The sequence below is a fragment of the Hirundo rustica genome, chromosome 3, assembly GCF_015227805.2.
Source record: "Hirundo rustica isolate bHirRus1 chromosome 3, bHirRus1.pri.v3, whole genome shotgun sequence".
Classification (NCBI taxonomy): domain Eukaryota; kingdom Metazoa; phylum Chordata; class Aves; order Passeriformes; family Hirundinidae; genus Hirundo; species Hirundo rustica.
Window position 1 is genome coordinate 23,849,061 of NC_053452.1, and position 479,660 is coordinate 24,328,720.

Genomic DNA, 479,660 nt, shown 5'->3' on the forward strand with positions numbered 1-479,660 from the left:
ACTCTCTACGTGTTGTGAATACAATCCACTAGATGCATCTGCTTCTGTAGATCACCTTCTGCTACGGAGACTGACCCGTGCTCTCGCTAAATCGCTGCATTTTTAACACCTTCCCCAGCGAAGCTCCCCCGCCCTCAGCTGCTGATAGTCCCGGTGCAATGCCTGGGAATGAATGAGCGCCGTGGCCTGGGGCCTGCCTTCGGGAAAGGGCACTCGTTCGGTTGGGTTTAAACGAAATCGAAAACATTTAACTAAATAGACAAAAATGCTGTAGAGTTAGAATAAGTCTCGGTATTTTTGGGATTAGAGTTTCAAACGTTGACCTCCCACACTGCAAGAAATACTTGTCTGTGCGTGGGAAATGCTACATATCTTTTGGAAAACGGGCGTTTAACTGAGGGAATTATGTTCAAGACATTTAAGATTTACCTTAAGAAGTCACATTTTAAAGAGAGCAAGTTTGATAAAATCTGGGAAAACAAACTCACGCTGGGGTTTCCCCACCTTCCCCTTGTGATGCTTTTTTGAAGGCTTGTTTGTGACCCGCAAGGAGCAACTTGAAGTGCTGCTTTGTCCTTGCAACGCTCAGGCTCCGAAGAGCTTTAGCTTTAGCCGTGAATCAGGAGGCAGCAGGGGCGGCAGGGACAGCAGAGACAGCAGGGGCAGCACACTCACTCGGCCTGTCCAAAACACCGTGTGCAGGAGAGGGTAAATTGAGTTCTGCAGCTTCAGCAGCAGACCCCTCCGTGCAGGCTCAGGGGTGAAAGTCGGTGGAAAGCAGGAAACAGCCTCAACCAGGGGGAAAATCCTCTCCTGGGCCGGGCCAGCGTGAGGGTTGCAGTATGCCAGCTCTTGCTCCCAGCTGTCCCAAGAGGTATTTGAGGCTCACGGCCAGAGTGGGAGTGCTCAGCAGGTGAGTGGAGCAGGGCAAGGGGTAACCCCAAATGCTGGGCTGAAACTGACTTAGATGCAAGGGCTTGCCATGTGCTGTGTGGGTGACCCGGGGAAGAGTCCATGGATATAAAAGATATCTCCGAAAATACGGGCTTAATTCAAATGCCAACAGGGTGCCTCTCTCTGAAACATCACAATTTCAGAACCTTTCATTCTTAAGCAGCTGTTGGCAAGGAGGAAGGGCTGATCCTACTTCCCTAACTGTGGAATGTAGGCCTTAAGGTTTCAGGGTGTAATGACAGGGGGATTCTGTAGCCTGCATGTTTTCCTAAGTGTTTCAAAGAAGCATCTGTTAGACCCAAGGAGGAATACAGGCACGCTCCAGAGCTCTGTCTGTCTGGAGTGGGAGGAGGTGGCTTTCTTTGGGAGCTCCCACACAAACAGGGTGATCCCACTGGGACTTGTTATCAGTTCTTGCCTCCAGAGGATCTTACTGCTGTTTTGTCCTTCAGTTTCAAATCCCCAAAGCAGTTACTTAGGTGTTATAAATAAAATCAACCAGATTCGATTTATCAGAAATTTAGAATTTTATTGTGAGACAAAATATCAGTCTCAGAAAGCCACAATTAAAAGGACGGCGTCAAGCCCGGGATCGCCGCTGGGTGAACACGGATATCAGACTCTGCCAGTCTGTTACCCCCCCAAGTTCACAACTTCGGTCTCCAGCCGCCCCTTTTTATACACTAGATCGTGGAGTGAAGTCCGGGATTCTGACGGTCTTCCCTCCGAGGCGTCTTCATTAATCATGCAAGTCCCGGTATCGGGAGTCTGAATGGACCGGTAGGGTGGAACAATGCAGCTGATGGCCGAGCCCTGGTGTGTCGTGGATATGTTAATTTTCAACGGAGACGAGTAGAGATATCCATCTGAAGTGATTATCTCGGTCTCCAGACTTGTATCTCTGTTTTCTGTTGTCCTTTGTATCCTTTCAGGGATTCCTGGCAGCGATAGTTTCTAGGCACCCCTTTCTGGTAATTCCAATCATACTTTCCTCGTGTCCCTCCCGTGCTTCCCGAGTTGAGGAAATTCTTTTAATTTGGTTTTTCCATTTTACTTTTACCCATATTAGTTTGAACAAATCTTTAACACTCATATTTATACAGTGAACATTTACCCTTTATAATTTGATAACACAAATTAACTTTAGCACATATATCACATTAGGTGTGCTTTTTTCTTCCTACTGCTCTCTCCTGAAGGGGATGTATGTGTTAATGTTTCTGTTGGAGTCCAGGGCATTCCTTTGGTTGCCCTGGAGGGTCAGGGACCTGGGCAGGGGGGTCTGGGACCCCAGCCCAGAGCTCAGAGAGACACTGGCTTTGATTTCAGTCCATGGGAAAAACTTCCGACACTGAGAGAAGGTTTACAGGCCACAAGAATGTGAGAAATAGTAGTTTAGCTTATCACAGAATGAGAAAATAGTAGTTTTAGGTTCCTAGCATTGAAGTGAATGGGGACAAGATGGAGAATCTGGGGCGTTGTCTCCTTCTTCTTCTCCTTCTCCTTCCCTCACTCCATTGCTGCATTGACGTGGCACAAAGTAGTTAGTGAGGATTGGGTCAAAGTAAAGATGACCTTTTTAGTAATAGTGATAGACATTGGTAAGAAATAGTAAACAAGAAATACGTAGTAATTAGTATAAAAGATAAGGACAGCCCAGCTCGGGGGGAGACGTGAGGAATCCATGCAGCTGCGAACATCTTGTCGGACTCTGAGAAAATTGTAAGATAAGAAACAATAAACGAAGTATGCAACCTTGAAAAATCTAAACCTGAGAACTCCATCTCTTCCTTCGGCTCGGCTCGGAGCTGTGCAGGGGAGCAAGGACCCTGAAACCACCTCAATGTTGGGGTAAGCCCCTGACAGTTTCTTGCACGACACATCCCAAGAAGTTTCAGTGATACAATGAGGTTGCACACTGAATGGAGCAATTAGTAAATTCTCCCCATTTTTTTGTATTCAGAGAAATGACAGCATTTTCATTACAAACCCCCCCCCCCCCCCCCCCCGCTCCTTTTTTTAAAAAAAAAGTTCCTTTCCAAATCAGCTTAAATCCCTCCCCCCCATATTGATTTAAATGGACTCTGGAACAAACTCAAACAGAGCATGGACAAAGTCTTGGTCCTGTTGAATTTAATGGTTAAACTACTGTTGCACTGAATTTTGAACAGTGAAAAATCCACTTTTGAATGAGAGAGGACAAATAATTGGAAGCCTCTTGGGGCTAATGAAATCTGTCAATTGCTGTCACATATTTTGGTAAGACAGAGACAAAACCCCTTCAAATATGGTGTGAAAGTAGTTACATGTCTAGTGCTAGAGAAATTTTCATCACATAATGAAAATGAATGTTTAAAAAATTATTACCTCTGCAAAGGTGACATCATGCACTGTGCCTGCATTTGAGATGTGGTCATTTTAAAAGCCAACAACCTTGGCAGTGCCCTTTGGAGATTATTGTTTGTCAACAGTGTACGTTAGGAATCAAGCAATCACGGAGAGTGCAATTAAATGCATAATCACAGATATTTTTGACATCTGTCCGCTTATAAACTCCATGACATTTTTTTGCGTCTCCCCCCGTTGTGTCTTCAATTAATTTATCGTGACCATCTGTGTTGTATTTTTTGCTGCTCAGCTTGCCTTACTACATCTGTTTTCTGGCTGAGTATTTCATGACACTTCATCATTTTCTCTCAGAGCTAAAAGTACAGAATTTGCATTGACTCAGTCAAGTTGCTTGGTTGAGATAATCGGCAATTAAACAGACCGATACACTACTGTTAAATGGCTCTTAAGTGGTGAACAGAAAGGCAAGAAGGAAGCAACAGTGGTTTAAAAACTGCAGCTCAGGTTTTCTGGTGCTGCACAGAGTTAAAAGCATCAGGGGTTCTACATCTCCTCCAGTGCTCACTCTGTATCCTCGGTTTAGAGGACGCTTCAGAGAGAAGGGGACATGTCATGGCAGGAAGGGTGCTTGTTTATTGTGCCCTGGTTATTCTCCGTGACTGGTTTTGAGGTGCCCAGCTGACTCCACTCACTGTGTGGGGGTGAGGCATGCTCAGAAGCACACAAGGAGCGGTGCAGAGCCAGCCTCCCTTCGCTGACTGCAGTCTGTCAGGAGGAATCAGCAGTGAAAGCTGGCTGCCCTGAGTGGGCAGTACAAGCAGCAGAGAAGAAACATTTGTAGGTTTTTATCTCCTAGTGCCACTGAGGTTAGAGGTACAGTGCTCCTCATAGGCAACTCATTCCATCTCTCTACAGTGATGCAAACATTTTCTATCGCTTTCCTAGAGTCCTTTGAAAGATTTACCTCGAGGGCTCATCCACAAGAAATATTTGGCCATGATATAAATCTTTTCTCTGAAGTCTCTGCTTATGCCTGATTTTCTGTCCTTAAATTTCTTCCTTTGCTCTAGTTAATCCTAATTTTAAGTGATCTTTTCCCACTCCTGGCGTTGTAACACCCTGTGATTCCCTTTTCTACGGCTTCGAGATTCTAGGTTTTAATAAACCATAGCTATCATCTTCTCCTAAAAAAGGTAAGGCGAGCAAAAACCATCATCAGAGCCTACTCAGATACAGCAAGGGCCCTGTCACTCAGGAGCTTGTAGAAGGTGACAGTAGAAAGGCTGTTCACTTAAGTCACAGCTCTCCCTGCAATAATTCTATGGTAAGTTTATCCAAGAGTCCTGGACAAAGTACAGCCCCCTCTGAACAGTTGTAACTTTTCCTGAGAAAGACCGTGCTCATCATCCAGCCGTGCTCTGGAACAACATCTCTAAGCATCCTTCTCTAAGCATCTTTACTGACCCAGGACACACCTTTCTGAGCTGATTTTCTGACCTCCTGGCCCAGTGGTCCTTGACAGTGCACATCCAGCAGCAGAGATATCAAACCCGAGCGTTTCAGCCTTTTTGGGCACAGACAACAACCCACTGACCCAGCCACAACATGTGGAAGGAGAAAGGGGACAGGAAGAGGGGAGAGAAAGAAATATGTGCTAGAAAAGACATGGCAACATTTTTAAATGGGCCTCAGCCTTGCAAAGCCTGGGGACTGCTGCTGGAGACTGAATGAACTTTTCTCTTGTTTTGCTCATGGTACACATCTGTGTGGGTGGGCTAACTGGATTTGCAGTAAATAACATGAAGATCTTTCCAGTAAATGAAAAAATGTTTTGCTGAGGGAAAGCAAGCACTGGGAAAAAAAAAAAAAAAAAAAAAAAAAGGTATATAGCCGTGAAAGTGGCACTTTTCTAAGCAAGAGTGTAAGTCTATGAAAAAGCAATGTTCCCTCTGTGAGCCCCATTATATTAACTAGCATGCTTCAGCAACTCAGCCAAAAATCAGCAGGCCAAATATAACCCTACCATATTAAATTTGCTTTTTGTCAGTGATTGAGAGAGATTATTCACTTGTGGTTGGACCCATGCAGAAGATAGCAGCAATATGATTGTTACTGGTTGGAGAAGTCCATCCTCGGTGCCGTTGTCAGAGGTCCACGACTTTGACACCAAAATATGAAGGCTCTGCAGGCAACCCCTGCAGTGTTAGCAGCGTGCTCAAGTGAGTCAGGGCAGCATCTGACAAATGGTGAGAAATAGCAGGCCCAAGTGCACTGCACACTGTTCAAATGCACTACAAATTGAAATATGGTGAAACCTGATTGTCATGGAGTGTCCTGGAAAATGTACCACTGAATAAACCTTCCCTTCGTCTATGTTACCAGAACACTGCTACCAAGCAACTGATGATCTGAGTGCTGACTGATCTGCTAAGTCCTGTCAGCACAACAGAGAAAGAATCCATGGTTTCAACTGCTAAATAAGGTATGGGGGAGATGAATGATTTTTCAGTTGTGAGGCTTATATATCTGCAAGGAAATGTTCCCAAAGATATTCCCCAGTCATCAGTGTCTCTGATTCATGACAAGAACTTCCAGGAATTTGCTGCATTGAAAATATAACCTGGAGAATATACCTGAAAACTCAGCATTTTCAAGGGAGTTTTGCTATGCATTAGTCAGAGTTGATGAACTTTTGAAATAGGTTTTAATGTATAAAAATATAATGGTCTTTATCCATGTAAAATGACTTTTTACTTAAATTCAACAATCCCATTTAGAGCAGAGCATACCCAGAGTGCTACAAACCTCTACAAACTGGGCTGGCATTGAAGCTCAGGACAGACAAGTAATCCTCCACAGATAATTAGCAGAGAAAAATGCTTTTAATCTCTCTGTCAGTCCAGTTGTGTTTTTTGATCTAATAATAAACTAAACTTTAACCCCCTCCCATCCTCATACATTTTAATTTAGACTGCACCGGGCATCTTGTAATCTGTAATTTTTCAGCTGGGCTGTTTTGGTTTATGTGTGTGCTGCACACACATACATGGCCTGAAACACCTCTGTCCTCTGCCTGTGTGAGTGCTGCATAAATACCAAGACATCAGAACTTGGGCCATGATTGACTTGACACACATACTTAGGTTGTATGTGTCATTGAGTGGTGTCCCCTCTCCCTGTGCTGCCCTTACCCAAGGCTGTAGCTCTGCAGCCTCTGACACAACCTGGATTTGGTGGGGGTTTGGCCAATGGTGCTGGGGAGGGTTTTGTGCATTTTTGCACCGTGGGAGGAGGCTGGGTGAGGAACCGTGGGCTCACAGAGGATACTCTGGCCGTGTGTGACTGGGACCATCTAGTTCAGCCCCCTGCAATGAGCAGGGACATATTCAGGTAGGTCAGGCTGCTCAGAACACTGCCCTTGCGTCAGGGATGGGACATCCACCTCCTCACTGGGCAACCTGGGCAAGTGTTTCACTGCCCTAATTGTAAAATCCTTCCTCCTCTTCTTCTCCCCCACGCCTTTCCAACTCCCGTGCCGACCCCTCATCCTTCTTCATGTCTCCAAACCCAGCGAAACCCTTGTGGCTTCTGTGGCTGGAGACCGTTCTGTTCTGTTCCCGAAGGACTTGGCGAGAAATGCATGAGCAGAACGCCGATATTTGTCGGTGCAGATTGAACCTACAGCAGCGGGTCCCCGCGGGGTCTGACGCCGTGCCGGTGCCGGTGCCGGTGCCGGTGGGATGCCCGGGCGGAGCTCAGGGCCCCGGACGGTCGGGCTCCTCGTGGTCGCTATGGGAACGCTGTGGGCGGCGCGGGCGGCGGCTGCGGAGCGGCGGCTCCGCTCAACTTCGGCGGAGCGGCGGCGGCGAGAGGCGCTGCCCCGGCTGGGCGCCGGCCCCGGGACGGGAGCGGGCACCGCGGTGAGGAGGAGGAGGAGAGGGAGAGGGAGGAGGAACTGGGGACGCCTCCAGCGGCGGCGGCGGCGGGCGGAGTGCCCGGCGGGGCGGAGGTGGTGCCTAGCGGAGGGGACCGCTGTCTTTGCGGCGAAGAGCCCGGGGCTGCGGTGTCCCGGTTCCGCCGTGGCGGCGGGGAGGTGATGGGGTTATCGCCCGGCCCGACGGGGCGCGGCCGCCTGTCAGCCGCCCGGGACAGCTGAGCCGGGGGGGCACGGCCGGGGAGCGAGCGAACCCCGTGCCGCTGCAGAAAGTCCCGGTGCCCTCAAGTACCGGCATTTCTTCAAAGGGCCGGCTCAGCTGCAGGTTAGAAAACCCCACAAAGTTTTCGTGTTTTGGAGGGACTTTTAAAAAGGTGCCGAAGCGTGGCCGAGCCGAGAGGTGCCGGCTCTTGGCCGGGAGGCTGCGTGTGTGGAGGTGCTGGACCGAGCCCTAATCGCTCAAAAGCACTGCCGTAAGCCCAGCTGTTATGTCTCGTCACCAGGGCTAATCCATACCCCGGTGTGGGTTTAAGCCTGCTGTGCCAGTTTAGAGGGCTTGACTCCAAGCCGCGTCCTCCTCCTGGTACCCTCTCCGCTCGCCCCGGGTCCGTCTGTCCGCACAAGCAGCGGGAGCGCTGGTGCCAAAGGTGAGGCGGGATGGATGGGCAGGGAAGGGAAGAGAAGGGAAAGGGAAAGGGGTGCTCCGAGAGCTCTCCCAGGCTGGGCTCGGGCACGGCTGCCTGGGTCAGGGATGAGCGCTGAGTGACTGGTTATGTAAGGACAGGCAATCGAGGAGGAAAGCATGGTTGATGCTGCCTTATGCTTATGCCGTCTTTAAAACCTCTCCGATTAGACACTGGTGAGATTTTAAAGTGCTAAGTGTGTGCAGTGTGGAAATCCAGTGTTTGTTAACTCCAGCGAGGTACCAGGAAGGTCAGTCAGACAACTTTTGAGTTACGGCAGTGTAACCAAGGATAGAACTCACTGTGCATCTCCTAGTGCCGATACATTAATTAAAACCTGTGTGAGGACAGCGCTGTTCACTGCTCACAGAGACTGCTCTCCCTGTGCCCACAGGTGGGACATCAGTTATCGCACGGGGGAAGGCATGAGCTTTCCCAGAGCTCTGCCAATGCTGTGGGTGATCCCAATAAAGACGGGCTTAAGTTTTCAAGCTGTAAATTTAGCATTCTTCTTTTGGTTGCTAATTTTAGAACGGTGTGTATTTTTAAGTAGCTCCTGTCGCAATGATCAAACTTTAACACTGGTCCTAGTATTCCACAGTACAGAGGAAACTCTCTCTGTAGGAGTGGTTCTGCAGTGAATCGAGGCAGAGCGGGACTTTGGGGACCTTCAGTCAATATTCTTTCCGGTAGGTACCATAACTAAGGTTCAGTCCTGAACAGAAATGTACAGGTGTCTGTTGTGCATTCTCACCTTATGATGCTGTGAGCTACTCCTGCTTTCCCAGGAGAGTCAGTCCTGAGTCTGGAGAATGCACATCTCACCTGCCTACTTTCACAGCACTTAGTCTGGTCTTCGCCACGATATATGAAAAAACGCCAAACTTCAGAGGACCTGACGACAGGTGGACTATGCCTTTGGGTCAGAGTTTCAATCTCTTTATATAACTCTATATATGAGCATCTGCAGTGGATGACAGTATTAGAAAATCCAATCTGTGACATTACTGCCCCTTTAATAACATTGTGTAGTTAGTAGTAGAATAGAGAAAGATGAGCTCTGGGGATCTCAGAGTTTTAATTCTGAAAGCCTTTTGTATTGGAGCCTTCCATCAGATGCTATTACAGATTTATTGCAGAATGGGTTTTTTTCAGGTGGTTTGAATTATTTTAATAACAGAAAAGCTATGGGTCTGTGCTACCTTCTGAACTCTCATTTACACAGCTGAATGAGTGGTGAAGTACTTTACATCCCTCTGTCCTGACTGGAAACCTGGCTTTGTAGTCTGCAGAGATCAAAGCAAGGTATACAATTGAAGGTGTGTTTGATCCACCGTGGCAAGGTCTGAGCAATATATAGGAGTTTTAAAAACAAGTCAGTCAGAGCAATTCACTGGGCTTTAACTTCCTGTCTTCTGTAGGTTTAGGTAACAGTTTAGTGTAAGTTGTATGACAGAGTGTTTTTATGGTTGCTACTAGAAACATCATTTCAAGCATGAGTGAGAAATTGGCATGAGAATACTCCTGTTTTTTCAACAAAGGGAACTCATTTGTTTTGATAAGTAGTCAAACTGCAAAATACTGCTCTGCTTCATGAGCAGATTTGAGTAGAACCCACCCTTTTGCTTCTGCAAATATCACAAAGATCATCTTCTGTAGAGAGTGCCAGGCATTAGGAGAGCTCCAAGCTATTGGGCCCTTCCTTCACCCTTTCTCTAAGATCTGTAGACTGGATTTTCACCTGGAGTTAATCAAGAGATCTCACATTTATTTCAATGAGGCAAATCTATGCAGCTTTTGTGCACAAACATTTGTGCAGCTTTGCTGTAGATCACGAAGCTGCACCTGTCAGATCAGCTGCCTTTTCTCATCGTGTTTTGGGTAGTGACTGAAAAACTTCTTTCTCATACCTGAACTTGGGGCCCAGTTTGCACTGAATTCTGGTTTCTTTACCCCTCTTCCAATCAAAATGCAGATATAATATGCATCAGATAGGCTTGTTTTCTGGAAGATTGAAGCTCTAAGAATGTGTTACAAACTACACAAGTGCTGGGGAGATAAGAGGAGTACTTTCAGTGTGTTCTCAATTTTAAAGTCTTTCATTAAAAAAATGATCTTGTGAGGGCTACCAGCTGTAGGAAATGTGCCATATTCACATATACCATGACTGTTGTGGTATTTCCAGAAGGCCACTCAACTTTTCCTTTGGTAGAAATAGTACCGTTTCTGTTTCTTTTTTGTCCTGCAGCACCTTTGGTTCGCTCTGACTGCCCTCCAGTCACGTTTACCTAGCAATGATTTTTAGTCATGCACCATCACTAAAGGCTTAAGTGAGTAGTAACTCTCTGTGGAAAGGACAGCAGACAAAGAGCCAGTCCCTTTCCCTAATGCTGACAATGCCAAGGCTGCTGGAGAAAAGTGAACGTGGAGGTGGGGCTGCATGCTGAACAGCAGCAGGGCTGTCAGGCTTTTTCGGGAGCGCTTGTCGCTCGGGAGCGGAGCCGGGCAGCAGCAGGAGCTGTCAGCCCGGGGCAGGCAGGTCGGACCCTGAGCACAGCCCTGCTGGGCACAGACAGGCACTGCCTGGCATGCAGTGCCACTGCTGGGTGCCACCATGCCCTGGCACAGCTGGCTCGCTGCTGGACGCTGCTGTGAGGTGCTTTTGGCTGTCCTTAAACACCGGCAATCACGAGGACTTGACGATAAGTTTGCATTTAAAGCACTCGCTTCCTCCTCTGCACTTCCGTTATTCAAAGCTCCTTGCTGCTTGTAACAGGGTCGTGCACCTGGAAATGTTTTAACCACTGTGATTTTCAAATTTTTTAGTCCAGCAGTAGCTCGTGTCCATCACAACAGGGGAATCGGTGTGCTTATAGAGCAAAACGCAGGGTTTCTGCTGTGGTCTATAAGCAAACCCCTGAATGTCCTCCAAAGTTCTCTCTCTTTATTTTGCAGGTCAGGATGAGGAATGCTGCTGTGTTAATATCACAGTGTTTGCACTGCTTTTAAATTTCTTGATTGACACGCTCTACCTACTGCTTTTTCAGCATTAATTGTCTTGTAGCATCTCAGGCTGAGGTTATAATAATTTCCACTGAGATTACAATCACATGGCAAGTAGCTGTAAACACCTTAGCCTTCTGTGTCACTGAACAAGAAAGAAGATTCCAGACAGATAGGAAGTAGGGTTCTTTGGGCCCTGGTAAAGTAAAATTCACTGTATGGAGACAATAATGGCAAGTAACTTAAAAAAAAAAAACAACCCAAAAAAACCAACATAGAATTTCCTGAGTTGGAAGGGACCCAGAAGGATCATTGAAGTCTAGCTCCTGTACCTGCACAGAACATCCTGAAGTGTCACACTATGTGCCCAAGAGAGTAGTCCAAATGGTCCCTCAACTCTGTCGGGCTTGGCGCTGTGTCCACTGCCCTGGAGATCCTGTTCCAGTGCCCAACCACCCTCTGGGTGAAGAACCTTTTCCTGATATCCATCCTAAACCTGCCCTGACAGAGCTTCAGGGCGTTCCCTGGGGGGGTCCTGTCACTGGGCACCACAGAGAAGAGATCAGTGCTTCTCCTTGTGAGAAAAGTGTAGACTGCAGTGTGGTCTCCCCTCAGTTTCCTCTTCTCCAGGCTGAACAAACCAGAAAGTGGTGAAGAACAGAGAACAGGGATTCTTTTACAAAGCTATGATGGACTATATAAATAAAATTGAGAAGGTGTTGGCAGCAGTTTCTTAATTAGAAGTTGCTAAGATTCTTTGGAACAAAAAATATCTTCATCATAAGAGAAATAGATTTTGAGGTTCATCTTTGATGCAGTTGCTACTTAGTGCTACTTCATGCAGAAAGAGCCAGCAGCATAGCCATGACCACAGTTTCTGCCTGAGCAGCTCATTAAACATTTCATCAGTTAGCACAGAATTCAGAGATGGGTGTAGCCAAACCAATTTCAATCTACCTATGAGTTGCAGTCCAAGCAGGTACTCGATACATTTTGGTATCAGAAGGACACTGGGCTTTCCTGAACAATGTAATCCAAACTTTACTAAAGAACTAAATAATTCAAAACAAAATTTAATGTGCTCTGTAGTTTCATATCATCTCTTTCCCCCGTGTCTTCTAAAAAAAGTACTGTTATGGGGACAATTTAGAGATTGGACCCACTTTAGAAATAAATGTCCTTGTTCGTTACCCTGTGATCTGGCAAGTGTGGTAAAAGGCTAAGTGGGTATCTTGCATGAGCAAATTCTGCTCTCTGACTGTAGCTGTGAGGAACTACCACCCACAAGAAGGGAGGGAAGGCATTTCCCAGCTCCTCAGCCCAGTTTGTTGGTATGCTTTGACTAGAGGATGACGGATTTTCTGGAAATCTGTCTACATCTGAGTGACAACCTGTCTATTGACATCACTGGATTATGGATTAGGCTCCTATTACCTAACCCCTTTAAGGCTTCTCCTTCTGCTCCTACACAATTACCACACCCCTAAGGCTCTTGAGAGTCACACAGGATTGCCAGCAGCACTCCTGGACTGTGAAGGCAAAGGCAAACCACAGGAGACTTGTCAAACAGAAGACATGCCTTTACAGAGAGTCCTATTCTACTCTCATTTTTTTCAAAATGCGCGTTTCCCACCCTCTGCATATTCCTCTCCTATCCTGGAGAGCGTTACAAGCTGGGAGCCAGGAGAAGGATCAATGGAAAGGAATTCTTTATTTTCAGAAGTTAATTTTCTATACTCTAAACTGGCCCTGCTGATTGACTCTTGGTTTACCAGAAATCAGCCCTGCTGTAACAAGTCTTAGCAAGCGATGATCCAGCCTGCAAGAGCCTGGAGGAGATTGTGTCTGTCAGGTTGTATGAGCAGCCTCCACTTGGCCAAAGAGCAGCCAGAGAGCAGGCCAAGGAAACATGTTCCCTTTGCTGGTAAAAGAGCTAGGAAGGGCTGAAATCCCGATTAAAGAAGGTGAAAAAACAGATAAGGCATGGGAATGTTGATATTTCTGATGATTCTGTGGTGCGTTCTTTGGAACAAGAAGAGGAAATTACAGGAGAAGGTAAGAATGTGGAAGATGAGGTGAAATTGTTCAGAACGTGCCCTGAGAAAAGAAGGGAGAAAGCTGCAAAGTACATGAGGAGAAAAACACGGGAATTGCTGACAGTGTAGAGAACAAAAAGGAGTTCTAAAGAAAGGCAAAACTAACAGGAAACATTTACATGAAAAACTCCCAGATAGACTTACTAACAATTGCTAAAATTTGAAGCAGCCCCTCAGAGGCTGGCGTGTGTGAGAGAGAGAGATATTCCAGACTTTAGAACAGCTAAGGTAAATGTGTGCTTAAACCTCTGTGAGGTGGTGGGTCAGACTTGCAACCAACAGCATGAGGGGAAGGCTTGTCTTCTAGACAAAGGTCTAGGGTCAATGACACCAAAGCCTCTAAATGCACGTGTGTTTCTGTAGTGGAACTTACACAAACCCCTTGTAAATGTTGCTTGAATAACGCCAGAGTAGTTCATCAACTGGATTGTGTCAGCTCCCAGAACAGCCTCTTGGAAGGAATTAGAAAATGGACTAAGTGTGCAACAGAGAGATCTGTATTCAGCTGGGGTAATGTCTCTTTTAAAAAATAATTTTAATGTGAATACTTGCAAAGTGTAAATTTGTCCTTTTCCCTAGTAAGAAGGTCAATCTGTAACTTTTGCCTTTCTTTAGTTGTCCACATCTTGCCAACAGTCCTTTGAGTTTTTCCATATGGGAAAGCCATTTTGAGTCAGTTAATGGTTAGCCTGCCTGTGAACTTTAAATTAAAGCCAGCAGCCCCAATTAATGGAGCCCACACTATCTTCTGCAGGCTGCTAAGAGCAGTAGTGGGAAGAGTGGTGGCTTGTTGAGCCTGCTAAATAGAGATGGCCAGTTGCCAGCTCTCAAAAAGAGATGATGGATGAGAGAAGGGGAAGGAAACAATCTCATACAAACAAGACTCCCTTAGGAACAGCCAGCACAAGCTGCCAGTGTCCATGAAACGCTTGCATGGGATTTTCCTTAATTTGAAAACAGGCCATTTCAGCTGCAGGTGAGGTGCTTTCCTTCCTTTATATTATTCTCATCTGGAAGCAAATTTTTTTATGGCAGTCAAGTGAAAGCCCCATTTGGGGTCAGAGGTATCCATGTTCCCATACCAAAAGCAATTCTGCCTTTTACCAGAGCTTTCTGAAAAACTGGGCAAAGCTCAGGTTCAGCAGGCATTGGAATCAGCAGACAAGCTACCCAAAATATTTTTCTGCCTCTTGTCTGTAATACTAGTACTAGGTAAAATGGTTCTCGTGCAGAATGCCTTGCTTTGGAGGAACTAAAAGCCATAAAGGCAGTGAGAACAGCCCAGGATCATGCAAAATCCACGTCTCCTTGCTCTCTTTCCCAGTCTGACCACTAAATTCTGCTCTTGCTCCTCTGCTAATGAAACAGCTGGTGAGCTAGGAACAGCTGGAAGGGCATCCCTCAGCTTCACAGTTGTAATGCTTTATACTGATTTACTCCTAATGCCACTGAAGTCAGCAGAGTTAAACCAATGTTTACCAGCAGGCCACAGCCAGAATTAAAATACAGAAGGGCACATTCACCTTCATCAGAGAAAGGCACAAATGGAAATAATAATGGTACCTGTGACAGCTTACGAAAATAACTGTCATCACAGAAGCTGGAAGGAAGTAGGAGACTTTAAACTATTTACAACAGCTTGCGGCCTGTTACGCTCCTCGCTTTTGTTAGTGATACACAAGGGGTGATCAGACCAAGGAAACGGCCTTCATCCTTAATGATGTGCAGTGGTGAGGGGAGGCCACCGCGTAGCGAGACCCAGGTACCGGCTGGAGCGGCAGGATGGCGGATTCGAGGCTGCCAGCACACCAGCTCCAGCCCGAGAGCGTTCCCGTGTCTCGGACGAGCGAGCCAGCGGCAGAGGCCGGAGCTGTGCCGGGCGACGTGGGAGCTGTTGGCTGGAGTCACCCTGGCCATAGGCACCAGCGGCAGGACTGGCTGCTCCTCCTCCTCCAGAGCACAGGGATGACACAGGAGCGCTGGCAGCAGCTGCTGGCTGTGACTGCTGTCACAAGGACAGTCACAGCCCATGCTCCAGGGCACAGGCAGTCCCTGCAGGATGTCTCCTGGAGGAGCACTGCAGCCCCCCCAGGGGCTCCTGTTTGTGCCGGCTCCAGAGGGGACCTGCAGCCCGACACTCTCAGGTAGCTGCAGCTGTGACCTGGGGAAGCTTTCAGCCCTTTCATGTCTGCCTTCTGAAGAAACTGGTATTGCTTGCTGGGAGAGGTAGGATATAGGACCAGAGAAGCTAGTCCTTTGATGCAGTTTGGAAAACTTCCTGATTCTAGAAAAGCCTGAGCATTAGAAATCATTTTGGATGTGGGACGCCGTACAGACTGTCCGGGTTTTTGGAGCATCTTCCTTTAACGGTGTGATATATTTACATAGTATGAACACTTTTGAAAGAGAGCAGGCTACTTTATGACAAGTGAATGATGCATGGAAGCATCTTTTCCTTGCAGTCACGGCAGAATCCTATTGATCATTTCTCTTCCAGGGAGTCTGGGAGCTCATGACTCTCAGCTCCAGTGGGAGTACTGTGTAGCTATGAGCTTTTGGAGACTTTTAATGTCACTAAAGGCCCTAGCCCCCAAGGTGAAAGCTTAAATCAAAAGCATATTTTTCTCCATTTCGTGTCTTTCTGTGTCCCAAGAGTGAGGATTTGCTCAGGCCCTGCAGAATCAGACTCTAATCCTTTGCCCTCGCGTTAACTTTTGACGCCATGTCCTGTTTGGGCTGCTGCCAGGAGTAGCCTTTCTGTAATCCCAGCTGCAATCATTATTTGTGCCACCCCTTCTCCCCAGGGGCCAATGGAAGGGAGCAACAAGGCACGTAAGTGCACTGTGTGAAGAAACAGATGCTGTTTTGCTCCTGTTCGGCTCCCTAGTGCCTGTTTTGGATTCCATTGTGTTGAAATGCAAGTACAATAGGTAATAACTTTGTTCCATCCGTTGTCCTCCTGAAGGGACAACATGAAGGGATTGGCTGGGTGGGAAGTTAATTCCATCTTTTTCTGAGCTGATTGATACAATTTGTTCTGTCTTCTAAGTGCTGGGTACATCCCCAGCAGTAGAAACCTCTCACTTAGAAGTAATAACAGTTTAAACCTTGGTATGCTTCTGCTTCCCTCTCAGAGCAGCCTCAGCTCCCTTGGCACCGGTGGTGGTGCTGAGGGAGTGCTCCTGCAGCAAAGCAAATAATTGGACTTCAGCTTGTTGGTGTAGCCTCTGCTGCGTGCAGCAACACACTGGTAAATAATGGTTAAAGCTCTGTCTGGCCTTGGAGCTCAGCTCTCTGTGAGTGCTGCCCAGGCAGGGGAGAGCTCTGCTGCTGATGTTGCAGCAGCAGCAAACCTCCCCAGGTGTGTTTGGTTTGCGTGGCAAGGTTTTGGTAGTGATGGGGGCTACAGCAGCAGCTCCTGTGAGATGCTGCCAGAAGCTTCCCCCACGTCTGACAAAGCAAATTCCAGAGGGCTTCAGCAAGGACCCTCTGCTGGCCAAGGCTGAGCCCAGCACGCCAGGTGGTAGCACCTCTGGGAAAACAGGTCTAAGAAGGGGAAAAAACAAAAGAGCTTTAGTGGCTGGGAGACAGAAGTGAGGATATGGGAGAGCAACAGCTCTAAATACCCCAAGGTGAGTGCAGAAGGAGGGGCAGGAGGCGCCTCAGGCAATGGAGCAGAGATCCCCCTGCTGCCTGTGGTGAAGGCCATGGCGAGGCAGCCGTGCACCTGCAGCCCATGGAGGTTCAAGGGGATCCACCTGCAGCCCAGGGGGGATCCCATGCCAGAGCAGCTGGATGCCCAAAGGAGGTTGTGGTCTTCCCATGGGAAGACCAAAATGGAAGAGGCTTCTGGCATGACATCTTGGAGAGAGGAGCCCATGCTGGAGCAGGCTCGCTGGCAGGACTTGTGACACTGCAGGGAACCCACACTGGAGCAGGCTGCTCCTGAAGGACTGCATCCCTGTCAGACACCCAGGCTGCAGCAGTTCATGGGGAACCGTAGCCCATGGGAAGGACTGACACTGGAAAAGTTCATGGAGCACTGTCTCCCGTGGGAGGGACCCCATGCTGGAACAGAGGAAGCATGAGAGGAGTCCTGCCCCAGAGGAGGAAGGAGTGCAGAAACAACGTGAGGAACTGACCACAACTCCCATTCCCTGTCCTCCTGTACTACTGTGTGGGAGGAGGTAGAGAATTTGGGAGTAAAGCAGATCCCAGGAAGAAGAAAAGAGCAGGGGAAAGTGTTTTAAGATTTGGGTTTATTTCTCACTAACTGTGATTTGATTAGTAATAAACTCATATACCCACGCTGAATCTGGTTTGCACCTGACAGTAATTGCTCAATGACGTCTCTCTGTCCTAATCTCGAACCATGAGCCTTTCAATACATTTTCTCTCTCCTGTCCAGCTGGGGAAGGGAGTGATAGGGCATCAGCTTCAACCCACCGCACCAGGTCACTTAACCCTGCCTCCTCTCCAAGGATCTCCTGGCTAGAATGTAGCTCCCAGCAATCCTTTGACTCCACGCACGGAGTTTTTACAGGCAGGGCTGCTGCGAGGTCGTGCCCTCCCATGAGGGATCAGCCAGGTGAGCTCAAGCCCTGTGTGTGGGCAGGAGAATTCTTCCCCAGCCTAGCCTGCAGGGAGCAAGGTATCCTTGTAACCTGACTTAAGGTGTGAGGACTGTGACTCATTTTAATTACTCACATGGTGAGTGGAAGTTCAGGGAGATGGTGCCTCTTCCACCCTCTGGAGCAAGCTGGCTGCTACAGGTGAGATTTCTCAAGGTGCCCAGGACCAGTTATTTCCAAGTGGTTATCCAGTGCCAATTTTAACAACAGACTGGAGGGGTGGTGGGGGAAGGATGTTCTCAGCTGTGGTGTGTTGCTGATGGCACTATTCTTTTTCTGTCCTTCTCTACCCTCAACCCACTCCCAGCAAAGACACACAGAGCATTATGTCATTGGCATCCTGGTTCAGGTGGAATGAGCCCCCAAACCGCATTTCCCAGAGGAGCCCCACGGAAATGGTGGTCGAAACGCTGATGATGGAGCTGAGCTGGCAGATCAAGCAGGCAGAGAAGCAGCAGCGAGAGCGGGAGAACGAGTACCGCAAGATCAAGACGGGGGTGGACTACGGCTGGCTGGTCAGCTACCCAAAGCAGAGCTATGACATCAGCCCCGGAGAACGGCTGCAGCTGGAGGACATGTGCACCAAAATACATCCTTCCTACTGTGGGCCTGTCATACTCAGGTACAGTGAAAGATGGGGTGATACGGACCTTTCCTTTCCCCCCTTTCCTCTTCATGATGTGTGAGGAGAGAGTGAGAGTTGCTAGGACCAACAGAACCAAAACTTGGCATCCTGTGTCATCGTGAGTCGCGCTGGGATAGTGTCTTCGTGGGAGAAGGGAAATCTAATGTTTTGAGTCAGTTTAACACAACATCATTTCCTCCAAGAAGTTACAGAATGCCATTTCCCTCTGACACTGGCTTGAGTACTTTATGCTTCCTGAGTAGCCAGAGCACCTTTGCCTTGCCTGACGAACAAGTACCATCTCTGTATTGTGATGGGGTTTTTTTTTGCTTCAGACTTTAGAATCTTAGAGAAACTGAGGTTTAAAGGGACCTCTAGAGGGATGTACTTCCACCTCCTACTTGGAGTAGTGCCGCCTTCAAAGTTAGATCAGGTTTCTTAGGGCCTTGTCCTGTCCACTGTTGAATATCTCTGAGGGCAGAGGTTCCACAGCCTCTGAACAACCTCCTTTGGTGTTTCCCCCCTCTCACTGGTGCCTTCATTCCTTGATTTAAGCTGTCCAGCAAGCCTGTGGAGGCACTTGTCCCCAGTGTCCAAAGTAGCCAAAAGGTGTTATTATTTTTTTCAGCCTGTGAGCCAGGTATTCCCAGAGCATGTCTCCCTTCCCCACCCTCCCTCTTCACCCTACACGTGGAGTCTGGGGGTGCAGGTGGCTTGAACAGCCAAGTGGTGATTCTGACTCCTGCAGTGTAGATGTAGGCACAGCCTCTCGGGCTTGCTGTTGAGCCTTTCCAGTGCCAGACCTGGGATTGCTGCCTGCCAGCTGAGTGACCTCCTGTGAAAATGCCTTAAGAAATCGACCTAAGCCTGCTGTAGCATCCAGACTGGAAGGGAAGGGTGTGGCTCTTTTCCTTTTGGGGTGGCTGCTCTAAGATAAACTCTTGCACTTGGCACAGTGAAAGCAAACTTGCAAAGTGAGGAACGGTGACCCTGAAGTGCACCTTAGCCAAAGCAAAGTTGTGAAATGGTCCTTTATGATCAACTTCCCCTGTTCCCACATGTTCTTCAGTTGGGATTAGAGTGAGCACAGTCCTTGCAGGACATATACTGGAGGGCTCTCGGTACCCTGCAGTCCCTCACTGCATGTGCTGGCTCCTGTTTTCCCTTGAACAAATTAATCTATGGACTTTGAATTGCAGCTGTAAAAGTGCTGGAAATAGCTGGTCCTCTGTCTCATAGTGGATGTAGCCAGGAAAGATGCCAAAATTACCTCTCTAGTCCTCATCTTCCCTGGGGCTGAACCTTGGAAGCAAAGTGGCAAAGAGAGCCTTGGCTCTTGCAAAGGTTGCCATGGTGGCAGAAGCAGAGATTTGGGGTCATTCACTGACCAAGACCTCTCCAGTGAAAATTTGCTGGGAACAGCACCTGCCTTGTATTTGTATAACTCCAAGCTATGTTGTAAACAAGCCACTTCAAACCCTTGGGATTCAGAGCTATCTTTACCATCCCCAGGGCCACTGATCAAGGCCTGTCTGGCAAACAGGTTATTTCCATCTCCAGCAGGCTTTGGTTGCTGAAGTGGGGAGGCACCAAGGTTCATCCTCTTCAGTACAGAAGCTGAGCCATATACAGCTTGCTGCTCTGATATTTATTTTTTAATTGAGACAGATCGTGCAAGATGTGTGATTTCTGTGCAGCTTGTAACGGTTGTTCACTGTTCAGGATTCAGCATACTGATGGCAGTAGATAAATGTACTCAACAACGTTGGTGGACTCTGTGTGGGCATGAGTGAAAAAGGCCAAAAACATCCTCTGAAAACTCCTCTTACAAACAGGGTGCTGTCATAAATTGTATTTCACTATGATTCAAGAAGTGGCACGTTTTACGGAGCTTGTGTGGTTAGCAGAGCCACACTAAAAAAAAAAAAAGAGGATTTCATAACCTTTGCTGGTTCAGTTCTGTGATTGAGTAGGGACTACCACAGCCACAAAAACAGTGGAACTGGATTGCATCAGAGGTCTGGCTGATCTGATGTGCAGTCTGTATGTGACAGTGGCCAGTGGCATCAGTGTAAGCAAAAGAGCAAAGGACAAGGAAGCAAGTCCAACAGTAGGGACAATTACACCTCATATATGGCATCCAGCTTACTGTGCCTTGTAACTGGGAGACTTTTGGAACCACAAGTGGACCTTCTGTCCATAACTGGCTGATGTGGCCTTTTCTTTCAGTTGTTCAGGTTGTGGAGGCTTTTCTCTTTTTGAATATATGTAAATTTATAGCATTTTGGCACCTTGTGGCAGAGTTCCACTCCTGAACTACAACTCTGTTATTTAAAAAAAAAAAAAAAAAGTGTTTTGTTTGTCTTAAGCTAATGTGTCCTAAGTTTTATTCAATAACCCTTTCACCTTGTGTTGGAAATGTTAAGAGTTGACCCCTCTTCTTTTCTACCTTCTAACTGAGAACTCTGTTATTCCATGGAATTTTCATTGCTGGTGAGGAAGCAAAGAAAAAGAATGAGGCTTGCCATGTAAGGAGGTGAAATTGTACAGAAGAAAGAAAGAAAAAAAGAAAGATCCCACAATATAAATGAAAGACAGCTAAAATTGGATAAATTCTCTTCTCAGAAAGTGAGATAAGATGGAGATTTTAGTAACTTCCCTGAAATTCCATAAGATGAGTATAATAGGAATGCAATGAAACCTCCACATTTCCAGTGAAGCACTTTAATAACAAGATCATTGCATTGCTGATATTTTCTCTTCAGTGCTCTGTGACTTCCTAATATATAGTAGCTTCTAGAAAAATCTTCCACCAAAAAAAATCTGTGAGCTGGCATTGGGAAATTCAAATGCAGAGCATGTACCCTGCCCAAGTCCTTGGTTCTGACTGAAATAGTAAGCTTGATCCTTCCCATTCCATTTTAGATATTTGAAGAGTTGTGCTCCTTTTGAAGTCCTTTTTGTACTTGACAAGCACATAATTCTTAAATAACACAAGTAGCAGGCATCTTTGCAAGACTGCAGAGTTTTTGTTTGTGTCATGCAAGGTCTCCTTCTTTGTAAGACTCTGAGTTCAGAGTCAAAGCCAGAACAAAACATTTTTATATGAGTTGTCAGAGATGTCACTTCATTCCCTAAAGGTCTAAATGATTACCCAAATTGTTCTTTTCTGTGGGTATGGGTTCATTTACTGAGAGGCAAAGTTTCTCCAGATTTGTTTCTTTAGATGTGGAGGAGGCTGGAAAGGAGCACTTCACAAATGAAAGAATTCATTTCGGATCCAGACTGCCAATTTTAGATCAATAGAAACTTCTCTTTGAGTCTCTTGGAATTCTGGAAGGATTCAAATACACTGCAAATAGCATCAGATATCTGGAGACTCTGATCCACCTCGTGCAGATAAAGCCATTGCATTCAGGAGTAACTTAGCTTTAGGTTACTGCGTTAGAGATCGCTGACTATCTAAAATTAAATCCTGGAGCCGACTGAAGGAAATGACAGTGAGTTTGGTGAGGTCTGTAGTACCTAACTGCCACGGTTGAACTGAACAAGTAGAATAGTATGTAGGCGATAAAAATTGCTAGATTTTCCCCATCTTTACTCAGAGCTTTAACCCTAGTCAGAGCTAGTTAAAGTCTGTTTCATTTCTTTCAGTTTCAGCCAAAGTGAAATAATTGGTTTCTATCCTCCTGTACCAGGAGGGAAACAAACTCTGCAGTATGGAAATGTAAACCTGCATTTTGGTAATCTGAGTTGTTATCAATATCACAGGCTAAGGACTGTAATTTTCCATGGATTGTGCCTAGCTGATAGCTGAAGTGGCCTTCCTAGTAAGATGGAATGTAAGACAAATGACTAAAATCAGAGATGGAGTTAGGAGCTTAGGTTTGAGGTGATGAGACATGAGTGTTGCAATTAGTGTGAATGTCGTAATTCTTTGGGAATCAAGGAGCCTTCTCTAGCAAAGCTGTTTGTAGCTTTACCCTATAACCAGAATTACCGCTCAAAAATATAGATCCAGGAGTCAGCAGCTCATTATTAGCACTAATAAGCAACCCCACATATTTTTTGAATGACTAAATCTACTTAGAGCTCCCCGTTCAGACAGGCACTCAGGAATACCCTGAACTATAAGCACATTGTTTAAGTCCATGGACTTTCATTGGATTTAACGGGTCTTTAAAGTTCAGGCTGTGCTTAGAGAACCTGCTGTACAGGGAACCTACAGAACAGCACAGGCAGGCGACAGTGCTTCAGAAAGCAGTGCCAGTGTGAGCCAAGCACGGCTGGATTCTTGAAATCTGACAGCCCTATAAAGCAATGGAAGGGTCACAACTTAAAGAACAAACTTGTTTGAACTGCGATTCAAGCGCTGCCTGGACTGGGGAACGTGCTCATCCCTGTGTATGCCCATACATCCTCCCCAGATCCCTGCTGGGTCAAGGGGAGGTTTTGTCACGCCTCAGGCTGCGTGACTTGTGTGGTGTATCCCAGGATAGCTACCAGCACTTCCACAGCTTGAGACACAAATGTGATAGAGGTCTGCTTTGATGATGACTGAGGAAGCCCTGTTGAGGTGTTTCTGGACACGGCTGTGCAGTTGCCTAGTCTGAAACTATCCCATGCAAAAGCGTAAGGGTGTTAACCTGTGCTAGAGGACGGATGAGCCTTGTGCAATTTTGTGTTCTTAACTCCGTTAAGCAGCTTTGTGTGGAGTTTGTTTCCCAAGATACAAGGCCATACTCCTCGATTCCAGTGGTTTTCTGTTTTTACATACTGGGTGTTCTGTGCAGAGAGCAGACTGCTGGATCATCCAGCACATCAACTGGTGTTCACTGATACCTGGGGAAGATGCCTTTGGTTATGTGTAAGTGCCTGCAGCAAAAACATCTTTTTTTTTTTTTTTTTTTTTTTTCCGATACACAGACTGGTTTAGCTGGACTTCAGCCCTGATAATCTGTCCATCTTTTCTGCTGAGAAGTATTTGTGGTGTGTGCTCCTTTAGGACTTCCTACATGAGCTCGTCCCTTACACAAACGTGCTGGTACTAAAGTTAGGTGGGCATTAATAAAGGGGTGAGGTTAATTCATCTTGTTAGGGAGAGAAAAGGATCCCCTTTCCCTTCTCTGTCAGAATCAGGGTGGCTTTTCACTGAGTGACTGGCAGTCTTTTGGGTTGTTTTCTCTTTGTTTCTTAGACCTGCTCAAATCCTTACAAAGTATTTTTGGTGTTGGTCCTGAAAAGCTAGAGGTAAATCTTAACAGCAGAGTTGACAAAGCTAAGCTGATTGCAGAGGCAGACAGCTGTGCAGGTGGACATTTACCCTGATTTCAGAAAACGATTTCAGCTGGATTGGTTGGGAGTGCTATCAGCAACACAGGGCATTAGCATTAGAGCTCTCTGCTCAGGGGGGATATCTGCTGTCATGTCATATCATCCATTTCCCCTCTTGCTCTCAGAGCCAGGCACTGACCCGGTAAGAGCCTGATGCGTGCTGCTCCCTGCTCTGTATGACACACAGCCTCTGAAAGTGGAGGCAGTGAGGAGCCCTTTTGGGTGCACAATTGCCAATACGAAAGAGGAGGATGTAATGAGATATATATATATAAAATATAATGGTGCCTCTCTTTAAAACACACATTGAGGCAAAATAACAGAATGACTCATTTTAGTTCACCTATGCAATTGAAATCCTTTGAAGCTGCTTTCCTTGGTATAATAATAAGAATGTTGTGAAGACCTGATTGTCTGTGGACTCACCTGTCTATGCTTTAAATAGGATAGAGGGAAAAGTGTATTTATTGTGCAAGCTGTATTTTGGGCTCTTTGATACTGCAACTGATGTGCCTTCTCAGAGGGCAGAAAGGAAGTTTGCAATGTCCAGCAAATCCCAGTTCCTGCTCTTGTCTGCTAACCCTCAGAAAGAGATTGTCTCTTGCCCTTCCAGGCTCTGCACAATTCAGTTTGGCATCACTGTGCTAGTACTTAAATATCAGTATGAACTACACCACCTTAGATGCTTTTTGCACCCAAACATTCAAAGTTTAGAGGTTTTTGGTGAGGGGGCAGAGGAGAGAGATTTAGAATTCATCCAAAGCAACTGAAACAGCTAAGAAACATTTGGTGACTTGGGAAGGTTTTGTGTCAAACTGCTCTGCCTTGACACTGGAAGGGACTGGTGCTTCTGCTGACACTGAGTTCCCTCAGAAAGCAACACTGATGTCTCCACAATTGTACCCATAGCTGCCAGTAGTTGCTGGGAGAGAAATATCTGGGATAAAGCAGAGTGTCACAATGTGTGTCCAATTTCAGGCCTCCACAGTCAGAGTCAAAACACATAAACATACAAAAAGTCTTTCTGGTTTCTCTTTGGCTTGCTTTCTGTCCTTGTTATCTTGGGTGTCCTTTGGCACACCATTAAGCAATGCAATTCCAGTAGTGCTCCTCCTTCTTAAATTCCTGGAGCTTTTCAAAAACCAAAGGGGTAATATCTTATTCTATCAGCTTCTGCTGTATTAAGCTTATTTAAATACAGTCCTACTGTTTTCCATCCTTGTTAAATTCTGCTGGAGAAAAATATCAAAATGCTTACCTTATACACTTTAGCATCCCTGCAGTACAAATACCTGGATTTTAGTGAAGTACTAGTTTAGCTCTCTGTCTGCTTGCAGGTACAATTTTACATTAAGAACTGATTATTTATTAGAAGAGTAGCTGTACAACCCTCTGTCATAAAAGCATACCATTGCAGAACAATCAGAATATCCACGTGACCAGTGTGTGAACCTTGGGAGTGGATCCCACACTCTCCAGACTGGGGATAATTCGCCCAACAAAGTGTGAGGAATGGTATGATCTCTTCACTGCCCAGCCAGAGGCCCAGTCCGTGGCTTCAAGAAAACTATTCTGCCCTGCATCATATCTTCCTCAACTGCAAAATAAACAGTGGTGATGCTTCTCTTCCTTGGTATTAAGCTAGCCTAATAAATTTCAAAAAGCTCTGTTTTGAGCTCTTTGCTGAGAAGGCACTGAAGTAATTCAGAGTTATCTAATTAGGCAGAGCATCATGCTGCCAGCCAAGATGTTTTCAGCTGAGCCAGTCCATAATCTTACAGAAATCCATAGGAAGATGAAATACCATTTCACTGAAGGTTGAATATTGAAAGACTACCAAAGTGACTGGATTTGCCTTTGACTAGAGGCCACTGGGTAATGCTAAGGGGAACAAGAACCGGAAACAAGGGAAGTCTAGTGAGGCTTTCCCTGGTCTATCCTGAGCTTCTGGTAAGCTGCAGTTCAGGGACTACCTTGAGCAATGACATGCATTTGGACAATCATGTTTAATCAGCAGTGATGGGGACATTTTCCACAAACTTCTCCAATAATTTTGTTTCTTAAGCTATTGATAGCACTGAGTTCTGGTTGAATAGGTGTTGCGTGAAAAGAGCACTTCCTTCTGTTTCAAACTTGCCTTCTAGCTTTGTTTGGTTCTCCCTGTTATTTCTTGTGCTTCTCAGAAACAGTGATTCATCGCTTCCTAACATTCCCTGGCTTGCTTGTGATCTTAAAGACCTTGGGCATATCTTCATGGCTCCTCCTTTTTGTTGTTCCCTTCAGTCCAGGGGGTCCCATTTCGCAGGAAAGTGCGAGTTCCGAGCCCAGCACAGCCATTTGGCAGCAATCTGTAATTTGATGTTTTTAATCAAAGCTGTGCCTTGACTGTGCTTCCAGGTTCAGGCAAGTTGTTGCGGAGTATGAACCAGAAGCGCAGGAAGTATCCCGGCTCTTCCGCTCCGTCCTGCAGGAAGCTGCTGAGAAGATCAAAGAGGAGGAAGAGGCCAAGAAGCTTGCAAAGCAATGGAACACAAAGAACAGAACCAGCCTCTCCTTAACAACATTTAAATCTCGGTCCAGGATTTCCCCATTCATCAGTGACATCAAGACCATCTCTGAGGATGTGGAACGGGGCACCCAGCCCAACAGGAGGATTTGGAGCATGCCAGAATTTCGGAACACCAAGGATTTCTGACTCTATGCTGAATAAGGTTTTTAGACACTGATCTTTCAAAATCCCAGTTAACCCTTTTTAAACTCTACTGTTTCTTCTTTTTTCCGTCTCTCTTTCCCTGCCTGTCTCTGTCTTGGAAGCTGTGTCTGTAGTAAGCGCTGCTGCTGCCTGCAGTCCGTGTCACCATTTATTACCAAACATGGTAGCCTTTCCTTTAACTCAGTAGCTATTCAGTAACCTTAAGGGCAAGGCTCACTTACTATCTCATTTTTATTACTGCTTTCTTGTGGAAAATGAATTAGTTTTGCTATGTCTGTCTTCTCCCTTTCCCCTCCAGCCTGGATGTAGTTATCTATAAAAACTTCTGGCTCAAGCTACTGAGAGCTGCTGGCTGGACCAATCTTGCTGAAAGCAAGACAGCCACTTAAATGAGTGAGGCTTGCAGGATCAGGCTTGTGAGTTAAAGCTAGTATCTGATTTGGAACTGAACTTCCTTTTCCAACTAACAGCCCTCCTCAGTGCTACAACAAACTTCACAGGTAACCTCAGCACTGCTCTTGATCCGCTTTTTTGCTGACAGTTCACAATCCAACCTGAGTAGAAACAGACCCAAGTTTTTTGAGATTAAAGACCAATCATGTTCCACAAGCACCAGTTTGTGCTTGTTCAAGTTTCTTGGATACTTTCTCTTTTGTGCAGGAAGAACCCCCTGAACCTTGCACCTGCAGAGTAGATGGAAATTTATCAACCTGCTGTGTAGATACACAGGTGGATACCTCAGTGCTGTGTCAAGTGCTGATCTGGGGCCTCAGCGCTCAGTGTTGCTAAGTGCACCACCCTACACCCCAGAAATAAATCCGTGGATTGAAATTAATGTTTATGGCCAAGCCTGAAAGAGGGCTGAAGTAGAATATCCCTGTAAAGGGAAGGGTGAAGGGACTCAGCATTCATCTCCAGGGCTCTCTGTACAGTGGAAACTGTTGAGATCATCTGAACCTGTGAGCGGCTCATGTGCTCTGGCAGATGAGGGTTCTTCTGAGACCTTGAAGAGATGGAAAAATGCCACTAAGGAAAAGCTGCTAAGGCCCTAACTCAGCATCTGTAGGGAGAGCTCTCACCAGCAAAGGGAACAGTGAGAAGTCAAGTGTCCTGCGGAGAACCCAAAGGCTAGGATGCTTTGTGGTGACCAATGGGAGATGGGGAACGAAGAGAGGGATTTGCCTGTATGCCTGGCTTTTGGGGAATCATCTCAGTGGGGTACAGCCTCCTGGAGGACCCTGTAGCTTTGTTGTTCTTTTGTCCGTTTCCAGCTATTTTTCCCTGGGGATCTTTGCAACAGCATGTGGGTTCTACAGCCAAGATTAAAACCCTTTGAAGCTGTGCCAACTCTGGGAAGAATTCCAGTGCATGAAATCTATCCTAGAGCAGAAATGTGTGGTTTCTTCCAAAGATGGAGGAAGGCAGCTTAAAACAAAGATCAAGATCAAACCCCTAAGAGCTCTCTGGGACTGGGATTCTGATTCTTACTCTCTCCCCTCTGGGCTATGTAAGATTGAAGACAAGGCTTTCTTACTAGCACCAGGCTGCAGTTTCTATCCCTTGATAAACTTTGCTGCCAGCAACCCTCCTAGGGACAGAAAGCAGTTCACTTTTAATCAAGAAGTCAGGGCTTCCACATACAGCATCCAGTTTGGGACACACTGTTTCAACTCTAGGTCAGTGAGGGAGAGTTTAAAGCCTTCTGACAATCAGCTTAGTGTTTTTCAGCCATATGTCCTTGTGAAGTAATGTGATTGTGTATATGAAGTAAGAACCAAGGCTTAGCTATCTAGAAGGTGTAGGATCTCTAGCATGGGGTCACCACAATTCGCAGAAACAATTCTTGTTTGGAAAAGAGTCAGCCATATTTTTTTAATATAGTTGCGAGCCGCTGTATGGTACTGAAGACTGAGACGGGTTCATGAATTTCATGCTGCAGCTCTGTATTCATTTTATTTGCACTTGTGTTCTTCAGTATTGACTGCATCGATGCAATGTTTGATGGGCTGCCGGGAGACACGGGACGTTGCGACACGCTGCCACAAAGCTCTTTGTTACAGCACAGTGTCAGTAGAGCGCTCACTCTTTCTCAAGGGGAATCAGCAGTAAGTAACTGCCCTGCAGCAGTGTACTAAGCCAAGGCAATCACTGAAGGGTGTTCACACTACCACAGCAGCCTGTGATCGTGCTGTGCCCTTCATTAACAACTTCCAGCTGGCAGACACCATTCTCATGCAGCAAAACCCTGCATATTATGGAGGCCAGGCTGTGGCAGTGCTGGTGACAGCTGTTTCGCCTCAACTTACCTATCATTTCTAATTCCGCAATAAAACGTAATCCAAACTCTTGAACAGTTTTACTCTCCCTGTACCACTTCTGGTAGATACACTGGGCTCACAGTAGGATCAATGCTGGAGGGATATTCAGACACCAAGGTAGGAGAAATCTATTCTCACTCCATGCTATCTAGCACTCTTACAGGGTACAGTACAGTACCACGTTTGCCTGCAGCCAGCTGCTTGGAGACTGACTGTGAGCTGCTGCGTTGTGCAGGCAGCAGCAGGTACTGAAGCAGAGCTGGGAGGTGATCGGGGTGCACGACTGCTGCTGCACTGCTCGTGGTCATTTTTGTTAGAAGTGCTGCAGACTGAACCTCAAATGATCCTTTGGTCTCAGCATGCAGCAACAACTATGCACTCATGTTTGCCTTGTCCTAATCCCACATTTGGCATGGCTAAATTAGTGTCAGTTCAAATGAGGAGCGTAAAACTCCTGACTGTCCCCACCTACTGTGCTACAGTCTGTGGCACTGGGCACACACAGCAGGCTTACCAGGTTGTTTCTGGCTAAAACCAACCCAAATGATCCATTGCAGGTGGCTCAGAAACCAGAAATCTGGACTAATGGTGGTCTGAAATGAACTCTCATGGAACTTGTGTAGTGTGAGGATCAGGTCCTCCTTGGTAACTGTCTGACTCTATAGCTCTGCTCCTCCTGAGCTGCAATACTTGCTAGTGTAGAAAAACAACAAAAAAGCCTGATGGGACCCTCTGATCTGTTTTTAGCACCTCCTGAAAGCTCATCCTGTGTCTTAATTCTTTAAGGGGAATGAAATGTTAACTAGCAGCACATCATCGCTAACAAACTGAAGTGAACAGAACAAGAATAATTCTAAACCCTCAAACATTCCTTCAGAACTGAGCAAGGCTTTTGGTATCAGCTCAGAGCATCATTGTTGCCCCACTGCTGACAGTGTTGTGCTGCAAAGGACATGGTCACACCCAGTAAAAAGCAGTCCTAGACTTGCTCTACCTTCACATAAGCAATGGCAGCAGCACAGCCACACCACTCAGCTTCCAGGGACTAGCAGTCCTTAAAGCCACTGCTCTCACAGGGAGGCTGGCCAGCCCTGCTCCTGTGGCTTCTAGAGATGAGCCTGGCCATGGGCTGTGTCAGCCAGAAAGGATGTGCAGGCAGGGGCTGAGGTTCCTCACCCACATCAGCAGAGTTCAGGCAGCTGTCATGCCATGGGGAATTGGAGTAGGCTCTGAGGGAAATACCTGTCTGCTGACACTGCACTGTTTATACATTTCAACACAGAACCTTGGAGAATTAAAGCAAAGCTGTGGAATATAAACCAATTTATTTGTACTTGTCTTTAATTAAAGATCTCCTGAAATATAATCTGTCTATATCTAGCCAAACACAACAGCTGTTCAACTGCCCTACTGTGTATGTATCAAAGCAGGAAGGCACGAATGGTAAAGGTACTTGATCTAAACAAAAAACCTCCATCCTCTCTCTCCGGCTACACATGCAACTGCCCACCCTCTATCTTGCTACCTCTACAATCAGATCTCAGGATATAAGGTGATAAATAACCAGGATTAAGCAATTGCAAAGGTCTGAAGTTCTCTGAAGCTACATGGTCTGCAGATAGAACCTTGAATTGAAGTCATCATCAACGTGCTTCCAAGCACGTCTTACATTAACCAGTATTACCACAAAATGAGATGATATGAGAGACAAAAGATACTTTTGAGTCACTCTGTTGATTCCATACCTGATCCCGTGTACTGGAACACTTTAGTATCAGCAGATGGCCCCAGATGGCTCAGGGCTCCCTGTGCTAAGCATCGTATATACAAAGCTTGTGTTTAACAAAAGGGAACCTTTTTTTTCCCACATGAGGTATTACTGAAGCATGAATTGCATTGCTTAGCACATTCTGCACATCGGACAGATGAGTGGCTCCCAACGGGGACCGTGTGAGTACAGGGGTCAGTAAACCACAGTGCTCTAGAGGCAGCCTATAGCACAGGGCTTGAGCTACTCCTTGCCAGACGCTGTGGACAAGCAAATCTGTGTTGTTGCTGACCCTGCTTCCCCCAGATGTTGCTATAGGCCTCTCCTAGAAGGAAAACTACTGTTTGACTGAACGGCCACTCTGATATTCCTGAGGTATCCTGCTACACCTGCCTGCTAAAGGATATGGTACTGTAGTTTTGCCCCAAAAGCATTGCTAGAATCAGACTGCATTCGTCACAGCTTTTTTGGTTGTGCCCTGCAGCAGAGGAAGGGCTGTTAGGCCTCCCTCAGTTCCACCCACCTGTGCCAGGCAGAGACATCATCATTTCAGTGCCTGCCTTTCCCTGGTACCGCTGTCTGTGTGTGGGCTGTCAGCACAAGGGGCCTCTTGTTCCCTCTGCGTGGTCAGACAAGCCGTGTCTCAAGCTGGCTTCCATCAGAAAGATGCTCTGCAGGCCCTGAGTGCTGGGTCTTGGGCCCAGGTCTCCCAATGACTACCAAGTGTTTTCTGTGCATTTGCTGCACAAAGATATTCTCAGAGCAAGGGAAAATCCTCACAGGATGAGATCTTAAAATACACAACAGGAAAGTGAGAAACAGGCCTACAAGAACACACTGTACACACCTGTCACCGGACACTTCACATTATTATAAATTTTAGGGTCCTGGCTAGGATTATCCCGCAGATTGTATCATCTTACCTCTATATTTTAGCCACAGACATGTGTTGCCTTTACCAAATGTAATCTAACCCAGGAGCAGAGACACCAAAGTGAGGAAAAGAGCTTCTGTGTTTTTGACATCAGAGTATCTGCTCTCAGAATGTAATTACTATTACATCTGTTTAGTGTTCACTATGCTGTATCCTAAGAGGCCTCTATCAGGTCACAGTCCATCTGCAGTACTTTTCCAACCTGATTCTTTCCAGCGTCAGGTTGCCTAAAGAAACAAATTGTATTCAATTTGCTCTGAAGACTATTTAAATAACCAGATGTGTTACGAAGCAGTGACACTGAAATACTCCTTACATTGGTGAGTTTTCTTTCTATATTCTGGCACTGGTATTTAGGAGATGGAGAAGAGCAGAGCGCAGTTTCTGAAGAACTCAGCAGCCCCAGGTAGGGTGGTGCATTTCCAGGTGGCTCTCAGCAACCTGCTCCTGTTGCATTCAGCTCCTGAGAAGTTAAAGGCTTCCTTCTGCCTTTGGCACACAGGCACTAGCAGAACAGACTATTGTCTGTCCTCAGCACAGCCAAGAGCAAGAAAGGAACAAAGACTGGATTAAATTCACAGGACGGCAGTAACACATGTTCTCTATAAACAACCATAATTAGGTATTTGAGGGCTAATTATAGGGTTTCAGAATAAGAAAGTGCAAAGTCAATGTCCAAAAAAAAAAAAATTCTGTGACATTCCAGCTGGACAGCACTGCCACCTACCGGCAGATATTCCAGCAGTGACCAAGCAGGGAACAGGCAGCAGCTTCCTAACCAGGCCTGTCTGGAGAAATATAGATTCCTCACTCCCACGCCACTGTTCTGTCACCCCTGAGTGGAAGATGGCAGCAGCGGCCAGCACGCTGGCATGGGAGCAGCTGCCACCATCAACACTGTGCCTCTCGGCCTGGGCGCTAATGATGCTCCTCATGCTGCTCCCAAGGGCTCTCTAGAGGCTTCCTGAGACCCCTCAGCACCACGTCCTGCTCATCCCTCACACAACACTACAGCAGACATACTCCTGAAGCACAATTTAGGACTGAAATTGAACAGGCAGGAAGAAAAAACACCTGTTGTCAACAGGCAAATAAATCTCAATCTCTGCACTGGACGGTAGTTTTGATGATTAATTTTGTCCAAAGATTGAACTAGATAAATGGCTGCTTGGCAATAATTTTAAGAAGCAGGTCCTCAAAAACTCATCACACTACAGCTTCAAATATAACCAAGTGCAAACTGGAGGATTCTCAGGTGTGCCCAGGATCTCATTCCTTCCGGAAAATCCACTGTGACATAAAATCCAGACATTCTACGGAGTTCTCAAGTGACAGTAGTTGTCCCAACCTTGAGTGTTGAACCAGAACTTTGGAAACTTGTTTCTAAATACACACAGCAAAGACCCACACAGCAAAGACCACGAGGAGTATGTTTGACACATGAAAACACATCAGAGCTCCACCAGCCATCAAGGCCCTTGCCCACACCAGGAAGGGTTCAGCAGGTGACCCCAGGGCAAGACATTTCAGCCTCTCCGTCCTCTGCTCTTCCTCTGTGTATAGAGCTCACTCAGTATAGAGCTCACTCAGTTTTTCTGCTGCAGAGGATGACTGGGAATGATACCCCAAGTACATCCACAACCTGCCCAAGTTTAACCACAGTGAATATTGAACTGTCACCAAAATGGCAGACCCTGCTCAGCCCTGCAGGATGAGACACCTTAGTTCCATTGAGACAGGTACTTCCAAGTCAAAGTGGCATTTATCAATTTTTCCTCACCTTTTCATCTCTGCTATGTTTTTGTGTGGGCAAAAGAGTGAAGTTCAAGCCAGCTCTAAAGGAAATGAGTAACAAAGGATTGCACTGCTCACAAGAACCGGCTGGGATAGAATACTTTAAACAGTGGAAGATGGGCATGGCAGCAGCAGCTCAGAGAATGTATCCTTCCTCTCCTTCCCACGACAGTGACTTCTGCTTCTGAAAATTCTGCTGCTAAAAAAATTCAGTTGAGTTCTGCATGACTCTCAGAATGGAAAGTGGTGCAGAACACAGAAGGTGATAAAGACTTTCACACACACACACACACTCACACAGAAGACAGGTTTCACATCTAAAAGACTTCTATTATTCAGCATTGTAGGGAGAATCTTAACTTGCCCACCCAGGTAAGCTTCTGCAGCCCCTGCCTCATCACCTGACCTCTGTCCCACTCCATGACTTATGAGGGCAGCCATCCCCCTCCACCCCTACCTCACACCTTTTCCACTGCTCTATTGTTCCAGCCTTCACCTTCGCCCAGGACACGCACTTCTTGGCAGACCCAGCAGCAAGTCTCTGTCAGCCATGTGCGTATCAGGTTCACATCCCACACTGCTTCACACATGCAAATTTCTCAACCTGATTGTCACCACATTCTTACTGTTGTAACCTTCTCATCTGGTTCAGTCTGTGCTGCGGCTGCCACAGCAGGGATCTGAAGCAGTATTAAGAAGCTATGCTTTAGTGGAAGGGTCAGTGAAATTAACTTCTGCCCTGAAGGTGCAAGGCGTGGAAAATGATTCTGGCTATAAGGGCCTGTGCTCACTAGGGAGGGCTGGAATCTGTTGGCCTTTTCCCAACAGCAGCCTCAAAGATACTCAGTCCCAGGAAGATGCACACGGTTGCAGCGCTTGTGGGGAAAGATGGAGAAGGGAAGGATGAAACATGACTCAAGCCTCTAGAAACCTAAGAATCTACATGGAGATGGGGAGGACAGAAAAGGAGGCTTATAAAAGCAGCAGCTGCTGGGAAGTTTCAGAGAGCACTTGTAACTGACTGGGCAGGAGAGAACAAAGCAGAATCGCTGCCACAGCAGCTCAGCTTTATAGAAGAAATGACAGCTTAGAAATAAATGCTGGCACAGGAATATTTTAAAGCATCACCAAAACATATCCAGCATGTTGAGAAAAATAAACAGAAAATGTCTCTGTCCTGGACACACACCAAGAAACAGGAAGAAATAGTTTGACTCATTTTTGCACTGTGAGAGACAACTACCAAAATGCCACAGGAAGAGCAGTCCACATCGTATTACTGAAGACCCTTTGTCTCTTCCATACTAATGTGGAACACGGCAGAAGTTTTTATGATCTTGACCAAGGCTACAAAAAGCAAATTATTTAAACTAAGTATGAACCTTCCAACCAATGCAGTTCTTTACAACTGTGATCTCTAGGTTTCCCGTTCCTGTTTTCTTTCCATCTTCCAAATTTCTACTCCCTACCCCGTGCCAAGTTTTCCAAAATTACACTATCTTTATATAAAATATAACCTAGGGAATGGGAAGGATGTTATCTTCTAAGAGCATGTTTGGGATTAACCTTGTTATGCAAAGTCCAGAGACAAAAGCTGCTTATCTGGGCAAGACACTTTGACATCACTAGCTAGAAAATACCAAAGTAGCATAAATCAAAGCATAATCCCCACAATAAATAAAAGGGGTTTTCTTGTTTGTTTGGGTTTTTTTTCCCCCTAGTGATATTTCAGAACCGTGCTTTCAAAAAACCTTTTCCATTGTTGGATTAAAAGTGAAGGAAACTCAATTTCTTACCTATGTTTTTGCAAGTTTTATGTTCATAACAATGTAAGGAGTTGCTCTGCTGGATCAGGGCCTTAAGTCTCTAAAGAGTTACACCTCTGCAACAACTAAAAAATGCTTCACAACAAAAATAAACTAGGGAAAGGAGAGGATTCTAGCATCCTCAGAAGGCTTCACGCATCAAAACAGTTATAAAATTATCCCTCCAGGGATGGTACAAATCTTCAGGTTTACTTCAAAACACCGCAGCAGATACAGACACGGTTTTCCATTTGCTCTTTAATGAACTCCCCCACTCTGACTGCTGTACACTTGATGCTCTTGTCAAAGCCAACTCCCCTTGAGTCCTTCCTTCAGGCATGCCTAAGCCATAGCTCCTGAGGAGCACCTGCTCCAGGAGCAGGTGGATTCAAGTGGAACTCTACAGCAGGGTTATGCGCAGAGAGGCCGGCTGGGTAACCAGGAGTCAAGGTTTGGAAGGAAGAGAGCAGGCACTGAGCACATTAGCACAGCTGGCACACCCACAGGCTGTGCTGGGCTCCTGCTGCCTGCCCAGACCTGTCTCATCCCACAGGACCACTGACAGACCCGTGAGGTCCTGGTCCCTGTCCCTGCCTGCCTCAACACCACTGCACAGCTCCTTCTCCATCAGACTGAGCGTGTCCGTGGCACACGCCTTGCTGCGCTCCAAAGAGAGGAAGATTTGATACATGGCTCACAGGGTCAGAAAAGCAGGCCACAGCTCCAGGGCTTTTAGTCTAGGAACTGCAACTCCAGATGTGGGGGATAAACTATCTGTTATGAGCTGAACAACCCATTCAGATAAACAAAAAAAACCCAGAGACCTTTCCTGCTTCTATTTCAGGATAAAAATAATTTGCTACCATTATTGTTCTAGAGTATTTTGCCATTACACTTTCTAATGAGGGAGAGCAATAAACTGTCCAGAGAAACACCACACCTCAAATTCTGAAAGAAAATAACGTATTAGTGAATGGACTTTCAAAAAAAAATTCGTTTATGTAAAATGATGTTCTATTTACAAAGGTCAGTATGCTCTTCAGGATAAGCGTAACCACTACCAGAAAAAAAATATACATAAAAGAAACACCTCATCTTTCAAATAGACATTTACAAATACTCTGCTTAAACTACTAGAAAAATTAAGACACTTGACATCAAGAGTGCATTCTGCATGCAGTTAGGATAGAAATTACATTGCTGGACTTCAGTGTGTTATTTCTTATCACTGTGAACAACACACGCTCGGGCTTTTCTGAAACACCACAGCCTGGCTATTACCTTAGGATCTCAAAAGGAGGATGTGGATCTCCATTAACGAGTTATTAGCTACTCTCTGTTTTGCCATTAAAAAAGGACATCCCAATTTTCTTCTCAGTAGGAGGGTCTGATCTTGTCCAACTCGGTGTCCTTTTCCCTGAGTTTCTCTTTAGTGTTCTGCTAGGATGATGGGTGGCTTGGTACATCTACCAGTCCTTGGTGAGCACTCTTCCCGTTACAAGGCAGAGTTCAGAAATTCCAGGAGCTGTGCACGGTTCCGGTCTCTCTGCAGAGCAGACAAGCAGAGGCAGTGGTTGAACAGACCTGTACTCAGGAGCAAGGACACAGATCCCTGTTTTCTGTGGGGTTTTCACATCCCACAGCAAGTGCCATTGGCACAGCTGGGTCTAACTAGCTACCAGTGAGGCGTGGGAAGTGCCAGGCAGCAGGTCCTGGGGAGACAAGCTGCCACTATTCCGTGAGACATTTCCTAAGCGGCTCCCTGAGGAGGCTCCACTGGGTTGTCACAAGGGAACTCACAAGCACAACAGATGATCCTCTCTGGTGGCTGAGGCAACTTTCACTGTACTCACAGCAAGTCCTGTGCTTTGGGAAGTATCTTTTTTTTTCCCTAGGCACAATCAGCAGCTTATGCAGCATAACAGAACCCTGAATTTAGGTTCTTTCTTCACATAAAAGATGGCCCAACCAGCCAATTCCAGCATTTTTTATAAAATATTATTGAATCTTTAAATATTGTAAAGAATGGATGTTGTTCAATTCAGCAAGATCACAGGCACCCATCAAAAAAAGGACCGACATCAAATATTTTAACATCAGATGTTGTAACAAGCAGGTTACTGGAACAGAACTAGCAAACACTCAGCATAATTTAACACACACTTTGGCGTCACACAGAGCAGATAATGTGTTTTCAGTCAAATTTAACACAGAATGCTCAGGACTGTTTTGGTAGCTGTAGACTGAACTGGTAGGGCTGAATCAGAATCTGCCAAGCCGGATACCTCAGGGAAGTAACACCTCCTGACCAGTACCAGAGCCCTCTGCAGGTCACCCTGAGCTGTGGAAATTGTTCAAGGGTGAAGGTATTAGTTAAGCACTGAGTCCAAACATCCATAGCAACAGCACACAACACTGTTCATGGTATTTATTTCCCTGGGTATCTCAGCAAAAACATTTGACTGCTCTGAGAAAATGCAGGAGCATGTGGTCCTAATACTACTGGGCTTTTTAAAATTCCTCTCTAAATAAAGGCTAGTCTTGCATGTGTTAGAAAAACGCAGTAAAGTAGCAATTACCACAGCCGATCACAAGAGACTAAAAGAAGGTGACTATAATTAACACCAGTGTAAGAGAAAGCTACAAACTGCCTAATCATTAGAGGCTGAAATTCTAAGAAACTGCACAAGCATCCTTTGGTTTATCTGCTCATGACTGAGTATTCCAAGCCCCTTCATAACAAAAACCCTGCCAAAAGAAGGAATTAAAATTTCCCAGAGGGCATCACAGCCACACTAAAAGCTACTCTCAGTTTACAACTCCTAACTGCAAGACCCACTCTTCCACAAAAACTGCTATTGGAAAAACATTAAAAGACACAGCATTTTTTCGCAGGGACATTTAGACTACTTAACTCTTACTTCTATATCTTCCTTAGTCTTCTTTATTTTCATCTTAATTTTCTTTCCAGTTATCATGCTGTAGTTTTCATTCTTCTTTTTGTTTTTGAAGAACTGAAATGAGATCACATGTTAAAAAGATATAAGCTTAGCTTTGTACCATTACAAATCTTACATAAAATTACAGACAATGATCTCTTATACTTCCTAACAGTCCACAACAACAGAGAGAAGTTTCTACTGGTTGATGACCAAACTGGTGAACTTATAAACATTTTTATGACAAGACATATTAAGTACGAAGGAAGAGAAATAAAAACAGGGCTTCACACTTGGACCAGCATACCTTGGAAAGCTGGACAGGTCCTGTTTTCTCTTTCTTTTTCTTCTTTTCTTTCCTTTTCTTCATTTTGTTCTCCTTTTTCCTTTTCTACAAGAATAAGGCATAAGCTCTTAGGCTTACACTAGCAAGGGCAAAAATCCCCAAACCCAGAAGGATCTCTCAAGGCCACTCAAGTCAAGACAGCCACTACTGCTTGCCCTGACCACTGCTGGACAAGTAGTGGAAAGTAACGCACCAGAGTTAGCAACCCTCAGGACTCTGAGGAACAGAAAAGGTCTGATGCTTCGTTCTCTCTCTTTTAAAGTAACCCCAATATATAAAATCACTGACAATGGAAGAGAAAAATTACAACGGCAAGAATTTACCACTCGCCTCTCTCACCGGCTATAAGTAATTTCTTCTGATGAATTCTATAAAGTTATCAAGATTCCCCACTTCCCTTTTCTTCAGAGACTACTTTAAACTCCAGCTGGACCAGCAATAATTGGCAAAAGTAACTTTCAAATTATTCCTCTTTTTGTATAAAGTCAAGTGCCCATTTATCAGTTCAGCTGCCACCAGCCTAAAAGCATCTATATTTACATAGCCACAAACACAAAAAATATTGTCTTACGTGGCATTTAAGGTTATTGAAATATAAAGAACTGGTTATTGAAATATAAAGAACTATTTTGTTTGTTAACTGTTTATTTCTCTTTGTAAACTTTTACCTTTTTGTTGTGTTTTTCTTTTTTCTTCTTCTTTGACTTAGACTTAGGAGAATCTAAAATTAAAGAAAACAAAAAAAAAAATCAAACCCTCTAAGTTTAGCATTCTGAAAAAGGCATTTGTTTTACAGATAAGAACAGAGAAATGTAAAACATATGAAGAAAATGCTTTAGTTCAGCTATATATACACTGACACAGGTTGAACTAACCCTGAGAAAGAGAACACATTAAGTTACTGCCACTTACTGGACTCACATGGAAACTGAAAACACCTGATTTACTGATTCTGCAGATGTAACAGCTTCACAGCTTTGAGGACTTTGAGTCATCGAAGTTAAATGCTTGAAATGTTAAGACCAAAGTAGGACTAAATCAAACCCACAGCTCTGGTCTAGATAGACTGGTGAAGTAAAAAAAGCGCTGCTTTGAAAAGATAACAAAAAGAGGGGCTTAAATGTACACAGCATATTGTTACCAAGTAACAGTTTTTTGAATGGCAGCTTCTCTTTTGAAGGAATTCAAATCAACACAAGAACACTGCAAACTGTGTGTGAAGTGGCGCCTTTACACACAATTGGAAAGGGTTATGAGAGAAACATCCTGAACAAGCAGCACTTGTATTCTGCACTGTCACTCTGTGGTGGTTTTGTCATTTTAAAAACAAGTTTTAAATGCTCTCAGGAGTGCTATCAAAACTGGAAAAAATCATGTGCATGTGGAGGTAGCTTACCTCTACTACTGCTAGAAGAAGATGACCTTGATGATGACCGTGATGAGGAGGAAGAAGCGGATGTACTGCTAGAAGACGAGGTGGATGAAACAGATGAGGATCTGCTTCTGCTACGCTTTCGTTTCCTTTTTTCTTTTCCTTAGGGCGAAACAAGGCAACAGTGACAAGCCCGCTAGTAACTGTGGCCTACAGAAATGACTCCTAGCAGAACTTAAACATAATAAACCCCTGTTTTGAGGGGTTGGTTGTGGTTTTTCCCTGCTCTTCCAGTGTGCCATGGTCTATTGGCATCAGCAAGTGACCGACCCCGGTAAGTGACACGGAGGGTGACACACAAGCAAACACCACAGAACAGCAGCAGATCACAGCGCCTACCTCGGGCCTTCAGCCCTTCTGAGCTCGCGCACAGCGTCCTGGTTTTTTCATCCTTCTTGTTATCCATATCTAGTCAGAGGCAAAAGGACATTCAGTAACACCATTTCCAAAAGACTTTGCGGTGGAAGCTGAGAAACAGAGGAAACGAGCCAGCACTCCCGAGGGCAGCGCAGAGTGGGACAGGTCGGCAGGGACCACGGAGGGTCACCCGGTCCAGCCTCCCCGCCCCAGCAGGGTCACCCCGGAGCACACGGCACAGGATGACATCCCCCTCCCGTGACACTGCACCGCACTGCGCGGGGACAGCTCGTTCAGGCTCATGCCCCGGCACCAGAAACCGGAGGCCAGACCCGGGCGCAGACGCCGGGGGGTTTTCACCCACACCGACGCGTCGGGCTGTCGCTGGATCACGGATCCCGCCCACGGCCCTCAGCGGCCGGACGGCCCCCGTCCCGTCCCACCCTTCCCCGGCCGCCCCAGGGCCCCGGACCCACCCGCGCTGCGGCCGCGGCCGCCCCGGCTCCGCCGCCCCGCGCCCGGCGCCGCCCGCGACCCGGAAAGGGCGGGGGCCGCGCGCCGCCGCTTCCGGCCCTCCCTCACGGCAGCCGGGGGGGACACGGCGGGGACACGGGGGGGACACGGCGGGGACACGGGGGGAGACACCGCCCACACGCCCCCCACACACCGCCCGCCCACACCGCCGGGCCTTGCCCTGCCCAGTGTCCCCTTCCCCGCTGCACAGTCGCGGGGTACTGGAACGGTTCCTGTTCCTGCTCCGAACCGCAACAAATCCAGCCCCTGCTGAGCCCAAAGCCGCCCCAACCACAAATGTCATCGCAGTGCATCCTCAGACCTCGAGGATATTCATCCGATCTAGCGGGATTTACTGAACTTGGATGTGCGGCTGCTCTGCGATATCCAAGTGCAAACCAAAATGCCCATGAAGCACACCGATTCCTAATCTAAAGCAGTGCTGGGGGTTTTCTGTATTTTTTTTTTTATTTTTTTTAATTAGTTCAAACAAATACTCCACATCCTTAAAAGTCTGCTTCAATCCAGCCAAAAGGAATATAGGCCACAGTCCCTCCCAGAAGGATGATAAAATTATTTATTCTTACATTAGTTTATGTACACAGTAAAGACATTTGGCCAGAAAAATGCCTCGATTGTAGTAGGAGCTATTCAAACAACTACAAACTATCAATAAATACATTAGAAACATACGGTACGCTGATGTAGAAATAACCTACGCTCTTTTGGTTACTTACCCAGTACAATATTATTGAAAAGTTTTTTGGTATTCTTCATGCAACATCAAAATTCTTCCTGACAATTCATGCTATACAACATTTTTTTTTTTTCTTTATTAGAAATGGGATGAAATTTAAAACCCTGTTTAGAAGTAGTAAAAAAATCATTGAAAATTTTAACATAAATCTCTTAATTTCTGTACTAAAAAGAACCAATTTAAAGAAGGTTGTCTTTTAAAAAAATCAATTTTCTCAACTAATTCTTTATAAAACAGGCAGTATTTCAAAAGGGATGTTTCCATCACCCAGGATGAATTTGTGCTTCAGAATTTTAAAAGGAATATTCATGGCAAAAACCTAAACCCAGCCAGTAGGTAGAGGAGAGATAGTAGTACTAACTGCCTAAAACCAGACATGCTTCCAAAATCTGTCTAGGAAAACACTAAACACTTATCCACATCACTATGCCATCACCTATTCTAACAATTAGAAACGGAGTTTTAATAATACTTAGCTCTTTTCATGCTCAAACTTCTTCACAAACATTTAAATAGCCCTAACGCTTCTGCAAGTATTATTATCCCCATTTTACATTTGGGGTGGTGGAGGCAGAAAGGGCTGGGAATTTGCCAGGATACAGACCACACACATCCCTTTCATCTTGCCTCCCTTGCTTCTCCGGGTTCTTTATCACTTTCTGTATTTATCACTCAGTGTACTGGAGAGCCCCAGGACACATGGATGTGGGACTAACATTCCCATCAGTTATTAGTGGTTATAATGCAAGTTGTGTGACTTTGAAAGTCACATGACAAATATTAAAGTAATAATCGACGTGAAATCCAGGCTCAGGGTTGATGTCACAGAATGGCACACCACTGTCAGAACAAGCCTGCTTTTTCTGTAACCAAGTGTTACACCTAATTTGTTCTGTTTTACAGCTGAAATAACTCTTGAAGTCAATGGTGGTGGCACACAAGAATAAAAGCTGTTCCACACAATCTGTCCCCAGGAACACGGAAAGTCCTTATGGTGGCTCAGTACGTCTTGACAGTGCAAAACAAAAAGGACTTCTAGATCAAAACAGAGATTTCACATGTGCTAACCCACCATGAGGTACAGATTACTAAGGTCTCTTCCCCTCCACCCCTGAGTTAGGAAATACATATGTCTGAATTATGTCCTGAAAACCATGTGGGAAAGTAAATGTCTAGCAGTAAGATCGCAGATACAAAATCTTCATCTTGGTATCAATCCCTTAATTATTTATCTTGTTATCAACATCCCGCACAGGAAGGGAATTTTTCATTTTGCCACATTTGCCCTCCTGAATTTTCTATCTTACACCTTTCAGTCTGTGCCCTGTTTTGATTTTTATCCTGCCTAGTTTACTCTTACTCTAAAACCAGCTTAGTTTCTTGCTGTCCCTTGATAAGCTTTGGAGCAATGGGTAATGCCATGGTGTTTCCCCAGCTGACCTGTAAAAGATGAGAGACGCAAAATTCTGCCACTTGTAATAACAAAATGACTAAGTATGCAAAATTACATCCCTCTTACAGGCACCCAAAGGGCTTTAAAAAGGCACATATGTTCTGTGTCACTTGTTCCTCAGTGCCTGATCTTGATGGCTTTAGTGTGTCTCCAATAAACCCTGTACAATGCACACATTCCCTTGAAGTATGGAAGGAACTTGGAATAAAAATTAAGATCTTCAGACATCACAGTCAGCAGCTGTGTCATCCTTTAGCAAACACTAAAGTTGCGCTGATTGTGAGAATTGGGTTCTTACAGCAACCTCACTCCCTAATCCATTTTCCCCTTTCTTCCCCAAACTTCTAGGAGAGAGTAAAAGTGCATGTTACATGAGCTATTCCCCATGCTCTTCCTGCCTTTTGTAGAGCTGGTAAGGCCAAAAAACATCTCTTTTGCACAGATGTGGAAGCAAAAGAACAGGAGTTTTGCCCCTCTTCCAGCAGTGCAGCCAGGAGCCGGCAGGCTGGCTGAGTGCCCTGCCTCTGGCCATGTCCTGAGAGGTGAGAAGCACCTGCAGCTTTTGGCGTCAGATGGGGACTGTGGATGTTTACCACCAATGGAAACCAGTCCCAAGGCACTAGGCAGGAATGGAAAGGACACAAGAAAGCTGTTGTGACCTGGGGATACCCTGTACAGTTGAAAAAACAGGCTAAAAAAGTAAGAGGCATTGGCTTCTTCCTCTGGGCTTTCTGGAAAAACACAATTCAAACAAAAAAGATGCAAGATACTTGGCAAATGTTTTCCCTGCCTAACTGAAGCCATTCTCCCTGCTTCCAAAATCCAGGAGATGGGGGGATCAAGACACATTCATTCATATTTGCTAATGCTGAAATTTTCCATTGCAGACAGATAAAATACACTTGCATGTTTGGGCATGGCTTCACTTCTGCGCGAGGGAGAGGAGCCCACAGGCCTGCCTGGGCTCCAGGGAATTTACTGGAGGAGGTTCATCTCCAAATGCCAGGCTGGTGATGGGAGCCAAGCACTGCGCCCAGCCTGGACTAAACCAATCTGGATCAAATGCATGTTTGCACCAACCTGGACTTCTAGCTGCCTTAAAAATGCAGTCTTGGAAAAAAGGGTAGAAAAGGAAAGGCTGATGCTTTGGCAATTCATTATCTGTCCCGGAGTCCAAAGCCATGAAACATTCTCAGTAGCTTGACTGGTGGCAAGTTGCTATTGCATGGCTGGTGTTCACCACAAAAGCAGTTCCTCGTGCTTACAGCAGTCACACTGATGGAGCACGCTTTTCACAATTCCTCCAGATCAGTTAGATCCACAACCACTTTCAAAAAGAGAGTGTCATCTCTGATGTAGGTGTTCTTTGTGTTCTCCAGGACGGTGTGCGGCACGAAGCGCGGACAGCCGGAGGCGATATTCATTTCTCCATCCGGCCTTTTGAAACTGCTGCTGTTGGGGTCCGCTCTAAAGACTTCCACAATGTGATTTTTTTTCCCGCTCTGGTCCAAAAGCATAAGCGTAACCTTCTGCTTGAAAGGCCACAGCAGCAGCGAGTCGAACTCACCCCTCATGACCACGAAGTAGAGGGAGATGTGCGTTCCCTTTCCCGAGCCGTCCCCGTTCAGGTAGGCTCTCGCACACAACCTGTACCCACAGCGGCTGGTGTAGAAGGGCTGGCTGGCTATGGACAGCACACGGCCTTCCACTGCCTCTTTCTTCTTCATCTTGTAGTCCGTGATCTTCCAGATTAATTTCCCATTGTAGCACGTGCCTTCCAAAAGCTTAAATCGTTCTTCATTTTTATTGAGCTGTGCTTTGTGAATATTGATCTGGAGATCATGCTTGCTGGACTGATCTTCCAAAACAACTGAGAGAAGAGGGAAAGAAAAATAAATGGGGAAAAAAAAAAAAAGAGACATTTGGTAAAATAAAACTGTCTGAGCCCTGGATAAAATGAGCACCCAGACTCAAGCTGGCAAACCTGATCTACACGAGCCTGAGTACAGGCTATGAACTGCAGCTGTTAACTTTTTAAAACAGCAATTGCAGCTGGTAGTTGAATAAGAAAAGCTGACAGCTATAAATAGTGAATGCCTGAATAGCATCACGGCCTCCATCACCGTGCAGGAGCCAAAGCAAGGTCAGTTCTGTGGCTCTGTGGCCCTGCAGTGCCACTGGAGTTCAGGAGACATTGTGCAGTAGGGAAACGCGCACACACCATCACAGCTTGGTCTCAGAATGCAAGAAGAAAGCCCTTTGTAGTGAAGAGCTCCAGCTGAATGAGTGTAACACCAGAGCCTCTCCACAGCCACCAGTGAATCAGCAACCCCCCCTGCCAGTGCAGGAAAGTGCCAACGTACCCAGGCGCTGGTCGTACGTCTCCATCAGGGCAATCTTCTGCTTCACGTTTTCAATTGTGTCAAACAGGGGCCGCAGGTCTAATTTACTTTGCTGCTGGTTTGCCATTTGTATTAGCTGCTTCACTTGTGATTCCAGGCGTGCAGACTTATCCAGGTGACTGGCCAGAGCCTTCCCAATTCATGCCATTGGAAGAGGGGGGGGAAGTAGAGACAAGAGATATCCATAAAACCAGCGATTTGCTTTGAATCAAGATAGCAAAGGCTTAAGAATTTATCCCAGTGCTCCTTCATGAGTAATTCAGCTCATTTACAGACTGAGAAGCCATCCCTCATTCAGAACCCATTCACAATGCACCAGTTCATTCAACCCATTATTCAAATTTACACCTGCACATTTGTCCTGGGCATCTGACCATAAAGATCTGTACAGTGCTTTTTGCCCAGATCACGTATCCAAACTTCTTTATTGATGAAAATGAAAAGACAATACCATATAGTAAAAAAAAAGAGAAGGTCTTGGGGAGATTTGTTATTGCTGTGCTATTAATGACAATTATCACTGGAGAAATATATTTCAGGATGTAAGAAAGCAATTGGTAAAAAAGATAAAATCCATGTCTCACCTGAGTGCTTACCATCAAGTTGCTGTTGTTACCAAACAACTGTGTATACTGTCTGAATTCTTTCTCACACTTCTTGATGGCATCTGCTAGTTGCTGGATTTTAATCTCTTTACATTCCAGGCTCTTATACAGGTCAGATATCTACAGATGGAAAAATCAGAGTATGAATGCTAAGGAACACCAAAACATACAATGAAGAAATCGTAACATATGTGACTATATAAGAGACAGTGGAAAAGTTTACAATGAAAATCCTCTAAGTGAGCTAGATAGAGCATTCCTTAAGTCACTGTTTGTGAATAAGCACTGGCAAGAACTGCACATAAGGTAATCAGACTTTTGAGCAGATCTGTATGGCTCCAGGTGCAAAGAGGCTTCTATCTCTTATTCCCATCATGATAATCCATTCAGCTCAATAGTGGGATAATATATACTTACATGCACAGGTGCATGTGTGCTTCTGTGTATATGTGTATGCATTTTTTTCTTCTACTGAGGTCTACTAGCAGAAGAGATGAGTCAGTGAGGGATACACACCTCAAAACCAAGTTTTAGCAGTTTGGGACTCTTATTCTTGCATAAACAAGCAAAGAGTAAGTCCCCATCAGCTTGGATTCATTCAGTTAACAGGACTGGTCCTACACCAGGTATATCCTGCTGGGAGCCAAAGACGTGATCTTGAGCAGAGAGGTGCCTGCAACTGGCTCTGCTGTCTGCTGTGCTGCCTCCACACAGAGCAGGTGACCTGGGCAGCCAAAGGCTGCTTTTTGGAGCAACCTGGCCAGTCAGTGAAACTTTAAAATATTTTATCTCTTAACCTCATATCCAGTGTAAAGCAGAGACTGAAAGCAAATGAGGTGAGCAATAGCAAGGAGCCTCCCACTGTGCCTGGTGGAGAATATAGGTGCCTGAGCACAGAGAGGTTTTCCCCGTAATTGACTGGCTTCACTAGAAGAGCTTATTCTGTCTTCTGAGGTGTGAAAAGACCATAAAAACAGTCTTTTGAAATGTAGCTGAGCTAAACCAGGCAACAAATGTAAAATGTCATATCATCCTCTAACCAGTCAGGAACTGCTGAAGAGCACTCATTAAGTATGTCTTACCTGTTCTTCCAACCGGGAATTCTTGTCTAAAATCTGCAGCATGTGTTCCCTAAGGGCACTGTTTTCATGTTCAGCAAGTTTCCCTCTTTTAACCTTAGTGAGGTAGAGGGGAGAAGTGAAAGAATAAAATAATGAGATAAGCAGATTTTTGAAGCTGTTGGTAAAAAATTTATTGATGCAAATATTCAAAATGTCTCCTTTACGCCTTGAAAGCGAGGGAAGGGCAGTTCTGATTCTCTAGTATTTCAGCCTAGCCAGCAGAAATGGTTGTGAAAGGACATAAATTGGTTATTTTAATTATTCTGATTGGTTTGGGAGACAAAGTCCGGTGCTGGTACAGACAAAGATCCGTAAAACAGTACCTTTACATGACAGCCGTACTGCTTATATGGACAGTCCACTTCTGCCTCGGGACACACAGCATGGTGCTTTTCAATCTGCATGTATTAATGAAGCAGTTGTGATTAAATAAATACTTAGTAATTTGAAGCACTAATAAAACCTAAATGCCTGCAAAAAGGGTGTATAAAGGCCACTGTCATGACACCACCACCCATCACTTTACCAGGAAAACGAGTATTCAGAGTCAATAAGCAAGCCAGGTATTTTTCCATGCTGCAAAACACCAATGGCTTGCAGTGACAGAATAATACACTTAGAAGATGGGAGATATATCCCTTTTAGGATTGAACACAGGAAACACTTAGAGCAATGAAATTTTATCTGCATAAGCCAATGTGGTCTGCAGCATAGCTTTCAGTTTTCATAAATGTGTGTGATCTGTTGAATCGCAGTAGCTGGGAAAAAAAATAATAGTACCTCTTTTTTCAGAATTATTTGTGAACAGTTTTGAAGACAAGGCACAGGATAATCAGGACAGTCATTTTTCTCATGGTTCTGAAGAAAAAGAAACAGAACAAGGTAATGGCTTTCATTTTTGTAAAGTAGTATATACAGAGGAAGCTATGCAAAAAGTAATCCCAAACATACAAACGCAAGCCACATATCACCTTGTTGTTCACAAGAGAGCGTGAATAATTGGTATGATTTAAAGCACATTTATTATTATACTTTCTCCTTCAGCTACTCAGCCAAGTTTTGTTTTAGGGGTTAAGTGCCATTGCAATGCTGGAAACCTTGCACTCAGCGATTCCAAGGGGAAGCAGGTGCTATGAATTCCTGGGAAAGCTTTATAACCTTACCTTTATGTTAATTAACACCACATACGTGTTACAGTACTGGCACCTCTCTTCTCGGAATTTACAGTGCTGGCTCAAGTGCTCTTTCAAGTCTTTGCGAAGAATTTGATCCTGACATCCATCATTAGTGCACTGTGTGCTTTCAAACAAACACTGCAGCAGATGCTCCTGCAACACACACCAGCAGATTAAATGCCAAGTGGCCAGTGTGACAATCACCTAGGCATTCAGAATATGAATGAACACTGCCATTTACAAAGGCTACATAAAGCAAATGGTTCTTATTAAATAAAACAAAAAAAACCCCCACCCCTAAGGCATAGATAGAACAAGCTTAAAGCTGTAATATATGCCACTTACAGTGTATAGCTGTCATAATCTTTGTACCTAAACCACATTGCTACAATAACTCTGAAGACAATCACGGGAATTTAGCTGATCATAAATACACAGAGCTGCCATGAAAATCAAAGGCTTCAAAATTTGATCAAGCAAACCAACCTGATATCGCCCCAGAATAACTTTTGAATTGCAGTCAGGAAAGTTTTTGCAGAACACTTGCAAGTTGAGAACTTCTCTTTTACAGCAGTTGTCCTTGAATACCTGCAAAGGAAGCAAACCAGAATTAATATGCACTGACATGGCATGTTTTAAATAATATAAAAGAACAAAATATCACTACAGATCTTCTAGGTGTTCAAATGTCAATGCCATAATTGTGAGTATGGCTCTTGATAATTCATATTGAAAATTTGTACTAAAACTATAAATTAAACAATTTATGACATTTCTAGTAAGCATAGTGGGTTTTTTTCCCTCCACATAATTATTCCACAGATGCTGATCCATCCCACAGCCAGCAGGACTAGTACCACAGGGGTGTACAACCTCTGTCAGAGCCTGCCTGTATCTAGAAGAAAGCAGCTGGAGCTAACAGGCCCCAAGGCCAAACCAGCTCTGTGCATGCTCCACTACGTGCAAGCAGTGCCTTTGGGGTGCAGGCGATGCTGAGATATGCTTCCTGTGACCTCTGAGAAGCAGCACCGTTCTCAGCTGTGTATGCAGAAGCAAATGAAGCCCCCAGAGCAAACTCTCAGTCTTATTTAGAGATCTTCCCGCATTGTTGTCATCAAAATTTGCAAGAAATAGAAGATGGCAACTGAAAACAAAAAAATCCTGTGGTCTGATTATAATTTCCTGTCAGGAGTAGGAGAGAGAGGAAGGAGACATTTGATTTCCCTGGAAAACTTCTGGCAGAACCAGTATATAGTATACTTTTAAGCCTTGGAATATAAATAAGGACAAATGAATCCATTATAAAATGAAACAACCAAAACCAACAATAGCTTGCAAAATAAAAAGGATGAACTTGTCTTTTCTTTTAGAAGTTACCCAAAAGTAAATTAGGTCTTCAGGGTTAATGAGATCTAATGGATATAGTCAAGAAAGCAAATTATAGCCAAGTGAAAATGAAGACAGTCAGATAAACAAGATATCCCAGCAAGGCGGGGCATTTAAAAAGCAAGTCAATAAAATCTCCATAAAAAACCAGATATCTGGTGACTTGGGAGGATTCAAAGCTTTGTGAAATTCTTAATTCTTCAATGCTTTACTGGAAATACAGAAGACTAAAATGAAGTAACTTTAGGACATGAAGTATAAAATTAAGCTTTAGCTAGGCAGCCATAATTCCTTCCTGGGAGCGCATAACTGAGTACACTGCTTCCTTCAGCATTATTTCAGAGACAAAAAACCTGCTCTGCCCTGAGGACTAAAAGCCACCTTGTTCTCAGCTGTCTTGCCTTTCCCATGTAAGTGCTGACTGCTGAAATAAAGCTATAGCCACTTACCTCATGCATTTTTATTGTTTCTTTGTCGACAGGACAGGTGGGTACTGCATTTAACTCTCTAGATCAAAAGAAGAGTCGTGTTAACCCACGGGAAATTCAATTTATTTTACGAAACTGGGCTATGCTATAATCTGACTCTGACAGAAGTCAGAAGCAGATAGCATAAAAACAAAAAAACCCCCAACCAACAAATAAAAAAGTCCTTTAGAAACACTTTCATCTGGCAACTACACAGCCAAATTCTGCCCACAGCTCAAAGATAAAGCATTAACTGTGAATACATAACAGAAAGCAGAGTTTGTCCTAAGAGTGTTCAATGGTAAAAACCACAAAATATTTTTTTAATTAAGAGGACTTCATCATTCTTTGACCATCTGCAGCTCACAAATGTCATATCTCAAAAAATCTCATTGTGTGCTTTAAACCCAGCCTTTGTCTACTAGAAGCAGTGCCCTATGTGCTACACCAGTAAAAGGAGATCTAATGGCTTCTTTCTTAAAAGGCTTCTAGAAATCCTGTAATAGGTAGCAGGAAAACAGTCCTAGAGGCAGTGCAAAAGGGAGGCAGCCCAGAGACAATGCAGCAAACATGAAACATCTAAAATTCACAGAAGGTAATTAGTGACATCCATCCACATGAAGAGGCTCCTCTGCAACCTTTCCAGGTGAAATCCTGCCTCAGGTACACCAAAGAGTCCATAATGTATTCCCAGACAGGCCTGGAGGGTAAACTCATTTGTACCAAGCAAAAGGGATGCCAGCAGCCTTGTGATCTGACTGCAGCATCAGGTAATACTAACATCAGTTTTATAATTCTGCTAAATTCAGAGGAATTACACAGAAGCAAATGAACACAGCCTAATCGAACCACCAGCACGAACACCAGTGACGGCCGAATCTAACCACCAGTGAGACATCAATGCAGCAAATTCCTCTGAAGAGCACAATGGCAGACAGACAGACCACAGCAGCATCTCACACAGCAGCATCAGCTTACATCAACAGTTCTTTCTGCTGACTTCCCGAGGTTCACCAGCACCGGGTAAGGTCTTTAGAGACACCTTTAGAACACTGGGCACGCAGTCACTGGGTTCAACAGAGCCCTTCCACGGACTCCTTCAGCCTCTCACTGGGTCGGCAACATTATTAGGGCACTCACTGCTGACTTACAGGAGACGTGGGCTGCTTTTTTTAGGAAAGGAAAACAAGGGGAGCCTGGGGACACGGGAGGAGTGTGCTCTCACCTCAGAGCAAGAATGCATGGCTGGCAGAAGCGGTGCCCGCATCCCGTCTGGTGGGGGTTGCGCAGGACCAGGTGGCAGTAGGCGCACTTGTACCGCTCCTCCAGGCTTTCCACAAACCTGTAGTCGGCGTCGGGCTCGAAATCCAGAGAGCTGGTGCTGGAGGAGTTCTGGCGCGTGAAGATGCCCGAGAGAGCAGCGGGTTCGTCACAGGCCATGGGAGCTGCACCGGGAAGCGAAGCAGACGCAGGGGGAAGCTCTTCAAATACTCCCTGGCAGCCACTCTGCCTCGGCTACCGCTTGCAGCAGGCTGCTGCCGGCAGGGGGGCTCCCATCTGCAGGGGGAGACAGGTTTCAGAGGGAAACGCGGTGCCAGCTATGGAGGAACAGTAAAACGCTCACAGAACCACAAAACAAAGATTACGCGACAGGCATCAAAGCTCACTTCTTTGGCAAAGAGCTTTTCGTAATCTGAAAATTATTCCACAGAACTGAGATTTTTATGGTTTGATTTTTTTTTTGTTTTGTTTTGTTTTCTCGCAGCAGTTCTGAATCTTAAAAATCTACAAGAGTCTCAGACACAGCTGGGGAAAGCAGAGGCCAAGTCTTGGCCTTAATGTTCACCAGGAAAGTCTCCACCTAAAGTAGAGCCCACCCACGTGAATTTACAAGTTCTTTGCACTGGTTCAAGAAGGAGGTGGCTTTGTGGTTCACAGCAAGAAGCATACAAAAAAAAAAAAAAAAAAAGGCAGCAGGGGGATTTTACCTTCAGTTTAGGTGTTACAGGAGTTGAAGCCTCTTAACTTGACATCTTTCTTTTTCCTGTTGATCATTCATTTCTAGCAGTAAACTCTTATTTTACTTATGTGCATGGTTTTGGCTATATTAATTCTGTCTGAAAGAAGTGGTGGGAAAAAAAAGAAAGAGAAGCAGGGTTAGAATCAGAAGTGTGATGTAAGTTCTTCTTCCAACCTACCGTAACTAATACACAGCAAAGGAACGCAATGTTAATTTTCCAGTAGGAAAAAACATCAACACTTGTTCCAAGCCTTAAGTCACAAACCTCGAGATTTGCCACCAGTCCCTCAGCCTTGCAGTTTTTGTTTGTTTTTTTTTTTTTTGCAGATAGCTCAAGCCTTAGAGCCACTTTGGCTGGCATTTCTTGCAGCTTTGCACTCAGAAGACGTTTTCCTTACAGGACTGTACAAAAGCACAACACAGCTGAGCTCCCAGATAATTTCTTGAAGGAAGTGCTCGGTTTTACAGTTGTGCTGTGGGATGCTGCTTCTCCTCCGCGGGCACCACCTGCCCCGTCAGTCACTCTTACTGGCATCAGCATCTCCCCGAGAGCTCTCACTCATCTCCTGCAAGGTCACTGAGGGCATTTGCTGCTTTTGGAGGGAAGCAGGGCCAGCACATCACCATTAACAACCCTGTGCCTGGCATGAAACAGCGTGCCCAGTGCTGACACTCCGTCCTCCCTCCCTGCCTGCCACAGTGGCCTCCTGGCCCGGGAAAGCAGCAATTAGTGAGCTGCCACAGAGCACCTCGGGCTTCAGAGAGCAACAGCCCTTTTCCTTTCTACTTTAATAAACCATACTGGGTGAGGAAATCCTGCAGACAGATAATGTGCCTGATTCAAAAACACACCAAAGCACTCAACCAATTAAAATGTATTCCACGGCCAGCATTTAAGTGCTCCCGTAACTCAGCACCCTCGTTAGTGGCTGAACACAGTATTCACCTTCCCTGCCTTTCACCGGGCTGAATGTCTGACATACTCCAGCACAACTGATCACCTAACGTCGGGAGCCCTCAGGAATATGAGCTGTAATCATATTCCAGCAATTAAAGACTTATTACTCCAACAGGAGTTTGCAAATTACCCTGTTTGGTCCCTCCAAAAGGAACAGCCTTCTGCTTCAAACCAGTCATGGTTGTCCATTTTCTTCTTTCATTTTTAAACGCCTGATCTCTCCTCCTGTGAAAATGGGGTTCCTGGTTCCCTGACACCTAATAAGGAGCAATTGTATTTTCCTCACGTCAACCAGAGATGACAAAATGCAGCCAGAGGGATTACCCAGTCTCATGTCTGGGCTGCCTCGGCAGCAGATGCCAACAGCAGAGTGTTCCTGCTTCTTCTAAGGCAGATGGAGAGCTGTCACCATTAATTTCCACAGCATGGACCACCCACATGATGAACTGCCTCAGAATTCACTCTGCCCTCCGTAGGTGACAACCCTGAAACAAGTTTCCTTCCTCTCTCTTATTACTGCTCTCTCTCCCATTTACCTGGCATCTAGTTTCCCAGTCCTATCATGCTCCAGCACTTACCTCATCTGATGGTATGATTTAGCAAGCTAAAAAACACATAAAAATAAAACCTACAACAACAACAACAATTCTGTGTTTTACCCATTTTGCCTTTAGGGATCTTCCTTAACTACAGAGACTCCAGCTGGGGTGACATGTTTTTGGCAAAAAAGTTGTGGGACACATTAAAAAGAAACAGTCAGCAGCCCAAAATCCCATCCAGAAACTCCTGCAGAGCTCCCACTGCTCATTAAATCGACCAAAATCACTCCCATTTCTTTCTGCAAGGAGCACTCTGCTGTGGTACACCACCTTCCAACTCTTGCTAAAATGAGAGCCTGTATCTCTTTAAACAAATTCATAATGCACCCAACCCAGATCCCACTTCTAAAAACGGAGACTCTCGGCATCTCCATGAGAACGCCTCCTCCGCCTCAGCCTCGCCCGGGATCGCACTGCGCAGCTGAGGGCACCTCAGGGCACAGGAAAGAGCACCCCGGGTGAAAGGGGGGGCTGCCTGCTCAGAGGGCAGAGTGGAAACCTCGGGGTAACCGGAGGCGGACGGGGCTCACCGCCGCTGCCGGCCTCGCAGGAGCTTTGCTGCAGGGCTCGCAGCTGCTCTGCTGGAAGAAACGGGCCGCCCCAGGAGGGGGCCTGCGGATGGCAGCGCTTTGCCCAAGCTGGAGAGGTGCCCGTGTGAAATCAGCTGGGGAGACTCGGCGGAGCTGGGAAACAGCAGCCCTGTGCCAGGCAGCACGCGGTGGGATGCGATCCAAACCAGCCCAGGCAGCGTGTAATTCCCATCCCAGCACTCACCAGGGACTCGGGGCGGGTTGCGGCAGCTTTGCTCCTACTTCTGGCTTCCAGCACATGGGCTCTCTGAACTGAAACCAAAGGGAAACCATCCGGGGAAAAAGTGCTGTTGTGTGACAGTGAGAGCACCCGAGGGTTATCTGAATCAATTTCCTGCTTACGCTGATGCCTGGCCAGCGTAGGTAGGAGCTGAGGCAGCTTTCACTTCTGTCTGCTCACAGCTTCCAGCAAGGGGAAGGTGTCCTGCCTTTGTGTATGCTGCAATTTTTCAGCACACGTGTGAACTGTAATGCTGGTTTAAAATAGCAGAGAGCGGCAGGTTCGTGCTGCATAATGATGTGACAGAAACAGTGCACCACGCTGTAAAGGGATTTTCACTGCAACTCCACTGCAACAGCACACACACAAAACCCCCAATCCACGGAGACTGAAAAATCTACACATTAAAAAAAAAAAAAAAAAAAGGATTTCCCTATGCTGAAATAAATAGAATTAATTCTGCCCACACGTAAAAAAGTGGTATGAATCAGTAGAAGCTAAGCCTAAGTCCTATGAACAGCTACCAATGAGTGGGAGCTCAAAGGCAGTGCAGTACAGAGCTCCCAGCTGCACCTTCCCACCACGTCAGCATCCCAGCCCTGCCTGCACCATGAGCTGCACAAGCAAAATGCTTCTGGAACAATTCTATGCAGATGCCTTAACCTCACTGGAAACAATCCAAGTGGGAGAATTTTCGTAACAGAAATACAGTTTATAGATTGGGAGCTATCCTGTTTTAGCTACCACCACACCAAACTGACCCCAAATATTTTCCAGTGAAATGCTCCACACTTATAACTGCTTCTCGTTCAGAAACTGAGCAGAACAGAATACCGAGAAAAATCAGCATGGGCATGACTTACTAGAATATGAAATTGCATCAAAATTTTAAAGCTATGTTCAAACAGCTTCCCTCCAGCATTGCTGCTCTCCATCTACAGCACCAGCAGTCAGAATGACAGAGGCTGTGTGGTACCTCAATATCACGTTGAACTACTGTGGACAGATTAAATTCTAGCCACAAAAACATGCTTTCTGCACACATGAAAAACTATTCCTTATGATGTGGTTGCCTTTTTAAAAGAGAACATGTTTTTCCTGTTTTCTCTCCTATGAAGCCAAGCCCTCCTGAAAGGTTAGCACATTACCCCAGGAGCTGTGAGCGCACCATTACAGCCAAAACTTCCAGGACAGCAGAGCCAGGCACAGGCACTGCGTGCCACCATGTCTCAGACTGAGAAGGGAAAATATCCAGGTTGTTATCACAGATTTGATCACCACACATGGACAAGACAGGATCCCTGGTCCTGCCACCCTGCAGGACTGGGGTATTCCCAGTAAAAAGCACCTTCCTCGTTTGCCAGCTTCCAAGTCACACATACAACAGGGCACAGAAAAAAAGGTTATGCACCTACCTTTCTGTAGCTCTAGTTCAGCTCTGTTGCTTTGCCCTGAGACACTTGGTAGGGACAAGTCTTAGAAGATGCCCTCTCCCTCCCTCTAAAATTATCTACCTTTTATGGTAGATCAGAACTGTCTTAGTCACTGTGGGAAAAGTTTTGTCAAATTTAGATGTCTAAGACCAAGTCACTTCATTGGGAGGTAACAGGCAGAAACAGGATGGAGGGGAACACATCCTGCATTAAAACAACCCTGTCCAAGCTGCCTTATAAACTATTAAATTTATAAACAGATTAGCTGCCTCCAGTACTTTTGAATTAAAATAACACAGTTGCATGATTTACTACTTCTAAAACTTCAAAACCTCACTATTTTGGGGACAAGAAATACATGCCCCAACTCAACACATGTGAGTTAACAGTTCGCCAAAGAATGACTAAAAGTATCTATACAGTTTGAGATATATACTTAAGATATAGCAAGTTATATGGAGTTACGTGAAACGAGGAGATGATGACACCTGACATCACTGGGGGATCATCCTTGTCCCTTCCAGCCCAGGAAGAGTTAGAACATTTTGACTGCTGACAACTGAACGCCCTTGCAGAGTCCCCGTGTGGGAGAAGGACCCTGGCTGCACCATGTGTGTCCCTGCAGCACGGAGGCTGAGGAGGGAAAGGATCTCCTGCTGCACCAACACAGACTCACTGCCAACACTCAGGGTTCATTCCCGCTTCACCTGGCAGCAAGCGAATCCCAGGAACTGCTCTGCTGTTGTCCTGATCACTTAAAAGCTGCAGGGCAGTGACCAGCTGGTCCCCAGGAGAGAGTATTTCTAACAGCAACAACTTCCTGTTGGATATGTGCCTGAGCCCCCCGAGGGGATGCTGCTGCAGAGGACAGCACAATAAACATTTTCTTTTGTGTACAGGCTATACCACTATACTATTGAAGTCCAACTGTAATATTACCTCATCCTCAAGGCACACTAAAACCTTGCTAAGCAAGCGTCAGTTTGCTCATCTCCATAGGCAAATTTTTAATAAGCAGAGTAAGACAGTAGGGTTTCCTTTGCATAGAGGTACAGTCAAGCATGACAATAAATTCCCATAAGACCAGACTTCATCAGGGTTTTAAGACACAGGTTATAACACAGCATTAAAAAAAAAATTTAAAAATACACTCTTACAACTAATGAAGCATGTCTAGTGCTACAGCCGCTTTGATTTTACAGCCAGTTGACTTATTTGCTACATCTATTGTTTTCCCTGGAGGTTCTAAAAATAATTAATCAATTAATTTTGCATTATCAAGAAATCTATTTCTAATCAACACGATATTGTTATGCCTTGAAATAACCTCATTCACAGCTGGAAAAGAACCTGGTTGCCATCACTTGCGTGGCAATGCCTGAATGTTTTATCAACTTCCCAAGCACCAACAGAAATCTCAGTAAGAAGGCTCTGCCTCTCACCCCTACGACATCACGGCAACACTTTGCCGGTTCAGGGGGTGAACTTGTTTCCCAAGATATTTTTGGGTCTGCAGCCTTCCCCCACCCCCTGTGTGCCAAGCCCCTGAATAGCCCTTCAGAAATGAGAAATAATTCTGGCAAAGTTAAGCTCCTGCCAGCATCAACAAGACACAATTTGGTAAAGCCATACCTGGAAACTGTAGCTGGTCCTCAATGGGGAGAAAATGAGAGAATGAGAGAGAGACAGAAAGACAGAGAGTACCAGCATGAGCTTTGTGGTTAACACAGCAGTACGAGCATTTTAAAACAGCAAGGGAGTGGAAATCCCCCAGAGCAGCTTTGAAAAGATCATGTATAAAAATGTTTTAGAAGTGTTAGGATAAAAGGCAAGCCACTGAAAAGTATTTTGCCTTACTGCAATGATGTAGGAACTGCAGATTTGACCATCTGGAGCAACACAAGGTTAACAAGGATGTTTCTCACTGCTGGAATCCAAGACACAGAGGAGAATTCACCTTCCACAAAACTGGTGAGTGATGTGATCAAAGAAAAAGTACAAGGGCAGCAGGAAACACACAAGGACATAAGAAGCACTCAGGTCCAACCCTGTGAAGCCCTCCACAGTAGCCTGGGCAAAGCCGGGTGAGCGCACCCTTTGCAGGAAGTGAAGTGGCAGCTCTCAGAGAAAGCGGCACTGGCTCGGTCACATCAGCTGATGCCACAGGCTGCACAGGCATGTCACGTTCACACAGAACTCTCAAACGGAAATAAAATCCATTTTAAGAAAATAAACACTTTATTTGGTTTTGTAATAACTTAAGTGGCCATAAGCCCTAATGGTTTTGTAGTCTGAACTTAATTGTGCACGCAGGATTCTTGGCAGCCTCCATCCCCCTTTCTGCATCAGCCTCCCTCCCCAGTCCAAAATGTGCTGCCCTCATGGCAGTGCCTCTGGCTCCATCTCTACTCCCACTTTTTCTTTATCCTCTTCTGCCATCTTCCTTTGCTTTCTGGTCTCGTTTTAATTTTTTTCTTCTTTTCCTAAAGTAACCTATTGTATTTTCTCTGAAAGCAATAATTTTTAAGTCTCCTGTTATTTAAAATACTAATTTTCCAAAGAAAGTTTCTATTCTCTTTTGTACTTAATGCAACACATACCCTCTTCCGCCTTTTCCCTTTAACTGAGCTTTCTCCCAAAGCATTTCTAACCTATTTCAATTCCCATCTCCCCTCCCAGGAGGTATCTCAACCTACGGCACGTTTTCCTGAACCTTCCATGAAGCTCTGGAACAGACAAATCATTGCATCATGAAGTCAGTGGCAAAGGGAAAGGCACCGATTTGCAGGCGTGCAGCTTCTTCATGGGATCAATTAAGTTGATTTGAGTTGCATTTCTCAGCACAGCCTAAGCTCCCTTCTACAGTCAAGCTTTTTAACCCAGAAGATGTCCTTTCATCCCTGCCATCAGCACCTGTCCTCAGGTTGCTTCCTGGTCAAGCTGTAGACTACACACCCCCTCTGTAGACTACACACCAGCTCTGACTCCAGAACAGCACAACAGATTGTACACAGGCTTTCCTTGAGCCTGGCAGCTCTGAGGGAAGGGCACATCCAGCTGGATTTGTCAGGAAGAGGCAGCGCTGCAGAAAGTGTAGTGCTCTGCAAGAACGGCTCCAGGAAGCACCATCTGCTTCTGGGAAGCTTTGGGGAAAGCCCCAAATGGAGAAGTTGAGTGGGAGCAGGATCTTAATTTTAAACAGTTTGACTCTGCAGATGAGTAGAGAGCAGCGGGCCAGTGTTAATTGTCTGTGAGCAGCCCTTGACCTCCTCCAGCACCAAGCACAGTGCTGAAACCCTGACCAAGTTTCAAGCAAACTCAAGGGGATGAACTTGAGTGAAAAGACAGACAGCAACAGCATTTAGGAAACAGAATGAAGGAAGAGACAGAAAAACAAAATAAAGAAACAAAAGTTACTGAAAAAAAACCCAAAAAAACAAACAGTGAGAGAGCAAGACAACTAACAGGCTTTGATTTTTTATCTTTTAGTGTACTGAAGCCAAAGTGAGTCCTCACTTTTCCTAACATATAATTGGCCATTACAAATTTTGCAGAACTAGGTCTTTGGGGCTTTCAAATTCCCATCTCTTTCTCTGCCCTACAGGGACACAATATTCAAGACTTCAGCTGATTTGACCATTCAGCTGGTTTGGCCGTGAATATCTGTTTAAGGCACAAGAGGTTCTTGGTTTTAATTTTCCATGCCTAGACCCTTTGACTCAGTCTTAATAAAGAACTTTACCAGCATCTATACAGAAATCTGTGAATCAACTCAATGGTTATTCATCTGAATTACTAGGGTGAGCTCAATTTTTTTTTTTTAAACACATACATGTGTCTGATGACATGTAGGCACACATTTTTCTAGCCAAAGCTGTCACTGAAAATGTAACTGCTGATGTAAAAACCTACATGCTAATGGGGACCCCATGAACTTGCTGTTGGGAAAGTGGTGACAGCAAAGATTGTCACCATTTTCTTTTCTTAAAAAAGAAAAAAAAATCATCAGGAGAAAGGATGTGTTCTTAAAAAGTCCCTCCCAAGAGGGTAGGCTGGAGATCTACAGGGGTAAGAACCAGGAGCGGTGCTTTCCCAGGGCCCCTTCTCCAAACGCAGTGTGCAGTGGAGAGCTGTGCTGCTCTGCCAAGCATGCTGCAGCAGCCAGGCAGCCACAGCATTTTTGTTTCTTTCATAGGGCCACATTCCAGTTTCAAGCACATGGATATAGCAAACAAGGCCGTGAACCATATGACTTGGCACAGGTCTGACCATTTCATGTCCCACAGCCACCTACTTTGGGAAAAACTGCTTTGCAGATTCTTCCTAACCTTAAGGCTTGGTTAGTCACTAGGTGGCTTTGCATAATAATAGTAAGTAACTTTTATATTTTGATATAATCTTCTGCAAAGTAAGTTCACAGCAACATACTTACCCATACAGAATCCCTGTATGCAAACGTCAGTATATTACACACAAAAACTTGCTTTATCAGTCCCAGAGACAAACATGCTTAATATACAGAGCACTCTGGGCAATCCCATATCAAAACCACTGTGGTTTAGGTGCAGACAGTTTCTCACACACTCGTGTATTTGTTGCAATATTGAGCAGGGGAAACTGGAAATTTTTGCAACATTTTTATTAACAATACAGCATGACTCAAGTTTCCTCACTTTCCCGAGCCCAGCCACACAGCAGGGTAAAGAGGTTAGCTTCTTTCCTGGGCTGAGGGAAGCTGGTGGAACAACTGCACACTTGCAGCCTAAACTGGTACTGATAAGGGGCTGATGACTAACAGTGTGGTCATTAACCCTTCACAGTTCTTGCCAAGAAACTTGGACAGAAAAGCCCCAGAAAGCAGAAGAAGAGGTTCTGGAATCCTCACCTCAGGGCCCAGACCAAGGGCACGCTGGCTGTCAGGAGTCCCAGCCAGCTGGCTGGGTCCTGCAGCAGCACCCTCAGTCTGCCATGCTGCTCTGGGCAGAGAATGCTTCCAGGAACAGAATGTGTGTGAAACAGCAGAGCCTGAATCCCTGCAGCCACCACCAAATGGCTCCCCAGGATCAGGAGACCAAGAAAATTATAACTCATAAAGACTCCCTGAAAAAATAGAATGGAATATCTCTCCATAGCCAGATGATTCCTGATGATGATTCCTATGTCTACTTATGCAAAATCAAAGAACTGAAGAAGACAGAGGGCTATAGGATAACTTAAAGGTAGGCACAAATTAAGTCCAGGAGATGAAGCACCCTACAAGTCTGCACCAGTCCAGTGAAGGGATTTTGCAAAGTGACCCAAGAAATATGAGGCACAGAATGAAGAGTTCCTGACCTGTCCCACAGCTTTGACAGCTGTGTAAGGACTGCTCCTGACTTAGAGAGCCTGGGTGGTGAAATAACTGTCTGGTTTCTGCCCTCTGCACTTACCTGAATTCCTTTTGTCCCAAGTCTACAAGAGCAGCTTTCTAGCTTTAAAACCTTGTGCCCTCCTCCTTACCCTCTCGAAACTCCATAAATACCTCGTGAGTGCCACAAACTTTTCTTTCTTCCTGCATGGTGTTACTCTGAATGTTATCTTTCAGCAGCTTACAACTCTTCAGTTTCTAACCCTAAAGTTTCCTGCCAGGTACTCACAGATGCGCCCTATCGCTGCAGACCATCTTCCTGCACAGGTTGAACCCTCAGCCTCTCCTCTGATATCTGGGCTGTGGATGATGACCAGCCCAGGGGTAGCACAATGACCCCAAGCTTCCTCCACAGCCTTTCTTCTGCACAGCCGGTGGCCCAACCTGTTCCACTCAGCTCCATGACCTCTATCTCTCTCTCAGGCTTTAAGTGTTAGTTCTTCACAAGACCTCACCCACTTCTCCTGCTTCATGTCTTTGTATGACACAGTATTTCTTGCCTGCTAACACAAACGAAACTGTCGTCCATCACCATCATCCTCTGGTTTTCATCGGATCATGGGTTTGGGTTGGAAGGGACCTTAAAGATCAACTCATTCCAACCACCTGGCCACGGGCAGGGACATCTTCCACTAAACCAGGTTGTTCAAAGCCTCATTTAGCCTGGCCTTTAACACTTCCAGGAAGGGGGAAAACACTAATTTCCAAACACTTAGCACATTTCTCTTGAAATATAATATTTTACTCATTTATCCACCCTGTGTGCTGCCACAGGGATCATTTTTCTAAGCCACATCATCTCTCACCATCCCTCCACTTTCCCATGGCACGAAAACCTCTTCACTTTCAAAGTCTGTTCTGGTCTCCCTCCACTTGCCCCTGCATCATCCCCAACGATAAAAAGGTTTCCTCTCTGTTCGAGCAATGCTAACAGGCTCCGCTGCCTCCTTGCCATGTATTTGAGCAAGTGTGTGCTGAGAGGGCAGTTTGTTGGTTTTTTTTGAGAGATATTACCAGGCTGTTCCACTTCAAATCTCTTCTCCAAGATCTCCTTTGCCATGCAGCTGGGAACATCTGGCTTCTGACTGTCACAGAGATCCAGAGGGTCACACAGTCTCTTATTTGCTCCTGCACGCAGGCACGTCCCTCCCTCCTGATGTGAAACTAGAAACTCCCTTCAGCCAAGGGCTGCGGTTCTGCCTTCTGCTCGCACAGAGGGGTCCTCAACCACAGCAAACGTTTCTCTGCTCAACAGAAATAAAATAAGATAATCAAGGCTAACAGCAAAGGAAGTTGTCCTTGGGTGGTTTTAGGCTGAGTGCAACACATCACCACCACAGCTCACACCTAGCTCAAAGGCAGTAATACAACACAGTCCTCGGAAAAAAGATGAAATGAAAAACCAGCCAGGCCAAGGCTCAAGCACAAGGGCATCCCAGAGTACCCCAATTTTACCTTCATCGCTAAACCCGCACGCTCTGTGTGCAATCAGCAGGGGAGTTTAAAAATACAACTCTTTCTGCTGCCAGCCTGGAGATGTGCCTGACCTGAATACACCCAGCTATTTTTAGCGCATCGTTGCACTCCTTTCAGCCATCCCGTATTTATAAAGCGGAAGTTATGAGGAAAGTTGTTCTTGGCTGGCATCGGGAAGGCGCAGCCAGCCTAACAATAGGCAAAGCAATTCAAGAAGTGCCAACAATAGGAGCTCTTCATTTTTCCTTCTTAATATGAAGAGTGTTGAAAATGTTTGGTTAAAGCCTGCTGCCTCAAGATGCTCCCAGCGCGCTGTTAATCAAGGAAAATCAGAAGCACAGAGCACAAGCACAGAGGGGAGATTCCCTCCCCCCAGCAGCATTCAGCTGACACCAGCGGGGATGCTCCTTACGGTTCCCTGCAGTCTGAGAAGATCAGAGCTGCAAAGACATTCTTCATTCATCCGAGGGATCCCGGCTTTGTCTCCTTCCCAGCCCCAAAGATTTCGGCCCCGCGTCAACCTCTGGGGCGGGCACCGGGCCTACCTTTCCCTCCGGCATCCCTGGGGAGCGGCGGCCGTGGCGCATCCCGGGCAGGGCTGGGCTGAGCGCGGCTCCACGGGGGGAGCGAGGGCTCCGCCGCACCCCGCGCAACTCCCGGGCCGCCAACTTCGGCTTCGCGACCCGGGTCTCCCCTTCGAGCGGGCAAGAGCAGCCCCCCGCAGACTTCCCTCTGCACCGCGGGGCCGGCGGAGGGACTTCAGGGAGGCGTCGCCCGCCTCCAGCCCGGCCGGCGCCCACCGCCGCCCGCGGGCCCGGCCCCGCTCCGCGACACGCCCGGCCCCGGCGGGACCCTGTCCCGCGGCCCGCCCGCCCCGCCGCACCTGTGCCGCGCTCCGGGCCGGGCCGGGCCGGGGCCGCCGCTGCCGGCGGGGCGCGGGCGGTGCGGGGCCGGCCCGGCTGCGCGGGCGCGGCTCCGTGCGCGGCTCCGGCGGGCGCGGGGCGCGGCGAGGACGCGCTACTGCCGCCGCCCCGGCGGGCGGGAGCCGCTTTCGGTTTCATGGCAACCCCCGGGCGGGGAGACCCCGGCGGCGGCACCGCCCCGCTCCCGGCGCTGCCGGCCCGGAGGAGGGAACGGCGGCGTTCCCCCGCCTCCGTGGGGACCGCAGCGCCGGGAGCCGCGGCTGGGGAAGGCTCCCCGGCAGCCCGTCCTCACCCGCCGGCGACTTCGGGCTCAGCACAGCGCCCCGCAGCCTCCCGAAGGCCCGGGGAGGGCCGGTAAGGTGGGCAGAGCCGCCCCCCGCAGGCCAGGGAGTTTTTTTCCGGGAGGTAACGAGGAGCGGCGGCGGGGCTCGGACACGGCGCTCGCTGCCCGCAGGGAGGGCAGCCAGTCGCTCTTTCATTGTTTACACCTGCGGGACTGAAAGAGCGACACGAATCCCATGCTAAAGAGGCAAAGGACACGGACACACCACACGCCAGGTATTATTTGATACTATTACATTACTATTACATGCCAGGAATACTGGCGAATGACCCGAGACGTGCCGAAGCGTTCCTTACAAAGGCAGGCACCACCGCCCTTCACCAGACACCAGTAGTCATGCGAGGGCTTTGCTGCCTGTTCCACATCATCTGCTGCTGCACTTTGTCCTCCTTCACATTAAACCACTTCTAGGAAAACCAGTCTCTAAGGTCCGCTCCATCCTAGCGCACGCACAAAGGCACTAAGGCTAGCAAAAAAAGAGAAACAACTGGGTCGCACTATCTGGATTGTCTTCAGAGGAGCTCTAAAACCAATAGTAATAAAATGGTTTCAGAAAGATTCTTCTTTTGCTAAAATGACTCAGAATTGTCACTCCCGAGGGAGTCAGTCCATAGCACATTGACCCTGGGAGCCCAGCAAAGATGTTACTACAACAGACACTTTTAAAAACACTCCTTCTTGCAAAAATTAAGTTGGTTTCATTTTTTTTATTAGCTTTTAGGAACATCCTGATTAGTCTGGGTACTACTCGCCGGGAAGTTCTGGGGAAGATTCGTCAGAATAACAGGCATTATGTTTCAGCAATTAAATATTTATAATTTTAAATCAATAGTTTAGAGATGGGATCAGGTTTCCAAGCTGGTCATTGGCTGCACTATCCTCCCAGTGCAGAACATAAATCCCCAGAACAGTGCTTTGTGGGGATGAAGATCTGTCAATAAAATAATCAGATATCAGGGTACAGGCATTAGTTTAAAAATCCCTCTTCACTTAAGGCTCAGTGAGCAGCACAACAGGAGGCCTGGTCTGCATTAAGACAAAGTTGCATCCTTGAAACTGCAGTAGAGATCACAGCCCTTGAATCTCAGTGCTTCCTTTTGAGCCAATCCAAGGGAAAACTGTGAAGTCACTAACAGCAATGAGGATTTATTGTGCTGCTAGAATAGTCTCAGTACAAAACTGCACTGAAAAAGAGCTTTAAGATTAAGAATTGACAGAACTAAAATGCAGCAGCCTTCACTAGTGGTGAAAATGAAATAATTATTTTCTAAGCTGTACTTCAGAATTTATTTTGGGGATGTCTGTTTTATAAAAGGGGGCAGCTGCTAATTAAATAGTCCAGATATTGTTGCCTGTAGATTCTGCTTCTCCTCCCTACCTGACTGTACATTTGTGACACTTAATTCACCAGCAGTGGACTATGAGTAGTGTTAAAGAGTTCATGTTTGCCTTTATACCTCACATACAACTGCCTAGGATCTTAAAGCAGGTGTCTATCCCATCAGTGCCTGGTTTTATTGCACTCTGACAAAGGCAAACTCTTGAGCTTTGGCTACCTCAGCCTCAGGAAAAGCTGGAGGTTCACCACGTTTAGCAGGATGACGGAGGTGTATTCAGTGCTGTTTATAGTGCAACACTGCTAACTTCTCTACGCCTTCCCCTGCGTTATGAAGCACATCTCTGAGCATAATATTTCATGATGTCTGGCTTTGCTTTTGCCAGACAACCACATTTCTTCCTGGTCCCAGCTATAAATTCAGTCTATTCCTTTCTTTTGCTATAGAGGGGCACAACACAGTCCTAGTAACTTTCATCCCAGAATATCCGCTAAACTCTGCAATTCGTCTCTATCCATACACAAACTCCCGTATCTGTAAGCTACTGGCTTGTGTTCTGCTCTTGATGCATTGTGAGGTTTCCAGAGTAAAGAAAAATCCCAACACTCTAAAGATGAAAAAAACCTAAGGACAAAAATACCTAATTCCTTTTGCTCGGGAGCAACAAATTAAACTGCTTTACTATGATGCGCAATGTTTAGTGATTGTTTTATTAAATGCAGAAATACCTGCTCAACTTCGTACCCATTCTGATTTAAAGTGCAACAATTAAATCTGATAGTTCTTGTACATCCATATTTTGCAAGTGTTGTTTCTTGAATACATGTTGTTCCGATTATGCCTTGCATTTGTAAAATGTAATTTTTTTAGTACCGTTTTGCTTTATTAACTAAAATAAACTGTACAAAAAGCTGTAGAGTTACATTAGCTTTGAACAATGTAGGATACACGTTCTCTGCCAAATGTTAGTGTGCAAACATTGTACATTTTTTTAAAGTGACAAAATTAAGCCAACCTTGAAGTCAGAGTTCATTACTACATTACAAAACAGGAGACTAGATATGGCAAAAGAAATTTCCCACTGAAATCAACACCATTGTATAATTTTATTTCTAATTCTTAAAAAAATATAAATGAATTTAGAAGAGAATCACAGTATAAGGGCCCTAACATATTAGACCATTACAAGGTACATAAAAATAGAAGACACAGATTTCTTTGAAACTTTAATCCTTTGATTAAGCAGCAAGCATATCACTCTCCAGGCAAACACTGCTTAAAACAAACCCTACCCCCCAAAACAGGACGTGCAAACTGTATGCACATATTCTGCAAAGCACACAATAAAGACATTTTGCTATGTACATACTTACTTAGTACTACAAATGCTAGGAGTTCCCTACTGTGTGCTACAGTGTAGGTAAATTAAGAAATACTACCCTACGTATCTCTGACCCTCCCTCCCCCCTTTCAAATACAGCACCTTTGCCCAGTTATAGAATATTTAAACAAGATTAAACGGAATTACAATGTACTGAACAGTTTCATAGCAGTCGGTGGTGGCCAACTGTACTGTAACACCCAACATTCTGCATACTGAAGTCTATCGACAAGAGACAAGACAAAAATTAGCAGATGTACAATACACACACCTGGGAGACTCAATGCTTAAAAGGGGGAAAAAAACCCACAAAAAAACCCCAAACAACAAAAATAATAATAATAATTAAAAAATCCTGAAGATGAATCTTACCACTGTTAACAATTAAATTGTATAAATGTACCATCTTGGTTTTGTATTGGTTTTAAAGACCAATAGAGCAGCCAGATTTGTGTGTAGCTGGTGAGGGCACACTAAAGACTTATGACTCCCAGAACACAAGTTTCCATGACCACGAATTCCTTGGTGCTTGTTTTAAAATTCTGCTTCGCTTAGGGGGTCATCTGATGCTCACATACTGGCTAAGCACCTAGCTCTGATGCAAAAGAAAATTTGTGAGAAAGATCTTTTGTACAACACCTCAGCACACCAGTGAAAGCTCTTCAGAAAGAAAAAGTCTCTCAAGTTTGCTCTGAGAATATTTTAAAATGAAGAATTAAAACATAAAGGTCGACTTTAACTGCAACTCAAGTTACAACCACCAAACTTTACTAGTAGATTTTCAAATTAAATAGAATCTGATAGTACAAGAACTTCCCTCTGCACATTAAAAAAAGACCTTATTTAGCTGCTAATCTGATCATTAGACCACCCAATTTATCTGTGAAAAAAACCTAGGGAGAACACATCCCATTTGCACAGAAAGTCTCATTTTAGTCAAGGGCAAATCTAGCTAATAACAAAATGGAGTTAAAAAGACTTTTAGACACCATTTCAGCTACAAGCAAAAGAAACTTTCAAAACAGTATGACAGTCAACATGATTATTATTACATAATCAAGGATGCATTATTTTTCAATAGCTTAATCCATATCACAGTTTCAAATAGTGCTACTCATATTTGGAGCCTGATTTACTTGGAGGGTAGAGGCATCTGCTCTTACAAAAAACAAAACAAAACAAAACCCCACAGAAACACCCCCACCCCAAAGCACTGCTGGGCATCAATCGAGTTTTCAGATGAGAATGCAGTGAAATGAGTTTCTTTCAAAATCCTATAATTGGGAAGCAGTATTAATATATAAATGCAGGTTTTACTGAGTCAATAAAATAAACACCCTCATCCTTCCCCCAATACCTTCAACTCATGCCATCAACTTTGCCAGAAATACGGCAGGAGTCAAGAGATAATCACTTAAAGGTAAGACTGGGTTGGCAGCAGGTAACTACTCTCATGATACTCTACCGGCACCACCAGCCTCTACACTTCCCTCATTAATGCTCAAGCAAGGTATCAGTGATCTAACACACAAGAACTGCAGACAGTCATTCTCAGAGGAATGGAATTTTACTGTACTTACATTAAAAGAATTAGTAGAATAACAAATTAAATTAATACTTCTTGCTAGATGGTTCCTCTCCTGCCATCCCCCGGGTGGTGGAAGCCGCTGCCACTCTATCCTGCCCAGCTCACAAGACAAGTCTGCAGCAAGAAACTGGACTCCTGCTTCCAGTTAAACTCTATGAGTAGGACACACACGAGATTTAATAAATTTGGTACAACAGCTCACTGAGTCTTCAGAATACTCTGAAAGAGGAGTATTTAATAAGCCAGTACCTTTTAAAACAAGCTAAGATGTTCTGGGAAAAACATGAAGAGAAGACCTACATTTTACAAGTATGTGAAATGCTTCTACTGGTAGCTAAACAGGGCCAAACATTCTGAACCTAAAGCCATTATTTTCTTTCACTAAAAGGTAAAAAAACTTAAAAAATTCACACACACGAAAACCCCCAACACTACATTTAAGTCTCCTACAGTATTATCTATTTCTAGATTTGCCGGACTACTTTCCTGTAGTTAGATGCTTGACTATAAAGAACTGTAATAAAATAAATAGAGTAAAAATCAGTTAAACAAAATCTTGGTGTGTTGAACATTTATTCTTTTAAGAAGTTAGCTTCCTTCAACAGTTATTCATACAGAGGAGGGCTGCAGCGTAGGCATCGTTCTGCTGTACAAGTCTTCGGCATAAAAATATTTTTGTATAGGTGGTCGTTGACGTCGTTCTGGTTCTAGTTCTTAGCTCGCTCCTCTGGAAAACCGGTCTGATACCTGCGAAGGCGCGCTCTTTTCTCCCCTTCGTTATTTGGAAAAAAAGAAAGTACATCGATACAATTTTTCAAACGTGGGAGTTAGCATAATTCCGCTTTTATTTCTTCAGTGCAGAGTGGACTGAGATTCTGTCTGAATTCCGATGAGCGAGGGCGGCTGCTGGCCGCTGCCCGCCGTCAGCACGGGCCGGGGGTTCAGACGGGGAGGCATGGAATTAGCTGGGCGGATGAGCGGGGGGGGAGGCTGGTTCAGGGTCGGCCGCGGCTGAACGAAGCGCGCCTGCTGCTGGAGCGGCGGAGGCTGGCGGTGCAGAGCGGGAGCAGCGGGAAGCGCCGGACGGAGTAACGGGGGCGGCTGATTTAAAGTTGCCGTGGGAGCGGCAGGTGCCGGAGCAGATGCCTGTGCTGGAGGTGAAGGGCCTAAACACTGAGCGGCCGGAGTGCTTTGTGCCTGCGCAAAGGACAAAGACAAGACCGCGTGAACAGCCGTCCTGGCCAGGACGCGACGCAGTTGGGCTGCCACTGGCCACTACACAGGAAACAGCATTTAAAAAAAATAAAACCAAAGAACCGAGAAGTTACTGAAAAGAAATCACCAACCAAAACATTATAGACAGCAGAACTAAAAATATTTACGAAGCAAGTCTTCTTCTAGAACGAGAAGTGTATTTTAACGCTAGAGCAGTAACGCGATCGTCACTATCAAAGGTGCAGTCCTGCTCCCGGCTGGTTAACGGCATTGGCTGAAGTTCTATGCAAGCTCATCATCATTCTTTAGAATGCGGTTTGCCGCTCCACACCGGTTAACCTTATATTTTATCACTAAATAAAATGCTGTTCCTCAACCCATGCTTACTTATTTCTGGTACACAAAACACACCTCATCTTCTTCATCAGTGCTCTTTCCTGATGGCACATTAGAAGTATTTTTTGTGTCCTCCCCTAAAGCAGAAGCATCACCATTAGAAGCCAGGGTTCCTTGTTCCGCTTCCCATTCCTGCAATACCTCCTCTAAGTTAAACCGACGCCTGTAGTTTACAAAGAAGTTCTTCACTTGGCCAACAGTCTTGTTGCCAATTACATCTGCAATAGCTTGAAAATCTTTACCGTATTTTCGGACACCTGGAAGGCAAAGTAAATAACATAGCTGTGAAGAATCAGTCAGACACAGCTACGTGTGATGTATTTATAGAGAGAACCTATGGGACCTGCAAACCGAGGACTCGCTAATTAGGAGAACTTCTCAATTAGGAGAAGGCCTCAATTTCCATTAAAGCAAAGTAATTTTTAAGAGCACAGCTATCAACATACAAATAAAAAACTTTATTAAAATGTCATTACCCATTCTTCTTAAAGATCCTGGCTTACTCACCAAGCCTCTCAACCTAAAACAAGAGATATGGCCTCTGACAAACACAGTGAATCTTTCAGTGTGCTCCCAATGAGGGCAGAAGCCCAAGAACAGCTCAAGAGGGGAGGAAGGGTGACTGAGCATGTGTGAACGGTTGTAAACAGAATAGAACACTAGAAATATCAAGCGACAAACACTGATAGCTCCTGCAGGTCCCCTCCACACCAGCTGCATGCACGTGGTTCTTTTCCACAGCCAGCGGGGCAGGAGTGGCAGAGGGCAGAACAGGGGAGGCACAGTTCAGTTATCACAATATACCGCTCATTCCTGCTCTTGTGACATGATCCACTCAGGCTACACAGAGCCAGTGGCAAGTGTTCACCTCACAAAGTCTGTTTGAAGCTTTCATTCACCATTCCAACTGGGTACAAAAATTTGAGGTGTTGGGACAACCACATTTGAGAATGTAAATATATTTAAGCTACTGCTGTCTGCTTATAAGATGGCCCAGCAAAAGCCTCCAGGATTAAATCTCCTACTGATAAGCAGCACAACAAGTGACGTTTGTGTTGTTCTTTTCATTAATGTTTGTACTGATAGCAGAACTCACTTTTGTTTATGAGCACTTCAAAAGAAAATCCCAACATATATTTTAAATACTTCTAAAACTACATTTGCATATAACATGGAAAACTATTGAGTTCAACATTCCATAGTTTTTAACTTAAAATTTGAATTATAGTAAAAAGTATACTAATTTTTTTAATAGGAGTGCATGTCTAGTTTTTCCCCTCTCCTGCTCTAAGAAAAAAATCCTCAACCTCTCCCACCTCCTAGAACACAGCTTTTAACTACAAAAAATATATTTTTAATTAAAGTGTGAAAAAGTTTGGAGACTTGAAGAAATAAACCAATTTTGTTCCAGAGTGAGTAAACAGAAGATTTTTTTTTTTTTTTTTTTTGCTGCCAGTTATGCATGAGCAAATTACAATTTGACTACTCCTGTGAAGCTCCCGATAGTTAAACTCATTCAGAACATTTTACAGTTCTTAGAGGGCAGGCACTCTTTCTCATTACAGGAAAAGAAATTTATGCCCGATTTCATGCCTCACTTCAGAAAATGAAGCAAAGTGTTCAGAAAGTGAGAGTTGTTTCAAATCTGAAAGCTATGTTCCTTTTCAACTTAATTGTGAAGAATGTGACCTTCAGTTTGTTCTGCTCCTTTCTATTTTCCTCGTTATTAGCCACTTCTGATGTGGTAATGCACACTCCCTGCAATTTAAAAGAAAAGTTCACCTCCAGGACAGCAACAAATTCTGTAGCTGAGGCTGATGTCTCAGCTGTCAAGAGCCCAGCTACATTATTTAGTATCTTTTTCTGAGGTGTACAAAAGAATACAACGCTCCTGATTGCAGGAACCTTGGAAAGATTTCAGAGCCACGTGGGAGGGCATGCATCCAGGCAAGGCAAAGACAGGGATTTGGCTCTGTGCTTTATCAGCTGTACAAGGTATCAGCTATACTCCTTAAAAGCTGTGTGCGCCCACAGAACATTGCCGCCAGCATTTTAATATTCTTTGTCTGCCCTACCATTACCACCCTTACTGATTTATAATGAACATGAAACATCCACTGCAATATATCTAACATCCTGTACAATTAATCAAGTGAACAAGGTGCCCAGCAGAACAAAGCACATTTCTGCTAGAAACTAATAAAGACTTTCAGTGATTTCAGCCTTTTCTGTTACTATGCTGGCCACACTTCTTTCCTCCCTTAATCTGCAAAACAACTGAGCCTGTTGGTTATCTTCAACTCAGGTTGTCAAAAAATAAGGTCTTAAAGCCTATTTTCAAGCAAACAGCTTGAAAACAAGGTGTTCTTTGCCTTCACTGAGAACCCAACTCTTAAAAAAAAGTCTAAACAAAATAAAATTTCCTTAATTCAGCTACACACAGCACTACTAATTTTGGATTCTTTTCAATGTCACTACTACTGCTCTATCACAGTGATGTATTAAAAGTCTTTCAAGACACGTAAGAAATAGAGAAAATTCACTGTGTTTGTGAAACTTTAATGTATAAGGTGATGGCATGTCTCTAAGAGTTGTTGCCAAGACGTCATCCCTGTCAAACTTGTGCACATTACTTATGCATCCTTATACAAATTCAGTGCTAAACAACCCCCAAATTATTTCTCACGTGTTGAATCCGTTATTCAAAAATTTTATTAGGCTGATGAAAGTGAAGCTCAAAAAGGATGACTGCACAGCCTCACTTCACATGTATGAATGGTTTTCTCCCAGCTCATTTGAAAGCAGCCAAGCTCACAGGAATCCTTCAAGCTCTTCAGAACTTCACCCAGCTGCAAAGGTACACTGGAACACATGCATGCTCTTGATTACAGCATTTCATCTTGAATGTCTCTCTTGGAGAAACTAATATATCCAAGTTTGATGCTGTTTACACTGCTTGATGATGTACAGCACAGCAAATGCAAAGTTAATCAGGGTGCAAAGCAATATGATACAGCACCATGAGGCAGAAATAGTTAATGGGAGCTGCAGTTCCACTGTGATGGGATTACAGTGCTCCTGGCAACTATCTTATGTAGAGTAAGATCTTGATTGTCCCAACTGTTATTCCCTGCAATGCCATGAAAGTCACACACTGCTTTTCAATGCAAATTTTGTTGTCTTGAACAAGCGTTAAAACATTTTTGCAATTGCATTTTCATGGCCAAGATCTTAGTTTGAACATATAATCGTGCTTATACGTTCCTGTACATCGAACTTATACTTTCCTGTACATAACAGTTTGTAATTTAAGAACACTAACTGATGAACTAGCCCATTACATTCAACAACTATTCAAAGCTGAACTGTTACCTGATAAATTATACTGCAAATATATTGGCTCAGAGATCGTAAATCTGAGTCTACAACCCCACTGCAGGTACCCACAACTGCTTTTAAGATTACACATAGCTCTATTTTAAGATAGGTTTCCTCATTACCTCTTCCTTAGTTACTGGCAATCCCTTGAGATTAGCCTGCAGATAATGAGTTTTTTCACATTTACGAAAAACAGTACCAAAATTATAATACTGCAGATTATATTTACAATTAGCATGGTTAGATTTATTGTTCGAATTCAAGTGAACAAATCATTTAAGTGCCACCTACCTGCTTAATGCTTGTGATTTTTAAAATTATTAAAAGCATATGCCAAAATACACCAATACATTTAATGAGATGAATCTGTTTTAAAGTGTACAAACTAAATGTCAAGTCAACCTTCAAGTCCAAGCCTAACGCACATTATGGAAGTTTTTAGTAGAACAACTGTGGCTGCCTTCTAAAAACAAAGCCAGGGAAAAAACCAGCATGGCTCCCTCATACCTAGCAGTCTACTACATAGCAAGAAGCAAGAAATCAGGGTCCTTAGCCTGAGGGATGGGAGGTTAACACCTACAGCACTCTCATTCCAAGAGAGAGAGCAAGCAGTAAGTAAGGGAGGGATAATTAGAACACTTTGTTCTTGTCATTAAGATTCTCTCCCACCTCCATTTTATATAGTGCCAAGGGAAGGAGACCACAGAGGAAACAATACATATAAGAAGCACGTGTCAATGAAAACAGATTTCTTCCAGAAGGCCTGATTTCCCACCCCACCCTTAAGGCTGACTACCTCTATAAACACAGAACCATCCCTCGAGACCAGAAGACTAGATTTCCTCTCCAAGGAGCCACCACCAACCCTCACTCTCTTTTGCTCAGACTCCAGTTTATTGGTCTTGCTGGTCACAGAGTGCCACAGCTTAATGAAAACTGAATGCATTCTTATCACTTCCCAAACTGTTGCTTAGTGAGAACTCCAATGACTAAACTATGAAAAGGCAAGATGGTTTGAAGCCTCTCATTCTCAGGCAGGCACAATGACCCTGGATTTCCCCCACTCTTCCAGCAAGCCTTCTGCTTACTGGACTGTCATACTAGAGACAGGCATCCCCTTCAGTTGCATCTGGGAACAAAATACTGAAGCATTTAGCAATAGCGAGAGAATGAACTTAGGACAGAGGGCAGTTTGGAGATGTAAATCCAAGCCTGAGGCATGTAAGTTGAAAGGCATGATTTGAGACACAGCATGTCTTTCTGCATTTCCATTCATGCCTCAAAATAACCTAACTTTAGGTTCAGTTTTCTGACTAATAAGTAAGTACCGGGAATGGCACACCTGACAACTTTACACTGATATCCTGATCCATTGAATATTTTATACTAAAACTCAAGTCTCTCATTTTCAAGGTGAAGAATACAGAGGAATAGAGCAGATAGATATAACTGAGCTATTACCCTTATAAAAGATGATCCATGTAAGTGAGTCAATATTTGCCTTCAAGGCAGCATCTCCAGATATTTCCCTTACATGTTCCTTGATTTGGCAGTGCATGCTAAAACAAGAGTCAGTTTTCCTTCATATAAATGAAATAAATGAGAATTAGCTGCATGAATAGCTTTCCAGAAAGTGCTGGGGTTTTACCCCAGTAAGAATGTTCGTCAAGCATCCATATCCAGCTTCAGAGTCTTAAAAGGCCTAATGAGTAGATACCTGCCCATCATTCACTCATGAACAGAGAAAAGCAGATTTACTTCTGCTTTTTCCTACTTTGGGATACTGGAGATATCTTAAATGCTTCAACTTTTATTACTTTAACTATTGCCTTAGTCTTCACATTAGAGAAATTCATGTAAAGTGATTCAGAAGATGATTAAGGGACTTTCTGGTACTGATACAGTTGTTAAATCCTGCTTAGCTTTTCTCTTTGAAATTTAACATGGGTAACAGAAATCCTAGCATCATGTTGCTTGAAAAAATGCCCTAAGTTTTCTCAATAGTTTTGCTGCTTTCCTGGTGACCCGATAAAGTTTAGTTTTGCCTTAGAGGGAAATACAAATATAAGCCTAAGCACCTCTTCAAATCCTTTACAACAGATTTCAACTTGCTGCTACTATTAACATACCTTGTACTGCAAGAAGCTGCTCTTCTGTGGTCCAACGGGCATTGATTTTCTGATTAGACTATTAAAATTAGAAAAATGGCACAAAGATCATTAAATTGTTTCAACAGCTGCAAAATATATGAGCATCAATGTGTCTTACTTGCACTACATTTTGCAAAATAGGTAAAAACCTCTTGCTTATAGGCCACAAATTTATAGTTTAAGGTTGTTTTAATGCAAAGAAAATACTGTTGGCTGATTTGAGCTTTAAACTATGCCAGCAGTTTTTCCTCTGTTTTATTGCCGTTTTTAGTCTCAGCTATATAAGTTATGCACAAGCTAATGATCTTTATGCAGACAGAATTTGAATTTATAGTAACATTTATCTAAACTATTTGGACTTGGTGTTTAAAGCATTTTGCATTCATATTATGTTTCATATCCAAACCTTTAAAACAAGCAAAAACAGAACTTCAGTAGTAATAGATCATGCATTTTAGATGCCAAAATGTATATATAGTCATGTTTTCACACAGATCACCATTTATTTCTGGCAATCTACGTTACCTATTTTTAATCCAAAAAGTCCCCATGTATCAGGGCCCAATTTCAGCTCCCTGTTATTGTGAACAGACTTGACATTTCACTTTTTTCTGCTTCTTTTTTCAACCAGTTGCCATAAAAAAAAAAAGCCTACCACTGATTTCCTGCAAAGAAGCCAGAGCCCCCCCTGCACATAATTTAATGGATCTTGTTTAAGCTGCTGCTGGAGTGCAAATACTAAGCTGTAGCAAAACACACATCTGCAGCTTCCCACTAATATAACTGCATGGCCCACAAGTTTCAGTATTTATTCTGATTTACCTCAGGAGGTTTGAATTCTTCAATCCCGCCTTCCATTTTCTGTTTAAGTGCACTGTTTACTTGCTTAGCATTTTGAACCTTGGTCAAAAACAACAAAGTTAATCAGCTCCACAAAGAAAGTTGGTCACTTTACACATTTATCTTCACTAGGATTGCCACAAGTGTACCTCCTAAGTTAGAAAGAGAAATATTATGGTTTAAGGCTTCACTACTTTTAACTGTTTCAAAAAAAAACAACTTAAAAAAAACCAAAACAAAACACATCACAGTTTACTATGGAGAAAAAGAAAATTAAGCCGGTCTTTCAATAGAACAGTTTGTCTGCAAGAATATTAAATGCTGTTCATAACAAGCTATTTTTGATAAGGATGTTCTTGAAGAATTAAGAACACACTTGACACAAAACTTCAATCTCAGAAATGTGAGATGTATTGCATAAATTAACTTATTAACTTCTTCCTTCTAAAAAAAGATAAATTCATGAGATGTTTCCAGTTAGTTCCTTCTGACAGATGCTTTTTATTGACCTGAGATCAGTCTGATTTTCTTTAGGGGAGATTCCTGAAATTATTTTAATTATTTCTTAGTTCATAAAAAGGACAGACCTTCCAAATTGTACATACACACATCTATGAAGCACTTAAATCTGACATTGATGCACATAAGGTAACATAGGTAAGAAAATAGTTTTGCATACTATGGTGCACAGCTATTACAAGGGTTCTTAAGTATGGACACAAAAGCAGACAACTCAGTGGGAGATTCCAAAGGCTGCATCTCTGGGATCACTGGAAGAAGAAAAAAATAAAAAAAAAAAAAAAGAAAAAGAAAAAAAGAAAAAAAAAAAAAGAGAGAAACACAACCTCAAGGCTGTAACTCACCTACGCTTAGGCTAAAGAGTGAAACCCACCTATGCTATTTAGCCCCCAGACTCCTGCTGTGACACAAAGAAGCTTATCTCTCCTGTAAAAGAACATAAGGGAGCAAAAGCCCCATGAAAAAATCCTCTATTCACTCCATGATTTTGCAACAGGGCAGCTCTATAAGGAGGCGAAAATTCCAGAAGATAAGCCTTGACTCTATAGCCCCATCGCTTCCAGAAAGCAAGCATGCACACAACTACTGCACCCTCAGAAGCTGAATGATTACATGTTTCAGCTTTAAATGCCAAAATTTAATTTCTTCATGCAAAGGATGCAGGCAATTTTCCTCTTAAAGGTGAACACTAAAAAGCTTTTCTAAATTTAATAAGCAGTAGAAAACTTATCAATTCAAACAGAGAAATAACTAGGTCCATGATTTCCACACGCCTCCCATACTTCCATCTGTAGCACTGTTTTAATGCTACCCCTTTTTTTTTAATAAGTAAAAAATCATCTTGCTTCATTTTATCCAAAAGAGCAGATGAACGTAAAAAAAACAAACTGAAGAACAGCTACTGTCCAGCATTTGTGGTGTTAACTGTGGAACAAAATGAGGAAGATTCACATTAAAGAAGTTTCAGAATCTTCACAGATAATCTTCAAAATCATTACAAGTCAGAACAAACTGAGATGAAAAAAAAAACCAAACCAAAACCAAGACCAATAACCCATGGTACCTGTCGCTTTAACGAGATTAGTTCCATATCCAGCTGTCTAAGAATTGTGTTGGCTGCATTGGGACTACAGGAAACAGCTATCACATCTTCCTGGGTCAGGTACATGCCTTTTGGTGGACGGCATTTGGAACGCTGGGAATGGTGGCGATGCTGCAAGCTCTGATACTCTCTTCTACCCAGACCTATTTTGCTGGTCTGAACAGGCTGCTCATTATTGCCCTTTAATTTACAAGAAATAAATCATTAAAGAATAACAGTATCTCGTATGCAACTTTACTAAAAAGAATGAAGTGTCAGATAGCATTTTAATGTCACATTCATGACAAATAAAACTTTAGCTAATATCCTCCTTTGCACATCGTATCCAACTATGCCTTGCTGATATCAAGTCATCTGCTGTATGAGCCTGCATTATTCTAAGAAAGGTCAGTTTTCAAAAAAGTTTTTTAACATGGCCATAAATACAGTAAATGTTATGGAAATCTCCATCTGAATATTGTGACAGAGGGCAAACATTACAAACCTCTTACATGTACAGAAGGCAAGTAATATACATGTATGTGTCTTGTTTTTAAAACAAATAATCAGTGACAGTACAAATCTATTTCTGACCAGATGTGAAAAACGTGGGCAAAGATTAAAGGAGAAGAATGACAGTCAACCGGCCAGGCAAGAAAGCAAAATTACATTTCTCCCCACTGTAACCACTCTACAGAAAGAGACTGACTGTACTGTTTGGTTTGGGGGGTCAGGGAGGGGCTGATTTGAGACTTGAAAGAGAGAGTATGGATATACCCCTGCAGTCATTATAAAAATCTATGTAATTTAGAAAACACGAGCCTTTGTTATTTGCTTCTTTGGAAAGGAAAAAAATGGCAAAGAGGAAAATGAAGTCTTTGTTTTGATATGTTTGAGCACCTAAACATTTCAGCTTTGTCTTCAATGGGGATTGCTGCATAGCTTCTCTGCACGTATGTGACTCCCACAAGGATTTTCTAATTCAAAGCAATGCTTAGTACCAGAACAGAAAGAGAATTCAGGCTTTTCCCTACTCCAAGCAGCTCCTACTGCTCCTCCCCGCGGGCATCCATGCATGTTAAGAGGAGGTGGTCATCTGATCACAATGACTGCAAAACCAAGTGCAGCAGCCATTATTATCATTTATTGTTATTTTCTATAGTACTAGTACAGAGCAGCAGAGAGAGTCTTGTTTTACTACACTTGACCTTGTGCCACATTCTCTTCCCCAGCAAACATAACATCTTAATCCATCCCACAGACTTCATAGAGGCCATCTTAAAAGCACATAAGGTATGTGGTCTTCCTTGGAAAATTGATGTAGAGCCTTACACCTTTGACATCTAAAAACTTCAAGGTTAAGTTTACTTCTGCCCTGTTTATACTTATTTGGGTTTTGGTTTTGCATTGCTCTTTCAGTATGAAATGGCAGTTCCCGTGTGTTCAATCTGGATTTAAAGTGAAAATATTCTCTCACAATTTTGTCTTGCCAAGATAGAGAGTTTAGGTTATATTTGGTTTATCTGGTAACAGAAAGTTTCCATTGCTCCGTGTGTTAAAGCAGCCTACTCAGTTTATATTTTGCTTAGGAAGTGAAAATACGCAAATCCTACCACAACTATTAGATCACAAAATTATCTTGTGCAGATCCAAATAGCTCATCAGAAACTATAAACCTATTTGTCCTGTTCCTGGAAGTCTATCAACACACTGCTTGCACTCTGGACTGCATGTCATGATTCAAACTATAACCAAGTCAACTGAGAGAAATAGCCCTTATTTAGACACAGCTAAGGCAGCAACTCCAATCATGAGATTGCAGGGACATTGTTAGAACAGCATGAAAGTAAAAAGGTACATTATCAGACCATGTGACATCTCAAGTATTAAAAAACATCCCCATGGTAAAAAAGTAATCTCAAATTCTTTCATTGAAAGGGATAATTGTCCTTTTTCCCCCCCCCAAGGCCAGTAGATAAAGGGATACACTGAAAGTCACTGCAAAGCCCAGAACAGAAGCTAAACTTATCAGTCCCTTCCTCAATATTATTTTTATGAAAAGTGCAAAGTTTTATTCATATTCTAAGATACCACCTCATGGGAGTGCTGAAGTTTTGCATAACCTTTCCTCTCACTCTTGAGAAGCATGAACTGACTGAGGAAGATCACGAATGCTTAAAGTTGATCAAAGAAACAAACACACACTTTAATGTGTTTTTCTAGTCTTGTTCATAGATAGCTTAATGTTTACAACAAGAACTCAAAAACCCCCTAAAACCTGAGCATACTGTAAACACAGCAGTAAAGCTAACAGTAAGTGCTCATTAGGACAAAAATGTTTGTCCTCTACATTTATTAGTAGAAAGCATCTCAGTAAAACCACATATTAGTTGAAATGCATCACCTCACTGTGGCTTTGAACAAACAACAGAAGTTGTTCTTTGAAAAGCGTAATTTAATTTTAAAATTCAAAGAAAGCATTTTGATTTAAATAACCCACAACCAGTAAAACTGTAAACATATTAGCAAGACTGAAGGAGGGCAAATACAACCTGTTTTACCAGGTTGTGAGAGGATACATCTCTTACAAAACTTGGAAGATCTCTCAGGACACAGTGGAGGTAATGAGAGATGCATTTACAGCCACAAAATGGCAAAAAAAATATGATACAATTTTGTTTCAATGAAAGTTATCAAGATCTTGACTACTTAAAGACCCTGGGAGTTTAGCAGGCTGAAACCTAAACCTCTGTACTAAAACTTACTCTTCACAGTAACATATTCACTGAAAACAAACAAACAGACATTCACCATTAAGTTATCTGTTACCTCCTTTTTGGCTTCTTTCTTGGGATCATAATCACTATCATTCCCGTCCATTGGATGAGCTTCTTCTACGTCATCATCACTAAAGACAGATTATAAAAAAGCTGGTCACTTTGTTACTTCTTAAACCCAAATATAAGTATGGACCAGGGTAAGAGAGTTATCTACTTGAATTTATCTATTCTGAGTTTAGGGCATCTCAAAATGATTCGTAGTTTTCAAGAGACAGCTGTTACAAGCACAATTTTCTGTATTGAATTCTAGTAATTATTATGATAAACAAGCAATCCTAAACCATAGTTTCAAAGTTACTTCAAGCAGTGCTGGTACTCCTGCCAAGAATTTTGGTGTCACCTTTCTTCAATTCAACCACTTGTGCCAGCGTGAACACTTACGTGGCCAACTGTATACCAAGGCTAGAAATAACCTTTCATTTGCCCCATTAGCTTCAATAGACCAATTTTCAAACCACTGCACCAGGTGAATAAACCCTTGCTGAAGTCTGTGATGAGCACAGGGCATACGATGCGAAAACATGGGACTGCTTTTTCACCAATGTGTTTAAAATCTAGCAATTTAGGGGAGGGAAATGAAATCTACTGAATTAAAGAGAAAAGGTTAAAAAGAGAACAGTCAATTTACAGCCCCATCCAGTCATTCTGACTATATAATTTCTGAATAAATTAATGCAAACGCAAACTAAAATTTCTAGTTATTAGCAAACCCCTCCAAACTGCTGTATTAAAAGCAAACTGATTCTAGCTTGTAATTTTTCAAAAAGAGGATCACTAAATAAGCACATGAACTTTAGATTTCAAAAGTTATTGAAAATAACATATAATTAATAAGACACATTTTGCTCCAATTAAGCAATTTTCTATAGATATAAAATTACAGCTTCCAATATAAACATAGATTGTTACTTCTACATGAAACACATATCACCTTTTAAAAAGTGTAAGTTAATTATTAAGAACCCTGAGCACAATAAAATTTTAATTTCATAGTAACTGTGAGAACTGTTATTCCCTTCTATGCAAAACAACGAAACTACTCTGAGCTCTAATTCTCTCTGACTGATAGCATTTCTAAGCGTCCTAAAAAAAGATTTTATATAAAAGTTGTTATAAAACAATGCGTAGGCATTCTAACTGCTTTGGCTCTTTAAAGTGGTTGAACTTTCAGTTTTAGTTCCATATTAGTTCAAAACTCCAAACGAAAAACAATCCCGACTCCCCCCCACACCCACAAAAGCATTCTTCTGTGCAGACAGCAATAGACTTCAGGGTTTAAATCCTTGGTTTTTACAGTTATCCATTAAAACACCCATATCTTATTACAGCACACAGACTGGAGTGAAAAAGTTCTAAAAGCACAGGTACCAAACCCGTTGCTAAAATTAGAGATATCACAACAGGGGCTCAGACCTGAAATGCATGGTTCACACCGAAACAAAAGCTAGAAATTATTCCACATCTCTACTTAGGAAGATTTCAGGCTACATAACTGGTTAGCTACTTAAGAACATAAAACTCACCTGTCACCTTGATTATTTCTATTAGCTAGTTTACGAGCCTGACGATCCATCAAACTTGTCCTAGAGCGAGTTTTTTTCCAAGAATAGTAATATTTTACAAGGCTTGCAATGGTCTTGTCTGGGAGCTAGAAGAATTCATCAACAGATTAACACTTGTAAAATTTAAAATTCCACCCAGAATTGTACTTCTGCTAAGTTTATGACTATCTTTAAACAATATTTTAAATGCATTGATAAGATTGAAAGGAGAGATGTGTTTGAAATACATTCTTAAAAAGGGAAGAAGGCTTCTTTTCATTAGAGTGAAAAAGCTGTAGGTCCAAGAGACATGACAGAATCAAATGAAATCTTACATTCAAGGTTCTTCCTGAAGTTTTTACACAGAAATCAAGATGAAATTTTAGCCCAACAAAAGCCCTTGTTCTTAAGTGCATCTGAGCTGTTTAATGCTTCTGAATGAAATATTACTTTACCATTTGCTGTATCCTGTGAAAGCTCTTTCCATGGAAGCTAAATGCTTGTTCAAATAGGACTTTATCTTCAACTGTCCATTCATCAGGGAAAGGAGTGAAGTTAGGGAGATCCGCAAGGGACTTCTCAATATTGTGTTTATGCCAGAACAACATGCCGAGAGCCTTTGAAAAGAAATAGTCCCTCTTTGGATTTAGTCAATTTTCTAAAATGCTGTGACAAGTTAAATAAGAACCAGGCAATTTTATTTGTTGAAATAAAATTTGACTATCAAAATCCCTTCTCAAAATTTATTTACAGCTTTATTGGCTATTTACTATAGGTAACAAAATTCTCTTTGGAGACAGTGGGCACATCTATACTTCATTAATGGTATGAAAGCCAGACAATTTAAGGTTGGCATGGCAGCAGTAATTCTAGAGCAGCATGAACTAGACTAGCAAATCTGACCTGCTTTCTTACTTTACAGGCATGTATCACCTACACAGCTCCTTACAGGCCTTTATTACCAGCCCACTCAAAAAATAATAAAAAAAACTTTTCAGTAGCCAGAGGATCACCCAAAATTAAGTCTGAAAGTTCAAAGTGAGAGTGGTCTTTCTACAACTCTCCAATCCACAAATAACAGCACGGCCACTTTGTCACGTGCACTTATTAAGGAACGGAAACTTAAATACACTTCCTTATATAATTTAATTTCTCGATATTCTTAAAGAATTGTATGCTCATTAGACTTTCTGCCAGAGAATCACTGGCAGATGTGATGCCAAGGTTCGGGCATGGGAATTGGGCAATGTAATCCACTCAGTTTCAATCACACAGCACAGACACGATCAGCAGGCGCCTCTCCAACCCGCTGATTTCACATCTTCTAACAACCTGGACACAGCAAACCTCTGCTCTTGTTAAAATGGCGAGCGACAAGCACCTCTTGCAAAGAGAATTTCTACTCCACTGTGAGGACTCTACTGAGGTTTGGTACCAGAAGTTATTTTGGAAATCCATCTCTTGGAGACCTGAGATCCATCAGTTCCTCCTCTTGCCTAACAGAAGTCAAGGCATAAAAAAGCAACACCAAACCACAGGTATATTCTGGAGATTGTAACACTGGCAGCCCCTTTGTCAGACAGCAGTTGATGAGCAAGCTTCTATCCTCCAAAACTTGACCATACAACTTCTTTTCAACTGTACAGCAAATATTTTTTGCACTAGGTAATCTCACTTTTACATAGATTGGTTAATTTACGAAGAGATGTGCGACAGAACTACATGCAAACCAGCAAAGTGTTATCCTTACTTTTTAAGGAATGGTGACCAAAGGTTGTTAAATAAAAAGTGAACTTGTTTGTTACTTTCAGAGCTAGAATTTGAGTCTGCTCTCCTGCCTCTGAAAAAACACACAATTGAGGTTGGTTCGTGTTTTTCAATATGAAAGAAACCTGTGCCATCCCTATCAATTAATGGTTCAAATTATACCATATTTGCATTCTAATGTTAAACTTTAAATTTGTAAGCCTCTTCCCTAAGAAATTCTTTAGCTAAATATACACACACAATTGCATGACATGCCCAGTGTATCAAGAAACATACCAAACCTTTCAAAAGTGCACATTACAAGCTGAGCATGTCATGAAAACAAAGAGCTCAATCTTTTGCAGAGAATCCAGACCACAACTGTATGCAGATCCATTTAACTGCAGTGTTTGCTGCCGTGCCTGAAGAGAAACAGCGTTAATTAATGGTAACCAAGGGGAAAAATAAAAGAGTCGTGTTATAGTTTTATATTTAAAAAAAAAAAAAAATCCTTTAAATGAGCGCTCTCATTCCACAGCACTTACCTGTTCCACATTGTATCCATGTTTTTCCTTTGCTATTGCTATATATTCATCCACTGCAACAAAGTAATGTCAGAATTATTCTTTAATACTTTTAGCTCTGCTCTGTTACAGAACATGGGAAAAGTCTCCCCACGCTTTAACACACTACACAGGCCCAGGTCCCCCAGAATGTTAAATATACTCACAGCTTTATTAATAATACATAAACCCACTGACCATTATTGAACATTTAATTTTATAAACTTTTTACACAAGCTAATTCAAGCTAACCACAAGCTGGTTATTGAAAGGCTATGCCTTTTTGGAACACCCTCCTGGGTTAGTTTTAAATTGAACTACTTCTACTGCTTGTATGCTCAAACATGTTGAAAATTAAAGCAAGAAGTTCCTGTATCAACGATTATACATATTCTCAAGATTATTACAGCTTTCACTGACCAATATGGATTTTAATCACAAGACAAAGTCAGTTTCCAATAGAAACTATGAAAAGTCAATAATCAGATAATGAAATTAAGGAATAACATTTTAAAAATCATATTTAGCAATCATAGAGGCAGCTAAGTCCTACTTTTTTATTTTTAAACAAAAACCTCTTCCTATTCACCTTCTAGAGCTCAAAATTAAATGGCAATTAAACAGTTGAAAGGAAGTTTGATCACGAAAAGGGTAATAATCATATCCTCCTCATTCAAATGGACAAGGGATATCCTTGCCATGCACTGTTGCAGCAAAGAGTTAATTATACTTTAAAGGAATAAAAAAAGTTTAATAATCACAGTTGTATTTTATTCTAACTGTTCTGCAGTAGTCAAAGGTGTATTCCCTCAAATGTAGAGGAAGAGGAATCCCGAACTACTGGTATTAGATAGAAACTGTCCTGAGGATGAGGTTCTCACGGCTGCATCCTCAAAGTTTACTCCCCTATATTACATATGGGAAATTCTAGCACAGGAGACAGGTTTAAACTGGATTAAACAGATAAGTGATCACATTTAGTCAGATGACTCCTGTATTTCAGGTCACTTCTAAAGGGAAAAATTGTTTGGTTTTTCCTTCTGTGACAGCAGTAATAATTTCCCCTTGAAGTGGGCCTCAACAAATCTTTTCTGAATTCATCCACTGCAACTCCTTCTTCTAGAAATTTAAAGCAGCAAGTTCCTTATGTTCAGATATTTTATTCTTTAATTAATAACAAAAGGTTCCACAGACCATGATGATAATACAAAATAGGCAGTATGATTTGAAATAGAAACTTTACTAACATAAGAGAAGGTCTTATCTCCTTTACCTGGAGTACTCTAAATAAAGAAAAAGAGAAGCTTTGTGTTTAATTATTTGCAGTTTTGCTGTGTGTAAAATAAAGAGCAAACAGGCACACCAGAAACAATTATTTAGTTTACTTAAATACTCAAATTCCTAAGCAGGCAAAGACTTACACTTGGCATCGGGAATATTATGATATGGAGACCATACAAGCATCCCTCCATTATCTTTATCAGTGTATTTTGTGGCACCTGTAAGAAAACAAGTAACTCAGTATTTATTTGATAACTAAGATCTAGAGAACAACTATGTGACAACTAGCAAACACCAACCACAGTAAGAAGTCCAGCTACTAAGGAGGGGGGAGGGGAATCATTAATTCAAAATTATTTCCTTAAGACATCAAATGGCTGAATCTGGACACTACTCTTAGGATGTTCAGGTATAACTAAATATTAAACAGTATCCTAGTTACCATAATTAAACCACTCAAGTGCATTGCTTAAGTTGGAAGTAATCCTATCCAGTTCCAAGCCCCTGTGCCATAGGCAGGGGCATCTTTCACTAGACCAGGTTGCTCTGGGCCCCATCCAGCCTGGCCTTGAACACTTCCAGGGATGGGGAATCGACAACTTCTCTGGGCAACCTGTGCCAGTGCCTCACCACCCTACAGTGAAGAAGTTCCTTCTCATATCTAAATCTACCTCCTATAAAGTTGGCAAGGATGCAACTTTGTTGTCCTGAAGTTTGATTGTCCATTAGTACTCTAACATTTATCACTACCATAGGAGTACTAGGACCGATTGTGGTCACTTAGGCTTCCTTAAAACAAACAAACAGAAACAGGTAAGATCTAGAATTGAGTCACCATCCCTGATACCTTTCAACGAGAAACTATACTAAACTATGCCAGGAACAATTGTTTCTCTGTCCCCAGTTTTACTTTTTCTGACTTTAACAGTCATGGCCAGCCAAATTGTACAGCTGGAGAAAGCAGTTAGATGTAAAAGTAATTTTTGCTTTGGTTTGTTTACCCCCACCTCAACGTAGCAAGGGAAGCAGCACAAATTACCCAACCCATCAGGACAGAGCAATACTGATGCAAACACTGATCAGAGCATGTGATTTTTGAAAACATGCTGTAAAAGAAGACTCCCTGACATTGTAAAAGCATTAATTCAGAGTCAGTTTCCATTACTATTTCACAAATGTAGTCTAAAACATAAAGCCCCATACAATCTATTTGTTTAAAACAGTTTATCTTGCTAAGAAATTGCTCAACAATTGGATTTATAGCTAATGTCAGTATGAAATCCTTGAGTAATCACCCTCAGAGGAACTTTCCTCGCATCCTTCTTGAAGAATAGCTTTTTCTATTCAGTGAAACAAGTAACTTTTCACTCCATTTTAAGCTTACACGCTTTATATTTAGGCTCTACATCTTGTTTGAAGCAAACAAAAAACCAAGCCCAATGGTTTGGAAAAAAGAACAGCAGAGTGCTTTCCCTTTATGTACTATGTTTTGTTGCTCTTCCCTCTTCAGTTTGGCAGCATTTTGTATTTGCTATCATCTCTGCAATCTTGATCCATCACAACTGTGAACTTGAAAACAGTTAATTAGGAAAACTAAAAGAACTCCTGTGCCTTTCCAAAATGAGATGTGCAAGGCAGATAACCTCAAGGCAGCATAAACTCTGTAACTGGTTAAGAATGTACATACACTCAAAGAACCAGTTTCAAGGCACGAACACTACTAAACTCTGAGAGGTTTTTTGGTATACAAGAACAAACTCCTTAATATAACATTACACTTTAGAACCAAAAAGCAAGACATTTTTAGTCATTAGGAATGCAATACTTCATAAAGAGCAAGGCAAGCGCGTTACAGGCACATTTCTCTGGTACTCTGCTTTTATCACAAGTAAATGACCACTATGCTGCACTTCATTCTAACTAAAGATAAAGAGAAAGCAGGACCACCAGAGAACGTATTAGAGTCTCAGGTTATGAAGAAAAAATGTCTAAATTTAAGATACCTGCAGACAATTGGATATCATGGATATTATCAGTACTGAATACTGAAGTACTAAAGTGAAAAAAAAAATAATCTCAGAATTCTCCTGCCTGCAGGAGATCATGTGGTGACACTCCCCTACTGAGGTGTCACCCTCACGTGACAAACCAGCAACAACCACCCGAATATTCCTTTTCAAAGCAGTGCTGTATCCCCAGCAGGTGCTTCCATTCAGGTGGCACCTTCACACTGCCAAAAGAAAAGCCAGGATGACAAAGGAACGATGAGATGCCTACAGGTAGCTTAAGGAAGGCACGCTGCCCTCAGCACGGGATGTCCCCAGCTGTAGGACAGGGATGCCTCCATCTCCATATGCAGGACCATGACCTACCTTCTTGAGAACTTGCTGCCTGTCCTTTGTGCCCCAAGCACTCAAGCAAGCAGCCCTAGCCCCCAGAGAGGCTGTGTTACAACTCAAGGGCAGCATAATCTTTTCTACAAGGGAGGGGGCCTGGAAATACCCTGCAACATGTTAACCAAAGCTGTGTTAGAAGAGTTGTAAGCCAGTAAGGAAGAGAAGGGCGAAGAGCTACATCTGAAGAATAACAGGCGTCCCTCTCCCCAAAAGACATCTCCAAGCCACTGAGGAAGAGGCTTCTGGACTTCAGCTGCTGCACCCCTCTGCCAGCAGCAGCTGGGAAAGAGAGCCAGCTGCAGGTGACCACCAGGCACGCTGCGCCACTTCCAGAGCAGGGAAATCATGGCAGCGAACTGGCCCTCTCCAAACTGCAGCTTCACATTAGAAGTTAGGTATGCACAGCTGGGGCAGCTCTATACAGCATTCCAGGTACCGAGAAGAAAGTGATCATCCAGGAGCATACGAGACACAGTGAGGGCACATGGCAATTTAAAAGTATGTTGGTTTCCAGTACAAAATGTACCTTCCTCTGCTTAAGACTAAGCCTTCCCCACACCACTTAATGATTTCAATTTAAGAAAGCCTCTTTTCCTATTGGAAGACTACATAGAGAAAAGTTATAAAGACATACAGAGAAATGCATTCCTAAGTGACCCTAAATGGTATAAAATATTCTTCTTGACAGCTTCAACTCCATCCCTGAAAAGAGGGAAAATGCATAATTAAGTATGTCAGCATTAAGTAAGCAAAATTCATACTAAAAGCACTCTGAAATCTAAATCTGAGTAGAATAAAACTTCTCTAGCAGTTATCTGTGGATGACACAACAGGATGGTGCATTCTCTACCGTGATTTCCACAAGACTGTAAACAACCCACAGTATAAGGATACCAGTATTGTAACATCCTGCTGGATCTACAGGTGGTCAGAAAATACAAGCAGAAAAATTTTCACCAAGAAAATAAAATACTATAGGAAAACCAGGAGGATGAGACATCAATCTGGAGTGTAAAAGATGGCATGTTAACTCAGTAAATTAGATGAAGTAAAAATCCCCAAGTTTCTTTATTAAAATGGTTTCCTGCAGTGACAAAATCTCTCTCATTGCTCATATTTGATGACAATTAAAAACACTACTTCCCTTAAGCTCTAGCTGAAAGTTTGCTTGTAAGAAAAATATAGTGTGGAGAGGGATAAGAGATATATTTACATTTTAAAACTAACTTCTCCTAATTGTTGCTTCCAACAACAATCCACTTCTCCCATGAGACACTGAGAAACAGTTGCACTTTTTTCATAAAAAAAAGAAACCAACTTGTTTAATACATAAACTAACTTTTTTGAAAAATGTTTACTACCATCACAACATTAATCGTAAATATTTTGTTCCTCAGTGTATTGCTGTAGAGCATTGCTTATGGCTATTTTTCAAGACAGGCTACGTGAAACACAGGGATTGGTATTATTCCACTCATTTAATATTCTGTGGGTTTATCAGGGCTGACTTAGTGCTTTAGTGTTATGTCTACTTTTATCCATCATTGATTCTCTTCTCCCAACTCTTTATTTCAAGGGGCTCAAAAAACAGCACTTAAGAGTACTGCAAATAAACACATACTCTAAAGTATCAGATAAACCCTCAAAAACGAACATTAGAACAATTCCAAGAAGAAACATAATTAAAGATAATCAAATATAGTGCCATGTCCATATATGCAAACCTAGAACTAAAAGGGAGCTTATTACCCCACTTGCTACAAAAAAGTAACCTAAATGTAAGAACACAGACTTTTGTCTCATTGCTTCTGTCTCTAAGAGATTATGCCTCAAACCTCATCAGAAAACAACTCAGCCAAAAAACCAAAGAGATGAAAGAATGTGATCTTGCTGATATCTCCTCAGATAACCAATCTGTTAACTTGATAAGTGCCGTACTTTTAAACTTGATGGACTTTTAAATTTATTTTGTAAGACTTAGGTCTTCCAAAACAAATCACTACACTGTCTTGCCCTAATAAGCAAAATACGCTCACCAAGAAGGATAATATCTCATAATAAAACATTATGCCTCTAACTCAGGAGCTATTTCCATTGTTGAGGAAAATGATAGAGTGAGTACATATTAATCCCAGTTATTGGGGAAAGAGGCATTTATTGAATACCATCCCCCAAAAACACTTAGGAGCTCTAAAAAGTCTGGTTATAGGAGAGCATAAAATTAGTTCCGTAGCTACTAATGTAATGGTACTACTGCACATACAGTTTACAAAATTGAAACCACAGAACCTCAATTGTCCTACAAGGGCTGAAGAGTTTTTCTTTTAATCAAAAGAAAAACAAACACTAGGTGGTTTTGTTGGTAGTGTGTTTTTTTTGTTTGTTTTATTTTTTTTATTTAAGTGGCCCGTAGGAAAAGCAAACCCAGGCTGCAGGTTAGAAACCATCCTATTTATCTCTGTGGGCAATGTAAAAATAAAGGGTGTAAACAATTAGCCTCATTAACAAAGAGACCTAGACTGCGGGCTCCTTCCTAGGGGAAAAGCATTCCCCTTAAGCCAAGACCACGCATCCATTTAATCCCACCCTCGCGCTTTCCTTCCTTCCCCCGGCCTTTTCTTTGGCCGGCGGGGACTTGCGCCCATCCCGAGGGGCTCGCTCCAGCCTCGGGGGGCACCGTGAGAGCAATCCTCTTCCGGTAAGAAACCATCTGACACCCACGGAGCCTGACTGGAGAGCAGCGAAGTAGACAGGCTTCATCTGAGCGCTACAGCAAAGCGGCCGAACGCTCCCGCCGTCCCCCCGCTCAGCGTAGTAAGGCTCGGCAGCGTTCTAGCAATTAACTTGCTGAAGCTGAGTGCCAGGCTGTGCGAGCGTACCCATATTCCTCGGGGCGGGGCTGGGGGGGCGAGGAAGGCGGAGGAGAGCAGCTCAGCCTGCCACGGCGGGGCCAGCGAGGCTACTACAGCACACAAAACCGGGAGCAGGAGTTTCCCACCGAGCGCATCTTCCACCCAGCGCCTCCAGCACGCAGCCGGGTCTGCTCCGCTTCCGGCAGGGCGCATCACTTCCCACCCTTGCCCGACAACATCCATCACCCCTCGCCAAATATTTTTCATGGTTATAGGTTTAAGGACAGGGAGGGGGGGAAAAAAAAAAAAAAAAAAAATCAAGCTTTTTCTGCTTCACCGCCTCCCGCCGGATACACATAATGCGGCCGATAATGAAGTGAGAATCGCCCACCGCGACGCCCCCCGCCCCCGGGGCGCAGATACTGCCCCGGCCGAGCCTCCCGCCGCCGGCACCGGATCGCCGACACAAAGGCTCGAAAGCCCCATAAATACAGCCCCGCGGCCGCCGCCGCCGGAGAGCGCCGGGCGAGCCCGCCCCGGCGGCGAGCCGACCCCTCCCGCCTCGGGAGATGTCAGGTTACAGCCGAAAAGCGATTTACCGGGCTCGAAGTCAGGAATGCGCGCCTGGTATTCCGCTCCGACCCTCATTCCTACATCTGCAAGGCAAAGGAGGGAAGAGAAATTAAGGGCTGGAGCGTCCCTGGGCGCCGTCCCAGGCTCCCGCCGTGCGGCGGGCGGGCGGGCTGGCGGAGCCCCCGCCGCGGCCGTGCGGAATAAGCCACCTCCTCCCCCCGCCACCCCCCCGCCCACCGCCGCCGCCGCGGATTAAGCCCCGACGACCGCCGAGGAGGGGGCAGGAGGAGGCGGAAGGGGGAGTTTATTCCAGCGGAACAATGGGGACGGCGGCGGCTCCCGGGAGACACTCCCTCCCCATCGTTAAGTACCGCGGGGGCAGCCGCGGGGCCGCGCCGCGCGCTCCCGTCCCCCCGCCCCGCACACGCGCGGCCGCGGCTCGGCCGCAGCACGGACGGAGTGGCGGAGCCCCGGCACCGGGAAGGGGGAGGCGGCTCGGCTCGGCTCAGCTCAGCTCAGCCTGCCGCCCCTCCCGCCGCCTCCGCCACCCCCCTGCCGCCGCCGGCGGGGCGGCCCCAGGCTCGCACCGTGCTCGTCGCCACTGTCGCCGCCGCCGCTCTCCGGCTCCGAGTAGTGCCCGTTGGAGGGGCTGCCGCTCTTGGCGCCGTTGGGGGCTGCCCGGCTCTTACCCCCCAAGAGCTCCGCGCCCTTCTCCATCATGCCCGGCATGCCGGGGCTGGGAGCGGGGGAGAGCGGCGGCAGCGCTGGCCGCCGAGGGGGGGGAAGTTAATACGGAGCCGCCATGTTGCCCCCTCCCCGCCCCCCCCTCGGGCACCTCCTCCCCCCGCCCGCCGCGCCCCCCCTCCCCCGGCGCCGGGAATCCCTCCGCGCCGGCCCGGCCGGATCTCGCCGAGGGGCGGGGATGCCGCTGGAACGCCGGCGGCGCGGCCGAACGGACGAAGGAAGGAAGGCTTGCTCCCGGACCGCGGCCCTGCCGCCGGGCTCTCCCGGTCGGCGAGAGGAGAGCAGAGACGGGACTATTTCGCGGCGGCGGCGGCGGCGCAGGGATCCCGGCGGGAGGGTGTCGGGGCCGCCGGTGGTGCCGCGGCCCGGGGCGGGAGGAGCCGCGGCCGAGCGGGGACAGAGGGGAGCGGGCACAGGAGGAGCAGGGACAGAAGGGAGCGGGCACAGGAGGAGCAGGGACAGAAGGGAGCGGGCACAGGAGGAGCAGGGACAGAAGGGAGCGGGCACAGGGAGAGCGGGCGCAGGGAGAGCGAGCGGGGCCGGGGCGGCCACCTCGAGGCCGGGCCCCGGCGGGGAAAGCCGGTGTTGTCACGTCGCTGAAATCACACGATGTATGAACCCGTGCTGGTTTTTCTTTCTAAATTCAAAAAGTGATCGATTTATTTACCTGTTTAGTGCAATTCCGGTGCGTTACCAGGTGCTGCGGTGTTGCCATCCAGTTTATCTCAAATATTCACGTTTTATGAGGTAAAAAAAAAGTCGAGACTGACTCCAGACCGAGGCTGAGTGACAACAGTCTTGCTGCTTGCTTTGGAGAGGCATTATTAGTCTGTTTTGTTCTATGCGAGTGCGTTTAATGTTCTTGTGGCTGTGTTTTAATGTATGTTATAGGTATTTCTGATCATGCAGTGATAACTTGTCAGTCTGGTTTCCAGATGTAGGGAAAAAAGTATAGACTTAAATTCCTATATATTGAACTAAAGTCTCATGTCCCAGCTAAGAGTGTTTGACACAATCCATTACTCTTTGTCTGATCTCAGCAATTCTTCCCAAACTCTGGTCTGGTGGCTGTCTACCCCAGGCTGGTTGGTTGGTTGATTGATTGATTGAAGAGTGCTAGCAGGAGTAGTGCAGCTGCTTTCTTACGGTGAGATAAAGGGGAGATGACTACTTGCATCCGTACTTATGGCCTTTAAGTGTTCATGGTGCCTTATCGTAGGATTGTAACTTGATGTAGTTAGTCGTGTTTGCTGTTTCTTAATACTTGCCCTGAAAGCAGCCCATTGTAGTCAAATTACATACTTTTGAAAAACCTTTGGTGTATGTGTGCTTCCTAGAATATGTCAGGAAAATGTTGTCCAGACTTTTCCTGCTTTGGGAATTTTGTGGTCTTTGAAGAACTGTTTCTGTGACAGCTTTTGCCAGATGACTGTCACAAATGGGAGTGAACAAGCTGTGACTCCTTCATGCTTGCTGGGTTTCAGGAGCTGGAGAGGAAGATTAGCAAGGAGAAGGTAGGAGCAACTGTGGTTGACTGCCTGCAAATGCCTCAACAATTGAGGATTTGCAGTCCCACAGTTTAATGTACACAAAAGAACTCACAATAAGAAACCACTGAAATGCCACAGCCACAGGAAAATCTTGAACCAATGTTTGTACTTTGAAGGCAAGAAATCATTATGAAAACTTGCAGGAAATTAGGATTTGTTCTTTTAGTTCTCCTAAGGTGATCTATTTGAGGCTTTTTGTCTTTATTTTCTATGGATGTGAAATTTGGGCACACGTGCAGCACTATGACTGTGCTTGTCTGGCAGTTCTTAACTACTGATAAAAGCTACTGGAAGTTTTAGTAAGCTGTTACAGCTTTCAGGAATGCTATGTTCTTACAGGTGTCATGAAAGTAACCACCTGAAAGGAAGAAGGGTTCCTTGCCAGCGTGGTTTGGAGGAGAGCTGTCTGAAGAGCTTGACCTTTTCTTTTTCTGTTATTTGCAAGGCTACTGCTGAAACTGCATTTCGGAGGTTACAGTAAAAGGGCAGAGTTTCACTTTGTCAAGCTCTTAGATATTTGCAGGTGCATGTAATGATATTTTTTTTTCCATGCAGTCTGGAAGTTGGCTTGCTTTGTACTATTTCTTCTCTTGGATTCTTGTCTTATCCTTCTCTTGTCTTCTGTTTTAATTATTATTTTGTTGTTTGGTTGGTTTTTTATCCCTCTCTCCACAGTTCCTCTGTCACATTCAGTACATGGGTGCTTCTGGATTAGATGTGACATGATAATCAGATAGTTCTGAGATTGGTCCTGCATTTGTTATAGAAACTATGCATAAGAAGTTATATTAATGTTAGCATATAGAATCACAGCATGGGTTGTGTTGGAAGGGGCCTTGAAGATCATGTAGTTCCAAACCCTTGCCAAGGGCAAGGATGCCACTCACTAGATCAGGTTTCTCGGGGCGCCATCCAGCCTGGCCTTGGACACTTCCAGGGATGGGGCATCCACAACTTCTCCTTGCTTTATGTTGTCTCCTCTCTTCTGTATATCCTTTCTTCTCTGTATCCTTATTTGCAAATTGTGTTTCTGAATATAATCCCTAGAGGGCAGCAAAGTAACTAATGCATTCGGAAGGTGCAAATTGGCCCAGTCTAAAGATTCTCTTTATGAGCTCATCAGTTTTTCATTCTTGGAGATTATGCCTTTCTTCTTAAAATGTATCTCCCAAGTCATAATTTTAGGGGGAAGGTTTGTGTTTGGGCAGGATGGCAGGGATCCTTGGAGTACAAAGTGGATTGCAACAGAGAGGAAGGGAATTGGGGAATGAACAAGTTGCAGATAAAGAAGGTGAAGCAGTTGCCTCTTCCCTTTTAGTGAAATTGCTAAAAAGTAGAAAGAGAAGCTCAAAAGGAAACAGCTTTCCCTATCCATTAATTCACTCACTTAAAACCGACGCAGCTTCTGAGGATACTCCACACAGGGTTGAGGCCTCTTGAAATTTTTGTTAGTGTGGGTTCTTGGAATTCATTGCTTAAAACCAGGCTCTCATTGAAGTGTGGACTCCTGCATATTATTCCCTTACAGTGATGGTTAATGACAGTATTAACTGTTGAGTGGTGAGCTAGGGGAAAGTAAAGACTGTTTATTCAGAAGAAACCAAATTCCTAAAACTAGGTTTTAACATGCCTATATTACTATAGAATCATTTAGGGAGGAAATGACCTCTAAAATTGAATCCAGCCATTAACCCATCACTGCCAAGTCCATCATTAAACCACATCCCTAAGTGCCACATCCATGCTTTTTGTTAATACCACCAGTGATGGTGACTCCACTGCTTCCCTGGGCAGCCTGTTCCAAGGCCTGACAACTCTTTCTGTAAAGAAAATTTTTCCAAATATCCAATCTAAACCTCTTCTGGTGCCAACTTGAGGCTGTTTCCTCTCATTCCATCTATTATTACCTGTGAGAAGACACCAATCCTCACCTCCCTACAGCCTCCTTTCAGGCAGTTGCAAACAGCTATGAATATTCTCCTCAGCCTCCTTCTTTCCTGGCTAAACAGCCCCAGCCCACTCAGTTGCTCCTCATAAAATTTGTGCTCCAGACCCTTCACCACCTTCATTGCTCTTTGGATGCTGTTCAGCACCTCTTGTATGTTATGCCCATCTCACCCATGAAGTTTCTAACTCATTAAATTCTAGGTCAGGGAAAGCATTGCAAGTCGCATGTTTGGCCTTTTTATATTATGGTGACAGTTTCATGCTTTCAGGTTTTTTGGAAAGAGCATTTTGACAGTTTCCTGTCTTGGGAATGTTGCTTTACATCATTTAAAATCTGTGTCTTTAAATATTTTTAGAAACAGGTCAACAGATTTGTTATGCTTCTTCAGAAAAATTATAGATAGATGATGTGTGTTGTGTGAAACCCAAAGAAAATAGGATGGCCATAGAAACCTTTTGGCAATATCCAGCCTGGAAACTTGTGCTTTAATGTGAAGGTTTATAATTGTTCCAGAAAGAAAAGAAGAAAAGTAAGCTCTTTGCCGTCAAAAACACATTAAGAAAAGCATGCTTGGGATCAAGGTAATTTCAGATAAATTACTCTGCTTGGAGTCTGTTCACGCCTCTGCTGGAAAATACATAGGTGTCATCTGTCAAGTACTGTGTTTCTTTTATATTAAACACAACTAGTCCTGCTGGGTGGTAAGTGGGAGGCTTAGAGTGGACAGGTTGAGATTTATTAGTTCTTTTATACTGATGGCTGTTGATGTGTTTTATTCAACATTGTAGAATTTTCCAAAGACTTCACATTTTACTGGAACCAGTGGAAGGAAGATGGTGGATTTTCTACAGCTCTAGAAAATCAGGCCTTCAGTCTCAAGCTAGCACTTATTTGTATTTTCGAATTCTAGTCTTAATGTTTTAAGGCAGAAATTAGTAAAAATTTTTTCTATAACTGGCCATTAAAATGAAACAGCAAAGCGTTTGCTAACTGCCTTTCTACTGTTAATATCCTCCAGCTGAGATTTTTTTTTTTTTTTTTTTTTTTTTTGTAGTGCTGTCTTCCAGTTATAGGTTTCAAGAGTAATCTGCTTTCCAGATCTGGATTCTGGATTCTGCATCAGGACAGTTGGTAACTTGTTCTTGGAAGATGGAGAAAGTCATGTTGCAGTTCCTTTGGGAAGTCCAAGGACTTCAGCAGTTGTAGATACTTTTTCCAAATTAAATGCCTGTCACCAGGTATCATGTCATGCCCTTCTGAAACCTTTGCCAAAATTTGAGACTCAGACTGTGTTGCACAGTGTTAGTGCTAGATATGTTGAGTGGAGTGGGGAATGTGAGGACTTGGCAGTCTGTTAAAAAGAGTATTTTGAAATAAATTATTTGTTGCACTGTAGGAAGGCTTGTTCAGGAGCAAGTATAATGGGCTAGTGCTAACATCCATCTTGCCCAGTACTTTGATCCTGACAGTTCTACAGAGGAACTCATTTTGGAGCCAGTGCCATAATCTCCATTGTGTGTTGGCAAGAAGCCAATTCTTGGTCTTCTAAAGATTTTTACTCTGAAGTGTAAAGCTTGGTATCTTAAAAAAAAAAAAAAATAAATTCTTCATACAGATATGTTATGAAAACTTCTGTTTCACCTTTACGTGTTTGTAGACTTCCTACAGGTGAATTTTGCTGACACTGTATAATTATGTTTTTGTTCCTTAAAAATAAATTATTATTTCTTTTTCTTGGCAGGAGGGAGAGGTGTTCCTGCTCAGCCCTTTCGGTATCATTGTTTCATTTCTCTTCAGTTAAGCTAAATATCTGTACTGTTTGCAAAGAGTAAAGGTGTTCTGTGTCTGGTTGATTACAGTGGCACACTGTGGGAAAAGCCTGAGTGTAGCTGACTTAATCTTGTGTTACATAGGCAACTCAGGACAACAGGTCATTTCAGAAAGTCAGTTTACAGATATCATTTAACCACTTATATTTTTGCATACCCTCTTTAAAAGAAATTTTGGTAATAGCTGGCAGCATGTCTTTGAATCAGAGCATTGACATTCAGTATTGTCAGTGAAGATTTTCAGACTGTGTATGAAAGTCTTGTATACATGGCTGAAATGGTAGCATCTCTTTACAAATAATTTGGGTTTAGGGCCAGTTTTTTCCCACAGAAGGGAAAAAACATATTGTAATTGTTTTGGTAAGATAGTGTGCTTTTACTTTGCCCTGTTTCACTTTTGCATAGTTCCCTAAACTACTTTCCACAGGATCTTCAGCAGAAAGCAGAGGTCACCTAATTGATACTTAAAGCTGTTGGACTTCTGTAAGAAATGTAGTTTGGTCCTCCTGTATGGTGTTTACATTTTTATGCATTTGTTTGTTGTGGTTTGGAAGGGGTTTTGTTTGTTTTTTTAAATGCAAAGCAAGTGCTTTGATTGCATGCAGTTGGGGAAACTGTGCTAAACTTTAAAATGCTTTACTCTTTCTTGTCAGGTTGTCTGTCGCAGTGCTAACTTGAGGAGGTGACCATTTGCTGTGAGTTAATGTTCATGCTCTCTCATGTGGACCTCTCCTTTTCCTTCTATGAAGCAACATCACAAAGGGAATACACTCTGCCAGATTTTTTCCTTGCCATTAATAGTACCAAGGACTCATTTTGTTGAGAAGTGTTCTTTAAAACATCCTAGAATAAAAAGGGAAAATGCTCTGCTATGTTAGCATTGTTGTGTGCTGAATTTTGAAAAAGAGAGACCTTTGCCCCAAACAGCTTACAGTTTGTTTTGGATCCAGCCAGTGTATGTAATCAGAAATTGCATTTCCAATTAGGAAAGGAAAATGAAGGGAGAATAAAGGAAACAGCAGTAATATGTTAACATGGAGAAATTACGTAAAATCACTGTAACCCTCTGCTGCCTGTCAATTTAAGATACAGTGTTATTGCAGGAGTAATCTTAGGGGTCTGAAAGAAACAAATGTTAAGAACTTTACTTGAGGAAGATTATGTATTTTTACATGTGGAAAAAAGGCGTAAGGAGTGGTGTAGTGACCAGAAGTGGCAACTTTTTTTGCTGTATGTCTTAGGCCTTGGACTGTCAGGATGTTTTATGCTGTAGCATATTAGCACCTTCTGCTAAATTTTGTCCCCCACAGCTTATCCTACCTTGCTGCATGTGGTTTAAGAGTGGGGGAAAAGACTCAGGTATAAAGTGGAAAATAACAAAAGAAGGTCCCTGCTGTATTTCTGTTTGTATTTTCTGTTTGTATTTCTGCTTTGTGTCTTCTTTCTATAGAAAAGTATACACTGTTTCTTAGAAGTCCCTGTGTTATGGAGCTGTGCTGGATTTTGAAGGTCAGTGTTGCTGGACAGTGTAGATATCAAAACATAACTGCTATTTAAGTGTCATATCTTTTCCTGCTGTAACTACTGTTTGGTTCATGTAATGAGCCACAGTTCAGATACACAGTTTAGGAAAGATCAGCAAGAGGTTCCATTTTGAGAATATCTCTAAGATGGAGTTGCAAGGAACAAAAATATAATCATGAATTAATTTTTTCTCATATAAGTAAGATTTATTTTTCCACATGGAAAATACTGTTGCACTGGAATTTTCTAGGAGTGCAAATGGTTCTCTTAAAAGTATCCTGTTAAAAAACCCCAGCAGTTCAACAACAATCTGGCTTTTCAAGTTGTATTACACAGCGCTTCAGGAATGATGTTTTCTCTTCTCCTGTCTGAGGCAAATATGACTACATAAGTATAAAACTGGAATCTGCAATTTTGCATTTGAGGCTATGGATCAGTACATAAAGGGTCAATCTACAGTAGCAAAATTGTCCTTGAAAAGAATGAGCCGTTCGCAAAATTTCTGCTGGAGTGTTTGTTAAACTGAGAGGAAAAACAAAAGCTCATGCCTACACAGCTTCAGGGTGAAAATGTTGGGTACCACTCGGACCTTGCTGTTGTTGATTTCCACACATTTTTTAGAAAAACACCCCCTCAGCTTCACTCTCAGCCAGTGTTTCGAATTCTCTTATTGCTGGAGATGATGTTTTTACCTGCTCTTGTATAGTACACTGTCTTCCATCTAAATTACACCTTAGTGAAGGTGGCTTTTATCCTCAGATAAATTAAACTAATTAAAACTTGAAATGTGTTATAGTATGGGAGCCTGTTATCAGGTCCATTTGTGTTAGACACATATTGTTCTAGAAAACCAAAGAGATGACCCAGGTTTCAGTCACACTCTGAGCCCACTGTCAGAGGTCCTTCCCTATGGATACTGTAGAATTGGCAAGGGCATTTTTGATATATGACGTTCTGCTGATGTTTGTTGTGTAAACATACACTTCTAACAAGTGTGTTCCCACTCCATCCACTCATTCCCTAATTTCACCTTCCCATGTGCTGCATGCTGTATTTTAGTTTGGTAGCTGCAGATAGGCCTGGATAGTCTAAAAGAATGTCCTGATATTTCTCTGTACTGCATTAATTAACTGGTAGCAGTCTTTGCTTCACAATAATAGATGGAAGAAAAAAAAACCCCTAAACCTGTTCTACTTGTATTGTAAAAAAAATAAACAAAATTAGAAAAGGCAAACCTCCCCCCAGCATGTATGCAAGTGTTTGTGAAAATCAATAGCTCATGTGTTACTAGTTACTAAGTATGAATATGAGTCTAGTGCTGATAAAGACTGTGGAAAAAACTGCTTTTAAGATATGATCAAATTTAGAAAATTAATTTTTTTTCTCAGTGAATTGCTGGAGATAACAGAAAGATACTAGTTAGAATGAGAAAGTTTGTTATCACTTTATTTAAATTTTGAATGAAAAAAATGGTGGTACTAAGCTAGTTACAAAACCAACCTCCCTCCCTCCTAGATTTATGCTCTTCAGTTGTTTGGCTACTTCTCCTTTTCCCTCCCACTGTCAAAGAATGCAACAAAGTTTTGTCTACACAGAAAGCAAATACTGTGAGTTATGCAGCCTGTTGACATTAGTAAGTGGGAAATAATGTGATGAAATGCTAAACTCAGGAAAAATATAAAATAAAGTGAGAAGAGTATAGTCTGCCTTTTTTTCATTCTCTATTCTAGGGGTTTTTTTTATTTGAGGAGAGGTTGATTTTTGGCTGTTGATGAACCTTCCATAACTGAAAAAGTACAAGGAACTGGTATGGTAAAGTCTTAAGGTAAGAAACTCTATAGAATACATGAACTCAAAGCATGAATTCTGAGTACGGGTAAGCAAAACCTATAAATTATAAGCTCTGTGCAAGAAACTTACTCACTGTGCTGAAGATAATTTTTATGCTTGGTACTCTTTAAGGTGTGTTTCTTGCAGAGGCTGCTTGGAAAGAAGCACTAGCAGTGCCTTTCCCACCGTCAGCCTCACAGGTAGGATGCTTCTGTCCAGAAAACAAACCATGAGGCTTTTAAGACTGTTGGGCTTTTTCAATATACCAAAGACTTTAGGTTATGTTATGATCTGGGGAGTCTCACTCAGTATTATTTAGGAATTCTTTGTATTATTACATTCTCGGAAAATGCTATATAGTAGAATACACAGGGAAAAAAAAAAAAAAAAGGATCTGCTAGCTAGCACAAGCATATTCCTAACTAGGAATTATTTTTCTGAATCTGGGCTTAAACCATCTAATATTCAGTTTTATTCTTTGGACAGTATATAATAAAAACATAGGATTAAAGGTGGCTTTTAAAAATATTGTTATATTAGAGACCACTAGACAACAGTTGAGAGATAAAGATACAATTAGTAACAATACAGTAATTCAGCCTGCAGAGCTCCTTGCTACTTTACAAAAACAATCGCCCAGAACTATGGGTTCCTAGGCTTATTGTGGACAGGGCATGCAAATAAAAATATTTGTTACAATTCCTTAGCAGGGCCCTGCATTGTGTTAGAATTCAAGCAAACTGCATCTGAGCTGCTGAATTTTGCCTTGTTTTATATTGGTTGAGAGACAGAGGAAAAATGAGGCTAGTGAAGTACACAATAGAAGTGTTAATGAAAAAAACCCCACCAAACCCAAAGAAACGATGGGTGCTTTCTATCCCTTCTCTGAGTAACAACACCAGTGGGTCACTGCCTGTGCTCTGACACTGGGAGATGCTGGCCATGTCAGGACGGGGTTGAGCCAAGAGGACTGAGCAGACACAGCTGCAGTGAGGGGAAGGGTGATAGTAGCTGTTGTCCCAAACAGGATGTGTGAGGACTTCTTTTATGTTGGGTTCTGGGGGTATTATGTTTTTCCCTCCTTAACTCTGAAAATCCAGGATACTTCCTCCTGTTGAAATAAATGGAGATGGACATGCTGTCCAAATGGGGAAAAATTTTCTATGCTCTTTTAAGGTGTTCTTTAAGAAGGAACAGTTCCTCCCTGTTAGCCCACACTCCAAATGTTAGATGTATAAATAAAAACTGGCTGTGTACTGCCTCATCAGTTTTATTTTGAGATTTTTTTTTTCTTCCTTTCAGAACATTGGTATTTTTTTTTTTTTTTTTTTTTTTTTTTTTTAGTTATTTTCCTGTAATTGTTACCCATAAGAAGTCTGGAGGAAATTCAGTAATTCCAAAACTAGAAATGTGTCAATATTTATTGTTTGACAAATTTGTTATGGCTGCTTGGAAATACTAACATACCTTGGTTCCTAGGTCTACAGTCTGCTGTGCAACTGGATATTTCTTTGAGTTTATTTTAGACCCCAGAAATAATTGGACCTTTAGGAACCTCAGGCTGAACTTTACCAGTGTCTTGAGATACTGTAGAAATAACTGAAATCATTTCAGTAAGGTGCACAGGTATCTTCCCAAACTCCCTCCTTTTGACGGACACATGTACTTGTTAAACTGCTGACTTGCTGTAGTTGTAAGGACTTTTGTTTCTTATTGCTCTTCCCACAAGATAACGAGGTTAATCACAAGCAAATTAGTCTTCATGGATGTTATTACTTAACAGGAGGCCTTTGCCTGCATTCCTTTGGGGGTAAGAATTTGTACAATAATGACTGCTTTATTGATTTGAATGTAAAAATAAATAAATAAAGTTATAATTGTTTCTCCATCTTAGTTGGAATTCAGAATTTCTTTGTTTGTTTGTTTAGTATCTTATGGCAGTGTAACTTGTGTATGACCTTCTGTAATTTGTTATTCTATCAATTAATGTATTTGACAGCTTATCAAAAGCCAAATGGTAGTATACAAATTGAACTCAATTTAAAGATTGAATGCTCTTTTTATTTTCAGAGTTGGTGGTAGTTTGTTATAGCTGTATTACGATTCTTGTTTTTGACAGTTTATTTTTTACAAAGAGCAAAAGGAAGCGTGCAAAACAGAGAAGAAACCAAAAACCAGTTCTTTTCAATATAATCTAGCTAATTTCTTAGCCTATGAGATGCCCTTTACAACCAGAAGAGTCTAACAGGAGAAGCCTTGTGCAACTTTGGAAGAACTGGGTTTGTCCAGGCTGCGAGGCAGCAAGAGCTGACAGATGAGTCTTACAGCAACTCTTCATGTGTTTGAAAACTTGCAAAAGGGTTGGTGATTTTTGTGTCTGCAGAAGGAAGAGTTTTTACTGGCTTCAAAGACCAGATGACTTAGTGGCATTTTAGGAAAACCTCTCTTACAGGATTTGTTAGATGTTGGAACAGGTTGCCAAGAGACTCTACTGGCTGACAAAGGGGGAGTTTTTAAAGTTACCTTAGTATCTCTAAAGAGTGAACCATGTGACAAAGTGAAAGAAATGAGCTCTGTCCAGTCCGAGTGTTTTTATTTCATAGATGCTGGGGGGTTAAATGACCTTCACACAAATGAATTCTTGGAACTGATGTTTTCAAGGTGTTTGTGTGTATGAACACTGGAAGTTGACAGTCATGTTAGTAAATAGGTTGAAACACAGGCTGCTGCCAAAGAGGGATGTGTCTTAGCTGCCCTTTTCAGGCTAGTTTTCAATTCAATGGGGTGACAAATATTCACAGCTTAGTTGAAGGCAAGTCTGTCCCTTTTGCAGCAGCAGCTGCTCAGTGTGACCATGGAACAGGAGCTTAAGGCTCTGCGGCCAAGGGATCGTGACTTACTGGGATGATTGATACTACATGACCTGACCTAGGGCCTTGTTCAGGAGAGAACAGGCTGAAAGAGCAGCATAATGCAAGACAGCTGAAGGGTCTTCTATAGCAAGCTTTTATATTAGCCTTAAATGAAAGTGTTAGGCATTTAGTTCTGTCCAGTAGGCTTTAGCAAGCATGCAAATTAAGCAACTCCTTTTCAACTTTCAAAAAGAATTAACAGCTGGAGAACCCACTAGTAATGAAGTTGAACAGCGTATGTGTCCTGCTTCAAGTGGGCCTTTACCTCCAGCTCTCTATCACTTTCAAAATTTACCAGTGATGGTGAGAAAATGAGTATAGAATTGAGAATAATCACAGTGATAAAACATTATCACTGTGACCCTCTGCTGTAGTGGTGTAGAATTCATACTGCCAGCAAGAATCATATTTTGCAGGGGGAGAGAGTCTAAAGGGGGTAGGAGATACAGGAGAAATCTTCCATTTGTTATTGGGTCTAGCAGAGATGGAGTTCATTTACCCCACAGCAGCCCCCAGAGCTGTGCTGTGCATTGGCAGCTGTAAAGGTGCTCATAAGACACCAGCGTTTTGGCTGGCACAGCATCAGCGCTGTCACTCCATCATCGTCCCCTCACCAGGAGCGTGGGAGTGGGCAAAATCTTGGGAGAGGACATAACCAGGACAGCTGACTCAGTGACCAAAGGGGTATTTCATACCATTCCTGCTCAGATACAGAAACTAAGGAAAAGGAGGAGGGAGGGGGGACATTAGTTATTTACAGTGATGTCACTGAGACACACAAAGCAATCACACGCAGACAAGAGATTTTCGCAGAGGTTATTCCGACCCAGCTCCCAGCTGAGAGAGCGGAGAGAAGAGAGACCCTTTGTTTATTTCTTACTTTTTATACATTTGTGGGTCTAGCAGAAGATTGGCTTTTTGGGGTTTCCACCCCTCAGCCTCAGTGGCCAAACCAATTGTCAGTTACAATTGTTTTCAGGTTAGAAATATGCAAACAAAGGACAGAGAATGAAAAACAAAGGATTTGTTTATGTTACATCTGTGGGAAAAAGGTATAACTGCTCTTAATATTGTACAATAACTAAAAAGATCTGACTCCATTTAAGAAAATCAAAAGGCTCAGAAAAACCAGGGTAACATAGTGTTTAGCCTCTGGAGCAACCACTGTGTGTGCTGAAGCCCCATCTCCTGGGAAGTGGCAAGATATCACTCACTGATGAGAAGTAAATGATAATTTTTTTGGTTTTTTCATTTGCACACTTCTCTTTTTTTCTTTTTCTTTAGTAACCTGCCTTGACCTACAAGGGTGTTTTCCCATCTTATTTTACTGAGGAGGGGAGTGATGGAGTGGCTTGGTGGGCACGTGGCATTCGGCCAAGGTCAACCCCACCACCCTTTGCTGCAGCATTTCAGTCAATTGCAGTGTTACAGGGTAGATGTAATATTGCAAATGTAACCCAATGTAGATAAAATAATACCTCTGACATGAAACTTGTAGGATTAAGCATGACACTGAAAAATTAGGTAATCAGAGACTGGACCACACAGTGCAAAAATGCAACATAAACTGCTGCCAGCCCACACTTCATGGAGTTGCAGAAAAAAGTCTTCAGTTTTTTAATCTTGTGTCACCTCATTCCCACTTCTGTGTACTTGCTGATTCAGTTTAAAACCTTTTTCCTTTAAAAGCCTCACAATTCCTGTAATGTACGTCAGCTGCCAGGTGTCTCCTAAGTCATGGATATTCCTGCAGAGCCCAGCAGAAGCTAAGCTATAGCATGCACTTACTCCTCTGGCACAGTGGCTTTGAGGAATAATGAAACACTACTCTGCATCCCAGTTTTCCAATCTCACTCTTGGTTGTTAGCAGTTGCAGAAATTCAGTGTGTCAAAGGCTACATTTACAATTTTGTCTGAGAATTTAGCATCTCTGCAGGTTTGGCCTGTGCTGCTGAAGCTAGCAGGAACTAAATAAGCTGGGGTCTTTTTATGGGTGGTTGTTAGGGATACTTAGATGTGTAAAGATGCAAATAAATGCTTCTATGGGCTCTTTTAAACCCCAGCATTTCAGGGAGAGTTAGTGATCTTTTTGCAGCTTCAGGCACTTGATTGATTTTTTTTTCCCTTTTTTTTTTTTTTTTTTTTTTCCCCTCCTAACCTGCATCTCCTTGGCAGCAAATGCAGGTGTCCAGCACACAGATAATCACCAGTTTAAAAGAGGCTTCTGTGGCACAGCTAATTTCTGCCTGGCAGCTAGGCTGGCCCAGGGGTCTCTAGGAATTTCCTAGGTGCCCGGCTGGCACCAGGATGCTCAGGGACTCAATCTGTAGCTCCTGCTGCAATGAAATTGTCACCTGCCTTCACCCCTCGGGTCTCACACTCTTAAAAATGCTGTGGGAAGCAGGAGAGTGGTGGCAGGAAGATCAGACTTTTCAGGCAGTGTTGTGTCACAGTCAGCATTTGGCCACAACTGTGTGGCTGAATTGGATCATGTGCGTGGCTGTGCTGGAGCTGACGGTGGTTCCTGGCTCTGCTGTGCTCCTGGCCCAGGCCTTACCCAGGAGAGAGCAAGCTGGGCAGTGCCAGAATTCTGTGGGAACAGTGGTAGTGGTTAAAATCCCAGGTGATGCAGGCCATCATGTTTGCCATACTTTATTTGCTCACGCTGTGAGATACAGCTTTTCCTCAAGCAGGTGAATGTGGAGAAACATATTCCTGTCTCCAGTATGTCTTGAGCTGTGGAGCCTGAAGGTGTTACACTTAATGAGGCATTGCAGCAACTAAATGCCAGTGCCAGCAAGAAAAAAGATGCCCTTTAAATTTAAAAGATCTGAGTATTTTCCATTTACGGATAGATTGGTTGGGGGGAAGAACAAAGTCAATTAATCTCTGAATGAAAACTTGATGTCAGTTAAATATCCCAAAGAGTTCAAGACCTGTCACAGTCAGGTCATTTAAACAGTTTGTCTCGCTGTTTCCACGGAGCTGTCATTCAGTTTGACCACATAGTACTAAGTAACCTTCTAACAGAAATCATCGTAGGGAAGCGTGAAGCGCGACCCGGGATGAGGGCGGCGGGCAAAGGCTCCGGAGCTTCGCGGCGACCCACCCGGGGTGGGATGTGGCGGTGCAGTTTGTGAGCGGTCTTTGGGCGCTCCTCCTTTCTCATCCCGCGGGGCTCGCCGGCGAGGGGTCGAGCGCGGCAGCAGCCGCCCCCGAGCGGGGGAAGCGGCCGGCGGAAGGCGCCGTCCGCCGCGGACGGGCCGAGCGCTCCCGGGGCCGGCGGCCGGCGGCGCGGCGCCGCGCCGGGCCCGGACGATGGCGCTGCAGCCCCGGGGTTGCGGCGCGGCGGCGGCCGGCGGGGGTCGCTGCGGAGCGGTCCGGCGGCGGCGGCGGCGGCGGCGCGGGGCTGCGGTGCGCGGGAGGCGGCGGCGGCGGTGCCGCACAGCCGCCGGTGCCGGTCCCGGCGGAGGCATGAGGAGCGCGGGGCGGGCGGGCGGCGGCGCGGCAGAGCGCGGGTCGGCGCGGCCCTGAGCGGAGCCGCCGCGCCGCGCTGCGCTCCCGCAGGGCGACTATGGCCGGGGGAAGGCGAGGGCTGGTGGCGCCTCAGAACACGTTCCTGGAGAACATCGTGCGAAGGTCTAACGGTAAGGGGGCACCGGGGGCCGGCTCTCGCCGGCCGCGGGGAGCCCGACGCGTCCTCGACGGGGACGGCGCCGGGCGGGGGGCGCCGAGCCCCGGCCGCTGCCGGGTGGCTCCGCCGAAGCGGCGCATCCAGGTGCCGGAGCCGGTGCCGGCTGCGCCGCCCGGGTCCCGCCGAGAGCCCCGGGCTCGGGCTGCAGGTGCGCCGGCCGCGGCGGGCCGGGATCCGCGCCCCGGGGGCGAGCGGCGGCAGCGCCCGGCCCGGGGCGGGGGGCTCGGGGCGTCCGGCCAGCGGAGGGGGCGGCGGCGGCGGCTCTGGTCCGGGAGGAGGTGCGGGGATTCAAGATGGTCCCCGGGCAGGGAGAGCCCGGTGCCGGGGCATCGGCCGGGGCTGCCTGCCCGAGTTGAAAGGGAAGGTTTGTCATGAGTGAAGAGAGAGTTTGCCATTTTGAGGGCTGAGGGCAGATATATTTTTTTTTTTCTCCTAGCGCACTGTAACTAGGTCTCTCTCTTGGAAAACTGTGGAGTGGAAAATGCCTCGAGTTTCACAATTGCATGCAAATATGTATTAATGCTATCCAGATTCTTTCGCTTAGGGACTCACCAAAAGCTGCTCCCTCTGTAAGCCGGCAACCATGCAAGCGTTCGTGGATTTGTTTAACCTAGGCATGTGCATTTCTTTTAAAGCCCCGAGCCGAAGTTGTCCCATTTTTAATGCTTCTATTGACTTCAATGGGGTTACTTCAGGGGTTAAGAACTTGTAGTGTGGTTGAGAATATGCAGGATCAAGCTTCTTTTGAAGACAAGACGAGTTAATTAATTAAAAACATGGTCAGTTTGTTCTGATAAGGCGAAGACAATTAACCCTCTTGATAAGCAGCTAAAAACTCAAATGATGCCAAGAATGATTTTCAAAAAATTTTTTTTTTTTTAATTAGGCAGTATTATTGGAGAACTAGCCTTTGATAAGAGCATATTTTCACTCAAAATTGTGAGGCTCTTTTTATAGGTTATTTCTCTCTGCAACTTTCCTGTAGAAGGGAGGGAGCTGGAGGCTGCATTCCTGAAAAAATTACTCTCCAGTCTTACAGTGAACATTGCCTTTTTTTTTTTTTAATGTATTTTAAAATGAATGTTACATGTCATCACATTCAGGCTGCTTCTCTAATCTTCCAACAACAGTTATTGAAGGTTTTTCTCAAAACGGTCTTGACTTTGTAGATTATTTTCTTCATTAAAAACCGATTTCCTCTTTTGGCTTTCAGTGCCAAAGCCTCGATGCAATAAATCAATTGAGGCTTGGAGATGGGGGGAATCATGCAGCAGAAGCTATGCTCTGCTTGTTCCTCTCTTCCCCCATTATTAAGAAGGTGTCATAACAGAGCGTGGTGCTAGACAGCACAGGTAGCATGACAGCACTCCATTTCCAAACGCTCAGCAAGTCCTGAGGACTGGAATCAATACAAGTTTTTAGATTAAGCTCAGTAGGAAATGATGCGCAGGTCAGACATACTAGAATAAGCTTAGGTAAGTGACTCAGGTTTAGAAGCCTATTTCTTCTGTGATGTGCCTTCAAGTTTTTGCTGGACCCAATCCAGCTTTGCTGTAAATGTGGTGCTGTCACACACCAGTGTTGGATGAATCAGTTTTTCTAAGCTTTGTCTGTTTGAAGAGACAAGGATAGACTCCTTTCTCTCGTGCTGAGACAGGGCTGTGCTGACCAGCACGGGGGCAGAATGGAAACATGCCAGCTCCTTGTTGCCCGTCTCATCTTGTCCTGCTTGCTTGGCCATTGAGATGATTTGGGATGCCCACAGGATGAGCGCTTGAATGGGCCCATAAAGCTTGAGGTTTGGCTCTCCTTTCTTGGTTTCGTTCAATTGGGTAGTAATGTGTCCCACAATAAAGCTATCTATGCCATTTGGGATTTGTCAAATAAACCTTGGGCTTGTTGTCAAGCTTGTATTTGCTGGCACATGCAAGCAAGTTGAGTAGTGCCAACAGATATTAAGTTGATACAGATATAGGAATGTTCCTAATTTGGGGAGGATTCCCTCTGAAAAGAGGAATTTTGTCATTGAACAGAGATAATGTACTAAGTGCTTCATGTGAAGGAACTTGTACATGATATGAGTATCATCAGTCATGGGGGGACTGAGGAAAGTGTGTTTTGGGGCAGGGGGTGTTAACTCAGTGAAAGGGGCTATATGGTGATAACAAGGGCGTGCAGCCTCCTTTGCAAGCATTGCTCTGAGGACAGCACTAATTCCACCATTATTTTACCAGTAGTTTTAACAAGGAATTCTTTGGATAGCCTTTTGTGTTAGATGTGGCACTGGTGAGCTGATGCACATTCTATGGCTGGAGGTGGTAGCAGTGTACGTAGGCATGCAAGTTCAGGGGTTTTTCCATTAGGGTTAAAATTTGATTCGTGTTTATAACACACCTTCTGCAGCAAGACTCACCTCCAGCTCCTTTGGTCTGAATCGTCTACTTCAGAGCTATCAGGAGTGAGAGCTTCTTCACAGGCTGCAAATCAACTGAGACAGGATCTCACACGCTGAATACCAGCCAAAAGAGCTGTGCTAGGGTTAGAGCTGCAAAGCATTTCCTTCCCACACACTGGGGTAAAGAGAGGATGGGATGGCCTTAGGGTAGCACACTGAGGAAAGGAAAGAACATGTAATGTGTCGTCTTCCTAGACCTGTGGACCTTGTCTGGTCCTCTGCGATTTCTTCTCACACAAAGACCTGCTGGATGAACTGTGAGCTTAAGGGTTTGCCCTTCTTCGAAATGAGGGACAGCATAATTCTGATCATCTTGTATTTAGTGTTTAAAATCTGTGTTTCTATACTAGCCACACAGAGCTAGAAAAATAAATGTTGCACGCAGTGGTTGGTTGATAAAAATTTCTTTGAAGCATTGAAATATTTAAAGACCAGAACACCCAGTGGGACAGAAAATGAGCCCATGCTGTAACACAGTGGAGTATATAAAGAATCACTAGCCCCTGATGGTTACTGCTAATGTGATATTAATGTTTTTCTTGGTAATGTAATACATCCAAAGTATACAAGCACTGTAATAATAACAGCTATGAACCTGGATTGTGGCCAGGGCACCCAATTCAACTGGTGCAGTTTATTGTAGAGGACAGTGGTTATTTGTCATATTCCAATGCTTTATCAATATCTGGAGATAAAAATAGTTTTCAATTTATGTAAATGCCAGCTGAATTCTTCAGTGCTTTCTTGGTCAAAATTCTCATTGAGATGTGTGATAATTGTGCATGTACAAGGATGGCAAAAGTAAGTCCTGTGTTTACATGGCTTTGGCATTTCAGTGGAAGTCACAGGTACTTTTCTGATTTATGGACAAAATAAGGAGGCAGGAAGAAGGGGAGATTAGAAGGCACAAGGGTTGTGTGTATTTATTTTCCTTTCACAAAATCCCTGGGAACACAGTAAGGAGACATCAGTTATGGAAGCAAACCTGAATCTTTTGATGGAGAATGCAGAGTTGCCTGTAGAGAGAAAGAAAAAACACCTTCAGACATAGCTCTTGAGTATAAAAGACATTTGCACGTTCTATGGCATTGCTTTCATTACAGGCTATAAAGTCCCAGTACAATAAACGTTTTGCATCCTGGGCATGCTAACCTTGTGCCATCATCTGAACCTAGGAGAGAAATTAACTTTATTGTAAACACTTCTGAAACTGAAAAGACTAGTTTTGTGTTCAGCCAGAGAGAAATGCAGAGGAAACTTAATGGAGAATGAGGAATGAAAACAGCAGAAACTGCAAGAGGACAGCTTGTAGATTTCTGTGTTAAGGACATTTTCTCTAAGGGAATGAAACAAAGGGTTTTACTGCACCCTGATCTTCCTTCTTTCCCATGTTAACAACTGTGGAGACACATATATTTTCATGCATGCATACAGTTGGTCAGTACGTTGAAATACCTGTTCACTATTGACAATCTTTTTTTCTCAGTATCACTGGAATTGAATGTAAAATTTTTTTTTCCTGCTGGCTTTTACGGGGCCAGAAGTCTAGTTTTGAATGTGCACCTTTATGCATTTAGAAGTGTACGACCTGATTTTGTTAAAATTACTTTTATAGATAGTAAGGAAAAAAATGTACAGCACGGAGATGACAGGTAATGTGCTTTAAAATTAATGTTCTGAAAGCTCAAGAAGTTCTTCTGTGATAATTTGATGTATCAATCCAGTTTTACATTAAATCCTAGAACAAGATTGTAAAACAAATCTTAATGAAACCCATTCATTGGAGAATTGGTTAATGCATTTTTGTAACTCATAGATAAAAGTGAGTGGGGAGTTACGTCTTGTCAAATACTTTTAAGGCTATAATCAGTAAATCAAATGGGTTCTTTAAACTAAAGAAAGACTGATAATCAATGCAACTAAAGCATGCCTTTTTCTGGATTAGTGTTCAGATCATATAGGATGGGAAAACCAAACCCCCATACCAGCTGAATGATGAAGTCTCACTGCTAAACAGTGTTTTTGTCCTTTAGTAAGAGTGGTGCAGTGTCTGGCTGTTACCAACTGATGAACTTTCTCATTTCTGAAAATCATCTCATTATCTCGCTCTAATGTCACATGTGTGTAGATGTTGTGGGATTTGCTTTTTGGCATTTATTTTGGGGGGGGTTGTGTTGGGTTTTTTTTTTTTTAGTTTCTCAGTATGGACAGCACTTCAAGGAGAGGTGACAAATCATGTTATCTGTTACACGTATGACACTTTTGGCACAATTTTGGTGCCATTTCTGCTATTCTTGTCCTGTTATTCTGCAGTAATTTGTTTTATTTTAAAAATATAGATAATTGTGAAGATTTTATAACTGTTAGAATGATGCATAATTTTCATTTAAACTTTTCTCATGGTAGGTGCCTACGGTGAAATATTTCCTATAACAATGCAAAGTAAGAATGTTGAGATGGAAAAGGTAGTTTTTTGTCTATTCTACCGGCTGCAATTAGTATTCACTTTCTGTAATGATTTAAAGTGACTCACTTGAAATTGTTGCTTTAGTTGGAGTCTCGTTATTTGTGGAAAAAATGATATAAAATTTTTAATAATTCTTTTCAACTTGTGCTTGCACTTTGCTCTGGTATACACATGACAGTGTAAGTCATGTTTGAACAAACATGGAATGTCTGTATTTAGGGAATTGTGTTCATGCTGTAGCAACCAAGGAACTCTTAAATGCATTTTGTTTTGAAAATTAAATAAATAGTTGCATAAATCTTTTATAAAACAGCCCAAATGATCCTATTTCTAGGGGTTTATGGTTTTTGTATTACAGTGAGCTTAAAATTTTTGACCTCAATATTAAGCATGGATAATTTTGAGGCCACTATTATTCTATAGAGACATCAAGTTGTTCAATGGATATTTAAACACTGAACCACTTCCACTGTAAGAATGAATACAAGGAGATACTGAGTGAATACGAGTATTCATGTAACACCACTGACTTCCACAGGAGGATGTGGGTGGAAGAGCAGAATTATTTGTATTTATTTTATTCTGCCATGTAGATGAGACTTGTTTGTATGACATCTCTGTCATTTGAGCAGGTCTGTACTTTCTTTGACTATAGTTACACCACTTCTGATAGAATGAAACTGTGTTTGGTCCCTGAAGTGCAAGTCTCGAATCCCATGCGTGGAAAAAAAGGATTGAATAGGTACTTGAAATTCAGTGTGACTTATTTCTACTGACTTTGGGCCATATTTTGATCTCAGAAGTTACATTTGAACAATGTAGCTAATCAATGTGACTAAATGCTTCTGGTTTACTTTTTTTTTCCAAAGCTAAGACTAAACATGAGCAAAAATTCATATATACCTGTCCTTTGTTAACAATTTTGACAGGCCTGCTTAGATGCAATGTTTGATTTCCATGCTCTGGGAAGAAATTAGACAGAAATGAAGCAAGCTCTTCAGTATCCAAATGATGCTGTTTGTTATGCAAAGTCACAAGTTTGTAAATACCATGTGTCCTTGTCCTTAAGCTGTGTGATACAATCTTTACTGCTATGAGAGTGGCACATGATTTTTGCCTGCTGCACATTTCTTACGCTGGTTGTGACACAGCATCTCTGCTGTTCTGTGCCCAGCTCAGGCAGCAGTAGCTGTATCCTCCACGCCTCTTCCATGGGTAAGGTAAGAGACACATATGATGTGCAGTTCTTTTTGTTCGGCTCTCGAAGCGGTTGGTGCTTGGTAATGCTAAAGAACTAGGTTTGCTGCCCTTAAGATCCATGTGAAGAGTTTGAGGCAGGATAAGAAAGACCTGCTGGTCTCAACAAGCAGGACTGTCATCACCCAGCTTGAGGGAGGCTGGGGTCTGGAATGAGGATGGCAATCCCTTCCCCCCTTCCCCATTTGGTGAGGAGCAGGTATTCCCACCATGCTGAGCCTGAGAGGGGAATAAATTGGGAACAAGCCTTTTGAGTGTTGTATTTGTACAATGACTATGGGAGAACACATAAATATATTTAAATCACATTTGTGCACTACACAAACCCAAGCACCCTGGGGGATTTGACTGACCCAAATATAGGAAAGTGCAGTGGGCACCAGCCGCTCTTGTTACTGAGGTCTGCACCACACCTGCCTGGGCAGAGGTTTCCACTCGGCTTCGTCTGTGCCATGAGGGAACACCTTCAGTGTGGGAATGTGACTGGCAGTGCTGTGCCAAGCAAAATACGTTTGGCTGTTGGTCTCTGACCTTCTGCCAGTGTGTCCCTGTGCATCACTGGTGAGACAGGGGAAGTAAAATCGGTGTGCTGGCCTCTGGAAAGAGGTGGAAGGGTCTCAGCTTGGCAAGATCCATGTTACAGGAGAGGCTGGGATGCAGTGGGAGGGGATATATAGCTGTGGAGGGCAATGAATAGTAAGGGGGAAACATTTCAGTAACTTGCTCCATGCTCATGTGAGGAGGTGACCACTCCTCAGTGAGCTAGTCCTGGCCAGATAAATGTTTGTGAGTGCAGCTTATCTACAGGAATTTTGGAAGCTAATGGACAGTTTTGGTTAAACAAAGTAATGTTAAAATGTAACGGTAGGATTCAGTAGATGGAGTAGTTTTGGTAGGATGGGCGCTCTAGACACTTGTGCTTGTTACTGTAAAAAGGACCAAGGTTATTTAGAAAACATCTTCTGATGGTCTGTTTTCTGAGTGGAGAAAAGTACTGGTTTCAGTGACTGAGTAAAATCCACTCTTACATTTTGGAAGGAGTTAAAATGTTTTTCTTGTTGCTTTTAAGTGGCCATGGCCTCTTTAGAGTGATTACCCAAACTGGATCTGACATTTGAGTGTATAGCTGCTGACATGGGTATAGTGCAACGAGCAGAACTAACCTGGGGAAAATGCAGGCTAGAAAATATGAAGTGATGCACTTCACAAAGTGATCCATGTTGAAGAAGCTTCTCTACTTATGCAAGTAATTGTGCTGTCTTTGTGATGCTACAGCTCTTACTTGTGTTTCTGCAGCACGTTGTCCTCCATGCTGCACCTCTGCATATTTCCTTGCCTCCCAATGCTCTTGTTCAGATTGTGCCAAATGCAACACAAGCCAGAAGCCCAAGTCTCTTTATAGGAGCCTGTCCTGTCCAGTTCTAGCTCAGGTTTTCTTGGAGCTCATAAGAAGGGCCTGTGATGCTTACAGCTTCTTCTTGGGCCAGGCAATACTGCTGACACAGTGGCCATTGTGATAGAAGCCGATTTTCAGGTAGGGGAGTTCACTGAGTCCTTTCAAAGAGGTGCTTCAAGTTACTAAATAGTTTTGATACTGCTGCCATTACATGTCCATTTCATCCCTGTCTTTGAAGAGAATTTAACAGTGGATTTCTTCATGGTCTTCCTCTGGCCAACTCCTTTCTTGGCCTTGCTGACCCACTTGTGAGTCCCTAAGAATCTCTGGTCTGTGATACTCAGAGTTTGCTAGAGCACCCCTCATGCTTGTTGTGTAACAAAGCCACAGCTGTTTCCTGGCCTCTGGGACCCTGTGTCCCTGCAGATGGAATGGCAGTATCTGCCTCACTGGATGTTATTCAGTATTTTCTTACATTAAGAAAAAAATGTAATGGATTATGAGCTGTCCCCAAGCAGCACATTGTCAGGGATGTCAATGCAATTGAATGTAAATGGTAGGAATGAGGACAGCCCTTCTGCCACTGGGATGTCGGTTGGAATAAGCTATGCAGTGAAGTTATAAGTAGGAATCCTTATTTTATGCTGTGTTGTAATGATTTTAATTCAATAAACCAGGCAGAAACACCAATTAATGTAGTGGTTTCACGTTCGCTAAATTCTGGTTACCAAATTTAGTGTAGTGGTCCTAGTGTTTGTTCTCTTTTTGTGGGAGAAAGGAGAAAAAGCAAAGAAGGCTCAAGCTTAAAAAGAAACAAATAATTTTATTTACACACACTAAAAGAATGGAAAAAGAAAGTTGGGAAAAAAAACTAAAAATAGAATGAAACTCCAAAAACACTCTTCCCTCCCCCTGTAAGATGTTAACCTTCTTATAAAACAACATAGAGAGACACAACCTTCAGTCAGTTTCACATATTTAAACATAATCTTTCATCACTTTGGGAGAGAAACCTCTCTAGAGTCCCATGGAGACACCCGCCACAAGACTACAACAGCCTAGTGGCTCCCAATGTCACAAATCTGCAACCACCCAGAATTCTTGCAGATTGTGCAGTCCCACCCCTTTCCCCTGGCTACTTATGGGCTTCTCAGTGTATCTTGCGTACTGTTTAAGAATGCTTCTTCTAGTACAAAACAAGGATTCTCTTCTTCTATCTCTAAAATAATTTCTATCTCAAAAGAAATAAAGACCTCCTTTTACCCCAGGAGCCGACGACTTCAAATCACTTTCTCTCTAAAATCATCTTTGTCTCAAAGGCTGAGACCTCCTTTTAACCCAGGAGCGAGGGCTTTGAGATTCTCACTTAAATCTCAATTCTGTCAATCCCCGACTTTGACTAGAACCAGCATTCCTCCAAACAACATTAAGATGTTACAAGGAACAGTCTGTTTCTCCATAGTTTACCCCAGAGAAGTCTGGTTAAAAATGTCCACTTCTTCAATCCCTCTGTCCAATAATCCTATCAGTTCTTTCACTTCTGATCCACTGACTTCATACGGTGTCATTTCTAGGTACATGCTCTCTCTTTCTTCTCTCTCTCAGGGAATGGTTAGGCCTTAGAAGCTCCATGTTGCCAGGAAAGGTTAAATCTGGCCAGGCCTGCAGTGGCCATATGATTTCTGCCCCTGGCTGCAGGGCTGTAGAGACAAATAACTGTGCTGATGGGGGAGGCTGGTGGATGTCCTCTTTTCCACCCCTCGCTCTCATTTAGGGTGGCTCAGCTTGGAGTTGTTATAAAGCTGCAGGGTTTCTTCCTCTGCTGCTAGCGGCTATTAAGCTGGGCCATGGCTTGGCCCCCCTCTGCCATGGCCCCGGGCATGTGGCCAGCACTGCCAACCTGCAGCCTCCTCTCTCCCTGGCTGGCAGCCTGGGGAAAGGGGGCTCAGCCTGGGGAAAGGGGCTCAGCCTGGGGAAAGGGGCTCAGCCTGGGGAAAGGGGGCTCAGCCTGGGGAAAGGGGCTCATGTGGGGGAAACGGGGCTCATGTGGGGGAAAGGGGGCTCATGTGGGGGAAAGGGGGCTCATGTGGGGGAAAGGGGCTCATGTGGGGGAAAGGGGCTCAGCCAGGGGAAACGAGGCTCAGCCAGGGGAAAGGGGGCTCAGCCTGGGGAAAGGGGGCTCAGCCTGGGGAAAGAGGGCTCAGCCTGGGGAAAGGGGGCTCAGCCGGGGGAAGGGGGCTCAGCCTGAGGAAAGGGGCTCAGCCAGGGGAAAGGGAGCTCATGTGGGGGAAAGGGGCTCATGTGGGGGAAAGGGGCTCAGCCAGGGGAAACGAGGCTCAGCCAGGGGAAACGAGGCTCAGCCAGGGGAAAGGGGGCTCAGCCTGGGGAAAGGGGCTCAGCCTGGGGAAAGGGGGCTCAGCCGGGGGAAAGGGGCTCAGCCGGGGGAAAGGGGGCTCAGCCAGGGGAAAGGGGGCTCAGCCGGCCCGGGCCGCTCCCCGTGTGGGCAGCTACTCCCGGAGGCCTGGCCGGGCCCAGCCTGGCCGCCCAAGGGCAGCAGGGCCTGGGCCAGGCCCTCCTCTGCTGCCCATGATGTTACCTGGTGACTGACCTGGAAGCAAGAGAGTGACCTGCAGGGAATCAGGGTTTATATGGGTACTTCCCAAAGTCACATTTGACATTCTCAGTGGTCAAAGCAGATGCCAATATCCCAAATTAGCCTTCTGATAGGTCTCTGTCCTTTCTAAAGCAATTCCGAGGTCCTGACCAGGAAAAAACACTCGACATTCCTCCATAATTAAAAACCTGTGCCAACCCATGGCATGTGTCTTACCAGCGTTCACACAAGCAAGACAGTTCTGAAGAAATGAGGTGGTTTTGTCAGCTATGTGAGGCCCAGATCAAAGAAAGGTCAAGATGCATGAAGTTGGAATTAGCTAGAAGGGAGAGACACTTATGGAACAACGGGATCATCAAAATCTCTGTCTTGTTCTTTGGTTTGATAGTGGTGCAAAATTTTTCCATTAAAGCTTTATGGGTACATAAAGATCTCTCAGCTTGCTTCTAACTCATGACTAAGCCCAACTTGGACTGTCAAAGAAGCATTGTATCACTGCATGCTAGAGAGGCTCACCCAGAGTGAGGTGAATAAAATACAACAGCCAAGTCATATTGACTTAAAAACTCACATGGTGAGGATGTTGACATCTAGTTGCTGTGGTAGCTTGATGATTAGAACAGTCATTCAAGAGCTGAAATAATGGCTGAGCTTTCACTGCCCTAATGGTAGCCTACATCTTCTAGGAGAATGTCCAAACTGCTGTTGGGGAACAGAAATGTGTGCACGTTCTCTATGCATCCTTTGGAAACTGCCAGTCCAAAAATACTGGGCTTTGCTGGGCCAAAGCATAAGTGGGAATGTGATTCTTCATCTCCTGTAATAATGGCAAAGAATCGAGTATTATCTGTGAGAACTGGGCTTATGTTAAAATATTAGGTTTTGTAACCAACATAGGAAAGGGGGAAAAACCCCAACCTTAAAATATTCCCCTTTTTCATTGTTTTCTGTGGTTTTACTTGGTCAGATTTCTATTTGCTGTGCTAAAGTTTTTCAGTTCTCCTCTCCAATGCTGCTCACAGAGCTTCCAGCTCCCAAGTCTTTGAGAGCTGGGCATCTAGGGGCTAGACGGTTGCAGTCTCGTTTTTTAGAGCTTAAATTCCCTTATGGATTTAGGACTTTTTTTTCACCTGTAAATAGGAGACTGTAACTCACAGAAACCTTGCAAGGCTAGATAAAGTATGGTTATCATAGTGATGGTTATCAGAAACGTGTCCTATATAGCCTTTAATGAAAAAACCTAAGAGATTATTTTTCTGAAGACAACAAGGTTTAAATATGAAAGGCAGGCAAATGCTTAACAGGAATTCTTTAGGAAGTGGAGAGAAGGGAAAGTTTCCTTCTGAGAAGGGAAGGATGTGAGAAGGAATTCTTAAGCAATTAATGCATGAAATAACACCATTCAGATCAGAGCAGGCCTGGCCTAATATTTGTATTTGCCCTTTTTTTTGTAATTTTTTGTACTTCCTGATGAAATTGAAAAATATCCTAGCACAGTCTAATGTAGTGTTTATAGCAGACTCTCAAAATCACTTGCTTTAGCAGTGAGAAATTACTTGGTTTGCTTATTTGTAGGAAGGGGTAAAAGAGGTGTATTTTTTGGGGAGAAAGGGCTTCACCTAAGCAAAACCCATGGTATTTAAAAGGGGCTGTGAGAAACAAATCTAAAATATCCTGAAGTTATTTTACTGGTGTATTTCACTCTAAAGAGTGTATAAAAATACACTTGATCATGCTTGTGGAATTGGGTGGTGGATTTAGCTAGCTACGGGGCTGCTTTATTTAAACCCACTTGAAGTTTGGGGTGAAAGATTTTGAAAGGGGAAATTGAAACAAACTAAACTATGGATGTGTGAGCAGCTGGGAGCTGATACTGAAAATCAGACAGTGCGGTGGACTCCCATAAGGGCTCTCCTTAAAAATGAGTGCCTCTTGATCTCATGTGACTGCCTGGCTTTTCTTTCAAAAGCCAGAGGGTCTTTGCAACTGTGACAGGAGCCACCAACTCCTGCTGTCTGCCAGTGCCCAGGGAGCAGCACTGCTGTCTTGGCAAAGGTGTAGGTTTGTGTTGGCAGTCATCAAGAATGTGGCATGCACAGCTCCAGCGAGAATGGAGGTGTGAATCTTGCTTAGTCTGTTTCCTCGTACTGATTGAAACTCCTTCTGGCTTGTATCTCAAACAAGGAGTTCCTTCTGCTGGTGCAATTTCTAGCCCTAGTCCTTGGTGTCCCGCTTGGAATGCTGTGCTGCACACGAGTATTTGGGCTTGTGTGGGCAGCAGTGAAGGCAGTGTTGAGAGGAGCCACTGTCTGCATTCAGGGAGAACTACTGCTCATGTGTTGCTTTGCCCACCTGTAAGAGGCTTCGCATTTGAGCTGAGTGTCTGGTGGGTCAGTGCATGTGGCACAGAGGGAAATAGTTTGGTGGACCTATCCTCAGTCCAGAGATGAATTTTACCTGCTTAACCATCATGGGTTCTTTATGCTCTGTATGAGCAATTATCACTTTTTAAAAAATAAAAAATTACTTAAAATTAGAACCAGGAATAATCCTGTTGACTGCAGTGGGAGTGATATCTGGGAAAATTGTGCAGGGACTGAAGCAACTGGAATTGGGTTCTGAAATGAGCATTTCCTCTAATGCAACCATAGCTTTGACTAATATCTAACTGATGTGTTTTTTCCAACAGATACTAATTTTGTCTTGGGTAATGCCCAGATCGTGGATTGGCCCATTGTCTACAGCAATGATGGATTTTGCAAGTTATCGGGATATCACAGAGCAGAAGTTATGCAGAAAAGCAGCACCTGCAGGTATTTGAGAACAGATTTATTTTCTGTTAAATAGCTTGTAGTGCTGTGCCTGTTGCTTGAGGAGAAAAGTAATCTGTTTATTCCAGTTTTGCCTTTTATCTCCTGGGGCTACATCTGTCAAATATGCTTTCCAGGTGAAACAAAATCAAAGAAGAGCCATTTCTAAATGGGTCCTTTTTACACGGTAAACAAATGGCTTTGTGTCTGGTATCTGACTTGAATTCCTCCGTTTGTTTGCAGTTTTATGTATGGAGAGCTGACAGACAAAGATACAATTGACAAGGTCCGGCAGACATTTGAGAACTATGAGATGAACTCCTTTGAAATCTTGATGTACAAGAAGAACAGTAAGTAGTTGATTCGTTTTTCATTAATGTACGTGCGTAAAGGTGTTCTCAATTGCAGTGTAAACTGCAATTCTGTCACCCTGGAGGACAGTGCTTTATCTAGGGCTAAATAAGCCCCAGTTCTGCCACTTGATCTAAAAAGGAGGAATGAGAACATTAGAGGTGAAAGTCACTCAGGGAGGCGGAGGAAGCTCTCTAATTCGTTCTGATGTTTCGAGTAATTTGTGTGTGATGCTTTAAGACAACACTGATGATTCCATCAACAATGGCAGTACACAGGCTAGGTTTAGGCAAGGTGCCACCACAGAGAACATATTTTCTCAGTTTTAAAAAACTTGATATAGCAAAGCCAGTATATAGTAGTTTTGGAATAAAATGAATCTATCTTTTGTTTTGGAAACTGAACTGCTACTGTTGTTTTCAGATTGAACATCTTTTGTTTTGGACAAAAAATCCTTAATTGGCACGTGATTTTTTTTCCTAGGAGATGCAGCCTGTCTGTAACTGCACACGTCAGCAGATGAACTACTTGCTCCAAACTTGCTGTCTCACCTAGTGTGGACTATGTCATGCACAGTTATTTTCATCTGCTTAATGTCACCTGAAGTGTAAATGCACTGAGGTCTTCAGCCTGGCCAGATGTTAAGCTGAAAAAATTACATTCTGTAACTTATTTTGCTCTTAGAAATCCTGCCTTGTAATAATGAAGCTGGTACTGCCTGTATGCAGAAGCTGTATGGCCTTGCTTTGTGCTGCTTTCCCCCTAGGGCTACCTGCCTCTGATGTTTGCCTATTTTCTAAAAGCTGATTTCTGTTCCTAGCTCAGTTTGTGGCCATGAGGACCATATGCAGCTCACATCTATGCATCCAAACCCAAGTAAATAAGCTGCAGTCCTGGGATCCAGGAGAGTCTGGAATTCTGTCTTAGTTATCAGAGATTTGGCACCAAGAGACTATGCAGCTACTCCTCTGTCATGCTGCAGCATATGGCCTGCAGCAGAGCCTGGGGCCTCTCTGTCTTTTTTGCAGATTTAAAGCAAGGTAACTGTGGAGTGAGGAATATTTCCTGCCCTGCTGTGCACTCCTCTGAGGAGAGGTGGCCTGGAACGAAGTCCAGCTGTGCAGTGGCTGTGTTGTGTGACATGCTGAAAGACTGAGCTGCGATGGTTCTGTCCCGTACACAGAGGGTCACAGGCATGGGAAAAAGGAAAGCACAGAGCTTGCTTGCCAGTTTAACAGACTGCAGAGCACCTCATGTTTGTTAGATTTGCAGCTCTAGAGATACATTAACTACTCTTACGGAGACTGACTAATAACACTAGAGAGGTTTAACTGAAAAATTTCGAAAAGGGGACATCCTGGAACTTTTTCTCAATATAAGCCACATCACAGAAAAACACTGTCCTATTTACTGGTCACTTTGCACCCAGACTGCTAAGTGGTCACCTTCCCTCTGCCTGCAGCTATGGCAATGGTTCAGATAATGAACATGATTGGTTCTAACCTGCTCTCAGTTTGAAAGCTTGGGAAAGGATCCTGAATTTTGTTAGACATCTTTTTTCCTGCTCTTTGTTTCTTCTGTTTGGTCTCTCTGTTCTTTCCTCATTGTGTTTTTCTTTTTCAAATTAGCCAGTGAAATAGATGAGAAATAGATTTTTCTTGTTCTTTACCTGTCTACTCCCTCTTTATAAACTAACAATCATGATAAATAGTGAGGTTTTTTCCCCATTTTTGAGTTGTTGGATAATTGGTACATTTTCAACAGCCTGCACATTTAATGTAATTCTGGCTGTTTTAACACTACAGTCTTTATCCTTTTGGAGGAACAAAGGAAAACAAAATAGAGGTTTGGAGTTAATAATGATGTCTGTAGTGCAAGTCAATCTTGTACTTTTAGGAGCGGCAGCCATTTTTTTCTTCCTCTGAGTAACAATTATTCCCTGTCCTTACATGTCAAAGCAGATTGAGACATTTAATGATGCTACTAGAAGTGATAGGCTATTTTTTAAAATTTTTTTGGACATGGCACTCTCCATGGTGGTGACCCAGTGCTAGTATTTGCTTGGTTGTTTGATAAGAATACAACATCCAGCTGTTGATAGGCACAGGGTGTCCACAAACTTCATTGCAGTTCACAGTATTAACTTTAGAAACAACATACAATTTCCTGCCTTCATCATGTTTGCATTTACAGATGCTGCCTCTACCCTGGCCTTCCCTTTCTTTGTCCAGTCCTCCCTGCATCCAAAAGTGGATATACTCCCTGTTTTCAGAACTTGAAGTTGTGATAGAAGTTTGATGATTCCTTGGGCTAGGCCCTTGATAACTTAGCAGATATGTAAAAATCATTGTTACTCTGTGGAAGAATTGCTTCCCAGAAATACAGAGCCTCTTCAGGATAATTGGAAGCAATTAGAGCAAACAGGTGCATAGCCACCAGATTTTTGTCATTGTTGCTTTGATGCCATCCAGTTGCATTCAGTGGGGATTCATTGTCATACCTGGAAGGAGACAAAATGAAAGTTTTCTTTAATCAGGATTGCAAAATGACAACAGACAGACTGACAGTAATTTCACATGAGAGCTTCAGTTCCATTGTTTAATTAGATGTGAGCACCCAGTGATGCTGGAAGTATTGTTTATTTTTATATGGGAAAATTAAAACATTACTAAATCTGAAGTCAGTGGAGACAAATGAACTTATACCAAGGAAGGGTACAGTTAATGTATGAGAAAATATTTTATATCTAGCCATAGTAATATCTCACCTTACCTGAATTGATGTGTTTTAAACCTCTAACTTCTTATGAGACTTTGACAGCCATTTGTTAAATTTTTACACTTTATGGTCAGGCTCAGGAGTTTAAAATGGCTGAGTAAATTAACAATCAGGATTTTCCTTGGCTTGTTTTTCATCTACAATGTAGGCCTGGCATGCAAGCAGTGCAAAACCAGGCTTCTTCTATATGCACTTGCTTTCGTTATTGATGAAGTAAATTTTTGTAAGAATACACAATTCACTTGTTTCTATCTGCCCCTGAAGAGGTGGTGTCCAATTGAAATCTAACCCCCTTTTCTATGCAGTACTTGACCTACTTCAGTGGAAGAATTTTTGAAGTGAGGTGAACTCATCAAAGGTGAAGTGCATCAAGAGTCAGGAAGAGTCTTCAAGAGTCCCCTGTCTGAGCAGAGGCATTCCCATTGCCTGTGGTCTGCAGCTGTGCAGCAAAGAGTGTGTTAAGACACTTTTACACTTTTTTTTTTGTTCTGTCTCAGAAGTTCTCTACAGACTGGACCTACAGAATGCTTGTCAGAATGCTGGGTTGGCTGTGGGTAAATATTTTGCACACTGCAAAGCAGTTTGGTAAAGCAGTAGCTCTTTGCTGAGTAGACTTATTATGGTGAGAGTCCCAAAGGCTGGGATGCACTTTCAGTTTGTGCTGGGGCTCACTTCCCTGTTTTCTGGGTGATTGAATATTTAACAAATTTAATAACATGACTATTTATGTGCGTGGGGCTTTTTTTTATTTGATTGTTTGATTTTTTAAATTTTCATTTTAATTCATGCAAAGTCTTCTCCCCTCCTTCCTTCTCCCTTCTTTCCCCACTGTATTAGAAAACCTTCAGATGTTAGAGAGTGATAAATCAGCTTAAAACAGTGAATTGGTGGATTCTGCTGGCATTTATCTTTGGGACAAGTGCTTTCTATAGAGGTTCAAAAGCAAACAACCCCATCCTAATTTATGGGCAGCAAAATTCACCGCAGGGTGGTAGACCTGTGATTGCCCACCACTAAGGAGTTCAAACTACTTGTTCAAACCATCTAAACCCATTTGTATTTGCCTGTAGTGTCTCCAGATGGAAACCTTTGCTAACCCATATCGTTGCACAGGAACAGAAGCAGGAAAGGATGAGGGTGTTGCAGTCAAGTGACATGAATCCTCCTCAACCTCTCACTTAGGTGTAGCTCCACTATTTGTCAAGCAGTATGCACGCCTGCATCTCCTGTGAAATCCATCTGTGTGAGTTCAGTTACCTTCAGCAAGGTCAAATTAAATATTTTGGATTCATAAAACTGGTAATTCCCACTGATCTTGTCAACTTCAAATATATTTGCAAGAAAGACCTGCTGTCTTCTTCACAAATATGTACAGAATTCCCAGTAGTAATTCTTAAGTATTTTTCCTGGGGTAAATGGAAAGAACATCTCAAAACTTTACTGTGTCTTATACTCATGTTCTATTCTTCAGAGAACTCAGAACCAGATGAACTCTGTCAGCACTTGTACTGTGGTACAAGAGTGTGTACTGAATCCTCTCTACTGTGTGGTTTCAGTGTCATAGGATAACCCTTGTGAATAGCAATTCCACCTTTGGGGGCTAAAATTGGGTTTTCTTATCTTATTAGAAGCATTGGGTGCCACAGCATCCCAGCATCAGATAGAAAAGACATGAAAGTAACAACTTTAAAAGTGCTGGGAGTGTATTTAAAGGTTTACCCTTGGCACAGGGTGCTGGGCTGCATGCAGAGTTGTTCTGTTCTCATTTGGTACACACTCTCAGCTCAAAACTGGAGTCTACAGGAAGACTTCTGTTCTTTGTCTTGCATGGTCAAATGTCATGGGCTTCTCTGAACACCTGGTTAAAATCCGTGTGGGTATAATGGCTTGCCAAACTCTCTGTGATCACACCTCATCAGCTCGTTTGCTAGTTTGACATTGGACAAACTGTTCAGTCTCTGTGGGATAGAGGGAGACAATCTCATACCCAGTACCTGGGCATAAGTGAAACCCTAAAAAGGGTGGCTGTAGTGGTCAGCTGTGCTGTTTCTATAATTTAACTCCTGCTCTCTGCATTGCTGCATGTAGGAATTGGTGGAGGAAAGGGCACAAGTTTCTATTTCCATACAGCTCGACTGTTTCCCTTCAGGACAATACGTGTCTGATGAGTGTTTGAGACATTATCAAGTAACGCAGAGGTTGTGCTGCTTAGAGGAAACTTGCCCCATTTGTTAATGGCAGCATAGGTGTCAGCTGAATTGTCAAAACATGGTTTTGTCATTGTATTTTAAAATTAATTTTGATTTAAATACTGGAAAGAAAATTTGTGTATTCCAGTTTTATTTAAACTGCGCTTTTTGTAGTTTCGAAAAACAGTTGGCTTCTTTTTAAATGGCTCAAGGTACGGGCACAGAGCACGTGTAAGCAGTGGTTTTGGTTTTCATAAAGCCTGTTTTTGTTTGGCAAGAGGGAAAACTTAGCAGAGCTCAGTGGTATGTTTGGGGAGAAGCTTTGGGAATAAATCTTTAAGATGTCTTTCACTTTGATGGTGTAAGAATTTCTGAAAGACCTCAACCAAAGTTAAATAGCATGTGAAATGCTGATGTTCCTGCCCAGCAAGAGGCTGAACATATCATTGTTGAAAGACACAGGACTGGAAAAAAGGGTATGGAAGAGACAGTAGTATTTGTCTTTCAGTCAGGAAATTGAAAGGTATGCCGACATTTAGAGTTAGTCTGGAGAAGACTTGGGACTTGAATCACAGCCCTTAAAATTTTCTTTGCTTTAAGGAAACACCGTAAGTACTGTTCTTAGGCCATAAAAGCCTATCAAGAGCTGCTCCTGCTAATTCTGGGTTGGCTACATAACTCTGGTACCACGAGCCAGGCTGATCCTATGGCTACAGTCAGGCATTCATTGTAGATTTTCATTTCTTCTCAGTGGTCCACGCTGCTTGTCCTGCAGCTTTCAAGGTGCATTCCCTTTTTCCATCATGATTGGTGCTATGCCACTAGACAAAACGCTGGATTCTTTCACTGCTGATTCCAAATCTAACAGAAGCCAATGTAGCTCATGAGTGTTTACTTTTTTGTTTGTGCACTGGTATTATCACTGAACTTTACCAGGGAGAGAGGTTGCCAGGACTAAACACAAAATGTAAATGGAACTAGATGTATTGTTGGAAACACTGGTAAACACTTTCTGTGTGGCTGTGCATCGGTGCAGCCTGGGAAGTTACTCTTGTTTTGCTGTGAGAACTCTGGAACACGCTGCTGTTTCACTGCCTGAATAACCCACAGGATGAATCTGAAAATGACATTTTTTCATTCAAATGGCCTTTTTTGTGCCTCTTGCTAGTCACGTTTTCTGGCTGAGCAGGGATGTTGGCTTTGACACCAAGAGCATGAGGGCTGCCTGTAGGACATTGAAATTCTAGTTTCCAACCTGATTTATAAGTAGTTTATACTTTAGGCTTTCCTGTTTAATAGTTAAATAAACTGTTTAAGAAGTAAAATTCTTCTGATAATTAAACCGGTATGCAGGACAAAAGCTGAGTATGGCCACTTGTTGGCTGAGCCATTTGCTGTGTTCCCCCATTTCGGATCCCAGTCCTGCTGTGAGTGAGTTGCAGAGCACTGTGGGAAGCCCATGTAAGCCAGCACTGTGAGCACTCACCTCATGACTGTATTTTTATATCCACTTGTCTCCTATTCACAGGAGACACTGACAAGATGTTACGGAATGCACTGCAGGGAAAAGACAATGTTGTGGAGGCAGGTACATGGCCTGGCAGAATTTTCCATCTACTTATTTCTGCCTTTGCAGTATTGCTGTGTAGATCCCAAACTGGAAGATGATTTCTGCAGGCCCTACGTGCTACCTTGATTTTGCATTTTGCTCTGTTTGTGGCACTCTAAAAATTACAAGGGTACCCAACTAGTGCATTTCATCAAACACGTCTGCTTTTAGCTGTCAAGAACATCTGGCTCTTTCTTTTAGCCTGTGGGGTGTATCACTAAGTTATACACTTGGTTCCAGGTAAAAATGTGTTTTGTCTTCCTTCTTCCTATAAGTAACGCAACACATGGATGGGAGTCAAGTGAGTCATAAAGTAAAAACCCTGCAGATAAAAGCTCCTTGCCCTGCAGCAGCCTTAGACAAGTTATTGGGAAAAGTCCTCTTGCTGCATTCAGAACATGTTAGAAAAATCTTCCAACAACATACCATAGCAAAACCATAAAGGGAAGATGACATCATGTGTCTGACAAATGGCCAAAACAGGAGGGTGGATTGCATCCTTTCTGTGTTAAGTACAGCATCTTCAAAAGCACAATAGTAAGTTTTTATAGCTGTGAGAGGCAGAGAAGAAACTGAGTGTGTAATTCAGCCTCAGTGCTATGAAGGTTAATATTGTGAGCAGTCCACAGCAGAATGGCTGTAGCTTGAAGTAGTAAAACAATACAAAGTGGTTTTGGGGAGGGGAAAAAAATCCCTAATCAAAAAAAGTGCATGTAGATCAAAAAGCAAGGCTGTGGATAGAGATCCTGGCTGATTAAAAAGTTGCAGTGTTAGTGAAGGGTGTTGAAGTGGGTAAAATGAAAAGCAGTTAGTCACCAAGGAGTTTCTGTAAAAGCAGGATACAGATTTGATCAGCCTCAGAATAGTTCACATGTGAAGTTGGGAAAAACGAGTAGGCAAGGAAAAATTGAGATAGGCGTTTTTAGGAGCTCTTGAGAAAGGGTAGTGTAAAGGGTGTTACTGTCTAGAAAATTGCTGTTGGCTGCTTCATGGCAGTGTCTTCTAAGCTCATTAGCAAGTTAGCGATGATTTTACTGGCACAGTTACTTTGCTGAATCTTTTTTTCACACTTAGCATGTTTGTTTGTTTATGCTTTTTTTGGAAGGGGTTGTTCAGGAATGTTAAGTCTTTAAAAAAAATTATATTGACCCTTGAATACTTTCTGCTATGCAGGCATATTTCAGAAATGACCACCAGTGACTCCATCTGGATTTCTCTGCTTTTTGAGCAGAGGCCTCCATGCATCATAGACCCTGCTGTTTATAGCAGTGGCTGTACATATGGCATGGAATCTCAGCCAGAGTTTGAAACTACTTGTGTGTTATGCAGGCACAGTGGGAGCCTTAGGAATTGAACTTGGTTTATGGAAGCTGTCCATGGGTTTTTGAGATGCATGCCCTACCTTTCTGTAGCCAGAAAAGATTGCTCAGCACTGAGGCTGGGAAACAGCCAGGTGAGGCACTGGTAACAACACTCTTACATTAACATAGTGTGGAAAAAAAAGCTGCCTTTGCTTCCTTTTTTGAACAGTAACTTGTGTGAGATACCTGAGGTTTTCTTGTGATCTCTTGTCAGCCAGGAACCACAAGTTGCCCTTATTACTAAAAACTATTGCATGAGATATACCATGTCATGCTCATGTTAAAATAGTGGGCAATTCAGATGAAAGAGGATATGATCACTAGCACAGAGAAGGGTTCTGTGACTGACAAAGAAAAGGAATAGTCTTCTAAGATCACTCTAAAATAGACTCTGCTACATGAGTGACAAAGATTGTGTGGTGCTCTTTATTCTGGCTTTCCCAGAGGGTCAAGCTCCTCTTGATCCTGATCTTATTTTGGTCCCTGGTATGTAAACCCTTCTCTCCAAACAAAGCTTAAAAGGGATACATTAAAAAAAAAAAAAAAATGTTGCTCACAGCAAGCAAGCCCGATTCCTCTCTGTCTCTTATTTCTTGTGTTTGCAAAAACAATGATGAGTTGTTTTCATCGTCTCTGAGGGTGTAGGGACAGTCTGAAAATCCATGTACAAACTCCCTGAAGGCTGAGGTCTGGAGTGTCCCTATTGCCATGTACCTCAGAGTTGGAGAAATCATCTTTTTATGTTAAAAGTTAAGACTGCAGACTTAAAAATGGTGCCTTCAGGGAGGTCATGTTATCGCATACAGGACCAAGTGCTTTGTTCTGAGCCCTCCGATCAAATATCACTAAAATCAGTGTGGTGAGTCCTGTGAAATGAGTGGTAGACACTGCCTTGTTACATGGAACTTCACTGGTGTCATTGGGGTCTTTTCAGCAGTGTCAGCAGAACTGCCAGAAATACAGAAAGGCAGGGCTGACTGATGGGTTCTCTCCTCAAGGTGATCTGTGTGGATAGAGGTCAAGGAGAAAGGCAGCAGGATCTGAAGGGTTCTGTTGTGGGACCATCTTTTTCTGGGATGTGCAGGCTACAATCTCACAAGCAGTTTTAATTATCAGTTCATCTGCTGCAGTAATTAGAAAGGTGCAGCTCTATGCAGTACAACTTGATCCCATCCACAGCTTGTGTTCTGGTCCTAGTGGCTTGTTCTCAATTCAGTGGAGTCTTGCTTCATGCTGGAGTGATTGGGAGCAGGGTCAGAACAAGGCAAGCTGGAAAGCAGGTTATGAAGGGTTTCCTTTCCATGGGGGGATTTGCAGGTGGGGCCAGAGCTCTCAGAGCCTGGCTCTGAAGCTACTATAGTAGCCTGTGTCTAGTTAGGGCATGGTCTTTCTTAGGGCGTTTCCTGTTGGCAGGGAATTATAAAGTCAATCAAACTGGTCATACTCTTCAGTTGAGACTGTGTTATGCTCATGTCCTAGGCACAGCTGGCCTGCTCTCAAATCCTGCAAGAACCAGCCAGACACTGTTGTGTGCAGCCTTTGCACATACATGGGACTCTTCTGCCAGGAGATCGCAAAACAGTCCTTAAGCCCCAGTGTTAACTTTGCAGGTGAAGTTCAGAAATAGGGTGATTCCTGGAGATTAAAAAGCTAAGCAGAGACAGGGCAGAGAACTTAAATAACAGACTTGTCAGCCGCTTTGTTATTTTTTCCAATAGGTGTTTGTAAAAAAAAGCCAACATTAAAGTAACTTTTATAGATGGCTGATTTGAGATGTAAACATCTAAACCGGCACATTTACTGTTCTGCCTGCCATTGACCAACTCTTTCGTGTATTTGTTTCCAGGAACACCTGTCTGGTTCTTTGTGAAAATTGCTCCAATTCGAAATGAGCAGGACAAAGTGGTTTTATTTCTTTGCACTTTCAATGACATAACGGCTTTCAAGCAGCCCATTGAGGATGATTCATGTAAAGGTTGGTCTTTTTCACAATTATATATTTATGCTGCTTTTGTTTGTTTGCCCTGATCTTGAAAGAGCTGAAGTCCTTTAAATACCCAAGCCAAAGAATTAAATGTTAAAATAGCTTATAGCTGTGCCACTGGGGATGGCATTTGTGCAAGAAATGGTTGCTGGTTTCTTTAGTGAAATTGCTCTGGCCTGCACTGGAAAGGGTCATTGCTAATGAAAGCCCCAAGTGCTTCAGAAAGCCCAGTTTACATGGTAAATAAGTACTGTTTTTCCTTTAAAATACACTATTAACCCTCTCTCCAGCATAGCCTTCAAGGATCCACAAAGTTGCTCAATAGCCCTGTACAAATTGTGTGTGAAACCATATGCAAAAACCGAGGAATTAACTCTGGCTGAGTCTAGCAAAGGTCGGAATAATTAAATTCTGCCTGACTTGATGTTACTTGTCATTATTATGGGATTTGTTATGTTAAAGTTCTGGACTAGTTTCCTTTAACCTATGTGAAGAGATTCCCGTTATCTTAAGTGGAATCAGGTTCAAGCTGTCCTGGTGAGTGAAGTAGCCCTGCAGTGTTCTGCTCTTAACCCTTTGCTGAGCTACAGCTTGGAAACCTGGAAGCAAACTCAGCTGTGACAGCAGCACAACTTTCACTCAGGTTCAGATCCTGTCAGAAACAGACCTTTTGTACACTATGGAGAATTACAGAGACTTGCGTCCTCTGGGGTGAAAAAGGATGTAAGTTCTCCTGTTTGCATTTTTGTAGTATTTAATAATATTTGTAGTATTAAATTAAACAGGAAACTTGCTGTGAAGATGAACTGATTTACATTTGTTCTCAAAATGTTATTCTTTAAAAACATAGTTTCTCAAAGTGGAAACACCTGTTACCATGAAAAAGGAAGTACAACCTTGACAAACATAGCCTCTTCCAGGCTATGGGGGTAGTTTTTTTCTCTTGTTAGTGCTATTTGTTTGGTTCCTTAATGCTTTACTAAAACTAAAAACTTACCTTGTCAGAAAGTTTGGGTCTATGGTATCTTTTCCCTGTCTAGTGGTCCTCACTGAATCCTGATGAGGAGTGACAGCACAGATAAATCAGCATGATGCAGTAAAGCTGGCTCTCATTTATGGTAGTGAAGGCCCTTGCTTCATTTAGTCAGTAGATAAGCAGGACTTTCACTCAGGAGTGGTAGCTGTGTCTTTTTCACAGGAGCTCCCTAATGTGGTAGAGATAGGCAGTTTGTCCTTCACTTTCAATATGAAGAAACAATTTAACCTTTTTGTTTTCAATACAAGTAGGTTGAAGAAAGGGAATGCTAATTTTATTTTTTTTTTTCCTTTTCCTTTCTAAATCTCCTTTGGATCTTGAAATTATGCTGCTCTTGCAGTGAGCGTGGTTACAGGGGTTACGTATCTACAGCAGTATGGGCACTAAACATACACATAAGTGCATGGGCTTGCAGGGGAATTGATGATAATCAGAATTTCTCCCTTTGGCCCATGAAAATTGGCAAAGTGTCTAACAGAGGTTGCAAACAGAAGAACTGGATGTATTATTTAGAGGCCACTGATTCACAGCTCTGCACTCCTTCCCTGAGTGTCATGTCTTTATGTACAGAAGGGCTTGTGCACTAAATGTCTTCCAAATATTTTTTCTGGATCTCCTAAAATTAATAAAGTTGCAGAAGTTTCATGCTGGCAAAGAGTTCTCTGTCACTTTGTACGCAAATCAAGCATGATATAAATGCAACTGCACTTCCTGTTTTCATCCTTAATTTATCCTTTTTTCTTCCACAATTTACTTGCTGTAGGCTAGCTTGGGAATTTTGTTGTGTGATAATGTATTAATCGCTTGATGGCTAGATGAGAAATTTCTTGGAGGAGCTGATTTGTCAAACAGAATTTTGCATGTGTGTCCATGTCTTTCATGTTAGGTCTCATTGTGCAATTGTATACTGGGGCCGGGGGGAAGAGGTAGGTATGGGGTGTTGGAGAATCATGTGTAGTAGGCTCTGGGATTCACAGAGTAGAAAAAAAATTTTGGAAGATCTAAAAAAGGTAAAATTGTACTAGCTTGTTCTAAGGATCGTTAACAGACATGAGCTTTGGAGAGGGCATGTTCTTTGTGCTCTGTACAGTGTTAGACACTATGTAGCGTGCTTTTGGAAGAGGGCAATTTTCTTAGGAATGTTTCTCATGTTCTCTACCCAAATGAACTCTCAATCTGAAAAACTAAAACCGTGAACTGAAAGCTGAATGCTAAATCAACTATTTTTTTCCTTCTTTCACCTTCAGTCAGCTTAGCAAGTACTTTTCTTTTACTGTGTTTGTATGTGAAATCAGTTTCCTGTGGTTATGAGCACTTAATATGTAACAGGTTGCCTGTAGATGCAGATATGTTAATAAAATGTGCTATTTACACAGTTGCAGAACATTATAAAGTATTGAAGTTTTTCAAAATCAGTGCCTGTGTGTCTATGTAGAGAAAAAACATTAAATCGATCACATTCTCGTACTACAAAAAAGCAAGTAATCTGTCAGGCTAAGGCTGCTTAGCTGTGGTATATCTTGGTTTTCTATCACCTGCTGGCAATTTCAAGCCTGATTGTTCAGCTGCAAATGATGCAGCTCCTTGAGTGAGAAGTGTAGAGCTGTAATGGCAGGTGTTTCACTACACAAAGATGAATAGGCATCTTTCAGCTGAAGGTGACTCAGAGGGATAGAAGGTCTCAGTACCATTTTTCATGCTTAATTTTTTTATTATTTTTGTTGATTAATAATATCAGACATTGGAATAGATGAAACAAGAAAGTCACATAAAAAGTGGACTTCTCATTGTAGCCTTTGTTAATGGACTCGGATAATTTAGGTGTTTCTTTTCTAACTTCAATGGAAGGTAAGTAAGCTTGCTTTTAAGTGCAGAAGCTTTAAAAATAGCGCGTTCTAAATAAAACCGCTTAAAAATAGTGTGTCAGTGATGTTGATAATATTTTTAAACAACCTCTTTCCACTTTTTCCCGTTTGCTTGCCCCTTGGAAAAAATCAGGGGAACAAGGTTTACTTGAACAGAAGAAGGCAAAATCAAGCTATAGCATAGCTAAATTTGGCTTGTCAAGTGGTAGGTCACCTTAGCTGAATTTTAAAGTATATGCTGTATTTGGAATTAATGCATTTTGTCTCTATGTGTCTCTCCTGGCTTGAGATCTAACACACCAAGTATGAGATGCTTGAGAATAGTGTATAAAGGGGAATGCATCACTCTATGCAAAACAATTATTTGTGCAGACAAATAGAAACTGTGCTTGCACACTGAGGAGTTTGCAAAAAGTTTGCCTGAACAGGTTTTGAGTGTATGAATACAAGCTGAACATATCCAGAAGCATCTATGCAGTCTCATAAGAGTTTGAAAACTAAGCTTTGGATCCTAATTTTTGCTTTTGATACCTTGTTTTTGTACAAAGAGATGGTCAAATTCAACATCACTGAATCAAGGAGTGAATGGTTGATATCCTCCAAGATGATGTGGCCTTCTGAGCTTTGTAGCAATCATCAGTTGCCGTCTCCTCTGCAGAAGTTGTTTTCTTTCATTTTGCAGCTAAACTATTCTTTGCATAACAAGCAGGAGTACAGATGCAAAAAGTATTCCATCTCCTTCATCTTAATTCAGGGAAAAATTCACATTTCCATCTTTTCCCTTTTTGTTTCTGGGTTTGTGTTTTGTTGCTTTTTTTTTTTTTTTTTTTTTTTTTTTAATTTTTGGTTCTGTTTTTAAAGATGTATTTATATGAATGGAGCCAGTGTTTGAAATATTTTGATTAAAATATACTCAGCTTTCATCTGGATGAAATGTTTTCTTAAAAAGAGAAAACAAATGAAAGGGAAGTAGTGAGTATATAAAAAAACTTAGGTATGCTTTCCCAGTCCAGATGGAAAAATAATACTGTTTTAGTCATGAGGTTTCAAAGAGAAGGAGCACTGCAGAGATGCTAGATGGATGTAAGCAAGGATCTTTCTTGTGTGGGAATACAAAGGTGGCTTGAGTGGAGGCAAGAACTGCTGGAATCTTGGTTTATTTACATTCACACAGTTGTGTGAACAGCAAACCTGTGGACAAATAAGCTTGTTCTCTAGCAGACAATGGCTTCTTGTTCTGACTCCGGGAATTGTGTAAGTCATGGATCAGCAACGTGGTGACAAGGGTTCTGTAGCTGCCACAGTTCCCAGTGTTTGAATTCTTGAGTTATCAGGAATGAATTGAGAGGAGTGGTGGGAAACAAATAGCTACCTACAAATAAATAAAAAATGCTGTTGTGCTTCATTATCAACTTAAAAATACAGAAAATTGGCTTCTTCAACTTCAGGCCATTGTTAAATGAAACGTCATGCTTCAGGAAGAAAAGTTTTGGTGAGCTAAATGCCACAGCACAAAAGTGTATTTCAATGCCATATTTCCACATGAAACAAATCTCAGGGGACGGCTTTTGTAATCATCTTGTCTTGGGTGTTATCAGAAGCAATTTCTATTCACCTTTTTGTGAAGAAATGGTGGAAAACTGAGAGAACATCACGGAATGCAGGAGTGCTGAAATCAGTGTTGTTAACCTTGAAGGCTTTCCATCCTTTTGAGGCTGGAAATGTTTTAATGTCGTCAGTTGGCTTTGTCTGTGCATGATATTTTCTGCAGAACTGAAGAAAGAGATGAAACAATGATAAAAATGGGTTAGAATCAAAGACAGGCACAGACAAACACTGCCATGTGGTGGTATCCAGCTTTATGTTTGGTTCTTGAATTCCATGTCTTCTATGCTTGTCTTGTTTGCAGAATATATATGCCTGTATTAGAACCACCTAGGATCATTAGATTTTAAATTTAATTTATGTTTTCTCTGTTTCTAGAGGGAAAAAAATGAATGTAGGGCTATACCAACTGCTTGTGTTGAAAGAGAACTCCTAATCCATATCATCTGGTCCCCCTGTTTTAGCAGGACTGACACCAGTGTATTCTTACACCATTTTGAAGCTTAGTTCCTTGTCTTGGAAAGCTCCACGACCCTTAAAATTTAGCTTTTGTGTTCAGTCCTATGGCTTAAGTCTATTACTTGACCTGTCTTTGTTGGATGGATAACTGACCTGCTGTTGGCCGTGTCTGTCCTTAGGGTTCCAGAGGAAAAGTTGCAATGAATTCAGTGGGTACTGTTTGTTTTCAGGCATTACTGGAGATGTTATCATTCAAAAGGTTTAGCACTGGCATTCTATTTAATTTTTATTTTTGCTTTCCTATGCCACAATCTGCAGGTCTAACTTATGTTGGAGTTGTCACATTTTTATCTTTTTCCTTTACAAAAACCAAGACCCCAAAAGGCAATACAAGGAGAGTGTTCTCTTCTAAAGATGAAATTCTTACATGTTGCACATTGACTCAGTGCCTGGTTTTAGGCATACCATGTAACAGTGGTGGGTGTATCTCCAAGCTGGGCTCCCAAGTGTAGTACCCTGCGTGTGGAGCGAATTAGGGTACGTACTCCTAATTTGAATTAGGGTACGTACTTCCATACTGCTTTAAAAAACCAAGCTGGAAAGCCCCTGCCTCAAGACAAAATCTCTTGCATAGAACAGTTACATTGCTTTCAGATGAGAGTTCGGAGTTGAGGGTGAGATCTAATGTTTGTGGAAACTGTTCTTTTGTGTGCCATTTAAGCACCCACAAGTGAGATGTTCAACACATGGGGTAGAGGAGATGGTTACAGGGGATGCTGAGGAGAGAGGAATGGATTAAGCTGTACCTTTCCAAGGGAGATGACTCCTGGGAAGACGGAAGGTGCTCAGCATTCATAGCCACAACTCATGCCACAGAGTTGTCTGGCAGTGCTTTTGTGCAAGTAAGCTCAAGTGAGGTGCTTCCTTTTCATCCTCTCTCTGTGCATGTCTGAATAGCCCAAATCTCTGAACAATGTTTGGAAGAAAATGCTCACTGACAGTTTGTCCTCAGTTTTGAACCAAATTTCGAATCTTCCAGGAGAATGTCCTCCCCATCAATCCGTTTTGAGTTAGTAAAAGGAGCTAACTATGTTATCTGTCATTAGAAACATTTCGCGTGCGGTCAGGGAGGCAGGTTTCGAGTTCGCGGGTGAAGCTGGAGCTCCGTGGTCTGCTTCGTTTCCCGCCGGGGCTGACACTGGTGGGCGAGCCCCGTTCGTTCCGCTTCAGCACCACGGCCAGCGCCGGAGCGCCCGTCCCGCAGCCGCTCCCTCCCGGGGCCGGAGAGGGGCGATCGACCGCCTGTGCCCCCTTGGAACACGTCCCCGTCGGGCCGGCCACCTGCTGAGTGCTGCCCCTGCGCCGGGAGAGAGCCTGGGCGTGGCTGGGCGGCATGCACTTGGAGCTCATAAAGCCAGCTGTATCCTGGGATGTATCAAAAGCAGCGTGGCCAGCGGGTCAAGGGAGATGATTCTCCCACTCTACTCCAATCTTATGTGAACACAGCTCCAAGACCCCGGCGTAAGAAGGACCTGTTGGGCGAGTTCAGAGGAGGGTCACAAGGATGCTCAGAGGACTGGGGCATCTCCACTGTGCAAACAGGCTGGGAGAGTTGTGGGTTCTCAGCCTGGAAAGGAGAAGACTCCAAGGACACATTATAGCACCTTCCAGTACCTAAAAGGGATCTACAAGAAAGCTGTGTAGGCAGCGTTCTCCAGAACCAGGTTCTCATAAACTGAATCTTCAAAGTGCTGAGCATCCTTAGCTGGAGTAGGAGATGAGGAGTAGGGGCTCAAGAGCTCCCAGGTGGTGCTAACATTTTTCAAGATTGGAACTAAACAGACTGATACTTTCCTTCCAGTATACCAAAAATATCTAGATGTATACTCTGCCTTTCTGTTATGGCAAACTACTGCTCATAAAGATTATAGTTGTAGCTAGCTCTTGTGACTGTCTTTGAAGGTCTTCTATTTTGAGGGAGATTGGAAATCACTGTAAAAAATATTCTGAATTAAAATTCAGCATATGACTTCTCTGCCAGAAGCTGCTAAATGTTTAATTCGAGTTTGAGAAAATCTATTAGTATATTCCCCCTTTCGTTTAGAGAGAGTAAAATTAATGATTTTGTTTTGCTTTTCTGCTCTCCTTTTTATTATCTTATGTATATTTCTCTGCATATTCCAGATCTATGCTTGATGCATCCGAGGCCAGATTCACTTCTGTTACAGACAACTCTAATTTTCATTGTGCGTGACTCTAGACTTACATCTTGATTAGTCTGGAGTGTCTTCTGCAGTGCTGTGCGATCCAAATCTGATCATTAGATTTAATATGAGATTATTATATAGTGGACATTTATCATTGCAAAATATGCGGTTCATGTAGCAGTGCTTTTGTAGAGTAATTGAATACAAAGTCACAGCAGTTATGGGTTTTATTACTGTACCACGCTGACACCTTTTTTCTGACTTGCTTTTATCTGCTACTCACTTAAATGATACTCCTTTCTGGTCAGTACTAAAGCAGATTTCTCTGTTTTAACATCTTTTTCTCCCTTTAGTTGTAAGAGGTTGTAACAAACTTGCAGCTTGTTTTGGTAACGTGTCTAATCTTGCATGTTTTCTCAAGGTTGGGGGAAGTTTGCCCGCTTGACCCGTGCCCTGACGAGCAGCCGAGGAGTGCTGCAGCAGCTTGCTCCCAGTGTGCAGAAGGGAGAGAACGTTCACAAGCACTCAAGACTTGCTGAGGTAATTTTTTCTTTCCCCAGGAGGCTGTAAAAAAATGTTTTTAGCCTTTGTGGGTATGTCGTCTCTGCGTGAGCCAAGAACTGTCAGTCCTCCCTGCCCTGAGAATCTGGTACATGTGCTGTGAAATGTGTCCTACAACAGCAGAATGAAAACAGGTGTCCCAAAGACTTCATGTAACCTAATTGCACTCTTGTGTTCCATATCTTAGCAAAGTCTTAGAAAGGTGTTATTAAAATAATACTTTCTTGCTTAGTTGCCATTCTTCTGAGGGTCTTAATAAGAGTGGGATCTTGGACTATCTACTTACATAAAGCTGAGGTGAGAAAAACTCAGTCTAGTACACAAGGAAATCCTGGAGAATCCATGACATGGTTATTCTCTGAACTAATTTATGTCTAGTTATTTTTCAGTGGATCCCAACCCTGCATTATTAACTGGTTAGAACCCGTGTTTAAGTTACTGCTTTTATGGACAGAACAGTTGGAGATGCCACAAGCAACACTGCAGACAGATCAGGAAAATGAAACCTTGTGATTTAAGTAGCCTCTCAAAGTTTTGAGATAAGCTCCAGGCAGAGAAGGCCCCTCGAAGCACTTAGGGTTTGAGGGCTTTCACCACGAGGGGGAGAGACTGTCCCAAGTTTCCTGTAGCTGTCTCCTGGGCAGTAGCAGGGTCTCCCTGGTGTATAAACAGCGTGGGGAGAGGTTTGACACGGTGTTAATGACAGCACAGCCAATATAACATGGCAGTCCTGTGTCACTTCCTGCTGTGAATGCCATGGCAGCAGCTATGGCCTGACAATAATTCTTGGTCCTCCTGTGCAGCTGGAGGTGTAAGGCGTTGATGGGTTCCATGAGGTCCCCATATAGTCAGTTATACTGTACTCTGCTAGTTCTGTTGTATACATCTTAGTTTCTATGCAAACTAAACATCTCCTGTCTTGTTATCACACATAATGGCAAAACTCCTGCAGACAGGATCTTACCTGGTCAGTATTTAATACAGAAGAGCTCAAGAAGGGGAAACCAATTTCTGCTGGAAGGAGAGAAATAACATGGATCATACTAGCACAGGGGAGGGACAGACCTTCACACAGACACCGTACTGCAGGAACACCATGTGATTAGCAGATGTCCACCCTGAGGTTGCTTTAGTGTCCTGGAATTTGGAATCTAATCCTACTCAAGGCTTCATATCAGATAATCCTTTCTTCTCTTTAGATCTCCACCCTTGAATTTTAGTTAATGCTAAAATGTAGGCAGCAAAACGTAGGGCAAAGGGTCTGAGGTTGTTCTGTTTGGCAACACTCTGGATGTCGGTGACTACATGTTACCAAAACTTTTTGCAAGTCCACGTGCTCAACAAGTCTTTGCGAGTATTCTTACTGGCACAGCCAACTGATCCATTACAAATAATAAAGGGCAAGTGTGTAGTTTACATGTCTGAAATGAGTTTCTTTAATTGCTGACTGAATATTGCGGTCATAATTTTACAAAGAACATTGGCCCCAGCTGTGATGTTAGGTAGCTCTTTTTAATGCTGTAACTCCATTTAAGTCAATAGAACTACACCAGAGAAAAGAAGATTGCAGATAATCATACAGACAAGACCACTTTTCTTTTTTTTGAAGATATATGGGGTGCCAGGCTTCTTATTCTGCAAAGGTTTCTTGATAATATTGAATATGGGATCTCTAACAGTTCCCTGTTGTATTTTCAAATTTTTTTTTTTTTCTTCATCCCTGCAGTAGCCTATCTGAAATTTTAAAAATCATCCTTTTTCTTTTGCTACTCAATATGGCATTTCACATCAATCTCGTTTGTGTGAGAAGGCTCCACATTTATTGCAGTGTTATTTTTGTTGCTCTTTTATATTTGAATGTCTCGGGAGGCTGTTGCAACCTAAAACCTGAGTGGAGCAAGGTGTTGGAGCCTGCCACAACAGCTTACAATTTTTTATTGTTTATGAAACAGTTTAAGAAAGGTGTTAGTGACAAACTAACAGGCCATGGGTAATACAAGCAGCATCTCTGAAGCTTCAGTCTCTGACTTTTGCCAGTAGGCATAGATTTTTTTTTTTTTTTTTTAGCCTGACTTTTCTAATAACAGTCATATGAAAACTACTCAAATTAATGATGCCATTAACACAAGAGTGTTAGGTAACTGTGAGACAACATTTTGCAATAGGAGTTTGTAAAGTAGCTGATGCATTTCTTTTGCTTAATCACCAAGGAGCTGGCGGTAGGGATGGTTCTTCCTGGTCACTGCTGAATGAATATGTGTGCCATCTGCACCTATGGTCTTAGCTGATGTGTTCTGCACCTTTGCCAGGCAGTTCTGGGGAAACAAGACTGTGTCAAAATGAAAAAAATAATATGATAGCTAGGAGAAATAAAAGCGGAGAAATTATAATGGTGCTTAGCAGCACTGCTTAAGAATGGAACTTCTGCCAATGTTTTTTTAACATTGTTTACCAGGAGCTCATAACTGCCTTTAAAATTGCCAATCAAAATATTGAGGCTTAGCACCTAGCCCTTAGCTTGGCAGCAATTTGTGTGTGTGCTTGGAAAAACAAAAGCAAGGGAGAGTGAGAGAAAGCAAATACGTGCAATTGAAAACATGAAAAGGAGAGATTAAGCTGGAAATGAGTGAGTATTTGTGTGTTACCTTTTTATTTTGCCCCCCCCCCCCCCCCCCCCAGTCATACAGTCTTAAAAATGAATAAATCATTGTCATGAATAAACCACTTTTGATGCGATTAATGACTCCTGACTTGGGCTATATTCACCACTTTGTTAAAAAGTAGGATTTAAAAAAAAATTGCCATGTTTAAAAAAGAACACATTCTTGTAAAACTCATGATGAAATTTGGTGTTTCTGCTCTTGGAATAAAATTCTGCAGCATTAGAGAGCTATTAAAGCATCATGCATCACTACCACAAATAATGAATGCAGATAATATGGCTGTATTATCTGATGAATAATAAGTAACTGAGATAATGCTTTCATTAATAAGTTTCTGAAATAAGTATTTCTTTTACTATGATAAAACTGTGTAATAGTGAAAAATCTCCCCAAACCAGAGCTGTTTCAATTATTCAGAAAATTGTAGTAATCAAATTGTCCAGTGCACATGAATCGAAGCTCAGCATATTGGTTTATACAGTTGTGTACATTTTCTTCATAATTTACTTTATATCAGTCTCTTGGGGTTTGTATTTTTCTCCTCTCCAGGAGAAGTAGCTTTACAGGCAGTTTGAATGGGGTTAGTTCATGTGGGTGTGCATCCACACCTGACTACTTTGGCAAACCTGTCTCAGGTTGGCAGTACTCTGCGTAGAGGCTGGAGTGAAGCAGGAGCACCCTGGAATAGGGCAGAAAGTACTTTGCATCGAGCTGGATTTGCTGGATGGTGCAGAGAGAGTGGGGTTTACAGCTCTTAGCCTCCAGATGACCCAGGGATGATGTGTGTTTGTGGGGAAGGATGGTGAAGAAATAGACTCAGTGTGGCCCTTGGCGTGAAAATTGGAAAAAGGAGCTCTTTTAACTTCCAGTGCAGTGACCTGACAAAACCTTAATCTTTAGCACTAAACTCTGTGGACCTCCTTCCATGGTTTCTGTGCAGTACTGAGCTCTTTTGTCGTACTTTATGATAAAGGCACATGCTTGTTCTCTGAGATTATTAAGCTTTGTTGTAGGCATGTTTTTCTTCCTTCAGTGAAATGAGGAACTTGGAGCTTTTGAAAGCTCTTGGCTGGCAGTGCCAGGCACCATGAGACTTTTGCCAGTGTGCAAAGCAAGTTGCCTCTGCTGGGAGAGATAGTGTGAGCTGGGGCAGGGCGCTTCTTTCACCTCAGGCTGTGAAATCATCTCTAGCAGTGCCAGCAAGATGGTTTTACAAAGGTGTGTGTTAGTGATGTAACGAGAGGGAGCCCAGGCTAGAACTTGTCACCTCCACCCCCACCAAAAAGAGGACTGGAGACACCTCAGGCTTGCTGCAGGTGTCTTTCCCCAGCTGGTGAGGACTGGAATCCGTGTCGTTCCTTGATGCCTTCTTCTGCCCCTCCATTCAGGATTCATGCCCACAGTGCTGGTGCACATCCTTCTGCTGGAGCCCACCTAAAGCCATGGCTCCTGGTCTCTTTGAATAACCATTGGCTGGGCTTCACCAGAGACTCCGGGGGGGTAACAGAAGTTCAAAAGACTTATGAAAAAGGTCCATAGCTATTCAGGTAGTTTATAGTATGTTTACTTTCTAAATAGAAAGAGAAGGAGCTCAATCAATCACCAATCCTTTTATTTTCCTGTGCTGCAGCCCTTGAATCTCAAACAAGTAAGGAGAGAGTGCATTTTATTTGGTGATGACATTTTAAAACACTGAAGCTGCAGCGGTTTATTGTCTTAATTTTTGTCTGAGTTTTTTTTGCTTTCAGTTCAGTTTTACATCCTTGCTGTTCCACTGGCTTTTTTTTTTTTTTTTTTTTTTTTTTTTTTTTTTTTTTTTTTTTTTTTTTTTTTTTTTTTTTTTTTTAACAGCAAAATAATGGACACCATAATTTATCCCCTTCTTTTTTACCAAACAGAGATTGTTCTTGCCTTTTCCCCTATTTAGGTATGCAAGTATACATTAGTATATTTTCCAGTAAATTTAGTTTTGTTGATGCAAAATTTCCACAAATTCTTGGAGTACAAAGAGAACAGCAGAGACCAAAAGTGGAGTGCATTATACAATTCTCAGCCTACAACCTATGTATGTACAGATAAAAATCATCTGCCAAGAGCAAACTTTTTTGTTTTTTCAGTTTTTCGTGGTTGAGGTTCCTGTACTGATTAGAATAGTCACCAAAATATTAGACTTATTCATGTAATACTGGGGGCTAAAAAAATAAGCTGTAGTAGGCTTGTGGTTGCAGAAGAAGCTGTTATGCTTTCCTGCTGCATTTGAAGGGTGGTCCCGTCTCCCCATACCAGTAAAATCTCAGCATTAGAACTGAAATCCCGCTAAATGAAAAATGTTACTATGTGATGGAGGTGCTTGGTCTTGCTGATCAATTATTCCAGTGAATGAGTATTGCAGAGGAGTCTCCTTGCCCAGTGAAGCATATTTCAGGCTTAGGATCCTATCTTAGAGCTGCTGCTCATGCAGAGCCTCATAAAAGCCAGTAGTAACTCATTGCTTTCCAAGTGATTCAGGTACATCTGCAATGTGCAAAAGGAAGGGCAGGAGATATTTGCAATATTGATTTGGGCTAGAGTTTTTGTTGGGAAAAGATATCCTAACATCTGTCACTGGGACTGCAAACAAGCCTTGAAGGGAATGATGCCCTGAGTATGGACTCAATACACAACCTCTGCCCCTTCCAGTCACACCAGTGACTTTTGGGGGCTGCATGGGCTGGCCAGTGCCTCCTGCAGAGAAAAGAGATAGTATGTGCCTTGTGCTGCTTCCAGCTCCTCTCAACACAGGACAGCTTAATTCCCTTTGCTTTTGGTAGTATGGAGAACCTACATGAATCAGGGTTAGGATCAATAGACTCTGTTAATACTGCAGTGAGCACCTCTGAGTCCTAGTTGGGTCTGCAGGTGAAATCTTCCTTTCTCCTCTTTGCTGTCATTCTAGAAACTCAGTGAAACAAAAATACTGTGTCTTTTTTTTTTTTTTTTTTCCCCCATCGAAATTTTTTTCAAACTCTCAGTTCCTCTGTGGTAACATGCAGGTCTGTCAGAGCAGGTCATGTTAATTCTCTTCAGGAGAACATACTGGACTCAAAATCAGCAGGCTTGCAATTCCCATTCTCATTTACACATGTGTGAGGAACTGTGATCTGACAATGTCTGCCCCCTGTTGTGTACACGAGTAAGTGATTATGTGACATTCAAAGCAGCAGGGAATTTCTTCTGAGGCTGTTTTGTCCAAACTTTTGTAGCTGATTGTTTTCTTTTGTCCCCTTTGGCTGGACCTGTTGGAAAAAATCTCACCAGCTCACAAAAAAAAAAAAAAAAAAAAAAAAAAAAAAAAAAAAAAAAAAAAAAAAAAAAAAGGCGCAAACAAACAAAAAACAACACCCAAAAAACCCCCACACACCAAAAAAAACCCAAAAACAAAACCAACACCCCACCGTCACTCAGAAAAACCTGCAGATAAAATCCATGTCTAAATAACTGACACTAAAATAGCTGAGATAAGGAGCATGAAAGGAAGACATCCTTCTATTCTAGCTGTGTTGTTTTATCTTTTCCCATAGAAAAATGGCCATTTAATTTCCTCCCTTGCTTCCTATTGCTCTGAACCCTGTGTAAATAAATGTGAAAAAGGAGCCATGCTCCTAAATACTTCTCTCAGGTTCTGTGAGTTTGGCATTACCAAACACATTTCACTCAAGCAAGCCTTCATGTTCCTTTCAGTTTTCATTCATAAGTCATCCAGGGTAAAATTCGCTTTAAAATTTAACTTCTCTTTATTTGGACACAGGTTCTTGATGTTGATTTCACCCTCATGTATATCCATACATATAAACAAACACATTCTTATTCATAAGTATGTGAAAGAAACTTGAGTTCCCAAGAATTACATACATGATAATACTGTTTTTGCAGCAGCGGGCAGAACTGGAGAGAGAACATAAAATGGGCAGCATTGATTGAGACTGCAGTTATGCAAAACAGTGCTCAGGGTCACCACGTGCTCAGCTTGAGGCCCAGGGTTTAAAACACATGCTGGCAGATCATCTTCTGCAGCAGCGCTGTTCTGAATTCAGACCTAACTGCAGTGTAACTCAAGAGTGTGCCCCAAACCCTGTTCAGTTTGGAGGCCCCTACAGCAAGAGGGACATTGAGGTGTTGGAGCATGTCCGAAGAAGGGCGATGATGGCAGTGAAGGGTTTAGAGAAGTTTCATGAGGAGCAGCTGGGGGAGCTGGGAGTATTTAGGCTGGAGAAAAAGAGGCTCAGGGGGGGCCATTTGCTCTCTGCAACTGCCTGAAGGGAAGTTGTAGCAGGGGGCAGATCCATCTTTACTTCCAGGCAGCAAATGACAGGACGAGAGGAAATGGCCTCATGTTGCACCAGGGGAGATTTAGATTAGATGTTAGGAAAAATTTCTTCACTGAAAGGGTTGTCAAGCATCGGAACAGATTTCCCAGGGAATGGTGGCGTTACAGTACCTAGAAGTGTTCAAAAGGTGTGTGGATGTGGCACATGGGGACATGGTTTGTTGGAGAACACGGTGGTACTGAGTTAATTGTTGGACTCAACAACCTTAGGGGTCTTTTCCAACCTTCATGATTCTATCTTTCTGTAATTCTACACCATCAGGTAGTTCTGTAATTCTACACCATCAGGTAGTTAAGATATTGAATTTCTCTGAATGAAAAGGTGAAATTCAAAATGAGTTTATTGAGGCTAATGATAGATACCCGTGGGCTTTGGACCTGCACAGCCCAGAGAAGAGGAAAGGCCTTTGCATTCATGACAGATTGTAGCATGAGACTATTTCAGACATGGTGTAGTGAAGAGTTAAATAGCCAATGTTGAAAGAAAATGTGGTCCAGTGATCCTGCTGATGGACTGGAACTCGGCTGTGTATTGTTCCTGGTTTTCCCATCAATTTCTATTTGTACCAGCCTTCCTGCCTATTCTTGCCCATCATTTTTCTGTCTCATCTGTCTAGATAGCTGAATGGATTCTCTCTTCTCTGTTTGTCTTGGACACTTCACACGTTAGACTTAGTGTCAAAAAATAATTAATGGCATTCAAAGAAACAACTGTTCTTAGTCTGACGCTGATTTGTGTGACAGAATACTTTTCTTGGCTTGCTTACCATTTGGTGGTGATAAAAGGAGTTAATGGGCATGAATTTTTATAAATTTGTGCTGAGCTTGAAAATCTACAGTGTGAAAAATGCAATGAAAAAAATTAAGCATGTTTTCTTTTTCCTCTGAAATCTTTCTGACTACAGGTATTGCAGCTGGGTTCTGAAATCCTCCCACAGTACAAACAAGAGGCACCAAAGACTCCACCGCATATAATTTTGCATTATTGTGTATTCAAGACTACCTGGGACTGGATCATCTTGATTTTAACCTTCTACACTGCTATTTTGGTCCCTTACAATGTCTCCTTTAAAACCAAACAGAACAACGTGGCATGGCTTGTAGTCGACAGCATTGTAGATGTCATTTTTCTGGTGGACATTGTGCTTAATTTCCACACCACCTTTGTGGGGCCGGCAGGAGAGGTGATCTCTGACCCCAAGCTTATTCGCATGAATTACCTGAAGACCTGGTTTGTGATTGACCTGCTCTCCTGCCTGCCATATGATGTCATCAATGCATTTGAGAATGTTGATGAGGTCAGTATACCACTTCCACTCACTAATTAATACCCAGGGGTTGGGGGGAGGTGAGGGAGAGAAGAAAGAACTCTATGTTTTTAAATTTATCGAATGACTGTACATATGTCTCTGGTAGCCACCCACAGCGTGCACGGAAGTTTGCTTATGAGTCCTAGCCAGAAGGACTCATCTTTAATTGCTGCTCTAATTTTTGGTATTAAAAATCCACATTTATTTTCCTTCTTTCTGTGTCCTCAGGGCTCAGGAGGACAGGTAGAGGCAGATAACAGCATCTTTGCACAGCATTGAGGTAAACTGCTCCACCTGACTTCCCAGGAATAGTTTGAACAGTGTGTCAGGACAGTTTCTCAGGGCAGGCTTTGCTTGCTTTCACTGATGACCAATCCGGGTAGTTCTGCTAATGCCAGTTCTTCACAGGAATGTAAAATACACATTTCTCAGCTGCTTCTAGTCCACTATTGCTGGTGGCAGCATTGTTCGTCAACAGTATTTTTAGAGGAAGGTGAAGCAATTGAAGGTGCTTGTTTGGTGATTTCATAATTAAATGAAAGGGCAGGGAGGAATTTGGAAGTCTAGATGCTTCCTTAGTTCTTAATTTCTCTGGGAGTAGATCACAATCCAGCAAAAGAACTAACATTTAGACACTTAAATCTAGAAAACTAGTTAATTGCTTGTATTTTTTTGGATCAGTCTGCCAAGAAAATATTCCTAAGGTAAATACATTAATGTTCCGTGCCTAAATAGTTCAGTGAGTTAATGAATTTTTAATAATATCTTAAAGAGGATTCCAGCAGTCTGCTTTCTGGTTACATGTTATAAAATCATCAGGTAGCTCTGTGTCTGAGTTTATCTGTGACACATGCTAAAGCTGTGAGAGGCAGAATCACAGGATGGCTGGGCTTGGAAGGGATCTCTGGAGATCATCTGGTCTGACCCAGCCTCTATAACAGATTCACCCAGAGCAGGTTGCACAGGATCACATCCAGGTGGGTTTGAATACCTCCAGAGAAGGAGAAGGATTTGCATACCTGCCTCATCAGGGCTTAGTATTTAAATTTTAGCCTGTAAAATTTAAATTTTATGACTTCCTTTAAAATATGCCCATGTTCCAAAGGACAGCTTAGCTATCAGAAGAAGGTTATGCTAAGTGAAATATAGGCAAAACCCAACCCCATTGCTTTTTTAAAATTGCACTGCTTTTTATAAAATTTAAAGTGGTTTTCTCAATGACTTGAGGACAGGTAGGCAAACTATTAAATGCAGTCAAAAAATGTGATGCCATTTGATATTTAATTCCCTAGAGAAGTTTTCATTTTTTATCAAGCTACAGACTGAAATAACAGAAATTAGATCAAACAAAAAAATCTTTGTGAGACCTGTCCTTAAGTATTTGTTTGTCATATGAAAGGCCCAGACTGCAGATTGTTCTGCAGGGTTTTCACATATTACTTTGCTGTGACACAGATAGAGTGAGGGAAGGAGTGGCCATATGTCAGTTTCTGACATTTAGACAGAAAGAGTAAAAATAATAAATAAAATTTTAAAACAAACTAAGCAAGAGACACAAAAAAAACAAAACCAAAAAAACCCCACAAAAACAAACAAACAAACAAACAAAAAACAACAATAAAAAACCAACCAACCCCAAAACCCTACAAAAAACAACAAACCAGGAAAGAAGCCTTTCTCACCCATGGCAGATGGAAGCAACCTGGCAAAGGTTTTGCTGAAGGAACACTTTTTGACTTTAGACTGGTGATGTGACCTGCAGAACATCCCTGAGGAAAATGTCTGTACCAGTGGCTGTGACAGCCCTCGAACAGAGAACAGATGATTTTGGACTCATGGTAGCAATTCTGCAGAGAAATTCTTGTGTGAGTTTGTATTTCTGCGGGTTGTCCATTCAGTGTTGCCTTGTAGTAATGAGAAGCTGATTGGTACTTCAGTTTTTCCCTGGCTCTTCAACAGTCTCCTTAATCAGTATAACAATTTTAGTTTTAGTTATTCTACTACTGGGCTCAAGGGGGGAAAAAAAAAAAAAAATCAAGATTTTTCTTTATGCTGTCCTTTCAAGGCTGCTCATCTGCATTTCCCATAGTAGGTTCTGACATTTGGCTGGTATAAATCATTGCAGAATCATTAGAGCAGGGTTTCCACTGGTGTAAATTGCCATGCTTCTATTGAGGGCTCATAGGCTGGTTTATGGGACCTGAGGGGTTTTGCCAGCAACGCCAGCAGAATAACACAGTGCATATCAGGAGGGGGTTTGGGACAGTGTGTGCTGATCACTGTTTCCAAAACTGCCCATAGAGAGAAAGATAACCTTTTGTTAAAGAGGCAAAAAATAAAAACCACACTCAAGGAGTCTTGAAAGCAGAAAATCTTTGCCTTTTATCTTTCTTCTGTTGTGTAGATCATTCCCTTGTGGGTAAATTCCTTCTTTTTTCTTGCTGGTTTAAATTTACCTCTCTCTTGCCCTGAATTATATACCATATAACTTCACAGCTGGATTGAGTCAGGTGCAATGCTGCCCTGCTCAGCATGCAAATAACCAAACTGAGCTGTTACCTGTGTGTCACTTTTGTTTTGCTTGAGGGAATTCCCTTGGAGTCATGGCACTGGGGTCAGTAGCTAGCCAAGGCTGCTGCAGGAATAGTTATCTATCTATCTATCTATCTATCTATCTATCTATCTATCTATCTATCTATCTATCTATCTATCTATTTTTTCCCTTGGAAGTCCTAATGGGAATATTCTTAAAAATGGCCAGAGATGAAATGATATCCAGTGTCAACAGTGCTAATAAGATGAAGAACATGAATTGCTATTTTCCTGGTCTGATGTTTTCCGTACATGATTTTAAACAGGAGGAAACAGAATCCTGGCTTTGTTGCAGTCCTTATAATGAAGGGGGACTGGGCCAGGTGGAAGCTTACTTGTGTTGCTGTCTGCTGTCATCTTCTGTTTAAAAAAGAGCCCTGAAGGCTCTGAGAATGTTATGGAGGAACTATCTTGACAAGTCAATTTGTTCTTAAGAATGCTGTAATTATTGTGATGGTGACTAATTGATTTGCAAGGGACACAGGACCTGCAGCACTAAATAAGTAAAGAACTGTATAATAGGGTATTGAGGTTTTTGGGGTTTTTTTATTTGCTCTGGGCAGTTTTAGGACTGTCTCATGACTTATCTCTAGATTAATAGTGAAACCATTTTTGTCATCTTTAAAATGATCCACTAATTGTAATAAATGAAACTAGAGTTGATCAGTATTTTTGGCTAGCACGTACTCAATTGAAAAAATTCTGGTATTGGATTTTTTTTTTTTTTTCTCTTTTGAAGTAACTTTTCGTTTTGCAATTTACTTCATTATTTCATTATAAGATATAACAGAAAATATTTTCTTGAAACAAAATTGAGTGTGACTTCTGTGGTTTTCAGACAATTTCAAAATTCTTTGGGTTTGTTGAAGTTTGGAACATTAGTATATTTTCAATTCACATTTTTCAATATAATTGAAATTCCAGTTTCCTCTCCACATGGTTGAGAATATTTTTGTCCATAAAAATAATTTGAATTCATTAACTATTAATCAATACAACTATTAATAACTAAAATTAAATCAAGAGGCACTTAAGTATGAATAGCCACATTCTACAGATGGAAGAGGAAAGAAAAAACATTAATGTCTTTGTTCAAGGCCATATAATTATATAAGAGACTGATCTCAAGTGCTGTGCTCAAAGAGACAGTACAGCATATCATATTCAGACATGAGCAGAATTCAACTAATGAAGAAATGAATAACTGTAGAGAAATTTCTGTTGTTACCCAAATGAAAGTAAAGTTATGGACGTTTCTCCTGGCTTTTATATATGGGAAGCAAATTATGCAGTCAAATACTAATTGTTTTCTTGACCTGACAGAATTTCAACAGAAGAAAATATACCACTGATTGATGAATCAACTTAATGTTAGGCTTTAACTTTCTATTGTTAAGAGAATACATCATGCTCTAATTTAGTCTGAGTAAGAAAAGAAAATGTTGGTCTAAAATTTAAACAGCCTTTGAAACACTTGGTGTTAGTCTCTTTCAAATTGGAATAATCAAAATAGCATTTGTCAGTAATTCTTTGCAGTAATTAGTATTATTCCTCACTTAGGGAAATACCACCTACCTTGGGGGATAATGTTTTTGTGTTCAGACATCAGTCAGTAAATTTAACAAAAACCAGGCTTAAAGAAAATTCCACAATTTTTGCCGAGAACAGTGCAATTTAAGACTTGGAATTCCAAAGCATATTTTTTGCAGTGTCAGCTTGAGCAATTTTATGCTGTGGTTTTCGTCCATAATGCCATAAGATATAATTTATATTGGAAAAAATTTGACTTATTACATGTGATGCTGTTGTGAAATCTCATGGTAGGAGTGGAATCCAGTCGTGTCACCACCATAAAAATTTCTGAAACAGGGAGTTTGTAGCAGTAATTGCTATATGTGTTTGAGCAGAGTACTGTGATCAATTGTTGGCTGATGCCAAATTGAGAACCATGTATCACTCTTATTAGTTGAGGTAGAAGAGAAAAGAATGCACAATAAAAGATCATCAGGAAAGATGTATTCAATATAAATGATCTAGTGCTCACTTAAGTGAATGAATTGGAGAGAAGATAGCATGAAGGCAAAGAAGATGTACAACTTTGAAAGGCCAACATTTATGATGATAAAAAAGTCCCAGAAAAAAATACAATACAGAATAATAGAAGTAAATGAAGATAATTAGTGCTAAGTGAGTGTGGTGTAGCTGGAAAGTAAACAGTGAGTTGAGAAAGGAAAAAATGAATGTGTTGCTGGTCAAATTGTTGGCAACTCTCTGAGGCAGCACTTTTGCAATAGATTAATTTAAACCTTGTTAGTGGAATAATCTCTCATGCTAATACAAATTAGCTGTCTAGGAATTACTGAAGTAGCTACACTGGAAAGCATGCAACTTCCCTTTTTTTTTTTTTTTTTTTTTTTTAACCACTGCATGCAATAAGGGACAAGGGAATAAATTATCACATTTACAGTTTTATGGAATAAACTGGGACCTATAAAGAAAGATTCTAGGTTACATGAATGTTGCAAACTGGAAAATATAATTTTAAAATTATTTTTAAGCTGCAAACAGCTGAGCAATATGAAATCTCTTTGAAGCAGTAGTTCACCACTCGTTTGAATCTGTCCAATGAGGCAGTGCTGTGTTTTGCATGTGAGTCTATTGCTAAATGTAGTAATGAATGAATAATTTTCTAAGGCCAGTTGGAATTTTAAAGTAGTCATCGCCTACTTTTTATGTAATGTCTTTAACGAAGAACCCCCAGCTGCGTATCACGGAGTGTGATCCAGGCATAGGGGAAATGTTGGGAAATTGTGGTTCTTGGATGAGATGAAGGCAGACAAGGAGGGATGAGACCCTGCGCACTGGGTGACACCTGCTGAGGCTTCTGGGGAAGGATCAGGTGATTGGGTTATTGTGCCCAGGTGGGGCAGGGGGAGGGCTGGAACATGGACCTTGGGTTGGGGGTGTCATGATGAAGGAGGTCTACTTGGTTGGGCGTCCTTGTGTGAAAAACCCTTGAGGGCCAAGCCCATGGAAGGTGTCTGCTGGGGGCTGTAACCTGCGAGATACCCTTGGAGCATGGCTAGAAAGGTCCTTGGAAACTCCTGGGTGGTATTTGGAGCTTCAGAAGGAGCTTGGTGGCCTTGAACTGTGGAGAAAAGGGAGTGCAATGGAAAGGAAAAGCGGTGGTGGAGGAGGAGGGCTGCTTGTCTGACTTCTGTAATTTTCTCTGTTCTGCAGCATGGCCCCAGGGGGCTGTGCCAGGCAGGAATTATTCCTTAGCAGACAGGCAGGTGGAGGGAGCATTTCAGGCAAATGCAAATGGTGTAAAGCAGATTCCTGGGGTAAAGTGCACAGCCAGGATACAAAACAGATAGGCAAAAGAAGCACTTGCTGTTCAGCATCTCTTGGGGATTCAAGTGAGGGTGTCTCTCCTCTCTGTCTGCTTTCTTCCACATCTCCTCACTCCTCAATCCCCACCCCCCCTTTTTTTTCTCCATTAAATATGAATTTTTCTGTCTTCCTTCCTTAAAAACCCAACCTCCATGCTACCCATCATATGCCATTTTAATGCTACCTTGTGAAGGGGCAGGCTGTCTTTTCTCCCAGAATCATCAGTTTTCCAAATTGTGTTGATGTACGTAGGCACTGCAGAGCTCTTTGCCTTGGAAGACATTCAGGGTTAAATTCTCTCCTATGCTGTAAGACTGCTTCAGGTGTTGAGTTTATTTTAATTCTGCTGCCTTCCCTGGTGAGCCTTACCCAGGCTCATACACCCTGGTGGCTCAGAGACATCTGCTCTGTCTGCTGATGATATAGCCCCTACCAAAAGAGAATTCCAGAGCAGGATGTGTTGCTGTGTCCCTGCCTGGTGTTGACCTTCTCTGTAGGTTCTACTGAGGCTGTTAAGGTGCCAGTTTACTCCTCTTCTCCTGCGCTCCAAATGTTCAGATTAGTGTTTCTGCTAAGTCACAGATAAGCACAAGGGTGTTATTGGATTTCAGGGCTACTTCTTCGCAGCTTTGAAAGGTCTGACATGATTTATCATTCTGTTAAAGAGAGAATAGTAGTATACATAAGCTATTCAATCTGTATCAGGCTAAAAGAATTAAAACACTGAATTACATTTTCAGTGATAATGTATGGTGATAGCCTTTGTCCAAGAAGGAGAGCTAATTGAATATATTAGATTCTGAGTTATTTCAAAAAGCTGCTGTTAGAGCGAGACTCAGGCTGCCTATAAAGGGAGGCATGTTCCGGAGGCAGGGATCAGTTACTCTTCTCCTCTCCCCCCATTCAGCACAGCTGTATCGATCTGAGGCAGAAAGTCAGATGAGATGACAAAGGGTATTTGTTTGAGTAGCTAAGTGGTTGCTCTGTTAGTCTATTTCATACTAGGGATGGAATTAGAATTGGAAAGAGCGAGTGGTATTAGATGCCAGTAACGCTAAATCTTATTTGGGTGTTTTGCCTCTTTGAGATAAGTAAAAAGCTTCTGGAACTAGCTGTTGTTTTGAATCAGAAGCATCAGGAAGCAAATTGTTGTCTCTTGGGGTTAATTTTTTATTTGCTACAGCAGAAAGTAAGATTTCTTTAGGTTACTTATGTGTGATCTTTATTCTTGTTCGTCCTCTCAAAGTAAAAGGAAAATAGAGTTTGTTTCCTGTTTGTTTTTTTTTTGTTTGTTTGTTTGTTTTCTGAGTATGCATGTAAGACAAGCATGGACATAGTTTTACAAATGAAAAATCAGCCTTCCCATCCCTTCCCACACCCAATGCTCTTATACATGAATTATTGCTGTTTCTCCCCCAGTTCTAACCAAGCTCACAGATGTCTGACTGAAATAGGCTTCAGGAGGCTAGAGATCTGTTTTCTTCAGTGCTGAAAACCACAACAGTATCCAGAGGGCTTAGATATTGATTTTGACCTGTGCACGTAACGCTATCTCATCTCTTGGTTGCTAAATATGGCAATCTGTAGGAAAGGTCATGTTCTCAGGCCTAATTAAGAAAATCAGAGGAGACAAATGACGGAAATGTGCAGTCCTGATGATGACCTGACAGGGCTGCCAGGTTACTGCAGGGAGGCAGAGCCAGGTTGTGGCACGGCTGACTTCAAATAAAGCGTCAAGAAAGAAGGCAGCGCTTTCTGTGGCTCTCGCCTCACAGTAGTGATAAATTGGGTTCATTGCCTCCCCTTTTGGAATAAATAATTTTTTTTTTTTTTTTGTCTGTTTCATTCTCTTTCTCTAAATGGTTAGCTTTTAGTCTCCTGCATCTCCCTTTAATTGAGATGAAGCCTGAACTTTAGCAGTTCCATATAAGAGAAAAGTGCTGGAAAACTTAGGAAAGATTTGTGCCAATATTGAATATCTATCTTTTTAAAAATAGGTAGTAAGTAGGAAGTAAATTATCCTGCCTTTAAGCCTAGAAAAAAAATCTTAATGCTTGGCTTAAGTGCATTTTCTTTCTGTACATGTAGAAAGTGAATAATGGCCTAAAAAGTGAATACTGTCATGCAGATTGAATCTTACTAGAGTTCTTGTGCTACTGCAGCTGTAGGAGGTGGGGTGAATGTAGCATTTTAGTTATCTTCTGCAGTTGTTCATGCTACATCTTATTTGAAATGGAAAATGAATTATTTCTCACGTGTTTGGGGAGCAGGTGGGGTGGCCTCAATTACTTTTTATGGCTGTTCTTTAAGCAATTTGTATTTTGATTTTTTTCTAAGTGGACTTCTATTATTCAATTAATTGAGCTGAATTTAATTTTGCATGGCAAATGAACAGCAGCAACTGTTTTTATCTATACAGCATCTACCTCTGTAATATCCACTGTTACTGTTCTTGGGGACCATAATGACACAAGTAACAATAATTGCCCTGCTTACAGCCCTTGTGTTTTCACAGTGTGTCTGTCTCCTTTTCTGGGTGTGGAACTAATAGCACAAATCTTAAGCTGTCTGATTGAGAGGTAGAGCCAAAATATGGAGATCCTGGATTTGGAAAGAAGGCTACTGATGTGGCTGAGGTGCCAGTGAGACAAGGGGTGCACTCACAGTAGATTAAATCTTGCAGAAAGCAAGGAAATACAGAAGAAAACCTGTGTAAATGTGCACAGTATATAGTGAGGAGGTCTAATAATTCACAAATTATACATGGAAATTTACTTTTGGCAGTCTTTAATGGACAAACTTATGAAGTGTTTTCTTTGAATATGAAATATGGGCACTTCCTTTCCCCTGGGAGTGAGACTGGCCTGTTTCTCTGGTTTTGGGGTGCAGTTCTACTCTCCAAAGTGTATGTAGAAAGGAGGGGAAGTGGTGTTTATTATTTTAAGGGCTTTTGATGTTCAAGTCTGCTCAATCAGTGGCTATGGAATTATTACTTCAGTGTCTCAGTGCCTTGAGCTTGCCCTTTGGTTTGGAGGGGACTGGCTACACTTTCTTCCTTTTTTATGCAGCAGCCATCACTGGCAATGAAAGTTAACCTGCCAACCTATGAAATGTTTATCAACAACTATATACAGGTTATCAGCAGTAGAATGTTTTTAAGTCTCATTTAGTTGCTTCAAAACATTTGGAATATAAATGTGTGTGAAATTCAGTATTTTCTGGCATAGTTGACCAAGTGCTGCATATTGAAGTGAACACCGCACCCAAGTTTTCTCTGTAAAAAAATACAGTAAAAATGTACTATGTGTCTATTCTGGCCATATAACAGATTTTTTTTTTTTTTTAATATTTTTGCATAGCTTCAAGGGATGTTTTCTGTTGGATAGTGTACCAGCAGTTGCAGCTGTGTTGGGGTAAATCAGACACAGGTAGAACTCCATGGAATATTACTTAGCCTTGTCCCTTCCCTGGCTGCCCCACTGACATTCCTTATGGTGGCCCTTCAGAGCAGAGCATCTGGGGGTGCCTGCTGGGCACCTGTAGCGCCATTTCTAGCTCTTTATGAACGGAGGTTTTTCTGTTTCCTTTGGGCAGAAGGATCTCTGGGTGTCTCTTTTTCTGCCTCTCAAAACTGGCAGGAGTAGCAGACCAAGAGGGTGGGACACAGATCAAGAGAAGTAAAAAAGAGAAGGAGTTCAGGCTCCTTTGCATGACATCGTGGAGCCATCTGTATGATAAAGGCATAAAAATAATCTGTATTGATAAGAGCTTTAAAATGAACAATAATTTGAAAATACACTTCTATTTTGAAACAGGGTAATCTAAAATTGTCAATTTTTCAATCCAGCAAATCTATTTCAGTGAGCATTAAAATATAACTTGCTAAATCTAGTTCCAAAAAATACTGATTTAAAGTATTGCAGGACTATCTGATTTTTTTCCCCTACTTTATCATCGGTGAAACAGTCTATTAAGTTTCTGTTGTTCGTAACCATTTGAAATTCTTTAATTTAGGAATTTTTAAGGGTTATATGCATAATCATTTCCCCGTGGAATTCTTGCTCTTGATATTGATCCATTTAGAATAAGAAAAATCTGTTCCTTTGAGGAAATCAAAGAGAGAACACTGTTAATGCTGAAATAAAAATAAATTGGTTTTTTTTTTAATAGATCTTTTTCTGAAATTTTAGAATCTCATTGGCAATTCAGTCAGGTGAGTATTAGGAGTAATTTGAATATTAAATGTATCCTTCCAGAGCAAATCAAGTATATATTTTCTGTAAATATTCAAGGGGGTTTTTGTACAAAAAGCCTAATTCTCTCTATCTCTGGTCAGAATTTGGTAGAATCAGTTTCTCCCAAATGATGCAGTTCAGTCCCATTTAAATTTTTTAATAAAATTTATTTTAGGGAATTTCACAAGGGAAATTTGGAGACGAGAACGTTTGAAAAAAGTATTTTGCCTTAGACTTTTAAAATCTAATTTCATGTATTTTAATTTGTATTCCCATTTTTCCTATCCAATTTCTTGAACTCCTCTTCTGTGTTTCTTTCCTTTCCCCAAGTATTTCTCATCCTTGACATTTTTAGTTTTTAATTAAGAATTAACCAGATTCTAAGCTATTAACTCCTTCCTAAGCCATTATTATTTTTTGGTCTTCGTAGGACTCTTGCTGACAAACAGCTTTTTTTTTTTTTTTTTTTTTAATGGCAGTGATATGTTTAATTTGAAGAACAGATTTTGCACCACTGCTTTTGAACAAAAATAAAACTGTTTTCTCAGATGTTGGTGTGGAGATTTTGAAGCACTGTGTGATTAAAAGGTTTGGTTTTGAGACTGAAGTTAAAAGAGCACCATTGCTGGAGACCTCTCAAAATGTAAAAAATTAGTGTTTCACTGCTAGGGTTTCTAAAGAGAAAAGGAAGAAATGGGCATTGGTCCTGAGGGAAAAGGCAGGAAGGTGTATTGTAATGTCAGAATATTTAGAATTCAGAGACTAAATGTACTTGTCAATCCAGGACTTACGTATCCAATTCTAAAATGTGGTTACAATTTTTTGCATTTTCCACTTTGCTTTTCCTCTCCATACTGAGTGTTCAGAAATACCTGCTTTCCCTCTCCTGGAAATTAAGGCCATTTGTGTCATATATTCAGAATTGGCATTGAGGCTTTGCTCCACTGTTTACGAAAGAAAGCTGGGTATGGAATGAGTCGGAAATGGAAATTAACTTACTTTGTATAGCAATTTTTGCATCAGTGACTTGAAAAGTTTGGTATAGATATTCATGATAAGAGTAGTTCACTTGCTCTCATCTAGATTTCTGCAAATATCTCTGATGTAAAAGAAGGCTGCTTTTTTATCTTTATTTTTTCCTCTCTGTCTCTTTTTACTCCCCACCCCCTGTTGCATTAGATCTTGTCCAGATACTTAATGGAAATTGATAGTGTGTTCCCAGGTAACAAATTACATCTGCCTCTGAAAATGAGTCAATGTAATCATGACAAATTCATGAAATAAAGGGAAAATATATTGCTGCAGTCCTGGGGAACATGAGTCAATATACTTTATGTAATTATTTAATAAAACATCTTTTCTAGTGCAATGAAGCAGCCTAAGATACTGAGACAGTTGTATTTATACAGGAATAAACAAACTTCCAGTAAAAGCTGGTGACCAGAAGTATGCAATTACGAATTTCCAGAAATACTCATTAAACCAGTCTGCTTAAATTTTAATCAGACTTCTATCAAACAGTCTTGGTAAGAGGAAGTAGAAAAAAAAAAAAAAAAGGAGGTATTTTTATGATAGGCTACTCAGATCTTCTCATGCCCCAAATGGGTTTGTTTTTTTTTTATTTGATTTCTTGTGCAAATCTGTATAAAAGTTAACAATACAAAATCCTGCATGCTGGCTTAAATCTGTTTTATGGGAGCCATATTTTCAGCACAGAAATACTGCATGGATATCACAGCTGTCATAAAAAGGAGATAATTTGTGAGATATTCGAAATATTTAAGCTACGTGTAGTTCATATGAGAAATGTCAGAGGACTGATTATCAGTGCATGAATTGTATAGGAAAGTAAAATCATAAGAAATGCATTGTAGGAAATAGGAAAACTACAAATTGCTAGGTACTTCCAGTATTTTTTTTGGCCTTCTTTATTTGTCTTTTTGATATGTCTGAGCTAAATATTGGAATCTGTGTTATATCTGAGACAATATATCTGATGTGTTGCATAAGAATTCACAACTGGATATGCAATAGACAGCCTGTCGTTTGGAGTTTTTGCAAAGGAATTTGTAAACCTATTCAAATAATCTGAAAAGGGCATTCAGAGAGCAACCCACAAAATGGTAGTGGATGAAGGCAAGAGTGCATATATTCATCCCTGGAGAGGGTCACTAAGCTTTTCATGTTTCACAGCGTCTCTGTTACCTGGTGACTATCTCTTTTCTACGGATCACCTTGTTTCTTTGGAAGCCGCGGTTCTGAGTATGGTTGCTTTCACATGAAATTCTAACGGCCACTCTGCTTTATCCTTCCAGGGCATCAGTAGCCTCTTCAGTTCGCTCAAAGTGGTCAGGCTGCTGCGGCTGGGCCGCGTGGCTCGGAAGCTGGACCACTACATCGAGTACGGGGCGGCCGTGCTGGTGCTGCTGGTGTGCGTGTTCGGGCTGGCCGCGCACTGGCTGGCCTGCATCTGGTACAGCATCGGCGACTACGAGGTCATCGACGAGGACACCAACACCATCCGCACCGAGAGCTGGCTCTACCAGCTGGGAGAGTCCATTGGGACTCCCTACCGCTTCAACACCTCAGGCTTTGGGAAGTGGGAAGGCGGGCCAAGCAAAGATTCGGTCTACATCTCCTCGCTGTATTTCACGATGACCAGCCTCACCAGCGTGGGATTTGGGAACATTGCCCCGACGACAGACGGGGAGAAGATCTTTGCTGTGGCTATGATGATGATTGGCTGTAAGTATTAGAGATTCTGTCTTTCTCACGTACAACACCAAGTAGCTGCATATCATGAATGCTGATTTCGTAGGAACATCTGGAACCCTGGTAAATGTGATGCAGCTAAAAATATTTTTGGTGGCAGTATAAGCATTACACACTTCCTTACCAGCTAGATTTAAATCACAAATAGGAATATTGTTGTGACTAGCAAAAATTCAGTCATTTTGGAAGGAATATTCTGTCCATTCCATCAAGAGCATACTCAATATGCTCTTGTAAATAAACCATAAAATGCTTAAAGCCTGAACTGTTAAGAATTAATGCACCTTTTTGCCTCTATTTTAATATGTAACAAACTCTTTTCATGTCTGAGAGCTGTATACATTTGGTAAGTGGGTCAGAGTGTGGGAGGAGGTCTGAGAGCATCATCTTCTAAGGGAGAGAGAAGTGGGACTCTTTAGGAACCACAAACTGCTGTGGGCTGAGCATACAGACATAACCTAAAGCAAGTGGGGTGATGCTGTCCTTGGGCACCTCTGGTTCAGACACCCTTGTTAGGATGGATACATGTTGCCAAGCTGTCCAGCTTTTGGCCATGTTGTCATTTCAGTGCAGGATCCACATTCAAAGTGCCTTGAGAGCTACTTGGTGTTAAGAACCATATGGTGACTACTGCTAAACTAGGTAGTGGTTTTCTAGATAAGGGTGGATTTTTGAACCAAAATAAGGAAAAAAAAAATCTGCTTTGTCCATGGGAACACTTGCCATTATATGGAGAAAGATAGAAGCTTCTTTATGGTAATATTGCATCCAGAGGAGGAGAAAGTCAGTCCTTGGTAGGCAGAAAATTAAAACCAAATACATAATGAAACTCAATGAGCAGCACGGTGCCTGCTGTAGAAATGTGAACCTTTGATTCTGATGTGTCCTTTTATAGCAACACTGAAGTCGCACACTGAGACTACGTGTGCAGTGTTAAGCTTGCTGAAGGTTAGTGAGAAAAACTATCAAGACAAGCATTGTTGATCACACGGGGATTGGGATATTTTAGCCTTAAAAATTGTTAATTTTGTTCTTCTAGCTTTTTCCACTGCCAAGAGTCCCATCATCCTAAGAAAACACTCAGTGGGAGAAGGGAAATTTTTATAAAACATAGATAAAATTTTGTAGTTTTCTCATGAGAAGGTGCATTAGACAATGTAGTGGTGTAGCACAAAACAGGCTTCCAAACTTACTTCCTGATGAAGGTGCCAGTTTGATAGGAAATATCCTGATCTTTGGCCTATTGTTATGAGCATGAAACTAGCTGGAACTAGAACAGCTAGTATTCATCAGTATTATTATTTAGTACTATGAGTAATGATTAAGCATAGCCATCAAAAAGTCATTAATGTACATGGGGTTATTTTGGACTTGTACCTGTTTCAGACTCTTCATATGACAATGTGGCAGAAAGAAACTGAATTTATGCATAAATAATGTTGATTTAGATGAGCAAAAGAAAATTATAACCTTTCTTTTTCTATGTTTTATCCTCTGCTCATTTGAATAGCAAAAAGTGCTGTGGCTAAAAGGCTAATGTCTTAAACAGTGCTGTGGCCAGCTTAGCTTACTGGCATAATTTCATTAGGAAGATCACTTTTGAAATTTTTTATCTTTATTTTTCAAAGAAACTGACTTTTCTGGAAAAATGGTGATGGAGAAGGTGACCATGTGTGAAAATGTCTTCAAGCCCCACCTTTCTTGCATGGGCTGTATGTGAGGCTGCCCTGCAGAAAGTCAGGGTGTAGTGCATGGCAGGGGCTTGCCCTCCCACTGATGGCTGTCAAAGAAACAGCAGCTCTGTGGGGCCTGGATCCATTCAGAGTTACGACACTGCCTTTGCACCCTCCCTCTGATTATTGGCATTGATGGTCATGGCTTTGATTTGCTACATGAGCTGTGTCTCCATGGTTTGGTAGGGGCACTCATGAGCTGCTTCCCTGGAGTGCAGATGTTGGCATCCAGTAGAAGGAAAGGAAGAGTTTATGTTTAGAAGTGTGAGTTCTTCCTGCTCAGAATTATTTTTAGTGCAATGGATTTGATTGTGCAAAGTTCTTGTGCCTCTGGGAAAGGCGTCATGGTGTGTACATTGCCAGGTGGTCTGGTGGCTTTGCAAGTCTTTCAGGTCCTTCTTTCTAGCAACCTGGGTTCTAGTTTTGTTTTGGTTTAGTGGCTCAGTATCTTAAATAGTTTCTGAAGAAGAAAGGTGTGAATAGCAGCGATACTTTTTGTTTGATCTTGGATTGTTGTCTGTTGAGCCTCTGTTTCTGAAGAGGACTTGCTGTGTAAACAAGTGTTTTTGAGAGGTGCACTGCTGACTGACAGGTTTGTGCTACAGTCAGCACAGGTCTGTGGTGACATCCAAATGGGGTGTTTGTGTCAGACAGGCTCAGAATATTAGAGGTATTTGAAAGCGCAAGCAGTTCATAACTAGTGTCCTCCCATGCATCTTTAGTATGCTTATGCCCAGAGGGATGGAGTTGACTCTGTAATTCTGTCTTCAGTAACAAAAAATATGGCTTTTGCAAAATTTGGTTGCTGCTCAGCCATGGATGTGTCCCCTTCTACTCACTGCTTACTCCCTCTCTAAAGCTGATCCTGTGGCAGAATTTCATTTGTGTTGCATTAGCTCTTTGTAGACTCACTGACCACTTCTAATAGTACTTTACTGTGATATCAGATAGCTGCTTAAAAAAGTAGGTAAGACCCCTTCCTCTTTTATTCAAGCTTTCATTATGGTAAATAATAAATCCAGGTAACTTTTAATTAAATATTTAGAAATACTTTAGTGAATCTGTCCTGGACCAATGGGAATTTTGGCTAAATTGAGTGCAAATGTTGACCCAGTAAAAAGTTTAATATATGTAGCTTGTAGGAGGAGTGGGTGCATCATATTAGCTGTGCACAGACACTGGGAAGGCATGATTGAGCTGAACAAGCTGTGTGGGGGTGTTGAGCCTGTGGGGCTGATTTTGTTGGTTGGGTTTACACTTGGGGCAAAGTTTAAGAAAGCATGGCTATTTCTCAGCAGCCCTGGTCTCTGCTTTGGGGCCTCCATCTGCAGGGAGGTGTTCTTGTGGCTCTCAAAAGCAGTGATGAACGTGCTATCCTACTGACCTCATTGTGGCTACAGTTTTCACAGAGAAAGGGGTTTGCTGTTGGTTATTTTGATAAGGGAAGATGAAGCCCGTACTTAGATTTGTAGGGGGCTGTGGCATACTTGTAGTAACCCCAGGGATGTTTTGTCACTTCGTCAGCTCCACTGGAAGGGGTAGGTGAAAATTGCTCTTGATTCTTGATCTCAAATAATGCACGTCTGTTTGGGAAGATCAAGTTATTTTAAAATAGAGATGAGGTACCCAGTGGCTGCTTTTAATGATTTCTGTTCTGTGGAAGCTTGTGTTTCATATTACTCTGTAGCTGCTTTTCCTGAACATATGGTGCATTAGAGTTTTGCAAAGCAAAACATCTTCACATCTGTGAACTGACCTGCATGGTTTTGCCTCACTTTCTTTATATACACACGCATACACTCAATATAGAGAGAAGGATGAGTGTTACTACAGGAAGTAAAAGCAATTAACTCCTCAGCTTCATTTTAAATGAATCAAAACATATTTGCTTATCCCTTTCCACAGATGGCCACTAAATTGCTAATTAATAGGGAATATGTCTACAGACAGATCTTTCACTGAGCCTGATGCTACATAAAACCAGGCTTAAAACCACTGTCTGGGTCTGGAGAAAGACATATATTTTCCATTTTTAATACTTGAGAGAAAAAAAAAAAAGCTGTTTCAATTTTTGGTTTCTTCCCTGTGGAGACATATGCCTTGAAATTACAGTCTTTATATATTTCGCTCAGTGATTCTGTTCAGATTGGGTTGGGTATTGTTTATTTTTCCTAAGCACTAGCAGAAATCAGAGGACTTTCATTTGCAGTTTTTCTATATGGGCACTGTGTCAGCATTCCCTTCACTCTGCAGGTGGAGTAGAGATGAACAGTTCTAAAAAGGTTTGGCATTCTTGACTTTTGACATAAAATAATACTGATGGATTCTTGCCTATTTGGATTTTGAGCAATGGAGCAAAATCCATCCTTTTGTGAGCCTTTTGTTGGTGTTCTCAGTTGCATTGAAAGATCCCGAGCTTTTGGTGCTTGTTTATGCTAAATTCTTTGTTAGATAGGAACTTACTGGAACTACAGGGCTTGACTCATTCAAACTATGAAGGAAAAGGCACATGTTTGAATGCTAAATGAAATCATAAATTTCCCTGTGAACACTGAGACCAGATAGTGAGAGGGATCATGGAAAAAGACAGAAGTAGGGGTTAAAAGGTCAGATTCATGAACATGCATGCTTACATATTGTGATGAATTGTCAGCCACAGAGTTCAGTAATCAAAAGAGTCCAGAAACCCAAGCCACTCCTCTTCGCTGACAGTGTGCAACACAAGCATCAGGCAGTCCTGCAGTACTTCAGCTGTTGTCTCTGATTAAGGTAGATACAGATCCCAGGAGAATGGAGTAGCTGTCTCAGCTTTGATCAGCTTTGTCTGTGAATAGTTTCTTTCTTATTAGACAAAAAAAAACCCACCAAAAACAACCAAACAAAACCACCCAAACAATCCAGAAATGAGAATAACATTCAGCAAATGTGAAAACATAGGCAGTTCTGTTTACAGCACTCTTGCTGAGAGGAACAGTAGTGTGACCATCCCTGTGAGCTTTAAGAAAGCCTTGGTGGCAGGTATCATGATGCACAGGTCAGTGTCGCTCCTTCACAGCCTCACAGAGCTTTGGTGACCTCCAGTAGGGTAGGAAGTGTTTAATGGCTCTTGTGAACAAGGACAGCGAGGAACTGATAAAAATTAGACTTGTTATCAAAACACCTGGACAAGATATAGAGGCATTGCAGCATCACGTTTGATGATCTTCCTGAGGCATGATTTCCTCCTCCTAAAGCAGGTCATCAATTGAAAAGCAAATGAATGTGGCCATTTACTAAACATGTATCCAATGACATGAGAAATGCATTTACCCCTAGAACCCCTTCTAGGTGGTGGGGGAATGTGTTGGAGTCATTTTTGCTGGAAGTCATTGGCTTGAAACTAAGGGCCAGCGGTGTGCCTAGTGTTAGGTTTGCTGAGGGTATCATTAATGAGTGCAGCACTAAGGCCCAAGAGATTTTAAACCCAAAGCAGCTTTCTCTGTGCTCATGGGTATTGCGAGTGCAGTGTTTTGGGTTTGGGGACATGCTGGGAAAGGAAAAAGAAACCTTGTCTTGCAAAAGCCATCTCTAGAATTCCCAATCTTTGTTACATTCTTGGCAAGATGACAAAAATCTCTTGCATGCCATGGACTTCTTGCATGCGCCTGAAGTTGCAGATGGCATGCTTTCTATAGGGCTGATAGTTATGCATTAATTTTCATTCTCATCTGTCTTAGCCAACAGCAACACTGCTTTAGCCAGTAATTGCTAATTTAAAGGCCTGGATTTTTTTTTTTTTTTAATTTCTTTTCAATAACTATGGCCAGTCTTTGCAGTTCTGTTCCCTCACCCCTCTGTGCTGTGCTTTATTACTTTTTATTTGATGTTAGTCATGATATTTGAAGAGATGGTGTGTTACTGCTGTAATTGTTAAGTAACTGTTTGGGATTTCTGAATGTTATTTTGCTTGGATGCTTTCTCCACTAGAACAAACAACCAGAAGTGTTGTGGATGTATTTCTGTGCTACAGCAAGTTTCGGCAAAGTGATAGGGCTGGCAGAAAAGTGGTTAGAGTTTCTCTGTAGGTTACAAGAAGGTTTAACTATTAGGGCAGGTTTTGGTCTGGTTATCTCTAAAGGTGAAAATATCTCAGTTTTTCTTTCTAAGAGTAAAGAATGAGTAAAAACGAAGCAAAAAAAACCCCAAAAAACCCAAACAAACAAGCAAACAAAAAGCCCCCCAAAAGCCAGCTCCAAAAAACAACAACAAAACCTGCCAAAACCTCAAAGTCATTGTGGTAAATAGAAATAAAACGGATAGACAACGTTGTTTTTGGCTTTTTGGGTAAATAAACAAACCTTCAGACATCTGAGTCCCGAGGGACGCAATTTTCAGTGGAGCGCGTCAGTATTTCTCGTCGGTAAGCGTGGTGTGCACCGGGTCATGGTGGCATTTTCAGCCCCACTGATGAGCCAGAGCTTCTGGCCCACACAGAGTTACATCATTGACATTCAGTGCAGACAGGCCATGGAGGAGAGATGCGATCAGTGCTGACAGGCTTCACAGCACAGCAAGATCCAAAGTCAGAATTTAGCTCTTAAAAGCTGCCTCCTCTTCAGGTAAGGACGTCCAGGACCTGCATGTTTTTTTCAGGCTTGCTTGTACTGAAGCACAGCCCTGTTCCCCAGATCTTGGTATTGGAAATAGACTTTTTTAATATCCTTCTGAATAATCTGGATGAGGGGGTCAAGTGTACCCCCAGCCAGTTTGCAGAGGACACCACGTTATGTGGCAGCCTTCATTTGCTGGGGGCCAGGAAGGCTCTGCAGAGGGATCTGTACAGACTGTGCTGATGTGCTGAGGCCAGTGGTGAGGTTCAGTGGGGTCAAGTGACAGGTCCTGCACTGGGGTCACAACAACCCTGTGCAGCTCTACTGGCGTGGGGCAGAGTGACTGGAAAACAGCCCAGCGGAAAAGGATCTGGGATGCTGGTGACAGCAGCTGAACATGAGGCAGCCTGTGCCCAGGTGGCCAAGGAGGCCAATGGCATCCTGCTTGTACCAGCAGTAATGTGGCCAGCAGGACCAGGGCAGGGATTTCTCCCTCTCTGCTGGGCACTGGTGAGGCCACAACTCAAATCCTGTGTTCAGTTCTGTGCCTCTCACTAAAAGAAAGACATTGAGGTGCTGGAGTGAGTCCAGAGAAGGAAAACAGAGCTGGTGGAGGGTCTGGAGCATGAGACTGATGAGGAGCAGCTGAGGGAGCTGGGGGTTTTTCGCCTGGAGAAGAAGAGGCTCAGGGGAGACTTTAGCACTCTCCTCAACTCCCTAAAATGACAGCGTAGCCAGGTGGGAGTCAGTCTCTTCTCCCAAGTAACAAGTGACAGGATGAGAGGAAATAACCTCAAGTTGCACCAGGGAAGGTTTAGATTGGATATTAGTAAAAATTTCTTCATGGGAAGGGTATTCAGGCATTGGAATAGAGTGCCCAGGGGAGTGGTGGAGTCACCATCCCAGAGGTATTCAAAAGACATAGATGTGGCACTTGGGGCGTGGTTTAGTGATGGACTTGGCAGTGCTGGGTTAAGGTTGGACTCAATGATCTTAAAGGTCTTTTCCAATTTGGATGATTCTGTGGTTCTACGATAAAACACTGGTGTTAAGGCCCTAAAAAAGCCTTTGTGACACCTATCTAAATAGCGAATTCCTACAAAAATTATCTCCAGGAGAGAATGGACTCGAAGCTGTTTTTCAGGTTCACAACACAAGTGCTAATGCTGTAATAAATCTGTCGTAGCTAATGACCATGGCCATATGAGGAGTGGCCCATTCATATGGGGTTAGTCCCCTCCTCACCCCAACACACTTCAAAGCAAGAAGGCAGAAAGTGTTTTTTGTCAGCGTATTAGTGTGATAGTACTTTGTTCCCTGGCCTGGCTTGGGGAAGCTTAAGTTAGTTCTCTGTGTGATGTTATTTTTTTATAATGCAAAGATGACTAATCAGTGTTCCTCTCCTTATTGTTTAAAGCATATATGACCAGATTAAAGCTAGATTAAATTATTGCTGTTAAATTTTGTGCAAAATATAATTTGGAAAGGTCAAGGCTAAATTGCCCGTGTACATTCGGCTGTAGGAAAAAAGAACATAAATGTCCCAGAGCTACATCACATACCTATGCTTTATGAATTGTCCCTTGATATGTTATCTTGTCATAATGACTAAAAATTTTAGGCTGTACTTCAGCCTAATAGAGCTAGAGAATCACCCTACCTCAGAATATATTAGAATTTAATTGCTAGAATAGTCACAGGATATTGTCTGTATCTCTATCAGTACTCTGAAAATCCAATCTGGACAATTTTTGAACTGAGATTTTTCTAAAAATTTCTAATTCTCAAGGTTTTTACAATCCATTTCTCTCCTGCAGAGCCTAACATTGCTCCCCAAGACATTGGACAACTTTTGAAAGAACTGTAAATGCAAATGGAGGGAAAATAGTTCTGTTTGACAGGAGGGAAGATGAAGGCTATGATGTTTTAATGGTTTGGTTTTTCCAGGTTTTCAGGAGAGCTCACACTACATTAATGTTATAGATAATTGCCTTGTTTCTTTCTTCCACACAGCATTTCTAATTTTTTTCTTTTAACTCTTTAAGAAAAACAAGTTAGTGTCCCAGCTGTGGATATCTTTCTTTTTCACCTGATGTCTTTCATATCATGTGCAGGATTTTGCTTTCTTTAGACATTTCTAACGTTGCTTCCTGTAAGTAGAAGTTCCTATAAGTAAAACACTGAAGTGTGCTGGCTTTATCAAACTTTAATCAGAGTGTGCAACCAATTTGTTTTAAAATCTAAAGGAACATGATTAACCCAAGTAATTTGTGAGAGAAAAGCATGAGGCATCCAGAACATGGACTGAGACAGCAGAGGAATATAAAAAGAAGAAAGAATATTTCAGGCAGGAACCAGAAGATAATATGCAAGACAAATATTTTGTTCCCTACAATAAAATGAATAATCTGCAGGAGACACAGTGCTTTGCTATGCAGGACAGCAAACCTTGGGATTCAGTTTACAAATTTATTCTTAAATTGCTGAATTACGCAGGTGCAATCCATCAGAACTATATTATGAATTCACACTTGTGGAATTGGCTAAATATATGCAGCATACAAAACGCATGATAGATTTTTCATTGTCTCTGCATTCCTGGGAGGCCTTTCCTTAAGCAGCCAACTGTATTGCTGAAGGATGGCAATCCTGGACAAGGATTTTGTTTTACATGAGTCCATTTCTGACGAAGAATAATCCAATTAGATAGGCATGGGGGGAAAAAATAGTAAAACAGCACATCCTCCCATGTGACACATCGTGCCACTTGTCATCTAATATGTGGAATGTGATGGAAGTTCTGAAGCATCTTCTAAGCACTTTTCACTTCTGCATTAGCTTCAAAAAATTGCATAGTTATTTTAATATCTAATTTCTGCCGGACTCAAACAGGCTTGCTGTAGGATACAAACTGTTGGAGTAGAAATAGCTTGCCTAGCTGTACTGTGTAAGTGGTTTATAGATCGTGGGATGACCTTAACCACTTGGTTAAGTGGTCTCGTGACATCTTGACAATGAATAAGGCTTAGTTGTGCTTACCACATCAGTGAGTTTTAGTGCATTTGGCTGCTTTTATATTTTAAAGAAAAATTTGACTGTTTATAAAAGTGATAGGGAATGTCTTAGAGAAGGCAAATGCTGCTGTGGCTCATAAGCAGTCTATTTCTTGGAGCTGAAAGCTCTGAAATGCACTAGATCTGAACTTGCACTATTACTTGAAGACATATCCTATGATAAGCAGCAGCCTGCTGGAAGAAATTCTGATCTACTGAGAGAATATGGAATAAATGTAAAAATATCAGTATCTTTTATCCACGGTACAGCAACTCTTGCTGCTACTGGTGTGAAAAATATGGAAGGAGACAAGTAACGTATTAATAGGTCCTATTGCCTGGAAGAAAAGTTGAAAATTTATTCTTCTAACCAAAGAATTTTGGCAGCCAGTAGGTTCTAAAATCTCAAGTGCCTTATGGTAAAGAATGAAACAGTTGAGGTATTAAGGCCTTACTTTCCTGACTCACCTCAATATGAATTAGGAATGCTTTTTTCCTTCTTTGAAATCAAACCAGTAACTGTACCAAGTGGTGTGGAATTAAATTTTTCTGGTGAGATGATAGGCAAACCTTGCCTCCCCCTGTCACCATCCCAAAAGCAAATATGTGTTAGTTGATGGGTGGGATGATTGAGGGTTGTGGTTTGGTACTTCTTCATTGTTATTGAAAGGATCCTGCACGATTTTCACTACAAAATAAGAGGGAACTGGAAATTGATAATATCTTCTAAGTGTAACAAGGCCAAATGGAAGGAGACAGAATTGGACTTAAGATAATTAATTTCTGTCTTTGAACTTGAAGGAGGAATTTTTTTGCAAGTTATTTTCTGATAAGATTTACTAGAAAAGCATGAAAAATAATTTCAGAGGTTTTGGGTTATCCTAGTCCACAGAGGACTTAAACAGTCTCAGAGCTTCTAGGAACTTCAGCAACTGAATTCTGAAAACTGTAAACTTGTTTATTACAGTTGTATGACTTACTGACAGTTTGTACTTTCAGTACAAGTTTTGCAAAATATGAGGCAGCACACTTGCTCCAGTTTTGGGCCAACTCTATCCTAATGTTCCTTTCCAAAATCTTTCCCATCTTTCATATTCAGAAGGCAAATGAGTGGAATTTCATCTCCCAATGGTCAGGCCTGCTGTGGCACCTTGTGTGTGTGGTCCTGGACAGTGTGCGTCCTTCTGCATCAAACACACAGGTCTGGCAATTATTTTGTCTTGGAAATAACCCAGTATCCACTGAGAACAGTTCACAGAACTGCACCCTAAATCTCATGTGGCCTGTTTCCAGTTGTCTTTCCTAAAATGAACCACCATTTTTCTCTCACTTTCCTCTATAACCCTTCATTTTTAGGCTTGTCACCACTCTGAGCTTTGCCATCCCACACTAGCAGCATCATCCTGGTTTTAACTTTCTTTCCTCACAGAGAAAATTTAATAAGAAACAAGGAACCAGAAAAGATACTCAATTTGACTTGTTCTGCCCCTTTGCTTTTTGAGAGGGAAGTTGTTATAAATTGTAATTCCTTGAGCTTCTCATCCCTTAACCGTTTGCTGAACTTGAAAATTCTTGTTGAATTTGCTGCATTTAAGTCCAGAGGGAGGGAGGGGAAGGGAAATGAAAGTGATTTCCTATATTGCAACAGTGCAAATCAGTTTTGATTGCTTGATTCACTTCTGTTTTGATTATTTTTGATTCTACTTATTTTTTCTTCATAAAACCCTTTCTTCTCATGACCTAGAAAATTATAAAATCAGTTTCATCAGGAACTAACTGTGCCAAAACTAAAGATTTTAGGAACTGTCTTTCTCACACTCCTCGCAAATAAGTTGACTGCAGGTTAGTAATGTGATGACAGCTACAGAATGTGTGAGGGGGGAAATGGGCATTTTTCTGGAAAGGAGCCTTATTCCACATGAATTTAGCAACCTCCTGTGAAAATCATAGAGGAACTACCAAACAGAGAAATTACTTTGAGCAAACCACCATGTCATGTAGGTGCTGCACAGACTGTGGGCATTGGAAAGGAGAAGATGACCTATCAGTGTGCCAACTTTGGCCCATAATGCTGTTCAGATCTATGCAGTGAAAATAATGTCTAATAGTGCTCTGAACCTTCATGTGCATGGTCAGCTGAAGTGACTGGATGTCTTGGTTTTGAAAGACAGTTGTCTGCCAAGGAAAGCTAGAGCCTCCCTTGGAATGGAAAATGTAAACAACCCTTCCCTCCAAATTATTGAAATTTTGCAATTAGGGGCTTTCAGGCAGAGATATGGGAATAGGAGTAACAGTTCTTTACTAGGAATATTTAAAAAAAGGAAAATACAAACGTAGTAGTACAAAAAACCAAGCAAGGAAGTAAACAAAAATCCTGGAAAAAACCCTGAGAGAGTCAAGGAGACGACCTGGCACCTTGTTGGTCAGGGTGTTGGAAGCAGTCCAGATAAGTCCTCCTGCAGTAACAGATTTGGTTCTGTGGAGTAGAGATGGTCCTGTAGAAAGTCCAGTGGTGACGAGGTGGGTCCTTGTCTTCCTCCAGGAATCCAGTGGAAAACCAGATCCCTTGTGTTTTTTAGTCGCAGTTTTTATCTAGCTGGGAACAGCTGGCTCCTCCCCCACTGGGTGGAGCATCTCACAATGGGATGATGGAATGTGTCACGTCATTGGTGGGCCCTGATGGCCCATTATCAGAAGATGTCCCCTGGAGGATGGAGGGGTGGTGAAAGAGATAAGAAACACTGCCCCACCTGGTTTTAATGGCTGGGCCATTATCAGGAGGCATCTGCCCCCCTCCCCCCTGGAGTAAGAAGGATTAAAGATCTCCCAAAAACCAGCTTTCAACAGATGGCATAGAATACACATTTTTAGGTTACATAATCCAAGACACTGGAGGCTGTGCCAGATGCTGTCTGGAAGAGGCATTGCAGTGCAGTTGCTGGTGCCCTGCAGTGTGACACAGGGGAGCTGAGGCTCATATCGAGGTGAGGTGTTAACCTGTGGTGTTACCTTCCATGACCTATTTTCCCTTCGCCATTCTTATGCATTTAGACTCTGTGCAGGCAGGTAGGGCGGGACCTGCCTCACATTCCAGATCCTCTTGTTTGTTCCCCATGCTGCATGCATTGGTGTAAGTGTTTCCAAGAGGCACCTGAGAACAGTGAGTAGATGCTGGCTTGGTGCTACAGTATGCCCTCTGACTAAGAGGGCAGCTTTCTGGAAAAAAGGGAAAAGGGGAGAGGCAGATGAGTCAGAATTTTTTCCCCCTCACCGATGTAAGAGAAGACAGCACCCTTGTTGTGAAAACTGTAAAAGTCAAATCAAAACCTCTCCATGTATGTTTAGAAGTATGAGAACAGCAGTGAGGCAGTGAACACCTGTGAGACAGAGACACATATGACATTGCCAAACACCTTCTGGGGTATGACTCGAAGCTGCCAAGTAGATGGATGCTCCTGTTTTCCAGTGGCGGCGTCAGAAGGTCCTTTCAGGCCAGTACAGCTGACTATCTGCTTTTCTGGGCTTCTGCTGGTCAGTTCCTAAGTGCACTGACAGGTGTGAGATGGAAGAATGTACTGTGATTTCCTTGTCTCTTTTTGCTGTTACAATGAGGTGTGTGTGGGTGAGCAGAAGGGAGAGCAGGTGTTGAGAGAGAGAAATAGAACTAAGGTTTCTCCTTTTCCTTTACAAACTCCTAAACTTCTTTTTTGACTACTTCCCAAAATAAACAGAAACTAACATGGTGCATGTCTAAGGTGGTTGTTTCCTCATACTGGTTACAGACTTGTAGTCCAAAAGAAGAGCAGCGATTCTCTTCTTCCACCCTTGTGGCTGAAGTAATGTGGTTTGAAGTGTGATGATGCATTAAAGCAGACCAAGACTTGAAAAGGGAATTTGAGAGAGTTATTTATGTGAGGAGAAATGCGTGCTGGGGCATGAGGTAAGTATGGCCAGTTGACTGTGCTGATTTTATCAGGTTTGATATTGTACCGTACAAAGCACATGAGATTCAGATTGTGATTATGCCAACATAGAAGATATCTCCCTTCATGAGGGTGCAGTTCAGGTCCAGAATAGAGTTATCTTTTATTCATATGTAGCCTTCAATAATACAGAAGACTGGAGGGAAGACTGCTGTTTTATGGGACCATTGTGTTGTATCATTGGGCAGCCAGGCAGAAGAAAATGCTCTGAGTCATTGCCAGTTTGGGTTGAAATGGAAAATATGATAGAGCAGGCAGTTGTATCCAAAAAGGTATGAATGGTTCAGTACACAGAGTTCTGGTACAACTGCAAGGGTCCAAAGCACAATGAAAAGGGCAGTCCAACTGTGAAATATTGGGATAGATAAGATACAAAAACTGGGGAAGGTAACAGCCTGAGGGCAGCCACATTTCTCAAGCTGTTTGCCTTCAGTTGGGAAGGACAACAGTCTGATGCGAAGCTTGTCTTCTCCTCTTGCTTTGGGGGACTAACTGTGGTAGAAGTGGTCAGGAACAGAATGAACTTTCAAACCTCTGCACAAATGGGTGTGAATGTTGAATCAGTGCTGATGGCACAAATACTGCCCTTGTGGCAGTAGTTGACGTGTTTTCCTTCCTACAGCTGTTCTGTAAGCAACATCATGGCTATACTCACTCTCCAGAGATTTAGCATGAGACTGTCAGAAGGGGAGAGCAGTGGGGAAGAATTCTGGGATAGGAGCAGCATGTGAATGAGAAATATTTCCTGTAAGCTTTTGATGCTGGCTATTGTCAGGGGTTGGGGGCAGGATCTGTAGGTCCATGCTTTAAGGTAACCCCTGGAGATGGATGAAGAGTTTGATTAATTTGGGGTAAATGGGCAGTGAAATGAGCTGCTTCCCAGAAGGCAGCAATATGGGTTGAAGAAAAGAAAGAACTTAAAGCTGAGACTGCTATGTTTGTGCACGTGTGCGAGCTGCTAGTGTTGCTTTTTCCTCCTTTAGTTGCTGTCTCTAACCTCAAGCTGCCAGAGAATACAGAGAAGAATATCTGGTTTTGTACCATTTTCTATGAAGTGATGCACAAAATGGTTGATGCCCAGTGGCCTGAGGCCACACAGCCAAATTTCCCGCTGGTTGCTAATAGGAAAGTTTGTCCTTCGGTAGCTACAGAGGAGTACTTCTGTTTTAGCAGTTTTGGAGGACTTTGCCATCAGTTGCCAGCTGCCTGGTGAACCAGGAACACTCCTGTGAAGCAGGGCTGCTTTCCCAAACAACCTGCTCTTTATAATACCCATTGGTTGTTGGTTATTTTAAATGCCTCAGGATTTCTTGCTTCCCATGGTTCAACAGGCTGTAAATCTATCTAAAGTGAAAAAAGAGCATTTATTGTAGCTACAGCTGAGAAACAGCAAATTTTCTGCCAGTCTCTGCTGAGCCCATGTTCAGGGAGGGTAGGGGAAGTAAGCTGCTCCTTCTTGTCCCAGTTCTTAATGGTCCCCTAGGAGAGGGAGGGCAGCATAGAGATGTTCCAGCTGAAGAAAATGACACACAGCCCACAAAACTTATATACCCTAAGCACAAAATTTTACTTTTGCATCAACTCCTCCTTTCCTGACTCCAGCCATGCTGTTCCTGCGGTGTTCTGGAAAGAGTTGCAAAGACTTGACCCTGTGAGAACTGTCAGAGCTTTTGCAGTAAAGGAAGGTAAAACGCCTTTCATTAAAGGGTTGGGTTTCTTCTGAGCTTGACTCAGAATCTCTGCTTGGAAATGCACTTACTCTTCCTCATATTGGGGTAGATTTTAAAATTATGCCAATTTTCAATGTTCGAGCAAAATATTGCCGGTTGGAGGGATTGGAGACTGTTTTGTGTGCTGTCACATCAGTTTTCTTGACCAGTATTTTTCATGGGTGCATGATAATTTGTGGTTTAGCTTCAGATTTTCCTTACTTGGTACACTGCAAACCTGACTTTATGTTGCTGTGCCTCTGCGGCAGAATAGATTTATAATTTATTACCTTTATTATTATTACACTTATAAAGACAATTAATCTGGCATTAAGAATTATAACTATCTGTGTTGGTGACCCACTGGAAAACTCTGACCTTTGACAGCAGAAGACAAGAGAGGCATAAGGGTATATGGTTTTTCAAGTTAGGAATATACAAAACTGTATGTATATCATGGCACTTAAGCAGAATGTTTAATAGAGAAAATGTAGATGAACTGTAAAAGTTAAAATGAGAATTAAAAAACTAAAATAGAGAAGCCTAGCAGCACAGGCTAATTCTACCATCTTAAACCCCGTAGTTATTTGTGGAAACGACTGCACTTTCAATGCTGGCACTAAGATTTCTGGTCCTGTCAGATATGCACTCTCTGCCAGTATCAACAGATAAGGTTAGTGCTGGTATCTGTGCAACAGCAAAACCATACTGTGCTTCTGTTGCCTTGTGTGTGATCTCTGTGCTTTTTCTGTGTCGTGCAAACACAGGGTATACTGTAATTCAAACTGTGGGCTTTAAAAATCTCACTCAGAGAAGCGAACGGAGTATAACATCTATGATAACAACCATTTGAAACTGCATGGCCAGCAGGACTAGGGGAATGTTCATCTCCCTATACTCGGCACTGGTGAGGGTGCACCTCAAATCGTGTGTTCAGTTCTGGGCCCCTCACTGCAAGAAAGACACTGAAGTGCTGGAGTGAGTCCAGAGAAGGGCAGCAGAGCTGGTGGAGGGTCTGGAGCTTGAGCCCCATGAGGAGCATCTGAGGGAGCTGGGGGTGTTTAACCTGGAGAAAAAGAGGCTCAGGGAGACCTTATCACTCTCTACAGCTGCCTGAAAGGAGGCTGTAGCCAGGTGGAGATAGGTCTCTTCTTCCAGGTAACAAGTGACAGGATGAGAAGTTGCACCAGGGAAGGTTTAGATTGGATATTAGTAAAAATTTCTGCATGGAAAGGGTGTTCAGGCATTGGCATAGAGTGCCGATGGAATTGGTGGAGTCACCATCCTGGAGGTACTTAGAAGATGTAGATGTGGCACTTGGGGAGTGGTTTAGTGGTGAACATGGCAGTGCAGGGGTGGCAGTTGGACTTGATCTTAAAGATCTTTTCCAACTTCAATGATTTTATGATCATGTTGAAAACAGCTTGATTGAACTCGTGTCTTCTCATTAGAATGGGAAAACAAACACAACCCAGAAACAAAAAGCTTTTTTTACTGATGGCTTTGTTTATTCCACAGGCTGATGATGTGCTTTGTGTTATTCCTTATGTTCTGAGTCCTTCCTACTATTTATGATTTTACTGCTATTATCTGTCTGCTGTCATCACCATAGCATTAGAACAAAGTGTAACAACATCTGTAATTAGGGCTGTCTACGCATTTTCTCTCTATTTTCCATTTGACTCATGTTTGTAACTTTCTAAATCTTTCAAATTTCAAGTTGAGATAATCAAGGTCAGCCATTTCTGAGAGCAAGAGTGGTGTTTTTCCATTGTTTAAAATGGTAGGTTGATATTCAGAGCAGGTGTGTAAGAACAGCAGGGCTGGATATTGAAATTTGCCAGCAAGAGAGTATTCCTAGAAGAAGATTCTTAGAAAAAATCCAAGTCTTCTTTCAAGAAAGATTCCAACAGTGTAAGGACACTTAATATTGACCTATTGCGAAGTGTTGTATTTGAAAGACACACAAGATTATGCAGTTATTGAGATAGCCATATACATAGTTTAATGTCAGTGCAAGTGCTGAATAGACATGAAAATTATATGTATTTCCTTCTCTGGATGAAACCCAAGAGAATGAATCATGGAAAAAATGGGCAAAAACTAAAGTCCTAAAAGTCTCTGCTCTGAGGACAAACTAGGACATCTGGGCACCCTTTAGCTGCCAGTGCCCACAGCCCAGCCTACACAACCACGTGCTGTGAGGAACACCCGATGGAAGAAGCAGCGTGGGCTGGCCCCCAGCTGTGGCAGCAGTAGCCTCTGGTGAAGGAATGGTGCTGCTGGAGCCCAGGGCATGTGGGAAGCTGTCCTGGGGTGACTGTGTATCCCCAATTGTCTGTTGGGTGCAGGGGGGGAGGGCAAGCGCGGTTTGTTTTTCCCCAGGAAAACTCTGCTCATCAGAGTGACCTTGAAGCAGGGGAGTTGGAACACGGCAAGACGAAAGAAGCTCTGTTGTTTTTCCCCGGCAGTTAGTTAGTTTAGTGCTAGCATAGTTAGACGCTGTAGAATAGCTGAAACTTTTTGCCTTTTTTTTTCTTTTTCTTTTTTTTGTCCTTTTTTCCTTCCTTTTTGCTTTTTTTGCCCTCTCCTCGGAACTGTTCCAACCTCTCCAGACTAAGGACCTGGGGAAGCACCGGGGGGCCTCCACAGGGGACCCACCCCACCAAGACCAGCCCTGCACATCTCCTTTTCTCCCAACGCCAGCGGAGACGGAGCGGTGGAGCACAGTGACGACCCTCAAGAGGAGACTTTCTTTAAGTTTGTTATCCCTCCGTGAGCAGCACGAAGCTCTTGTCATCGGGTATTGTGCTGGGAGTGCTTTGCCTGTTTAATAAACAGGTTTTTTCCACTTCTCTCTGAGGAAATCTTTTTTCCCGAACCGGTTGGAGGAGGGGAGGGGGGCCCCGTGGGAGGGTTTCTCCCAAAATCTGCCTGAAACCACCACAGAAGCTTAGGAGCACCTGGGAAAAGGTGATGGGTGATGGACAGATTAAACTTTTAGTCAGTGGATAGTGTGTACCTAGTGCATTAACTAGGCTGGTCTTTGGTAGCTGTGCCTTTGTAAGCTTGCCTCAAACAGCAACAGCTGTGCTTTTCTGCATTGGGGGGGTTCTCTGCTTGACCTTGGCCAAGCTGTGCTGCTGTGCACAGGTGCTTTTTAGCATGTCTGGTTTTCAGCCAAGTGTGACTTTTGCTTTTTATTTTAAAAGTTGAGGCTTTTAATATTTTTTTTTTTTTTTTTGCTGAGAACCCTAAAAGCATCCTCTTTTGTGTCTTCTTTTGGGGAGTAAATTCTCTTCTTCTGTGTTTCTCTCTAGTCCAGTGTGATACCACAGAGTGCTGTGTGTGCTTCATTTCAGACACTGATTTTTATATATTCGGGACTGGCCATAAGTGAGTTAATTGGTGATGCTAATTGGTGATTAACCTAATAATGGCTTTGATTATGTTAATTAAACTCTTGTCCCAGACAGCAGCTGTTGAATCATTTGTCTTCAAGCTCTCCCTCAGCTGGGGTTCCTCTGAAACCTACTGGTTTGCATTGGCAGGGTTGAGTACTAAGTGTGTGGTACCAACACAAGTGTCAGCACCAACACTGGACTCAGTTTTTTCCCTTTAATTTTAAACTTCCTCTTGTTAAAACCCTATGACAAAAAATTTAAATGTCATTGACCAACATCTATAGTGTGGTTCTCTGGAAGCTCTTCCAAGTGTAACTGTTCTCCAAGGGGATGGGAGAGAGCCTGTGGCACCTGTTGATGCTAATTTGCCTTTTGGTGCATGTATGCACTTTGTGGGATGTTTGTGGACACCATGCTGGACACACAGATCAGGGGCCAAAAAACCACAGCAGTTCACTAAACATACAGCTGCGAAGGCTGGGCCAGCTTGTGGTTTTCCTGAAGGGAAGGAGAGAATTGGGTCTTCTGTATGGTTCGCTAGCTGACAGAAAACAGCGTAGAAATGAATACTCCAGCAGGAAAAGACTGTAACTGTGGTGAAGGGACTTGTGTGGCAACACTGACACTGTTACACCTTTTCCAGAATAACTCAGATCTTTTAAATTTGAGTAAGTAAGCAGACATCTCAGACTGGCTTGTCCACAGCTTTGTAGCAATTGTAATAATTTCCATGCTGCTTTTTTGGCATGCTTTCATCCAGTCGGAACAGTCTAAGAGACTACAAATGCAATGAAAAGGGAAACCGGGCAGTTCCATGCAAATGTATATTATATGGAAACACAGATTTTCCTGACACTGCCCTGGTGCCTTATAGCTTCTAATGCTCAGGGAATGAGCATGAAGTGCTAATGCAGAAATTACATTGTCTTAATGGTGGTTTACTGAAATTGGTGACAAACTCACACAGAAGGATGAATTTAGCTTTTTTATGTGTGTAAAACTAGAATTTCTACTTGCAGAATATTTCAGTTTGCCCTTGTTTTGTGGTTGGTATCTTTTGGGCATTCGGAATCCCCACGTTGTTTGTTTGGATTGTTTCAGCTGAGGGTGCTCTGCAATTTGAAGTATCAAGCCTCAGGTCAGAAAGATTGCTTTTCAGAACTGAGGAGCATTTTAAATTGATGGCACATTTACAGTGACTACCTTTCCAGAAGATTGAACTGTACCAAGCCTACAGAAGCCAGTTCCTTTAAACAATGCCTTCCTTATCCCTTGTGATTGCTGTGACGATTAAATAGCTTCAGAGTTGAAAAAGTTTGAATGGCATTTGCCTTGAGCATTCTTGTGCAGTGCTTTTTTTAATGAGCTCCCGCACTGCCAGCTTGCAACTTCTACTATTCAAACCTTTCTCTGTGCTTCACTCTTATTGCAGCGCTGATAAATTTGGTTTAAGACTTTTATTAGCAGTTGTCCTTTTTGTGTAAAGTGTGAAACCATGCATTAAGGCAAGGAAAGGTTTTATGTTTGTTACTACTTAATTCTGTTCTAACTTTAGTCTAGCTGGAAGTCTAAATGCACTAGACAGTAAGTACAAGGGCAGAATAATACAGGAGAGATAAATAGTATGATAATGAAGCCTCAAAGATTCCAAAATATTTTTTAAGACTTAACAAAATATTTATACGTTTTAATGAAACAGCTGTGACAAGATTTTCCCACTATGCACTACTGTTGGGACTGCTAAAAGGACGTTGCACCTGTTTGAAGGCTGAGGAAGAGGAGACTGTATGAAGTGCCAGCAGAGGGAGTCAGGACTGGCCATTAAATGCTGGAAATTTTCAGATCCCAGTGGTCATCATTTGAAAGGGAAAACACATTCTTAATGTGTGTGGTGAAGTGAAAAAGGCTTCCCTTAAGAATTTTCTGCCTTTTGTGTGACACATATGTGTGGGTTTTTTCCCTCCTGCATTTGGATTAGGAACATGAAAACACAGTCTATTCTGTTTTGGGTGTCTTCATAGTGATTCCATTGAAAAATTATTTTTCTGAGCAATGTCACCCTTTCCTGTGCCCTTCTCAAACCACACTAATATGTATGGAATGTGGTAGCCTTTTGAACTGTTCAGGATTTAACACCTCTAGCTTGTCACTGATAGAAAAATAATGGCAAATGGGACAGGTCCACAGGGCCAGGGAGGACAAGCGGTTCAACATTGAAAATATTGGCAGCACGCTCAGAAGAACCACTCTCTCCTCTCCTCTCCTCCCAGCTGCAGAACAGTGCTCTCTGTCCGGGTGGGATGGATGCTGTCTCCAATGGCACACTGATGATGAGAACTTGGGCAAGTGAAAACACTCTGAAGAGATTTGTGGCCGTGCAGAACCTCTCAAAGCTCTTTTCTGTCAGTCTGCAGATTAACACAAAGGATTTCATCCCTCTCTTTCCCACCTTGCTTGTGACAACTTGTTTACTCAGGCTTTGTATGAAAGGTATTGTTAGGACCCAATGGTTTTGTCCTCTTTAGTGTCCTTTGCAATAATCTCTCTGGATTTGTTGTCTAGCGTTCCTTGGCTTGTTCTAAAGTGTTTATTTTTTCATCTCTCTGGTTTATTCCCTAATATTTCATCATTGAAATAATGGAGAAAAGCAAATAAAAATCGTAGAGTATTTGCTTGAAAATATAAAAATTGTTGCATTTATATTCATTAGCCTCTAGAAAAGACAACATTCTCACTGGAGTATTTGTTATCACTGGCACTGTGTTCTCTTGGGCTGACTTGCTCAGTCTAAAGTGTCCTGCATGGCAGTCATGATGTTGACACTCTTCAAACAAAATTTTTTGGGAAACATGTAAGCCACAGCTCAGCCTTCTACTGCTGCATTTCACTTACTGATCTTGATGAACGTGGTCCTACTCAAACTGTTTCTTCATTAAGTAGGCTTTTGGTACATTTGGGGTTTTTTTTACTGGAGTAATCAAGATTCAGCCAAAGACAGTGTTTTTGTTTTGAACATTCAGAGAGATTGGTGCATGTTGCCTTCTTGAATTTGCAGAAGGTTCTGGATACAGCAAATAGGTGTTATGACCTGCAAAGGAAATAAGCTGATAGGCAAAGAGCAAAGCAAAAGGTAGAAAAACCCAGTTGCTTGTCTTTTCAATGCTGGCAATGTGGGGCTGGTGGATAGGGGAGGGGCTCTAAGCTGGCAGGTTTGAGCTGAGTGCCCAGCTCTGTCCTACACACCTCTGTGGCCATATACAAACAGCTCCTGATCTCTGCTTTGCCTGTCATACACTCTTAATTCTTCATGTCATAGTAGTGCAGAGTGGCTTTCAGTGTGCTCTGTACAAACCATACCATTGTGGACCTATTCCCTCCCTCTGCAGTGCCACTGAAGTGTCTTTTAATCTTGGACAGTATTGATATCAGTGAAGCCAAGCCTGTGCAGAAAACTGGACATTTAAACTCTCTCTGTGCTTTTTCCACAAGTTCAGTTATCAGCTGCTGCTTCTTGTTCTGTGTTCCTAACATCACCTGCATTCCTTTTCTGCTCTTTCACCCCATGCTTACATATTTAGGTTTGTATCCCTGTCTTTTCCCTTCTTCCCCTCCTCCGATCTGTGAAGAGTCCCAATTCTCCTGACCATCTAATTTAACTTTGATTCCCTCCTAGTCATTAGGCTTCTCTATTGAGGCCAAGAAGGTCTGGCAGCCTCTTTGATGGGTTTGCTAAGCTGTTGATTTAAATTTTACAGGCTTTGTGATGCAGAAAGACTGCTAAATCACTGCTCCCATGACAGGTTTCTGAAGGGCTGGAGGAAGACAGGGTATTGAATAGAAAATCGGGAGAAGTGAGAGAAAATAGGAGGGTAGAACTTCTGGAAGCAAGCATGAAGGGTAATTATGGGCCAGGTAGATGACAAGAGTCTGACAGGGAGAAATCATTTTAAAGAAGAGTGAGTGTGCATGTGTAGATGGAGAAAGGCAGGAGAGAAAGAAGCCAGAGGGACATTTGTCAGAAGGAGCTGAAACCATGGTGACTGGATTCTGAATGCTCAATATCAGGACTGATATTTAAGGACAAGTTCAAGAGGTGCTGATCAAGAAAGTTCACCTGTGTGGTTTCAGGTAGATTCTCTTATTAAAAAAACAATCCAAAACAACGACAACAACAAAACCTGCCACAAAACAACCAGAAACAAACAAACCAAGCCCAACAAACAAAACATAACCTTAAAAACAAAAACCTAAAAAATCAAAACCCAGCATTGTGGCTGTGTACCATTCAAAGCATGTCAAGAGAGCTTGACAGAAAAATATTTTAATAGCCTGCTGCTCTTGTGCTGATTGATTACAGCAACAGCTCAAAGATAAGCATTCTGTCAAGAATCATTAATATCTGTCAGCCAGTAGTAGCTATGCAATATCAAAAATTCAGGCTGTTGAAAAGCATTCTATCCTTGCCTTGTGCTGAAGACCAGTAAATGAATATTCATGGTAGCACACACAGCTTATAAACAGTTCTTCACGTCACATAGCCTTCGAAAGATGAGCTTGCAGGTTATAAATGCAGCTTAGGTGTGAAAATAAGTTCCTGTTTTTACTTCTTTAGACTTTGATCACTTCGATGCCTGTACATGGCATGGAATATATTTACCACAATTGTTTGCTGAAATCTGACTATTGATCTCCAACGAGCTGTAAGATTTTCTTGTTGCCTCCATCAGTGCGAAGGAGGAATTTAAGGTCCGGAAGATTTAAGATGCTATTCAGGTGATCCTGTATGTGGCAGAGAATTGAATTACAGATGGCAAGTTCTTCAGTGCTTAAACAAGGAAAAGACTTGTGACAACTGCAAAAACTCTTCTGGAAGTCCTCTGATGTTGTGAAAGTTATCCCTGATCTGTAACAATTCTCAGGGAATGTGATCTCAGTGACTGCCTTGGGACTGTTGCAGGGTTAAGCTACATCCGGTGTTGTGTCAGCAGACAGTGGGCATCTGGGGGGACTTTTCCTTTTGGAATCCAAAGATCAGGATTTAAATTCAGGAGGTGCCATTGTTCTTCCTACCCCAAGTGTACCCGATGTCACAGTGATGAAAACATTGCTCTGAGGTTTGACTCCTCATGATGTGCTAGGGTTTACTTATGCTGATATTTTGGTTACTTTCACCAATTGGTACTACTACCTTATTTCGTTGTGATTCCTGAGACTTTGCTCATGCACATATGTGAAATCACTTCAATGAGTCTTAGAAATTACTTTTCTTAGGGTCTTTTGGGAGTGCTAGGATAGTAGGTGTTCTCAATCTGCTGTGTCTGGTCAAGTAAAGCTCTGAGCAAGCCTGCCAGAAAACACATTACTCTCTGGAGAGGTGAGAGCAGAGAAGCCTGTGTTTATGTCCACAGATATTTGCCACTTCCATTCTTATCCATTATTTCATGGTTCAAAGACTCCAAGGATATGAAATATTGGGAACACACCCCTGCTGTATTTATGGAGATTGGAACAGTTCTACTAGTAAAAACTCTTTCCCTTTCCTTTCCTTTCTCTTTGATTCAAAATACTCAGTCACCTTTAGGTGGAGGAACTCTTCAGAAAAATGGAAGACCTGAGTTCAGGTCCCTGCTCCTGCAATGGTATTTGAAGCATAGGCCTGTTGTATCCCAGATGTTCAATGACTGCAGGGGATAATGCCTGAAGTATAATCTTCCCAGTCGTTCTTCCCTAAGCAAGGAAAAGCTTTGTGTGCCTAACTGTTCCATGAGGTTTGTAGCTGCAAATTACTGACAGAGGTATTTCATTACCTTTGAGAGTCCTGTGTACTTTCTGTTGGACAGCTTCAGCTTATTAGCATCTGCAAATGCCTTTCCTGTGTGCCTGGCAGGCACTGTACAAGCAGAATAGTTCTCTAGAAAGATCCCAGTGGGATAGTAATACATCCTTACTTCTGACTGTATGCGTTTTCTTCATGTGCAAATGTATTTGCATTTTGTGGTGACTTGCTAACAAACTCACCAAAGCACAAAATGCAGCTGCCTGACATCTTTTAGATGTCAGATAGTTTCCATGTAATATTTGCTTTAAAAAGAATTTAGGCAGTATCTCTTATGCCATAACATCTACCCCTGAATATCATGATAAATACAATTCTTTTTAGAAGTGAGGTATGGAACTCCCAGCTGTAGGTATGTTTACTTCTGCTTTTAGCCATGCTGAGTTCTAATAAAATAGCAACCTCAGCCTTGAAGAGAAGTCCTTTTAAGTCTGGAGCCATAGGAACAGAAATGAATACCTGTTTCAGAAAGCTAGGCTGTAACCCTCTTCACCACTCCAGAGGCAAGTATTCCTCTCACATGCAGTCACCCATGGTTTGTCATTAAAAATGCAAGAGTGGTTATTTTGCCAGTTATTTTTTGGTAAACCATCTGTGTCTTCACTAGCCTGTCATTTCACTCATCAGCAAAGCAGGGCCCCCTTGAGAAGCCACTGTCTGTGAGTTATTCCCATGTCACATTCTTGTAAATACTGTGTGCACCGACTGATTTGGGTCTGCAAGCACACCTGTGATTAGTGTGTGGGAGGAGCATGACTCAGACCGAGTCATTCCAGTGACAATTATTCTTTAACCACCCCAAATTATTATTCTTCTTTGGTAAATGTCATCTTTGTCCCCAACCTCACTGGTTTAGTCAACATAATTCCAAACTTCATTATTCTTATTTCTGTTACCAACAGTATTAAATCTTTGTGATTATTTAGTGATACTAGAAAAGAGGAGATTTTGGACCACTTTGTCTTTAGGTTTGTTTGGGAAGTGTTTGAAAGCCAAGTGTGGAATATAATCACGTAACTTGTTTGTACTAGTTGCAGCCAGAAGTAAAAGTTGTGCATGTGCAAGAAGGGATTGGCAGGTCAGTGATGAGCACCTTGCAGTCTGGCTGTGGTTATTGAAGTAACAACACCCCAGGGTGGCTTACCAAGGTTTTCTTGCATCAAAAGCTTCAGACTGTGCTGCAGAGAGGCAAAGCACGCAGGTGCAGCGTAGTCCAGTTAAGCGCAATAGCTTTAGGGGCTTAATTTCACAGTAGAGGAGATCTGAACTGAGAATTAATTGTTGTCCTTATGTTCAGTATCCATTAATCCTGTCAGGTGCAGCCATGCCCGTAGCTCTTGCTGGCCGGTGTGTTCCCTGAACAGACCTGGCAGCTCCTGGGTGATTAGCACAGACTCCCTGGTGTCTGGTCAGTGCAGAGGTCACTGCTGGTTTCACAGGGTGACTGCTCAGAGCACAGTCAGCTTGAAGGGCCTGCTGAGTGCAAACCAGGTGAGCTACGGGAGACACAGGCTTCCAGTTTGGTTTGTTTAACTGGTTTTAGGTTTGGGGACAATACAGTTAATCCAAAGAAGTGTCCTCTCTCTGGAGCCTGTGAGACAAGGGATATGCAATTTTTCCATCAGCTGTCTGGTTGAGGCCAGCACTCTACCACCCACCTCTGGTTCTCTTCACAATGGAACCATAGTACCTCCATCCCACTCTGCTTTTATGTTGGGGTAATTTATAGGCATTAAAATTTACCTCTTCTTTTGTTCTCAGATAAGACAAAGCCTAAAAAAAAAGACTGTGCTGTACTGCTACATAGAGAGCAGAAGCGTTTGTAAGTCATTGGATGAAAGCGGTCGAAGAGAAATGTCTTGGTATTTCTCCGAACTGTGTCCTTAACTTTCATCACAGGCAGACATGCCCACACCTTGCAGTAGTGTTTAAAGCACAGCTGAGCAGAGGTTTTAAGCTTAATGAGAAATGAGATCGCTGCAGTCTCAGGGGAAGCCTTGGGTCCTTCCTTCTTGTGGTCTCACTGGTGGTTTCAGATCTGAACATGATCATTAATGCATTACCACAAGCAGGGAATGCAGCCAGCTATGAACTTGCCACATGGGTGCTCTGGTGGGAGTAGAGAGAAGCCACCTGAATCCAATTATCATTTGGGACAAAGATTTACTCTAAATACCATGCTCAAATGTAAGATACCTTAATTGAGGCTGAAGCAATGACCAAAAGGAATCAAACAGGAGAATTTTGCTTGAACTTTGCAAGTGACTTTAGCTATTAAACTCTTGCCTTTCATCGGTGATGGGGGCAAGTTTTGTCCAGAAATCTGTATGTGTAAGTGCTGGATGGTGGTTTTGGTGTGCAAAATTCAGACCCAGTCCTGAACTCTCAAAGGCTATTGCAAAAGGAGGCCCAGTATTTGCCACCAGGAACAGGCCTGAGGCAGCAGTGCAAAGCCCAGCAGAACGTGTGGCAGTGATGTAGGGAAAGGACCAGAAAGTTGGGATAACAGATAGTTCTTTGAGCATCCCTAGACTTCCCTCCTGCGAAGCCTTGTAGAAAGGGTCATGCAGGCCACAGAGGAATGCTAACAACTACATATGTAAGCAGTTTCACATGAAAATAACTTTTCCTAATTGTGGTTTTTGATTTTTGTTTTTGTTCTTCTGTTTGCATAGTTCTATTTCAGTAATAGATTTTAAAATGAGGGGAGTTGGTATTTAATTGGGAGAAACCATTTGAGCTAAGTTGAGGGTAGATAAAACAGTTTTGAAAGCAAAAGCTTTCGTATTGGTGCAAATGAGTAAAAATCTAGAAGCAGTATCTGGAGATTTAATTTTAACCAAGTAATTGAAAATGGCCACGCATTACTCTGTATAAACTGTAGAAGAAAAATTATGCCCTTAAATGGCTAAGTCGTCATTTAAATGGTGATCTGTTCATTAGTGCTGGGAAATGAAATGGAAATCCATTTCAATTTTCTAGACAATTTAAATTTTATTGTCCATAAAATTCTACAAAACAGTAAAAGAGTGTCCTTTCTTACAAATTGCAGAGGATTTAATCAGATTTGGCATTTTATTAATTCTCATTGTGGTAAAACCTGCTAGTGAATACACTGAGCTGCGTTCATCCTGTGTTGGTAAAAGTGTTCCACTGGGGCATCTGCCCTGGCGTGTTTGGAATAGAGATCAATCTTGCAGCTGTTATCTGTTTGTACACTTAGTTTCCTCTTGGTAATGAAATCATCGAGCAAGATCTTGATGATGCTCCACGTTTTGGGCATGTGTACTTCAGTGTTGCTCTGGACTAATCCCTTATGGCATTCCTGAAGATGTTGTGATAAGTGTGCTGCTCTTTACAGGAACTGTAGTTGCTGTAACTAGTTGTGAAAATTGGTACATTTTCTTGCAATTCTGTTTTATCTAATCAGAGATAAACCTATCTGGTGGGGAATAAAATTTGGAGAGGTGACTGGGAAGTGCCATTTTCTGTAGAATCTCCCATTTTCTCTAGTCTTACCTTTGATTTATCATGGTGGCATTTTCCATTTCATATCTTGCATTTCCTATTCCATATCTTGCCAGTGGATCTTGCTGTCCCATATTGTTATATTTTGACTGAAATAAATTTATTCTGCAAGGAGTTTTCTGTGGACTTGTTGATTAAACTGTACTAGTTCTTGGAAAGCCTTTTTGCTATCAAGGGTTAAGCCCCCAATTTCAATTAATGAGTAGGTATTACTGTGTTTGGAGTTAGTCACAGTGCTCTGTCAGGTTTAAGAGTTTATCTCTAAGTTGAGGCAGAACACACATCTTCCTGTCTGGTTTATGATGCACTTTTGGATATAAAACACTGCTACCCCCATTGGGACTCACTAGTCAGTGAAAGTGCTGGGCCTTGCAGAGAAATGGATATCTTCAGGTAATTTGAGTAAGAGTCAGGTGGACTCATTGGTTTGCAAGTGCTGTTTGTTCATAGAATAAGAGTGTGCAATCCTGTTTCCCTGAAAGTGAGAGACGCTCGTGGTTAGGGATTTCAAAGTCTATCAGCTTGAGATTTCACTGTATTCAGGGTACTCTTCTCTTTAATTCCTTTCAGCATTATGCTTCTGTTGTCTTCTGCTGGTGTCCCTTTACAGCAGAAAGGTAGTGTATGACCAGATTCTTACTCCTTAATTTCACAACCGAGGACGCATCTATGTCCTCACAGGCTACTTCTGACTTGTGCATCTGATTAATTTAGTAATCTGATTTTCTGCAAGCATGTTGGCTGCAGCAGAATCTGTGGCTGCCATTAAACCCCCCTCTGGTGACTGTTGGCACCTTTCAGGGTAAATACAATACTGAAATGTAGCTGTCAAAACAAATGAGTGATGAGTTTTGTGAATCAGGATTCTTGCCATTTGACTTGTTTGGACGCTTCTCAATTTGTCAAAATCCAGATTTTACAGTGTTAATTAGTGGGACTGTGTTAATTTAGTCAGGTGCTATTGTGCAGAAGTAGGAGCCTTTGCCAGGGAGGTAATGGCCACAATTTTTCCTTTGTATGGATTGGCAGGAGGCTTCATCCCCTCTTTTCATAAGCAGGCTCTTGGATCTAAGATGCAACCTTTCATAGAGAGCAGGGTGGTGTTGGCCCTTCACGGTCAGTTTGGAGAGAGCTGTTTATGTTGAAGAGCTTTCCTACAGGGCTGATGCTGAAGTTTTTTCTATTGCCTTGTACTCACTCTGGCTCTGATCACTCCTCTGATCAGTTTTGCTCTGTGTGTTTTTCCATGCTGTTTATCTTAGCCCAAACATGCTAAAGGCAAAAGCAAAACACGTTAGAGAGTTGTGCTGTGCATGATGCTTGTGAGCCAAAACACCTGTGATTGCTGCTATCAGCTGTGCAGGTGCTTCCAGATCAAAATTAAAAAAAGAAAAGAAAAAAAAGCCTTGAAGCATCCTAAGGGATGCTGGATTTCAGCATCATTGGAAGGTTTGGTAGTTTACCAGCACTTGCCTCTATTCTTCCATATTAAGTCTTAAACTGGCAAAATGTAAGTCACTGCAGATCAATGAGATAACAGAAAGTTATATGGCTGTGCTGCTGTAGTAGCAGCCTGCTTTTATTTTGTGGAGTTAGGAAAGGGTCTGAGGAGAGAAGCAGTGGGAGCTGCTTGTGGTGTTTGTTCCATAGCTGTCTTAACTTCCCTTTCTGCCCTTACACACTGCAGACAGCCTATTTTAGGGTGCACAGATGTTTCTACTACTCTAGTCCTTGGTAGTTGCTTAAGTGGCTTCTCAGAGCAGCTGTTCCCTTGTTGATGTCTCTGACGTTCATTTCATTGCAGTTCTTGGTTTTTTTGGTGATGGGAAGATGAAAACCCTCTATGTGCTGATGCTCTGTTGTTTAGCCTTTATCAATCGTGTCCTCACTGGTGTCCTACCCTTCTGCAGTAGCTGGAGCCCACTGTTGTCCTTCCCTGTCCCAATTTTGCTGCCAGCAGGGTGATTTCACCAAATGTGATGATGAGAGTGAGAAGACTTGCAGTAGGATTCAACTGAGAGCTTAATAAAATTTGCCTGTGGTCTCTCATCTTTCATTCTAGGAGTCAAGTGCTTTCGCCACATGGTTTGATGTGCATGTCCCTCATGGCCTATTCAGGCTTTCTGCTTTGCTCTTTGCCATTAAATTGATTTTCAGACTTGCTCAGTAGTGTGCTAGTTCTCTGATCTTTGCCATTGCTATTGCCTTGCTTCGGAGGTGCAAATTAGAGGCTGGTGGCATGAAAGAGGGAGGTGGAGCAGTGAATTGTTTCCGTCCAGGAGAACAGAGAGCTGGGAAGAGCAGGATTTAATAGTTACTGGGACAGCATGGGGGAGAGCTCCTCTGGGAATTCACTTTCACCTTTAAAAAAGGTCTTTTTCCCAGGCTGTGAAATTCAGGAAGTGATGTACATGCTAAGACTAGCAATTGTAATTTGTTTTATAACAGGTGAAAATGTTCTGGATACATATTGTGGAAAGTCATGAAGTGCAGAAAATTAATTGACCTATTAGATTTTGGCTAAGTTTTTTACATGTATTCTTTACTAGCTAAATGGAATTATGTCTTTGTACATTGTGTTAGTAAAAAACCAAAAGGTAGATAAAAGATTACAAATAAGAAACTTTATAATACATAAAGCTTCCTAAGAAGTAGCAAATTGAGCAGCTCTGGGTCTGTCTGTACTGTTCTAGAAGGTTGTGTAGATACTTGATAAAGACATCTTGCCTTAGAAGCTTTGATATCAGATTGCAAGACTACAAAGAACAATTCTATCAAAACTAGTTCTGTAAACAATTCTTGAAGGTACCTGTTCAGTTTGGCATTTGCTTGTATATTGTATTTAACAGTTCAGTGTTTTTCTTTTAACTGAATGCTCTCTACCCATAAGTAGGCATAATTACCACTAATCAAGACCCCTAATCTCAAGCAATTATACACTCTTACATTGTTCTAATTGCACATTTGAAAATAATGTCATTTTCTCATATAATTATGAGATGATCCATACAATTAATTTCTGCTTTTCTTTTTATCTGATCAATGTTAATTTTGTGTGACCTCACAATGTGTTATCTGAAAAATGCCTTTGAGACATGCAGTTTTTGTGGTTAATTTACGGTTGTGTTTCATATTTAGTAAGAAGTGATACAGTGCAACAGATTTTTCAAGGCTGTGCTTTGAACCGAATAATTTGCTGTACACTAGGAACTTGTTGGTGAAACAGAAGTGCAATTATACATTTAAATCATCTACTATTTGTAAATGCAGGTGCTTGCTCTTCAAATAGTACTTAGGTTAGTGCAGTATGTAAAAGGTTTTAATCTGTTTTTTTAATTGTTAAGTGGAATTTACATGCAGACAGACAGACTTTTTCAATCAGCTTTCCAGACAGCAAGAATGAAGGCAGTTCATTTTCAGTAAGCACTGCAAGTCTTGAGGGCAAGATACAAGAGCTAGTTGATGCTGGTCTCACTTGTTGTGTAGTTCTTCTGCACACATTTTGTGTGTGAGGCCATTGGACGAGTGCATTTTGAACAAATCATCATCAATCATCTCAGGAACCAAATGCAGCACTTACGTCTGTAATTGGGGTAATTGTAAACCTCTCATTCTTACAGATAGACATTCTTCCTCTTATAATTCTAAAATCAGACCTCAGATCCTTTACTGTGGTAACTGAGACCTACACTAGCTTGTATTTATTTCTTTATTCTTCTTACATCACTAAAAGTAGCAGATGATTTGGTGACCTTTGCAACCTGTGTCTGACCTTCATGATTCACTTGTGGGTAATTTGCTACTGCAATTACTATGGCCCTATCTGTGATATTATTTAAACTTTGGTTTAAATCAAGTATCACAGACTGCAGTGTAAATGAGCAGCCACATTGTTGGGGACAACATGGTTTTCTTTGTTGTCAAAAAAGAATATAAATGTCAGGGGTGAGGGCTGCATCATTTCTGAGGGATCTTGACATTCCTGGAGGGGAAATGCTGGAGATTTTGCTCTGTCATAAATAGCCCAACTTTCTTCCTTTAGCAGAGTGTGTGTTTCTGAGATCATTCTGGGGCTGCAGTCTGCTGCAGTGGGATCATTTCATTATTCCTTTGAAAAGGAAGGAAAGGCACACAACCAGCTACTTCTGTGCAGAAGAGTTCAAGGTTTAACATGCTAATGTATCTAGCCAAGATTGGGCTGCAAAAATCCTTGGCTTTAATGTGTCTTTAATAGTAATAAAATGGTTGGCTAAGGATAAATTAGGGGATTGTAAGTTTGTGAATTAAAAAAAAATTGATCTAGGCAGTAATAATTTTTCTTGCCAAGATAATTGTCATATTGGAGCTGCAGTTTTCAGTGGAAATTGTTTGCTTCATAATATCAAAATATACATTCAAACTTCTGGTTTTTAAGCTTCATCTAGCTGGACTTAATGGGACAGAGTGGGGACTCCATTCTGCCTTTGCTGGCATGGTGATGTGCATGCCAAGGTACTGAACCCCCAGGTTTCACTTTGCCAGAGAGCAAAGAGACAATGGAAACAAGTGCTGTTGTCAAGAATTCTACAGGTAAAAATCTGCTTGTCTCCCTCTCCCTAATTTGTCACCAATTTCAGTGCTGTGCTGGCTGCTTTGTGCTGCTGCAGTTTCCTGTAGGGTTGTTTGCATCTGCATAACAAAGAGCAAACCAGGATTTACTTAGGGATATGTAATGCTGTTCTAATACAAAAATACTCCCGGATTAAGGAGCTGTTACGGTAAATCTGTTTTGTAAAGCATTTTATCATTCTTCACTATTCTTTGGACTGCCCAACATGGTTTTGTTCAGGCACAAGTTAAGGTTAAATAGGGAAAATATATGTTTCTGGTCACTTTATTAGTGTTCTCCACTTTTCTTTAAACTGAGTGTGCATGCTTTTCTGCATATTTTTGTACCTGTTTGTACAGAGGAGTAGATGGAAAAAGGAGGAGCTGTTCTCTACAGAAATTCATAAAAAGAAAAGAAGTCATGCAGCATCAAGAAGGAATTCTGCAGAAAATCAGCAGTGTAAAGGCCTTGAGCAAACGTGAACTTAAATTCCATCTCTTGATGATCAGGGCAAAGACAGTCCCATAAGTTTGTTTTCTACAGTATCAAAGGTTTTTGTTGGCCATAGAACCCTAGAGCATCTTAGTTGGCTTAAGGACTTTTTCCTGTAACCTGAATAAATAACTGCATTCTCAAAGGAAGGCATTGGGATAAAGATTTTTTTTTTTTTTTTTTTTTTTTTTTTTTTTTTTTTTTTTTTTTTTTTTTTTTTTAGATAGCTGGTGAAGGAATAAACAAACAGCAGAAAGGGGTACTTCAGTAAGGCAAAATATATTTTTTAAATATATGTCTTCTCATTGATTTATTTTTATCTTGAGTGGAAGAGATATGATACTCACAACTTAGTGCTTGTTTTGAGGGACAGGAAATGATTAAAAGGAAGAACTTACTCAGCAAGCCAGAGCGCTTACTGGTGGTTATCATCACATCTGCAGTCTGACTGTTCCTCTCCCTCTACAGCCAACCTGTCACTTATCACTGACCTGATTCACAACATAGAAAAGCTCCCCTTGAGGCTTCCTGTCTCTCCATTTCACTCAGGGCTGGATTGGCTGGAAGAGCCTCAGCCCCAGCCTCTGCAAGCTGTCAAACCTGGCCGCCGAGGCTGCCACCAGCCTGCTGTTCTGTCTTGGGCTTCAGCAGATGGATCTTCTCAAGTCCTGTGTGTTTTCATCTGCTTCTCTCCACGCTTGGAAACACTGCCTTTTTTTCTTCCTCGTGTTTATTCTTAAACCCTTGTTGATGAACCAGCTGGCTTCATAACTGTGCTGTGTGAAGTCAGGAGGGCTGTGCAAAGCTCTGCCTCTGAGGGTGTTAGCTCTTTCCTCAGGCCTTGCTGTTCTTTTGCCTGAAGGATACAAAATGTCATGCGAGTTTTTATGTATTATTAAGCTTATGTCTATAAATTACTGACCCATGGTAGCCGTTTATTACATATTCCATCTTCTGCTTTGATGCATTGTTGTTGTCACACCGAGGTGGGTAACGATGACTCAGCTTACTGCTGTGATAATGCACTTAAAGCCTAGAAATCTGTCACTGATGGTGTTTCGACACAGGTGCTATAAACCCGAGATGAAAAATTGAAGTATTTGATGTCAAGCTATTTCTCTTAAAATTCTTCTGTCTTCTGTTGTGGTTTTGTAAGGTTTGGGGTACTACGGAATTATTTGATGGACAAAGGCAAATAGTCGTGTTTTAGGAGGTCTGTGATGCAGGACATGCGCTCACAAAAATAGGTGGTGGTCCTCAATTTGTAGTGCTGAAGGTGACCTAGAAAATGCTTGTGCTCATCAGGCCTTCCTAATAAAGCGCCGATATTTGCATGCATTTCTATGACCTAGCATTTCCAGTCTTAAAGCCCAGTGGAACACAGACAAGATCACCACATCTTATCACGTATTTTCTCTGTGGCTTTTCTTCTTTTTCGCAGCCCTCCTGTATGCCACCATTTTTGGTAACGTGACAACCATATTTCAGCAAATGTACGCTAACACAAACAGATACCATGAAATGCTGAACAGCGTCCGGGACTTTTTAAAGCTCTACCAAGTCCCTAAAGGACTGAGTGAACGTGTGATGGATTACATCGTTTCCACCTGGTCAATGTCCAGAGGAATAGATACTGAAAAGGTAAGTAAATTAAACTGCAAGGAAGTAAGTCATATCCTGAAAGTAGTCCATTAAAATAAACAGGAGGTACTGTCTTAGTAAAGGAGACAAATATTCTTTAAATAGTTCTAAGCAGCAACCTCCCTTAATTTTAAACTTTCAAATACAATATTTCAGCTATTCTATCACACTGACATATGATAGTTGTAAAAGTATGTATGTTTTGCCAGTGAAATGGCTTGAAATAGTACAAAAATGATAAAGGAAAAAGCTCAGTTTGCAATAAATAAGGTGATAAATAAATAAATAACAAGTTCTGGGTTTTAACACAACCTCAAGAGTTTTTCCAAATGAGGTTTTTGTGTTGTGGGTGTTTTGTGGGTTTTTTTGTTTGTTTGTTTGTGGTTTTTCTTATCTCTCGGGGGGGGGGTGGTGGTTTTTTTTGTTGTTGTTGTTTTGTTTTGCTTTGTTTTGTTTTGTTTTTCAATATTTCTTGTGAGGTTGCTTGCAGTTCTGTGGGCCTGAAAGCAAAGTAATTTCTTTTTTTGTCATTGGAGAATTTGAATGTAATATTCTTGTGTTCAGGTTAAATATATTAATAAAAACTGGAAGTATTTAATAATGTATTGCTTGAAATCTACCTTATACAAGGCAAATGTTATCATTCTGATTCATCGAATTTATAAATAAATTCCCATTGTGTCTTTAAAAATAACAGATGGCCTTTCACCAGAACAAATGTGCAAAAGCAACTCCTTGTCGCTTTCATATTAGTTGCCAACTTTTGTAGAGATAGACAGTTTTTCTTCTGCTTGTAGAGAAATGTGATTTGTGAGGCGGATCATTCAGGAAATCATACCAACGCTCTGGTCACCAGCCTTCTGGTTGGCAGCTTAATTTAGTATTCTGAACTGTGGATGCTGCAGTCAAAGAGCAAACAGTGTCATTTCTGTAAAGCTGTTACAGCATCGTTATGAAGGAGTAGAACAGATGTGGCCTTGCACTGAGCTGCCTGGAGACTGAGGGGCACAAAGGGCGCTGTTTGCTTTTCTAAGTGGTCTTCAGCATATCTGCCATTTTTAGACCCCAAACACGGTTCTGTAAGCACTGTCTGCCGCACTAGCTTTCAGAAAGAGATGGTATTTTAGTGCTGGATAGTGCTGGTTAGAGGCTGTTCTGCATGTTTTCTCACAATCTGTCTTTGTGCGGGGTTGTGATTTGAGGTAGGTGCATTTGGGGAAGGTGGAGAGACATCTGAGGATACGTAGTGTAATGAGTGCTGGTGCTTTCATTCAGCCCCCTTTACAAACTCCTGTCATCATTTTACCAAAACAAGAAGAAAAAATTGCTATGTTAAACATTAAGGGGGGAGGGGCAGGGGTTTAGCTTATCTTATCTTCAAAATTCATTCTTGGCTTCCTTTTATAAGGAGAGAAATGCTTTAAGGATGCGTTTGGAGGCAGCAGAATAACCAAATAACCAAACCAAGCATAGCAATTCCCAGTGTAGCCTTTGCAAATTATCTTAATAAACAGGGAAAAAAAGTCTCCAGTTGTCAGGACACCAAAAGAGCTCAGTGTGGTGCTGTTTTCAATAACTGGTGTGCTCATAGCTGAGCTGCCACTGGCCGTGACTGCTAAACCAGGGACTCAGCTTTCATCTGCACAGCAAAAGCTGTGGTTGGCTGTCCAATCCCTAACTCAGGTCTGAGCTCTGTTGTTTTGATGCCTGTGTATAACTTCTGGGATGTGTTGTCATGAATAAAACATGTACTGCTCATGAGACACAACAGTGGTAGGTGTGCTCCTCAAAACGCAGCGCAGCTTCCCACAGGCAGAGACTTAAATATGAACTGAGCACAGAACTGGTCCTATCACTATTTTGTGGGCCACACATTTGTCAGTTCAGTGTTCACTGTGCACATGCTAAATTATTGATCTAGAAAATGCCCATACAACAAAATTGAACCAAGAGCTACTGAAAGATTCTAAAATTGATGCATGAAGATATATTTCTTACCTCCCATATAAATGGAAGACTTCTGTTTGTCTGTAACTCTCAAATGCCTTTAATCCCTTTCATTTTTGTGAAGTCTGGAGACAACTTCTTTAAACAGAGAGTGAAAAATCAGTTAACTTCCTCTAAGACTGCTATAATTTTAAATATTCTCTTGTATATTCAGGGCTTTTTGCTACTATTTCTATTACAACAACCATTTTTGTGTGTGATATTCAGGTAACTGCATGTGCGTGTAATACCAGTAGTAAAAACTGGCAAGAACATTCTGCTAGAGAATGTTTTTGACACCAGAGTAAATGAGATAATGGAAAAGATAGATATGGCCGCTGCCTGTGTTCTGTGTTAAATGCTGGTCTTGCTGCGCCAGCCCATTTATGTGGGCCTGGAAAACTGAGAACTGGCAGGTTTGGCAGCTCTTCTGTACAGGCCGGCCAAAAAAAAAAAAAAAAAAAAAATCATCCTTGAGTGCCCTACACCTAAGCACTATAGAAATATATCTCTTTTTAGAAGTAGTATCAGTAGTAAAAGGTCTGGAGGTGAGCCAAAGATGATAATATTGGTGGTGGAGTTATTTGTCTTTGGAGTGCCAGGCATGATATCTGGAACCAGTGCCATGTGCAGAATTACGAGCTTAGTTCTCTGCTCAGGTCTTGCACAGAACCCCATTTCAAAGTGTAGGCATAACCACAGAGCTTCCTGTGTTACCTTTATGTTTTTCAGGAGTATTTGCAGTGAGACAGTCTTCTCTTTCCATCTCAGAAAACATGTGGGAGTAATTCTGAAGCTCAACCAGAGTGTTCCTTAATTTGACAGAATAATTATTACTAAGAAAATAATAATTTAAAAAAGAGGCAGACTTAGACTACTCAATGTACTCAAATAGTATGTCCTAGATGTGCTTCATCATAGACCATCCCCCAAGGACTTTGTTATCCCCAAACCCTGTTCACGTTACTTCTTTCCACTTGTAATCTGTACGTGCAGCAGTGATTTTGTATTCTTTCCACTTGGCTGTCTGTATTCTATTAAAACCCTTCAGAAATGGCCCTGGCTGGTGCCTGCTGTGCAGAGCATCAGCTCGTGTTCTCTTAGGAGCACACATCATGAATTGCCGTGAGGAACACTGCATTTGGAAGATCAAAAGCTGCCCAAAAGACCATCATACCTTAAAATCCCTATTCTGTGTAAACAAAAAACTTGTTAATGCCACTGAGGGGTAAATTTGAATACCTGCAATTCTCAGTGTAATGAATTAATTGAAGTTTTAATGGTTTGTTTTAGTTGTTAAAGCATATAACTTGTGCGGGCTTTTCCTGGAATCTGCCTATGAACAAAGTGACCTGCCCTCTGGAAACAATTCTTCAGGAAGATTTTCTTCAACGCTTTCGATACTGCTGTGCTCTAAGTTTTATTGTCTTAAAAACCTGAAGCCTTCTGGTGATTCAATATCCAGCAGAGTATATTGCTGAGATGAAAACATTGTTTTCCTTCAGATGTTATAAAGTAGACTAAGTTGGTATTGTGGCTTATGTGGGTGGATAATGTAAAAATAAACATACACTCTTGAGATTAGAAATTTTATAAGAAGGAGGAAAGTAGTTCTTAAACCTTGTGTGGTAAACTACCCATAGCAGGCACGTAGAAGCCACGCACAGGAATTGATTGCCTGATTTCCCTGTCAGGTCCTGCAGATTTGCCCTAAGGACATGAGAGCAGATATCTGCGTGCATCTGAACCGCAAGGTTTTCAAGGAGCACCCTGCCTTCAGGCTGGCCAGCGATGGGTGCCTTCGAGCACTCGCCATGGAATTTCAGACAGTGCACTGTGCTCCAGGAGACCTGATCTACCACGCTGGGGAGAGCGTCGACAGCCTTTGCTTCGTGGTCTCAGGCTCTTTGGAGGTAATCCAGGATGATGAAGTCGTTGCTATATTAGGTGAGTTTCAGAGCTGGTCATCCGCATTTGCATAAGTACGAATGTGTACAGCAATTTATAGCCCCTTCTACTAATTCTTTAAAAAGTTTCAGTGAAGTTTGTTTTTCCACAGCCTGGAGAGGTTTAATGGGCAACCATCTAAATATCCAGATTGCTTCAACCCTGTTTCATCTGGTCAATCAAAACTTTTCTTTAGCAGGGGGTCCTGGTCATTCTTGGGGTTTTCCCTGTCTTGACACATCCCTTTTAGTTAGAAATTCCATTTAGAGCTTCAGAAAACTTGTTTTTGAAATTCCTGGCTTCCCTGCCTCACACCCCCCCACCCCTGCCATAATAATCCACTTTTGCTGTAATTTTTCTAGTTAGATTTATTTAAGATGTGTTGAAGTAATATTTATCTATTTTAAAGTCGAAGTAGTTTAAAACATTTAGAGCTGATTTGTGTTAGCTTGGAATGGCAGCTTTGGGTTGGAGGCATTGAAAAGAAACTAATAGGGGTGTGAACAGCTTTCTGAGGCAAAGCTAACAGAAAAGAGAGGGATAATCCAATAGATGTAGATGAATCATGAGGTGGCTGGAGCATTGAGGAGGTGATACTTTCCATTTGATTCTATCAAACCCTTTTGTGATAAGGTAAATTCTCATGGTGGCTTAATCCTGTAACTGTCACTCATAGCAGCCTAAAAAAGAGAATAAAACACCTTGGTAATCTTAGCTTTTTCTAAGGCACATACACTCAACTCTCCTAAGATGAATGTCTACTGAAAAATGAGGGGGCTAATAAACATGCTGTGCTCCATTTTTTCCTACTTTTGAACAGGATTGCATGTATAGTATAGGGTAAATGTAGAGTCGTGAGGAATCAAGCTGATAATACTTTGTGCCACACAAGAAGCTAAAAAGGTAAGAAGCTGGAGGATAACTGACTCTTTTGTTTTGGAATCACCTGTGCTGCTCAGTGCTATATGATATTTGTAACTTCTGATTGTCTATGCTGCACATCAAGAACTTTCTACCTTTTTCCCTTTTGAACTCTCATGAATTAGCATGACAAATGTAGAACACAAACTAAGACCCCTCAGTTTGTGTGCCTTTGTGCCACCATGTGGGTTCAGCATCAGAAGAAAACCTCAGAACATCTTGCTGCTCTATTTGTGTGTAGGTAAAAAGCACTGAGATGAAATTTCTTTAAAATGTTCTTTAAAGATACCAATTTTCTGCTCATCTTTACTGGTAACTCCTGCATTTTATCATAACACTGTAGAAAACCCTCAGCCAAGATTGCTTGAGGAATCAGTGTTAAGGAAACCTGACTCCTAATCTCTGCTGCTGCAGAGTGATAGCTACGGATAAATGAGGCTGTTCCCCTGGTATCTGGATGAATAGAAGTATTTTGTTGCTGTACTTCTCTCCTGGGATGTAACTATTGATCCTCTTCCCTCCACAAATTTCTTTTTTTTTTTTTTTTTTTTTTGGAGTCAGTTCTCACTAAAGTTGGTGAGTTTTATTCACATTTTCTTTGTGAATATTGTAAGTGGAGAGGAAAGTAAAATGAAGTGGGATCTGTTTGGGATACTGTGAGATTTCATTTCGGATGTGCATCAGTTTTTGTGTTTCAGTTTCTGGACTAATTAATTCCTTTCCTTTCACACATGTGTGTACCTTCCTCCCCCAGGCTGTGAAGACCTCTACTGAAGGTTTCTCTAGCCTGAAAAGAAATTACGTATTTAACTAAGTTTTTCACTATTCTAAATCTGTTGAACTTCTTTTTCCTTCAGCATTGTGTAATTTAATTACCACACTGCTGAAGGATGCACGAGGAGGTGGTCCTCTCTAACTCCCTTGTACTCTGTTTTCTCATCTGTAGAAAACAATGTTTTGGGATGAGGTGGTTTTTTGTTGGTTCTGATTTTTTCTTTTTTTTTTTAAATTTCATAGTTAGCTAAACTTGCCAAGTTCTTGATGAATGTATACCAAAGGAAACAAGGTGGTAAAAAAAGTGCATTGTACAAGAAACATGATTTTTGCTGATCATTCAGCCAGAACAACCTACGCCATAAATTTTGTTTACCAGTCCTAACCAAGCATAGCTCGAACATCAGGCATGTAACAGCAAACCATGTGAGGAGTTCCATAGGGTAATTTTAGTTGTCAGGTATGTTTCAGAGACTGTAATCTTCTTTCAAGGCATTCTGGAAATGAAAATGAAAAAAATAAGTGCAGAAATTATTCAAGGTGAATTATTTGCTCAGCTCTGGCTGTCACGTAATAAAGCAGCCTTTGCTGCTTGCCATGTAGCCTGTATCTTCCTTACAATGGAGAAGTGAATTGCAGCTCTGAATCAGTCTGTGGGCCTGCTGTGCAGCATTACATAAACCAAAGGCAAACTGCACTTAATCCTTAAAGGATCCAATTCATAGGAAACATTTTCAAGTTCTGAAATCATTTAACCTTGCAGGCTGGCATATAAGAGTGTATTGTGTAGCCCTGGAGTGAATTGTGTACGCTTGCATAATGTCCTTCCAAATGAGTTCCATGTAATACCCTGGAGTTAGGTATATTCTCAGGTCAGGCTTATGTTCTTAGAACAAAGGACTGACTTTGATTGACTTGGATTAATAGGAGTACTGAGTTGGAAGAAATTGCACAGCAGTGAAAAAAAGTACTATTTTTGTGTGTCCCCTAAGATTGCCTTCTCATTAATTTAAATTAAGACACAAACACAAAAATATGCAAATCAGAAAAAAACCTCAACCTCAATTCTTTGCATGTTTGCAGTAAATATTTAAAGAAATTGATGCACTTTATATGAAGTTTGACTTGTTGGGATGAAAGATATATATTTTTAATTCTATGCAAAATTTATGCTAAAATGCAGAAATTACTGATGTTCATGTGACATAATCTTTGGCTTTTGTGTGTCAAAGAAACAGAAACAAAAATGTAGAAAATGACCTCTCAGCCAGGTGATCGATTTGTGATTCATTCCAATACAAATGAGTCAGAAAAAGAAGACTTAGCAAGAAAAGCCACTCTATTACTGTGTTTTCTATGTTCATGTGTAAGTATGAGAGTGGGATTATGTTGAAAGGATGTTGAGCTGGTGGGGAGCTCCCTGGATGAGACACAATTCTGTTTTTGGTAGTTTGGTGTTCTTCCACTGACACTGCTGTTACTGTGTAGGATGAAGTGCTGACGTACACTCAGCACTTTGAGGAAGACTGAGACAAATCACACAATCTCTGCCCCTGAAGAGATCTGAGCAAAGCACAGGTCATGCAGGACTTCCATTAAGAGAATGTTTTCAACTTAGCTTTGCTTTTAACTTTCCTAAGCTCTCCCACTTGGCCTGATGCTGCTTTATCCACCTGAGACTGACAGTATCTGTTTGAGCTACTCTTACTTAAAGACTTAGCCTTTTATCCCAATGCGGTTAGAAAAAATGTGAGGGTTTGTTTCCTCTGTTAGAAACAATCAAGTGTTTATGTGCATTTCATTTGGCAGCTCTAGTTTCTCTGCTTTGGAGCAGGTCTTTCAGGCTGAGACACTAACCATCTCAAAACCCGACTTTACTGCAGGTCTATGTAAGGTTAAAACCTACTCATGCTCTGGAGATTGGCTATGTTTTAATTTGTCAAATAACTTCTTTAAAATATCCCTCCTGAATTAACTGTGTTCCAGGCACAGACCATAAGGTTTGACTGTAGCTTTCTTTGGAATATGCAGGGGAAAAGGCACTTCACTGCCCTCCAGCCTTTCAGTCTGAACCTTTTAAATCTCTCCTCACCATTGCTTGGAGAAGTGCTAATTCCTATGCTATGTCTCCCATTGTGTGTGTGCTTAGAAATTTAATGAAAATTGCAGAAAAGCATGTCACAGCAGCAAAAATTACTTTTCTTATGTATTTTCTGGAAATACATGGAAGGGCTGGATAGGAGACCTTGTAAATACCCAAGATGGTTCAAAGTCTTTCTGCTTGAAGTCGGGGTAATTTTTGACACTTAGGAAAACATTGCAATAAGAAGCTAGAGAGAGGAAGGAGAAGACCCTTGAAAATTAAGGGGACAAACTTTTTTCCTAGATAGCAGTGGGAAAAGCAGTGTCTTGTGCTTACATTTTTCAGACTGCTGCAAAATTTGTCAATTAATGGCTCCTAGAGGGCCTGACTGAGCAGCAGATCTTTACTTATATGAGATGTTCAAAGCTGCTGAAATGGTCTTGATACTTCCTGCAAGGGGACCTTGTGTGTATAGAAGGTAAGACTGAAGGTTAGTTTTGTGGACTTGATTAGAGACAGGGAGTTTTAAGCTTTTATTTAACTGAAAAACAAAGCCCTGAAAACCACAGTGGTCTTCAGAGTGGAGCACTGGATGAGCAAATAGCATTAACTAGAAGATGTTGTTAAAAAGAAAAAACAACACCCTCCCACCAAACAGTTTGTCCCAAGTGTTACATTCCAGCTGTTCTGCATTTATGTTCTTGCTATCTTTATTTGACCTAAAAACTTTCAAGAGAATGAACCTTTTTCTTGACTGTTGGTTTAGCATCACAGAATATCCTGAGTTGGAAGGGACCTGTGAGAATTGTTGAGTCCAACTCCTGGCTCCACAAAGGGCAAGTGAATGAGACAGGAAGGGAAGTCAAGGCAGGAGTTTATTGTGAGTAAGGAATGCAATTGCTCTCCAACAGGTCAGTTTGCTGTTGTTCTTCCTTTTGCTGCTATCAAAGGTAATAACAGAATGGAGATGTTATGTAGATATGCAAGTGTACAGTAACACAATGTCAAGAATGGGATTTTTTGGGAGAGGGGCAGGGAGTGTGCAAAGGATACACATAGATTTACATTAAAGATCACACAGGAGCTGAGGAAGTGAAATTTGCATTACCCCAAAGTACAGATCTTTTGTTGTTATTTACAAAGCTACAAAGTTGACAAGATTGGAGACTGTGGTTTTAACATGATGTTGTAGGGGACCTTGGTGTGCCATGTTTTGTTTCAGCAGGATATTAAATGCTCCATTTGCTTTGTTGGAGAAATTCCTGCTGATTTAATTTGATCTAATTGCAGTCTTAAAGAAATGTTATAAGAATAATTGTTTGTTTTCTTTGCAATTGCTTTAGCTTACTCATTTAGCCGTAAGCATTTCATTCAGATGTAGACACTAGAGGATTGATTCAGATTTTGGTGGGACAGATTTGCATCCAGACAGGACAGTGCCAACTGCGAGGGCAACTGTGCCACAGGGATGGTCTGTTTTAGAGGGACAATAGCAGTGCAGAAGTATTGCCTGTGTTAGACCCTCTCCATGGAAAAGGTTGCAACCTCCACAAAGCCATGTGAAAACTGCTTCTCAGTAGACTTGAAGATGGCAGATAAGTTAACTGAGCCCTGGCTGCTATCTTTAGACTGTCCCTAGTACCTGAGCTAACTCAGATTTCCCTGAACTAAACCGCTCTGTGTACCACCCCACTTTCAAAAATTAGTTCTGTTATTTTAGAGCCTGTTATTTGATTCCAAGCCTTTGAAGAAGGCCTACTTCTCTGCCTAATTTTTCACCTGAATTTTAAATTTAGGTACACCTCTCTGTGTTAGGAATGCCAAGCTCCTGAGCCCTCAGGCTTAAGAAATGGTTGCAGGATTATGGATGGCATTGAAGAATTTTCTGACAGTATCTAACATCACAGCATTGTTTGTGCTATTGAATAAGACTGAAACATGACCAGTGGTGCTTTGTCAAAGGAATGATTGAAATTAAAATCCATCTTTATCCTCAGCAGTTCTAGTGTGCTTTTTCTATTTATAGTTGCAAGGTGAGGGGTTTTTGAATGATTTATATAGGCAGGTTGGACAAGTTGCATGTTTCTCTGAAGTGGTTCAATAAACATCAACTGAAGGAACAATTTTCAGAGTCTGATTTGCTCAATGCATGTCTAGGCACACTTAGTAAAAGCATTACAGATGGAGATCCAGCTAAACTTTTTAAAAGGCCATGGCATAAAGAGGTCTACATTAATATAAGGTTTTAATTTCATGGTGGATGCAGGAGCAGCACTAGAAGTCTTATTGAGAAATATAGGTTTATCCCACGTGGTGGTTTCAGACAGAGAGTATTCCTTATTCCTGTCCTTCAGACATCTGGGATGGGTTGATATCAGGTCTTGCCATTTTTGAGACTTTTTGTTTGTTCTGTGTCTAATTTCTGACAGACATTAAAAGCACGAATTACTAAAGCTCCTGTCCACTGCTCTTTGTAGATGGTTTAAGATTGTGCAGGGTATTGGAAAAACAGATTTTTAAAACATTTGATGACTTGCTGGAGTAAGTAAGGAGGAGGAGTATTTCCTGTGAACAGAGGCCTCAGTAGGGAACTTTTGGGCGCATTTCATGTTTTATTGCTTTGAATTTATACACCTTTGCATAAAGTGCTCTTAAATAATCCAACAGCATTTCATGTGGAAGAGGTCCCCCTTGGAAGCTGGCAGTATCTGGCAGGACAACGATGATCCAAGACACTGGCAGCTGAAAATGAGATCTGGTGGGGATGAGGTTCTCTGCTCCAGCATGCCCCTTGATATCTCAGGATGTCTGTGTTAGGAAGGCTTGCACATCATATTTGTGTGCATGCTGCAACAAGAGGTGTGAGGAGGTAGAAATTATAATTTAGCAAGGAAGTCAGCTTTCTATAAAGATCCTGATTTCTGCCAGGTGAACCACTGAATTAAATTTTTTTTTCTTTTCTTTTTTTTCCTTTTTTTCCCCCCCTTTTTTTTGGTGGGGTTTTGTTTCTGTTTCAGAATTTTGGAGGAGGAAGAATAATTCTCTTTTCACTGAAGACAGGTTAAAAATAATTGAAAAAATATTCATGAAACTCTAGTTTTTCTTTATTTTCTCCAAATCTCAAATGAATACTTTTTTCAGAGACATGTTTCTGTAACATTGTTAAATTTATACTGAAGGAGTTACTAGAAATACTAAATAAAATAAAATAGAAGATAGATACAAATTTCACGAGGTTTTCAAAATATTTACTTTCTGTATTTCAGGGCACAAAACTTACTGTTTAAAATCTTGTGAATCCTTTCTGTCTGAAATCAAACAATAAAGTTTTGGGGCTTTAATGTATGTTTCCAGCAATATCTAGAGTATAAAGCCTGTCCCTAAGTAATCAAGGAAGTTACTCAAAGGATAATGCAATTATCTTATTATTGGTTGGGGGGGGGTTGTTGTTTTTTTTTTGTTGGTCAGAGAATTAAACTGCCCATGCAACACAGATTGAGTTGTGTTTTTCCTATTACTTAACCACTGCAAATACATTCAAATGTATTTATTACTCCAGTTACCTGAGCTACTCTGTATCCTCTGAGTCTGTATGAACTGGCTACATATTTATGACATTTTATAGTAACCATTAAAATGCAAATAAGGATAAATGATGCGGATTCAGGTGAAAATTCCTGGCTTTTTTTGTGAATAAACCTGGTAGGGCCCGGTTGATGTTTAAAACTCTTCATCACAGTATGTTGAGTAGTGAAATATAATCCATATTGTATTCTGAGAGACAAATAAACGCTTTAATTATAGCAACCATAATAGAAATTTTAGCTGTAACTAAATCACGTTGTGATTTAGTTCACTCATCTCTAAAATAAATGTTTTTATTTTGTCTGTACAGTAATGTGTTTCAACAGAGAAAATTGATGCAGTTGTGTAGTAAACTGTCTGCAAAATGTTGCCAGGCTGTGATTTACACCATGAACACATGCACTGTGTTTCTATTTGTGCACCAGGCAAATCACTGAAAGAGCAACTCCAGTTTGTTATCTCTGTAACACTTACTTTGGTCTCTGTGGCAAAGATACTTGGGCTTTTTGGAGGTCTAATCAGAGGAAAAGAGTTGTTAAAACTTCTGGTTAATGAAAAATAATGTATTCTCTGCAGTGCAGTTGGTCATTCACTTTTCATTACTTGTCTCAGTTTGCACTTGAGAAATCTTAAGAAAATCCAAAGCAACAAACCACTGTCATGCACCATCTCCTTCCAGCTGTACTGTGTTAGAGAACCAAACTGAGGCTATTCAGTGGCTTCAAGATGTGCAAATTATCTCTAGGACAGCTACTGAATACTCCACCTCAGTGCCAAATGGTAGCTCTGGTTTTTCTGGCTGACAGTTGTTGTTGCATTAATGCACCAAGAGGAAAAATTTTTTTTGCTCCAGTGTCTTTACTTTCCTTGAATCTTTCTCCCCTCTGTAAAGTGGGAAAGTTTAAGGTGCATGCCTTACTTAGATTTGGAGGAGATGAGGGAAGAGAGGAGAAAGGAAGGATTTTCAGTTGAAGTCAAATAATCAAGTGGTGATCACAGAGGGAGTTCGACCCTAGAAAATCTGTGTTTGCTTTTATAGCAGTTGGTGTCTCCCACTGCTTGGAGATGGAGAGCAGATCCTGAGGGTGCAGGCCAATGTGGGGGCTCCAGGGAACTGTGCTAGGAGAGTCATTGTGGCAGCCACTGTGGACCAGCATCACAGATAAATGTATTTGCTAAACACCTGATTGCCGAGATGTGCTTAGTGCTGCATTGCTGCTCACTGAGGTTTGGTCGTTCATTGCTCAACCATGAGCAATGTTTGGTCATTCTGTCTGGCCTTTGGGTCTGCTGACAGCGTCAGATCCTAATTCTATTGTTCAAACATGTAGATGAAGGCAAACTGGGAGGGGATGTGGCCTAGATTCTGCTATTGGCTGTTGTCACAACCGTTGCTGTTGCTTTGAGAATGATTCAAACATGAATATTTTGTCTGATATAATGAAAATCCATGGAGTCATGTGAATGCCTTCAAAATCCATACTGACTTGGAAGACCTGCAACACATGAATCCATAGCCTCATCTTCTTGCCCAGTTCTCAGACCAAAATTGCACTAGGACTTTGAGATACCCAGAACCCAAAAGTGGACTGAGCAGAGTATCAGCCAAACACATGCTCCACGAGTCATGTGTTTTTGGAGTGGAATATCTTCTGTCTGAGAGAAGAGCTCTTTAATCTTTTCTCTTTTAACAGTGAAAAAGCCAAGGGCTGTGGTGTCAAGGTGGTACAGGTGTAATGTGATGTAGTGTGGTTCTTTTCTCAGAATGAGCAGAACACCTGACTGAGCTGCAATAGTCAGATCTTCATCACTGCTGCTGCTTTCAGGAGACAGAGTGGATGTGGCTTGACCTTATGCCTGACTCAGGCTGAATTGGCAGTGGTAACAGAGAAATCATCTTATTATCACGTACAAGATAAAAAGCAAATGTGATGTAGAGAAGAAACTGGGAAGGAATAAATATGGAAACAGACGGTTTTATAAAATATTTCTTCACAGTTTAAATATATCAGGATTTGGGCACTTGTTATTATAATTAAAACAAACAAGGGAACATAAAAGGCAGAAACCTATTTGGCTTTCCAATGCATGCTGAGCTGATGGTGGAAAAGGTCCTCAATCCCACAAATCCAGCAGGGAGTATAAATGATTGATGGTAAAAGCTTAGATCATCCACTTTAAGTGTGATTGACAGATAATGTTCCTAGCAAACATCTGGAATTCAGCAAGCTGGGAATGAGAAATGCAAAGTACTGACAAACAAACGGCCATCTGCATTTCCTTAGCTTTTTAATCTTTCTTCAGAGGTAAGTAATACCTAAATATATAAAGCCTGGAGTTACATAAAAAACAGAGGCTTTTGGCTCTTGTTCCTTAATGCAGCCCTTGAACTTTGCCAACCACCTTCTGACTCAGAAGTATCACCATACCCTTCTTGCTTTCCAATTGCAGATGGTTTTGATAAAACACCCACTTAGTCTTCCCCCCTTCTGGGTTGTTTTTTTTTTTAATTTCTTTTTCCACAGTGATTGATCTTATTGTGTGGAGAACATATAGACAAAGGGAGATGGTATGCAATTCCTTTTATGCATAAGAGGCCAATTGTTCTAATGTAGTGTAGGTAATTCTGGGTGGAATTTTAATTCCTTCTTGCAGTATAGATTTCTACTGCTCCTTCCCCCCTCATTTTTCTGTGTCAAACATGGGGATTTTTTAGAATCTGACAATCAAATTTAGTACTTTTGGTACCCATCATTTAGGAAATGGACTTGACAGAACTAAAGCAATGAGGTGACTGCATGTGCTTCACTTTGGAAACTGAAATACAATGTAAAATACATTTTCAGCTAGATCATTTGGCTGTTAACTTCAGTGAAGTTTTTTAATGAAAGGAGAGAGTACAACTTCTTTGGGTTTTTTAGTTTGTTTCTTAAAAACAGGGACCTCTGTGATCTGAGTTTGTCTCTCATGTGTTGCTTTTCTCTGGTTTGGCTCAACAGGCAACCAGCAGACCCAGCTCCTTCCTGTGCTGTTCTTGCCACTAATGGGAGGTGGCAGAACACTGCAGGAGGGAGATTTTTTTTGGAGGGAAGAGTTAGAAACAGCGAAGGGAAACTCTGGTTGCTGCCACAAGTGAAGGACAAAGTTGTGTCTTTGTCCTTGTTACGGGAAAAACAGAATTAAATTTCAAAAAAAGACATAACTAACTTCTGTTTTACCTCACTTCTGAGGGAGGCACAGCAGCACCATGCTATCTGTGCTTGGATTGTGCTAATTATTCATCACTGTGGGGCAGTAGGATAACGGTTGTCATTTTAAGGTAGGGAAACTTGTCTGGAGATGTTAAGCAATACACTTAGAAATGAGTTTGAATTCCTCTCCCTTGTGCTTGGACTACCAGCCCTAACTGTTGCTCATCAGTGATGGCACAATTCAGTGCTTGATAGATTCCAGAGCTTTAATTAAAACAGTTGTTTAGCTAATTGCCTGGAAGATTGTGAATAAAAGCATATTTATTCCAAAAGCAAACAATCCATTTTTACCCAGTGAAGCAGATCGGTTTTTATGGTGCATAAAAATTGTTTCATTTCAATTTTGAATATATTGTGTATTTGTCTAAAAGCCTTGTAGATGATCTGTTTTAAGTGGATGGAAGCTTTTTTTCTTTAGTCATTTTTTAATTTCTCTGCTGACAAAAACTATACAAATAATTGGAAATGTGAAAAGTCATTGCTATTGAAAAGAAAAGTTGTTTAGTGTACTGGGCTGTGGGACTATCACCATACTTGGTGATATGAAGCTTTTGTACTATTTCCAGATGTCCACGTTGTCCCATGTAAGAGAGTAGAGGTGGAAGAAAGATTATGTCTTTGCCTAATTTTGTGAAAAACGTGCTAACAGAACAAGTGGTTTCAGTTTATGTACACATTTAAAATTAAAATAAAGTCTAAAGTGGTCAGGATCTAAACAGATCCCTGTGAGGTGGATGGTGTAGGTCTTCTGTGGAAGACTGGGAACACATTAGAGTTAATGACAACTTATTGCCTTATTTCCTTATTATCTTAATTCAGGGTAGTTTGCCATCAAGCTGATAATGTTTTCTCAAAGAAAAAATGCTTCTCATCTAATGGAAGAGATTAGGTAAGGATGGAAGTACAGCTGAAGGGCTGAGGTGGGAATTCTGAGTTTGATTTAGAAGTTTGCTTGAGCTCTTTGCTCATGATAATTCTCTTGACTTCATATAGGCTTTCAAAAATGACTATTTAGGGAAGGAAATCTAAAAGAACCTGGGTGAAGTCAGTAATCTAATATATATTTTGATGCTTTGGATTTAAGAATTGCTACAGGCAAGGTGTTACTTACAAGGCAAGGGACCATTCCTACCACAACTTGATAGATATGAATGTATTTCCATGTCGTTGGTCTTAAGAGAGATGGGCAGTGACGATATGGCACAGCAGGTGGTTGGGAGGAAAACACATTTCAAAACAAGAACAGTATAGCTTTTCATTATCAAGGTAACAAGTGAATAGTCCTTTTTTTGTCAGCATTATGTATTGGAAAATAGGAGAAAAAATACCATTACTCTTGTAAATGAACTTGTCACTTGTTTTTGTGCCCAGCCTGAGCTGGGGTGTCACCAGCGTGATCCTGACTGGGGGCTGCTCCTCAGTTAGATTTTGGTGTACATGCCATGCATTGTAGTGCCCAGACTGGTGCAAATGCCATCCTTTGCAGTATTCCACAGCAGGGATTTCAATGGCTGCCCCGAGCTCACAGTGACATGCACATGGGAAGGGTGTGAGGAAATGGCTGTTTTCTTCCCTCCTGTGTGAAACAGCTAAACTTCCATGCCTTGTCATTGTTATGTTGGGGATACTTAATTGTACTCTTCTTGGTTTGGACTCCTTATAGCTGCAGCCTGTAACTGCATTGATGTGTGATGCAGGATAATTTTATTGACAGAACAGTGGGCAAATGTTAGCCAGATTAATCAACAACACAGATGTAAGAAACAGATCCTTTGTGTGACAGTTAAAAGGAGGAAGCAAAAACCATTTCCCCTTAATTAATTTCTTTGAAAGGTATCAGAAGAGAACACGAGCCAAGAATGTACCACTTTTCTTGTTTTTTAAAGAAAATCCTTTATTGTTATTTAGAGGAGACTTTTCACATAGAACACTGTTTAAGTATGATTTGTTCCTATGAAGTTTTGCTACGCTATGCTATGAAGTTGTAATTAAGAAAAAGGTAATGGGAAAAGTTATCAATTAAATATTTCAAAGTTTCTTTTTTTTTCCCGGATCTTTTTTTTTTTTTCCTGAGTGCAAAAATAGGAGAAACTTGACTGCATGAATGTCTGTTCTTTTATATTTTTGATGGAAATAGTGCTGTTATTGAAAGCAATGCTGTTGGTTTTCTGTAGGCAAAGGAGACGTTTTTGGTGATGTGTTCTGGAAGGAGTCGACTCTCGCCCAGTCCTGTGCGAATGTAAGGGCTTTGACTTACTGTGATCTTCATGTGATTAAAAGGGATGCCTTGCAGAAAGTGCTGGAGTTCTACACAGCCTTTTCACACTCCTTCTCCAGAAATCTCATTTTGACCTACAACTTGAGAAAAAGGGTAAGTAGCTACGATTTTAACACGTTGTGTAAATTATCTCACTTTTGAGGACTGTCTGCATGAAAAAACTGAATGGCTCGAATTCTTGAATTTTTTGTGGACCCCTTTTATAAGATGACTTTTCAGAGCTTCCCTAAGAGACTCTGCTAGCCTGTAGAGTCAAAAGGCTATGAGTATTTATTCCAGTGCTAGCTTCAGAGGGAGCTAGACTGTGTGTATGTGAAAGTATTATGCATTTCCAGGAAGCAGACAGGTTCCAGCATATATGAGAACTGTCATGCACTTGTGATAAACAGTGTTCACCACTTAATGCAACTTCATAGTTTGTAAAGCAGCTAAAAATATTTTAGGGATGTTGCCTGAAATCACAAGGGAAATGACAGGGAAAATATAAAATCTAATATGTGGAACAAAAGTCAACTAAGGTAAACACGATGTAAAAGTACTGTGAACATGACATTCTATCAAGAGTTGTTTCTTTTATGATAAACCACATTTTGGAATTACTCTGCTTATCTATAATATTTCCATTTTCTTATCCTTGATTTTTTTGTCTCTTTTCATTCCTTGCTGTGTGCCATTTCAAGTTATTTTGTCAAAAGCCATTAATCTTAATCTGATAGCCCAGTTTAAATCCTCTGTGTAATCTTCAGTGAACAACCTCTGCAGAAATTTATTAAAACTGTAGTAGGTATAATTCAGATTATATGATTTTATGGTGCAAAGTAGAAGACAATAATATTACACTGAAAAGAAATACATTAGAGAGCCTGTACTTGCTTTATAAGGGTATTTGAGATCAGCTAAAGAAATATGTTTGATAGGAGACTTTGTTGTTCCTAAAAATGATTCTCCATAGTAATTTCCAGGTTCCAAGTAAGTCCTAGATAATTAGACATGAAAAAAAGAGGAATATTTTTGTCTTTTAAATCTATTTTGTAAAATTACACTTTACAACTAGATATTTTATAAGATTTTTTTTTTAAATGTGTAGAGTTGGCCTACTGAAAGTAAAGTAGTGTGATGATGTTTTTTATCTGCATATGTTATCAGTATAAAAGAATACAGCTTTTTAGTGTGGAATGAAAGAAGCATGTGTGATCCACACTTTGGTGTAATAAATCAGAGCTCTCATAGAAAATTGATGTGATTAAAAATTAAGAATTAAAAACTCCTCCTAAGAGTTTTTTTCAAATGAAGGTACACAGCTGCAAGCATCTTAAGAGGGATGTCCTGTTAATAAACATGGTCTTAGTTAATGTAAGAAATAAAAGAAATTAAAGAATCTGACATTGCTGTCACCTCAAGAATCAGTATCACTGTCTGACATATTTTATAATTAACTCCATGGGTAATGTGGTAAGATACTCTCAGAATATATAACTATTTTTTTTCTTTCTTAAAATCTGTAGAAATAGCAAGCTTTGAGGCTTAGAAGGACCAATTTTTCAAAACTCATAGTAATGCTAGCAGAATTCACATCATTTTGGACCTGCTCTGAGCCAAAAGGCCCAACTTTAGAATCAACTACCTACTCCAGAAGTGACACTGTCCCTCCATATTTGTTGTCATTGCTTTTCCCAGCCCAGGTTACAACACATTTTTTAACCATAGCATCACAACTCCTGTGCTGTCAATTTTCTACACAAAATGTTCCTAATAAAAATGTGCATCTTATGATAGCAATTTCCATCCAGTTATTCAAATAATTGGATTTTAATTGAGTTGCAGTCAGCAGAAAAGTGGCATTGATTGATAATGGAAGCAAGAGTTTGATGGTTCTAGGTTAACAGACTGTAACACTATTTTATTAAAAGAAGGTTGATTGTAATCAGATGAAAATGTTAAATAATGTGAATAATATATGCTCTTGGAAACGTGTGGAAGGTACGATACTTTAGAGATTTGAGGTGATGCACAGTAAAAGGCAACTTCTTAGAAATGGAAATTTATTCTGGTTTAAATAGCTTTTTTTTTTTTTTTTTTTTTTTTTAAATAGAAATAGGTTCCCAGCTTGTTGCTTCTAACACTTCTCTGGTCTATTTCTGCAAATGGAATTTTGTAGAATTAACATGAACTGGTACCTTCTGTTAGTTACATTTGTGATGTATTGCATATTCTTCAGAGTTTAAATACCAGAATTGCACTTTTAATTTCAATAAATAATTCCATCTCTGGCTCCAGAAGTATTTGACTAGTTGAAATGTAGATACTGTATATTCCTCCCAAATATATTCATACAGATTCCAAACACATGAAAAAACAGCTTTGAGGTTTTTTGTTTGGTTGGTTTTTTTGGTGTGGTTTTTTGTTGTTGTTGTTTTGTTGGTTTTTTGTTGGTGTGGTTTTTTTTTTTTGTTTTGTTTTTTTTTTTTCTTTTTTTTTTTTTTTTTCCCCAGAAAGATCTCATCTTTTTAGACTTGGTTGTTCCTCTGAGGTGTCCCCATCTTCAGCCTTTAGCTGGCTGTGGTCCCCAAGTCCCACTATGCAGTGCTAGGTGCTTGGTAGCCAAGTTTCACTCATCTTAAGTGAGCTCTAGCACTGGTCCATTTTCTACCATGTTCACATATTCCTTGGGTGCTGTTTCTCCTCTAGTGATCCCTGGTGGAGCTGGGTCTCCCTGTCCCTTTGGTGCCAGTGAGGAGATGTTTCCCCCCTCGCTGGGTCTGGACCCACGTGCTGATGACTGTGACAGAAATAAGCAGACACGCAGGTACATTGCCTGCCAATGGTCAATTGGTCTTGACCTAGAGCTGGATTTAGGCAAAGTAAAAGGCAACATTTCTTGTGCTGCTCTTCCTCCTTGTCTTGTCCTGATGTGGTTTGAGCTGAGCTGGGAGGGCAGGACGCTTCTGGTCCGTGTATCCCCTCTATACCTTCTGTAGAACAGGCCTGCAGGTATAAAATGTTACTGCCTGTGATGCTTAAAGACTTTGTGGCCGAGGGAAAAGTTTCCAGTGCTGTGTGCCTGGCATGTCATTATTGTCCCTGTCTGTGCTGTGAAAGCACTTTCCTTTCACTCCTTCCTCGACACATGCCGGTGAAATATCCTCTTTTCTGAAAGTGTCAGCTTGCTGTCAGGTGACTCCTGAGCAGTTTCCTCAAGGGACTGAAATCCCTCCTGAAGTTATTAGCTGTCTAGTTACCTCAGAGTGGAGCTCAGACTTAGGAAACTTTTCATTTTTCCTAAAGGAAAAGAGAAAGCAGACCTTTAATTAACTCCTGCTGCTGCCAGTCACTGAAATTTTCATCTAAGTGGGAACAGGGGGATAATCATCTGCTGCATCTCTCTTTCCACCATCCTAGGAAACTGCAGTCTGTGCCTGCAGGTGCTGTGTGTTGGACTTCAAGACTTTGCAGCTGAAAGGAAGCTGATAGGTTTTTCACAGCAATACTTGCTGTAACAATGTTCTGAAATTAAAGCAGGTTAACTTGATGTTTCTCTCCATTTCTGGAATCTTTGAGAGGAACCAGAGTGTAGACACTGGGGGTATTGTGGGAATGTCAAGTGACAAACTCACCCTCATGAAGGGTATGCTGGACAAAAGAAATACTGCAGGTTGGGAGGGCAGCAGGATTCATAGGCTGGATGGAGGGGGTCTGGTTTTTTCTCACCAAATATTCAAACACTTCTGGGTTTCCAAATTGGACATCATAACTCCAGGTTGGTAGAAGCATAAGAAGAGAAAAGCTTGCTTCATAGCTACCTGCCATTGTCTTTGGCTTGTGATGGGGTGCGACTTTGCTGTCTTAAAGAATGGGAAAGGCCTTTGGCAAGTGTTCTGGCTTTGGCAGTTGCTTCTTTCCATGTGTGCAAGCTTTGTGACCAATGTTAAATTCCACTGGCTTGTACCACCCTCTATTTGCTCATTCCATTCTGCTGCAGCCATAAATGATGTTATAGCTCAAATGTCTGCTCACACTACATAAAATGGAGAATTCTTATACATAATTCATTAAGCTGAGATTTCTCTAGTAAGCCATTTTAGCCTGGATAGAGATTAAATGACTAATTCTGACTGCTTTGGAGCATCATGATAGAAAGCCCAGGTAGCTTTCCCAGAAGCTGAAATTTGTATCCTGCTATAAAAGAAGGAAGGCAGTAGGATCTAGGTAAGTTACCAGGATTTTGTTGGAGTGAAAGAAGTGGCAAAGGATGTTCTGCACTTTTACAAATCAAACATGATTTAGTGAGTTAGAGCCAAAGCTCCTAGTCAGAACATACTTGAGAGAGCAGTGATTGTAACAGAATAGTCTCTCTCCTTGGCAGTGTACGATTACTTGCTTTGTACATGTAGTGGTGTTTTTATTCTATGGTATTCCAACTGTGCCAGTGGACAGGACTCCCAGCATCTCTTTCAAAAAACAATTTTAAAATGTAATTGTACTTTCCTCTTCAGCATTAGTTTAATCTTTCTTTTTTTGATAGTGTAAGCTCTGACTAGAGAGAGAACCTCTCTCAAATCATACATTTCAGCTAGGAGTGCCTCAAGCCCTGATTTTAAATCTCAGGGGGCTTTGGCAGCAGTTCGTTTTCAGAAGGGCAGCCCATGGTGTTATATTCTGCCTTTCCACATGACAAGTTTTAAAATTCTTTTTCATGATAGAGGTTCAAAATGGTATCCCAGAATTCTTTCTGGTACACAAAAGCCAGAATTTCTGGAAGGTTTCAAGAAATCTTTCTTATACTGAAAAGAGAAAGGTTTTGATTTTGGAATATCATCCCATTTGATGATGGATTTCATAATGGTCAAACTGACAACCTGCTTCTTTCTCTGGTGTTTGTACTCACCAAAACAATCCCACAAGTCCTGTGGGAAGAGGATTTTGATGTTTGACTGGCATGCATCTTACAGCACTGAAAACCGAGGACGTTGGACCTGACTGAGATGTCTGGAAGGGCCTGTGGCTTGGGAATTATGCCAAATTCCCAAGGAGGCAAAATTGTCAATTTCCAAAAAAAAATGTCCAAATGTAAATAAACAGTTAAGCACTATGTTCTTTTCCCATGCTGCTTTTTCAAAGCTGTTCAGGGAGTCGGATGCTCTTGTAGTCACATTTTCTCTGTCAATCTCAACAAAACGTATTTTATTCTGTTTCATCGTTGGTAGATTCCATATTGCATTTTTGCATCTTTTTTCCAGCCTTGGATGTGTTAAATTCTAGCTGTCTGTAACAGAGAACTGTTTAGCTAGCCCACAGATTTTTGGTCAAATAGACTTTACACTCTGTACTGAACGTGCTCTGAGGCACTGTGTGTCCTAAAATTTGCACATCTGTGGATGATCGTAGTGCTGTGTCAATGAGTCGAGACCTCATGGTCTCGGGAGGATGTGCCCTTGGATTTCCTTCTTCTCCTCCTCTGTAGTTTTTTTGCACCCTCCAGGTAAAGCATTAACACCCACTCTTGGAGAAGATTTGATGAACTGCAAGCCTTTAACATTCATACACCTACAGTGATTGTTGACATGTGTGATTGTGTTCAAGCCAAACTCCATTATCTATTTTCCAGAAGTTCCAAATTCTAGACTTATTTCTGTTCTATTTAATGCTTCTGGCCTGGAGCCCTATAGAGAGGAAGATCTGGCTAAATAATTTACATAGTGGGGATGTGTGTGTACAACAGAAAACTTAATTAACCATGAAGTTCTAAAACACTGTGGTGGGTTGACCTTGGCTGGTTACCAGGTACCCATCAAGCCCCTGTATCACTTCCCCTTTCTTGACAAGACAGAGAGAGAAAAATAAGATTAAAAGCATGTGAGTTGAGATAAGGACAAGGAGATCACTTACCAGTCACCATCATGAGCAAAACAGCAAAAATTTCCTTGACTAAAGGAAATTAATTTAATTTATTACCAATTAATCAGTGTGATAAAAACAGATAAGGAAAAAAATCTGAAAAAACACTTTCTGCCCATTCCTTCCCTTCTTTCCAGGCACAAATTCACTCCCAAGTCTTCTGTCTCCTTCCCCTGAGCAGTACAGGGAGGTGGGGAATGGGGGTTGTGGTCAGTTCATAACGCTTGTTCTCTGCCATTCCTTTATCTTCACACTCTTCCCCTGCTCCAGCATAAGGTCCCTCTCATGGGAGACAGTCCCTCACAAACTTGTCCAATGTGTGTCCTTCCCACAGGCGGTAGTTTTTCAGGAACTGCCCCTGTGCAGCTCCCTTCCCCAGGGTGCGGTCATTCAGGAACAGACTGCTCCAGCATGCATCCCTTGGGGAGCCACAGATCCTGGCCAGAAGATCTGCCCCTTCCTCGGTCCCCTCAGTATCCTGCAGGGGTTCCATGGGTAACCTGCTGCACCGTGGGTTTCCATGAGCCGGACCGGATAACCTGCAGCTCCACAGTCTCCACCGTCGTCATCACCGTGGGTTCAGGAAAACCTTTGCTGCAGCCCCTGGGGCACCTCCTCCCCCTCCTTCTGTGACCTTGGTGTCTGCAGAGTTGTTTCTTTCACACACTGTCAGTTCTCTCCCTCAGCTGCTGTAGTGCAGTGTTTTTTACTCTTTCCTAACTAAATATGTTACCACAGAGGTGCCACTGCCACCGCTGGCTCAGCTCTGCGCTGGGTCCATCCTGGAGCAAACCACAACTTGCTCTGTCCAGCACAGGGACAGGTTCAGGTGCCTTCCCACAGAAGCCATCTCTGCAGCCTGTCTGCTATCAGCCCCTCACCACATAAACCCAAAACAGGCAATAAAACTATTCTGTTGCTGTTGCTCACTACATGATATGTTGTCATGTAAATTTTAGCTGTGACTTAGAAAAAGCTCTGGGACTAAGTAGCAAAATGCTTCTTTAGAATGCTCTTAAATGACTAATCCCTTCTAAACTGATTTAATGAATTCATCACATGTTTGAGATGCCTTCTGCTACTATGAATAATGAGTAATTTTCATACACTTAGGTGCTGTAGTAATATCTGTACAGTTGTTATAAAGAAGTAACTTAGTATGTCATTCAAATCAAGCTGTGTATTTTTTCATAGCAATATTAAGCTGTTGAAATTCTGATAGGCTATTCACTAGCAAATCCCATTAAAAGTAATAGAGTCATCAATAGGTATTAGTAATCATCAATAAAATTGATGGAAGAGCTGGAATGGGTGAAATTCAAATTCACCTTAAAATGGAAGAATATTATTATTTTATGAAGCTGATGCTAAAACCATATCTGCCTTGAAGTATCTTCGGTAAAGAGAATATTTTTTATTCAGTGCCATTGTAGATTTATGGGCTTTCCCATGCTGGTCACTAAATTCTTAACTATCATTTGCATTCTGATCACTGAATTAGGAATTAAATCTGTGCAGACTAAATTTGTAAAGCCAGAATTCTGGGTATTTCACGATGTGTTTTCTAATAATGGAAAACTGTGTCAATAGTTTTGTTATGTCAATAAAGACATTCCAATTCCATGTCAGTACTTGGAAGAAAAATGCAGTAAACAGAGCGAGTTCTGGTCAACCAGAAATTGGGATTAAGTGCTTCATTCATCAATCCAGAAACTGAATCAATGCTTTGATGCTTGTTTTTATCACATTTTGAGGAGACCTGCTTGAATTGTTTTTGAAAGGTTTTTTTTTCCCCTCAGTGACCCATAAAATACTCAGCCTTATATATAAAAGAAAAAATTCTGACTTTTTTGAAATGTGTAGTGTTCATAAAGTCTTTCCATATATGGAAAGCTGTTTTGAGTAAATGAAAAATGCCCTTAACAATGTTGATGGTGAATTAAAATTTGTTTTCATACTCTTTCTATCCTTAAAAAAGGACACATTTGGCTTTTGTGAAGCTATTTTCAGATGAGTAATAGAAAGTTGACATTAAATAAAGATTTTGTCTCATTTTAACATTAGGCACACACCCACACCAACTTGTTTATCACAACAGAAGAAAATGCATTACTTTGATTTTCACCCTTCTCCACCCACTCAGACTAAAGCATAGAAATAATTTTAATACAGAGAAAGGTTATTCAGAGTGAATGAGGATTCCCCAGAATAGCTCCCCCAAGCCTTTTTATAATAGAAAATGCATTTCCTATGGAAGTTCTAAATGTTGGTCCACCACCAGGGACACAAGACAATAATCCAAAAGACAGTGTAGCTGCTCTTACAGAGTCTGGAAATCTAGTCTTCCTTGTGAAAACAGTGACATTCTTGCTAGTATTTTTACAGTAGGAAGGATTAATTCTATATTTAAACTCATGCTTTTTATTACCAATGTGTTGATTTAGAGAAATAGCAGTGTAATATGTGGGGTCGGTCTGCATGGTGTGTTCAGTGGAGTCTGTCTGCATGGCACTCCACCACTTGGTCCAATCCTCCACCAGGCTTGTAAAGAGGGGACATTCCAGGGGAATTCAAAGAATTCCTATCCTTTCTACAAAGCAGTCTTCTGCTTACCATGACTGAGTGGCCGGGGTTTGAAATTTTTTCAGTATTTCTAATTAAAGAAATAAGGTACAGGGTTTTTTTTTGGTGCCTGCCATCTCGGTCTGTGTATATGTATGTGTGTGTGTGTGTATGTACAGTGACTTACTGCTGAAGCTCCCAAGTAATTCCAATGTCGCACATTCTTCCCAATATATTCATGCTGCTACCCAGGCTTTTTTTGCATGTGTGTGCCACATTCTATCATGTATTATAATTGCACTAATTATGTCAATGTCACGCTAACCTCTATGGCCTGGTGGTTTTGTGTTTTGATATAACCTGGTGCTTCACTGTGAAGCACTACTGACCAAGCAAAAGACAGAATAGCGACTCGACATCTTCCTGTATTATTTTTTTCTAAAAATGATCTTTCTGCTCTGGGAAGCAGCTGGGTCCAGGACAAACTTATTAAAAGGAAATGATTTCCTGGCATAACAGCTTTGACCTTCTGGTCTTCTCTAGGGTCACTAAGGGCTGAACTCATATGACTGCAGATCCAAACACAACCTGTTCAAGGTACTCCATAAAGGAGAGAAAATGCAGATAACTGCAATATGAAAGCTGAGTTACGTTGACCAACCTTCTTCTTAAGCAATCAACTTTATAACCGAAGTGATCCAATTGATCCTTTTTTGGCATTGCAATGAAAGCTGAAATAACTGCTCCCATGGGAAAACAAAAAAAAAAAAAAGAAAGAAAGTCCTGGAGGTTGCAGCTAGTGTTGTGTAGAGACTTTGTTGTCCTGACTGCAGACCAAACCCTTCCTCCACGTCCTCTGTTTTCTAGCTGAAATGTTGAGATTTTATCATAACTATGAGCTCTTGGACAGTGAGACAAAGGAGGTCCTTTCCCTCTCTGTGGGCCTCAACCAGGTCTCCGTAGTTCCTCTGAGGGCTCTATTTGCTATGCCACATGATGGGCATAAAAAAAAGCGGCTCACCTTAAATACAACAAATCCTGTTAAGATTTTGTGTGAACCAAAACAGTTTCCCAGCCTGATCTGCGAAAAGATAAACCGCAAACACTGAGAGGTCAAACTAACCTATGTGTGTAGACAGCTGATGTTTTTCCTGTATCCATCCTTGAGAATCACCCTTTTAGCTGGCTCTGAATGAGCATCTTGCTGTGTGGGGAACAGCCAGGAGCGTGGCACATCCCTTAGTCTCAGGCCTGCTACGAGAAGTCACGCAGGTAACACGGTGTCTGATGTCAACCTGCTCTACAAGCTGCTGCCCTCTCCAGCACCACATTGGAGTGTTTGATTGCTGGATCTGAAGTGGAGTAACGAGGAGGTGGGGCCTTGTGAGAGTTTCTGAATTTGAAATCCGGTACGCTTTGCCATCATGGGAACGAAATAATTGCAAACAAAACTTGAGAGGGCACCTTGCCAGTCATCTGCTGTAACTGTGGCTACCAGCTATTCCTTCAGCTAAAGTCAAGTGTTAAGGAGTGTGTTGGGCTGTGGCTCAGTATAAGAACTGACTTTGAGAAATACATTGAGAATAGGATCACAAATCAACTCCTCTTGTTTGGTATTTTTCAGCCAGCAACTGGGTTTTTGTTCAAACTGTGCATGATTCCTTCCTCAAAGGAAGTGTATTTTGTTATGTGCTATATCAAACACCTGTTTGAATTCAGATTTTCAAACAGAAATATGATACCTGACACTGACGTAGAATGTAAAATCCCTTTACAAGTGAATGTACTATGTAGGTTTTTTTGAGTATTTTTTCCTAAATTAGCACACTGCAGAGGGGTCTTAGCTCTGCTTGAAAATATTAATATTCTTCCTCTTTTAATGGCTTTTTTGTTGTTGTTCCCATTAATTTTCTCTTTTGCTTTTTACATTACAGAATGGGGGGGGGGTGTGAACTTCAGCATCTTGTGTGGGTTTTTATATATATATATATAAAAATATAAATATAAATATAAATATAAATATAAATATAAATATATATATATATATATATATATATATATATATATATAAAGACACACACACACACACACACTGTGTTCAGTAATATCTCCCTCAACTGAAGCAGGAGCTTACAGTAGTAGGCTACTCTGGGTACACTCAGTGTCCCAAAATGCTGCCCTTACAGGACTTGGAATGGAATTTCACTATCCACAAACAGCCATGCAGCTGGATATGAAGGGAACATAATTAACCACAGGTCCAAGCCCATTGTCTCTCTATGCAGCTGTGACACTGCATAATGTTTGCACCAGATTTTTATCAGGAGTTTAGTCTGCTAAATCCATTTTTAATTAGTACAACATTATGAATGTGAAAACCCAATACCCAATTAAAGAAGTGTTTGGACTTTAATACTTTGTGCTTTTACTACCAGATACCATTGTAGTTCTTTTTGTTGCCATCTCCTGGGATCTTTTCCAAACACAGAAGGAAAACTCCACACATGCACAGTTCCAAGTCTTTGTGACTTGGCAAACCATATCTGCAACATTTCACCAGCATTCTGCAACCTGGCTTTGCCTTGCAATTCATATAAACATGCTGTTCCTCCATCTTAAAATTTCAGAGGCTGTGCTTCCACCTTCTGACATACTTCATGGCTGGTCATTTCTCCCATATGCTCTGTAATAAATATACTATGCAACAAAACGTTTTCATTATTCGTTTACACAGTTGACATCAGAAAATCCAAGAAAATTTCTGCCACAATAATTTTGTAATACATTAGATTGATTTGCTTTTGCAAGCATTGTCTTGTGTGAAAATACAGAATTATGTTCCCTTTTTGGAACCTTCTTTTTTACTTTGTTTCTTAAAAAAAACCAAAAAACCCCCCACCAAAGCACAAACATAAACTCAAACATTAAAATACTTTAAAAGGATCTAATGTTATGCCCAGGTTTACTGGAATAGTTACACGTGTGTCTCCCATCTTCAAGGCTGATGCCTGGATTTAGTATAAAATTTAAATGTCATGTAAATTCCAGCATTCTTTGTTGTGCTGCAGAAGTGAGGCACATTGCAGTCTTCCTCTAAATAGGAGGATGTGCAATTTGTTGTTTTTCAGGGTTTCACTGTTACTTCACAGTAACTGTGAAGATGTTATTTATGGCCAGTTATTATCTTGATTAATGAAAACAAAATTGCTGTTGATTTCCATCACATACTTGATCAGATGATTGGCTAGAGTGGAAATATGAGGATGCTGTAACCTTTTGTCATGCTAAGATGCAAAGCAATAACAGGAAGAAAATAGTGTTAGCTCTAACAAATGGATATTGACTTTGCCATTAGAAATTTGGTGTAGTCTAGAAATATTAACCTTTGGTTTTCCTTGTCTGCACTTTTGAAATTGCTCAAGCAACAAGTCTTGCAGGAGTAAAAATTTCAGTGGCTTACATGTTCTCAGTAATTATTATGTACCCTTTCTGAAAGAGGAATTTAGTCCAATGACAAATTCATGGGAGTGAATGGAAAAAAATAATGAAAAGCTTTTATTTGGAATGTCATTTGGGATGAGTTGTATCCTGTAACATAGAAGCATTACAGTGGTCTTTTTCAGCAACCTTGAAAACGGTCATTTGTCTTCGACAATCAAAGTAGTTCATAAATGACCTTCAGCATTCATACCCAAATCATTCTGTAACACAGATGCAACCATGAAGGGAGTCTGGAAAACTTGTGGCTTCTGGTTTGTCATATATTCCCAAAATTTATAAAAGTTCATGTAAATTTGCAATTGCTCCATTATTTTTATATGTAGCATATTTATTAATGATGTGAAGGCATAACTTCAAAAATACTGAGGGGTTGTTTCTTGGTATGCTCTTTGAGAATCTCTCATTAAATATTGCATGTTACTTTTTTCACTGCATTTTCCAATCAGTAAGATTTTCCAAACCCCATCATGCTCTTCAGAGAGCTGTTCAGAAAAGCATGCTTTGTAGAATCATAAGGCCCCTAATTAGCTTTAATAATATTGTAATTTTATTACATGTTGAAATTTCTTTACTGGACATTTTAAGGTATACAGATGGAGTACTTCATCCAAAGGGCTCATATGGGGCTATATTTCTTTATTTCTTTTTTATAAGATGTTGCATGATTCATTGTCCCTAGGTGAAGGGAAACTGAAATGTAGAGGATTAAATGACTCGCTGTCTTGTACAGTGATTCTCAGTGACAACGGGGAGTGGAACCAGGATTTTCTAGTCATAGGTTCCACTCTGTGTAGAAGACCTTTGAAAGTCTGCAACACATGGCACAGGATGTTGAATTATGCTTTGTGTAGTGGAAGAGCAGACTCTAGTTCTGTGCTGCAATCTTGCAAAGGGCCTTGTGTCTGCTTTGAAACAAAACCCTCTAAGTATTTAACAGTACATACAAGCGTACTAAAGAAAGCAGCTGAGTGAGCAAAAACAAGGACAAAGTTGTCAGGAGAGGCCAGAAAAATGGTACTTGAAATACAGGCTTGTCCTCCTTCCCCCTGTTGAATGCTGCGTGTACCAAGAGAGCTTCTCAGCAGAGAAGCTAGCTAAACAGAGAAAGAGGCAGGAGATGAGTGGAGCATCTGGTATCTCTCCATGGAGGTGGGTGAAAAAAATCTGGATGATGGAGCAGCTGGTGCTCTGTGATCCACAAAGCTATAGGACAGCAATTGGTGACTGGGGATAGAGACAGCTCAGCATTTCGGAGTTTTACTACACCAGGTGGATGCGATAAAAACAATAAAGAGCAACCTCAAATTATTTCACCAACTTTTCCCCTATCTGGCCCCCAAAGAAGCCCTTCAGGTTGCACCATTTGACAGCCTGTCTGCCACTCCTTCCTGACAACAGAAGTTGCAATACAGCAACATCTACACTCTCATGCTCCCCAAGGAATGTTATTAAAGCAGCCAGCAGAAGATGAGGAAGTCTGGTGACATTACTGCACTTGAGGTCCTTTTTCAGCTGTCTGTATCCAAAGTTGCTCTAGTTCCCAAGACTTAACCTACCAACACGGTGCTTTCTAGAAAGTCTGGCATGAGACCACGGTGGTACCCACTGCATCATGTCTTGTGGCTCCCATAGCGCCTCCTTAAGCCAGGGCCCCAGTATAGAATCACATAATAGTGAGTGGGACCCTTAAAGGTCATCCAGTCTGACTGCACTGCCGTGAGCTCTCCAACTCAATCAGGCTGGGCAGAGTCCCGTTCAACTAACCTTGGATGTCTTCAGCAGTGGGGCATCTGCCACCTCCCTGGGCAACCCGGTCCTGTGATTTACCACACTTCTTGTAAAAAATGCTGCTTCAAAAGCTGTCTGGCATGGGTATGAGACCCATGCTTCCCACTGGACAGGTTGTGCTGATGGCTCTCTTCCACAGTGGTCATCAAAAGCAATCTTAATTGGTATTTCCAAGTGGTACCCAAATGGTACCATGGTTGATCCTGGTGTTCCTGCTCCTCCTGTGTGAACATGAGAGACAAAGCTGCTTCAAGGACCAGAATAGATGTAACACTTGCATCCTGCAGCTCTCCCACTTTAGAGAAACAACATGTGATCAAGCCACTGCTCCATGGTTGCTGGCTGAGTGCCAGCTGTGGGTTGGTTGCTCAGACTCCCCAGGCTCACTTCGCGACTGTGTGTGCTTGGGCTGGGAGACTGACTTGTCACACCATGCACACCGCCTGAGCTCAATGCCAGGCCGTGTTTTCCTTTGAGATTTACCCTGCATGTGTGATTTGCTGTGTTCTGCCCAGCAGCAGCTGGGCCCCACACCTTCTGAGCAGCCTTTGAAGGTGACCTGTGCCAGCCGTGTCCCTTCGGACGGGCGGGACATCTCACGCTCCATGAGCTGTGTTACATTCTGAGTTGTGGGACCACCTTCTCAGGAGACAGTGCTGGAACCGAGAGCCTGAGGGAGCAGGGAGAAGGGTGGTTCTGCTCCACCTGAGCAAACAGGTCTGCTGGAACAGGCAGCTAGAGATCTCTGGTGGCTGGCTTTTCACGTTTTGACAGGCCTAGGGAGTCGGGTAAGGACGGCTGACCTCTCAGAGGTCTGGCTTTCTCCTGCGTCTGATTTCCTCCTCCATTTCCCTCACCTTGCCCGAGGAGATGCTGGCAGGCAGCAGAGCTAGGCACAATCCCTTCCACAGGACTGCTTCGTATTGTGGGAGTGTGTGGACAGCCAGTCTGTTACCAGAGACTAGAGTGCCTTAGCTGCCAAGGGATGGTGGGGTCTGTGGCACCAGGTCCCCTCTCTGGTGGGGTCTGTGGCACCAGGTCCCCTCTCTGGATGCAGTGAAGCCCAGGTAGAGCCTGCTGGAGGCACAAAGCTGGATGGCAGCAGAGAAGACAACATTCCTGATCCAGCCTGAGCCCATCTGGCATATGCAGTGCTCTGGAATGTTCTGAAAGGGCAGCTTGACAGTGAATATTGGTCATTTTACCACAGAAGCATCAAAGCTAGTTGGTCTGGAAGAAAATAAGGTTTTTACAAACAATTACTGTTCTTCTGAGCTATTTGGAGGTTTCTAGCACAAACTGCTCAAAGCAAAAACTCTTGTTTTGAAATCTAGCACAGTTCAGTGCAGGGTATTTCATGGTTTATGGAGCTGTGCAGTAAGAAAACAAATAGGAATAGTTCTTATGTCTGGGAGCCTCCTAACATGGATCTGACACAAATGGTGAACACTTCTACCGAAGAAATTCCTGATCCTTCTTTAACCAGAGGTTTCTAGTCTCTTTATTTTGTAAATGCTGATTGTGAATTCTGCATGGTCAGTAAGGCAAGACTGAGCACGTAGGAGTAGGGTGTGAAGATGCAACAGTAATAGTGATAATACTGATAAGCGAAACAAATTACCTTTGTAATGTAAAGAAAAGTTAGTCATTACTTGGCCATTGCTGGATCCATGACTCTTAAATTCCTACATGCTTATCTTAGGGCATACTAATCATGATAGCATTATGAAGCTTCCCATTTTATTTTTTGTTTGGGGTATTGATGTGGCAACTTGCATTAAAAGCAGAAAAGAGTAACACTTTAATAGCATAATATTAATTGTTTAAGATTGTGTTGCGATATAAATATTCTTTGTTTCCTATTAAAAAGCTTCAATTGCCTTTAGACATCCTAAGTGATTGAGAGAAACAGACAAATGATTTGATTTTGATTTTGTTTTATACTCCAATGAAGCAAACAACAGATTTGGAACAAGCTGCTTGCTAGACATTGGAAATTACGCTGCTTTTTTTACTGGGCACTGGTAAAGCCTTTCTGCTTTTCCTGATGGCAGACAAGCATGAAATACATTGACTCATGCTTGTTAGGGTGCCATCAAGCTCCTTTTATTTCCTTGATTATGATTCTAGTGCTGCCACCCAGGCAGGAGCTCCAATTTGATTTCCCTTGCAACCTGTGCTTTCCAGAGAACATCTCCCCTCTACAACCTGGCGTGAGTTACATTGTGAGGGACTGAGCTGCAGGGCTCTACAAAGCTCGTAATTTAAAGCTTGTAACCGAATGCAGAACACCAAAGCTTTTTCTTACCCCTTTAGGTGTGGATCTGCATGCCTGCAGCATTAGGTGAGACTGGAGCAGGGGCTTTGGACAACAGTACAATAGCCTAATTTGAACTGATAAACCTGTTTTGATAAGGCCATTGTTGAAACCAAGGTTTTGATGACTGAGTGTGATACTGTGAGCCACTCTTGTTCAGGTCATTCCTGGGCCTTAGCAGGTCTTCTCAGAGCTGGAGACCGGCAGTCAGCAGCTTTTTGCAGAAGGGTGGGAGCTTTGGGTGAGCGAACCACTCACCCAAGTGCCTTGAGCAATCATGAGTGCTTCTTATCTGGCTTGCTTAGTGCAATCCAAGATTAAACGTTTAAAAGCAGATTTCTTGCTTGCATGACACTTTTTCAGGCTCTAAAAGTGCTATAAATAACCTGTTCTCACCTGATTAGTTTCAATTCTTGTACCGCTAAAATATTTGCTTTTTATTTTTTCCCTTCTTTTTCTAGTTCTGTCCAGGTTTATGAAGGCTCTCGCTGCCTTTATGACTGTGTTATCCCAGCGTCTTTTGGTGAAGCACAAAGCAAACCCACTAGCCTCTGAACATCTGCCTTATGTCGTTTATTCTTTCTCATCTCTTTTCCTTGGAGAAGTAAATGTATATTCAGGATCCTGGTTTACTTTGGTCAGGGTTTTTAGTATATATGTTAAAGAAGGTGGAGCTTATGCACCAAGAACAGCAAATGATAATAGCTTCTTAAAAGCAAAGTGATTATACCTAATTACATTTTCTTGATGAGATGCATTTTGTGGGCACTATGGTTATTTTCCCTAAAGGAAAATCCCAAAGGACTAAAGAGTTGTTCACTGGAATTACTTCTGTCTTTTAAAAGACTGTATTTCCTCTCTTTAGTGTTTCCAGAGTGTTACAAATATGACTGTGTAAAGATCAGTAGATGCTGCGGCAATCCAATGGATTTCCTCTTCTTTTTTTTTTTTTTTTTTTTTTTTTTTTTTTTTTTTTTTTTTTAAGAAAAACATACAATAAAAAAATATTTCAGTTTTGGTGTTTCATAGCACATTTTATTTGGTATTTATCTTGATTTTACAAAATTTGAGTGACTCTGTTAAATCTAACTTATGTTCTTTCTACCAGTGCTGCTGAAGAAAAAAGTGTGTTTCCTCACATGAGAGTATTAATTATTGGATGGTCTCTTGAAATACTGGTGAGAAAAGAAAACTGTTACTTGTTTCAAAGTTGCACAGGATTTGAAGATCCAGTTGCCGCAGCTGATGTATTTTGGTAATGAACTGAGAGTACCTAAATCTCTTTTATAAGGCTTTTTAAACTGATGTTCTTACAGCTTCTTTCTTTTTTTGCTCTGACTCACATCTTGGATGCTCTATTGTGCAACCTGCCAACCAATTGCCTGCTATGAAAAATTTAGCTGCAGGGATTATTCTTAAGTATGTCTAACAATTTTCATATTTTAGTAATCTATTTTTGGATCATTATGCAACCCACCACTCAGCGGGACTAGGCAGAAAGGGTAGGGCAGGACTGGATGCTGGTAACAGAAACCACTTGCTGTGCTCAGCCGGGCAGTGGAGGTCCTCTGGCACAGGTGGTCTGTTTAAAGCTGTCTTGCTTTGTAGCTCGTTGTCATAGTCTCTCCCAAAACCAAAGCCGTTTCCTCCCACCGAAATCTCCGGTCCCCGGGGACAGGGGGCTGCCAGCAGCTGCTCTATAGCTGTTGGTTGGGCCCTTCTGCTATCACACGACCCTAAACGTAAACCACACGTATTTACGTTTATGGGTGTAGTAGGGAAGGATTTAAGTGCGATTCAAAACAGTGTCAATACATGCTGGAAACTGCAGAGTAAATCACCATATGTTCCAGAGGAAATGCCAAACAAAGTCATGATTGCTTTATATGTGCACAGCTGACTGGCAAGCATTAAGGCAGACTCATGATGGGGAATGCCATCATATGCTTTTCTTCTCTGTGCTATATCAGAGCATGATTAGAGCCCATCTGCTTCCCTTGCTGCTGGGAAAGGGTATGAAAACACTCAGCCTGAAGTTTTGCTGCTGGAGCATTCGCACCAGGAAAAAAGAAGCTAAAGCCAAGGAGCTCTCCTAGATACGCTTGTTCTCAAATTCCTTTGAAGCAGAAATTTTTTAAAAATTATTTTAAATTCTCTTGCTTCTGCAACTCGTACTGCTCTGGCTCTGTGCTCTTGTTGTGACAGCATCATGTTTTCTAGCTGTAGTTCTCACCGGGCATGTCTGGGAGCAAACCTCAGCCGTGTGTGCTGGTTAGGCTGGCTAATACAACAGGGGAGGGGGCAGCCAGCATCTCTGTTCTTTTAACCTGTGCCAGCACGGAGTGCTCAGTGCCTCACTAAAGCCCTAAGTGCAGGTGTAAGAGCTGCGGTATTTGCTGACATGTTTGGCAATCTGCGTGCGTTCTTTCCAAACTCTTTAAGGATGCTTGAAATAGCTGATAGAAAGTCATAGAAATGACTAATGATTTTTTTTTTCCCCCTTTCTTTAATTAAAGCCGATTTATTTTAAGTACAGTAATTTAGCGTTCTCCAAAGGAAAGCCCTCTGTGGCCTGGAGTTGCTGTGCGCCGATAGCATTGACTGCTGTGACACCTACTGGCAGAGCCGAGCAGGGAAAAGCCTCAGGACGCTTCCTCCATCCTCTTCCTCATGCTCATTCCATCTCCTAATGAGCTGGGCTCTGGCGCAAGCACAGCAGTGGTGGTGTCTCTTGAAACGACTTCTTTTAAAAATCACCTCCTTTAATACATGTCCCGGTACTTTGTGTATTAAGAAAGCTAGAAAATCACTTTTCTTTTTGCTTATAGCTCCTATCCTTTCCATTCCTAGCAGGTCTTTAATCTTCACCCTCTTTGTTTCATCTGTCTTATCTTTACTCAAGTTTCTTTTTTATCACCCCTTAATAGTATTGGGAACTGCAGGAAGTTACTTTGAAGCCTGCTTTGAATTGCCTTCCCCTCCTAGAACAGTTCTTCTTCATTAGCTGGGATCATTTCTTCAGTGCTTGAGACCTATTATCATTCTTATTGCCCTGTTAGGCATTCCACTTTTCAGGGAAAGGGAAGGAGCCATTCATGCAATTCCTTCTATGAAATCTCATACCTGAGGAGCTTTTTGTGAGTATTGAGAAAAATGGAGTTCTTCTGTATATATAAAAATAGAGATCTTAGTAATTCACAATAAAAACAGCTTTGCATCTCCACTGAACAATGATGAATGGATTACATTTGAGGACTGTAGGGAGATTTTCTGTGCTCTTTTTCAGAGGGATAGTTTCTCTGCACTCCAGCAGTACTGTAATCTTCTGAAAATGCATTCTCTTCTGTGTGATTCTGGAACACACCACCAATGCAAAATGTTACGCAGAGGCCTTCTCGGGATGTTCTTTCTTTGAAAGACAATTTATATTCTAAAAGCCTGAGTAGTTCCAAATGAGTTAAAATCACCTGAGGTGACTTGATTGAATCTGGTAGATCTCAGTGGCTGACAGCAAGGAATCCCTGCTGTCTCTGCCTTCCTGTCTCTGGTGCATACTTCTGCCACTTCTTTTGTGACAGAACTCCACTCTTCAGACCCTGTCTGCAGCCACATTCAGTTCACTGACATGGCAGAGAGAGAGAGGATGGATCATGGAAATTCCAGTCTAATGGGCACCACTGGGTATTAGCAAGGGACAAGAGGTGGCTGGGAAGTAGGGATGAGGAAGCTGCTGGAGTGGAAAGAAGGTTCGTGAGGTTTCCCCCTTTCTGGCAGCAACAACCTGATAGACTCAACTGTTGAAGGAATGTTTCCTATTAAAAAAAAAAAAAAAAAAAAAAAAAAAAAAAAAAAAAAAAAGGATTGTTGTGTCTTGCTGCCTTTTCCACCTCTCTCGTCTGCCAGCTTTGTGGGGTCTTGGAGTGAGCTGTGCATCATGCTGCCATTCCTTTGTCTCCAGGTTCTGGGCAGCTTCTTGCATTACGTTTTAGGGCAGGGTCTGCCTCCTGTCTGGGCCATCTGGCAACGTGCCCATCATGCCTCCTCTCTCTCTTCTCCCTTGGGGGAGAGTTGAGTTTGCCTTTACAGTACAAAGTCATTCCATACCAATGAACACAAGTCTTTATAAGTGTTTTCCTCTAGAACTGAAATGCTTTTAACATACACCTGGAAGTTATGGAGCTGGAAAGAAATAGGAAGCTGAGCAAGATTTTACTTTCTTTAAGAATTCAGTGAGAAGTAGAGATTATATATATATTTATCACAAAAGATCATGTTGTTGAAGATTTGCATTGGTGGTCTACAATAATTAGAAATTGTGTCAGTCTACAGTCTCTAATTAGGAAGGAATTGAAGTGAGTTAACAAGATCAGCATCAAAGAGGAAAGGAGGGAATCTGTCAGACAGCTGAGAGGGTCAAAGTAGTGTTGCTCACAGACTCCTGAGCAGATGAATTGACTTTGCTATGCCAACCACCACAGAACTTGTTTTTCAACTTGAAGAGATCTGTCCTAGAACACAAAATATGCCAGTGTCTGACACTATTCTGACTTCAGATTTCATTTTTAAAAGTTGGGTTTGTGCAGTGATGCATATTGCTGCAAAGTGCTAAGAAGCTCCTGCTGATCTGTGCCCTCACTGAGGGCTGAGGATAGTGGTTGTGATGGTGATATTTCATGATTTAAGGGCAGTGACAGAAAAATGTCCTTAGCAAATTGAGACCCTCAGACTTGCCTATTGCAGTCAGCATGTCAAAGACACTGCTCTGAAGTGACAGTGATTAAGGCAGAGGATGCATGATTCCTGTTGCAATAATGGGGAATTAATCTCTCTCTCTGAAGACCTGGAAGTTACAAAAGAGTTCAGTACCTTGTGGGATTTCCTAAGCCTGTCAGGGTCCAGCTGCCCATAACAGTCACTTAACCTTATTAATAATTTTTCTTTATGTATTTCTTATTGTTCATCCCTTGTCATTAAATGACCTGCCAAGGTCCACACAGGAAATCTGTGACAGACCCAGATGGCCAGATTCCCATTCCAGGTCCTTAGGCACTTTCTGGGGTGGCTGTCCTGTAAGACAGATCCTGAAAAAGAGGCTGTAGGTCAAGTGGCAGTTCTAGAAAGTCATAATGCCTCTTAGACTAGAAACCTGCAAAGTAGACCTGCTTTTGTAGCCATTTTTGCACAGTATTAGCGTGTCCTTTAACATGCATCGCTAAAAACTGCCATTTGAAATATTGAATTATAGAAATCTCTGAGCCTTACTTTAATCACAATTGTATGCTTAGCTAGACAGCCCAATGTACAGACGATTGACCTTGACTTAATTATATACATTCCCAGTGACTAATCTGTGGTGATGTCATTTATCTGATGATAACATTTCAGAGAGTGAGGGACTGCAATTTAATTTCAGTTGTGCTTTGTGCTGTTGTGGCAATTTGACTTTGGCCTCCAGGAGTAGTTGGGCGCTGTGTCCTTTAGAGATTTCTCTATGAGCTGGCTGGAACTAGAGTCTCCTGCCAGCTTTTGGGTACAGCTCAGACAGTGAGGCACCCTAAGAGAGTGACAGAGCAACACAGTTTTGCTGTCTCCAGTGCAGCCACTAAATTAAAATCCCTTTTTTTTTGTTAAATTCTTGCTGTGAGATTGCAAATTGGTTGCCTTGAGGAGGGGAGTCCAACCTGTGAACCTCCAAGTACAGTCTGGTTGGTGTTGTACCCAGCTGTTTCCCTCAGGAGCAGAATAAGGGCTGGATGGGTTTTCCCCATGTCGAGCTTCCACCCTTCTCTGGGGTGTGAAAGTGCCTTCAGCTTCATCTATGATAGCAGGCTCAGATACAGCATATGGGAATGTGCAAACATCCTTTCTACCCTGGTGATGCTTCTCTCGGTTCCAGCTTTTCCTTCTCATGCTAAATCTCCTTCACGGCATTGTCTCTGCAGAGCGACTGCGAAGAGTTTGTCAGCATGCCTGCTAAACATTTTCAATCAGTAAATGGTAGTTGTTAGGCTTACATGCACCTCATGTACTCAACGTCACAGACACCAAAAATAGAAATGTTGATTTTCTTTCTAGCCTTGTGCATCAGCCTGAATAGTGAGAATTCTGCGCCTTTGTTACGTTCTTCTATCGCATTACAGTAAAGATGTCTGATTGAATACTAAGTAGTTCTTCTTCTATCAAAAATCACAATGGGATGCTCCTGTAATCTGTCATTGTTTTGTGGAGCCTCTTTTTTTGTAGTGCAAATAACAATCATTTGTACAAATCTTGTGCCTCTTGCAAGCATCTTTCTGCTTTTCTCTCAGATCTTTGTATGATGGCAGTGCCTTGCCTACAAGCACTGAAGTAAGGAAAGATTTTGATAAAGGTTAGCAGGCTGCATGTAGTTTTTCAGTAAGATGTTTGCTTAGTAAGAATTAATAGATCTGTAAACTGTTAGAAGTAAAATACCTCTCTTTCTGGCTTTTGCTTCTGCACAGAAGGATTAGGTTTGGAGTAAAGTCCAAAGAGCTTGCAGGAACATATGCTGCCCACTTCCAGCTCTTCTCTAGGATTTGTGTTGTTGTATTAGAATTTCAAAATAACAAAGTAACATTATAGAAGCCATTTTGCATGTCAAGATAAAGTCTGTTAAGTATAAATCCCCGAATTACAATTATTTCCTTCCTTTTTGTGACTTTTTGGATTTTTTAATTTACATTGTTGCTGAAACTGATGTCTATGGTTTTATGTTAGCTACCTTAGTAAAAGCTTGCATCATGTTCTTATGAAATATGCACTCTTTGTTACTAAGTGCAAAGAATATTATCATTGTCAGTTATGCAGAATAAAGGTGCCTGAACACAGTAAGTGCAAATAACTGTTTGTCCTAAAACATCTAAAGATATAGAAATTTGGCCTGGTAAAAGCTGATGTACATTGTTGTAGTCCACACTTGGTGCTGGCGGTAGCTCCAGGGTTACTACACAGCCCTTTCTGTCTTTTGTCACCACCATGCATGGTTTTGGAGCATTCCTGCTCCAGAACTGTGCATGCAGTCATTCAGTTTGTCCTGATAAATGAGAGTGCTTGTGCTTGCATTTTTACTAGCACATCTTTTGAGAATATATTTGCATGCTGTGGTTTATAAACCTTCATCTGGGGGGAATGCAGTTTTGCAAAGCCAGTGGAATTTCTGCTTTTCTCTCTCTTAAGTAAAAAGGGGGAAAACAAGCATAGTCCAGGAGAGTAACACAGTTATTGGGCTCAGGCTGTGTTGGTGTCTTACAAAAAATATTTGCTCAGCTGGCTTAGGAGCTTAGATGGAAGCATGGAGAGATTGCTCCTCTCAGAGGTCCATCTAACTGAGTGTCTGGTGTGAGACAGTGTCCAGCAGTACTGCCTAGGGGACAGCACAAGTACAGGAGGAAAATGTCACCGTGCTGTTTGGAATAATCTCCTGGCACCCCAACAATTAGGGGAGAGGATCAGAAGCAGTCTGTTTGTATTTAGTAATCCTTTGTGTATTTTTCTTCCGTGACTTTGTCCTGGTACCTTTTGAGTCCTATTAAAACTGAGACTTAAAAATTTGTAAGGCCCATGGCAGGGAGATCTAAAGGTTAGTCAGCTGTGTGAGAAAAGCTGCATTTCTTGTTTTGAACCTGCTAATACCATTCGATGCCACTTAATTCTTCATCAGGAAAGAGGGTCAGCAACATTTGCCCATCCTCTAATGTGACACTAATGATTTTATAGTTCTCTGTAGATACCTTCATGCTTGCTTTCTTCTTCCTTCTCTTGTCTTTCTCTCCCCCGCCCCCAGGGTAGGTGTGAGACTACTTGTCATTCACAGCTTCACGTTGAATTTGACTAATAAAGCGTGATGAGAAGTTATGATGTAAAACTGTTTTCACATTTTCAAAGTCAGCTGTTCATTTCATAACGGTTAAATTAAACCACAAAACACATTAAAACACAAAACAGTATAATTAAGGGAAAAATATCTTTGAGAAGAAAATAAAGCATTTTTCTTGCCTCAAAGTACATCTTTTGAAGATGTTTTCAGGAGCTTACTTCCATGATTAAAGAGCATTTTTTGAGTGTACATAGCAGATAGGAGAGATTTTCTTCTCTCTTTTGAAGAAGTGAGTTGTCTCTTTCAGTCCTTGTGCTGCCTTGCAGCCTTTCAGCTATCAGACCTCCACCAATTCCACAGCGGGAGCCAGGTCAAACTGTCTGGCTCCACCCCAGCTGTGGGACACCTTCTTCTGGCCAAAATCCAGTCTGCACTGAACCAGGTGTCACAGTGAAGGAGTTGGTGTCCCTGCAGCCTTTATGCAGATCTTGGTACAAGAGGTTTTGGATCTGCCATTTCTGTTTTGTAGCCATCCCTCTTCTGACTGCTTTAACGTGTAACTGTGATCTAATCATCAGTTTAATTCTGAAATTTTCAGTCTGACTGCTTACTAGAAAGTTAAAACCAAAGCACAAAGAGACATCGGCTTAAATATTTTCCCTTTTTTTTTTTTTTTTAAGTTTTCATTTTTATGTTAATGCTACAAAACTCCAGACAAATACGTACGCAAGGCAATTTGAGTCGTCTTACATCCAAGCCATCCTCTTCAGAAACTCCAAGTATATTCACCTAGCTTTAATCTGTGTTTATAGCTAACCTGTAGAATCATAAAACCTTCTCTATTACTCTGCAGAATTAATTTTTGTATCTGACTTTTCTCAATAAATCTGAAATACTGTGCAGTTGAATACATTATTTGGCTCCTAGCTGCTAAGGCAGTAGTACTGAGGTGTTCGTAAAGATTGCTTGAACGCTTATGGCCTGATATTCCTGGTTTTTGTGTGGCCAAATCTTTGATTGTCTGATTGGAATATTTTGGGCCTTGTTTCCAGTGAACTGGAGCATATCTATGCTGTCTCCAATCAGAAGTCTGAAATGGTTGAAGCAGAGATCACTGCGGAACTGTTGTGCTATCAGCCCAGTGTTAAGCACAAATCCAAAACACATTCCCACACTACCTCCTGGGAAGAAAATGAACTCTATCCCTGCCCAAAGCAGCACAGGCATACAGAAGAGCTCAAAGGGGCAAATCAGAGACCACCATTTAGAAGGAGCAGAATGTATGGTCAGCAGCTTCTACAGAAGTTAAAGCAGTAAAACTGGAAAGAAAATCTGAAAATGGTGCTAAATGGGGGACACAGATATGAAAATTATGGGTCTTTCAAACTTACTCTTAATTGTGTGATTTTGTTTTTTTTTTTTTTTAATATAACTTAGCATGAGCCTAAGTATTACTTTTGTTGCCAGCATGTTGTTGTTACTAGAACAATGTAGGAAGACAAACTGAAGGGAGCTCAGAATGTGGCAAATGATTAAATATCTTTAAACAGTTTCTTTTAAAAAGTATAGTCTTTCAGTACAGTATGCATTAAAATACAAACTGTTAAGAAAGAAAACAAAAATCCAACAGCAGAAAATAAGAGCAAAAGCAGCTGCAGCTTTGAACTTCTTTTACTGTGGAGAAATGTCACAGAGTAGCACAGTGTTTGGTGTTTTATTCTAAGTACCACAGAATAAAACTGGAGAGAGTAGATGAAGCAAGGGGAGTATTTTACAAAACTGACAATATGCAGCAAGGTGGATTGCTTGGGTGGGTAAGTACCTATAAGCCTGGATGATTCCACATTGTATTTTGCCCCCTTCTCAAAAAGCAGGAGAGTTAGATTCCTCTTCTTGTAACCCAAGAGAGAAAAATGTACAAGTGCGTAAATGTGCATATTTGTGCCACACTGTTCTGTGCCTGAGTGTGAAGTCTAAGCCAGCTTAGATGCCAGCTGAATTTGGGAATCTCTGGCCCAGCCTGCTGTCCCTGGCCTTGCTCACATGCTCTCCTCTGAGAGGAAGGCGCGGCAGGGCTCTGCGTGGTGCCGTGGTGTGGTGAAAGGGGTTGATGTGCTCGGGTGTCATGGTGCTCTCAGCCCGGTGTGGTGTCCTGCAGGGCTGTTCTTCCCTGCTGCCATGCCCACAGGCACCAGGTTTCTGTGTTTGCACCAGTGGGCCAAGCTGAGCTGGGGGGAAGAGGAGCAGATGGTGCTGCTGGGCTGAGCAAGGCTCTGCCTCCTTTACTTCTGCAGAGGAATACCTTGCTCTGGCATGGAATGGAGAATGGAAATATTTGCAGAGTAAGGTACCACTTACTCGTAATAAAACAGTGTGAGCCTAGTCTTATATTAATATTTATTTAACACCACAATGTTAAGTGAATAGTGCTGTGGAGGAGGGAAGATATTTGTTTTTCACACAGCAGAGGCATTTTGAAAAACAAGAGATGGCAATGCAAAGTCACTCAGAGGAGTGAGCTGCTGAATTCTGGATGTGTGTGTAAGAAATTCTGGAAGTGCTTTCAGCTCACTGAGTGGAAATTAAAAACAAATAATCTGTGTGCCAGCAGGGTAACAGTGAATGATTTTGGAACCCGCTGTTGTTTTCAGATTTGTGGTTTTATTAATTTACTTCTTGTTGTTAAACCCAAAACACGGGTAGTACAACTGTAGGCCTAATAATACTCTAGTGCAGTGCCTGTCATCTTTAAAAGGGTAGGAACACAGAATGATATCATAATCTGGTTTTGGATTATGCCTGACTGACCTTCAGCCCCTGGTTTCCTCTCCTCAATAGGAGATTGAAGTGTCTGGGTGTGATGTGTGTGTAGGATGTCAAAGAGGAGACCCTGCTTTGTATTTCCTAAAAACTTCTTACAGTTCTTCTATCTTTCTTGAACATTTGGATTTAATTTCTTTTAAGACACTGGGATTGATTTTCCAATTAAAAAGCGTTTTCACTCTTGCCTGAAATGTTCATAACCCATGTCTTCTTCATCATGTGGTTGAGACCAAGTGGCTCATTTTGCCTGTGAAAAGAATGCAGGGAATCAGGTCTGTTTTGTTATAGCTGAGGAAGGGTGGCAGACTTCCCAAAAAGTACCTTTTTACCAAAACCTTTCTACATTTTTTCATTATGAGGTGGTTGCAGAGAGTCCACTGACTGTAGGAACAGCAGGGAAGGTGGGGTGTTTTTTGCAGTAATTCAGAGAGTGTTCAGTAAAGGCAATGTGATCAAAATAAGCAAGCCACATTTGATACACACACTAAATTTTGAAATGTTGCTGTCTTGGAAAAGTCATCTTTCATGTGGTTATGATTCAGCTCAGAGATTAGTTCCAAGAAGAAATGAGAAATAGAAATGCACATATTGGCTGGTAATTGTGTGAATAGCAATGAGTGGGTAGCTCAGAGCCAGCAGATTGCAACTACTGGGTCTCTCCCAGTCTGCTTTTTCACAAATAGCAATAGTGGCAAGGGACAAGCACTTTTGCTTGTTACTTTGTGGGGTCTGAATTATTTCCTAGATGAATAGATAGATGCTCCTCTGCAACATGCTAGGTGATAAGATTTTCTGTGGGCCGTATTTCAGCACAGGTCAAACAAGAAAAAATTTCTCTTGTTTTATTACTTTATGCAAATTATTTCCTGTAGCAAGAGGAATTTCAAGCACTATCTAGGTCATTACTACTAGAATTAAGTAGTTCATTAAAATGTATGACAAAAGAAATGTAAATCACATTGCCCATCTATTCTTGGCAGATCATTGAAGGATATACTGTAAAAAAAACCAAAAAACAAACCAAACTAAGCAAACAAAAATGTTTCCTTGGCTCAGATGTGGAATAGGTGGTTGGGCAGTTCTCTCCCTTTCCATTTTTAACATCGTTATGGCAGCCAATGTTACTAATCTTGTATATGTGAAGTCTGAAGTGGGAATATCACAGCTTTATAACAGAGTTGTATTTGCAGAGAACTGAAATTATACTGAAGATGTGAACCTCAGTTTCCATAGCATGGTGATCTAATGTGTGAGATGGTCAATGTACATAAAATATTTGCTTCCTTGCTGCTGTATTCTTGGTGAATACAGTTACCTGCATTTAAAGTTTGGCACTCATGTACTTTTTGGCACAAATGTAAAGCCAAAAGTGGTCACGTTTAGCAGCCAGTTGACTCTGCTTACTGCACGTATAGGAGCTGTGTGTCCTTGAGGCACCTCATCCGTGGTGATAGCAATGGAAAAAACTTCCCCCAGATCATTCCACATGCTTCCTGCTGGCAGGACCTGAGTCAAGCACCTCTCCTCCTTGCAGTGGATCTGCACTGCTCTTGCATGGAGAGACAAGGGGGCTCAGCTGCCATTAATTTGTGACCTTCATTTGTGGTTCCACATCATTTTGCTCTGAGCAAAGGGCAGCATTATCCTTTTTGAACTTACGTTGAAGAGTATAGACTGAAGAACTTAGGTGTATAGATGCTCTGCCTCCATTAATTTATTACTTTAATGTAACCATTAATTAAATTGAAAGCTCAATCAGCACTTTGAGAATCTGCGAGGTGACCAACAGGGTAGTGCTAAGCAGTGGTCTCCTCTGGGAAGTTAGTGCTTTATCAGCAGATATCAAAAATCAGATGTGGTCTGAGCTGTGAGAGGAGTTGTAGCTGTAACCTCACATTTTCTTCAGAGATTCAATACTGCAAAATGACCAAAAAGGTTGCTATCTCCTTAGAAGTTTCCTTTGGAGAATTATCTTGTTATAGAAAACAAACAAAGGAAACACTGAAATAAAAATAACTTGGAAGGAGGAAAAAATTGTCCTTCCTCTGCTTTCCATAGTTCTTTAGTCAGTAAAATTAGGGAATGAGCCAATTTGGAAAAGAAACTTAAAAATAAATCTTACTACTAAAGTTAACATTTAGAAGTGCAAGACAGTGCCGTGTACATTAATCTTCCTTTTGTCCAAAACCTCCAATCCAGACTCCTTGTGTAAGTCTTAGGAGAAGTATGGCAGAAATTTTGAAGGAAGTTACTGACAGGGAATAACTTCCAACACTACAGAAATTTTGAAGTTACAGGACATTTTTTTCCCAAACATACTCATTATTATGATTTATAAATGAAAAAAAAAAAATTCCTTACTTCCCTAAATTAATTCTGGGGTAATTCAATTTTTAACAATATTTTTTGAACATATCTGACTTATTTAATTTCTTTGGTTCTGAAAAGTACACAGCCTGTAAAGTGGCACAAAATTCAGATGGTCATCAAATATTCGTGATGGACGAATTCATTTCCCATGTGTCTCTTGGTTGCATTTGAGTTATGCCGTGGAGTGTTTCAAAAACAAAAGCATCAGATCAGATTTCTGCCTATATTACTTTGTGCTGGGAAGGTAAACGTGCTGCACATGAGTGTCAAATTTTTTGAGGTGATTTTTAGAAGTCTTTAATAAAAATTTTCTTCAGTATAGAGGAATTAGTTTAAAAGCCAAGTTCAACCTCAGCACTTTGAGAACAAGAAAATACTTTCTGAGAAATCTCTGGAAACAGATGTATGGAACAAGGGACTCAAATGTGAGTATTTCAGTATAATAAGATGGTGCCGCTTTTCACTTTCCTCCCAGCATGGCCTTTTTCAACTCTTCTGGGCTTACATTTAAAAAAGCAAAGTCTGCTTATTTTCCCCCCAGTTCCTAGTGTTTAGGTTACAATTTTTCTACCTCTGATACCAAAGGAAAAAAATATTATATGTTGCTACAATGTGAATATCCATTTTGCTATGAGACACAAATGTCCTTCTAGAACCATATTACTTGCCCCAGTGTTTGCAAATCAACATTTCCAGACAGAATAAAGTGCACAGTTGTTTCATAGTTATGCAGGCATTCTAATTAAATTGCCTATTTGTTGCTGTTCTTAGCAATTTTTTCTAATTTGCTTACAATTTTATGACTAATTTATATGCTCTGTGATTTCCAATCAGAACATTCCAGAGAGAAACAAAGTTTCATTCAGAAAAAGTAGAATTATTAAAACATTATTAAGTTTAAACAATATAACAAGTTGCTTTTTTCCCTCTCTCATTTCTTTCAGAATAACTAATCACAGCATAATTTTCAACTTCTTTTTTTTTTTTTTTTTTTTTCCAAATGTAAATGCAGTGTCATAGTGCAGAAATTAAATTAGAATTAAGGGTGATTTTTTTGTATTTATTATGCAGAGTATGCCTACTAGTTTAATGACAGACTTTGACATTTACAATTAACAAAATTTGTACCTTGTCAACACTGAAAAAGAAGACATTTGCTGTGTTTATTAATTGATTTATTACTTCTGAAAGCATCTAAGAATGCAAGAGCAAAGTAGTTATTTATGAAAGGAATTCTGTAATGAATTCACTGCATTTGGTTGCAATCAGTAATATTATCATCACGGTTATTTTGCCAACAAAACTGAGAGAAATGGTACAAAATGAGCAGTGACCTGGACTGTTTCTTGCTGTTGTTACACCAGGAGCTCTGGGGAGCTGCTGAACACAAGGAAGGGGTGAGATGAAGGGAACAAGCTGCTTCAAGCCTTTTCGGAGGATAGTCAGAGTAAATTAGTTTTTGTGATGGAAAATGGTCAGGTTCCAGGCCACAGAGGGCTGTGTGGAGTACAGGCTTGTTAACGCTTTGCTGTACAACCAGAAGCGACAGGGGAGCTGGTTGTAAGACTTAGGCTGAGAAGTGCTTTACTCTTTCCCCCACAGCATCATTGGAATACACTCTTTATTCAGATTGATGCTCCAGGTTTCATATCCAGGGCTGGTGACCCTTCATTGCTCACTTGGCCTGACCCTGCTCTGCCTTCTTCTCTCACAATGACAGCAATTCCAGTACTGGCTCTTCCATTCCCAGCCCCTCTTCCCTCCTTGCACATCTCTCTTCTAAATAAGATTCTGCATGGTGCCCTTTAGATAAGTTAGATACTGATTAGTGTTGGGGAATGAGGATAAGCAGCTGGTCTGAGTAATTCCTCTGAAAGTAAATCATTGATGTTAATAGAAATGGCTTTAATTTGTTGATTTTCCAAATGTACCTCATCATGGCATTCAAAAGCGACCTGCTTTTTATTCTGGTTCCATTCATTTTGCAGTTCAATATCTCAGCATTCAGGTCATTTTTCAGGTGCTTAATTGACTTCATTTTTCTACAGTAAAGCCCATGATTTTCCTCATATTGTTGTAATGTCTTTGATATTGCTTTTAAAGCCTCGGTACTGAGAACCTCCCAAAGTAGAGAGAATAAAATGAAAATATTACAATATAAATTGTTTGCTTTTTGGAATGGGCTTTAAAATTCTAGTTTGAAGGAAAGGTAAAACATACTTGGAATTTTCCAGAAGAGTCTGCTCCTAGTTGACATCTGCCAAATAAATGGTGAGGCAGAGACTGACAGCAGCACTCCAGCAACATGGCATAAAGCTCTTCCTCATTTATTGCTCTCCCTACTCCATTTGCTTCAGTTGCCTGCCACTGTTTTGCCTCCAGGTTCTGCTGAGATGGGAATGCTGCATGGAATCTAATCCTAATGCAGAACTGCTCTGAACAGCCTTTAACTCCGAGGTGCACTTCCCTTTCCTAAACCCACCTAAGGCTGCATTAGTAGCTTAAATGAGGTGCAATGAATCTACATACTCTCCAAACGATTTCATTTTTGCCCTTTGGTTGCTTTGAATTTTTCAGATTCTGAAGCTGTAAAAATTCTCAATGGTTTTCCTGTTTTCTGATGGACTTTTATTTTTTTCCTCTGTCAAAAAAACCCTTGTATTCTCCCCCCACCCTTTAATTTTCCAGCACTCTTTCTGTCCAGATAATGAATGGCTTTTATTTGACTGGTTTGCTTCCTTTACTATAGCGTTAGTAAAACAAGTCATATTGATGATGGAAGAGTTGGAGAAGAAAGAAGCGCACTGGCCCAATGTTCAGCAGCACAAACCTCTTCTGCCTCACTGAGGTTGAGGGTGGGGATAGAGCTGCTTTCAGAAGAGAGGAGAGGTAGAGCAGATGGTATAAGATGAAGGGGTCAGGATGTGCCAGAAATCTCATTTCACACAATGGTGAAGAATTTTTTTACCACGTATTTAAAGTAACACTTCAGAGTGCCAGCCAACCTCCTGCTACAGACCACCAGCAAGTTCATTCTTTTTACTTATTGAAACTATTTTAATTTGCAGATACCGTTTGGTTCTGAGAACTAGGCTATTACAAAACCCCCACTTTATATTTTAAGATTTCACAATAAAATAGCAAGAATTGCTATTTTAATCGCTTGCCAGCTCCTGTGATTTCATGAAAAGGCTCCATTTGGTGTTTTTTCCCCTGATGGCACAATTCCTGGATACAAACATCTATGCAAGGAACACAACTCATACATTTAGGAATCCCACGGTTATAAATACTTGGAAATGTGTAATACAAAACCTAAAAAGCAGGGTATTTTTGGTTCCTAATCCTGTGAATTCCAAACCCATTTGCATGATAAGCAATACTAGTGTTGACAACATAGTCCCCTCCCTGTTTTGAAGAGGAAAAAAGCAGCAAGGTTGTTTTATACCCATCTTAGCATTACTTTTCAAGGTCCTGTATTGATATTGTTTTGTATATAACCAATATATTTGAAATCATGAATTTTATTTTTATTTAAATTGGTTTTAATTCAAAAGCACTAAAATAATAGTGAAAAATATATTTGTTTCCTATGATATTTATAAAATACCTACTTTATAAAATAAAGAACAGGAAGAATAATGTAGTCACTAAACATAGGACTTTCATTAAAGATTTTGGATATAAGAAGGTTTTCACAGAAATCTATTTTGTTGTGTTCAAAAGATGTAGGCATACACTCATACAGAAGAAGTATGTTTTATATTTTTTGTGTATGTAAATATATATATATTTATACATGTGCAGTTAACTTTTGTAGGTGTCTGATTACAGCACTAAGTAGAAATCCCACTTATTGATATACTAATATTCAGTAAAAGGCCCTAAACATTTTTTTTTAATTCCACCTACTGTATTTACTTAAATAACAAACAAACATATTGTGACAAGCTGGTTTTAGAAATACGATCCTTCTTTTATCATTAATAAGTAAGAATATTACCAAAAACAACAAACAAACAAACAAACAAAAATCCAAAACCAAACCAAAACAAACAAAACCCCCCCCAAAAAACAAACAACAACAAAAAAAAACCAAACAAAAAAATCCCCCCCCCCCAAAAAACAAACAAACAAAAAAAAACCAAAAAAAACCACAACCACCACCAAAAACTACCTGGAGAAACTGTGGAGAATTCCCAACAATTTCCAAATAGTAGGAAACAGGGTAGTGTTTCTTAACAGGTACAGAGCAATCTCCCAGCCAGCTGGAAGGCTGCCTGTGCTGCCAAATTTGGCATTTTGAGAACATTTTCCTGGCCACAACAAATGCTTCATGGGCTGCAACAAGGTCAATATGGCATCCGTCATTAATCATTGTTTTCCGTGTGCTGGACTTTTAAGATATACTGTTCTTCCAACTCTTTTAGAGTTGATGGTCAAATAGTTTTCTGACAGTATGATTTCTCTAATTTGAAAGCAGAGAATGACATAGTCTTACTTTTGATATAAAATAATATAGTGGTGAACTCCAAGAGGAAATAAAATGGGACTTAATGACCACTACTTACTAAAAAAAGAGTGAGGCTTATGCCAAATAGATCTACATTGATCATGGATAAATTTAGATGGAATTCAAAATCAGGTTTCTTGTTATAGAAAGGAGGAGATGTTGAAACCGGCTTTAAAATATGAGTGAAAGTTGAATTAGGTCAAAGACAGAACTTGTGAAGCCAATGAAGAGGTTGCAGTTGTCTGTGACAGCACACGGTTGGACTTGGAGGAGGTGTCACTGCCTTCCAAGCCTATGTTCCCTGTCCTGCTGGCAAGAATTGTTTTATAGCTCTGTTTATCCCCTGTTGCTGCAGGAATCACACGGGCACTTCGATTGTGCCTGCGTGCGGGTATTTATGCTTGAGGTGCAAAGTCTGAAACCTGCTGAGTCAGTTCTGTGTTTCACAGTATTTCCCAGCCCACAGTATTTCCAGAGGCACTGGCAGAGCCAGAAGGGACCAACAACTATGTCTGGCATTTCCCTTCCTCACTCCTCTTTCCTTTGCCCTCTCAAATCTTGCTGTTATTACACAGACAGGTCTGAGTGTACAAATGTTTACACACTTGTGCAACAGTTTTTGGCTTAAGATGTCTATAGTCTCTCCACTTTTAGTGTTTATTCCTGAATCACTTTCTTCTCTCTATGTCTCACTCCTTGTTTTTTCAGTCTTGAGACACCAACTGACTTAGGGAGCAAATGTCCTGCCTGTGTTTTTGCATCCATCAGCCCTGAATAATTGCATAAATGTAACAACCAACTTTCTTATTCTGGTCTTAGTTGAAATTGCTTCCACAAATAAGCAATTTGTGTGGAAGCCTCTACATCTTCTTCTGCATGATTACACAACAGTGAGGTGTCTGTGAGTCATTGGAATCACCCCCTGTGCTAAATCTGCCTCTTGCCAATGGACTGTCTGGCCTGGACATTGAAAATAGAGTGAGAGGGGAATACTGTATCTTCCTCTAATGTGATTCCTTACCACAAGAGAATAAGCCAAGGGATTTTTTTTGTGTGTGTGTGTGTTTTCATTTAATACAATTAAATAAGTGAAATCTTTCTCTTACAGAATAGAAAGTTAAATTACTATGTTTTGAGTCTGGGCCATTTTGTTTTTCAAGTATTCTGTAGCCTGCACTAGATTCTTATTTGATAATAACCCAATAAATTCTTTAAAGCAGCATATTAAAATGCAAAAGTAGGTATCTTGTTTGAAAATTGTGGTATTAATGGATTTCAAACAGTAAAAATAACAGCTTAGTACAGATTAGCTTTGTTGCTAAGGCTGTAGTATTGCAAAGTGGGAATCTTTTCTATCTCATCTTGAGAAAGAAGAGTTAATAGGTTTGGAATAGATATTAAGGAAAAAAGATCTTTGCTGTGAGGGTGGTGAGGCACTGGAACAGACTGCCCAGAGAAGCATTCAAGGCCAGACTGGATGGGGCTTGGAGCAACCTGGTCTAGTGGAAGGTGTCCCTGTCCATGGCAGGGAGGTTGGAACTGGATGATCTTAAAGGCCCCTTCCAACCCAAACCATTCCATGATTTTATTATTCTATGGAAAAGTTGTGTTGCTAGGTAATTTTAAGTGTGGCTTTATTGAACTGGGATTCAAATATGTTCCAGAGAACAAAATTACTGCAGTTCAGATTTTAAGAAGGCAGCCAACATTTAAAAATCTAAGTGATTCTTTGTCACTTATCCATGACTGGAAAAGTCAATGTTAAAGGAATTTCAGCTTTATACTGTGGTTTCCAGTAACAGTATCTTTATCTTGGTGATTATGCCCTGCTAAAAATCAATCTTAGCAAAACATTCATTAAAAGTGGCAGGTTTTGTTTGCAAACTTTGAGTGTATACTTCAATGTTCTGTCAATGCAGAAGTATTCCCAATGAAAAGGTGATGAAAAGATGATAAAAATATGTTTAATATGTTTTGTGATTTAACTCTCCATTGATTACAGAATGAATTGGCTTTTATTTAGCTTATTTAAAGCATGACCCAGCAAAGAAGAGTGATGTTCCTGATCCATTTTTAGCTGTGATCTTGTTAGTGCTCCCCAAAGCATGGCTGTCATGTTATAGATAGAAAAGCACAGAACTGTTTGTTAGGGAACACCTCTCCCTATTCCCTCCTCCATCCCTGCACACCAAATCTGCTCTTTGCTTCCATTCAGCTTACAGAACCTGTACTTTCAGTGCAAGAGCTTGCTAGTGCTGGGAATGCAGAGGCATTTAGTGCAACAAGGAGCTGATGTTTAGAATAGCATTCAGGATCGAGTAAAGATGACTGTGGATAATTAAATGTCAAGGGAAACTGAAATATGCCATAATCATAAATGTCTTCTCTCCCTCCATTGTTCCCTAAGTTGGGCCACTGTCAAGGAATCTCAGTTGAGGACCATGCACCAGCAGCTCCTCAAGCATGTGATCCCTCTTCTTTGGACTCACTGATATTTGCCAGGGAGAGTATAAAAGATGAGCAGAACTAGGGAGAGGCCATGAGTTTTTCAGGGAGATTTTGGAAGTTCTCTGCTGCTTTGTGTTTGAAATGTTCCTTTTCCTCTGAGGGAAGGGGAGAAGTGCATTCGTGTTACAATTTATCTGCAGGGTCACCAGCAGGGTCATCCTAGAGTTCATTACATGGAAATACATCCAGGAGATTGCTGAATATTCCCAATGAGGGACACTCCACAACCTCTCTGGACAGTCTGTTCCAGTGCACAATATGGAAGTAGTGTAAAGGATGCTGGTAACAATGCAGATCTCAGTGCTGAGTTGTTATGAGAGTAAGGCCCAACACATGTAGGGTGTATTTAGCTGAAACTGCTTTTTTGATCAGAAAAGAAACTTTTATAGAATTATTTAGGCAATTCATTTTTTAGATTTTTATTGATTCCCTGTGTAGTCTTTAGGAAGGCTGGGGAAGGGTCTGGAGAGTAAGTCCTATGAGGAGCACCTGAGGGAGCTGGGGATGTTTAGCCAGGAGATGAGAGGAAAGGAAGAATGTTTGGTTTGTGTCACATTACCGGGCAGGATCAACACAGGTGATGGTGTGGGCAGTAACTATAAGTTTTGAGTGGCTCTGATGGATAAGAGGATGAGTAGGAAATGTTATACAGAGGAAAAGCAGAAGCCAAGATCTTGATTGAAAATAGTAAAAAATGTAATCCCAGAAACACTAATGGATAAGATCTTTCTGGTTCCATACTGCAAGCAGAAGCAGACACTGTAAACCTTTATCTGGTTCCTGAATCTACAGCAACCAAAATATTTCTGTTACCTCATTCTAGATGTTCCATTCAGGATCAAAGCAATTTATAAACTGTAATACAAATAGGTTAAAAAAAAAAAATCAGCCTAAATGAACAACCAGTCTAAACAACTTTAAATATTGAGAATTCAACAAATTCAGTCAATGATAGAAAATGACACCCTCATCAAGACTTCATTTGCTAGAAGGGTGCTTTATTTCAGCTAATCAAAAATGTTTTCTATTACTGTGCAGGACTGTCAGCAGTCAAACAAAATAGATGGCTTAAATGTAGGCACATTGGAAATAAATGTGTTTGGATCTTTGTGCAGTTGTATCGGCTATATGAGGGTTACGAATGATGAAAGGATAAATTTGATGGTGCTGACTTCAATAAAGAATAACATTAAGGTAGCTGCAGACACACAACTTTTAAGATATGGCAGTATAAAAATCCACTTTTATGGCTTTATAGTATATGCCTGCAGGAAAACTAGTTAAAAGGCAAATAAGCATTATAAAAGAACCAAGAGGAAAGCTTTTTCTCATAGAAATTGAGTGAAATCTGTTATGAACTGTTGAACCTGCAGTGTAATTTAAGTATGTTATTTCCTTCTCAAATTAGAGTCTAGGATTTGCTGGGAAATTATCCTTGTTGAAGATGTTGACGCTGTTACTGGTCTATGCTTTTACATTTATAGCTCAGAAGTTTTATTTCCAGGAAAGAGATAGTCACAGGGAGATCTGTAATTTCTTTAAAACTTGCATTGGGAAGAACATATACTGTCTGCTGATTTCGTGTAGGTGGGGTCAAGTGTTGGCCTGATAGCTGTTCTTCCTCCCCCGAGTGGTTCAGAACACACTGATCTGAGGAATAGGCAGCAGGCACAACTTCAAAATTAGCAACAGATTCTGCCTTTCTATGTGTGGGGGCTCAGCACCCCTGACCAGCTACACTCCTCTCTGGATGTCTGCTCCACCATGCAACCTGACTCTTGGCAGAACCATACCATTTGTTCCGAACTCTTGGTGAAATCTGAGCAGGACCCCCGAAGCAACACAAAGTGTTCCCTTCAGCAAAGCGCCTCAGCGATCACAGTCTCCTCTTTTAAAGGACCTGCAGAACAATACCAACAGCCTCCTTTTTAGGGGAGGTGTACATCCCAAAGCAAGAGCCTTTAGTTGGTTGTCAGTTTGAGATAGAGACACTGGATGGCTGTAGTTTGTTGACACAAAGCTCGAGCAGACAGGAGTACCACATGCCGTTCTTCTAAGGCTGTGTTAAGTCCCACTGGGATGGCAGTAAAGGAGAATGCACATAATCACATGAATTATACCAGAGATCACAAAAGGACAGAGTGCTTCTTTACTGCATCTTCACTAGCAGCAAAGGTAGAGAACATGCTGTTGTATAGGGGGTTTGCAATGCCACAGATTTCTGTGCGTGGTTAAAAGGGAATTGTCTAGTCAGACTGGGCAATTATCTTTTTCAAAGGCTTCTTTGTAAGTGGGAATCGATATGGTTGTTAATGATAATGGTTTTCCAAAAGTATTGTGAATCTACCTGGTAATTTCTAGACAATTGAGTGATAAACCCAAGTTCCATTACACTAAGTTGTGTTCATTTTTTTTTGTCCTCTTCATAAAAGTGGCTCTAGGAAACTCTTGGATTATCGAGCCAGTCTGGTTTCAAGCCTCAGGTTAATACCAAGGTAAAAAGCTGCTCATTGTGTACACAACCCATTTCTGCTTTTTTCTTTTTGAATATTGGAAAAAATCTATAATTCAGGTTCTGCAGATATGTGTCACTAATGTCTGGAACTTTGCACCAAGTTTATTTTGTCACCAGGAGGAAAACAAAGCTTCTTTGGGAAATAATCAAAGCAAATGGTGGAAAATAACCATTTCCAATTAAAAGCTCACAATACTGTGAGGTTTCTACAAGACTAAATTTTACTTCAAAGAGCAAAGGGATTGAACAAAATCAACAAAGACCTTTAATTTCAATTTCTATATATATACATTCATATAATTTACTTTTTTATCTATAAAATGCCATCGACAAATGCGGTAACAAAATATTTACATGCTCCTCTTTGACACCCAGATCAGCCTCTACATTGTTTACAAAATACTGACAGTAAAGGTGTCACTCTAAAATGGATTTCAATGCTGCTGTCTTCCATTCATCAGAGCATAGCACCAGTAAATTGGTATGAGTTTTTACAGACAATGGCATTTAAGGCAACACTTGACTCAGCCAACAGCTGTGATTTATTGTCACTCAGTTGGAGCTGCCAAAACACCAGAAGCAAAGAATTGCTTTGGAAAAGGTTTGTATGGGTGGTGTGCCTGCTTTCTGCCTCTTGGGTGGTTATCAACTCCAGTAAATTCCAGGAAAGAATTTATAGGAGAGCGGTGAGGTCCAGGTAGAAAATTAACCATCAGTAGATGGGGATTTTCATTTACATCGTGGCGCATTGATAGATAGGTCACTGGCAATGCTATTGCTGCGTTACTGTGGGCTGTCCACTCTCTTTTGCCCCGTATGTCAGCTCATATTTGTGTTTTTGGATCATGTGTGTAGCAGTAGACAATGAACTTCCTTTAACTTGGTGTGTCTTGTAGCACTGAGATACTGTTTTGTCATGGTGAGGTAAAAATTGCAAAACTGAAGCTGTATTTTTCCCATTCTTCCACGAATGATGTCAGCATTCTCCCCTGTGACTTTCCTAAAACATTCTGGTAGTCCTACAGGCAACCTCACCAGTGAATCAGCTGCTTGTGATATTCAGAGCGTTAAGGAAAAAGATTAGCAAATGGAGTTTTCACCGTAACAGTCTTGCATGATTATTGCTGTAGACATCTTTCAGTGATTTAATCTGTTTACTAGAGACAGGAATGTGTAGCCATTGCAAACTGTCTATAATAATTAGTTCACGATAACAAAGTTATGCCTGGATGATTGCAAGGCAGACTCCTGAGTGCATTTTTATGAAAAGATATTAACAGTGCTGAGTTAGATGAAACTCAACTAATCCTGTTGTTAACTATCCTATTTATATTTTATAAGCAAGAGCTGTCAGCTTGACTAATGCAACAGAAGTGACGTATATACAGTTATTTATCAAATTATTTGAACCAAATCTCAGTGGCAGGTACTGACTCTGTGCTGAGGTATGTGCCAGTGGATGTTTCCTCTAGACCTTGCAGATAGAAGTACTCAATTTTTTCCAGCCAGGCTAATTCTTGTCTTCCTTGAGGTCTGCTCTAAAGAGATAGCTACAGCTTCTCACACAAATGGATATTGCCTATTGTGGAAGGTTATCCTCTGTGGGTTTTTTCCACTAACATCATCTTTCCTGTTGTTTTGCCCTTCTTTTGCAAGTTCACTGTGGGCAGCTGTGCCATACTCATGCAATGGTTCTGAAAATGCCTCCTGTGAGAAGCAGAAACAAATTTGCATCAGAATTTTTCATTTCCCTTTGAGTGAAATACATCAGTCCTTAGTTGTTGAGAAAATCTCTGTAGCATATATTTGAGAAGCCAGCGTGTGGAAAAGGACGCTGATGGTCCTTCCTGTTGTACAAAAGCAGTGTCTAAAGCCTTTCATGCTCTAAAACCCTGCCACTGAGCTGAAAAGAAGCTTGCATGTTCTGAGGGAAGGCTGGGAACCATCTCACCAGAGCATGCAGAATGGTTTGCTAGAAAGCAGGGACATGTTTCAGGTTTCTTGAGGGAACACACTGAAGGAAGTGTGTTGCCTCACAGTTAGATAGATGTTGCATGCTTACACAAGGTGGCACGTGAGATTTGCCTCTGCTTTTCTACAGGAATGAGTATTGTTGAATTCAGACACTGATGCTGCTTTCCTCAGAAACAGAATGAGGCTTTCCTGCTTTCTGAAGAGGTGGGAGGTGATGTTCAGCCGGTGGCTGTTGTGACATACCACACAAACCTTTTAATGAGTGTTGTTTGGGGCAGTGATGGAAGTCACAGTTTCTCAACTTGGAGCTCAGTGAGCATTTTCCCTGAGAAGGTGCCTTCTGAAAAAAAGTACATATATGTCATAGACTTATCCTTTCACACACCCAGGTCTCAAAAGAACAGAGCAAATACAGCAATACTCAGCCCGGGGCTTTACAAATGAAATTGACATGAGCTTTTCTTTTATGCTTGCCCCTTCTCTGCTGACCCTTTGAGGTTTCCCAAAATGGATCCCCAATCCAGTGGCAGTTTCTGTTGTAGCAGTGATAGCCAACTGCTCAGTGTTTCCTTACTGAGAAGAGTACCTGGACTATTTCAGGCTTCTGATGACCATGTGTAGTGGTTTCACGTTCACTAAATTTTAGTCTTGGTACTTACTCTTTTTGTGAGAGAGAGACTAGGAGAAAAACAAAGCAAGCTTAACTTTAAAATTAACAAATAGTTTATTAACATACACTAAAAGAATAGAAAAGAAAAAAAGTTGGAAAAACCCCCCTTAAAATAGAATGAAACTTTAAAAACATTCTTCTCTCCTCTTACAAACTGTTTACCTTCTTACAAAACAACATAAAGAGACAAAACTTGTAATTTTCTGTCAGTTTCACTATCTGATAATAGTCTTTCATCAATTCTTTAGAAGAGTATCTTTTCGAGTCATGGATCCCACTGACAACTTAGAACAGTTCTCTTGTGGGTTTTAAACTGTCACAAAAACAACCGCCCGGAGAAACCTGCCTTTGTGACCCTCCCAGGAGCAGTTTCCCAAGCTGCTTATGGGTCATGGGTCTTAGACTTTTGCATACTGGGGTGTCACCTTTTAAAGATGAGTAACTCCAAAGCAAAGGATTTTTCACCTCAAGGTACAGAGATATCTTCTCACTTCTTCACTGGCACAGGGGGCTTCTCATCTTTATCTCCGTTCAAGCATCTTATAGGATATTACTTAGTTCATCACAAACACCTTTGCTTAAATCTACACACAAATTAAAACAATCATCTCCCCAAATGCATATCTGTTCTATGATTTAAAGGAATGACTTAAATATAGAGTTTATTTCTATGGCTCAAGTAAGAATAGAACGACCAACTCTTCAACCCTCTGTCCCAATAGTCTTTTCACTCTTGCTCTACTGACTTCATGCTGTTGTTCTTTATGTTCACTCTGTCCTTTCTTACTCTCTCAGAGAAGGGCCAAGCTCTGGAAGCTTCATGTTGCTAAGAAAGAGTTAAATCTGCTCGGAGCCTTTGTTTCTCCCTCTGTGGCTCGTGGTGTTAGCTGTTCAAGGCCGAGCTGATGAGGGAGGAAGAACTCACAGAAACATCAGAGATTGGAGTACCCGGGCAGTCCGGAATCACAAAAAACCAGGCAAGATCATAAATGCCTTCTCAGCCACCCCTCAGTGTAAATCAGGGTGGCTTCGGCCCAAATGGTGCCCATAGCTCTTACCAGGGCCCGGCAGAGATCTCTCCCTGCTCTAGAGAAGTCTGAAGAAAGTAGCTGTTACAGAACAGCAACCTCTCCTTCCCCCCTTCACCCGGGAGCCGATGGAATCCGGCCAGGCCTCAGGCCAGATCCCCCTCCAAAAAGGGGGGAGCAGCAGGAGCAGCTCGATGTTACCTGTCTCTCTCTGGCCAAAGGAAGAAGAAAAAAGGACCCACCTACAGGAAATTCACAGGGTTTTATATGGTACTTCTCAAAGTTGCAGCTAACAATTTCAGTGGTCAGAGTAGATGCCAATATTCTAACTAACTCTTTGATAGGTCTCTGTCTCTTCTAAAGCAGTTCCCAGGTCCTGACCTGGAGAATTATTTTACATTTTTCTATAACTAAAAACTAAACTGTACTAACCCATGACACCATGTGTGTGGGAGATGGGTGCTCATAATTCAGAAGAGCAGTACACCTTCCAGCAGAGGGATCAGCTCTGCTCCAAGAAAGCTGCTGCAGGACTGGAAGGAGAAATGAAGGATGAAGGCCCATGTTTTACAGCCGTGGCTCACAGGAGAGGTGGGTGGTGCAGGGCAGAGGGGGTTGGAAGGAGCGAGGAGAGCTGTGGAGGCTGCAGAGCTCCCACTTAACGCAGCAGATGCTCAGCTTTGGTCTCTGCTCCTCTTTTTGCTGCAGCTCTGCTCATCTTGGAGCTGATGCTGGGGGTGGGAATTTGCATGTCTGACATCTTTCAGCCAGCTTTAAAGCAAAGCCAGAAATAGCTTTTTTGGGGGGGAAGGGAAACCTTAAAAGTTTCATTTGCCCTACTCTAAAACTGCCCCTTTCTGACTGTTTATTTTTTCTTGAGTAATTCCTTTAATATGCAAAGCGTAACTGCAGTGGATCATCAGGCATTTGCTGCTTATATCTGGTTCAGTTGCATGGGAGTTTTAGGGTTTAATAGAGAAAACAGAGGTCAGGCACTGCCTGTGTGAGAGCATGTGCCCCGCAGCCAGCTGTGTGCCTGGGGTGTGCCGTCTAAGAGCATTCCCACTTACAAATGAGGGATTTAAGACTAAGACAAATTAAGGCAAAATGTTAAGTAGTGGTTGCAATGACTACTTCCGTCTGTTTATTCCATTTTTATTTAGAAAATTCATTATTAATACTTTTCCTTATAGTGAGGAAACAGCAAATTCCCAATACCATAATGTTGCATCTAAGTTTAACCGTTCAGATATCTTAAGTTCCACATGTCATTGCAGAATTATTATTAACTGAGTAGCTTAGCCAGACATTTAAGGCCAAGAGAAGTCTCTCTCCAGTATCTTGCTGTGTGCCTATGTGCCCTGCTACCTGCTAGGTTTGAAAAAAGGGTATGGTTCCCAAATGTTCAAGTGGACTGTCCATTCAGCTAAGCAGTTAACTGGTCCAGATTTTATATTCATTTGTGTCATTGCTCATTCTGTAGTTGCATCTGCATCTGATTAGAGGTGACAGGATTTACCTTTGTCTTCTGAAGTACGTCAATAGGTCAAAAAATTCGATTTCATTTGAAAGCAAAACAGTAGATGTGCCCATTTCATCCTTCTGTTGCTGTGTGTTTTGCACAAAATAGCCTTTTCCATTTTATGTATTGCTGTGATAATTTATCTCTGTACAACTCTGCTTTTGTGGAGTAAGAGTTACCTGTAGGTAGAGCCAGTTACTCGTGATTTCACGGTGTAGCTGCAATTCTGCCCCACCTGGGGGTCCTGGTTGTCTGTGCTGACATGAAGGCACAGTTGTCTTTGGAGGCTGATGATAGGAAACTTGGACAGAAGTCCTCAAGGTAAATTTTGTCCTGTGCTGTGGGATCTCAAGAACATAGTTTGCTCTCTCACCGTTTCTATAGTGTGTGGAAGGGGCCATGTCTTTGTAGCTGATTATTGGCTCTCTAAAGCAAAACTAATGAACATGTGGGCTGTGGTGAGCACAGGAAGCTTTCCTGCTCCCCAAATCATGGGTTAAGGGTATATGCACACAAGGGGTTTGCTGCAGGATGCGTCCCTTTGTGCTCCTCTCCTATGCAGCTGGAAGGAGGCTTGGCCAGGGCTGCCAGAGCAGGTGTTCAGCACAGGGACTGTGAGGAGAAAGCCTCCTGGAAAGCCTCAGGCCTCCATGCAGCCCAGCACCCAGGCTGTGCTGCTGCCACTGCTGCCACCCGCACGACTGCTCACAGGGGTGGGTTCTTTTTAGCTGCTTGCTGGGCATTGCAATCACCTTTGCTTCAGCCAGTCTCTGGTGTGTGGCAGCAGCTGAGGAGACAGGTGAGGCTGTTGGCAGGATGCCCTGTGCTCAGCATTCCTTGCTCTGCCTTCCCTGGCTCTGCCGTGGCGCTGCGCTGGGACTCCTCTGTCCCGCTCGTTTGAGCTCCATGTCCATCCCTGCTCTGTGTCTCACACAACACAGGACTCCTGTCCATGCAATTGCCTCATAGTCTTTATAACAAGTGTTGCAAAGCTGGGGTGCTACAGGGCTCTGGAAGCACTGAAGGTATTTTGCTTTTTGGCATGTCTGTGTGTGTGTCTGTGTGTGTGTGTGTAGCATAAGCGAGGATTCAAGGCTTAGTTCTGATCCTGCTAAAGTAACGAAAGTCCAAATCCTGTTCCTACTGTGGCAGATTTATCAGAGCATGACTGCTAACACTCTGAAGCTGACTGAGAGACAGCTACGTGCTGTGGACAGACAGCAGCCAAGAGTTCACTCCTACAGCTACCACGGGAGCAGGAAAACAGCGATGAGTAATAAGAGTGAGTGGGGAAGGTGCAGCAGTTTAAGAGCTAACAAAATGAATGTAAAATGATACTGTGTTCCCTGCATTAATATTAATTATTTCTCTCACCAAAATAAAATGAAAGCAACATTGTAAGCACTCATTTAAAATTTTTAAGACTATTATTGAGGCACTTATATAATGCATTTGGGACCCACTTTCCTGTTTTGTATGAGAAATAAGAATTTTGGAACAAGATAAACAAGTGAAAAGGAAGAATAATACTGAGAAGATGGAAGTCGACAATTACTGCTTGTAGGCTTTCTTCCTTTTCCTCTTTCCATTTCAGATGCTGCTCTGCCACTGTATGTTCTGGGGTTGTAATTCTGTGAGAATGTGATTGATTGTGGTAGGTCCCTGGTAGAATTCAATCCTGTAGAAGCAGTGATTTAAACTGGGGAGTATGGGCTTTGGTCACAGTTCATCATCTTTCTATAAATTGCAGCATGTAGCTTGCTACTCCTCACAGCACCTTAGAAAGGATTTGCCATCCAAAAAAAAAAAATTGTCCCTTCTCCATTTTGTTCCAAGAAAATTGTAATTTGCCGCCTCCAGGAGAAGCATTGCATTTGTTACTTGACCTGACATGGAGTTTTTCCCCGTTGTGTTGGGTGGGTGGTTCATCAGAGTAGGAGGCAGGGACTGGCTCTCTCATGTTTTGCCCCTGCTCAGGTAGGCAGGTAGTTTGTTTCTCTACACATGTGCTCAAAGATGTGAGGAGGCAGTTCAGTTCAGGCTTTCTGTGTGGTAGCTGTATAGCACAGGACAGCACACCTTCATTTGAACAAAGGATTTTTCTTTTTGCATGCCTGTAGAGCACGCAGCAGATATTTAAACAGTCAGCCACGATAGTGGCACATGCAGATAAAAGTGTTGCAGGTCCATCCCCATGAGCTTTTAGAGATGGATCATGCTCCCCCTCCATCTCCCCCCGTATTCCCACTTATGTGTTCTTTGGTGCTGCGCTGCATCTCAGGTGCATCGTAACCCTGCTCCTGCCACCAAGGTGGATGTGTAGCTGTAGTTTGGGGTGTAGGAACAGACATAGTCACCTGTCAGTGCTGAGCAGTCATCCCCTGCAGCTGTTCCCAATCTCTTCTGGGAAAAATATAGTTGCACAGGTAGAAAAAATCCCAAAGGATCAAAGAATTGCCAGCTGGGCCCTCCATGTCTAGGCTAAGGTCTAAGCATGCTGGAGTAATTTTCAATTTTTCATTGCAGAGAAGGAAAAAAAACAAACTGAAAAATCAATACCATTTCTGTTTTCCATAGGAGACAATGGACAGATTGTATGCTTTAAGGTCAAACAGATGTTTCATCTTGACACATTTTTTTTTAATCCATAAAAACGGTGGGAAAATATATAAAGGGGAAAAATGGTTCAAACATTCAAAGAAAAGATTAAGGGTGTCTTTTTGCTTTATTGCAAACATTTTAAAGCATCATTGAGAAAGAAAAGCAATTAGCTTTGATTTAGCTAATAAAGTCCAGTCATTTTCAAAGCCATCTCCTTCATTCCTTGTTTTATACAGAATCAGAATGAATTTTCTAAGTCACAAGTAAGGAAAAAAAGAAAGAGGATTTAATTCTTGTTAGCAATTTTCAGAAGATGACAAATACTCTAAAATGGCTGGCCTTTTGATATTTAACATCAGGTCTTCTTCAAGAAAATGAAAAGCCACTTGCCAAAATATTTGGAATAGTTGTGAAAACAGAAATTCTGATGCTACTCTTTGAAATTTCTCTTCGAAGGGAACTGGTGAAAGTAGGTGGCAACATTACATGATAATTGCGATGTATGGACAGTGGCATCAGAGCTGTCAGCAGAATGCATTCATGTTTCAGGTGCAGCAGTGTAGGGGTTTAAAGTATGGACATATGGAGTTAATATTGGCCTGATTTCTGATGAATACCTGTGTCTGCACTGTGATGGTAGAAAGTGAATCTTCCTCTCCCGAGCGTTTAGCACTCATTGTGGAAAACATGGGCTCTTCTTTTATGTCGGCACAGTCTGGTGTGGAAGAGCCCCCGTGCAAATCCAAGGTTTCCCAGTGCCTCTTGAGCCCAGGCTAGGCTGTGCACTCTGCCTGTGAGCCAGGGGCTGGTCTGGCTGAGCTGCTTTGCAGTGGATCCTCACTGGGACCTTGTGCAAGCGATGCTGGGACCTGCCCTCTTGTAGGCTGAGGGAATAGAGCACCATTCTTCGGGGCTGGGGTAAAGGCAGCGCAGTCTAATGTTCTTATCTGCAAGGTTTATGAAGACTTTGTTCAAAAAGCACTCTGGTGTGCCCTCTGCATTTTCAACATCAGATAAGAAGCTTTATAACTCTGAATTATTTATAGGTTGGTAATACAGTAGATCTGACCTTTTTATGGGGTAGCATCGTGCAGGAACGAATGAAGTATTTTTACATGAGGGTCATGAATGCAAGGCATAATCTTGTTGTTTCAATTGTGATGACCCTTCACTTAGCACTGTCCTAGCTGTTTTTGGTTTTCTGGCTTTTTGTTTGTTTGTTTGTTTAGGGGGGTTTTTTTCCTTCTTTTTGCAGCAGCATTTCTTGTATCTTATGTGTGAATTAAGGACAAATCACGCAAAAAAAATCTTCTTGTTTAAGCATGGGAGGGATTTTTCAGCAGCGATTGAAAAAATGCACTTATAAAAAAAGTTTAAAAGCTGTACTCTTTCTGCTCATCTCATAAGGAGGAGCAATAAGGCCTGTATTTCCCAGTTTATTGAGCCTGAGCAGTACCTTTTAGCTGCTTAAATGCCAAAGCATTGAAATGAAGAAAATTGGCATTGTATTCTCATGAGTCACCAGAACAGTAGGGGAATAAGACTTTATTTATTTCATTGGAAATTCAATGTATGTCTGTAAAAAGTGGTTTTATGTGGTCTTTTGGATTCTCAACCCATAAGCCCATAATAAATCCATATGCCTCTCCTATACTGTATTTTGGGTTTGGACCTTATTTCCAGAGATACAAACTCAACAACAACAACAACAACAAGAACAACAACAAACCCACCAAAAAAACCCAACAAACCACAACCAAAGAAAAAAGCCCAAAAAAACCCAACCAAAGAAAAAACGCAACACACCCACACAAACAAACAAGGACCAGCAAACCTCAAAAGAGCTCCTTTCTAGAATGAGGAGACCCAGAACAGCTCTTGTGTGCACACACTTGCCTTCCTCAGCAACTTAGATAGGATTTTAAAGGCAGGACAGGATGGTAATGGGTTAGGTGAGTTCCTGACTACTCTCTCCCGGGAGTTACATCTTTCAAAAATGCAGCCTTGGGCTGCATACTTGCACTGAACTGTAGTGTATTGAATTTGTAGCAGGTTGGCACTGCAGGTCTGAGCCTCAACTGATGCTTTAAAGCATCCCTCAGATGGGGAAGATAAATTAAAGATGAATCCAATAGGTAGCAGAATTACTCATTTGTGCACTGCTATTCAGTAGGACTTTTTTACTTATCTTGAATGGTAAAATAGGGTCATTTAAAGATTCAGACTGAGCAAAATGTGAATGTGAAAAGGCTGTTCTCTCATTGGCTTTAAAATCCAGCACAGTAAGGAAGTGATGTGGGTCAGTGAATAAAGGCAGAATAATAACTGTATGGAGGCAACTTTTGAATATCACTGTAAGATGCTGTCAGACACTTGAAATTTTTAATATTTTAATTTGTCACAAAACCTTTTTTTTCCTTTGAAAGCTATAAAGGTATGTAGCACTTCAACAGACATGCTGGTGACTTGTAGGAAACTTAATCCTGTAAGTGCTGTGTCTCAGGTGTCCTAAGAACTCCAGCATGGCTCTGACGGCAACTGCTTGCAGCACTTGGCCTCCCGATTCCAGCCTGCTGTGGAAGTTACCTCCACTAAAGCTTTAAAGATATTTTGTGACATTTACATTTGCGATCACAAAAATATTGTGAATCTTCTTTTAGAGAATTTGGCGAGAGAAGTATGGTGGTGCTAAGCTGTGAAGTGAGGTAAGGGTTGAATATCTTCCAAAAGTACTCTTTTTTTTTTTTTTTTTTTTTCCTATTGATAGATTTTTGTATAGTTTTATTTTTACTACTGAGAGCAGGGGTTTCAGATATTGGGTAACTGTTTTCCTCTTTAGACAATTCCAGTAACTTCAGTGAAGCTACGCTGAACTTCCACCTCTGAAGGATGTGACTGGGGGCTTGGCCTCTCCTAAATTGGTCATTCCAAAGGCAGGAAAGGCCCATAGTGAAATTTAGCAAACCTGCAGTCCTATCTGTGTCATGGCAACCTCCCAGACCTTGTACCACCTGCAGCAGCATCGTGTCCATCGCAGTTTTGTGTCCAGAGTAGTTTTCTCAATGCAAGTGGCCATGCAGGAAGGCAGCCTGTAGCTTCTGTCACAGCACTGTCACTGGAGGAGACCCTGCTCTGCTGACAGCAGCTTTATAAGCCCCTTTTCAGCATCCTCATCTTCCCACACAATAAAAGCAGTGAAGCCAGGGCAAAATGATCTCCTCTAAAATTTTCATTGTAAAGGGTGATAGAACCAATGGAGAAATGGATGTCTGTTTTGGACAAAATAATTAAAAATGGATGAGATAACTGATTTCAGTCTAGCAGGAAAACCAAAACAAAGCAATGAGATCTTTAAGGGATTACACAGACTTCTGAAAATGTAATTCTAATGCACCCAACAATCAAGTTGCCATCTTGATATGTTGAGCATTAGGTACCTTTCTTCAGCCATTTTGTTAGACACTTAATTTCACTCTGGCTTAAGAAGCTTGGCTTCTGTTCCATGCCTACCTTACAATTTTTTTTTAGGAGCATCACTATCATGCTGCGATGCTTCACAGAGATGTTTTCACAATTTTTTCCTAAAAATAAGGAAAAGAGAATATGAATAGGGGTTTATGAGATGGAGACAGATTTTTTAGTAGGGGCCTATAGCAGTAGGACATGTGTTAATAGTTTTAAACTAAAAGAAGGTAGATTCAGACTAGATATTAGGAAGACATTTTTGACAATGAGGGTGGTGAGGCACTAGCACAAGTTTCCCAGAGAGATGGCAGATGCCCCATCCCTGGAAAAATTCAAGATCAGATCGGATAGGTCTCTAAGCACCCTGATCTAGTTGAAGATTTCCCCGCTCTTTGCAGGAGAGTCAGACTAGATGACCTTTAAAGGCCACTTCCAACCCAAACTATTCTGCAATTGTATGATTCCATGAATGCCACTGGTGGCAGGGCAAGTCTGGAGACTGAGGAAACCTGTGGTTCTGTGCAGCCAGTCTCAGAAGTCTGGCTTTTTTGTACCATCTGAAATGAGCTGAGTACACTTTTTCCACAAAATGTGATAAAAAAGGAAAAAAATCTGTGAGTTTTTTCTTAAAAAAAAAAATCTGTCCAGGATATTCTTCCATTATCCTGTCATCAGCAGTAGAAGTAGCTCCTTACTGGGGCTCCGTGGTGCCTCGCTGCCTGTTTTGAATGAGATCCCCATTAGCTATCTCATTGAATGAAATCCCCATTAGATATCTCATCTCCACAGTGCAGAGTTACAGCAGGTACCTGTTGGAAAGCTGACAATTCCTTCTTTTCAGGGTTAAGGTGGCTTTACACAGTGTGGGCATATCAGACTGTTCTTTGCTTGGTACCATCTGTGTTAAAATAAAACACAAATGATGTTTTTTCAGCGTGGGAAAGCTTTCTTGCTCTGATCCCATGAAATCTTGCACACAGTGTAAAATATATTGTAGCGTTTAAATATGATATACAGATTTCTATACACATATGCTGTATAAGAACAATATAGCATGAGTCATCTTATTATGACTGCAGGGCTTTTGCAAAACACCCATTAATTCCATCCGGTCAGTTCCCCACTGTATAGATTGAAAAAATTATAATCTTCCTCAAATTGCTTACATCTGAATGCTTCTATGTTTCAGAGTTTCAAGCTCTTTTAAATCAAAAGAAAGATGATCCTGTCCTATTGCTGACTCATGCCTCTTATGTTTCTGTTCCGTTGCACAGGGCTTTTAACATTCTTCAATGTAAATGTATCAAACTGGTAAGCCAGACATTTCGGAAGACACATTTTCTTGAGTAATAGCTATGCTCTGTCTCAGTTTTCCTTAGACTTAAGGAAAATTTCTACTGGCCTAGCATGCAAAGGCTTTTGGAGAATGTTTTTTATTTTATTTTCAAGGGCTGGTTCTCATTACCAAAAAAATAAAAGGTCAATGCACTTACAGTTTTATTTCTTTTGGATGTTTTTAAAATTTCTTGAAAATAGAGTTTTTATTCTCAGGAAATCTCTTGCTTCCAGCTGCTGTTTCTTCCTCATATCTGGTTCTTCCTAAAGAGCTGCCTAGAAAGAAGACAAACACCTACCTTACAAGAAGATCACAGCATAGTTCAATGGTTTCTCCCTAAATTCTTATGTATATATAGAAATAGAAATAGAAATAGAAATAGAAATAGAAATAGAAATAGAAATAGAAATAGAAATAGAAATAGAAATAGAAATACATTTTTATATATTTATATATTATTTTAATATATATATATGAGTATGGGTTGGGGTGTCTGTGTGAGTGTTGCATTGCAGTATGCTTTAATCATTTCCCTAATCCTACTTAGTTTCTGGCATTCCTGAGAGGTGCACTTGAACTGACACTAACTGATGACATTTCCATCCTTTCCCGAATAATTGAAAATGTGCAACTTTCCTTGCTTTCAACAAAGCCATCCTTCAGCCTCAACAAAATCCGTACAGCTGTTTGCAGACTGTCAAACCATTTTTGTTTTTTGCATAGAAGTCATAACCTGTTTTGATCCGTATTGATTTCAGTTAAAGGATGAACTGCTTGTAGTGATATTACAGAAACAACCTGGCTTAATTATAAATCATGTACTAGGAGCAGACTTGCAATCCTTCTTCTGTGGGTAAATGGGTAGTAAAATGTCACAGGGCACTGCAAAGGGGAAATCATCAATCTTTGGAAAGGATAAAACTACTGCAACACCCAAAGTCCGTGAGGAAATGGCTCTGTTGGCTGTGCAGGGTTTGGATGCTGCTGGCTGATAGACAGGTCATGCAAAGCCCTGTGAAAAGTAACACCTGGTGAACTCAGCACTGCTCAGCAACCCAGGAGCCCTGGGATAGAGGGCAGGGCTTTCATATGAAATGTCAGGCAGACAGGAGGTTTGTCAAAGGCAGCCAGAGCTTGAGGCTTCTTGACTCTGCAGGTCTGCCTGAGCCTCACCCCAGTGCAGTTTCTGCGCCTGCCTCCATGCGTGTGTGAGGGAGGGATGCCTGGGGGGGGTTTCAGAAGCTGAGGAACTGCTTATGGTCAGTGATGAGCACTCTGTGTAGCCACTCAGGTTAAGGGCATTCAACTCCATTGAGAATTTAGCTGTTTAAGCTTTTAAATCAAACTGGTTTTGATTTTGAAATTGCTGGGATGCCCCAGCACTCAGAAACTGAAGTATCATCTTCTGGTGATTGGAAGATAATGCTTGCTGCTCTGGGACCTCCTACATAGGAGTCTTCTCTGGACTCATTCTAACAGGTCCCTCCTCCAACTTGAACCTGTTAGAGTGAGTCCAGAGAGGCCACAAAGATAATTGGAGTGCTGGAGCACCTCTCCTGTGCAGTTGGGCTGAGAGATGAGATTGTTCAGCCTGGAGAAGAGAAGGCTCTGAAGAAACCTTTGAGTACCTCCCAGTAGCTGGAAAGGGACTTTTAGAAAGGGCAGGCAGCTATAGCACAAGAGGCAATAGCTTCAAGCTGAAAGGTGGTAGGTTTAGACTAGACATTAGGAAGAAATTCTTCACTGTGAGGGTGGTGAGGCACTGGAACAGGTTGACCAGAGAAGTTGTAGGTGCCTCATCCCTAGAATTTTCAAGGTCAGAATTTTGGATGGGACCCCGAGTAACCTGGTCTAGTGGAATGTGTTCTTGTCCACAGCAAGAGCTTTGGAACTAAACGACCTTTAAAGGCCCCTTCCAAACCAAGCCATTCTATGATGTCTGAAATGACATACTTTATAGATGCAGTATTTTCTACTTGAGAAATTCAACCTCGCAATATGAGCTCCTTTACAGTAATGAAAATTCATGGGGCCTGCCCACCACGGTGGGATTGAAATCCATTTACATTTACCTGAAGTGAATTATTTTATCTGTAGATAGGTCTAGTAGGACATTGTCAAATAAATATCCTTGGATAAACTAACTTTTCTATTATGATGGTAGCAGTTTGTTCCTTGCCACCATATCTTTCTTTTTGCCTGGAAGCAGCCCATCACACTGAACTAAAAGTAGGGACCTCTTATTCCTGTTGTGTTACACACATCAAAGTAATTTATTTACTGCACTGGTAATTCAATGCACTATCCGTAACTGTTCTGCAAGCATATATGACTCCTTTGAACATTTATTCTTACAATGAACATCCTGTATTGCTGGGAAAACAAGGATTGCTTTTTTTTTCTACCGCTAATTTAAAGGCTAGGCTGATTATTCACTCTCTTTACTCTCCCGTCAGGCAGAAAAAGCAGAGTTTTCCTTGCCTCAGAAGCTGTTACAAAGTTGAATCCACTTAAGATTCCCAGGCAAAAGGTGTTTGAGAGACTAAGGCTTATTCCACAGCCTAGATTGGTAGTAAAAAAACCCCAACAAACAAAAACGACCTGCAAAAAAGGTGAAATTCACTGCTGTTGCTTATAAATTTTAGATAAAATCCTAAAACATATATTTTACTGATTTTTATATGTAGAGGATGCTTTTTTGACAGTGCTTAGTATTCCAATTGGCATGAAGGGCTTCACATATACCTTCTGTCTTCCTCCTCACTGTCATTACATCAGTGGGAACTTTTGCATGCTCTTGTCTTGAGTATTCCGTGAGGAGGACAGTGACTACTGGAGCTCCTGGAGCATACCCAAACATCTTTAGTGACCTAGACACAATTGCTGGACTTAAATCTAGATCTAATCTTTAAAAAGGATCTTTTTAGATAGGGAGAGAAGACCTAAAAATTTAAGAGATATGCTGTAATTGTCCTGTGTAGGGGGTTAAGTATGTTGATTCATCTCAGTATGAAAACTCCTGTAAAAATTGGACACTTACTGCAGTTGAATTATATGTTAGGTGTTGGGTTTTTTCCTTCTGTCAGTTATTTTTGTGTTGATTCTGGGACCATTTCCTTTATACGACAGAGTGCAGGAGACATTATGGCTACCAGATATTTACAGAATTGATAGAAAGTGGCCAGGAAGTGAAATGGTGTGGACGGTTCCTCAGCTGAGGCCAGGCTTTGACTTTTCTGAACCTTTTGTCTGTGACACGTATATCCTGGGTATTGTAAAGCAGAATTTGTTATCTGTTAAACACTTTGAACTTTGTCTCTATTCTACTTGCTCGTTTTTGTAATATTAACACAAACTGGAGATGTTTTCAACAAAATCATGATGCTTTAAAGCTATGTCCACCAATGTGTTAGAAGGCACAGTGACATCTGCTTGTTGCCTAAACTGCCAGTGCTAAGAGGGTGTCATCACCTATAGTTAGACACAAAATTTCGGGCTCAATCTCACCATGAAGTATGGGAAGAGGGAAGACATGCAGCAGAGCGTAGACCCTATCTCAGCTTTGAGAGCATAAAGGAGAAAGCAGAACTGTCGCCCTCACCTTTTCAGGTATTTAGGTCTCTTTTTATAACCATCAGAGTTTAAATGACCTCATTGGAGCAATGGCATTGTCAGAGGTGATGGATTTTCCCATTGCATCCTGCTCTGCCCAGGAGTGCTTGGCCTTCCCAGCAGTAAGCCCAACTCTGTCCTGACTCCTGACCCTCATGCCTTTGGTCAGGACAAATTAACAAAAACCAAAAATAGATGAGATGCTGCCATCAGCCACCGAGAGTCTGAAGTATCCCAGTCCTTGTTCCCTTACATGCAAAACACATCTCAATGCAGTGTTATGATGCATTTGCAAATTTGCTGCCTGATTTGTTCCTGCAGTCAAAGTGAGAACATAGGCCAGTCAGTATTCCATTGTTTGGTCTGTGAATTGTGACTGTGTTAGGAGGCATTTTGGTTAGCCAGAAGCCTTCTGAGTTTGCCTCCTGTGTGTGTGGCTATCTACAAGCCCAGCAAGGCGTAGAGGGATCGCCCTGTCAGTGCCTCAGTCTGTAGACACCGTGCAGCACTTGGGTCCTGCAGGACATCTGCAGTACCTGGTATCATAAAAAGCTTCTGATCACTTAGTCCAAGCCTATGAGAGGAAGAACAACCTTTGTGTGGTGTATTAATGTGAGACTTGGGAGATACTAGTGTATGCCTCTAATCTGCAAAAAGACGTCTCTGGCAGCCTTTAAGAAATAATTGATTTTCTTCTGTCTTCTGTTCCCTTTCCATAAAATAGATATGGCATCATCATGCCAGACTGCAGCTTGGAGAATTAATGGTCTGTGTGTAGGAAAAGGGTAATATGCTCTGTTTGGAGTTTGATTTCATCTCTTTGGCAGGTGTCACTACTGCCATCAAAATGTTTCCATGCAGTTCAGGAGGCTTCTTTGTGTCTCCTGAGGTACCCTTGCCACCACACTGAGCAGCCTCGCCACCATACTCCCACTTCATTGGGGCTGAGTGGAGGTTCACATCTGGGATGTGGTGATTGGTCAGTGAATTGCTGCATGAACTTGGAAGCAGAGCTCCTGCACTGCTTCCTCACCCTGCCTCCTATTTTGATCTGTGAGCCCTGCCCAGTCCTGGATGTGGCACTAACAGGGTAATGCTCAGCCTCTAAAACTGAAAAATAGATCCAACTGCAAAGCCAACAGCAACAACAAATTTTGGTCTCAGCTCTGCTTTGCTGTCGGTAGTTGCTAGCAGTAGGCTTGTCCTTGAACAGGTTTGAATGTGAAGAAGCCTCTCTGAGAACAAGAACAGAATGTTGTATTGAAGCGTGTAAATGCCTTGGAAAATCTCGGGCAATTGAGAGTGACTCATGGCTTTAGCACCAGTGCTGGAGATCATTTGGCAAGATGCAGTCTCAATAACCAATGCAGGCACAAGGACCAAGTGTTTTCAGAGCAGGATGTGATGCAGGGATGAGTCCAGATTCTCCCTGCCCCCAAGGTACAGGCTAAAAGTATTCTCCTCTTTATCTAAATCATCTCGTCTGCCTGATGACTGCTTCTTTGAAGCTCTGATACGGTAGATGTATCCAGTAAATGATGTATTTAAGAAGATAATCAAATGCAATACGATATGCCAAACTTCTATTAAGACAGAAAAATTTCTGCCTTCCCTCTGGGGAATCCTCTTCTCTTGAGCTGGGCAAAGATGAGGTTTGTGTGCTGATTAGTTACAGTATGTCCTGTGAAGCAATTTGACTCAGCTAACAGGGAGTGATGGCAGCATCCCGTGCTTCTGCTGAGTCCTTCTGGGTCTGCACATTAGAGCAGCGGCAGGCAGCCAGCTGTTCACAGGCAGCTCTGCACTCTTTAGCAGCAAACCTAGGCATCTCACAGGGGAGAAGTTCTAATAGCAAAGTTTAAAGGATCTTCTTTTAATCACTGCTGCACCTGAGCAAGATTGGAAGGTTGGATGCAGATGCTATAAAAAAAAGAAGCATAAAAAAAAAAAAAAAAAAAAAAAAAAAAAAAAAAGGCAAGAAAACCCAGAAGATGCTGTTGAGACTCTTATTTTTAGCAAAATGAGTTCCAGAGAGTGTGCTGGGGGCAGCTAGGTTGCAGAACAGGTGACAATACAGTCATATTTAAGATAAACGCTAAAAAATTGCATGACTTACTGAAGTAACAGCTTTTCAATTTATAGTATTCTGAAGATGGTGATTTTGAAGAGCAGCAGTTTGAATTTTAGCTGGTTTAATGCAAACTAATGTTCTAGAAATAATCCTCTTTATTAATAAACCATATTTCCTAAGAAGTCATGTATGAAACAGCAAATGCTATGTAAAAGGAATATTAAAACCAAAATCTGTCTCAAGTGCCAGATCTGGCAAACTCTCCTGTTAGAAAATTATCTAATAGCAGTCAGATTGGGCTTTTTCTATCTGGGTAAGAGAGATTATTTGAGGAGGGGGAAAGTGAATTTGCAACTAAAATTGAAAAGATTCCTGAGCACCACTTGTTCAAAGGGTGTTTTCATTTAGTCCAGTATCACGACAGAACCCTACTTTATAGCTTGGGGCTGCTGGGAAAGTTATTGCATCTGCGTGCACGGGAATGCCTGTTAGCAGCTGAGCTCATGTGCTGCCAAAGTCTGCACATCAGCCTGCAGACCTCCCACCACCCTGCTCATCACGCCCATGCAGACAGCTCCTGCTCCTCCCAGTGCCTGTGTTCAACAGCATAGGACATTTCTGACAAATCTTCCCAAGGGCCCTCTTGGATTTGAGAGGTCAAATATATTTATTATAATTATTTAATTATTTTATTTTTCAAATTTTTTTTTTTTTTTTCCCCCAAACTCTTAGAAGTTTCAGGGCTGGCACTGTGCTAGAGATGTATGGGTAGCAGGTGAAATTGGTGATTTCCAGCGCTCCTTATTGTCAGTGCATGAGAGAGAAGCCTTGTGCATTCAACTTTGTGCACTGGAAAAAGATTTCTGTGCCTTGCCTGTTCTGCTTCTGAGCTTTGGGGAGCAGAGAGAGAGAAGAGGGCTGTTGGCAAGTATTTTAATTCTTGACCTCCTGTGGTGCAAGACCAGGCTTTGAAGGGCAAAGGCAGGCAGTGTCTTTACAGTTCTCAGACACTTTTTGGAGGCCTTGACTATGCTGCCTCCCCCTCTCCATGCTGCCTCCCCCTCTCCATGCTGCCCTGCAGCAAGGACACCACACTTACCCTACATGTTGATGTGTCACCCTCTGCTTGTGGGGCTGGTGGTGGTGGGGGCTCTGCTCTGAGGATGGGGACAGGCACGCAGGCGAGGAGCACAGGGGGGCAGCTCACTACCCACCACTGAGCTGGAGGACAGCTTTTCCACATAAAGAAAGCTTGCAGCATGTCAAGAGATGATCCAGTACTGGCATCCTGCCAGGAGGACTCTTGTCCTGAGAGCTGGCATCAGATCCAAGTTATAAGTGGGCAGGTTTTGGAGTTTAGGGAGATGAAATGATCTCTGCCAGCATTGCCATGCCCTCCTTGACAGCATTTTCTAGAGCCTTCTGTCACTGAAGAACAAAAGCTGGATCCAGCATTTGCCTGGTGGTGCCATCCACTTCAGCCAAACAGGCGTTTTGGGCTGGATGCCCCTATAGCACAATGAGAATAATGGAAATTACAGCTGATTTACTATGCAATGATGCTTCTGAGCCAAATGGTTTCCATCTGAATATGAAGCAAATTTGCCAGTGTGCCGGTGTAATGAGTGCACCATCTCCTTGCCCCTTCTGTGCCTTTGCAGTCCAGTATTTGCTAGAAAGTGCAGCATTAGGTAAAAATCATGAAGGGAAGGTTGGGAGTCACATCTTTAAAGCTTCTCTAGATTTTTATTTGTTATGTAATAGTAGCTCCAAGTGTTGGGAAATGGATAAACTAAAAATATGCCAACCTGCTTTGTACAGAGTAGCCCAGGTGTGTGCATGTGCCATAGGCATGCTTCAGCAGGGTCAACATGGACTCCCCGTGCCAGGAGTTGTAGGAATTGTGCTGTTTCATCTCGAGATAAAATGTTTTGTCCTGTGCAAGTCCTTTGCTGCAAATCTGAAAGCACTGTAGCTTCTTTTTATGAATCTGGTGCCAAAATCTCTGCAGTGAAGCCCCTTGTGTGATCAGTAGCACAGAGCCAGATAAAGCCTGATATAACTCTATGCTGTGGGCAGACTGGTGATAAAGATGCATGTTGGGAGAGTTCAGGGGCATTTGAGAGGACAGCAGGGGTGAAGGATGAGATGGATCTTTGACAAGCCTCTGAGTCCTCTAAAATCTGTTAGTCCTTCCCAGCCCCCTGGATAGCCTGTGATTAGGATGGCACAACGATGGCTCAGGTCCACCCGCTCTTGAGTTGTGATTGCAGCAGGGAAGTGTGTGCACAGAAGTTAGGCGGCATACTCAAACTGGTGAAAGAGTCCCCATGAGAAATGGGGTTATTATGCAGTAAGGGGGATGGTCTTAAAAGCAGTTTATTTGATTAGGATGTCATTATGTGAAAAATTAAGAGTGCTTTTCATTTCTGTGGGATGATGAAACTGTTGCCAAAATCCAGCTTTCAGTAGCTGGTGCTGGTTATATAATGATGGCTGCTTTGTGTTTCTGAGGACTGTTGACAGCAATGTCAGGAAGAGATTCTTCAGCATGGTTTGCTGTTTATGCAAACACTTTTATTTTCTCTGAGTTCTCTGTTAGATTGTCCAGCTGTGTCTTTGTCAGGTGTGCACACATAACAGATTGATCTAAGCATTGTTTACTCAGATTCAGGGGGATGCACTGGCCATGTCCGCTGTTGTCTTTTCCTGAGGTTAGATCCATGACTAACATTATTTTAGATAACACTGTCTATTTTGGATCTCAAAATAGCATTTTCAATTAACTGACTGTTTCTACTATGTTGAAATACTCTCTTTGTGGAGTCTGGTATTATTTCTACATGTACTTAACTGCTGAAATGTCTGCTGCATTCTTCAGTTGCTAAGGAAATAGTTTCCTTTCCTTGATAAATATTTTTAATGTCTCAGCCTGTGCCTGTGGCATAGGATCATACATCTTCTCACCAGGACAAATTTAAGTGAATTTTGGGACTAGTAATTCTTGCAGACTAGATGTTTTACAAAGGCATAAGACAAAGCAAAAATGAGAGAAGAGCACTCATGTAGACAGGAAGACAGGGATTTTTGCCTTTGTTTGCTTAATTCTGAGCAATTAAACAAATTTGTACACTGTAGTCAAGTACAATCTTTGTCAAAAGAGAAAGACTTTACAGCACATTGAAATGTCTACTCTCAGGTAATGCTTTGCAGTGGGAACTGTTCCCAATTGGATCTCAAGTGCTGGAGGCCTCGGTTGTGTCTCCCAAGTTGTATGAGGGACATGGAAAACCTTTACTTCCTCTCCTCAAGCACAACTTCACAACGTCATGGTGACAAAGCAGAATGTTGCAGCACCTGCCGTGGGTCTGGGGCAACATGAAACTCACCTGACTTCCAGCAGCTTCTCCAACCTCTCCATTGCTGCAGGCCTTCCAGTTTTCAGGAAAGTCAGAGTATAGCATGCTGCTCACAGACGTTATTTCTGATCAGGGTGACGGTGTTCTACATTCCTGCACCTGGAAAAAGAATCAGTTCATATGAAAGATGAGACTAGAAAATGGGTAACAAAACATAATAGCTCCTTGAAAGATGCCTCTCTTCTTTTAAAAATAAGAAGATTGTGCTATGTAAATATAAACCATAAATGCACATGGGGAACTAAAGAGCTTGTGATGCAGTGTGAGGGAGGAGTTAAACTGAGATTACAGAGCTTCACTGCCCTCCTAATCTGAGATATGGCATTGGTGGTGTCGTCTCCTGGATACTAGTACAACTCTGAAACGAAAATATATCACATTTCAGTGATGCTTAGAGGTTGAGGCTTCATGTCCCAGTACTACCAGTGGAAGAGAAAGAGAAGCACTTTGCTCAAGGGTGAGCTCTGTGTCACATCTCTTATCTCAGAACTGGGGATCAAGGAGAAAACTGATTTTACAATGCTCCCTAGGAAGAAGCAAGGAGATGTCACCTGAAGTATTTAAGTTTAGCCCAATGTGACATTAGAACATGGAAGAGGTACAGATGGCAAAGCACGATAGTTAAACAATCAATATTTTATTGATCACTTAAAAGCATGTAACCACATCAGTGTACACTCTGTGCTCTGCCTCACTTAAGCTACTGAAGCTGAAGTCTTCAAACCTCCTCAAATGAAAGTTAAATGTTTTGCATTGTCTCAGTGAAGTGGAAAAATAGGAGAAGAGGAGAAAGTGTAAATGAAAAGCTGTCTGTAAGATGAAATGAAACATTTTAGTTCGGGGAAATTAAGGGTTAGAGTTGTAGAGCAGAAAGAGGGCACTATTCAATAAAACTGGGATAGTTTTCAGGTTCAGGAAGTTAATTTTTCTCACTGATTTGAGGAGATGAAGAGAATGGGAAAATAGCTATCCAGGAGGGGTTCTGGCATTAGGTGTCATTGTCTCCCCAGCTGAGATTTTTCTGTTTTGAAGCAGTGGTGAGGGAGTTTGCTGAAGCAGGAGCCAGATTGTAGGGTCCCACCTCTTGGTGAAAACCTGTCTGTCCACGCTGGAGCACCAGTCCTACCAGGTGATAGGCCTGAGGGAAGCTGGGGGACCTCAGTTCCAAGTCATTCTTTTAAAAGCGGAACTTCCTTCAGTCTGTCTAGTTGAAAACACGGGCTCTGGGATGTCCTGTTGTGTGTGTTTCCAAAATAAAACACTGGGAGACTTGGAACAGCTTTCCCTGAGGTGACCTCAGCCATCCTGGCCTGTGTCTCTGTCCCCAACAGTCTCACTTGACATGGGTGGGCATCTCATCACAGTCACCTCATCTCAGGGGGAAGGCAAGGCAAGGCAAGGCAAGGCAAGGCAAGGGAGAGCTTCCCTCATGGCATCTCTGTGCACATCGGAGTTTGAACTGAGATTTCGTCCCCATGATGTGGTGACAAGAGCTGTGCTTCTTAAAGGGAAGTTCAGATTCTTTTGCAGAGGGGGAAAGGGAATTTGCTTTCTGCTGTCTTTGAGTACTGTCAAGTACTCATGGAAAATAAAGGTAGACAAAACCATGACCATGGTGTCCAAGAGTCAGATGCAAGCACGCACTTTTTCTAAACAAAATCTTTTAACAAAACTGGTTGCAAATGCAGCCTGAATTATGGTTGAAACGGCCTTTGGGGATGAATGAACCACTGTGTATCTGCCCATATCTGTTATGAGAAGGAAAGGTGTGATACAAAGGCTGGGTCAAATCTGGTTTTAGACTCACATTCAATGGTCTCGGGAGTCTGGAGTTTGTGGTTCTTACTGATCCTGGTAAAAGGTGTGTAGAGGTTTTCAATATTCAAATCTAACTTTGCCATTCTTTGAATACACATGATAGTAAATATTTTAAAAATTATTGTTTCAGTCTGCTTGTGTAGAAAATATTCTCTACTGAATTATCCTGGTTTTCCTCTTCTAGAGAAGGTGTTTTCTTCAGGAGAAATTAATGAATATTTAAGATTAGTGTGTCTGAAATCACTTGACAAATTGCATCGAGGATCTGAAACTTGTAAAGGGTGAACTCTCATCAATTGTATCAGAAAGGAATGTCTTGCACAAGTAACAGTTCACACAGTTGGAACTGTGATGTCTTCCCATGAAAGAGGCCATTTTACCTCATTGAATAATGACATTTTGTTCTCTGCGTGTATAAACTGAAAGCCCAATAGAATCCTAAACGCGGGCGCTATGTAAGTAATAAAAAAAATGGCATTGGTCACATTAGAGGGATTGAGAAATTGCTGTAAAACTCTTGGAGATGTGTGAATGAAATACACTGATAAGATAGAAATCACCTACCTCTGCCAGAATTGAACTCTACATTCAGCATGGGACTAAGTGTCTGCTTCCACAGAGCTGAAGTTCCTGAAACGCAATCAAGAAATTCAGCTCTAAAGGTTTCTCTGTGAAGTTACTTGGAGGGATCAGTCAGTCCCTGGCTATTTTAATTAGCTCACCTGTGGATTTAGTGGATTGGAGACAGCTATCAGTTTTGACAGCCCGTAAGGGAGATGGGGCTGTCACTTACCATCACCAACTGGACTGTGGGAAACTGGCAGGGATTGTTTCTAGGAACTGTGAGTTTAGAGAAGCTCTTGTAATGAAAAGGTCTGAAACACCTCACTACAGTCAGTTCTTGTCTTCCCTTCAAGGTTTTAAGCTCCTGGCTGTTAGTTAGGGCTGAAAGGGTTTGACAGCTGCTTTGGGAAATGGTAAGCAATGCACTTTTTCTGTTGCTGATTCTCATTCAATTGTTAGTAGTTTGTTTCCTTCTCACATATTGTTATCCAGGCTCTTGAACAGGGAAAGGACAGACCAGTTGGGTGGCACTGGGCACTTGACTGTGCAGCCATACTGGGCCACCTACTTGGGAAGAAGATTTATTCTCTTTCTATGCAGGGCTGCAGGTTAGTTTGTTTTTCTTCAATATTATAGATGAACTTTAGACCTGTTAACTCAGAGAGAGACACATAAAAAAAGGGTTCATATTATCTTAGGCAATTTATGCAGGCAACTTTCATCTGAGTGTAATTCTCAATTTATAATTTCAAGAGCTGCACAACCCTTGTGCACTGGGAACACGGAGCATTGTATTTGTGTGGATTGGTCTGTGAGTGGGCATTCGAAGGTAGCTGAATGATGTGGAAGCTCTTGGTAAGCTCTGATTAATTTGAATACATTTGAAAATACATTTGAATACTCTCTTGGAAAGTAAAATACCTGTCAATCACTGTAAGCCTAATGATAGAAAAGCACATAAGTGAAAGCAGAAGGAAAAACACGTGAATGAAGGCACTAGCTAAGAGGAAATTATCGTAATGGCAAGCTAGTATCCAAAATGTAATCACAGAAAGCAAACTATACAATTTAACTATTCCCTGAACACATCATTACTTTTCTCCGCTCTACAACCTCTGCATCCATTTCAGATCTCAAACGAAATTGTGTCTGAGTTAGAAGTGGGGAAAAAAAATCCCAAATCCTTGACTCTCACAAATTGCCTGGTTTCTTCAAGAAAACACTTAGTAAATGGCAGCAAGCCACAGGGAGCTTGGAGAAACAGACCCTGCGTCCTGAGAAGGCACGTTGTACAGATTATATGATGTTTTGTATAGTTGTAATTTAGGTGACAGAGAGGTAAGTTCCTGCTGTGCCTTGAGCTATCCTTAAAGCAGTTTTCAAGGCAGTGTTGTCTACCCAAGAATGCAGGTAGCATGTTAATCTGGAATAAAAGATGACACTACATGAATTGTTAGTGTGTCTGATGTCTGCCCACAGCTAGAAAAGCACCTCATGTGCTGAAAAAGAAAATTAAAAAAAAAAAAAAGCCATACAATGCAAACACACACACCCCCTCCCCCCCAAAAAAACCCACAAACAAACAAACAAACAAAAAAACCAACCACAAACATGAAAACAGTATTTTATAGGAGTTGCTGCTGGAAACAGCTGACACTTGGCTGTCAAAACCCATAAGCATTCTTTTTTCCCCCTCATTTACGAGAAACAAGAAGGTCCTACAGAGCATTTCACATTTTGATGGACATAGTAGTTCTCAGGGGGTATAATATTCCCCCACTCAGATCTGACATAATTTCCCTAAAGCTCCTGTTTGCACATTAGGTATTTTCTTGTGACAGCTACTTTTCATCTCAGAATATTGAAGTTCTGGTACATCTTTAGCAATATTTGTATTTCAGTGGTTTCTTTTCCCCTGTTTCTCTTGCATTCTTTCTATATTAGTGAAGGAGGTTGCTAAATGAGCTATAATGTGCTGTAATTGTGTCTATCCAAACCAGAGTAGTTTTTAGTTTTCAGTTGTGCAGTTGTCTAAGTTTAGTGTTGGCAGTGTTTTAGAGTCTGTTTTGGGGAAGAAGCATCTCTTAATGCCTTAAAACCTGCTAGGGACTCTGTTGCAGATAAGACAGGGTTTTTTTATTATTTCCACTAACTGCTTTAGACATAATTTGGTCTTACTTTCAGTAGCGTTTTTGTAAAAGCTTTTTCCTTTTCACTCAACACTAGCACAGCCTGTAAACATGAATTAGCATGAGGAGTTTGACATAGAGGAGTAGAGCATTGAGTTGTGAAGAACTTCTAAATAAGTAATTGTGACACAATTAAAAACTAATATTTGAGTTAGTATTTCTAGAATTTATAATCAGGCTACAAAACTGGCTGTGACAGAGAAGAGCTTCAGCACTGCTGAAGCCAACAGTGCTCATGACAGTAACATTTAGCCCAGATGTTGTTCTGCAGAGACTGAAACCCTTGTTTCCTCTATTCATCTGGGTAGCATGGATGCTCATGAAATGATGAAGTTGTGTCTCTTCCCAGCTCTTGTCTATTAATGAAGTGCACAGAAGTCTAGTTTTTGGAAAGTAAGTGAGTACTGCTCTGTCTGAAGGGCAGGGTGATGACACCTCACAGCACAAAGAGCTGTGCCCATCCACATGTTGGCTTTTGGGCTGTGTGCCTCCCAGGGATTTCTGAAGTTTGCTGGCACCAGCACTCCTTTACAGCCCCACTGCCAGGACCTTCCGAATCTTAGTTTCCTTTGAATTTTCAGATAATTAATCAAAACTAGAAACATTTGTGAGTGCCCAGAGGGAATGCGGCCTTAGCTGGAGAGAAACTCATTCCTTTTCAGAATAAGAAATGAAATTCTGCTGTTATAGACAGTAAAACTAGAGAGAACTTAGTGACATATGCAACATTTTTGCACATTCTCTTGATCGTATATTTAATGAGAAGTTAGGACCAGTGATTCCCTCCTTTCTGACAAGCCATCCCATCTGAAAAAACACAGGCTCCTTTTGCCCTGACACCTTCTATGCACTGCAATAGGGATTCCTCGTCATTACACTCTATGTTGATCACATGCACCTTTGGTTTCTTTAACATCAATGTCAAAAGCATTTTTATTGTTGAGCCTTCTGTCTCTTTCCATTTTTCCTCCCCTTTTGCTGCTTAAAAAAAATTAAATAAAAAAGGAAGAAAGATTGGATCCAATTTTCATCAGACTAACATCAGCCTGAAGATATTTTCATCAATTCTTGGCAGATCCTAGATGGACTGTGTAATAATGAATGCCTTTTCATGATTGTTTTCCTCACGCTTAAGTTCATTTTCTGTGAGCACTGTATGAAGTAATTTTAAGCTTTTAATTGTTTATGATATTTGGCACTTCCAGACTCTGGGAATGTTTCTATATCTGTGAAAGAGAATTATTAAGCACCAGAGAAAAATGCCACGCTTCTTGTTGTTATGCTGAGGAAGACCTGCCAAATCTTGCAGTATTTGTGCATGCTATAGAGATGGAAAGAAGGGAAGCGTGCAAAGCTAATAATAGCAGCAGCTTTATGGCTAGAAGCCTCATAATTGTAACTCCATGATGGCAGTCTGATTCAAAACATGATGAAATCCATACTTCTAGCTATTCCTGTGGGTCTTGGATCAGTCTTTACAAATCAGAATTGAAAAAAAACTTGGATGTTTTGGCACAAGACGGAAAGATCCTTTCATTGCAGGCACAGGCAGGTCTCTTTCAGCATTTGTCAGGGTAAGGTTTTCAATATATTCACAATATGTCTAAATGTAGCTTGATCTGATCTTTAAGTTTGTCTCATGCAGTGTTGGCATGCAAGTCCAAAATCTGGTTGCTAATGCATTGCTCCTGCCTTGCCCTTCTGTTGATCACCTTTCTGGCAGCGTGAGGAGAGGCAAAGAACATGACTTGCCACGCCTTGGCAGGCAGCACCATTCCAGTGAGGTTTGTGAGCAACCAACAGTGTGGGCTGTTCATGACAAGAACAACTACAGCCAGCGGACAACATAGTAGAGCACTCTGCCGTGTGGAAAGGCTGAGGGAATTTGGATTGTTCAGCCTGGAGAAGATTTGGAGTAATCTAATTCGGGGTAGCTTTCCAGTACCTCAAGGGACCCTACAAGAGTGATGGAGACAAACTTCTTACAAGAGTCTGTAATGACAGGAAAAGGGGAATGGATTCAAATAGAAAGAGATTTGGTTTAGATTAGATAATAGGAAAAAATTCTTCGCTGTGAGGGTTGCCAGAGAAGCTGTGGATGCCCCATCCCTGGAAGCATTCAAGACCAGGTTAGATGGAGCTCTGAGCAACCTGGTCTAGTGGAAGGTGTCTCTGCCCATAGCAGAAAGGCTGGAACTAGATGAACTTTAAGGTCCCTTCCAACCCAAACCATTCTATGATTCTATGGTTCTGTTATTCTGTGAAACTTAGTCTTGAATCAAAAAATTGAAGCAAAGTTTCATCAAGATGTCATGATGGATTCTTTACTGCCATCAAACTGGGTGTTTTTCTAAATGATGCAATCTAGTGGTAACAGGATTTCGGCCAGGGAATGCCCCTTCGAGCAATCCTATGGCCTGCCTTATGCCTGGGGGTCACATTGCCATCTGTTCTCCTGGTTTTATCATAAAGAAATTATGAAAGTCATATTCACAAATAATGTCCATGCTCTGTTATTTAAATGATGCTTGGGTTTCAGTGCTGAGTACAGTAAAATCTCTAAAAACATTGATTCTAGAAATACAGCTTGAAAATTCTATGATGATTCAAAAGAGGCAGAGGTTTTTTTTTTAGACTTCATCTTCACAACTAGGTAATACTGAGGAAAGGGAGAAGTGCTTGGTGTAGTCTCATCTTTCTTGCTTGGACAGGACCCGTGCACAGACAGGACTATGGCCGCAGAGAGCCTTCTGTCATAGGTCTGTGGGGGCATAGGGGAGCAGGAGTGCACCAGGACATGTCAGCGCATTTCTCCACTTGTCTCTGGGTGCATTGTCCAAAAACCAAAATTGTCATCGTCGCTGAATGCCTTGGTTAAATGTTTATATGACTGCAAGAATCTGTGCATAAAGGGGCTATTTTTCAAGGTTTTGGTAAATATAGGCTGATACCTCCACAATACTCCGACTTCTGGCAGCTTGGGCAGCTCCTCTGTGGAGGTACAAGATTCAGCACCTTCTTAATAAAAGCAGAATTATGAAATGAGATTTGAGATTGGAGGTGTGAAATATGCAGCTTTAAGCCTGGTGTTTAACTTTCACATTATTTCATCTCAGTTCAGGTTCTCTGTCCATCTTTTGGCTTTGACGTACTGTTAAAATACTCCCACTGTTTTTTGTTTGTTTTTTTTTTTTCTGTGGGAGCTGTGTGTTTAGGTCTTGAAGAGTGCAGTGTTATGGAGAATTGCATAACTTGTGACATCCCCTCTGTTTGAGCAGTGTATGATACACAGTCTAGGAGATTTTGAGGGTATAAAGCTCTGTCCCTTCCCAGACAGACCTGAATGCTTGGAGGAAGAGATAAAGAGGGACTGTTCTAAAAGCTATCTTTGGGTTTTGGGTTTTAACTTTGATTAAGGTCCATATTTGTAGCCCTATCAAATTCCATGTGAAAATTTCTGTGCAGGTCCAGACTTCTCTACCTTATAACAAATGAAATCTATTTTCTTTTCCTTTGTACTTTTACTGCTTGTGGGAGCAGGTGTACATCCATTGGCATACCAACCAGATTTTCTGAATAACTTGGCTGCTGTTGAAGATAAACCACTTGAAAACTGTGTTTTCCTCAGTATTTGTAATAAAAAAGTCCATTTTAAAGTTATGTGGGTTTTTTTTTATTTATAAGGACTTGCATTTAATCCTAAAAAAGGCAGAAAAAATCCAAATTTGAGTTAATTAAAGTATTTTCAATTACTGCTGAGGTTTGCATAGCTATAACATTTTTGCTTACTACATAAATGTGGAGCTGTCTGGAGAAAATATGGCATTGGAGGATTTGCAAAAAAGGAGACAAGTGACAGCTTTGCCTGAGCTTCCCAAAGAGAATCTTCTCTCTGACAGCTGTTTCTCCAGTGTCTCAGGAGTCAGTTAAAAGGAGTGAAGAGTTGGAGGGATGTCCCTGGCAAATGTGCGTGTGTTTGACGTGCACGGCACGAGCACAGCTTGTCACTTAAATGCGTATCTGCGGAAGATGTCAAGGAGGGTGGGAGACCCAAGGGTTGCATTTCTGCATTCCTGCAGTGGCTGCTGCTCCGGTGTATTTCCCATGGAGCTGGTGTAAGGCCTTGTGGAAAATGGAAATTAGGGGTCTTGTTAGCATGGTAGCAGTACCCATGGCAAAAGCAGTGTTTATGCATCTCCTCCTGCATACATTCCTGTTCCTGCTGCAGCTGGATCTCCCGAAGGCAAAGCACTGAAGGTGTGTTCAGGGCTCTCAGGCTGACCACCACGCAGTGGGAAGGCTGATGGCAGCTCCTCCATGGCCAAGAGTGCCTGGCATCCACCCGGGAGGACTCATCTAGGCAGTGCCATGGAGAGCAGTGGGGGCTGTGGGTGGATAGGTGCTGCCTACAGCTTGTCCCTCAGTGCTCACCTTTCTGCATTTCCTGGTAGATTTATTGTGTCCTCCACCATGGAGATCACGCTACTAATTGCTTGAGGTGCAGTGGCTAGGGCTAATATGGATCGGGCCAGGCTGTTAATATGGGATTGGTTGCTTGAGTCTTGCTCATTGCTGTCTCTCCTGCATGGTGCTGTAGCAGAGACAGCTTCTGTCCTATAACTTGCCCATTTATGTTGCAAAAACCAGAAACGCAGTCATTACATAGCGAGAGGTGCTCCAATGCCTTCCAGACAAGTGCTGATTGGGCTGTGTGGGGCAGGGTTGGCCCAGACACCGACTCTGCAAAGCATCCTGGCCTCTGAAAAGCTTTCCCTGATGATACCTGTGAGTGTGACCACTGCACCAGCCAGTCAGACATCCCTTCTGAGCATTTAAGGCAAATCCTGATCAATAGGTCAGACCAAGACAACATGCTCATGTACAAGATGAGCCCTGTTAGCTACATCTGGCACAGATGTGGATGTCCACACCTAACCTAAACTCCAGGAGACAGAAAGCTTGGGGACACAGAATTTTGCAGGGACAAATTGACGTGGCTTGGCAGGTAGATGCCTTGGTTTTCTGGGGCTCTGCCCCCAGAGCCAGCCTCAGGATGCTGCTGGAGTGACCCCCTGAGACCTTGCTTGGCATCACTCTGCTCCAGCAGCATGAGCAGGGCAGTTGCCCTAACACTGGGCTCACACTTATCCCTCAGGTAAACTGGGAAGCTGCTAGTGTGTGGGAAGCCATTAGCCTGCAGGATTGCATTGAACTCCCTTCTCTGTGAGTGCTATTCTTTCACTTCTAAGGATTACGCTGCTTTGTCCACTTCCTACTGTGCTCATTGAAGAGTGAGTTTCCTGGAGGGGAAGGGAAAAACAAAACTGTCAAGTACACTGTTTTCTTATTCTTATTGCATGTTTAGTTTCCTAATCGTAGCTTGGAAATAAAATATCCTTCCTGCTAATTTTATTCTTTTGTATTTAGGAAATGCTGCCAAGTCTGACAACTTCTTCCTTCCAAAGACGCACTGTTAAGATTTTTTTTTTCCCTGCTCCACAATGACAAAACTGTCAAGAAGCATTGGAGTCTGGAGAAACATTCATTTTGTGTGAGCCAGTGAAGAAGTGCTTATTAACTTTAGTTTAATTTAAATTTGTCTGCAACAGAGGGATGGGTTTATTTACACATTTCCTGATAATGATTTGATTCTCAAAGTTATTTCTGCACTGAAGTGTAAGGTCTTTGAATGGATTTTCCCAAAAGCAGCTGAAGGGATTAGGTATCAGTGTGCAGTAGAAGCTGGGGGCTGCACCTTTTACCCTCTGTATTGCAAAATTCAGCTTTGGGGACCTCTCATTTTCAAACAAAGCTACTTACTGGTTCTTCTTTAGTGCCAGAGTGGAGTTTTTGGGTTTGCTTGGAAAGTACCAGTACTAATGTAAAATGCACAGGGGCTTTGAAAAGAATGTATTTCCATCCCATACACAGAAAAAACTTTGCCTGACTACAGGTTGGGACATTGTGAGGCATTTATCAGTACTGTGGGATCCTTGGGCTGTTCCTGTAGAGATCAATTAGCCTAGAGGCTCAGGAAGATATGATTAGGAGGGTAGATGGAAAATTAATGCTTCTTCGAGCAAAAGTGTTCTCCTTTGCATAGAAATATAGAGATAAATTGAGACATGAAGCTCTACAAGCTTCTGAGGTAATCAAGCCATGAGCAGCTTCCTCTTGTCTTGCTAAGCCCACCTCCCATAGTCCTTGTGCCCCTGGCTCTGGGACTGACTCAAGCTTTGCATCCTTAAACTGCACATTTCTTCTAGAAGAATATGTGGGAGGAAGCGAGGGCAAGAAGCGCTTTGCAAACTACTGTTGAAGAATCCAGAGTGGTCCCTTCTGTACTGGCCCCACAAGTGGCCAAGCTGCACTAAAATAATATCAGATCATTTGCAGTGAGGGAGCTCTGAGATGAGGCCGGTGGGAATGGCTCTGTAACATTAGAAACTTGGTGCTAAACTGTAGAGTCAGGAAGACAAATACAAGAAGTCACTTTTTAACACAAAAGAGAACAAGTATCTTCCTGGAATCATTATATCTACAATGGCACTGCTTGCTGACCTGTCAGAGCTGGAGAAGTATTTTTCTTGTTTGGGTTTTTTTTTTCTTTCTGGTATTATAAGACAGATGGTGTCTGCTCTTAAATAATGAAACAAACCATGTTCCACACAACATAAGACCTTTGAAAATCTTGCTATGAATGTGCAGAGGTTGTGCACTTCTCAGTTAAAATAGATCCTTTCAAATAATTCTTTCTCCAACTTTTCCCCCTTAACAAATGCACAGTTAATCACAGAGTGAAATCTCTTTCCCCCTGTAGATTGTGTTCCGGAAAATCAGCGACGTCAAGAGGGAAGAGGAGGAGAGAATGAAGAGGAAGAACGAAGCGCCTCTGATCTTACCCCCAGACCACCCGGTCCGGCGGCTGTTCCAGAGGTTCAGGCAGCAGAAGGAAGCGCGGCTTGCGGCAGAGAGAGGCCGAGATCCAGACGACCTGGATGTGGAAAAGGGCAATGCCGTCGGGGAGCAATCCTCTGCTCGCGCCGTGGTCAAGGCCAGCGTCGTGACTGTTCGGGAGAGCCCGGCGACCCCCGTGTCGTACCAGCCCGCCTCCACCTCCGGGGCCTCCGACCAGGCCAAGCTGCAGGCCCCGCCATCGGACCACGCGGCGTGTAAGGCGCCGGGGGACTTCCCCCGGCGGAAAGGCTGGGCCAAGTTCAAGGAAGCCTGTGGGAAAGGTGAAGACTGGAACAAGGTCTCTAAAGCAGAGTCCATGGAGACTTTACCTGAGAGAACTAAAGCTTCGGGAGAAGCTACCCTGAAGAAGACAGACTCTTGTGACAGTGGCATTACAAAAAGTGACTTGCGCTTGGATAACGCTGGGGAGACGAGGAGCCCGCAGGACCACAGCCCGGTCCTTACCGAGGTCAAGCATTCCTTTTATCCCATCCCAGAACAGACTCTTCAGGCCACCATGCTAGAAGTGAAGCACGAGTTGAAAGAGGACATCAAGGCTTTAAACACAAAAATGACCAATATAGAAAATCAGCTTGCTGAGATACTTAGGATATTAACCTCAAGAAGAAGCTCCCAGTCGCCACAGGAGTTGTTTGAAATATCAAGGCCCCAGTCTCCAGAATCAGAAAAAGATGTTTTTGGAGCTAGCTGAGGTGTTTCTTTTTAAAAACAAACAAACAAACCAACAAACAAGGAAACAGCCCCCTAACACTTTACATTTAATCTTTCTTGAAAATGAGTGAGGGACCCGTTCACTAAGCATGTTCCCTCTGTCTAAAAAGGTATGGTAACAGGAACTGCAACCTCATGTCAAGATGGCAGCTGACTTTGAAGCCTTTTTGACAGCAAGGGTACAGTTTCTAAAGTTCTTCTTTTCTCCCTTTATCCTCATTCCACCCCCAACCCCCTTCTCTCCCTCGGGATGTTGGAATAAGAATTCTGACAGCAGCAGCTATCCCTGTGAGCCCCAGGTGATCTCTGAAGTTTTTGGAGCATGCCTTATGTCCTTAGCTCGGGTTATGCCCATATGAATAAGCACTTGCCAGGGTGCTTATATTTTCAGTGTTTGGTGGGTTGTTTGTTTTTTTGTTTTGTTGCTGCTGTCACTGTCTCAGTCACCTCTACAGCATGTTGGATGTCACAGTATATTTTCATGTAATAATGCAGATATAGAGCAGTAATAGATATGTATTTCATTGTGCGCTGAAGTTTCTTTTGGGTAGTCAAGGAAGGGCTAATAAGATGAAAAAAAAAAATGTGCTTTTTAATTTCAAACTGACATATTGCTAAAACAATTACATTTGGCAACATCTTCAAAAATAGCCACGGTATTTCAGATCTATTAATAAAAAGGATCTTCCACACTGTCATTCACTGAATTGAGGATATACTTTTTTCAAATCTTTTTATGTTTTTTTCAAAACCTTCTGTCTCAGATGTCTTTCAACATTTGATACTTTTGCTTTCAACTCCAGCTGCTGGAGGGTTGGGTGTGCAGTGTACCTGAGAGCAGCCCACAGCACAACATATTTGAAACGTCAATAACAGGTCCTGTAGATTTACCTCCCGATGAAAATATACTGTGGCATTTATGTCCTGTTCTGCTATGAATCTGCTCTTTTAATTCTTGTTAAATTATTATTCAGAAGTTTCTGTTTTGATTATGTTCATTGTAGCCAAAGGCTTTCACAGAATTTTTAACAATTTTAGATGGTGGCATTTTCCTCTACATCCAGATGTATTGTTCCTGATGTAATCTATCTTGGAAGCAAATGGATAGTAGAGGTAGAAATACAGTGCTTACTGTATGCAAGTGCTATTGTAGCAAGGAAACAAAGAGATCTGCTTCTTAAAGAAGGAGATGTTTCCAAAACTTATATTTTCATAACTTTTTTCAAAGGAAGATTGAAGCACTTTACCAAAACTATTCTTGATTATTCATATAGGGTAGCATAGATGGTGTCATGGACTTCTGTTCTCACCTTGGGATGCAGGCGTATATTCACAATATGTTCACTCCACTGATCTGGTATGTTCACTGCTTAACAGTAGCTTAGATCTCAGAAATATGGTACCATACCAAAAGGGTATGGTTTTAAGGGGTTTTCAGTTTTAATGGCAATAGGTCTTAACGCTCTGTGTGTTAAGTCTCATTCTTTTTCCTTGGTACCAAGTCATTTACAAAGAAACACAAGATTTTTTGGGGGAAGACTTTTGTTCATGTTAAGTACAGAAGAGGCAAGGAACACGATCAATTTTAATGATTTCTGTTGGCCTGATGCTTTCACAGTGCAATGCAGAACTGTGTCAGACATCCCTGGGGAGCTGGGACGTCCACTGATGACTGTCACAGGGGTGAGGCTGTGCTGTGCAAAGCTCCCAGCCCAGGTCCTGCTGTCAGAGAGTTTGTTTGTACCTGCCCTGCAGTAACTGCCCTTGCTCTCAAAGATAACAATTATTCCAAGTGCAGCACCATCATTTCTATGTCCAGAGGCAGGATTGGCTTCCATTGTCTTACTCCTTGATTTGGTATGGAGGTGCCCACAGATTGTGAATTCATACCCAAGGATTGAAATACTCCTGAAAAACCCTCTCGGGTTCAAATCTGTAGGTTACCATTTTCCCTCCCACAAGAAAAGGCAAGCAGGGAGGTGAGTGCTCTGAAACCAAGATGCTACTTCCTCAACTTATTTCTGGTTCCATGTTTAGGTTTTTCCAGTGGTACCTGGTGTCATTCACAGTTGTTCACTGCAGACCTGCAGTGCTAAGGAAGGCACTCTCTGACCAAAGCCGCGCTGTTTGTGTTTGGTGCTTTAATCACTGTAAGTGGCAGCAGTTATCTGCAAAAGCAATGGCATGGCTGCCATGGAAACTCATCCATCCACAGTTTCTGTGAGAAACTTTGTCATGATTTTTTTCTTTCTAGTCTTCTTAGACAGTAACTACCACCTAAGTAAACCCCAGGTGTACTGATACACAAGGATTTGTAATTGATTTCTGAAAGTTCCAGCACATTTTTAGAGACTGCCTTGGAGTCAGTTTCCTGATCCAGGCAAATTCCAAACCAGCATGATATTCACAACACTTTTCTTCATGAAATCTTTGAAAGGCTGAAAGTCTTAGCAAGTCCTTTGTGAAAGTGTCACCCATTTACCCGCAGTTGGATAAATGTGGACATGAGCTTATCCCAGGTGGACAAGGGAGGAAATGTTTACAACCTCCCAAGTATGTGCCTAGTATCTCCAGAATTGCAGTGCAGGCCTAAAATGCAGTTGTGTGTTGCCTGGCCCTTTGTTGCTGATACTGAATTGATGTTTCTCAGTGATATTTTTGTGTGCCCTCAGGGATATGTTAAAGGTTATTCTGCTGTTGCTGATTGCCCAGCCTGGAATGCCAGCAGGACAAGCCCCAGAAGCCCCCTAATTGTCATAATTACCCAGTGAACAAAGGCAGACAAGTCCCCGTTTTTGGGGATGCTCCTTGTGTAGCCTGATGCTCAGAATGATACCAAACTCCTCCCCACCCTGTATAACAGTGAGTGGGTGCACCCAGTCCTTTTCTAAGGCTTTTTTCAGGCTCTTACAATGGCCTATAAAGACATTATTTGTAAAGCCTTCAAAGATTGTAACACACTCCTGAATTACACTTAAAACTTAATGTATTTGGAGATTTTGGCCAAATTGAATTTTGTTATGGTCATGAAATGGCAGAGAAACTCTGCTTGCTCCTTACAATGACACCTTCAGGGTGTCTGCTCCAGGTGAGCCCTGACAGCAGCCGGTGTCAGCCAGACATGCACAGCTGTAACTGAGGTTAGGCCCATTTTTATGAACTGTCAGGCACTAAAAATGATTGTAGGAGAGTACATCATCTCTCAACAACCTCGATTTGTTGTAAGAGAATTTGAAACAAATACTATCTAAGATGAGCTTTGGTGTTTGTATTCCCTGGACTACTGAGTGGTTAAAAAATGAATAAACCCATGCCCACTCCTCTGAATCCTGGACTAATCTGAGGCCTGTGCTATGGTGCTCAGGCTCTGTTGATGCAGCACTTTTCCTTTAAAGAGTGGCTGAAAGCCCCTGTGTTACAAATCCATCTTTCTCCACTGAGCCTTATACTCAGACAGATGCCTATGGCTGGATGGCATGTGGACCCATCATCATTGTTATTATTCTTTGATTTTATGTGTCAGCTTTTCCTTTTTCTCTTGTTCCTCTCCACATGTTGGTTAAGCCTTTTCACTTCATGTTGGTTAAGCCTTTTCACTTAAATTATTTTTCAGATTAGAACTGAAGGATCTCTGAAAATAAGACTCTGACCCCTCACAAGCAAATGCTTGTAGATAGTATAAAGAAAAAACCCAAACAAAAACCAAAGCCTCAGTTTTAACTGTGTTCTGGCATAGTGCTTCTGCCATTTAACATCCTGCTAAATGACCTCAATCATTCTAAAAGAGATGATGTGTTCCATTTTGACTATATGGCATAATTAAATTTCAGCCAAAGGAAGGAGAGCTGAGAGGAGGAGCCTGTATTATGATTTGGTCAAATGGGAACTTCTGAAAGTTCATGCTTAAATGGTTACAAAGAATACAAGTATGCAGCACATGAAAAAGGATTAAAAAAGCAAACCCCAGCCCTTATCCCTACCTTGTTCTGATACGTTTACTTCTGTCTGGTATTACAAGTATACTTTTGAAAACACCGTTCTTCCTTTAAATCTCTTCCACAGTTCTGCCCTGAATCCCAGCGAACACCCTGTTTAACAGCTTCGAAGGCGATGTTCTGTTTCTACAGTACTTCCCTTTAATGAACTGAACAAGATACTTACTGTGACTATCTGGTGATATACTTTCAATCACTCTTAACCAGTCTGTGAAAAGATTTACTACATAATTTGTCTTTACTATATAAACAACAATGTGTATGATTACGCTTGTGCAGATGTGTGTACATACACACATATATATAATATCTGTGTATAGATAAGTCTATGGATTGCATTTCTATTAAGTAAAAGCACATTCCTCATTGTTTCCAGTCCAAGAAGGGAGCTTAAATCTTCCCAGTAGACATCCACTGAGTGTCCTGTTAGTGTCTTGTTTGTTAACTGTTGAACTTTCAGGGCCATGGTTTTTGATTTTTCTAGTTGGCCTCAACTTCATACTGTGAGTCTGGTAAATCGTGTGACTGAGAGAAGATCTGGTGAGGGTCACAACAGTCAGGAAAGAGAAATCCATGTGAAATTGGAAAAATGCTGTATCCTAGTTGGTGGGGATAAGGCTCATAAGCTGGTGTTTGTTGCTCACAGTATCTCTGAAGCCAAGCTGCCCTAGTAGGGTTTCTCATGGCTTTTCCTGCAAGAGAGATGGTGGAATAGATGGATTTATTTTTTTCTGGTACCAGGGGCTGTCTCAAAGGTGCTGAGCCTACCCTTCTTCTCATGGGCAGCATAACACATGGTTGCTGCACCTCTGCTTTCTTGCCATGGTGTTAGGTGATAAAAAGCATCTTCTACTGAATTTTTCATTTCCACATAGTCTCCTGTGGGTGTATTGGCAATAACAAAGTCTGTGTTTTAGCTGCACTTGTGATACATCAAGACAAACCTTTTAGAGAGAGTCCCGTGCAGGGGAAGCTCCAGAAATCTGAGGTGAGGCACAGTAGGATACTGTATCCTCCAATCTGACATCATTTTGACCACATTGTTGTGGGAAGCATTGATTCAGTGAAATAAAAAAAAGCTTTTTTTGCAATAAGATATATCCAGCATTTAGCCTTAAGACCCTTTCATAAGTGATATAATTCAAACTGTGATTCCATTCTTCTTCCTTCTTAATGTTCTGTAGTATTTACAGTGTTGCCTAAAGATGAAGCACTTTGATTAGCTTTCTGAATCTAATGGAAATAACTTGCTGGTAACCACATTTCTTTCTCCACTTATGGCCTTCTTATTAGGATAATTAATTACTCCAATTGCCCTCTCCCCTCGTAAAACAAAGGGACATAGCTATTGTCTAAACACTTTTGTATGTCAGGGGGCAAACCCGTCATACTGCAAAAGTGTTTGTTTCAGAGATTTTTTTTTACAGATCAACAAAGCTAATGTGAATTAACCTGCAACTGTAATTTGTTTCAAGCTGATTGTTGGGTGTTGTGTAAGCATATTTAATGTGTAATCCCAGAACATCTCTGTAACTGGATCCAAATGCCTAATATTAACAAAACAGTTCGAGGTTTTCACTAACTGTTCTGAAAAGCTCATGTTTTTTTTCTTCTTCCCGCTAAATCTCTGACCACTAACATAGCAAAAGGATCATTTTAGCTGTAGATGAAAGAAGTTCAATAATCTTGTATCAGGATGAACTGGTATATAAAGAAATACCAAGTTTTCCAATGAATGTGTTATATTATTGTACCTACATAAAATCAATATTTGTACATCTGTTGGAGACCTGTCTGCGTTTCAATATTTAGCCACCACTGCATGGACACTTGATTGATATGCAGTTAATGCAGTTGCTTTGGCGCTTTTCAATGTACTTCACTTGTTTTTATCCTTTCAGAAATCCACCAAATACTCTCAGTTCTTTTTCTTTGCATTTGTCACTTTGTTCAATGAAGCATGACTAGAAACAGAGAATGAGTAGATACTATTTTTGTGGTCAGCAAAGCAGCTGCCAGTAGATAGACAGTGTGTGTATGTACGTATGTATACACACTGTCTGGGAATGTTTCAGATACAAATGCAGCCACCTCCATTAATGAAATCCCTAGTCAACATTTTTAAACAAGCACAAATAATATTTGTAAAAAAAGAAGTTTAATTTTATTTATTATAGTAATAAACTATTTTATACATTACAGTTGCTTTGGTGTGCTTTTCTTTGTGTTGAATATGTGCTCATAAGATCAACCAGGTGGTTTTAAATTACTCTCTGGAACTTCTGGCTAGCAGTTTTGTTGCTGTTGGTTTGTATCCCAAGTGTTATCAGTGGAGCAGTGGGATGTAATTGCTGTGGTTGTGAATGATTCAGGTTGTTTTTCAGATTTCTTTCCGCTGTGTATCAGTGCAAAGGGATTCACATTTCCCAGGCTCACTGTAAACTAAACTCATGTGCTCTGTAAAGTGACTGACACCCCAGGCAGTGTCCTGTGCTGTGAACCTCAGTCTAGCCCAGGTATCTGCTGAGCAAAAAGAGATCACCAGAGGACTGGCTGTGACCTGTCTGAAATGATCATCCCATGCCCTGAAGGTACACATGTCTGTAGTTGGTTTGTGTTTTAGACTGTGTTCACTACTGCACTATCTGAGAACTTTTACAAAACTCATGGAAACCAGAGATCAAAGAACCTTCTGCTTTCCTGTCATCTGCTGCAGAAGAAAGCGACCTCACCACGGACTTACACAAAGACAAGCCCCACAGAGGAAGCCCCTGGCAGTGACACTGCTGCAAAAGGCAGCAATGAATATTATTTTGTTGGCTACCTCATCAAAGGAATCAATAACCAAAGGTCATGGGAATGGGAGGTCCTTTCAGATCAGGATGAACACACATGACAGGATCACAGTCAGCAGTCATTCCTGCAGGCCAGAAGCCATGCTGGAAGTTTATACAAAGTTGTAGTCTTCAGGATGTCAGCCTGGGCCCCGTGAGCTTTGCAGCCATTTTTGTGGTTCATTCTCCATCCTCTCACCCAAGGGTCTGGTGAATGTGGCTGTCACCTGTATTAAGACACTCCCTGGGATTGTCAATCTCATCTCCAAAAGAGCAGCAATAAAGCATAAGCTTTCAGACTGCTGAGCTGGGGCGGAACTGTACGGAGCGCAGCCGAGGAGCACAATGAGGAGCTATTTTTAACACCATTCCTGCATCCACTGTCGTATGTGGTGTGACAGGATCTCTTGTCACTCGCATTGTTTCTCTGGCCAGCGTGAAAATCCAGTTTTCTTTTGCATGATGTTATACAGTGTCCTTATACGTACTAGAAAAGGGAAAAATACCATAGTGAAGGCATGTACTTTCATTTGGGGTTTTGTTTAGGTGGGTGTTTTGTTTTGGTGGTGTTTGTTTTTTTGGTTTTTTTTGTTTGTTTGGGGTTTTTTTGGTTTTTTTGTGTTTTTTGGTGGTTATTTTTTTGGGTTTTTTGTTTTTTTGTTTTTTGTTTTGGTGGTTATTTTTTTGGGTTTTTTGGTTGTTTTTTTTTTTAAGTCTCTAGAGGCGGTTCTGTTTATTTTCTGAATTCTTCATTATTTTCTTTGCTGCTGCATTCTTTGCAGCCTCCCTGGCAGTGCTCCAAGCTTCAGTGAGCGCAGGAGGTGTAGCACTGGCCACACAATGTTTCCCCATCAGTTTCTCTCCCCTCAGCAGCCCCACAGCATTTCATACCAAAGGTAATTAACTACAGCGCTTTTTGCCCAGATTTGTGTGCCAGATTGCAGAGGCTCATGTTCTGCACACTGCCCGTCAGCCCCGTGCTCAGCTGGGCAGCAGCAGCCCCAGCAGCTGTGAGCAGCCTCGGGCCCACCTGCACCAGCCCCTGCTCCTCATTCCCTCCACCTGGGAGCACATTCACAGCAGGGACAGAAGGTTTCTAAAGCACAGGGAGTGTGTTGTGACTTCTGTTTTTTCTCAGAAGAAGCTGCAGGTATTTCTTGTGTTTGGTTATGAATTAGTGTGCAGCTGCTGGGGACCCCTGCCAGGCAGGTGGGGTCTTTACCCAGCAGGGTGTGTGGCCCTGGGGCAGCAGCAGGGACTCCGGGGGAAGTCAGCAGCTTGTGGGGAGGTGAGTGCTGCCTACACAGGTTTATGTTCTGCATTGGGTAATGGAGGTTCTTTAGTTGCTCTGTGGTGCATTTTAGTATCCGTGTTAAAGTCAGAAGCACTCTGTCTCTGGTGCTTTTCTGCAGTGGAGTAAAGACAACCAGGATAAACCAGCTCTCCTGTGCTGTGAGAGCCAGTGGGACTGAACTGCAGCAAATCCCTCCCCCTCACACATGTGTGCAATAGCCATGGGTTTTATTTGCTCGCAGAGCACTAAGGAAACAGCAAGACTATCCCTGTTCAGCGTGTCCCAGCAGCGTGTGTGCCTGGTGCAGGGCAGTGCTCAGGAGACCCCACCAAAGCACTGAGGCTGAGGAGACCTTGGCTGATTAGCTGCTCTCTGTGCTTGCCTTCTGCTCCAGGATTCAGGCTGGTTAGTAAGACTGTGTATCCATCCAGAAAATGCTGGGAAGGATGCCGTGTTGCTATGGTATTTATTGCTGCCAGCGGTGTCAGGGGTTTAATTGCAACACACACATATAAAGAATCTCAGCCAATACAAGTATTTTTCACCTAGAAGATTAAGTCTGTGCTTCTGTCTGTCTAATTCACCACAACTCCTGTGTTGGTATGTGGCAGTGGCAGGGAACTAACCTGTCCTGTTTTTGAAAGACAGGATGAGTAAAAACCTGTGAGAAATCCAAAAAAGGCATTAGGGAAAGTGAACTCCTGAAGTCTGCCAGAAGTAGCTACCAAGATGCTCGTGCACAGCTGTATCTGTAAAATACATGTGCTCAAGCCTTGTCTTTTTGCTTTTTTCCCTTTCCTTTTCCATTCCTGTTTCCCCTTTCCTAATTAAGTTCAAGTCCTTACATAGCACAGCCAAATTCAAATTTAAGCTGCCCCACGGCACAGGTGCAGGTTTAAAACAAGCTTAACTTTGGCAGCTCCATCCATCACTACCAGTTCTGAAGATTTCTCCCTGCAGCCCCACTTTAAGTACTTATGGAGGCAGGAGTGTCTGAGAAACCTTGAAGAGGTTTTGGTTCTTTTTAAGCTTCGCTCACTTGTAGAGATTTTCTTGAAGATGTGTCTGTTCAGGTGGATGAGGGATGAGGGGAAAGTATGAGCTTTGCTGTTAATTCCTACCTGGGTGGGGTACACAGACTCCCCTGTAAATGTCACTGCAGTTGTGCAAATCTGAGGGAGTTGTGCTTTTGCATTGGAATTTCCTTCCACGTTCCCAATCTCCCAGCTTACAAAACTGGGGGCAGAAGGAAACTGTGCTATTACATATGTGGATTTTCTATAAAAGGAAAATTATGGCCTCTTCTTCATCAGGGGCTGCCACTGGGGGGAAATGCTAAGCAGCAGTAGCACAGGGAATGCACTATCCAGCCTGGGAGCTCCTGTGTGCTCAGCAGTGGGACCAAGACAGCACAACAAGAAATGGCTTCCTGCAAGCAGGGCTTAGAGAGGAGAAATAGACTGCTTTCAAAGCTCTCCAGCAATCTTTTTTGGTGAGTTTTACGGTTAAGCAGAAGGTATTTTAGAAGAACTAACGCTAACAGAAAAATGTATTGAACGCTCTCAGCATGAGAGGTAGAAAGAAAGCTAAGATAATCCATATGGAACCTTGAGTCAAAATAAAGTATTTATTTTTATTTTCCTTTAGAATGATAATACTGCATATGCAACCTGGCTAGTGGAAGCGGACAGACAAAAATATAAAGTAAAGCCATTCAGCTGAAAGCTAAATTAGAAAAAGCATCCTTTAGGAAAGGGTACAGGAAGTGTGCACGAAATACTGCATGAAATTACAATTCTGCCAACACAAATTGTAAGTAGCTCTGTAAAATAGGGGTGGGCACCTCTCATTTGTGAGCAGCAAATAGAGCAGCTATGGCCAGGTGTGCTGAAGGGCTGCAGGCTGGTTGCTCTGACCCCAGTGTACACCAGGGAGAAGAGTCTAAGGCCACAGCAGCAAATGGAAGCAGCATATGATGCCAAAGTACAGCCCTGGACACCTGTCTTCGTAGCTTGAGTCTGCTGCATTTCCTTTACCCAGGAAAAACTGTTATGGAGGAAACCTGTCTGTGTCTCACGTAATCATCCGAGGAAAACCGTGGAAAATGAAGTGTGAGGGTGGGTTTGTAGGTTACCCTCACTGAGGGGGCAGACATTAGGGAGGGAGCAGGAAAGGGAAGCACAACACCGGCACAAGGGCAAATGGGACTGAGTTCCCAGGAGGCTCCTGTGGCTGGAGGTTCTAAAGGGCTGTAGCCCTCTGAGCCACCATTTGCCGGCTGGAAGGAGCTGTGAGATATTTACCCTGCCTCAGTTGTCTCTGCCAGTGTCGGTGCCCTTGTGTTACTGCCAGCAGCCCTAAAGTTTTAAAGATTTAGCTTGGAAACCTTATTAGTATGAAAATGTCATTTTCTTAAAATAGAAGTTTCCTCAACCAGCATGAAGAGCCCTCAAGTTCAGGGCCCCCAAGTACTCCAGGAGCAGTGTTATTTTTATTTTGAATGGCCCTCATGCTTTATAAAGCCTTACACCAACCTGCAGTTGTTCATGGTGTCAGTGGTAATTGGCATAACTGTTCAACACTAGCAGGACATTTTCAGACCCTTTGTAGGTCTCTTATTTTTACCAAGTGATATTTGGCAGGACTTGATCACATTGAGGAACTTTGAGAATAATAACCTGAGTGAAGGTTGGGCAGATGGCACCAACAGTGGTGTGTGAAGTGTGGGTCAACAGAGTTGCATCCAAGGGTAGCCTTGAAATAGATGTCAAGAGCTGGGGAAAGGTGGTGGGGAGGTCACTGAAGTGGCCTGGAACAAATATATGACTAAATGAAAGTTATTAGCCTGTAATTTCATCATGAATTACCACCTTAGCACAAAACTATTACCACAAGAGTAAAGAAACACATAAATATAAATTAGCAATACCATCACTTCAAGAACTGTCTCATAAATGCTTTTTATCTCTGAATTGTGGCTTACTATACGGTAATCCTCCCACAGACCTGAGCCCCTAAAGCAACCTTAACCCTTCTGGCAGTAGTCTTAAAAAAAAAAAAAAATCAACGGGACCTAATTTTTTTTTCCCTGACTTGCCTTTTAATTAATATACAAACAGTGTAGCTGTTTCTGGCCTTCTAGAATCATTTCCAGTTCTTCTATTTTTGCCACCTAATTTTGGAAACTCAAATGCACTAGTGCAGGGATGAAAATGCTATGGTCCATAAAAATTAATTAGTTTTGTCAAGAAAGATCAGCTCTAGAGGGAGTGCCAATACAATTTAAATGCTGCAGGTCATAACTGAAGTTATATTTTTGTGCTACTTCTTCAGTAAAGTTTTAATTTTTCAGTGGCTGGCGGATGCACCTGTCTGCAACAATTCACTTCAGCTACCCAACCATATATATAGCTTTTCTTAAATCCCTGTGGATAGAATGCATTTCTGTTACCTGCAGGCTGACCATTGATGGGGAAGGCACAGGCCACAGGTAGCCCATTTAATTTGTTCTGTTCCTGAAAGGTGCTGATAGGCAGCTACTTAAGGATATTGAGCTGCCCCTGGATATTAAGAAAGGTAGTGCAGCCTAATTTGTGGTCAAAATTTGCCTGCTAGATCCTGGTGTTAGCTTAACTTGTTCTCACCCAGATCTTTGTGATTTCCAACATAAGGAATGAGGAGATTTTTGAACATAGTTTTAATCCTGGAATTATCTGTATTGGGTACAGAGTGCACACACATTTTTCTTCTTGGAGCCGTTCGCTTACGTTGCTAAAGCTTGTGGGAACAGGAGCAGCGCTGAGGCTGCCTCAAATTTGAGCCTTGACACCCTTCAGCTCCATCTCTTGTGTAGGGTCTAAAGTGTGCCATAACCTTTGGAATTATCCTTTTCCTGTCTTTTTGGGCATTGGTGGCATCTGTGGAGGCCTCTCAAGCTTGGAGCTGCCAGTGCGTGTCCCCTAGGCTGGGGATGTCTGAGCCACGTTGTCCCTCCGTGGGTTGGGCGTAGGTGACTGATGACACAGGCAGCTGGGACTCATTCTCAGAGGCTCTGGCAGGATCTGTGTTGGATGTGATTGCGTTTGCACAAAGCAGAAAATTAAGCCCCACCAAAGTTGTCTTCATTTTTTCTTCCTTTTACACACAACTAATTGAGGAGCCACTCCACAGGCAGCTCCTGGTTGGACTGTTAAATTCAGTGCACGTGCACAGAACACCCCTGAGCATCCATAGGGACACACCAGAGAGGGTTGCTCTCAGAGGTCCCATAAAACAAGAAATTATCTATTGTAATGCAGATTTCCCCTCTTCCTCAAAAGTGTAACAGGCACAGCGCTCTTCACACAGGCTTTGCATCCAGCAGTATTTCAGCTGTCCCTTCTGGATTAAAATATATGCCTTGACTAACAAGTGGCTGTGTGCTGGGAGTTATTTGGGAAAGCAATAATGAGCTGTGCTACTTGTGGAAGGGGGGGGAAACGATGAAGAACCTTGTGACAGACCATGCATAGCAATCTCCTCGCTCTTCACAGCTCCTTGAGGACAATCCTGCCTCCAAGCCAGAGGAAGGAGAGCCTCCCCCCTCAGCAAGTGCAAACTGTGATCAGCTCAAGGGTTAGTGGTGACAAAGGAAATTGGGCAGGTGTGCAAGAGAAAGGACAGGCTCTGCGTTATTGCTGTGACTAATAACAAAATTGCTGCAGGTTTTCACAGTTAAGCTGTTTTTCTCCTGACCTGTGGTAAGCTGGCTATTCCAAATAAGCTGCTTTTAGCTCTCAGATGTGAAAGAGATAGGTGAGCAAAGCCTTGCTCACCCTCTAATCAATGCAGAATTAAAGAAAGAGCCACTTAGTATAATTTTACCCAGTAATGACGATGGCTCTGTTAACTAAGGAGGGGCTAGAGCAAGGGTGGGGGTGTGTGTGGGTGCAAGAGACTTTACTACAGCTTTGTGGTATCCATTAAAGCCATATATCACTATACACTATGCTTGCTAGTCACCTAGCTCTTCAAAATCACTTGGGAACTCTTGTTGTCAGTTGCCATTGTGTAGCTGTCCAGCTTGTTTTCAGAGCCCTTTGGGGGTTTTTTGTTCATTGCGCTTTTGTGACTTTTAGGGTCTCACAGCAGTAGTAGTCAGTGTCTGCTGTTTCCCTCACCCCAGCTAGAAGTGATCCCCTTTGGTGCCCAAATGGCTAGTGTCTTACTTTGGCCATGTCTGTCCTTGTCACCTGTTTCCTACGCCCCTTAGCTAGCTTTTTCTCAGCGTTTAGAAGTCTTTCTCACACACCCCTCATCAATTTTTTTTCCTTTGGCAAATGGAAAGTCTCTTCTGGGTCTCTGCAAACTCCTCCCCCCACCCCAGGACTGTCACAGAGGCCTTGCTTGGAGGATGGCACTTTGGGCTACCACACAATTACATCAGGTGCCCCATGAAGAGTCACTTCTCAGGCCACGCTGAGGAATGGCTCTAAGCTGAAGGAATAGCTGAACAGCAGGTTTGAAGTGCTCCAGGCGTAGAGCCGTGTGTTGTCTGACTGAACGTGCCCCGTGCTGACAGCTGCTGTATAAGCAGGACTGAGAAGGAAATTTGTGGGTGGGAAGCACCATTTCACATCCATGCTGCTTTCCTCAGAAACTTCACGTGCTGAAGACTTTCCTTAACCCAGCTACAAAAGGCTGATTTGCTTTTTAAACTCACACCATTAGGGGAGGCATGTTCCATGCAGTGCACAACAGGGATAGAAGTAACCAGTCTGCATCGCACCCATCCTGCAGGCTTCCAGGGCACAGTAGTGTTTCTCCACAACAGCGGAGCACTTATTTTTCTTATACAAGGCCATAGTTTTCCACAGCTCTCAAGTCATAAGTCCGTTTCAGCTTTATTTATAGAAACAGAAAAAGATACAAAATTATGAAAGATATATAAAGCACTGAAAAAAAACAGAAAACAATTTGAGTTCAGAAATAAGCATGCTCTCTATGACCTTCAGGGTCATTTCCATATTGGAGCCGGAAGTTCTGCACGCATACAAATTGGAATCCAATCCCTCAGTAGCACCTCGGTTCATGTAATAATGGTAATCGATAAGACTGAAGAACAGATTCATGACTTTTTGCTCTGATGCTAATTCCACTTAATTACAAAGTTTGAGCAAAGTCTGAGAAAGTTTGTGCCCTTAGCTCAGCGCTGCCCCAAAACGGAGGCCAGTCTCAGATCCTTTTAGTAAATTCAGAGGCTTAGAGCCACATGTTCTGTGGCTGAGAGAATCCCTGCAATCATCATCCAGTCAGCCAGGAGAGCCATGTCTTTGGCCAGGCAGCATTCAAGGTGAGTTATTTTCAACAGGCCACGGTGCCTCCCAGAAATGGCTTCCAGGGAAAAACGTGGCATTCTTATGGCAGGGGAGCTGGGGGAATCTTAACATAAGAGGCCGGAGCTTCTGCTTTGAAATGGCAAAAGATGGGCTTTTCTCTGGATGGATAGAGAGCTGAAGCCTCTGCCCTTATTTCTTCAGGAATAAATGGAGGGTAACAAGAAGGCTGCAATAGTTGTGAGCAGCAGAGACAGCAGAAATGCAGGCAATAAGCAGAAGCCTGTCTCAGGAACTCAATTTCTTGTTGAAGGGATAAGTCATATCAGACTTGGCTGAAGCTGCAGGAGTGATGGACAGTAGGATACCACTTCCCAACAGGCTAAAATGTCTGCCAGGGGCACGTAACATGTTTTGACATGTTTTGGGTAGAGGAAGTTGCTTTTGGAAGAAGTCTACTCCAGCACTTGTGGCCTTTTGACCACGCCCAGGGGGAATGTCTAACTTTAGAAAGACTAAAGGCCTTCTGGCTGCTCTTCACTATCAGTTTAAAACACAACAGTGTAGGAGACACCCATAGCATCAGACAGGGGAAGGGTCTCCCCTTAGAAAACAGCACCCTGCAACCTGGCCACCTGCAGGTGTGACCTTCCCAGCTCTGGACAACACAGTCTTTGGGCAAAGATGCTGCTGCAACAGGTCTGGCTATGGCCAAAGGACATGGAGCTCCAGCTAATTTGGTGCCACTGTATTGCACCATTCTGTTTTTTTCTAAAGGTCTTGAAAAGTTCCTCCCAGGGTGTCTGCAATATATTGCAGGAGCTGATTGCTTGGACACCAGAGAATGAAGCAGACTGAGCAGATTTACTATTCACCCAGGATATCTGGATATCGCCTTTTGTAACAACAATACAATACTGAACAGTCTGAAGGTGATATTAGCCCCAAAATAAAGGTAGTATTTTATGCTTTAGCTCTAAGACAAGGCAGAGTGCACTTAAGACCCAAGGAGCTTTAAGAGCATATTTGATTAAAAAGGAAAGCTGTTCCTTAAGAAAAGACCTTCCTCCCTACTCTCTCTTTTTAAAGAAACAAAACCATTTCTAAGGTTACCAAAAAGGTGTTATTTTAATGGCAAAATTTTAAATGAAGACATTAAAAAGAAAAAGCAGGCTTCGCTACAGTAGGTGGAAAAGTAGATTAAGGCAGAACTACTCCAGTCAGTGAAAATACAAAATGTTCTAGCTTATATCGGAAAGCAATCAAGAAGAACTGATGAGCATCATGCCCTTCATGGAGTAGTGTAAGTGCAGGGCACAGCCCTACATGTCCCTGGACAGCATCTGTGAGAGACTGGGCTTTTTGAATTCTCCAAGGTAGATTTTTTTTTTTTCTTCAGTATCTCAAAATAGGCAGCAAAACATGAAAACAACCCTCAACATATATAAAATACGTGTTCTGAGATGCACAACTCTAATGTACACAGAGTCACAAAGATGCTGTTTTACAGAAATAACATAATTCAAAATGCTTCATAATTTCTCCCCAGCCTCAGCCCGTCAGTGTTTCTGCAGTTCAGTTCCTGCATTTGCAATCCAGAATCAATTAAATGAGCTTTTGGTTTTAATATATGGACTGAAGACTTGGTCTGGCCCACCCTTGTGCAGACATAATATCCAGTGTAGAAAAACCATCAACCTGCCTTAAGAATAATCGTTTGCATCATTCCAAATGTGCAGCATACTTCTGCTCCCATTCAATTCCAACATGAGAATAGCAGTACAGGAACCCGAGAACAGTCAGCGTCGCCCATGGCCAGCCTATAAATAGAAAAGACAGACACTCCTTGTCAGAATAATTAATGACTGCTTCAAGTAGTAATACTCTTGGGATGACCAACTTATGCCTCTAATTAATTTTATTAGCAATTCAGTCTCATAAGTAAGTAGAGTCAACCCACAAAATTTGAAAAGTAAAATTGTCTAAGCTCCACAGTTGCCTGACCCCCTGGCAGTCCTTGTCTTTCTCGTTTTCAGGGAAGTGAACCAGATTTATTCCTGTTGCATTACAAAGGTATGTTTCTATCCTCTCCTTTATAGTGGGTTTGTCTATCAAGGAGATTCCCCCAATGAACCCAGATGCTTTAGGCTGGCTGTTTCCTAGGGACAAAGGGATGCATAACCACAATGAAGATTATTAAAAATGTGAACAAGTGCAGTTACCTGTTCTGCAAAAGGAGTCTGGGGTAATCTCTGATTCAGGTTGTTCTGGATATCCTGCAGCTAGGTGTAAAGCCTGATGTACCCCTCTACAGCCCACTAACAGCTAATGTGTGTCAGTGAAGAAAACACAGACCTCTCTGCCTGATTTGCCTGATGCCCAGGTTATTTTCTAACTATAAAGACTCTTCCAGTATCTAAAACCTTTGCTGGGGAAATTATTTTCATTACTATTTCGAATTCTTTTTAGAAAAAGCTGTCACCTTTTCACTCAAACTTATCACAGCAAACAGCAGTAAGCAGGAGGCCACAAGCTTTCCAGTTTCCACAAGACCTCCACAGGTGGTCTATTGCTTTCCAGTAGAGTTGCAAATAATTCAAAAGGTCTGTAATCAAGTAAATCATTTTGCATTCCTTGATACCTTTTCTGACACCTCTGTTTCCTTTGTCTGTTCTCCTTTCTCTAGAATTTATGAAATTTAGATCTTACAGGTTGAAATCCTCAATGCTAGGCCCCGATGTTTTTTAGTATGTGTTGTGTGGGGAAGGGGGACAAGAGAGGAAGATGTTTGAAGGGTTTTTTTTTAATGGCTTTTTGTTGTTGCCATTGTTGACATAAAAATTTTGGTCATGTGCATGAATGGTTTTCTGCATGCTGTCCTTGAACTACCAACATCTGCTTCTGAAAGAAAAGCTGCCCCTCTGGGGGAAAACTGGTCTAAAGGAACCTACTGGCAGATGTGAGATTCCCCTTTGTCCTGTGTGATCGTGATACGCAAAGCAGTCACACGAGACGAGAGATTTTTGCAGGGCAGAGACTTCTCCGATCCAGCTCAAGCTGAGTCAGGGCGGCGAGAGAGCCTCCTTGCTTATTTCTTACTTTTTATACATTTGTGGGTCTGGCTGAAGATTGGCTTCTGGGGTTTTCACCTCTCAGCCAACTGGCCAGACCAGCCGTCAGTTACAATTGTTTTCAGGTTAGAAATATGCAAACAAAGGACAGAGAATGAAAAACAAAGGATTTGTTTATGTTACATCTGTGAGAAAAAAGTAGAAACTGCTTCTAATATTGTACAGTAGCTAAAAAGTCTGACTCCATTTTATAAAAATTCAAAAGGCTTTAAAAAACTCAGAAAAACCAAAGTAACAGTCCTAGAAGAAGGGATGGAGAGAAGCCGTAACCTCTGCACAACGTGATACTCCAGGAAGAGCTCTTTCTGAAGGTATATTTACCAGGTGCTTTGCAGGCTGGTTTTGTCCAGGCTCCCAGGTAATTCCAGTCAGAGGACAGTTTATTTGTGCTCACATCCAGCTGAGCCTTAGCTCAGTTCCCTGCCCTCAGCAGAACTCACAGCCCCAGACTCAGTCCTGCACTTCTGGGATGGCATGTGTTGGGACCCTTCTGTTCTCCAAGAACTGGGCAGTGTCACTTTATTTCAGAACAGAAAAAAGAAAGCATCCCCCTGCTATGAATAGCTGTGCTTGTTTCATGAACCTCTAATTATTCTGGCCTTGCTTTGTGGTGAAATACAGGCCTGTAACCTGACTGATTTTCATGGAGACATTTACAAATATTAATCCCTTGTCTTCACAACACCCTGAAGTGAAATTATACATTTGTTTAATTATTTGTTTCACAAAACAGATTTGCTGAGGTATCCCCAAAGGGATTTTTAACCATAAAAATCTTGTTTTTACTTCAGTGAAATTAGCCTACTGCAGATTGGGTTTCACCTTCAATAGCAAGCTAAAGCCCAGCTGTGCTTTGTCTCTGCTAAAATTGCATGTAAAAGTATGTCAATAGATGTAATAAAAACATACCTCCTCTGGCAGCAATATTGTGGTGGCTGCTTTATACAGACAGAGCCAGAAACCGAAAACAGGACTGAGTCTAGAATTGTTCTTCTTTTTTAGGGGCACTTTGGAAATTTGCTAGTTACACATTTTGCATTTTTAAATACTGTAAAGCTCTGGCACACAGAAAATGTGCCAACAGTAGCTGACTTGCTTGCTCTCCCCAACCAGCATATTAGAGATCTTGTCAGAATACACAGCTATGCACTGGAAATCTTTTCTAGATGTCGTAGATTCCTGATAATATTCCTCCATAGTGGCCAGAACCTTGGTTCACAGGATTTTTAGCCACTGTAATCAGGCCTGTGCTAATCCTCCTGGAATGCATGGAGTCAGTCCTGTACAGCATCAGCACATCCCCTCCTCCTGATCTAAGGAAGGTGAGAAGGAAGGGGAAAGACAAAGTGACCCCAATATGGGCAAAGGAAAGGGGATTTTTAAAAATTGAATCTTGCTACCATTCTTCTAGGAGATGCTGCACAAATCCCAAAGCATTTCTTGCTGCACAAGTAGGAGACAGCTCCAAGCAGGGGTAAAGGGGCCTTGCCTTTCCTGCCATACTGGAACCACGTGCACTGCTGGTGGGTGTGGGGAAATGCATGTGAGTGAAGCAAAGGCATCATGTTCTCCTCCTTGGCAATCCCAGATTACCTCCAGCCCACTCAGGGCAGATTTGCACAGGTGCATCCCCGCTTGAGAAGCAGCCCAAGGACAGCCTGGAGCAAGCAGGGGACCTTTAAACTGTTCCCACTCATCTCTTCCATTTGAGGACTGGATTTACAATAAAGTTGTTGAAAAATCTGAAGAACTTGGTCTCCAGAAGGTGGTGATGTAAGGAAGGACACATGGAGCAATGCTAATTCAGCAAGGGTGCAATTTCAAATTCTGCCCAGCATGTGTTTTCCTTGTAGGTGACCCCCATAAGCAAACAGCAGCACGAGCTGCTCTCTCGCAAGGTGAGGTCACAGAAGCCTTTTCTGGCTTCCAGAGTTTCTCCTTGTAAACCCAATCAACCAAAGAGTAGCAATGGCCTTGGATCCACAGTTCCAAGGAAATTGCCTCCTTTTACCCTGGGCCAGCACCTTAGGGTATGTTCCTACCTCAGGCCTTTTGCTGCCTCTCATTCTGCTCCTACTCTCACACAGCATCTATGGGGCTCCTCTTTTTGGTGACTCCTCAGCTTTACCTTATCCCCCTAAACCACTGCACCCTCACCCGTGCTGTGCCAGTCTCCAAACTCTGCTTGGAAGCATGCATGCCTGCATTCTAGATCAGTATCCCACTATAAAGTCATACATTCATACATAGAGTGTATACCCTTCAAAACTTTATTGGTTTCAGATCAAGCACCAGGCTGTTAGGAAATGACAGAGTTAAGTCTGTCTATTCAAAACCAGGGCAGATACCACCTTAAATCTTACAGTTTCTTGTCTGGTTTCAGTAATTTGATTTTGGGCTTGAAGGCTGAGTTTCATGGGACTACACAGATTGTCATGGTTTATTTTCATAGAAAGATGAATTTGTGTTCATTAACATATGCTGTTTGTAGATACAAGGACTAATTAATATGATTGAAAATCCAGCAATATTTGTGAGCTTTACCTGCACAAATTTCTTTTAAGACAGCTGGATATCACTTTTAACAAAGGAACACCAGGTGAACCAAATTCTCTGCTTATGGTGAGATATGCTGCTCCACAAAACATCAAACACAAACTCCTTTGTGAGGAGGAGTGCAAATTTTGTGAAAAGGAAGAATCAGCACTTAATCCGTTTATCACAGAACCTCCTCCCAGAGAAGTCTTCAGTCCCAGCTAGGCCTGAGGCACTGCTCAGCCCAACACAGCCCATGGACTTTCCAGTAGCCCTGCTTGTTAAAACCACACTTTGGTATGTTATGTACTCAGCTTTCAGCCTAATGAGCAGGAGACTTGTTTTCATTACATGATGGAGACAGAATTGATATAAACTTGCTGCAATAGGAACAGCTTTTGCAGTTACTCTTTCATTTAAACTTCCTATCTCTCATTCCAATGTATTTCTGCATACCTTGCAAATGACTAGGAAAGTTCATGTTTCTAGCACGCTTTGGATTTTGATAGGAGTGGGGTAAAACTAAGCTTTCAGCTGAAAAATAATAGTCTGGGTCACAGCTCTGAAAAGACCAGTTAAATCCTTATTACCCTCAGTTCAAATCATTTGAACCAACACTTAATCGTGTGTCCAGAAGGAAGCTTTTTTAAATGTCCTCATCACCCACAGTAATGAAAAAGAATCACACCAGCCCTGTTTTGGGCATACCCAGGTTTCACATCACCACCAAAACACTAAGAATCTGTCCTTTGTTCATTCCAGCCTGTGAGATGTAAGAGAAAGGGGCTGTAGTTATGTTCTGCATTTTCCAAAACTGCCTTAGTGGCTCTTGGACCTAAATGTTATTTTTAGATGTGCCTTGGCTGCACAGTCCTCAGAAGTCTTCAAGTGCAGAGCAGTTATTAAATCAATTGAAGTCAGAGGAACTAATCTCCCTGAAAAGCTTGGCTGCAGGAGCATACATCTACTCTGAGTTTGATTTGGAAGTACCTAAGTTGCTGTAAGGCTTAGCACTCAGGAAAATTTATTCTTAAACAAGAGTTCAAATGTGACAAAAACACTGAAGCAACTCCACTGTAAAGTGGAATTAAAGAGACACAACAGTGGGAAGGAGGGGGAGCAGGCACCAGTCTGTCAAGCATAATAAAAAGCCAAAGCAAACCAGCATTTGAGGCCAAGACATCTCTTACTGACAATTACTAATAGGGGATCAGTAAAACTACCACTTTTTCAGAAGAAAAAAACCACATTCCAAATTACAGATCTGTTGAAAGAAACCTATTATCTAGCCCAACATTTGAAGCATCTCCAAATGTTGGGCTAGATGAACTCTGCATTTTAAAATTTTAATTTCATGTCTTTTTGTCACTTCCAGGTGGACCTGTCTGACCATTACAGCAGGGAATGTGACACGGGATGTGTTACAAACATGGTGCAGTTTGATACCCAATTAGTCTTCAGATACTTGGAAAAGAAAACTCTGCCTGTTTTCAGCTGTGTTGTAGCAAAGCCCTAACCTGATTCAGAGCAGGTTTTTTTGCTGCTGCTTTCAGCCTCCACATTGCACATGTGTCTAAGGACAGGCAATAAATTCTGCCAGCAAACACACAAGCCCTCCAAGTCCCAGCTGGGCATCTCCATCCTCCCACCCCATGTAGAGCAGCACACAGTCACAGGGTCTGTAAATTCAAGAGGCCACCTTGTCCCATTATGAGCCCCCAGCTAACAGCTCCCATGTATTTCCCCTCCATCCATTGTGCAGCTTGGGAGTAGAGCAGCTCAACCAATGGGAACCAGCTGGGGAGATGAGGTAAGGCTGACCTGACCTATTCCTATAGATTTCCAGCCACTGAAGACACTTTAGCTGGTGGGTATGGAAAAGGTCCAAATATTAATAAAGAATACTACTGTACAATAGGTAGTTTTCAAAGGAAGCCCAAGGAAATGCTGTAAGGATAACTCAGATCTGTCCCATGCAGCATCTGGAAACATGACTGAGAAGGACAAAATTCTAAGCTTCCAGGTCTAGACCTGATCCTCAGCCAGGTACACTGGCAGTAACCACAAAAGCTGCCTCTTCAGTAGACATGAAGCAGTTTCCAGCAAAAGGCACTAACAAATGTGTAACATAGTACTCTACTTATGTGAATTGTAAATCATATCACCCTGAAGAATGTTTACATCTGTGGCTTTCTGAGTACTTATCACTGCTGTGAAAAATTAAAAATTGAGAGATAACAGTACAAGACCATCGGCTGCCACACAGGATGACTACAAATCATTCAGATCAGTATTACTGAAAGCAAAAATGCCAAAATCTCTTACTGTTTTCATAATACAAATAGGTTGGATTTAGTAGACAGAGGTCACAAAAGTTGTGGCTTTCCTGTGTTTTTACTGTGCATGGAACCAGGCTTTACCATAGCTAAAACAATTTTACTCTTATGCTTGATGGCACTGAAGAAAGTTGTGTGCTGACAAAGACTTTCTTAAGCAACAAGAAATCAATATCAATGTCAGGGCTAAGGCTGCTGACCACGCTTTCCTGGTAATTAGATAAGCTGCAAATAAACAAATTCATAGGAAGACCTCAAAGATTGGCCTATCCTTTAGCTTTTATAAAGCCCCCCTAACACAATTCAGTGATGATGTCAAAATTATTTTCATTGCATTAACTATGTAAATGAAAGGAAAAAACAAACAAACAAACAAACAAAAATAAAACAAAAAAACCCGACAACCACCAAGCTGTGCTGTTTGCTGGTAAACGCTCTGTGGATGCAGATATCCATACAGGATATGCCTGCCTGCCTGCATGGATTCTCTATTTTGTCTCTGGAACTAGAACCTCATTTAATGCTAACTAACCACCACCACTACCAGCTCTCCAGAAGCTGCACAATGTAGACTAGACAGATTTTTTTCCCTGTATGTATCACCTGACACGAGCAGGATAACTTTACTCTGTATTTCTTGGTGTGGTTTTTTTGTGATATTATCCTACCTTAAGCATTTTTACTTCTAACACTTGTATAAAGCACAAAAAAATTCACAGAAGTTATGTCTTCTGCTTTATGTTTTAAAATAAATTTTTGCCCTCTACTAGTTTTCCTAGAAGAGCTACTCAGTGGAAAAAAAAAACTCCTGATATTTTAGGCAGTAATTGTGGTCTCATGCATATCAAGTTGACTCTGGAGTAATTCAACTGAAATCAAAAGAATCATATTCATGCTACTACTGAATTTGAATTAAAAGTAAGGAAGACTGATGAAACCTGCCTCTTGGAATCTTCCCGCCAAAATTGCTAACGGGAAAGGAAAAAAATCTGACCAACCAGCTTTAGTTTTCAGATTATGAAGGGGTGAATCTGTAAATCATACGCAATCTTCCCTCTCCTCCCATGTCTTAAATTGAGAGTGACACAAAGCTAACATGAAATCAAAGCCCAAAAATTATGAAATCTTAATGCTCATTTCTTTTTAAACAGAGACAAAAACTTCTAAAAGAATTATTATAAACAAAGACCCATCTTCACCCAGAAGCAAGGCAAAAGAACTACCTCTACAAAGTGTTCTGCAAAGAAAATATTTTAGAGTAATTTATCTGGCTTAGGACAACACTGCGTTTATCATTAAATGTCTACTCAGGTATTTCCAACAGAACTTCCTTAAACATAGTGTGAACAAGTACATAAAGATGAGACTTGCAAAAATTTGAGGGCGTTTTTCAGCTGTGATTATGTGCTGAGTGTTATATATACACCAATGGAAACATCAGAGCCAAGAGCTCCTTTGGTTACAGTTTTAAGATGAAACAGGAGAATGAAGAGTTAACTCCCCAGAAGAGCACGAACATCCCAAAGGCAGAGCTGGTAACATCGCTGTTGCCTGGCAGGATCCTGAGGTGAGCATCTGCCTCTCACTGAGCAGAGAGATGTCCATGTTATGTATAGAAAGACATGCTGAGCAGAAAGGTGAATTAACTTCCCCCCTACCAGAGCTTCAAATTTCAGGAAGATTTCTGTATCAGTCTAACTGGGGTTCTTGGATTTAGGTTCGTGTGTCAGGCTTTTCACATACAATGAAGCTTCCTCTCTTGCCTTTTAGTGCGGGGGAGCTCTCGAGAAATCAAGGCTATATATTCACAAAAGAAAAGGATTTAAATGGGGGATTCAGACACATGCCATCAATCACCAGCAAGCAAACATTTGGGTAAAAAGCTGAAGCACTATAATTCATTTCCTCAATGTGATTTCTGGCTAAGGTACCCTGAAATGGTCATGAATATAAGATGCTTAAATGACTGTAAAATAATCCATTTTTAAATATGAAGAATGATTTAAAGATTATTCACAATCCCTTTCCTACCTGCAACCCATTTTTTAATCTGCCATTTTTCCTTCTCATCCTCAAAACCACTCCTATTCCAAGACCATTGCAGCTATTCCATGGTGCTGTCTGTGTCTCCACAGCATTTAGAATTAGAAAAAAAGCAGAGAGTGTGACAAATTTAACAAGTATTTACAACCAGCTACGCTAGCAACAAACAAACTATAACTCCTTATCGCAGAGCTCTCGTAGCTGAAATGCTCCATGGATAAAAATTATATTAACTACTAGAGCTTAATGCAGAAAGAGAAGGGCTGAGAGCACAGTGTTAATTTACATGAACACTGCATTTTGATAATTGCTGTATCAGTGTAAAGCTAACACTACAAGTGAGGTCATTGAGCTGAGTTCTCACTTAACAGAAATACAAATATCTTGAGGGATGGAAGGGCACAGATAAGGTAACCAGGCAATGTTGCAGTCGTTTACCGAGCCGTAGCGATCGATGCAGGACTAAGGCATTTTGAACTGCTGGTCTCAGGCTTGTGTGAAGTTGCTCCCCTTCTGCTTGTGTCTTGTTTTCACAGTGTCACCAAAGGGCAAAGAAAAGGGCTGATACAGATTTAGGGAGGCAGTCCTGGAAAGACATTGGTGCCTGAAGGCGGCCATGAGCCAACAGAAAACCTTGACAGCAATCAATCTCCATCCCACTGGTGGCATATGAAATGAAATGGAATTGCTGCACACAAGTTATCTGGAGCAAATGGCCCATACAGGATTGCCTCAGTTGACCACTTTTTGACAGAACAATTGTTTCACTTCTCACCTGCACAAGCTGGCCTGGCCCTGCAGCCCATAGAAACATAGGAACTAAACAGAAGAATTATCAGTAAAATAGTTCAATTACAGATAGTTTGTAGAGAAGAGTAAACTCACTTTAATTTTGGGAGGGAAACAAGTCTGAGTTAGTCCATGATCAAGATCACTTGAAACAAAGGAAAAAACTAATTTAAAATTCCTTGGATGATGTCAATATTTAATTGACTTCAAGGACAAAATTAGACATTTTGTATACTCTCAGAAAACAGATTCTGGATTTCAAGAGTACATCTACTGAGTTTGGGGAGGGAATACTTTATTCTCTGCCTTCTGTGTGAACTGGGCAAGGTAGATCCCAGAGAGTACCTGAAAATACAGGCCTCCCTGGGTGAGCTGCGTAAGCACAGAGGTCATCTAAAGCAAAAGCTGGCAAACCATTCATCACCTGTGTCAGAAAACACAGATTAGAAATACCCAGGTAGCTATATCAACATGCAAAATCTGCCAGCACTTCCAAGGACAGGGATCTCATTTCCTAAGCCCTGCTCTGCTTTTCTGGGATCTGGTCTCAGGCCAGTAAGCAGCCTCTCAAGGGGAGGAAGTCTGATCAGCACAAATCTGAATGAGTAACCTACCAGTGTGGTCATGGAGATCAAAACCATTCTCTCAACCCAAACAGACACTGAGGGATACAATCCCTCTATGCCTTGTACCTGGCTTAGAGGAACGTACATGGAAAGTTTTAAATCTTGTAACAGCCTAGCTGTTCTCCTTGGTTCCCTGTTTTCAGCAAGCTTCCTGAGCAGATGCTAAAGGGCATCACTCACATTGCTCCTTTCAGGTAAGATGGCTGCACTGGTGTAGTAAAGCATATACAGAAACAAGTTTGCAACTACCAAAAGATCTCATAAAACCCCATCTTTTTAAATTGTCATATCTTTACCAGCATATTCCCTTTTCTAGAAGAAAAAAAAAAAAAAAAATCCTCATAACCTTACCATTACATAAAACTGTAACAAAGTTATAGAATTACTATGCCTTGCCAGAAAGTTTTTGTCTATGTTTAAATTGCCTTATTTAACAAAATGCAGTTTAGAGCAATAATCTCTCCTTGTTCTTCTCTGGCCCACTAAAACCAGCAAGGAGCACGGTCTGATTCATGGCTGTTACACCCTCTGTCCCACCTGAGCTCTGCTATGCAGTGCAATAAAAGCAGTGCTGCAAATCTTTAACGTGACTGTTAGTAACACCAATATACACACCTTGCTCAAAACCAGCGTGTACCTACACCTCCCAGGAGGGATCCATCAAGTGTACATGAACTCTGTACTCTTCAGCTAGTTACCTCTTCTTGTTCTGTGCCTGGCCAAGACATATTGGAGAGAACAGGATCCTGCCAACCTCGCTGACTCCAAGCTTCCTCCTCCTGGTGGGCCAGCCTTGATGGCAGAGACTGGGCTTCACTCCCAACCACCCTGGGATTTCTCCTAGTGCTAATTTCACATCTCCTGGGAGAGAAATATAATGAGAACTGGCTATGAAGCAGTAATTTCCATTTGTAAATGGGATAGCACAAAGGAAGAAATGAGAACAAATTTCCATATGTACAGTCTCTGCTAAACAATCATCTCTGCAAATCTCTCCCCAGCGTGTGTGATGCGTGCTGCCTCTATGGAATCAGCCACACAACCAGAATAATTATTTAATCCAGACACCAGTTCAGAGGATCCACTAGAACAGAACTGGATCTGATCGGATTTCGGACCACAATTCATGTGCAATGGTGTGGCTACATGGATTAGTCATTCTACAGTTAAATCTGGGCTAATCAATGAATGCTGCATCTCAAGCAGGCCCATACTGCAATCAAATATCTTTGCTTACAATCACTACATGTCAAAACATTTCCCCACATCCTCATTTTCAAACTAAAATACCAAGATGCCCAAGCAAGAGAGCACAGTGGCCACCGAGGCTGGCTGGGCATGGGCAAAGCCAGTGTTGAAGAGCGCCCATAATTTACCCTAACTAGCTGGATAAAACCAAAGATTGCCTTTTTCTTTGCCAGGCTGGGGGCAGGGGAACTGGGTATATGACTCACCCTGCTGAAATAGGCTGTTTTCCTTCTGAAGGAAGTATCGCTCCTGATCTTGACAAGGAGACTAATGCCAATTTCTTCGGCAATAATTAGCATACATAAGAGAAAGGACAGAGGGTTCATTTTCTTCCCTTCCTTATTTTCAGTTGGCTGTTCTACTGATTGTACATGAATTATTGCTAAAAATCAATACCTCATGCTGAAGTAAATATTCTGGATGAAATAGAAGAGCTTCTCAAATTTTATGCATGGTCACTGAATGTAGTTGATTTTTGCACAAGAAATGGATATTTAAAAAGAAAAGTATCAGTTTCTTTCAGTGTTTCTCTTCCCTATTTGAAAATCTTAATTGCAGAGTCTGGTTGTCCAGCCACCACGTATCACCTTTACTTATTCCTTTCACAAAATCTTTTGAACAGATACTGGCACATCCAGGATGGATTTTGAAAGTTCTGGGTTTTGGATCAAATTTTCCAACACAAGTTTTAGCACCCTTCACATCTGGTCACACTGTATTCATCATATGGATCAAAACTGCTCTTGGTAAGTCCTTTTTCCCCTTTGAAGAATTGCTTTGCATTGGGATTTGCCTCAGTGTTCACTTTTCTGCAGAACTGCGAGATAACTATGGATAAAAGACCTTCGTCTATCCTTCAGTGAGTACTGGCCTCAAGTGAAGAGCTCAGCTGCAGTCAAAGTTTGTCCTAACAAAGAAGCCTGATTAAATAAGCAAAATTTACCATTTGGCAGAGTCCTTCAACAGTTCATAAAAGTTGAAGACAATTCTAAATGTTTTGATCAGAAACTGTGCTTAAGTCTTTGACTTGCATCCTTGATGATCTTTCAATCACATTTGAATACATTTCAATTACCAAGGCAAAAAATTACCCTGGCAGATGGACCAAGGTCACGACCAATCTACTAACAACTCTACCTTCCCTTTTGCTGAAGTCCCTGTACCTTCTATGGCTTATATAATGAAGATAACAATAAACTATTTTTTTATTCATCAAAGAGTGATGTAGCTTAATTTGTTTTAAATCCTAACCCAAACTACAACAGATGTTGTAATTGTTGGGTAGAATACTTGAGAAACTGTGGCATCATTTGTGTCTCCATTTTGATCTGCTACTGGAGGCTCTAAAGCACAATAAATGGAAATACAAAGAACGAGAAGAGCAGAGGGGTGACCCAAATGCATTGGCATCACTCTAGACAAAAAATATGAAAAACTAAAGTTTTTATACATCGATCTCCAGTAAAAAGGAAAAGATGTCACAGATGGACTGAGAACCCAGGGGAAACAGCAATAGAAAAGATGGGAAGCAAAAATCAAACTCACGGATTTGAAAAAAAATTAACTCTTCATTAAAAAAGAAGACATAAGAGGCTTCCTCTGCTCATCAGTACTGATCTGACAGTCCACTTAGAATATGGGCAAAGAATTGGCATCATATGCTCCCTTCAATGACAAATTATCTTAATCAAATATGTTATGAGAGATTAAAACATTCAAGTACTCTTGTTAAAAAATACTCTTTTTTAGAAAAGTAGAAGACTACAAGAAAGATTCAATAAAAATATATTTTTTCAAATCTGAATTGGTTATTTTTAGTCATAAAGGTAAGGAAAGTTTGTATGTCAACACAAGCACTTGAGTGTGCCTCACCAGGGACAACAGCCACCTCAGCTTGAATGGTGCCTTTGGTACACACATGCATCCCATCCGTGCAGAATGGATACCAAAGCTCATGTGGCAAAAAAGACCCCCAAAAATGATCAATGTGTAATATCAAGTTTCAACTAACTAGGGTGGCCTTTACCAGATCAAAACAGATTCAGTCTTTTGAGCCTTCTTTCAGAGCTAATGATGCCAGTTTTGTTTCAGTCTGAAGACTGAAGATAGTCTACAGTGAGGAGTTGTAGTCTTGGCACAGGTTGACCAGCAGTCTAATTATAGCTGTCATCTCATTAATGCAGAAAAATTTTATTGCCTTCCTCTTGCAGATATAAGTGGACTTAATCTTGTATCTCAATCAGGCTTAACAGAACATTAAATACAAGTGCTGTCAGTAGCCAACTTCTTTGATGAAGGCAGCAGTACATAAAGCTGAATTGAAATAATAATTAAATTACTCCTGCAGAACTCACATGATGGTAGAAAAATTCTGTTAAAAGTCTTAAGTAAATGTTTACATTTTCAACAAAATAACCACTGTCTTTGATTAACAGGGATCTAATCAGGCTATACATTATTTGGAATAATCTATGAACTGTCATGGAAGTAATTTGTGTCATCTCAAACCCAGTACAAATTTGTCAAAGTACTACATGTAATACAAGGTCTTGATGTAATTAACTTCAATGATTAAAACTCTCATAAACCGTGTGCCCTTGGCCAAGCACAGCACTGCCACGGTCTCAGTTTCAAGAGAGCTGATGGGTCAGCACTTACTCTTGTAACACAAGTACAGGAAGGTTACTGCAGGCAGACCAGTTGGTTACACCACTGTGCCTGCACTGAGATAAAATCATACATACTTTATGTAACACCACAGAAATTGGGAAGATACAGAAAGTGCAAAGTGCATGCAAGAAAAAAAATCCTAAAACACTCCTTGTTTTTTTCAGAATCACGCTGAAGACTTGGCATTCTAAGATGTGACATCTGGGTCTATGGCAGGTCTTTCTTACTTTTTTACTTTGTTAGTAGCCGTGCTCATTGTAGCACCTGCACATCATGTTGTAGCAACAGTTCATATTGCTTTTGATGGGGTAGTATTTATATTGGATTAGATTCCCAAAGGGAAACACGCTTCTCCCAGGAAGCTTCAGCTGGAGGCTCCCTCTGGAGCTGCTCCCAATGCTGCTCTCAGCTCTTTGCCTCCTTTGGAAGCTGTTCCATGGCTCAATTAGAGTCACTACCTAAACACCTCAGCATTCTCTGTAGCCTCACAGCTTGCACACTCTCCTGTGGCAAAATGAAAGAGAGAGGTCCTCTTCCTGCTCCACAGACTACATTTGGTTTCTATCCAGTAAATGCCTGAAGTAAATCAGACTCCAGTATGGCCTCCAACTGGCAGAAACAATATTCTTACAGACGCTTCCAGATTGTCTTTAGCACTCCCCAGGAGGCATCAAGAGCCCGGACCATGGGAAGAACACCTCACTATTTCACAGTGGGCAGTAAAGGTGAGGGCAGATTTTCAGAGGAAGAAAAAACTGCATAGATAAAAACAAAAGCATCATAAAGGACCCCTAATCTATGTGCAACAGACACACTAAGACAGACAATCCTGGAGGGAAAAAAAGGGGGATGGAAGCAAAAGAGCTATTTCATCTCACAAGATACATTTTGACAATTCTTCTAGACTAACTAAATGCTGACTCTATCTCCTAGCTTCTCTTGTCCTCTTCTCACAGCCTTTCATCAGCAATACTGTTACTTAAAAAAGAAGTAAGAGACAAATCTTGTGTGTTTGACAGCACTGCAGGAGCCAGCTTCAGTGAGAGACAGAGCAGAAATGCTTACCCAATGAAAAGGTAACACCTTCGCATTAGTGAGTGATCAGGACTTCTCTAACAAGGACTTGACCTTTCTAAACCTGGCATAGGTCAAACAAATTGAGACATGACTAGTTCATGGCAATCCTTTTTATCTACAGTACAGTGGATTTTTCATGTAATGTTGCCACAGAAGACTACTGGCAGCTCAAGAAGCACACCACACAGCACAAGAAGCACACCACACAGCACACTGAAAGAATGTTCTAACACTACCGTGTTTCTGCTTTGTGAACACTTCTTGCTCATCGTTCTGTGCTTATTGAGCTCCATTCACAAACCCCAAAGAATCTGGTGTCACAGCGGGGCTGTGGAAAAGCACATCACAGGGAGGAATGAACGTGAATTACTACTGACTCACATCAGGCACAAGAGCCAAAATCTACTCCCAGTTCCCCTACTGCTTTGCTACTTCTCCCTATCCCTTTGTTTCCCTTTGCTATTTGTAAAGCAACTGGAACCACAAAATTCTTCAAATGTTTAGGTCAAAAACTGGAGAACAAGAGGCTACACACATCTATTGCCATATTTTCCTGCTCAGAAACTGTAACCTTAAAGTGACCAAAGCAGATTCAAATGAAGTTAGGAGAAGAAACCATGCTCACTGGCTCTCTCTCAGGAGTAACAATTTTTGACAAACCAGGTTTATAAGGACAGGTGTTTTGGGACTCTTTTGAGCAATTCTGTCTAACATGTTGCCAAGTAGAATGGAGGTTTTACTGAAATAAAGACAATTTTTTTTTTTTTTTTTCAGAAACAGCATTGTGATGTAAAATTTGCATTATCAGGTTAACGAAAACTTAATGCTTAATGCATCATTAAACAGGTTAGCTCACAGAGTGATGTGCATGGAGCTTCATGATAGCTTCACCATCAGGGTCATTGGAAAGAAAACATTAACTGTGGTTGTTGTGATTGCGACCGCATTTATGTTCAGCATAAAGCAGGAAGATGACATGAAATGCTCTAGCAAAGCTCTGTGTCCCTTATGACTAAGCAGCACACAGGTAACAGTATAAAAAGGTTCAATCCCTGTTTTACATAGCTGTGCTGGTAAAAGTTCCAAGTGTATTCATGACATTATATGCAGTTTCAACCTAAGGAGGAGTTTTACTGAAATGGTACAAGGCATGGATTTATTTGAGGTGTCCTCGTGGTACAGCCTATGGGCATCTGCACCTTGCAAAGGTGCACTCTGCACAGGTATGGCCTCAACCATGAGAAGCGAGAACACAGAACCAAGCATCAGCTAGATTCTGGCAGAAATCCCTTCATGTTTTTACCCTCTCTGCAAAGTGGTCCTTCAAAGGAATCCCAAACCAACTCTAGACAATCTTTAGGCAGTCATTAGTCCTTGAGAAATTTGGCATCTTCAGGTTACTTTGCATCACTCAAGGATAACCTCTCCTAAATGCCTGAACCAGGGCCTCTGTCCCTTACACCAAGGGGAGCCATTAGTAATGCCCCCTGCCCCCCTGCCTAGGAAGCACTGTCATGCTGATATCAAGTAAAAAATAACTTTGGGCTCCTTTAGATTTTTTTTCTTTGTTTGCTTTGTTTTGCAGCATGACCCAGAATTAAAGGTTGGCATTGAACTGTTTATGGGATAAAAGACAGAACTGACACCACACAAGTTGAAGCAGCTCAATAGCTGAAAACAGCAATTTCCCGCAGAGAGTTGATGTGACAAAACTGGGACTCATTTTTGGACTCAGACATCTTCAGACCAGCACAGGGCAGCAAGGGTATTGAAAGCAGGCTGTGTAAAATTCAGCATGCAGCTTACCCAAATTAACTTTTTGTGAGACAGCCTCACAGCTTGGAGAAGGTTTCTTAAAAACAACATCTTGGTGGTGCTTTTTAAGGCTATGAAAGTGTCCGTGAAAGAAACAAGGCCGACCGCAATAAATGGAAGGTTTAACATATCTAGGATAAGCGCCTACTAAAATTTTCGTATGACATAATAAGGCTGAGATTTAAATCCTTTGGTCTTTGTAGAAAATGAGTTTACCTGACAAAAGAAGATTCAGACATTTAAATCTGTACTGACAAAACAGTGGGGATTTTGCTACCAATTTTAAAGGAAATATGTCTGGGTTGCCAGGGTATGATGCTCTTTGTTGTACAGTGACAACCACACCCAGCAATTCAGCTGGGAGCTGAGCACTCAATAATTGGAGGGACTTGGCTTGAAAGTAGGGGAAATATTGATGCCTACCTCATCTTGAAAATACACTTTTTTGCTTGCAACTGTTATTTCGGGACTTCACATTTATGAATACATGACAGGACTTTCTCTCACAATCCTCTCCTGCTCCACCCTGCAAACTATCCCCCTCACATTCCATCTGAGAAAAGGAATACGTTCAATATTTTAGTAAAGAGCAACACTGGAGTATTAAAATTATGTATCTCTCTAGTAAAACAGAGTAGAGGACAAGAAAATAAACAACATTTTGTCTACTTCAGTGAAAAAAAGAAGACACAATTTTGCATAGATCAAAATACTTCTGTCAAATTAATTTGTTTAACAAACAACTACCAGACTTCTGGAAAGTGTTAGATCTCCTAAGTTTCATGAAAAGCATTTAGAAAAAAAAAGGTGACTTGTGTCTGCTCTGAATCTGCAAATTTCACTTGAACCAATTTTGCTGTAATTTCTCCATCTACTCAAGCTTCTCACTGCAGCATTTGGTTACCTTTCAGCTACAAACTTCCCTATCTACAGAATCATTCTGTGATGGGAAGTCACCTCACCCTTTCACCACCCCCCTGCTCCTCTCCAAAAGCTGCCAAGCTCTGATGCATGCTCTTTTACCATTAATTCTCACTCTCATGAGCGAAGTGGACCACCAAGCACAGCTGTGAGCAGACCAGCAATATGTGCCTCTTCTTCCCCAGAACCAGAGAGGGAACAGGACAAAGTCAGAGTCACCTTTACAGTCCAGCTCAGCTCTCAGGGAAGTACAGGGGTGTCTTGTCCAGGCTGCATCTCTGCCTAGACCAAGTGCCTGACCTGCAAGCACTGACGAGCAAAACAGTAGGAAGCAGAGAAGTCACAGCATATACCAGGCATTAATGCTTTGTCCTGCATCCTGGCACAGTTTCAGATCAGACTCCGTAAATAACTTAAATAACATTTCCATATCAAAAGAACACAAGTGTCCTTGTTAACTGCAGCAGGAATTTCTGAGTAAGAAAAGAGTGGTCAATTCCCACATGACAAAAAGTGAAATGCTGACAGTGGCAATTGTTCTTCACATCCGGCACACAAATCTGAAGTGCTCCCCATACCTCCCTTCTCCTTTTCCTCATCTCCAACTAAATGTCAAATCTTGCCCCTAGCCTTTCAAAAAAACCTGTCAACCTGGCTGTATGTGCTTCAGCCCCACACTTGGAGATGCCTGAAGTGTTTTTGTCTGAGTGGTTTCTTCTAGGAAATGGCTTGAGGGAAGGAGAAATAAAAACTTAAAAAAAAACCCAAAAAAGAAAACAAATGGTCTTGTAGCAAGAAATGTGAGGTGCTTCTAACCATACTAATACATCAACTCAATCTTTTTAAAGGATTATTATAGTACAGAAATGTTAATGTTAGTCTTCAGTTTTCTAATATCACTGTTGGAAAAAACTAAGGGTATGCAGTTTTATTTCAGCATAAGTGCTTAGGGTTCAAATGCATAGAAATAACTAGGTTAAACATATTCTTTCAAAGTTATTCTGCCTCTCAGTTCTTATTCACTGTCTTTAACTAGTAGGTGGGAAAACTGTTCATAGTTCTCCTTGAGCTCACCCCACTGAAGTAGATTTGAAAGATGCCAGATTTCTAAAAACTCTGGTAACTTTTCTTCATATGGCAAAAGGGAAGGCTGTCCCAGGATGTCCAAGCAGGACTCACTGAGTCAGTGAGATGTGTTCAAATTCTCACTCCTTGACTTTCCTCGCCATTTAGGCATCAACTCACCTGTGCACGGGGTTTTGCCTTAGTGTGTTTCAGGTGCTTGAGGTACTTTTGATTTGGAAAAAAAGTACCAAAAGTACTTCTCCAATAATTAGAATCTACAGCCCTTTTGGAATTTGCTTTATCCCACGAATCAGCCACTGATTAGTAAACAGCAGTGGAGAAGATTGGACAGCATTGAAAAACCATCCACACACAGTATTGTGAACCCAGCTTTCCCTTCATTCTGCATGCAAAACACACAATCCAGCTAAAAAACAACAGAGCACCTCAGATCCACTTCTCCAACATGCTCCTGGAATTGCCATTAAAACCTAATTTTTACCCTCTGATCTCTCCAATCTTCTTTCCACTTTAAAAGATCTCTGGAGGTGGCAGGAGCAATCACCATCAGACTCTCTTAAATGAGCAGCTCCAGGCTTTTGAGGTTTTGCTGAACACAGAAATACATTGACACAAAGAGCCCTGGAAACACAGAACTAAAAGATGGCTCATAGCAAAGGAAAAGGGTCTTTTCAGGAATTATCACAAAATAGTATACAAAGCAACTTCTACCCAGGACTGTTTCCCAAAAATTTACATGACAGTAATACTGCAAGAGTCAAAATGGGAACTGTATTTTATATTTCTGAGAAAATGTGGTACTTTCTGTTAGTTTTGTGAATTCAGGTATGCATTAGTTCAGCCCCCACCTTGGGAGGCAGAGTCCTCAGGTTGGCACATGGCATGCCAGAGCGGGGCAAGGAAGAGGAGTCCTTCCAGTTTCACATTAGGAGGATATTTTCCTTCATGTGATTTTACATTGTAAATCCAGATTGTTCATCAGTCACCCACTGACCTTTCCAAAATCCTCTTTAATACTTAATTCTGCATTTTATAATTTCAAGCCAAGTCTGTGCAGAAGGAGACCACGTGTGAAGAAGATAAAACAGAAAGCTTAACAAAAACCAGCCTCCCCATGTCCACAACTCTTAACCCAAAAGATTTGAGACAATAAATGCCCAGCACTTAAATACAGCTCCAACATCAAAGCACTTTACAGACCCCACATACGCTGCAATAAAAGACTTGGGGAATATAAAACGCTCCTCTGTCAGGATGACCTGTCAGTAATTCCAGCGTTAAGTACTCCCTGTCAGGAGACTTGCAGCAGCTTCCCTGAGGGCCTGCTCCTTATCTCACCAATATCCCTGTAAAAATCTTTCAGACTCTGTACCTAATTGAGCTATTTTTGAGTGTGGAACTAAGACTCACGTGGATGTAGAAAGAGCATCCAGATGGCCAATGAACACGTATAATATGTACATCCATCGGCAGAAAGCAGCCAGAGAATCTTACTGGAATTTGCTTCCATGGTAGATGTGAAGGATCTTAGAAAGGAGAAAAAGGAGGTGCAGGCACAAGGTGTAATCGAGAGGAAAACTTATACAGAGCAGTGGAAGAAGACTCAGAGGAGGAAGAGTTCAGACTTAGGACCGGAGATGCCAAAGGAGCAAAACCAGTGGACACCAGCACTTGCTGATGTAAATGCTGCAGCACAACGAAGGGCTGGACTCAAGAGCTGGGGCACAGCTGGCCAGAGGAAAGATACAGTCCAACATTCAAAGAACTAATCCTTTTAACAATTGCATCCATGACTGCATGGAGATGAAGGAATTAATTTTGAATTAATTTTTACCATGTAAATTACATTTTAATGCATTTTGCCTTTTAAACAAATTTGTCTAAAATCTTATTAAGAACCACTGATGAATTTATTGAATACCTGATTTTTTTTGGTAATCTGTTGAAGTAATTTATATAAAAAATGCTGCATTAGCAAATCATGCTGTAAAGTTTAGTAAGTCAAAAGGTGATGACTTTATATGAATGCAGGAATGGAGTAAGAGCTGTAGCTGTGGATGTCAATTCAAGTTCTAAAGTAATGCAGTAAATAATGCGATATAAGTGAAGTCATGCCCTGTGCAAAGCATTTTTTTATCAAGAACTGCAAGTATTTTTTATTTTGATAATGAAAATGAAGTCGTTTCTTCCTAACTAATTTTCAGTTTCTATTTTCTCAGAAAATATGCAGGAAGATGGTTTTTAAAAGTAGCTAAAAGTTAGAAACACAATGTGAATCTAAAATTGGTGCCCTTTATCTTCCTCTTACCACTTACAATGTAGGTACTACAGTGTAGTAGAGCACGTCTCATACAAGGAAAGGCTGGGAGAATTGGGGTTGTTCAGCCTGGAGAAGAGAAGGCTTTAGAGTGACCTAATTGCGGCCTTCATGTAGCTGAAGGAAGCCTACAAGAAAAGAGACAATTTACTAATAAATAGTAAATTAAGACGAGGGCAGACAGAGAGTGACCAGATGAGGGGAAATGGCTTTAAACTGAAAGAGGGCAGGTGCAGATTAGATTGTAGAAATTCTTCCCTCTGAGGGTGTTAAGGTACTGGCACAGGTCACCCAGAGAAGCTGGGGATGCCTCCATCACTGGAGCTGTTGAAGGCCAGGCTGGATGGAGCTCTGAGCAGCCTGGTCTAGTGGGAGGAGTCCCTGCCCATGGCACAGGGGTTGAAACGACATGTTTTTTTAGGGTCCCTTCCAACCCAAACCATTCAATGATTCCTTGAAAAGAAAACTGACAGAGCTGTAAGAGCTCAGTGCTAAAGGACTCAGGATGGGCAAGACTTTCTGAAGCTCTTAGATATCCAAAGATACGGTCTTCTGCACTATGGGAAATTCCCTTAAGTCATCTACTGTCACACTTTATAACAATACAACAATCATCATCATCATCATCATCTGCTGCTGCTGCTTTTTTTTGTGTGATTCCTCAATTTTTTCTTACAGAAACAGCAGAAGCTTTTTCACAAAATTATTTCAGAGAAGTTCTTTTTCAGTGATGATGTGTAAATATGACAAAATAAAACCTGATTATCCTATCCATCTTCTAGGAGGTGATACAAGATATGCACTTATGCAGAGAAACATTCTGTTTAGCTTGTTTAAACCTCATGATTATTTTTCGATTAAACAGCCCAAGAATTGAAACATTGTGCTCAGACATCCATAACTTCTAAGAACATAGCTTCAACATATATTTAACCAAACCTAGTTACAACTATTTGCTTCAATAAAGAGTGGATCTCTGCAATCAATGCTTACTGCATACGTTTCTTTGACCAAACTCATATAATTTAACACAGCCTCTGCATGAAAACTGCCTTTTAAGAAAAGTTCAACTAAAAATCTGAATCTTAGCATTTAATTTCCAAAATTGTGATTTACCATGTCAGACAGAAGGTCTGAAGCAAATCTGGAGAATTCTGTTTATAATAAATGGAACCAACCGATAAATATTACTGCAACCAGTCAACTCTGTGACCGGAATGTCAAACCTCATAGAACACTAGTAGTTAAATTGCCTCACTGAAGAGAAATTACATGGATTTGAAAGGATTATAAAAGGATGAAGTATCCCAGCTGTTCTCATTCTCTTAAGGCACTTTTATTAAAATATTTGCTGGAGGCAGTGTTGTCCTGATGCTTAATTTTCACAGACACTTTAGAGCCACGTATAAGAGCAGAGCTATTATAAAATGGAAATTGTTAAGTATGGCAGCAAATACAGAAAATCAGTATCAGATTTTTTTTTTCTTTTTCAGGCATCAGATCAAAGGGTTACTTGTCTTGAAGCTGATTTCTTAAAAATCTATTGTGTAAATAGAATAATAGATTTCCTGTCTTGTTTGAGGAGCAAGGTACTGTACTGATCACTAGTTCTTATGCACTTGCAATGTTAAGGTTTTTATTAATGTAGTTCATCTATTTAAACTGTGACTTTCATTACCACCATTAGAAATGAATGACTGAAAAAACAGTGGGAGCAAAAGTGAGAGAGGTGCATTCTCTAGGCAAAACTGTATTGTGAATTTCAATCAGATAAAGGAGCAGAAAGAAAAAGAAGCAGCTGGATCAGAACTCTTCTTTCTTTTTTTCTCATGAGCTTGTGTGAAAGCTCATTACCAACTACCAGATATTTTTGTAGGGAATAAGCCAGGGATGCTCTCCAGTTCTTAAAGGAAAAGTCTACCTAATTCTAATCAGTATTACAGGAATGAGATCTCATCACAAACAACAAGTGAAGGAATAAGACGGAGCTGCTTTCTCATTAGTGAACTCCAAATCAGATGCTGCATCTAATCTGTCATAATACCAGATTCACTCAAGTGGATGCACATGTACATACGCATCTGCAAGTGGAGATTTTCTTCTAAACCTGAACAGCTAAACACCCTCTGTTGTTATAAGAGAACATTTGACCACGTTTACTGATTTTAAAACATGCCCAGCAAACCTGAGAAGTGAAATAGTCTTGTTCTCTTACTCTTTTTATTTTAAAGGAAGAACTGTAACAAATGCTTTGTTGTACTTATTACTAGAGTAAGAAAAAAATATATTTTCAAGCACTCAACAGCAGGGTGAAGTGGTAAGGTGAGAGACAGAATAAAAGAGATATTTTTATTTTATTAACCATATTCATTTTATATTCAAGGGGATTGAATGCCAATCCAAGAGAAACAACTTCAATTACTTTAATTATTTTCCCTTCAAAACTATGTATGAAAATGACAAACAGGAATTACGAAACCGATTACCACATATTTGCCTCTTAGTCCTCAATGAGTATGGATTTTTTTCTCTCTCTCCATTTTCCTTTTCTTTTCAGTTTGTTTTTTCTTTTTTATTAACTCTGCAGCATGGAACATATTGTCCTGAAAAGGACCATCATTCTTCTACACCACTCTCAGGAATATTGTATTCTGGTAAAACCAACAGATTATACAGTGAACTGGCAACTCATTCTCCAGCTATGGCTCTTGTTCACCAGCTGGATAGTTAATGAATTAGTGTATATATACCTTTTCTAGAGAATTCCTGCTTTTAACTAAGACATTTCTTAACATCAAAAAATCCAAGATCAAAGCAGGAAGACAGTGCTGAAGGATTTTTTCTCCTCACAGCTTTTCCTCTCTGCATCTTTACATTTTCAGTCTTTTCTGCAATAAATATACCAAACCTTTTCATATATAAATATACCAAGTTTTGCTTATAGCTTAGGGAAATGGCTCTCATTATTTAAAAAATATACCATGTGGGGTTTTATTTTTTAAATATCCTACTTCTGAATATCTTGCCTGCATGCTCGTGGGATGAACAAGCCAAGGAAGCTGTTCAACAACTTGTGCCGAGACATTCTAACATGAAAGGCAGCAGTCAGCATAGTACTGTTGCCCTCACACACCAAAAGTGCTTCTCCTGCATTTAAAAAAAAAAAAAAAAAAAAAAGGACAGTTTTCAGTGTGCTGCTTTCTGGTAAAGGAAAACTTCACTTTGATGCCAGTTAGCACCACGATGCTGTTGAGTGTGATGATTCATCAGCAGGGCCTGGAGGGCAGCTGAGGGCTGTAGCAGAACCATCAGACTGATTTTGTCCCCTACATTCACTAGAGCTCCTTGCTTTTAAAAGCCTGGCCAGCTTCGCAGCATCCCCAAGTCTTTTCTGACAGCCTGACTCCTCCATGAACATCCTGCTCTCCAGCAGGCACAGCCCTGGCTGCTGCTGTGTCACCTGAGGCAGGCTGCAGCCAGCCACGCTGCCAAATACACTGATGGACAGACAACGCTCCTGGTCTTTCCTTGCACAGGCACCAGATGCCAGAGTGGACTTACTGACCAGGTCACCACTTGGTTTTCGGCATTTTGAAGCTATTATTAAACTGACACGGTATTTGGAGATGCGGACAACAGCTGCCTCTGAGAAGCAGTACCACTTCCTGTTTTAATTAAATATTTGTATGCAGACAGCAACAGAAGAACACATGTGGCTGCCAGAAAATTAGCAAAGTGAGGATGACAGGATGTAAGGATCAGAGAGGCGGCCGTGACTTTCAGCCCTGCTGAAATCCTTCCTCCTCAGATAATTGTTTAATGCCTTAAGCAGGTAAGAATTCATCCAGCTATTTTAGTCTGAGCTGGAGGCACAGAGTGGAAACACTCACCAGCCACGCACATCATTTCCAAACATGAGATAATAAGAAACCAATTATAAAGATATATTTATATTACACTATATACCCATAACTGGACCAATGTCTAATCTTAAGTCTTCTACAGAGCTACTCCAAACTGGTCCGCTTTGATTGAATATAACCAGGAAAAAAACACTGAATTGGTTGCCAGTGGTTAGAAAGGCAAAAACTGCTGAAGAACTGCAATTAGAGGAGAACTGCAGGTCACCTGCTGGCTTTGCAGTCTACTGTCTCCATCTAGGACTTCCAATTCTTTGCAATCCTGACTGAACTTCTTCTCGCCCTTTGAAGAATCTGATGCTGAATGAACCTACAGGACAAAACTTTCCAACTTGACATGTGCAAACATGTTGCAGTATGAGATCACTGAAATGTCCTGGTATTCTAAACAAGGTATTTAGTTACTAGTAATAAGTTGAAAACTTTCTTCACCCAAAATATACTCTCACACTGAGGCTGCAGCTCTAGAAAGGGAGACCCAAATTTATACAGACTTTCTGTGTGTGGTCTCTCATTAAACAAAAATCTCAACAAAATAAAACCTTTTATCATTTCCTACATCAGGATAAAAGAGTAATCCCTGCCCAAAAATGTTTGTTCTGAAATGCAAGTGATGATTTTATTTTTCAATTTAAAAAAATCAAATCTAAATTAAATTTAAATCCAAGGCAAACACACTTCCTTGGACCCTATCTGACAGGTCAGGAAAACTAACTGCTTTTCGACTGGTTTTAACCCATATTATGACAGAAAATTTTTTTTGAGACTCCATACCTCCCTGAGACAAGAAAAGCACTTCCTGTCCTGCTCTGGTTTCCAGGAAAAAATTTGCTGGATTAAGACAAGTCCAGCACAGGACACTAGCCAGTAATTTCCATTTGAAATGAAAGAGTGCCTGCTGCTTCTCAGGAGGAACAGAATTCCAGGCTGCTACATCCTAAGGGCCACAAACTTTGCTGTTTGCATCCAGGCCAAAGCATCTGCCATTGCTCTAAAGGTGGCTCCAAGAAGCCAAGCAGTTGGTGCTCACCAAAGCATGGAGAATGAAGTGTTGTCACTGTTCTATCTGATTGATCATGCAGCTCTTTCACTGCTGCGCCTTACTGACTCCTCCTACACTGCAACCCCCGTAGAGAAGCTTTTGCAGAGCTCACTTCCATCAAGTAGATAAATAAATGTGACAAGCTTTTAGAAACAACCTGTTAGCACTGTCCTTGCATTAGCAGACTGCCATGAAGAAATGTCCTCAAGCTTTTAAAGATGAACTAAAAAGTGCCTCTTCAAAGAACTAAACAGTTCAAATGCAAAAATTTCATTACTGCTTAGTGATGCTCGCAATGCTGCACATTAAGTAAGCTTGAACTGAGAAAGGCCTTCAATATGCAGCTGTGTCCTTTCTACTCCATGCCCCAGCAGAAGCTTAAGAGTGAGTATTGTTCATAAAGGACTGAAAATCCTTCAAGTTCTTTTACACATCTCTAGCAACAAAAAGAAACTTTACAACAGGCATAGAGTGTTGTAGCTTTACTGGGTTTTTTGTATTTACACACCTTTAGACTCTAGGACTGTATTTTCAGTGAGGACAACACTTAGAACTTGCTCCCACAAGCTGCAGTGCAGCGACAAAAACAGAGGAACAAGGCAATGCCCTAACTCCCAGATTTACTTCAGTTCCAGAATGCGAGGCAGCCCCACTGCACAGACTGTCTGTATGAGCAATCACCTGTGTGCACCCCAAAGTGGGTTCTGACGAGCAGGTGGGTTCACCAGCACATTAGGGAATCTCTGATGCAGTCCACTGTTAAAGCACAGGCCCAGTGCTGCCGTCCACAGGCAGGAGGCGCGTGCGCGATTAATGCGCTCATTGCCCTGAGCTTTTCTCGTCCTTGAAGACGCACTTTGATCACCTTAACAGAAGAGCTGACCTTAAGAGAAAACAAGAACAGTAACTGCTAAGATAGCCACAGGCACAGAAAAGCTTCCTGTGCAGCACTGTTACTCATAGCCAGCTGCTTATGATGAGCATCCGCACGCTCATCAGCTTGTAAGTCAGCAGCACCTGCTCCCCATCGTCTTCCTGGAGGACACATACACAGCAGCACCATGCTCAGCAGCCCTCCCCAGCACCCAGCTGTTTGTGGCAGGACCTCGCCCACAGGATATGCGCTGCATGTCAGCCTCCTGTCCTGCTGAACACAAGCCTGCCTTGTACTACAGCCTACACTGTGCATTTGGCATGTGCAGCCTCCCTGGAGCATCACATCCAAACAGAAACAGATTTGAGCAGAATTAGTAAAGGAAACTGTGAGGATACTTCAGAAGCTTTTAGTTTTTAAGGATTTAGCAGGCAATACTTCAATCTCTGTGTAGTCCTGAATCGCTGTGTACCTTTAAGCGAGTGTCAATGGAGATGCATCCACAGAAGCCACATATGACTGCTAGTTAGCCCAAATTTCTTTTACTTTGTGATTTTAAGACCACACTAAACTATTGCATCTGGTGTTCAGCTGAAGAAATGAGAATACCTTAAGAACCCCAGGTAGGATTTTCACACAGTAATAATTCACAGGCCTATCACAGTTCTTAGGGAGTGTACTACTCCATACATCAGTGGCTGCAATTCCTACAGACGTGAAAAACCTTAATAGATAAGACGTTTCCTGTACTTTCTACCTCCAGTGATTAACCATCCACCCAGCAAAGTTACAATAAACCTAATGTCCTGTTGCTTATTAATTATCAGCTCAACAAGCCATTTAAGCAGGGAAGAAATGCACAACAAGCTGTTTCCTGCCATCCTGCATATTTGCTGTAATGGATGGCACATTGAACAAATCAGGCAGGATTTCTGAATGAGCATTGTTTGAAATACACCCCTGCATCTAACTTAGGCATATTTATTCTGGCACTTTCACCACAGGAAGCAGGACTGTCTAAGGAGGTCATTTTAGGTAGTTGAAAGAAACTCTCCCACACCTGTACAGACTTCTCTAAAGTAATTGGGCTTGAGCCCCCAACAGCAAAGAAAAGTAACTTTGCCTTTTAACGGGAACTGACTCCAGCCGATGTTGCTGTATTTCATAGTGGAAATATTGATCTTGCAATTTAGTATTTGCCTATCTACTTTGGAGACCACTGTTTCAGGTGACATCACTGAAAACTGTGAAAATTTCTCTCATTCCCATTACCCAACCTTGTAATTTTAAGCACAATACCACAAACTAGGTATCTGCCCATCTGACCTGTGAACAGAATCAGATACTTGTGTATCTAGACCTGCTCAACTTTAAATTGCTCTCAAATACCTACTGCCCTCTTAGTTTTGTTTCAAACTTGAATTTGAGTACTTCAAAGAGGAAAACCAGAATCTGCAATCCATATCCTCTTTCTAGCTCTGCAGCAGCCAGACCAAGGAGAAACCCTCCAATAACTCATCGTTTCCTCCTCTGTGAAATTAAAGAGAAGTATTTTCCATTTCACTATATATTGTAATTATTTCTGCATCAGCTAGAAGTTTTGTGTCCTTGATGTAGAACTGATGGGGCTTTGAGCAACCTGGTCTAGTGAAAAGTGTCCTTGCCCATGGCAGAGGGGTTGGAACTAGATGGTCATTATGTCCCTTCCAACCCAAACCAGTTTATGATTCTATGAAATGTAAGATATAAACATCACACTACAGCAAATCCCATACATGATGTGGTCCATACAGATTGCTCCTCCTGGAAGACTTCCAAACTTATCATCACTCCCATTCACTTTTGACAGCTCTAATCTGGTTTTTGGAGTCTCTCTCTAGAGGAAAGAATGGCAATGATCACAAAACACTGATAATGTGAACCATGAGCAGATGTGAAGAGCAGACCTCACCATCATCCTCATTTGTATGGTAGCACATCGGAATTTTGATTTGTCAGTAGGTCGGCCCTGAAATTTCCTTTTCTATCCAAAAAGGCTGAATGTGTGCAATCAGGCACGCAACAGCTCCCTTGCTGCACCAGCAAGGGCTTCCTAACTTCTCATTTCTAGGGATTAGAGAATTTATATTCTACAGCACAGAGAATTCCTTGTATACCAGTAGGAATTGGAGAAAACTAAAATCGGGCCTATTCTTTTCCTCTACTTCATTAAGTGCAGTGAGAATTAAATACTGGGAACCACACACTGAAGACAACACAACAGAGGCTTTCCTACTTTCACAGATGTAGTCTTTGCTTGATGAGCTCTCTACTGAGCATGAGATCAAGCTAAGTAGATCAGAATCGACTTTTAATTAAACTCAACAGCTTTTCTTGATTCATGTACGACTTCGCTCCAAGAATAGACATCTGGCGCAAGCTTTGGATGCTAGGATGTCATGTTTACTTGTTTCTTTCCTTTGAATTCACATAGATACACACATATGGCTGTGGCGCGACAGTTTTGTTACAACCCCATTTATTTATTTAGTGCATTTGCTTCCCATCATTCTTTATGATGCTTAAAGTACTTCATCTCAAGGAGAACCTTATTAGAACCCAACAATATAACATATGGTCACACTTGCTACACTGTACAAAGGGTACTTTGATAAATAAGCAAAGCCATCACAAGATATTAAATTCACTGGTTCAGAAGGTGAGTTTTGTTAAGCATGTTTGAGAATCTGTGTGGGGATTTTTTCTATGCAGCCTTTTCAGAGTATTTTCTTCAGAATGATTGTGCCTTGTGCCATAACCATAAAAGGCAAATGCCTTTCAGAAGAAACCAAAGCCAAGGGGTGAATACAGGTTCGTTTCCATTTTACATGTGGCAATAAGAGCTCCTGATGTTCTGTATGAGAACATTTTCTACCAATTTTATATACCATTTCCTATGGTTAAGGGACCATAGGGAAGACAGGAAGACAGGAACTGGGGGAACAAAGTGCTTCCCACTGTAAGAGGATATTAAGTTTGTTCTCACTAGAAGAATCTGAATATACATAATTCTATGGAACCTGACAAGATGCATCCCAGAGTTCTAGGGAACTGGCTGTAGTTGCCAAGCCACCCTCCACGGTATCTGAGAAGTCATGGCAATAAGGTAAAGTCCTGGTGACTGGAAAAAGGAAACACCATATGTAGATTTAAAATGAGTAGAAAGGAGGAATGTGGGAACGAGTGACCCATCAGCCTGACCTCTGTGCCTGGGAAGATCCTGGAACAGATCCTCTGAGAAGCTCTGCTAAGGTACAAGAAGGACAGGGAGTGATTAGAGACAGCCAGCACAGCTTTACTAAGGGCAAGTCCTGCCTGACCAGCCCAGTGGCCTTCTGTGGTGGGGTGACTACAGCAGTGGTCAAGGGAAGAGTTATAAATGTCATTTATCTGGACATCATGAAATGGCCTGGAAAAACAAAACCCCCACATTTTTGGAAAAGCAAAATTTGCAGGTCATAATTGTCCTATAAAAAAGGCCCAGAGCCAAATCCAAAACAAAGACACCCCACTTCTCTCTAAATAGCACTAAGAATTAAAAAAACCAAATGTACTTAGGAAAGTGAGAACTTAACATTGGCACAAAGAAAGGAATACATTTCCCCTATGGCCTCTGTAAGTCCATTTAAGTGTTCCCAATATGATTATTTCCACCTTCAACTTTCTGTTTTCCTTCTTGAGTTGAAAATCAGCTCAAACACAGAGACAAAAAGCAACTATAATGCTCAACTTCTGGCTGAAGTTATAGAAATCAAAATTCCTATCTTGGACAAACTAGTTTTTTAAAAAGCCCCAAGCACTGGAGTTGCATAAAAAACTCTGCTGTTCTCTGAAACTACAGTTTGAATTCAGCCATCATATTTGTTGAAAGCTACCTGAAACACACCTGGACTAAAGTCAATGGCCAAGAAATCAAAATTATGATAGAAAATGCAAATGAAACAAAGCTCTAAAAAAATTTTCAAGACATTAACACACCTTGTGCAATCAGACTTCTGGTATTTCAATATTTACATTTGGCAGTGCTGAGGAAGAGATCCAAATGGAACCAGTTTGCAGTTCACTGTAATATGAGATGTCTCAATTTGTGACCAAATTAGTTCTTTTGTGACATTTTTCCCTTTAACATTTATGATTATAATTTAACATTTAGTGCTTGCTCAGGTAAGGGGGGAAGATAGACAGGGACTGCCTCAGACATTTGAAATCATTCCTGAAATTTTACCTTTTTTTTTGAATCACCACCCTGAAAATACAAGGGAGATACTTTGCAAAGTTAAAACAACAGAAAAATGAGACACTGTTCTCCAGGAAAACCAGACTAGTAGGAAAAACACTTAACAACAACAACAGAGGAAGGGGAATTGTGTAATTCTGTTTTACATCACATCAAGTTTCCAAGTGAATTTATAATTAACTAAAGCTTATTCAAATTTGACTAGTACTGGATTTAATAAACTACAATGTTCTCTACTGCCCCTTAATAAAACTGCACGGCAACAAGAAATAATGGAGTTAATGATGAACATCATGAAAATAGTACTAGACCAGCTGATAAACTCCTCTGTACATCATGACACAGACTGATTTTGCTCAGATAGAGAAATGTGCTGAATATTATTGAAAAGCCATTGTCAAATACTATAAAAAAAGATATGAAGTCTGGCTCACCAGTACAGTTCACACAGGAAAATCAGATGCTAGGGGAGCGAGGGTTTCAGCAGGGTCAGCTGCTACACCTGAGCTGGCAGAGAAGGGCTAGGCCAGCACTCACTGCCTCCTAAACTCCAGTTCTGCTAAGTGGCATGGCCACCTGCCCACTGCTGCCTGCCAAATGTGTGTCACTGCTAATTATAACTAGTTCAAACACAGCAGAGTAAAGAGAGGCAGGGAGCCCATTATTACACAGAAATACTACAAAGCACGGCCTTATTTTACCTACATGAAAGACAGATTTTTGTCACTCGATAGCAGCGTGAGCAGAATTCCACTAATTTCCATGTACGAAATCCAGCAACTCTCAGCAACAAAACTCCTGTGGCTCCTGCTCTTTCTCTCAGAATAGATTTATTAGTTAGGTGCTACAGTGAGGTCCTATTTTCCTTGCTTTTTATCAGCTGTATAAATTGGATTCAATATCCTGAATATAGTGTGGCCTTGTTCTATTTTACCCAATAACTGGCTGAATTCTGTAATAAATGAGTAACTCTCCTTATCTGTAGCTTCTGCAGTTTGAGACTCATTTGAGGATAAAGATGGCCAGTTCCTTGTCTAGGAAGACACTCAATGTGCTTGCATACACACTCTCAATACATTTTTCAGTTGCTTTTCTACAAAGAATGAACAATTTCTACAAGGCTCATCTCCTCAATCAGGCACATGACTATGGAACAACCATTATGACCTTGAACTTCTTTCTCATGGGCAAGGCACAATCCAGACAGGGAGAAAGGGCTTCTCAAAGAAATGTTTCCAGGGTGATGGCATGCACTGCAGTCCTGCAGTACAGTGAGCTTCCATTGTACTGATTCTGAGCACGGAAACGCAGCATTCCTGCCAGTTACTTACAACAATATGGACATAACCGTATTGAGAAACTCGGTGCCACTGCTTCCCACAGCTCCTTCCTTTATAGGATAAAAGGGTCACCTGCTTGCCCTGCCCTTACCCTGCCTCTCTGCCACCATTTCTCTTGTCTTCAGCACCTGACTTGATATGAACATTAGGAGTTGTCGCTGCCCATCATAACAGACCTGCATTGAGCTCCTCCCTGTCTCACAACTTCTCATGCTGCTTCAGCCCTTACATCAAAGTGTGCACAAGCCCAAGATGCAAACCCAAGGTATACTGGGTGTACCTGTGTGTATTGGGCTTGCATGGCCGTGTTTTGGTAGCAGTGGGCTACAGGGTTGTCTTCCGTAAGAAGCTTCCCCTGTGTCTTCTGGAGTCAATGCCAGCCAGCTCCAAGACAGCGGCTGCACCTCTGGGATCACACAGTTAAGAAGGCGGACAAAATCTGCACAATTGCAGCTGACAAAGAGGAGTGAGAATAAGGGAGAACAGCCCTGCAGACCCCAAGGACAGTACAGAAGGAGAGGCAGGAGGTGCTCCAAACACCCGAGCAGTTTCCCCTGCAGGCCATGGTGAAGGCCCATGCAGCCCATGGAAGTCCACGGGGAAACACAGATCCACCATCAGCCCGTGGCAGATCCCATGCTAGAGCAAGTGGATGCCCAAAGGAGACTGCGACTCCATGGGAAGACCATGCTGACAGGCTCCTGAAAGGATCCGTGGCATGATGGAGAGATGAGACCATGCTGGAGCTGGTTTGCAGGTAACTTGTGACACCAAGGGGACATCATGGGGAACTCATGGGATCCACAGGCTGGAGCAGGCTGTTCCTGAAGGAACAAGGACTGCACTCCTTGTGAGAGACCGGAGTTGGAGCAGTTCACAAAGAACAGTAGCCCATGGGAAGGACTGACACTGGAAAAGTTCATGGAGCACTGTCTCCTGTGGGAGGGACGCCATGCTGGAACAAAGGAAGGATGTGAGGAATCCTGCCCTTGAGGAAGAAGGAGTGCAGAGACAATGTGAGCAACTGAACACAACCCCCATTCCCTGTCACCCTGCACTGCTGGGTGGAAGGAGGTAGAAAAATCAAGAGTGAAGAACAGACAGATGGGGAGAAGGTATTTTTAAGATTTATCTCTCATTACCCTACTCTGATTTGTTTGGTAATAAGTTGAATTAATTTTTCCCCTAGTCGAGTTGGTTTTGCCCATGACAGTAATTCCTGAGTGACCTCTCCCAGTCCTTATCTTGACCCACTAGCCTTTTGTTAAATTTTCTTCCCTGTCAGCTGAGGAGGGGAAGCAACAAAGCGACTTTGGTGGACACCAAGGTCAATACACCAGGGTGCACAGCCTGTTTCTTTCCTTATGACCCTTTCTGTGCAATAAGCCCCAGAAACCCACACCAATGCTGATCAATATCTATCAATGAAATGGGCCATTTCATTAGCAACAGAATTCTGCAGGCAGCCTCTCTCACTGAGTTGGCTGGATGCCATCATGAGCTGCTCCTCAATTCGTCCCCTGTAACTTGATGCATCATTGGCAGACAGCAGAGGAAAAATACAGGTAGATTGTGTTCACTCTATCATTGATTTTACTGTAAAAAAGAAGGGCAACTTGGGAAATAAAACATTTCTTCAATTTCTCCTTTTAATATGTGAAATTCAAGTCAAAAGCTAGAAGGTTTTCTAGCATACAAAGCCATATAACTGACAAAGAAGACAACAGGCACTCTTGACGATAGGATTCCAGCATCTTTCAATATCATTGGCTCTGGACCTGACACTGACTCAGCCCACACCATGGCTGTAACACCAGCCAGAAAACCAGGACCTGAACACATTGCGCCTCTCTGCTTCCATATTTCTAAGCACCAGGTTCAGGAGTCAAAGCCATAACTCACTTAAGGTCTACTGCTGATCTGTCATGTAGATAACTGCCCCAAGCCAAAAAGTATCAGATAATGAAAAATTGTGGGGGAGGTGGGGGCAGGGGAAACAGTGATTTACAGAACTAAGTTAACATGCAAAAATGAAGCTGGGCAATGAAACTTTCAAGAGGCTGCCACTAGACAGAATCAATCAGCGGCAGACAGAAGACTGAAGAAACATCTTTTCATATCACACTAATTGGATATGACAAGAAAGAGAAATCTGCTTTGGAAAGTACCCCTGGAACAGGTCACCCTTGACAGGCACAAGAGAAAGCCTACAGAGGCATCAGCACAGCACTTTGCTGAGTGGCAAGGGCATGCTCTAGAAAGCCCAATAACACAAACCTACTTCACAGTTTGCTCCAAAGACCCCAAAATCTCCATAAAGCCCCAGGACCTCCACCCAGTTATAAGCCTGTTCCTGTTTCAGTGCCACTCTGGAGGTGGGAAGCCTGGGGTCTGAGTGATCATTACTGTTGGTAAAGAGCTACTCCAATGAAATGCTGGGGATTTTTCTGCAGAAGCAAAATCCCGTCCTTCCATGCTTGAAAATGGAATAAAGAAGAGAATACACAATTGTACAACAATAACTAAGGGTAGAAATGAAAGTGGGATTATGCATGACTAATGCTGAGGATGGCAGAGAAGATAGCAGAAAAAAGGTAACAAAAAAAAGATAAGGAAGGGAAGAGAGAAAAGACCTGCAGGATAGGCAGGTAAGGAAATGGCTGGGGACAGGGTATAAGAAAAGGTTATGTGCAAAGGAAAAAGGAAAATGAGAATGAAAACAGCAAAGGAGACAAAGATGAAATTAAAAGTCTACAAAGCAGGTATTTGGGCCAGAATAAAGAAGAAATTTGAACTGCATGTCAACATCCACAGACTTCACGTATCTTAGAGGTTCAAGTAAGAGTTTCAGCCTAGATGCCTTTGGATATAATTTGTAATGTTTTGTTGCATTTGTTAAGACAAAGCTAATCCTCTCTGTATTATTTCCATTTGAAATTAGAAGCAACTTCTAAAAATGTTGAACAATGCACTAGAAGAGAGATAAGCCTTTTATCTGCCATACTCAGCTGCAAGCCTTACCACACAACCACATTTCATTGTTCCAGTAGTTCAAGTAAATCTAAAAGCTACGAAAATCTATCACAGCGCCAGAGACCATGAAAATATGAGTATGAGAAGCAAGTTGGAGCTTTTCCAATCTGCTTCAGAGTGTTACACAGAGTAGTTCTGCAACAATAGTTTTTTACCTGTGATTCATTTTAAACAATAGATCTGAGCCTGTGTAAGTGTTACTTATCTAGTTCATGCTGGATGTTCCTGACAAAATGCATAGGGGAGAATTTTAAAAAAAAGTCCCTTTAAAAATGAAAATATATGCTTTGGAAGTGAATCCTCTGCCAGCCTCTGCTTACAGCATCACAGAGCAACACAATCTGCCTGCAGTGGATTTCTCTCTGCTGAAACTAAAACCTTACAATGCTAACCAACAAATCCAGTCTGAAGTAATCTCTTCACGAAGCACACCGTGAAAGAACTTGTGAAGATAGTCTAGACCTACATTTTAGGTCAGAAGGGTCTCATTCTCATGGTGCCATCACCTCCAGCTTAGGTTGCTCAGGGCTTTTTCAGCAGAGCTCCACAACCCCTCTGACCAATCTGTTCTGAAACTTTTTCCCATTAAATTTAATTGCATATTCCCTTTTTGTAACTCATGACTTCTGCCTTTTGGCCTGTTACTATGCAATCCTAACATGACTCTGTCTCTGTCTTATCCATACCCTTCCCTTAGATATCTGAGAGAGCAGAAAGATCCCTCTCAGCCTTCCCTTCTCAAGCCTGAAATTTTGAATGTGCACCTAAGATAGAGTCTCTGCTTTCAGAGTGTTACACCACGTTAACATTTTCCAATTTTCTTGTCAAAAGCATTTTTTAATCAGCAGACCCTCGGCATCAATTGCTGCTTGTAGAGCCCCGCTCGTGCCGCAGGAAGCTGCTTGGGGATGCAGCCCCAGCCCTGCCCTGCCATCTGTGTGCACAGAGAGCAAGGACAGCATGCCCAGGAGCACTGCAGCACACTTACACAGGTACGGGCTTGGCTGGGATAGAAGCTTAATTACATTAGCCCAAATAAGTCATTCAGCAAAACCGCTCCAGCAGACAGCCAAGAAACACGCCCTTGAATACAAACTCATCCCTTCAGTACTGGTCCTGAATAGGAATTAAGGAGAATTAAAAATACTTCAGATCTTACAAAACACCAGTCTGAAATGGCAGTTGTCTAGATGGCTGGTGGGATTTTGTCACCGCCTCAATTTCATGGTCATCCTCAACATCAACATTCATACAAAGCTAATGTGATACAGTTCTGACTCATCATTACTTTTTTATATATTTGAAATCTCAGTAGCTTCCAACAGCAACTAATTGCTTATTAATTCCACCACAGAAGATGCTGTAAGGGATTTACAGTAATTAATAGAAGCTAATCTTCCTTCTGCCCTGAATTATCACTCCTACACATGAACTAATGAAGCAGTGACTGACCCTCAAGCTCCAGAACTGCAAATACAAAGCTGAATTCTGTGCTACCTTTTCCATGGTCCTCAGGAAAGGTACTGGATTTGTGCACAACAGGAATACAAAACAGTGCTTTCCTTTTTTTAAAAAAAAGCCAAGAGAGGACAGTTGCATCCATCAATTCTTCATCCATCACCTTCCTCCCACCTTTCAATTTATTTCTGTCACTGGGAGGAAGGGTGTGTAAATGCAGCTCACAATCATGGACCCTGGTTACTATTTATAAGTGCAACACACTCCATTGCTAATCTTTTACAATACCTCTCCCAGATTTGTTTACCTTTGCAATAAAGCTGAGATTCACAGAATTGGCTGCATTTATTATACTGATAATGAGCAGGCAGCTATACTGGGGAGAAAACCCCTGTCAGTCAGAAAGTCTGAATCAGCTCAACTTTATGTTTTAGATATGCAGATAAGATACATTCCACCATCCATGAGATCCCACATTTCCTAGGTGCACTTATGATTAGTAGGACAGGGAGCAGTAGAAACACAGCCCTCCTTTCTCTGCTTGATCCAGCCTGCCATCCAACAGGCATATCCTTGCTAACACACCAAATTCCTCTCCACTGACACTCCGGAGTTTCCAAAGTGCTACACGACACACTTGCAAGGATGCCAAATGAGTTGAGCCCCCTTCCAAACCACAAGCCAATTTTTCCTAAATGATGAAAAAGTAGCTGCAGAGCAGTTAGGTTCATTTTAATGGAGAGCAGCTGTAAATGCTGGCATGTATAATTACTAAAGGAATGCCACAAATATTTAGATAACAAAAACTACAAACAACTTCTGTGATGACAAAGGTAAGAGTGATAAGCAGCCACGATTTAAAACAAACTAATTATGTCCAATAAATCTATTCTCCTTCTGGATAAAGAACATAGGAAATTTACTAAATCTGGTCATGAGCAAAACATACTGGGATAGAGTGCAGATGCAGAAATGTCAAACTATCCTCGCAAGGTTATACTTGACATTCTGAGGGAAATGCAAACAACAAAACTTGGAAGAAGAATTCCTAAATGTCCTTAAAGAACTATAATAAGTGGTTGCAGATCAAAACTATACCAAATAGCAGGATGGGGGGAAGAGCAATGGGAAAGTTAATTTTGCCTCTTAAACTTTGCCATTAACTGAGGGAAATAAATGGTAGGCATGCCAAAATTCAGATGCTAATACAGTGTTCCAGAGCAATCTAATGCGGTAATAATCACATTGTTACGCAAAACTGTATGGCTGATTCTCCTGTGCTGCTTCTTGTAAGTTATGGAGTGAAACCTTGTCCTTCTATGCAAGTTCTCTTTCAGCTTCAATTCAGTTTCATCTATGCATTTTGAGTTGCCAGGGAAAAAAACAAACAAACAGATTTTTACAGGTTTTTAATACTGTTTAATCTATGGGGGAAAAAAACCTAAGTCCAAACCAACCTACTGTATTACCATGGGCATTGATTTGTGTAGCTGCAGGGCTTCTTCAATATTTCACCAGTCAGAATGTTGTTTTGCAAGAAAGATGTACTTGCCCTCTAAATGACAAAGATGACTATTTGTAATAAAATATGTTTTTAAATACATGGGTTGTAGTAGAACTCAAGAGCCTCCAGAAACTGTAACTCACCCACCCCTCACTCACATTTAATATTGTCAAGCTAATTTTTCACTTGCTGAAGCACCTGGGCTATGTATGACATAACAGTTCTGCGCCTCCTTTGGTGTTACAGGGTAAAAACTCCCTGTTGGGCTAAAAAGCTCTATGCCATGTCTCCAGCAAGCGGCTTTCTCCTCCCATTTCAAAGGAAAAATGCCATGCTATTAGAACTAGATTAAAAGAAACCACAGCTCAGTTGCCAGACAAGCAGTGCACATTTACAATCTGGAGGCCAAGATAGAGAGGCTTTCTGCTCAGTAACACTGACCAGGAATAAGCTATTCTGTGCTAACTCTGGCACTTTAAATTGAAGACTCCTTAGTCTGGAATTTTGCCACTACTTTTCTACACAGATGAGCTGTAATAATCACTGAAATTAGAAGCGTTGCAACAGAATGATTATTTTAAGAAACAGAAATTGGTAGCATGACAAATTAGGAGGTAAATCCAGAAAACTAATCACTGTCATAAAGGAAAAAGATGAACTCCTGGAATATGTCCATAACATTTCAGATAAGTTATCGGGAAACAGCAAGATGCCCCGTGAACTCACCTTTGGCCACTATTCCCCATGAGGCACAGGGGGCACCGCTAAGGCAGGAGGTTACAGCTACCAGAATTGAAACAAACACAAAACCAACAAAATTCAAAAAGGAACTCCAGCATACCAAATTCAAGCAAAGTTATGTGTAAGAAGGTTTCCACAGGGCATCTCATAAAACACTCCTTTCCTCTGTTTGAAAACTTGAGCACTAAGAAATTTGTCAGAAAATATTCAAGGGAAACTTCTACTTCACTCAAGCACACAGGTAATTTCAGACACTTGATCAACCCTGAAAATCTGCTGTGTATAAATTAGTGTGTGGTAGCTACTGCGCGAGTTTTCCCTCATTTTATGGTAAGTAAAATGAAAAGTGGCAGATCCATTTCAGTTAAAGGTTTTGTGTGTTTATAAGCACATGCACCTATTTGGATCATGATTAATCAGTGCTAATATTCAATGCCTATTAATGCTCCTTTTCCTAAACAAAACTGTAGATTAATATTGGTCTAATGAAAAGGTATGTTTTCAGTTCCTTTCAATTAAGCAAAAGCAGTAATGACCGTGTAAGCACTCCTACTCTAGCTCAGTAAAACTGATGCCAACAGTGGTATAACAAAACCTGTTCCTAAACTGTTGTCCTAGGTTACAATGTAAAATGTGCCCAAAGTATGTATTCTATCACCATCTACATGAAATGTTGAAACTAAGTTGTGCACCACTGTTTCCCGTGCCCCCTCCCTCCAGACTATCTTCTGTTAATGGCCCATCAATGCCGTCCTGCATGACTCATAGATAACTCTCCCCAGGAGCTATCTCTGTTTAATAGGCAATCAAGGACCCATTACAAAACTGATAAAATGATATCAGTCCATTGTGAGATGCTCCGCCCAGGGGGAGGAGCCAAGCATTCCCACCTGGATATAATCTGGGATTTGGGACAGCACAGGCAGCCTTACCCACTGGATTCCCAGAGGACAAGAGCTACCAGACCTTTCTGCAAGAACACTGCTTCAACAAGACCACTTCATCTGGACTGCTACCACCACGGTTTCAGGTTGTATTCTGACTGTCAGTGATCTTTTGTACCACTGCATGTGTTTTATTTTATTTTACTTTTTTTCCTCTCCTATTAAATTGTTTTTCCTGACTTGGAGTCTCTCGCTGGTTTTGCCTTCAAGCCAGCACAACTGTTCAGCAGAAACCAAAATTTTCATTCATGCTTTATCTTCTTCGCCTGAAATCAACCTACAGTAAAATGATATCAGGCAAGCATTTCCCTCTCCTCAATTAGTCAATAGGAAGACAGCTGTATTCAAACCAATTCTGCATGGGTAGAAATCACCCCATTGTGACTGGCGCCATATCACATTACAGGGTTTTTAATGAAATATAAACAGTACATTCTGCAGCACCACTGAACATACAGGCACACTAGTTTGAAGATTTCACATTGGTGCTGTTCGCTTCGACAACACAATCCAGAAATTCAGTGAGGAATGAGATTTATAATTTCAGGTGCTATAATATTATCAGCTTCTTCAAGCAGCCATCAAAGGACTAATGAAGTCTTGTTATTTCTTACACAGTGGGGAAACTTACTTCCCGACAGAAACAAGATGAATGATGAAAGTAATGCAAAGCACTAATGCCATCTTCAACTGCACCAATCCAGTGCTCAACAGAGTCAAAAATCTGAGTATGCTATTTGTGCTTCACGCAAAAATCCTCCCTGTAATATCTATAGATATTTGGTATCACCTCTGTGAATGTAATTCATTATACTGAAATCTCCTTTTGTGCTTCTTAAATCCTATTACTGATTTACTTCCTCCTGAATGCATTATCTAAAAAATAATGCCAGTAAGTGCCAAATAAGTAATTTTGTTAATAATTTGTATGCTACTCAGTCTCTTCAGGCAGTTTGCTCTTTAATGTCCTCAAACTATTCTGATTCTTCAGTATTAAGGACATATTTAGGGTGATATTGGGAGGGGGCTGGGAGGGGCTGACCCACAAAAGTTATGATAGCCTAAACAGATCTGTGACAGCTACTGCAGAGCAATATTACTGTTAGTCTGCCAGTCAGCCAAGAGTGATGGACTACCCATCACACATCCTGTAGCCCAGAGTGAATCCTGATGCCTTTCAACAACCACAAGTAAAATCCAAAACTGTCAAAAGGGGCGATCCACCAAAGAATTTACAAAAATAAAAATAATGACAAAGTAGCCAAGCCTTTAATTTTTCCCTGGGAATGACTTAGAAAAATTATTTCAAAGAATTAAAATATGACCAAAAGAACAAAATAAGGGCAATATGCCTCCTTCATGCTGTGTAAGTAGAGTACCTGCTAAACACAAAGCTTCACTAATGTCTTGCGGTATTTCAGAAAAATGTAGGTGTTGATGAAGTCAAACTCATGTATGTTTTTCTTGAGTCAGCTCTGCTAATAATAATGATAATAAAGTCTCAACCCACTAGTTGGTTGGTTGGTTTATTTGTTCAGGGATTTAGGGAAAGAACATACGGGAAGGAACATTGTCAAGGACAATATATGTTTGTAAAAATTTGAGATGACTGAATATGGTTTAGATTTTATTTCAGATGACACTATTTGAAGGCAAGGACTTTTTGATTTCTTCTAAGGGTTTTGTATATATTTTTTAAGGTAAATGAAAGAGAAATGCATTTAAAAGATGTTATACTTTCTGATGTTCCTCTTCAAAATGGTGGACTAGCAGAGAAAAAGTCATCCTGCACATGATAAATGAATATTTTTTGGTTTAGAAATAAAGTAAAAGAACAAATGATCAGAGGTAGCACAGCCAGAGTAAGTGGACTTTACATCTTTCCTGGACTTCATTAAATTATAGTAAAATCTATTGCATTCTGCAGTCTTCAGCCTGCTGACAGTTCTTGTAATTTGTTCCAAATTTCAGCAGAAACTGAAAAGGCTTTACAGCTGTTCTAACCTCTACCACCAAGGAAAAAGTTGTCTTCATTACTGGAGAGTCCAAAGAGATGTTTCTCTCCTGTCCATCCAACTTCTTTTAATAGAAACAACCTGGACAAAAACAAACAAACAAACAAACAAAACACACCCTGTCTGTTTCCAGCTGTAATGGGTCTGTGAGCTTTGATTGCTAAGTGCCTTTAACAAAAAAAAAAACCCAAGAAAAAAGCTGCCAATCCCACAGTTTGTGTGAGCTGCCCTCCAGTGCCAAGATCAGGCACCTTGCTGAGGTTATCCTCAGCAGTTGTGTCAGTGCCAGCCACACAAGCTAATGCAGCCACAGGCAGATGTGAATCTGAACTCCACTTTTACAAATTAAAAATGTTGGTCTGCATAACATTTTTAAGCAGGTATAACTTAATCATTCAACACAATGTCCTCCTGCAGCCAGTTGCAAATCCTACTGGTATATTGCCCTGCACGATATGCCATCCATGTTCCTCGTGCTACTTTTCAACGGGACTTTCTGCTCCACAAACCCGCCCAGTAAGAGGAACTGGACAACAGCTTTTACCCAAGAGCAAAGAGTGAGAGCCTATGCAAAAGCCATGGAGGAAATCTGCAAAGATGAGTAGGTTTAATGCAGGTCTCTCTTCAAGGTTTATTTTGCATAAATTTGCATTGTGGAGAAATTGGCTGGATCTGCCTTGTTTCCATTTCTCTTTTTTCAGTCCTCCCTCACAGTCATTGCCTTCTTTTAATCTCCATTGGAGCTTAAGAAGGAGCTAAGAATACAGCTCCATTCCTTCAGAACAGCAGTCAAAAGAATACTAATTAGTGCTTGTCTTTTGTTGTTCTCACACTTTAGTTGTAGTTAAGCCAAAATATCTGAGACCTCTGCCAACAGCAGAACAGTGCAGAGATCCAATACATATTTGTAAGATAAAGAAATAATTACTTCTTTCTCAGTTCCACAAGTGAAATTAAATCCCGCTGTTCCAGGGAGGTATAACGCGACAAACCACCAAGTACTGCCCAGCATTTATGTCCAGCCCTGTGCATGAGGACAATCACTGCAGTCACTGTAAGCAACAAATTCACTGATCTCACTTTCAATGGCTCTCACTGTAATAATGAAAGCTTTTGCTGTCCTGAACTCTCCAGACCCGGACCATTCCCTATGCATTTCTGCCTGGAGCATCTGCTTCTGGAAGCTACCATGATACCTGGTACCACAAGAATACTGACCTTCAAGTGTGACAATGTACTGAGACTTGGTGTGACACAATGGTGAAAGAATATTTGCACTTTAAAAACAACCACTGAGTGTCTTTAATGACAGCTTGCTTGTAAAACTTGATTGAGTCCCATCTAACTAACAAATACTGCTTTCTCTGTTTCTCTGAATGCTCATCCAAGAAAAATGAACACAGATCCTTCATGTTTAGCATGAAAATCCTCCTCTTGACAGGAAAGGTTAACCACTATCAGTGTATCATATGGCTGATCTGCTGCAAAATATTAATTACACAGCTCAAATTATACCCATTAAGTCTTCATGGAAGGAGGATTTAACAAATAGCACCCAGGACTCCTGATTTCTCCATCTACTTGTATCACAGATTTAATAGGCAACACTGGCCAAATCACATTGTGAAGATTGTGCTAAACTGTAGGATCACAATAGGGTTTACACGCCTCAGTGAACACTGTGAGGGCTTTAGGCATGTGGAAACCAAAAAGGTACTAAATACAGCGGTCTTCTCTCATAGAATTTTGAGCCAAATAATGTTAAGAAGCCTTCTGGGGGATACTGATGGTTTTCCATCAGGGTTATAGTGATGGTTTAACCCTGAGGGTCTTGGTGGCCCTTGTTTTGGCTCTATGTGCTGACTTACTTCCTGTATTAGTCATGTAGATCTCCTGTTACTTCTGATGAAACGGTAACACTCTGTGTAAGAAAATGATGGAAAAGGGCATCTCATTCTGCTAGGATATATTTAGTAAGGGTTGGAATACAAAAAGCTAGAGTGACACTGCTTTTGCTACTCTAACTAATATACAAATCCCAACACAAATTCTCACCTTGGCATATCCAGACAGCTGTGATGGACATTTTTCTGGACATTTTTCATAGCTTTTATGAAAGTTGCTGTGGTCTCAAATGATCAAACTATTGACAATAGCAGGAGTTCAGTCTCCAAGCTTATTCCATTCCTAGAGAAGGCTGCAGACCCACCATGATATTGCTGAGTCTGTGTTAACAACAGCAACTTTCTTCAATCCCTTCTTCCCAGTTGTATATCAGAGGCACAGAAAAAACTATCAGGCGGTATAAACCGTCAGGTGCTCCTGACCTGGTAAAATATGAACTGAAGCTAAACTGAAAGTCTGTACATACTATTAGCAATTCTCTTAGAGTTTTCAGTATTTCATTTTCCACATTGGTGCAGGTAGGCAATGCTTAAAACATTTAAACATGCCATTTGGCCAGAAGTGTGCAAACTGTCTCAATGCTGGGTGAAAAATAAGATACCCACAAGTTGGACTTCTGCTGTGATGAATAGTGACCCTGTCTTAAAGATAATGTTGTTGCAGAAAACTATTTAATTCCCTTTTTGTTGCAGTAAAAACGTAACTGAAGCAGTTTTTATACACAGCAGTGAAGGGATATACATGTGTGTGTGTGTGTGTGTGTATATATATATATGTAACATGCTAGAAAAGGGATCACTGTTTTAACCATTTTAAAACAAAGGTTAATAGCAACTGGGACAACATTAAGATTCTCTGATAAGCTGGTTTTCAACTGTTTACATGCAAACTACTTGTTAAATAGAAGATACCTTCACTATATATAATAGACATAAGGACTGGCAGAGCATTATAGTCAGAAGATTTAAGTTTAAAACATTTTCAATTATTTGCAAACTATTTCTCACTGCAGGATACATATTTACCTGCAGGTAATGGAACAGTGTACCTACAGTTTTCTTTCAGTCTTAAGGACTACTGAAGAAGATGTTTTTCCTTCTGAACAATGCAACTACTTCAGTAACACTTCACTATTTTTGAAGAGCAAAAAAAACCCTCTTCAACAACAACACTCCACACAAGTACAAGGATTTGAGATTTTGTTCAATCTAGACGCAAGATGAATCTTTATTCAAACACAAAAGTCCCACCACTGGGAGAATTTTTATGGATACTTTAGTATAATACAGAAGTCACTCTTCTCCAAGGATTGTTTTAAAGCCTAAGTTAGAATTTGCAGATGGATTATTATATTTAATAGAGGACTTAGCTGTGCATCTAATAAAAACCACATGAAAGAGGGCTAAAGGGATAAAAATCAATAGTCTAATGTTCTCACATGGCTAGGAGGATGGATACTAGCAACATAAAAAACTTAACATGTTATTTACCAGTTTTCGATGCAAGCTGCAAAAATAAGGAAGTAGCTTTAAAAGAAAAATCAATCATGAATCAGTTATTAACAACAGAGCCTATCTTCTGCTTAAGATGCCTAAACACAGGCGTGCTGCTCTGTAGCTTCAAGTGACTCACACCGTTTATTGCTCACCCGCGGAATGGACAGGAATACACAGGTTTGGCAGCTTGACAGAGATTTGTGGAAAATCTCTGTCGGGAATCTCAACAACTGTCAGAAATAAGATAGATCTTGTTAAAGCATTGACAGCCAAGACATTTGCAACAGGCTTTTAAGCTAACCTACCAACAATGAAAATTCAGCACCTATGAAGACAGAAGCCAACAGGTCACTACTGGGCTTCAGTACACGCTCACGTTAGATCATGAAATTTAGAAGTAACAAGTGAGAAACGAGAAAGATAAAACGGAAGGCAGTGTATTAAATAAAAACTACCCTAGTATTAGCAATCCATTACTTTCTTGGAAGAAACATTCTCGTGGAATTTCTCTGCTCTGAAAATTGTAATTATTTCACTACAGAATGAACTGCAAGCATGAGAAGTCATTTGGAAGAATAACTTGGAATGCTCGTGATGATCTTTGACTTTAAAACTGGCTTTAAGGCATTAATATTTCTTGTATTTATTTAGCCTAATATCTCAGGTACATGCTATTGCTCAGAGATGGCTGTACACGCACTAACATAAAATTGTAATATTTCTAGGATTATTAAGTCAGTTCTGGGAACTGTCCCATTTAGTATTCTAATTCTGTCTGATCCAACAGAGCTTAGGTAGACCCAAACCATGCACTTCATGTATTCAAATGGTCATCACAAGCCACCCCCATGATAGGACTGGAGAGCATGGTGTCCCAGGGGTGCAGCTTCTGCAGAAGACAGAACCAAGGTTTTAGGAGACAACAGATATTTCTCCGTTTTCTCAGGAGAAGACAGTGCCCAAACAGATTAAAAACATAGTAGAGCCACATGCTTCCCTGCTTATCCATCCTTTACAGGTAGCACACTAAACAGCAAGATTATCAGTGACTGGTGTAGCAGTGAGGGGAAAAAATGCAGCTGTTTAGGGAGGAGACACACTTGTGCTTCCTTAGGGACAGCAGAGCTGTTTGTTCCACCATATGGTGCTGTTTCTCATAGGGTTTGATAATGCCCATATAAAGTTTGCTACATTCCAAATCCAGCATGAACTTAAATCTCAGTTCTACAGAGTTTCTGGTCTTTGTTGGCTGGTGCAAAGTGCCTTAAGAAAACAGGATCCAGCATGCGATTTAGTAGTAAATGGAATGACATGAGGTAGAAGTCATTTTGCAGAACTGTCAGCACTTACAAGGGTGTAAGTCTATAAATTTTATTAAAGACGTGCACAAGGCTTTGCTCTCTCCCTCTTAAGAAAATCCCAAACAAACACTAAACAAACCCTCTCCCAAAACCCAACAGCCAAGACAAGGCCAAAAATCCTCTTTTTTTTATGGGTTCTTGTACTTTCAGCTTCTCTTTTCTTTAAAGCAGCAGCTATTTAAAGATGGCTGAAATAATTCATTCAGAGATTAAAAAGAAAAGATGCTAAAGTAGTCTGAAACAACAATTTTTGCTTGTGAACCTAGAATGAAATTATAGACAAAACAGCATTAGTATAAAAATGCAGCAGAACTGCACTGTAATGTAGTAAAAATCCTCTCAGGCTTCCTCAGTGAGAAAAATAAGCTCTTAACTGCTTTTCATGCCTATGCACAGGGAATATTGGTTTTAGAAAAAGATCAGCCTTCTCTTAGCCCATGCATCTTTACGAGAAGATTGTTATCACCTCTCATTTTGCTGGTAGAGGTGCAAGAACCAGAATGAACACTGCTAGAATTCTCAATCTCAAGCTGATATGCAGGGCTGACATTTGGGGGCAGAAAAAAAAGTGTCTTTTTTTGCTATAAATTGAGAAAATTTGATCTAGCAAATTCCAAGTGGCAGTAATTGTGGAATACCACAATGCTGTTTTAACATTACTTTTCAGGAAATAAACAGCTTAGAAAGTTGTCAGGAACGTCTCAATGATTGCAAAACTAAAATACAGCTGGTGTTCCAGTTCCTGCTGTGAAAGGTTGTTTTCTGTGTGCAGGAACTGTTCTCTCAGAAAGCATTTGGAAAAAAAAAAAAGTGCGAGCCAGAACTAGTTCAAATCTGAAGACAAATGAAAGAGGCTGACAGACAAAAGAAACAGGATTCAAAGAGGTAGCACCTACAAGACTCCTTGAAATTTCCAAATACAGGAAAACAAAGATCATTCCTCAGAAAACTTTTCTTGATTGTTGTGCATGTCAGGGAAATAATGTCTCTTACTAATCAGATACATACATGCCACCACAACCAAGAGTTCATTTATGTATAAATTTCCCAATAAGCACAGTGACCAATAAAACAGCACTCCAAGTATTCTATACCCAGCTATGTTACTTTGGGCCACTCTGAGGCTTTTGCTGTGTATGGCAAAAATACAGGGCAATGAGAAGGCAAAGCTGAATTACCCACTGATGAGCAGTAATGAAGTCATGGCAATTCCAAGTTTTTTGACACAAAAATTAGTTTTGTTCTTTTTATGTCTATGCTATGTTTAAGGCATAAAGAGTCCACACATTTCAAACTGCTTCAGCCTCTGAAAGACTATGCTAAACCAGCACATGCTGACCTGCCACATGAGCCGAACAAGTGTGTTTGGGGGCATCATTCATTCCAGCCTCCACATTAAGCATGTTGCTACCAGCAAGGTTACATCTCTAACATGGACTTGGCCAACCTACTATGACAACTGCTCATCATACCATACTGTACTGCACGAGCAACATCACAAAAATTTGAAGAAAGGTTCTACGAACTTTGCAAAAGTAATTGAAAATCTGGGGGCATTTTGCCTGTGCTCAGCAAAGCTCATGAAGTAGCAAACTTGTACTTTTATGGAAGAGATGCAAATTGACAAGAAGGAAGCATGATGTAGGAACAACTCCCCATTTTCAGTGTGCAGAGTAGTTTATTTAGTTCTGTAAGTCAGATGCAGCAAATGGACAACAGTGAACTCTGTGTGCAGCCACAGTGTGGACTACCCTGCATTTTTTTTCACTTGTACATCCACTGTGTAAAATAAAGACTTTAATAAGATATAGGAAATATAGGTTCTTTGTGACTGATTTTGACCTTGGAATCATATTGATCCCAGCAGATATATCTGCACATGTTCTGGAACTTATAGAAAGATCTTTCTGCATTGATTTGGTTGCAGGATCAGGTCCTAAGAATCTAAAGACCAATACAAATGGCAAACTATTGAGATTAAACAGCAAGAGTTGAATTTAAACATCACAATGCTCCAACAATTTTCACATAGAGCAGAGGCTCAAAACAAGATGATTCAACAGAACATGGCAGAACACACTTTACTGTTTCAACTCTGAAGAAAATGCTCCTCAAAAATATGTGAATATTTGCTTATATACACCTGTCATCCTTTGGGAGGTGCAGGGAAAAAAACCCCACCGAATACTGCCTCCTTATTGTTGCAGATCAAAATTAATTTTTCTTGGTCTTTGGCCAGTTCACATCCCAATGAACTGCACCCACTAAGCAAGGTCACATAAATGACTGTGAAAACAAGTTTCTTTTGTGCATGAAGAAGAATGAATCACTTAGAAAATTGTGACATCTCCAGTAATACTTCTGCCACCATGCCACACTTCTCTAAATTATGCAATTCATCAATATAATGTTCATAAATGTATTTTTGGAAAAAATGACCCTAAGTAAGTTTCTGCATAACGGCAGCAAGAGGGATTTCTTGGTGAAAGTGAAAATCTGGAGGAACAAGATTGCTGGAAGACCATATGCCAGCTACTCTACAACAGAATTTTCCAAACCAAAACAAGGGCCATCTGAAACTCTGAACCGCCAGTCATAGAAGCAGCCCTCCTTTTCCTTTCAGCTGCAAAGAAATTTGAGCAAAGACCTTGCAAGAGATGCATAGAATAGACAGCACAGTATCACACACTCACAGGGATGTCCCAGCTGACAGGTTTTGTGGATTCCTTTGGGTTCCTTTGACGCATGATTTCATTCCTCCTGCACCTTTAAACCCCTTTATAGCTAGATAATTACATGTATCATTGCAACTCATTTCAGAAGTTGTTATGTGCAATATGGCTCTTAAGACGTTGTATATTATCTGGCAAGACCTCAGAGCTAAAACGTCCAACTAACCCCTGCCGAATTTGCTCATTACTACTTTGCTCCACCTCTTCCCTCAGCCCTTAAAATGTGCTAAAGCTATGACCTAATCTAACTAGCAGTATTCAGTTTCTGAAGGATGAGGTCGTATGAACTGATTATCCCAAGACCCTCTAGCTATGCTCCTTATTGCAGCAAATGAGGCATAGAATCAACAACTTATCTGATGGGAAGACATCATCTTGCATGAGCCAGAGTAGAAGAAACAACTACCAAAACAGGAATCTCCCATCTTTTTTAGTTATTGACATCTCTCACAGCAGTGCAGCTGCATAATAAGTAAATCATAGTTTTTAAATTATTTAGTTGTTGAACTTAGGCATCTCTACTACTAATACACAAATGAGATTTTGGAGAGAAATAACGTAATTTCACTGTCTTCACAACCAAGGACAAAACTTCTAAAGGCAGCAATACTTCAGGACAATGCTTTGAAAGATGCTGATACCACTGCAATTCTCAACTCATGCACTAAGTGATTTACGTAAAATGAAACAAATGTAGATTGTTAGAATAATCTTTAGTTCTGGAATACAGTGTAATTATACAATCGGCATCATTTTATTTTAATATCATAAGATTATGGTCGACTGTTTCTGCCAAAGAAAGCCAAAAATCCATATTATATCAAATGTGTTACACCAAAATCTTTGCTTCACTCATACCTCTGAATTTGGTATGTCAAGATTGTGGAAATTCCCACTTGCAAATCAGTGCCTAAGATGCCCTGTGAAACACAATGTGAGATTGCCGTGCTGCACAGCTGGGAAGAAGTCCAAAGGCTTTCTGCCTCTGTAAAGTAGGTAAGGTGCTAATGAGAACATCTTTCCTCTTCCCTTTAAATTAACCAATTATCTGAATTCTGATTAGCATAGGATCTGATTTTGCTTCAAAGCAAGCCAAAAGGGAAAACTGGAGGCAAAACAAAGGCATCACCATCTTCAATTAATGAACAAATATTAGACATGGAGAAATAAATTTTGGGTTTGCTTTAAACATCTCTAATTGCTGATGAACTGCCTAATGAAAGTAAGGTTTGGAGGCCATTTAGAGATTAGTCTTACATCATGATGAAGTCAGTATTTTCTACCTTGCTTGACAGATTTTTGTCTACCTGAAGACTGTCCTCTGAAGCTGGCAATCCAAGAGTTTACCTGGGTAATGTCATAGAGTCATAGATTATCCAGAGCTGGAACCGGACGGGACCCACAAGGACCACCAAAGCGCAACTCCTTGCTACAATTTACAGGGTTTTTTTTCCCCCCTTCTCCTGACCCCACTGGTGATCAGAATATCTTGGTAAAGTTTAATTTGCAGAAACTTTTATGTACCCATATCTCCCCTCAATACTCTTCTCTCAAAACATAACAATATAATTTATTCAGGATCATGGCGCTAGACTTCCAATTACATTGTTGTATTTCCTTCTCCTTCATTGTCAGTTTACTGCCTTTTTAAACAGCAGTAACTAAAAGTGCACATATTTTAACTTCAGCCTTCAGAACATAGTGTAGGAGAAGAGGTTAACTTACGCATTTTGCGCTGCTGTCAATGCATCTTTGCACAAGATCTATTTTTGGTGTAGGTGGTACAATGCTGTTGATGCACAAAGTTCACAATCTGGTAGAGCAGTCAGACATCTTTCATTGCAGGACTCCTGCCCAGCCAGCCATCCTGTACCCCTACATTAAATCATTCCTAACTAAGGGTGAAATTCACACTTTTCTGGATGTCTACTAAAGGACACCTTCTCAAAGGTTGGCTGTCCAAACTAATCTAAACTAGGCTGTATAAAATGCCCCTGAACGCAGCAAAGAGTGACAGTGCATCTCGTCCCATGCTAAGACAGATGTACATGGACTGCACTGCCCTTCAGAGAGGCACTCCTCACAATTTGGCAAGGTAAATTGGATAGCTAAAGTACTGGTTTACAGTTAAGTTAAATCACGGCTGTCCAATTTTCAGACAGCTGTTCAAAGTAAAATACACCCGAAATGCACCGTGTGCTTTCCTCATTGATCTGGACTCTGTCCCTGTAAAAGAATTTTACACTTTTATCACCCAATACACTTATGTCCCCTCCCAGCCTAATGCCTTCATCCATGCTTGATAAAATATTTCAGTCTTTTAACCTGCACTGCACAGTGCTCATTGCAGAAGTGAGCCCTTCAAAAGAGAACCCTTCTTGTTGGAGCATCTCATTTTGAAGTGAAGAATTAATTAATTACAGAGAATACAGGATAAAAAATGGTTTGTTACATAGAAGATATTTCTCCTACTTTCTTATTAGACATTTGTGACATTGTCCCTCAAGAGAAAATTCTTATTAAAGAAAGATCAAAGTAAATGCTTGCTGTAGGAACTTTTTCTTCCCTGCAAATAACAGGGCCAAATTACATTTTAGAAACAGCACTACAGCTGGTCTGAACAGAAAGAACAGAGAGAATTTTGAGAACAAAATTAAGAACAAATACTTATACACGTAAGACACAAAGACCTCTGCTCTCATAATTTTGACACGAGTGATTTTAATGATGCACAAAATTATATTTAAAGCCAGATAAATTTAATCTATTTTTTCACAAGAGGAAAGAAAAGAAATACTAAAAAATACATGCTCAGATATCAACTCCCCTTGTTTGTGGTATGGGAACTGTGGACAGCACCGCCAAAGCACTTCAAAACAGTTCAAGTATCAGTCAAATAAGAATCCCAGAAAACTTCATCTAAATCCTGTTCCTAAAATGCAATTCACAAAGTGTTGGTAACAAAGGTATCCCACTTGCATGGTTTGCCTTGAACTGACTGTGCTGGCCCTGATGTTTAAGTGCTTTCATATCCATATCTTTTCTTCCCTACTGTCTGAAAACTGTAGACATTTTTGACAATACTCACTCTTTGCAAAAGAATAGAGTGGATCCTCTTTAGTAAACAAAGAACAAAACTAGAAGTGAATTTCATACATCTTAAGCTTCAGTAAAATTTTCTTTTAAGAGCATGTTGGTTTAAATTTGCATCACTGTCACACACATGCTAGCAAGAAGCTGCTCTTCAAACACTGCTTTTCAGTACTATAAAATAGAACCATGAACTTCTGACTATGAAATGCTGTAGGCTGGGCATTTAGGGCCTTACAATACTTGCCAGACCTGAAAATGCCACACACAATATCTTAGGTGGCACTTAAACCTGCAGATCTGATTTCTGCTCTGAGATGCATTTTATTGCTGGAGCTTAGGACACATGTTCTTAACTAATTTTTTTATTGATCTACAAATGCCAATTACATTTACGAACTGTGAAGCATATATCTGTTCTCTTACTTTTTTCCTACCTGTAAATGTACAGATCTTTGTAGACATAATTCTTTGGGATTTGAACAAAGGAAAGGAACCCACTACTCTTAGCAGCTGATAGTGCACAGGTGGCCAGTTTTGTTTCCACATCTTTCTACTCCTGACCTCAGAGGGATTTTATGTCACACTATGAGGTGCTGCAGAGACTTCTGCCACCTCAGTCAACCAATCTCAAGTTCTGCTGGTGGGTTCCTGAGAATGCAGAGATGTCCCCCCAATGCAAACGTCTACTCTCTGGTTTTAGAGTGGTGCAAAACCCTGTTTAGGTTTCCTAAACCAAGGCAAATTTCTAAGAGATCAAAGGCCTTTAAATAGAGAATATTATTTCTAATATTTTAACCTGAAATTCACAGAATATCTTCTTTCTTCTTGACCCAAAGCTAACAGTTATTGACTCAAAGCAACTAGATACATATTTAACAGATCTCAGTAATGTACTGGACACTGTAACATTGGTTTGTCTACAAAGTGAAAGGACACATATTTGGGTATTATGTACAAAAGAGCTCAGGGGGTCCTTTGGCAGATTTTTAGGCTCTTCTCCACAAGACAATGACAGAATGTCAACATCTGTTCTAATCAAAGCTCTCCAGAATCATAATGCACAAAAGGAAATCTTCATTCTTGGGAACTTTATATTGCTTGCATCACACCAGAAATGAAATGCAAAGATAAAAACCCAAACAAATGCTCTCCTGCCTCACAGAACACCCAGCCACAACCACCACCCTTAGTTCTAACAAGTCAAGCATAATCCCACTGAATTTTTTATAAAGGTGAAGACAAAAGCTTGAGATCAAGCCAAGTAGCAAGATCATCTCATCTGTTCTTGGGCTGATAGAGGAATAATCAAAGAATATGTATTTTTAGTGTTTAGTTTTGTCTGTAAATATTGATGAATTGGATTTACCAGAACAGCGCAGACTACAAACAAATTTATTTAACTTTAGCTTTTAGCATTGCACACTCCAAATGTAGATTTTTGTTGTCTCTCTTACAGACCAGCACTTAAATTAATTGAAACTGAAGACCAAGTTTTGAATAGCACTTCTGAATTTGACTGGCCTTCAGTCATAGAATCATTGAATGGTTTGGGTTGGAAGGGACCTTAAAGAACATCAAGTTCCAGCCTGCTGCCATGGGCAGAGCCTCCTCCCACTAGACCAAGTTGCTCAGAGATCCCTCTAGCCTTTGGACACTTCCAGGGATAGAGCATCCACAGCTTCTCTGGACAACCTGTTCCAGTGCTTCCCCACCCTTACAGGGAAGAATTCCTTCCTAGTATCTAATCTAAATTTACCCTCTTTCAGTTTGAAGCCATTCCCCCACATCCTGTCACTACAGGCTCTTGTAAAAAGTCCTTTCCATCTTTCTTGTAGGCTCCCCTCAGGTACTGGAAGGCTACAGTAAGGTCACCAGGCTGAACAATGCCAACTCTCTCAACCCTTCCTCATAGGAGAGGTCCCCCATCCTTCTGCTCATTTTTGTGGACTTGCTTCAACAGGTCCATGTCCTTCCTGTGCTGAAAGCCCCAGAGATGGACACAGCCCTGTAGGAGGGGTCTCACCTGAGGGGAGCAGAGGGGCAGAACCCCCTTCCTTGGCCTGCTGCCCAGACTCCTTTGGTGTAGCCCAGGACACGTTTGGCTTTCTGAGCTGCCAGTGCACACGGCTGGGTCATGTCCAGCTTTTCATCCACCAGCACCCCCAAGTCTCTCATGGCAGAGCTGCTCTTGATCTGTTCATCCCCTAGCCAGGACTTTTATCAGAGTTCACCCCATTTTTTCCACAGTAAGAAAACCACAAGGGATCAGGTGTGTGGATGCAATAAAATTTTAGTGGATGTTTCAGTTAGTACATAGGAGTTGTCAGAACAACAATGCAGTTAAACAATACACTTATGGCCATCTGAGTGACCAAACAAGACAGACATATAAAGCTCACAAGGCTAAACACTGAGATCTCTACTAGTGGAGTATGAGCTGCATGAAGCAAAAGCTTTCATGTTCTAAAAGTAAAGTTAATTTGATTAAAACTTAATGGAAACAAAGATGCAAATGACTAAACTAATTTCCTATTCCTTTCTTAGGTGACTGGTACCTAATCCTTAAGTAACTCTATCTATTCAAGTGCAGGAGGAATAGATCAAAGAACTACCCCCACAACCCATCAAAGAAAAAAAAAAAACAAAACCAAATCTAGAAAAACAATCAATAATTGGTTCTGGTTTAATTAAATATTGTTATACTTGATAAACTAATGTCCTTCATCAGGACAACTGCTAACCCTTCTAACAAGGAAGGCACACTTTCTTGATGTACATTCTCATATAATATATAAATTGCATGACGGAAATAATTTGTATGGAGCTATAAACCTGAGATAGAAAACTTCACTAGTCCTTTTTTTCTTTTAATAAATAAGAAGAGATGTGTAAATTTACTTTCAACCTTTTCTCTCAGCTCATTTTCTACTATTAGCCAACTAACTGGAAGGAAACAATTTAAGAGAAAATGAAGCCTTTCAAAAAAACAGAAAACAAGTATTTTATGCTTTAAAGAACAAAAGCTAATACTTCCTCTTTCCTTTTCTGTATTAGCAAAAAGCTTCACTTTATTTCATGCTAAAAATATTCCCTTCTTCAAGCTCTTTGAATGTTTGGGGTTTTTTTCCTCTGGTTTAGAAGATATATTGTTCCACTCATGTACATAACTTACTCTTTAAGATTTCCACTATTTTGGGATGCTTAAGTAGGATCTTGGAAATCCAGGGCTGATTTCTAAGCCATTGAAAGGAACAAGAGGAGAAAACACTGCAATAGACAGTGGTGGTCTTTTCAAGAGAGCACTTCTGGGCACAGAAGCCTTTAAGAACTTCCCTCAAGAGGAAGAAATATTCCTCTACAAGATCTTCATTTGACTGGCAGCATTAAGAACCTAAAAAGAAAAGTGGTCCTACTTACACTGACCTCTGGCAAAAAAATTAAAGCTCAACATGCCTCCTGAGTCAGCTCAGAGCACAATGTCCCATACTGCTTATTCAGCAGCACCACAGGCTGATACTGTCACCCAAGTTCCTCTGTCCCCACACTTGCCCTCTATAGTCAGCAGGTCCCTAAACTGAAATAACATTCACAAAAAAACCAAAAAACCAAAAAAACAAAACAAAAAAAAAAAAGCCACTAATTGCTCAATTATGCTGTGTTATCTTACCCACTAAGAGTCCACAGAATATATAGGGTTGGCTTTAGTAGATCTCTCCTTACTGATGTGTGTGAAATTCAGAGTGGGGAAAATATATTCAACTCGGTAACTTGTCACACATTTATTACTTGATCTTCAGTGATTTCACTTGACAGAGAAGTCTGACAGCCCCCCTTCTAGATCTGAATGGGAGAAAGGCAAGGTTTCCTTGTAGTCGTGCAGCCTGCAGAGTTATCTAAATTTTCTGATTTTTGATAGTTCTGACCAGAAAAAACTTAACTCCCAGTTAGTCCCACTGAGAGAAAAACCTGGCTCAGCCCACCCAAGGTAACATTTGGAACATTCTGTTATCTAGAAAGCACATAAAAATAAACTTGCCTTCAATAAAGATCCTGTTCCAGTAGATTTTTCCAACTTGATTTCCTCCAAGAAATATTAGATTTGATAAAATCAGCATTGAAGTGCTAACAGATGCTAGGACAGCATGAAGTCGACGACGAAATCTTGGCGAGAAGAAACGTTCCTGAGAGGCGAAACAAAAGGTGCAGATGAAGTTAACAATCCCTGCAAATTTTCAAGCAGCATTAGAAAAAGACATTGCCATTACAACAAAAAACTTTCATACAGAAATTCAAACCCTTACAGAACAGATCCCACAGATTTTTAAATATCTAACATCTCACTTGAATGCCATTCAAGCTGGAGTAAGGCTTCCTGATTAGAGCAGTCTTAAATCATAGTTATGGCTGGAAGTGACCTCCGGAGGTTACTTAGAAAGATCAAAGTAGAGTCAGCTAGAGAAGGCTGCTCAGGGCTGTATCTGTTTGGGTTTTCAATATCCACAGTGATGAAGGCTGCCCAACCTCGCTGGGCAACGCCTCACAATAAAAGAGATTTTTTTGTGTGTTTAAATATGTTTTTATGTTTAAATTGGATTTCAGTCTGTGCCCCCTGCCTTTTGTCCTGTCAGTGAATACCACTTAGAAAAGTCTGCATTATTTGGTATATATATTTATATATATACATGGAGATATAGATATAGATATATATATATATATACACACATGGATAAGATTCCCCTGAACCTTCTCTCCTCCAGGCTGAACAGTCCCAGCTCTCTCAGCTTCTCCTCCTACAGCAGAGGTTTCAGTCCCTTTACTATCAGTCCCTTGGCTGGACTCACTCCAGCATGTCCATGTCCCTGTTGTGGGGAGCCCAGAATGGGACACAGTTCGATATGTTCAGTGGATTCATTCTCATTTTACAAAATATGCTCCTTGATTAATTTTTGCTGACAGATGTGAGCAGTAGCAGTGTGCTTCTAGGGTAGGTGATAGTTCCATTAGGATCCAATATAGAGCAAAGCACTTCAGTACACAGCAAACAGCATCAAACAACTTCAGAAGTCATTAATCCTCTAGCTGATTAATAAGCAGATTAGATCTGGTTATAGCAATGACTCTTAACAAATAGATACCTCTAAAAAATGGTCCACATATACATGCAATCTCAAATTTTCTTTTCAGGGTAAATGTTACTGCTCCTGTCCAGAAGTGTAATTATCCAGATTTTGGTACTGCTGTTCTAATGATACAAGTAAAGTAGGTCTCTCTCCACCATATACTAGTTTACATTTTTCTGAATCTGTATTTTGCATTATCACCTGAGGTGTGAGTGCAGCACAGAGGCTGCCAGAAGATGGTAAAAGAAGGATGAAGAAGTTTTAGCTTCCTCTATTATTCAGTTGCTAGAGGAAAATTTTAAGAACATTACAGCACTTCACCAAGATATATTGTCTCATTACTACACAAGGAAAAGTATCCTGTACATTGTGGCCCTAGGCTGAAAGCCTCTGTACATAGTGCTTGAATTTACAAAAGATTGAGTGCTTTGTGAGAAGTGATGAGCATTTTCCAGGGCATGGAAAATAAGGGAATAAAATCAGGGGCTGCTCAGACTTCATGTCATAAATGGTGATATTGCAGAAAAAAAGTCTGGTGACTGCAGCATTAAATTTACAAAAAAAAAAAAAAAAAAAAAAAAAAAAAAAAAAAAAAAAAAAGAAGAAGCAGCAGTAATTAATCTTTAATAGCTACAGGCAGACCAGAATACATGCCAGATACCTGAAACAACATAAGCACATGCTCAAAACACACCTAAAAATACATTTCCAGACAATTAAATTGATCCTTCTGTAAGCGTCAAAACAAATGTTTCAACTGCTAGATTATAAAGAGACAAATCTTCAAATAAATGACAGTTACAGGCATAGAAATACAATTTCAACATATTACTGCAAAGTAATCTCTGGGAAATTGAACGTTAGCCTTGGTCAGAACTATATCTGGTATATGAATCAGTCTGAGTCAGCACAAAAATGAGGACCAACATGGTTTAAAGACAAGTGCTCTGTATCAGTCAGTATGTACAACACAGCAATAGCCAATCTTCCACACAATGCTATGAAAAATAGTCATGTATGAAGAGACTGAGATTATTCTCTGAAAATTCTGGATGAAAACTAGGGCATGATAGGAGAGAGGTAGAGAATATAACAATTATATAAATATTCACAGACACAGACAGCTGAGTTAAGGAAAGGACTTTTTCCCTTTCTAGTACTTCACATCTCCAAAGCTATCCAAGGACTTCCAATACATTCTCCTTCTGTTCACACACACATAGAGGACAGCTTAAGTTTGTCTCTTCCTGAAGGCATAGTTTGAATGTATGGTCCCACACATGAAAAATATATGCCTTTTCAGAATGTGTAAGTGTAGGCACACAGAAAAAAATGTTTGAAATCTTGCTATGAAATCCACGTTAACAGCAAAGTTTAAATAAGGGCAAGTTATGATCATGCTAGCTTGAATTAACCGGCAGCTCAAATAGTGCATTTTATATCATCAGATCTACCTTTCACTCTCCCTTTGTCTATCAAACTTACTTGTCAACTCTAAGGAAAAAAACAGTTTTAATTAAGAAGGGGAAAAAAAAAATCACCTGCTAAAGCAGTACAAAGAGTTGGAGATGGACAACCCAACAGACAGCTGGTGTTTAACTGCATTTTCCATCAAGGTACTGATCAGACTTGGTAAGTTTCTAAACTTTGCCTGTTTTACAGCCCAAAGCAGTACAATTAAAACAACATAAATAGCTAAAAAAGCTCTGCTACCTTTTTTTTTTTTTTAATGAATGCAGTTACTAAAAAAATAATTTTAACTGTCACATATAATACATCACCTTTTACAGAAGTGCTGCACATTAAACAAGGCAAGTTGAATGTAGTATAGACCATAAAAGCCCTTAGCCATTTATAAGGTATAAAGGAGCAGTTTATGACAGACACAGTTTAGACAATCACTGAATCTTCACTGGGTTTTGCTGCAGCTAATTTCCATTAGCTTTGCTAGGCACTGATCCAAAAAGCAGTACACATCTTCCTGACAGTCTTTGATGTCAATGCAGATTTTATTCGGCTGCTATGAAAGTAAAAAAGAAAACTTTCTTTAAACATCTCCAGCCATCTAGAATAAGATAACTAGGAAAGTACCCAAGCAGGTAGCGTGCTCAAATTAATATATTGGAAGCATTATCTAGCAATGAAAAAGAAATTAGGTTGGTCTAGATAACCCATTACAACAATTTTATTTAAATAGCTACAAGCTTGCAGATTTTGTGAATGTACAGCAAGTTGTTTACATCAAAGAAAAATTTAAAGAACTCTCCACACCCACAACTCTTCATTAAGCTATTTAATGCTTTTAACAATATGCTCCATTACAGCAATATAAACAACTGCTATGGATTTGTGGCATTTCTCTGGATTTTTCTGCTGTCTTTCTCCTCTTTCTTGTTGGAAATACAGCCAGACAATAGAGTGGCAATCCTGTGTTAAAATGACAATAAAACCATGGCTGCCTGGCTGAAACCCTGATTTGCATCCCTCTTCATTGCTCCATCTTATAATCTCACATCGACACTTTACCATACTTTACTTTTAGTAATCACAGCATCCCCACCTCCCCCACACACTGTGAAATAAATGGACTGTAGCACTTAAACTACACAAAAAAACCCATAGACATACTGTCATGATACTCAGCCTAAATGCATGCAGCATGACATAGAAGGTGACTAGTAAAACATTGGCTCAGGCAACCATTCCTGGAACTGAACGGAGTTTGGGTTATTATTCCAAACCTATTCTGGCTGAACATGAAGATTAGCCTCAGACATTTTTGCCAGATATTGGAAAAAAAAAATCCCTCTACACATTGTTTGGTCTAGCAAAATTGGCTGCCATCAGAGCTCTCCCAACTTTGCAGCCTTTGCAGCCATCTTACAAAAATAAATGATACTATCATGTAGTGGGGTACCTTGACAAGCAAATCTTACGTGTTTGCGAGTGGAGGAGGAAGACAGGCGTGAAAAGAAATTGCATGGTCCAAACATTTCTATTCCTAAATCCAGCTCCACTTATACATGCATTTCATATTTAGCCTCTAAGAGAAAACCAAGGCAGAAATGGGAAGCTTGTATAATGATTGTCTCTTGAGAGAGCTGATGAAGGACAGACAACACACACCAGAACAGATAATTTAGGTGAGAATTAAGAGTTAAGGTACAGGACATGGTGGAATCTTGAGTTAGAGAGAAGATACTTATTTAATTTGCTATGCAAGTTAACTACACCACTGTGAGCACAAAATGCACAAACATGGCAGGAGAAGTGGCTTCAGGCAGCAGGGCAGAATTTAAAGGAACTTCTCTCTAGTGTCAGTTAGAGCTCCCTACAGCAAATTTGCATTTTTACAGGACTGTTCATAATGATATCACTGAATGGTATGCAAAGATTAAATTGAGAGCCCAGGTAAATGCATTTATTTCTCCAAGCTAGCCAACAACAGAGAAAACACTGTGAGGAAGATTGACCAGAATAAGTAATCCAGCCTTCCAGATGGAAGCTGGCAGCGACAGGACAAGTCACATGTAGTGACAGGACGAGAGTGACTTCAAACAGAAAGAGTGTAGCTTTAGACTAGTTATTAGAAAAACACTGTTTACTGTAAGGGTAGTGAGGCACCGGTTGTCCAGAGAAGTTGTGGATGTCCCATGCCTGGAAGTGTTCAAGGCCAGGCTGGAAGGATCTCTGAGCAACCTGATCTAGTAGAAAGTGTCCCTGCCCATGGCAGGGGGTTGGAACTAGATGATATTTAAGGTCCCTTCCAACTCAAACTATTCTATGATTCCATGAAGTTGAGGAGACACTTAAAACTGAATTCTGTACAGCAGTCAAAACCAGATAGTCCTATACACAATATCACACTGAAGTTTTTTACAGAAATAGATTCCTCAGTATTTTATCAGGGAAGCAATCCTACATTTTCCTACATCAACAAACTCTTAAACTTTTTCTAGCAAAAGTGGTGGTGATTTGGCATATCACAAAGGCTCGTCATTGAGAGGGCCACCAAATCCAACTGCAGTGGCTTGTTCTGGGAGCAGGTCTCAAGCACCACGCTGGGTTAGGGAGGGCTCAGGAACAGGGGCACATGTTTGTGACCATGCTGCAAACCGAGCTTGATGACAGAGTGACAAGTAGTAGGAAGTCTCCCCTGACAGACATTAGCTGGTAACTTCTCGGCAAACACTTATAAGATGGAAAACATCTATGTGTGCTGCATTTGCAAAACATCTCATTTATAGAGCTGTTCTGGGACAGATTAAAGAAAACTTCTCCATAAAGTCAGTGACGTTATTGAGCTTGCTTGTACTAAAAATACTTTAACAAGTTCCATGTAAAGGAATTAAATTTTGTGCAATTTAAGCAAGAGTCTACCTTCATGGAGTAAAACAGAGATTCACAACATTTATATCTTTATGCACAATTCATTCAGAGAATTGATGATCCAAGCACATGGCAAAACAAGAGTGTATGACAAAATTGGAGAAGCAGCTGAATTATTTCTTATGTGAACATATGCACTGTGGAAGAAGACTGTCAAATACTATGACCAGAGTGACATGAAACATACTCGATACTACAAACTGCAAAACTAGAAATCACATTATTCTATTTGCATCTGCCTTTGTTTTTTAAGGACCAAGACAATCTGGAATAACTTTTAGAAGATATTTCTTTTTTTTAAAAGCATACAATATTTTATTATTATCTGTTCTAGAGACTTCATTCTCTCCCACTCAAACCTATCAGCCAAATAAGACATAGAAACTACAGTATTTGTTGTGTTGAAGGAATAGAGGAAATTAACTACCATAAAAATAACACCGAGTCCTGAATTATCTTTCATTGCCTCTCCTAGTGTATGAGAGGAGACTAAGTGTGCTCCCTACAATTCCATCTTTACAATTTCCTCAAGGTTTTTATTAGACAAACAATGCTTAAAATCTGATTCAACACTGACTCATCTTTACGTCACAAAACCTAAATTAAATGTTCTTTGCAATGGTCTGTTATTTAGGGTTTACAAAGACTTTTTGGGGGGATGGATGGGTAAAATGTTTGTGAGTAAAGCTGCCCAGGACAGGAGGGATACAGGTGGTGTTCCTACACATATCAGCAAAGAGCTTAGAAAAAGTCTCAAAGTTCCTTTTACTAGCGCAATTTTCTGAGCTTCAGTTTTCACCCTCCATTGTACCCCAACTAAAGGATAAGCCCCTGTCACAACTTCCATACTTCTCTACAGAAGGGATACCACCCAGTCAATCTTAAAGGTGCCAGCCCTCCTCAAGTCCTTTCTTTTTGAAAATGTGCTCAGGTAAATGACAAGCCAAGTCTTCAGTGCCCCTGAACCCCAGGAATCGCCATATCGCAAGAGTGAACACCCCAATACATATCCTGAATCTGGGTCATCCGCAATGCAGCCATTTGCCAAAAATAACGGGACAGCAGAAAAACAGGAGCATGGGTGAAAAGCTGAAAGAGAGCGAGGAGCAGATGGGACAGTGGGAAGGAAGGCGACACATCCTGACTAACAGTTACCGGCTATTTTATCTATCTGCAGTTCAGCACACTGAAAATGGAGGGCAGGGTGTGACTGAGCAGCTGGGGGAGCAGATGGGACGGAGGAAAGGCTGAAAATTGTGACAAAGCTCTGCCAAACAGAATGTCAATTTATTTAATTTTTAAAGTGAGCAGTAGAAATAAAGATGGGTTGGGTCCAAGCAATGGAGCATCTTATGTTTGTTAATACACATTGTCAGTGGGCAATGGGTTATAGTGACGAAAGTGTGTTTGGGAGACTGCAGAAACAAAGGGAGGGACTACGTGTGCTCATTAATGATAGTAGATCATGCCTGAAGATCAACAGGGGCTAGGGAAAGGCAGCTCATGAGAGATTGACATCTCAATATGGTACACATTCCTGCACTCTGAAGCTGAGGGACAGATGTTCAACAGAGTAAGAGTAGAGACTGTAGCAGAGAACAGAAGAGCAACAAAAATAGAGAATTTTGGTTGAACGCAAGTACAAAATATTACTTCATGAAATAATCTAAAAGAAACTGTGGAATCCCCAGGGCTGCAACGTACCAAGATAAGAATAGTCCTGCAAGAGGAAAGTGAACAAGATGTGCTACCAGATCTTATCCATCAATAGCTTCCACACTAAATAGAATAACAAATTTACTTCTTCATGAACATACACTGTACCCTCCAGTAATCATGGCAATCATTCCTGTTTGTTCTGTTCTTCACCTAACTCTAACCCAGAAACATCCCTTTTACTTCAGTTTGCTTAATTTTTCTGGCATTTCATTTTGCTTGCAGTTTTTCCCTCCCTTCTACCCAAGCTGAACTGCGGCATGAGGTCATATTCCATTTCTTTTCAGGGTATATACTTTCCTTCCAAAGCAAAGTTAAAAATTAGCTCCTGGAAGGTTCATACACGAAAGCAGGAACTGACAGCATTTTTCCAAGAGACAGGATGATACAAGCAACCTGTAATTCCCTACATAACTCCTATAAAAAGAGGACCACACAATTAAAATCAAGCAGCTGTCAGTTAAGATCTATTTTCACAAATAGAACTTGATTCTGAATTTAGGAATAAATGCTATATATAGTATTTGAGAAGATACTCATCTTCTCTATTGATGTCTTACTAAACATTCACTCAACAAAACGCTGTCTTGCACTAGCACCATTTCATTTTTAGATTTTCCAAAAGATCTACATTTATAGCATCTCTCAGCAAACAGCCAACTCCCCCTTCTGTTTGAAGAAAGCCTCCTACCAGCTCGTAAGTATCCACTACACTTACAGATGCATGTGTGAAAGTTTGACATACACACAAGGAAATTTCTGTACTTCTACATTTAACTCTTCACTCTCAAAGAACCTGCCCATTTATTCTTTTTTAAGTGGCAGCTTGTGAAAAGTGCAGAATGAACAGCACTGAAATGCACCATCCTCTTTTCTATTTTATGTTTTAAAGCAGGGAATTTAGCCATGTAATGGCAGTGTACATACGCCCGTAAATGTGTCTCCACTCTCACTGATTGAAAGATTTGTGCATTCTTCTGTATCCAGGTCCTCGACATCCCTGTTTTTGTTTTTTGGGTTCTCATTCTGCCCGTGCTGATTCTTCTCAGTTCCTGCATCCACATTTTAACATTTCTACCCTTTAAATTGCAATCAAGTTGGAAAGTGGCCCAACTTCACCAATCATTAGTGCTGAATTTTGATCTTGCCCCTTATGACTGTTACCAAATAAATAATACACAGTAATAATCCCTATGGAGACATCTAATAAACACTCAGCAAATAAAGACCATGCTTTCCCTGCAGCAAGGTTCTGTAGCTCAAGGCAGAGCAAGAAGACCAGAGTGCAGCCACTTCTCAGGAATTCAACTCATATTTCTGTAATTGCTGACATCTATTGCCTGGACTAATTTTTGAGACAAACCCCAGAGAGGGGCTGTATTCATGTAACAGTAACAAAGAAACAGATAACCAGCATCATTTTGCCTTGTTTTCACACTGTAGCATGATTTACTTGCTTTTCAAACAGCATTACTGATCAAGCACCATAAAACTACCCAATGTCTCCAAGTGGAAGAGGAAGTAAATAATGCTGGTTGGTGGGAGAAATTGTTTTTTAATAACAACCAAGCAGCTATGCCAGGGGCTTCCCAGCTGATATTGCTGTCTGGAGCAGAGCAGCAATCGTAACAGAAAAACCTCAATGGTTTCTCCACTTCTGGCATCAAAAATAATATTTCTTGCAAAGGTTAGACCAAAAAAAAAAAAAAAAAAGCCTCAAAATGTATAAAACAATAGAACACTATCTCTGAAATATTTCTGCAGTAATTTTTGTCATTCACCCCACAAAAAGTCCGTGTCATACTGCATATGCTTGTCCCTCTACTACATTTTCAGTCTTTGTTACTGAGTTTGAGATGAGGAGTTCCCTCAGCAAAGAAAACCAGTGCCACAAGGCAAGTGTGTGACTGTGTGAGCACTTTTTAGCAGGGCACTCAAACATTATGGGATTTACTTCCATTAAGACAAATGAAACCTTACCACGGAGGGTGGAGAAGAGAGAAGAAAATAAAATCAAGCTAAAGCAGAAACACTGGAAGAATTGCTTGACTCAGAACTATTGCTAGCAAAGCTAGAAGTCACTGGACTGACTAGGATGCATCAGGCAACCCATATTTACCCTTCATAGTCATTCAGCATCTCAGTACAAAACAGCACCTTAACTCAGCTTTCTCCTTCTAAGTACCAAAGACCAGTAGTCACAAATCTGCCCTGGCTAATCTTCACATCTAGAAGAACAAGTTTCCACTGATTTTGTGTGAGAGTATGTCTGCTTTGGATAGTGAAGATTTCTGGTTAGAGAAATTATATGGCTGAACTCAAGGTCAGGGTGAGGAGTAGGGAGTGGGTGGCAAGCCCCTTCCCCTAGTCAGGGTTTTGACGTTATGGTTGGTACCTAGTCTCAAAAATCAATTCTGCATTAGAGAATAAGAGTCTGATTAATGGGATTTGTTCATTCTTAGAAAGTGAGGCAACAAACTCATCACAATTCTACAGCAAGTACATAAAAATGTTATGAAGAAAGTACCGTTGGCAACGTTTGTCACTTAACCAAATCACCATGCTGCAATAAAATATGTAAGAATTACACAAAACTATTGGAAAAAAGAAAAGGTCAGACTGCCTTGATAATAGTAAACAAGTGATATAAATACTTTTTCCACCAAATGCAGTAAGAGGAAGATCAAAGCCCAGTACGTGCTGAAGAACAGCTGTTAGGGTCTTTATTTATTGCAGAGATCTTATTAAAGATTTAATCTTGCAAGGTGGTCAACAAACATACCTCCCTAGAATGACTTCATAATGTTTAGTCAGACCTTGCCCCTACTGAAGAAAGAAACTTTACTTGTTCTCATGGTAGTTTAAGGTGAGTTATACTTTCAAAAAGAAATTATGACAATTAGGGAAATAATGATTCATTTTTCAATGTATATGGGATATATACATTGAACATACATTGTATATGTATATGGTTGTGAAATACAGAAGCGCTTTCATCTTGGTTAGGCTGAATGTGTGCCCTAGCATAGCCTGAGTAATTAATGCATCAGAACCCAGCCGGCTTCTTTGTCTCACTGCTCTTAAATACAAAGGTTCAGTCTGCTGCCCCACACTGTTCATGCACATTTACAAGTGGGAGGTGTAAAGTAGTTGAGCTCCTCCTCTTCCACTTCCTTTCCTTGTCTTTTGTCTCTTACACTGTATTTCTTTGGGTGCTTTTCGGATTCCTCTCCATGAGTCAAAGCATCTAGCAATAAAATAACCCAAGGAAGTAGAGCTTTCTGCTGGGATAAAAAGCTAGATCACCTGAACAAAGATTCCAGCAGGAAGGCGTGAGAAGGAGGAAGTGGTGAGCGTGAGAAGGAGGAAGTGGTGAGACTGCAAGGAAGGGAGGAAAGAGAAATTAAACTTTTCCCCCTTCAACAGCAATGAGCTTTTAGGTCAGCTTAATTCTGTGTGGAACCGGAGCCCAGAGGTCAGGCTAACCAGTCAGAACCTTTCCATGCTCCACACCAGCTGTCTGCAGGATCACTGTACAATGCATAACTTACTATGAATAACTAGACATTTTAATGCAACCAGCAGAACAAATGGGGCAAACAAAATAAAGCAGAGGAAAAAACAAAGCAAACAAACAAAAAACAAATAAAACCCAACAACAAAAAACAAAGGGAAAAAAAATGGACAAAAACACCTTACCCCACCCAAACTATGAAAATCATCTAAAATGCCGCTCTCTGGAAAGCTGAGGATGGCAGTTGTCATTGACCTCATGTTTGGTGCACAAAATAATGTGATCTTTTAACTACAAATGTATGGACTTCATTCCTCTGGGGAAAAGAATAATCTAACACACTAATCAAGTCTAATCTAAACCACTAAGTAAAACATGGACATCCTATAAAATACTTCCCCTTTTGCAAAGGGGGGCTGGGTAGGAAATGGCAGCATATTGAAATGGACTTAATTAGTGCACCTCATTGCAGCCATAAATGAAAATGTAGAAATCAAAATATTTTACACTTTAAAAAAACAAAACACTTACAGGGATAGTAAAAATTTAAAATATCCCATCTGTAAAATTAATTGGTTTCCCAAAATGAATTGTTTATTGCGTATTTAGTTTCTTACCAAATAAATCTAAAAAACAAGATCTTAAACTAGAAATTCATCATAGTATGATTCTGAGAAGAGAGATCTTTATGTCTCAATTAAAAAATTCTTACTAGACTGAATGACATGTTTTCACTTAACTAAAAACTGAAAAGATAAATGTTGTTATTTCAATTTAGATTAAAACATTAATTTTATCAGTCTGCCAGCTTCACTCCCTTTGCTACGTCTTCCTTTTGGATGGTTTTCAAATACTGCTTTTTCAAAAATCCATTGATTTAAAGGTATTGCCAGCTACTTTAAGGTTTAACTCATTCTAGTTCTATTTTTATACCAAGATCTAATTTTATTTTATAGATCTGTTTTTCTAAATATTGTTTTCCTTAAGGAAAGGGAAGGAAAAACTTTAAATCATTGGGAGAATGTTAGCCATTAGCACTTCCTTTCATAAATCAGACACATTATTTATTAAAAGTCAATACAAATTCTGTCATTGATTTCAAATGAGTTACTACTTGAGTCTGTTCATCTGTAAAGAGATTAATATAGAAACAGTGAAGCAAAGCACTACTTTGCTCAGTACAGATCTAAATATCACTGGGAAAAGTAAGGAAAAAAAAAAAGAATTGACAAAAACACAATGAAATTTCTCCCATTTAATATAAAGTTCCCAGATCTGTCCTATCTGAGGAAGCCTAAGTACTTATTGTTGTTTTACACATGATGTTTTGCTGAAAAGACAAAATTAATTAATTCAGCTCTAATTTACTGAGAACTAACAAGTAATCAATAGCTGGAAAAAAGGCATGGAGATAACTTCTCTTCACACAACTTAAACTGAAGTTCAGAAGAGTGTACGCTGAAAAGGATGTCAGCAAGAGCATCAGCTCTTCTAGAACTGAATGCAGGAAGCCAGCCACTGGTTTGAAACGAGTTCAAGTTAAAAGTTCCAGAACCAATTTTTTGGTTTAGGGAATTTGCTGTTTTCAGTACACAATTATTTATATGTTGTTTTTACTTCCCACAAATCACGACTGTGCTGCTTTGTTCATTCTAGCTCAATTTGCCTGAGATAATATTTAAAACCTGTCAGACTGCTACAAAAGTGTTATTTCTCCATATTGTGCTGGTTTCAAGCATTGGAACTGAAACTAGTACAAAATCTGCATAAATATAGGCGATATATACATATATATATATATTTAGTCAGCACAAAGATTCAGGAAAAGATGAGACCTGAATATGCTCTATTCTGAATTTTAATCTTCCCTTTGCAGGAGAATTGAGACAGTATCAGGTGAAGGGAAAAAAAAAAAGGAGGCAGTTTTGATACCATTCTTATTACTCTTAGTGATCAATCTCAAAAACAGAGCGGAATTAAAATTCAACTTATACCTCAAGATTTATTCTTTTTTTACTAATTAAACACCTTCTGCTCAACTGAATTACATATCCCACCTTCAAGAATAATATATGAGAAGGTTTGGTGAACAGAATGGGTTAAAAAAAGCATAAACCTGTGCTCTGTTTTTTCAAAAACTCATCTGCTATTCTGAAGACAAAAATAGACTTTCCTTTTCAAAAATAGCCCTCAAGAGCCAACACAGCAACTGAGTGAAGCACAAGAATGCAAAGGATTTCAGCTCAACATTTAAGTGAAAAACCCATCCCCCAGAAAAAGATCTTCAACACCACAGTGATTAGACCTGCAGCACATCCCTCACTGAGACAGGATTATAGGAATGTTTCCAAAAAACAGATTAAAAGGGGGGAGAGGAAATTCATACAGGGCACTGGGAAATTTTCAGTTTCTTTTAAATGTAGTACATCTCAGAGAATGTCATATCACTCCACCCCTTGATGAAAAAATTGCGAAGTCCAGCTACTCATCTGTCCCCCAGTACCAGCATTCAAGAAAAAAATGGGAGTTGGTTAGAAGAGGGGAGAGAGCAATAATGAGCGGTTCGTAGCTCGTGTTCTTGTAGAGAAACCTTAAAGGCACAAGGCAAATCATGACTCAGCCACAACTGCAGTGAGATCTGCCTCATACACTAATGTAGATGCCAAAACTATGCATATTAAAAATTGTGGCTTCAGAATTATTTCAGGAAAAGATATGAAAGGGTCTTCTTAAGGTCTACAACTATATTTCCAAATAGAAATGAGAAACAAAGGAGACATGGAAGACACTGGATAGGCCTTTAAAAACACTGGATGAAAACAAGGTGGAGGAAATGGATAAAATGCACTTGGTTAGGGATTTAATTTATACAAAAAACAATACTACTGCTAGCAGCAGTTAACTATAATTAGAACTCCATGTTAGAAACTAATCCAACATATATAACCCCATCTTTATAATGTCATTATCATTATCATTTCTATGATATTTAAGAACTTAATTCCCTAGGAGTTTTATTAAAATTTCTAATACATCAGATAAAAAAAGCAACACCCTACACTTTTATTCCCTCTTACAGCTGGATGCCTCAAACAGTATGTTGTCTTCCAGTCCAGAGACAAACATATGCAGCTGATCAGATGGTGAAGCTCAGTTTCACCCCAGAGGGAGGATTAATGGATCTAATAAATTCATTCTCTAGGAAGGTAAAAATCTGCTTCCAGACTATCACTGAAATTGCAGTGATGGGCAACTGATACAAGGTAGCACTGGCTATTAAATTATTGAGCTGTATTAGCTGCCACAGAGAGGATGCCACAGCAGTGAAAACTGAGATTGGTAGGATGGACAACAAGCATCATTCCTTGAGCATCAGGACTTTGTCAGGCTGCAGAGCGAGTCCCCACCAAAACAACAATATATAGCAGTATGATGTCTACGCGATTATTGCTAGTAAGGAAGCAAGACATACAAATGATTTACTCTTACAAACAGTTATTAGAAGATTTGGGATTTAGTCGTGAGCAAACCTGCAGATTAAAATGAACATCAAATTTAAAATAGTGGGTTTTGCATCTAATTGCATGTCAAAGTCAATTTTGTCCTTTGGAAATTACAGCATGAAGGTCAAAAGTATAAGTAAAATGAAAATATCAGAGTATTTCAAGGCAAAATAATGTTTTCTTTACTTAGCTCTTTAGTGGCATAAGATTTCCCAGTGTAAGCTTGTTCCCAGATGCAAGCAGCTGCTACACACACATTTGTCCAGGAAACACATGGTTAGAAATATACACTCCTAATTTTAGTGAAGACGAATATTTTAAGGCCATCCTGAGTGAAATCAGAATACAAATGTTAAAACTGGCTTCTGTTCATCCATATACAACGTGACAAGCATTTGCTTACTCTAGGACTGCAGAGGAAGTTTTTAAGACCATGCATATTTCACCATCTGCTTTGCTGCTACTTTGCAAAATTCTAGTGATATGAACTAGTTATTACCTCAAATACTGGAGGGTGGGCAACTCTATCTGTTATCCATGACTTTTAATTTTGGTTAAAACAAACTAGTAACCAGAAACTTCAGATGAGCATGGAGCCAATACACAAGAATATGAAATGGAGAGAGATTCAACTTACAATTAAATCTTGAATAAGTGAAATTGAAAGTATCCTCTTGGTGCCATTTTCCACAATTACTCCAAGCCAATTAAGTGCACCCCAGTACCACAAATAACTCTGTCCTCCATGCCAGTAGCTTACAAAGGCAAAAGTGAGGGCTGTAGATAATAGTGTTCCAAGCAAACTGGACTGAGATCCTCCCATTGGAACGTAAATGTACCTGCAGGTGAAATTACAAATAAGCAATGCTGTTAGAGATTCTACAGAAATCTCAGAAAAACATCCACCACAGAACAAATGCGTCAATTTGTAGCATAAAAAAGAATGTGAAAAACTACCTGACGTGCTCTGTTTACAGAGTTTGCCCTATTTTCTGCAAAGCTGTAGACCACTTCATGAAATATGTGCATGTGCCATTTGGCAAAAGGACAATTTTGTGGTCCTGGGAACTCTGCATTAGGCAAATATATAGCATAAACTATATTCTCAAAAATGCAAATAGCAAATATTTAGATTTTTTTAAACCGGAATAGTTCTAAGTCAACTACAGAAATTACCTGTAACCTTCATGTGAATTTAAATTATAAGATTTTTAACAAAAAAAAAAAAATTAAAACATTATATAAAGTCATATAAAGTCACAACCCATAGACTGTTTCCTACATGTCAGAAACGTAGATGCATGCAAACATATTTTATTACTAAAAGGTTGTAATTTCTTTCCTTTTAAATATTTCATTAAAAATTATGTGAACTGCAAGTATTTCCTATCTGGTTCTTCTATTATACTCCCAGGATCATGTCAGTCCGATGCCCTTTGGAGCACTCATATTAAAAAAAGCCTGGAAACCCATATGAAGCACTGCATGCAATTATATTCTGCATTTAAACTGAACCCAGGAGTCACCACCTTAGTCATTAATTGATGCTTATAAGTGTCCAGAAAGCAGTGCTCCTTCAGAAAAAATACCAGAAGCAATGGGATTCTGAAAGCTGACGCTATTTTGTGGGTCATTTCATTTCCAGCCTGAAGAGCAACATCCACTCCCATCATCTTCTGATTAAGGCATGACCGCTGGCCAGAAACTGTCTGAGAGAGTTGCACATTTCTGTCAACACTTTGAAGAAGCCCATCAGGCAGGGGAGTCACCACCCAGCTCAGGGGTACCAGCAAAGAGATGTGGTATCTGAGAACCACCAGTGGCAGCTCTCCTCAGCTGTCATTCCTTTAGCATGACACTCTATACTCATATTTAAGAGTATTCCTACTTGCTAAGATAATTCAGGGATTCTTTTTCCAGTTAAATTTTAATCTCTGGTTATCAGTTTTCATATTCAGAGATAAATCTTACCTTAAAAATTTCAAAGGGAAATTAACATACTGCTTTATTGCTAATCATAGGAAGTAAGAAAATAAATAATGGAGTAAAATACAGTGATGAACATAATTAAAGGGTAAACAAAAAAGTCATTAAAAAAACAAGTGTCAAATGCTCCAAATTCTTTCTTAGCAAAACATCAATACACCTTTTTACTTCAATCTGCTACAGAGAACATCTGATTACATGTTTTTCAATATAGGTGTGCTTTTTAACTAAGTATGTGAAAATAAATAGAAATTAAGATCAATAGTTTCCATTTATGTTGTGCTTTTCTTCTCTCTCCCCTTCCAATGTTTGAACAGTGTGGCAATAGCAGACACTTACAATTGCAATCAATTAATCTAATGGCAGAGAGGTTCATCTTAGCAGTCTACAAGCAGTGAATTTCCTGCAGGGCTGTGGCACAGAGGGTAGAGGGAGCAGAGCCACAGACGCTGCTGCTTCAGTAAATTCTTTCTATACAATGGATATACATGAAAGACTAAGCTGCTCAGTACTCTTACGACACACTTTCCCAACACCTTTCCTCTCCCTTTCTAAAAGTTGATTGTGTTTTTTTGCAGGCATGGCAGTGCCTTGTTTCACAGAGCTGCACCCAGAGGAGCCCACAGCAGGAGCACTGCTGGACTCTGCACAGCTCTCTGCTGTACATTTAGGGATTTAATTGCAACCTGATTCATGTCTGTCAATTCACAAAATCATCTGGGACCCACAAGGACCATCGAGTCCAATTCTATAGTGAATGGCCCATATGGGATCAAACCCACAACCTTGGCCCTATTAGCACCATGCTCCATCAAACCAGTGCTCATCTCTGAAATGCAGCATTTCAAAGTAACCCAGACACTATCAAAAGACACATCTCTGTGACAGAGATCTGACTTCAATCCCCAAACGAACCTTTCTGCTGACCCCATAGGGCCCTGGGTTAAATCCATGGCACAAAAGGTAGCTTTAACTGCACAGGTCTCTTCAGGTTTCTGTACAGTCCTTGCCCTGCACTGACACTGCTGTGTAGGCTCCAGCCATCTCGTCAGCACAGGCAGCCTCCACTGGCAATGGCATTGCCAGGAAGAGCTCAGCAGCACCAACACATTTGTTTCCAGCTGCGGCTCAGTTTAGGTTGGCCTGAAGGGCTTTCAGCTTAGTGTGCAGAGAAAAACAGGCTGTTTTCTGATTTTTAGTCCTCAACAGCAGCAACTAGATAATTGAGCAGCAACAACTCATAATTCTGAATAATGTTAAAGGTTAGAGAAGTTTTAGCTCCTAGTGAGGCTGATGGCAAATGCGCAACTGAAAATCTACTGCGTGAAGCCCTGTTTGAAAGACAGAAGCCAAAAGGAATAACAAAATCTTTACTATCACTCTGACTTTCCCCTCAAAAAGGGAAAGTCTGTGGAGAGTCTGCCTCCCTGCCCAGAGGAGAAATGGAAAGCAGAAAGCAATGCCTCTGTCCTTCCCTGCTAGTGCCATAAGAAAATGGACAGGCAGCTGACTGCCATTCCTTGTCACAAGGGCAGTAACCACTCTCAGATCATGTGGTCTCGCCTTCCCCTGTCAGGGCATTCCCAGTGGCAGTTTTTAAATGGTTATAAAGGACTGATAAATGTTGAGTCATTTCTCTTGAACAGTGTGAAGAGCAATTCTGTAAGTTCCTGTATTTTTCACACAGAAAAAAACTTGTGAAAAAGTCATTACTTCATTACAGAACACATCAGGGAAAAAACATTTTTGCTACTTTATCATCCATGCACATCATCTCCATGTGATGCATGTGTGCATACACTGCTGCACTGGCAGGCCTGCATACAAGCAATAGGCAAGTCAGTGTGCAGCCAGGGGCAGAGCCTGGCTCTAGACCAGGCACTTTGTTCTCTCTGATTACCAAAATACTCTGATAACCAAAACTGTCTTGCAAAAGAACCATGCCAGAACTCTCATTGCTGCAAAGATGCATTTTGCCTATATTTGAGCAACCAGGTAGTTTAAAATCTAATTTCTCCATATTTCCCCCAGTTGTTTACACAGAAGAGTACTCATCAGATTAAAAAAAGGTACACAAACAAGTGTGAGGGAGAATAACCCCAAGAGAAGCATTATAAAGCCAGGTGATAGAAGAAATATATTAGTTCTTTATTATCATCTACAACACAAAACACACTTTGTAACTAACAGTTTGTTGTGGTTTAACCTTGTCCAGCAGCTGCACCCCACACAGACCCTCATTCACCCTTCCCCATGGGGAAGAGAAGGAACCTCTTACAGTGCATTCAGAAAGTGTTGCTGCCCTCCAGTTTCCTAAGAAAATATGTGAGGAGGGAAGGAAGGAGGCAGGGAAAGACTTTAAGGGGTAACTGCTACTATAAATTGATGCCTTTTATATCTGCATGCTTCCTAACTTTCCCTCTTCTTACCAATTCTTCCATCTACCTGCAATCTATCCCTGCAGTCCCTTTGTACTGCAAAACCCTGCACTGTACGCAGGGTTTACACAAATGGAGAGGCTGCTGTAGAACATGCTGACCTGCTGCACCCTAAGTAGAATAGCATTACATAAATATCTCATTTTAAGCTTCCCTGCAGCTTTTAAGATTATTCTCATTTCTAATCACAGAAAATCCACACACAAGTTCAAAATCCCTGGTTCAGGGACTATTAGCACATAAAAGTAACCATGGGTACTCATGGCAGTCTAACACAACTCCAAGGAACACCCTTGTAAGTAGAGTTTCTTAACAGCTCTTGAACAGATGACACATTTATTCTACATGTGTAAAGAAGGCAGAAGAGCTGAAAAATGTGGCACCAATATACAACAACTTTATCTTAACTCACATACATAAAAAGAAAACTCAGCAGTTAATTGGTGGTCAATGAGCCAAAGGTAGACCAATAAAGGAAAGCAGCAAAGTATTTCACAAAGAGAAAACGATGGAGTTAAGTAGATTTGAGGGTAGTAATTGGTCATGTCCCTCCAGGTTGTGTTATAGGGATGGCCAGCAATGATCCTTCTTAAGACCCATGAAAATGACAGACAAGAAGATTAGACCTGTGGAAAATGTTTAGTATCAAAAAATGCAGGCTATGTGAGTATTTAAAAATAAAACATTAAGTGAGGGGGCCAAAAGTCAATCACTGCCAAAACTTCAAAGGAGAAATTTGAAGGTGAAAGAAAGAGATTTCTAGGCAGACTATCAGAGAGGAACATGTGAATGCCATAGGCCAGGCTTTGCCAACCATTCCTGGGCTGGGGCTGGCTAGACCTCCATTAAGGACACCAAGGAAAGGTATTTCATGATGTCAGAAGAAAAAGTTATGCACATAACATGGAGAGAAGGGGGAAGAGAACTCCATGCCATGAAAATCTCAAAACATCTGGGGTGTGTTTGAAGCACATAAATATAAATATTGAATGTTATATAGTAAAAATTATTTGCATGCCCACCCCCACACCTGACATGATCCAACATACATTCCTAGCCTTCGCCTCCCAAGGCAAGGATGTCAGTCTTAACCATATTTCTGTGTTTTCTATTTCTGTTTTGATTTCAAACTAAAACTTACATGAGATGAAACATGCTACCTTCACAGACAAAGCACACTGTGCATGTGTCTTCCCCAGGTGCATTACTTTTAGTCCAGGTATAGCAGTTTAAATGATCTTATCCACAGCCAGCAAGCTGTTTAGTTTACACAACTTACCTTAATTTTAACTCACTAAGTGAACATTAGAAATTTGGATAAAATATGCAAATGGTACCATTTAAATCCCTACAGTAATGCAAATACAAACATAATAGCTAAAGTATTTAAAAGTGACATTTACTTACAGAGAATACTTTTTAAATCCAATAACCATTTTGTTAGTTTTCTTGAAGTGGCAATCTTCAGAATAATCATAAGAGATCTGACAACCATTCCCTTGAAAAACACAGAGTTTCTTTTCTTTTAATGACTCTACATTACAAAGTTTAGGTTTTTTTCTGGTAATTTCAGAAAACCTCTGTGAGGAGCATTTGTAATTGGTTAAGAATCATTCAGGAGGGCTATTATTCCTTGAGACCTCACATACTGTTTTCACTTGCACATGCATGTAATTTTAAACATATTTAAATCTTGAAGTAAGTGCAAGTAAAGCACCTGTTTAACTGCTGCTCTGTCCAGGACCTTTCTTCAACATGTGCCTGAATTTCTTCCTGAAGTAAGGTCATAAAGCAAGATGCCTGTTATCCATGATTTTTTTTCCCCTCTCCTGGGCATTAGTCTTGAAATGTCTAATCCAGAACAAAGTGAAATGTCAAAAAAAAAGGAAAAGTTCATTTGCTTGTAATGGCAAAGTAAATACAATTAATATATGAGGATTTTGTGTTTTATTTCAGGGAACATTTAATGCTCAAAATTCCAATGTCTCTGTAAATTTCAAAGCACTCAAGGGTTAACTGTGTGACTATCACACTATTTTGAATTGGGCAGTTCCAGAGACAACACAGCAAAAGTATAAAAAGTGATAATGCAGTCTTCCATCTTGCATCCTGACAATAGAAATTGCTTGAGGTTCTGTACACTGAGGGTGTTCATTTCACACACATTTTATGTGGAAATGTGTGTGAAAAATCCTGTCCAGGCAGCATTCAGCTGGTGCTGGGCTTCCTTAATTCATTTATTTTTAATACTCTCTTCATGGCCTTAAACCATCAACTTTTTTTCTGCTGCATAATAAAAAGATGTCAGGCGCAGTTCTGCAAATTCTTACTTCTCACGATTCCTGTTTTGTCGCTTCAAGCTGTCACCGACTTGAATGGAGCTACGCAGAATGCATAAATCAAGCACACCTGTAAGTCTTTGCAAGACTGAGTCCTACAGGAATAAATCTGTTTTAAATCACAGAAACATCTCCCATAAACATGACTTTGAAGGCTGAGCCATTCATATTCGCACCTGAAACAAGGAAATAACCAGAGATATTTGGAATGTCGTTTTGCAAAGTTTCCATTAGGAGACTAAGCCTTGTTCTGTGAAACCCCATTTCTCACAGTAACAATTTTGCTGGCTGTTGGCAAAGCTTTTTAAACTCTATAAGACTTTCTCACCTCACCAGCTTAACCTGATGTTTAGAGACCTTGTCAAATCCAGACTCTTTAAAATATTTAAGCTGATGTTGGCTGCAGGCAAGTCTTGTTGCATTACCACAAAAATGTTTAATGAGAAATTAAGTCCATTTGGTTTACAAAGCATTAACGAGAATATTCATATGCAAGAATACTCAGCTTTACAAATATGACCTGAATTCTCATTCACTTCACAATTGTAAGGATGTTTTCCAGCAAAGACTGAGTGTGAAGCTTCCTACTAAAAAACCGAGAAGTGTTTAAACTATTTTTCTTCCCTTGCATTCAACACAAAAATGATGAGTCGAGTCCATATGTCAAAGGGCACATAACTGCAGAATACTGAATAAATCACTCTTCCAAGGAATCTCATGTTTCCAAAGAGATTCATTTATTTCAAATGAAATTTTAATCTAAATCATAATATTTCCTTCTAATGGAAAAAGTTTCATTACTGATGGACTTCTGTGTTTAGTTTTCTTCCAGCTGTATCTAGGAAAGAAAGAAACCCTGCCTACCACCACCTGTTTGCAGTCAAATGCGAAACTACCAGCCAGCTGCCTTTGATCGGAATGGAAATTGCAGAATTTCCAGATGACCAAAGAGACAAAAAACTGGTTACAGCATTAAGTTGAAACTAGCACCCCAAACATTTTGCTGACAGTAGAAGCCTAGATGTTATTGCCAAAACAACCTAGAGTTAAGTGCCTACAGCTCAGCTACTGGGTGGCAGAGGGCTGTGTCCCCAGCTGACAGATGGAGCTGGGAAGGAGGCACTCCTGCCTCCCCCCAAAGGAGCCTGCAGAGTTCCCTGAGGCTGTTCTGAGCTTAACTCCCCTCAGGGGCCTAATTCACTCCTGATATTCACATTACACCTCCCATGTGCTGATGATATCTAGGCTCAGCAGCACAACAAGCAGGCTATATACTCCTTTGAAAACACAGCTAGAAGAGAGATATATTAATAGCACTGTCACTCTCTGCTTATAAAACGGTAGAGGTCAGGCTCTTTGCCAGGGAGACCAACATATCTTGCCTCTCAGAGGAGTGCTGCAGCTGTCTGTTACCAGGCTGTCACCAGGAAGAAAAGAAAATAAGAGTCAAAGAGTGAATATGCAAGAAAAAACAAGTCTGTGGCTAGGGCATTACTCAGAGAGATGCAGACATTCCAGTCCAGCTTTCTGCACCAGGAATTGCTCATTGTGCCCTAAACTATCATTAGACATAATGCATAAGCAACATCATGAATAAAGGAATTTCCCCCCGCCCCCCCCACTTATTTCTTTATTTCTCCCAGCTCTTACACTGGATGTGACAGACAACACAGAGAAAAATTCAGTTCTCTTGAAGTTGCAAAATAGAGCTTAAAGACTAACTAGCAACTTAGAATAAAAGAAGGTACCATCACCCTCAAACCCACCTCTGTTGTTAATCCTGATACGTTTCTGTTAGCCACTGAAGTAGAGAGTACTCCAGAAGACGATTGCCTACAAAAGATTGAAGTTTATTCCAGATGACCAGATTTAAAGGCTACCCCAGTATAGGATCCAGATTGAGAACTATACTGGGATGGAAGTTGCTTTGTTTGCAACGGAAAACACAGGTCAGAATATGTGGTAACTACCCTGAGTGAGGTAATTGAATCTAAGACTCTAAAGTAAGATGCTTCAGCACAGAAGGCTGGTTACTTTAACACAGACATTCCAAGAAAACATCTGGATGGAATCTAAGTATGCTTTCAGTGCATTGCATGCTCACAGGACAATTTGGAAGGAGAGGTGTTTGTTATCAGCACAAGGTACATCAATCAAACATGGGACACAAACATTACACTTATTGGAAGCAGTACAAAAACCAGCTGAAGTTGCAACTAGGCACTACAAGACACACCAGACAAATAAAATGTGGAAATGGGCCAAAGTGTGGAAATTATTTGGCTGACAGGACAGCTAAAGAGGCTGCAGAAAATGACATTCACATTTTGGTTCTGCAACAAGAGATAAGTCTACCAGATATTAAGCCAGAATATAGTGCAAAAGACTGTCAGTTTGAAGCACTAGAAGCTTGATTTTGATGCAGTGGATGGGCAGTCACCCCTCCTCGACAAGTAATAGTTCCCAAGACAATTATGAGAGAAATAGTAGACAGAGAGCACCAGTTTACATATTGGAGTGCAGAAAAGTCTATAAAACACTTACGAAAGATAGTGATTAGCTCCAAGATGACTGAAATTCTATATTCAAACACTGAAGGCTGCACAGAACCACATAGCCTTGGACTATCTGCTTGCTAGCCAGGGAGGAATGCATGCTACTTTAGGACAGGAGCGTTACATCAGTGATGGGTTTGAAGCCCAACACACAGGAATCATCCCGACAGAAAGGGCAGTAGGAGACTAGCAGAAAGAGGAACATTCCTCTGGGTGGGATTGGCTTACTTCATGGCTACCAAATTGGAGACTGCTATGAAATGCACTCATGGCAGTCATTGTAATCACTGTAGTACGTATACTTGCTTGTATTATGATTCAATGTTATAGATGTTGTAACATTTTGTGCTGGAAAATGAAGTATTAAGATTTGTCTGAAAGAAACACAGTCTCAAGAAAAGGGGGCACTTGACAAACAACACAGAGTACAGAAACTTCCAGTTCCCTTGAAGCTGTAAAATGGAGCTTAAAGACTAGCTAGAAAATTATATTAAAGAATGTAAAAATAGACACACAGGATGTTAAATGTAGTTGGAAGTAGTGGATGAACACATACTGAGAAACCTAAGTGGGTTTTGTGGCAAAGTTATATAACAAGAAACAACGGTGCATGTCATCTCGTGCTTGGTGATAAGGCACTTTCTGGAGGCATGACACAGCCCCCAGCGTCCTAGGGTCCGAAGCAGTTGCCACTGTTCAGTGTAAAACGGAGCAAAGTGGGCTTCACATGCAGTCTGAGATTCCTTTATTAACATCACGTAACTCAAATACAGTGCAGAGATGAAGACAGGGGACAAACCTGGACCATGGGTTTTAAGGGACAGAAGCAGGGTGGAGTTTGGGGGTCAAGGGGCCAATAGGGAGAAGACCAGGGAAGGACACAAAGTGAAGTTTACAAAACTTAACCCACTGGGAAGGTTAATGTGATCAGATTTATATAAGCAGACCAAAGGAGAGTCGAGGAATAGGGGATTCCCCAAGGGGCAGTCCAGACAAGGGTTGGCATAAGGAAGGATTGACAGGGAACACTTGGGAATAGGGGTAGGTATCAGAGAAGACAGAAAACCCAGGCTAAATTACCACCCCGGGCGGGGGGTGGGGAAGGAATAAACCACGGAGTATTAAAACACAAAATTACACAAAGTAACAAGTGCATGCCCCAAGAGAAGTTCAAGGCAAGGTCATTTACAAAATTCGGGACTCTCAGTAAATATGACCACTTTAGACCCCTTTAGATGACCCTCTAGGACCATAAAAAGACTTCCAGCAAGAGGCAGAGGCATATAAATTAGTTCTAGGAAAAGAGATGTTTATGGATTACCTACGAAGTACGTTGTAATGAATGTGTACGACCACAGTGGATTTAATACTGTTGTAAAGTTTCACAACACACATTCGATCAGAGGAAAAATCCTCCAAGTGTGTCCAGCGTTGTAATGAAGAATGCCTGCTTTTTAATACTTCAGATTGTGTTAGAAAGTTTGTAATATGGACTATTTCTATATCAGAGGGCCCAGCTCAAAATTCAGAACATTGCATACCTCAACTGGAGGCTGCATAGGCATAATTTTCCCACACAAATAAACTCTGCAACAAATCTCTTCCCTTGCCATCTCCCCTCTCTTCAAAAGAGAACATACACAACATCACATTTTACAATAGTTTTCAACTACATCTGAAGCAACAGAGACCAGTTCTTTCTCCGCATATGACTGCACATATCAAACTGTTTGTGGTACAGTTAGTGAAAAACTGTTAAGTGTGTCATTTGCTGCTTTGACTATGCCAAGAATAAAGTACTGTGGTTTCTCCCATCCCTTAGAAAGCTGATTTAAATTCCATAGGTGTAGGCACAAGCTATTTAGCCATTCTGCTAATCTTATTATGCCAGGTACATCAGAAAAAATGTGGATTCCTCTGCATGTGTGAATTCAGATGTTTAAAATACACTCATCACCATGCACTTAACAGCTACCTTTTCCAGCATGCCTCTGTCAAAGGAGTGCATGAAATGCCGTCACTACAACAAAACCTATTTATTTTCCTTATTAAACCATTTTTGCTTGGAGACAAGGTGATAAAGTTGAATAGCCCTCTAAAATTTGCTAGGTAACAGAAAGACTGTTTAATCTTTGCAGACTCCTTTGTGGAGAGTTTGATGATTCTTTTGCATTTTTATATCCCTTTGTACACATGCATGTCAAAGGGCACTGTTAGCATCCACAGACCACACAGCAATTTCACCAAATAACAAAATACCTTTGCTTCACTGGGCTGTATAGTTCTACAGACAAACAGAAATCAAGATGTCAGAAGACTTTCACTTGGGTGCATCAAAAATACAAATTTGTGCGCGACCAGGATAATGTTCAAAGTCCCAAAGTCAGTGAAAACTTACAATATTCAAATTATAAACCAACATCAACAAAATGTACTTCAATGGATCTCTGAAATAAAGGCATGTAATTAATGCAAAGCGGAAATACGGAGGAGACGTTGCATAAATATGGCAGGAAACTTGACAAGTATCAAAGTATCTGCTTAAGGAAAGCTCAGCATTACATATTCCTCCAAACTGTATGTGCACAAAGTTTGAAGAGTTAGACTTTTGACATTATTCCAAACTGAGTAATTCACTCACCTCTCCTGAGCTCACATTTCTTAGAAAATGCACTTTGCAGTTCTGGGAAATGACTATTTATAAAGTACAGCCAAGGCATAGAGATGTCTAGGCAAAGCTGGGATCACTTAAAATTATACAGCACCTTCCACAATACAGAACTTCTCTACATTCTCCAGCCTGTGTCAAAAACCCTTCAAACACCAGCAGAGTTAAATCACCTCTAAATGCAGAGTACAATACACATTTCTCAGCCCAAATCAATGTTTTGAGAATGAACATTAATTAAGCAAAGTGAAGCAAAATATTTACTTCTGTAGAAGTAGCACCTTTAAATAATTATGATATCCTTTTTTCTCATTTGTACAGAAAGAATAGACATACTCTGCTAACAACCACCAGGAACAGGGTTCACTCCAAATTAAAACTCGAGTGGAAAATGGCAGTTCCTGTGAAGTCAGTAGCAAGAGGGGCTAGAGCTAAACAAACCAGTAAGTTTTAAACATATATCAAGAAAATATTCCATTGCAAAAGTAGAACTTGAGAAAGAAATGCTGTAGTTATGGTCAGAAATTTAAATATATATGTAAGGATGGGGAAAAAAAAACAAAAGACAAAACCCAGGTGCATACTCAAGGAAAAAGGAATGGTAAAAGTGCCGGGGGAAAATCGTAAGTTAAGGTATCATGGAAAGTTAAGTAGAAAATGTATCATAAATCATCTTATCCTGCTGTAACACTGGCCTGTTTATCTCTCAGTTGTCTGAAGGTAGTCTTTTTGTTAGAAAGACAGAACAAATAATGATTTAAAAAATAATGATTTGTATTGATCCTCATGAAAAGATTGTAAATCAATAAAACTAGTTTTAACTGTGAAGTACAAATGTAGGCCAGAAAAGACAGAAAACAGTTTAAAGAGCATTCCAGTCAGTGCGCCTTGATGAAATTCTCTGAAAGGTATTCAAGGAAGCATCTGGTTTATACATTGGATCACCAGTGCTTGTTTTTCATGTTTTCTGCTTCTTCAACAGGCTGTAAAAAGTAAACAAACTCCTTTTCTTTCTTCAAAAGCTGGGGTAACCAACAAGAATAAGAAAATTTCATCCAGCTTGGGAACTACTTAGCAAATTTCTAGTGGTACTTGGGAACACACTATGAAATAGTAGCTTGTGCTCACCTCATCCTTAGGACTGAGGGCTAAACAGCTAAGAAATAGCATTCAGCAAGGTGAGGTAGCTTCAAAGAGTTAAATAATCAACATCAAACTGGCTTATTTTCCCTGAAAAACCTCAAGAAAAACAAACAAATCTCTCAGTTAAAGAGAGACCAGCAATCTAAAGAATGTCATGGTAAGATAGCTATGGATTAGCTTTTAACCTGTTTGAATTATTCATCAAATATTGAACAAAGCATTTAAACTGCTTCAATATTCAATAACTGCTACCTCTCAGCAACAGGATGCAAGTACCTCCCTGGGCTGAAAACTCCACACCTGGGAGAGAATCAAACAGTACAAAATCCCTCCATCCTACTGCAGTTTTGCCATGAGGCAGTGAAGATGACAATTAAAAAAAAAAAAAGAAAAAAAAAGGCAAACAAACAAACAAAAAAACCAACCAAACAAAAAAAAAGGCATGCACAAACCAACAATGTCCCACCACACTAAAAGTGTAAAAGTAAACATGAGGCTTTGCACCCCAAACCATGAGTGATAATGGATGGTGGTGGAACATCTGTCCTTGACTCCAGCCTCAACTGGAAGGCAGTAGGCAACCACTGTTCTCAGCTATTGATTTTCCACCATCTTGCAGAGTGGTCCTCCACTGGAAAATGGCTTTTCCCAGTCACAAGATCCTCACAAGGGTATCGCTCAACTTGCAGAGCTGCAAGCAGAGCATTATCCAGCGCTTCCTGCCTTCACACTGCAGCAGATCTCTGCCTCCAAGAGCACCTTCCCTTGCCACAGACAGGTTACTTCAGAAGGAAGGATGTGGGGGTACAGCAACCATCAGCTCCTGGCTGAGACCAAAAGCTAAGAGGCAATGGAAATGTACCTGAATTTCAGGTGTACCCTCACCAGTGATTTGACTCTTGGCCTTGAAGCAGACTAGAAATGCTCAGCCAGTTTAAGGAGTAGTCTCCCATTCTCCTCTACCTCTTACCTAAACTTCACAATTTTCACTTAGGAGCTCAGACAGTGGCAGAGCAGAGCCATATGCATAGAATTCATGAATACAAAAAAGCCAAATGTAATTATATGGGGTCAAGCATGTTGACAAAATCCTGGAACATTTTCTGTTTACAATGCAAATGTTTTGTTTGACAGCACCACTGCAGAGATTGATAATGATGATCCATCACTACAGTAGTGTTTATTAATGTTCAGCGAGAATTAATGTGAAGCTGAGTGGGCATAAAATGATACTTTCTCATTTTTACTTGCTTGCACATTTGACCATTAGTAATGCTAAGCTGCCTTCACTTGTTTCTCACCTTTTTCTACAAACTAAATATCCTCTAGTCCCACAACAGCAGTCCTCTCCATCCACTTCTTGTGACCATCTGGCAATTCTATGATTGTCTCACCCTCCATTCTGTCCTGTACAGTGAGAAGTAAGATAAGTTTACTTGCTCCTAAAAGAAAAAGCCAGACCATATTTTCTTTTATTATCAGCAGGGGTTTTTTTTCATCAGTTTCAGATGGATAAGGATCTGGATTAGGTACTTCATTTCAAAGTATCTTTTGCTCTACCCCTAAAATTAGTCGAACAAAATATTTTCAAAATGTGAGGCTTGAAGAATCAGAAAGATTTCTTGACTTTTCATGGTTACAGAAATCATGCTACAATTAACTGCTATTTCAAGGGAAAAACATTGAATAATTGTATGTTTATACTTCTTTTTCTGTATGTATTCACAAAAATTCTTTGCCTGGACCCTTGCATGTTTTGTGAGGTTTGTGGATGCAGGGATAGGGTACATCAAGAGGAGCACACACTTAGCAAAGCAGAAGGATAAAAATATATTAATTTACCACTAACTTAGTCTGGAGATTGGATTTAGCAGAGCAAACTTGACAGATATTCTTTCCATTTGAATATTAGTTCAATTTCCAGAGCACATGCGTTAAAGGATTTCCATTTTATAGTTAAAACCAATGTTTCCTACATTAAAAACTCTTCACTATAAAAACCCAATACTACATGCAAGATACAATGATTTTCTCATCTCATATAATTAAGGCCTGGCTGAAGAGTTTTCATCTTCTAAGCGTTCCTGCACATTTACTCTTACTGCACTTCCATAACCTATTGATATTTTTACTTGCATATTATCTCTATAGGGTAGAGAAACCATCAAGAAAATACAGTGCAAACTAAACTATAGTCCTTAACATTAAGGCTGCAGGTAAAATCCTCTTCTGAGCACATGCATGGTACTAAGTGTTCAGCTAAGCTGTGAGGTATCAGTGTAAAGCCCCAATTTCTCTTAAAGAACAAACATAAAAATACTGTTCTCTGCATCTCAGACTCTCTTCTGTGCCTTTATGGGACAAGCTGAGCATATGACACAGCCTCCTGAGGTAATCCCTCTTGGACAGCTGTTGTTCCCCCACCCCCTCTTCCCCTCCCCTCCGAGCTGGAATGAACAAGCTGCTGGGGCTACTCCTGAGATCTCAATAGGCAATGGCTTTTCTGCTCCTGACTGGCATGATGAGAAAGGTTGGAAATCAAAGGATCTGAACATGGACTCCTTTAAGTAAGCTCCAAAATCCCTTTAAAGCTATAGGGGACAGCATAAAGCCAGTAACCGTCAGTGTTACAACCTCTAAAGCATCCACTGCCAGCAGAAGGTTGAGGATTTTCAGCAGGGCCGCTGCCATTCAGAACTGGAGGCCATTTTGAGCTCCTAGGGTAACAACCATAAAGAACGTACAAAAGTGAATGCAGGCAACATTTAAATTATAAATTGAGTTTTACACGTAATTCTAGTTGTGTAATACACATTTCTTCACAACAATAATGCCTGTGTTCAACAGGATCTTTGCATAGGACAGATATACAGCTTTGCTAGCTGTATCTGAGAAAGAAAACCTGCTCATAATTATCATACAGCATTTTTTAACCTTGCTAATAGAGTTCAATATTAAATCTGAGTACATTCTGTGATGGTAGCCTAGCTGTGCTTCCTGTGACTCTTGTTTTGCTGAGTAGGTAGAGTTAAAATCAATAGCAAGGGCATCCTTCTCCATCTTCTACCTTCAACTGCCTTTGCTATGCTTTTTAACTTTCTAAAGGAAAAATAGCAATATGAAAAACCACCACACATTTTAACTCGTAATTCTTGAAAGGTAAATTCATTGAGAAAACATATTTATGATAAATCTTTGGTTTTGTGAACCAAACATGTGAAAAATTAACAACCCAGCATTATTTCAGAATCACATCTACTCTAATCATTGAGATTCAGTAATTTAGAAAGCATTCTCTTTCCACATTCCTTGTAGCAAGAAATAAAGCATCAAAGAACCTTTTGCTGAATCCAAGCATTTAATCTTCTCTGTACATAATCCTGCAAGGATCAACAATACCACACAGCCATGTCAGACTGTAGATAGTATCCAAAATCAGGCAGCAGCCTGTACAGAGTGCTTGACATGTGAGATAAGCCTGTCCTGTCCTTGTTTCAAAATTTTCTAGTTGATAACGCTATTTAGGTTTAACATTTTGCCAGTTCAGACAAAATCATTGCAGTACAAAGCCTGTTCTGCCATTACTGGCTCTGAAAGCCATTATGAAGGAACAAGACAAGTGATGTGAGTACAAACCCAATGGCATATTTAAACTCAACTGATCCATGTTAGGCACAGACCTGTCTTGCTTAATTGGATAGCACGTACATGCTTAACAACAGACACATGTACTTCCATAAAATGTAGAACCCAAACCTTTTCAAGTGATCCAAGCTGCTTTCCATTCATATATTCACCCTCTTTTCAAACAAGTAATAACTGACAGCACTTTTTTCTGTTTCTCACAAGCTCCTGGACTGCACAGACAGTACTTTTTCCCACCATACTCACTGCTGCAAGTTTGTCCCTTATTTGCCATGCCTGGAGGACTCTCTCAGAAACCGAACCCCTTTAGGAATACCACTCACCAAATCTAAAGCACACAGGCTGATCCAGCACTTAGTGCAAAATACTCAACTATCCCATCCCTGCCTCTGGAAAAGGTCACAAACCAGGACAGCATCGTGACTTGCACAGTGCAGTTCTACCATCCTCAAGACAATATCCAATGTCCCTGACTCAACATTCAGTGTATCTCACAATTTGGCAGGAAAGCAGTAAGCCCGAGGCGGGGTTTTATGAGGCTACCCTGGTTTCATTTCTGAGGAAGTCGTAGTATCTCTCTGCCAGGTCACACTGTACCGGGCTTATCAGAGCTCTAAGGAGCACAGCAAGGCCTGTGTCCTGCCAGCTATCATTCCACTAAGTTCATGTGAATTTCTCCATTTACATGTGAGAGAGAAAAGGAAAGAAAATGTCCTGATGCTGATATCCCCATCGTCTGTCTTTTTACTCAGAAATGTGTCTTGTAGATTTAAGCTGGGCCCAGAGAGAGAGAGTGAGAGAGAGAGAGAGAGAAGAGGGGGAGCGCTGGAATTTTTTCAGGCTGTTCTCAAAACGTGGGGATAATAGTTCAGCTTTTTGTGAGCTCATGGAAGTGTTCTCTGAGTTCTTCACTGCAGAGAGAAAGAGAAAGAGAAGTGGGGAGTTTTTCTTGGGTTTTTTTGCTAGTTTTCCTCATAAGCTACAGCGTGAAAGGTTTTTCCAGGGCTGTTTCTTTCCTGGAATTGTTCAGCTTCTCTCTGGTCCAGAATGCCGGGACAGTCACCCAGGGGCTCCTCCCCACAAGCTGCTCTGCAGCCTGGACTCTGGGTCTGAGCCCCAGAGGGACTGAAAGAGACTGAGTCAGCTGAGCCACACCCCACAAAAGGACTCTTTCTCTGAATCAGAGAAGGACTTTCTGAATTTGCCATCTCTTCAGAACAACAAGAGGTTTCATTGCTTAATAGCATTCACTTTTTCATGCTTGTGAATACTTTGCTTGTTAAATCAACAGTTTTTTCCACTTTTCTCTAAGAAGATTATCTCCTGAACTGGTTGGAGGAGGGGCTGCTGAATTCTGCCCTTTAGGGAGACATCCCTTTGGGAAGTTCCCTTCCAAATGTGTCCCAAACCAGGACAGAAGAGAACATTTTACTGACAGCACTTGACTAGTTCAGAGGTAGGCATGAAGCACTGCCTCTCATTTGCGTTTGCTGCTGGCAAGGAATGATCAAATATGCAAAAAAATCCAAGTTGTCAAACATTCTCTATTGACCTCTATTGTAATACAAAAATAATTGCTTGACATGTCCACCTTCACATCCTAGGCTTTCTGAAGTTATCATGATTCTGAAATTAACAACAGAAATAATATCACTAAACAAACTCCCCAAACCATTTCATATAGACCCAAAGTTTTAACATCAGCTTCATCTAAAAGCTAAGTGACTAAACTCACACTTGAAGGCAAACACAGATAAGGATCCATCTAACTGTGCTGGCACCTACTTCTGCTCATTGGCAGGTTTGCAGAAGTGGAGAAAAGATTGTGAAAAGAATTCAATATGGAGATGAACTGCAGAAGGACAAAAACCCAGCATATTCTTTCATTTCTTTTCAGCATCATTTTCTTCCTATACAACTAAAATAAAAGACTCAATTTATGAAAATTAAAGCAGAGTGAAGAAGGAATGAGAGACAGAAATTAAGTGTATCCTAGAAATTTGACATTTGACCAATAATGATGGAAGTGGATTTACTACCCATATGGTAATTATGTTTTTAAATTATATCATAATTATTCAAATGCAACTGACCTTGCCATGTATAACTCTAAAGAACTGCATGTACAGTAGAAAGAACAGATTTGAGACTGTTTGCAAGCCGAAAGCTGATTATGCTGAAACACTGCACACTGAAGAATAATGTATTCTGACCCAGTGAGAATGAGCTGACTGGAAATAAGACGAGACACTAATTAAAATCTGCGCAGCACCTGGAAATTAGGAAGTGATTTAAGTCCAAAGTGTCATTATTATCAATGTATTTGGGGGTGAAAGAACATATAGGAAGAACACAGCTAGTAGTTCTTTATTCTCTAGACCCTTCAGCGTATCTATGAATTCTCCACTGACGTGTCTCATGCTAAAGATTTTTTCTAACAAATTTCTAGACTTTTCTAAAGAGATATTATTTTCTTCTGTGTATTTGGGAAAGTTACTTTCAAGGCAGACAAATTACCATGCTGCAATCAGTCTTAAAATGCATAGGAAAATACCTTTCAAATACACAATCTGATCTAATAGGGTTCAGTAAAGCTTCACGTACACTGATGCATTAAATACATACATGGAAAGCCATATTAAGTCAGATACCAAATTAAACACAATTTGTCATAACTGTCATGGTTAAAATGCAGATTCTGTTCTGTCACACAAGTTACACTGAATGTCATCTTAACATAGTTTCTTCTCTGCAAGTCATGTGTGATTACAGGATAGTCAATCTATTCAAAACAATACTCAAAAGACCTCTGGTTGTTCCAAAGTCAATTTCAGGCACTGGTAAGTGTTCTGTATTTTATTTGAAACAGTCAATGCTTGTTCAAACATTGTTGCTTATTCTACAAAAACTCTTATCCTAGATCCATCACTACAGTACATGAATGCCCTCTGGTTGTGTCCTTAAAAAACAAAGTAACTATGAACAAACAAACCCACAAAAACCCAAAACTGAACCCACCATACTCTGTGCCTCACTCATCAGAGAGGGAAAAATGTGTGTGCAATATAGCACAGCAATATGGGACAAAGGGAGACTACAGAAATTTTCCCAAATGCACGGACAAAAAGGTGATGGTCCTCAGTTTGGGTAGGTGCTCACTATCAAAATCTGAGCACCAACTCACATTAATTCATTACCAAATTAATTAAACTCCTGGAAAGATCAATCTTCAACCTGCATGTAGAGTGATTCATTGTCTTTGAGGGTTAGGGCGGGTGACTCTGGTTGGCCACCCATATCTGCACAATGAAATTTTTTGTGTCTTTCAGCCCCACAGGGCCCAAAATTTGAACTTGATTACTACTGAGTAGGGTAGAAGTATCCAGAATGTTAGAGGCCCTTGGCAGTGAAAATAATTGAGTATTCAATACCAACTGGACCATTCCATGTACATCATCATACTGTGGCACTCTATCCAGGAACAAAGGTTCTCAGCAACAAAAGTTAAAAAATTCCATGAGTGTAACAAAGTTTCAAAGACACGTTACATGCGCTGCTGAAGATAGCTAAGCTAGAGACTGTCAAGACTGTCTGCACGGTATAAAAAGCAATCAGTGAAAAAATATAAAACACTAGAAAAAATAAGCACTGTTACCCCAGAATCTAGTTCCAAATCCTGTCCTGTCCTCCCCTGACATTTGAGTCATATAAGCTAGTGCTTGCTTGCACCACAGGAGGAAATTGTTTATTATATTTCCCATTACAGTTTTGTAACTATGTATGAAAATAGGGATGCCATCTATAGATATGAAACATTGCATAATGACAGCCTACAAACATAATATGTCACCAGAGGAGAAAACAAAGATGACAAGGAGGTTGTAAACAACCTAAATCAATCCATTGCAAGGATAAAAAGAATCATCCTCAAAGTCACTCTTCCAGGGCAAAGCCAATTGTCTGTAACGTTATTGCATCTAAGCACTTACCCTGGGAGGCAGGGAAACGTGCATCACCTTTGGCTGCCAAAATGAGCAGAGCTTGCTCCCATCATCCCACTCAAACAAGCCACAGCACTGAGTAACAGTGGACAATCTGCAGGGACCATAGGAGTTTACATTGTCAGTATTTCCACGTGTGTTTGATGTGTACCCATAGTTCAACACAGATATTTTTAGAGAAACCTTGAACTGCTCATCAGAGTACAGGAACACTTCCCATAGGATGCCATGAAAAAGCAGGGATGTATCAAGTGCTTTCAGGTCAACCACAATGCCATGTATGCTGTCCATCAGTGCCATGTCTGTTCCAGCCACCTACACGGAGGTTAACAAAGTAGACTTTTGGGATGTGAGAAAGCAGACTGGGGAAAATACCAGATAGGGCTGATTGACATGGAGCAGATACCGTAATTAGTTGGAATTAATGGTCATCCTTCCTATTGCTGTATTTTATCATCACTATCAAGAACTAGTCCAAAATAGTGGCTAGAGAAGGACGCCACAGCACTAAGCAGGTGACCTGAATGGGCAAACCTAATATTTATGAGTGGCAGGAATTATAAAAGTTAGGAAAAAAATGTATGTGACTTAGAATGAGGAAAAGAGAAAGGCAGATCTAACTAATTGCTATTCAGAAGTTTCAGTAATTTTCCTAAGAAGTTTTCATTTTTTAGACAAAGAGCCTCAAAACATGTGAAAAATCTAAGGTAAAATTTGATACTGACAGCAAAGAGGCAAAAGATGGCAACACTGGCTGCCTGAAATTGTCTATCACATATTAGGGAAACAGACAAACGTGATGCAACAGCTTTTTGTTTGTTTGTTTGTTGGTTGGTTGTTTTTTTTTCCTTTTCTCCCCACAATAAAAACTTACTATAATTTAGGTTTTTTACAATTCTATTCACTAGATGTACACTGCAAATCACATTTGAAAAGTTTGGCATTTTACCACAAAAGGTAACAAAGGAACACTGGAGGACTTCCCGGACAGTTTAATACAGAGAGCTCTAAAGGAACTGAAAGACTATACAAGTTTCTACCTCAGTTATTTATAAACTCCATAGTAAAAGCAATGGGTGTGAACACTGAGTTAAACACAGGCTAATGCAGTAACTGCTTAAAAGCTCCCTTCTTTAGGATACATTGGAAGGTTTTAAATGACCAATGTTACAGTAACTAGAAGACTGACTAAAAACAATGAAGTAACACAAGACCCATCTGCAGAAAAAAATCCTAAATTAACTTATGAATCCTATACAATTCTTTTGAAGGATCCACAGTAGCCACGGATGCAGGGACAGGGAGATAGATTCCTTTCTTTGTCCAGAAGAGAGTCACACAGGCCAGTGCACTAGCCTCACCACACAGGAATTCTGTCTCAAAACAAGGATTTAGTGAGCAGACACACAAGATGGCCTAAAGAGCCATCACAATATGTAGGATAAGTTGAGCCCCAGCAATTTAGATGTACAGTGGCTTTTTTTTAGAGTCAAACTACTGAAAAGTGGACACCAGAGCTCAGTGTTCCTAAAACAAAACTATCCCATTGCACCTATTTGAAAGGACAACTTACAGCCAAAAACGTGGTTTAAGTTCAGATGCAAAGCCATAGCCTTCACTGTGTTGTGTTAGAAAAAAAAGAACATCTATAGGCAACATATTACAGAGTGATTTACTTTCACATATGGATAGCTATTACTGCAACGTTGAGTAGGGCCATCAGTTTAGGTAAGATGTACAAAATAGATGGTCCTGCTTTGACAGCAAACGGTGCAAAAATGATGAACATCAGCTGAGGAACAACACTCTTCTCTAAATCACCAATAGCAACCTATTTCAGAGTAGTTCTCGAATAACGTGAAAAGAGACGGTCTGAAGACCTTTTCCAAGCAAAGGTTTTCCTTTCCCAGATCATAAAGGTAGGATTGGAAGATCCATTCATTTTTGCCTTTACTTAAATAATTGAGTCTGTCAACTAAAGTGATTGCGGCAGTCTCCTGCCAGGGATGAAAGACAGGGTGATAAGCTTCACATAGCTAATTACAGCAGCAACCATACTAAATCCTCTCAGAATCTGTTTCATAGAAATATCACTTTTCTGTGGAATAATTACCTCTTACATGCCCAGTCTTTTTCCTGACATGCTTATTTTCATGCTCTGACATTTTAACGCCATCTGCCTCCAAGAAGGCCAGCCTGACACATTGTCAGAATTCAATCCACGCACCATCTTCCTACTCCCCATCATTTCACTCTTCCCCTAAATACAGAGGAATTGCTTCTCCAATGCCCAGTGTTATGATTTACCATTTGGCAGCATGAGTTAGGAGGTGCTTCTATAAGCAAACCACAGCAATTCTCAGCCTACTTGTACATGTTGTGACTACAGTTTCTGTAAAGTGAAGAGGAATCAAAGCCCATTGCTCTTGGATCCACCAAATCCCTTTAGATCATGTTTTCTGAGTCATTTGTGTATGCAACAGAAGTAATGCACAGTCCTTTTTTCTTCTCTTCCTAACCCCATGGCAACAGGGGAAAAAATCTCCTCTAGCCTTGTTTACCTCCAATCAGCAAAAGGGCAGGTATGACAAAATAATAAAGAGCCTTCAGTCAGACAGGACTAGTTGATGCTCTTATCTTCCCTTTCTAATACCTTGCTTATAGAAACAGTGAAGAGGAAGAAGCACATACACCACAGAGACAAAGAATTGTCTCAGACAACTTGTATAGAAGAACAGATTTTATTTCCCTCCTGACCTCTGTTTGTTCTGCCTTATTGTTCCCACATTTTGTATTCCCTGATTCCTTTCCTAGGTCTAGTGACTGACAATAGGTATTGTCCATTTCTATCAGGTCTGCAAGAGCACTGCTGCGTCAGTGCTTCCCTCCCTACAGGCTGTCACCAACAACTTTTGTGAGCTGACATTTCTCACAAAGCCGGCAGAACTGTACCCTACACAACTGGTTGCCAGGTGCTCATACATAAATATTTAATTGATACCTTTTTGTTTAGTAGCAACAACTCAAAAAAGCACAGATGGAATGATATCAAACCCAGAATAAATTAATAAGACAGATAATGACTAGTTTATTACATATAAAAGAATAAATCATCTCTGTAGACATCACTTTCATTTCTTTGTATTAAAAAAGCCATTGATTAAGCATCTTTCCACAAACATCACACTGATTTCCAAAAATCCCAACCAAGCTAAACCAACCAAAAAAAAGGAGGCCATGTTTAGCATCCAATGCGCTTCTAAACAGAGTCATTTGGGAGATTTCATCACTAATAATTTTGTAACGGTTAGTACTAAATTGATTACATAGAAGGGGAACCCCAGACCTCCTTAATGTTAATCATAAATTAAAATGTAGGAAAAAGAGGCACGCCCAACAAAGAATATTGACTTAAAACACTTCTGTAATTTGTTTCAGGATTACTACCATACATTTCTGTATAATTTACAGTATATTTTGTTCAAAAGACAGCAATAAATGGGGAATGGTCTTTTGGTGAAAGCTTTCAAGCCTACTCTAGGGACTCAGCATGCTTGGGTGGCTCTCTGAAACACCTTTGCTCTGATGCAGGCAGCATGGGGAACAAAGAGGAGGAGCAAGAAGTCTCTGCAGTTGCATGACTGGAGTGCTGTGAGGGACGGATACAGGCTCTTCAGGAAGGACAGCATGGGAAGGCCTGGACAGGGGCTTGTTCCCTGTGAAAGAGCAGCTGGAGTTCATGGCGCTGTGCCTGGGGATGGGTGTCCCTGTTACAGATCTCCTGATCCCACAGCAGCACTCTGAGTGCATTAATGCAGCAATGCAGCATCCGAGTGCATTAATAACTACTTCCCAACATGGGCAACCAACAAGGAAAGACGTTCTGCTAGACCTCGTACTTACAAACAACAAAGAACTGGTCAGAGATGGGGAAGTCAGAGGCAGCCTGGGCTGTGGTAGCCATGTGATGATCAGGATCTGGAGAGGAGGGCCCAAGGCAGGAAGCAGAACCACAGCCTTGGATTTCAGGAGAGCAGACACCATCCTTTTCAGAGATCTGTTTATAAGAATGTCATGGGATACAGCCCTGGAGAGAAGAGGGGTCCAGGAAAGCTAATTGATATTCAGGGATCACTTCCTCCAAGCTCTGGAAAGGTCCATCCTGACAAATAAGAAATTAAGCAAAAGCAGCATCTGAGAGCAAGGAGCTCCTTACTGAACTCAGACATAAAAAGGAGGCTTCAAAGAGGTGCAAGTAGTAATTTCATTCTTAGTCTTCAGAGGATTTATGAGCCTGAAAAATGGGATATTTTGATTGCTGTTTTATTTTTAAATCATCATTCTAACAAAACTAGGGCCTACTGCATGCTCTTCTGGGCAGACTTGCATTGGCAGCTCTTGGGGGCAGCCTTAGGAGCTAAAAATCACATCGTTTTTCATAGAGAAGCAAAACCTTTATTTCTATAAAGCATGCAGAAACAGAACAAAGTCTGTTGATTTCAACACCAGCATGATCTTGGAAGAGATACAATTTCAGGGTCTGAAGCTATATGTTACGAGGATGAAAAAAACCAAAAAAACAAAGCACAAAATGCTGACCCAACATAATGTCATTAATAACTTGGCTATTAGGAGAAAATAACTTTGTTAGAAGGGGGAAAAATCAATTTACTCCAATAAAGTGATTTCAGGGGATTTTCAGGTGGGAATCATGGAGAATTTCTTCACAGAAAGGGTTGTCAAGCATTGGAATGGGCTGCCTAGGGCAGTGGTGTAAGTCACCACGCCTAGAAGTCTTTAAGAAATGATTGGACATGACATTTAGTGCTGTGATCTAGTTGACAATGGTGAATGGTGAAGGGTCAGACTCAATAATCTTGGGGGTCAGTCTTTGCCTAAATGATTCTGTGATTCATAAGAAAGTGAACCAAAATTTACTCACCCATATGCATAGTTATTCACGTCACTGTGCTTTAGAAAAGTTATTTTATCACTATTAACTGGAATCAAAACGTCAAGTGATCAGTTCTGTGAACTGATGATTAAATATTTAATAACTACAAAGTAAGTCACAACAGCGTTTCCATAGGACACAGGAGAGGAGTCAGGATACTGTGACCACCCTGCACAGGTTCTGGAAGGTCTGTACTACTTCAGTGAAATTACAATAACCCCATCTGGATGGAGCTGCATCCAGGACACTGAGTACAAAATATGTCAGCTTTCTGTGATTAAATAATTTGTCAGTTTGATCCCCAGAATGATCTGTGCTTCTACAGCTTTAGCAAAAGCCTGTAACTCCTACACATTCACTTCCACAGCTGAAACATCTTAATGAAAGCTGTCATTATTTTTGTAATTTACCTCTAAACTCTTCAGAGACACCATCAGCTGAAGTAAGAGACTTCTGCCTGAATATTGCTTTCTGAGCCTTTTGTTGAGTTGGAAGAAATCTGAGAATAATTTCAGGCCTTCCCCAGTGATTTTTTCTATGCACATGATGACACTTAATAAAACCTTGTGCCACTGCTCCTAGTTTGAGGCAGAACAAGTTTTTGTCTTTCCTCCCTTCAATACACAAGGAGGAAAAAAACCCCACACTGAAAACAGCAATGTTAGGCACAAAAATAATTTTGAGAGGGACAAAGGTCATGTATGGTATTAGACATTCACTTTCTGACACTCTCTTTTGAGCTCCATGCCTTTGACCTTCACACCCTTCTCTAAGCACTGTCCAAAAAGCAACAAAGGTTAATATTCTGTAATACACTTCCCTCCTAGTGCCAAAAATACCTTTTAACTTGGTGATATAAATAAGATCACATCTTCTTTGAGTAATCACTGTTTAACTGTTACACCTGCAGTTTTGTGGCATACACCATAAATCTTCTACACAGACTGTGATCAGAAATTCAGAGAATCATAGAACAATTAGGCTGGAAAAAGACTGGCAAGATCAAGTCCAACTTTTTTTGGCTGAACACTACCTTGCCAACTAAACCCCATTGTGAAGTGCCATATCTACTTGTTTTACGAACACTTCCAGGAATGCTGACTCAACCAGTACCCTGGGGAGCCTATTCCAATGCTTAACCACACTTCCAGTGAATAATATTTTTCCTAATATCCAACTTGAGCCTCCCCAGTACAACCTGAGGCCATTTCCCCTTCTCCTGCCATTTGTTGCCTGGAAGAGACCAACGCTCACCTTGCCACAACCTCCTTTCAGATAGTTGTGTAAGGCAATAAAGTCTCTCCTGAGCTGCCTATTCCTCAGATTGAACAACCCCTGTGCTCTCAGCTGCTCCTCATAGAACTTATGTTTCAGACCCTTCAACCAGAGACAATTCAACCACAACTTTTCACTTAGTTATAGCTGTGCTAATTTGTCACTATTAATTTTTGAGAATCAAAAACCAAAAGAAAGAGCTTGCATATCACATCTGCAGGAAAGTACAAATAACAGAAGTTTGGTCTGCTGTACAAAACACTTTGTCACTATTAAGTTTGATCTTCCATACAGAAGTGAAATACAGATGGTTTCTATAAAATTTCTTGACTTGGGAGTCAGGGCTTAAATACTATCTGTTATAACAAGTCCTGTAGGCAGTGGAAAACCTGCATAAGACAGTGTCTTGTACTACCATAAAATAAAAAGGCAAAAATATTAATAAGAAATTAAAAATTATTCATTATAACAATTGCTCTAGAGTCATGCAAAGCTCTGATCAGACAGTTCAAAACATTAACAAACCTTCAGTTCTGGAATCTGGAACAAGTGAAGGCAAGGAAAACCTTCCAGAGGTGGGTCTCCACCTCTGATGAACCAGGAGACATAAAACCAGAAACATAAAGTGATGGAAAACCTGGCAACAGCTATTCTTAAAACCAGACTGAATCCAGGACAAGCAGAGCAGTACTGTAATAAACAACAGACCACTGGAGAACTACTAGAAGTTATTCCACAACTCCAATGAAGTCAAGCTGCAATAAAAGCATTCAGATAATAGATGTCATGTTGTATCTGACCATTGAAACAAAGTTAATCCAAAAAAAGTAATTTGTTTTTAAATTACTGAAACAGTTTGTTCATTTAGTAAAAACTAAGAGCACTAACCCTTCCTGCTGAGTTTAAGCTTAATTACTGTTACGCTAACAGAGAATCATCTTGAAATAATACTCCAGAATTAAAACACAAATGTGAAGCATTACCACCAAGTTTTATCATACTTACACGTTTCTTAAAATTGTCTCAGATTATATAAAGTACGTATTTATTATTTGCAATGGTTATTTTGTGAAGAATTAATTAGAAAGGTAAATTAGCCCTTACACAGGTCTTCTTTTTTTTCCAGTACTTCTAACATTGAAGCCTAATGATTTCCAAATATAAAACACTATTTCCTTTCACATTCCTTTTTGTCAGTTCTGTAGATTCAGAGACAGTTGTTCTGCGAAGTTGAAGTTGTTCTGTTTTGACAATCGTCTGTATCATCCAAAAAGCATGAAACACTTCATTCCTGATTTAAACACTACTAAGTTTTAAACCACAACTTGGAAGATTCAATTTTTCAGAAACACAGGAGTGTATTTTGCCCAGCCATGGCTTGCTACTAGTGTTACAGACAGTTATTTGAGGCACATACTTTATTCCTGCAGTGAGAATGAATGCAAAATCCCTCCTTATGCTGATCATGCAAATATTGGCCCTTTGGTTGTCACTAAAAAACCAATAACTTAAAATATATTTTTTATTAGTAATTTTGTTAGTCCAGTTCAAATCACAGTGAGGGGAAGAAACCAGAACAATTGTCAAAACATGTTTCCACAGAGAGAGGGAGAAAGAGGATAAACCAGGTTTCCATGGTTACTTTGTTAACTATCCCCATTTTGCTGTTTACATAGTTTATAAACAAGACACTATAAACAAGGAGAAATGAAACATTTATTAAGATCTGCATTACAGAAAGCTACCATCATATGTCACGTCTGTTTCAACAGCTGACTGTCCAGTGGAGCACTAAGACACACGGATATCTACTCACTGCTGGTGCTACCTATATTATATAGGACAAACCCCTGCTGAATGTGCACAGAGGATGACCCCTTGACCCGAGTTCGTTTGCTAACATTTCATCAGTAATTTATTTTCAGTAGAAGATGATACCTTGCCTTGAAACCAATGATAAAGCTAGAGGTTTTTCACATATAAGTAAAAGCTCTTGCTTGGCTATCAACTAAAACTTCCTGATCATCAAAGGCTGCTCTCCAGCTCTATCAATTTCAACAGTTGCAGTTTTAATCATTTACTTAAAATGCAAAAGAAGCTCTTGAGTCATCACCATAAATGAAAGGTTAATTCTGTATAACAACACGTTGAAGCAAAAATGTCATCTAAATCAGGTCATTTTTTTATCCCCTATAAACTTTTATCTTAACCAAGTTTCTTATTGCTTGGGGAGGAATGACAAGTAACTTTGTAGTACCAGTAGTACTAAGAAGATTCCAGACATGCCATCAAAAACTCAGAAGTTCTACATGGAGAACCCAGCACAGAAAATTCTGGAGGTATTTTTGAGTTCTTGATATTTGGATACCAACGTCACTCAGGTAAGAAGCAGCACTTGGCCTTAGGTCCCGTTTACACAGCCATCACACAGCAGCACAGCTCACTTTGAGGGTGACAGCAGTCCTGCAGTACTGATCTCAACAAAATGTGCTAATTAGAATCATTGAATTGTTTTGTTTGTAAAAGACTCTTAGGATAATCAGGTCCAACCACTGACCCAGCACTGCTGAGCCCACCATCAAACTTTGTCCCTAAGAACCATGACTACATGTCTTCTAAATACCTCCAGGGATGGTGACTCAAGCAGTACAGTACAGACTACTTATATAACATTCAGAGACAGGTATTTTTTTCTAAGAAGCAACATTTGTCCTGCTGTGTTTTAGCCAAAGAGCGTCCTGGAAACTTGTGTAGAATACACACTATCAGCCTGTCTACCATCCTACAGACAAGCTTCTATATTCCACTGTTGCTTTGTGTTTGCAAAAATTTCCGTCCGTGAACACACTCTGTTAGACAATCTGTGAATTTTGCAGAGATCGGCTAATCCCTGTTCATGGCAGGATCAACTCCTCTTAGGTTACTCTTGAACAATACTTGCCCCTGAGTTATTTCCATACTCTGAGGGCATTCAAATAGGAAAATCTACCTGAGCAAGACATGGCCTGTTTTGAATCTCCATTTCCATCCATCTAGGTAATATATTTTACATATATACATATACTTCTAATACACACATATACACATACATACATAGATAAGAGTAACTCAAAGAAAAACACTACTGTTCTTTATATACTAATGCCAGCTCCTTATCACTAGGCAAAAAACTGAAGACAGTATTTAAAACTACTGCACTTCACTAGTAAATGTCCAATATTTAATACTTTCAGAGCAATAGTCTAATCCAGATTTGCAAAGCAATTCATTGTACCAAAATGCTAGATACATTTTAAATAATCTCTAAATCTACCACAACTGTGTCTGAAAGCCCTAGCACAAGGAATACTGTTATCTCTATAGCTACAGGAGATAACATTCATTACATAGCACTAGTATCCACGAAAAATTGCAGAGCAATACTGATTTACTTATACATCCTGATTCTCTTTACATCAGTCAAGGCAGAATTGTTCTTTATTTAATGTTTTGGGTTTTTTTAAGTTTGGTGTTGCATCACATAATTCCAGCAAGCAAATGGCATTTTGCTGTTCACAAAGAACAGAGCAGCAGAGGCTGGTTGGAAAGTGGAGCCAACTTTTCAAGTATCCAGCTATGTCTCTTGCAAGAAAGTGATAAATCTTCTCCAGGACAAAGGAAGCAAGAACCGCATGACAGCTGACAGTAATAATTATCCTTTGGTTGCCATGACCTTAGCTCATTCTTCAGCACTGCATGGAAGTACTGCAATTACATTTTGGGGATAGAATAGGAAGCCTACAGCATGTTATTTTACTCACTTTTTTCAGACAGTAAGATAAATAGAAGCCTCAAGCTTTTGACCCTTCATTCCTTCAAAAGCATGAAACCTATGCAATTATTTGTTTGTCACCTCTAAGATGGAAGTCTGCATGAAATTTTGATTCACACAGCCTAATTTCTTTAGGAGCTAGGAAAGCAGTGTTTCCCCTTAAACAGTACACCACAAACAGCACATATTTGTAAAGATGTTAACTTGTGTATTTTATACATTCTTTCTTGATTTTACCTGAGCTGCTTAAAAGATCACTTTCTACTACAGTTTCCTATCTACATATATAACTCACCTAAATATATGCAATTAAGAGCACATACAGACTGAAATCACTTTATTTCCTTTTTTCAGCTCTAAATTCATATCTGCAATAGGACAAGTCTAAATCCAATAGTTACTTCCTGTCCTGTTTTATCATCTGTTCTTGATGTTACATAAAGTGCTTATACTAAACATCACTGAGCTCTTATATAGCATTCTTAATCCATAAATCTCAAAGCACTTTACAAAAGATGACCATTATCCTGCTTCATCTATGAAAAGAAAAAACACGGACATCTTCAAAGTGAAATTTGTATCTCAATAAATTCCCACAGTCCACAGTGAAGCTGGAATTGCGCCTCCCATCACAGTACCACTGGTGAGTCACAACAGCATTCATCTCTGCAGAAACTCCCATAACACTGGTGGCCTGTAAGTTGCACTCAGCAATTCCACACACCACTTAGGCATCAATCCAGAGAGAATACGGCTTTCAATATGGTATCTTATTCAGCTTGACAATCACTAAATCACTGAATGTTCCATTCAAGTATCTCAAAGTATTTTCACCTCCACACAAACTCTAAAACAATCTATGTGATCTAGGGGTAACTAGGTATGAGTTATCAAACCTCCTGCTTCATCCTTTCCTCTCCTCTTTTTGCTTCGTTTCCCATGTTCACTCCTTGCACCTTGCTCTAAGTTAGATGTTTAAACTCATAGACTGCCTTAAGTCTATAAACGCTCCTGTACTATTCAGAGAACCTAAGAACCAAGTACAGGAGATAAGGACTGAAAGCAGACTGCATACTAACAACCACACGGTTCACCAGGTTATCACTGTGATTGAAACTGCCAGACACTGCTGCATGGCCATGAGAGAAGGATGTTCTCTCTACTTCAATAACGCATCTGATGACATTCTATCCAGATGTCACGATGTGAGAAACCTTTGTAGTTTACAACTTTGGATTAAATTTAAGCTTTGACATGCGGTATCACAACCACCTCAAATCTACTTCTAGACTCAGGTAAGGTGAAGCAAGCTGACCCTGTGCACAAAGATGAGCCAAAGATCCATGATCTTCATGAAAGGACACATCAGTCTCCATAACACCCTAAAGTACACTAAAGCTACCTAGCGACACTAAAGTAGCCAAGGAAGAGAAAGGCATGCAAGCTTCCCTGACCCACGGGGGCAAAGGGAATCATTCTGTATTCTCTGGTGCTAAGCCAAATTGATTATTCTGAGCAGCTCTTCCTAGCATCTTGTATGTTGTATGAACTACCTACTGTCTGATCTTGTGCTTTCGGGAAGAAAAGGCACAAAAGTAGAGGAGATTGGGTAATAGACTGCATCTTCTGGAATGCACGTTTCCTAAAACAGGACCATCTAAAAAAAAACACCCAAAACCACCGAACAAAACAAAACAAAGCAAACAAACGAAAACCAACGAAAAACCACCAGCGGGGGAGCCTGATGGACTCCCCAAGAGGTTCTAGAGACAGCAAGGTGCGGTCCCGTCGCAGGCGCAGCCGGGCAGCGGCGGAGCGAGCGCAGCAGGACGAGCAGCGCAGCCCGGGGGTGTTGGAAGCGGCAGCAGCCGCAGCTCCCGGCGCCTCCGCTCCCGGGCCGGGAGCGCCCCCCGGCGGCAGCGGCGCGGCGCGGCCAGGGCCCCGCGGGAGCGCCGCCGCCGCTCCGGCCGCTCCTGCCCGGGACCGCGGCTCCCGAGCTTTTTCCCGGCACCTTCCCCCGGATCAGCCGCCAGGCATAAACGGGAAAGCCTTCGGCGCTGGGGGGTTTATTTTCTCCCGCATGCGGCAGTGAACACGGGGCGGGAGGGTGGACGGCAAGCTCAGAGCAGCAGCGTGGCCGGCGACAATGATTCAGTCCGAGCACTCGAGTGTGCTGGCTGCGATGGCACTTACTGAGCTGCATACAACTAATTCACCAGCAGTTGGAGTAGAAAAGAGTACTCTTTTCATCCTATTTTTTTCTGGCTCTGGTCTACATCTTAACAATTACACTTTGAAGAGCATGTGGGTTTCTGCAACACATCTAAAACCCAGAACAACGCTGAAACTTCAGTTTACACCAGGCCCATCCTCCTATTTAGAAGCTGTAATCATGTCTTTTGGCACGCTAAAGTAAAATATGGACTACAAGAAGAAGAAGAAAAAACACCAACATTAAAAGGGTAAAAGACAAAAAAATTAACCAAAAAGCAAACAAAATTAAGCAGATTTCTGTAAACTTATACACTAGGCCATATGAAAATTTACACGTGCTTATCTTTAATTAGAAGTGCTTGGTAGAAGTTGATGCATTAAAATGTTGCTTATGTAGTGAATATTTTTATATATTCACTTTTGTGACTCTGAAATACTGATTGCTCAATCTATAAAAGATGCAAAGTCCCTCAGACTGAAATCACATGTAAACTCCAGCCAAATTCTGGCACTTAGGGACAAAAGGTTCCTGTGACATAACTTCCAGGACTACACAAAGAATAAGTTCAGAACCCTTTAAATCACAGGTGGTTCAAGATTGCTGGGCACACACTTTCTTCCAATACACTGAAACGTAACCTTTGATGCAGCTCTGCTAAAACACTCAGTAAAATTATTTAACAGTAGCATGAACTGAATCTTTAAATACTTCATGTTTCAGAGTGTATTTCTTACTCATAGATAGTAACTCAAACACCCTGCAACAAAAATAACAAACTGTTTTAATTCACAGTTGCAACACATAAACATGATGAGATCTGTACATTGTTAATCCCAACTTCCCCACTTCAACAGTTTAAGTTAAATGTCACATTTACATAACATTTACATAAAGATTCAGTTTTGTTTATACAAACCCCAGCCTTATTTTTGCAACATGCTCGATGCTAATTCATTATGTAACAACAGATTGTTTGCTGTTTTAAACAAATAAAAGGTTTCATTCTGAGAAGGTGTTTGAGAGACTGCAATTCCTCTGAAGCAATTTAGCACCCAGTCTTTATTACTGTTTCATCAAATTTTTAAGGTTGCCTTGTTTTAAAACAAACAAGGTATTTTGGACACTGTCCCACTCTAAGACACCTCAACTGATTTTACACATCACGGTCACTTGTACAGTTCACACTTGTGCTTGATACACACACAGGAAAAGTCACAGAACCTCCCAATGCAATCCACAGCAGTTTAATTATAGACTTCTAGCAGCGGTCATGTTGGCCTAAAAATTGGAACTTTTTAGAAGATTCCAAGCACTATCCAGCTTGTTGGTTTTTACTGAGGTTTTTTGTTTTCTTTTTATTAATACCACTTCGCTCTTATCACTGCTTTCAACAGGAACACATTTAGACTAGTGCTGACCCATTCAAAAATTACAAACAACAGCAAACATTGCAAAACTTCCAGAGCTCACAGGAGTCTGCAATGCAGATGGATGCAACTGCAGTATTTTATAAAAAGAGATATATTTTTCAACTTCTCCATGATGAGGTCTCTATGGATGGATTAGCTGCTATTCTCTTCTGCTTTAAAACTTTAAAATTAATTTTGCAGAAACCATAAGGCCCCATAATACAAGTAAGAAAGAATTCTCTAAGCTAATATCACCGCCTCTTCACAGCAACAAAACAAATGCTTTCACCTTAAAATTATGTATAAATTAGACATGAAGCCAATTCAATCACATCCACTAATTATTACAATTGTGTTTATTACCAACAAGACTACATATTTAGGTTTAATATATGCTAATATTCACAAAATTTCAAGTAAGTCCCTACAAAAGCTGTCTCCAAAACATCACACCACATCTACATCAAATATTTCCAAAGATGGGAAGAATCACCTTTTGTTCCTCTTAGCTCCTTGGCTAAGGAGGCATTATTTCAGTGGGCTTTCTTTTCCAAAGGGATGTTTTTGTAACACAACACAAATGGGAAACAGCCAATTTTTGTCTTAGTCTGCTCCAGAACCTTATATCACAGCTGGACACGCTTGACTGAAAATACCGCTTCTGTTCTCTCCACTGGCTTTATGTGCACTGTTCCAGAGGAGTACAAAGATCCCAGGAATTCAACACTAGTGAATACTTACTAGAGCCTCATACCATGCAAGTCTCCTTGTTTTGTTTAAAGGCTAGGGATTAGAGATAGAAATTACCCAAAAGAGAATTCAAGTACAGCAGTTACACATATTCTACACCCAGTGATCCTACCTGCACAGACAATCAAATCACCAGCGTTACTGGATCCTTCCCCAGGAAGCCTATCAGTAGATTTTAAGCATTGTTGGCAGTTTTTACTGTCTACATGACTCTGACGATTACAGATATATATAAATTGCTCTCCTTCATGCAGACATATTTCTGCTTACTCAATACTATTGAGCAAACACTGATCCAAGTGAGAAAAATGAGACAGATACATTAAATTTTTATAGATATACCACTGATTATACTAAAAAAAGAGTATTTTTTATTCAGTAGGTCTCCCATTGACACAGGTACACATAAAAGTCAAATAGGCCTGCTCCAAACAGTCATCTGGGACTTTCAGGGAAAGCAGTACAAAGACTTAGCAACACTGGTTAGGATTAACCTTATTTGGAATAGACCAGCCAAACCCATTCAATGCAGAAATTGTTCTATAGGGTACCCTGTTTACCTCAAGGTGTCTGAAGGAAGGTGAGTGCAGCATTGTGGCCATAGTTTATGGCAATAAGCTGACTAAAATGTCATCCTCAAGAGAAATTCCAAGAGTGGATACTAAGGAACTATGAGGTGGTGGCACAGGAAGACAAGTCAGTGTACTTGTATCCACACCACCCATGAGAAACAAGTGGTCTATTGGTGTGAAGAACCCCAGAACCAAACACAAGATTTTGTTCTTGGAAAAACACTGTGGTTTGCTTCAGAAGACAGCTTGGGCACATAGTGTTGTGAGAACTGGGACTGTTCAACTTAGAGAAGACTCTAGAAAGACCTTACTGCAACCCTTCAAGATTCAAAGGATGTTTATAAGAAAGATGGGGACAGATTGTTGAATAGAGCCTGCTGCACCTGGACAATGGCTTCAAGCTAAAGGAGGGTAGATTCAAACAGACAGAAGGAAGAAAAATTTTTATTACAATAAGAGTGATGAAACACTGGAACAAGTTGCCCTGAGAGGCAGTAGACACCTCATGCCTGGAAATATTTGAGGTCAAGTTGGACAGGGCCCTGAGCAACCTGACCTCATTGAAGCTGTACCTGCTCATTCCAGGGTAAGATGGGACAGGCAATCGTTAATGGCCCCTTAGAACAAAAACTATTGTATGATTCTATGACTGCTGTGTATGCTTTAAGGCTCACTAGGTATCCAGGACACAGAATGACTCAAAAAGTCAAATTTCTTGACATAACAAAGTAAAAAGAATGCATCCTTGGGATAGCTAGCACTTTCAAAGGCAGAGATGTCTATCCACATACCTTTATCAATGCTGCTGGAGAAAACTGGAATCTCATCAATACTGTGCTGTCTATCCCAGCTACAACATATTAGATCATCAATAGTATTTTATGGGCAGCTACATTCAAAAGAGACAGAATAGCATTAGCAGTGGTATTTGGCTCCCAAGAGAGGGCCATGTATCACACTGATCCTCACACAGAATCTGTGTCCAGAGGTTGGAGCCAAGAATCACCACTGAGCTTACCTAGGAATGGAGTTAGAGAACTGCTGCAGCTTATGTTGACTTTCCAAGACCTGGGTGCATTAAACAGAAAGGGGAAGCTCAGAAGTTTGGGAGTTGTTAATTGTGGAAATTTGGGGGTGTGTTGGGGTTTTTTGGTCAATTGTTTTTGTGGGGATTTTTTTCAATACAGTGATAAAAAGATCTGCTTAGGTTTCTTTTTAAGCAGGGGCATAAATTTCTTTGGCTTGGGACGGCTTGAAGATGTGGGATCCCACAGGATTCCACAGCAAACTAATACAGGACTTGACTAGATGATGAGCAGATTTTCCCATTTCTTATTTCTAATCATACCTTAGTTAGAACAATAATCCCCTCTTTAACCATAGGATCATTCTGCCCTTACACAGAGGTGTCTTTTTCCTAACTAAAAATCAGTAGAGGTCATCACACAGTAGTTTTTCATCCCAGAGGTAAACTATGCCATGCTTTACCTGAGAAAACTAAAAAAAAAGTGTGATTTCCAAGTTTTGTATCCAGAGTACCTTTGCACCAAGGACTAAGCTAACCTTAACAACCTGCAACTATAAACAAGCTAAAGTAATTGCAAACCATGGGGTGAACTGAGAGCACTGCTAACAGATGGACGCCTTTCAGAGACACTGGGGGTGCGTGGTCCTGCAGCTCTCTTCAAAGCCAGATCTGTACTGAAATGAGTATGATTCACACTTTTTCAAAGCCACAGCAGAGCTGAAAGCACAGAGATTTTTCAAAAGAATCATGCCTGCAGGAACTGTCATTCTTCCCCACTGTTCTCATCAGTGCTGTCCGAAAGGAAGCACTGTTTGGCATCAGGACTGTAAATATTCCCACAAATTCACAATTTTATTTCATCCAATGCCCTGTTCTCAGCACTGGATGAAACGCCTAGATAAAATAACTTCAGTGAGCAAAGAGCAACAGGCAGCCTCTCTTACTCTTTCTCCTCTAAACTGCTATGCTAAAGACTATTTCCATATATTTTTAACACTGAAAATACATCTATTGTTCTATTCTGAGAATGCTCAGATTTGGAGAAAAAGGGTTGTTTTTCCTGCAGTCACATTGGAAAAATATTACTACATTTGTACTGTACTTACGTGATTTAAATACATGATTAATAATTTTGGTAACCCTAAAGCAGTAACAAATAGGTTCTTTCATATCACTTTGTGAAAACATGGGGAAAACAACCTTCCAAATTTAGTAGTATATTTTGCATTACTACTACCAAATGCCAGTTTTCATCACAAAAGTACTAATCCTTCCCCGGTGAGTTTCCAGGATCCCTCCTTCAAATATAATGGTATAGCTAACAAATGTTCACAACCCAGATCCCCACATACTCAACTGTGCTTTACTTTCACAAATATAAGTTCCATGATGCCATTTGATTTCAGTTTGCAAGCAGCAATTAAAAATCTAGTCCCAGAATCCAGTTCAGTCCAAGTCAGTAAACAACACATAATTAGCCATTACAGCATAATATGTACCTATCCATAGTACATTTGAAAACATGAGATTTTTAAACTTTTCCAAGCAATCTTGAACTGTGCTTCTGATACCCTTTTTAAGACATAGATAGGTGGACAGAAATTATTTTCTACTAATTCTTTACTAAGAACACAGAAAAAAACCTGTGTAGTTGTTATTTCCTGTAATACTTTGTGTCATGCCTCACCTGGGGAAGCCACTGACTGTGTACACCAGGCTAGTACATACAGCCCTAGTTCCTTAATCAGCATTTAATTACGCAGATTGTCCTTTTAGCAGTAGTATTTTAGAGAGTATTTTCAGTTTTGGTGGCCTCGCACTTTGTATTTGCAAGTGTCATACTGCGTTCCCTGTCCCATAACAGGGTCGAGTCATTATACTTAAAACAATATAATCTCTTTTGCATTTCAAATCCCCCCTCATAGACTTTCAATGCTTCCTGCAACTCAGGTTTGATGGTCTTTTTCTTTCCTACTGTTTTATTTCAAATGGAAATGAAAACTGTGAAGAGGAGAGTATAACACATATGACAGCGTAGTACGAACACAGGAGATGAACTGCAAGTTCTTGGGAGCAAAGACTGTCTAGGCAAATAAAGGCAGTAACTTTCTAAAATTCACAAGGCAGACCAACAGAAGATATTAACACCAAGTCTGTTGCCTACTCTAAAGTCACCTATTAAAAGGATTTTTAAAAAAAAAAAAATTAAGTTAAGATAACACCAAGCAAAACTCATTCTGGTGCAATAGAAGAGAAAGTAATTCCTCCTCAGCAGCACAGTGACAGGGAAAGCAGACGATGTAATTAACAAAGGTAGGTAACAGGCTGAAAATGTCTAAGCTAAAGTTAGAAGAGGAACTGCACAGGACACAGCTGGCTTTGAAAAAATCATACATTAGTCAAAGATGACAATCTCCTCATGCCAATTCCATGGCTACTTGCAGTCCAGGATCACACAAAAATACAACTCAAATACTGCATCTCCTTGGGATGTAAAGCAATGCTGTATGAGAGAATAATATCTTATTACACTCCTTGTATAGAGTAAATGAAAGTATTTTATGGCAGAAGCATTACCAGGGGCTCAAACTTAGAACATCAATGCTTTCTTTCCATGATTCTACTCTTGGTTAAGTAGTTTTACACATTCCCAAAAGACCTCCTTGGACACTGTATTTCTTTTATAAAGTAGTATCCTTAAAATTATGTTTCAATTTGATGATTTCAATTTCTTACACAATTATTTACAAACAAAATCTGCTCATCAAAATATAGATATAACTAGTTTTATAGAACTGATATCAGAATTTATATATCCAGTTGTCTAAGTACTCTAAACCACAAGTACATTCAGTAATATTGACACTGTGCCTTTAATGAAGGGAGCTATCTGTTAAGCATTTTAATGTTACACAGAAAGAAACAGCCCTAACTTTACAAAGTCTACAGCTCAAAGGTTATGAGAAGTGGGCTGGCCTGTGCAACCTTAAATCAAACCCAATCTTCCTTGTGACCTAGGTTTGTATGATCTCATATCTGGTGCCAAAAAAGCCACAAGGCATTAAAGCCACAAAGATTCCTGTGTGAAGGATGAAGACAGTCTTTATCCAGGAAATATGAGAAAGTAGCCTAAAATAAAGAGTTCAGCAGCAAAGCCAACTCAAGGAAAGGCTGACACCATCCGATCCTCATGGTGGGACCCAAACAGCATATTCTGGTTCATACATATTGGATTCATTCTTCCAAGGTAGAGTTCCTCACTAATAGACATTTCAGTGGATGAAATAACTGATAGAATTCATTCTCTAAGTACCCAAAGGCCACAGAAAAATTCATCTTTCATGGTACACTTCTTTGTAAAGATCAGTAGATTGTAACAAGTATTTTATTAAAAATGAAGGCAAACACGTTCTTGGTGAACATCCGTGACTTTGCCCACACAAAAAACTCTAAACAGCAAAAACACTTTCTCAATGTAGAATTCAAATTCATTAACCTCCCTTTTCTTGCTGAAGTGGCCCTGCTTTAATTGCTTCATCCCTCTAAATGCCATCAACCAAAACTCAAACAATGACTCCACTTTCCTTATTCATCTTCAGAACATAGTCCATTGCATGCATTGAATAAACTTCTTTTTCTGTTGAGAATATAAGACTCCCCTCCAGATTCCAAGTCTTCCATTAAATTCAAGCCCTTTTTGCAAGGTATGAAGGTACTAGAGTTACCAGTGGAAAAGAGTTTTTAAAAGGTTTTCTTCAATACAAGAAAAATTAAGATTCTCACAGCTACTGAAAACTTCCTGAATCATGTTTTCCTGAAGAAGTTAATTAGAGAGTGACATTGGGTAGATAGCCAAGACAAACAGTTAAAGTTTTTCCTACTAAAAAATGAACAGAAAACAATAGAAGAACTTACCATAGAAAGTATAGAGTAGTACTGAATTCACACAATAATTTCTACCTTTAACAACAGAAATGCTTTTTAACACACTTCCTGGTTTTTGCTGGGATAGGGTCTGTTTCCTTCACAGCAGCCAGTAAGGGGCTGTGTTTTGGATTTGTGCTGAAAACAGTGTTGCTGAAAACACAGGGATGCTTTTGTTACCGCAGAGCAGCACCTACACACAGTCAAGGCCTGTTTTGCTCCTCACACTACCAAGAAGTAGACTCGGGGGGGTACACAAGGGGAGGAGAGGGAGGAGACACAGCCAGGACAGGTGATACCCCAGGGGATATCCCAGGCCATAAGGTGTCACACTTGGCATACCAAGCTGGGGAGAGATGGAAGCAGTGGGGGGATGTTCTGAGTCAGGACATATGTCTTCCATTACACAAGTCACCATTACACAAGATGGAGTGAATGAATTCCTTGTTTTGCTCCCACTGTGGGGAGTGAGTGTGCATGGGGCCTGGCTACCAGCTGAGGTTAAACCACAGTTTAAACATGGGAGTGCAATTCAAAGTATTAGCTTACCTGACCAGAAAGCGATGCAGCCCAACGTCAAAACTTCTGTAAGACAAGAAAGATACACAAAATTTTAATTATTAAAAATTACTACTCTGCTGAGTATTGTACAAACACTGTGTTTCAAAACAATAATAACAAATATAAAGAATTGATAAAGCAAAGAGCAAAAGTATAACACACAATTTCCTTTCTGTGATGACACATGAAATTTAAGATTATCATCATTTGTAAAGATTTAGGTGCATGTTATGAAGCTCACAAATCTCTTGTTGGAATATTTATTCAATAAAGTATTAACATTCAAAATATAACACACATAAAACATAAAATGTGTATATACTCTTATTGGAAATAATGTAAGCACCCTGGTCACCAGCACATTTTCTGTCACATGCAAGTAGATAGTCTGTGCAAAACTGCTGTGGAATCTCTTTACCCTTTTCTGCTCTGTACTGCACTAAATTGCAAGGGACTGAATTCTCTCCATGATAAAGAATCATCAAAAAAATCCCTTTTGTCTCCTTCAAATATAGAATTTCTAAGAAGCAGACCTTACATTTGTGTTCTGCTCACATCAGTAAGGAAATTAATTTTGAGGACTTCTGACAGTAAGTACAAGTTAGACCACATTAAATTACAAGAACCATGTCTGAAATCTTCAGCCCTAACAACATACATTGACAGTATCTGTCAGCATTTCTTCCCCTTTTCTGGTTCCTTCATTGCTAAGATAACTCAGGAGAGCCAAGCTCATGAACAATATACCAGGAAATCCTTGACACTACAGGGAGGTACCTGCTGATTTGAGACATTTACCTTATATCTGAAGTATGTGCCAGCCTTATGGGACTATCCATATAATCTCAGATTAACTGTGTGCATAGTGGCACAGATGGAAAATGCAAGTATCTTATTCCCAGGACTAGACTTCCTCTGGAATGGGCTTATATTTCACATATACAGAAAACATTTTGGCATATACTAAGCTCTTGAGCATTCTATTCCAAGAAATCTAATTGGTCTTTTTGAATACAACACAGTTTTATTTTAACAGTACTGCTTGCTGTGTGCTGCTTTCTAACTGAAAGAGCATGAGAAATCATCAGATAGCTAATGGCATCCTCATAACAGCAGACACATAATGAGCTGCAGAAATTCCAGGAGTTAACAAGGAAGGAAAGTCCACTTGTTCAGCAGGGCAGAGAGGAGAGCAACAAATTTCTCACTGGAAAGCTGCCTTGTAACAGAAAAACATCCTGCCAGAACCATCTAGCTGGTCATCATTAAATCTGTATTTTTCACAACCCTTTCCTGAAATCATTCCACCTTTTATATTATTGTTACATTACTGTGCAATTAAACTGCATGAAGTGCATCCAGTTATCTTTCTGCATTCCTCCTGCCTGGATATGTACTGTATTTTGTCTCCCTCTCTTCACTAAAATATTTTGTGTTGTACAGACAGTTTTCTGTATTGGAGCTGGACACAGTCTGTATTTTTAGCTCTGAAAACCTTTTCTTCCTAGGACCAAGCACTCAGAATGTTTGTGCTGGGACAGGGAGAAAAAGAAACTTGCGGAGTTTCAGGAGAGAGCTGTATGCAAAGCAGCCACCTTGCACATCCTCAGCCAGGCTGATCTTTTCAAGTTCTCCCAGCTGTTCTCCATGGCAGTCATCAAATCTGCTACCATTTCTGATGGGACACACACCCCCAGCCTCTCGTGGACAGGGAAGTGGAACATAAAAATATCACTACTTTTGACACTGAACCAAAAGCCAAAGGATTTGGCTTACCAAAAGCATGAAAAGTTAATGGTACTGCTAACTTGAGATATCAGAGCTGAAGGAGATTGGGATGGACAAAGCTGAGGCAGTGAGTTTGGACAGGGAGGGAAAACAAGGTTGTGTGCTGTAGATGCCATGACATGCCAACTTTGCCTCATTTTTCACTCTGTCCAAAACATTATTTAAAAAGCATATATATTTATATAAAATATATATCTAAAACACTTGCTACTACAAAAGTTTTGTAAGTTTATTTCATAGGCGCTTTAGCTATTGGATATTTTGTGGAAATATTTTTAATGAGTATTAAAAATAAGCATGCATAGAACCAATTTATTAGAATAAATAACAAGAAGGAAAAATTATCAGAGCCCTACTAGATATAATTCAACATATATAGACAGTGCCCATTATTCCTAAGTTTAATTTTGTACTGATACATTTCAACAGACTACCCCAAGATCCTGAATTCTAAACACTGTAAGCAGTCATTTAAGATATAACTACACTATGACCAACAGAATTTAGACATTATACAGCATCATCTGAGTATGCAGCTTGATCTTAAAGACACTTTGAGACAGTATCATTGATTAGTTCCAAAAGCAAGACTATCAAGGCTGAACAAGTTCAATCTGCAAATGGGAGAAATGGCTGCATTACTTAACGCTATGGATATTGTCTACATACACCTGACATAATTAATAGAAATATTGTCCAAAGTGCAAACACAGAAAGCATTATGGAAGGTTGCTTTTGACAAAACACTACTGGAGGCATTTTTTGCTATTCTTGTTCGTATTTAAATACATACTGTAGTTATGTTGACAAGTAAAGTGAAAATACAGTGAAATGGCAATGCAAACAGATCTAGCAGATGTAATTGATCCCTCCATTCCCAGATGGAAGTGCTGAAAAGGGATAAAAGAGGGTTTATACAGCAGTGTTAAGTCTGCAGCTTGGGGTGAAATAAGCAACTTTATTAAGTTTAAAAAAAAAAACAACCAACAAAAAACAACAACAACAACAACAACAAATAATCACAATGTATTTGCATTAAAAATTTCACAGTGAACCCTTCAACAGAGGACTCCACCCATCAGGCATGGCAGCATCCCCCACAATCAGCACAGAGTGTGAACTGCCACTTGCACATTGGCAGGATTATCTACTGCCTGTAAAATACCCCCATATTTACTCCATATTACAACAAAGTTTATAACCAACTTCACACAGCTTGTTAAATCCTGAAGTTCCCTGTAAAAATACAGGATTTGACTGGTAGTTCTTGCAATTGAGGGTGCCTCAGTTACATACGTTTCAGAAATGCTTCATTTATGTAAGTTTCAGAAACCCTACAATGAGCGTAATTTTTCAAAATGAACATTTTCATTAAAATCTAAAATAACAAGAGAAAGGATATCCTCAGCAATATGAGTAAAAAATCATTTACCAGTTAAATTCTCTACACTACTCAAATGTCAATAGCTACATACTATTTCAAATTTTGGAGAAATAAGTGTCACAGGTTAACACAGTTTGGTTTTTAGTTAAAGAGGAATAGAGAATATTGCCCTGTCAGGACCTCGGAATTGTTTTGGAAAGGACAGGGACCTATCAGAAGCTAATTTTAGATACTGACATATGCTTTGATCACTGAGAATGTCAAATACAACTTTGGGAAGCACCGGCATAAATCCTGAATTTGTTTGAGCCCGTCCTTTTCCTCCCAGCCAGCTGAACAGGTAACATGGAGTGGGAGCGTTCTGTTGGCTGGCCGGGCCTGACGCTCCCCGACCCTGGGGGGAGCCAGCCCCGAGGCCTGGTCAGGCTCCATCCGGCAGGGAGGAGAGGCTGCAGCTTCACATCAGAAACTTTGAAAACCTCCCTGGAGCCCCGGAGCAGGGAGGGATCTCCACCAGGCCCCTGATAACAGCTCTGGGCCCGGTTGGGCCGAGGCCGCCCCGATTGTCACCCAGCTGCAGGCAGAGCTCCCTCACCCCTCCTGCAGTGATTCCCAGGTGGAGAGGAAAAGAGTTGGGAGGGGAACGTGGAGAGATGGCTGCCCAGCAGAGATCACACGGCCACTGCAGGCCTGGGCAGATTTAACCATTTCCTGGTCACATGAAGCTTCCAAGGCCTAACCCTTCCCTGAGAGAGAGAAGAAAGAGACAAAGTGGACACAGAAAAGGCACAGCATGAAGTCAGTGGAGCCAGAGCGAAAGAACTGATAAAGAGTTTTGGCCAGAGGGATTGAGGAAGTGGACATTTTTAGCTGGACTTCTCTAGCATAAACTATGGCAAAATGGACTATTTCTTGTAGTATCTTAAGGTTGTTTGGGGGAATGCTGGTTCTAGTCAAAGGTTGTGGATTGATGTAATTGAGATTTAATTAAGAATTTTGAACAGAGTAAGCCCCTTTGCTCCTGGGGTAAAAGGAGGTCTCAGCCTTTGAGATTAAGATGTTTTTAGAGAGAAAGTGATTTGAGGCCCTTGGCTCCTGGGGTAAAAGGAGGTCTCTATTTCTTTGGAGATAGAGACGATTTTAGTGATAGAAGAAGAGAATCCTTGTTTTATACTAGAAGAAGCATTCTTAAACAGTACCCTAAATTCACTGAGAGGCCCTTGAGTAGCCAGGGGAAAGGCTGCTAATGGGTGGAACAGCACAATCTGCAAAAATTCTGGGGGGTTGCAGATTTGTGACCTTGGGAGCCACCAGACTGTTTTTGTCTTGTGGCGAGTGTCTCCATGGGACTCTAGAGAGATTCCTCTTCCAAAGTGATGAAAGATCATGTTCAAATGGTGAAACTGACAAAAAAAATCACAGGTTGTGTCTCCCTATGTTGTTTGTAAGAACATGAACAGTTTGTGGGAGGAGGAGAAATGTTTTGAAAGTTTATATTTATACTTATTTTCTTTTTTTGGTGTGTGTTAATAAAACAATTTGTTTATCTTTAAGCTTGAGGCTGCTTTGCTTCTCCTGATCTTATTTCACAGGGAAAAAAGAGTGTAAAGACTAAGACCACTACATTAAATTTGGCAAACAGAATTTGATGAACGTGAAACCACTACAATAAGTAAAATATACTTTATCAAAATAGTAATGGTCTTAGAACAAAGCAAAATCTTAGCTAGCCAAAGGAACAATAGAGGGGAGATATATTTAACCTCAATTCCATTATCATTTTTGAGAGTTATTTTCTTCATAAAAGCATCCCTAATTCTGTTCCTCTGAAGCGCAGTTTTGGATCACAGTTCTTACACAACTTTCATGCTTTTCTTAAGCATGGAAGGTCTAGTTTGATACAACTCAACAAAACATTACATACACAATCCTTCATAATCAAACCTGCATTTTCCCAGTACATCAGCTACAAATTGGTGACCAACAATATACATACACTAAGCCAACAAAGACCCTTTCCAAAATACAATCTTTGAAAATGTACCTGCAGGAGAAAGAGGTATGATTGCAGGCAGAGCTTTCAAAATTATTTCAGACATGTAGTTTCTGCTCTGAAAGCTAAATGCATTATGCAACAACCTGTCTTCAAATTTTCCTTCAGAAGATGATGGAGGAAAAATTTAAAAATTGTGAGCACATAGCATCCAGAGGATTGTTTATAATCTCACTTCCCACAAAGCTGTGCCTTCCTTTAACTGAAGCCTAAATGCTCAAAAGAGGAATTGTATGAACCTCTGTACACAGCTTTTTTATTCAATCAAGTTATGCCAGCGTATGGTATTTAAGGACTCGACCCCACAGATTGCCTAGATGAAAACTGCTACTCATTAGCTGGTTTAGGGACTACAATTCACAATTCCAGTATGACTAAAGAACCCTGATCTCACAAGGTCTGATTGTTCCCAAGGATTTACAATGATATAAAAAAATGTAAATACTGAGCACATGCCAAGTTTACAAGAACCAACATAAAGTTAAGGCAGCTACTAGAGCCACATTTTATGAAACCAACTGCAATAATTTCAGTTGCCCAACTCTGATTTTGTACATCCATATTTTTAAGGCATGTGCTGAAGAGAAACCAGTACAGCTTTATTTTCTGTCAGTTCCGCCCCCCCACCCAGGACTGCTGGGCTGCACACTATTTCTGAAAACAAAGTACAGCAAATCAAGCAGTGTGCAGCATAATCTGGGAAGTATTTGGCTAACCCTGGACTTCAGAAAGGTGTACATGGAGACAGGCAGATGTGACACTGTGTACCCAGAGACTTCATGACTGCATTGCATTGTAGACAGAAATATCCCAGACACCTTAAAAACAGTCATGTTGCCACTGAACATAAACACTTCTGAACACAGAAGGGAATGGTGTAATTTCTATAAGCAGAACAGGACTTTGCTGGAGCAAACACTATAACTGCACTTAAATCTCTTCAAATCAGCCCGTTTGCCATCTATGGCAGTGATGAAATCTAACAAGTGGGTTATATGTTATGGCTTGGTACTCTGGGTATTCAACATGTCTTTAAAAAAGGCATTTTAGGTGTTGCAATGTTTCAACAACTGTTCTTGGCCCTTTCTTTTTAAATGTGGCTAAACTTAAAAGTCAAACTCATTCCCTTATCCTCAGAGTAGCATACTTAATTGCAGAAGTGTTTGCAAGACTAGCACTGCCATTAGCTGTCTTTGCAAATAATTGTGGCATTTAGCCAGTGAGCTGCTGACCAAGAGTCTCTCCCACTCCAGAATATTTTGCACTGGAGACTGAGGAGTCTGAATGACAGCTGCTTTCACTGACACAGCACTCAATTTGCTTCATTGTCCCTCTTTCTCGAGCAATCCCTTACAGCAGGGATGCCCAAAAGACTCTGCAAAAGGAATTCCCCTTTTTCCCCAGAACTGCTTTTCTGGGTTCTCCTATACCTGCTCATGTTTTTTCCAATGCTGCTTGTGGCAACCTCCCCAGCAGGCAATGCCTTTAAGATGAGTGCTTCCAAATTTCAAATAATTACAAATGTGCAATGTGAATCTGAAGCAATTTTTGTGTCTTGTCTGAAGAATCAGATTACTACCAGGAAGGCAGATACTAAAGTCTATATGCAGGTTTTGTAAGTACTATTATTTAATGTCTCAATGAGCTATAAAACTCTGCTAAAGCAAATCCCCTGGAGAGGGTACAGCCTACTAAACAGAGTAAGTATTTTTCAAGCAGTGACTGCTACCAATTGATTTGCCATCATCTTCATTATTAAATAAACATCTGGGAAAGCCATCTATATTTTTAAAAGACACTTTTGCCTGTCCATAACTTGCATTTATTCAGTTTTCTGCAAGTTTGCTATGAAGGTGTAGGTTTCAAGTAAAGCTTGTTTCTTCAGTGACAAGCAACACAATTCTTTTAAATAACATAACTGCCTTTGTACTTCAATACACTATTTAGAAAGCTGATGCACAACTTCAAATAGAAAAACAACAATTAAATTGTCACGGAAGATTTTGCAGGAGAGATAAACACAGTAAGCAAACCAAAGTTATTCACTTAAACTGTGAATATTGTGTAGCAGTATTCGTTTTTGAAATGAAGACAGAGATGCCTGATGAAAGATGCAACCCAGTCCAATACAACAATCTGTTTGGATTTATCTATTACCTTAACTATAGAACTAACTTTTGGACAGCGAGCCTTTAAAGTCACAGTTTAACATTTTGCTGGGGACTCTTTTGCCATATAGAAGGATGTTTTTGGAGCTCTCATTTTTGAGATTAGCCATTCTAGCTGTGCAAGACGCTTGGTAAATTCCACCCACATACAGATTTTAGTCTGCCCACCATTATGGTAGTGAAATTGGGAACAAATGGAGCTCTTTTGGCATTCCTACCATTCAGCAAACCCTATCATTTCCTATACATCTCCATTCTTACCATGCAACATAGAAAAAAACAAAAAACAAATCATAGCTCAATCCCATGATAAAACTCCTGCTTAAGTAATTCAGTGTTTTTTAAACATCAAGACCTTAAGAACTTGCTAAGCCTAGATCTCAAGCTTCAATGGACTCTTTTGTTTGCAAGCTTTAACTTTAAACATCTGCAATGCAGTAAACTAGTAGCAGTTTGCTTTCATTTCAATGTAAAAATGCACCAAAGAGTAAAAATAAAAATCTATGCTATTTGAAAGAGAAAATATAAAGATTGTCAAATGCTTTCACATGGTATCTCTGACAAACAATTTCTTGTTCCAGCAATAATGAGCAGAACTTGTGTATACATGAAGATATCTTTATCATTCTCTGACACTTGCTTAAGGACACTGCAATTTTAACACTTCATGCTCAGATGAAACTCTCTGAATCTCTGTGGTGTTTCCTCCTGGAATGACTCAGCAGTATACCAACTTGCCTTTTGGTTTCCTCCATTATTAGAATAACCAAAGCTGGCACTGTGTTGTGCCTGTGCTGGATGCCTCCACACAGAGGTTCCTGCTCAGTGCTGTAAGTGCTCTGCAGCACCAATATGGCAAATACACCAACATTCAGGTTACTTCATAGAAACAGTCCTCTGTAAATGTGTGATGACTTTAAGGTAAAGCCCTAAACATTTTATTTGGGAAGTATTCGCTGCATAGCAACAGAGGGAGAAGCTGGCGCTTCCTGTACCCATGTGAATGGTGGAAATCCACAGTGAAATCCTGATGCCAACAAAATCAGCACAAAACTATCACTGATTTCAAGGGAAGCAGAAATATACCTGGACTAACTCTGGACAGTCTGTATAATGCAGGATACAGTCCAACTTTGGTGTGCATTTTGCTTGTCACACTCTCACGTCCAAGTAGACACTATTAGTAAGTCTCAAAACTTCATCGGCACAGTTTCAGTTATTAGCTGGGAACTAAGGCTGGAGATCTGCATAGTCAAAATAAACTACAATAAGGAAAAAGCTCTTTTGAGGATCACAGAAAAACACTTCACAACGCCAGTGACCTCCAGCCTACAAATTGAACTCATGACCTAATATGTCTTGTTGTTTTATTTCAGTTTAAATGCAGAACTTGTATTATATCAGAAAGCCAGAGGAAGTTTTAATGATTCTAGGCAGCGACTCCTCCCTACCCCTGTAATCTCCCAGACAGAATGAAAAGCAGAACATTCAGCAGGCATCAGCCATTGCCAGTGTTTATGTGAGTTACACACAAGTCTGCCTACTTGGGAGGCTTTAAAATAATAAATTGGTTCTGTTTCTCAGATATCCAATCATTGGATCTTGGTGATTCAGCTCAGCAAACGCTTTTTAAAAAAGAGGAGTCTCATTTGTATTCCGTTAATCTCTCCTACAACCCTTCAGAAGAAATATTACTTTAATTTTACACCTTCCCCAATTCTTCAAAAGCTTATGGTAGCTCATGGAGAGTGGTTGAAAACTAATGCCCATTAGTGGCAAACTCCCATAGGGAAAGTTCTCCCTCAGTCTCTGCCATGTAAGACTCCTGCACTGCAGTGTGATTGTCCAATTACTGTGAGATCTCTATCCTTACTGCAAACAGAGAAAACAAGTTTATTAACAGCCATTACTCATTTTCTACAGTAGTTGTGAGCAGGCAGTGCTGCTTGCCAAATGTGAGCAGCAGTAACAGTTTCCATCTACACAGAGCTCATATCAAATACAGTGAAAAATTGGCTTCACAGGTGAAGAGCAGTAGGTGGGCTTAGCTTGACTGCTAAAAATCCCAGCAATTTCAAATTCCAGTGACAATGCAGTCATTACACAAACAAATTCCCAATAATTATGTCATTTAGACCCAAGAAGGATTAGGATGCCTTATTACTGCACTTCTTTGTACACTCCAGAGTAAAAGATTTTTTTTTTCCCTATTGAAGAGATTTAAGGAGCCTTTCAAAGCTTTGCTATAACCAGCAAATTGAATTGTACAATATAGTAGGTAACTGCAACATGCACCAATTTAGCTGACATAGAAAGCAGTTAAATCTATTGTCTCCATCAGTGAGAGAGAAAATGCCTAACCAGGCCAGAACTTTCATGTATTCAGGTGACATGTTAGCTGGAAACATCACAGATCAATACTCAGCTTTAAGCATCACTACAGTTAACAAAAAATGCAGTAAATCAGGGAGGCTTATTTTTAAACTTTAAAACAAGTTATTCCACAATTAAAGATATGCACTAATCCTGCAATTAAATAGCCAAGTTTTTGGCAAGAAGTTAAAGTATTCAGATATTGGCAAGTAGGTGCGATATTTAGATATTACTTATAACTCCACCACCTAGGGAGAGCTTTCCTTGACTCCAGCTGTCAGTCCACACTGTGACCACGTATTTGACCAAATCATTCTGCTTTGGAATACCACAGGACATGTAGAGGGCAAGGACACACAGGGACATGCCTTACATTCAACTTTATGGCTCAACAGAAGGAAGGAGAGCACTTTCCAAGATTCACACTCAGCATCCTCAAAGACCATGTTAAAATCTCCTCAAGAAATCTTCTCAAGAATGAAAACTTAACATTCTTTAAGTGTTTAAAGCATACCACCTATATCTCTAGGTACACAAGCTTTCCATGACATAACTGGTCTTATGCATGTTCTTTTTACTGATTTGGGATCTGATCCAGTACACTTGTACAGACAGGACAAGAAACCTAATCCTGTGACTTCACAGTGTTAAAGTCTGCAGACGAGGGCTCCTGCACACTTTGTCAATAATCTTAACTTGCAATAAAATTCTCCTTTACTCACGAGCACTAGGCTGTTTCAACACTGTGGGCATAACTGCGTTTAGTCCAAACATCCTTTTAAATAATCCTTTTTCATATTTAAGAAATCACCTCCAAAACACAGTAAGGAAAAGTTGCCTTTTGATTTTGGAATAGAAATGTTGCAGCATTAACATTTTTTAAGTCTGAAACCAATGAGAAGCTAGATAATTAAAAGACATTTATTCTATCTGATACACTGTCTACAACATACTGGACAACTTCCTTCTTTGAAAATATCAAAGGGTAAAAATATACCAGAAGATACAATCCTAAACTCTAGAGGAAAGGAAAATATGTATAAGCACGTCTTTCCTTTTCTTGTCTCCCAGTTCCAGCTGCTCAGTACTTCCCATCACAAACATGGAGTAGATGCTTTCAGAAACGTAGCTGTCTAAAACTGCAGGACAAATACCAAACAAATCACCTGGAAAATACCTGATCCTCTTGAAGCTGACTGGTAGGCCTTTCACAGCATTGAAAATGAGATTCTCTGGTCATAGTACAAGTAGGCTTGTCCAGCACCCCTGGCTCTAATGCCCAGACAGACCCACTCCCCAGGCACAGAACCTCACAGGAGGTCCTACAGCTTTGGAAAGCAGCTGCTGCAACCCTTTCTACAGCAGGGCAGGCAGCAGGTGTGAGCCACAGATCTGGATGTGCCATTCAAATTTCTACCAGGCTTTGGGTGATTCATGCTGAATCCCTCCTTCCATCTGCCATGGAGATGTGGAGTTTCTTTTCACTGCCTGCCTCTCCTTCCCTCATGCAAATTTTTCAAGGCTTGGTAACTTAACTATTCCTGAAGATACCTGCCATGTAAAGAAGTTTAACCTATCATCCTTCCTTTTTCCCCCTGCAATTACTTCCAGGTTGCACAACAGCACTTTGTTGTTATTACAAACATATAATCAGAGAACTAAACTCATAGGAAGGAGAAATTTAGGGAGAAAATTTGCTATCTCCTATTTCAGACCATCCATCAGCCTATCCAGAAGCACCACAACAAAAGAGCACTACAAGACCTAAACAGAAAGAGTGAACCTTTCACCATTTGTTAGAGTACAAGCCCCTAAACACACAAAGGTACATTACTCCGAGCCCAGAGGCAGGGATTTCATTCTGACTACACAGATCTGCAGCACAGCTACAGTTGCTATTGTTACACACAATTATGTTTGTGTTAACTTGTGCCAAACATTGGCTATCTGGGAATTTAAGGAAGCAAGCTTTCAAAGTCAAGCACTGACAGAAACTCCACTTCTGATATTATTTAAATTTCCTTAATGGTGTTTCAAAAAGCCTTTCAGCCTCCTTCTTGTTTTGATATGCTTAACAAGCTAATTTCCAAGATTATTTATTCCACTACTAAAAATCAGAAGCCCCAGAAAGTATGTGCCAAACTGTTCAAGACCATAAGAAGCACAGATGAAAATGCACTTAAGTAATTAATTTACCTCTACAGGTCAGGAAATCCATTTTCCTTTCTTAAATATCTATTTCCATCCTCACCATAAACTAATAGGCAACTGAACAATACTATCAAGAGTTTAAGCCAGAAATAAAAGATGGTAAGTTTTTGCAGGCTATTCATCATTCCAGAATTACTGCATGTGGTCACAGTGATCTCTTGTGCTCACACTCACACATAACATGAGTGTCAGACTAGTCTTTTCCCAGAAAGTCCAAACCAAAGGGAAAAAAACCCTGGCAACATCCTTTTTGAAAGACATATAAAGAATTGTTTCCAGAAGGAGAAAAGTTTCACAATCAACAGTACAAGTAGGCAAAAACTACCAGGACAAGGAAGAAACAAAGGCAAATAAATTTACATTTTTATCTGTAGATCTGTTTTCTATGGCATCATTAGAGCCAAGAATATGATAAGTCCACAACAGACTATAATCCATGATTTGAAGTAATACACTGAGACCTTGCACAAAGATCACTTTTTTCATGTCAGGCAAATAATCTTTAGCAGTAACAAGGCCAGTAAATTAAACAGCAGACAATTTCTTGCAAATCATAACCCAAATGTCAGTTCGGGATGTCACTAAAACATCACTGGCATAAATGTAACTTTTCATATTGAAGTGTGTGTGTCTGTTCATGAAAAATACAGCCCTCCTAGTCCACCCCCTAGGCATGCAAGAAAATTGGGGGTTGCTTCATGTCAGACTCTTGTCTGTCAAGAATCATGGTGTTAAATACGAAGTAGAATCTAGAATTTAAAGCACGGTAGTTGAAAACAATCTGATCTTTATCACTGCATTTTTTTATTTTCCTCTGGCAGCATTCTTCAACTTTACTTTCTTTATTCTAGATTAAATACTGTTTACACTGAAATCTATGTTTCATATGCTACTTCTACCTGCCTTCTTGAAAAGCCTCTACTCATGCTGAGAATAACCTGCATTAAAATAACCTGCATGCATCAAGTTTTAGCCCAATTCACCCCCAACACACTTGTCTCCAAACTATTTTGGGATATTTGAGAATGACAAGATTTCAAAGAGGAAAGACAAAGAAGTCATGGAATCACAGAATTGTTTGAGTTGTAAAGGACCTTTTAAGAAAATCTAGTTTCAATGCCGTTGACATGTGTAGAGACAACTCTCACTAGACCAGGTTGATCAGGACTCCATCCAACCTGGCCTTGAACACTTCCAGGGACAGAGCATCCACAGCTTTTCTGGAAAACATACCCCAACGCCTCACCACCATCTGACTAAAGCAGTGATGTTTAGAATCTAGTCTAAACCTCTCCTCTTTCACTTTAGGAACCTTTCCCTTGTCTATCAATATCTGCCTGCACCATAAAGGTCTCTCTCCCTCTTTTTATAAGCCCCGTCTAGGTACTGGAAGGCTACAATGAGGTTTCTCTGGAGCCTTCACTTCTCCAGGCTGAACCCAGCTCTCTCAAACCATCTGCATAAGCAAAGTGCTCCAGCCCTCTGCACATCATCAAGGTATTTTGCTTCCGCACATTTCAAATCAGTCTATGACCAGAAATAACTGGGGGATTTATGTCATGCTGTTCCAATGGCATGGCAAAACATATCTAACTAATGTATCCAACATATTTGTTGCACAGTCACATTCCATAACAGTATTAAAAAAAAAAAAAAAAAAAAAAAAAAAACCCCACCACCCACCAAAAATGGAAGCATGATTATTTTTCCATGAACAGCAGCTGAGCTAACTGTTGTCCTAATTTACAAATTCACAAGTTCCTCTGTGGAATACATTGCCAAGATAATTTACCAATATGTCAAAATTGATATAAGATTTAGTTATGTACTATCTTTTGTTTCTGCAGTTTCCAAACCGTTACTCCTCCACGAGGATATTTTTTTCCATATTGAAGTTTCAGTAGTAGCACAACTTCTTCTAGTTGCACTACACAATTCATGCACCACCTGAGAAGTTGTGTGGCAAGCATCAGCCTTGACTAATTCTTTAAAAGCACAAGTGTCCGACAACATAGATTCTCTCCCGCAATTCACTACCTTGATTTTAACCTTGGTAACAAAAATTGAGTTTTAATTTCTAATGGCTTAAGGTAAAGCAGACATTAAAAATTAAGATTGTGTGCCACTAAACTGCTATTGTCTCAGGAAATCAGGAGCTCAGAGACTCCTTTTCACAGCTATAATAAAGCTTTTGAATAGCAGTGTATTTATCACACATTTATTAGCTATGCAGCTGCATATTTAGCAAGGTAATGATATCCTGTTAAAATGAAACCAGAGTAATACATTCAACACCTGCATTTGTCTTGAGATAGCAAACAAGATATGGGTAATTTTTTGACTCTAGAGATTGTTCTGATAAAGTGTGAATTTGGGAGAACCTATCTTAGGCTTGATAGCTTTTTTAATTAAAGTCTTTTTTTTTTAGGTTTGAATGGACACGATTTGGTTTATTGTTCAGTACCATAAATAGAGAGGCAGACTACTTGATTTGGTTTTTTAACACCTGCTTTGCTTTTCAGCTCTAGAGAAACTTTAGACAACTTTAGACACACTGTGGTATCTTTTTTACCTTCCTGTCTGAAAGCTTTTCCACGTGCTGAATCACAGTGAATTTTGTCAGCATGCACTGACTAGAAGTGACACTGGTCTGGACAGATCAGATCAAAAGCTTTGTTGTTATGCTCAAAGGACACCAGGTGGTGGTGTAAGGCTCCTTAGTAGTATATTTGCATTCTTTCCATTGTGACATTCATGTCGTCTCTCTCTCCAGGCTATCCTCTCTCCTTCAAAATGTGCACTGCTAAAAGCTTTGAGACAAAAAGAGTAACACTGGGCCTTGGAAAATCCAGCCAACATTTCTGACAGTATTCCCAAGTGGATACCAGCACGAAGGGGAAGAGTAAGCCAAGCATACATGAGTACTTTTTTCTGAGCAGCGTCCCTAATGCTAGACAGAAGGTAAGAGTGGTGCAACTCCAAGTCATCTGGATCATTCCAGTCCACTCCACTTCCCAACCTGGCCCCAAGAAGTCTTTAATAAGCTTTACCATTTAATGAAAAAAGTCTGGTACAAATCTCACTCTACCAGCTAACACTAAACATGGCATTATTAATATTTAAATTTATTAATAATGATAAAATTGATGACAGAGTTATCAGGAACGTTCCTGTTAAAGTCTTGTATTCACAAACTATCAAAATGCATTTAGAACTTTAGAGAAACACAGTGTCATGGTTAATAATGCTTCACAACATGAGCCATTTACTTTCCCCTTTTTTCACTAGTTTTATGCTAAACACATAATTTGCAGACTTTCTGTCCTGTTCAGTCATACAGTTCAGAAACAAAGGCTATTCCTACTTCTAACACAACATTCCTATACAAGATACCGATGCACCACATTAGACTGCAAAGCCTCTGGGTAGTGTTTGAAGAGTTTAACTGTGTAAAGACATCATAATTCAGGGTATTCACAAAGCTTCTTAGATAATTGAGAATGACCCATAACACGGCAGCTACAGAAAAATCTACTACTAAAGAGCTTTGAGAGCAAAAAATTAAGTCAGGTATATATTAACTGACCTTTTTTTTCAACATTCAAAGCAAACAAATTCAATCTGTGAAACAATGTTATTACTTCTGGCAATGAACGCTTGATATAAATTAAATAATTGGGCAAAAGATAAATATCAGCACCTGACACTTTTTCCTTCCATAAAGAAAAGTTCTCTACTCGGATATTAGTTTAAATTTTTGTACAAGAGTTATTAATATTTTAAGGAATGCCCAAATCTTTTACTGTGATATACCACACACATTTGCAGGTACAGAGCACTTTTCATGGCCTGTTACAACAACCTGGCACAGCAGTGTCATTAGGGTTTGTGCTGAAGTTCACTTTCTCTTGGCACCTCCAGTGCAATACACAGATTCCCTGGAATAAGAACTGACAAAGGGGAAAAACTGCTGCTGTTTGCAACTCTGCCTACAAGGGCCAGCAGGCCGAGAGGTGCTGTTCTCATGAGAGTGCCTGGTAAAAATGACAGATTTCTATAGTAACTCTGTGGGTCATAAGTTCAGTGCAAACTCTGAAATAGCATTTAAACGAAAGCAGTTGTTAGTGGCTCAAACAATTTTTAATAATACATCTGTTCTCTGCACTCTTTTCCTGCTCCATTTCTTTGAATACTTCAGATCTGTACTTGCCAACTACTACAAGCTATAAAGCCTTCTTGTGACAACTAGTTTCAAGCTGAAAACAAAATTAAAATCTCATCCAATAAAACTCTGATAAGAGCAGGGCCAATGTTTTTATGACTAAAATTAAAAGCTTTATTCATATTGTAAATCAGTCAGAGACAAGATGCACTGTTCTGACAGGCTCTGCACTAACACAACAGGAGAGAAGCCTCTGCACTAGAAGACTGACAAGTCTAAATCATCAGGGGAATGTTTTTAGAAGTCTGGGGCACAGAATCCTACAAGCCTGATGGAATATTAGTGCAGAGGAAAACAAGGGAGGAGAGAATTCAAGTGAATCCACTCTTACGTTGAAGGTAAACATTAAACAGAATCCACCTGGGAGACAGTTTTCAGTAAAAATATTTCAGTGAACACTCATTTAAAGTAAACATAAAATACAAAATTCATAGGTTTTTGAAGAAATATTGTGCTGAAACTCCCTTAAAAGAAAAGCAGATCAAAAAACTCATCCTACTTTATAAACACGTACCATTTTCATAGCACTTTTAACAAGTTCAAGACTTCCTCTACCTTATGGCTCTACATGTTAAAATATTATAACTACTGCTTTCCTATTGTGATTAATCAAGCATTTATTTTCAATCTCTGGAAGAATTTCAAGCTGAAATGTGGGGTTTAGACCCAGAATGAAAAGAAAAAAACCCAAAACATTTAATAGATAACTGGAAAAAAAAATGCTATATTAACTAGGTAGGCTGAGTCACAGAATCATTAGGCTGGAAGTGACCTCCAAGATCATCAAGTCCAACCCAACCCTAACCTCAACTAAACCATGTCACCAAGTGTCACACCTAGTCTTTTCTTAAACACATCCAGAGATGGTGAACCCACCACCTCCCCAGGGAGACCATTCCAATATTTTATTACCCTTTCTGTAAAAAACCTTTCCCAAATATCCAGCTTATGTTTCCCTCAGCACACCTTAAGACCTGTCCTCTTGTTCTGTCAGTTGCTGCCTGGAGAAAGAGACCAACCCCCAGCTGTCTACAACCACCCTTCAGGAAGTTCTAGAGAGTGATAAGGTCACGTCTGAGTTTTCTCTTCTCCAGGCTAAACACCCCCAGCTCCCTCAGTCATTCCTCACAGGGTTTGTGCTCCAAGCCCCTCACTGGCCTTGTTGCCTCCTCTGGACACACTCAAGCATCTCAATATCCTTCCTAAACTGAGGGGCCCAGAACTGGACACAGCACTCGAGGTGTGACCTCACCAGTGCTGAGTACAGGGGAAGAATGACCTCCCTGCTCCTGCTGGCCACACCATTCCTGATCCAGGCCAGGATGCCATTGGCCCTCTTGGCCACCTGGGCACACTGCTGGCTCATGTTCAGCTGCTGGCACCAGCACCCCCAGGTCCCTTTCCTCCTGGGCACTATCCAGCCAGCCACACCTTCCCCAGCCTATAACGCTGCAGGGGGTTACTGTGGCCAAAGCGCGGGACTCGGCACTTGGACTTCATCCTATTGGACTCTGCTCATTTGTCCAACTGTTCCAGGTCTTTCTGCAGGGCCCTTCTCCCTTCCCACAGATTGACACGCGCCCCCAGCTTAGTGTCATCCTCAAATTTACTAATGAAAGACTCAATACCCTCATCCATGTCATCAGTAAAAATATTGAACAGAACTGGCCCCAGCACAGACCCCTGAGGGACCCCACTGGTGACTGGCCCCAGCTGGATGCAGCACTGTTCACCACCACTCTCTGGGCCCAGCCATCCAGCCAGTCTAACTCTAGTAATTAAAAGGATGAAAATGCTGAAATGGGTACCGGCCCTTATCCCTCCACAGTGTGAAAAAAGTAACCATCAAGTTGAAGTCCATTTCAAAAGCACTAAAGATAAATAATGAGGGTGAGAGAAAAAGCACAAGGACAGGAAAGCAAACATGTATGTGAGCATGAACACACATGCTCTTACTGAGGGCCATGTATCGGTAATAAACTGCCGGAAAAGCAACAATGACTAACCTCCACATTTTAGTGAAACTGTGCATCAGGCTCACACAGCAAGGAAGAGCTGGAGGTTTGAGTCCATCCATTTGAAGGAGGAGGCCAGGAACACCGTACAGAACCAGATATTTCACATAAAAGAAAAGCACTTGAGCTAAAGCCAGGCCACCTAAAAGAAAAAAACAAAAACAAAACATACCTTAAACAAGTCCTGAAACATTTTAAAAACCTGTTAATACTGATTACCTCCAAATAGCAATTATTCCAAGAACTAAAGCAAGCACCATTGCTTGATGGGATATCCATTTGTCTCTGCAAGAGACACAGCACACAAGCCCATGCATTTATGACATTAGGCACATGTACAAAATGGTACCATCATTCCAGCATGAAGGCACAAAAATGCATCTTTAGTTCCACTCTCAAAAATCTCTGGACTGTGGGTGTTGACTGCTACAAAATAAAAAACAACTGACTTCTGTTGAGCTAAAAATCGGAACATACCAATATAAGCAATGAACATTTACCACAGGGACAGTAAATTTATCTTTGCAAAAAAACCCAACCAATCACTCTACACTTGTTGCTCCAGAATAGCCATAGACAATGGTTATAGCCACATGTTATCCTGGCATCCTCACAAACATTCCATGCCCCGCCCCCAGAAAATACTCCCTACAAGATCCCCTTCTGCTACATCCAAGGCATAGAAAACTGGAACTCCACTTGGCATAATGCTTAAAGCATATTTCAGTTTTTACACCCACAAAGATCTCCTTAAGGTCCTGTAGCTGCCTTATTTCCAAAGGAGAAATACTGTCAGTGTGCTTGCTGACAACCTCAGGTTTGACACAAACTCCAGCATCTTACGCAGATCAGAGATGAAAATCATGTATATTCTCATTACTAATATTCATGCAAGTAACAACCTTAGAAGGCATTCTGTTGAACAAAGCGGTATTGACCAATAAGCAAAAAAAATACAAGAATAAGCAGAGGCCAACACCTTTACAGAAACAGCTGAAGTCATTCCTGAAGGACCCAATGACTTTGGTGAACTTCTCCATCTGACAGTTGACATATGGAAAATCTTACCACAAAGAAGGGAAACTAAAATTACACTTCAATAAGAGAAAAAATTATAAAATGCAATTGCCACATCTCCTATTCCAGTGCTCTGCTTTTGCTCAGTTATATTACCTAACTTGACTGAAAGATTTCAGACATTCAATACAATTTTAAAGCCTTCCAGCAGACTTTCCTTGGAGACAGTTTTTAATCTGACTGCAGCAGTGCAACTTCATGAACATTTAAGTAACTTGTGGTTTTTTTAGGAGCGGGGGAACATCCCTACTGCATTCTGCTGACTAATGAGTATACTATGGATAACAACTGAAAGCTAAGCATTAAAAAATCATCCACTGAATTCACCGGATTACTAGGTTGGAAGTGACCTTCAAGATCATCAAGTCCAACCCATGTCCTAACACCTCAACTAAACCATGGCATCAAGTGCCACATTCAGTCTTTTTGTAAACACATCCAGGGATGATGACTCCACCACCTCCCTGGGCAGGCCATTCCAGTACTTTGTCACTCTTTCCATAAAAAACTTTTTCCTAACATCCAACCTATGGCACACCTTAAGACCTGTCCTCTTGTTCTGTCAGTTGCTGCCTGGAGAAAGAGACCAACCCCCAGCTGTCTACAACCACCCTTCAGGAAGTTCTAGAGAGTGATAAGGTCACCTCTGAGTCTCCTTTTCTCCAGGCTCCCCAGCTCCCTCAGTCATTCCTCACAGGGTTTGTGCTCCAAGCCCCTCACTGGCCTTGTTGCCTCCTCTGGATGCACTCAAGTGTCTCAACGTCCTTCCTAAACTGAGAGACCCAGAACTGGACACAGAACTCAATAGGTGACTTCACCAGTACCAGGTACAGGGGAAGAATGACCTCCCTGCTCCTGCTGGCCACACCATTCCTGATCCAGGCCAGGATGCCATTGGCCCTCTTGGCCATCAGGGCACACTGCTGGCTCATGTTCAGCTGCTGTCACCAGCACCCCCAGGTCCCTTTCCTCCTGGCACTGTCCAGCCACACCATTCCCAGCCTATAACGCTGCAGGGGGTTATTGTGGCCAAAGTGCAGGACTCGGCACTTGGATTTACTAAACTTCATCCTATTGGATTCCGTCCATCCATCCAATTGTTCCAGGTCTTTCTGCAGAGCCCTTCTCTCTTCCCACAGATCGACACACATTCCCAGCTTAGTACCATCCTCAAATTTACTAATGAAAGACTCAATACCCTCATCCATGTCATCAGTAAAAATATTGAACAGAACTGGCCCCAGCACAGATCCCTGATTACTGTATAATAACCTAGAGTGAAATTCTGGCACTAATAATGTAAAATGCAAAATTCCTGCTGACCTACACATGGCCAGTATTTTGCTACAACAATCCAACATTCTTAGTTTTGGTATCTGTCCTAGGGTGACTGTGTATCCCCCAATCGTCTATTGGGTGCAAAGGGGAGGGAAGCAACATTTGTTTTTCCCCAGGAAAACTCTGCTCCTTGGAGTGACCTTGAAGTGGGGGAGTGTGAATACTGCAAGATGAAAGAAGCTCTGTTTTTTCCCCGGCAGTTAGTTAGTTTAGTGCTAGCGTAGTTAGACGCTGTAGAATAGCTGAAGTTTTTTCTCTTTTTTTTTTTTCTTTTTTCCCTCTTTTCTTTTCCTTCTTTTTTTCTTTTTTGCCCTCTCCTCGGAACTGTTCCAACCTCTCCGGACTAAGGACCTGGGGAAGCACCGGGGGCCTCCACAGGGGACCCACCCCACTAAGACCAGCCCTGCACATCTCCTTTTCTCCCAACGTCAGCGGAGACGGAGCGGTGGAGCACAGTGACGACCCTCAAGGAGACTTTCTTTAAGTTTGTTATCCCTCCGTGAGCGGCACGAAGCTCTTGTCATCGGGTATTGTGCTGGGAGTGCTTTGCCTGTTCAATAAACAGGTTTTTTCCACTTCTCTCTGAGGAAGTCTTTTCCCAAACCGGTTGGGGGAAGGGATGGGGGGCCCCGTGGGAGGGTTTCTCCCAAAATCTGCCTGAAACCACCAAAATATCATAATCCATGCCTACAATAAGAAACAGTTGTGCCACCCAAGATAAAAATTGATGTTAGAACAAAATACTGAGACATGAAGCTTATGTTGTTTTACTTCAGGGAAGCAGGCATCGAGTGTTCAATAACATTTTTCCCCAGAGGAAAACAAACAATCAGAAGCACAATTTGGATACTAGCCAATTAGCTCCACATTAGATTACTGCTAAATCATCTGTACAGCCAAATTTCTGCTTTAATTCCCTTCTCATTCAGTGTCTCATTTCTTTTCTGACAAATTTCATTGGAGAGCTGAACACTGACACCCACACAAACCAATTATGAAGATCACAGCTGCTTGTGCAGTAGTAAAATTCAAAATCCTTTGGCTGTGCTTGATGGAAAGGTTTAGAAACAGGCTTCCACTCTGAGACCCAAAAAATCAATACATTTGATTTTAAATGAATGAAATTTTAAATGATGAAAGACTGAGTTCACGGATACAAAGTCATAATATGCAAGTTGTGGAAAAAAGGCACTTTCACCATCTCGAACGACACACATCTAGGTTGTCATTACTGTAACTAACAGGCAGCTCAGTAACACTGGCATCTTAAACACAGACATCACAGGCACACCTGGCACACAGGAGCTTCTCTGTGAGTGGCAATTCTAGGACTCACAAAAACAGTAACACAAAGGCCCCTGTCAAAACACACAGCTCAAGTTCTCATTGGTCTTGAACTCATGACAGCAGTAAGAGAGTTCTGGCAACACTGGGAGAATTAAGGGCAAGATTCACAGCCCCACAATAGCTGGGCTGAACTGGCAACAGGCACAGGCTTTAAATCTTCCTGCATACCTGAGACGTTGCAGCTTTGTTGCATTTGCTCCATTTTAGCACAAAGCAGCCAGAAGCACTCTGCTTCACCTGATTTAGAAGCATGAAATTAACAATCAAATTCATTAACAACATCACGTAATTTCTTCCCTAATGTTTGACATAATAATTCCTCCACACACATGAGCATTATTTTAAATTGGAAACAAGCCATATCAAATGCATATCATAACACACCTAAGATGAAAAGGTACTGCAAAGATTCTATCTTTTCTCCAGAATAAATTAATTCAAAGACACAAAGTCCAGGTTTTTGTTAGTTTTTTTTTAAACAGAATGTGTTAAGGGATAAAATATCAAGTTAAAGAACCCAATCTTAATTGCATGCATTCCAACAGTCAAGCTGTTTCAAATCCCAAACTAAAGCAACTTACTTTTATAGAAGCTGGTATTTTCAATTTATCATCTTCCAATCCTTAAAAAATTCTAAGCTTTCCTATGCTTTAAAAATGTATTTATAGACCTTCAAATATTTTTCTTAACCTTAAGTTTACTAAGTTTCATAGAGCTTTGTAACAAAGATCATGACAAATTAGAATATTCACAAGACTTAATTTTAGTCTACATATTCTCAGAATTCTGACTGGCATTTTTTGACAGAAGTTAACAAACAGAATATTTTCATAAGCAAGCAGCAAAACATTTGCATCCAGGTACTACAAATCACACTTGACATTTTTCTGCCCTTAAGCCATCACCAAAAGTCATGGTCAACTGCAACTTAGAAGGCAATTTTATTATGAGCACAACATCACAACTTTACCCTTTTTGCAGCTACATTGACCCTATGGCATTAGTGATGGTAGATGCTTTTTTCTGTCAAGTATCACGACAGGTTCCACTAGAAAACAGAAATAAATATGCAGTCACATTTCAAAAGGTTTACTGACACATGGCAGAAGTCTAATAGGACACAGACATTTATAACAGCTCAGAATTTTGGGGCCATATCATCAAGTTCAAAATATCCCAGCCTTCCAGCAGCACACAAGAAGCAAGAAACATCCTTCTGTGGCTGGAGTAGTGGCAGGAAAGTACCACAACCTTTGTCCTGGAGGCTAAGTGCTTATTTTTGGAGAAAGCTGAATGGGCATAATGGTCCCAAAGTAAAATTACTTCAACAAGACTAAACAGAGCTGTCAAGGGACTCTCAGTCAAGGCACAGACAGGTCTTCCAAGTTAAAGTAAAACAGAGGGCTTTTCAAGCACACACAGACTTGGTCTAGTGGAAGGAACGCCCATGGTAAAGGGGGTGGAATTAGATAATCTTTAAGGTGGTCCCTTCCAACCCAAACCATTATATGAAAGCATCATCTGTAAGCATTATGTTCAATAGTAAATACTGCAGGAAAAGGCTCTCTAAATAAACCAAGAGAGTTTCCACATTGAACTGTTTTTTTACTGGGATATGAGTTAATTTTCTTCACAGTGGCCAGTTTGAGACCGTGTTTCGGACTTGTGCTGAAAACAGAATTGATGAAAGCGCAGAGGTGTTTTTGTTATTACAGGGTTTAGAGTGTCAAGGTCTTTTCTGCTTCTCACCCCCCACCGGTGAGAAGGCTGAGGGTGCAAAGGAGCTTGGAGGAGACACTGCCAGGACAACTGACCTCAACTGACCCCAGGGGTATCCCATACCATATGCTCATGCTTAGCATATAAAGCTGGAGGAACAAGAAAGAGGAGATGTTCAGAATGATAGTATTTGTCTTCCTAAGTAACCATTGTACATGAAGGAGTCCAGCTTTCCCAGGGCAGAGACGTGGGGCATTAATTCCTTGTTTTGCTTTGCAGGCAGCTTTTTGTTTATCTATTAAACTGTCTTTATCTCAATCCATAAATTCTCAGTTTTATTCTTCCAATTATTTTCCCACCTCTCCAAGAAAAGAAAAGGAGTGGGCAGCTGTGTGGAGTTCAGTTTCTAGATAGGATTAGGCCACAACATGCATGAGTAAAAAGAAAAGCAGTCATAGAAGTAGGTTAATTGCCAATATGATCTTGAAATTTAGCCTACAGGAAAGATTAGAAAAAGAAAAACTACACACATGAACACTTATTTCTACAAAACAGGAAACAATATTTTAGAAAAAAGATCTAAGTTTTCTGATTCGTGTTTGTATTTCCAGTTTTCAAAACAGACCTCAAGATGTCAAATATTTAATCAATTTCTCTTTATCATTATCTTCCAGGATGAAAAAAATCTCAGACTCCTCTTATTTCATTACTGCTTAGATGAACAGATACCCTGATTTCAATAGCAAAAAGCTGCATGCTTCTGAAAATGAACTCAGAAATCTATTTCCTATCTGTGGGCTTATCAGAAAAAACTGCAAACACATCAAAACCAGCACCCTACATCCAATTTACACAGACTACTCTGTGGGTCTCACTGTCAAAGAAGAACATACATAACATTTCTTCTTCTAACAAATTAAAACATGGGATCAGCAACGACAGCTTAAACCACGTGGCTCCACCTTGGAACAGATCATATTCTAGACTGACTTCCATGCCAGTCATACGAAAATACCCTTTTGAAGTAGTAGAGAGCCTAGTTAATAATTAAAACAGTGATAGCTAATTGACACTACCTTGTGCATGCTTCACTAGAACAAAAGGACCGCACGTGGTTAGGATCAATACGTTAAAGCCACAGAGAACTCGCAACATTCTATCGTGTGTGTACATCTCAGGTGTATACCTACACATCACACACCTCTGACAAAGCACTGACAGATTCCTAGTAAAGTATATTTTCACAACTACAGGATCTATTAAGATCTAGATTAATACACTGCAACAATTATATTCCACAAGATAGTTCAGAAAGACATTTCTGTCTTTCACCATTCCCTGCACCTTGCCAGATGGACGTGAAGCTCTGCTCAGAGGAGCAGAGATAAGTAGATGGTGCTGAATCACCAGGATAAATGTGAAGCCTCATCAGGGAAATTCAGGCAGTGGTTCTTCCAACATCTGCATTTTCAAAATCAGACTTAACACACAAATGACCTAGCAACACACATTTCAGTTTCTATACAATAGAACATACCTCAGCAGAGTGAATTTTACCACTGATAGTCTACATTGTCATAGCAAAGAAAAAAACCCACTTGTTTCAATTTAAGCTCTTTCAACCAATGCTATTAAGCTCCCCATTACCATGTCAGTGAATTTGTCATTCAGCTGCAGAAGCTTGAAGAACAGACATTGAAAAGATCACCAATCTACCTGTGTTTTACTTATTTCTTTTCTCTTGCTTCATTACATACCATATCCAAAAATTACTCTTTAGAACAGATGAACCTCTGATTTTGCAGAGTATAGCTATTTTTCTGGTATGCTGCAATTCTTCAGAATATTGGATTACTGGAATTCATAGTGTTTTTTATTCTTGGTGCCTGCAAATCTACATTTTACAGTGTAAAGTGTAAAGGCAGACAACTGTTCCTAATTAACGTTAAAACTGAGAAGAATGAACTAGCATGGCTTCCACTGACGTGGAATATTGGTCATCCTGCTGTGTCATGAATTCTGGAAGCATCCAAGTCTTTCAGCCAGTCTGACTGATGCTACCAGAACGAGACGCAGCACAAACACAAAACCATGGAATTGCTATAAACACTGCATTTGATAGTCATCATTAAAAACACACAAATGCCCTGATATTGCTCAGTATGTCAATAGCTAACTATCCACAGACACAAACATTTGTGAACAGAGACACAATGGTTTGTGAATTATGGAAAATGCTCACATTCTCCAAACAATGGTTTCCTGGGACCAATAAATAACAGTTCTGTGATTGCACAGCTGACATCTTTAAATTAATTCTGTGTTCAGACATTAACATCCCTCCCACAAATTGAAGGCCCATACATATATAGCAAACAGGCACAGAGTTGGGTACAGCCCCATCATATTCCTCATTCTGTTCTGGATGTGGGACCTAATATTTGGTTACTGAAAAGCTATATTGCACAGCTTGGTATGTTGCTACTTCTAGAAACTGATTTGCCTCTGATTCCATCTGCACAAGAGAAAATACTTCTCTTACTGCTGGGTAACATTCTCACAGGTACTATTTTTTTTTTTAATTTTATACCCGTGTGCCCTTAGCAATGTTAGTTTGGGTCACTTTAGCATTTCTGCTTTACATGGCCATAAATGGCACTGTTATACATTAGCATTTTTAACAAGCATTGTAACTAAGTCAAGGTTTAGTTTGAGGGTATTTTTTTTATTTCATTGTTGTCTCACCTTACTGGAACACCACACAGTGATACAGAACACACTGTAGTTTCACAGTCATGGAGACTAACATTGTCCTTAGGTGCTGAGAGCAAAATCTCTTAACAGTGTTGTCTTGCCTGCATTGCTGGCCATTTGCTGCTCATGGTTCAAAGTTATCCCAGGGAAAAAAAATGCAGTAGCAGACACAAGCTTCCTAATTAGAGGTGACTGCAGAACAACCTCACAGCCCTTCCCCTAAGTTTACCAGGCTATTAGGGCAGCCAGGCATCACAGTGTAAATGGATGTTCCATGCTGTTTCGAAGCTGCTGTCAAACAGGAAACCCAAAATGAACAAACCCCATCAGTGCAGAAAGGCTTACATACCATGGATAATCCTCCTGAGTCAACAGCAAGCTGCTTCCTTGGTCTTAAGGCTCAGCTGTCTGATGAAATTAGCTCCAATATCACAGCATGCAAAGTAACAGAGGGGAGCATTTGGCTCTGTACAGGAACTGGTGTAGAAGCGTGGTAAGATCCATAAGGGTCTGGTAAGACTTAATAGTAAGTTACTACCAGTACCCATACTCATATATTGGTAGCTCCCTAAAGCAAGTCATAACAGTGGCCTATCACTGATTTGAGTCTAGGAAACCTATATAACCATTGTGATAAAACCTAAAGAGAAAACATTAAGTGACCAACTTCTAGCTCAAAATCTCATTTACGGCCTATTTTAAACACCTGCCTACATTACTACAAAAACAATGCTCAGTGAGAGTAGGGTTGCATTTTGAGTACATCCTTCCTAAAGGGAGGGACTCCACAGGCAGCTTGTTAAAATACAATCACGTAATTTGAAATAAGGCACCTTTACAGTCCAAACTTGCTCCAACAATGGCTTTCATCTCCTGTTGCTTTGAGGCATTTTCACCTTTTCTAACCCTCTGCTCAAAATGCATTTTAATTCTTAGGATAACACACTTTATTTCATCAAATAAATATACAGACAACTTAGCTGTTTTCTATAAAGTAACTCTCTCCCCATCCTATAAAACCAACATTGGTAGTCTTGAAGGGAGGGAGGAATCCACCAGTAGCACCACAGCTAAAATATTTTATCACTAATTCTGGAGCCTTCCCTACATTATCAAGTGGCTAGCCTTTTGTAACACATACAAGCACTAGGAGCTAACAGATTTAACTCATCAATGAATTGACATTTAGAACAGAAAATGAAAACTCACAACCCCCTTTCTAAGCCGTGACTGAGTGAGGAGTAGAACAAACAGCAAACCTCTCCCTTTGTTGCCCTCCATCTGCCCTTGCCCTTTTTAGATGTAAGAATTATATACTAAACATGCATCAAGTGTGTATGTATGCACAGAGGGGTACACAGAGAGTGCACACATTGCCCTCTGCTGACCAGAGCCCAATGCAGTCCAACAGTGTTCAACACACACACACGTGGTGACACAGGTGAGCTTCAGGGAGTGCTGGACAGGGCAGCACCAGCGCGTGCGTCAATCCCTGGTGTAAGAGACACCTCCTGCAAGTCAGGAATCACCAAGGCTTTTTCAGAACCCAGGTTTAAGGTCTGGGGTTTCTTTGCTTTTTTCCTTCTCACCGGGTGATACAGCTGGGAAGTGGGGGCAGGAATCAAATCAACCACATATGCCAGTTGCTTACAACCATCATCTAAAGCTTTTGCTGATTTATGCTGCATTTGTCAGCCTCACAGCTGGGCATTTTAATGCAATACCAGGGAGCTGCAGAGAGGGTAGAAGTGGGGGAAGCCAAGCAGGAAAACAGAACTGACTACTACTTTCAGGTTACCTTATTTGCAAGTCCTTCCCTCTATTATTTTCACAAGTTTTGTCCTTTTCAATGTGAATGCGAACTAGAAACATCAATCAGAGGAGATAAAAATAATTCTTAACATCTCCCCTCCTCCATCTCCACACTAAATAAACTCCTTCTAAGCATCCACTTCTATGCCTTGAGGGGAAGAACCACTTTAGACCAAAGTTTAGAGACATAGTCTAGACTGGAAAAAGTACAGAGTATCTTTAAATATAGGAAGCAGCTCAGTAAGTTCAACTAAGCTTATGGAGAATCTACACGTTATATAAAGAGTCTGTAAACCACCTTTCTGACTGTGGCTGGCTGTAATGCACTACATTTAAGTACCTACAGATGGACATAAAAGAGATGCAGACTGGGGTTCTTGAAGTGGGGGAAGAAGAAAGTTTTCTGCTGTTGTTTCTATACTCACCCAAGGCCCAGTAAGATGCAGATTCCAAAGGCAGAGCACTACTGTAGAGAGCATGGATATACATGAGGTGAATCATCAGCTCAGCCAGGCACCACCAAAAGAAAATACGAATTATGCCCACAATTAAGATGCTGAGATTGGTCTTCACACTGAACGCTTCTTGTCTTCTCATCTAAAGAAGAAATCCAAAGAGGTTACCTGACACAAAACTGACTGCTTTACTCAAAATACTCATCCTGGGAACTTTTGACTACACCATTTGGAAATTCCTGACACACTCTGGAGGGAGACTGGTCTCTCCATTCTCAATCTCAGTAAGCAGCAGAAGCCAACAAGAAGCCAAATGTGAATGCACATTGTACCAAACTGTTCTAAAAAACTGTTGTTAACCTGAACAGAATCCAGACATGAGGCTTTAGTTCCTGCAACTTGACCTCTGGAGATAATATAAAAAGATTAAATAAACTACAGCTATGAAGAAGAAGGCTTTCCAAGCAGCAGCCCTTCCAAACACAGGAACAATGACTGCTTACTCTTAAAATATCTCCAGCTTCTACCAACTGCAGAGAATCGATTACTTGAGGACAGTTCTTAATTCTTCTCCCATAGCATTGCCAAAGTCAGCAAGACCTACAGAATGTGCTGAGAAAATGGAAGTGCAAGTTAAATATCAGATAAGGCAAAGTTTGCAGTTGACAGGCTTCTCAAGAAGCTCCAAACTCTTACCTTGCTAACGACAGTAAAAACATTGGTATATTATTATTGTACCACCTTTCCACAATAAAAGAGAATAGAATCAAAAACAAGAAACATAGGATTGCCTAAAAATTCAGTCATGCGTTATACACCTAATTATTGTGTGCAGCATTTCCTTCTCTAGTCTCTAACCGGCCACCAAAAAATGTACATACAAGAGAAGTTACCAACTTCCCAAGCAGAGTACAGTTAACATGCATGCTCATTTGGAGGGTTCCTTGGTATCAGCTATATGAAAGCTTGGAGACTACAACTTTATCACAGCGATTTGCACAACAGGACTTCAAAGCCATGTCTAGAACTGCTATGCCTTGTTTCAAGCCAGGAATTCAACAAGGCCAGTGACAAAGTGTCAGTGTCACATTTTTGCCTGGAAGTGGATGCCTATTACCAGAACCTGTGTTACACTATTTGGGCCATACAGCAGCTCACTGTCTCCAACTCCAGAATTTCTGCTTCCCAGTGTGCTCAGCAGGAATTCTGATCCCAGTCTCAGCTTCAGTTAAGGGGTGCTGAGAGTGGTCTCTTCCAGCAGCATCAATAAAGACTCTTTGTATTGTGCATTTTGAATCAACTGCTGGGCACTGCATCCCTTGAAACCCTTTTCTGACCTCATCTACCAAGGTAATACCCTCTGCTCAGGTAAGAGCTCTGACAACACCCTTCAGCAAACACCAATAAGAAACACATTAAGGTTGTTCAGTTTGTTCCATCTTCTTCATGGCTTTAACCACACATGCCTGTAAATATTTAAGGAGAACATTCTGCAAATACAGGCATCTCACTATCAATCTTCCTTTTTCTTCTTACACCAAGAACACATACACGCTCTTTGCATAGTTCTTTGCTGAGCCATATCAGGTGAGCTATCAATTTTCAACGCAAGGCCACCCTGATTTTTCCTATCAGTTATCCCCAAGCTGTTTCCAACTTGGCATCCCATAGGTCATCTGAAACAGTCCTCGGAAAGAAAGCACAACTGTCCCTCTCCTGGGGTACAAGGATTTAGGTGGAATTTAACACACTTCAGAAGCTACAAAACAACAACTAGTAAAAAATATTACCTCAGTTTCTAGGCAAGTCTATGCAGACTTTTCCCACAATATCCAGCCCGAGATAACAACATTCAACCTTGCATCTTCCAAAGCAAATGGAAACAAATGAGCATAGGACTTTTCACTCAAGGATCTACCAGAATCTAGTTTCACTTCCATAAAGTATGTGCTTTGGCTTCAATGGAAAACTCCCAAATATAAACAGAAGCAAGCAATCCCTAGGCTTCTATGCATAAACTGAAAAAGCAGTTTTATGTTTTGAAATTTTCACTAATCCTTTGACACAATAATTTTAACTACAGACATAACAGGTTGTGATACCATTTCTTACTCAAGTATGTAAGAAAATATGGAAAGCAATAAGGATGAAAACATGGACTTTTACCATCATGTAAAAAGCAGGCTTGTAAAGAAGCCTGCAAAGGATAAGAAAAGCATTCAATGAAGTTAGTCTTATATTTTAAACAAGCTGCTCCGCTGAAGCAAAGTGCTTCCAGTAAATCATCAGCTGTTTTCACATCAATGTGAGGAAAAATTGGAGTTTTCAGGAATTCCCAACACAATCTATCACCTTTCTGTGACTCTGAAATATGTTTCAGAGTTAATAGCCAGATTATGCTGAAAACATTAGCTTTATTTCACCTGATGAAGAAGAAAGCAAAAAGCCAGTCCAGCAGCTGCATGCTAAAACTATGAATACTCGCGAAATGTAACAAAGCATGCCACCGGCTCCCTGGTTGAAGGGATGAATCTAATGTGAATAGATTATGTGAAAGAATATCATGTGAAGAAGAACTTGGGGAGACGGGTTTGTCTTAAAAGTTGATATCTAGGGCATTACAAAATTCTTCATGATACGCTCAAAATTGTCACTTTCCTATAGTATTATTTGTTGATTTTATAATAATGTGGTATTTGTTGATTTTATAATTATGTGGAAGACAGCTTTAGGCACCCAAACAGCAACCACTGTTACCTGCTTACTAAATTCATCAAAATTCACAAGGGGTCCATTGTGGAATGTAGGATAGTAAAAGACATATGCCAGCATCCAGGGGAACGAGTGGGATGACTTCTGGGCAGGTGCATGCCAGCAGTACTCCAGGCTGAAGCTAGTGCAGAAGAGGCAGCGGACAGACACAGTGAAGAGCAGCAGATAATACTCATTTTCTGTCTCATACCACTTTCTCTGCAAAACAAAACAAAGCCAGATCACAATGGTGCAATGCTGTGTTTTCTCTAGGGCAAGACAGCAATGTCTACTCACATCTCAGCTTTCGGGGTCAGCAGCAGAGGGAAGAAACTAAAGAATAAAGAATAGTATCAGGAATGAGAATCTAAAGTGAACAGCACTAAACACATGAACAACAAGCACTGGCTTTTGATGGAGAAAAGACCTCCAGAGCTACTGCAGCCAGCATAAAGAGACAACAGCTTGATTTCAGAAACATGTTAGCTTTGAAGAACTACGACAGCAGGAGAGCTCTTCTTACAGAAATGAAACATTATCTACTTCAGATTTAGTCCAGTACTACAATATTCAAACCAGTTGGCAACACAATTGATCGCCAAGGGACTACTAGGGCTGAAGCTAGATGTAAAGAGAATCAGTAGCTCCTGAGAAAACTTAAGGCTGGAAAAAATGTTACCGAGGATTTATTGAGGGTTTGACACTTGGTATCACACTTGTTGCCAACAACAAAAACCTATCATCACAAAATATGTGAGGACGTCAGTAAATGTAGCTTGGCTGACTGACAACTTGTATTGCAGTGGGCCCCCTTCTCATCAGAGCAAATCACAAAACTGACCACACCACATGAAGAGATTCTACACACTCATTCCCCCTCCCCCTGAACATCAGGGCAACAACTGTTATAACAAATGTCCAGTTTTTCCCGTTGATCCAATAAAATTTCCTCACAACTGGTCAGCAGTTTTTCCATATCTGTACTGCCCAGAAAAAGCCGCTAGATGAAAAGCAAAACTGAGCTTGGTTACAGCTAATTGATGCAAGTAACTCAGCTGGCACAAATCCAAGTGTTGCAGACAGTCTCCCACCCTGCAGAAGTCACAGTGACCACTAAATTCAGGCAGGATCAACTGAGTAACTTCAAACTTAAACTGGCACATTAGAGTGCCAGTGAGATGTGTTTAAAAGAGCACGAGTGAAGTATTATCGTATTCCAACTCTACTGAACATCACTTACACATTAAGGGACATACTTTTATCCCAATGCACTGGCCACCATGATAGAGAAATGTGACTTCTGTAACTGGAGAAGCTCCAGCAGGAGAAACTGCAGTGCAACTGCTTAAGACTTCTTAAACCAACCCCTGCCTATATCAACTGAAGGGACAGTATGCTGCCATAGAGATAGATGCCATTACAGACAAGCACCACCTACTTGTTCTCACATTACCTTGGTTTCTTCCACAGCTGGTATGCGTAAAGTGGACAGAAGGGTAAGGGAGCACAACCACGTCAGGAGTGACTGCTGGAACTGAGCCACAGCAAAGGAAATAGCTGCATGTAACAAAATGACAGCAAAGCCCTTGATTCCTAGTAACAACCAGCAGGCAGTCATTCCATAAGCCATCAAGCACCATGGTTTATACTGTCAGGAAAAAAAAAAAAAAAAAAGTTAACAATCTTCAGTTTAATTATTTCTAAAGAAAAAAGGCACTCAATACTTGTGCTGCCTACACAGGCTCTGCAGGAGAGACAAACAGTCAACAAGGTGAGGAACACACATGAAAAAAACCACAGAAACCCAACCATATCCCCAAAAGTGAAAGGGAAGGTGTTTCTGTAGTTGTAGTAGCATCATGTGAAAACCAGGGCCTCCCTAATTTGAAGGACAGCATAACTTCTTCCTATCCTTCCTCAAACTAGCAGGTGTGACACACACAGATCACTTTCCACAATCATGTAATAATTTAGCGATCATGCCAAAATCCAAGCATCCATCACTTTACATACTTTCCTCATAAAGGAACAACTGTGCCCTTCTTATGTGTACAAGACAAACAATGCTGTTTAATGGCTTCCAACAAGGCAGAGGCTTTTAGAGGTCAGAGGCTGAAGTCTCCAAACATTAAGGCAACCAACCCCCCCACAGAATGAGATTTACTACTCTCAGTGACCTCACTGCAAAACTTCCCACGTCCACAGTAACCAAACCCATCAGAAACTCCCTATTGTGAAGAAAATCTCTACATACCTTCTCCACCAAGAGCCTAGACATTTGTGATACCAGCAGGTGACCAGCCAGAAGCCACAGTATACGTTCCCTTCCCCATTCAATCCAGTAGCTCCACTCAAAGTCCATGGGGTCCTGTGGCATGGAGGGAACTGGTCACTATGTGTATCTGGCCATAAGGGACAAAGGAATACCTCTGTGATGCACCAGCTGTGTGGTACCCAACAGAATTCCCACATCTCAGGAACACCATTTCAGCAATCCAGTTGGATCACTTACAGCAGTGAACTCAGATAGCACCATTTTCACTTCCAATGGGGCAAAGTTCAGGAAAACAGAGCTTTAGATGGTGTTGTGCCTCCTCAGCCTCACACTGGTGCTGAAGCTGAGCAACTTCAGCTCTCCTGGAGGATTCAGAGAGCAACCCTGCTCTGCCTTAGAAAACCTAGAACTTCAGTGGAAAGGTGCTTTGCTGGAAGAAAAGTTTAACTCCCCATTTCAGCAAAGCCTAGTTGCAATCAGATGGAGTTAGATCAGCTGGAGTTACCTGTGGCAGGAAATTTTATTTAAATTAGGTAAGAGGGATAAGCCAGTGTCCAATACAGAGCCCCACTAAAAGTTCATCTCAACTGCCTTAAAGCTTTCTAGAAAGCACATATCAAGGGTCCATTACCAGCAGTGATGGCAGGCCTAAACACTAAAATGCTTCCACAGACATACATTCCCGCTTTTGTGTAAGCAATCCTCAAGATTAGTTGCATTGTTTGCTTTTGGCCTCAAAACCTTTTGAAGAAATGCAAACAAGGTGAGATAGGGATGTGGTTTTTTTGGTTTGGGGTAGAGGACTGTCAGTTTTCTTACTAGTTTGGGGGTTTGGGGTTTTTTTGTAATATCAACTATGTTTCTTTTAGACCTTACACTTCAAAATCTGTTTTCCTCCATGCTGTAGTACAGGCCAACCAAGAGAAAAAAACATGTTCATTGACATTATGCATTATTCAAAGCACCAGTAACAAGAATAAGGGGGAAAAGGCTGCAGGAAGTGTCAAGGTTGATCAGAGTTTTAAGGCCAAACAGTAAAATAGAAGGTTATCAAGAGATGTAGCAAAGGATAAATATTTAAGCCAGCGATCAAGAAAATGAACAAAACTTCGGTTATAATTCTTAGATCCGGACACACCCAGCCAATCATCAGAAACATCAGACTAAAATTAACTATAAATATCCAAATCTGCAGATTACCATAAACTCCTAAATCTAAATTAGGAGCTTGGACGCACAGAGGGCATGGAGACATAAATATTGCCACAAAACAAGCTGTCACCTCTCCTACCTTTTTTAGCCCCCGAAAGAGAGTCCCTGGGTCCAGCCCAAACCTTCTGTCCATTGCAGCTTCATACTCTGCAGGGAAGAGCAAACCCTTGATAAGGACACAGCAGTCAGAGCAGGAAGAGGCAGGGGGGGAGTTCCCTGCTGCTCAAGAGCAACACACTCCCATGTGGTCTCCACCAGTGAGGATACCCACATCCAGGGAAGGGCAAGTCACCACATCACTGCTCACTAGGTGGGGGGCCCAACTGTGCCACAGCTCTGCCCCATAGTAATGGCAAAACACTTTCCCAGAAGCAGTGCTCTGATTCCCACTGGCAATGGAGACAGTAGCAGCAACCCACTTTTTACCATGCAAGACCTGCACTAATCCTCACTCGCCACTTTGCAGAACTGCCTGGTTTCTCCCCCCAGAGCAGAAGGGGGACACAGACCAGAAAGTGGCCAGTACAGCCACAACAGGGAAAAGCTGCCTCTAGAGCCCATTGCCACCACATGTTGCCGCTCCTGCAGAAGACTTGCTGTATGCACAGCTCTGTACCCATGTACACAGCACTCCTTCCACTGCTCTGCAAATGCCTTTCTGACACTTCTGTTCTTCCCTTGAGCGCTTTCAAGAGCCAGGTAGAGTCAGTAATGTAGAACCTTGCTGATTACAGCCTAAGAAGATGCAACACATATTCCCTGTGAAGCCTCTCTAGCATATTTTTATAATACAGCCTTTATTTCCATTTAAATACCAACGTGGTGTAACACAGCTTCTTTTCATCTACAAATTGCATTTAATTCGTTTAAAATCCCACCCTTGCCCTGCAATACATAGCTCCACAGCTCCAAACCAAGCTACCACAGCAGCTACCAAGAAGTTACACAAGGCAGAGATAGATGTTTGGAAACAAACTGACCACAAAGCTCTACAGGCAACCCAACCATTGCTCTCAGTCCTGGACTCAGCATCAGAGCCCCAGGCAGGGAACACCAATTTGCTCTTGTTTCAGACTCTGGCACGTACCATCAGAAGGCACAGCTGCTTCTGAACCACACACCTGCAAGGAGCTGGTGGTTACTAGCCAGGAAAAACAAGACAATTCAAACTCAACTTTCCTGAATCTTCCCTATCTGAGTTTCAGAGGTCTCCTTCATCCTTTCCCTGACAGCCACGCCATGAGCCTTCCTAGCACTCAAAGGCAAAAAAGCCCTGGGACAGAGCTCACTGTCCAGGTGGCATCTGCCTACTGCTTCCTCGCATAGAGCAGGTTGGGACCTGGGAAGAACACAGGGGCTCCTCACACAGGAACAAAGTAGAAACCAACCACAGCGGAGAACTCCCACCAAACAGCCCCGGCAGCCACGGGCGGGAAGCTGTGCACGCCCACGTCGCACACTTACTTCGAGACACTTGGTGCGCTTCGTAGAAAGCGTAGAGGTGGGAGCCCACGGTCAGGAGCCCGTAGAGGCACAGTTCCCAGGCCGGCAGCAGCATCGGCACAGGAGCTGCTCCCGCCGGCCGCCTCCCTGCAGGGAAAGAGAGGACGGCAGCGGTTTCTGGGCGGAGGGCAGGCAGGCACCGAGCAGCGGGACACCCGGCACGGGCACCGCGGCTCCAGGACCCCGTGTCTCCGCGTTCGGGCTCAGAGGCAGCCCCGCTCCGCCCGCAGCTACCGGGAGGGCGGGCGAGCCGTGCCCGGCCGCAGAGGCCCCGGGTCCAAGGGCTCAGCACGGCCCACGGCTGCCGGGACCCTCAGGACAGAACCGGGGTCGGATCCCGGCTGCCGTCGCCGAGCCGGGACGGACGGGAGGGGAGGGGAGACGCCGCTGCCCTCTTACCTCAAGAGGGCTGCGCCGCCGGGAGAGGAAGGAGCGGCAGCCGCGGCCTCAGGCGGGCCAACCGGAGGCTCCACACCCGCAGACGAATGGGCGGCCCCGCGCCCGGCCGCTCCCGCCGCTCCGCCACACGGGCGACCCCGCGCCCCGTCCCGCCCGGCCCCTTACGGGCGGCGGCCGCCCCTGGAGGGAGGGCGAGGGCGGGAGCGGGGCGGAGCGGCCGGCCCTGCGCGCCCGGGGCCCAACGCTGGGCGGCGCTGCAGCCCGCTCGCCTACGGGTGTGCATAGACAGCTACAGGGCGGGCGTGCATGTGCAGGGTGTGCTACACCTACAGGGCGGGCGTGCATCTACAGGGTGTGCTACACCTACTGGGTGTGCGTGCATGTGCCGGGTGTGCTGCACCTACTGGGTGTGCATACACAGCTACTGGGTGTGCGTGCATGTGCAGGGTGTGCTACACCTACTGGGAGTGCATACACAGCTACAGGGTGTGCGTGCATGTGCAGGGTGTGCGTACATCTACAGGGTGTGCATAGACAGCTACAGGGTGTGCGTGCATGTGCAGGGTGTGTGTACTCCTACAGGGTGTGCATAGACAGCTACAGGGTGTGCGTGCATGTGCAGGGTGTGCATACACAGCTACAGGGTGTACATACACAGCTACAGGGTGTGCGTGCATGTGCAGGGTGTGCATACAGCTGCAGGGTGTGCATACAGCTACAGGGTGTGCATAGACAGCTACAGGGTATGCATGCATGTGCAAGGTGTGCGTACTCCTACAGGGTGTGCATACATTTACAGGTTGTGCATACCTCTACAGGGTGTTCATACACACCTACAGGTTGTGCATACACACACGGGGTGCACGTGCACTTACAGGGTGCACATACACATGCAGGATGTGCATACACAGCTACAGGGTGTGTATACACCTACATAGTGCACACACACAGGGTTTACACACACCTACAGGCTAAACACACACCTACAGCCTGCACACACCACTGCACGGTCCACAACAGCCTTTCACAGCCTTCCTGCCCAATCCCACCAGAGTAGAAGGCACACTTACACTGGGACACTGTTTTTACTATTATCAGGGCACAATCTGATAAATTAGCAGGCCTGAACAGCACCACCAAAGCAGGAGCATGAGACTGGAAGTGCTGGTGGTGATAACTCCCTCCTGGATCAACCTGCATTTTAGCAAGGGCTTCCTCCTCCTGGCACTGCAGTCATGACTAATAAACCTCAGAATCCCTAGAGTTAAAGCACACTGACTTTCCAGTACCAAAGGTGTGAGCAAGCTGTGCCCATCTGATCTTGCACTATGTGGCTTTTGACCCTATCTGTTGCTGAGATTGGTGATGTCCTATTTTAATGGAGAAAATATTTCATATCCTATTGGACATTTTCTTGCTAGATGTTTAAGTTCCTCTTATAAAATAATTATTTTTTCCCCCCAACCACCTGGCTGAATCCTCAAATTCCTGTTTCTGGATTTTTGAAAGCCAGGCTTCTATCTGATACTCCAGGTGAAGGCATAGAATCAAAGAATCACAGAATCATTAAGGTTGGAAAAAACCTCCAAGATCATCGAGTCCAGCCTTTGACTAACCCATAGTGCTAAGTGCCACATCCAGTCGTTTCTTCAACATATCCAGTTCTAATGCTTACCCACCCTTCTAATGAAGAAATTCTTCCCAATATCTAACCTGAACCTCCCCCGGTGGAGCCTGAGGCTATGTCCTCTTGTCCTGTCAAGAGTTGCCTGAGAGAAGAGACTGACCTATGCCTGACTACATCCTCCTTCCAGGCAGTTGATAAGGGTGATATGGTCACCCTTGAGCATCACCTTTCCAGGATATACACTCCCAGTTCCCTCTGCTGCTCCTCAACAGGACCCATTCTCCAGAATTTTCACAAGCTCCATTGTCCTTCTCTGAACATGCTCCAGTACCTCAACATCTTATTTGTAGTGAGGGGCTAAGAACTGGACACAGCACCAAGGTGGGGCCTCACCATTGCCCAGTACAGGACAGTCACTGGTCCTGCTGGCCACACTATTGCTGGTACAAGCCAGGATGTCATTGGCCCACTTGACCATCTGGCCACACGATGGCTTGTGTTCAGCTGGCTGTCAACCAGCAACCCTCGATCCTTTTCCACTGAGCCATTTTCCAGCCACTCTGCTCCAGTCAATTATCAGTCTCATCAATACAAGGAGTTGACTTCCCTATCTGAACCAGACATGCACCTCCTCATATCTCTGATAATTGTATTTGTCCACCAGAGTCTATGATAGTCTTGAATGATTTTTGCCTTTTCCTCCAATTTTTCTTTCTGTCTCCCTTCACCAGAGAATGACTCACCTTCAGTTTACGGTGTCAATTGTGATAGCCCCTAGGTGTATGAATTGCATTTGCTCTGTGGAACTGCTGTAAAATCTCCGGGTTAGGGACATGTTCCTCTATGATGCCTAGATGCTATTCTCTGCTGACAAGTGTTCCCCCAATTTTCGCCCTCATCAGGTTAGTTAGTACCTTCCACCCCCTGCCCCGGCCAAAAACAATTGACAACGGACTGCATAACAGCACCAAAACAGCAGTCCTGAACTTGTAAAAACAAAACACTGCACCTGAGTTATAGCCGCTAAGCGTCAGCATAGTTTGTTCTCCTGCAGTTTTGTGGTTTACAGTCAACCTGTTTGAAGCTGGCACAGACACCAAGCCCTCTAGATGGCTGCATAAGACTAGTAATATGCCAGCTGCAAGAAGGAAATACGTACAACAAGGTACAGATTTTACATCAGGTTACTCTGAAAAGGACATCCTTATCACTAGTTACATGGCGACATTCAAAAAGCCCTGTATGGACCATGTGATCAGTTACCCTTCCACAAGGGTCACTAACAAGCCCAGTGAACAGGAACAGTGAAAAACTTCGTAACAGCCCCAGCTGGAAGATCTCACTGTCTGGAATTCTACATTAGATGACTATTATTTTTTCCCACTCTTATTCAAGCTATTTTATATAATACAACATGACTGACAGGCAGCAGCGGAATCTGGGAGTAAAAACTCTTGAAAAATGGCAGCAGAGAGTCCTACTTGTCATTTGATCAGCAAGGAGGTAACAGGCATTATGTCTTTTGCCCTGTGTCTCAGCAGCTACACAGGTCTGGCAGCCTCTTCAAAGCATATGCCCTTTGAGAAGAAAGCGGTGTTACTCTGTGTACACGTGGCAGGTTTCTCTGAGGCCAAAATTAACAATCAGTCTTGGGCAGAATGATTACTTGTGATGGTAGAGAGGTTTTCTTGGTACAAATTAAGAGCATCGCTTCTGTTTGAAGGTTTGCACTGTGCAAACCTTCTCATTTCCAGAATGGCTGCAGCATCCTCGCCAGCTGCCCCCGTGAACAGGGGATCAGACATCTTGCAGATTGGGTCAGGCATCACTACCAGAGAGTCTGTCCCTAGTAGATGTCCATGTCCCCTTTCTTAACTTTTATCATTTCTGAAGCTGGCATAGCACCTGAGTTGAAAGTGTTGTATTTTGACTGTAAAGTTCAAATGCCATTTGGTGAAAGTCTCCATTTCTTATGTAGTAAGCTGAGATGTGGTTACCAGGAACTTAAGCAAAAAAATCCAGAATGAAAGAGGCAGAGGTAACAGGAGGCCTTTTAAGGAGGCCCTTCCTATTGCCTTTCTATGCAAGGTGAGTTTTTACAAAACTCTTTATGACGTAATCACAAAATGGGTAAGGTTGGAAGGCACCACAGAGGGTCATCTGGTCCAACCTCCCTGCTCAAGCAGGGTCATCCCAGAGCACAATACGCAGAACTGCATGCAGACAGTTCTTGAATATCTCCAGAGAGGGAGACTCCACAGCCTCTCTGGGCAATCTGTTCCAATGCTTTGTCACCCATACAGTAAAGAAATTCTTCCTCATATTCAAGTGGAACTTCCTGTGCATCACCTTTTGCATATTGTCCTTGTCCTATTGCCCAGCACCACTGAACAGAGCCTGGTCCACCTTCTTGACACACAAACATAGACAAGATCCTCTCTCAGTCATGTCTTCTCAAGTCTAACAGGCCCAGTTCCCTCAGCCTTTCTTCATAAGCGATGTTCCTGGTCCCTTAATCATCTTTGTTGCCGTCCTCTAGGCCCACTCCAGTAGCTCCATGTCTTCCTTGAACTGAAGCATCAAGAACTGGACACAGCACTCCAGAAGAGGCTTCACCAGGGCTGAGTAGAACCTAGTTATTTCTAGGGCCTCATCATGGCCATTGGGAAAAGCCAAGGTGGGGGTTGTAAAAGGCAATGAAGTGGGAAAATGAGGCATTTTGCAGCTGGGAAAATAAAGCAAAGGTCATGTTTTTAAGGAAACTTTTTTGCAATTGTCATTGGTTTCACATCAGGTTAAGAAATCAAAATGAGTATGTATTAACCCATCACTGGATTTCTAAAGCAGGCTAAAGCATAAGGCTTCTCACTGGCTTTATTTTTTAATATAAAGTACCCATGGGGATTACATGCCCTAGAGCTTTTCCTCCCAGGCTGAGATCTCACAGCATTGACTCAAGACTCTTGTTTTCATTCACCGTCTGGGAATCACGTAGTAATGCCTCCTGCATGCAACATCTGAATGATGGGACACAATCAGCAACCACTGAGAGTTTGCAGGTGAGAAGTTCAGCAGCGGATAGGAGGCTAAGCTATGTATATTTCAGAGAAATCACCAATATGACAAGGAATCTCCACGTAGCAAACCGGCAGTATTAAAATGGGAAGACTTAAATATATGAAAGGCGTGGTATGTACAAAGAGAGTGAAGTGTGACTTCCAATAGCCAAGTTAAAAATGACACAACTGAGGTTAACGTGAATCCTCTGTCTGAAGATCTCAAGCATGGAGTTATGGACTCTAGGGAGACAACATACCTTTTCGTCTTGTTTGGCTTGGCTCAATGAAACGTGGACATTACTAGTAAGTTGCCAGCATCACAGAGTCCCACCTTTACAGGCTCCTTGCTCCTCTGACTCCCAGCCCTGAAATGGGCTTGTTGTGAAGTGCCAAACGTTTCTTTTCCTTATCACCTTTAGCCATATTTATGTAGCTATTTGTAGCAATGGAGAACAAAGCCACATAGACCTCCTTATGCATCCAAAGGAGATCCTTTACTGTTGAAATCTCACCATTTAAATACCTTTCCTCTCTAGTTGACATAACTGAAACTGAACAGACCTAACAGAATTCAACAGAAGCAAGGCACCCATTGGCTAGCACAGCTGCAGTGCTGCTGTCCATGTGTTCCACCATCCAATCACCTTTCCACTCATACTCTGTCCACACATCCCTCCATCCAATCACCTTTCTGCTCATACTCTGTCCACACATCCCTCCATCCAATCACCTTTCTGCTCATACTCTGTCCACGTGTCCCTCCATCCAATCACCTTTCCACTCATACTCTGTCCACACATCCCTCCATCCAATCACCTTTCTGCTCATACTCTGTCCACGTGTCTCTCCACCCTCACTTCCAAGGGACTCTCTCCTCACTCCTGACTGCCTCTCATCCTTCCGACAACTTCCAGCTGTCCAGCCTGTATCTGTGCCTTTCCCATAAGGCCTTCTGGTGAGAACAAACATTAAACACTTTTACAATTATAAAGCAAACCCTACATCTCCCCCCTCTTTTTTAATTAAGCACAGAAACCTACTAGGAAAAACCCAAACAGTTTCTAAGACATTAATAACAGTGGTAACAATAATAACTATCAACAAAAAACCTACTAGGAAAACCGCAAACAATTCTTAAGATATTGGTAACCGCGTTAACAATAACAACTGTAGCAACCTTTCAAAAACATAGGCATATAACATTGTATCTATACATACACAGAATCAGGACAGTGTGACAAAAGGCTGCACACACCTTGAGGGAGTCCATTTAACTTGGTGGCCTGTAGGGACACAAGCATAACCTCTACCCCATGTCAACAAATCCAGTGGTCCTTTCCATTCTTCACTTAGTAAGCCTTTTATCATCAAAGTTCTTGGATGAGTCTTTGTGTCAAAGGAATACTGCCTCTCGCATGTCGTTTGTCCTGTATCATCATGATTTAAAAAACTGAGAACGTATAAGGCCTTGGCTAGTTTATTGTGAGGGCACTCCAACTTCCCCTCTTTTTGTTTTTAAATACAAAAGCAGTGCCTATCATCCCTTCTGCAGGGCCCTTTGCAGAAAGGATGACAAACATGGCAAAATGTGTAAATAATTATTATGATGACACAAATCACTTCTTGCCTTGTGGGAGACTGAGGAATGCTAGTATTGTACTTCACTGCTGCAAGAACTTACAAACTTGGAAGGCTCAGAGTGTCAAAACAGGTAAGCCAATGCCGGATAACATGGGCTTTTTCTTCGGTGTGAGCAGTTGCCAATATATTGGAAAAACATTTGCATAAAAAGAAGTCCTTAACCCTTTAAACATAACCGCTTTTGTCAGAAAGCAGCTAAAGTTTAACTTGGCCTGTGAAAAATATTTGGTAGGAAATTACAGAATTGTATGAAACATTTAAGGAACCGTGTGTCCCAACTTCTTGAAACAGCAAAACAAATGGTCATTTAGAACACTAAGTAACTTGAACACAACTTTTGTTGCATAGTTGTTATTTTTTGTAATAGGGCTAAGTAAACCTGTGTGGAAGTCTTAACTCTGTAAAAAAATGGTTATAACACAAAAGACAGATGGTTAAACAAAACCCTTTAGTCACTAAAGCTTTGAGAGAAACCATTTTAACACATCTACTGAAACAAAACAACAAAAGGTTGAAATCTGCTGGACAAGGAGAGATTACCCCTCTCCATCCCTTCGTTGAGGGCATTCCCTTTTAAAATGATCAATGGAATCACAGTTAGAGCAACTTTCCATCTTTGTGTCTGAAAACCGGAGGTGTGCAGCTAAAGCTGCTGCCAGAGAGCTGGCTGCAGTACCCACATATAAACAGCAGTACCCCCATTCTGGCATGCTCTAACTATGTCTGTTATAAAACAAGTATGTGGGTTACAAACAGTGAGCAGTGCCCTTTTGCAATCCTTGTTCACATTTGTGAAAGCAAGCTGCCGCATCAGGATAGCTCCAGCCTCATCATTATCAACTTGTCAAGAGAGCACAGCTTGCAGCCTGTCAAGGAATTGTACAAACAATTCTGCTGGACCCTGCAAAATCTTAGCAGAAGACATGTTAGAGGCAGTACCTGTTCTGGGAGTCACCTGCGGGGTCATCAGGGCCTGCAGGGCTAAGCGAGCGATGGCATGGTACACATCACGTGGACAGCCTGTCTGTGCTGTAGGGACGGTGAAAGCACCCTCTCCGGTCAGCTGCGCAACGGTGATTGGTGGAGTTCTGTCCTGCAGTGCTTCCACCTAAGTTGTACACAGTTCTTGGTAGTCAGTTAGCCAGACTGCAAACTGGGTTGCTGTTAAAATAATTTTCGTTATACTTTTCCAGTCTTGGGGCGTGAGGACATACATCGTGCTGATGGATTCTAGGTAGCTTAGGGCATGATGGGAGGATACGCCGCTCTCTTTTACTAGTGCTCTCAGTTCTCTAATTACTTTATAGTCCAGCTCTCGGTACACTGGTCCTTGGTTTGGCACATGTATTATTGGACAGGCCGTAACAACCACCAGGTCACCCTCCCCCATGGCAGCCTCCCTTTTTTGCCATCGCTGGACTACTGCACTATCATCTTGGGCAGGGAGAGGAACCGCTGCCTGTTCATGATATGGGAACTCCGCACTGAGGGGGCTGACCGCACAAGGATTTTTATCTGGGTAACGGAGCTCCATGGGGCTTGGATTAATCTCAAGGTTAGGCAACTCCACGGGGAATTCCTTGAAATATGGGTTCATTTTGGGGTCATATAAGGGCTCTGGTGGCGATGAAGGTTCAGGAGAGTCAGCTTCCAAAGCTGCACAGTGGTCGATATTCATGCAATTTCTTTTAATTGCTGCCATAACTGTCCCCCATGTAGAGAGGTGGCTGCAAGCTTCGGCATTGCCATCCCTGGCAATATTAAAAAGTCTCTGGGCCACTGCTTGCCAAGCTTCTAATTGTAGGGGCCCATTAAGGGGAAAATCTTTAACATTATTAGACACCCAGTCCAGCAAGGTGTTTAACTCTACATCAGCCATATTAATAGATTGCTGATGTAGGAGCTGCCGTACCTAGCCCAGGCTCCTCCTTTGTTCCAGGGATATTCCTCCTCCCATCTTTGCTCTCACTGGTCTACTCACCCTCCAGGCGAGGTGTGTGCACTTTCAATTCCTTGAGTTCCTTTCCCAAACTCCTCCCAGATCCTCTCCCTGGATCCTGTCCCCAGACTCATCCCAGCCAGTTCCCTGACACAGTGAGAGTTGTCACCAGAGCAGTCCGCACACCTTGCGCTGCCTCAAAGGTCCTGATTTGGGCCAGTCACTCATAGCAATGGGGAACCAAGCCACACGGACCCCCTTATGCATCTGAAGGAGATCCTTTATTGTAGAAATACAGCCACAGGAATGTGGCTGAAATGGGGTTATGAAGAGATCCATGGCGATATGTGTGGAAGGAAGTTAGACACTCTGAAACTTGCCAAAATTATACTCAATGAAACTAAAGCCGGGGAACAAAATCCATTGACAAGAAAGGAAAAGAAACAGTGGAAGTGAAATGCATTAAAAAAAAATCTGCACTGACGTGAAAACAATGAAAAGGCAATGGAGAGCACATGAACCACAGGGAAGTGGACTAAACCTTGCCCAATTGATCTTCATTGAATTCGCAAGACTTCATTTCCTTTCATGAAAGGAAAGTCTTCCTTTCATGAAAGGAAATTAAATCATGGAATCAGAAAAGAAAGCGAAACAAACATGCTTGGAAGGAGATATGATCAAATTAGATGCAATTGAAAAACAAAAGCAAATTTGCAAATGGAGGGACTAAAACCACAGGAATTGGGAAGACATGAGGTACAGTGAAAAAGGTCAAAACTTTCCAAAGTTATACTCAATGAAACCTTGAACCCAGGGAACAAAGTCCATCAAAGACACAGGAAAAGAAATAGCTGAAGTGAAATGCTTAAAAAAAATACCTACACTGAAGTGAAAACAATAAAAAGGCAGTGGGATAACATGAAGCGCAGGACAACTGACACAACCTTGCCCAATTGATCCTCCTGGAATTCACAAGATTTCCTTTCCTTTCATGAAATGAAGAGTTTCCTTTCATGAAAGGAAATGAAATCTTGAGATTAGAAACGAAAGTGAAACAAACATGCTTGGAAGGAGATCTGATCAAATAAAATGCGATTGAAGGAAAAAAAGCAATTTGGTAAATGGAGGGACTACAACCACAGGGATATGTGGAGAAGGAGATTAAGTTAAAGACCCTAAAGCTTGCCAAAATTATACTCATTGAAAACTTGAAATCAGGGAACAAATCCATCAAAATCACAGGAGAGGACATTAAATAATGGAAATGGTTAAAAAAAAAATTTAAAATCTTCACCTAAGTGAAAACTGTGAAAAGGCAATGGGATGAAGTGCAGGGAAAATGACAAAACTTTGCCCAACTGATTTTTATTTCCATTCCTGTCTTTTCTTTTCCCTTTCATTCCATGATTTCTCATTTCATTTCCTTTCATGAATTGAAATCTCAACATCTCATGAAACAAAATGAAATCTTCAGATTACGGTATCATTTCATTAAATTTTAGTTTATTTTAGTGCTCTTTACTTCATTATGTTCCATTTGTTCTCACTTTTCAGAATTTTTTGTTTTTTCACCCTAACTGGTAAACAAGCTTGGGCCTGCGGCTTATGTGCCCATCCGCTTGCATGGGCTTAATCTTAAGGGTCTGCAATGGGCAGCAATGTTGTGACCCTTCCATGATTCTGCTGGCATGTGTTTTCCAGCCCCAGTTTCCCTGGAGCTCCCTTTTCCTCTCTCAATCCTCTCTCTCAGCCTAATGGCATGTTGTCGCTGGGACTGTGGTCCACATCACCATGGGTGGTTCAGATTAGAATGATGTAGGAGCAGCAAAGCTGGGGCCCTGCCTTGACATGCCATTTCCAGCCACAGTGTGCCTGGAGCTTTAGGCTCTTTTACTTTCTCAATCCTAACCCCAGCAACAGCTTGGCACTGTGGCAGAGGTCCTCATCTCCACAGATGGCCCCGATTAAAAAGTGAGGAGACAGCAATGTTGGCACCCTGCCGTGATGCCCTTGCAAAGCTGTTTCTCACCTCAGTGTTCCAAGAGGTGTAGATTCTTTTCCTCTCTAAATCCTAACTTCAGCCCTTACCTTATTGGCAGTTTGTCAGAGGTATTCATTGCCATGAGTGGCCCAGATTAAAAAGTGAGGAGACAGCAATGTTGGCACCCTGCCGTGATGCCCTTCCTTGCAATGCATTTTGCGAGGGACAGTGTCCCTGGAGCTGTAAGCTCTGCAGCCCTCTGACCCCTAACTGTAATGGCAGCTTGTCTCTGCTGTCAAGATCCCCATCACCAGGGCTGGACTGGATTGGAAATTGTAGAGTGAGCAACCCCTGCTATGATGCCCTTGCAATTTCTTTTCTAGCCTTAGTGGTGTTTTCCCAACACCAGATCAGAACATTACATGGAAAGTAAGTCAGCCTGAAAATGGATGTAGATGAAAAAGAAAAGCGATGGTTCCTGTTTTGAGGGATAAGACTGACTGTAATACAGAATTTACAGAGGACACAGCAACAGTCTGTGGATGCAGACGTGGTACCCACAGAGACTAACTGCAAGGCTGGGAGTAGAATGAGCTACAGAGCAATGCTACAGCTAAGGGAGAGCACATAGCAGGAGCTGTAGCACAGGGTGGGGAAGCTTATTTAGAACACGGACATGTTGTTCAGAGGACTTCAGTCAAACTGGTACAATCACCTTTTAGTCTTACAGCTGTCCTCATATAACTATTGTAAGTCTATAACCACAGTACCACCAAAATTGGACATGAATCTCTCTGGAACATTTTCTGCCCCTCAGTAACACTTCAGCAGGCAAGCAAGCCTGGAGAAGAGCATAACTATCTCCTACTTCATACCACACTTCTCCAGATTAACTATTTCCCAGCTAAGACAAGTTTTTTCTAGTTATGATAAGGAATTTTTTTCCATGTGTTTAGGTTGGAACATCATACAGCTCTAAATTACAGTGTTTCATACATACCAATAAATCTGCTATTTATGGATACGTATCCAAAAGTATGGATTAGCTTTTCTTCATCTGGACAGATAGTTCCTAACTAAGGAGAAGTTATTTCTTCACCTGACAACCAAGAGGTAAATTCCATCAGGAACACTTATATGATGGGGTTGCAGGAATGATGAAATTACTCTTGGAGAGGAAAAGTCCAGGTTCATAATGGTCCACATGATTCTCTTTTGGCCATGTCTACCTTCTAAGGGAGTTCATGTTTGAATTGGCATGGTATCAGGGCAATTTGATTTTGAAGGTGTTAGACTTTGCTCTGTCTGGTATAATAGGTAACTCTCATATATCCCAGCAGTCTGTTCTCCCATGGATATCAACACACTGCTCTCACAAGGAAACCAGAATTGTGTGTACACAGCTACTAAGGGGAGGATTTCCATCCACTTTCACCCTGACACATAAGCACTGTGCCCAAAACATCTGGTCCTACTGAAAAAAAAATTAGAGCAAAAGTATGCATAGCTACTAAGGATCCTTTAGTCTCTAGGCTAGAAAATAATTGGCATTAATGGAACTTGAGAGCATGCTCAAGTTTTTTCTTATTTCATTGCTGTATAGAACTGATTTGCTCAATTGAGACTTCTGTCTTTGAGGAAAGAGTCAATGCTTCCAGCCCAGCTCTCCCAGGCAGCCTCACAATAACAAATCACAGAGTGTGTTCATTAAGTAAGAACATGAAAATACCACCAGGCGAGCAAGCAGGTTGCAGTTTCAATAGTGTTTTCATCACAAACATTGTGATTTTTTATTTTTTTTAGTTATTAAGAAAAGCTCTTTGACAGTGTATTTTAAGTAAATCATTCTGTACAAAGCTTTTTATTTATTCTTTAAGATTTCCATCATTGGATATTAGCCTCTTCAAAGGAAGAGGAGCTTGTCAGAAAAAATGCCTGTTTCAGAATTTAATGAGAACACTTCTTTCTTTTCTCTTAAGAGGATTATAATGTGATGGGTGAAATATAAAGATTAATTAGACCCATTGGAGGAGTAAATTCCAAACAATATTTTCTTTTTACACAATCTGAACTGGATGAGCAGGATTTGGTTTTAATTCATCAACCAAGGAAATTATTAATTAACTCTACTAGCAAAATCTTTATCACAGTAGATGTCCCAACCTTAAAACACCCAGCCTGGCTTTCAGAGCCTCCAATCTGCTTCTAAAAAACACGTTATAAAATATCATTGTTATTTTATAGCCAAAATATTCAGAGCTCAAAACGGCTATACAGCTGGAGTTGCAGATTGCTCCTTGCAATGTGAACTGTCACTTGGTTACACTGTAAAAGAGTTTTTAGCACAATCAAATTCAGATGCTCTCAGGTGTAAATCTGCAAAGCACTGCAGACATGAACTAGCTAAGATTTTTGTCCTTTTAATCTCAGAGTCCCTAAATTAGGTATAACACATCCAAGGGATCACACTAGACCAAGGATGAATAAAGATGAAGCTCAATAATTAAATGAGCAGAAGAGAGGCTTTGCAAACTGCTTCTTTGTCTTAGGTTACAATGTAAGATGTAACCAAAAGTGTATGTTCTATCACCATTTTCATAAGCTGTTAAGAAGAGGTGGGGTAGTGTTCTTTATCTCTTCCATGACTCATCCCTGGTAATTCCCTCAGGGAGGGCTGTCTTCTGCTAATGGGCCATCGAGTCCCACTGCATGACTCATAAAATTACATCATCCCATTGTGAAATGGGCTGCCCAGCGGGAGTAACCAAGCATTCCTACCTGGATATAATCTGAGGCTTGGAACACTGCAAGCAGCCTTTCCTACTGGGTTCCCAGAGGACAAGAGCTACATAACCACCACTGGACCTTCAGAGGAAGACAGATCCTTCTACAGGATCACTGCTTCAACAGAACCACATCTGTAATTTCAACAGGACTGCAGCCACAGGGTGTCAGGTTGTATCCTGACGATCAGTTTCAGCTAATGTTTTTGTATTATTGCCTTTATCTTAATCTTCCTATTAAATTGTAGTTCTAACTTGGGATCTCCCACTGGTTTGCTTTAAAACTAGTACATTGTTTTAGTATGTTTTCATTTTTCACTAAGAACAATTCCTTTAAAGTGCTGGGGGGATTTTTTTTTCTTGGCACAGTTTGTGGAAATGGATGGAGCTGTTTAAAAGGGATAGAGAAAAGACCAAGGCTAAGGTGGTCAAGCACCACTGGCACCACAAGCATGAGAAAAAGATTGGGTTGGTGTTAGCAAAAGATTAACTGGTTAGGTGAGAGGGACGAATCTGATTTTTATTTATGCTTCAACATATGTTACACATGAGGTAAAGGATTCCTGTAAGAGCTATATATGTGCTGCCAGCCCTGCCCCCAGGGAAACCTCACCTGGCAGCCAGTCAAGGCAGAGAAAGCTTCTGTGAATGGGCAGTGAGCAAAATCCCCCTCCACCACTTGCTGGTGGAGCAAATGCCAGGATGCCTGGGAAGAATGCCACTGAAGTCAGGCTGTGGAAGGAACCTTAGCAAGCAAGCAAGCAAGCAAGCAAGCAAGCAAGCAAATAAATAAATAAATAAATAGGCAGCTAACTGTGACACAACTGGAACCGTTTTTGCTTTTAGTTTCTTGTTCTTGGAGCAATCAGAGGCTTGCTCAGAGGATCATCTTGGCCTTCTCCCCACCATCTCTCCTTTTCCCCCCTTGTGGTTCTGCTCCCCTACCCGTACCTGCTTTGCCCTGCTTCACCTTTTCTGCAAACCAGCTCACCACCAGGACAACCTTGTTCTCTGCTGCTTCCCCAACAGAGTGGGTGCAGCCACAGCCAGCTGCCCCCACCGTGTCACCCGGCTGCAGCCGCAACCTGCAGTCGCAGCCGTCGCCACATTGTGCAGCCACGCCAGAGGCACGCTGCCACCGCTGCTTGAAGACTGCACCCAACCACTCACAAAAGCTGGAGGGGTTCACTGCGGCTTGCAACTCGCATGTTTCACCCGCGGAGCTGAGGCTGACAGAATGCTGGGGTTCTTGTGGCGGCACTGCCCCGTCTTCTGTTTCTTTCTCCATCTTTCTTCTTCCCTCTCTGCTCTCTTTTCTATCACCCTTTAGTAGGAACACTTACCCTCTATCAATAAACAGTTCTCAGATATAATATTGCTGCGTTTGCTCTCTATTTTTGTCTGAGAAATCCACCAAAAGGAATCCTTCCTGGCTCCCCTTTAGCAGGAAGAGGCATGAGGGCTGGAAAACCAGCTGACCAGTTGGACAAGGGAACTGATCTTCATGTCAGAGCTCTCAGGTTTTCTCAGCCTACAGCTACATTTGACTGGAGTTTATGCTGGTCTGGGAAGCCATGTAACATAACCAAGTGGGATTTCAGGTACGCTCTCCCACTGTGGCACATAAATAAAAAGACTAACATGACAGGAGTAGCACACAGTGACAGATACCTGTAATACCATCCAGAACCCTTCCACACAGGTCTTTGGGAGAGAGCTAGGGAAACTACACAAGAATTTGAGTCATCTTGTCCTGACTCACAATCCAGGACATGATGCCAGACTTCCAGGCTTGACTAGCTCTTAGAGAAGTCTCAGTCATTCTTTGTGTATGTTGAAGCCATCTATAAGGAAATGCAGTAAAATGAAGTAATCAATTTTTTTCAGAATGGGTATTAATGTGGAAAAATTTCTGTATAGGGTATTATCATTATATAATGTCATTATTCCCTGTGAAAACACATTCTGGACATTATATTCCTGAGATGCTCCCATTTCATTAGCAGATTAAGCCCTTTGCCTTAAGCCCGTGGAAGCTGGTTACAACATGAGAAAAGATGACACGCGTCCCCACCACCAGCCCAAAAATCAGACAACAAACAATTTTCTACACCGAGTTCTAAATGACAGGGGACTGGAAAACAGAGGGAGTTCCAAGATAGCTGCTCGTTTCCCTCTGTGACTGGAAACTAATTGCTGCAACCACAGAATACAAAATTAAAGGGAAGCAAGACATAAAAATGCAGGCAGTAGCAGTCTTGTAACAGCAAAATTAACAGAATTATATTATCTGTCTGCAAGACCATGCTGAAAACTTGCAGTATTCCAAATCATACTCCTTTTTTTGATGGGCTGAGGCAGCATCTTGCTTTAGTTTTTTATTGCAAACATAAAAAAAAAAAAAAAAATTATTTCAACCAGACGTATTACATATGGGCACATTTTAGGGCGGCTCCGACTTAGCAGATGCCTTGTATTAATAATATACAGTTGTGACAGGAAATGTGGTTTAGGTTCCTGGAAAAACATAAAAGCTAATTCCATTACTCCATTTCATGGTGCTTTTCCTCAAATGCTAAACTGGTTTTGATTATACTGAAACCTTATAGTGAGAAAACTTTGTCAAAAGTATTATCACTGCTTATCCTCTTTCTTACACATCTTCCCCTGCTGACCTACATTCTGGGCTACCTGTGAACAAGCCTAAAACACACAGACAAAATTGTTCTACAAGACCTGGCAATGTTGCAGAGTCCATTTACCATTTCAATTAAACTTTTTCCTTGGAGGTTCTGTGGTCTGCTTCCCATTCTCTTTTTATTCTGCCTGAATAAAAGCATCCAAGACTCTTTCACTTAAACAAAACATTTCAACAACCCCCCAAAATCTCTTATCCATAGTAACTAGACAAATCACAGTAATTGATCTCTAGAGGGAGTTTATTAAAAGCCTAAGCACAAACATTTTCCAGAACACTGCTGTAATAAGCATGAATTCAAACAAATGCTCAGTTTACTATCTGCAGTTTGTCACTACAAACATTTCAAGCAATTGACTTGAGAAGGGAGGCATGTTCTGGTGGATTAAGAAATATACTGAAATGAATTTGTTTCATCTAACTTTGTCTTCAGTGCCAGATTTATACAGCTTTGTATGTAAACAAAAGTTACAGTAAGAACACATTACTTCCAATATACCTAAATACATGTATACTAGCAAACCTCAATTAAATCCTGAATTCAAGAACATTAGTGTGATTATTAGCAAGCCATTTTATAGCCAAAGAAGAATGAAATATTTAATTGATACCTGACAGTAGAAAAGAATAACCAAATAACAACAAACAATGAAACAAACCACACCACAAACACAGACAAACATCTACAACTAATATTGTGTTTGGAACAAAAGAAAATGTCTGAAGGTGAATTACAAAATTAGAGAAAGCTGAGTTTAATAAGAGCTTAACTGAGCTGCCCACAATGGAAAGAAAGTGCTTTGAGGTTTCACAGAGCTCAATCCCTCTCCTGCAGAAAGCTCTCCATCAGGGTATCAAGTGACAGTACACTTAACCAATGAAAAAAACCAAATCATTGAGTTTTCACTTTTCCATCATAATACAGCAACACAACACTGAACGCTGGTGTGTAACTCCCACCCCCGCCAGAGGTATCACATCCATGTCTGGATTTGTCCTTACCCCTCCCCAGCACAACAGTATTTTTCACAGCACAGCTGATTCCTGTCAGTCTAAGCGTTTGTTTTGGTTTGTGGGATTTTGAAAGGCTCCAATAATGCAGCCTTGGGTTTGACCCACACTATAGATTACACGTTAGGTGAACCAAAGTATGAGATGATACCCTCAACAATATTGCCACAGTAGTCCTCAAAATCGTAATGTTTGGCAATATCATTGGAATCACACCAGAAATTATGTTTACACACATCTTGGTCCAGGCAGATGAGGAAAGGCCATAAATAGATCCCCATTTTGACTGGATTGAGAAAACATGGAATGAAAAAATCTGATTTTAATTCTGGAATGCTTTCTGTCTTGTTACTTTTACTAATCTATAACAATCAATGATTGGCTTCAGATTAGCTCAGTTGCTTGGAGCAGGGTGCGAACAATGCCAAGGTCATGAGTTTTATCCTGTATAGACCATTCACTTAAGAGCTGAAGTCGATCCTTCTGGGTCCCTTCCAACTCAGACTATTCTGCAATTCTGTAATTGTTTTCAGAAGATTTTTCTCTGCCAGTAGCACCTCTTATCTATCTGACAGCACCTGAAGGGGCAGTAAGTGATTTCATAAGGAAACAAGAATCATGCTCTCTGCTATGAAGAGATTTTTAAAAAGGAGATTTAAATAGGTGAGGAGAACAATTTCATCTTGCTCAATGGGAGGAGTAGAAATAAACTAAACTGATGATCTTTTCCCAAAGAATTTACCCTAAAGTCCTCTCTGAGGCCACAGCTATTTAAAATACATATGTATTTAAATACTTTTTCAAGAATTCCGCTTTACTGCTTCTTAACACAGCAGTAGACAAAACCAATGTTCTTTAAGTAACCTTCTGCAGACCTTTATCAACAAAAATCATAACAGAGTTCTGGATCTTGTACCCACCTTAAAGTCACACAGAAAATAAAGGAGATTTCTATAAATAGGAATTGATGGAATCAAATGTACTAAACAATGTTTTAAGTTGGATTGTAAACGTTGCAAAGGAAGATTTTATCAGCTACTAGAGAAACCAATGCATAAAAGTTGAAAAACTCTGGTCACAAACTTCAGATTAGCAGCTGTCAGGATAATTCTCTGCTGGGTCAACCACTGACAGTTCTTAAAGACTGAATTTCTTATTACAGTGCACACAGCCAGTTGACTACAAGACGGCCTTCAGCAGGAAATCCTGGTAAAATTCTGTAGTCTGTGTCATGCAGATGATTAGACTAAATTTTTACTCTCGTCAAACTGCATGAAATACCAAAATTTATTGCATATATACATGAAGGGCAAAGAGTATTTTGCATAGAAAAATAGAAAACACCAGTGGAAAGAAAGGCAGTATTTCATCAGAGCCAAGACTTGGCCAAGCCTTGAAAAGTTTCAAGTGAGCAGATTTCAGCACCTCTCTGGGTAACTTATTTCAGAAATACAATATCCTCCTAATGGAGTTTTGTCTAATATCCCTTCTGAAAAATGATACTCCAAATACCAACAGATTTAATTAATTCACTAATCAAAGCCTCCAAGAAAGAAGCTAGGAAAATCTGAATTAGTGTTTCATAGTGTTTGAAGAGAATCCAGGGAGGCTGAAAGGCTCACAGGGATCTACACTGTGTATACAACATTCACACAGCTGACTTGCCACAAATTGTGGTGAGAAACTTCTGAGGGTTTTTGAACTTACATCCTGGAACTTTTAAGAGTATAGTCTTCTGGGGAACAAGATGTCAAATTGACTTATTTGTTACCATTCTCAGCCCTATATACATCAGTAAGTACCTTTGTATTCATTTATACAGCCTCTCCAACATGGACACATGAAGACTTTCAATAGCAAGAAAATGTCTGTCAAAGCACTGGAGTTGTGTGCTTTGAACAGATGAAAGAAATAGTTGAACAAAAGCATTTTATTTGAAGTAATTTATCACCTTTGATAGCCCCTAACACATTATGTGCTTTTATCTTGAGAATTAAATAAACCACTGTGGAAATATTAATTTGTAGGTATTAGGGTGCATGGGTATATGACTCCAGCCAGTATTTTTAAGTATGGAAAGATATTTTTATGGCTTCAGACAATGTTCCTAAGGGGAAAAAAAAAAAAATCCTGAAAAAGTACCATAAGCAATTTCATAGATAAGTGCTCATAAAAAATATGACAATACAACTAAGGGTTTGAATACCTCAGTTTGGTGTAACATCGGATATTTTTCCATGATTACAACTCCATACTCCCTTTTACATGGAAAGATAAAAGTCCACCATAAGACTGAAGCTACCAAGACTTCCTAAATATTGTAGTCATATTTCCATAGCTGCACTGCTCAAATAATATAGCTGGAGAAAACTACAGCTGCTTGTGGCATGACACTGAAAGCATGGAAGCAAGCAGAAAAATATACAGGGAAAACTCATGTTTCCTTTGCTGCTCCTTCAGTAGGCTGATTGAACAAGCATGTAAACAAAGGACCAAGCACCACCAAGCACCAGCATTGCACATCTCCACTGCAGCTGTAGGGCAAGGTAGAGATGGCTCAGATGACTGAGCTGGCTTTACACGAGCTTGCTCAGATGCTGGGCAGGGTCAAGCTGCAGAACAGCCTGCCAAGAAGGCTGGGTAAGCCCTCTGCTCATCTCCAGACCACTACACTCAAACTGATCCCAGTGTCTGAATGGGCTCATTTCCACTGCACGCTGCAGACAGGAGTGCAAACGTGTCCTTTACAGTGAACAACCAGCCAGGTCTAAAAGGAGCTGTGAATCTCCTCCACACAAACATGGAAAAGAGCTGACAGTTGTACCAATGAATGTCTAATTACATCTTGCACTTTGGAAAGGTCAATAAACGCTGTTGCTGTTGGTGAATTTCCATCCATGATTACTGAGATATATTAAGAAGCTTACTTTTTCCAAGAAAGGATTACCAAAGAGAGAATACTGCAAATTTTTTTGTGATTTACTAAAATAGTGAGTCTAAATCATTAGATCAGATCATAGCGCTACATTTCTTCCAAAAATTCTGCTTTTCTACAAAGGACCAAATCATATTTCAAACCTGAACAGAACTTATGGTAACACAGAGGCTGAGGATTTTTACTGAACTCTAATCATGCACTCTGTTTTGGAAAGAAATCTTTGGGAACTGGGCAAGGGTAGAAGCACAATGTGCTTATGTGCCATAGTCTCCTTAGAGTCACCTGAAGAGTCAACTGGAAAAGGCCAATATGGGGGTGGGGATGGGGGATGGGCAGGGGGAGAGGAAAGGTCTTGGGAGCATGTGTAGAATTATCTGATTTTTTTTCTTTCCAGGTACACACATAATTACGTATAACATGCAGCCAAAATGAAAGTTTGTATAATTAAGGAATATAAAATGTTGCTGCTCCTTGCATTTGGCTTGATGGAATTGAGAATTCCACCAAAATTGGTTAGTGTCTCTCCCTTTAGGAAGGGTAAATGAACTAAGAAAATTTGCTTCTGGTAATAAGTCTTAGATATCCAGTACTCTGGTTACTCACATAAAGAGTTGTTTCCTTTGCAGATTTTTGCTTCCATTGAATCCTTGGTTAGGAGAAGAGCCTGAAGTACCAGAAGCTGCCATTTAGGTAGTGATGCAAAGTGCACGTCATTCTCATTTCATATCAATTACAGACTTCAATGGCAATCTTCAGGAGCTTTTAATTTTAAACTAGTTTCTGAGTAAAAATTTATTGTTAACAGGTGGAGGTTAATAGCTTCTAACTATAAAACCACATAGGCTAAATCTAAAGGTTTTGCTGTGTGTGCAGGCATTGCCTGTTAAACAATATACTAAAAACGCCCAGCTTTCTTAAATCTGTAGGAAAAATGAGTAACATGGAAGAATGAGAGTCATGAGTAACACCAAAAAAAGTTAAATTCATTTCCACAACACAGAATTGGTAAGGACCAGCTCATGGTGAACTTGGTGATTTTGTATTTTTACAGCCTTTCTGTGTCCCATCCTCAAGAGCAAAGACAGCTCTTTGAATGAAGTGACTTTGGGCCCTGAAAAACTCCATTAAAAATATTCAGCATGGAGATGAGGACACAAAGTCTGGCTGAAAAAACCCAGCTGCATACTGCCAGAAACTGGAAGGGTATACTAAGAGAAGTAAGATTGTATGCTTCTCAAGTTATTCGCCCATACCACGAATGAGACGCTCTGAGTCCCTAAGCCATTCTGAGGTTCAAAGGGGAGAGAATGTGGCCTGTCTTTTACTCAATCAGATTTGCAGCATGAGTAAATATGCAAAATGAGTTGCCTTTTCATTCTGGTTTCATTCACCAATTCATTCACCCTTCACTCTTCTGCCTGTGTGAAGCCTAATTAATTCTCTTAGAGAGGCGAAGCGAATGTGACATCAATGCCATTGACCTCTAGCTCCTTGCTCCCCTGGACACATACCCACTACTTAGCCTCCTAAATCTAAGTTGTTGAACAAAAGTGTGGTCACAATCTGCCACAGCATGCAACTCTGAAATTAAAGGCACAGCTTAGCAGTAACGTCATTTTGTCTTTTGATTTTGTATTGTCCATTTAATTTAACTTTCCAGAGTTAAGCAGTGGGATATAAAGGACTATTCTCTCCTGGGAACCAAAGAACAGAAGAGTGCAGGGAGCTCCTTGTGCGGACTTGATGATGAAGATCTCACCATAAATTCTAGTCAGAATGGGTGCTCTCAAGCCCCATTTACCTTATGGATGATGGTGGATGACTACCTCAGCACTGTGCCACACCGTTATAAACAGCCAGAGCTTTAATGTGAAGCCTCATGGTGTAGGTACGTCCCCAAACACAACAGTATGAAGCTAAGAGCAGGATCCTGCCTACATGTGCTGTGCCTCTCTCAACAGAGCCCCTCCTTACTCCACAGTACAAAAAGAGTGTGCATATGGCCCCCTTCCTTTAGCCCTCAGCCTTGGGGTCACTGTCACTTTGCAAGCTTTGGGCAGCAAAGTCCTACACCAACTTCCAACCTCTCATTTGAAACAGCACACACAAACATCACCCAACCAGCAGAAAACAGGGAGAAAAAGCTTTGATCCACCTACTTAGTAAAACTCAATGTCCTGGTTGTAAATCCACTGTAATCCCATGTTACCAGAAGGAATTCCCCCTTGTTTGAGAATGACGAAGCTTTCCACTCTACTCTTATCCTCCTTAACACACACACTTCCCCTGCTACTTTGCTTTCCTTGTACAGTACTGCAGCACAGGGAAAACTGTGAAACTGAATTGCTGATAACATCACACCTTTAACAAACTTGCTGACTGGTGGATTCCTACCAGAGTCTGTGCTCACTGACCAAGCTTTAAATTTAGAAAGGCAAACATGTAACTTGACTGAAGAGAATGTCATCCAATAACTGATTATATTATTAGATAAGCGCCTGAAAGGACCAACAGAGGTAAAGAATAAAATCACCATCTTTACTAACAGAGTGCTGCTCTAAGAAGGAAAGGAGAAAAAAAATAAAAAAAGGGGGTTTTACGATTACAGTCTACTACCAGAACATGCTATCATACCACATCATCAGGATGTTCATGAAGAGAAAGGAAAAGCATATGCATGGCAATGTCAACTTGATATAGGAAAAAAATATTTCTAGGATTTCAAACATCCATTAAGTACCATCTGATATTTGAATAAAACTCTGCTGGAGTGAAACTGTACAACTGCCATAGATCACAAACCCTAAATGGAGCACAAAACAATGGAAACTGTAACCCCACTATGAAAAAACAAATTAGACAAACACTCACTACCATCAGTGTTTTTAGTGGTTTTTCTCCCTGCAAATACTGTACAGTCTCCTGATCCCCAGAAAAATGGAAATGGCTCTTTATTTACTCAAAGCTCTTTAGTGGTTGGTCTGCAGAGAAAACAGATCAGATCCCTGAGGAGGATCAAAGATTGCCAGACAAGCTTCTGGTTTGGATTTAGTCTCTTTCATCACATCCTTGTCCCAGCTGCTTGCTCAGTAAAAGTGACTCCCTCCTCTCTCATTACACTACCCATTTTCACAGGAGACAGTCCCTCTGACTAGATTCTCTTCACTTTGTACCAAATGTCTCTTTTTTCCAAGCAGTCCAGTGTGCCCCCTCACGCTCTGCCACAGCCTGGAAGTGCTGTAAGTGTGGGAAATGCAGACACACATCTCTGTGAGCCACCCCTTGCATCAAGCTGCAATAGCTGTGATCAAAAGGCCACCTCAAAGCCCCACCTTTGTGGCTTTGTCACAGGGGGTGACTCTGCTGTGTGCCCTCACCCTGGGCCATAGAGGCTGGGGGGGTGAAGGGAGGCCATGTACTGCCCACCAACTGCACTGCTCTCTCTCTCTCCTGTGGCTTTCAGTTTGTCTGGAACATGACTGGAAATGTATTTGCACCGAGGGAAATTCCTGCTTTGATAAATAGCCCACAGTTTTATCGTGCTTATTCTAAGAGGAATTAACACCAAATTCCCAAGCCCATAGTATTTCATATTGCCTGTGGAGAGAATCCCCAAGCAACCTTATTGGAAGCACTTGTTTAACTGCCACTGACAGCGAGAACTCTCCAGAGAAAATGGTATTTTGCAGGAACTCGAATTTTACTTCAGCCAGTTGTGACAATATCTAAGTGAATTTTAGCCTATTGAGAGTTTTGGGTCTCCCTTCCATATTTAAAAAAAAAAAAAAAAAAAAAAAAAAAAAAAAAAAAAAAAAAAAAAAAAAAAGTAAGCTTACCAAAATAAAATTATTGTAAAGCATGGTCACATAACAATTCATGGATAAAGACTATATGAAAAATCCCAGACATCCTTTAGTTGTGGCGGCTTAATTTTTGGAAAAGTTTTGGGTTGTTCTTTCAGGGTGGGTTTTTTTTTGGTGGGTTTTGGTTTTTTTTTTTTTTCGTTTCCAGTTTCAAGCCAAAAATCCACATTTCCACACTCAGGGCACAACAAAGGCCTCTGAAACTGAAACAGAGGGACAAAAGTGACTTTCTTTTTAAAGACCTGGTAGTTGACAGGGAACTACTATGGGAAACAGATGAGAAATGCAGGCTCCAACCAAGCTGTGTGAAACAGACAGTCTCTGTTTGCTGCCAGAGAAAATGGCAGGCACATAGAAGGGCTTCTCTTTATTTCTGTTATGCTCTATTTTACGTTTCTGTTAAGAATTGTAAGGATTTGGTGTTGTTTGTTTTTTTTCTTTTTTTTTTTTTTTTTTTGTTGTTGTTGTTTTTTTTTTTTTTTTTTGCCTAGGAGGGTTATCCTTTCCATACCTATCCAAGGTTTGCAGACCCTTAGGAGAGCACAGCTGGCCCCACAGCTGGGCAGAGTTCATGGGCTCTGAGTCCAGGCACAAGAGAGTGGCAAGCAGTTTGGCTGCAACCTGTGTGCAAGGTAGCACAAGCGCACAAGGGGGATAGCTGCAGGGATGTGGGGGAAAAAAAAATAAAGCTGGCCCATGGATAACTTAACCGTCATTGACAACCAGCTGGGTTGCAAGCTGGGTGGGACCAGTTCCTAAACAAGTTTTTTTAAACAGGAAAGCAAAGCTAATACCTATTTTTGCCAAACAGTTTAATCGAAAAAGGAAGAAACATCAGTTTCACAGATTGTTCATCCAAGTATGTTCTTCCCTGAAAAGCACGTCTTATCTGCATGCCTAAAGATGAGTCACCAGTGTCCTGTTATGTCTGCAGAGCAAACACATTGAAGAGCCAAATCTGTTTCAGGGCATCAGGGAGCAGGCAGTTGCTAAAGGGGTAGTTTAGCACCGACACAGGTTACCAAAGGAGTCTGTGCAATTCTGATCCTTATAGGCTTTTACGCAGGCAAACAGCTGCTAGAAAGTGTAGGCAGGTGTAAATCAGGAAGGTCCATATCTCACTATCTCTTATGGCTCTCTACAGCTATGAAAAAACCTTTCAGGAAGATATCTTACATTTCATTATCAGCCAGGAGTGAAAGGGGAAGAAAAAACAAAAACCCTTCACTTTTTATTAATTTACTATCACTCAGAGCACACAGCAATAACTCTGACATTGAGTAATTATTTTTGCTGCTACCCAGAAGTTAGGTTCATGGAACAAGTGTTCAACCAGGATTTGCCTATATTAGACTGTGTTGCTACCTGCCTGTGTAGTAACTTATTATGGTGGAGGAACACAACATATGACCTCAATCCATTCTTGAGTTGAGCATTTGAGGACTGAGAAGCTTCAGCAATTCAAACTAAAAAAAAAAAAAAAAAAAAATTAAAATTTATCCTTTAGGACCTAATTGACAAGGAAGATTTATTAGCAGGTATCACTATACATGAAGATTTACCTTCTGTACAGAAAAATGCCATTGGTTTTGTTAATTGAATTATGATGCAGCAAAGCCATTGGACCTTGATGTATTTACGTAGTAGCTGGACAAAACAACATCAAGGATTTTGATTAAATATCTGCAGGATCACTTGACCCTACAGATGCTGGCAATATTCAGGATCTGCTAACTGAAATGGAATCACACTGCCCCCAGTGCATGCAGAATATATGGCCATATATGATTCACAATAACTACAGAGTAGCTTGAGTTATAAGCATCTTGTTTAAGGAATCATTCTTTGGAACTTTAACCTCTTTTTTTTTTTTGCATTTCTTGGTCACCTGATTCTGCCAGCATAAGGATACTATGGGGAAAAACAGTCATCAGCTGCTAAAAAAGTGTTGCTTTGCATAAAGATTTTAGCAATAAAAGACTATTGATATTGCACCCTGACTTCTGTAGAAATGAACCTGTGAGGTTTTTCATCATGACTTCTGCAATGACTTAAATGTGAGTAGCAAGAGATGAAACTAGCAAAAAATCACATGTATTATTTGGGTTTTATCTGGCCTAATCTCAGAGTCTTCACGCTGGACAGAGGCCAACACTGTCATGAAAGAGTCATAAACTCAAGTGATATTCTGTTATAACTCAGAATTGGGTGGCAGATATGCCTGGAAAGCATAGTCGGAGAAGCCTTCATATGAGCTTGGCTTGTTCTATTGCCCTATTTAGCAGCTTACTGTGGACATCTCCAGAATTTGTACAATGCTTCCCTCATAAATGCACATTTGGCAATACAGGCCAAGCCCACATGGTGGGATATAGTGTATAGGAGGTAACTGGTGAAATTCAGGAAGTCTACAGGAAGACCTGCAATCCACATGGGAAGAAACAGAGACATTCATGAATACAGTCAGATTGTTGTGGTAGCTTAGTGGCACAAGAAGCAACCTTAGTTCATTTCTTCCCTCATCTCCCTGAGACTTCACATCTGCTTGGCTCTCAGAAATCCTCATTCCCAGTTTTTGAACCTGTTCAAAGTATGTGGCACAAGTTTTGGGGTTTTTTTAATGCAGAGGTAAATAATCTGTTATGTAATGCTGTAAGTTCCTTGTCACAGGAGGAGTAGCAAGCTAGCTAATGCAGGGGACCCCACTTCCCCAGCGTAAAGAAAAAAAATCCAAAAGAGCTCATGCACCCTGCAGCTCCTGCCCTAGGAAATATCCTTTTAAGGGAGAGTTGTGGAGCTGAAATTGTCCAACTACACAAGAAATGGTATCGTGAGTAAAAGCTGAAAGAGTGGGTGTGTTTGCCAGCCATTGCTGAACTAAAGATAGAAAGCTTTGCTTACGCGTTGACCCAGAAGATCTGAATACATGAAAAGAAGGCATTTTCCACTGCCTGCAAAAGGAGAAATTCTGGAAGAAGGGCTTGATGCCAAATATTTTTCTAAGCTTGGTGTGTCAGAAGGGCTCTGGCAAGTGCCTTTAGAAAAACAGCTCATGTTTGCACATATTCACCAACCTTTTTGGGAGACAGTTTCTTCAGACTGCCAGTTGGGTTGTGCTTGGCACCTGAGACATTTTACTGGAAAATACAACATGTTTTTGTTGCTGTAGAAGGTGGTAAGGTTTACAAAGCTTATTTTTTGGTCTGAGGAAAAACAGTGGAAGTGCACGACTGGGGACTTCAAGCAGAAAGAGCTGACACTTCTGGCTAAAGCTAAATAAGTATAAACTCTCTCAAATGAAAATAACATTCTTGTGAGAAAAATGAACACGTGAGGAATACGAGCAGATTATACTACAGCTGAGGGCATCGCAAACTTGCCTGGTTCAACTAACAAGGAAATGGAGTAAAGTTTTAACGGCACCATAATGGCACTATATAAGGACATCTGTGCATAATTTAGCTTAAAAATAATGTTTCTGATTCACTTGGGAGTGTATCTCTTGCAGCTTGATATCAGGAGTTCAGGTAGTTACTCAAGACTGGGCCACAGCCTATCACAAACACAGCATTTTTTGAAACGATAAGGATGTTTGCCTATGCCTACGTGAATATTTCCATACCAGGCTGCAGCTTTGCACTAGGAAAAATGGGCTTTTTTTAAAAAAAAGGAGAAGCTGCAAAGCAATACAAGCACAAATCTGCCTTCACTGGAAGTAATGGTCTCAAGCATATCTTTCAGTAGTATGACAGCCTGAAGGTCCTCACACAACTTCCTTCCTAACACTACCAGAGTGCCCAGTCACCTCTCATATCTGCAGTGGAATATGCCCTTGAGCTGTGACTTTCTGTCAGCTGTGCCAGCAGACAAGTTCCAAGGGTTTACCTGTTGCTGTAATTTTTATGGTGGGCTACTTTAAAGGTAACACTAGCCTTGTTATGAATACTGCACCTTGTATGAATTGAGGTCTCAGATCGGCTTGGGTTTGGATAGTAAGAAGGCTCAAGGCTATCACAGTATAACGACCAGGAGAAGTAGGAAAAGGCAAGAGAAGGGAAAGTTCTCTTCTATTAAGATCACTACGTGGACCTACTGTCATGTGAAACTCAAGCTGCAGATTTTTATGCATAATGCAGCATCTGTCTTCACTGATCTCCTCATTTCCAATTTCACTTAAAAACACATGTCTAATCTGTTTGAATTCTCAGTTACACAATCACGGGGATCCGTCTGGCAGACTGCTTCTCAGAAAGCCAAACCCCCAAGTATCGCCTGTACGGCGCCTGCGTGTTCCTCACACGGTGCCCAAGGGCAGTGCCACGGATAACGCCAAAGCAAATAGCTGTGGAAGGGCTTCAACAGCCTCTGTATAGATCAGCAACACATCTTTCGGTGTAATTTGCTGCGGTCACAACTGCAACGTTCTCTCTTTATGCAATTGTAACACAGCTGATCTTTTGAATTTGTGGCTGCTGAGGAGGGATCCCCTCCGAAGTAATGGGGAAGAGAGCTGTGCAAACACTGAGTTGCAAAGGAACGAGTCAGGGGTAATTTTTCCTGTACACAAAGTAATAGTGAAAACTTGAACTGGACATATCTTGATATCTATGTTTTCTAAAATGAGTTCCTTCCCCTAAGGGGGGTAAAAACCCTAAATGGGAGGAGCAGCTCTTTCACAGACACATGCTTAACAGCAGGAACATGATTTACTTACATAAGTACATACATTATGCATCAATGATGCTTATAGCCTAATTCTCCAAGTTGAGCATACAAAACAATACTGGTCATCAGATATCTCAAGACCTGAGATCCTATCCCCAAGGCTAGATTACAAGTGTGTGCTGTTAAATACAAGTTAAATACAAGATCTTTTCATGTCCCATTGACAAAAAGTTCTTATCAATGAAAAATGGCCATACATAGGAGTAAGACTATGAAATGGGATGGGAACTGGCATAGGCTGGGGATTCAGGTCCAGCAGCAGAAGGCTACAGTTGCCTTCTCAAAGACTTAAGTCTCCAGCAGTACTCGCTCATCTGCAATGACTGAGAAGCACCAGAGCTTTTCAGACTTGCTCCAGAATGTGATTTTCCTACATCGTAAGTCAATCACAGATACTGCATTAACATCAAGTTCTTAACGAGGAAATCAGATAGCTTAGAGCAACCAAACCCTAAGGGCTTTGCACCCCCTTAACCCTCCACCTGAGCTGTGAAAAGTCTCAGTTTCACTTTCCAGCCTGCCTGAGCACCGCCCTCCCCAGTAGACATGAGCAATTTGACAACAGGTACATGAACATGTCCTCACGATGCAACTGACTGCAAAAAAACCTCACCACCAAAGGTAGGATTTCTGGCCTGCAGCTCACATCTGAGAATAAAACTCTACTAACAGGATTCTCCTCAAGTCTTCCTTGCCAAAGCTGAGGTCAGCCCACAGGACCTGCCCTGACACCTGCTCCAACAAGCGCACCTGTGAGACTAGCTAGAACCACAAAAATTGCCTCTTCAGTGGGAGGAACGCCTGTTTGCCCAACACATGGCAAATACTCCCAGAGCTTTCCTCCAAGCCTTCAAATGTAACACACCACTCATACTGAAGTGCTGTATTTTCTATTTCCTTGCATTTGGTGACCCTCATATATCTTTTTTTCAAACATGGCCTTTGTTTGCTGTACCTAAATATTGAAAATTTTGGAAGCGTTGCTAAAACATAACAGCATCCCCAAAATTGGTACATTTCTTCTTGTTTTTGCATTTTTCCTGTGTCCTGTAAACTTAGTCCTAATCACATTTTTTCTTCTTTTTTCCACAATATGTGGACAGCAATAGATACTGCATATTTTACCCATAAGTATTTTTGTAAGGGGGTTTAAAGATCTTGGGACAAACTATTTTTAGTTAGCAGATGTTATTATGGCATATTCTTTCATAACAGGTACATTTCCACTGCCATGTCTTAGGAGGTTGTCAGACTCTGTTTAAGGAATTATTGTGAAAAAAAGGGTATATGTAGCACAGTCCTGCTAAAAGTGGTAGGTAAATTTTATCAACAGAGATAGTAAATGGATAGTTTACTTTTTCATAATATTTTCTCTTATAAGAGCAAAAACTTTTCATCATTTAAGTCAGCATCTCCCATAGGGCCAAAACACAATCCTGAAAATTCTGTGAATTGCTGAGGATATTAAACAGTCAAGATAAGATTACAGAGAAACAATGCAGCCATTTTGAGCTGAGCTTTCCCACAGTGAAAGGTTCACTGAGGCCCAGCTGGTTGTTTTGACTTCAGACACTGACTCAGGGATTGGAAAGTTGGACACCAAGGGCGGAACAGAGAAATTATTTGGCAGGCAAAAGGGAAAAATTAACCTTTTTTAGTCCACATGCTGTGTACCGCAACTACCAGTCACTGCAGGGTTTAAAACCAGTTAGCTTCTGTATAAATCTGGATTTAATAGGATGCAAGGGATTATAATTCTGCATTTTTTTCTCATCCTTTGTTTGTGTTCTGTCAAACTGGAGGTCTGGAAGCCGGTTATGTACAGTGTGTACTTTAGGGGGCCCAATCCCGTGGAAATGTCTCAGTATATGGGTAGAAGAACTGCAGTTTTGTTTTCTTCCTTACAGGGCAGAGGATTTGCTCCCTTCGGCTGCTTCCCGCACAAAACGCGCTGGATAACGCAGAGACGCGCTGGGAGCGCAGACACACCGCCTGCAGGCAGTTTGACTGCCGCTCCCGGCTGGCGCTGGAGCGGGAGATGCGGGCACGAGGGGAAGTGCCGCCGCTGGGAGGGCTGCCGTGGCAGGGCTGCCGAGCAGCCGGGAGCCCTGGCAGCCCTGGGGAGAGCGGGGCAGCTGCCGGAGCCAGGGGGAGGCCAGCCCGCCCTGCCCTCTCGCTGCCCGGAGAGCATCTGCGCGCCCCAGCTGCGAGCGGGGCTGCCGCTGTATCCCCGGCGCACGGCAGCGAGCAGGAGGCCAGCAGACACCTTGTCGCTGATTTATAGGCACCGCTTTGTTGCGCATTCCGGGTGCCTGCGGGACTCTGCTGACTTTACGCTCGCTTAACTCCCGCTAAAAATCAGAGGCAACTTTGCCTTCATTGAGA

At 41.4% G+C, this 479,660-nt stretch overlaps 6 protein-coding genes across 26 annotated transcripts; 2 read left to right on the top strand and 4 right to left on the bottom strand.

The window, feature by feature from the left end:
* The first annotated feature begins 6,675 nt into the window (after positions 1 to 6,675).
* On the top strand, positions 6,676 to 29,944 carry RD3 (RD3 regulator of GUCY2D). 7 transcript variants are annotated; one of them, XM_040059862.1, is made up of 4 exons: positions 7,166 to 7,223; positions 7,741 to 7,884; positions 17,958 to 18,272; positions 26,007 to 29,944. In XM_040059862.1, the coding sequence occupies exons 3-4, from the start codon at positions 17,977 to 17,979 to the stop codon at positions 26,302 to 26,304; spliced, it is 594 nt and encodes a 197-aa protein (XP_039915796.1). In that variant the 5' UTR covers positions 7,166 to 7,223; positions 7,741 to 7,884; positions 17,958 to 17,976; the 3' UTR covers positions 26,305 to 29,944. The 7 variants fall into 7 exon arrangements, with proteins under 7 accessions (XP_039915795.1, XP_039915798.1, XP_039915796.1 ...); XM_040059863.2 differs by lacking the exon at positions 7,166 to 7,223 and adding an exon at positions 7,385 to 7,562; XM_040059861.1 differs by lacking the exons at positions 7,166 to 7,223; positions 7,741 to 7,884 and adding an exon at positions 6,676 to 6,693.
* Positions 29,945 to 35,915: 5,971 nt separating this feature from the next.
* On the bottom strand, positions 35,916 to 40,540 carry LOC120751250 (corepressor interacting with RBPJ 1-like). The gene is made up of 7 exons (XM_040060787.2): positions 40,492 to 40,540; positions 39,998 to 40,066; positions 39,623 to 39,760; positions 38,895 to 38,947; positions 38,188 to 38,271; positions 37,863 to 37,955; positions 35,916 to 36,487 (listed from the first exon to the last, which is right to left on the bottom strand). Exons 2-7 carry the CDS (start codon positions 40,062 to 40,064, stop codon positions 36,437 to 36,439), a joined length of 486 nt encoding a protein of 161 aa, XP_039916721.1. The 5' UTR covers positions 40,065 to 40,066; positions 40,492 to 40,540; the 3' UTR covers positions 35,916 to 36,436.
* Positions 40,541 to 41,084: 544 nt separating this feature from the next.
* Positions 41,085 to 63,546, bottom strand: TRAF5 (TNF receptor associated factor 5). Of its 4 annotated transcripts, none has more exons than XM_058419996.1 (12): positions 63,481 to 63,546; positions 51,883 to 52,007; positions 51,120 to 51,451; positions 49,877 to 49,934; positions 48,528 to 48,629; positions 48,030 to 48,194; positions 47,647 to 47,724; positions 47,190 to 47,264; positions 46,828 to 46,920; positions 45,725 to 45,865; positions 45,102 to 45,270; positions 41,085 to 44,608 (listed from the first exon to the last, which is right to left on the bottom strand). In XM_058419996.1, the coding sequence occupies exons 3-12, from the start codon at positions 51,332 to 51,334 to the stop codon at positions 44,031 to 44,033; spliced, it is 1,674 nt and encodes a 557-aa protein (XP_058275979.1). In that variant the 5' UTR covers positions 51,335 to 51,451; positions 51,883 to 52,007; positions 63,481 to 63,546; the 3' UTR covers positions 41,085 to 44,030. The 4 variants fall into 4 exon arrangements, with proteins under 4 accessions (XP_058275979.1, XP_039916088.1, XP_039916085.1 ...); XM_040060154.1 differs by lacking the exon at positions 63,481 to 63,546 and adding an exon at positions 63,143 to 63,360 and having other exon boundaries at positions 45,737 to 45,865; positions 51,883 to 52,011; XM_040060151.1 differs by lacking the exon at positions 63,481 to 63,546 and adding an exon at positions 63,143 to 63,360 and having other exon boundaries at positions 51,883 to 52,011.
* Positions 63,547 to 65,877: 2,331 nt separating this feature from the next.
* Positions 65,878 to 92,358, bottom strand: RCOR3 (REST corepressor 3). 7 transcript variants are annotated; one of them, XM_040058347.2, is made up of 12 exons: positions 92,128 to 92,358; positions 91,567 to 91,623; positions 85,860 to 85,937; positions 84,421 to 84,473; positions 82,585 to 82,746; positions 82,112 to 82,236; positions 80,578 to 80,656; positions 77,731 to 77,949; positions 76,131 to 76,208; positions 75,288 to 75,345; positions 69,796 to 70,037; positions 65,878 to 69,366 (listed from the first exon to the last, which is right to left on the bottom strand). In XM_040058347.2, exons 1-12 carry the CDS (start codon positions 92,267 to 92,269, stop codon positions 69,022 to 69,024), a joined length of 1,638 nt encoding a protein of 545 aa, XP_039914281.1. In that variant the 5' UTR covers positions 92,270 to 92,358; the 3' UTR covers positions 65,878 to 69,021. The 7 variants fall into 7 exon arrangements, with proteins under 7 accessions (XP_039914281.1, XP_039914280.1, XP_039914282.1 ...); XM_040058346.2 differs by having other exon boundaries at positions 80,560 to 80,656; positions 92,128 to 92,352; XM_040058348.2 differs by lacking the exon at positions 92,128 to 92,358 and adding an exon at positions 91,778 to 91,862 and having other exon boundaries at positions 80,560 to 80,656.
* Positions 92,359 to 107,406: 15,048 nt separating this feature from the next.
* KCNH1 (potassium voltage-gated channel subfamily H member 1) lies at positions 107,407 to 289,996 on the top strand. 4 transcript variants are annotated; one of them, XR_005700140.2, is made up of 12 exons: positions 107,407 to 107,524; positions 120,450 to 120,573; positions 120,814 to 120,920; positions 130,705 to 130,833; positions 138,436 to 138,554; positions 146,510 to 146,902; positions 159,450 to 159,879; positions 194,263 to 194,462; positions 198,143 to 198,395; positions 211,184 to 211,380; positions 283,006 to 284,173; positions 287,937 to 289,996. XR_005700140.2 is itself a non-coding variant. In XM_040059764.2 (11 exons), exons 1-11 carry the CDS (start codon positions 107,452 to 107,454, stop codon positions 283,852 to 283,854), a joined length of 2,874 nt encoding a protein of 957 aa, XP_039915698.1. In that variant the 5' UTR covers positions 107,407 to 107,451; the 3' UTR covers positions 283,855 to 289,996. The 4 variants fall into 4 exon arrangements, 2 of the variants coding, with proteins under 2 accessions (XP_039915698.1, XP_039915700.1); XR_005700141.2 differs by having other exon boundaries at positions 283,006 to 284,053; XM_040059764.2 differs by having other exon boundaries at positions 283,006 to 289,996.
* Positions 289,997 to 297,869: 7,873 nt separating this feature from the next.
* Positions 297,870 to 449,122, bottom strand: HHAT (hedgehog acyltransferase). Of its 3 annotated transcripts, none has more exons than XM_040060444.2 (12): positions 449,011 to 449,122; positions 448,573 to 448,698; positions 447,188 to 447,255; positions 445,876 to 445,989; positions 445,075 to 445,269; positions 443,628 to 443,840; positions 440,841 to 441,012; positions 430,360 to 430,510; positions 412,143 to 412,178; positions 371,519 to 371,720; positions 356,676 to 356,820; positions 297,870 to 300,131 (listed from the first exon to the last, which is right to left on the bottom strand). In XM_040060444.2, the coding sequence occupies exons 2-12, from the start codon at positions 448,664 to 448,666 to the stop codon at positions 300,034 to 300,036; spliced, it is 1,488 nt and encodes a 495-aa protein (XP_039916378.1). In that variant the 5' UTR covers positions 448,667 to 448,698; positions 449,011 to 449,122; the 3' UTR covers positions 297,870 to 300,033. The 3 variants fall into 3 exon arrangements, 2 of the variants coding, with proteins under 2 accessions (XP_039916378.1, XP_039916379.1); XR_005700262.1 differs by lacking the exon at positions 297,870 to 300,131 and adding an exon at positions 386,645 to 386,727 and having other exon boundaries at positions 356,682 to 356,820; XM_040060445.2 differs by lacking the exons at positions 297,870 to 300,131; positions 356,676 to 356,820; positions 371,519 to 371,720 and adding an exon at positions 377,616 to 377,820.
* Between the last annotated feature and the right edge of the window lie 30,538 nt (positions 449,123 to 479,660).

Coding starts and splice junctions, on each gene's coding strand:
- RD3 (XM_040059861.1), top strand. CDS start 17,977: ATGTCATTGGCATCCTGGTTCAGGTGGAATGAGCCCCCAAACCGCATT. Junction 18,273..26,006: donor TGTGGGCCTGTCATACTCAG/GTACAGTGAAAG, acceptor CTGTGCTTCCAG/GTTCAGGCAAGTTGTTGCGG.
- LOC120751250 (XM_040060787.2), bottom strand. CDS start 40,064: ATGGATAACAAGAAGGATGAAAAAACCAGGACGCTGTGCGCGAGCTCA. Junction 39,761..39,997: donor AGAAGGGCTGAAGGCCCGAG/GTAGGCGCTGTG, acceptor TTTCGCCCTAAG/GAAAAGAAAAAAGGAAACGA. Junction 37,956..38,187: donor GACCTGTCCAGCTTTCCAAG/GTATGCTGGTCC, acceptor ATCTCATTTCAG/TTCTTCAAAAACAAAAAGAA.
- TRAF5 (XM_058419996.1), bottom strand. CDS start 51,334: ATGGCCTGTGACGAACCCGCTGCTCTCTCGGGCATCTTCACGCGCCAG. Junction 49,935..51,119: donor CCATGCATTCTTGCTCTGAG/GTGAGAGCACAC, acceptor CTTTTGATCTAG/AGAGTTAAATGCAGTACCCA. Junction 48,630..49,876: donor AAACAATAAAAATGCATGAG/GTAAGTGGCTAT, acceptor CTTCCTTTGCAG/GTATTCAAGGACAACTGCTG.
- RCOR3 (XM_040058346.2), bottom strand. CDS start 92,269: ATGCCGGGCATGATGGAGAAGGGCGCGGAGCTCTTGGGGGGTAAGAGC. Junction 82,237..82,584: donor TTCACAGGATACAGCAAATG/GTAAAGTAATAT, acceptor GAATTCTTCTAG/CTCCCAGACAAGACCATTGC. Junction 75,346..76,130: donor AAGAATTCAAACCTCCTGAG/GTAAATCAGAAT, acceptor TAATTTTAATAG/TCTAATCAGAAAATCAATGC.
- KCNH1 (XM_040059764.2), top strand. CDS start 107,452: ATGGCCGGGGGAAGGCGAGGGCTGGTGGCGCCTCAGAACACGTTCCTG. Junction 120,921..130,704: donor CTTGATGTACAAGAAGAACA/GTAAGTAGTTGA, acceptor ATTTGTTTCCAG/GAACACCTGTCTGGTTCTTT. Junction 130,834..138,435: donor TGAGGATGATTCATGTAAAG/GTTGGTCTTTTT, acceptor TGTTTTCTCAAG/GTTGGGGGAAGTTTGCCCGC.
- HHAT (XM_040060444.2), bottom strand. CDS start 448,666: ATGCTGCTGCCGGCCTGGGAACTGTGCCTCTACGGGCTCCTGACCGTG. Junction 445,990..447,187: donor TCTTTCGGGGGCTAAAAAAG/GTAGGAGAGGTG, acceptor TCCATGCCACAG/GACCCCATGGACTTTGAGTG. Junction 445,270..445,875: donor CTAGGCTCTTGGTGGAGAAG/GTATGTAGAGAT, acceptor TTTTCCTGACAG/TATAAACCATGGTGCTTGAT.